This window comes from Saccostrea echinata, unplaced genomic scaffold, assembly GCF_033153115.1.
Source record: "Saccostrea echinata isolate AGI-Se365-2 ecotype Australia unplaced genomic scaffold, CSIRO_AGI_Sech_v1 ptg000018l, whole genome shotgun sequence".
Lineage (NCBI taxonomy): Eukaryota > Metazoa > Mollusca > Bivalvia > Ostreida > Ostreidae > Saccostrea > Saccostrea echinata.
In genome coordinates, this window is record NW_026889767.1 from 2,276,076 (window position 1) to 2,852,791 (window position 576,716).

General features: G+C 32.5%; 5 protein-coding genes, 2 long non-coding RNA genes, 1 other non-coding gene and 1 pseudogene across 9 annotated transcripts; 7 read left to right on the top strand and 2 right to left on the bottom strand.

Annotated features, from left to right (window-relative positions):
- The first annotated feature begins 17,834 nt into the window (after positions 1 to 17,834).
- On the top strand, positions 17,835 to 344,706 carry LOC133189389 (receptor-type tyrosine-protein phosphatase kappa-like). Its single transcript, XM_061324769.1, has 15 exons — positions 17,835 to 17,893; positions 18,652 to 18,725; positions 18,823 to 18,859; positions 19,678 to 19,775; positions 20,997 to 21,125; positions 21,449 to 21,594; positions 22,492 to 22,627; positions 22,848 to 22,988; positions 23,712 to 23,805; positions 23,991 to 24,064; positions 24,260 to 24,394; positions 24,545 to 24,670; positions 24,895 to 25,052; positions 275,246 to 275,381; positions 344,520 to 344,706. Exons 1-15 carry the CDS (start codon positions 17,860 to 17,862, stop codon positions 344,589 to 344,591), a joined length of 1,590 nt encoding a protein of 529 aa, XP_061180753.1. The 5' UTR covers positions 17,835 to 17,859; the 3' UTR covers positions 344,592 to 344,706.
- LOC133189490 (uncharacterized) lies at positions 59,940 to 64,814 on the top strand. The gene is made up of 3 exons (XR_009721484.1): positions 59,940 to 59,970; positions 63,736 to 63,805; positions 64,788 to 64,814. It is a non-coding gene; the product is annotated as an uncharacterized LOC133189490 (long non-coding RNA).
- On the top strand, positions 92,857 to 107,188 carry LOC133189491 (uncharacterized). The gene is made up of 6 exons (XR_009721485.1): positions 92,857 to 93,005; positions 95,977 to 96,113; positions 98,609 to 98,698; positions 98,844 to 99,054; positions 102,873 to 102,952; positions 107,145 to 107,188. It is a non-coding gene; the product is annotated as an uncharacterized LOC133189491 (long non-coding RNA).
- LOC133189415 (receptor-type tyrosine-protein phosphatase epsilon-like) lies at positions 142,870 to 161,517 on the top strand (annotated as a pseudogene).
- A 23,177-nt stretch (positions 344,707 to 367,883) lies between the features above and the next one.
- On the top strand, positions 367,884 to 367,956 carry Trnaf-gaa (transfer RNA phenylalanine (anticodon GAA)). Its single transcript has one exon. It is a non-coding gene; the product is annotated as a tRNA-Phe (tRNA).
- An 874-nt stretch (positions 367,957 to 368,830) lies between these two features.
- On the top strand, positions 368,831 to 407,115 carry LOC133189437 (receptor-type tyrosine-protein phosphatase kappa-like). Its single transcript, XM_061324809.1, has 22 exons — positions 368,831 to 368,875; positions 387,576 to 387,816; positions 388,150 to 388,464; positions 389,312 to 389,432; positions 389,832 to 389,902; positions 391,671 to 391,873; positions 396,596 to 396,683; positions 396,871 to 396,944; positions 397,057 to 397,093; positions 397,227 to 397,324; positions 397,492 to 397,620; positions 397,821 to 397,966; positions 398,226 to 398,361; positions 398,528 to 398,668; positions 398,901 to 398,994; positions 399,115 to 399,188; positions 399,502 to 399,636; positions 400,101 to 400,226; positions 400,895 to 400,897; positions 406,179 to 406,327; positions 406,501 to 406,636; positions 407,044 to 407,115. Exons 1-22 carry the CDS (start codon positions 368,831 to 368,833, stop codon positions 407,113 to 407,115), a joined length of 2,634 nt encoding a protein of 877 aa, XP_061180793.1.
- A 58,692-nt stretch (positions 407,116 to 465,807) lies between these two features.
- On the top strand, positions 465,808 to 476,071 carry LOC133189438 (receptor-type tyrosine-protein phosphatase mu-like). Its single transcript, XM_061324810.1, has 15 exons — positions 465,808 to 466,008; positions 466,143 to 466,230; positions 466,847 to 466,920; positions 467,026 to 467,062; positions 467,237 to 467,334; positions 468,535 to 468,663; positions 468,774 to 468,919; positions 469,717 to 469,852; positions 470,078 to 470,218; positions 470,331 to 470,424; positions 470,599 to 470,672; positions 470,953 to 471,087; positions 474,205 to 474,356; positions 475,509 to 475,644; positions 476,000 to 476,071. Exons 1-15 carry the CDS (start codon positions 465,808 to 465,810, stop codon positions 476,069 to 476,071), a joined length of 1,713 nt encoding a protein of 570 aa, XP_061180794.1.
- A 13,384-nt stretch (positions 476,072 to 489,455) lies between these two features.
- LOC133189439 (perlucin-like protein) lies at positions 489,456 to 495,860 on the bottom strand. Its single transcript, XM_061324811.1, has 4 exons — positions 495,530 to 495,860; positions 495,349 to 495,428; positions 493,704 to 493,788; positions 489,456 to 489,676 (listed from the first exon to the last, which is right to left on the bottom strand). The coding sequence occupies exons 1-4, from the start codon at positions 495,858 to 495,860 to the stop codon at positions 489,456 to 489,458; spliced, it is 717 nt and encodes a 238-aa protein (XP_061180795.1).
- A 1,320-nt stretch (positions 495,861 to 497,180) lies between these two features.
- LOC133189493 (thiosulfate transporter TsuA-like) lies at positions 497,181 to 512,097 on the bottom strand. Of its 2 annotated transcripts, XM_061324851.1 has the most exons (11): positions 511,942 to 512,097; positions 508,435 to 508,670; positions 506,527 to 506,610; positions 505,285 to 505,442; positions 504,042 to 504,090; positions 503,784 to 503,886; positions 501,377 to 501,500; positions 500,858 to 500,918; positions 500,343 to 500,512; positions 499,823 to 499,974; positions 497,181 to 498,272 (listed from the first exon to the last, which is right to left on the bottom strand). In XM_061324851.1, the coding sequence occupies exons 2-11, from the start codon at positions 508,643 to 508,645 to the stop codon at positions 498,122 to 498,124; spliced, it is 1,263 nt and encodes a 420-aa protein (XP_061180835.1). In that variant the 5' UTR covers positions 508,646 to 508,670; positions 511,942 to 512,097; the 3' UTR covers positions 497,181 to 498,121. The 2 variants fall into 2 exon arrangements, with proteins under 2 accessions (XP_061180835.1, XP_061180834.1); XM_061324850.1 differs by lacking the exon at positions 511,942 to 512,097 and having other exon boundaries at positions 508,435 to 508,866.
- Between the last annotated feature and the right edge of the window lie 64,619 nt (positions 512,098 to 576,716).

Sequence of the window (576,716 nt, forward strand, 5' to 3'; positions counted from 1 at the left end):
CCTAACCCCCCCCCCCCCCCAAAAAAAAAAAAAAAAAAAAATTCCTGTCGTTTAATTTTCGTTATTTATGAATTTTTTTCATACCTGACTATATATACTATGTGTATGCACATTTTGGACAACATCATTCGTCATATTTCGACAGGGTGATCCGAAGGTTACCCCCTTTTTTTTTTGCTGTTCACGAAGAGAATAATTTTTCAATCAACTAACTATATTATTAAACCTCATTATAGTTATTCTATACAACACGTCTTATTGGTTCTAGATTATCACGTGACAGGGCCATTAAACTTCATATTTCCCTGTCGTCGTCATGCTTTTCATCATATTCAACCTCTTCGGAGACCTAATGCATTTTCCCGGAATAGTTATCGTTCGTTGAAAGAAAACTCCCGATAGCAGTAAACGTCACAATAGCCTAGTTTACGTCACAAAGTTGCTGATGGAGTTCTGTGTTTCAGTAGCACTAAATTAAAATTGAAAGTAAATTTGAGAGCGGTGCCGAATTTGAAAGTTTTTGTTTATTTTTAAAGTTTTTGCTTGTTTCGGTATGATAAACAATTTATTGCATGATTGTTCGGGAAACATGAAGATTTATTCAGCAAAAAAATATCATAATTATCACGTGATCGGCCATAAAATTTCATATTTCACGGTCGCCGACATGTTTTTCATCATATTTCCCCTCTTTGGATACCTAGTGCATTTTCCCGCAATAGTTATTGTTCGTTGAAAGAAAACTCCCGAGAGTAGAAGACGTCACAATAGCCTGGTTTACGTCACAAAATTGATGATCAGTGATGAGTCAAAGGGTTTCAATAACTTTACGTTAAAAATGAAAGTGAATTTGAGAGCGGTGCCGAATTTGAAAGTTTATGTTTATTTCAAAGTTTTTGCTTGTTTCGGTATAACAAACAATTCATTGCATGAATGTTCGGGAAACATGAAGATTTATTCAGCAAAGAAATATCATATTCCCCTCGGGCGAAGCCCTCGGGGAATATGATATTTCTTGGCTGATTAACTCTTCATATTTCCCTCATTATCATACAATAAATGTATAAAATCCTTGAGTTTCAAAAAAGTAAGGATAGCCTGGATGTCAAATTCCATTAACTCATTCTTTTGATCATTAAACACACAAATACAGTAATTTTGTGGAAATACGATGGTTGTCCAGAAAAATCATAGACATTGCGTTTTTCTGAGATTTTCAGCAAATGTTTATTCATCATATTTAAGTTTGTTATATAGTCTTTAAATAGCCCCTATATAATCTATACAAACGCAAACGGTTCATAACACTACATATTCACTGGATTTGAAGCCGTATTCACCGGAGGGTCAGTGCGCGTGTGCGTGACATCACAATCAATACCCCAACGTTGAATATGGTTACAACGATATGATTACAACGGCAGGAGCCAGCTGTGTAATGTTAGGCATGTCTATCGCAGGATTATTTTCCAAACATTTTTATGTCTTACACACAGCGAAAAGATATCAAGGAAGTTATAAGTTGTAATCCGTGTTTTTTTTTTATTCTTAAATTATTCTACAAAAGAGGTTCGTTAATGAAAAGAGGTATCGTCATGCAATCTTCAATGTGTTATCTATTCAAATCCGGACTATATGACAAAACAGTTATGGACTCTTTCGGTGGGGAATGTGGTTTGTTATTCACCAGAAAAATATCAATATTGACCTCAGATTCGCCTAGGTCAATATTGATATTTTTCTGGTGAATAACAAACGATATTCACAACCGAAAGAGTCCATAATTGTATAACATCTTCTTCTTTTTAATAAATTATGGGCTCAAATATGGATTTTATTATGCTTCAATGTGCACAGGATATGGTCCTACGGCGCACGACCAAAATGTCAGGGCTTTTGCGGAGTGGGGAAGTCAACATTACTGCTACATTGCGAAAATTTTAACTCATTACCGCTACATTTTCCCAAATTTTCGGGCAATCATTACCGCTATATTTTATCGAAGGGACTATTGTCGACAACAACTCATTACCGCTACATACCATCGGCCAGCAATGGCACGGCATATGAGTTCCATTCGGTATAATTCACTCACCCTGTAATAAAGTACAAAACAAAACAATATATTGTTTTATCCATTTACAGTGCTTGACTTTAAACTTTGCAAATTGTTTTATGAAATGAAGCAGATTTTTAAAAAGAAATGAAAAAAAAAAAACATCCTACTCAAAGTCCCTCTTTCACCTCCCAGTGGTGAGCAGGGAAACAGGTTTTATGCATGTATATGTAATGGATGTATGCCGAATACTGTTCTATATGTAAAATTATCAGACTGTTTGAGGCCCGTTAGGGCCGAAAACAGTCTGATAATTTTACATATAGAATTGTATGAGGCATATATCTTACTTAAAACATTGCTATTTAAATGTCCAAAAGTTACCTGGAGGAGTCCGATAATTACACAATAGGAGTTCAGGCATCAATAGTTTTCTACCTGAAACCATCTAATAAGTAGACAAAAGAAAAGAGAAAGGTTTTTTTTTCTTTAGACAGTAAAATCAGTGAGTGAACTTTTGTTTCATTCATTCATTCAATGGCAGTCGTTTGGCTTAGCAGGAACTATGGACAGTGGTCAGGTGATGAAGGATTTTTTTATGATTCAGAATATTTTTTTTTTATTAAGTGCGTTTGACATTGATACAGATACAGTGTTGAATGATATCTTCAAAATGCATTTAAAGTAAAAATGCGGATTTCTATCTAAAATTTTGATTGGATGATATAATGAAAATCTTGGGTTTTAAAAGTGCGGTCATTGGCGAACAAATTTCGTTAAATGAAGAGATTCGCAGACTTGTTCTTTATCAGAAATGGATTTAAATTGGCTTATTCACGGTGCTGTATCGAAAACGCTTTGCAAAAAACTGAATAGAAAATGTTACTTTTCAGGAAGGTTAAAACTCCAGCTTCTTCTTGGATTTGCTATTTTTAACAACATAATTTCCTCACGTTCGCTTTCCCGGAATTTTTCTCCCTAACTTTATTTTTGGTTTGTGGACAAATTAAACCTTGATTTCACTCTAGTTGTTGTTTTTTAACTACTGTCCGATTTTGTTATCACTGCCGTCCGATAATATATTATTGGACTGTTAATTATTATTATCGGACGGCTACAGGTAAATTTTTAGACTGCAAGAACAAAGGCATGACGTCACAGCAATGTTTTAAATATGTTTTACTGTACACGCATATGACGCTGGCTAAGTAATGAAAGAGGCAATGTAGCAGTAATGTATACTTTTAATTGTAGCGGAAATGTTTTTGAAAATAATTTTTCTACATCAATGAATTTGAATTTAATTCAATTTCTTGTTTTAATTTAATTCATTAATGTTTATTCTATACTATCAAGAGTCTTTCTTAATTTTTTCTAGATGTATTTCAGAGAAAATGTGTTTCATTTAGAACTTTAAATGATTTCCTAAAAAAAAGTATGTTGACTGATAAAATTAAGTTTTTAGGGTTGTTTTGTGAGTTTAATAATATACGATAGGAAAAAAACAAAATTTGCTGTGCTACGTATCAAAACTCCATGGGAAAAATATCATGAAACTTGTAAAATTAAATTTAAAAAAAATCAGTATAAATTATATTTCAATTCCTGGCCAGTTTTTAAAGGTTGATGTGCTTGTTAATAGTAATGCTCAGTAATATGAGAACAAAGCTGGGGGTGTGTGGAGGACCCCTAATTAATGACATAATTTGATAGATAACAGCATAAGATACACATACCAAATTTTAACGATAATTCAAGTAATGTATGAGTAATGTTTTCCATGTCATCAGATCATTACCCATAATCTAGTCATTCATTTTTATGCAGTGTTTCATATATTACTTTTCCATTGTCCCTGATATCGTAAAGCAGTTTTAAAATCAAGTTTTTTCCTTACAGTATCTGTATGTATCTATACGTGCACCATACCTTAAAATGTCCCTATTACTGGTGTGACCCATTGCGTTAATAGACGATTTCCCTATCAAGGACACTTGTATCCTGGTGGTTGCCATATTGTTCCAGATGTCCTGTAGATGAGATGAAATAGATACATACGAAGAGTTCAGAAACAATACAAATAAACAGCCTATGAACACCAGACATTATTTTTGATTTTGAGTCCTTGAGTCAAATTGTCATGATAGTGACTTAATTTCAGTTTGTAGATATATACAATTGGATCATTAATTACTGGTCATATTTAATACTGATTGGAGCATCAGTAAGATCGAAACATCTTTTATAAACTGAAACGCAAGCGCAAAATGGAGAAGTATTTTACATAGGATATAATTTTGTACCTAAATAGTAAGGTAAGGACATAATCAACTTTGCAATTTAACGGTTGGATGATATTCATACTATAACCGGAAGTTAAGTTTCGGTCCGCTTAACAGAAATCAAAAATTGGATGTTTAACAAAACATTTTGCAATAATATGGGGTTTAAGGGGGTGTATCTGTTCACCATAAGTAATGCAGAAATATTCCGAAAAATAAATTCTGCTTTCTTTTCCCGAAGCAATGCCAAAACTTCCTGAAAATGTCTGAAGCACGCATTTCCATTGCTCTAGCTAGAAATTTTCAAAACTAGTAAAGGTGTTGGAGAGTTGCAGATGCAAATATGCACTAAACGTCTCAACAGGCTCATAAGTATCATTGGCATTAATGACAGTCAGTGGACCGGAAGTCAAACGGTTACTACATTGCACTAGTTTCGAGAAAATTCAACCTCAACATCTGAAAAACAGGCACTTAAAAATGTAAAGATTATTATTTTCGCTCTGATCTCGAAATTGATGAATCTAATGCATCTTAAAAACCAAGCTTCTGTTGTGCATGGCGGTCTTGCACGCTGTAATTGAATAGACGGGAAAGGGGGGAGGGCGTTTTAACAGTTATGTGTTACTTTCCAAAGTTAAAAGATAAACACGTATCATTTTTATCAAATCTCTGATGTTTTTAAATCGAGTTTTATTTTACTGTATTCATTTTTTGAAAATCATTAGATAAAAAGAAATCAAATTTTTGAGGATTACTGGTTGTTACGTTTCCTTTGCGTGTCGGTATATTATATAAATAAATGATATAAATAGCGTATGTGTTTGTACATGTAAATACATGTATACATATCTTCTAGAGTTTATGGTGTAAAAAAGTTTCTGGAGTCTTTTTGGATTGAAGTTCATTTAAATTAATGAACGAAACTTGCACTGGACATTTATATATTCATTGTCCAATGACTAGCAAAAAATACAAACTATCCTTGAAGAATCCATATTTTTGTAATTCTAAATAAAAATATTTTCGGATTTATTTCGATATATAACAGTAATTAAGCAAAATTAGTCTTTTTGCTTTATTTTGCTTTTGTTATTTTCATTATACTTGATCTACACATTGAGGAAGGAACTCTCAATAAATAAAAACAAATTTGACATGAAGGAAATTCATACAACATATTGTAGGTAAATAGAAATCACTGTTGGTTACTCCATCGGAAAATAATGTAAATAATGAATTCAATTGCTTTTTTCTGGTTTACATGTAGGTCTTATCTTATGTAATGAATACTTGAATCTGTATACGACAAATTGTGACATTAACAGTAAATTCCTTCTACCTTCACTACTGTAATGATTTTCCCCTTAGATTCCAAAAAATCCCCTGACGTTCCCCTGTCTGTCCCTGACATTTTCCTGTCTCCCCCTGACTTTCTCCTATGATCCCCTGTCGTTGTCCCTGACTACCCTGTCTACTCCCTGACGTCCCCTGACTTTGCCCCTGTTACCACTGTCTAACCCCTGACGTCCCCTGACATTCCCTGACGTCCCTGTCAACTCCCTGATGTCCCCTGACTAAGACCCTGACCACCCTGCCAACCCCCTGTCCCGTGACATTCATTTTGACCAGGAAAAAGGGTTAAAATATGTTTTGTTGCTATTTACTTGTGAGAAAATCTATACCTTACTCCTAGCAATTTTCAAGTTTTGTGAAAATGTAGATTTAATCACTAGTTTTTCTGTTTGAAATATCTGTAGCGAATTCTTTCAAAATATTATTTTATTGATTTTTACTAGCTTTTCAGATAAATCTTAATAAGGATAAATGCCGTTACTTAAGAAAATGAATTACTAATTTATTGCGTCTTGTGTAGCACGAATGGCATGTAAATATTTATTTATTTATTTATTTATTTATTTATTTATTTATTTATCTGTTTATTTATTTATTTCTTTGTTTATTGATTTTACTAATTCATATATCTGTTTATTTGTTAATTTGTCTGCTTATTTATCTATTCTTTTTTCTCCATTTATAGATTTATTTTTTATTCAATCTATCTATTTAATTTATTTATTTGTTTTATTTAATTATCAATAAACAAATGGATTTATTTAAAATTTTTATTTATTTATTTTATTTTATTTAATTTAAAAATTTTAATTTATTTATTATTTTTTGTAGCAAAGTAAAAGAAGCAAATTAATTAATATTGATTAATAATAATAATTAATATTGATTAATTAAATTCAATTCATTTTGTGTAGTTCTTCATATACAGTGTCCGGGTAAAACAAATTTGCTTCAAACTAATTTTTAAGCATATTCAAATTACTTTTAATTCTTTTAATTTCATGATGGGTATCAAAATCATCGTCTTATTACACACAATCTGAATCTGGAATTTGTTTTTTTTTTTTTTTTTTTTTTTTTTGTTTTTTTTTTTTTTTTGTTTTGTTCCCTTTTACTTTTGGTAAAATAAAAATTTCCTCAAAAACTTGTCACGGTTGTGAAAGAAATAACACCTGCAGAGTGGATACAGTGGTGCTGCCACAGAATAAACAGTATACAGTGGTCAGTCAAAAGAACAATAGGTGTCTGATCTGTGTACCCAGAGTCACTGGTCAACGATCAACAGCTCAGAATTACTTTCACAACCGAACAGTTTTTGAGGAACATTTCTATTTTTTGTAGCAAAGTAAAAGAAGCAAACAAATTCCGAATTCAGATTGTGTGTAATAAGACGATTATTTTGATACCCATCATGAAATTAAAAGAATTAAAAGAAATGTAAATATGAATAAAAATAGTTTGAAGTATCGTTTGTTTTTCCATAAAACTGTTTATGGGGAACTACACAAATAAATAGGAATTGAAAAAATTAATTAATTAAAATGATAACAAAATAAATAAAGAAAGAAATAACATTACTTAATTAATAATTGAATAAAACAAATATTTAAAAGCAAAGAAATGAATATATTAAATAAATAAATAAAACAGATAGATAAAAAATAAATAAATAGAAAACTATACAAGAAAATAAGTTTAAAAAATAAATAAAAATATTGATTTTGTACATAATAATGTGTTTGAAGTATCTTTAGTAAATTTATTAATTTATTTGAATTAAATTTATTGATGTATCTTTTTTATTTATGTCTTTGACCATTTATTTATCTATTTATTTTTTCATTCATTAATTAATTATATCTATCAAATTTATTTTTACGTATTTGTTTTATTTAATTTTTAATAAATAAATTTATTTATTTAAATTATTTATTTATTTTATTTTATTTATTTCCTTTATTTCAATTTATTGATTAATTTTTATTTAATTCAATTTGTGTAGTTTTTCACTAACAGTCTCCGGGTAAAACAAATATGCTTCAAACTGTTTTTTAAAGTATATTCAAATTACTTTAACTCTTTTAATTTCATGATGGGTATCAAAATCATCGTCTTATTACACACAATTTGAATCTGGAATTTGTTTTATTATTCCCTTTTACTTTGGTAAAATAAAAATTTCCTCAAAAACTTGTCACGGTTATGAAAGAAATAACACCTGCAGAGTGGATACGGTCGTGCTGCCACAGAATAAACAGTGTACAGTGGTAGTCAAAAGAACAATAGGTGTCTGATCTGTGTACCCAGAGTCACTGGTCAACTATCAACAGCTCGGAACTTCTCTCACAGCCATGACAGTTTTTAAGGAACATTTTTTATTATTTTTTTTTACCAAAGTCAAAGAAGCAATAAAACAAATTCCGAATTCAGTTTGTGTGTAATAAGACAATTATTTTGATACCCATCATGAAATTAAAAGAATTAAAAGAAATGGAAATATGAATAAAAATAGTTTGAAGCATCGTTTGTTTTTCCATAAGACTGTTTATGGGGAACTACAAAAATAAATAGGAATTGAAAAATTAATTAATTAAAATAAAATGAATCAACAAAATAAAGAAAGAAAGGAATAACATTAATTAATTAATTAATTAATGATTGAATAAAACAAATATCTAAAAAAAAAAAAAAAAAAAAAGAAATGAATAGATTAAATAAATAAATAGACTGATAGATAAAAAAAAAAAATAGGAAGATATACAAAGAAATAAGTAAAACAATAAATAAAAATATTGATTTTGTATCTAATTATTTGTTTGAAGTATATTCAGTAAATTTATTCATTTATTTGAATTAATTTTATTGATGTATCTTTTTTATTTATGTCTTTGACCATTTATTTATCTATTTATTTTTTCATTCATTAATTAATTATATCTATCAAATTTATTTTTACGTATTTGTTTTATTTAATTTTTAATAAATAAATTTATTTATTTAAATTATTTATTTATTTTATTTATTTCCTTTATTTTAATTTATTGATTAATTTTTATTTAATTCAATTTGTGTAGTAATTCATAAACAATCTTCGGGTAAAAAAAAATAGCTTCAAACTATTTTTTAAGCATATTCAAATTACTTTTAATTCTTTTAATTTCATGATGGGTATCAAAATCATCGTCTCCTTACGCACAATCTGAATCTGGAATTTGTTTTATTGTTCTCTTTCACTTTGGTAAAATAAAAATTTCCTCAAAAACTTGTCACGGTTATGAAAGAAATAACACCTGCAGAGTGGATACGGTCGTGCTGCCACAGAATAAACAGTGTACAGTGGTCAGTCAAAAAAACAATAGGTGTCTGATCTGTGTACCCAGAGTCACTGGTCAACTATCAACAGCTCGGAACTACTCTCACAGCCATGACAGTTTTTAAGGAACATTTTTTATTATTTTTTTTACCAAAGTCAAAGAAGCAATAAAACAAATTCCGAATTCAGTTTGTGTGTAATAAGACAATTATTTTGATACCCATCATGAAATTAAAAGAATTAAAAGCAATGTAAATATGCTTAAAAGATACTTTGAAGCATATTTTGTTTTACCTTACGACTGTTTATGCGAAACTCACAAATAAATTGAATAAAATAGAATTAATTAATTAAAATAAAATGAATTAAAAACTAAATAAATATATAATATGTATCAATTAATTAATAATTCAATAAGGAAAATATATCTAAAAAGAAATATATGAACAGATTTAATTAATAAATTAGTCAATAAATGAATAAAACAAATAAATAAATAAATACATGTGGATATATAGATAAACATATAAATAAATATAAATATATTTACTTGCCATTCATAACAAGACTCAATAAATTGTAATTTATTCTTTTCAAAGTAACTGGCATTTATTCTCCATAAAATTTATCTAAAAGCTACATGTAGTAAACTAAAACAATCAAATACAATCACATTAAGAAATAAATTTCTCAAGATATTCAAACTAATAACAATTGACTAAATATATATTTTCACAAAACTTAAGAATTGCCAAGAGTAACGTATTTCTCACAAGTAAATAGCAACAAAACATATTTTAACTCTTTTTCCTGGTCAAAATGAATGTCAGGGGACGACAGGGGGTTGGCAGGGTGGTCAGGGACTTAGTCAGGGGACATCAGGGAGTTGACAGGGACGTCAGGGAATGTCAGGGGACATCAGGGGGTTAGACAGTGGTAACAGGGGCAAAGTCAGGGGACGTCAGGGAGTAGACAGGGTAGTCAGGGACAACGACAGGGGATCATAGGAGAAAGTCAGGGGGAGACAGGAAAATGTCAGGGACAGACAGGGGAACGTCAGGGGATTTTTTGGAATCTAAGGGGAAAATCATTACAGTAGTGCTTTTACTCAAACTTCCTTAAACTACCATTTAGAAAGAAAACTTCGATGTGTAGTGCTTATGAAGTTCTTTGAATCATACAAATTAAATGCGAATCAATTTCCATAAAAAGTATCTTTTTTTTTCAATTTCAAAATTGAAAATGTTTAAATAAAAATAATAAGTATTTCTTCGATGTTTACTTCCTTTTTCGACATGGCTCTTCTGAAAAGGGTTTGCTGGATTTTTCTACTCGGATTTATTTGTTGCTATGGTATGAAATTTACAAATCTCCTCTTATCAAATTTTAAGCAGTAATTTGATTTTTAATTGCTTGTGTACTCTCTCTGAGAAAGAGTCTAAAACAAATCAAGTAAAGAGTTTGTTTACATTTTATGATCGGAGATGAAAAATATTTTCAATTGATGTTATAGTTTCTCCTCGGAAGGATGTTAAAAACATTATTCATTCAAAATCAACACTGTACTACATTTCCTCAAATGTTGCAGTGACCTCTCTCTCTCTCTCTCTCTCTCTCTCAATGATCATAAACAGCTTAAATATTGACACTTCTTTTTATATTGATCATTCACATTCTTTTCCGATTGTTCTAAAAATTGTTCTTCCTCCGCTTTTGATTGAAGATCAATTGTGGAATTGTTAAAGTTTTAACTTCCTTGTATGTGGTACATGTATATGTAATTTTGGCGGGAAAACAGGTTTGACTTTGGCCTTAGAAAATAAATTGTTGGCATCATTTGTGTTGAATGAAACACATGGAGCTGTTTTGTGTGAAAAAGGTGCTTATCTATTACATGTACGAAAAAAAATGGTAGAAAAGAAAGGCTATTTTTGCTTTAGAGGATTTTTAATAAACAAATAATGTGATTGGAAGTTAAGAAAAACAGATTTTGTGGAAAGATATTTTAAACATACATGTATAATTCAAAGAGTGTTTGGACATGAGACTTTTGAAAGAAACATTAATGCTAAATTAAATAAATAAGAATAATATCAAGCCACTTGAATCTCTTAGTTGATTTTTTTTACTGTTTTTGCCGTTTGTTGGTTTCTATCAATCGTACACTTTAAAAATCTCTAAAGACTCTGCACTAAATTCCACAGTTTATATTGTAGGATCTAGGAATTAAGGGAAATAAGATTTTTGTGAATTCTTTGTTCATGGCCTTGAAAGGTGTTAAACCATACATTATTGCGGTATTCAATCATTTCCTTTATACATATATTCATGGATGTTAAGAAGGCAAATGGTTGGCATTATAATATCGATGAGCCATTTACAAACTTTTTCATGTTCATAATCCTGGGTTTCAAAGGGTGAATTTCTTAATGTCAGTAAATCACAACTCTAAATAACCGTTTAATAAGTAATTAAGAGTAATTATGGGGAAATGACATCAAAAAAAAAAAAAAAAAAAAAAAAAATTCACGATAACACATGTTTATGCAACGTTATATTGTCAATTACAGTCAAACATTGTTATTTTGAACTCGACGGGGCCGAGCTTTAAATCGAGTTCAAAACGATAATTCCCTAAAGAATGTTTCAGGTAAAATAATGGTAGCTCAGTCGGTAGAGCGCTCATTCTGTGATCAGAAGTCGTGGGTTCAAATTCAAACCCGGGCAGCACAGGCCTAAGTCGATAAAAATAAGTGGGAACCATTTCTTCATCAAGCGCCGCGGTACTTTGAAGTGAAAATTGCAGGTCTTTCGGATGAGACCTTAACAACCGAGGCCACGTGTCACAGCAGATGTTGGTACGATAAAGATCCCTCACTGCTCCATGGCCCTTAGTGAACAGGAAGTAAAACAACAATTAATCAATTAATCAATCAGCAAACATGCATATATATCTTTATTTTTTCTTTTACAGAGAACTTGAGCAGAAAATCTGGTACAATTGTTTCACAAAGTTCAACGTACAATTTCACTTTAAGAGGAGAGCATATTTACCGATATGCAACTTATGCTAATGATGGAAAATTTGGGACGAAAGAGGACAACTGCTCCCATACTGCTCCTGGGCATGATAAGGCGTGGTTTCAAGTTGATCTTGGTGCACCTTATACCTTAAAATCTATCAACATCACTTACAGAGATGAAGGTTTGAGATTACAAATGCAAAGACTCAGTTTGATGAAGGAGCCTAAATCTAAAGCTATTTATACGGAGAGTAAACATTAAGCATTAAGCTAATACAGTAAACCTCAGTTATGAGGAATTCATGTTGACCTTAAACTTTGCTTGGTTATAGCCGAGATTCTTTATATCCGTATAAGAAACATAGTGAAATGTCTTTTAAGGGAGCCATAAAACGTTTCTTCCAATCGAAATTTCTTAACAAGCGAGTTCGTTATAACCGAGAGATTTACTTTATATAGATCGTATGTCAAGAAATAAAAAAAAAACAGCATAGCATAAAACAGTTTTTACGTCAACAAAATTTATTCAACCTATGAAATTTTCAATTTTATCTTAAGAATTTTTCATGTCAACAAACTCTAGCCTCTAACTGACATTTAAAGATCTTATATTAAATTACATCGAGCCAACCTTCTTTTAAGATTACAGAAACAACTGATGTATTTGAAATAGAATTTTTATTTTTAACAGGTAATGGACTTTCAAATACAATGCCGTTTTATGTACTGAACAGATATATTTACTTATTCATTTTATTCTTTTTTTCTTGATTGTTAAAAACAAAATTACTGAAGAATTAAGAGGGGGGGGGGGGCTAAAATTGCATTGCATTTAAGGATAATATGTAATGAAAAGATACTATTTTTAGGGCCGGGTAAATGGAGACCGTATAGATTCCGACACTTTTACCTCGATGTTGCCAATGTATCCGCAGCAATTTCTTCAACAGCAGAAAGATTTCGATGTTACAAGGATAATACCCCTGATGGTGTTATACCTCCAAACATGACTGACATTACTTGTAGAAAAACAGCGAGATATGTTATTGTTGAAACTACCTATGACGCACCTAATGATACAAACACAGGAGCTATTCTAGAAATATGCGAAATAGAGGTTTTTGGTTAGAAGTTATTTTATACATTTATGCTTAAGTGAATCTATTCTTGAAAACAAAATTAAATGTTTCAGGATTGCACCCTCTTATAAGGGTTTGATGAAAACATTTTACATTTTTGTCTAGGTTGCATGTTTTAAACTAAAAAAAATGTACTTTTTAGGAGATATTAATAGTAAAAAATATTTTAAAGAATATAATCCTAGTATAATTTATATTCTTCGTTGTAGGGTGTCCACTTCATAGTTATGGTGATAATTGTCAACCATGTGGAGATTGCAAATACTGTGATATTGATCTCGGATGTTGTAAGATTTCCGCTTTTTGACCTGAAAACCCTGTTTCAGTATGAAAAAAACACACCGATAACCTATTTTTTTTTATACAAAAAAAAAAAAAAAAAAAAAAAAAAAAAAGGGTAATATCTGAACCACTTTTGCTTAAAATTACATACAAATCAATATGTATTACGAAATAGTCAGACTGAGTTTAGTATTTCTAGTCGTAGTATCAAAATTTCACTGCCCATCTTTAACTTTTTCCCGTGTTAAATTCATATAAATTTCTTGTGTTTTTATTCTAGTACATGCATGTTAAGTTAATTTTACAATACAGTTTGTCCACCTGGATATTATGGGACCTCCTGTATTCAATGCAGCAACAATTGCCAAGGCAATTCTTGTAATAGGAACGATGGTACATGCGACAAGGGATGCATTCAGGGATATCATGGGAACATGTGCAGTATTGCATGTAGTACAAACTGTCGAGATCGCTCATGCATTCAAAATGGAAGTTGCAAGTATGGATGTATCAATGGATTTTATGGATCCTTTTGTAATAATTCATGCAGTAGTTACTGTGAAAACGTCTGTAGTCAGGATAATGGCGATTGTACCTGCATTGAAGGATGGGCACCTCCGAAATGTGATCGTAAGTATACAATTACAGTGTATGATATATTTTGCTACGGATTCTTTACAACATTAACACATAGACATATAAAGCAACCACTAAAACAAATGAAAGAGGGGCATTTTACTAGTTTATAGGATTTTTATTACTGTTCGCAAAGTTGGTCAGCACATTCTTTCTTTGCAGATTGAATAATTTTCAATTGGAATAGATATTATTTTTTTAACCATTAGTTCTTTTTCTACGACCTGTACATTTCTTTTACATTTAGCAAATGTAAACTGCCTTTTTTTTAATTAAATAAAGATTTTTTTCGGAACATTGTCTTCATGTTAAGTGATATTTGTAGCTATAATCATGGAAGTAGTCATTGAGAGAAACAACAAAAACAATTTAAAAAAGAAACCATGAAGCATTAATTTATAGTTTTGAACAGATTACAAAAGATTATATGTAATTTCATACATCATTTTTTCAGGACAATATTTTATTATGGAACTTCTCTGCAATTGTTATATATTTTCACATTTCTCTTCCTTTAGATTGCGATTCAACATACTATGTTAAACGCTGCGAACACAGATGCAGTGATAAATGCCAAAATAGACTGTGTGACACAAATACGGGCGACTGTTTATCATGCAGCTTAGAAAAATATGGTAACCAGTGTCAACATAACTGTACGAATTGTGATAACAATGGTTGTGCTTCATCAACAGGTGTTTGTTATATGAATTGTGTTCCTAGTTTTTGGGGAAATATGTGTGATAAGCCCTGTGGAAAATGCATGCCATTCAATCAGCAAGTAACGTGTGATAAAAATAATGGTAATTGTGATCAAGCGTGTGAAGCAGGGTATTATGGAGACAAATGTAGTATGGCTTGCAGTCATAATTGTATTGAAAAGTCGTGTTCACGCCATGGCGGTACATGCGACAAAGGTTGCAGAAAAGGGTACTTTTTAAGTGATTGTACAAGACCATGCCCTCAAAACTGTAAAATTAACATTTGTAGTAGAGACAATGGACTATGCACAGAAGGGTGTCAAAGCGGATATTTTGGAAATAATTGCAACATGTCTTGTTTAAGGTCAGATTTTTGCTTGTACAACTCATGTCACCAAGGAAATGGGACTTGCAACCAGGGATGTGTAGTTGGATGGCTGGAGCCCCACTGTAACGGTAATGTATTTTTAAACATTCTGAAGATCAGAAGTGATGGAAAGAATTATAAAGTAAGGACTTGTTACCTGAATTTTATATGGCATATGTAATAACATGCTCGATACACGGTTAACACGAAAAACTCTGTAGGAAAGGCTGTAAAAACGATTTGAAAACGGTTCTCACACGTTTTGTACAAGATTCATACACGCTTTAGCCTCGATCTGGATTTTCAATTCCAAATCCCTCGGATATCAATTAAGCTATTCCATGTGTAATCATCTCTCTACAATTTTTTATCGTTAGAGTCTAAATTACGCACTGATCAAATTAATTTTTCAAAGTAAAACTCAATCCTTATAGTTGCATGTCATTTAGGTAGTGATTGACAAGATGAAATGACTGACAAGTTCCAAGTTACTTGCTTTTGTAAATGAACTTAATCACGATTGTAAAAAGACAGTTAAAGACGCATTAACATTCCAAAATATTTTAAAGGGATGCATCCAGCACGCCCACTAAACAAAAGAATTTAAGTTTTAAGTAATTAGGCTATATGATAAGAAACTCACGCTTGACACAAATACAGAGTGTTTTTGTTTTTATTTAAACCTGAACCCCCACCCTCTTCACTGTAGTTATTGAATCTAAGTTATATAACGCTATGCTCGTCAGTGCTTGACAATTATAAGTATTTTTTTTGACATGGAAATCAACCAGTATTATTTGTTGACTGTATATGACGCATCGTTCCATATTGTTTCATTATCTAGATTTTCATTTGCATTTTAAAAAAGTAAAAAAAAAAAATAAAATAAAGATTGAGATTGAGTACTCTTTCTTAAAAATATCATCAGGATCGCTTAACATTTTTAGTTCATAAAAATGACTATAAAATTGCTGTATACATAATAAATTATGTTTTGCAGATGTTACGCCCATCTTTACTTTTATAGAAAAAAAGTAAACAAATGTACACTACTTCTACATTTCGCTTTGTTGTTCCAGTGACTTTTACAATTTTATCTTTAACTACCACCAGTATGATACACTTGAGCAATGATGATCACAAACAACACATTGTTGCATCTTGATCCATCGATTGCCATATTTAAATGAAATAAGTTCCCATAAGATCCTACTTGTTTCTCACACGATTCTTGCGCGAAAGTCGCACGTTTCTAACACGCTTCTCGTACGCTTGCTACACGGTTTGCACAAAACGCAATGGGGATTACACGAAACGCTTCATAATTTACCAGAAAAGCTACACTGTATACACAAAATGCTACACGGTTTGTGCACGAAAAGCAAACGAAAGTCAAACACCTTAGTGAGGTAGTAGCAAGTTTAAGGGTCAGTACTAATGAAACTTTCTTTTCAATACATGTACCTTGAACCAAAAATATAATATCATTACTGTGTGAATGGCCTGTTGTTCCGTTATATCAGACTGCTTTTGTCCAGAATACCCCATATTAAACAAGATTTATTTACCTTTTATCGTACCATCTGAATTCTTTTATTTTTTTTCACGTACGTGTCATATATGTATTTCTTTTTTAAAATTAATTTGATTGATCGTAAATTCCCAAGTGAAACAAAAAAAAAAAGCAAACAAAATATAAAGAATAAACTTTACCTGAAATGTAGTAAAATGTATTGCTTTATACATCACGCATACGCTTATTTTTTAAAGTCTCTGATAAGCCGATTGTTGACACGTTAAGCGGAGATGACTCTACAACGTTGATTGTTGCTGGAGCTGGTAGCATTGTGGGCATTGTTATTGTTATCATCATCGTCGTAGCATTACTAAGGTATTCAAATATTCCATAAGTAAATTAAATTGCAAACGATTTTTCATATAAAGTTAAAACATACAGTATTTAAAATATGAATATCTGATGAACTTTTTTTTTTCAATTGCTATAAGGATGCGACGTTCTAAAGAAGAAAATAAACATCGAAGGGTTACATACATGTACGAAACAAATGTACATGGCAACAATGGTATGAATAAAAATTTAACAATAAACCTATTATAAAAGAAAGAGTAAACATTCAGTAAAGATTTCAATTTTCACCAAGAAATATGCAAACTTATTCGAAGAGAAAGTCCTCTTTCTTTTTTGAAGAAATTTTGTGAAATTAAAGAAGCAAAGTATCAAGCGAGACCTTGAAACTCCTCTTTTCTAGAAAGCATCGGTAACATTAATTTTCAACAAGTTTTAGTTGAAAGAGAAGACGAAACTGAGGAACCATATGAAGAGAATCCTGAAGAGGCAGTTTATTATAACAATCTTACCTCTGCACGAGACATATTAGTATCAGACCTCCACAGCATCATAAAACACAAAGAAGCCAATGAAAACGAAGGATTTATCAAAGAATTCAAGGTTCATCTTTTGTTGCATATATACATACATGTACATGGTTAAATTGCATTATGTCTTCGACATATATCAATGTTATTTGTGTACAGATGCTTAAGCGATGTTTTCCTCGAGGTTTTATATTGATATTTTTGTACATTTGTTGTATATGGAGTAATTATTAATAAAACATCTTTATTACAGACTCTTCCTTACGGACAAAGGTTCGATTGCCACACGGCCAAACTGGAGGAAAATATGCCAAGGAACAGATTTAAAACAACTTTTCCGTGTGAGTTGTTTAATATAGAGTTATATTTTAAATTTCTCAGTGGGTATCTTCCATTTAAATTGAGCACATGTTATCAAAACAAAAAAACCATCAGGATTAGACACAGGTTCAAAAAATCTCCGAATACATCAATTAAAAAAAGCCATAAGTTAATCTAAGCATATATGGAATAAAAAGGAGATTGCTCATAATATTCAAATTTAATGTGGTCACTCTTCTTAAAATATCCTAGTTCTCTATGATAACTAATGTGTTTTTTAAGAAGAGAGATCACATTTAATTTGAATATAATGAGTAATTCTTTTCTACAAAATTTACAAAAAAACATGAATGCTCAGAAAAATTAGCATTTTTGTAAAGTTTTTTAACTGCGTTGCAAAGGGGTAAGGGCGTTTGCTCCAGAGTCGCGGAGTAAGACGTTAATCCTTACGATCCTTAATTATGTCGCTGATTCGAATCCACTGTGTGACACAAAACCGGGTCTTGGGATTAGATCGTATAAATCAAGGTCCCGTGTCGCATTATGTGGTGAAACGAAAAAGATCCCCCACTGCTCCAAGACCGTTAGTGCCGAGTACAAGTGAAAAATTGCAGTCCTTCACCGGCTGGAAGTGACGTCTCAATATGAGTGAAAAAAATTCAGAAGGACGTTAAACAAACGAACAAAAGCATTTTTAACATCAGAGAAGGAAAAATACGTTTACTTATTCTACTTAAAAACAATTCAAGAAATTGATTATTGTCTTTTTCCTCTTCAGATGACCACTCAAGGGTTATTTTGGAAACAAGTGACGACTTTGCATCAGATTACATCAATGCGAACTATATTGGAGTATGATGCTAATGTATTAAGTTTGTAGTATTGTAATCGTTTATTACTGGGGAAATAAGATACAATTTCTAAATTCCTTTAAATTGTTTCCTTGTAGAATTCTGAAGGACACCGAGAATATATCGCATGTCAAGGTAAAAGATTTTTTACGATGAAAATTGTAAAATTACGTTTCAAACAAACAATATTTTGTTCGCTTGTTTAAAAAAAATCACGAAGATTTATCTTTTCATTTTGTATATTTGATCATCTTCGCTAGCCAAGGGTTTCTGATACGCTACTCTCCTCATAAACCCTTGGCATACGGTGCTGACAAAAGACGGGATTGTGGTAAGAATCATGATCACGTGACAAAAAGGTACGCACAGATTGCGTCATCGACAGAAATAAAAAGCGTATTTAAAAAAAAAATTGTTTTTAAAGAATAATTAACAAGAAGGTATCGAGTTATGTTAATTTGTTATTTAAACATGTAAAATGCAAATCTACATCTTCAGTATAGATTCTTAATCACATATTTTGCACGTAGCTTTAGATATTGGATGACACCATATAGCTATTCATAGAATGGCATGTTATCTTACGGATCATTGTTTACTTGCGTTTTACATTACCGATATTTAAGAGTCAAGATATATCCCGAACCCAAAAATCGTCATTTACAAAAAAACAATTGCTGATTGGTCGAACGATGTCGATCAACTCCAATCACAACTTGAGAAAAAAATCCCAACTTTTTTTAACACCGTATGCCAAGGGCTTATGAGGAGAGTAGCGTATCAGAAACCCTTGGCTAGCGAAGATGATATTTGATATACCCTAGAAAAAATCGAATGAAAAAAATCATTATTGTTGGGGTCGTAATGGTGTAGGGGAAATAAGTAGAGTGATGCGTATACTTGTTTCTTGTAGAATAAATATGTGTATATAATTACTTTACTATCTATTTAAGGTCCTCGTGTCAACACTCTGGTCGACCATTGGAGGATGATCTGGCAGGAGAACATAGAGTATATCGTGATGCTTACAAACCTCATAGAAGGACCAAAGGTTTGTTCAGAAAAGTTTTTTTTATGAATTATTCTTATTCTCTGCTACCGAACTTTTATCATACCCTTTGCACGTGCATTATATTAGTCTAGATCTGTACGCCAATAGGTCGGTAGCATTTTTCAGATTATTTAGGCGGAAATTGCTATTCACCTGCTTTTATGTCGGTATAATGTCTAATTTAATTTCAATATACTATTTCATTTACATGTTGTTGTTTTTTTCAAATTATGCTCTGAGGTATTTAATCGTTTATTGTTTTGTAAATATAGACACAGAAAACAATTTATATTTAAAACCAAAAAAAAATCTTACAATATTTAAGAATTGTTCTTTATGCCTTTGATAGTCTTAGATGTTCCTTTCCTGTATGCAATAATTTATGGTAAATACACCGAATTTAAACAAAGATAATCGTCGGGGATTGTAAAAAAAAAAAATTAACTACATATCTTCATCCGAACAAAACCAAATTTTTGATAACTCATCAGTTGGATATATATTTTTGGACAAAACTATCCAAGAAAATCAGATACATTCATGGTTGGTAATCTTCGAAAAAGGAATATTTAAAGGAGAGTCGGGTCTAAAATAAGTTTTTGATATTTCATTCATTTAATGGTCATTAATAAATTTTACCTGATACAGATATTTTGTATTTGATATATCCCCCAGAAAAAAAAAGAAAGAAAGAAATCAAAAGAAAAAGAAAAATTGAAATTTAAAATGAAATGTTTAAAATGTCATTTAAAAGAGAAAATGTCGGACAACTAATTCCATTGTAGAATAGAAGCATAATTAGAATATTAAACGCCAGACTTTGATTAAGACAAGACGATGCTTTTGATCGGCCTCGTATGAAGAAACATTCATTCATAGAAACCCTCCATTTCACTGCGAAAAAAAGATTTTGGTCGAAGAATTTTTACATTTCTAATATCCTGGTTATGATATGCCAAATTTTTACTTTGATAATTCAACAATGACCTATGTGCAAATCTCTGACAAAATAAAATTCTATGAAACGAAAGATAATAATTAAACTGTATCACATATACTATTATCTTATTGACACAATTACAATGAGGAAAGAATTTATCTAGACAATTTACCGTGTCTTGTCACTCTAAAATCTATGTTTGATGGATTCATGTAGCTTGGCTAGTTACCAGACTTACCAGGTAAGATGTTCATGCTCTATTATTTTCTTCCCTTTTTTAGGTGAAGTGCCATCAGTACTGGCCAGATCAAAACAAACATCTTGATGTCGATCCATTTTCTGTAACTCTTGTAGAAGAAAAGGTTTATGCATACTTTGTCGTAAGAAGAATGTCAGTGCGAAAAGAGAACGTACGTTGCTTATTACTGTCTTCAATAGATTATTTATCGTAGTTTTACATACAATATACTGTAGATTCTGGGGAAAAAAATTGGTATTTTAAGACATTTTCAAGAAAAATAGATTTACCATTCCAACAGGGAATTTAAGGAGATAGATCATTTAAAAAATGGTGAACGAAATGATATTTTATATTGTGGCCAGTCTTAGAATGGACCCATAAACCTACTGGTTTGCATACCCTGTCAAAAAAAGCAATAAGAATGTATAAGACAGACTTGAATTCACGAACTGACATTTTATGTCACAATTGCAATATTCTATGTTTATTCAGGTCACTAGGTCAAGGACGGTCGTACAGTTTCACTACACACAATGGCCAGATCACGGGACTCCTAATCCACTAGATCTAGTTGTTTTCCACAGACAGTTCCGACATAAAATGAAACCATCTCAACACCCAATTCTAGTGCACTGCAGGTTCGCGGATTTTTTCATCCAAAGCTGTCGAAACGATGGTTTGCATTGCATGGTTTGTTGCATAAATATGGATTTATGATGAGGCTCTAAAATTGGTGTGTTTTTTTTTTCAAATTATTTCGAAGATTCTACTTTTAGAATAAAGTGAAAAAGATTTTTACCTTCAAAATCTCAAGGGTGGTGGGGAGGGGAGCTAAAGTCAGTCTTTGCAGTAAATATTGTCAATCTTGAAGTTAAACAATAAAATGCTTCCTCTGGTTGTTAGTATAGAAATTCATGTCCCAGCTTTCACAGAAAAATGGATAAGCGTAAGCGTGTGATTTAATTTTTTCCGCTATACTTGCCACGTTAATTCCCATACTAACAAAGAAAGAGAGACATTTTACTGTTTTATTTATATCTATATAAATAATCATCAAAAGTATGATTAAGTAAGTTAAACATCGTATTAATGATATTAACGTTTCATTGATGGAAGAGCCACTGCTCAAGAAATCTATACAGGTGGTGTATTCTTAGCAACATTTACAGATTGATAAACGGCCATGTTTTTCTTAAGAAATAAAAGAGAGTATATTCACCGGATGTAAATATAATGATATCAATGTTTTTAATGCTATTAATGTTTTTTTTTTTTTTTTTTTTTTTTTTTTTTTTTTTTTTTTTTTTTTTTATTGATGTCCACTTATGTGAGGAATGATATTAATCTGTGTGGGGAAAAATGTCAGTCTGTGTGAGGAATGATATTAATGTTCTGAAGGAATAATGTCAATTTGTGTGAAGGATGTCTGTGAGGAATAATATCAATATGTATTATTTGAGCAATGATACATTATTAATGTTTCTAAGATATAATGTTAATCTGTGTGAGGAATAATGACATTTTAATTATTTTAGTGCTGGCATTGGTCGAACAGGTACTTTTATAGCCCTGGATGTGTTGTCTAGAAATGGAGTGAAGAAAGGAAAAATCAACGTTGTGGAGTATGTTAAAGCTATGAGAAAGGACAGGATGACAATGATACAAAATGCAGTAAGTTATCTTACATGCAAAACATAAATGAACATGATTGTTTAGAAATTTCATTAATGCTAATCCATTTTTGTATCTTTCAAAATTTCAGGAACTATGAACAAAAGCAAAATTTTAGGTTTCAAATATATTCTCCTGAATTATCATCACTATACATTTTCATATTATTTCTTGTATTTAAATCATGCAATAATATAATATGGCAATACCCTCTTTGTAGGAACAATATGCCTTTCTCTATCATGCATTATACGAGTTCTTCAGGCGAAAAGGGAAATTCATCGGAAAAGAGGATTTCGTTCAGCTATATGGAGATATGGAAAAGCAAGAAACAAGAAAACGTTGTACAGATGAGTTCAATGTAGGATCATAAAAAGATAAAGACTAGAAGACTAACATTTCAGTTATTTGTACATAATCAGCAAGATATGGTTAAATAGTCTTTTGATGCCTTTGTCATGTGTGACTCTTACCTTTAATGATTTATTTTACCCCCTCTTAAAAAGGTGGGGGTTATTTAGTAATGGGGATGTCCGTCTGTTACATTTGTGGACAGTCATCCCTTATCTGCAACTCCTCTTACTTCACCGAAAGCAATTTTATGAAACTCATAAAATCTCTATGATATAGTGGCATTGTGCATCTTCTATTTTACTTTTCGATCGGATACATATTTGGGGTATATCATAGCAAAAATGGATATTGCTATTCTCTCTGTATTATTCGTGGTACCCTTGTCTTAACTGCAAGTCCTATTACACAGCTATATAAAATTAAAATTTATATTTTTGCTAAATACAGATCTCTCTAAACCCCCGAATGAAAGCAAAGGAACTTTAACAAAATCTCATTTATATATGCCAAGAAATGTACTTTGCAATAACACGAAAATAGGAGTGGGGAAATCTTTCTTTTGTGAAATCAGTGCTCACAATACCTCTAGTTTCATCTAATTCTCATTACATTTGAAAAACTCCTTTAAGACGTATCAAGAGACAACCAAAAATTTTCAACTGATGGCATTCCATACCCTATGATAAAAAAAGGTACAAATTATCACCGAAAACTATACTATATTTTACAGGAACTTACAAGTTTGAGACCCTATTACAGTGACGATGATTTCAAAACTGGCAAGAAAAATCAAAACCTGAACATGACGAAGTCGGTTTTACCAGGTATTTGGGGGAAGGGGGTTAAAGGGATAAAAATGTAAGACAATATTTATAAAGAAAAAAAACACGCCTTTTTATAATATGCAGTATGCAAGCAAAATTGAAATAATATGTCTAGATATATCATAAATAGAAATATTTTTCTCAAACAAAAAAGAAAAAAAAAATTGTTAATTTATGTATTGTAGTTGAGCAATATCTCGTGTATTTGACATCCAATATTCATGGTCGAGAACCTTACTATAATGCAGTTTCTGCCTCGGTATGTATTGTCGTGATAAAGATAATCTGTCATTATCCATATAACTTACTTACTCGAACACCTTTACAGTAATATTTAATAAAGAATGATAATCATGGGTTCATCATTTTCTTGACCTCTTTATGTGAGTTTATAAACTTACTCTTGAACTTTTTTGTGCAAATAATAGCATGTTAATTTTTTTAATCAAAAAAGTCATTCAGCAGAGCCGAGGAGTTTATTTCTGCCCAACTTCCGGTAGCTGATGCTGCAGTTGATCTTATTCGTCTGTTGCTTGATCAGGAATCATCGTTCATGATTTCATTAAATCCTTTAGCTGATGTCAAAGAGGTAATAAAGAAAGTATTAAACATGACTTTCATGCATATTAAAAATTCAAAATCTTATTCAAGATAGTATTGGTAAGATAGTTGTATAATAAATAAATTACATAACATCAAAACCAAAATATGAGCTTTTACTTATCTTGCATTATTCAAGCTGAAAGACTGGGTGTCGGAAGATATACAAACTTTCAAACTAAATCCATATGAAATCACAAAGGATGAACAGAGGATACTATCTAAAGAAATACGAAAGACGACTTTACAGATTAAAGGGACAGAGGTTACTGTTTCTACAATCCTATTTCTTGTTACACCTAATATAAACCATTCTAATAAATGCATCAGAATGTTTCCAAGTATATCCAAGAAATAAATGCAGAAGAATTCCTTTGCATGAAAGGAAAATAACACTACAAAATTATACCTAAAAAGAAAGATTTTACTTTTATATGGAAAAATCTCAAATAAAATTCGTGTTTTGGCATTTTATTTGTTTATTTTCAGAAAAACACAAATACCCATAAAGTGCAAATCTTTGAATGCGCTAATTGGAAGTCTTCTGATAAAATTCCAGCTGAACCATCCACATTGACAAATTTAATCAAACAATTCAGCCTTGATCGTAAATCTGACACTGATGGGCATATAACGGTCATATCCAAGTAAGAATCATTCAAAATAAATTCAAAATATCATTTTTCTTTTCTTTCTACTATCCTTAGAACTGCTTTAAAAAAAAAGATGAGATTAAGATTTTCAGAGATTTTTCTTCATTTCAATGCTTAAGACAAATTAAAAATATTTTACTTAACGATTTAACAAAATGGTTTTACAGCTGTTGGATAATTTTTCTTTATTTAAAAAAAGAGATGGTGCCACCTGCTGTGGAGTGTTCTGTGCTGTATATAATGCAATAGAACAGCTAGAGATGGACGGCGAAGTTGATATGCTAACTATCGTACAGCAGCTTCAGATTCGGAGACCAGAAATGATATCAACAAAGGTTAAATTCACTGTATCATTTTAAAATACATGTATTTGATAACATCTTCTAATTTTATTATAAACACAGGTTAATTCAATTAATAAACAACGTTGAGAAACAGTTTTAATAAATAAAAAAAATTGTGTTATTGACAAACAGCTGTTAGAAAAACTGCCGGAAAGAAAGTGATGCATTATCAGAAAAAATCTTCTAAACCTGTTTATTTTACATGTATATAAATACTGCACAAATGAAAAGATCTTGGTTTTCAGTTAACTATGTGCTTTTGCTCTTTCAGGAAGAGTATGAATTCTGTTTCAAGGCTGTATGTAATTATCTGAGTATGGACAGTGTGTACGCAAATACCTGAAATACACACATTTCCTGGAATGCTAAGGGGAATAGAGACTATTTTTTATCAATATTGACTTTTTTCACTGTATAGTTTTCTACTGAAATATAGACATAATTGTAAATGAATATTTCTTTATCTATTGGAAATCATGCTTATATGAAAATGTTCATGTAAGTATCATAAAATCGTTATTTTTCCATATTTCTACGTTATTTGATTACATCACCCGATAGAAAGTCGTTGGGGGTAAGGTGGGGAGAAGGGATGGGGTTGGTTATACAATGATAGTGGTGTCTATCTAAACCTTCAGTACACTTGGGGATACCCATCTCTTATTTCTTACTCCTCCAATACTACTGAATAAAATTAAATGATACTTTCACAGAATCTTTTTAACATAGTTCCATTGTGGATCACTTATTTTAAGTTGTTTCGGGATTTCCTATAGCAAGTTGTGAACAGTGTCATTCTTTCTATAATTTTTTCTTTCTTTAATATTCTTCTCCAATAATATTATCACTGAATAAAATTTTATTAGACCTTCACAGAATTTTTTGCGTAGTTCAATTGTTCATCTCTTATTGTAGTTTCGATCGCACAATTATTTCGGGTTTCCCATAATAAATCGTGGGCACTGTCATTCTTTCCATAACATTGAGGGTATACCCATCCTTTATCTGCAACTTCTCCTATACAACTGATTAAAATTTAATGAAACGGTCACAGAACCTGTATTTTCATAGTTTCACTGTGCACCGCGTACATTTCGATCGGAAAAAATATATGGGCTTTTCCATAATAAAAAATGGTCACTGCCATCATTTCAAAATATTTGAGGTGATAATCTCTTTTCCACCACCCCCATACCACCCCCATACCTCCAGTACCAAATAATATAAATGGAATATTTATCATACAACGATCAAAGACTATAACTTAGACTCTATGTTATGAATCTATTTCCATACTAGGTACATTTACAAATCATTGTTTTAGTAATTGAAATACTGAGAAGTTTTATATACATCTTATATCAAGATAGAGTAATTTTGAATAAAATTTTCGAAAGGTGTGTGCGGTGATGTAATATTTTCTGATATAACATGCATGATGTAACATATTTGCTCGTTATTAGCAGACTTACGTTTCTATTTTGATAATATATTATGATAGAATGGAGCCTAAATATGAAGAAACATTGATGACAAATTTCATTTCATGAACAAAGGTCAACTAAATAATTAATATTTGAATGTGGCTTTATAGATCTTAAATTATTTGAATCTCCAATGTGCATTTACAAAACTGAAAGATTTGTGACCTCAGCTCTGATCAACATTTCGACGAAAGCGCCCAAATGGGACCGTCTAATATCTTCTTCAAGCAATCAACATCGAATATTATTTGTTTCTACCAAATATTACAGTTCTGTGCTATATTCATATTTATTTATTTTTTTTTTTGGGGGGGGGAGGGGGGGTGTAATTAAACAAACATGGAAGAAATAAAAAAGAATTGGTATTAACATATCTAAAGACTGATCTCTTTCAAAGGCCTTCATAATGTGGTATAAATCTCCGAATTACTAAGGTCATGGTGCCGGCGCTTGTACATTTGACCGGTTTTTGAAGCGCTCAGCGGAGAAATGAAACATGTCGGCAATCAGCCACAAGTTAACCGCCCTTAAACACGACTACACTTTCAGCTGGATGGACTGAAACAATTAAGTGCATCCTAAAAGGACGAAACACACATGTACAATATCAAATACCCATATTTGGGTATGAATCAGCCACCTTTCGGTGTTAACATTTATTAAAACCAAGCCGTGTGCTCCATTACAATCAAAAGTTACAATCGTTAGAAAGAAATCAGATTGGAAAATGAGGGTTTTTAAACAGAGTAAAATTAGTCTAAAATAGTACACGGATATAGCGAAGTTTTTTAGTATCCCCAGCAAAATTGTTAATAATGCCTTATGAATTTTAACGGTTAAATCAAACTCTGATATAACGAATTTATGAATAAAGTGAATTGATTGTAAGTCCCCTAAAGGTTAAAAATAACAAAATTTAAGGGAATATTTTATAACAATTATTTCAAGATACAAAAATTCAAAATATTAAATTGACGTAATTTCTCAAACTATTTCTATTTAAAATTTGGTTATACAGAAAAGTATAGTTCTCCTGGGTAACAATTGTATTTAATGCTACCAAAAACATTTTCTTTAGTAACACTTCAAAGATTTTGCATGTATTGAAAGTTGGCTATTTACTAGTATACTTTAAAAGATTCATTATATGGATATAACGAAGTACGGAAGTAGCAAAGAAAATTCACAGGTCCCCAGGACTTCACTATAACCAAGTTTTACTGTACTAAATAAGTGTAATTTATTTATTCATCTTCTTTTTTTTTTGTTATTTTTATATATATATATATATATATATATATATATATATATATATATATATATATATATATATATATATATATATATATATATATATATATATATATATATATATATGATTATTATGATTATGTGTGTCTGTGTGTCTTTATTTATTTTATGGAGGGGTTGGTCTTTTTGTTCACCATTTTCAGAACGTTATGAAATATGTAGATAACGAACAGTATTCAATCTCGAAAGTCCAATGAAACGATTCAAATTTGAAGCAGGGCAAACACGGACCTCAAAATATAGAGGTGGGATCAGGTGCCATTGCATAACTATTAGTATGAAAAACGTCAGTCAGCATTCGACTCACTGATAGGTTGTATATGGTGACAAGGTCATCGTATCGACCGTAAAACCTGCGAGAAGTTGACTTCAAATGAGACTGCTGATATCCTTGTTTCATCAACTTGTTTGTCAGTGGCTTGTTTCGTTTTAGAAATTGTTCATACGTAGACATAACAAAATCTAATATCAAACAAGCTAATTCAGAGAATTTGTGTCCCCCGCTTAGGGAAAAAAGAGCATGCGCAGTTCGGGGGAGGGGTTTGTAGAATAATTAAATGTATACATGTATATTGAAGCAAATAAAAATGCCAATATGGATATAAAGATTTCATTGCTTATTCTTTAATATGTGTATAGAAGATTCTTTTTATATAGAATATTTATCACACTGTAATAATGATTTTTGAGTTTGTTCAAGCCAGACGTCATAACTTTTTCATTTCACATGCTTAATACTATCATTTAGTAAATTAAAAAAAAAAGGATCGTCCAGGATTTGAACCCGTGACCTCTCACATGTGAAGCGAGAGTCATACTCCTAGACCACGGAGGCACTTGATTATATGGCAAATTAAATGCAAACATAAGGTCACATATAATGTTTATATTCACGTTCGATATTTTCAAAATTTTACACAATACATGGTGTCTAATTTAGCCTTTACTAAAAAGTTCTTGTAGATGTAATAAGAATATAAAGTCCGCCGACAACCTGTATTATACGTAATAACCGTAATAACTCTCCACATGCCCCTGTGCTGAAAATAGTGCAAAGCGACTTTTAATACAATAAATAATTAAAAAAAAGGGGGGGGGGGACAGGACACTTTGAGAGGGGTGAGAGAGGCCCAAGGGAATTATGGTATAAAATTTCATTGCTAAAGCTCAAAAGCTTATTGAGATATCGCCCGGAAACGAAAGTGTTACACATAGACGGAATGTATGAATTTACGACTTTGAACTTTCACCTTTTGACCTCAAAATCAATAGGAGTCTTTCTTAGGTCACAGGGAGTTGATATGTAAAATTTCATTGCGAAAGCTCAATGACAGTGTTACAGACAGACAGAAATACAGACGGACGGACGACAGAAAGACCCAAATTAATATCCCCCACTTTCAGTGAAAGCGGGGAACAAAAAAACTTTATATATGCATATTTTTCAAGAACAGTCCCATCTTTAGTATAAGGAAGTCGTGTAATTTTTTTTTATTTTTATTTTTTTAATATATGCAAGTTCAGAATAGGAAGTTTATCTCTTTTTCATGGAAATAATTTTCTTGTCATTTGCTTCCTGTTTCATTAATATTTTTTGATGAACTTTAAAGCATGGTGTTTCGTGGATGCTTCTAAAATTTTGTTTTCAAATATTTTGTGTGCATTTTATATTGAAAAAACTAAGTTTATGACTCTACTAGAATGGTAGAAGGATTTTTATTTCTTTTCTTTCGTGAGAATGTTTTCTAGGTCTTGGATGTATTTCTTACATACTGTTAACATTATCATTGGGTATGGTAAGTATTTCAAGTAAATATAATGGAAATGTAAGTTATAGTATTATAGTATTTGGTTTGATGAAATTTAGCTTTTTTATGGTTGGTACATATATTTAATGCTCATGCTTGAATAAATTCTATAAATCATATGATAACAAGAAAAGAACGACGAACAATAGTTTTGTTACGTATACTACCCCGAAGTCAATTTTCAAAGGTTAACATATTTAAATGATATTTTCATATTTATAAAGCTTAATATGGGAATTTTCATGAAACATAACTTATTTGAGGACAAAAAGAGAGATAAGTCTCTAATTTGGTAAAACTTGTGTGTTTTATTATTATTATTATTATTATTTTTAAAACATCTCTCACCCACCCCCGTGAAACAATAATTCCTTTTTACAGGTATTATGAATTGTTATTTCACAAATTCATATCAAAGGTGTTGTTTTACCCGGGGGTGGGGGTTATGTTTACAGACTTAAAACAGGTAATAGTCATTTTATTACTTATTTTAAATGAAATAACAATTACAAAAATGCACTCTATCAATCTGATATGTTGAGTTTTCCGTAAGTTAAACATTCGGAAATATTTAAGAACCATTTATCCATTTTCCTGAGTATTTGAAAATCTGGTGATGTTTTAATTGATATCAATTGATAAAATTTTCTACCCCTTCGGAAAAGAGTTGTAAATAACAACAATCAACTTTTTGATAATCTTTTTTTTTTAAATTATTAATCAATTACTAATGAATTTTTTTCATTGCCATCAAACACGTTTTAATTGCCAAATTGCAATTTATATTGAATTCAATAGATGTAAAATGTAGGCCGGAATCGACAGTTAGCGTGCGTAAATCTTACAATAATAACAAAAGAAAAAAAAATGGCGAATTTAGGAATTTTTAAACTGTGAGGGCAAGGAAGAGAAAATCGGAAAAAGGGAATCTCCTCTTAAAAACAAAACATTTAATTCCCATATTTCCTTGCAGGGGAATAATTCGATAGCTTTTTTGACGCAAGGGTTGGGGGGGGGGGGGGGGTCACATAGATAGAAGAACAAACTTTTGGTAGTGTCTTGAGTAACATATGTTGGCAAATAAATTTATGCTAGAAAATTTACTGAAAATTATAATAACTTAACACTTGCGAAGGGTAAATCTTTTTTTTTTTTTTAAATCCTTTTTGCCCCATCAAAGATAGCCGTATTTGTGAATTTTTATATGTGTTTTATTTAAATCGTTTAAATGGCTAATGGTAGAGTAAAAATATTCTTGGTGGGGGGGGGGGGGGTCCCCAATAAATCGCCATATATCATTTATAAGCAGTGGCAATTGGCAGTAAGCATTGAGCAGTTGGCAGTAAGCAGTTGCAATTGGCTGTCGTATATGGAATTCCATAAAATTTAGACGTTTATTACACTTCAAAAATCGGAAGTGATGTTCAGTTTCAAACAGTTGATATTAGATAATGAACTTCCCAGGAAACCTTGACAAGTTGAATCTTACCTGTAACCCGTCAAAAAAGCTATTGAATTATTTGTCTGCATGGAAATGTGTGAATTAGATGTCTTTTGTTTAAGAAGAAATACCCCCACCCTCTTCCTTTCCCCATTTAAAAATTCCTGAATCCGCCAATTTTTTGTTATTATAGTAATATTCTCGCTATCATAGGTCAAGCATTCGTATTAAAGATATTTAAGATAATAAAACAGGCAATATCATTTATAAGCAGTGGCAATTGGCAGTAAGCATTGAGCAGATGGCAGTAAACAGTTGCAATTGGCTGTCGTACGCGGGTATGTTAAGGCTACACCCAGAGATATCCAACTTGTCTCTACAATATGACGTCATAGTAAGCTGTATGACGTGAAGTATAGAAATAATGATTTCTTAATATCTATATTTAAAGTTTAATTTCAGGTCCAAGAAATGACAGAAATCATTCAAAAACATAATATAAACAAAATCTTGTCGTTTTTGGGAGGTTTAAATAGCTAAGTATTTATCACGGGGGTTAAATACCAAACCCATGACGTCATAACTATTGTTCAAATATTTGCCGAGTGAAAATTAAAAGTGACGAGAATTCATGCAAACAAATATATAAAATGGGAGTTTTAAAGCATATACCGTGAATGTTATGTGTGATTCATAAGGAATTAAAGATTCAGAATCAGGTACGTTGATATTTTCTTATCATGTTTTCTTATAATGAACACAGGCAGTGCATTGAAATCCCGATCAACTTTCCTCTGTCTTCTATAACAACAAAGTTGCAAAAGTTCAACACTACGCCGCATACTTTGAGACATAATCTTTGTTTGTATCGAAAGCTTGTATTCTATAGTACTTGGAAAGTGCAGCTAGAATCGTGTGATTAACATGAATTGATGACAATTCCTTGATCGTTTGTACTGACTGTAATAATTTTGGTAAGTTTTTATGTGAAACTTTGGAATAATTTTTTCTGTGTCGGGAGAGTAGGATTCTAGCAGCACTTTTCATGACCCAGTGATGTTTTAATGATAATTATTTTCACAAAAAGAAATGAATTATCCCCGGGGTAGTGTTGAACTTTTCACTTTTTCATTAAGGCATTTTTTCTATTTATAGACGTCACGTGATGAGGTCGTAGTGGAGTGCTTCTTTAAGTCTAAGACTCAATGACGTCTATACATTGGAAAATAATAGTAAATGTTTTATCTATGGCTTTTCCGATTTATAAATGTTACATTTTACGAAAAAAGTCTAAATTCGCCGAAATATGATCTCGGTACTGCCTTAACATACCTGCGTAAAATCGGTAGTGACGTTCAGTTTCAAACAGTTGATATTAGATAATGAACTTCCCAGGAAACCTTGACATGTTGAATCTTACCTGTAACATAACAGAAAAATCAGAGTACTCAGAAGTAAAGAGATAAATAACAAGAAGTTCAGAAACTGGAAGAATATGTAACACACAAGAAAGGGTATTTCTAAGGCATATAAGATTAAAAAAAAATGTCGAAATATTAAATAATATATGGTTAGAATTTAACATAAACAACTTCACATGTATCCTTTTTGGGTCTTATACCAATTACAGAGGCAGATAAAAATTGATGCAGCAGTAGCAATGTTTGTACACATATGAGTCTTCTGCGGGGAGTTTTACAGCAAGGTGTACATCTGCTCCCTACATTAGTATTAGCCTAGTAACACAACTTCTATTTATAGAATGTGACTCAGGGAGACCTGATAAAAACCTTTCGCATAATTAAAAAAAATAGTTTATCAAAGAACATTGGAGAAAATACGTCACCACTAATGTTTGTTTAGAAAATTCCTCAGTTTATTTTACTTTGTTTAATTTAGTGTATGCATTGTGCCAAAAGTGGCTGATCAGACCTACTATTTCTTTATACTCGTAAATTTTATTTGGCGGTGAGGAAGCACCATAACCGATTGAACACCGTGCCATAAGCCGGCTATGCTCTACGATCAATAAGCCCGGCTAAAAATTTAGAGCTGTAAAACAAACATCTTAACGAAGTTTTTAAATATCTTTGTTGTTGACGATTCATTCTATTACAATTGATAAAATGATAATGATAAATAATATATTCTATCACAGAAAAAGAATGGGGTGGTGTATATGAAAAAAAAGAACACCATAAGTATCTTATAACTATTCAAACGTTTTTCACTATAGAAAAGATCCTTTTCTAAAAAAAACAATTATCTCTGATTTTATTATTAAGAAATTAGTTAAGGGGAATAATTAAAATCACTAAACATGTGATATCTCTAAATTTATAGTGATGTTTTGAATATTATATCGAATTTCATCATTTAACTTGTTTTCATTTTTTCGCATTCATATCTTACTTAAAGACCTAAATTATACGTATCCCTTCTCAGAATATTTTATTTCATTTTTAGATTTGAGGGATATGATGAAAGAAATATCTTTCGATAAGTTAAAAGAGATGAATTTTATATTTTGCAAATATATATACTTTTATTAGAGTAAAATATTATCGCGTGAAAAGAAGATGAAAAAAAAAAACTTATTCATTTAATACTCTAGTACGGAAGCCCTGGAGGGACGATGACTTACTTGTTATTACTTATTTGTTATAACTTATTTCTTGTGAGTTTTTGTTATGATTTTTTTTGTTGCTCGTTATAACTAAATGTAACGTACCTATGGAGAACGTCTGATTTTGCTTACGTTTATTATTAAAATGATATGTTTAGTCCTAGTTTAACTGATTAACGTCCAGTACAGTTGTGACTACTACATTCTAATCTAATATCTTGTAACTTTGTTGTTATAACTTAATTGTATTTTGTTAGTTATTATTTGTTATTTTTGTTACTTAATACTTATTACTTAATTCTTATTTGTGCATGTAACTTCCAGTTTGCATAATGATTGAACTCATGAACATAACTACTATTTTATCTTGTCAATAGTAATAAATAAAAAAAAACAAAATATTACTTTCTTCTTTTTTGAAACAACACGTAACCTCCACCTTTCAGACCACGTTTTGGGGTTAAGTAAACGTGTGATAGATTACAAAAAAAAACAAGAATTAACAATTAAGTTTCAAGAACTAAGTCTAAACACCTAAGAAGTAAGTCAATGTCCCTCCAGGGCTTCTGACTCTAGTGTTGCAAGTATAGGAACATTTGATTGAGTTTAAATAATATCAAAATACAAAGAAAAGTGGTTATATAATTGATTACAGATAAATTCAAATTTGCCATGAACTTCTTAAGATTTTTGACTCTGTGTTACCAAAGCCAAGATATAAATCCTATATCAAAGGACACAGCAAGAAGAGATTTGTGAAAAGAAAAGAAAAAAAAAACTTTGAACATTTTAATAAGTAAACCTTTTCAAAAAATATTTTATTTCTCGTCAGAAAACTTGAGCCGAAGAAATGGAACATCCGTGTCACAGAGTTCGGACTATTCAGATCGATATGCTAAATACGGAGTAGATGGAAACAAGAGTCAAACAGAGAAGTACTGTGCACATACAGCATTAAACACAACGGAGGCATGGTATCAAGTGGATCTAGGAGAACTCTTCAGTCTACACAGCGTAAGAATAATTTACAGAGACGAAGGTAATCATACTCAAGATAAATTGATTTAAAGACTGGAAACTTTACTTATGATACCGTAAACTGAAATTCATTAATTTCCATATTAACGGTGGCGTACATGCACAACTGCATCTAATCCTTGTTGGAATTGTTCTGTTTATCATTATTATATATCTGCCGTGTATTTTTGCGTTTCAAAATTAATCTAAAATATTTATAGTCCATAAGAATGAACTCCTCGAAGTTTGCTGTTGATCCTGATTATATGATTCTAGAACTCTCAAAATGTTATTATCCCTTTTGCAATAAAAGCTTGGTATCGCTCCTCCTACAAAACCGTGAATCGTAGAGATCCCAATCCTTCACCAATGTCTTCAACTAAGTTTGTAAACTCTCTGGCCTATACAATGGGAAAGGATTCATCGACCCCTTTAAGAAGGTATTGTCCCTGAAAGTTGTTAGTGTTTACAATAAAATAATAATAATAATAGAAACAGTCAATTTTAGAGATATTGGGACCAAATGCATTATAGTCTTTGACCTTAGACCTAGCAATTTACGTCAAGGTCAAAGGTAAAGAGGTCATTCAAAATATGAGAAATAAAGCTTTTTTCTATCTCTATTTCTTGAAATATATTTTAAATATCATTGCACTATAAATATGTCCTTTTAAAACCAATCTGAAAATTCTTTTATTGAACCTTAAGTCTTATCTCCTTAAAAGATATCGCCCCTTTCATTATTAACCTTGTTATTCCAACTCCTCTGAAAGGGTAAACCTTAGAGACCCAAAACCTTCACTAATATCTCCAGTTTCTGAAGACAAAGCTTCAGTTTAATCAGGATCTGACGAAACCTTTTGTGAGTTACTGCCCTTTCATGTCTTTGGTTTATCGTTAAACCCTAAAACTCTTACACGAATAGACTTAGAAACATGGGACTAACTACAATGTGATCATTGACCTTTGACCTTGAAAATTTGGCAAGGTAAAAGGTCAAGGTCACTTGACATTTAAAAAAAAAAATCCTTTTTCCTTTCATTTTTAAAAGCATTTTGGGTTTCTTGAAAAATTGTCTGTGGAGAATTAAATATAAAAAGAGAATTAAGTTTTTAGAAAGTGGAAAAACTTCTAATTGTTCGAGAACTATTACTTCTACTACTACTACTACTACTACTACTACTTACTACTACTTACTACTACTACTTCTACTACTACTACTACTACTACTACTACTACTTCTACTACTACTACTACTACTACTACTACTACTACTACTACTACTACTACTTCCACTACTACTACTTCTACTACTACTACTACTACTACTACTACTACTACTACTACTACTTCCACTACTACTACTACTACTTCCACTACTACTACTACTTCTACTACTACTACTACTACTACTACTACTTCTACTACTACTACTACTACTACTACTACTACTACTACTACTACTTCTACTACTACTACTACTACTACTACTACTACTACTACTACTACTACTACTAATACTAATACTACTAATACTACTACTACTACTACTACTACTACTACTACTACTACTTCTACTACTACTACTACTACTAATACTACTACTACTACTACTACTACTACTACTACTTCCACTACTACTACTACTACTACTACTACTACTACTACTACTTCTACTACTACTACTACTTCCACTACTACTACTACTACTACTACTTCTACTACTACTACTACTACTACTACTTCTACTACTACTTCTACTACTACTACTACTACTACTACTACTACTACTACTACTTCTACTACTACTACTACTACTACTACTACTACTTCTACTACTACTTCTACTACTACTACTACTACTACTACTACTACTTCCACTACTACTACTACTTCTACTACTACTACTACTACTTCTACTACTACTACTACTTCTTCTACGTCTACTACTACTACTACTACTACTACTTTCAATATTCAATATGGTTGTGAATGTCATCTTCAAGTACATCTGCTGATAAAATAAGGTTTAAGAATACTATTATATTATAATTGATTCTGTTAAACCTTTTCTACAAGTAAAAATTGAAATATAAACCTAATTCTTAATAGTCCTTTTCTATGTATTTTGTTAGAAAAAGAAGATAACCCCCCCCCCCCCGAAAAAACTAAATAGTTTTTAAAGTGTTTAAGAATTTTTCACCTATAGATGACGACACAAAAATACCGATCAAGGGCCTCAAGCTTAGATCTACGGTAGGCACTTAGGCCATTTATAAGAGAGGTTTTTTTAATCGTGATAAAACCTATCCTGACAAAAAAACTAGGTTTAAAAGGTCATATCCGAACGACTTTTGATTTTTACTTATAATACAAGGCGCTTAGTGAAGAAACAATCACTACCTATGTTTACGTCTTAGGTTTGAGGCGACACCGGAAACGAAAATCGAACCCGGACCTCTCGAATTCGAAGGAAGCGCTCTACCACTTGACTATCAGATTACTAAGTAATGAAGACCAGAAAAGAAGTGCATTAACCGATTTCCTTAGGAAAATCTACTTTTGTAAGAGATTGCTTAAATGCTAAATTTAAATAAAATATTTTTATTACTGTAAAATCACATTTTTATTGGGGGGTCAAATTTTCGAGTTTTGAGAAAGAAATATTCATTTGTGTGGTGGACATGAATTCCATGGTCTCAGACCTATCCAAGCTTCTAATGCTTATACTTATCGACACTTTCTCGGCTCTAAGCTCTAAGTACAATGCAAAGCAAAAAAGACATTTCATCCTCCCCCAGTCCTTTGCAATCATTCCTTAAACGTTTAAGAAAATAACTGCAAAATTTTATTGCTGACACAACAGCGATATATGAAGAAACAAGAACTGTATTAAACTGAATTCTTATTCAACGTTATTCGTATCGTAAACTATGTAAATGTTTGAATTATTGAAAATCTTATAGCAGTGCAAAAGAAACAATTTTTTTAACATAACAATAAACCATGTGAGCTTTTTAAAATGGTTCCTGTTTGTCTCTGAAACAGTTCTTATATATAAACTACTGCAATATCATAATTCAAATAACGTATACACTGCAATACATTATTCTGGTCCTTGTCTTAAATGATTTCCTTCATGTATTTTTGATTTATTATCGTTAGAAGCCCTAAATTTGTTATGGTCCTAAAGTCCTTTTCTTTTCCTGAAATATCTCAAAAGATTGTGTCCGCTGCTTCACCAAACATCGTATGAAAAATTCTATTTGGATCGTTCTTGTTACATTTTATAATTCCAGATGATAAAGATATCAAAACAGGTTAAAAATAGAGCCATCAACAAAATTTCACCACATCTATCATTAATCATCTATTAGGGCATACATTTGACAAAGAAGTCTGATACATGTATATTTTTTTTTCTTTAGACCTCCAAAGTGTATTGGTGCTACCGTTCACTTTTTTAACATTTTGTAAATAGAAGTAGTATGTCTGAATTGGAAATTCTTGCCTTTATAATATTATTTCAGATGAGGTCGTGACCCTAGGACCCGTTTTTCAAAATTGCGCCGGGTAAATGTTGGTACTTTGAAAGAGATGTAACAATCGATTAAGACATCCTTTTTTTCCTAGCAATCAGTTTAATTGAAAGTAAAAATATTTATAACTAAAAAATGACTTACAAAATGAAACAGCATTTCAAATTTCTTTTCAAAACAAACACAATCAAATAAAGAAAACGACTCATGGACCTCCGAGGATATAATAAAAAATGTAATAAAAAGATATAATGAATCCATATCAAAATGTGATCAGAAAGACCGAGGACGTGATTTAAGAGATCAGTATGAGAAATATAGGAACAAACTTCTTACAGCAACTGAGTGCAGTATAAGTAAATATCTTTCACCAGAGTTGTGTGGATTTTTTTGTATGATTACGATAGTCGTGCAAATCACTACTGTTATCTGCAGGAAGTCGGCCCTTGTGCTTTTAAACAGATTTTCCTTATTTTAAGTTTTTTGTAGCTAGCAAAAGAATAAATTAAAAAAAAAAAAAACCCTTGTCTATTCATAATTGGTCTGAATTTGTTTTTCTTCGGTTAAATTTGAATTGGACACAGGTATTACATGTATGACATTGGTTTTTTCCCCCGGGTTTTGATGATAAGGACATTTTCCGAGATTTATCTTAGGCACTGTCAAACAGAGGGTTTAATTTCAAATTCTAATTAGAGACTATCTTTAGTAAACTAAGAATTGTAGAGCTACATGTATCTATGCATGCACAGAAAAGAAAAATTATGGGGCCACATCAGGTGTGCATCCGAACCCCTTTCTACAAATGGCGCAACCATAAAAAGAAAATAAATGAATTCAAGAAGAATATTAAAATGTGACTTGTTTAAAAGTAAGATGTAGATGAAAATGAAATATGGAGATAACGAAATGTATTCAAGCTCAAAGTCCACTAAAACAGTACAAATTGGGAGCAGAGCAACACGGACGGACCTCCAAAAACATCAAAGGTGGGCTCAGATGCCATGGAGGAATGAGCATCCTCTGCCGTCCGGTCACACCCCTTGTCATGATTGGTAAATAACTGATCATGTAAAAAAAACCCGGCAGTCAGCATATGACTTAATGTTAGATTGTATTTGCTGACAAGGTCATTGTATCGACCATAGAACTTACGAAATGATGACTTTAAACGAGATTGTTGATGTTCTTGCTTCATCAACTTGCTTGTCTATAACCTACCTCTTTTTAGAAATTGTTCAAACGTACTGCTCTTGCGTATCGAATCAACTGAAAAATATACACTCTATATGCAGTTGATACGGATATATTACTGCATAAATAAGGGAAGTTGATGATTGAAAAGTTATTGTCATCACGTTTATCATAAAGCTTTGCTGCTAGATTATCACTAACGTCTTTTTCTAGTAAAATATCCAAATATGAAAAATATGTGTTTCAGACTCTGTGGTATCTTTTATTTCAAGCTCACTGGGATATATCGTGTCGACATATAAATGGAAATAACTATTGTTAATTGATTATACGTTGCCGATATATCTAAGTGTCGAGTTGAAGGCCACAGCAAGAGATTTCGTTTTCTCAAATATCAGATTTCGAATAATTTCTGCTTCATATAAATATAAAAATAGGTCTGCCAACAACAGGGCGCAATTGGTACCCATTGGAATTCCAACAGATTTTTGAAAGACCTGGTCTCCAAAATCCACATAGATATTGTCAATCAGAAACTCCAGCATCTTTTGAATATCAACTTCAGAGTACTTTTGTGTACAATCAGAATGTTTTTTAACAAAATAATTTTGCACATGACCAATGAGATGGTAAGTAAATTTACGAGTTCCATTTTTATTGAAAAAGCAGATTTCAATGATGTCAAAAAGCCCGAACTTAGATTTATCGTGGGGAATGATTGTATACAGAGTTGAAAAAGTCGTAAGTATATAATTGATTTTGGTGAAAATTTGTGATTTCAATTTTTCCAAAAGTTCCTTGGAATTCTTAAGTATTAGCATCTTCTCGAATATATTGTTGCACAGTACTCTTGGAGTTTCTCCTTCACTGTTGTTAATATTTTAGAGAGGAGTAAAGAAAGAGGCTTGGTAGAAAATTTACTGGAACCTACTGTGTGCATCTTTGTTTGTAAGAAGTTTTTATGAAGTTTCGGAATCCAATATAAATATGGTAATTCAAATTCATTTTGGCTGTTTGGAATATTGATAAAAATATTCAAAACTGACATATGATTTTGAAGAATTTCCTCCTTAGAAAGGGAGCTATGGGTATACAGTACCGACCGGACACAACCTAACACCAGAGCGAACCCATAGCGCACCCCGGGTTCGCTTCCTGGGTTAGCTCGGAGTCCGCTGTGGGTTCGCTTTCAAAAAATTTGGGACCGCTCTGGGTGCGCTTCGGGTTCGCTCTGCGTTCGCTCGGGGTCAGCGCTGGGTCCGCTAGAGCGAACCCGGCGTTCGCTTTCTGGATTCGCTTTACGCACTCATGCGTGAAGCGGACCCCGCTTTAATCTTGCCGCCAGTAAGCCCCGCCCCTTGTATATTCCAAATACAGTAGTGAAATCGATCATTACTGTTTTTATGGCGATCGAAACATGTACTTGTAAGTGACAATATGGAGAACGTTGATAAATTTTCAAGAATTTCACCGTACATTCGACGTAGAATTATCACTTTTATTTTTCTTAACTTACAAGCTAAGTATATCTCGAAAGAAAAAGAAGAAAAAGGTGTTAAATATTTATTTTCGATGTATCGGATGGAGTGACATTGATAAGAGTATCTTAATAAAAAAAACTTCATTTGTTTACATTATTCATGCGTTTTAAAATAAGTTGGAACTTCCAAATGAATTGTAATTGCAATTGCTAAATCGTAATTTAAATGTTTGAAAGACAAACACCTGAATTATGGTCTTTTCTATGAAATACCTGAGACATACTGTACACGTAAAATGCTCTATCAGTTTTCATATTTAGCAGTTTACATTTAAGCTAGGTTGTCGTCCATTACATGTATATATGGGTCGTGATAATCACTAAAAATTATCATACAGTGTAACTTGAGTTTCGTTTTACAGATTATTTATAATTTACTTCAATGCTATAAATCATTGTTTTATAAGGCGAGTTTAACGGAATACTTAAAAAACAACAACAACAATCAAAAAACCAAAACAAACAAACAAACAAAAACTAATATCTGGTCTACCGATAAGAATATATATTACTTTATTTTTTTAAGTTCTTTTCAAATACATGTAAACGATCATTTGAATAGTTTGTGTTCCTTACTGGTTCATGATCCCCCCCCCCCCCCCACTACACACATGTACACACTGTAGCGGCATGTAAACAAACAAAATTCTAAATGTTTAAAAATAAATAAAAACAAGAAAGAAAACAAACAAAACAAGAATTCAATAACTGTAAACTCGCATGATTAAGTAGATGAAATTAAGATAATAACACCCGATGTTTTTATTATTTTTATTACTCGAATTGTTTTCTATGGGCCAGTTCTAGCGATTTTAATTTCAAATAATATACAGTGTTCTCTCTCTCGTAAAGCTATTTTACTGATTTTCAGTATTCAGGTGGCAGCAAATTACATGAACATGTATTCTTCATGCAACGTACCAAAGAACTGTGACGTTTCCAAATTAAAAAAACAAAAAACAAAACAATAACAATAATAATTGAATTTCTTATTGATAACATGCCCAGACGAGGTACATGTAAATTAAGGTGCATCAAATGTAGGGGGAGTACATGTATATACTCAGGTATACCCCGACCATGGAGACAGTATACATCCAGCTAGCAAGTGTCAATTAAAAAAACCCACCGCAATTGCTCTTAGCACCCGCAATATCTTCGAAACAGGTGGATGATTACCGACACGTGATGACCTTGGCTTCACTTTGAAACTATAATTATTAGAGTGTTAAAATTAAATAATTATGACAATTACAAAGTTCAAATACAGGTACCTATGTAATGAAAAAATATATGTACGTTTTCGTATTAAGGTATCTTTGCAAGTTCAATTTACTAATGTTGGAATTACGTGTACTTTTCATGCACAACTACAAAACGTACCCGTCTATTTTTTTTTTATATCCATATAAAGTATTTCAAAAATTACATGTAGTACATGTAAGAGGTTCGTGAACATCTAAACCTGTATAATTATATATATCGACGCGAAAAGAAGTGATAAGCATTTTTGCGATTTTTTTTTACTGACTTGCAAGTAGTTACAAAAAATTCAAAAACATACAATGTAAGGTCTACATGTAGGGAAATAAGAATTTTCAAAATAAACTTTCCCTATATACATGTATTAAAATCAAGCTATTTATTAAATTTTGGTTGAAGATTAATTAAAAAAATATATATATCATAGTAGTTAAAAAAATTTCTCCAATTTACGTATTGACATAATGTACATTTATACTGTACAATGTACGTTTAATTTTTTCCATGATCAATTATTTAGATCGATAATTTCGATGTTGATCTGGATAAATTAAAACGTGCATGTAAATTGAAATAATAAATAAAAAATAATTAAAATAAAGCACGTACATGTTCTTATAATGTATCTTGAGAAAATGAAATTCTATAGTTTATCGAAGACCAGTTTTATTTACCTTTCAACAGTTCCAGACGGCCGAAATATCAGTTTAAAAAATGCATTCCGACGTCGACGTTGGTGTCCTCCTGAAACAACACGCCCGAGTTTTATTTATTTCATTTCTTTTTTACATACATGTTGTATTCTAATCTTTAGACAATATACATGATATTTAAACCTCCTGAATTTTTTTTTTTACATTTTCTTGACAAGTATATGTTCTTTGAATTACTTCTTTTCGCAAAACCCCCAATAACATGGACGTCGGAATGGGAATTTTTTAAACCGACATTTCAAAACCATAAAGGGTTGTTCGAGACCGTTGAAAGGTAAATAAAGTATCAGGAATAGGAGTAAAATATATGGATAATTATATGGATACCACTTTTAAAGCAGGGGAAAGCATTAAATACAAGAAATAATAGCCGAAGCGAGCGACAAAAAGCGGCGGCCTAAATCGAAGGTTTTTACAACGCTTAGATTTGTAGCTCTCTGCTTTGACTGTCCGAATTTTCTCAAGCAGAGAGCTACAGTTCTGCAGCTAAACATATATCTGATATATTTAATTCATTCTGACAAAGTGTCAAAGTCTTCTTTTTGGTGTCCGGCCAATCGCCTGGCGAAATCTCCACAAAATTCATAATACAGGTGACTATCGATCTCTCGAAGTTCAAGGGACCGTAAGAAAAGTTCGAGAGATCGGGGGTTCGAGAGATTGAAAGTGAATAAAATCCGGAATTTTCAGTTCCGATCATCATTGTTCTACTATTATACATACCGGAAGTATATGTTATTTTACAGGTAATTTATTTGATTTCAACAACAATGACCGTGTTTTGAATAAATAAAATGATTAAGTTTCAATATTTATTTGTTCTCATTTCATGATAACATGAAACCTGAATAGCAATTGTCGATTTTTCTAGCCCCGGGCGCAGGTTTGATCGGTCCTTCACAAGATTGCTCGTAATCGGTATACAATTCTTGAGATAGGATTTCTTGTGCAATGTTTGCCAAACTGGGATAGCGTAGACTCTAATAATATTAAAGTTCATAATCTATGGAAAATTACTGACACGCCCCTAAATTATTTTCTCAAATACATCGTCTCGTCCAGTCAAAATAAGTTGTAAAGCGATTTGTTTATAATTTACCAACTAACCAATTAATTATATCAATACTAGGACGACTCACAGGTGTAGTAACATCTATGTAAACACTCAATTAACACGTCCATCCTAGCCCCAGGCGTTCACTGTTACCCAGATAAGTCCAAGCTGAATTAATTTTACCCTTGATTAACATGTATACATGCGCAATTAAATATGTGTAACGGGACCCAGGTCTTGGTTCGAGAGATAGAGAACTTCGAGAGATCGGGAGATCAGGAGTAAATTTGCTTAGTTATATAGAGGAACAAACGGGACCGGAGGTTCACTTCGAGAGATCGAGAACTTCGAGAGATCGGAGTTCGAGCCATCGAGAGCCACCTGTATTAATAAAATAATGATTCCAGTTGAAAGATCGGTGTTCCCTAAAATAAGTGATTTAAGGTCTTAATTATTAAGTTTCATTGATCCTCTGATAACCTTTAATGACATAAATGCGTCTTATTCATTTAAAGATTTTCCAAGTTGAAATGTAGTTTTTTGGTTAATTGTGAACCGCAAGCTATGGTATAATTGTTTGTGGTTAACTTCTAAAATACAATTCTTTCAGAAAATCATTAAGGTTAAAGCAACAATTTATAAGAGTGAGCAGAGGGTTTATGAACCTTAACTATATTTACGTAAGTAGTAAGAACGTGTCCAGTAGGACTATAGATGTGGGGTGAAGAAGAACATGAACACGATGGAGGATTATGTTTCAGATGCTCAATATCCATCTTCTGTAAAGTTTTCTTGTAATTAAAAAGTTTTGAAGCAATAGTCGATGTATATTTATAGGAAATACAGGGTGTATTCTTCAATTCGAAATATGGTGGAATACAAGACTGGACCCTTTTGTGATTAAGAATATTACTTATATTGACCGCATCAATTCCTTTGTTGGCACATTGAAGTTTAAAGAACAAACGAGTAGATTAAGCTGTATTTTCGTCGTAAAAGGTGGAGGTTTAAAAAATCCATGATTTGCGATATCCATGATCACACATCCGAGACTGTATTATGGTCGCGAGGAATCCAAATACAGACTTTCCTTGGCTTTTCCAAATATACTACTCAGATCTTTCAAAGAAACAGAGTAAAGTTTGTTACGAATTAGATGAAGGCCCAGTTGTTTATTTACATAAAGTAGTAGTGAATTAAAGGAGACATAGTGTATAATAGGTTTATTGTAAGACCGATGTTCATGACTAAGTTTACGATTCTTTTTACTGTTAACTACACATTCCAATTGCTAGACTGAGGGCTTGAAAGATTCCCAACACTATCGACATTGTCATTGCTACCATATATGTAAAGGCCGTGCCTAGTTTTCTAATCCAGTCTTCTTCTCGTTGTCTACGGGAAGGTGTACTCAGTGATGGGCTATTAGTATGATGTGAAATCTTTTTCTAGAAATTCTTTCATTCACTAAATAAAATGATAAGGTAAATTAAAATGTTTGTATAGAAGCAAGTTTTCGTATAGAAGCTCTGTCCAGTAAGATTACTGGAAAAAAGAAGTGCTAGTAACCAAAATATCAGCTTTTGACAAAACATTTTGAAATAGAACACATGGGATTGGAAAAGGAATCGCCAAATATATCTCTGATAGAAACTTTATATTTTCCTTCATTTTTTGGTAAGAAATGTTGGTTCTATACAAAAACTTGGAATCTGAAGATTGCACATATGACATATGTTTAATATTCCTGAGGATAAACCGAGGAACACCAGTTGAACTCTTTGAGTCTGTGTCCCTCAAAAGAGTGACGCCATTTTTTTTACTGGGCGACGCGTCTGCCAATACCCTTTCGTTATGCTGTGTACTTTTCAAGAATTAATAAGAACCGAACGACAAGTATCCTCGGGCTCAGACTGTCCACCTGCAGAGATACATGTTCGGCGTTTAAGATGAAATTTGGAGGTAACATAGATTATTCAAGCTCAAAGTCAATTAAATCAATACAAATCGGGAGCAAAGCAACACGGACCTCCAAAAACATCAGAGGTTGGAACAGGTGCCATGGAAGAGTGAACATCCCCTGCCGACCGGTCACACCCACCATGTGCTCCTTGTCATGATCGGTAAATAACGGAAAAATCCGTCGACAATTCAGTGTGTAAATAATGGCCAAACAATTAGTATAAACAATCCTAACAGGAAATATATGTTTCGTTCACAGCTAAAATTGCAAAGTATTACTAACATAAATGTCTCAAAACATATGTTTACTATACAAAGTGAGCAATATGCATAATGTTCAATCCACATATGTTTAAAACTTGAATTTTTGTCCCCCGCTTTCACTCAAAGTGGGAGATATTAATTTGGATCTGTCCGGCTGCCCTTCTCTGTCTAGCTGTCCGTCTGCCTAATTTCTGTCTGTATGTGTTTAACACTTTCGTTTCCGAACGATATCTCAAAAGCCTTAGAGCTTTTGCGATGCAAATTTGTAGCATAACTCCCAATGACCTTAAAAAGACCTCTCTTGATTTAAGGTCAGAAGGTCAAAAGCCAAGATCAGAAATGATTTAAAAACATGTGACTTACTGAAAAGAAATAAAATTCAGACATATTTTTATGATAAATTACAATGAAAAGCTATGGAATTCCATATACGACAGCCAAGTGCTTACTGCCAACAGCTCACTGCTTACTGCCAACTGTTCACTGCTTACTGTCAACTGCTCACTGCTTACTGACAACTGCCACTGCTCATAGATGATATTGCCTGTTTTGTTATCTTTAATATCTTTAATACCCATGCTTAATTGAATAAACCCTATGATAGATAACAATAATATTAAGGTTCATCGATACTCTGATAAGAGAGATAACTCTTAATGATACAAATATCTATTCCTTTATAATCTTGTCGAGTTGAAGGGTCTTTTTTGTCCAATTTTGCCCGCAGTTAAGCTATGCTATAATCGTTTGTATTTCACTAAAAAAATACATTTCTTTTGGAAAATCATACGAGTTATAGAAACATTTTATATGGGTGAGCAGAGGGTTTATGAACCTTATTTACATATTTTTTTAATTTTTAAACAGTAAAGGCAAGGGAGGAATAAATAGGAGGAAAGAGTATATCCTCTTAAATACAAAACATCTAATTCCCACATTTCCTTGCAGGCAAATAATTCAATAGATTTTTGACGGGGGGGGGGGGGGATATTAAAGACTTAAATATATACGTCAGAAAAATGGGGCGGGGGGACTTAGTGGGATCTTGGGTAATATTTGTTGGTATATGCATTTATATCAGAAAAACTAATAAAAAAATCATAAAGGCCTATTACTCTATGTAAAAACAGTTGATCTCAGGCAAAGAAAAGCAATTTCAGTGCGGGGGGAAGGGGGGGGGGCACAATCCAACATAATTCCCTTGGATAAGAAATGATAAAAGTCCCAGGAGTCTTTTTTGAGGGAGCACTACTGTATAGTATACGATGGGAACTGTTTTTAATCTTAAAATACGCCCCCCCCCCCCTCCCCCGTGAGACAACAAAACCTTTCGAATGAATTTGTGAAATAACGATTTCAATTCATAAAAACTGAAAAACAGGATTCGTTGTTTCGCGGGGAAAGATGTTTTGAAATTCAAATTTCCATTTTCCGTTAATTTCTATAGTGAAAAATTTTCTCAAATTAAAGACTTATATCTAGGGGGGGGGGGGGTCCGGACCCCCCTCCCCCTGGAATATGTAGAGTTATTTAATGCATATTACTAAACAAACTAAAAGTGACCTTGGACCCCCCCCCCCTAGAAAACGCGGGTCCGTGTTAAGTTGGTATGAAAAGTCATAGACATGAAGATATGAAGCATAAGAATCCATCCCCACACCACCACCACGAAATAGGTTTTCACGTTTTGGTTAAGAGTTTACTTTTTTTTTCTTGTAAAGATATTTCTGGGTTGGATTTTTTTTTATTTGGGTGGACCCCTTCTCGAAAGAAATCCTGGATCCGCGCCTGGTTTTATGAAAATTTACATAAATATCAATATAAATATGAAAATTTATTCAAATATGTGTGGTAGTTGGCAGTAAGCAGTGAGCCGTTGGCTGTAGGCAGTGAAAAGTTGGCAGTAAGCAGTGGGCTGTCGTATATGGAATTCCATAAAGAGTCGATATTAGGAAATATTTCTAATTTCTAATATAGAAACCAATCCCGATTGAAATAAAATGGCCCCCGATCGAAATTAATGCAAAATTATTAAGTAATCAAAACTAAAGGCAAGTGCCGCCTAGAAAACATGTTTACAAATAAATCAAGTAGTTTGTAAACCATGTTACAACAAAACAACCAAATTTCACGATGGAATCACAATAGCTTTCTTCTTCATAAAATTCCGGTCGGGATCGGTTCAATTTGGATAAATTTATATAACGTAGTTAATTTGATTCCTCTTATTTATCTTAATATACTTTTACCCAATAACTTTTGATTGATTTAACAATTTGTACTTTGTATTTATAATACCATGAGGAGAAAGTTTTGACATTGAATTGTATTGGATTGTACAACGTAATGAAAATTGGATATTGAATTCAAAGAGTCACCTGTTTAACTCAATTTCGGACCACCGATTTTTTTCTAAGGAAATATAAATTGCTGTCTTATTCATTAATATAATAAAAAAGAAGGGTTTATACTAAAAAATATTGATCGACACATCTATTTTTGAGGATCTGTTTCATATAAAACAAAACAAAAACGTAGTAAATTTTTAACCATCATGTTGACCTTTTTGCACTTAAAGTTAAGCACTTACCAAAAATAAGACAAGAGGAACACTAGAAAAATTCTGATGTTGCCATGTTTAAACACTTGCTTTAATTAGTCTACATGCAAAAAATAATTAAAATCCATGACATGCGATGTGCCACCCATTGCCTTGTTTTTTGGTGGACTGCCTCTTAAAAGATTCCAAGATTTCAAAATCTGTACAGTCATGATATAAAAATAACTTTCTTTTGGCATGTCAACGTAAACTGTGCGACGTCATCAATTTATGCGTCATCGATTTGGATTGTTTACAGGGATGAGATACATAGAACATCTATAATTGTCTGCTTTGATATTTACTTTATCCAACTCGTTGAAATGGTGTATACTCGCTCGGCAAGCCTCGCAAATATACACCATTCAACTCGTTGGATAAAGCAAATATCAAACCACACAATATAGATATCCTCTGTGTACTCTGTAGCTAAGTCAGTAAAATCAGGTCGGGTACACTACCTTTTATGGAAGGCACTTTTCAACACGTGACTATGTTTTCCTCAAACCCATTCCCCAATCAACTGAATGAATCGCAAAGCATGACGGGCTACTACGTGTTTACGATTCAACAGCGGCATGTGGTTTTTGTCGGTCTACTGCGTTATATTTACTTGGTCACCGGAAAAACTGTACAGTTTCTTTTTTACATTATAAATCTGAAATTGAAAGATTATATTCCAAAGACACTGTTCCTTGCTCATATATAATATTGGAGCTGTTTTATATGATTAATAGTTGCTACAAATACCGTACAAACGCTTTAACGTTTGAATATCAATAAAAACTTTGTGATGATATTGAGGAGTTAAATAATACTTGCGCATATTATACTACTGTCTAAAACTATGTACATGTATATCACGTGAAAAAAAAAAAATCACTGCATTGCGAATCATTCAACAGTCGGTAAAGTAAACAGATAGCTAATTTAACATGCAAATTTATGCTGACGTCAGAAAATCTAGTGGTCTCGACCTGAAAATGGTTAACATAAAATCTTCTTCCGCTGCGGTTCAGTGATCAATCTAACGTGTCAATGTGGTTTCAGTAGGATATTTTACACGAGTTTCACGCGAAGAAGATTGATTGATTGATTATATGTTGTTTTGCGTCCCGTTCGAGAATCTTTCACTCATATAGAGACGTCACCATATACCGGTGAAGAGCTAATTCAAACTTTACCTTTACTCGGCACTTAAGGCCATTGAGCAGTGAGGCTAGGGTTCTTTATCGTGCTAACTCCTACAGTGGGAAGGGTCCTCGGTGTTTAAGGTCTCATCTGAAAAACCCGAAACTTTCACTTCAAAGTGCCGAGCGCTCGGCGAGAAACAGTTGCTACCTATTTTTTATCGACTTAGGTAAGTCGCGGCCGTGATTCAAACACACGACCTTCCGAGCATGGATCAAGCGCACTACCGTCTCAGCTACCGTGAGTGTTACACGCGAAGTAGATAAAATTACATTGTTTTTGGAACACTCCTCGTACAGCGGAATCGGTATTTAAAAATGGACTACACTTTTTATAATGTTAAAGACTGAAAATTTTCAGTAATAAGTTGAAAGTTTATCTTGAGTATGTCGCCAACAAACTTGCCAAGTGCTTTGGTTGGTTCTTCAGAATCTAGGAAAAAATGGACATGCACCTGAGCTGATATCTGATTTGTTTATACTCAAAGGACTATATAAGCGATGTTCTTTGGTATTTTACCAAAGAACCACGCTGATATAGTTCTCTGAGTAAAAAAAAAACCACTGGCAATAAAGTGTTAATTCATTAAACAAAAAAAAAAAAATCAATATTTAGTGATGCTTGTAAGGAATGGGACCCATGGAGGATCGAGGGAACGTTTGGGGAACACCTGTTATGATTCCCATTACAATTTGCCCGAGATGTTCATATGCTGAATAATTTCTTTGATAAAATAATTTTATGATTTTATTTTTGAAAGAGATTGATGATTTCTTCATTTTATATTGATAAAGCCAATTTGAAAGTATTGCATTTATATTTTTTTTATTTATATTTTGATAAAATCTGTTCAAAAGTCTTACCACTAGTATTCTGATATTATGTATAAATCTTACGTGAGGGGTATAACAAAACAGTTATAGACTGAGTTTGGGCAAAGAGATATGGAAATAACGAACAATAATCAAGCTCAGAAGTCCATTTCAAAACAACAAAAAAAAAGACAAATCGGGAGCAGAGCAATGACGGACCTCTTAAATTATTAGAGTTGGGATCAGCAACCATGGAGAAGTAACCACCCTCTGTAGACAGGTCACTATGCCCTGTGCTCCTTGTCATGATTCGGCAATCGGAGAAATCTGTAAACAATTCAATGAGTAAATTATAGCCGAAAATTAGTAAGAACAAGATGTGCTTGTGAAACACTGATGCCCCCCTATGGCAGCTTATGGCGAGGGTTAGTTTCTCAAATACAAGTCAAAATCCAGGCCAAAAGATAAAAAGATTAAATTTGAAAGCCCAAGCTGCAACTATTCAAAAGTTATGGCGAAGGTTAAAGTTCTTTAAAAGTAAGTAAAACATCAAGGTCAAGGTCAAAGTTGTTGGTATCCAAGGAAGGTCTTGTCACAAGGATTACATATGTAAATTATGAAAGCCCTAGCACCAACCATTCAAAAGTTATGGCCAAGATTAAAGTTTTTCGAAAGTATGTCAAACTCCTATGTGAAGGTCAAAGGGTCAAAGTGGTTGGTATCCAAAGGAAGGTGATGTCACAAGGATTACATATGTGAAGTATGAAAGCCCTAGTATCAGCCATTTTAAAAGTTATGGCCAAGGTTAAAGTTTTTCAAAAGTAGGTCAAACTCCTAGGTCAAGGTCAAAAGGTCAAAGTGGTTGGTATCCAAAGGATGGTCTTGTCACAAGGAATACATATGTGAAGTATGAAAGACCTAACTCTAACCATTCAAAAGTTATGGCCAAGGTTAAAGTTTTTCAAAAGTAGGTCAAACTCCAAGGTCAAAAGGTCAAAGTTGTTGGTATCCAAAGAATATCTCATAGAATACACATGTGAAGTTTGAAACCCCAAGCACCAACTGTTCAGAAGTTATGGCCAATGTTAAAGTCTTATAAAATTTTGCAAAAGTGGGTCAAACTCCAAGGTCAAGGTCAAATATGATGGTACTCAAAGAAGGTCTTGTCACAAGAAATACACATGTGAAATATGAAAGTCATAGCTTCAACCAATCAAAAGTTATGAGCAAGGTTAAAGTTGACAACAGACAGACAGACAAACAGACAAACAGATAAACAGACAAACAGACAAACAGACAGACAGGACAAAAACAATATACCCCCGGGATCTTTCGATCCGGGGGCATAAAAATGTCAATAAGTATTTTATTTAATATGAGATTGCATTTGCTGACAATTTCAAGGTCTACGGCCTCGGATAACATTCTTTCCTCCAGGTCCAACAAAGAGTTAAGATATGATAATTATATTCTGTAACTTAATTCTTTAATGTACAATTATTGCTTTTTTGAGGTCAATACGATGGTTAAGACACCTGAGGAGTACAATATTCACCGAACCCGAAGGGCAAGGTGAATATTGTACTTCGAAGGTGTCTAAATCATCGTATTGACCTCAAAAAATAACAATAATTGTTTTAATATATATGATTATCTATTTTTGGTCCAATGTAGAATAAATAATTCCTTACATTGATCCGGAAATAATTCCTTATGTTGACCGGGAAGGCCACGTGCTGCTCAATATAACGTAGTATTTTTCTAACATTGTTGGATCTAAGCCAATCAGAGAGATGGAAATTATTCAATCATATAATAAATTAATTTTATATGCGAAATTCAACACTTTTACTTGAGAAAGGGGCAATAATCACGAATCATTCTTCACGGCTCATTTATATTAAGGACATGCCTTTTCCTATATATATATATATATATATATATATATATATGTAAGTGTGTGTATGTGTGTGTGAGAGGGAGGGTGTGTGTGTGTGTGTGTTGGTTTTACCGATCTCCCGAGGACTATGGTGTAAAAAAACACCTTTAGTCCGAGGACGTAAATTTCTTCCGAGGACTTTTTCCACGTCCTCGGAAAAAAATTGCTTATATCGTCACAAAATGTCGAACTACATCACGTGGTGAAATTTGGTGAAAGTCCTCAGAATAATAGTAAGATGTGAAATTGTGTTACACCATCACACACTTTTATCGTCAGCCATAACACACATTTGATATTTAAGACGCGCGCTGATGCGCGCGCATCCGAACAGGACATTTCCGATGCGCACTGCTGCATGCGCATAGGAATAGCGGAAATGATGAAAGGTCTTGACTTTACGTCTCAATATGTAAGTATTCACAGTATATTTACCAAACGTTGTTTTATTAATGAAAAGTAAATAGAAAATAATCTTAGATAAAAACAGACATTTTGCAAAGAATTTTAATGATAGTATCTGTACTTACATTTAGATGTAAACAGATAGAACATACATGTACATTGATAGGAAAAGACATAAACAGATAAATGATAGATCTCATAAGACTAGTTAAAATCGGGCAATTGAGGAAAAATTGTCAATGAAGAAGGGGAAAAAGATAAGTACAGAAAACATGTTTATACCATGTTCATTTCTATGAACCTTTCAATCTTTAACGATCATGTTAACTCAGGGTTTTAGGTGACATTAACTTGTTGACAAAACGCTTGTTTAACATTGTAGAGTATAATCAAAAATGTTCTAAACTAAAACAAACAAAATATCTACTTAATAAATGAATATTGGTGCTAACATTTAATTCTTTACAATGTGAGGAGAATTTGCAACACCAAAGATAGCCTTATACATGGTCATAAAGTGGAAACTCGAGCTAAAATAACTGTAGAAAGGCAATCATAACAGCTAAATTTCTTTGTGCTTTTTCAATATCATATTGCAAATACATGAATTGTGTTTGTTAGAATTTGTGTATCATTACAAGTTATCGGATTTAATGGGAGAAATCTGAAAAATAAACAAATAAACACATTTCCAAAGAACATATTTCAAACATTTGTTGATTGACCTCATAAAATTGTTATTCAAGCACAGTCATGACACTAATAAGAGCTGGAAACAAAATTAATTTTGCCATTCTTTTTTGTAATAGTAGATCAAATATAGGTAAATTTTTGAATGTTGACAGAGGTAATTAAGACCAAAACAACTTTAATTAAAAACAAACTTTTTTGTTCATAGTTAGCAACATTATTCCTATTCTATTATTTTTCATTATCCAAATTTGCATATATTTGATCCCCAACCCCCTCTGACTAAAGATTCTCTTTACATGACGAAACACTTGTACAAGCAGTGATGCTAAGCACTGGTTAAATTAATTTACTTGAAAGATAGGAAAATTAAAAATGGCAGTTTGTAAATTTAGAACTTACAGAGGGAAGAGGCCAAAATTATTTAAAGGGAAACTAAAATTTGGACCATTTATCTTTATATGACAATGATCTTAGATTCCTCAGTTTTTCATTTTAGATATTTGTATTTGCAATTGAAAACAATGTATAGTTCCTTTGATATATTTTTCAGAAATGGAGAAAGTAGATTAACTTGTTTTAAAAAAAAAAGAGCATGCTTATAGATCTTTCCTGTATGGAAAAGCAAAATTAAAAAAAAAAATTCTATTCCTTTAGAAAATCATGGTTAAGTTTTAGGGTTTGAAAAGCGGTGTTGATCAAGAAAACAAGACCAACCATACTCAGTATTTATAACTTAACAAACTCTCAGAAACTTATAAATGGAATACTGAGATAATGGAATTGTTTATATTTGTTGTTGTAAAACTCGAGTTAGTATTAGTAGTTTTGCACACTTCAATTCATTTAATGTTCCTTACCTTTCATCTTCAAAACACAAAAGTGATCTCCATATTTGTTAAACATTCCTTCGAGAATTGAAAATTCACCACTCGCCAGTGGAGGGCTGCAAATTTAGAACTGTACTCAGTACTTATGGCTTTTGAGAAGTGAGGGATCTTTTTCATGCCAGCACTTACTGCGACACAGGACCTCAGTTTATACGGTCTCCTCCAAAGACCTGTCTCCACGTCCCGCTATGGGATTTGAATCCACAATGTAAGGATCATCTCCTTACTCCTTGACTCTAGAGTAAATGCTCTAACCATTGCACCATGCCGGTGACTTTGAGCAGAGGAAATGGCTTGTTAGCCTCTTATAAGATCAATTGATACTGATTATATGCACTACTTATGTAGTCACATAAACCAAATACTGCTGCTCATTGAGACACTGTTTGTAAGTCTTATATGATCATCCAAATGCACTTAAAATAAGTCATCATTCTAAAGAATTTCAAGCATCACATTCATTCAGAGAGTTAAAAAATAATCAGTACCTCAGGAAGTTTTGATAATTCTTACATTTGAAAAATATTTGCTCAAATTGAATTAGATTTCATATTTTAATCTGTTTATGTCAAACGATATGTTTTGTTTATTAACAATTAATTTCTCTCCTTGGTAAAATGATTTTTTTTATTGTTTATTTAATGTCCCTTCGAGAATTTTTTACTCATATTAAGAAGCCACCACTTGCCTGTGGAGGGCTGCAAAATTAGACCTGTACTCAGCACTTATGGCTGTTAACATTAGCAGTAAGGGATATTTTGTGCCAGCACTGCGACTAAGAACCTGCTTTTTACAGTTTCATCCAAAGGACCAGTTTCCAGGTCCCACAATGGGATTAAAACCTACGAAGTAAGGATCAACTCCTTACTTTGCAACTCTGGAGCAAAAGCTCTATCCTTTATGCCACATACAAATGGTAAATTAATAAACATGCACTAAATATGTTGACTCTACCATATATCGCATACCCTGTCAATGTTTTCACTATCTGCAGTCGCCTGCATGGTGCAGTGGTTAGAGCGTCTGCTCTAGAGTCGCGGAGTAAGAAGTTGATCCTTACGTCGCGGGTTCAAATCCCACGTGGAGACCGGTCCTTCAGATGAGACCATATAAACAGAGGTCCCTTGTCGCAGTAGGTGCTGGCATGAAAAAGATCCCTCACTGCTCAATGGCTGTAAGTGCCAAGTATAGGACAAAATTTGCAGCTCTCCACCGGCAAGTGGTTGCATCTCCATATGAGTGAAAAATTTTCGAGAGGGACGTTAAACAACAAACAATCAATCACTATCTGCACATTTTTGTTTTTTCCTTTACAAATATAAAGATACAGGACTGTATAATTTTTGTAAAACAGCTGGATTTTTAAGTTCAATTTCTTTTGATTTAAAGCTAAGAATACTCAGATAGAAGAGCTAAAGGAATGGTTATTAAGGGACAAGCTTAAGTATTTCTGACCCATTTATTCCATCCCCTTTAAAATTACCATGGGGTTACAGATACAGGTTGGTTGTGTGATCAAATCCCATCGAGTCCAAAGGGCTTTATGGTTGGTAACAACATATGACTATAGTCCCATAGATGATAAAATATTATACTTTTTCATGCTACATTTAGCCCATATATGCAGCATTAGAATATTATAAAAATTGAGTATAAAACATTAATGTTTTTACTCTAAATTTCAAATGTCAAGCTAAAAGGAATTACAACATTGAACTATTGACCCTTTCTAGTCATTCATAGTTATAAATGAGCCTCCTTGAATCCTAATATTTGTCAGAAGAAAACACTGTAATTTTAGATAGTGTTTTTTTAAATAAGTGTTTATTTTCTAAAAACATGTTTGTGCAGGTGTATTACAGGTGTATTACACATATTCCAAGTGTTCAGTCACAGAAAATATATATACCATTGAACTTTGGTATCTCAAACACTGATATCTTGAATACCATGGATATGTGCAAGTTAACTGGATGTCCCAACCACTTATCTTTTAAGAAATAAACCCTCGATATCTTGAATACTGAGATATCTCAAAGTTTTTTCAGTCCCATCTACGTTGAGATAATGAGTTGTTTCATGAATCACCAACAAGTATTCACATTTTGATGCAAAATTTAATAGTTCTAACCAACCAACCACTCATTAATCACATTACTACATATATTTTAAATAAAATAAGTTCACAATTAGTTTATATTACATATATACATTTTAACAATTCTTTTGATGTTTTTAACTACAAGATATTATATACATAATTAAAATTAATTTCAATTTAAATTGTTCAGAAATGTCAAAATGGAAAATTTCAGAAACCTGGCTTCATTTACTGGTACTGAAATTGCAGAAAAGTTCATTCATTTTTAATGAATTTATAAATTTTATGAAATTCATTCTAGGAACAGATCAGAAATTCAAAAATAGAGAGTATCTATTAAAATAATAAAAAATCGAAGTGAATTAACACTTTAGCATAGGTATGTGCCTGCATGTATTTGCAAACATACTAATAAATAAACAAAGTTGATGTATCACTATCAATATACCAAATGATATTATATAACTGAAGCATTTTAAGTAAATCTTTTGGTTGTAACCAATATAGCAATTTGTCGTGTTAAACAGAAAAAGTAATCCGAACTGCGAAGTAGCTCCCAAGTAGTCCATGTGTACTAAGTACTTCCAAGTTCCTTTGTAACAACCAGTTTTGTGCCCACTTTTGCAGATGAGTAGGGCAGTATATATGGATCATATTCAAAAGCTTTAGAGATATTTATGAATGAAAAAGTTTGGCAAAACAATCAATTTCATTTCCTCAGTTGATATCATTCATGTTTCTTTGGATTGAAAAAAATCTTTATATAACCTTCAATAAAAGTCCTTAATTATTTCCTATGTATCTTATAACATGAGATCTGATTGGTTAGCAAGCCAGAGAGTAAATTTCCGTACAAACAGCTAAAGCGGGGGGGGGGGGGGGGGGGGTTAAAAATTGAATAATGTGACATCACAATGAATAGTTTCTATATCAAATAAACCCCATACAACATGATGTCACGATGTATTGAAGCATGTAGTAAATCAATCAATAGTTTAAAACATTAGTGTAATTAGGTTTACAGAGAAATTATTAGGTTATATAGGAAATAAATTTGTTACACAGGTTTAATCAAGGTGTAGAGTGATTTACTTGTTAGCAAATATAACCTATCACTGGGTCGTATTTTGGCCGACTTGTTTCATACCAATTGTTAGGCCTTTGTTTTTATACTAAATTTGACTATGGAATGTTCCATCTACTTGATCAATACATACAGCTCACAGCGGGTGTGGCCAGTCAACAGGGGACGCTTACTCCTCCTTGGCACCTGATCCCACCTCTGGAATTTCCGGGGTCTGTGTTTATGCCCTGCTTTTAGATTTGTATTGTTTGTTGTCTTTATGAAATTGATCAATGTTCATTACCTTCTCCTTTTCATTCTATATCCATATGGTGCAATCATAACCTTGATCTTTTGACTCCAGAATCAAGAGGAATCATCCTCTCCACTGGAGTAGTGCAAGTTTTAGACACTGCACAGAGACTGATCTAAAAGCCAAACCAACTATATCACAGACACAGAAATTATATTCCTGATGTGTACCCTAAATTAAATTAGTTACTATTGTCTGTTCCAGAATAAAGAGACCCAAGTCTTTATTTTTAAAATAATTATAAATTCTTTTAAACAATGTAATATAGAATATTAAGTAATGTAAGTACTGTGCAACAAATGTAAATCACACAACAAATTACATAACTATGCATGTAATATTTAACACATATAACAGGGTGGTTGGGCAATGTGTATGTTTAAGGTGTGTAATAGGACATCCTCTATGACACAATACAATATTTTACAAGATATGGTGCATACATGTCTGATAAATTATGTCATATTTATTTAATTAGTATATTACTATATAGGTCCCTGGGCATTGCATGCTCGTTTATTTAATTAGATACATGCATTTTCTTTACTTTTAGAGCATATTTTATGATTAAACAAATGTCATTTCAAAACTCTACCAGATATACAGTGCACCCTACATGTACAGGGTGATAAAAAATACATTATCAATATATTGCCATTTATCATGTTTATTTACTAATAATTTCAAAACTTTTTAATTCTCTGAAATATTGCATATTTATGAAAAAAAAATCCTGACGATTATATAAATTACTTGCGATAGGATTATCCAATAAAATAAATGAATTGTGCATTTCTACCCTAATCACCATCTTTCTTCAACATCGACTAATACGAGGTTCGACATGGCAGTTATAAATAAATATTTATCTTTTTATTCTGTCTTCAAATGCTGTACAGCTGGTCTGAAAAAATGTGATGGACTACTAGAGGAAATAAGATCTATTATTTATTAGAATTAAAGGTTCTGTATTTTAAAAAAAAGTTGGCAATTTACATGTACGAAACGATAGTAGTTCGGGTTATTTAGCCAACCAAAATGGCAGTAAGGTTGAGGTACCAACCGAGGACTGAGGACACTTAGAGGATTATTCGACTTACAAGAATGGTTTCGGGGAATGTTTTGCTGTTTAAGTATAAGAAGAATGTTTAAACAGTTAAATACACACGGTTAGTCGCCTAAGTTCAAATCTATCAAAGTTTTAAAAAGATATCCACACTTGGACAATACACAGTCATTTTAATAGCACTGTTAGGCTATTCCGAATAACCCGCGCTTTGCGACTCATGGTATTTTACCTTATGGCTGCATCCACACGTTTGACAACCAACCAGTCATGAACATGCACGGTATATACAAAATTAACTATTTAATTCATTATTTAACTTGCTGTAATCCTTGTAACAACAGTAAAGCAGTGGAGATACCAAGCACCAAAACCGAACAATATAAAAACTCATTTTTTGTTTGCACTGCAATAGACTGCAATCATCTGGAAGAGGAAGTAGTCGTAGATAGAATTTTCTAATCATTAAAATAATACTGTGCTTCAGACCTGGTTTAACAGCTGTTTACTGGTTTAAGTGAGGTGTGGTGAGGGCTCGTCTGGAGACGCAGTTAGATTATTTAACCAATTTCAAAGTAGTTCGTGCCCCAAAGCTTTTAAAGAGTTTTAAGACCACGTTACAACATCCCGGCGACTAAATTCACCCTTCTCCATCACATTAAAACCCAAGAGGATTCTTATAATTTTATACTGGTACATAAACAAATTGATTGAAGAAATGCCCATGTAGAAAACGCATCGTTTTTCTTGTCAATGTCGTAGCATTATATTGGTGGATGAAACTTGACATATTAGTATTGATAGAATGCTTCCAATTACAATTACATGTTTTTGAACTTAACTCAAAATCATTAAAGTCATGACTGTATTTGTAGACCCCTACAGTTTGGGGTATTTCGAATCCTGTTTGTGCATGAGTGCAGATGAATAAAATACACATGCTGCACACTTGTTATATTTACATGTCAGATGTACACTCAATTTTTAGACAGGACCAAACTTTTACTAGTCCGTGTCGATCAGACATGCCCTATAAATGTTAAACCCTGTGTCTGAATGCATAAATATTTTTTACTTGTCTGATTCTGAACAGATTTAAAGAAAATTATTGAACTTAATGAAGGCTAAATTAGCTATAAAAATAACTGACTTATTTAGATTTGTGTTATCATGAAGATAGAAATATTAATTGCACTCCTTCTCTAATTAGTAATATTTATCGAGGTATAACTGAGTGTTAAAGATGGAATTCAAAATTTATGCTATGCTACATGTGCATATTTTAAGTTAAAATTTAACTTCTGTATCTTGAATCATAGGATATCACAAAGTTTTTTCTAGGACCCATTATTAGGTTCAATGTTTATAATCTACTCTAAAATTCTTAAAAATGAGTTTTTATACTACTAGTATCATTTACATTTTTTAAAAACATTTTTTAATTATGTTTTTATCACAAATGTAAAGTTTCACTATATATACCATGAAGAATTCTGAATCACATCAGAAACAGATAATAACAAACGCCAGAAACAAATATAACAAACAATGGAAACAGAACGTAACACCCTCTTGATCATCCTCGTGTGCTTTTATGCTACATATTACAATAGCTCGGGTTCGAGATTTAATGCTGTTGGTTGCTAAGCAAATGTAAACAAAATATGGGGCATAGTTCCAGGGCTCGACATTGTACGCTTGTCCACTTGTCCAGTACCAGTGAAAATTTTTCATGAACAAGTGATATAATTGCTGACCACTTGTCCAATTTGACAAGGGATATTTTTCTAGGAAGAATTTTCTTTTTTAGCTGAGCATGGAAACTTAAAGAATTAAAATCTGTTGTCAACTTTTTATCGGAGGTTCAAAATGAAAACATGCCATGCATGCTGTTTGTAAATAGTTAAATGTTGATCCTGCTCGTAATAAAGACGGCCCTGGTTGTCAAACTTGATCAGGATGAATGGTACTATGAAACTTGTCTGAAATATCTGATGTTTTTCAGGCGTTTGTCACAATTTTAATATTTGATGTACCAGGCAGTTGACTACTTAGAACTACAGTAACTTTGAAACCTGTACTTTTACTGAAGGAAATTTGGGTTTTTATTATCTGGTAGGGGAGCTTTAGCAAAAGACAGAGGCGCAAAGGATAAGCAAAAGAAGGCAAAGAGAAATTTCAAGTCATATAGTCAGCTATTTCTTGTTGTTACTATTTTTCTTTCATACATGTAATTATATAACATGATTTACAGCTACTTTAGGATAGGATGATACAGTTTAGTAATTTGCAATATGTGTCCACTCAAAGTCTCAAAAACAGACTCAATGAATGTATTATAGACTATTGTAATGTACAATATTTTTTTCAATTTGTTAAATAGGTCTTTTATGAAATATTTTCATACAAGTAAAAGTTATGTTCAGACAAGTAAATTTCACAATCACTTGTCCGAGTGGACAAGTAAGAATAAACATTAATGTAGAGCCTTGAGTTCTAAGCGTCATGAAAACATCCTTGGATTATTTGTCTAAACTGTATGCTTTATAACATATACCACATGGCTTCGAGGGTAACATGCCAGAATATTTTCCTCAATTGTGTCACCCAATGTCGAATGCATATCTTGTCATTTAATTATTCAGTTTTATTTATTTTAATATATTTATATCCAAAAACATTATTGCTTATGTAATTGCTAGTCATGAGGACCCCCTGGAGATAAGCCTATTAATATGGCAATAGATGGGACTGAAAAAAAAAACCCTTTGAGAAACAGATACTTAAGGTTTCAAGAATAGAGGGTAAAGTTCATAAACTCACTGAACTGAGCACTTAGAAATATCCATGGTTGAGAAAGAGTTTTAAAATACATAAGTTAAACTGTCATTAACAATAAATTTTATTTCTCCATCAACTATTTTAGCTCACCTGAGCCAAAGGCTCAAGAGAGCTTTTCTGTCAGATCAAAACTTGTATGTTGTCTGTCACTGTTGTTGTTGGAAGCGGCGACATAAACTTTTCACATTTTCATCTTTTTCTCCAAAACTACTTGGCCAATTTAAACCAAACTTGCCACAGAGCATCCTTAGGTAAAGGAAATTCAAGTTTGTTCATATGAAGGGCTATATCCTCTTTCAAGGGGAAATAATTAAGACTTGGTGTAAATTTAATGGCATCTTTTAAAAATTTTCTTCTCAAGAATCAGTGGACCAGAAAATGAAATTTCTGTGAAAGCTTTATTACTGTGGGCCAGAAAATGAAATTGCTCTGAAAGCTTCATTACTTATTGTACATTCAGGTTTGTTTAAATAATGACCCCCCCCCCCCCCCCCCCCCGGGTAGGGTGGGGCCACAATGGACAATCAAATTTTTACATATGAATAAATATACATCATCATGTCATTCATCATGTGTTCATGTGTAGTAAAAAAAAAAAGTAGAACAGCAAGGCCATAGTGACTCGGGTGAGCATTGTTGCCCATGGCCACTTGTTCTTTTTAGAGGCATTTTTTACTTTGACAAATTGCACTTTAATAATATTATAAGCTTAAATTGGATAATATTTTATTAACCATAACATTGTTAATCAAACTTTGGTGAAACTGTGAAATTAACTTGTCAAATGACTAGAAATTTCTTACTGAATCTAGATATGGATATACAGTTCTACAACATTTAAAATTTTACTGTGGCTCAGCGCACAAAAACAAAAATTTTTGGAGATCAATAACATTTTGTCGAAATCAAAGACAAAACCAAATGCACGGGTATTTACAAAGTTTGATTTGTTAATTTTTTTACCATATGAATAATTTACTCTTTCTTTCCAGTAGACCCTTGTTATGCCATGCTAAGCTTGGAGCCAGGAAATAGCAAATCAAAATGAACTTAGTCAGTTGTTGTTCTTTGTAGAAAGAGACAATTTCTTTTCAGGTTTTCTTTTATGGTTTCTCATTTTAGACCTACAGTATTTATTTTTGACTCAAATATTAGGAATATTATACTTGTGGGCAATCAATGAATTTAAGGAATACTCTTTTTTTAGGTGCTCATGATGCAACTTCCTGGATGGTGTGTAAACTGTTTATCAGCATGTGAAATCCACATGATTGAAGGTATCTTACCTATCAATAATATCAATTTTCTCTATTAAAAGCTGCATAAGGAATATATTTTATTTCTGGTCTCAAATTTTTGTCCAAGCATTATTCATTTTTCTTCATCTTTTATCTAGTGAGGTCATATTAATTGATTAATTTAATCAAGGCTTTATTAGTAAAATATAGTGAAATTATTTCCTTGTGTATGACCTTTAAAGGGGCATAGACACAGATTTGAAGTTAATATTTTCTAAAATTTCTGATTATATCATGACATGTGTGGCTATAGCATTTTACAGGGAAATATAATAAAAACTTATTTTATCTGGAAATTTTTGAAACTACGAATTTAGGGACGCGTTTGATTGACACATCCTTGCACTTTCACAAAGTAAACTTCATCCTTAATACTTAAAAAAAGTAGAAATTTTGTGTTTTAATGAAAAAAATTAAAGATAAAATTCAGAAAATTCACAGTTGAAATGTGAGAAAGCAAAACCAACTCATCAGTATTGTCAGTCCGTGCTCAGTGATGTGTGCAGAGTTTAACAAATTGAACACACCCGATGGAACGTAAACTGTTTTGTGTTCAATTTGTTAAACTCTGCACACATCACTAAGCACGGACTGACAATACTGATGAGTTGGTTTTGCTTTCTCACATTTCTACTCTGAATTTTCTGGATTATATTTTTTTTTAATTTTCATTAATATACATCAAAAAACCTACTTTTCTTAAGTATTAAGGAAAAAGTTTACTTTGTGAAAGTGCAAGGATGTGTCAATCAAATGTGTCCCAAAATTCATAGTTTCAATAATTTACAGATAAGATAAGTTCTTATTATATTTCCGTGTGAAATGCTATAGCCATATATATGTCATGATATAAATTAATACAGAAAATTTGAGAAAATATTTCAAAACTTCAAATCTGTGTCTATGTCCCTTTAAGAGTAACAGGTAACTTTACTTTTGAAAATAATTTTTCTTATTTCAGGAGAAGTCTCCCTTGTTAAAGATCAGCAAGGGCAGATAATGCATGATGCAATCTGCTCACTAAAAAGATTACACCAATACATCCCATACATGTATTTCTACCTATCACTTATGTAACCTTTGTCATGCTCTTCAGAGAGGTAAGAAAACAAAATAATTATGAAAAAAAATTTTGGTAAAAGCAACACTTAGAGATCACTTTATATGGTGTCTGTCTGTCTGTCTGTCATACCCTATATCCAGAACTGTAAGAGGAATGGATTTGATACTTTGCACTTGCATTGCTTGGCACTTTGGCTTTTGTAAAATACCATATACAGTCAAACTCGTTTACATTGAAATTTAAGGGACCTTGAGATTTATTTCAAATTAACCGAATTTCATTATATCTGTGTGCTATGAATTACATAAAAAATGTAGATACAGTTGAACTTCGTTATCTCGAACACTGATATCTCAAATACCATGGATATGTCGAAGTGATTTGTTGTCCCAACCACTTATTCTTTAAGTATTTTACCCTCGATATCTAGAATCCTCAGATATCTCGAAGTTTTTTCTTGGTCCCTTCAAGTTCGATGTAACGAGGCTTGACTGTACAGTAAAAAAAAATATACATGTGAGAATTCATTTTTTTTTTTACATAACATTACATGCAGTGTTTCAGAAATGTATGTATCTCTATTTTTCGAAAAAGTCCTAAATTTTTTTTACTGTTTTATTTTTTTTTTTTTTTTTGATTTGTGTTAGAAAACTATCAAGACTATTTACACACGAAAAAAGTTCATCCTGAACATTGCCACATAGATACAATGATTTGTCAGGTTCACATCTATAGAACAGCCCTGTCTCATCAGCTTTGAAAACATATGCTTCATATACTTCAATTCAAGAAGTTTATTTTCCATTTACTTAATTACAGTGGGTTTATTTACTCCGGCACTTTTTCCACTAGGGCTGTGTCAATATATTGATTAATCAATACATATCGATATTCAGGAATGTATTGTATCGACAAACTAACTTCCAATATGTATCGGGCAGACAGTTTTTCTTATAATTCTGTGAAAAAGTTGGGAATTTCAGTCACCAAAGATAATTTTTAACTGTTTTTAATTAAAACTGGTCAATAATAAAATAAATATTAAGGAGATAACACATCTTAATTAACTATTGCAGAATACATAGACAACTATATTTTAACATATTAGTTTTACAGTCATTAAAAGTTTGAATTTGAAGTGTTCTTTGTAAAGACCGTGAGACATACATGTATGAACTTCCAATTTGGTAATAAAACACCCAGTTTTTGTCAAATTTATTCATTAAATGATTTACAAGACCTTTTTGCTAGACTTATTTAAGAATCCAATATATTGCATATTGCTTTATAAAATATCTTATCGAAATATTTTTGTCAATACACAGCCCTATTCTCCACACACCAATTTTTACATGACATCCCTGCGCATTTTATCCATGTTGGTCTTAATGCCGTAGTTAGAAAATAAAAATGGCGACTAATATGTTCCGGTGAGAAATGCTCAATGATTATTGTTTTATCTATACAACACATAATTAAATTTGTACAGGTCCACCAACATCAAATCACCTGTTAAAAATTAACACGTGCTAGACTTCGTATATATAGTCAGTCACCTGAGTCCAGGCGTCGCAATCGGCAACTTCAATGTAACCGTTATCAAAACTGCTATAAGCTTTGTATTCAGCGGACCCCAAAATCACTTCAAATTAACAGAGTTTTTCAAATTAACTGATTTCAATCTAAACGAGTATTTATTGCAAAGAAACTATACCAGTATTTTAGGAGAAATCAAATTCATTTCAAACAAACCGATTTTCAAATAAAGAGAGTTCAATGCAAGTGAGTTCGTTATATTACAATTCAGTTGACCTTTACCTTTGACCTACTTTATAAAAATACTCTGGCGGTTGATTGAATTATTATTATTATTATATTTTTTTTTGATTTTGAGAAGCAGGATTTTGATAATTAGCATTTATATCACATGTTACTGTATAAGAGCTCATGACACTGTACTTTGAAACTGTATGCAACATTACCACACAAACTGAAATTTAATAAAATACAATGAAAATACATCAGGATGGGTACTTGTATACCAAAAGTATCGTTATAGACTGAAGAGAGACTGAAATCTCTTTTGGAAGATAGCTGGGATAAAGATATATTTATTAAAAATAATTATTTTAATTAATTTCAATTTTATAATTCACTTTAGCTTTGAAGGGTGGGGAATCATATATCTATTGTCAGGTTTTATATGATAAATGCTATTCTGTAGTGGTCTTATTATTTGTGGATTTTTTTTCTTTGCTATATAAGGGCTATTTTGAAATTAATGAGACATTTACTTTTACTCCATAAAAGAAAGACATAAAGTCATGAAAATTTGTCAACATTTTATCAAGAACAAATAAAACAGCTATGAAAAATTTCTAATTGATAGGATGACATGTCCCATTGGAATTATAAACTTGCATATGTCTATTGACCTAAAGCAGCATTGCTTCTTCATTTTCACCTAATGCCAGCCATAGATCTTCACTCATGTTGAGACAGTCTGGAAGCATTAATGCTTCTTTCTCTGTCATCACAGAAACTACTCAACTGATTGAGATGAAACCTTTTAGGGTTAACAGGCATGTTGTGTAGATGTGCAGAAGGAAGGCCATTTTACCTATACTTGCATGCACATGTGTGCACGTGCAAGGAGTGAAATGACTGAAGCAATTGAAACACCATTAACCTTCCTGTTTTTTTATGATATGCTTTGAACTTCATTGTATTAACTTATATTAGTGGTGTGGACATGAAGAGGTGGTTGAATTAGCAAGAAAGCATGTGCATGCATGTGTGCTTTGCTCTGTTTGACTAACACAAAAAATCTCAATAACCTTTGTGTTTTTTGATGAAATGCTTTGAAATTTAATACATAGTCATACGCAACAAGGCGCTACATTTTGATATAATATATGAGATATTGTGAAAACACGCTCATGCAAGTGTGCTGCAATTTGATTGGTTTAAACTTTAAATGGCTCTTACAATACTAACTTTCTTAGTTTTTAACAAAACAGGATGGAATTTAGATCATAGATAGGTGTAATGGGTTCCTACATTGTGCTACTATGAAAATTGAATGCAAGAATGCGGATTCTGATTTGCTAATACTTATATGGCTGTATCTCTCATAGTTTTCAATGAAAATCTTTAGATTTCTTACATAGCTATTTATTGTGAGTCTCTTCACGAGGAAGGAATATGAAATATTTAGAAAATATGGGCATGTGCATGCGCTAGAGGTGTAACGATACAGCAATACATCGATCATATTGATCACAAGGGCTGACGATACGCGTATCGTAATGTCATGTATGTATTGTGATACAGTAGATAATTTACATTGTTTTGTTTGTAACTTCTACATACAACCTAACAAATTTTAATGTTTTAAAATGGCTGAAAAAAGGTAGCAGAGAAAAAAAAAACAATTTCAAGACTATAAATCCACCTTTTATTAACTTTGGTAAGGGTTATCAAGATATTCTTTGTATATTTTTTATAACTGTGGAGTTAGCAAAGAATTATATGTTAAGATAAAGCTTAATTCAATTGGTGACAGCTGTATCATGATACATGTTGTATATCACACGACTTGTATCATGATATGTAAACAGTGTATTATTTGAATTTGGAATTATTTTGATTATTGGAATTTGGGGTTTTCAAGAAAAAAGCCCTTAGTCAGACTAACTTAGACAACTAACAAGAATTTCCATTTCTTTTTGTGTTAGTCTTTACTAACTTAGTTAACTAACAATAATTTTTCTAATAAATGTTGGGTTAGTCTTAACTAACTTAGCCAACTAACAAGAAATATTCTAATAAATGTTGGGTTATTATATAGTAATACCACTAATAATATGTTTGAATTCATTCTTTCTCTTTAATTTATAATGATTTTGTGTTTATCAATTTTATTTTTCTTATATAATGTTGTTTGTGCTGGTGTTCTTTTTTATTTGGACTTTATTTTGTGGACTTGGCCTAAAACCAAGGCTTAGTCAGTGTTTGTTCAGTCTAAGCAGGGTTAGTTAGCGCACGCGCACCATAGGGGTTAGTTGTGCCAGGCATGACTAACCCCCTCGAGCCTTCAACACTACAACAATAAAAAACGTCCCAAAATCATTTCAACATCCGTGTTCTGAATATTATGCAGTCTTTGCACTCAAGATATTCAAGAATCCTCACCAACATGCGTAATTTTCGTAATTTCTATCGTAAGTCATTTCACTGGGCATGTCATTTCAACGTTCTCGAATTTTTCACTAACCTTGCAGTTTACATTCGAAAAATCCCACCTGTCGCGTCAATATCGCCGAGGAAATGCTGTAGTAAATAAAAAAATGTTAACAATACGATTAGATGCGTTGAAAATACGGCAAAATACGAAGTAATGTAGCTGCCTTCGTCCTAAACACAGCCACTGCAGACACAACTCGGCGTCACTTCCGCTGTGACGTCATATTCACTCCCTGCACTGAGTGAGAGTATGTAGGTGGATCCAAGCGTAACGGGAATCGCAATTTCATTCGTAACATACTTAAGACGGTGTTAGGCAATAATTTATCCAATGTTAATAAAGGCATACACATAGAGACTTGTAATGAAAAGTTCTCGAAACTCTATCACGCATAATTTAGTTTTAATGCACAATAAATTATCTTTCAGTGTTTCAGTTTTTATTGCAGCCAATATCACAGGTATTTCTGTCCTTCTAAGTGTTCACTTTCCATCTTTTGTTCACTCGTTTTCAATGTTGAGTTTTCCTTGGTGAAGGTTGTTTAAATTTAGGTAAAATAAGTCAGTTGAAAAATTTTAAAATATGCTAAATACGGGATTTATGAAGGGGTTAAGCCCCTGTGGAAAATTATGTTTTATGTCAGAAATACAACCACCTACTTTCATGTTTCAAAAATAAATAAATAAATAAAAAATATTCATAAAGTTGATTTGACTTTTGTAGAAATATCACCAAGTACATGTGTAAGATGCAGTGATTGCAACTAAATCTGAAAAATATGGTATTACATCTATAACTACACGTACTTTGCCCATCTTTCGAAAATAATAGCAAATATCTTGTTTTACTAACCTTGCTCCAGAGATAAAATATTTCAATAAAAGAAAAAAGGTAGAGGAAATATATTAAAAGCATGTTTAATATTGTAGGTATTACGGATTTTTTCCCCTTGCGATAGAATGTGACCGGTGCCATATGCGAAACCAGGAATTTTTGGAGGAAAGGGGTTGGGATGTGTCCATCCTTTAAAAAATCGACCCCCCAAAAAAGAAGGGGGCATCTTTTTATTTACTGGGTACAGTAACTATCTGACAATTCGCATTATTTCATGCAAATGTACACAGTGTCTTGCAAGGGTATACGTATTTATATGCAGTTACAACTTAAAAGGAGGCTGAGTTTCGGGGGGGGGGGGGGGGGGTAAGATCATCTTTGAGTTACTTTACTTCGTAAATTTAATAACCAAGCCCATAACAATGGTTTCAAAATGAAAGGGGGGTCAACTTCCAAAAAAAAATCTGACAAGCAAAAAAAAAAAACAAAAACAAAAAAAAAAAAACAAACAAAAAAAAACAACAAACAAACAACAACAACAAAAACCCCTTAACTGACCAATAAATGTGTGTGGGGTGGGGGGCACCTTCCCAAAATAAACTGACAAAGCAAAAAAAAATAAACAAAATATTAAAATAAAACACCCCCCCCCCCCAATTTACTGCCCAAATCCTGGAATTTGCCGGTGCTCAACCTTACATGCAGCAACAAAAAGGGGGGGGGGGCAAACAGCATCTAAAGGTAAACTTTCTATAGCTAAATACTCTACTCAGAAAAAAATGGGGAGGGGGGCGCCCCACCCCCGCGTTTTACGGGCCTGATAACTGAAAATTCAAAATGGGGTCCGGATCTACTACCCTCTTGATCCGCACATGGGTGCAATTGATCTACCATTTTGAATTCTTCACAAACCAAGGTGACTAACAATGTTTATGTATGATTCTGACTATAAAAGAGAATATACTGAGTGAGGAAGTACACTTCCTCGTTGGTTATTACTAAAACGCGGAACGGAAAGTGGAACGGAACGGAAAACAGAATATATGAGACCTTGATAATATATACAGTGATCCCTTGATAATATATAAAATATACTAAAACGATATACATTATAAATGTTGTTAATATTTAACCTTGATTATCAAGAACGAGTTGATTTATTCATATCTATTTTCATATGAAGATTCCTGTACAAAAACGGAAAGCGGAACGGAACGGAAAACAGAAAATATAATACCAGTTTTAATCCCTTGAAAATATATACCAAACCGATATACATTACATACATGTATGTTGTTCATATTTAACCTTGATTATCAAGAACGAATTGATTTATTCATGTTTATTCTCATATGAAGATTCCTGTACAAAAAGCAAAGCATAGGGTATACTGAAAACACAAAATATAATGCGGTACACATGGTACATATACATGTATATCATAAATTATTATATGATTGAATAATTCTCATCTCTGATTGGCTGAGATCCAACAATGTTAGAAAAATACTACGTTAAATTGACCTGCACGTGATCTTCCAGGTCAGTATAAAGAATTATTTATTTTACATTGGACCAGAAATAGATAGGGAAATTCCAAATCTATGAAAACAGTTTTGGAAAATTATTTCACTTGCACCTGACATCCACTCATATGACCATAACATTAAGGCACATAGATTCTTGGGTAAGAGGTCGGGGGGTGGGAGGTTGCAGGAGGCCTGCCCCTCTCCCCACCTTTTCAGAATGTTAAGTTTTTATTTAAATTCTAAGGATAAAAAAATTCAATGAAAGCCCCCCCCCCCCATCCCCTCGAAAAAGTTTATGGACCTTTACATCCCACCAAACAAAATTTTGATTTGAGATAATTCTTTTCCTTTTTCCTTTTTTTAAGGGGGGGGGGGGGGGGGCTAGTCAAAGATTTGTTTTCAGGTTAGTCGTCATTTTCCCCCCTTTAAATGCCCCCTTTTTCAAAATCAATCGTATATATGTGCCTGACATTTATTTTTTCTACATAGCACCTAAACTAGAACAAAAAATTCCAAAATAATACAATACAACTGCTCTTTTTAAGCCCATTTCTTTCATTATGTTCGGCTAGTACTTCAGTAGATGTGAACAAGTAAGATGGCACTGATTGCTTAATAGTGTGTGTCATTTAATCATTGAATCATATAATAAAACAATTATTGCTTTTTTTCGGTCAATACGATGATTTAGCCACCTTCGAAGTACAATACTCACCTCGCCCTTCGGACTCGGTGAATATTGTACTCCTCAGGTGTCTAAATCCTCGTATTGACCTCAAAGCAATAATTGTATAACATTGTGGTAAAATATGAGTGAAGTAACTTTTTAAAAGACCACTCTGATCAAAATGAATGGCCAGTATTCGATATTTATACGGGCGAACACAGCCTAATTTTCGATACACAGGCTCCAAAAGCTCCAAAAGCGTGGATAACCATGATATCGTACAGCTCTGCATCCCCATCCCCCATATTTGGCCAAATTGTGAAACTAGAAAAACAACACAGTATAACATTGAAATTGTTATGATGGAGGAATCACACATTTTCCAGAAAATGCACCCTTGCATGAAGAAAGCATAGGCGTCAGAAGCAAATTGAAAGTGGGGGGCTAATTGAAAAAGAAAAACATTTCAAACCGGAAAAATAACTTGACAAGCAAAAAAAAGGGAAAATTAAAAATTGTCCAAACCCAAAAATCTTAGGGGGGGGGGGAGGGTTAGGATTGAACTTCTTTCAGTACCATTTTTTTTCAAACGCTACCACTTACCCCTCTTTGATTACACTCCAATGTGCCTGTTGAAAGTGGGGGGGGGTGCTAAACCTACGCCCGAATGTTCAATGCCTTTATTATGTCTATCTTTGCAAGAAAAGTGGGGGGGGGGCTAAGCCCCCATAGCCGCCCCCCCCCCATCCATGGTTCGTTACGCCTCTGAAAAGGACGTTTGAATTCTACTCGTCAGGATGAAATATGCAGAATTATTCTGGCTCGGTGAATATTGTATTCTTCAGGTGGCTAAATCATCGTATTGACCGAGAAAACAGCAATAAAACAATATATAATGTACTTCTCATATTATATACAGTATATTCATCGTAATATGTAGTATTTCTTTTATGATTGTGATGATGATATTTAAATATTATGCCAAATCCTTTCAGCATTACGTCCGTACGGTATATTTTGCATTTTGTTATGATGTAGACACAGTATTATATACAGTGCTTTCTTTTCTATTTCTTTTTTCTATTTTCAGTGTCTATAATCTTTCGGAACTCTCTGTTAATGTTCGGTTCCTCTTTTTATCGACCTCGAGAACTTTGGCCCTATTCCTGTTTAGTAAAATAAATTCACGCATATTTTCATCTGAAGTTTGACAAAAGAGCACCTAGATTCTTCAGTTTGCTCTACAATGTTGAGGAGGTCAAACGGTCCAAGATAAAGCTGCTTTTTAAGATAAATATCCAGCTAGGGTCACAATACTTGCAAATTTTGAGTTCGTAAGAAATACACATGTGAGCATCTTACAGAGGACAAATGTTGACATCATGACCCAAAGATCATACATTAAAATCTCACACAATCCTCACTGTGGTGATGACCTAGGATTCCGAAAAATATCTGTACGAGGAAATTTAAATATTACTGTTGATAATGTATTGTCATATTGATGTTTGGGAGCGGATCCAAAAAAGGTGTTACTGAAGCTCCATGCACGAGTCCTATGTGGATTTAAAGGTGCTTGGACACAGATTTGAAGTTAATATTTTCTCAAGTTTTTGGTATAATATCATGACTTATATGTTGCAATAGCATTTCAAACGGAAATAAAATAAAACTTATTTTATCTGGAAATTATTGAAACTACAAATTTCGGGACGCGTTTGATTGATACATCCTAGCACTTTCATAAAACAAACTTTATCCTTAATGCTTAAGAAAAGTAAAATTTTTGTTGTGTATTAATGAAATATATTCAAACTATAATCCAGAAAATTCAGAGTGGAAATGTAAGAAAGCAAAACCAATTCACCAGTACTGTCAGTCCGTTCTCAGTGATGTGTGCAGAGTTTAACAAATTGAACACACCCGGTGAAACGTTAAACATTAACAATAACAGAGCTCTTGCCCTGATTACAAAAACAGTTTACGTTTCACGGGTTTTGCTTTCTCACATTTCTACTCTTTATTTTCTGGATTATAGTTTAATATTTTTCATAAAATATATTTGTTATATAATACAGGATTTTTGCATCCCTAATATGAACACAGGCACGCTCCCTGTATTACACACCCTGTATCAGCACCCTATATTTCACCCTTTATCAGACCCTTTATTACACCTTTCCGGAACACCTCTGTATTTTTCATTCGGAGTACTTCGGATCTTTTCCTATTTCTTTCCAAAGTTTATTCAAATTGTAATTTTATTTCATCAGACATATTATGTTATTCAAAATAATCATTTGTTTGATTTATAATAATTTCATTTCGTATTGCTGAATGCATTTATATGCCTTTAAAAAAGATTGAGAAACGGAAATTCAACAAAAACACAACACATTCAATTATTAAAAATTCAGTAATTAATTTACAAGTTTATATATGATTTTTAGGACACTATTTTCAAATATATAATAAAAACGACAATACAAGACAAAATCTGTATCACACCCCATATCAACCCTTGACCAATATCAGCCCTCTGGCCTTCGGCCCTCGGGCTGATATTGGAGTCTCGGGTTGATATGGGGTGTGATACAGATTTTGCCATGTATTATTTAAGGAATCACTGTCTAGTTAGTAGAGTATGCCAGGGCATCAACGATAGTTGGAAACGTGGGATAATTTGCATAACGGGCCAAGCCCGTTATGCATAAATTATCCCACGTTTCCAACTATCGTTGATGTCCCTGGCATACTCTACTAACTAGACAGTGATTCCTTATATTTCCATTTCATTGTGAAATAAAATTGTAAATTTAAATTTTAAAAAATGTAGATTAATAGATTTAAATTACGTGAGGCCTCACATGTCAATTTCAATAGTCCCCGCCCACTGACGTCAAACACAAAGACAGCCGCACGAGATTTACATGCATATTAGGCCTTCTTAGAGTCAGACACAAAGACAGCCGCACGAGAATTACATGCATATATTAGGCCTTCTTAGCTCCTGACATTTCGCTTGGCGAAATTTGCATTCGAGTGGAATGATCAAGAAATCAACTCTTCTAACTTTCAAAGGGTTATCACAGAGAAAACAAATCGAAATGGAAATATTCTCTATTTAATGCACAACAAAATTTCTACTTTTCTTAAGTATTGAGGATAAAGTTTACTTTGTGAAAGTGCATAGATGTGTCAATCAAACGCGTCCCGAAATTTGTAGTTTCAATAATTTCCAGACAAAATAAGTTTTTTTTAACTTTATTTCCATGTGAAATGCTATAAAAACATATAAGTCATGATATTATACCGAAAATTTCAATCACCTTTAATAGCAACCAAAATTATAGGGTGCCCCCATATCGAGAATGAAGATCATGTGTTCAACAAAAGCCCGGGAATTCTAGGGCTGAAAAAAGTTGTCGTCTTAAGTTTGTGATGTAACTGATGTTATGTACTTTTTTAATTACTTAGTATCATCCCTAAATTTGTTATTACAGTATCCGCAAAATATATTCACATATAAATTGTTCTTGAAATCAAACAAAGGTATACGTACTATAATACTGTGTCATTCATGACCATTGACACTAGAAATACATACATTCAGTTGTTGCATTACCTTTTTATTGTCCTTTACATGTAGTTTTCATATTGTACAACGTGCGAAGGGGGGTGGGGTGGGGGGTCCACATCCATACAGTGTCAATTCTCCGGGACTACTTTTTCCTTACGAATAATTATATGGAGTTGTAGTGTAACGTAATACTAAGCTGTCTGGAGCTTATACATGTGTTAAAAAATTGTTACGAATTTCCGGATAATAAATAGTGAAATAAAAAATGTTGGAAGTAAATTTTGTTTGAGTATGCCTCAGCTGCAATTAACACATTTTTTTTTTCAAAGCTTCTCACTTATTGTGATGTCCATTATTTACCGCGCCAGTCCATGTGCTGATCCAGGAATCTTTTCAAGGGGTGAGATCCACAGCAACCAAAACAAATGCCGGACTAAGAAATTTGTTGACAAGCATAAAAGAGAGACAAGAAAAGACTTGTCAAAACATGAAAAACCTTTTTTCGTGAAAGAAAGGGGGAGGGGGGGAGGGGGTTATTACCGTAACTAAGGATAAATTACTTTCATAATGTACATGTATGCATGGCTCTCCTTACTATATTACCAGGGGTCCGTGTTTCCTAGGGGTGTCGGGTGTCTCCAAGGTTTTCAATCTCTTTCGTTTTACAGAAATTTGAAAACTCTTCATATCCCGAGAATCTGCGGAATCATCACATGACATTATATCAAATAAATGTAAAAACAGGCCATTGCAATTTTTGAGGTTCTTATTCATTGTTTAAAAAAAAACAACTTTTGGACCTAAGGTATTTACTTGTAGGAAAGTTTTCTTTGGCCGAAGTATAGTACTACAGTATAGATATAGTATATAAATGTCTCCCTTTTCCTCGATACAGCTAATTCATCGGTATAATATGACATATCAAAACAAAATGAACATATATCGGCGTTTTTTCATTATTTATATTACTTACCACTGGCGGATTTAAGGGGGAGAGGGAGCGCGCACGCCCCCCTTCTAAAATTTTCAAAGTATGACATGACTAATATTAATAATGCCATACTTGGCTTTATAATTAATGGTCAATTTAAAAAATGGTAATTTTATTTAATGACCAAGTATCGGTTTTCTTAAAAATCAAGTCTGAAAACCTTGCATTCCCTAGGCTATAAATATTATCCCATAATTATTCAAACTGGAAAACGCCCCCCCAATCACAAATCCTGTATTCCCCCATGCTTACAATTATAAGATATATGAATTGTCCTAGACCTAGCTATAAGTCTGCGATTTCTTTAGCTACTTTATGACGTAACAATAAAGTAAACGTCACTTTTGATACCAAAGTTCAAGATTTGCACCCTAAATTGCGTCTCTTAACTGACAGTGAAATGAATAGGTGGATCACAGATCTTCAATTTTTTCGTTGCTTTTTTTAGCACTAAAACATAGTAGTATCATTTCCTCCTGTGATATGTTGCCACTATCTTTAAGGAGTATCTCTCTACACTATCAGATTTTATTCTTGCATCAAAATAAATATTCTTGAACTGACATATTTTTCATCTTTATGAAAACAACATTCACCAAGGAAAAAACAAACTCAACAATAAATACGAGTGAAAAAAAGATGAAAAGTGAACAATTAGAAGAACAGAAATACCTGTAATATTAGCTGCAAAAGAAAGATAAATTTATTGTGCATTAAAACTAAATTATGCGTGATAGAGTTTCGAGAACTTTTCATTACAAGTCTCTATGTGTATGCCTTTATTAACATTGGATAAATTATTGCCTAACACCGTCTTAAGTATGTTACGAATGAAATTGCAATTCCCGTTACGCTTGGATCCACCTACATACTCTCACTCAGTGCAGGGAGTGAATATGACGTCACAGCGGAAGTGACGCCGAGTTGTGTCTGCAGTGGCTGTGTTTAGGACGAAGGCAGCTACATTACTTCGTATTTTGCCGTATTTTCAACGCATCTAATCGTATTGTTAACATTTTTTATTTACTACAGCATTTCCTCGGCGATATTGACGCGACAGGTGGGATTTTTCGAATGTAAACTGCAAGGTTAGTGAAAAATTCGAGAACGTTGAAATGACATGCCCAGTGAAATGACTTACGATAGAAATTACGAAAATTACGCATGTTGGTGAGGATTCTTGAATATCTTGAGTGCAAAGACTGCATAATATTCAGAACACGGATGTTGAAATGATTTTGGGACGTTTTTTATTGTTGTAGTGTTGAAGGCTCGAGGGGGTTAGTCATGCCTGGCACAACTAACCCCTATGGTGCGCGTGCGCTAACTAACCCTGCTTAGACTGAACAAACACTGACTAAGCCTTGGTTTTAGGCCAAGTCCACAAAATAAAGTCCAAATAAAAAAGAACACCAGCACAAACAACATTATATAAGAAAAATAAAATTGATAAACACAAAATCATTATAAATTAAAGAGAAAGAATGAATTCAAACATATTATTAGTGGTATTACTATATAATAACCCAACATTTATTAGAATATTTCTTGTTAGTTGGCTAAGTTAGTTAAGACTAACCCAACATTTATTAGAAAAATTATTGTTAGTTAACTAAGTTAGTAAAGACTAACACAAAAAGAAATGGAAATTCTTGTTAGTTGTCTAAGTTAGTCTGACTAAGGGCTTTTTTCTTGAAAACCCCAAATTCCAATAATCAAAATAATTCCAAATTCAAATAATACACTGTTTGTATCATATTGTTAGGTAGTTTCGGATACTCAGGCCTAGCAGGTGCTGAAATCTGATTGGCTAATACTCGAAGAACTATACCAGTGTTGTTTTTCGATTAAATACTACTGAAAATAAAGTATAGATTTATTAAACAAAAGATTTGCATAATTAAATGAAGCTTGTAATGAATGGGGCCCATAAGAGAATGGGGAAGTGTTTGGGGAACATCTGAAACAGTTCTTGTTACAGTTAGCACTAGTTGTTATTGTTTTAGCAGATCTTTTAGTCTGGAAAAGAGTTCTCCACAGAGCTACATAAAATTCTAGGTATGCTTGCTGTGTCGTGTTGACGTCAAAATCCATTTTATTGCTGTAATCAGATATCTATACCAAGCTTAAATTTTTTCATGATCTCCATATTTCTGATTGAAATTCTAAGAAGCTTGCACAAAATGAATTGAAATAAAATTGAAAAAATATGTTCGAATATATAATTTGAATTATTTTCCCTCTTGCTATGGGTCTACTCGGAGTTTGAACAAAATTATTACTTATTTCAATATATGATTTCGTGACGGCACCGGGTACCCCTGCTATTTACTCATTAATATACCATTGAAAAGAAGAAATAAAATATTTGTAAAATATTTCTTGCTTTTATTAATTCTTAGTGTTTGTCAAATGTATATGCCAATTTTCACCGAAAGGCATTACTTGGAAAGAAAAATAAACACTATGTACTAATAATCTCTGAACAGCCCTCATAATGCTTGTATCAAATAATATTTGACCACCCTTAGATTTTCTTTTAATCTTTAATAATGATGCTGTTCATCAGGCAAAACATGTGTTCCTTGGAACACTCTTTTAATTTTAGCTAACAAGATTAGATCAGAGATGTGTGGCTGCTGATTGAGCCATAGCTGTCTGTTTTCTTTGAGAATCAAAGAATTGCAGCAAGTCTTTTAGATTTTCAATGAAATTTCATTGTTTTTCAGATAATCTGTATAGAGTGGCACCTTAACCATCACTGGTGAAATGGAAGACAACTAGTGGACAGTCATCACTTTGCAGCTCACTTTCATTTTCTGCAGGCCATCTCTTCTCATCCACAATCATTGTCTTTGGAGGAATGGTGGCAGTGCAGTCCTCATGGCTGGGCAGGTAACTTCCTTTCCTTTATTTCTCAGCTTTCACCTTTCTTACAAAATTTACTTCCATAGAACACTGCTACAATATTCTTCCTCTAAGAACACAGTATATGTCACTTGGGTAGCAGCTTAGAATTGGGTTTTCCCAATGGCACTGAAGGTGGTGTTTTTGTATTGAGCATTTCCTTCCACTCTGATAAGTGTATCAGGAGTCCCCATTTTTCATTTAGGTCCTGAATGTTCTGTCCTATATTCATCATGCTGGTCTTCTATCCCCACAATAAAGTTTAGGGGAATATATAAGAATCACCTTGTCAGTCTATCGGTGCCAACTTGTTGGTCATTGGAAGCTCAAATTTGGTACAAAGAATGTTTATGACCTGTTGGTGTGTCAAGATCTTGACCCAGGGTCATTCTGGCTAGTTCAACAGGGTTTGACACTAAGGCATGTTTGACTCAGTCTAGTAAATGAGTGGTCAAGTCGTGTAAAAGACCAATTGGTCGTATTGATAAAATAACTGTTGAACCCCCATTTCAGTCCTTCAAATAAATAATCTAAAAACTTTTAAAGAAATTTTCTTATATGTTAGATTGTAAACAGTCATTGCTGTGTAAAGAAAAAATTCCCACATGACCCAATCACTATTTTTAGCCACAGCTGTTATTGACAAGTCGAGGTCAAAACTACATTTGTTCAGTACAATGTTTCAATATGATGTAAATACTTATGTTTAGTATAGTTTTAAACTCATTTATTGATATTAAGGATAATTATTTTATGAAATTTTGTTGAATCTTTAAGGCTTATATTGCTCAAATGTCCTGATGAACCCGGCTTGATTGGCGGGATCCCATCAAACAGTCTGTCAAAATTCAAGGTTACTGACAGAAAAGATATAAACTTCTTGTCCAGGATATCAGTTTGCAATGGAGAATCATTGAGGCTCATTCTTGGTACAAAGATTATTGAAGACCTGAGAGTGTGTCATGACCTTGGCCCATGGCAATTCTGGCAAGTTCAAGGTCACTGGCTTAAAAGGTATAAAACACTTGTGTAGGCTGTAACTTTGTAATGGAGAATCATTGGAAGCTCTTACTTGCTACAAAGATTGTTTATGATCTGGAAGTTTGTCTTGACCTTGACCAAGGTCGTTCTGGCAAGTTCAAGGTCACTGGCAGATAAGGGATAACATTCTTGTCCAGTCAATAACTTTGTAACTGAGCTTTAATTTGCTACAAAAAATTTTCTGACGTGAGGGTCATTGTGACAAGTTCAAGGTCTCTGGCAGAAAAAATGTAAGTCTATTATTTTGTATTAATGGAGAAAAATTGGATGTCCATATTTCACTCTTAGATTACTCATGTCCAAAGATCTGTCATTTTTTAACCAAAGTCATTTTGGTAAGTTCAAGGTCACATTTACACATTCTAAATAAAAGAATTGCAGCAGGGTTATAAACTTATTATTTTGTGAGCACCTTTAGCTGACATGAGTGATGTAATAATTTTTCCCACTTTGTTTCAGGTCTGCTGCATGTTGACAGCTGATACTTGTACTCTATTTGCTCTGAGAGGTCTACTACACATTACCTCAGGTGTGACTGTACTCGTGCTGGCTTCTATAATGTTAATTTCCTTTACCTGCACTGCGGTTAAACTTGGTCAATTCTGTTACTGTCGAACACCAACAGATGAAAATAAGATTTAGCTGATCCTGCCAACATTGTGATGTAAGCGGTCCAATGTCCAATATCTCACTCTGCAGTCAAACATCATTTTTTTTTTTTATGATCGCTCAGTAAAACATTGGAAATGTTTGAATTTTTAGTATAGATTTATATAGTTGCATAGTTTTAAAGTAATAACAATTCTTTTTATTGATGTATGTTTAAGTATGCAAAAAATGAGCATTGATGATATTAAAGGTGAGGTATTTATCTGTGATTTCTCTTCTGAATAAAATTTTATATCAATAATTTATGCTCTTGTTTATACAAACTGCAAATGAGGATTTCTATTCATTAGGAACTGGACCCATAATTACTTCCTTGAGGAGGTATGCCACATCAAAATATTATTCCATTGGTCTTAAGACATCCATGTTAAGTCATGGTTTCAGCATTGAAAGGCCTAGCTCTTAATTATTTTATAAGAATTTTCTCCAATTTTTCATAGAAAATTAAGAAACAATGTTTTATTTGCAAATAAGATGCTTTATAGTTAAAAATTTGATGTTAATGAATGCATAATATAAATATCTCATAAAATATGTAAAGAAAAGCCAGATAGACATTTTAATTTTTTTACTATATTTTTTTGGAAATAAAGTACATTATTTGTGAATATTTTCAAAACATATGGATAATATATTCAAAAACCAAGTCACAGCTACAAAGGATATGTTAGACAATCATATTTGAAAAAGAAATTGAAACAAAATTGCGAAATTTTAGAGAAATTACTTTTTTTTTAAATTTTAGCCGATCCCGATCAAAATTAAACTGATCCCAACCAGAATTTTATAATAATTGATAATAGATAATATTTCCACAAGAAATACCAGTAGTTTAGGTGTAATACGTGTTAAAAAGTAATTGAACTTGATAATTAAATAAATTTCTTAGTGGTAAATACTTAAAGAAGGAAATAATTTTATCTTATTTATTTTGTGTTAATTTTGATCGGGATTGGTCTAGATATTGAAAAAAAAATAGTTTCCCTAAAATTTTGCAATTTCATTTCAATTTCTTTTTAAAATATGATTGACTAACATGTTCTCCATAGTTCTGACTAGTTTTATGAAGATTTTATTCATAGGCTTAACAAATATTCACAAATTATGTGTTTTATTTTCATAAATAAATTTTTTACTTAACAAATTTAAATGTCTATCAATGGTTTTCTTGAGATATTTTATTACACATTCATATTATGTATTCATTAACAGCAAATGCTTAAATTTGTTGTTTATATAAAAATACTTGTAAAAAAAGCTTTCCAACAACTACATGTATAAAAGTTTTTGGTTAGCAAAGATGCATTTCATGCGAGAGGCGCACCAGTCATTGTCGGATTAATTTTTTTTAAAATTTTCACTGATATTAAGCCGATATCTGTACCAGTAGGTACGCATATCCCAAGATGACGTCGAGCTTGACAGGTTCATGAGTTTACACCGCTTGATTTTGTTATTTATGTCATATTTCATTAAATGAATCAAAGTGAATTGTAGATATATTGAGTCTTAACAATAAGCGACATGCAGAGTTGAATAAAACCGACAAATAAATTATGCATCTCGTATGAAGGTAATAAGCGTACCTTGATGTTTTGGACATACATACCATGTGTAAATGATATCGGTACTGCTAGTTTTATGTTTTGCATTTTGAAAAATTGCGCATAAATGTATCTGTCAAATATTTCACAGTAACGTAGCATCGTTTTTGAAAAAAAAAAGGGGGGGGGAGCAAGAGAAAAAAATTCAACAATACTCGAAAATCCTATTTCGTGGGAGGTGAGGGGGGGGGGGGGGAGGGGGTAGGTGTTCCATCTTTCAGTACCAAATTTTATTAATACATTACCCTAAATTGACTACTTCAACAAAAAAGGGGGAGCCGCCGTTCAATGAATGAAATATACGGAGATAACGAACAGTATTCAAGCTCAAATGTCCATTAAACAATACAAATCGGGAGCAGAGCAAACAGGGACCTCTAAAATGTCAGAGGTGGGATCAGATGCCATGGAGGAGCGAGCATCCCCTGCCGACCGGTCATACCCGCCGTGTGCTCCTTGTCATGATCGTGAAATATGGAAAAATCGGTCGACAATGAATCTTTTCAATAGTGAAAAGTAAAGTTTGTAGTTTCAAGTCTGTAACATTGTTTTTCAAGGTGGAGAGGGGTTAAGCCAGAGGAAAACATTCAGGATTTTTTTTTAAATGTTAAAAAAGCAAAATGTTAACAAGCAATAAAGGGAAATAGGCTGTTGACTATTTTAAAAAAATTTAAATTCTTAAAACTGAGAAAGGAGGGGGAGGGGATGGTGTAATACTCTCATTTTCTTTTCTGCACGAAATATATTCTGTACAATACGGTGCAAGCGCTTCAACGCTACCACAGAAAAGTGTGGAAAGTGTGTGTGGGGGGGAAGGGGAGGGGGTCTCAGTATAAATAATACCATGCATACAGGTGTATCTGCAAAAGACGGAGGAATCCAAATCCATATCTTATGTAGATAAAGAATACATATACTTTTACATGTACCGGTAAATACAATGTATAAAACATACAATGTATTTGTTTGCTTAGTTGTTTAACGTCCCTTCGAGAATGTTTCAATCATATTGAGACGCCAACGCGTGCTGGTGGGGGGCTGCAAATTTAGACCTGTACTCGACACTTGCGGCGTTTGAGCAGAGAGAGACCTTTTTCGTGCCAGCATCTACTGCGACAAGGGACTTCGGTTTATACGGTTTTATCCTAAGGACCGGTCTCCACCTTATACAGTACGGAAATAATCCATACATTGTAAAAACAGTTTAGAAATGAGGCGAAAATAATAATTATATACATTTTTGTATGCTACGAAGAGATGCAAAAACAGATATTCGAGGAGCCGTAACGTATTTGGAGATTCGACCGTACATGCATGGCCGTAGGAACCCGGGGGGGGGGGGGGGGGCATGCCCCCCAATAATTTTGCCGATATATAGTTTACTATAGAAAACATTGCAATTATATGCTTGTGCCCCCTCAATAAAAACGTCTGATGACCCCCTTTTTTTTTTTTTTTTTGTTTGTTTGTAAAGGAATTTTTGGTAGTTGATAGCGCCCTCTCGACTGAAAATGTATAGCTGTGCCCCCCCCCCCCCCAACTGAAATTGCTTCCTAGGGGCCTGACATAATTTCGCCTACCACAATATCGAATTGTATGCTTCTTTGATAAAGTTCCAATATTTTATTACATTGTGACCCATATTCTTTTTCATGAAATTTTGGGTTTTCTTTGGTGATTATTTAGATTTTGAGCGCTATAATCATTTCATTTGATTTCCTCATCAAATCGGATAACAATTATTTCTATTTTCTGGAGAGAGAGAGAGATTATATTTTCATGTAACGCATATCCAGTAACTCGATCACAAAATGACATGGTACATAATTATATATTTTTTTTCATCAGGGTTTCCATTTACCCGTTAAATATCTACTCTGCATTTCTGGATTAATCTGCATAAAGCTATGTTTAAAGACTATATGTATATATCTTCAAATCATTGTAATTCACCAACAGATTGAAGGGATATATATCTATAGATGTAAACTCTCGAAGCTGTGGAGATTTTCGACATCTGAGGATACATGTATGCGTACCTACTGGTACGGATATCGGCTTAATACCACTGATTTCGGTCAATGGAGGAGATATTTTTTATACATGTATTTTCAGGAACAGATTCTTTATTTCCAAAATCTGCCAGCGTTCCCCTCTTAATTACCCCCTCCCCCCACCCAATAGAATGAAAATTGTCGTGCCCTAAAAGATATTGATTTCTTTAAAAGAATAGATTGGATAGAAGTTTCTAAACTGAATTAAATTCAAACTATTCGGAAATTGAAATTATTATTTGTCTTCTGCATCAAGCGTATGAGAATAGCAAATTTGGATTGAAAATTAACTTCAAGCTAGAATTTCAATCAATTTTTCTCAGACATCCGCCACGAATTCGTTTTCTATCACCAAATCAGATGCAGCTTTTCCCCAACCAGCAGCATACTTTGGATATATCTTAGGACCATCTTAAGATACGTCTTTGGATGTAAAACAAAAGCATCTTGGGAATATCTTTAGTTAAGATGTCGTAATTGGGGAGGGGGGGGGGTGGTCATGGGATCCGGTCCCCTTGGGATTTTTAGAGTTGTTGAAATGATATTAATAGTAAACCCAATCCCTCTACAAAACACGGACCCCTTTTACAATGGCATAGAAAGTCACATACATTTATACATCTTCTGTATATCTATAAAGGTAAAGCGATTTAACACCCCCCCCCCTTCCAAAACGAAATAGCTATATAAGGTATGGATAAGTTTATGTTTTTTTTAAATCCTAGCTTGACAATAATGTCCGAGTCTTCTTTTTTTGAGTGCATGGCTGTGTACCCTCCTCCCCCCCCCCCCTCCGGAAAATGCCTGTATCCGCGCTTGATATATATTGGTAATAATAAAATGTTTCAGAAATTTTATAAATAATTGCTATTCCTCGATTTTCATTACAAATTTTTGATCAGGTTTGTCCATTCTTATCCCGTTTTCATGTATTGAGCTGTAATAGATATAATAGAGAAATAAAAAAAAAACAGAAAAGGAAATCTATATGCAATTTTTTTTTTTAAATATTTATATTAATGGATAAGTCAATTTAAAAAAGAAAAAGAAGAAAAAAGTTTTGAAGTATTCCCTTTTTGATAAAGAATAAAAATTAACACTATAGTATTATGATATATTTATCATTCACATGTAAAGAACAATTGATATTAGTAATAAGATTTATTTTCAAAATATCACTTCTTGTGGTTGTTCGTCCCCAGATGTAACAGACACCCCCCCCCCTTTCTATCTCTGTAGAAAGGTTGGAGGTAGTGCCCGTCTGCATCCGCGCCGTAGTTAATTGATCATTAGATGTGACTAATTCCCTGCTTCGAAAGCTTATTCCCGGTTATCCGAAATCCTCTTGATTTTACTTTTACATTGGTATGATATGTGAATGGACTTATCCCCGTGAGTTAGTTCAGTGAGCTAATCCCTGCTTTGAAATCACGCTATCTGAATCCTCTAAATTTTACGTTTGTATGGTATAATAAAACAGTTAAAAGTATATCATTGAGGGAGTTAGCAAGATTCCACTTCCCCTCGACCAGGACTATTTCCCACGGCGAAGTACTGGCCTTGGGGAACTGGAATCTTGCTAACTCCCTCAATGATATACTTTAACTGTATAATAAAACGTTTGAGATGTTATTTTTTAATTCTTTTGCACAACATGAGCAATAATGTATGATAATTATAATAGACTTTTGACATTACTCAATGAGTTTTCCTTTGAAGTAACGTACAATAACTGCGATACAGAACACTTCGTGGTCGTTTCATTTTGTAAATGAGCAGAAACTGTACAATAACTACAAAATATTAACAATACAGAACTGTTTATTTTTAGCGATGATGGAAAGCTGTATGAATCATTCAAATTACATGACAGCGCTGTTAGTATTTACTCAAAATAATATTAGACGAATTAAGGATAGAAGTGAACAGCGGCGGATCCAAAATTTTAGAAAGGAAGGAGGAGGAGAGCAGTTCACGGATGGTTTTCTTTGACAAAATAAAGAAAAGAAAAAAATTGTCCAAACTCTAAAATCGTATTTCCTGGGTTAGCGATACTAGTTCATCATTAGTCCTGAAACTATGTGCCTGGTCGTTACGTGTGGATAAATTAAAAGTGTATACCCAAAAAGAAAAAAAAAACTCAAAGTTGGGGGGGGGGGCATGCCCGTCGCGCGCCAGTATGTGCTGGATCCGCCTTTGGCTACTTCTTTACTCTTCCTCCCTCCTCTTTCATCAGATTCTGTTTGTTTTAGTTTCGAGCCAGGAATACCGTACATGTATGTGACGACCGGGTGATAACATTTCTCTTAGAATTCAATCTGCCAGAAACATTTTTGTTTGATACTTTTAAAGAGTTTTGACTGTACACATTAAAAAAATCTTTGCTTGATTATAGCATAATCTATAGGAGTTTTGAAAAAAAAAACTTAAACAAGATTGTTCAAATGCATTCAATTTCTGTTAACCATTTGTCATTTTCCCTTATTCTTTCTTCATATATGCACTCAATATACAGTCACATGAATTTGTTGAGTTTAAGCTAAAATTTCAGTTTCCTTGAAAGAGGCGTTCTGTCTAATTTTATGGGGTACATGATTTCACACCTACATGTAGGGCTTTCTTCCAAAAGTATGTATTTATTTTTTTTTTCACCTTCTTTGGCATATTTTATAAATATGCATCCTTGCTTGCACTTATTCACATGGTTTATTTGTCAATCTTTGGAATTTTTTAAAAGTTAGTGTAGCATTTGCACTCAGAATAGCACATAGCACCTGTATGGAATTAGCATCTAGCACCTGCATAGAAATATCACTTACATGTAGCACCTGCATGAATGAACGTAATTTTGAATATTGACGCCCACATTACTCCCACATTCATGTACATGTATAGTTCTGTCCTGTGATATACAGCTTTCTATATCATTTATCTACTAAATTATACATATATTAATTTCAGAATATATTTACTGAAACCTTGCTATTTTTTTCAATGAAGAACGTTCTTTTGAAAATAAACTGAGATTAGAATAATAGTATATTTACTGAAAAATTGTAAAGGGCGGCTAATTTGAAAGGGGGGCTAAACCAACCCCCACCCCAAAAACATTTGGGGACTATGCCCCAATTTTCAAAGCCTATATTATGTCTATCTTTGAAAAAATAAGTTTGGGAGGCTGCCCCCTCTAGCCCTCCCTCCGGTTCCGACGCCTGTGTTACAAGTTTATTACGCATCGCTTCTTATCATCAATATTCCACATTATCAATTTCTATAATGTAATATTAAGAAAGACTTTAACTATATTTCTTTCTTTCCATGGCGTTTTTTTTCTTTATTTATCTATAATTAATTCATTTTAAGGGAAAGTTCATCCTAACTTAAAAGATGGAACAAAAATTCTCAAAAAACATGGGGCCAAAGTATACGTGTAGTTTGAGTAAAAATTCAATCCATGTCACTTTTGATAACCAGTAATTAATAAATCCGATATGATTTCAGTTTTACATGATTTCTCGTAATTATGCGTAGAAAGGTTTGTAATTAATCTATATAGAAAAGGAGAAAATATAACGCATTAAATTATATGACAATTCTACATTGTAAATACATTCAACTATGGAAACCTATGTTATTGTTATAAAGTACTTTTTGTAATGACAAGGAGAGTCCCTGTCATCCTGTAGTACTGCCATAGGGGTTGTGTATGGACTTTTGTTGCGAGGATAAACCCTTTCATGGCAGTGCATGTCCATGGAAGATTTATATTTTCTTTTCAAAGATTTGATTTTGTATTATGAAATGCATGTAATGAATTATAATATCTAATAATATCTATCTTCATGAATGTAAATAAAGGAAGAAAAAAACACTATGGAAACCTAGCTCTTTATATCTGTTCTGTAATGCTTTTTGTTGGGTCAAATGCCATTAAAATCATCAGCCTTTGTAAGTTCACTTATTATTAAAGTAGTACTATCAAGGAACGGCATTAATAAAAAGGGTGTTGCAGTTCTTTTATTATTTTCCTTAATCGGCAAAAATTATGAAAAATATAAAACAAAAGCCGAAAACTAAATGTTAAGTGGAGAGAAAATTGGCTTGAGGGGTAGTCACACTTTATAGCTTTTAAGCTCCGATGATCTCTCGAAAATATTAGCTTTTCTTAGTAGAAATCCTTCTCTAGATCCAGTTTTTCCAGGGGACTCCCCCTCTAAAACCATTTTCCCGGGAAATACTTGAGGGGGAGGGGGGTCTACATGTACCGTACAAAGTCGGTACTTTTGCTGGTTGAAACAATGTTGAGGTCTACATGAAATATTTTATGTGTATGAAGGGTCGAAGAAGGTCTTGTTTAAAAATATATAATTAAGATTTATGTCCGACGCTTTCAACCTCCCCGCCCCTCCCCCCGCCTGTGTATGACGAATGATGACCCTTATTTTCAACACACATGGCGCACGTTCTTACAGCGCACCGTAAGAATGATTGAAAACAAGAAATGTGTTTCCTAACTTTGTTTACATCTCTTTTGTGGGGGATAAGCAAAACGTCCTCTATCGGATAACACATCGTCCTCGCAAGGTTAACACACCGTCCTCTCACGGTTAACACACCGTCCTCTCAAGCTTAACACACCGTCCTCTCACGGTTAACACACCGTCCTCGCAAGGTTAACACACCGTCCTCTCACGGCTAACACACCGTCCTCGCAAGGTTAACACACCGTCCTCGCAAGGTTAACACACCGTCCTCTCACGTTAACACAACGTCCTCTAAAGCATAGTGAAAAAATCATGCTTTAATTTTCAAAATACAACATAATGCAACCCCCCATCGTGTAACTAGTGCCAAACCTTGTAAATATACCAAATCTTGAAAAAATATCTCAATTAGAAAGTATGGTCCTCGGAGGAAGGTGGGGTGTCATAGTCCTCGGATGGTCGGTGATGCATGTGAGGGTGTGTGTGTGTGTGCGTTTGTAAACACCTTCAACTCAGCTCAGGTACTTATTGACACATCAATCAACTCACTACAGTTTTTCAAGTCACTACAGTAATCACTGTAGTGAGTTGCCGTTTTACGAAAAATGGGTAGTTCTCGATTATTTATGCCCAAAAAATCGAGAAAAAAAGTTGGTGTCATTTGACGGTTTACACCCGTATTTTCACACGCCGACTTATGATCAAAAAATGGCACTTACACACTTTACTCGGTTTTGATTCTAGCGCATGCGCAATGCAGACTAATACTATGGCCGACTTCCGGTGTGTAATGATCTCGATTTTTCTACAAAGTAACAAATGATCTCATCAGGTAAGTTAATTTTCTGTTGATTTTACCGTGAATTAAAGCGTTAATTACAAAACATCACATCGTTTCCATATACAAAGATATTAATCAATCACTCGATAAACATAGAGTATTTAGATTTCGTTGTTTATATGCCCTTGAAAAATTTATGTTCAAATTCCTTAGTTATAATCCACAAAATAAAACTTTAAGGTTAAAGAATTATTTAAATATATTTCCATATAACTTTAAATCCACTACATGGCCCAATCCATTTGTTAACCATAATTTGCAGTCGTCATCGAGTCTAAGTTCGAATTTTCTCGAATTATTCATAATGTTGACATGTTTCTATTTCATACACTCGTATCAATTAATTCTGTTCAACTTATATGAAAAATTATACTTCATGTAATATATCAAACGTATCTGGTTCTTTGTTCTAGTTATGAACTGAACTGGAATTATCTCTATCCTTTATAGTCACACATATTGCCATCAACTCATCTTCAGTTCAGATGTTAAATAAATTATTTTATGAAGTTAGAAATTATTTATCTTATTTATCTTTGTCCAAGACATGCACTTCATTTGTAATTTATTCTTTATTTAAAAAAAAAAATGCTTCAAATATGTATGATTACAAAAGTATTTAACAGTACGTTCTCACCATATAAGAATCACACTTTTCGATTTTAAATGTTTCTCGACTGATTTTACAGAATTTCAAATGAACAAATTCATTTAAATATTAATCATTAGTTGCTTACCTGTCCGTGTAAGAGAAATAATTACAGTCTCTAGACTTGATGTGGTGTGATTACGGTAATTGTAAAATGTGGTTTCCAAGACTTTACCTTATTTATTCATTAGAGTTAGTGATTCATGTTCACTATTGTTTAATCAGAAGGAGATGATCCAGGAATTCTTCCGGGGGGGGGGGGGGTTCCATCCCCACCCCCCCAAAAAAAATCCAACTGAGAAATTTACCCAAAACTTAAAAAATAAATAGATAAATTTTAAAAAACGCAAACTTGTCCATCCCCCCCCCCCCGAGAAAAACTACACCATACAAATTTGAAAAATCAAAACAAATAAATAAATAAATTAAATAAAATAAAATAAAAAAATAAATATAAAAAAATATGAGTGGACTGGACTGGATCGGTGCATGAATTGCTAAACATTGTCCATCGTATATATGAAGAACTGCATAAATTTTACACTTAGTCTAATCAGGGACTATATATAGAAATATCTATTTGAACATTGTTAATGCCTCTCCCCCTAGCCTCCCCCCTCTCCATTTACCATGTTTATTTCTAGTAAAAAAAAAAATTGTCTGATTAACCTATCTACTCAAATTTACTCAAGTAATAAACATTTTTTTTCTGTGTAAAATTTCATTCCGAGTCATCACCGGAACGAATTACTACTTAATCGTAACTGTTGTGGCGTGATGCTTGATTGTGAACCTAATAACATAGAATACTTATTGGATTATACCTTCGATGTCATTCTGTGATTTATTTTAGTATGTAAATACCCCTTATGGTAAGTATAGAGTAAGAAACGTTATATAAAGGTGTAAATGACAAGTTCAAAATATTTACATGATAAACAAATCAGAGGTCATTCGAGTCACGTATAAAATTATTAAGTCATGCATGTGATATCAGTCAAGTGCAGGTATTTCACAAAAGTTATGTTGTGCATATATTTTAAACCTTCCACTGTGGTGTTTGTGAGCGTGATACGTGATACAGCTGTGATACCAACACGTAAAAGAAGATAGGCTAAGTGAGACTCTTGTAAATTCACATACACACACAAAAGATGTAAAGGTTGCTCCACACCTCTTCAAATTAAGGCTTTGCCACACTACAGCATGTACAAAGCTTAAAAAACCTGCATCGACGTACAGAAAGATTAACATACTCGCTGGCATATGCTGAAGGCTTGTGCCATGCACCATAATCATGATAATTGCACTGAAGTAAAAAAAATTTTAAAATGGTCATTAAATCAACCATATTAGCACCAAAGTGTGCATTCAATTTTCCCTTGGCTCTGTTCATTGGAAAGATTTCGACATTATATCTTTTAAAGGAAAGGTTTGTTTTGTTTGTATGTTGTTTAACGTCCCTCTCGAGAATTTTTCACTCATATGGAGACGCCACCACTTGCCGGTGGAGAGCTGCAAATTTTGTCCTATACTCGGCATTTATGGCCATTGAGCAGTGAGGGATCTTTTTTGTGCCAGCACCTATTGCGACAAGGGACCTCGGTTTATACGGTCTCATCCGAAGGACCGGTCTCCACATCCCACAGTGGGATTTGAACCCGCGACGTAAGAATCAATTGCTTACTCCGCGACTCTAGAGCAGACGCTCTAATCACTGCGCCACGCGGGCAACTTTAAAGGAAAGGAATTGTATAGTTTGATATGTGCACACCCTAGATTTTGGAAAAGTTAATGCTCTACTTTTATTGTTTTAATTACTTTCATTTTCAGATGTTTATTTTTTGCGAATGTGTGCATTTGACAATCTGACATTCCACCTTGAGATGTTATTTGAGAGTTGTTCCATCCTAAAATGTAAAGCAAGGATTTAAAACAGTGTGAGAAAAGGTTAACATTGTCGCCTATGGGAAATGTATTGGTGGACTGTATACCCCATATATATTGAGTACGTCTATTGGTAAGCATGCTAAGAGAAATTCTACTTGTTAAAAAAATTGTACTTTCAGGTTGAGTTGAAGTTTGTGATTTAATAATATTATCATTTCCAATTGTTGAAATCTATGAAATACAAAACTTTTATTTTGCTTAATGTGCATATTTTAAAACAAATCGAGTCGCAATATAGTGTTCTTCCAAAATTTTGACGTGAAATAGACATAGAGTATATAGACACAGTTAAGGCACGGAACCCATATAGGAAATTTAGAAAAGATGTACGGGCTCCACATACCCAAGATATGGACACAGAATCTGAGGCTGAAAGCAAGGTGTTCTTGTGCACAGAAACCAATGTGTAGGCAAGGAATCCTTGTCCCAAGAAGACAGTTTCTAACTTACAAAATTTGAATGAGGCAGATTTGGTTCAAACTATATACATGTATTTTTAATCTCACGGCTTTTTACATAGCATGATCATAACTTCCTTTGTGCAAATCAGATTAGAAGGATTCATGATCCTGAGCTAATATAGCTTGTGTCTTTCTTACTTTATAAAAGATACATAACTAATATACATGTATATCACTTGGAATTGTACTTAGGTCAACTTGAATGATTTTGTCACTTTTGAACTAAAAGTCTAAGTAAGTAAGTCTAATATAGAAGCCATTTGAAATCTTTATCCTTGGATGTTTCAATGCAAGCTGACAGACATTGAAATAGTCTTTGTTGATCAATGATGATTTAACCTAAGTTAACAATCTCATTTCATTTTGTGTCATCACATGATAAAGAAAGTTATGATTTTATTAAATTCAAATTGAACAAACTTAGGCTGAAAAAAACAACAACATGTATTTCCCATAACCCAGCTGACCTAATTTTACCCCACCAACTCTACTACTTTTTATTCCAAATCGAGATTTTGAATCATACTTTTGTTCATAGTAAAGTTTTTTCATAGTGCAGTCCATAAAATGCATGTCTCGTACACTGTAAAAACCAGTCTATCCATCCAAGAGTTTTAAAGAGTACTCCTACTTTATATATATATATATATAATATATATATATATATATATATATATATATATATATATATATATATATATATATATATATATATATATATATATATATATATATATATATATATATATATATATATGTTTGTTTATTCATATACATGTATGTTTATGTACATGTATATGATACAAAAACAATGTACAGAATAATTAATTGATGCTTTCAAAATAAAAAGTGTTGCTTGCGTGACGCAGTGGTTAGAGTGTTTGCTCTAGAGTCGCGAAGTAAGGAGTTGATCCTTAGATTGCAGGTTCGAATCCCACTGTGGGACGTGGAGACCGGTCCTTCGGATGAGACCATATAAACAGAGGTCCTATGTCGCAGTAGGTGCTGGCATGAAAAAGATCCCTCACTGCTCAAATTGGCCCTGAGAGCGGAGTATAGGTCTATTAATTTGCAGCCCTCCACCAACAAGTGGTGGCATCTCCATATGAGTGAAAATTTCTCGAAAGGGACATTAAACAACAAACAAACAAGTAAACAAAATTAACAGTAAAGTAAAAAAAAAGTTATTCCCTACTTACCTAGCCTAATTTTTTTTAGCATATGTCACCAGAAACACATAATTTTTTTCATTTGGCCTAATTAAGTTAAATTACTATAGAATTGTGCATTGAATCATTTGATTCTTAATAAGAAACTACTATAAATTGTTAAAATGATAGTGTAGATAAGTTCTATAAAAATGAATGTGGCACTCTCATACATGTATTAATTCCAAACTTTAAAAATTCTAAAACTAATCAAATTAATAATGTAAAGCATTGTAAAGTTTGTATTCAGTCTCTATTTGGCATCTACAGCAACATCAGGGGATTCTCCAAGATCCTAACCCAGATTTAGATGAATTAATTAAGGCACATGCAGATCTCATGACTCCATATTTGGTTATTTTTTGACATGGCCGGTTTCCCAAATCAGGGTCTCCAGGTATGGAAAATGGCACAGGTTTCTGGTACAGGTTTTTCAGAATCCATGAGTTCATGTAGGGAACCTAGCACAACTTTCTGTGAAGGGTTTATTTGTAAAACTGTGTTATGTAATATTTCAGTCATTATTCCATGCCTGTTCCTGCCTTGACCACTTTTTGTCATGGCTTTCTAATTACATATTTTACATATATAGGGGCAGAAATGCTACTCTGTTACAAGTTTATGGAAGCTAAATATGTGCCTGTGTTTAAACCACCCAGACTGTTTCATATGGGAGTACCCCCCCCCCTCCCCCCTTATGAACACACAGCTAATGCTCATACCTCCTGTTGTTTACAATTACATGTATGTAGCGTGTAAATTCAATTAATGTGTCAATTTATATTATTTATTAATTCAAAGCTAAGTTGAGTATATTTCTAGATAAGGATTCAATATGTACACAAAAATTCACAAACAGGGTCGGAATCGGTATTCAGTCAAGTTCAAGGTCAAAGTGAAAGTAGTGTACTCAATGTACGCAGAGTCTTGCAGTATGTAAGTGACATGCATGTGTCATTTTATAAAGGGGTATAAATGAAAACTATTTTCATGGAACAGGATTACATGAATGAGGACATGTACATTCTTTGGAAGCAGTCAGTCAACTTACTCAAGTGTGTGTGAACATGCACGCTAACATTTTTCATATTTTATTGATAGCATGATACATGTATTAATTTTGTCTAATGTATTATTTGTCACCATGGTCAGTAAAACATGCTTTTTACCTGTATTAATTATTTAACAAAACAATATTGGGACTTAAATCAGTGCAAGATGAAGCAAATTCATAATTTATGATTATTTTCAAATTATGGCATAAACAGCTGATAAAGGGAACATGGAAGGTTTGTTTGTGTGTAATGTCTGTCTGTGAATGTTTTAGGTGCATGTTTTGTGATACTGAAATATATAACATCGATTTTTTTAGGTTCATGGTGATACAGGAAAACTTCAAGGTTCCTGCAGATGGTGTTGAAAACTATTGGCCAGTAAACACAAATTAAACCCATTTAATTACAACTTGAATATTCACCAGTAGAAAAAAGATGGCAGTACTTTTAATGCGTAAGTAGAATATTGTTTTAAAAAGCTTCTTTTTTGGTTTTGGGTGGAATGAATGATTAAACAAATACATAAGAGTTGAAATCTCTTTAATACAGGGTGTTTCAACAAACATGTCCTGACTTTGCATGTCTAGTACTTCTTTTACTACTTCACTCATGATTTTATGAGTCCGTCAAAAAAGGAAAGATCAGTGTTTTGTAACGATTTATCTAAAAATAAACATTACAATGTACTTTTTATAGTTTTTTGAAAAAAAACACTGCATTTACATGAAGTGTTTTATTCCAAAGATTTTTTAAAATCTCATGATCATGCAGGAAGTATGATTATATTCCTAATCTCGTTCATACACCCAAAATGTTTGACATCTTTTTTTATGTATCATACCCTGTACAAAATGTTCCACCTGGAGAAAAAGGTGTAATCAAGACAGAATTCTGGGTAAAATTCCAGGCGTAAAACTTACTATAACTATTAAAGCAATATAAGCGGAAACCAAGCGTTAACCAAGCGGAGACTAGCTGAAAATTTGTGGCGAAAATGTAAATTAGCCCCGCCTGGAAATTGACATTCTGCCTGCATGGAAATTGAAATTCCACCTAGAATTGAAATAACAGGATTCCTTCCGAATATAGATTCCGTCTCAACTGTCCAAAGTATTTCTTTTTATAATTTCCAGCTATTTTCCCCCTGAACTAAATTCAGCCTTGAATTTGATGACTGGAATCTGTTAAATTTAGGCGGAATCTCTGAGACGGAATATCAGAAGGTTCAGTCTCCCCCTGTATTATGCCTGGAATTTGTGCATTCAAAGTGGAATATCCTTGGTGTCCAGTCAAATTCTGGGTGGAATCCACCTCAATTGTTTGTACAGGACTAAATCATGATCACTAAAATGTTTACTAATTTCACATCAGTCAGTCGTAAAATTTGAGCGCCAACTTGACTCTGAATTACCTTACTACCTGCCAAGAAGCTAGAAAGCTAAAAATACATGCCGGTTTTTTTTTAGTAAAGGTTGTTGAGAATCATAATTTATTCATTTTGTTTTCCAGAATTTTTCCTTGGTCTGTTCGGACTTATTACCCACAGATTTTATTAGTCCAAATGAAAATGTATTAGTCTGATGAGACTAACCGACTAACATTAGTGTCAAAAACCCTGACATTAGAAAATCTCAGGCATATGTCTAGTCAGACCATGCTTACACTGTATAAAACATGATGCTGGAAAGTTGAATTGAAAATTTAAGTCTCCTTTATCAGTCTCTACCAAAAACTTTTAACTAAATCAGTAGAATTAATATATAATTCATAGTCTTTCCCAAGTGTTTAGACTTTATATTTTGCAATAATTACTTAAGTGTTCATTATAAATATCCCTTATCTTAATTCCTGAAACTGACAAATCACAGTAGCCTAGACGGTAGTTGTTGCCGGTACTCGCATTATAATCAATAGGTCCCTGTTCAATTCTTGTTCCTAACACCTTGTCAATCCAAGATGTTTGAAATAGGTAATGAGATTGTTCGATCACTAAGCCGTGACTATAGAAGTGAAAGATGCATGTCTTTCAAATGAAATTTTAAAAATCAAGGTATCATTTCAGGATACACACAATAAAAAAAACCCCGTACAGTGTTAAGCTACTAGTATACACTGTAGTGAAACCAAATATTGAAATTTTATGCTATATAGTGTCATGTTTTTGTTTTTTTTTTAACCACAAGTTAAATCTCCTCAAATCATGAAAATTTAACCCAATGAAAATGACCAATTTTACATTAATTGAGAAACTTACATGTATTTGAAAGCATCCTGAAATGCCAGTAGTGTAGATTCAAGTTTGTTCAATTCATGGCCCCCAGGGGTAGGGTAGGGCCACAGAAGAATGTCAAAGTTTACATGGAATGACAGAACCATGATTTAAGTAATAGTCATATTTATTATACATGTATATCCATGTCCTTACCAAATTTCTGTTGCAGTTTTCTCAGCAACAACTCATTGCAGGTGCTTGATATATTAGCACACTCTTTGTTTAGGCATGCTAAGTTTAGGAATTATTTTTGTAGGAATCCGATGTGAACTTCCTGTTTATCCCTCCAATTCTGTCCATACTATATTTCCATCACAGTTTTCTCAACAACTATTCAAGGATGATGCTTGAAAGTTTAGCACACCTTTAAATTGTTTAGGCATGTCATATGGTGGGATTCATTTTTGTATGAATTTGATGTCAACTTCCTGTTTATCCCTGTGCTTGTCCGTACCAAATTCAAATCAGTGCGGGAATTATAATTACTAGTGAGCATTGGCTCACAGACTTCTTGTTTTCTATTTGATAGGAATGTCTTTTACTTTAATTAGATAAAATCCTTATTTAGTTCTTCACAAATATTCTGAGAATGTTCTTTTTTTATAAGATGTGTAACCATTACTGTTTCTTGAGTCAAGATTTTTTTTATTTATTTCATTGATATTTATTTCTACTAGAAGCAGCTACTAAGGAAGATTAAATGAAGGAAGATCAGGAAATGGAGAAAAAGCTGAAGAACAAGGAGGACAAGATGAAGAAAGAACAAGGTTATTACATATGTATCTCACAGTATTTTTACAAAGCCCTTCCAAATCCTGATTTATATCGTTTGTTTGTAAAACTTAAGAATGAATTCTTAATATATAGTTCTTGACCCTTAAATATAAATAAAGAAGGTAACATTTTTTACAGGGCACAGTGACTTGCAGTGTGTGTACATGTAACATTATTACAACAACTATATCATGGGTCCATAATTTTGAGTAAGTCATTCATCAAGTACTTTATATGTACTGGAAACCATTTCTGAGGGGGATGAAGTGATGGAAGATAATGAGCCGGAGGGTGGAATGGAAGAGAAAGGGAAAGAGATAAAGAAAAAGGCAGAATGAAAAAGGACTAGGTAATTATTATCACAGTACCCCCCCCCCCTTCCCAATCAATGTATTTCTTCAAGTCAACAAAATTACCGGGTACTTATCTTATTCCTTCATAAATATTTTTAGAAAAAAATTAAAACATCAACTTTGACTGGATGTAGTGACTTGCATGTGTGTAATTAGCTATGGTCAATACAATGACCTGGTCAGCAAAAACAATCTATCATTAAGTCGAATGCGGACTGATGTTTTTAATACTAATTGTTAGGCCATTATTTACACATTGAATTGCCTGTTTACACATTGAATTGTCTACAGACTTTTCCGTTTTCCAGATCATGACAAGGAGCACACAGCGAATGTGACTGATCGGCAGAGGATGTTTACTGATCCCACCTCTGATGTTTTTATAGGTCCGTGTTTGCTCTGCTCCTGATTTGTATTTTTTCTATGGACTCTTGAGCTTGATTACTGTTCATTATCTCCATAATTACATGATTGTATGATTAAGCGGTATTTGAGTACTCTTTACTGGAACCCAGGAACATCTTTATTTTTTTTTTACTTTGTGTCATCTAGATTAAGATGATGAGATTGGACTGTATACAGTACCGACCGGACACAACCTAACACCAGAGCGAACCCAAAGCGCACCCCGGGTTCGCTTCCTGGGTTCGCTCCGGGTCCGCTGTGGGTCCGCTTTCAGAAAATTTGGGACCGCTCTGGGTGCGCTTCGGGTTCGCTCTGCGTTCGCTCGGGGTCAGCTCTGGGTCCGCTAGAGCGAACCCGGCGTTCGCTTTCCGGGTTCGCTTTACGCACTCATGCGTGAAGCGGACCCCGCTTTAATCTTGCCGCCAGTAAGCCCCGCCCCTTGTATATTCCAAATACAGTAGTGAAATCGATCATTACTGTTTTTATGGCGATCGAAACATGTTCATGAAAAGGACAATATGGAGAACGTTGATAAATTTTCAAGAATTTCACAGTACATTCGACGTAGAATTATCACTTTTATTTTTTCTTAACTTACAAGCTAAGTATATCTCGAAAGAAAAAGAAGAAAAGGTGTTAAATTTATTTTCGATGTATCCAATGGAGTGAAATTGATAAGAGTATCTTAATAAAAAAAAAAAGCTTTCAAATTCATTTGTTTACATTATTCATGCGTTTTAAAATAAGTTGGAACTTCCAATTGTAATTGCAATTGTTAAATCGTAATTTAAATATTTGAAAGACAAACAACTGAATTACGATCTTATCTATGAAATAGCTGAGACATACTGTACACGTAAAATGCTAAGTTTTCATATTAAATTTTAGCAGTTTATATTTAAGCTAGCTTGTCGTCCATTACATGTATATGTAGGTCGTGATAATCACTAAAAATTCTCATACAGTGTAACTTGAGTTTCGTTTTACAGATCATTTATAATTTACTTCCATGCTATAAATCAATGTTTTATAAGGCGAGTTTAACGGAAGACTTATAAAAAAAACAACAAAAAACCAAAACAAACAGACAAACAAAAACTAATAACTGGTCCACTGATAAGTATATATTATTTTTTTAAGTTGTTTTAAATACATGTAAATGATCACTTGAATAGTTTGTGTTCCTTACTGATTCATGACCCCCCCCCCCCCCGCCCCATTAAAAAAACCCACTGCATTGCTCTTAGCACCCGCAAGATCTTCGAAACAGGTGGATGGTTACCGACACGTGATGACTTTGGCTTGACTTTGAAACTATGATTATTAAAGTGTTAAAATTAAATAATTATGACAGTTACAAAGTTCAAATACAGGTACCTATGCAATAGGGAATCCAAGTTTTACATTGAAATATATAGGAAAAATCTTTAAAAATCTTCTCAAGAACCACTGGACCAGAAAAACTGAAACTTATGTGGAAGCATCCTGGGGTAGTGTAGATTCTAAATTGTTCAAATCATGGCCCCTGGGGGGAGGGTGGGGCAACAATAGGTATTACAAGGGGGGAGTCTGGTAATGAACAGCATGGCCAAAGTTACTCAGGTGAGCGATGTGGCCCATGGGCCTCTTGTTCTTTATAACCATATAAAGTATTTCGAAAATTACATGTAGTACATGTAAGAAGTTTGTGAACATGCATATAAACCTGTATAATTATATATATCGACGCGATGGAAAGAGATAAGCATTTTTGCTTTTTTTTTTTTTTTTGTTTTTTTTTTTTTTTTTTTTGGGGACTGACTTGCAAGTAGTTACAAAAATTCAAAAACATACAATGTAAGGTCTACATGTAGGATAATTAAAATTGACAAAATAATCTTTCTCTATATACATGTATTTAAATCAAGCTATTTAATAAATTTTGGTAAAAGAATATCATAGTAGTTAAAAAATGAGATTTTTTTCTCCAATTTACGTATTGACATAATGCACATTTATACTGTACAATGAACATTTGATTTTTTTTTTCATGATCAATTATTAAGATCGATAATTTCGATGTTGATCTGGATAAATTAAAACGTGCACGTAAATTGAAATAATTAATAAAAATTAATTAAATTAAAGAACGTACATGTTCTCTTACTGTATCTTGAGATAATAAAATTCTATAATTTATCGAAGACCAGTTTTTTTTTTCTTTTTTTTAGTAACAATTGTTATAACCATTATTATCTTCTTTTTTTCTATTATGAATTAAAGTACTTATTGTCTGATAAATTTACGCAATGTATATTTATATATTAATCATGTTAATGGATTTTAAAACTATAAAGAAAATAATTATGTAATTTTACATGTAATATGCTACCTGGATAATAAAAATATATTATGTATTAATAGATTTTGAAAATAAAAAATGATGAAAATAGATGTGTAAATATTGCATGTTGTCTGGAGAATTAAAATATATAAATGCAAAATCATGTTTAAAAATCATATTAATAATATTTTTACACTGTACATTCACAAGCTTTGCTTGTACAATGTTTAGATTACAAACTGGCCTGTTGACTGGTCGATGCGCTGATGGTCAACGCATTTTATCACTTATCCTGATTGACAGACCTGTTCGGCATGTTGATTGGTCGACGCGCTGATGAGTTAATCGCTAATCCTGATTGACAGCTCTGTTACGCAACATCGAACGCGCGTTCGCTTTCTGGGACCGCTACTGAATTTGGGGTTCGCTTTCAGCGTTCGCTCTGGGTCCGCTGCGGGTTCGCTACGGGTGCGCTCCGGGTTCGCTCGGGGTCAGCACTAGCGGACCCCAAGCGAACCCGAAGCGAACCCAGAGAGCGAACCCGGGGTGCGCTCTGGGTTCGCTTTCTGTTAGGTTGTGTCTGGCCGGTACTGTATAGGTAATTCATCATGAAAAATGTTACATGTTACATGACTATGCCTTGACTTTACCTTAGGCTGAAAATGTCGATCAAGACGCATTTCTAGTCTTCTTGGCAGGTACTTGTAAATCTGTTCAGTTTTTTTTTCTTTTGTGTGAATTAAGCTGCACACTTGGAAACTTGTTAGTTGATGCCTCTTATAGGGGAAACATGTTATTTCTTGACAAGGCTTTAATAGCAGCAAGAAATATAAGTGAATTTGAGGTCATGGAAATATTTTAGGTAATGAGGAAAGTATGTATTCCACATTCTAGTACCAAAACGTTTCTGTCAAAGTCAAGCAGGTACTTGAAAATGAATAAGGTACTAACCACTCTTTCCTCAGATAAATCACTAAAAAAGTTCAGTATGCCCAGATTTTTCATGAATCTGGTAAAATATGAAAATTGATAAACTGAATTTTTGTCAGTTTAATAGTTTATTGAATTGGATTTTTTTTTTTACAGAACTTGCAATAGAAGAAAAAGTTTAGGGAAATTAAGAGGAAGAAATTGAAGATGAAAAGAAGAGCTCTGGGAGGAAAAAAGTGAGCATAGTGCAGTTATTTCTATGATTTTACATTTTAGTGATGGATTATCAGATGCAGTCTGAATCATAAACCTTATCTACTGATAAAGAAGATGGGCGAACAAGGCAAGTAAATGCCCATTGTGTGACAAAAAAGATTTAAAGAGTTAAATCTTAATCATGTCAAAATTTTCTTTGATATTTCATTTAACATTAATGTATACTTTATGTAAAATCTTTGCAATTTGCTACAATCTTATAAAGATTAATACTATTGATCTATGCAATAGCAGATACACACCAAAAGAGGGCAAAAATGATCATTTTTTCCTCCTATATCATACTTTTTGAATATGAATATAGGTCTTCACTCCATATTTTGGTAAGATTATACTCGAAGCATATTTAAAACTTTTCCTATTTCGATTGACAAAAACATGGTGAAATGACCTACTCTTCTAAGAAAAAATGCACTTTTATGACACAACAACATTCATATCTTTCAGAGAAATATTTGAAATCCATTTAGTCAAAAGTCACATTTTTAAATGTGATTTACATATGTTAATGTCCATTTTTGTCATGAGCTACATGTATGTAGTGTAGTGGTTAGCTTGTTAGTCTCTAAGAAAAAAACTGAGGATTTAATTTCATTGCTTGGGTTTGAACCCCAAGAATACCACTTTTTTTAATCATAGAATGATTTTTGCTTAAAGAATTTTCCACAGAAAAGTTTTGTTTGTAGTATAATGTTATACCTTTCAAAAAGAAGAACTTTTCTCTCAATACTAAATTCAGCATTTGAATATGACTTTTATACATTTGAAGCTATAGGCTTTTTGCATGCCTTGTTCACCCATCTCCTTATGCACATTATGAAACATATAAAATTAATTACATATTACTGTTACTTGGTAGACTTTTAGTGTAATTAGAATTAGGTCTTTCATTTTACTCCATTTATTAATATATGTTACTAATGAGAGACAGATAAATATACAGGAAAAGCTAAATGAATCTAATTTGTGTAGCTTGTTGAATGTTTTCATTTATAATATTCTTATAAGTGACTTGCTTGGATGCATGTCTTTATTTTGAAAAATCCTTATTTGTCTAGATGCATGTATTCTGTGAGTACTTATATAGTCCTAACTGTAAAGATTCCAACCTTTTGATATGTAAATTATAGAAGAAGATGAGATTAAAGTTTGGCTCTTTAAACTGGAAAGCTTGAAAGGAAATTAATGGCAAGGGCAAAAGAAAACGATAAGGCCATTCCAAGTTTTTTCTATGTTTAGCGTCTGCGTGTGCCTTGGTTTTTGACACCCCATATCAGAAAAAACATACAGAACTAGTGCTAATTGTAACGGTAACCATTACAGATGTTCCCCAAACGGCTCCCCAATCCCTTATGATGCCCCATTCCCTGCAAGCTTCATTGAATTAGACAATACTTTTGTAATATAGATGGCCACTTTATTTTTAAGGGTATTTTAATGGAAAACTACTCCGATATAGCCATATGGGTATTAGCCAATCAAATTTCAGCGCATGTGCTTGCACGTGCTTTCTACATTTAACACATAAATTTTCTTATAGTGTCTCACAATATATACATTTGTGTTAAATATCAAAGAATTTCATTGTAAAATAAAAGAGATACATCCATTTAAATATTAGCCAATCAGAATTCAGCACACGCACAGGCATGACGTTGCATTCAATTTTGAAAGTATCGTACTGTAGGAGCCAAATGTGCCTGTCTATATTATAAATTTCATCCTCTTTAGTTGAAAACCAAGGGAGTTATAGTCTTTTAAAGTGTCAGCCAATCGGATTGCAGCACATCTGCATGCACGTGTTTTCAAGCAATATCCTATATAATATGTTGTAGAACCTTATAATATATACTTACATGTATATTTTAAATTTCAATGTGTTTTCTCAAAAAATCAAGGAAGTTATTGAGATTTTTGTATCAGCCAATCAGAGTGAAGTGCATGCACGTGGGTTAATGCTAATTTGACCAAGTCATTTGTCTAGACTACTAATGTAATTTTATATTCTGAGTTTCAAAGCAATCCATCAAGAAATATAAAAGTTATGGCTATATTAAGTATATCAGCCATTTCACTCATCGCACGCGCGCGCACGTGCATGCAAAATGACCTTTGTTCCGCACATCTACACAACATGCCTATTAACCCTAAAAAGGTTTCATCTGGATGAGTAGTTTCCAAGAACACTCGCGGACAATAAAGTACCAGAGAAGAAATTTCGAAAAAAGAAAGTAAAAACAATATGTTCCCAAACTTCGTTTGGGGAACATAATAAGGAGTCCTGAAATCAGTTATTCTGGTCAAAATCTTTGAATTCTGTCAATTTCTATAAATATTTGTCTACAAGATGTCATATTAGGAATATTTTAAGCATTTAATACCTCGGTTTTGCTGAAGAATAGATATTTTTAAGAGAAAAATAGATTTATAAAATCGAATCTTTTGAATGACGTCATTTTTACGACTATAAAGTCTTTGTTTTATTTTTTTGGTTTGTGTGTTTTTTGCGAATAGGTAGGTAGGTTTTTGAAAGATGGGTGGATGCTAAACAGAGAAAAAACTTGGAATGGCCTAACCCAAAATTTCAGAAAGTGTATGTTAAGTTGTGAATACAGTGGTTGCAACATTATTGTTGACAAACCAATCGTGTAGAATCGTTCGTGTAAGGTGCGTGATCGTTCGTGTAACGTGCGAGATCGTGCGTGTATCAGACTCAATCGTTTGCGGTTTTAATCGTGCGTGATCGTGCATTCAGAAACGTGTAAATTTCGTTTTGTAAGTTTTTATCGGAATGTTATTTGTTATACAAGCATTTCGCTTGTCTGATTTTTTTTTTCAATCCAAATAAAATAATGAAACGCGATTTACATAATTGAAAGCAGAACGAACTAATTATCGCTTGGAAATAGGCAATATAGCAAGTCGTACAATATTGTGTTCTCGTCAACTCGCGTAATTTTTTGTGATAAACCATACTTAGATGTTTAAGGATTTTTTCTCTGATGTTAATTATGTTTACTGCTAATTATGGTCAAGATATTTTTGAAATCAATAGATCAAAAATAGATATTTTTACAAATAAATAAACAAATCTCTATTTTCGGAATGTACATGTACACGACATGGTTGTCGAGGTTTCGTTCATCAGTGTTTATCTCTGGAGCTTACTTTTAACTATTTTTGTAAAATAATTGTTGATTTTAGAGACTCACAAATGGAAACATGGATAAAACTTATAATTTAATTCATTTTCATGCCATTTTTTTTTCAAATTTATCCCTTTCTGCATATTATGAAATCAATTCAATCAAAGCTCACGGTCCAGCTACATGTACATTTTCTGATAGAACGACAAAAATCAGTTTTCTTAAGTCGGAGAATTACGTAAATAATTATTTGTTATCTAAAATAATTAATAAGTCTTACATATATTTAGTTCCAGAAATAACCAATTCAATTTTTTAAAAATTTTTTTTCAAAGTCGATGAAATAATATAAATAATTATTTGAAATCTAAAATAAGTATCAAGCCTTATTTCGTTTTGAAAATATCCATTCCTAAAGAATTTGAACTATTTTGCGTGAAGAATCGTGCGTTTGCGTTAGCAATCGTGTAAGATCGTGTAACGTGCAGGTTTTATTGTGCGTTAATCGTGCGGAATCGTTCATGTAACGTGATCGTTCGTGTAAGTTGTCAACAATAACGTTGCAGCCACTGTATACTGTAAACATATTACTTTTCACTGTGTATTCTTTTTAGCGCCTTTGGCGGAAAGCAGTGTCTGCTAATTCAAGTACAACGCTAAATGTCATGCACAAATACACATAAACATTAACAAATGCGCTAAATCAAATCCCCGCTAACTTGCTCAATAATCAACTTCTGCCAAATATCGTACACGCTAAATATTATACATTTACAGTAATTCAACAGGCTAACAAGTTCTAAAGGATATAATCATTTAATACAAATCAAATACACAAAATGTTAACTAGCTATTTTAGGAATTTTAAATTTTAAATTTATTCTTGTCCTTTTGCTTTTAAAGAAGTGTTGTTGTGTCTTAATTAAGATTGGAAACTTGATCATTGATATATTTTATTTCATTTTAATGTAAAAGCTTTAATGGTTTTATTATATATGTATTTCAGTTCCATTTGTTAAGAATGTGTGGACAAAAGAAAAACAGCCATAGTAGAGTGCCAATGTGGAGTGGAATAAGTCAGTATGACTTGATCGTGGTCAATTGAAGTGTTTAAATGCCCCTCCAGAAAGCAGAACAATCTTTGAATTTGCAAGAAAGAGTATAAAATTTGCTGTTAAAATATCATAACAGCTAGACAAAGATTAAATAACAAGTACACGTTCATCTAAAGAATTCTTTTGTCCCAATAGTGATTCATGTGTAAGTACATGTAACAAGTGCTATAATGACCTAATATAAGTGTGTTTTAGGAGCATGTTGACTCTATTGTAAATGTATTGACTCATTATATGACCTCATTTATATATATCATTATATGAATGGTAGTGTAGTGAGTCGACATGTGTGTTAGCTGTGTAGGTTATGATGTGTGGTAATTTTGTGTACGTATGTAGTATGGTGACTCGTGTTGGGAATGTATAATTTTATGTGTTACTGGTATAGCTCATCGTGTGATTTAAAATGGTTATTTGTAATGTATATATTAGAAGTGTAGTGACTCGACATGTGTGTTAGTAGTGTAGTGACTCGACGTGTGTTAATAGTGTTGCTTATTATGTGTGGTAATTTTGTTATTTGTTATGTAAGTTGTACATGTAGTATGGTGACTCGTGTGTTGGAAATGTATAATTTTATGTGTGTTACTAGCTCATCGTGTGTTTTAGTATTGCTATTTGTAGTGTATATATTAGTATTGTAGTGACTCGACAAGTGTGTAAGTAGTGTAGTGACTCGACATGTGTGTTAGTAGTGTAGTGACTTAACATGTGTGTTAGTACTGTAGCTTATTATGTGTGGTCATTTTGTTATTTGTTATGTGTGTTGTACATGTAGTATGGTGACTTATGTGTTTGAAATGTATAATTATATATACCCTCGCTCCGAAGGAGAGGGGGGTATACTGTTTTATCCTTTTGTGTCTAGCTGTGTGTGTGTGTGTGTCTGTCTGTCCATAACAAATTTTAGGTCACATTTTTCTCAGCAACTACTCATTGCAGATGCTTGAAATTTTAGCACACTCTTTGTTTAGGCTTGCCATATGGTGGGATTCATTTTTATACAAATCTGATGTCAACTTCCTGTTTATCCATGTGTCTCTCCGTACCAGACATAACAAATTTTCGTCTCAGTTTTCTCAGCAACTACTTATCGCTTGAAATTTTCGCACACTCTTTGCTGAGGCATGCCATATGGTGCGATTCATTTTTTTATGAATTTGATGCCAATTAACTTCCTCTTTATCTGTGCGTCTGTCTGTATCATACATAACAAATTTTCTTTGCAGTTTTTTCAGTAGTTACATATAGGCATAGCAGATGCTTGAAATTTTAGCACATTCTTTGTTTTGGCATGCCATATTTTGAGATTCATTTTTATACAAGTCTGATGTCAACTTCCTGTTTATCTGTGTGTCTGTCTATACCATACATAACAAATTTTTGTTGCAGTTTTCTCATCAACTACTTATTGCAGATGCATGAAAGTTTACACACTTTTTGTTTAGGCATGCCATATGATGGGATTCATTTCTGAATTTGATGTCAACTTCCTGTTTATCTGTGCATCTGTCTGTATAATATGGAACAAATTTTTGTCAAAGTTTTCTAAGCAACAACTCATTGCAGATGCTTGAAATTTTAGCACACTCTTGTTGAGACATGCCATATGGTGGGATTTATTTTTGTATGAATCTGATGTCAAGACCATAAACTGAGAACAGACTTAAGTCAAAATTTCAAATCCAAATAACTTTGGGAATAATTTTGATAACAGAACAAAATTTTTATCATATGTTTATACTGGAATATTATACAAACCTGCAAAATTTTAAGTATGCATGTTAAATAAAACTCAAGATATTCAAAATCAAAATTTTGACTTAAGTCTGTTCTCAGTTTATGGTCTCAAGGCCTGTTTATCCGTGCGTCTGTCCATAGCTGAACTTTTGTATATTCACATGATAATGTATATTCACATCACGGTGGGGGGATTACCAATGAGCATTGGCTCACAGAACTTGTTTTATACGTGTTACTGGTATAGCTCATCATGTGAGTTAATGTTGTTATTTGTAATGTATATATCAGTAGTGTAGTGACTCGACATGTGTGTAAGTAGTGTAGTGACTCGACGTGTGTTAGTAGTGTAGCGACTCGACATGTGTGTTAGTATTGTTAAGCTTATGATGTGTGGTAATTTTGTTATTTGTTATGTGTGTTGTACATGTAGTATTGTGAATCATTATGTGTTGGGAATATGTAATTTTATGTGTGTTATTGGTAAAGCTCCTCATGTGTTTTTATATTGTTATTTGTAATATACAGTGAAACTTGTCTTATCCGGATGTTGTGTACTCCAAAATCTTGACTAATACAGTGTTAACTTTAAGTCACCTGCAGTAGATTCAATTGTATTAAATGTTGTCTAATCCAGAATGTTGTCTAATCCAGTCAATTTCTTTAGAACCAGTGGTGTTCGGATTAGAAAAGTTTTACTGTATACATTAGTAGTGTAGAAACTCTACATGTGTGTTAGTACTGTATTGACTCGACTTGTGTGTTAGTAGTGTAGTGACTCGACATGTGTGTTAGTAGTGTAGTGACTCGACATGTGTGTAGCTTATGATGTGTGGTAATTTTGTTATTTGTTATGTCTGTTGCACATATATATGTAGATAATATGGTGACTCATGTGTCAGGAATGTATAATTTTAAGTGTGTTACTTTTATTACTCATCGTGTGATTTAAAATTGTTATTTGTAATGTATATATCACTAGTGTAGTGACTCGACGTGTGTTAGTAGTGTAGTGACTCGACATGTGTGTAGCTTATGATGTGTGGTAATTTTGTTATTTGTTATGTGTGTTGCACATATACATGTAGATAATATGGTGACTCATGTGTCAGGAATGTATAATTTTAAGTGTGTTACTTTTATAACTCATCGTGTGATTTAAAATTGTTATTTGTAATGTATATATCACTAGTGTAGTGACTCGACGTGTGTTAGTAGTGTAGTGACTCGACATGTGTGTTAGTAGTGTAGTGACTTAACATGTGTGTTAGTACTGTAGCTTATGATGTGTGGTAATTTTGTTATTTGTTATGTGTGTTGTACATATATTATGGTGACTCATGTGTCGGGAATGTATAATTTTAAGTGTGTTACTTTTATAACTCATCGTGTGATTTAAAATTTTTATTTGTAATGTATATATCAGTAGTGTAGTGACTCGACATGTGTGTTAGCAGTGTAGTGACTCGACATGTGTGTTAGTAGTGTAGTTACTTGACATGTGTGTTAGTAGTGTAGTGACTTAACATGTGTGTTAGTAGTGTAGCTTATTATGTGTGGTAATTTTTGTTTGTTTTGTGTGTTGTACATATAGTATGGTGACTCATACGTCAGGAACGTATAATTTTAAGTGTGTTACTGGTATAGCTCATTGTGTGTTTAAATATTATTTGTTATTTGTAATACATATATTTGTATTGTTATTTTGGTATGTGTGTTGTACATGTAGCATGGGACTCATTTTGTGTTGGGAATGTAGAATTTTACCTGCGGTAGTGTAGCTCATTTTTGTGTACTAATGTTATTTTTTATGTGTAATAGTCATGTAGTGACTCAATATGTGTGTAAGTAGTGTAGCTCATTATGTGTTTTCATGTTGAGTTAGTTTAATTTAAAAGAGTGTTGACTTATTGTGTAAGTTAGAGTAGCCTCTTGCTATACATAAGCATAATATAAAAAGACACTTTTTTTATGATGTGTAGATAATTATTAAAACAATGCTAAATATGATATTATATCAACCTCCATTGATAAACTTATGTTTGAATTTCTAATGTAATGTAAGCTGCATGAATAGATCATATTTTGACTGAATTTTGAATGAGCATAATTTGTGATTTTAATTTTTGAAATAAACAGAAATTTAATTTTCCTTGTATATGTTTATTTTTTCATTAGATTGCAGAATAGAACTAACTTTTGCAGTATTAAATATCTAGAAATGATTTTATGACCAGAATGGTGGATACTTATTTTACAGTTAAAGTATATCATTGAGGGAGTTAGCAAGATTCCAGTTGTTTTTGTTTTGAACATTTTTTATTGACAATATGTCAAAGGGATTGGACACAAGTTCCAAAAACTTAGATAGTCCTCTCCCATACATAAAATCTGAATAGCCATACAACATTTACAAAGTTTTACAATAATATATATATGTACATAGAAGAACAAAAACAATTGTTTTGTGAATAATGAAATAATATCAATTAATAGTCCTGGTCGAGAGGAACTAAAATCTTGCTAACTCCCGCAATGATATACTTTTAACTGTTTTATTATACTGATACAAACGTAAAATTTAGAGGATTCAGGTAGTATGATTTCATAGCAGGGATTAGCTCACTTACTTGCTAACACACGGGGATTAGTCCATTCACATATCATACCAATGTAAAAGTAAAATCTAGAGGATTACAGATAACCGGGAATTAGCTTTTGATGCAGGGATTAGCTCACTTGACTAACGCACGGGGATTAGTCCATTCATAAAGATTTCTAGGGAATTAGTCACGTCTAACGATCTAATGTTATATAGAGAAAAAATCAGTAGAGGTATGATAAAAGTATATAACGTGTAATCCTGCTTGGGCGAAGGGGTTCTGGGAAGATCAAATTGGGTAAGAATTATAGACCAATGCAAACTGATGTACAGTGTATATAAAAGCAGATAAATGTTTGTCGGTCGCATGCTGTAAATTTTAAATGATAAATGCTTGACTTCAACTGTAGGAAATTCTCGAATGGAACGTTAAACAACATACAATCAATCAATCAACTGTAGGAAATATCCCTACTAAAATATCATGGTATAGTTAGATCAAAATAACGATGGCGGTTTTATAATGCACATTATTGTGAAATTACCTAAAAGACCTCTTAAAAGAAAAGGGGCGTACAAGGCGGGGACAATCCCCCGCTCTGAGATAATATTTTTCTCAATCTTTAAAGTTCACGGAAAAGTTATATTTTTCTAAAATTACGTTTTCAGGAATGGCATCTTCAACAGATTTGATTCATTTATTTTATTGAATGGTACTGGTTGATGATTTGTTTTTAAAGTTGTCAGTAAAGCATATTTAGTGGGAAATTGGTTTTTTGGAGCCACACAGAATGATTTTTGAATATGAATGGGACAAGTTTCCTTTCTACATTAACGTTTACGTTCTAGCCTTGATATTAAACCGGGAAATACTATGATCTTGAGCATGCAGTATCGAAGGGGTACAGGGATGCCCCCTAGTGTTTTTTTATTCTCCCGAGAAAATAACTGTTGTTAATGTACATAGGAAATTTTAATATAAGGCCTGTTGTTATTTTTTTCTTCCTTTTTGCTGGTTAAAAATCGATTTTTAACGGGGGTGGGGCGCTCCAAAACAGTTTGACAAGCAGGAAAAAAAACCTTAACCTATTGACTAAACTAGAAAATCTTATTTGGGGGGTTAGGTGGTTGGGCCCTTTCCCTAATTTCTGGTACATTTTGCTGAAATTTGCGTTCTACATTCGGGCCACAAAAAAGAGGGAGAAACCCCAACCATTTGAACATGCGTAGGAAAACGAGATTATACATATATATATTTCTTTTTGTCCTTTGTCTTCTTGTTGGATATCACTTATCTTTCAGTGAAGCGGTGTTCAACGTTTTCGCATATTGATAATATCTTTCGGCAAAAAAAATGAGTTACAATTTCTCGAATATTTTTTTATTACGATTCCGCATAATAAGGGGGAAAATGTATTACGATTCCGCAAATATGTTATCTGGATCACTGGTACATAGATAAAATAAAAATTACACAATTAAGCAGATTAAGATACAAACAGGAGTAGCTGAATAGATTGCTCCCATGCATGTAGCTGTAGCTTTTTTCTTAAATTTCATTAGAACGCCCTTCTTGTCTCTCTGAGTTGAAAAATCTGAGTTGATTTTTAAAAAAAATCACGGAAATAAGTTTACGAAGGGCTTCGGAAATAATACACATCGATCGATGCCTTAACTACATGTAGCACATGTATAATTCTTGTATGACTTTTTAAATAACTTTAAATAACTTAATACGTCATACCAGATTATGTTCAGTTTGTGCCTAAATGAAAGATTGTTACAATTTTCTTAATTCAAATGTAATGCATGTTTCTAACACCGACTATACTACTACGGATAGAACAATGTAAAAATAAAGTGGGTCAATTCTCTTCACTTTGTTTGACTTTCATTTACATGTACATGTAATTATAAATATATTTCGTGGGGGACGAAAAGGTGGGATAAGGGTGAAGTTAAACACTTTTATCAACATGCAGTTTTCCTTCACATGCATATATATATATATATATATATATATATATATATATATATATATATATATATATATATATATATATATATATATATATATATATATATATATATATATATGTATGTATATATATATATATATATATATATGTATATATATATATATATATATATATATATATATATATATATATATATATATATATATATATATATATATATATATATATATATATATATATATATATAACGTCCCTACTTACAAGGGGTCGTGTTTCCTGAAATGGGGTGTGTATCGAAATTCATAATTTTGTTTCTTTATTAACTCTGAATATGATGAAAGGCTCCAAAGACCCCTTACCGTCCTGCAAGTTCCGATATTGAGAAAATAAAAAGCTATATAAAACGAGCATTAAAGTGTAAAGAATAAAACAGGAGATTACAATTGAATTTGTCCACGGCTCTCCGAAAGGTTCCGGATTTTTTTTTTCTATTCGCAAATGTATTTGGTTTTGATTGTTGAACTTACCCTGAATGCAAAAAATCCCTGTCTTAATGGATTTCAAAATGCGCACAGAATCTCTGACGTAACTAAAAACTGACGTTATTTTCTAATGTCTTTAGTATTACTATTAACTTAAAGATCTGGGGGTCGTAACATAAAGCTTGCTAAGTTTTTGACTTACGTAGGGTCATAAGTATGTGTTTTAGGCGCAATCTTAAGACCTGCCTAAGTACTACTTAAATTTGTCTTAAACCGTAACATAATTTAATGAACTAAGTCAAACTTGTGTTCAAAATATTTTATGAATCATCCTAATTTTCATATTCATTTATATATAACATGTATTTCTAAAAAAAAATGATTTAGTTGCGTTTTTAATTACACATATATTTAAGTTGACGTCCTTACCTATCAGTTTTAGCAAGGTTAGATTAGATTTCGTATTAAAAATATTCTGTTTAAATTAGTCTGAATATTTGAAAACAAATATTGCACGGACACAAAATAGTGGTTCACTGTAAATGCCTGAATATTGTTTATCACTCGAGACTGCAATGTTTTCAGTTTACCGTTTGTCGTTATTCTTTTGTGTTGACAAATGTTCACTTGGTTTCAAATTGTCATTCTCGCAGACATTGCACGATAACCGAACGTCTATGTATTTGAAATTGAAACTCTTAATAAAACAAGATGTGTTTGTGAACACAGATGCCCCCGTATGGCAGCTTATGGCAAAGGTTAAAGTTTCTCAAATGCAAGTCAAAATCTAGGTCAAGAAATCAAAAATGTTGGTAGCCAAAGAAGGTCTTGTCTCGAGAAATATACCTGTGAAATATGAAAGCCCTAGTACAAACCGTTGAAAAGTTATGGCAAAGGTTAAAGTTTTTTCAAAGTAAGTAAAAAAGCAAGGTCAAGGTCAAATGGTGCCCAAGGGAAGGTCTTGTCACAAGTGATTCACATGATCGGACATGTGAAAGCCCTAGAACCAAACGTTCAAATGTTATGGCCAAGGTTTAAATTTTTTAAAAGTAGGTCAAACTTCAGGTCAAAGTCAATGCCAAACTTGTTGGTATTCAAAGGAAGGTCTTGTCACAAAGAATATACATGTGAAGTATGAAAGCCCTAACACCAACTGTTCAAAAGTTATGACCAAGGTTAAAGTTTTTCAAAAGTAGGTCAAACTCCAAGGTCAAGGTCAAAGGGTCAAAGTTGTTGGTACCTAAGAGGAAGTTCTTGTGACAAGAAATGCATATGTGAAGTATGAAAACCCTAGCACTAACTGTTCAAAAGTTATTGCCAAGGTTAAAATTTCTCAAAATTGAAGTAGGTCAAACTCCAAGGTCAAGGTCAAGAGGTCAAAGCTGTTGGTATCCAAAGAAGATTGTCACAAGGAGTACACATATGAAGTATGAAAGACCTAGCTCAAACTGTTCAAAAGTGGTCAAGGTTAAAGTTTTTTCAACAGTAGGTCAAACTCCAAGGTCAAGGTCAAAAAGTAAAAGATGTTGGTACCCAAAGGAAGGTCTCGTCACAAGAAATACACATATGAAGTTTGAAAGCCTAAGCTCCAACTGTTCAAAAGTTATGGCCAAGGTTAAAGTCTCATAAAATTTTGCAAAAGTGGGTCAAACTCCAAGGTCAAGGTCAAAAGGTCAAATATGATGGTACCTAAAGAAAGGTCTTGTCGCAAACAGACAGCTAGACAGATAGACAGACAAACAGACGGACGGACAGGGCAAAAACTATATGCCCCCGAATCTTCGATTACGGGGGCATAACAATAGGGACATATTAAATTCTTTTTACTCCGATGTATCAGCCCATTTCAGTAGGCAAAGACGGCAGACGTTTTATGATAATTATACTTATTTACAATTCTAATCAACGATGGAAAAGAAGATAATTTTTCGTATACCTCCAACATATCTCTCTCTCTCTCTCTCTCATATTAGTGGACTCTGTCTGAATCCACGCTTGTTGCATTCTACGTTTAATCTAATTTACAGACACTATTAGTTTTCTAATAAGCATTCAACGACAATTTTTCTGTTTTTTTTTTTTTAATCTGTATCATTTTTTCACAGTGAACAAACAAATCAATGATTACTGTGTACAATTTACTTATAATAGTGTTTATAACCTAGGTCCCACTAACATTCAATCGTATCCCAAAAATAAAATTTTGCATTTACATGAATGTCATTTGGAGAGTGAAATTGGAATAAGTGATCAATATCACCCCCCCCCCTTCCCCCGACGAAAAAATAAAATTCTTATACCAGTATTAAATAGAGAAAATTATTTTCTTTAATGCATACATGAATAGAGGAATGTTTTGACGTCGAAAGCCAACCTTTAAATAGTTCTAAATATGTGTTCAAAGAAGTTAAAACATACTTAAGTCACCTCTACCGACCGCCTAAGTTTTGCTTAGAATGTCAAATCTTAGCACGCTTCTAGTTATGGTCTTAAGTTTAAGACTGTACTGAAGTCCTACTTAAGCATGGTCTTAGACTTAAGTACCTTTATGTTACGACCCCCTGAACCGTAATCATGCTCAAAAGTTCATTTAATGAAAACAGATTATGGGCAGAGCAAACATAGACCTCTGTAAACAGATCAGGTGCCATGGAGGAGTGAGCAACCTCTACCGATTGACCGATGTTGCATATTATTTGTTCCGCCTCGTTTAAAGATCCGGGGGCGCTAATACGATAACTTTTTTAAGAAAAGGTCCAACCCGTATAAGAAAAGGTCTGCTTACGTTTAAAGGTCCACTTGGTGCAAAATGCTACCTGTATAAACCTTGATAATCGCATATTTTTTTAGAGAATGAGTTTATATCATTTGAAAAAAGAATTATTTGCCCTTGTCGTTCAATATGATCTCTAAAGCAGGACTTGCTATTCCCTGTTCAACTGCTTTGAGTTGTGCTGTTTATGCCCCAAAAATAAATGTAAAAAGTGTCACATATGTGGTGCTATTATTTTTTTTTTTTACAGCGTTTGCTTTGTGTAAATTGGGACGATTAAAGGTGTTAAATCTGTCTGTGTGTTTAGGTAATAAAACAAGGGTGTGTGGGGGGGGGGGGGGGGGGAGTGAAGTAATCATACCTGTACCTGCAGGTAGGTAGCAATGGCAATGTAATGGTCATGTATTTGCCTTATATCAATTGCTCTGAATTCTTTATTTTAATAAGTTATGCCAAGTAACAAATTACACATGTAGTACTATTATGATATCCATACATTAAAATTGTATATTATATTATTATAGTCTATTTTTAGTAGAATATTTTAAGATATTTCTTATTCCAAGTGTAGATTTCAATACGAAAACCGATTTAAAAAATATACGAATTATTATTCTTCAATTTCGTTTTAACAATCGCCTTTTGTTTTCAGTTTATAATTACATTTTAATTATTTACTTATGGATAGGGTAAAATAAACATTTGCCTAATGATGTATTCGATGTATATCTACTACTGAAATAAAATACATTTAATGCTCAAGCTTAAAACAGGTAACTCAATGTTGAAAACATACATCAGAATTAAAGTATGGTTGAATAGATTTAATTCTTTGAAGCATGGGGAAGGAGGGAAGGGGCTATAAGTTTGCGAATATATACTCAAGAATAGAAAATAAAGCATATTTACAGTTGGGCCGATCGATAATAAGATCAGTTGATCCTTTTTTTTTTTTTTTTTTTTTTGGCGCATCGAGGACTTTCTTTTATGTGCAACACCCCCCCCCCCCCCTTTAACTGAAAATTAGTTCAATGTGTGAGCCTGTATCTGTACCTGTAGGTTTTCTGAACATTATCATTGAGATACAGACATCAGCAGGATACGATTCGGGTTATCTGGATTAACCGGGTGCAACATGCTGCATACAACCCGGGCACAACATTGACTTTTCGTTAATATTTTTAAATACGAACTGTTTTATAAACAGACAATTTATACATACATTTATATAGATAACGTTTATTTAACAGTAATATGAAAGTGATGATTAAGCGAAGCCTTGTTCTGATATGTAGTAGTTACCTCATATAGTATTGTTGGTTATGTACAGATATAACCTACACTTTTAACAAAAGAAAAAAAACCCCAGCTAACTATGGTACAGTTGATCATAAACACAATGTAGCGTCAATCTTGCTCTGATCCTCGGAATTGTGTTGAGGTGTTTGATAAAACTAGAAAGTATACAGTGGATTCATAGGTATCCATATACTTCTTACATAATGCTTTCTTCCGTAGGCATATGCTTTCCGGCTAAATATATCTATAAATTGAAATATTGACTGTACAAAAAGCATACATTGACCCCCTTTTTATCGCTTCGAAAACATATACCCCGTGCACAACATAGCATACACCCCGTATGTTGGGATAAACACGGTGTAAAAGGTCGGCCCTCTGTATTTCAGACACAGTGTATCTTTCTGTTAAAAAGTGAAAATTATGGACAGAGTTTATTCGATAGCGTAAAAACTAAAGGTTTACGTCAAAACGTGGCCAACGCACATTATTTTTCAATACTTCCCTCGAAATCGGCCGTTTCAACAATTAAGGAGAAGGATCTGATATTCTTTATGAGGTCAAGAACAACATGTTGGCTTTCTGATTTTACCAGATGTGAGAACATAGCAATCGTGTTGATTTTTTTTTTTTTTGGTATACCGTATTTAAGGAAGGGTGGTTAAGTCCTGTGCATCCTTTTCAAGCACCTGTTCGACTTCGATGACAATAAACTCGCTTGCCTATCTGGATGTTTTTGTTTTTTTGTTTTTTGTATGCTTAGAAAGCATTGTCTGATAAAGTCTGAAAAGAAATTTCTCGAGGAGTTTGTTTTAGACGAGTTATGTCTTCTATACTTTTCGTAATTTTGGTAATAATTAATATATAATTATTGAAATTTGATACTGGTGTGCAACCTAGAGAAAGCCTCAGGACGGACTTAAAAACTCAGTTAGATATAAAAGATATCCCCTCTGTATTCTCAGGTATGCTTCAGTCAGAAACTTAATTAACATACATGCTATTATTTATGAATATCGCTCATTTCTGATATTTAAATAATATCAATTCATACGTAAACCTGTATGGCATGGCCATACAGAATATGATGTGGTCGTCTTTAAAAAAATGTTTGTTTGTCCTCTCCCGACCGACTGCTTCAAAATGGCCGGACTCAAACCTTTTCTTAACCTCCAGGAAATGATAATTTTCCCCCTTTTATTCCCAGATTTTCTCATCATGTCAATATGAACAACCATTCAATTTTTTCCAGACCATTGGAGAGCTATAGATCTGCAGCTAGATATGACTAAAATTTTTCGATAATTCATATATAATATTTTGTATTTTATAAAACATTTATACCTCGTTCACTACTCTAAACAGTTATTTATGATGTCCAGGTAATGAAATATGACCGGTGTTATATACATGTAGTAGCCTTTATCCCTACCCCCCCCTCCCGACTTTGCCATTATAATCATATCGGAGGCGGGGGGTATCATTTGGCGAGCTTAGTGCTCACAGTACCTCTAAGTTTGTTATGTGAGTTGTACATGTAGTATGTTGAGTCAACCCATGTGTTGGTAATGTATAATAACTCATTGTGTGTGATTTAATATTGTTAGTTGTAATATAAATTAGTAGTGTAGTGACTCGACATGTGTGTTAGTACTGTAGTGACTCGACTTGTGTTAGTAGTGTAGTGACTCGACATGTGTGTTAGTAGTGTAGTGACTCGACGTGTGTTATTATGTGTGGTAATTTTGTTATTTGTTATGTGAGTTGTACATGTAATATGGTGACTCATGTGTTGGGAATGTATAATTTTATACGTGTCACTGGTATAGCTCATCGTGTGATTTAAAATTGTTATTTGTAATGTATATATCAGTAGTGTAGTGACTCGACATGTGTGTTAGTAGTGTAGTGACTCGACATGTGTGTTAGTAGTATAGTGACTCGACATGTGTGTTAGTAGTGTTGCTTATTATGTGTGGTAATTTTGTTATTTGTTATGCGTGTTGTACATGTAGTATGGTGACGCTTGTGTTGGGAATGTATAATTTTATGTATGTTACTGGTATAACTCATCATGTGATTAGCAGCAATTAAATTCATTCATTCTTCTCATCAGTGGAATTTAACTCGAGCCCCAACAATGTGATGGCATTATTAATATTGCTGAAATATTTAAAATTTCTAACCAGTTATCACATGTTTTTTTTATCATTTCAATTTACATGCTTTATTGGAATATATCTTTAACACAAGTAACATAAAAAGTAAGTTAATTTGGCTGGTATGGCAGAGCTTCCATATTTCCTTATATGCTCAAGCATGCACATCGTTTAGTCTCCCCCAAAATAAATTGATTAAAAAAATTAATACTCCTTCAGGGCATTGGATACTCAAAATCAAAGGTTGTAGATATTTTATCATTGACAAAATTATAATTATCACGAAGTTTGCATAGAAAGCCATCTTCGTATATGAATTTTTCTCTTAATTTTTACTTTCATATTTATACTGAAATTCATTGTAGAAACATGATACAAAAATGTTATCCCCAAAACGCCCTTTTAAATTTTCTGTTTATGTACACGTTATAATCTATTTCATTAACTTATGATTGATTTATCTTCTTTAAAAAATTTTCAAATACTCTATTAATGTAGTACCGAGAAATTTGAGTCGCCCTGTATGCCTCACTAGAATAAGAACAAAAATATATCTATTCTCCAATTTCTTCTATGAATAAACTGGCTTTGCATCGTCAAAATTCCGGAGCTTTCAGGGACTTTACTCCTCTGCGCCATCATCTGGGCTTTGCCCTGAATCTATTAAGGGTATTGAGGCGGCTTGAGACACCCTGTCCGTTTAGAGCATGCATTTTAGCATTTTCTAGCTAAACCACAGATAGCGCTTCTTGTTAGATAGCGTATTTTCAAATCATTGAAAGTCTCCCCCACCGGTCAATCTGAGCAGTAGGGCGTTAAAACACAATTTCACCAAGCGGTCAGGGAGTCTTCGCATCTTCTTAACTATACATTAGGGTATATAACTATATGTAATCTTTTAAGAATTTTCTCTTGAGAATGGTTAAAAATGGAACCGCGAAGTATTTTTATCATCATTCATTTTATATCATGTTTTTGCATTGTATATATAGATATTGTACCTCTGAACAGTTTATATGAAATATATATATATATATATATGTGATATAAATGTATCCCATGTACTATTATTTTGGGTTGGGTGAATAAACTGAACTTGCACTTGAACTTGGGCGATTATCATTTGGTATTAATGATAATGAATTATCATTAATACAGTTAATTCCACTAACTTTTTTGGTTACCCAGATCACGGAATATTTACTGTTTTGAAACTATGATGAATTGACGTTCGAGTTTGTTTTTTTAACTAACTGACCACACGATTCTTGACACAGGGATTTTTCGGGAAAAATTTAAAGAACATTCGATGCTGAAGGAATGTTTATTACAAACATGCCACTACTCTAAATTTTGAAAGAACTTATAAATCGCAAGTTATCTAGCTTAAATGCCGAGCAACTAATATTGACTGCTGATAATAGCAGTATTGCTTCGGATGCTGCTTTTTACTTCATTATCAGCAAAAGTGACCATTTAGGTGCTTAGCTTTTTTCGTAACTTTAACAAGCATTTTGAGAGTATTGCATATGCAATGCAAGCAAATGTTATCTGGTTCTCCTAAAAAATGATATGCCCGTAATTCCGTCAAAGCTCTTGAAAGCGGAAATTAAAACTTGATCTGTAACTTAGTAAAGGTAGACTGACATACCAAACATCAGTTCAATATTTGCAAGCTGTAGAAAAAGGGCGGAAAACCAAGTGCCATGCGACAGACTTACAGAGGGACAGACAGGCAGACAGTTGAGGAAAGAACCGTTTTTACCAGTAGGGGACTAGTCTTTAGCTTAACGAATCTTGCACAGATGTTACATGGAAAGAAAAGATACAACAAGACATGCTTTGGATACTGCTTGAAATACATTTTCTGAATGAGTGAGAGCATCAAATTAGCTATTCCTCTCCAGTGGCGTAGCGCCCTTTACGCAACAACGCAAATGAATACACAAATTTTCAACAACAAATGATTTCGAAAGCTCAATTACCGATAAAAATAAAAAAATACATGAAATTTGAAAAGAAAAAGACTTAGGCTTTTACAGATTTATTTTACTCATACATATTAACCATAAAATTTTCAGTTTTTTAATGGATTTTTGATACAGTTTCCTTCTCGTTTTAATCTAATTTATTTACTTTTATTATAATCTTTTTTTTTTTTTTTTTTTTTTTTTTTTGAATATCAAGGACAATTTTTTTAAATAAAAACTTAAATTTAAAGCAATTATATAAACTTTTCATTCCCCTGGTATTTTGAAGTACAAATTTACTGCGTTGCACGAGTACGTCATTTTAAAAACAATCAATAATTGAAAATGTAATGGCATTTTAAATGGATATTCGATGTTTGTAGTTGGATATCGCACTCCTGAAATTATAAATATTAAAAAAAAACTCTCTTGTGAAATATATTCGATTTTTCTGTTTATAATTTTTTATTTATTTTTTCTATTCTCTACTATAACTGTCTCTCTATTAATATTCAAAACAATATTGCGATGAAGGTAAGGTGCATTTGAAATGATAAAAAAAAAATAAAATGAAATAAAGGGCTCAGTAAATTTGAACAAATAGCCAACTTTAATTAAAATTGAACTTTAATGGTATTTTGAACGTTAAAATATGACAGATTTGATATTTTTTTGTACATTGATTTTTAAAAAGGCGAACTTGTGCTGCCACGTAGCACTACTGCATTTCTGATTGTAAAAATAATACCTGTGAAAATATCAGTTTTATTCAACGGATGATACAAGTATGATCTGCAGTATTTCACTGATGAAAATGAAATGCCTTCATCCTAACGGAAATGCTTTTGAAGAAACAGATTTTGTGGATTCTGTCAAAACTCGGTTTTTTTCTTCATACATAGTAAAATTACGATAATAAAAAATAGAAAACCATTATATTACAGGAGCTTCCGGGGGCTTCGCCCCCTGGGCCACCAACCAGGGCCCTGCTTGCCCTGGACACGCTGAGGGCCTCAAGTCGGACCCAGACCCCTTGCCTTTTTTTTTAATACAGTAATTTTTTCCCTAGCTACGCCACTGCTCTCATCAGCTGAATTTATACGCGCAACTATTCAATAAAGGGGAGCAATAATTGATTTGATGCGCTTATCAATTGAATCGAAGATAGGCCTATCAATACAGTGGCGGAAAATTTACTCGCAAGAATCAATTTAGAGATTGTCTTAAAAAAAGATATTTTTTTCAATTCTTTCATTAAACGAAAGTATCGTTCATTCCATTATTAATAATAAAAGAAATTAATGATGTCCTTGATTATTAAAAGGTATCTTCAATTATCGACTCTGAGATTAATGTTAATTAGAGTTTATGTTAGACCGGCGCTGTACATGCTGTATACATGCATGTGTCAACATGGGAACAGCTCTGATTACATACATTTTTGCCGTATATCCAATCTTTTTCTTTGATCTTGTGTACTGTCTTATACATACATACACCATTTATACCAGTAAATAAAATGAAATAAACGGTGCAATTAAATAATTAAACATGATCACTAGTTGTAGCGATTTTCCTGTGTGTTTATAACCTTGTAGTGAATTGACGGTTGAATTAGCTGTACTGATTTGCACGTGTGTGTTCAATAAGTGTAAAAATGTAGTGAGATTCATGTCGAATTTCAATATACTTAAAGTAAAAGATATCAAAAATTCCTGTAGATACAGAGAAATCCCAAGGTTAACCTCGGTATATTCTGGTCTTACTTTCTCTTTTTCAAGCCTCTAAATCAGTGAAGCGAGATGAAGGTAAAATTTCAAATGTAGTCAGTTGGCTGGATTTACAAACAAGGGTGTGTGTGTGTGTGTGATTTTTACAATTTGTAAAAAGTACGTGTCAGTCTGGCAACAATATGTGCAATTATTACTGTGTATTCATTTGTATGATATTGATATTGCATAAAATCAAAACATAAGGAAATAATTTGTTAGTTTTATCCAATATTCAATGATATCTTTTCCGTGTTTACATGTACAATTGAACACTTATTACAAACTGCCAAGGACAAACAGTTTTGATTTGTTAAAGACGTATTTTTTTAACAGTTAAGGGTAAAAATGTAGTGAAACAAATGGGATGGAAATAGCTGTACTGTAAGGATGAGTTCCATAACTTCTCTAAAAATGTTGTGTAGACTGCTTCCTAATGTATAACGACTGAAAGAAATGATTTATTTTCATTTTCAAAGATGTTGAATTTTGCTGCAAGCTGAAAAAATGGGCTTTAAATAAACATTGGATTTACTTAAGAAAAAAGAAAACACGAATATTTTTTCTTCCTTATATTCAAAATGGAGACTTCATATTGGATTTGGTTTTTACTATCAACAAAAATTACCGATGGATTTGGTAGGTACAAGCAAAGATATTGCTATGGTTTTTATCAATTTCTATTCTTTGTATAATACAATAGGCACTATATAAAGTAATTTGTTTAAAAAAAAAAAGGTACAGTTTCTCTTGTATTGAACAGCAAAGTTAAAGGTTAACGTTCAGTTGGTAATGTGATTAAGAGTGAATTAAAAAAAAAACACTTTGTAATGGTGACCCGATAGAACTGTTTGCAAAAGAGTAACAGCGTGTAAGTAGCAATGCGCTGGCGCAAAGGCTATGGAATTTCCTGAATTGTAGTGATTTTATGAGTAAATTTGAACCTTATAATTAGCTTTCACAGATGTAGACAGAAGGACAGACAGAAGGACAAACAGATGCCGAATAAATTGATTTCTAAGTGTCGCCTTGCTCTGCATGTTGAATTCTCAAAATTGCCTTCAGTTAGGTTAGTCTTACCGATCCACAGTCGCCATTATTACCGACAAAGTCATTCTTCTTTCAAGGCTTATTAATTTCTGAAATCTGTAAAGTATCATTTTGAGTACGAGTGTAACAGGGTTTCTGCATATGATGATGAATAAATTAAATTCTTAGGGTTCGTTTTATCGTTTATTACACAGATAAATATATAACAACAATATTGAGAGTACATCATAAAATCATTTATACACAATCAGTGATACACATTGATGCATAAAGAGAGATAACTCTTTATATTCTTTAAACATAATCAAATACTCTCTCTGAATTACACTTTTTGCAAATAATGAGAAATACTTTACAACAAAATATACAGTACTATCTAACCTAATAATTTATTTATAGACAACAAACTTTTTGTAAATAAACAATAGATCTGAATCGTGTTTGTCTTAACATGCATTGACTAATTAGGATTTTTTTTAAAAGGGATATTTAATTTTCCTTGTACTCTGTCTGAGGAAGATGATAAGGCAATAACAATTTTACTTTAAAACTTCCTGGGTTTAATGTTTTTGTTTATAATCAATGGTCAATTAAAATAACAAAGGTTTTACCAGGTACTGTATTTCAATAGTTAATGCGACTGCTTAACCCGTCACCGCGTGTTCTTGGTATACGGTTCCTCTCAATATAGGGAATCAGGTGCCTCAATCTAGTAGGATCTACTACTTCCGACTCTCAAATTCATTACCCAAATACCGCAACCGCTGGTGAGCTAATAAAAATACCCTGCCTGGGCTTACTTCTTAATCTTCTTCAAATATCACCTTTCTTTATTTCTACAGCATTCACGAAGCTTTGCAGCTACATGTATTTTTTCTCAGCTACCAGCTGCACTGAGTTATATACCCTTGGTACAAATTATTTTTAAGGGGTATTAGTTTATTCCATTTTCATAGTGTGTTCTATTGTGCTTCAGATCATAAACACAATAGCATACCATTCTGAGGAAAGAGGCAAGCTCCCGCAAGTTAAATGCATCTACATTCTAAATGACTGGGAGTCCAGATGATAACTATAAGAATATACTTTATATAATTCTCTTATGATCAAACATACAGTAAACCACGCTCATAGCAAACATGTTTATTATGAATTGATGCCTATAGCGAAGTTATTTTCAATCCCCAAGGGTTTTTAACATGCTGTCCCTGGCACTTCGTTATAATCTTGTTTTTACATATTCTAGACTATAAAATACACATGCCTTCCAGCTAATAACTTCTGAAAAATCTGACTTTCAAAATATCTATCTTTCTGTGCAAAAGTGATATGGAAATCACTATGGAAATTATACCTTTCACAATTAACAAAATATATTAAAAATGTGTCAACATTAGTAAATAAATATTAGCTTACCGGAAGATCAAGAAATCGTCATAGTAAGTTGGTCAAATTTGTAAGATGCAAATTAAATCTATATGGCCTCTCCTCGACAATAAGTGACCAGAAATACCAAGAATATTTGGAGGGAATCTGACAAGCCAATAAAACACAAGAACACAAAACTAAAACCAAATAGAAACTCATGGTCAGGACCTTATTATGACTCTTAAGGCAAATAATATTGTAGCATTACACGTTGCGACTAACTGACCATTTAGAATATTTATAGCCTGAAATAAGATATATACAAATAGAAAACAAGACATTTAGATATCTATTGATTAATTAGAAAATGATTAATTAAATGACCACTCTTACACGATATCACATCTAGTTCTAAATGTTTCAAGTTATTTTGATGTGTGTATATAAATATATCGACATTTCCTTCTTTTTATTAAAAATATTTTCTTTTCTTAAAAAAAAAGGAAATAAGGACGCCTAGACGGTAAGCCACTGAAGCTCCCTGTAAATCTGCGGAAGAAAATATCATTTTCGATGTTTTGTATGTTTGAAGTTCATCTGAGCTGTAGGCTCAAGTAAACTTTGCTGATCACAAGATGACTGTCGTCCATTATTCCTAACCGAAACTTTTCCCCCTATTTTTTTGAAATTATATTTTTAATCAATCAGCACTCGGTTCATTAAAAAAATGATATAAGAATACATTGAATTTTCAGTCTAAGTTACTAATACTGCAAACATGATATCTCGTGAGTGCAATAAAGTTTGCGATTTGCAATTTTTTTTCCGACAATAAGTATTATTCAATCCTTTCGGTATAAGATAAAATTATATCCATAAGTTGGACCAGATCTGGTAAAATATGAAAGAGGTTTTATAGTAATTTACCTAAACCTTACAGCTGAAGTAAAAAAAAAAAGTTAAATCAATTACACCCTTGCTCTGTTATATGCACATTGACCCTGAATTTCCTTTGCCATTTCGAGTTACATGTATGCTTTCTGAGTAGATATCTAAATATACTTTTCAAAATTCTTTTAGATAATCATTGTCAGGAGTACTAGGCACATAAAGGAGAATATTATATTAAATCATTTTATCGTTTCCTGTATTTAAGTGTGTTGTTTATGTGTAATTTTTTTTTTCAATGTGAGCACAGGATGAAAATACACCATTCAGTCGATGGGATGGTAACCTACTAAAAGGTTACTGACGAAAAGTCACTGAATGAAGTGGCTTTTCGATAACCTTCCCGTTACCGTCCCAACCACTGAATGGCAAATTCATTTCAGTGGCCTTTCAGTTACATGTATCTTTAATTAGCTGTTGAAATATGGCTACAATAAGAAATAATCACACAATTGTTACAGGGAACGCTAATTCCTCCCTGGCACATGAAAAAACAATACAAATTTTGGAGCAGAGCAAACACGGACCTCTAAAGCATCAGATGTGGGATCAAGTGCCATGGAGGAGTGAGCGTTCCCTGGTGACCGGTCACACTAGCCGTGTGCTCCTTTCTTGATCATTTTTTGCGATCTCTAGTAATTTTTTTGAATATCCGAGGAGAAATTGAATACAGTTTGATCCTTAAAGATGCCACGCCATACTGAATTTCTAAGAATTTTTTATTTTTTTTATTTTTTTATTTTTTATTTATTTTTTTTTTTTTGCCTCATTAGAGCAAAGACACTTTCAAAATGAAATACCTGAGCAAACACCCTACAAATGTTATTGTGAAGTAAATTCAAAAAACGTGGTGTAGGGTGACCATAAGGTGGAACCGGTTTTATTATCATAAAATTGGCTATAAACAGGAAATTGCTTTAGTCTATTTCTTCAAAATGCATGTATATGTAGATGTACCCTAAGGAATTGTGTTTCCAGACATTTCTAAAAGACTTTCATGATTTAAAAAAGAAGAAAAAAGAAGATGGACAATTAACTAAATCCTTGCTTTTGTGATAGTTGGAGCTTAGTAGCGACATCTTTTTTTCCCACAATTACTATTTACGCTGGAAGAAAACGACATGTAATATCTAACTAGGAAAACAATTCTTTACTTACCCACTATTTCTATTTCTATAATTGCGCACTGCGGATCATAACACTAAAAAGTTTCCAATCGATAAACGAAAAGCAGAGTTTTCATGTTTATATTTTACTTCAAACATACAGTTCAGGTCAATCTACGATACTACATCATATGGACTTAAAAAAATTACAATTAAAAAGATGCTTAATGATAAGAATGTGAAGAGTATTAACTAAGAAAAATGTCACAGGCGTTCGTAATTTGTTTTACATTAATTAACTAGAAATGTGTACATAATAAAATGTAGTCTGGGCCATGTTTAGAATGTTTTGCAAAGAACACCAGCGTTTTAAGGATAAGGAGAATGAGCAGCATCTGGTAGGAATTTTAATGACCAAGAAAGTTTTTTTTTTTTTTTTTAAAATCCACTTATGGACTGGAAATTTAGTTTAATCAACCGATGGAAGAAAATTATACTGTAAATAAAACTGTTTATATCATTTTGGATGCAACGATGTCAGAATTAGAAAACTGCACACAATAGTCTCACAGAGACAGGCCATTGTGTCATATAGTAAAAAATGCCCAAGTTATAGTATAAAATACATGTATGGTTTTCTTTTTTCCTTTTAGTATATCTGAAAATTAAAATTCAGATCATGCATACCGTCTGAATGTATTGTAAAATATGTTTACCAAATATAAATATAATTATGACATTAAGAAAGTAAAAAGGTTGTGAAAGTACTCCGCGAACTTCTTGAGCAGACCTCATAAGAATAAAAAAATAAATAAATATGTATCCTATAATACAACTTAAAGGGTTCTTATTTGAAGAAAAAAGGTGAAGGTAATGAACAGTGATCGATCTAAAAAAAAATCTTTAAACCTTTTTTTGAGGAGTGGGCATAAACAAGGACCCCTGAACATTTCAGGTGGGAATAGGTGCCTAGGAGGAGATTTCTTTATGACCAGTCACACCCACCGTGAGCCCTGTGTATTCATCGGGTAGACGAAACATTCCGTAGTCAAATTCAGTATGAAAACAAAGGCCTAACAAGATACGAAATACGACCAAATGTCATATTTGCTAACAAGGTCATTATAACGACCATAGAGTTTACATAATGCCGACTTTATTCGTTTGTTGAAATCCCTGTAACACATACTTATCTGTCAGTAGCCTCCCTTGGTTTCAAAATTGATCGTACATTGAGCATGCTTTGGAGTATTGTATGTTGTGAGATGTAAACATTATATGAAGGTGATAGCGGGATATAACTACATAAAAAAGGAAAAGTGACGATGGAAAAGTTAAAGTCTTCTCGTTTGTTAAACAGTTTAGTTGTTTTTTGGCCCTTATCGTCTATAATCTGTAAAACATAAAAATATAAAACAGACATGACAGACTCCGTGAGGTCTTTAAAGTTTTATGATGAAAGTCCGCGAACTTTTTGAACAGTCCTGCTAATAATAAAAAAAAATAATCAAAGATGCATCATATAATCTATCACAAATGATTGTGGTATAAGAATTCCCATTACAAATACCTACTTTCGAAATATTAATCCATTATGATCATTCTTGCAACATATATATGTGTACTCTACTTTGGAAAGTGTGAATAGTTTGTTTTACTTTACTCCTTGTAAAGGACGAGTTTTACGATAGGATTTTTCTTACTTTTAAAAATATATATGTTTTACAAAAAAACATAATAACTAGAAACTTGTTGCCATTGCAACAAGTAGGCCTTCCGTCCCTTCTCCGTCATCAGAGAAGTTGATTCCTCACTCATAACACTATCTGTATTACGTTGTGCATTCCTTTTAACTTCTTCATACATAAAATACTATAAAACGTAAATTGTAAAATATATCTCGTAATTCTAACGGAAAATTATACCAGGTATCATTTCAAAGATAGAGTCTTATATTTCAGCTGAAAAAGGTACAAAAAGTCAAGACATTCTGGTGATTGAGTCCAGGTCGTCCGCGTGAAAATTGACCATTACGCTTATGGGACCATTTCTTATAAGAGTCTCTTTTATTTCTTGTAAAATCATTAAAACATATTGAGAGACAAAAAAGTTGAAAATTTTGATTTTTTAAATCGCTTCTGCTAGCTACCGGAACTATTGACGACGCACAAAAAGGCAATTCCCCAAATCTAGAAGTCATGTTTGATCATCTCTAATGAAGTCTCAAGTTCATATCTTCAGCTGTTCTTTAGATCTGCCGCGGAGAAAATTCCATTTAAAAATCAGGAAAATGCCCGGAAAATGCCCGTATCATGAAACTGGAAGAGAATTATTCCAAAATTCTTTCAAATATAACAATGACTATTTGAAACGCATTATCCATGAAGACTTGACTAAAAACCCCTGAAAAGCCACCTCTGAGTACATATGTGAGCATAATACCTTTTTTCTATTTTCTTTCTAAGGTACCTGTGTGCGTCCAGTTTTTTTTTTAATAGAAATCACTTTGCACAATGCAAGGAATTATCCATTAAAGTTTCAAGATGATTCCTTGAGCAGTTACTGAGAAAATTGAAGTTAAAGAAGTTCCACTTTTCCTCTGTTTCCATGGCAACGCTTGACAATTTGAAAATTTTAAATGGAAATCGCACAACTACGATTACTGATTAGCATTTCTGTAAAGTTTATAGGTGAATGTTCAAGGGACCAGTGTGGCAACGCACTTTGAAAAAATTACGCACTTTGAAATTTTTTTTCAAAGTGCGTTAAAATTGGAACAAAATCAACGCACTTTGAAAAAAAAAATCGAAGTGCGTTAAATTTTAGACAAAATCAACGCACTTTGAAATTTGTTTTTTTCAAAATGCGTTAAGAGTGTACATCAACATATTTTACCATGGAGACACTTAACGCACTTTGAAAAAATACGTATAATACAAAAATTCTGGACTTACATTTTAGTAATAGACAGCATTAATTTGTTATATTTCTTCCAAAAAAACTGATGAATTGATCTACCCTCATCGAGAACGAGGAAAAGACAGGTAGGAGGTCCCTCAGCCCAAATCTTTCCTACACAAATACATGTATTTACATAACTAGTATGACATTGTTATTATTTCTCTCAATAAATTTGAGTTAACGTAAAATAGATGAAAAATTTGAGATAAGCTTTCCTGAAAAAAAAAAAAATACGCACCTGATTATATTACAGAAGAGAGCCGCATAACCTTTATTCAAAATGTATTCACAATGATTCCTCAAAAAAAGGCATTTACATGGTAATTAAAACATGCTATTTGACATGTCTAGCGATTTTATGATATCAAATTACAGATTTATAAGTAATCTGACTGCATAACTTTTTTGAGAAAAAGTTGTTGGTGAACGAGGTAAAAATTTCAGTCGAGTGAGTAATGTGAATGAGGTTTATTTTCTTTCTATCAAATAAATGAGTCAACTATTGTTTCATATATGTTCACAATAGATACATGTAGATACATGAATATGATAGAAAGATAGATGAAAGAGAGAGAGAGAATTTTCATGGTATGGAAAAATCTTAATTGCTTCCTTTTCCCTACGAAAAATGAGATGCTTTAAGTCACTTATTGACACCTACACCTACCAAATTTATTAGAGACTTGATAAATTTTAAAAAAGAAAAAGAAAATAAGAAACTAAACTGTGCTATTAAACAATCATTCCTCCATTATTTCTAAAAGACCCATTTCCAATTTATAACAGTTACGGGAACCTTTGGAAATAAGAGAACTCCTAAAAATCTTTAAAAAGTCTATATCTCAGATCCTGACGTCATCACCGAAAAGTTATCCAATCAGGTTCAAATAATTATTTATCATACCTAAAACTTGCAAGAAAATTGACCAAGCCGTGCACATTTCAAAGTGCTTAATATGTTCGACATTAACGCACTTTGAAAAGAAATATTTTTTTTTTCAAAGTGCGTTATCGTGGTCCCAAAATTAACGCACTAGGAAATTTTTGTTCAAAGTGCGTTGTAACAGACCAGTAAGAACATCCCCGGACGAAATTCCTCACTTTTCGCACGTATCCTTGGCAACGGTAGCCATTTTGAAACTGAAAGTCTGCACTGCACAAGTACAACTCAGGGTTCTCCATGAGCTGTTTTACTGTGTCGGCCTCGACACAGTAAAATTTTTCCGGAGACAGTAAAATTTCCCCGACACAATAACGATTTAAATTTTATGCGTGAGAGACAGTTAAAAATTTTGCGACACAGGAAGATCTGTGATAATCAGAAAATCAGAACATAAATTCTATCTAACTGAAACTTTAATCAAACAAATCGTCTTTCAATTTAAAAGGCAGAACAGTTAATTATCTCTTAATTACGGCACTCTGTCTTACTTCACCTTGCATTATCAATTATCTCCTAGACCCTCGCTGGACTTTACGCATGAAGGGATAAAGACAAATAATTTGTTTTCACACTTCCATGTAACCGTATATTTTAAATATTATTTTGAAACTAAAAATTTATTATAAATATATGTCGTAATACTTTTGAACCACGTCTCTAGAATTATGTTGGCACTGTGAGTCAAACATGGTACCGTAATGATTTCATTGATGTAAATGGTATTGTTGAAGGATTTAAAGACACCCCCTAAAAGTATTTTTCTTTCTCTAAAGTTTCTTTTTTTAAATTCGTAAATTAAACTACCAAACACTATTTATTTACAATGTTACATGTTGAATTTGTTACAATGTTACAAGTTGAATTCACCAGAGTACGCCCGAGAGACCGGACGTATTTCATAGCGGTCCGGATTTTTTTCTTTACAACTGATTATAAAATTCAAATTCAACATGTAACATTGTAAATAAATATTGTTTGGTAGTTTAGTACATGTAGTAGTGCTAGTCGTTTTTGTTTTTCTATTCCCTTTGTTTTTATGACTTCTTAACTTAAGTTTTTTTCTTTGTCCTGGGGAAAGGACAGGGCATCCCGAAAATTTGACAATTTCTATTGTTCGTGTCGTTGGTCATTTTTTGGCTTTATATAAATTTCCATCCTTAGGATATACAGTGTTGTTGGTTTTTGTAATGCTTTCTATATATATATATATATATATATATATATATATATATATATATATATATATATATATATATATATATATATATATATATATATATATATATATATATATATATATCGTACGTATTATTTTAAGTTGTGTGTTTGGGGGGGGGGGGTACACTTGGTTTGTCTTGTAGTACTTTGTATGTATATAATTATTTGGAAAAAATCTAATGTTTTTAAATATCCATTTCATTAAATTATTTTTTATTAATATATACAACCATACCATTTGTATATCGAATTTGTGATTCAGAAAACAAAACAATCTCTCGCCCGACTTCGTTCGGGGCAACATAATAATAGAAAGAGTAGAATCACTATACTGTTCCGTGAAGACGGAAGACCTTGAAAAAATTATTATTAAGACTGTTTGAAGTTTTCTCCTGTGCATAAGATGTCTTTCTTCTACAATGAACCCAACTATAACTTTGAAAGCTAATCATCTTTTAAAGATATTTTGTTTTTTGTTTTTTTTTTTCTGTGCATATTTATTTTTTTATAATCTATCCAACAGCTCTAACATTGTTACTAGAAATACCTTAATTACGACCTATAAAACATCAAAATAAAAAAAGAAACGTAAACATACATTCAATGTTACAAAGAAAATGAAATATTTGATCAGTGCATTAATTAAGGGTCGAGAGACTTTACCATAAACTATCCAATTTTCTTTAGGCTTCATATTCAATATTTTTAAAATATAATTTGAATGCAATCCATTGCAGAAAATTTGAGTAGAAGAGAGACAACAAATGTTTCACAGAGTTCAACATATCATAAATTAAATGCTTCTCTGGCTATTGATGGAGAAACAAAACAACTTGAATTCTTCTGTGCACACACATCACTAAATAAAACATTAGCCTGGTTTCAGGTGGATTTAAGGAATTTATACAGACTCAACAATATAAGGATATTTTTCAGGGATGAAGGTAGGTCAAATTGACAGATCAAGATACAACAATTGTCTTTTATTACATGCACTTTATTTATAATTATTTGATATAATTAAATGAAAATATAATTTAACTACAACGTATTTATATTTATCCTTTTTCTTTGGTGTTCGTCTAGCAGTTAAATATCTGACGTCTTTTATTTTTTCCCCTCTCCTTTTGGTTCTATAATCTCTTATTTACGTAGGGATTTACGTTTGATATTGTACAAAATGCGTGAACATGTAATATCCGATCAAATATACTAAAACAAAGGACTGACTTACAAAAATATAACGCTTATTTTTGCAGGAATAAAACAACAATTTTTTTTTATTTTATATCTTAGCTACTTTGAATTATGTAACGACAAAATAAGAACCATTAAAATATAAATAAGATGAGGAAACTTGCATGATGCTTCCAAATAAATCCATCATAAATCTTCACATCAATATATGATACTTTATTTCTACGTGTATTTTTTTTTTTTCATCTAAATTTTCTTAGTATGCAGTTATTTGTTTTTAAAAGTGACTATCCTTTTAAAAATGCATTATACTTAGTTAGTTTTTACTTTACAGGTACTCGTAAGTGGAGACCAGTTCGCTCAAGAGAGTTTTATCTAGATGTGTCTAATTCTTCTGTTTCTGATACAAGTACCAGCAAAAGAGTGAGATGTTTTACTGACGAGACATCTTATGATGCAATACCCCCAAATAATGTGACTATTATTTGTAAACAAACAGCAAGATACGTTATTGTTGAAACTACATATCATGCTCCTGAAGATAAAGGATCAACAGGGCCTGTTTTGGAAATTTGCGAAATAGAAATATACGGTAAATATGACATGTTAATTTTCAACGGCATCTAGTAAAAATGAGATACTACTTCAGCATTAACTACATCCAAGTCTCATAGCATGTGGTAAACAAGATTTAAACCATCATTACTTGTATATCCTTTTGACAATTTGTGTTTACTTCACAATCTTCGCAGCACAGTTTAAGCTACAAAACGGAGGCGGGGCCTTATTTATTTACTATGACACCACAGAAAAATATCAGTTCTTCAAATTAACAGAAAATAAAATGATTAACTAATTAAACTGTTGGATAGCTTTAAACTACATCAATACTTTTCGTTGCATTCATTTTTGTTGTTGGTTAAATCCAACAAAGCAAAATATAAACAATTCACTGATCGCAATGCACTTGTCAATGTGACGTCATATCGTGAAAATTTGACACAGTTTGTATGCAGTGAGAGGCGGATCAAGCTATATTTTATACATTGAAAAAATGTATTTTGTAATAAAATAAAATATTATTTGCAGATATATGAGAGACCATTAAATTGGATGCGATGTCCATTGTATGATTTTATTCATATACTTTCCGTACATTCCCTAGACAAGTGATATTTCCGTATATTTGTATGCAGAATCATTGAAAAGTATTTTTTTGTCGCCCTCTTGGCGCAGTGGTTAGAGTGTCTGCTCTAGAGTCGCAAAGTAAGGAGTTGATCCTTACGTCGCGGGTTCGAATCCCACTGTGGGACGTGTAGACCGGTCCTTCGGATGAGACCGTATAAACCGAGGTCCCGTGTCTCAGTAGGTGCTGGCACGAAAAAGATCCCTCACTGCTCAATGACCATAAATGCGAACAAAATTTGCAGCTCTCCACCGGCAAGTGGTGGCGTCTCCACATGAGTGAAAATCCTCGATAGGGACGTTAAACAAAAAACAAACAAACAAACATTGAAGGGAAATAGAAAGGGCTTAACAAATTGATATATTGCAAGGGTATACGCTCAATATTAATGGATCATGACAAGCTTTTACACATAAACTCAAGAAGTATAAGAATATTTTAAAAGAGCTGCGAACCTAATGAATTCTTACAATTAATTATATTTATATTTAATGTAGTTTACCAGCAAAATATTCAACATGCGGTCTAATGAATGTTATTTGCAATCAGATAGAAGAATCTATATAGATTCGCAGCACTTTCACAAACTACAAAGAGTATTGAAAATAATTATAAATTAAACTTAGATTTTTAACTTGGTTATGCCATTGCAATATCGGAATTTATAGATGACCACAATACTGCAGGTGTATTTGCTATAATCACATGACTGCCACATCATCTGAGAAGATTAAATAAGAACTCTGTCTGCAAAATGTAGTTTTGAACCACATTACATTTGTCCGATAATAGTAAAGACCTAAAAAGAATCCCCAATCCTTGTAAAGATTATTTTTTTTCTATCTTAAAAAATTCGCCGATATTTCTATTTGGCACCCTTACTAAACTGCGTTATATTTAAAAGTTTTAGCATTCCTGTAAACATGAACAAACAATGATATAAATTGCTCATATGCTCTTTTTCCCAACATTGCGTGATGACGTCATATATGATTTATTAGTACCTTAATATCATACTCGGTGAACATACAGGTAGTTTTATATACATTAAAAAGTCATAACCGGCATACAGTAAGGTATATTATGAAACAAGGAATAAACATTATTTTTGCATGGATGATAGCAAAAACCTTATGTAGATATATCTATTTCGCTCAATTAGCATACATGTTACAGCATTATTTTTCCGTACTCGAGAAATGTAAATATGTCACTTTTATAATGCTTATATTTTGTTTTAAGATGTCATGTGCAATATAAACGTAACCTGAACCTTTTCGATATTTTTACAGTTTATCAATAGAATAAAGGCCTTTAGTTTTAATGTAAACTTGCAATTAAATGTATTTAATTATAATATTATTTTTAATTTTGTTGTTGTTGTTTGGGATTTCTTGAAAAGTAAGCAATTTTCCCTATCTAGACAATCTCTTTATAACCATTCTGCATTTATTAAGTACATCTTTAAAAGGTCTTTATTTTAATTACATTTACATTACAAACAGTTTATACAGACATTGTATCATACTGTAGATTCCTAAATATACGCGAGGAATTAATTAACGCGTAATTACGCGAGGAGCACCACTTGCGAAATAAAATTACTCGCTTTTATTTTTATGGTGTTGAAATTAATGTTAAATCTCATTGTAAACCGTCTATTCGCGAATTATTATTCTCGCGATTTGGCGTCTAAGAGTCCTTTCGCGATATTAAGTACTCGCGTAAAATAAGGAATTTACAGTATGCATAAAATAAAGTTTATCTCTTAAAAAAAAGATTTGTCTTCAAAGGAAACAAATGAAGTTACCTTGGCCTTTTCTGAAGAGAATTGTTTCAATAACATCTTCGAAAGTAGAATATGATTGTTCAAATATGGGGATTTACATCTTTTAAATACTGTATAAAAAACGAAGCCTGTAAAGTGCTGTATTTATTATAGATATTTAAATACAGATATTAAAATTCCACATTTATTATAATTTTTTCTCCAATTTTCATTGCCCAAGTGACGCAATGTTTGAAGCTTTTGCTTTAGAGTCTCGGAGTCAGGAGTTAATCCTTTCTTCGCGGGTTCGAATCCTACGAAGCACGGACCCAACAGGTTCGCGAAAGGTGGGGACCTGTCGTTCGTATGAGACTGTATAAAACGATGTCACATATCTCCGGCACGAATAAGGTCCCTTAATGCTTGAACTGATAAGTATCTTATACATATATGTAGATTTTGTTACATGCAACGTGCAACGCGACTGAGATGGTTTTTGGTAGTAGGACTTCTTTCAGATGTTACACTTAGTTGAGTCAGATTTTTGTTGACCACTTTATAATGTACATGTATAATTAAAACATCTCTTGTATCTCCCGTAATCAAATTTTTTAGGTACTGAAATGAAATATGGAGATAACTAAAAGTATTTAATCTCAAAGTTCATTAAAATAATACAAATTGGGAACAGAGCAAACACGGACCTCCAAAAACAGAGGTGGGATCAGGTGCCATGGAGGAGTGAGCATCTCCTGCCGACCGGTCATACCCGCCGTGTGCACCTTGTCGTGATCGGTAAAAATCTGTTGACAATTCAGTATGTAAATAATGGCCTAACAATTAGATTAGTATGAAAAACGTCAGTCAGCATATGACTTAATGATAGAGTCGCCCGTGTGGTGCAGTGGATAGAGCATTCGCTCTAGAGTCGCGGAGTAAGGAGTTGATTCTTACGTCGCGGGTTCGAATCCCACTGTGGGACGTGGAGACCGGTCCTTCGGATGAGACCGTATAAACCGAGGTCCCGTGTCGCAGTAGGTGCTAGCACGAAAAAGATCCCTCACTGCTCAATGGCCATAAGTGCCGAGTATAGGTCAAAATTTGCAGCTCTCCACCGGCAAGTGGTGGCGTCTCCATATGAGTGAAAAAAATCCTCGAGAGGGACGTTAAACAATACACAAACAAAAAAAAAAATTACGATAGAATGCATTTGCTGACAATTAATTGTATCGATCTTAGAACTTACGAAATGAAGACTTTAATCAAGACTGTCGATATTCTTGTTTCATCAACGTGTTTGTTAATAACTTACCTCGTTTTAGAAATTGTTCATACGTAGATCATACTGCAAATGGGGTGTATATCTCTAAGTTGATTAGATACGCAACAGCATTCTTGCGTATCTAATCAACCTAGAGATATACACCCTATTTGCAGTTGATAAGGGTATATTGCTGCATAAGTAAGGGAAGTTGACGATTGAAAAGTTAAAGAAATCAAGTTTATCATAAAGCTTTGTTGTTAGATTACCACTAACGTCTTTTTCTAGTAAAATATCCAAATATGAAACAGATGTGTCAGACTCTGTGGTATCTTTTATTTCAAGGTCACTGGGATATATCATGTCGACATATAAATGGAAATAACTATTAAGTCGATATATTTAAATGTCGAGTTGAAGGCCACAGCAAGAGATTTCTTTTTCTCATGTACATGATTTTGAATAAATTTTGCTTCATATGAATACAAAAGTATAGGTCTTACAACAACCGGGCGCAATTGGTATCCATTGGAATTCCAACAGATTGTTGGAAGACCTGGTCTCCAAAAACCACATAGATATTGTCAATCAGGAACTCAAGCATCTTTTTAATGTCAACTTTAGAGTACTTGTGTGTACAATCAGAATGTTTTTTAACAAAATAATTTTGCAAATTACCAATGACAAGATAAGTAAATTTACTGGTACTTCTGTCTCTCGGCACGTTATCCACCACAGTTGTTTGCCACTTCTCTCAACAAAATAATTACTGTTGCTGCTTTATTCAGATTTTAAGTATTTGACTAATGCTTAAAGCTAAGAAGTCTATTTCCCTCAACCGTTTGCTTTATTCAGGTATTTCAATAATATGTAGCAGGAAAAAAAATCGGCGAAGGTGTATCAATTCCTTCATTGAAAGATTCACGAGTACCCTCCGCACTCTACTGCTAACACTAATATTTTCGAAGTGCAGTCCCTGTACCTTGGTAGTTTCAACCTACTTAAATGATTATAGAATTAATAATTTGTAGTGTTTAGGAAGTAAAGTTTATGTCCTACTTTTTGAACAAATCCTAATCACAAAACCAATTCTGTTTCAATTTGAAAATTAATTTAATTAAATATTTTAATGAGAACTGCCGACTTTCAAAATCGGTCATTGAAAGAAGGGTTATACTTCTCAAGGAGATTCAGATCAGAAAAGGTACCACTTAAAAGTATTTCATCATCATTTTCATAACCTAAGATTTCATTTTCATGATTGCAAGATAGAGAAAATTGCATTAACCCGTTATGTAAATGGATGCACCTTCAATTAAATAACCTTTTTATATATGCATTCATGGGATTTATGTCACACAGTTGATTCGATACGCAATAGCATTCTCTACGTACGATCATCTTTTGAAACGAGGCAAGCTATTAACCAACAAGTTGATGAAACTAGGATATCAATGGTGTCATTTGAAGTCATCATTTCGCATGTTCCATTATCGATATCATGACCATGGTCAGCCAATGCATTCTGTCTCCAGGTCAAATGCTGAATGACGTTTTCCTTACTTATTGTTAGGCCGTTACTAAGTATTTACACACTGAATTGTCGACGGATATTTCCGTTTACCCGATAATGACAAGGAGCACACGGTGGGTTTGACCGGTCGACAGGTGGTGTTTACTCTTCTATTGCATCTGATCCTTCTTCTGATGTGATTGGAGGTCCATGTTTGCTATGTTCCCGATTTGTATTTGTTTTCAATGGACTTTCAGCAAAAATACTGTTTGTTATCTCCATATTTCATTATAATATTTATCTCTATTTTGTTTCCCTAAAATGACATTTAAAACCTTATTCAGATGCTTTTAGATAGAAGTATATCAACCCGATGACAAGTTTTTTTTTTTTTCAAAATTTATGATTCATTGCTTCTAAAGTACAATTTTATCAGAAATATCGGACAAATACAGTCAGTACAAATCGCCACGGTCCCCGCTGATGATATAAACCACGACTACATTAAATTGTTTCACTGAGTATACAGTGATTTTGAAGGATGGACTTTGTGAAAAACAGCAAATAAACATCATTACCAGATTTCATAAAATGGGATTGATTTAATATTTTCCCAGTTTTAATTTTAAAGATTGGAAGGTCATTAATTTAAAATATCTTCAAGCTTTTAGAGTAAATAAGTCCAATATCCCACATACAAGTACATGCTATGAACTAAGTGGAAAAAAATTGTAGGTTGCAGCGTAAATTGTATGGATGGAATGTGTAATACCTTTGGATACTGCACTAAATGTTTTGAAAGCAATTTATGGGGACCTACCTGTGACAACTCATGTTCTCAATACTGTAATGAAGATTTGTGTTTTCGAGACTCTGGATTTTGTGCAGAAAGTTGTTCTGAGGGATATTGGGGCAAATTCTGCAATCAATCCTGCAGTAGAAATTGCAATGCTGGTGGATGTTTCTCTGAAAACGGGCACTGTATTAACAGTTGCAAACCTAATTTTAGTGGAGTAAAATGTGAATGTAAGTTTAAATGACATTCTATTCTTTGTTATCGTGCTCATTTCATGTGCAGACATACTAAATCGTAAGATTGTTACTTTTTCACCTTAAAATTGTGCAATGAATATGCCACTTTTCATCGCTAAAAGTTATTTTAATCAGATATATGACAAGAACACAGATTGTGCAAATGTATGATTTTAAGTTTGCTTATTCAGTGTATGTTAATTATGTTCTTTATCTTTTGAGCAGTCTTTTTAACAAATATGCATGTATCTTGAATTTTCTATTCATTTTGACAGCTTGTGATTCTTATCATTTTGGAACATTTTGTAAATCGGAATGTAACAAAAACTGCAGTGGTGGTACATGCTTTGATAATGGAACCTGTATCTTGGGATGCACTGGAAAATCTTATGGTGATAAATGTGAGAAGGGATGTGAAACATGTGCCTTTGATTGTAACAGAATCAGTGGATATTGTGATAGTGGATGTGTTGAGGGAAGATATGGTTCGTTCTGCAATATAAATTGTAGCAAAGGCTGTGTCTCTGACTGTGATCAACATTCTGGCCAGTGTAAATGTATGGATGGTTGGCAAGGTGACGGTTGTGACGGTTGGTGCATATTTAAAATATTTATGGATATTAAACCAAGTTTAACCAAGAGTTACTAAAATACAATACACATGCATTAAGCGTATACACATGTGTAGGTGTGATGTGTGTTCTTATCTCAGTTACTTTTTTTATTATGAGAGCATAATGTACGAGTAGCGTCTGATTTTTATTTGTTTATCAAAAATATGGTAAGACAAATTTAGATTACACTTGTGAACACACATTTGGATGTTGTCTAGGATCGGTATTTTAGGCTTATGATATTCAATCACTTGTTCATTTGTATTTATTAGTTTGTGATCCATTTCATTTCGGACAATATTGTGAACATGCATGCAGCAAATATTGTCACAACAATACCTGCTTTGCAGTCAATGGAACATGTACATCAGGCTGCTTGGGAAATTTTGAAGATTTAATGTGTACCTTACGTAAGCACTACAACTCTAATTCGGAATTTACACTATACAACAATATATTATTTGTAATTTCTTAATTTAAAAATAAACGCAGTATTAATTATTTTCCTTTTCTGATATGGTCTCTTTGAATAACATGTAATTTGCATATACATGTAGCTTAAAAAGGATTACAAAATTTGTTTCTTAATGTTAATTACAAATTATTTGACTATTCTATGTCACTTTAGATGCCTCTGTTGAAAATGCCAGAACAGTTGATACAATTGATACCAAAAGCATGATTACATACATATGTGCTGCTGTAGGGACAGTTTTAATTCTTCTGGCAGTGGTTTTCCTTTTGATTGCTATTAGGTACGTACATTAGCTCCATAAATTTCACTGTAAAATTGATAATTACAACTGCCCAGTCTTTTTAGGTTCTGAAAAGTCTCTTTTTTTTTATTTAGGAGCACATAACTATTCGTATAAAGACGAATACTTTTACACATGAACCACTATGTGTTAGAAAGATATAATTGTTTAACGCAGTTAACCTTAATTTTTTTTTTTCCCAATTATTTGATAAAAGGTTGAGAAGGAACAAGAAATCAAGATCAACGACAAGTATGTCCTATACTGTTTCGAAAAGGAATTCAAAGGGTATATCAATCATAATTTAATATTCAATCTATATTATGCAAGAATTGATTTCTTTTTTGTTCATGAGGTTAACGCACTCTTTTGCTTACAATACGAATAATATTCTTACTATTCGTCCTGGCTATTGACAATGGTGCATAAATGATATTCATTGTACTTTGAATGCTCTAATGTATATATTATTGTCTAGATACTGAATATTTATTTAATACCGCGGAACATTAACTGCCAAGATTGGAAATATGCATCTTATGTCATTTCCATCTGTGAGATTCATTATTTGATGATTAGACAATGAAATGCGCTGTTAAAATTCGGCGCGGGCGTCTGAGAAAAATTGTGATTGAAATTCTAATTCTAATTTCATTATCAATCCACCTCAGCTACTCTCATACTCTCAGTGTTGGTGATAGATCCAGAGGACAAGTAATGCCAATTTCGGAATACTGTAAAAGTGGCTGTCAAACATTACGCGTGGGTGTAATATACGCTGTCAGATTAGTTACCGAGAAAAATTTACGCGGCCATCGTTACTAACATCGAGTTGTTCCCCTTTGAAAAGGTCAAGTAGTTTACACAAATGGATAAGAAAAAATAAATTAGACAAACAAAACAAAACTAAAATTATACGAGTCATCGATATGTGCTTGTTCCTTGGATTGCTAAATATAACGGCGATCTGTACAGTCAAAAGCGGTGATGTGTGAACAACTAGTGTACGCTTTATTATAATTATTTACGCAAGCTAAAACTTCAAAGTGGGATTTACTTATCTGTATCTGCGTGGCGAGTGTCGACAATCAATTCAATAGGTATGTTTGTAGTGACTGTGGGTTTGTGCAACATTTTGGACTAATTATTTTAAATTGAGGGACGTATACGTACATGCAAAGGAAAAGAAAATGAGTTACGATTTTTTTGAAACTCTGTTTGCGTGACGTTGCTTTAAAATACTAAATATGAAGATATATTTTTTCACTGAACATTGCATTTTATTTAGAAAAAAAATATTTAGGTTTATACCACTGTGATGTAATTATCTACTCACGTGCATTCAATACCACAATTAATATACGACTGGTTCGACCGATCTAAGAGTATTACTACACTGTAATAGCCTAAAATGATTTCAAAACTTTGAAATTTTGTGACAATACGCGCGGGGGTATTTTACGCGGTTCTAAGCTTACCGTGGAAGTAGTGTGAATTTCCCCAACGCATTAATAACCACTTTTACAGTAGTTTGGCATTTATATCAATCAGAGTTTTATGACCTATGTTTCTTTAAAAAGAAATAATAAGAGAACGATCAATTCATTGTAGTGGGAAGGGTGCGGGATAGATCTTAGAAATAAGAAAAAAACTAGATGAGATCTCGTTGCGAGCAAGGAGTAGGTCTTCCGTCCGATTTTTCGATAAGATGAGATATGATCTTTGTTAAAAGATAATAATATATACGAGGGGGTATCAAAAAATTCGTGGACTAGCACCATAATATTAAAACCGCTTTAGGTACATCAATGAATTTTAAAATATTTAGTTAGCGTCATCTTTTCTATCTATAGACTAAACCACAAATCATGAATTTTATTTTTTAATAAATTAGTAATGTTTTTGTAAGCAATGGTATGGCCAGGCGGCGCAACCTCGAATATGACGTTTTTTTCGACCTGAGTGATACTGAGAAAAACTCTTTTGTTATGAACATTTGACATCCAAAAATCCCGTTAATTCAAGTGTGTGATGGGACACTATTGTTCCGTAAAATATGCAATTTTTACCTTATTCTGTAAGTTCTATGAAATTTTATCGTAAATTTTGTATGGAGTGCCAAACAATTAAGGGCTTGAAAATGACGTCAAAAGGGGGGAGGGGTTTCTTTTTCCAACATTCTATGAAGTTTTTCCCCTGAAAAAAACAGGTATAGGCCTAGGAAATGTTTAAACTGGCTACAGAGAAATAAAACGCATCCAGAGTATTTGTTTTTAATGCCAAAATAAATTCAAAGAGAAAAGGGATGAACAGTTAATATCGATTTGTAGTCAAGGTGTGAAAAGTCAATCACGTCAAAAAACGACGTTGATCATGTGTTCTAAATATTGAACTCCAAAAATCAAAATATGCTTGCATAATCAAGCGAGGATCTCCCCCAGTGTATAAATCCATGTACAATATTATATGCATTGAAAGCAGCTGTTCATGACATTGTAAAGTCATATAAACAAGACGTGTTTAAGTCCTTACTCAGCTCCAGGGAATCTCCTCAAGATAAGTGTATGAGGTAGAAGAATCAGACATTAAAAAACAATGACGTTGTCGGACGTCATGAAACTAAACGGCGACAGCGCCGAGTGATCATATATTGCCGCTTTTATTTTATAATAATTTGGCAAATAATGAACGTATCAAGCTAAATTTTTCAACATTTCTTTATTTTTTGTTGTTTTATGTTCCTTATAAATTTTGAAAGCACAGACTACATAGTACTTATTTTATCGCCTCAGTCCACGAACTTTTTGATAACCCCTCGTAGATTTCCCTAATTAGATTTCATTCTTTTGATATATATAACATTATCAAAGAGCTATAGATGACATGCTTTTGGCCCCTCTGAGCCCCTAATTTGAGGGGTCAGCCCCTTTTTCTTGATATCAAATGAAAGGTCTTGTGATTTTGAAAATGTTTTGTTCAACAACTATTCAGAGATTTCTTTTCGTTGTGGAGATATGCTGAATGGAAATATTTAGAGGCCACCCCTCCAAGTCCTTAATGGGGCCGTTTGACAAAAATTGAAAGGGTGCATATTGTTTGGAAAATTATTCTGACCATCTTTTGTTCAGTATTGCTTATCAAAATATTCCCCCTTTTCGAGATATAAAGCGTCAAAGATTCAGCATTCTGGCCCCTTGTGACCACTTATTACGTAATATATGATCAGAATCTTATCATATATTGTTGTAAATCGTTAAGATAAACATCTTTGTTTCAGTAATATTACAAATTATTGATCTTTAAAGAATTATAGATGAAAGACTTTTGGCCCCTCTCAGCCCCTAATTTGAAGAGTCAGCCCCTTTTTCTTGATATCAAATGAAAGGTCTCGTGATTTTGAAGACTTTTTGTTCAACAACTATTCAGACATTTCTTTTCGTTGTGGAGATATGCTGAATGGAAATATTTAGGGGCCACCCCTCCAAGTCCTTAATGGGGCCGTTTGACAAAAATTGAAAGGGTGCATATTGTTTAGAACATTATTCTGACCATCTTTTGTTCAGTATTGCTTATTAAAATATTCCCACTTTTATAGATATAGAGCGTCAAAGGTTTAGCATTCTGGCCCCTTGTGACCACTTATTACGTAACATACGATCAGAATCTTATCATATATTGTTGTAAATCGTAAAGATATACATCTTTGCTTCAGTAATGTATTACAAATTATTGATCGTTAAAGAGCTATAGATATAAGACTTTTGGCCCCTCTCAGCCCCTAATTTGAAGGGTCAGCCCCTTCTTCTTGATATCAAATGAAAGGTCTTGTAATTTTAAAGATTTTTGGTTCAACAACTATTCAGACATTTCTTTTCGTTGTGGAGATATGCTGAATGGAAATATTTAGGGGCCACCCCTCCAAGTCCTTAATGGGGCCGTTTGACAAAAATTGAAAGGGTGCATATTGTTTAGAACATTATTCTGACCATCTTTTGTTCAGTATTGCTTATCAAAATATTCCCACTTTTATAGATATAGAGCGTCAAAGATTCGGCATTCTGGCCCCTTGTGACCCCTTATTACGTAACATATGATCAGAATCTTATCATATGTTGTTGTAAATGATTAAGATAAACATCTTTGCTTCAGTAATGTATTACAAATTATTGATCATTAAAGAGTTATAGATGAAAAACTTTTGGCCCCTCTGAGCCCCTAATTTAAGGGGTCAGCCCCTTTTTCTTGATATCAAATGAAAGATCGTATCATTCCGCACAACTTTTCTTCTATATGTTTTAACAAATTCCTAACATGTATGAAGATATGAAATAAAAGGTGTAAAATTTAATGAGATGTTTCCTAGACATTTTTTGAGCCCTACCGAGCTTCGGCGCCTTTTTGCTAGAAAGATTAGGACTCCTGCCTGCAGATCTACAAACCTTCCCCTATCTTTACTGAAAATCTTGACTCAATATCTTAAGTCGTTTCGGAGGAGTTTCCAGGACAAGCCGACCCTCTGAAAATCAGAAAATCCTAAATATCTCAAGATGGAAAGTGACGTCATCAACCAAAAAAATTCCCAATAAGGTTTAGATCAATACCTATCAGATCTGAATATTTCATGAAAATCGGCCAAGACGTTACCGAGAACTTGCGTGCACAAAATCGGTAAGAATAATAATAATAACTAGATGCGTTTCTTGTTGCTAGGGCAACAAGTGGTCTTCCGACCGAACTTTTCTCCAGATCGCTGTGCTACCTCACTTCATTTAATACTTTATTGAAGGTATTTTTTGTTTGCGTTAATGTAACAGAGTCTTTCAACACAGATCATGATTATTAAAGGATTTCTGTAGAATCTCTGTTAAAAAAGCTTTAAAAAATAAGCAAAAACTATCACACATGTCTTCACAGAGAAAAATATCATTTACAACTGAAAAAAGAGAGAAACAATCTCCCGCCCCAGCAGGATTCGGACCCGCAACAATACGAGAAAGTTTGGATCGGTCATATCTTTGCAATAAATGCGGTCATATGAAAGATATGGAGATAACGAACAGTATTCAAGCTCAAAAGTCCATTAAACAATACAAAATAGGAGCAGAGCAAACACGGACCTCCAAACATCAAAGGTGGGATCAGGTGCCATGGAGGAGTGAGCATCCCCTGCCGACCGGTCACACCCGCCGTGTGCTCCTTGTCATGATCGGGAAATCATGGAAAAATCCGTCGACAATTCAGTGTGTAAATAATGGCCTTACAATTAGTATGAAAAACGTCAGTCAGCATTTGACTCAATAATAAATTGTATTTGCTGACAAGGTCATTGTATCGACCAGAACTTACGAAATGATGACTTTAAAACGAGACAGCTGATATTCTTCTTTCATCAACTTATTTGTCAATAATTTACCTCGTTTTAGAAATTGTACATACGTAGATCATCCTCTTGCGTATCGAATCAACTGAGAGATATATACCCCGTATGCAGGTGATGAAGGTATATTGCTGCATAAGTAAGGGAAGTTGACGATTGAAAAGTTAAAGTCATCACGTTTATCATAAAGCTTGGTTGTTAGATTACCATTAACATCTTTTTCAAGTAAAATATCCAAATATGAAACAGATGTGTCAGACTCTGTGGTATCTTTTATCTCAAGTTCACCAGGATATATCGTATCGACGTAAGAATGGAAATAGCCATTGTTAATTGACAATATGTCGTCGATATATCTAAATGTCGAGTTGAAGACCACAGCAAGTGTTTTCTTCTTTTCACTTACAAGATTTTGGACAAATTCTGCTTCATATGAATACAAAAAAAGGTCTGCTAATAACGGGGCGCAATTGGTACCCATGGGAATTCCAATAGATTGTTGGAAGACCTGGTCTCCAAAAACCACATAGATATTGTCAATCAGAAACTCAAGCATCTCTTTAATGTCAACTTCAGAGTACTTGTGTGTACAATCAGAATGTTTTTTAACAAAATAATTTTGCAAATGACCAATGACAAGGTAAGTATATTTACGAGTTCCATTTTTATTGAAAAAGCAGCTGTCAATGATATCAAAAAGCCTGGACTTTAATTTATCGTGGGGAATGGTTGTGTATAAAGTTGAAAATTCGTAAGTTTTAAAGCTGTTGATTTTGGTAAAATCTTGTGATTTCAAATTTTCCAAAAGTTCCTTGGAATTTTTAAGTATCCACATCTGATTTACACCACTTCTCGAATATATTGTTGCACAGTGCTCTTGAAGTTTCTCCTTCACCACTGTTAATATCTTAGTGAGGAGTAAAGATAGAGGCTTGGTTGAACATATACTGGAACCCGCTATGTATCTTTGTTTGTAAGGATTTTTATGAAGTTTCGGAATCCAATATAAATATGGTAATTCGAATTCATTTTGGTTGTTTGGAATATTAAAAATATTCAAAACTGACATATGATTTTGAAGAAGTTCTTCCTTAGAAAGGGAACTATGAGTATAAGTCGGATTACCACTTGTAGAATTAAATCCAAGTTCCTCTAAAATACATTTAATATAATGAGTCTTACAAACAAAGACAATGTTGTTACCTGCTTTGTCAGCAGGGACCAGTACGTACTAATCATGTAATCTATCTTTGTATTACATATCTTTGCAACAAATGCATCAATCAAAATGATAAAAACATACTTAGAACTCTTAGAAGACTCTATTAACCCTGTAAATCCCAGAGAAAAATATTGAAAAACAGAAAAGTTTGACATATTTTAACATTTTTTAATTCACTTCCGTTTGCGACCGGAAGTACGAACGACAGAAAATAATGGTCGATCAACATATCTACATTTGATGCTCTATCACCTCAGCAAGTTTCATATTCATATCTTATCATATATATCGAAAGACCTTAATAATAACAGGTAAACTAATTGTTCAGAGAACAATTAGAGGCCTTTCCACCTTTTTAAGTGTTTTCGTGTCGTTTAGGCCGAAAAATAGAAAAATGCCAAAAAAAAAAAGCAAAAAAATGCCAAAAAAAAAAAAAAAAAAAAAAAAAAAAAAAAAAAAAAATCCTCCTCCAGCTGGGATCGAACTCAAAACCCTTGGTTTGAAAGGCAGGTGCTCTAACCACTGCGCTACACATTCCGATAAAATTGGGTAAGTTAATTGTTTAAGACTATAGAATAAATACAAGCGTATTTTTAGAATCGGTAGGGGAAGAAAGAAGTTCCGTAAAAGGAAATAGTTCCTGAACTTGCAAGCAGTATATAAAATAACAAGGGACGGGTGTGCGTGAGAAAACGTTAACACTGTTCCCTAATGAAAATGTATTAATGGACTGTAGCCCGATTCATCGATATTGTGAGCATGCTGAATTTTTTGAAAATAGCTTTGTTGTAAGCTTAAAAGATCGGGTTCGGATTTTAACATTTCTGACTGAATATCCTGAAATAAATATGAAACATTTAAACAAGCATTTCTTTGGGTTAAATTAAATATGTGTAGCACAAATTAAACTCCCAACATGCATTTTTAGAAGGGAAACACGACAATGAAAGCGAGAATTGTTTTTAATATACCGAAAATCGCTATTTCTGGAAACTGATTAATTCTAAATAAAAATCAAATAAATTCCAAATGTAAAAGAAAGAGAGAATGCTTGATATTAAAATGTCGTATCATATCAGGAAAATCGAATGCTACTAACGACATCTGAAGAAATAGCCGATAAAAGGTATAGATCATTTCTTCGTTCACCTGCACTTTAATTTCAAACACAACAGAACTTGTAGTTCTTGCCGTGAAACTTCATGACTTATAAAAACTTACAAGACTCACCGTAAAACTCTCGAGAAAGTTTCTCTGAGGTCTATACTACATATGTACCAAATATGTTGTCGATCCGAGGTCTGGTTTGAATTTTACAGAAATATTCTACGTTGTTGTTGATGTGATTTTTTTTCAAAAAGGGGGGGATGAATTATTTATTTTATGCCTCTTTTAAACTAAGAATTGTAACTACTTTCACATCTTTAAGCCTGATTGTGACCTTTGGGTCAAGATCAAAGGTCAAGGTCAAAAGTCAAGGTCATTTCCAAAAAAAAAAACAAAAAAAAAAAAACAAAAAAAACAAGGAAATCTTTACTTTCTATGTTTTTACCTGATACTGGAGCTGGATGCATGTCCTTACTTTTCATTTGACCCAATGTCAAGGCCAAAGGTCAAGGTCAAAGTTCAAGGTCATTTGGTGAATTGCTATATTTTACACATATATAAGGAATTTCTTATGTTTTTAAATGACTTTGACCTTGACCTATATTTCAAGGTCAAAGTCAAACATGCCGATGCAGTTGATCCCATGTCTCTAGGACACACCGTTTTAAAAAAAGTTCATTAAATGTAAGCAGCATAAACTTTCAGGGGCAGTAACTCATACAAGGGACCAAAGAATGCTTTTGCAATGATAGAATGAAGAGAGTATTAAATGAATCGAAGACACTGCTGAAGGCTTGGAATCTCTACGTTTTACGGACTCGGAGGAGTAGCGATAACAAGGTTTTATTGCAAAAGGGGTGACAACTTTTGAATGGGTCAAGCTTTGGGGACAAGAATGAAATCCTTAAAATAGTTTTAGAAGGACATATTATAGATGCAAAGATATTCAGTATATGTCGAAAGGTTTTCTACAGAATCTCTGACAAAAAAGCTTTTAAAAATCAGCAAAAACTACCATACATGTTTTTAAAGAGAGAGAAGTCATTAGCAACTGAAAAAAAGAGAAAAACAAAGAAAAAAAAAATTAACTACCTCCAGCAGGATTCGAATCCCAGACAGTGGGACAAAGTTTGGATCGGTCATATCTTTGCAATAAATGCACGCATCAAAATATTGAATACATATTTAGAATTCTTGTTAAACACTCTATAAACCCTGTAAATCCTAAAGAAAATTATTGAAAAACAAAAAAAGTTGAAAAATTGGGACTTTTTGAATTCACTTCCGTTTGCGACCGGAAGTGCCGATGACGAAAAATAAAGGTCGTTCCCCATATTGAAATTTGATGTTCTATTTATTCATTGAGATTCAATTTCATATCTTTAGCCGTTGTCGAGAAAAATTCTGGACAAAATGCCATTTAAGAAAATACAAATTTCCCCAAAAATCGCGAACGGAATTGATTTTGAAAAAATGAAAAACGCGTCTGGAGATATTTACATGATGCATCTTCCGCGAAAAAATCTCTGAAATCTGCTCACTCACAGCTGAGAAATCGTCATAACTATGAAAAAAAGAATAATAATAATAATAATAATAATAGAAACAGACGGAAAACAATAAGGTCTTCCGAAGGAAGTCGGAAGACCTTTATAACAAGAAACTCATTGCGAGCAATGAGAGGTCTTCCCTACGATTCTGAAGAAAAAAAAAGAAAATTCAAGCTGAAAAAATGATAAAAGAAATTCAGACACTGAAGATTTAACCCTGGTCGTCAGCATAAAAATCCAACGTGCTAACCATTCACCATTCACCTTTTTGCATCACTTCCTGTCACGATTGGCGATACAAGATTATCTTACGATTCAAATAAACTGATGACTGACTACCAGTCCTGAAAGTTTTAGAATTCAGTCCTTTATTGTTGCCGAGCAATATTGTGAGAACAAATTTTAATTTTGAGGACAGGTAAACACGCGACCGGAAGTGAAGTTTATAAAAATCTCTGACTTTTCTCTAGACATTTGCAGTATCTATAACATACATAAAATTATTTCAAGAACTTTATCGATAAGTAATATTTATGAGAAAGTTAAAAATAAAAATAACGTACTTCATCTCCTAAAACCGGAAGTTGACGTATTTCCTTCCGGTTGAATCAAACATATTTCAAAACAGCGAAAGAGATGCAATAAAGTGATGCAAGTTTTAATTTAAAAAAGAAAAGTTAAAATTTTTGATTTCTTTGATCACTTCCTGTAGCAAGTGGAAGTGACGACTGACGCGTTTAACCCAAATGGTTTTGCCTACTCCTCAAGGTCTATTACTCATAAAAGTTTGGTGTTTTAATCTTTTACTTGTTTTTGAGATCTCGCGAAGAAATCTTCTCATTTTAAGGACAGGAAAACATGCGACCGGAAGTGAATTTTTGAAATATATTTAAGGTTACTCTAGACATTTGCACTCTGAATGCCATATTTAAGATTCAGCTCAAAAACTTAATCTATAAAGAATATTTATGGGAAAGAAAAATACTCAAATTATGCAGTTTTTCTCTTATAACCGGAAGTTGTCGTTTTTGTTTTCGGTGGGACCAACATCCTTCAAATCTGCGAAAAAGATGCAATGAAGTGATGCAATTTTTAGTTAAAAAAAGAAAAGTTGAAATTTTCGATTTCTCTCATCACTTCCTGTGACGACGGAAGTGACGGCTGACGCTCTGATCCCAAATAGTTTTGCCTACATCTTAAGGTCTGTTGCTCATATAAGTTTGGTGTCTTAATCTCTCCCCGTTTCCGAGATCTTCCTCAGACAACTTCTCAATTTGAGGACAGAAAACGCGCGACCGGAAGTGAATTTTACAAAGATATTTGACGCTACTCTAGATATTTCCAATCTAAATAACATATTTAAAATTCATTTCAAATACTTTATATACAAAAGATATTAATGGGAAAGAAAGATACTCAAATTATGTAGTTTTTCTCTTATAACCGGAAGATGACGTTTTTGTTTCCGGTCGGACCAACATATTTCGAAACTACAAAAGAGATGCAATAATATCATGCAAGTATTGATTTAAAAAAAGAAAGTTGAAATTTCAAGATTTCTTTGATCACTTCCGTAAGCGACCGGAAGTACCGACGACGAACGAAAAGGTGATTCTGTTCACCTATAAGTCATGCACTATCATCTCCAACAAATCTCCAGTTCATATATTTAGCCATTTTTGAAAAAAGGGGCGACAAATTGTCCATAACTTGGCACCGGAAGCGAATTTTCAAAATTCCTCCAAGATGTATCAAGTTCCTATAGATGCACATTATTCCTGAAAATTTCATTGAAAACCACTGAATAGTTGCTGAGAAATCGCGTGCACAAAATTTAGGGAAAAAATAAGAATAATAAGAAGAAGAAGAAGAAGAAACAGTAGAATCACTATAAGGTCTTCCCTGAAGACGGAAGACCTTAGTAATAATAATAGGGAAAAAGAAACCGAACGAAAACAATAAGGTCTTCCGTTGGAGACGAAAGACCTTAATAAGTTTGGATAGCCCCCCCCCCCCCCCTCCAATTTTTGTTTGTCAACCTTTTTCAGTTAAGAAGAAATAAAATAATATCTCGCGTCATCCAAGAAATAAATATACAATGGATTCACTTTTGTAAAGACATGAACAGAAATGAATTTACAACCCCTCTCCCTTTTTAGAAACAAATTGCTGTTCCTTGAAAGAATATATATCTATATCTTCTATATCTATAACGCATGTCTTTGAAAATATTGAAACCATTTGGAAATTATTTGTCATGTTTGTCATACATTAACACTTCGCGTATGAAAACAGCTTAGGTGGATTGAAAATCAATTTCATACTTGAACTTCAATCCAATGTTTTCTCGGACATCCATATCATTGTTCATCATCGAATATTTTGACTGTACCAGATGAAAATGACATAAGCTGTATATTTCCTATCTTGCCATTTTATGTTCTATGGTCTTATTAATTGTTATCAACATTTAGTTCCAACATAGGCCATATACGATTCAGCATTTATTTTGATGATTTGTGATCCTTGAAATTCACTTTTGCCCCCGAAAGAGCGAATCTTTTCTTCTCGCGGGGAACTATTTTGATAACAGACTAACAAATAGATGGACCTAACAGAGGCCGTGGGCAGCATTCATATTCAGGGTAGCCGATTTACAATAGCTCTGAATATAAGATATCAGATAACAACTAGCAGAGATATAAGGGGGAAAATGATTTTTCAAAACTTCAATAATTATATAGTTATATTGATACAGGAATACAGGTATATTATTTTGGAAATTAACCAAATTAAGGTAGCTTTTGAACTCCTTCCTCTGATTTGCTAAAAAAAAAAAAAAAACATTTCGACAAATCAGAATTTTCCCTACCTTCTAATATACATTATATTTACATTAAAATCATCTTTTTTACAATATAACACCGTAAAACAATAATCTACTTTTCTACCAATTGTATTTCTCCCTTCTGATTTTCTGTTTTTTTTTTTTTTTTTTGTAATATGTCTCCTTTTTTTCTTCTTTTTTATAGACATTTTGTAAGCAAACGTTTGCTTGCACATCATTTTTATACTTCGTTTTAATAAAAGGTATTCAGTGAAATTAATGTATTTTGAAATTGTGAGTTTTACTTGTAGATCAAACGATGATGTACAGCGAAATTGGGAGTGTTTCGGTCGAACTAGAAGACCCTGAAGAAGAGCCACAAATAGAGAAGCCGGAAGATGCTGTATACTACAATAATTTAACAGCCGCTAGAGATATTTTTGTTGCCGACCTTCTTAATGTTATCAAAAACAAGGAAGCTAACGAAAATGAGGGTTTCACTGCAGAATTCAAGGTTCTAATGAATCATAATGAACAGAAATGATAAAAGAAAGAAAATTATGAAAGGAAAAATGAAACCGCATTTTACAAGAGTGTAATCTCTTACATTTGTATCATTCAAGTAAATACTATCTTTGCATCGTTTATTCACCTTTTTGGGAAATGCAGGATTTTTTAGTTTTTGGATCATCCTACAGAATTGGGCGATCATTGTCTCGTACGTTAAATTAAAAATCCCAATATATAGTTAACATTAATTTGACACTCCTATTTTTAATGCCCACTTAATTGTTTCTAAATTAATAAATTCACGCAATAAATACAGGCATATCATAAATAAAATTATAGATAATCGACGTTTTTAAAACAGGTAATTAATATGAAAAGTATCATCATGCCATAATCGAATCCAGGATATTCTGAAAGGAGGGGGGGGGGGGGTCACCTCATGAAAAGATGTTCACAATATGATTGCTTAGCCAACCCACCTATTTTCATCCCCTTTGCTTGTGTTCGTAACATATTAGGGAGACAGAGACAGTTACATGTATACATTTTTTCCTTGATCTCAACCATTTTCTAATTACTTTATTTACAACTTTCTTTATCTCTCGTTTTTTGGCAATCGTCGAACAGCGTTCATATAAGGTCGATAAAACGTGCCCGTGATGGTATGCTTGGTTTCAAGTCCAAAATTCAAATACTTCATATTTTTTTTAAACTGCAAGATTTAGATTCTCTAAACCAACATTTATTCGCGTGCTAGAAATATCCACTTATTCTGTGACCTTGTTTCACTTGTAAATATTTCACTTTGTGACCAAAATATCTAGTTTGGTATATATCCAAAATGTTTCCAGAGCCTCGAATTTAACTGTCAAGAATTTATTTCAGATTGTCAAATCGTAAATTATTGTTGTCGCTAATATTTCGCTAAAAAAATTATATATATATATATATATATATATATATATATATATATATATATATATATATATATATATATATATATATATATATATATATATATATATATATATATATATATATACTAGTATATATATAGAAAGAGAGAGAGAGAGAGAGATAGATATATAGATATATATATATATATATAGATATATTTTATTTTCAGTCCCTTCCATATGGAGAAAGATTTGACTGCAAAATAGCCAAAATGGAAGAAAATATAGTTAAAAATAGATTTAAAACGACATTTCCTTGTGAGAGTTTTTAAATTACTTATTCTTCTTTAACTTTATCTGATTTATACGAATATATATAAATTTAAACTAAGTAAAATTACTAAGAAAAATTTACATTCTTTACATGGACAGACATATCAAAAGTGATCCCCCTCCTATTTTGCATTGCTCAATTAGTTTCTTCTCATTTTTCTAATTGATTATAATTGTCTTATTCAGATGATCATTCCAGGGTAAAATTGGCAGTTGAGGACGGCTCAACCTCGGATTATATCAATGCAAATTACATAGAGGTTAATTTAGCAATGTTCTATGATACGCTATATATATGATAATAAAAAAATATCTACTCTCAAACGTTTGATAATTCTAAATACACTCTGATTATTTTGAGATTTTTTTATTTAGAATATGGAAGGGAGACGTGAATACATTGCATGTCAAGGTAATGACATTTCAATAAACATTCTAATGTACATAGGTAAGCAGAGGAAATATTATGTAATTTCCTTATCTCTTTTGAATTGGTTATGTTTGAATATTATGTAATTTTTTACCCGGTGCGATTGAATTGAATTATTTTGAAGGACCAACAGCCAACACTTTAATAGATCATTGGAGAATGATTTGGCAAGAACACGTCGAGTATATATGGTCATGCTGACTAATCTTATTGAAGGACCTAAGGTTAAATACTGCGTATTTTTTAAGTTGAAGTTTTAAGTATTCATTTTACCTTGAGCATATGTGAATATATATCCGTCCGTTCAATGAATTGTAAATATGTATTCCTTTGTAAAAAAAAAAAAAAAAAAGGAGGGGGTTAAATGCTAAGTTTAGTCCTTTCTGATAAAATAACCATGTTGCAGAACAAATGTCACCAGTATTGGCCCGATGAAAACGAAGAACTAGACTTGGATCTTTTTTCTGTAATCCTAATTCAAGAAAAGATGTATGCATATTTTGTGATAAGGATTATGACTCTGCGAAAAAAGAGAGTAAGTTTTGTAATGATTGACATGTTAGAGTCGATTTTTCCCCCCACAAAGTCATATTGCTTGTCCAATTTAATATCAGAAAACTAAAAAAAAAAAAGAAAACAGATGCTTTTTTGTAGATCAGACGGTAACGGACTATCATGTAGTTTATATTTTTATGATTCGATTTAAAAGAAAATTGTACGTGTACATACTAGGTCAGTGGGTCAAGGACGGTCGTGCAGTTCCATTATACTAGATGGCCAGATCATGGGACTCCAAATCCTTTGAATCTTGTCGTCTTTCATAGACACTTCCGCCATAAAATCAAACCATCTAAGCGTCCGATTCTCATACATTGCAGGTACATATTTATAAAACAAAGCTGTCAGGATTCTCTTAAAAAAGGACCAAACATTAGAAGAAATGAATATTCGAATCAAGATTCGTAGATAGTATACAAATGAAAATTATATTGAAATAAAAATAAAAGTATTGAATGACAACACGCAAAAATTGAAACTCGACAAACATTAAGGTATATAAAGAACATGATAAATTCAAACTCTTCAAAAACGTGTGAGAAAATTTCAAAGGATGATTCAAAAACCTTTGTGTTTGTTTGTTTCAGTGCTGGAATAGGAAGAACAGGAACATTTATAGCCTTTGATGTTTTGTCCAGGTATGGCAAGGTCAATGGCAAGGTCAATGTCATAGAGTATGTCAAGGCCATGCGTAAAGACAGAATGACAATGATACAGAACATGGTATGTTTTGATCTAAGTTTGATTGAAAATATGTGGGAGAGAGAAAAGAGATCTAGAAGGAGAGAAAGAAACAGATAATACGTTAATCTTTAAAATAGCCATACACATTTATTATCCAAAGTAAATTATAAAAGAGGTAAGTTTGAAATGAAATTGTATGTATTTCTTACAGGGCCAGTACGTGTTTCTTTATAAAGCATTGTATGAGTTCTTTAGAAGACAAGATAAATCTTCTTAAGTTCTATTCTGATTTAGACAGACGAGAGGAAACATATCACAGACGAATACAATGTAAGCTAGTGTCTGAGAAATTTAGAATATCAGGATTTATTCCAAAAAATACATTATTGATCTATTAATGAAGAAAAAGAAAGCATGGTTAAAGAGCAATATTTAATTCATTTGTTACCATAATATTTTGATAGAAACTGACATTCGTCAAACCAAATTATGAGGAAGAAGATTTCAAAACTGGAAGACAACATTTGAAACTAAATACAACCGATTTTGTTCTACCAGGTAGGAAATCTTTACTGTTTAAGAAGTTATGAATTTGCAGACTTAAATGATTAAAGGTTTATCTGAAAGAGTTATGTCAATCACAAACTTTGTATTAAGAAAAAAAAAGGGAAAAAACAAAGACATCATTGTATTTGTTTAGTTGAGCAATATCGAGTACCTTTGACTTCATACTGCCGGGGCCGTACTTCCTATTACAATGCAGTGACGTTGTCGGTATGTATTTCTCTAACATCGTATAAAAGAAGGAATATAATTTTTTTCAGTTTTCTACTATTGGATTACGTAATCTTCATAAGAATTCCATTATCATTATAAAATTAAAGAAATAAAAGATCGTTGCAAACCCCTTTTATTATTTTAAGGCTATAAAACAAAAAAAAAAAAAAAACAAAAAAAAATACATATCAAATTTTTTGGTATGCTTTGGAGCAATTTTAAAAATTCCGCAAACCTGCATTTAGCCTATTATTCTTTCAAATTATCATTTACAGTCTTTCAATAATTCAATAAAGAACATTTTATTTCTGTTTTCATTATGTTTAGTCTTTTACCCGGGCTGACGAGTTTATTTCTGTCCAACTTCCGGTGACTGGCGCAGCCATCGATCTGGCTCGTCTTCTTGTTGATCAAGAATCGCACTTTCTAATATCTCTTAACCCTTTGTCAGATGTCAATGAGGTAGGGTGAACTTTCCAATGCTTTCCTTTGTTTATTTTGTGCATGTGTTTCAAAACAGTAAGTTGATTTTTCATTAAATGTACTTATTAAATGCATTATTATATGCATTGTAAACCTTAAAATCATGGAAAAATTCTTGCCATTGGAAACATCGAAATGATCTGGCCGCAGGATCATAAATTAATTTTAGACTTAGGTCAAAATTTGTACACTGTCTTATAGTTTTCCAACAGTTAACACACAAAGTTTGAAATGTTATCAAAAAATGTTTCCTTTTATTTTGTTTATTTCAATTTTCAAGCTTCAATTTATAATTGATATTCATTTCATAAATAACTGAAAAATTGACTTAAGGTCAGACGATATGATCCGCAAATATCTGTTATATATATCTTCGTAATGTACGAAAAATATTCGAATAAACATGTTAAAATAGCAATACTCCAATGACAAAATCTTGAAAGAAATTATTTATTATTGAGGAACGTATCGTCTGTCCTTAAATCTATGACTGCTTCATAATTCTAGGACGTTTTTATCGATTTGCTTTTGAAAGTAATCATGGCAGAATTCCACCATAAGCTTAAAAAAAACTAATAACAAAATATTAAATAATTATGAAATAATTATTTCAACGATTATGTTGCATTTTTACATAAAGATGAAGATTTGGGTTGAAGAGCAATTCAAGCATTTCAGACTGGATCAATATGAGATCACCAAACGTGCTCAAACAAGATTGACAAATGAAATACGAAAAACTACTGTTGAAATAAAAAGAAAGAAGGTGAGACTTGTGTCTATACTTTTGGAAGATAGTACTAACATCCTACGTACATTTTCTACCAAAAAATCACCAATTTAATCTAACCATATGTCTTACTTTTAACCTTGTTAACAAATAAACAACCTTGTAATCAATTTTCTTATTTGAATAAGGTAATTTTTTTGTTTATTTCAAAGCACAAAGTGTCACATAATTTACATATCCTGGAGTGCCTTGATTGGAGCCACGATCACCTTCTTCCAGCTGACACGTCCATTGTGATAAATTTAATCAAGCAATTCCGTTTTGACAGGAAATCATAAGAAGAGGGCCATGTGACTGTCATGTCGATGTATGCATGCATTTCAATTGCAAGTTACAAAATAGGGTGAAGCTATAAAATGGAAATATTCCAAAGTTGGACGAAAAAAGCTCTTTTAAAAATGCTTTAAAATATTGTTGAACTTGATATTCGTTTACTTCTAATACAGGGACGGAGCAACATGTTGTGGTATTTTCATGTCTGTATATAATGCAATAGAACAGCTACAACAGGACAACGAAGTAGACATCTGTACCATTGTTCAGCAATTGCAATGTCGAAGACCGGAAATGATTTCTACCAAGGTAATTTCTTTTGTTGTCCATCTATATTACAAGGCATTTCTGTGAATCAACATAATAAACAAAAATATGTTGCACGCATGTGTTACATTTTGGACCTGTAATTCAAGTTGAGAATAATATCCGTTGGCTTAATTCCACACAATTATTCATATTCAATGCATTTTTATTCTACTGAAATACAATTCAGCATTATATCTATTGTAAAACCAATGAAACAATACTAGTATGCATTACAGGTGTTTTTCCTAAATTAATATTTTATTATTATTATTTTGTGCAAATTTAGTGAATTATACAACTTGTGTTCTTACGCAAAAAAAAAACGATATCATTCTATTCTATATTACCTTGTTCTCTTTCAGGAGGAATATGAGTTCTGTTACAAAGCTGTTTGTGATTTTCTGAATACGGACAGTGTTTATGCCAATACTTAATATTATCTGTTGGGGAACATATCATCGCATGTTTCTTAAATTTAAAACTGATTAGAGAGGAATTTTATACTGTAGTAAATATCACCAAATTGTATAGATCATAAGCCAAAATAATTGCTTCATGTATTTCCTAATTTAAAACCTTTACACTTTGCTTTTTCAAAATATGATTTTTTTTATATCAAAATATTTCTTGCTGTAATTTGCATTCTGAGGACTTTTTTTTGTATGGAGATAACGATCGTTTTAGTTTTCATTCATATTTACTTCTTTGTCTCCAAACCTTTCCATAACAACCTTTTCTGAACTGTTCGTTTTCTAACTGTCTTTCTCGCCTCATACTATCGAAATTATCCACTGATTAGTTATTGTAATTTTACAAAGAGGCTCAGAGGCCAAAAGACCTGTCTAGATATATTTTGCTTAGCTCTTCTTAAGAAGGTCTATAATTTTTTTTTTCCCGTTTTATTACTATTTCATAACAATGAAAACTTCGACGCATATTGTGATCCCCACCATCACCAAGTGGTCACGACTTTAATCTTCACAAATAAAAGATGCTTTAGTATCAAAACAATTAACATTGCCTTCCTGTTTTTGAAGTTGTTTCACTTATACGTGCATTAAGTAAAGTTTTATTCCTGATCTTAGCCCCGTCCTAGCTAAAAAAAGAACGGCATGGTCTGAAAAAAATGACTTAGATAAACTTTGGAATCTTTTAATTTCAATAATATTTTATTTGGTTCATATCTTCGGAAATATTCAATTTTGACCACACCAAAAGGTTAAACTGCACTATCCAAAGGTACCCTCAAGGTGATATGACTTCTTTTATTGAGAAGATTTTTAAAGATTTGTTCCCATATAACTCTATCCTAGATTCATTATTCTGGCCGCACCCTACCCTAGAGCCATTAAAACAAAACTCTTTAAAGAAGCTTTCACATAGTAGTTTCATTAAAACAACGTGGGGATTTACAATTGTCTCCAAATTATCAAAACATTTCACATTCCATAAAAGTATACATATCTATATTTCCATGAACCAATAAGGACATGTGAGCAAAGAATGGTCGGCCACATCTGTTTTATATTTGGATGTTTTACAGATTATAAACGATTAGGGCCATTTAATTAAGGCCTTTATTATATGAAAATTGAGATGAAGTCAGTTTTACCATAATCAACTCTCCTTATTTATATAGTAATATTCAGCTATCCCAACTTATTCAATACTCAAGAGCATGTTCTGAGTACTATCAATTTTTAAACCGAAGCCGGCTACTGACAGATAAGTTGTTTTTACAGGGATTTCATCAATCTCACTTAAAGTCAGCATTTCGTAAAATTTATTGTCGTTACAATGACCTTTTTATCGAATATAACCTATCATTAGGTCTTATTTTGAACGACGTGTTTCATACCAATTGTTAGGCCTTTGTTTTTAAACTGAATTTCACTACAGAATGTTTAGTCTACCTGATAAATAGATAGGGTTTACGGCAGGCGTGACCGGGCAACAGGAGATACTTACTCCTCCTAGAAACCTGATCCCACCTCTGAAATTTCCAGAGATCAATTTTGTTATGCCCTCTTCACAGAATTGCATTCTTTATATATTTTTTTAGGTTGATCACTGTTCGTTTTCTTCACAGATTTGTATTGTTCGTAGAAGAGCATTTTTAACACGGAAAGATAGGGACTTCCAGAGGAACAACAAGACAATGAATTGTATATTTGGTGATAATAAGCTCATATTTTCGATCGTTGAAATCATGAAGTAGAAAACGAACGCTAGAAATAATAGAATTCATAGACATTAATTTTAAGTGGTGAGATATGACTTAGGAAAGCTTCCTTATTCATGGGTCTTTTGTTGGTATAGATCTCTACAAATAAAGAATTCTTTATATTTCCTTATTTGCTCTTGAATTTTTTTATGTAATGTACAAAAAAAAGGCCATTCGAGTGTATTGAAAATTGAAGTTTATCATAAATTAAGGATATATTTGGAATTAAAGAGATTTGGATCAAGTGGAAGGCTGAGAAGTTTACATTGTTGACATTAATTTATTGTGTATAAGATAGCTATCATTAACATATATATGCGTTTGCAGCGTTATATTTAAGTCAAGAATAAGAAAACGACGTGCACACCAAACTTAACAAATATGCCCCAGTATTTTGTCTATGTATATATGCATAATCCCTGTACATGAATTTGAAGCCTTTAAGTCAAACAGGTTTTGTTTTATACTTGTGCGAGTTCATATAAAACTCGCACTAAAGAGACATCACTACACATTGCACTTTATCGTATCTCTTATTGTCTCTTTAAACAAAATAATAAATACACTGTATATGTAATTAATATTTATGAAAATCATATTGAGATTATATGGATGCAAATTACATGATGACAAAGTATTTTGTGCATTGCGATTAAATTTTGCCTTTTAATTATAATCCAGTATCTTTTCTTTTCTAAATTTTGGTAAGTCATATGAAAAGGTTTAATATTATAACAGCAGATCTAATTGAAGAATAAAAGAGATCAAGATGCACAAATAGAACTGTTGTGTATGGAATTCGAGTTATACATCAATAGGTGTGCAGACGATCTGGTTTTGTACCACACACTCAAAAAACAAAACGAGCAGAATGCATGATTTATTCCTTCAATTTAAATTAAAAAAAAACTTTCTAAAAAACATTTCTTATTTATTAAAAAATAAAACCATGCATTATATATGTCAACATGTGCGTTCACACAACATTGTGTTTAAATTGAGTAACATAAGGAAGAATTTGTTGTATCTTTTCGTTACAATATAATTAGTAACTTAGATTTAAATGGTTATAGACTAAAAAAAACTTATAAATTGCTGTCGGTTTAGGTTATTTACGATAATTGAATGTTGATTAATGTTATGACATGTGTGCTTGTTGCTGTCGATTTTGTATTTCATTGCTCACCTTACTTTTTGGACTTAATGAAACTAGCAATGGATATATGACAGTCATACAAATGTAGAAAAAAATATAACCCCCTGTTTAAAAATGATTTCCGTGTGTTGGATTTGTTTTTTTTTATATCAATAATAATCGTTGATGGCTATGGTGAGTATAATACGTGCATTCATCGTTTTATATCTTTTTTGTCCTAAATTTATTCCATATCTCAATAAAATATGAATAAATCAAAAGCAACGTTCTTTGTAGTTGCAGATGTATCTTTATTCTTAGTTTTATTGTTCAGAGACTGAATGATCTTATGCACCTGTAAAATGTCCGCCATGAAGTTATCCATTTGTTGAGTAGTGTGTATGTCTGTTTCGCTGTACACATCTTTCTTTGTTTTTGTTTCTTGCAAACAAGTAAACTATATCAAAATTTATTACTTTAAGTACCTTTTATTTTTATTTCGAGGAAGGGTGTTAACTTGTTTAATTACAAAAAAATATTCTTTGACATCAAAGTATTACTTTATCTTCTCTTTAGATCAAGCAAGGTACATAACTTTCTGCATCGGTTTGGTTATTTCTACGGGTTATGTCACCATGGTTACTGAAAATAAAATTATAAGAAAATCTTTGAAACACTATATCTCGTGCAGCTTATCTCTAATCTAAATGAAGCTAAGTACACAAATGGATTACATAACGATTTATATCATATATATCGAATATATAGATTTCCATGAACAGTATTGGCACCACTTTTTACTATTTTATTTTAAATAAAACTAACAGCAGATAAAAAACCATTTTTAAAATAGATTGTATTATGTAAACTGCTAAAAGTCCAGCTGCAACCGATAGAGCTGCATTCTAGTTACGTTTAGGTATCAAAATGTGTAGAATAACATTGCTGACGTGTTCCTGAGTATGCAGAGAATCTTGATGACTAGACAAAATGATCGGACATAAATTTACTATTTGTTGAGAGGAATAAAAAAAAATACATTAAAACAGGAAGATTTTGGAAAGCAACCACATTAAGAAATTTATTCAAAATATACGTACACTTCGTCGTTTTTTTTTTTTTTTTTTTTTTTTTTTTGTTTGTTTGTTTTTTTTTAAGTATAAAATCATGACCATATTTGGTAGACATATCTTTAAAATCCTTTATTTTTTCAACTATATAAAATATCATGCTGAACATAAAAGTTATTTACAAATTGGATCAGGGTCATATCAGAATTTAGCATTTTACTAACATTGCATTACATGTATAGGATGTATATTGCCATATGTCTGTAAAATAAAGCTAAAACGACATAAAATATTATACTGTAGTTTCATTAATCTTCGTGGGCAACAACTTTTTTGTGAATTTAGTATAAATCACTGTTTAGAGGATACGTAAATTCGTGGATAATGATCATACAACAGTAAAAAAATTTGTCAAATTTTGTCACCTTTTCATTTTTGTTCACTCTCCGTATGCATCAGCGGGGGAATCTTCCCGCCATTTACAATGCATCGTCGGACACCCACGAGTGATCTCGTCTTTGACTTATTAGTCAAAGACGAGATCACCCGTGGGTATCCGACGATGTTTACAACGTAAAGAGAATGTTAATATTTTAAAACAATTACTAACAGGTGAAAGCTATTTAATTTATCCTTTATATTTTACTCATCTGTATTTTTAATAGTCGGAACCTTCACTCGTTTACAACGCAGTATACATTGTATAACAATAAAGGGTGAAGATCGAATTCCAAATACCGACTCCATTGAATAACTATAAATCCGACTGACAAACTAAAAATATCGGATATTGAAACAGATTATTAAAAACAATTAATTAAAATAGACTTTAACTTTAACATTTCGGTGAAAAGATGTACAGCATCATAAAATATTAAGACAATTTGAATTTTATCTTTTAGGCGCACATACGGACGATGATAAGTGTGGCAAAAAAGGTAACAAAAATTATTAAGTACTTAAATTTACAAAATGGTGTTAGAGACTTATATTCACATGCACAGCATGTTGTTCTTGGACTTGACAGTGACATCCAGACCCTCTTATTTGTAGATCTCCGAACAAACATATCCACACTTGCTGGATACGACTCAACGCATAAACATGTAAAATGGACGACAAACAAGACTTGAAGGGCTTCGAAATGGCAGGACTTCCGCAACATACCTACCCGTTTTCTCATGTTTAACAGAAAAAAATGTTTCAAAGTCAAATTAGCATTAAACTGTGTTTATAATTTGTATGATATAAGCCTGTTATGCACAGATAGTAATTAATTATTTCTACCGGAATTTTTATTTGACAATAATCTGTGTTTTCATTGTGCAGGTGATAATTTATGTTGGACCTTTAGATTGTTTGAGAATAACAAATTTACACATTACACCTGATTATCTATCATCCTTTGTGTTATATCACTGGTATATGCACCGCGTTGTCAGTTCAACGTTTTGTTTATTTATCTCCATGCAGAATATATAAACGTATTGACTAAAAATTGCCAGATATAATTATCTTATAGTATTTTTTTTTTAATATTCTTAAAAAATGATAAAATACGTTTATTAAGCAACGTTTTGTATAGTAAATTAAAATAGATTGTTTTCTCTTTCTCTGTAAGCTTGATCGAACAGAAATATAAAGCTTAAAAAAGTATTACTTGATTGCATATTGATTGCATATTACTGCAATTTGACATAAAACCAACTTATTTTCGGTGGGATGGGGGAGGAAGTTATATTAGGGTTTATGAATTATACAATATATGGTGATAAAAGTCCCAATTTACTAATGAATTATGAATGCTATCAATAATTAATAATAAAATGCCAGCAAACATCATCATTATTTCTCTCTATCGTCTACTACATGAAAGTAGATTTAAAAACAAGAGTTAAATGGAATATAACATTCCCTTGACCTTCTGATGATTATCTAGACATTTCTTTTAACTTTAAACATCATTAATAACATTTGTTAAAAATTATTAATTATCATACAAAAAATCTAAGTAGAAGAAGAACAACAAAGGTTTCTCAGAGTTCAACATACCACAGAGCTTCGCTTGCTGTTGATTGAAACATAAATCAACGGGAAATTGACTGTGCACAAACGTCCATGGATATATCACTAGCCTGGTTTCAAGTGGATTTGGGGAAACTTTACAGACTGCACAGTATGAGAATATTGTTCAGAGATGAAGGTAATTATATGTTCAAAATAATAAATACAGCTAGATGAGATCTCGATTTGAGCAACGAGTAGGTTTTACTTCAGAATAAAATAAGATCTGTGTGAAATAGCTTGATTGGTGGAGAACGAAAAGGAAGGAAGAAAGGAACATGCACACAAATTCTTTAAATATATTCACAAACATATAGAAGATGAAACGTATCAATTTTAAACAACTCCCGGTTCTTTTTTATGTACTTTCGGTATGATCGACAAGGACTGAAAATTTTAGGTGGAACGTGTTAGGAGCATACTTGAAATTAAATATCGGATGAAAATATTCACATTTTGGCAACTTTCGGTTTGGGAGTTCCTACGTCCGGGAAATGGTGCGACTTTAATTGCTCTTTTAGACTTTATCATGAATATTCACACATGTAAGAAGATGAAAAAAATAAAGAATGGTATATTTTATTAAGTTCATCCGGTGGACACCCGAAGTGACGGCCGAAAAAATGAAACCTTTGTTTCACATTTAATAGTGAAGATTTTTTATCCCTTCAAGTTTCATGATAAGATTTTTAATCGTTGTTGAGAAAACGCCTGAACAAAAAGTCACTAAAGTTGATTGATTGGTTGTATGTTGTTTTACGTCCCATTTGAGAATTTTTCACTCGTAACGTCAACATATACAGATGAAAGGCTTCAAATTTTGACCTTCACTCGGCACTCAGGGCCATTGAGCAGTAGGGGATCTTTATCGTGCCAACACCTGTCGTGACACGGGACCTCGGTTTTTAAGGTCTCATCCGAAGGACCCGCAATTTTCACTTCAAAGTGCCGAGCGCATGGCGAAGGAACAATTGCTATCTATTTTTTTCATCAACTTAGGTCAGTTGCGGCCGAGATTCGAACTAACGATCTTCCGATCACGGAGCTATTCTTGAAACTTTTACTTGTGATTCTGCAAGCGTCACTTTTTTTTAGGTAGGACCTTTTTTTCTGTTTCTTTAGTGACTACCGTTCACGTTAGCTCAGTCGGTAGAGCGCTCGCATACTGAATGTCCTTGCAATATGTAAGGAATGTTTTTAAGTTTTGTGTGAGTTATTGGTGTGTAAATCACAAAGACTTGTCACGTTGGCATATTTCATGAAGCGCTTTAGACTTCTACGTGCAAGTTTGAGTGATTTACACACCAATAATTCAAAATAAACTTAGAAACATTCCTTATGTTTACAATTTACTTGTCCAAAAGCACCAAAAATATACTCAATGTTTGAATTGTTCGCTGCCCTATATCGTTACATTTTTATTAACGTCTCTGTAGATCACTGTGAGGTCACTTTAGCACGAGTTTCTCCGTGCATATTTCTACGCGTGAGTATACACGAAAATGGCATTCATATCAATTTTACAGTTGGCTTAGTAGAAAAACACAGCAGATGTAAATATATCGATTTATTAAGACCTTTTTTTTACCATTCAATGAATCTGCATACAAGTATTCGACAGTTTCACTTGTCTAGGGAAAGTAGGGAAAGTAAAATCATAAAATAGAAATCGCATCAAAGTTAATGGCCTCTTATATATCTTGAAATAATATTTTATTTGATTAACAAATACATTTTTCATTGTATAAAATATAACTTGATCTGCCTCTCACTGCATACAAACTGCGTCAAATTTTACGATATGACGTCACTTTGACAAGTTCATTCCGATCAGTGAATTGTTTATATTTTGCTGTGTGGTATTTAACCAACGATAGTAAGTATTGATATAGTTCAAAGTTATCCAACAGTTTACGAAAGCAAAATATTTCATTTTGTAGTAATTTGGAGATATTGATATTTTTGTGTGATGTCATAGTAAACATTTAGTAAAACATTTAAATTAGGTCCCGCTTCCTTATTGTAGCCTTTATTGTGCTGCGGGGCAACAAGCAGGTCTTTTGTCAATTCTTTCGATAAGATGAGATATGATTTTAACAGAGATATTCCTTGAAAGAAAATGATCTCTCTTTCCTAAATGTTTATTCTGATGATTTAAATAAAATTATCTTTACCATTTGTACTTAATATTGCATATCAAAGTATTTCCCCTGTTGGTGTTATAAAGCTTCAAATATTAAGCATTCTGGCCACTTAAACCTAATTACCAAACATATGATCAAAATGTTCTGCTGTGTCGTTGGAAAATGTTATAATGAACATTCTTTGCTCACTCATAAATAACAAAATACTGATAATCAAAGAGTTAAATTAGATCAATCATTTTTTACCTCTGAGCTCCTTTTTATAAGGATCAGAACCTATTTTTTGATATGAAATGATTTCAAAGTTTTTTTTTTTTTTTTTTTTTTTTTTTTTTTGTTCAACAAGTTTTCAGAAGTTTCTTTCCTTTTTCGAACTGTGTAGGAAATAAATATGGGGGCAAGAACGGCATTATTCTGAATATCTTTTGTTTCATTTTGCTTATCAAAATATTTTCCCTTTTGTAGATAAAAATCATCAAAGATTTACCATTTTGGCTAATGCCTTATCACGGCATCATAATTTTAAACAATGGAAAGCATTTGAAACACAGCATTAACGTAAATTTTAACCTCACAGGTCTGTATAGTTATTGGTAGAATGTAGCATAAAACGTACTTAGGCTACTTTATACTGTACAGGTTTATACAAGTGGAGACCCTATCGCTCCCGACAGTTTTATCTAGATGTCTGTAACTCTTCTGTTTCTGACACCAGCACCAAGGATAGAGTGCGATGTTACAAAGACAACACGACTTATTCTATAATACCTCCAAATAACGTTAATATAAGTTGTAAACAAACAGCAAGATACTTTATTGTCGAAAGTACTTATCATGCGCCTGAAGATACAGTATCAACTGGGCCTATTTTAGAAATATGCGAAAAAGAAATATATGGTAAATATAAATATATCTCCTTTTTTTCTGTATTTGTTGTACGTATATATATATATATATTTGCAATGATTTATATTTTCTTTTATTTTCGTGAAAGTAAAATTACGTTAAGTGATACAAAATTAAAAATGTATTAAACGATCACTTTTTTAAGAGGAGTAAAGATACATATGGCAAAACATTTAAAAGAAACCCTAAACTTTCTTTTTTCTATTAAATGGTTAACAAGTATGTAAAATGATCAGCTGCATAATGTGTATTCAAAAGGTGATGTTTAATAATGTTTTTAATATTTGAACAACACTTTTCATATGAGGAATATGTTTTTGAAAATTTGACCACATTCAATTCATTTTTTTTTTCAAATAAATGAGATAAAGATTTCATGTAGCATAAACAATAAAATATTTTTTTGATAATCAAAAGGGAATGGCCTGTGTTTTATATCTTTCAATAATAATGTTTTACATATAACTGTATTTTTCTTTATAAATCATTTTAAAATGAATTGAATTTCTTTTTTATTATTATTAACAATACTTCTACAAAAGACATAAGAATCAAGAAGAGTTCGGATCTTTCAGTTTGCTTAAAGTTTATTAGCAAGATTTTGACAAAGTTTGATTTCTGAAGGTTAAAGACAATTTGTAGTGTATCAATGCAGAAGTAAATGGTCGTAATAGAATTCAAATGATATTATTTTTATCACCCAATTAATGTTTTCACTTAATTCGATGCGTTAAAATTCATATACTCTCGACTTCACTTCAGGTTGCAGCGTCAATTGTATGGATGGAGAGTGTTCTACCAATGGATACTGCAACGAATGTACTGAAAACAATCTCTGGGGACCTACCTGTGATATCAGATGTTCTCAATACTGCAACGACAGATCGTGCATTCGAGAGTCTGGATTTTATGATCAAGGTTGTTCTGATGGATTTTGGGGCAGCCACTGCAATCAATCCTGTAGTGAAAATTGCAATGAAGACGGTTGTTCTCCTGAAAACGGGCACTGTATAAACGGATGTTAACCTTTCTTTAGTGGAGAGAAATGTGAATGTAAGTATGAAGCACCTTCCTCTGTTTATTATTATGTAATATTCATTTACGTACTATACATAGAAGGAAGTTTATATCTTGTAACCTTTTTGTGCAGATGTAATAGTGTTTATTTTTATTACTTATTTTTTATGCTATCTAAACTGAGACAAATACATCGATATCCTTGTGCATAATTGTCAATCAATTATGATTGCACGGAATAGTTTTAGACCTCACTTGCAATTATCCAGTTTTAATAAATCATTTTTTTTACCTTTGGAAAACACGGGTATGTTTAGGTAACACCCAAATATTCTGACTACCAAATCCGCGATACAATATGACATCACAGTAAGCTATATGACGAGAACTGCACAGCTAATGATTTTTAATTTAAGATTATTTGAAATCAAAAATATTCTGAAAACAAAATTCTGTTCTTTTCTGATGCAATAAATAACACAGTATTAGTCACAAGGGTTAAATACATTACTACTGATGCCATAACTGTTGCAAATATTTGCTGAATGGAAATGAATTACAATGAGAACTTAGTTAAGGTGACATGTTATCAGATAGGTGAAACGGGGGTTAGGAAACATATATCGTGAATATTTTGCCTGATTCATAAGGGATGAAGTGAAAATGCATTTGAAAAACTTTTTCTCTGCTCCTGACTATAAAGCAGACAAACTAAGAGCATGGTAAATGATGAACAAAGTGCCTCTTCCTAAGTCGAGGAATTCGTGTCCCGTGGGTCAGGAGTTCTGGTAATAGAGTGGGACTGTTATAGATCATATGATGAAATTGCATTAATTCTTTGAAAACCTTCTCTGTTCCTAGGTATTTAGCAGACACACTAAGTGGATGGTTATGATGACCAAGGATGCCTCTTCCAAAATTGTGAAATTTATGGCTCAGAATCCAAAGTCCTGGTGTTAGTGCGATCTGTTTTGATCATATAGTAAAAATGCATCATTTCTTTTAAACTCTTCCTCTCCGCTCCTTGGTATTTACCAAGCTTTAAGTGGATGATTATTATGACCGAGGGGTGCCTCTTTCAAACCTGTGAAATTCATGGTCCCAGCGGGCTCTGGTGTTTGCCACTTGAGTGTGGCTCTATAGATTATATAGGGAAAATGCATAAGTTCTTCAATAATTTTCTTCTCTCTCCCTCTCTACTCAGCAGACAAACTAAGTGCATAGTTACAAGGATCAAGGTTGCTACTTCCAAATTGTGAAAATCATTGCCCCAGGGTCCATTATTGATCATATAGTGAAAATGCATTATTTCTTTGAAAATATTTTACTTTGCTTCTCTATAACACAATATATAAACAAAGTGGATGGCTATTCATGGTCCCTGGATCAGGGGTCTGGAGATAAGGCGGGACTATATTATGATCAATACAAAAATTCAGGAGAGGTAATTTTCCTTTGTTATTGAATTATGACATAATTCATCATAGCAGCAGATCTGTAGCTCGCTGGTCTGAAAAAAAAAAAAATAGATGGACGACCAGAGACCTACAAAAGCATCCAATTAAAAAAGTGTATATTTATTGCGCACAGAAAAATGCGCCATTTCTCAATTTATTTCTCTGTATATTTAAGCTGCCATCTTAAAATAATACTAACCGTGTGTTCCTAACGGATTCTTTTACTACTTCCAACAAAACTTTCTTACAAACCGTTTCTAATAGCTCTCCTGGGCCTGAAATTAAGACCATGGAAAATTTCGCCTGTTTATATTGCTATTTTGGGGTGGCAAAATAATTCGGTCCAACGCACTTCGTTCAAGAATTGTACATGAAATTTTGTTGTGGAATTGGCAAAAGAAAATGTAAGGAACACATGGTTTAGTAATGGTTTGAAATATACAGAGCAATAAATTGAGAAACAATGCATTTTTGTGTGCAATAAATAAACACTTTTTTCAACGAGTTGAACTGTAGCTCTCTGGTCGTCAATTCCATTTTTTTTTCAGACCAGCAAGCTACAGATCTGCAGCTAACTTAACCACTGTTAATAAGGTAATTTATAGGTAAAGTGAATAAAAGAATTATACAATAATGTAAAATACAAGTACTTTCGTAGTTTTTTATAGTCAGGTAGACTTTTACATAGAAGATGAATAAAAATGATACAAAAATACCTCACATATGAACATTAAGTATTATCAAAAGACCATAAGGGGCCAGTGACATAAATATTTTTGCAAACACTGAGTTTCATTACTGTAGTGAAAGCTTTGAAATTTTGATTTACTATAGTGAAAACTTTAAAACTTTGAATTACTATATTAAAAAATTTGAAACTTTAATAAACTATAGTAAAACTTTGAAACTTAGATTAGCTATGGTTAAAACTTTGAAACCTTGATTAACTATAGTAAAAACGTTGAAACTTAGATTAGATGTATTTTAATTATTATTAATAGTAAACTATAGTTAATTATAGTTTACAACGGTATCTTTCGTTAGGATCACTATTTTATCGATCTTTGATCTCTTTTGTTTCAGTTTAAGTTAATTTTGTATTATTATATGATTATGTACAATTCCATTTCTTTTATACAGGTTTGTTTTAAACTCAAGTGACCGTTAAGGCCTATGGCCTCTTGTTCATTAAGGCATATTTTTTGCTATTTCTAATCGTCATATTATGCCGTCGTTGTAGAACGTTTCTTTTAGCCTTAGAGCTTTGACGTCTTTACATAAAAGAATAATATACATTCATTGACTGGGTTCGAGGGCAACACGCGTTTTGTCAAGATTCAAACTGTTTGCTTGAGGCCGTTAGGTTCATTCATTTTTTGTTTGAGGGGTCGGCAAAACGCATTTTGCCCAAAAACACAGTCAATAAATATTTTGTATACATTCTATTTTTTTAAGGGGGGGGGGGGTATTTTGTGCCGGTTTCTATAATGTAAATTTTATTTACCTACTCTGCGGTTTAAACTCGGTCAATTTCGTAACTGACGAACATATACGAATGCAAATAAGATATAGCTAATCCCGCCTACAGTGAGATGTAGGGGGCCCAATATCTCATCGACAGGTCGAGTATCTCTCTGCTGTCTAACTTTGATTTTTTTGACCGCTCAGTAAAACATTGGAAATGTTAGACATTTTCCAACGTTGATTTATATAGGAAATAATTTTTAAAGGTATAGCAAAGGTTTTTATTTATCAGTGGTTTTGATGATTAGTTAAAGTTATATTTTTTTTTTTTTAAAAATGAGAAAAAAAATTCCAAATATGATCTGGGTGCTGCCTTTACATATCCATGCAGTCAGTGCCTATTAGGAGCCTGTTTCCTTTATATTGAATGAGTTCAGCTAATTAACACATTACCATTTTTGGTCATGTATTGAAGCATAATTATATTGTATTATTACTCTCATTGTTAAGTACTTAGATATAATTTTAATAACCTAAAGAAATTTACTAATATTGAGATTCATTTGTATGAGCATAAAAAACAGATGGTATCATTAATAATTTAATTCAATTTTGGTAGCGTGTGATCCCACTCATTATGGGCAAAATTGCGAAAGACCTTGCAGTAAAAATTGTTTAAATGAAACCTGCTTTGTAAGTAATCGAACCTGTACGTTAGGCTGCAGTGGTCATTTTAAGGTTTCTCTTTGTACCTCAGGTAAGAACTGCTTATTTTTTTAAGTCACAAATGGCAAACAGAATGCAATAATTTCATTTTATATTTTAATAACAAACACATTAAGAAGTCTCGATCCTAGTACAGTATATCCATACTCAGTTATAAATACAGATATGAAATTAGAGGGCATTCAGTTTTCTTGGTTTTAAATTACAATTTTTAATAACTAAACATCGTCTCAAATTCCACTGAAGGAAATGCCATAGCTTATAGTACAACAAGCATTGCAGCATATATTGGTGCTAGTGTAGGGACAGTTGTGTTTCTTCCACTCTCCGTGCTCCTCTTGGTATTTGCTATCAGGTTTGTGATATATTGTAACAAAACCTCTTAAAATGTATGGGTAACATCTACCTCGATTTAAAAATGCTTTGGTTGAAGAAGGTTTAAGAGCTAGGTTCACTTTATGCAAAAAATGGCCCTGTTGATATACCAATTTATTGACTAACACCTTATGTTCCATTTTAAACATCAAGATAAAGTAGAGACTTAGTGCAGTCATTTCCTATTAAAAATTTTCTCCTTAAAGTCCAGGTCTTGGAAAACAAAGCTTTATGGAATGGCAATGTTCTTGAATCTTAAGGAAAACAGGTATATTTAAATACTCTCAGAGAAGAAAAATAATATGAGCGCACCCTCTGATCTAAAAAATAAAACATTTTTTGCAATCCTCAGAAACGGTTCTATCAGTTAATAATTGCATATTTTAGATCAGAGATTGCACTCTATATTAAATATCGAAAAATAGCTGTAAAAATTGGCTGTTTTTATAGCATTGTTCAGGATATGAGGAAAATAACGCATTTCATGCCGTCATAATGCAATGACTAGCCAGAAAATTACGTCATTTTTGGTAGATTCGCAATCACCAAATGTCTAAATGAAATTTAATGCATTGTCAACTAAAACTAAGCAGTTTCAGTTTTTCAGAAATTCACAGGGCCAAAAAAGGCCCTAAGTGAACCTTGTTCTTTCACAGTCAAGAACAATTCTTCTGTATATTTTTCAAGCAGTAGATTGTTAACATCTCATTTCATCAAAACATTAAAATAAGTAAAAATTAACCTCACTTAATTGATATTTTGTTATTAATAGATTGAAAAAACGGAAGCAATCTACATCTACGAGAAGTGTGATCTATGAGGTTTTGGAAAAACATCCAAAAGGTAATATAGTTTCAATTATGTTTTTTTTTATACGCAGCTATGTTAAGGCTTTAAAATGAGTTCAAAAATAAATATGCATTGCGAAGTCGAATAATAATGCATTTTTCCTACTATTTTTACTTCAAGTCATGCATGTCCACATGATTAATGTGATGAGGCAAAGTCTAACAATGTTAAGAATTATAATGAAGCTTTCTATGAGGTTATATTTAATAGGCAATTGGATATCTGGGTGTAGCCTTAACATACCCTGTTAGTTGAGGTGTTCTGTTGAAGCTGATTTTTATAATTATGGCTTTCGCTACGCAGGGGTAATAAGGAAGCATACAAAATATTCTACCTGGACTTAATCAGTGCTACATTATGACGTCATAGTAGGCGAGATGACGTCAATTTTAGAATACAAGTTTTCGTAATATTCGTATTTAGAGATGTAATTTAACTCTAGAAAATGAATAGAAACGTGTAAACATTAACAAAAATTAAATGTTTTTATTTTGTTATGCTGTATCTGTCATTTTGATTAAAATCTACCACCGATGACGTCATATGTGTACTTCAAGTAACTTGGGAATTGATCATGTCGTGTAAAGAGAATTTTGCTAAGACGGCATGTACAAAGATACGTAAAATGGAGTTTAAAAGCAAATATCCTGAATATTTTGTGAAATTCATATGGAGTTCAGTTACTGAAACAGGTATGCTAATTTATTTTCATCGATTGTATTTTCTTCGAAGACAGTCAGCTATATACGTATCCCGGTCGGCCTTTCCTCTGTCATTTGTGACAAAAATAATGCAGCAGAACAACAATAAGCTGTATATTTCAAAACATAAGATTTGTACAGATGGAAAGTTTGCCTCCTAAAATACTTGGAAAGTGCTGCTAGAATCCCGAGTTATGCATGGTTTTACGAAAAATCTCGGTTTATATGTATAAAATTCAAAACATCGGGTAAGGTTTCGTGCGAATGTGTGGAATTATTATTTTACTGACGGGACAGTGGGATTCTAGCAGCACTTTTTAGGCAAAATAGATGTTTTCCAACTATATTATTTACTCAAAGAAATTATTACACTTCGGGGTATTGTTGTTCTGTTAGCTTTTTTGCTAAGGAAAATTTCGCTATTAATAGAAGTCACGTGATGCCGTGGTGGTGGTGCACGTCTTTGCGTTAGACACTCTTTTATCTTTATGCGATAGATAATAATAGTTTACATTTATCAGCGGTTTTGGTAAATTATCAAACTTAATTTTCTTTAAAAAGTCTAAATTTCCAGAGAATTGACTTATATGCTTCCTTAACATACCCGCGTAGTATCACTTTACATACGCTTGTGTAAAGTAATTATATACATGTAAGAAAATCTAATGTAACCTTAAATTGTTTGTTACGAATTTAGACCAAACGAATATCTATAGCACCATCGGTAGTATTTCGGTCAAGCTGGAAAGCACTGAGGAAGAAACCCAAATAGAAAACTCGGAACAAGCTGTGAAGTACTGTAACAGTAATTTAACAGAGACAAGGGATATTTCTGTTGCCAATCTTCAAAATGTTGCGAAAGACAAGAGTGCTTACGAAAATGAGTGTTTCATGAAGGAATTCTAGGTAATAATGAATTATAACTTGAACAGTTTTATTCTATTTCAACAATGGATGTTAATACTTTGTTTTAAATATAAAATGATAGTTTTTCCTACAAAACAGGATTTGATGCAAATTGTTATGTATGCAAGAATTCAATTTATTTTCAGTTTCTTTTTGATATCAAAGATATCATATATATTAAATCAAGATTTTAGGTCAATAGAAAACATTTAATCTTTTTTCTCCTTCTCATTCAGAAATAATACGAGTTGTGTTACAAAGCTGCTTCTGATTTTCTGAACACGGACAGCGTTCATGCCAATATTTGACAAAATACACAAGAAATAGATTGACAAAATACACAAGAAAAAGAATTGTGCAAAAATTTAATGCAATATTTTGCAAAAACTTTGTATATGCACACATTAGAAGCAGGAAAAGGCTTAAAGGAGATCCGTGTATTATGTATTGCATTTTTTTCAGAACTTTTTTATCCAATTATTTTGAATAATTCAATTGTCATAATTTACACTTCGAGCAATGCTGAAAAAAGTATTGAAGAAAAGATCCATTTCTTAAAGTTTTAATATTTAAATATGAAGATAAATCTAAATTTCCAATGTACGTACATGTGTATCAAAATTTATCTAGAATTCCATCCGGACAGGATTATTACGTTTTATTTGCATATGCTCTGTTCTTTCCCCATTATTAACCAGTTTCTACGATTGCGTTTATAAACCATACTAAAAGGAATAAGTTGAAGGTTGAAATAAAAATTTCCAAAAATGAAATTATAGAAAATGTTGATTACCATTACTTTCACACTTTTTATGTCTCTGCTTTGAAATGGCCGGGGCATATAGTGTTACCCTGTTCCGTCATTCCTTCATTCTGTCATTCTGTCATCATTGACTTTCCATTCATGACTAGTACATGTGTATCTTCACAACATGGATACGATATAAGAATACACAGTTCAAGTTCGAATTTGGTCTTTGTCCAATGATTTTGACAGAGTTATCCCTCTTGAACTTAGAAACAATAAGAAATTTTCAGTTTCTACTCTCTAACTTTTGTAGGGATGTATGCATAATGTTGAAATTGCATAAATGTACATTTTGTGCATGGCATTTCAAATTTTGGCTGCCGACGGGGGCATTCGTGGCGTTACGACATATCCAGTTAAAATAAATTCTTAACAAAGCAAAAATTGTACAACAATTCTGTCTTTAATAAAAACAAATATGCTAAAATATATTGTTTACATGTATAATTTTTACACCTGTAAGGTAGGATAAATGAGTATGTTAAGCAAAATGACGTCACAGAAAGCGATATGACGTGAATGTTACAATATTTTCTTGATATTGGTATTTCAAAATATACTTAACTCATTAAAATGAATAACGCATGCAGCGAATTAAATAAAAACATAAAAAATATTTTCTTTTGCTATTAGTTATCTATCACAAAGATACTTCGAATGTTGACGTCATACTGAATATTACATGTTTATTTAATTATAAATTGTATAGATATGTGATTCATATGGAATTAAAGTGTATTGATCAGGCAAATTCTTGATTTTCATCAGTTATTTTATATCCTCGTAATCGAAGATTCGGGGGTATATAGTTTTTGTCCTGTCCGTCCGTCTGTCTAGCTGTCTTTTTGTCTTTGTCTGCATAAGCATTAATCTTGCCCATAACTTTTGATTACTTTTAGCTATAGCTTTCATATTTCACATGTGAATTCCTTGTGATAAGTCCTTTCTTTTGGTACCAACATATTTGACCTTTTGACCTAGACTGGTGTTTGACCCACTTTTGCAAAAATTTACGAAACTTTAACCTTGGTCATAACTTCTGAACACTAAATACTAGTGCTTTAACATTTCACAGGGTATTTCGTGTGGCAAGACCTTCATTTGGATACCAACAACTTTGACCTTTTGACCTTGAGATTGAAGTTTGACCTTCTTTTGAAAGACATTAGCCTTGACCATAAATTTATAACAGTTGATGCTAGGCAATTTATATTTCACAGGTGTATTTCTTATGACAAGGCCTTCCCTCGGGTTTCATTAATATTAATCCCTTGACCCTGACCTTGAGTTTGACCCACTTTAAAAAAAATGAACTTGGCTACAAGTTTTGAATGCTAGGTGTTTATGCTTTAATAATTTACAGGTATACTCATTAAGACAAATCCTTTCTTCGGATTACAACATTTTTTGTCTCTTTGCCGTTTATTTTGCATTTAAAAAACTTTTTCATTTTTGCCATAAGCTGGCATACGGGGGTATCAATGTTTCACAAATACTTGTTTTTCTTTTCTTATATTATGTTTTTATCAACAATGAATTATCAAAAAGTTCGTAAATAGCGCCATACACTTACAGCTGCTTGAGGTACATCAAAACATTGTACATATAGTTTGCTCGATCTTTCCTATCTTTTTAGTAACCACTACTATATACCATAGTTTGTAATAGATTGTTAATGATTTTTGTAAGAAGTGGTATGACCACGAGGTGCAACCTCAAAATACAACATATACCCCAGTCTAAAGGATACAAAATCTTTAACTATTGACCTTTGCCATCCAATAATCAGGGTATATCATTCATGTCGATTGACATATTTTTTTCCTTGAAAACTCGCAATTAACATTCTGTAAAATTGAACTCTTATCGTAAATTTTATATTGAATTTTATATTAAAATATTAAGCGGTTATTATTGTCGCCAGAAGGCGGAAGGAATGCTTGTTCCATACATTCTATAAAGTTTAACCCCTGGAAAAACTGGTATAGACCTATGAAATATTTTAAACAAGCTACAGAGAAATGAAATGCAACCAAAAAAAAAAAAAAAAAAGAAAAATTCAAAGAGAGGAGAAACACGTCAGACATACAGTCAGTATGTCCAAGGTCAGTCGCGTCGAAAAATGACGTTGCTCATATGCGTTAGACAATGAACTTCTACAAGCAAATTATACTAGTATTATTATGTGAGGATCTTTACCTGAATGTAAGATTCATTTCCAGTATTATACATTTACTCCAGACAATCTTGCCGAGAAAGGTGTATTGAGACAGAATGAGAGGACATTGAGAAATAACTACGCTGTAGGACGTCATCAGCGCCCGGTGATCATTTAATGTCTTTTGTATTTAATCGTAATTTTGAAAATTATCAACGCATTAAGCTTAAATTTTCAACATTTCTTAGGCTTTTATTGCTTTATGTTCAGTATAAATATTGCAAGCACCGACTACATAGTATCCATTTTAGAGGAACAGTGGACAAACTTTCGGTAACCTCTCGTATATATTATCGATAAAAATTGAGCTTAAATAATGTTATAATTAATATAATAATTATTTATATAACTTAATCTTTGATCATGAATGAAATTCACAGTTTTGCATAAAAATTAATTAAGAATAAAAGTAATTTAAAATGTGTTCATGTTTGTCAACAAATAATGCTGTTATAGAATTATTTTTTTTTTCCCGCTTCATTCATATTAAGAGAAGTGATATATTCCAAAGTGTTCTACTGATATTGATCCATTTGGATAGTTTCTATTATTATTTTCAGGTTTGTCGTAATATATTTCAGTGAACATACATTGTATCACTGAAGGCCCTGCGGTTTTGAAATAGACATAAAAAAAGTAATGGACACGTCTCTTTTTTAAGTTTTACCAACGAATTGACACGGAATAAGTGTCCAGTATAAGAAAAGAGTCATTTACATATTTATATTTGTCCAATTACTCTTGCAAAGAAGCTCGCCACGTTTTAAATGTTCCCAGATACAACTGTGTGAAGAGATACATGTATAAACGTGATAAATGATAAACGTCCCTTGAATTCGTCATGTTTTAAAATTCGCTCAAGATTAGAGCGAAAAGAGAAAAAATATAGTATTATCGAAAATTTCTCTCTACACAGTACCTACACCAAACTTCAAGTACACAGCTAGTAAATTGTATGTCATATATACCATATTCAAACCCTTTATTTTAACACTGATTTCAAGGAAATGTGAACTAAAACAAATTTTTCTCGCAAATAAAAGCCTGATTGCAGTAACACTTTAAATCGTTCCATTGCCCGTCCTTCATTATCACGGCGCAGTGTTCTTCTTGACGTTTGTTATTTGGTTCCCCATTTCTCCAGTTGTGAGAATCCAACTCAGTGTTCGAGAAACTCCATAGGAACTGACCCTCAGTCACTTTATCTGTAGCTCCGATCCAGTGGTTTCTCTCATCTGTAAAAAGAGACAGGGCATTAGAAAGGAGTATATAAAACATGATTATTATTTTCCTACATGCAAATCAAGGTTTACCTATTTCAGTGGTACCTTGCCTAAAATGTATTTGAAAGGACAATCGAGTGTTTCAAAGGAAAAAGGGCAGAGGTAGTGGGTCACTTATGAAATACATAAAAATGTTACAATTTATCAATTTCTCTGACATTTTTAAGGTAGATCCATCTTTTCTCACTTCATATTTCAATTTTGTGCTCCGATCCTGAATATCTGATTACTATATTGGCAAGCGAAAAACATCCTAAATCTGTGCAGAATTATATATACTCTCTTAAATGCTGTAAGAAAATAGACTTTGTTTAACTACTTTTCTACATAGATTTATTTCATTTTACTTATAACTCTACCTTAAATGTGGTCGATTGTGATGATTTATGGTAAAATCAAATATGTGTTCCAAATCAAATTTATCAATCCACAGTAGGTCGGCTATGTACAAACAATATAATGTTAGGTTTCATCACGGTTAATTGATTGATAGATATATTGTATGGTGTTTAAAGTTCTATTCGAGGAATTTTTCACTCATAAAGAGACGTCACTGTATGCCGGTGAAGGGCTTCAAATTTAGACCTATACTCAGCCCTCAGGGCCATTGAGCAGTGAAAATTCTTTAACCTGCCAATGCCTACCGTGACAAAGGACCTCCGTTTTTAAGGTCTCATCCGAAAGACCGTGACTTTCACTTCTAGTGCCGGGTGCTTGGGGAAGGAACAGTCACTACCTATATGTACGTCTTAGGTCTGACGCGGCGCGGCGAACGAGAATCGAACCCGGGCCTCCCGATCACGAAGAGAGCGCCTACGACTAAGCTACCGTGACCGGTCCACTGTTATTGATATTTTAGCACTATCTATATTTTATTCTCCCCGGACAACAAGTTTTTTTAGATTATCCTCAACAGAGTCTACATTTAAGAATTCAGAATCACCCTCACTTACCATTAGTTAATTCTCTATCAAGCCATAAATTTTCGTACATCGAATAAATTTCCACCAAGTAAGCGCCATGTTGATTGCAAACACTCTACAATGAAAAAAAAGCTACTTAAAATTATAATAACCAAAGGAATTCCCGAACTATTGACTTACTGTAAGCACATTTGAATAACAAAAACTACCAAAATTTATTTTTCCTTCGTAGAGAAAAAAATTATTTGAATTGTTTGATTTCCTTCAATGATGCATGATTGTCATGAAACAATTTTCGCTTTAAAACGAAGAAAATAAGATGAAAATAAGATGAAGACAAAAGGAAGGTATAAATTTTCATGTACAATTTCTCCTTAAAATACTGTAAAATTCCATATTTTCTTAGAGTGAAATTTTTGTGGTTTGAGGGAAAAAATGCATGGTTAGTGGGGATTTGATTTTGTGGATGAAGAAGAGCTATGATATTACATAACTGAAAAATTTACAGTTCGAGTTGGACATGAATTGGTGGGTCTAATCATTCCTCGAACTTAAATTGAATCCCCCCAAAACTGAGTGATTTTACCGTATTACGAGCAGATCATAACATTAGTTCTCTCAAGACCTTTGTCTTTCTCGTATTCATAAATAAAAAAAAAAATACCTGTGCATCATTCCATTTACTGCCCGTCAAGTTGTTATAGTAACAATGATCCTCAAACCGGAACCAGCCGTCACTACATTCTGAAATTATATTTTTAAACAGAAAGAGTAAAACTTTTATTCATGGCATCACTAGTTTGGTAATTTTCAAAATGAAAAAGAGAGAGAGAGAGAGAAATGAATTTCTTTTACCATTTTCACTGACATAATAATCCCATCCATTCTCTGAAGTATCTGGAATAATGTACTCAGGACTTAACAGACAACGTAACAATTTACATTACTGACTTGGACAATTATATAAAACGGACGAACACTTTGGGTCTCTTACACACTCTGAAACACAGTATTCCACTCCTCCTTGCAAAGTTGAAATATACATGTAATATTTTCTTGGCTGTTTAACTGAAAATTATATGGTCTGAAAAATGTCTTTTTCTGGCAATGGAAAACAGTACTAGCATTTAAGAAAATACGAAGTTGAGTATTATATACTCAAAAATTATCTCAAGAAACAACATAATCAGTGAGAGATGCTAAGATCCTTTCCCACTCCTGAAGCTACTAGCGTATCTTGGTATGTTAGCTATATCATATACAATCATGAATGAATGAACAGTACCAGGTGAATATCCTAATGATTTTTCTATTAATTATTCAAGATTTCTGAATGATTTCAATTTCGAGATTAATACATCCATTGATGATTAATTAGATATATATCTAAAGTCTATACGTGTAGGTCATCATGCACTGCGGGACATAGAAAAAATAAAATGTCAATGTTGTTCGATAATATGTACCATAGTGTTCGACTTCACATCCTTCATTGTAAATATTATCCTACTTATTGATTTGAAACACGCTAGTTCATCACTAGATTTATTTATCAGAATAATTAGTACCTGTGCACAGATGAAATAATTAATATTAGTTAAAAAATAGTCATATGTTTTGACCTAGTCTATTTTTGATGATAAAATAAACACGGATTGTGAGGAAAGATATACTATTACATGATCTCTTGTGGGTTTGATTGCATAAAGTTTCTATCCAACGAGCTGCAAGTTTTCTTTCCCCTTTAGCAGAATATAAGCATGAGTATCATTTTATTATTTCCTTCCATTGTCTGCTTATAACTGTTCTTCAATTTTAATATGGTATATAAAAAGAAACCTTTTCATAGGTTTCCCTCTTTAAACATTAAATTCAGTTGAGAAAATACAAAAATGAATGTACGTTATCATAGAAAAAGTATTAATTTAAGTTAGTTAAAGTTAAAAAAAAAAACAGTTATAATTTTAACGTCTAAAAACTTTTAGAAGAAATTTCATGATGATTACCAGATGGTTTCCCTGGCTGATCAATTCTTTAGAAGGAAAACTTGCGTGACCTCTGACATTCAAATGCTCAACATGATGTCGTTATACCTCGGCTTCTTTTGTTCGGGGGGGGAGGGGGGGGGGGTTAAATGTAAAATCTTTGCCGATTTGTAGGAAACAATGTGTAATTTACAGAATATTGTGTAGCCTTGTTACAATTTTTATTTACAAGCAAGAGCTTATTTCAGGTCCATTATACCGAATTTTATTGCATAATATTAGTGATTTCCATCGCTATCACTTAAGCTAAACGAGAGATTTAATCAATTATAAATCATAACATGAGAGAGAACTAGCTACATCATACATATTTTAGGCATAGTAGAGAAGTATAAATTCGTGTAATTGTGAGCCAAAAGCAAGACGATTTTTATGCCCCGCCATAAAATGGCCCTATAGTGTTACCCTCTTCCGTCATTCTGTCATTCCGCCATCATTGACTTTCCGTTCATTATCTCGGCAATAGTTTCACACATTCAACTCAAATTTGACATATGTAAAAATTTGGTTATGGTTCGATGATTTTTTACGGAGTTATCTCTCTTGAAGTTAGAATTTTTTTTAAAAATTTCCTCACGCTTATTTTTGTAGGGATTTATGTATAAGGCTGAAATTGCATGTGCAGGTATTTTACAAGAAAATAAAGGCCAAGGCCGAATTTGGTCGTGGTCCGGTGATTTTTGCTCTTGAACATAGAAAAAATTAGAAATGTTCAGTTTCCGCTCTCTTTTTCAAGGGATATTTCTATAAGTTGGATTTGCATACGCAGGTTTTTTTTTTACCAGAAAATAAAATTCATGTTTGAATTTTCGTGGTTCGATGAATTTTGAAAGTTATCCCTCTTGAACTTGGAAAAGATTTAAAAATTCACAATTTTTAATCATTTTCTCGGCTACAAATTTGCAATCAACAATTTGCAATTTGAAATGTTGACTGCCTGTGGGGACATTCCTGGCGTTACGACACATCTAGTATGATATTATTCATATAATATCTAAATATTGTTTCAAATTACACGAGTGTTTGATGTCGACAGCCAGGGAAGACTGCGACTGCGATCTATAATCATGAGTTGATTTTTGTTGCTAAATGTTTACAGTCATTCACGGTCACGGGATAACAATACTCTATTACTGGTCTTCGCTAGTTTTTTTTTTCTTTAAAAGTTGCATCTGCATTGTCTCAAAATGAATGGGTTAAAGAAAAAGGTCGCCGTGTAGTTTTAATTTACATTCAAACATATTTAGAGTCAGTCACATACAAAAGAAATTTCATAAACAGCTTGAATGCTCTTGTTTCTTTAAAGCTCAATTATTCTGGTCTTTTCTATCATTCTGATATGTTCAAACCTATAATTTGTGTATTAATGTCACCAAACTAACGCGAAAATGCATTCCTGCTTGCCACAATTGAATGGATTGAATAAGCTGCATAACTTCGGATAATAATAATTATGGAGTGGTAAGTAATATGTTAATTTTAACATGTATAAAAATTATCTTAAAAATGTATCGATCGAATCATTAAAAAATAAATCAAAGCAACTGACTTACTTTTGTGTAAGGGAAAATTCACCATGCATATACCAATTTCCATGGATCTTAGATATTAAACAAACTAGTGAATAAAGTAAATCAACAATGCTCAAATTATATTTTCATTAGATTAATTTTTGAAAGTATTGAAATGTTTGTTTGTTTGTTGTTTGACGTCCCTCTTGAGAAGTTTAATTTCAAATGGAGACACTTGCCGCTGGAGAGCTGCAAATTTATACCTATACTCGGCACTTTGGGTCATTGAGCAGTAAAGGATCTTTTTCCTGCCAACACCTTCTGCGACACGGGGCCTCGGTTTATACGGTCTCATCCAAAGGACCGGTCTCTACGCCTCGCATTAGATTCGAACCCTCGACGTAAAGATCAGCTTCTTACTCCGCGACTCTGTTTTGAAATGTAAACAGCACTTTGATAGTTTCGATTGATATATATATATATATATATCCTTTAGAATTACTGTACCAAATGAGACGATGAAAAGGCAACTTAAAGAAAAGGAGTTTTTAAAAAATTTAGAGAGTCCACAACAAACTTTATTTGACACCCTTAAAACATTTTCGATAACGTATATTACTATTTCGATGCGTTTTTAAAAATGAATATTATGGTAATATTATGGAATATTATGAACAGTACCCTTCCAATTGTGGAGTATTTTCACCATTGATCAAGCGTAGGTTTACCAATCATCAGTTTATATCTACAATGTATATGTATCTGAAAAAGGTATTGTCAAGGTGCCTTTACGTGTTACTGTCAAGAAACATAGTTCTTATTTAATAATTCTAGGAAGATTATTTAAGTTCATTTTATCAAAAGGCAACCAACCTCGATTTTTAATAGTATTTTTTTTTTCAGATTAAATATATTCGATTTCAAATCTTATTGTTCAAGGAGTAGGGATTTTAATTTAAAGCATTTTTAAATTTAATTTTGACGTAAGTTTAATCCTTTAACAGAATACAAAACAAGGAAAACTGGAAAGCAAGACCTTGAGGTTGAAATTGCGGAAGATTCTCACGTGTGGATACTGAAAGGTATTCAATAGGGTCTGTACCTAAAACTGTAAACTTACAGATATCAAACAGATCACAAATACTTCGTGAGAATGCAGCAGTAAATTTATTTTGTTGACCGATTTCGACCAGGGAAGGTCGTCATCAGAACAATCAAGCATGCCTTTAACAGAATATTAAATTTCCGACAAAATGTTCCTTCCGAACTCTTTTTTTTCACATTGTTATTTGAATACTGGCTTGATTATTGTTTTGTAGTATTAAATATTTCTTATTTTAGATTTTATTCGCCTCATGTTCCTAATAATTTAGATTTATTAAATGTATCAGAAAAAAATTAAGCATTTTCATAATGTCAAATCAAATGTGACATTGTCGTTTCCATGGTTATTAAAAAAGAACAGCAATTATTCATTCAAAAAATGTTCTATTACATTTGAATCAAACATTCTTTTAAAATAACTCCACAAAAAATATCCGTGTATAAATTTACCTAATAATTCATTAAACAACAATTTCATTGTTAATTAATCCTTACATCTGAATTACCCGGTTTAATTTTTAAGAAAGAGGTATTATTTTGTCGTTTAGAATAAATTCAAATAGGGGGAAGCATCGAAATTAGATAGATATGGGAGAGCACTATCTAAGTTTCTGGAGCTTGTGTCCAACCCCTTTGACATATTGTTAATACAATATGTACGAAACAATATGTCTGCAAAATTAAGACGAAATAATAGTTAGAATCGTTAGAATACTAACTTTTTAAATTCATTTTTTCCTTTGAAAATAACATAAAATTTTGGTTTTTAAAATCCCAGATCAATAAATTAAAGAATGTATTACTCGTACAGAGACTTTTTTATCTTAATTTATAGTCTCTAGAAATAATTTTCCTGCTTACACTTTACAATATTTGTACCATACTAAATTTACTTATCAAGTACTATCAGATGATTGGATGATACAAATTAGTAAGTAGATTTCCTTTAGCCTGTATAACACTGCTGTCAATGTTCTCCAGACGACAATAAAAAAAGAAAACAAAAACACAGTCTTTTACAACTGTAAGACCCTAAACCTAAGAAAATAGGTAGTGCAAAGCGTCCAGTGCAAATATCAAATAGTTGCAGAATGAAACTGCAGTGAAAATAATTGAAATATTTGCTGTTTTGCAATTTATTAATGATTCAATACTTGTTTTTTACAGATTTACAGAACAATCTATCTGCCCAAGTAATTGTCCAAATGATATCTAGATTAAAGAGACATAAATCTGTCACTGTGACAGGTGTTAGTGAGGGTCGTCATATTTCCCAGGTTGGATCAGACCTGTTCTGGATTAGTGGTGAGGAAAGCAACCTCATATTGACAAACACAGAAGGAGATAATCTTCACCAAGTGACAGATATAGGTATTGGTGAATGGGGAATACATACAGTAAGTAGTGATGGAGATTTGATATATATAGACAGGGAATATAACATCAATGAACTGTCTACAAAAAGCAATTCAAGGAGAACATTAATGAAATACATAGCACCATTCAGGCCAAGATGTGTCTACAGCTCCCCCATCACAACAGACCTGCTGGTCGGAATGCTAAATGAAACATATAGGGGAGCCAAGTTAACCCGGTTTACCTCCACCGGAGAAGCCATCCAGACCCTACAACATGATGACACAGGTCGTGATCTGTATGGAGAAATAAGCTATATCACAGAGAACAGCAACGGCGACGTTATTGCTTCTGACTTTTATCAAAAGGCTGTAGTGGTAACCGGGCATAATGGAAGCCATCGCTTCTCCTATAAAGGAAGATATGGATCAGGACTACGTCCAACAGGAGTCTGTACAAACACGCTGCTAAACATCCTAGTTTGCGATCTGAAGACCAGTGAGATACATATGATTGACAAAAATGGGCAATTTTTGTCATTTTTGTCGACACAACAAAAGCTACCCCTGGGCCTGAGTTATAACAACGAATTTAATGTCCTCTTTGTAGGAGAATGGAGCAAAAACGAAGTGACAATATTCAGGTGTATTTTTGAAGGGGAGGAAACGGCAGGTAAATAACAATTCGTTAACGTTATGTATTAAATTCTCTTTATTTCCCAAAAAATACTTTAAGGAGGTTCGATCCTGAGCTTTTGAGCAGATTTTGGTCTGGACCTTCATTTCTAAAATTCTGCATCATTTTTAAGTTCGAACATTAAATATGGATTCTACTATGCAAATTAAACTATATTCAATGAAAAAACCGCGATTAAATTCCATTCAAATTGGATTAAGTCAGGGACTATATTTTGTGGCGGAAGTTTTTTAAGAAGAAAATGATCATTTTTTTCCTTTTGAAATATATACAGTACTGTTAAGTTTAGATTCCTATTTTTCCATGCTGGTTGCAAACAGAGCTGTTTTTGCTGTGAAGCTGTGAAATGTTTTATTCTGGTTCTGAAATATCTATCAAATTATTTCTTTTGAATTCTTTCATCATATTGTGACAAATATAGTAAATATATTCTGAAAGTCCAGGAAAAAAATTGAGCCAATTTTAACATAAAATTTTTTTGTCTTTTGTTTTTCTTTTCTTAATATATAAGATAACTCTGATCAATCTGCTCAAATTCAGCAAAAGTTTAAGACTTTAAAATAATTTTTTGCTTGTTAAATTTTTAATTCCAGAAAAATCACATTTTGTGAGCGCAGAAAGGTCAAATAATTGACTATGCGAAGCAATTTGAAACTTTTACTTAGTAACAATTTTAATGTGTCTTTTTTTTAATAGACTAATAGTTTATTTTGCCCCATGATTTATTTGGATAAAAACATTGGGGGAAAAACGTCGAAGATGTGATTTTTGATTAAGACACAATTTTCAGTGCAAAAGGGTCATATTAAATGTACTGTAGCGCCAAAAGAAGCATATTGACCCCAATTTTTTGTTTTGATTTTTAATTAAGCTATGTGTGTAGAAACTAAAAAATATACTTGACCTAAAAAGTTTAAGACTTTAAATATCAGGATCCAACCTAGTTAAATGTCTAACATAAAGAAGGAATACGGTAAGTTTTTGCCGATTACTCTTTTAAACTTCCTTACTTTGGATTTTTATGATTGCATTACATATTACATGTAACTCAGATAGGGACTGATTTTATCTGTTATATATATATATATATATATATATATATATATATATATATATATATATATATATATATATATATATATATATATATATATATATATATATATATATATATATTAAGCTCTAGAAAATTAAACCAACAGCACTAGTACTGTATATCTATATGTCAGAGCTATTAAATAGATACAAGGCCAAGGATTGCATTTTATATAAAAATGCACTAAATATGACCAAAGACACGAAAAATTAAAAATTGTCAAATTTTCTGAATGCCCTGTCCCTTCCTCAGGACAAAGAATAAAGGTTATGAAGTCATAAAAACAAAGGAAATAGAGTAACAAAATATAACTAGCACTATAGCTAAACTACAAAACACTATATACTTACAATGTTATATACAATCAGGAATGGTATCTAGTTCCTGATTGTGACAAACAAATCTATTTTCTCCATGTATAGTTATCTTTGTACGATAAAACACACGTAGAGCAAATTGCCAGAGACGAACAACTTTAATTCGTTATAAACGTAAATAGTTAAATCCGTTTACCACTCAATAGTTTTAACACCATGGGAAATGAAAATCATTTTGCTATAAGCGTGAATTTATTACAAGCGTGTTCCTCGACATATATATATAAAAGCAGTAACGAAATGTTCCTAACCTTGCAGTACTTTACCCAGCAATTGTGAGACGATCTGAGGTGCATTACACAATCAAAATATGCCATTTAATTCAAATAACCCACAATAACAAGTGAATGCCGTTTCTTAAGAAGCTTATATCACTTCTGTTGCATGCATGCTTATACCAGCTCAGCAAATGTAGCTTAAAATGGAAAACTTTATTTGAAAATTTTCTGTACTTTTTTCCTCTTTATATTCTCTTTTTCAACTTTTTAAAGTTGCCTCTAAGTTTTTTTTAATATGTCATGTCACTGCACCATATCAATCGGGAATTCTATGTCTATCTATGTTGAGTTTGTTTTCTTTTGTAAATAGCACTCTCCTCATTTTGCACGAGGTTGATGCATACGCATATTTCATGTTTGCTAATCTTAGATTGCGTCTGACTGACCCAGTCCCTTTGTTGTTGAAATATTTGAATAGATATATTTCATGAACCTTTGATGCATTTTGTTAACTACACCAAAGTATAAAAAAAAACTGCACAAAATACGAAAAATGTCAGAAAAGGGGACAAGGCATCTTTCATGAATGAATGGAAATATACTTATTAAACAAGATAGCTCAAATGCACAAGCTCTTCGATAAAATTATTCTTGTATTTTCCCCTACTCTATATAATGATTGTGAAATACAATTCGTCAAATGTAATAGTATCTGATTTTTAATAATTCTAGGAAGATTAAGTAATTGAACTAATTCATCTGATACCATGATATTTCCAGTGATAAAATGGTAGACCTCCGAGGGTTTGTTGCGAACCTTGTGATCTATTGATTGTTTTTATGATATTACTCGGCATAATTACTTTTAAGTTCAAGAATATTTTTTTAGATCATATTGATGTAATATTCCTGTTCTTCAGAAGCTGATCGGGGAGAAAATCCCTGTAAACCATTAGATTTTCATTTTGAAAATTTGAAAATCGACAAATCACAAGAAAAAGACAAAGAAAAACAAACTGAAACAGAAGATGAAGGTAAACAAATATAGGAAAAGATAAAGTTAGGATCTAAGAAATTGGCATGTAAGACTCTATCAATGATATATATGCTCTGGCGATTTGCGATGACCGAACCTTGTGATCTATTGATTGTTTTTAAGATATACTGGGCATAATTACTTTTAAGTTCAAGAATATTTTTCTAAAAACTATATTGAAATAATATTCCTGTTCTTCAGAAGCTGATCGATTAGAGAATCCCTGTAAACCATTTGATTTTCATTTTGAAAATTTGAAAATCGACAAATCACAAGAAAAGGACAAAGAAAAACAAACTGAAACAGAAGATGAAGGTAAACAAATATAGGAAAAGATAAAGTTAAGATCTAAGAAATTGGCATGTAAGACTCTGTCAATGATATGCGTTGGCGATCTGGGATGACCGAAATCTAAAAAAAGATTAAGCAAGTTATATAATTCGTATCAGGATTGATATCCTTTTTTGCAAGGGGATGCTTAGCTTTAAGGTGCCATTGTTATAAATGTGTTCTTTTAATTGTTATAATTGTCATGTGATACTTAAATAAACAATTACTCACTCACTCACTCAAGGGAAGTTGAACCCCGTTATCAGAATGTTTAGTTCTTAGTTTGGCATCATTTTTTTCTCTAGTAAAAGAAATTTGTCTTAAACATTTTTTTTCGAGTTCAATGGAAAATATTGAAGCAAAGTATGAATGAAAATGAATATTGTTAATTGATTAAACGTGGTCAATATATTTAACTGCTGCATAGGAAAGAACAGGCTTCTAAATTAAGCTGCATTAATGTTAGCAGTACAAGCCCTGTTTTCTCGGATTTGTTTCCCCTCAGCATTATTTTTTTCACTGCTTTATCAAATCAAGATTTTTTAAACTTTAAAATTCTTATTCTAGTTTATTTTTTCAATTGATATCATGAATGAATAACTATATGTCGAAGTATGTTGCATATAGAACTTTCATATATACATTTCATTCGAATGTCAACATCTTTAATCACCTTGAACAGTTAAATTTTTCGGTGTAAGGTCATGTAACATTTATTCATTTCAAACTTCTAAGATCTGAAAACTATTGCTTGACGAGAACATATTTGCAAAGAGCAGTAATACAATTTTTACTTCATTAATATTGTATTATTTTTATTCAGGAGCAAATGTAGAACACAGTCGAGGGAATGTTCTCAATGATTTCCTCAGATGGTTTAAACGTAAGAAAGGCTTACCGAAAAAGACTGAAAAAGAAGATACAGGTAAAAAGAATTTTTTAAAAAAGAGATAAAACACATGATAATGTACTAGAATTCCCGCCGAAATATGGCTGAAATATTGCCGACTCAGCGTAAAACAATAACAATCAATCATATACAAGAATCATCCTGTTTTTTCAAATGTGCACAATTTATTTGTATTTGAATAGAGAATCAAGTCTAAATCTGTCTTTTGTTTGCAAACAGACATCTGGAAAAGAATAATAAGGACAAGATTATATGTCGCTATACATGTCAACCATTTGACGTTGAGTATTTGCGTTTTTGTATGTCTATCTGTCTGTCAAGTTTATAAATTACACGATGAGAACTGAGACTATCAAGTATTGTAAGGTATAATCCTGGATATGCTGTGCACATTTTAGAATTTTATCATTATCCGTTGACTATTACACAGGGAAAAGTGGCTCGCATGAACTTCATATAAAATTCGCACGAATATCATGTGAATTCTTCGCATGAGAAGGAGACGAAAAGGACAACGCATGATATTCGCACGAAAATATCATGCAATTTTCACATGAAATTCACACGAATATCATGCGAAAAGAAGATTGCACGAAATTCATGTGAAAAAAAGAACCCAGGTTTCATATGAATATCATGCGAAGACAAGCATATTTTTTGTACCCCAGATATTAATATTAAGCTATTATCTATGAGTGCACCAAACCTAATCCATTAATTCTATCCTTCTTCCTTGGTAACAGAATTTTTGCTTCTTGCAAATGAAGTTTTCTTGAAAAATTTTCTTTTTCTTACTTAGTCAGTTAATCCAGACACAAGTAATGCATGATTATACAAAAATAACTTTGAATTTGAAAAAATCAAAACTTGTTTTCTGGACTCCCTGACTAAATAAAGACATCTGTGACATCAATTTCTACATTGAAAACGAAAACAATTGATCTTTTTTCTATCTTCTTTATTGAGGTTCTCATCACATAAGATTTCTTTATCTTGAGGATTCTGTTGAGAGGGTGTTGTCGTTATAGCTGAAAATACAAAAGTAAACAATCTCAGGTTATTGAAATTCATAATGGACAATATTTTTTTTAAATTATCTATGACTAAAACCCTAGGCCCTTAAGTAGGATTAATACCTCTTGGTCATAATCACCTGTATGCCAAGTATGTTCTCCAGATACTACTCCAATAAAAAGTTGCATTTTCTGAGATACTTCTATCAAGTCTATGACCTTGACCTTGTCTTATGACCTCTGTTCTGGAAATGGCATATCTTATGATCATTATCAACCATTAGGGCAGTATGATCTTTGGGAGTTACTTTTTTCAATATACAATTATGTTATGGCCAAGAATTTAAACTTCAATTCCTGTTACCTCTACATTGCTTAAATGACCAACAGGCAGGATTGTTTCACTGCCTCAAGTCATAATTAAGCAACCTTAAAAACATATCTAGTTCAAATTACCCTATGTTAGTCTTGGGATATACCTTTGAGTCACAGGTAAGTTTTGTCTCAGGTATGTCTACTGTGTTTCCATTATAGAGTTGTGAATGAAAATAATTTAATACATTTGTACCCTTTTGACCTTGAACATATCTAAAATGCCCTTGGTACTGGGTCAAGACTCATCTCTGGACACAAGCTACCTTTCTATCAGTTATGAGCCTAAGATTGTTTTCTTGGTTACAAAGTCATGTTCAAATAAGAATTTAGTTCTCTTATCCCTCTTTTTAAAAGTTTGACAAATCAGTCTGTAAATTCCTGTTACCAGTTAGTTCATATGTAATTACAAAGTGTAGGGAAAAAACAAGATGTGTTTGTGAAACACTGATGCCCCGTATAGCAGCTTATGATGAAGGTTAAACTTCTCAAATGCAAGTCAAACTGCAAAGTCGAGAGATCAAAAATGCCCAAGCACAACCATTCAAAAGTTATGGTCAAGGTTAATGTTTTCTAAAATGGGCCAAACTCCAAGGTCAAGGTCAAAGGGTCAAAATTAATGGTATTCAGGGGGAAGAAATTGTCATAAGAAATATACATGCAGAATATAAAAGCCCTAGCACCAACAGTTCAGAAGTTATGGTCAAGGTTAAAGTTTTTCAAAAGTAGGTCAAACTCAAAGGGCAAGGTCAAAATTGTTGATATCCAAAGGAAGGTCTTGTCACAAGGAATACACCTGTGAAATTTGAAAGCCCTAGTACTAACTATTCAAAAGTTATGGCCAAGGTTAAAGTTTTTTAAAAGTGGGTCAAACTCTAAGGTCAAGGTCAAGGTCAAAAAGTAAAAAATATTTACACCCAAGGAAAGGTCTTGTCAGGATAAATACACATGTGAAATCTGAAAGCCCTAGCACCAACTGTTCAAAAGTTATGGCTAAGGTTAATGTTGAGTAAATTTTTACAAAAGTGGGTCAAACTCCAAGGTCAAGGTCAAATATGTTGGTACCAAAAGGAAGGTCTAGTCAATAAATACACATGTGAAATATGGACGGACGGGGCAAAAACTTATATACCCACGACTCTTCGATTACCAGGACATTATTATAAAGTGGTTTAAAAGATAATTTTCAGACAAAACATGTCTACAGACAGACAAACAGACATGGTGATTCCAGAACACCCTTACAACTTCTTTGTAGGAGCTAGTATATAACTTCATTGTAGGGGCAAAAAAGTTTTAGCTTTTACCAATAATATATGGCCAAGTCATCTTGACTTTTGAGATAATTCAATGTTTTACTACACCCACATCACTGTTTTCGTTATCCCTAAATGCTCTCCCATTGGAAAATGGTTAGTCTGTACATTTCTGTTAAAACTTGAATTTCCTTAATCTGAGACTTAAACAAAACATGAGTTGTGCTAACTGGCCAAGTTTGCAATGGTTAAAATTGGATTTAGGTGTGATTCTAGAGAATGTAATACGTACGTCTGGAAAGTGCAAAAGTTTACAACAACAGACAGACAAGTTTTGACAGTAAAAAGCTTACTAAAGCTTCTGGCTTAGATGGAATAATTAAATTAAATATGTTCAGCTTAATGTCAAATTTAAATTGTCGAAAAAAAAATCATACATGTATTTACTTACATGTACCACTGACAAATCTGTTTGCATGTATCTTCTGAGGATATAGGTACTCTGGTATTTGAAGCTGTGATGACATGCTAACTGTGCCTACAGTGAAAATTAAAAAAATGTCAGATACTGTACATGTCAATTCAATAGCATTTGGTTAATTATCTCTTTAGTACTACTGCATTTTTATGCATTTATTCTATAAATTAGCAGAATATATTTAAGAATTAGATAAGCAGAAATAACCTGAATGCTTATGGTTCTGCTAGTCTGATTCAAATAATTCACAGGAAAAAAATCCTGCTTTTCTGCAGCCTTATCCTGATTTTCTGCAATTATATTTTTGCTTTTCTCTGTTTGATCTTCTATTATGGCCCCACCCTACCCCCAGGGGACATGGTTTGAACAAATTTGAATATACCTAACCTTTCCTGAGGATGCTTCTGAATTGATATGGCTAATCATGGATTTGCAATTCTTTGGAAGAACATTTTTAATGATTTCTCCTATGTATTCTCATTTTAAACTTTGATCAGTGATATGTCTAATCACTGCTTAACTGTTCTTGAGAAGATTTTTCACATGTATGCCTAACATAAAAATTTGATCACCCATTTAGGCCCTCCCAACCCCCAGGGGTAATGAATTGAACAAACTTTAATCTATACTACCTGACAATGCTTTCATATAAATATGACCAATCATGGCTTTGCTGTTCTTGAGAAGGAGATTTTTAAAGATTTTTTCTATACACTGTATATTTATATATTTCTATGTAAAAATTTGTTCACTCATTGTGATCCCACCTTAGCTCCGGAGGTCATGGTTTGAACAAACTTGAATCTACACTACTTAAGGATGCTTCTTCATAAAAATCACCAATCATGGCTTAACTGTTCCTGAAAAGAAGAAATTTTAAAGATTTTTCATGTTTTCCTACGTAAAACTTTGATCACCCATTGTGGCCCCACCCTATCCCAAGGGGTCATGATTTGAACAAACTTGAATCTACATTATGTCAGAAAGCTTTCACACAAGTTTCATCTTTCTGACCCAGTGGTTTTTGAGAAGAAGATTTTTAAATATCCACACCCAATTTTTACTATTTCTTACTTATCTCCCCTTGGAAAGAGGGTATGGCCCTTGAAATTTGAACAAATTTGAAACCCCTTTACCATAAAGGATACTCTGTATTAAGTTTGGTTGAAATTGGCCCAGTGGTGGAGAAGAAGATGAAAATGTGAAAAGTTTATGACAACAATGACAGACGACGGACAAATTTTGATCAGAGAAGCTCCCTTGAGCCTTTGGCTCAGGTGAGCTTAAAACCAATCATGGAAAAGCAGCATGGAGTAGTCGCAGAAAAGCAGACAGGTTGCAAAAATAAGATGGGGGGAAAAGTATGTCAGCCACTTGATCATAAATAACAACATTATTTATATATATTGATGTATACCTTTGCAATAAATATTTTATTCTAGATTTTTTTTTACCTGTTTGCATGTAACATATATGTATAATCTTTGAGAAGCTATCAGTGTGGTATAGTGGGGACCATCTGCTCATTTTCTAGCAAATACCTGCAAGTTAAGAATACAACATTTTAGTAAATATTTCTCAAACATGTCATTAGTAAACACAAAATAGAATATACAGTACAACTCATTTACAGGGAAGTTACTCGGACTTGCTTTCTTATAATTAAGCTTCTTTATATATCTGCATGTATTTTGGAATGCATAAAAGTTTAACTCCTAAAACAACTGAGATTTACCTCTTTTTATGAGAACTGAGTTCTGTTGTATTTTCAATTTAAAATGTATAGATATGTTTACAGTGGCATTTGTGCTCCTAAATAAATACTTTTTATCTCTAGCTCAATCAGAAACCAATTGATTTATTAGCTATATTACACTACTGCTTTTATTAATATTGCAAACAGAGCGTCAAACTTCAATCTCGATGAATTATAAACATTTTTTATATCTATCCCCATTTATAATTAACCTCCTAGTGTTTTTAAAACACTGAATTTATCACAGCACACCCCAATGCCTGCCCTGGTGGCAAAAAGATCAAAGAAAACATTATTCTTTTCACTCTTTAAGTCTTGACCTTTTGGTTAAGTGATTATAGTGGATTGTACCACATAGGAAGAAAAGAAAGACCACACAAAGGGACACAACTCATTTACTATTTGCAAACTAGTGAAAATGAACTACAGTGTATCTAAACAGATGTGCCCCCACTGTGCATGTCATTAGTACATTGTAGTAATTATATAAATATCATGGTTCTATATATAGAGAGAGTTACCTCTTTGTGATTATACATGTACATTTACAAATTAATGTTTTGATTGGTGGTGATGGGTGAATGTGAGGTGGAAAGCAAAGTTTGGAGAGGAAGAAATAGGGAAGGTCGGAGTCAGACAGAGGAATATAAAGGAAATTCAAAATAGTAGAGTTGAAGGGATGGGAGCTAGGAGAAGGATAAATTAAAGACCCATCCCGCTTTTTTCCAGGCCACCCTTCCATTATGCATCTATTTTTAGAACAAAATGATTGACTTACAGTCTGATTAAAAAAAAAAATTAGGTATATCCTAATATACATGTATAACTTTACAGTGCTGTATATTGCTTGGTGAGGTTTACACCAGACCCAGGTGCAACAGGCAAAGAGTGCCTGTGCCATGTCCATCTTATTTCAACATATCTATTTATTAAAGCTGTCAACATACATGTATATTGCCAATAAATTATATTACATTCATCTGGTGATAAAGGAGATGATAAAAATATGACAAACTTTCAGAAAATATGCAGTTGAATTTACTCTGCTCTTTCTTGTCTGCTTTCTCAGCCGCATCATGACGTAATATGTGACGTACGGCATTCCATAAAAAAAACTACTTTTGGTTTCGTAAAATAAGTGTATACCCCGTAGTCATCAAAGTTCCGACTTCGACGCGGAAATAAATTTTCAAAATAAAGATTTAAAGGACAAAAATTATAGTTATTTAGATATTTCCCGATTCAGTGATGAATACGAAATAGACTGGCAGATTTAGTCAGGTTCTACTTGCACTTCCTGTTACAGAAAAAAAACGAGTGTACCCCCCTGCGGCTTGTTCCAGAGTTTCCTTTGGGATTTATGTGCTCTAATCCCTTGAAACGACGGTGAATATGTATGTACTGTTAATTGTTTGTCATATTTTGTGTTTAAAATGTAGATTCTTATTGTTATTCATTTTGCAACGAAAATTTTCAGAGTAAATTCGGATCTCGTTATCGTTTCAGGTTCAACAGTTCAACGTAACACGGCCAGGTGAATCGAATGGTTCCGTTTCATCGAAGTCATAATGAAGTTATGCATTTTTTTATGCTAAGCGACATTTATTTGAAGGCTTTACTAAATTTTGAGTAAGTAATTAACATTAAAAGTGATTTTTAATTGTGTATATTGTTCTGACACATGTGCAGAGACTTGTAAACACGACTTTTACAGTGTATCACACAAAATATTTTAGGACGCAGGTCCCACAAAAGATCCAATTTTCTTGGGGATTAATCTCACAAATGTGAGGGTTATGAATGAAAAAAATTCCTTGTAATAATTAAACTGTTGCATTTGATAATTCTTATTATTTTATGCAGATTAAAAAAATCCATATTTTCAGCATTATAATGTCTGTAAAACTCATAAATCCAATTGGAATATCATAACTTAAATGGACTATTATATCTAATTTGGACAATAGGTTCCAATAACAACCTTATACAGTGTTTTCCCTTTATTTCAAAGTAGAGCATTAGAGATCAATTGTATCTGGCTTTGGGTTGATGTTTATGACAAATCTCTGTGGACCTTACAACAATTAAATTTTATTTTATTTTTTTTTATTTCAAAGCGGCATTTTTATCAATTGAAGCGATTAATTTGGCCGGTAGCTGGTTCTTAGGGAAATCACTACTTATATAGAGAGTTGCATGGTCAATAACATGTTCTGATGTCTGACATATGCCTCTATTGTGCAGTTATTAATGTACAAAACACAGGGTCTTCTGTTTTGCTCAAAACATGAAATACCAGTGCAGTTTAACATAAACAAGTTGACAAAACATGGACCTTTCAGGTGATAACATGGAATTTATTGTATGTAATGACAGATCCTATTCAGTAATTATAGGAGTTAGCCCCTTTGACTGAAACAATTGGAATATCAGTATGGGTAGTTAATAAAAAAATTTATGATTTAATTTCTTTGTAGGAAATGCTTGTCAGGACAAAAGACTTGAAAAAGACTGAAAAACTGCCTTTAAACACAGCCATCATTAATGTAAATGGATTCATAAGGAGCATCCAAACAATATGATATTAGGATCATCAGAGACTGGCAATTTTTTACCACTCACTGTGATAGATGCATCTAAATAAACATTGAAATGTTCAATTTTTTTGTTCATTGCTTTTCCTCATATGGTATTAATATTGCATAATATTCTTGTGAATATCGCACGATTTTCACACGAAAAACAGACAAATTGGAATTCGCATGGATATCATGCGAAATTTTAGTCGCATGAAAATCGCATGAATTTCGCATGAAATTTGTGTGATAACATTCGCATGAAATTCGCATGTGGGACTTTTCGAATGATTTTTGTATGATTTTCGCATAAATTTCATGCGAAAAGGCAAACGCATGAAAATCATGCGAGCCACTTTTCCCTGTGTACCGACAGGATCATATTATTCAAATTTTGACTTCTTAGACCTATTTTTATATTTTGCGTTACTCCATTTTACACCGAGATCAACGCAGAAGTAATAGCTCAGAATGTAAAAACACTTTTTTGGCTTTTACATACATTTTGCGTTATTACATGTTACGACAAAATGTGATTACACTGTATTTGGATTTAACACTAAAAATTACACATTATATTAAGTTACATTTTCTGGTGCTTCAAAAATCTGTCAATACTATATTACATTAAAGAAATATAAATGTCTTTATATCTACAACTTGTATTTCTAAATTCCTCACCGCACATATTGTCGTCCATCGGTACATATTGTCACCGGCTGAAAATTACATAGGTACATATTATCGCCGGCGAAATTTTGTACCTATCCTCACAATATATTTTCGTCCCACAGTTAGGATTGCATCAGGATTTTTTTTTTCGAATGATATTGGTGTGTAAATCACACAGACATATATCCAAGGCTATTTAATGCAGCGTTATTGTGCTGGTACATATTGTCATTTTATACATATACAGATTATAATTTTAATTATTAAGAATTTGATTAATGACCTCATATGATTCTTATACTAACAGAATAAAGAAAAATTAAGTAAACCGAAGTTATGAATACTTTAGAGTTAATATCCTTCAGATTTTTTTTTTCTAGAAATATAGCATAAAAACCGGTAAAATTTAGAAAATTGTCAGGGGAATATCAGAATGATTGACAAACTTTTTTGTTTCAAACTCTAATGGTACATTTATATTTAGCGACATTCCATTTTCATGATATTTCATCTTCAAAAGAGTCCTATTACTTAATACTTATACTTATTATATTGTTATTAAACGAAATATTGGTCATAGTGTAATTTTCTTTTAAAAATGGTATTTTCTGAGAAATAATCAGGGGTTACCAGCATGAAAAGTGGGTCAATGACATACTTTTTTGAAAGTGAATAAACACAGTACAATCATAAGTCTACAAGGTACAATAGGTCGTTTATAATTCCTGTCAGTGGATTTTTTTTTTTGGTCATATGTGTATACGTAACCCTTAACGCCAAAAACCAAAATGTCAAGGTTGAACCTATTTTCGCTAGACAAATTCCACACAGTAAGGTATAAACAAGTCAAAGATCGAAATGCACTTCTTGACATGACGTCATCATGGTAATATGTGCAGTTACATGTAATACTTTGTAAAGGTCACACATATTTCAACTTGAGCCAAATATCTTGACATTTAAACTAATAAAATGTAAATTTTTTTAAAGCAGAAGCACTTTCAAAATCTACAAGATATGAAGAAACAATTTATCACTTAAATTTTAAATATTAACTAAGGTATGTCGTTGCGATATTGAAGTTTGTATATGACTTCCATTCAAAACACATTGTATGCATTAATCACATGACTGTCAAAAACTGTGACCAAATTCAATACAGTGTTGGGCATACTATGCTATCTCAATTAAAATTAAGGTCATGTGATAGTATAATACCTTTGCAAAAATACATTCAGTTTAAAACGGTATCTATTTGTGCACGTCCGTATTCCTTTGATTTCTTCAAAGTGCGCCTTAACAGTTCTTACACCCACTTCTCTTTTCCCTCAGCGGTTTACACAAATTTTCCAAATCATCTTGTTAAACTTAAAATACTTCAAGTAATATGTCAAATTCAAATCAGATACATACTTTCTGCGAAATATCGACAGAAGGGTGAGCAATTAAATTTGAAAATGTATTGAATGCAAACTTTTCAATATGTACAACATATATACCGCTAAGGGGTTTGACTGTAAAGGTTTGATATATTCGCCATCTATTATAGAGTATCATACTGCGGGCAATGCATGCTTTATCGCTGAATCGGATTCATGTACAGTACATGCAGCTAAAAATATAAATTATATTATTAAATTATATTATTGCAGTTTAAAATACGTATAAAATGTGTACAACTGGAACATATAGTGAGTTCATCTGCTCTCTCTCTCTCTCTCTCTCTCTCTCTCTCTCTCTCTCAACAAAACTATTTTAGTGTGTCTGTTAGTGTTGGGGTTTTTTTTTTTGGCTGCAAAATGACGTCCTTGCTTCTTACAGAACACAACAAAATGCACAGATCAATGTCCCAAACATTTCTGATAAAACGTTTCAAAAAAAACAAGCTAATTCAGAGAACTTGTTTCCCGTCTTAAGGAAAAAAGAACATGCATGTATCCGCCCCCCCCCCCTCCCCTTAATTTGTAGAATTATTAAATGTATTCATGTAAACTGATGCAAAAAAAAAATGCCATTATGACTTTATAAAAGGTTTGCACAGGCCAGACGTCATAACTTCATTTCCTATGTTGAATACTATCACTTAGGTTGTAGAAGAAAACATTTCAAGAAAAAAATACGGGATCGTCCGGGATTTGAAAAAGGGACCTCTCACATGCTAAGCAAGAATTATACCCCTTGACCAACAAGGCACTTGCTATTATAACTAATTAAATACAGATATTAGGTCATATATACATGTTCAGAATCATGTTCGATATTGTCAAAATTTTACACAACACATGCTGTCGAATTTAGCCTTTACTAAACAGTTCTAATTAAAGTAATTAGAATATAAGTCCACCGACAACCTGTATTATATGTAATAATACTCCACATGCTCCTGTGCTAAAAATATGGGGCGAGCCACTTTAAGAGGGGTAAGATAGGCCAGAGGGAGTTATGGTATAAAATTTCATTCCAAAAGCTCAAAAGTTTCTATATATATATATATATATATATATATCTCCCGGAAACGAAAGTGTTACACACAAACAGAATATATGAATTTACAACTTTGACTTTGACCTTTTGACCTCAAAATCAATTAGTTCACAGGAAGTTGCTGTGTAAAATTTCATCGCAAAAGGTCCAAGGCTTTTCGAGATATCGCACAGAAACCAAAGTGTAAAAACAGACAGAATTTATGAATTTGTGACCTAACCTTCGATCTTTGACCAAAAGATCAATAGGGTTCTTCTTTAGGCCATAGGGAGTTGTTATATAAGCTTAAGCGAAAGCTCAAAGGCTTTTAGATATATCGCGCGGAAACGAAAGTATTACAAACAGACAGATATTCAGCTAGACAGACGGACATACAGACGGACAGACAGACAGACCGAAATTGATATCCACCACTTTCAGTAAAAGCGGGGGATAAAAATATCCAGATGAGATAGCTGTTAAAGAAGTTAAGAAGGGTTATAAAAGGTTCAAATCTAAGAGTACTTTATACGTAGGTACACAGTGACCATGGAGACGATATATATCATATAAATAAGTGTCAGCTAAAAATAAAACAGAACATTCTCTACGCAGATATGTTAAGGCACTACCAAGATCATTTTTCGGTGAATTTAGACTTTTTTCGTAAAATGTAACGTTGATAAATAGGAGAAGGCACAGGTAAAACATTTGCTATTATTATCCATTGTATAAACGTCTTTGAGTCTTAGGCTAAAAGAATCACTCCACTACGACGTCATCACGTGATGTCTTTAAATAGAAAAATTGCCTTTTTGAAAAAAGTGAAAAGTTCAACACTACCCTTAGGATATTTCATTTCTTTTTGTAGAGATGATAATGTAAAAACATCACTGGGTCATGAAAAGTGCTGCTGGAATCCTACTTTCCCTACATAGAAAAAATATTCCAAAGCTTCGCATGAAACCTTACCATAATTTTTACATTTTGTACATACCCTAACAAAAAAAAATACTATAGTTAACTATAGTTAACTATAGTTTACTATAGTTAACTATAGTTAACTATAGTAAATCAAAGTGTCAAAGATATCACTATAGTAAATCAAAGTTTTCAAAGTGATCACTATAGTGTCATAGTGATCACTATAGTAAATCAAAGTTTTCAAAGTGATCACTATAGTGTCATAGTTATCACTACAGTGAATCAAAGTTTTCAAAGTTATCACCATAGTGAATCAAAGTTTTCAAAGTTATCACCATAGTGAATCAAAGTTTTCAAAGTTATCACTGTAGTAAATCAAAGTTTTCACCATAGTAAATCAAAGTTTTCATAGTGATCACTATAGTAAATCAAAGCGTCAAAGTTATCACTATAGTAAATCAAAGTTTCCATAGTGTCAAAGTTATCACTATAGTTAACTATAGTAAACTATAGTTAACTATAGTATTTTTTGTTAGGGTACGATCAAGGAATTTTAACCAATTCTTGTAAACCACACGATTCTAGCACCTCTTTCAAAGTACTATAGAATACAAGCTTTCGATACAAACAAAAATAATGGTTCAAAGTATGCGGCGTAGTGTTGAACTTTTTCATTTTTGTTGTTTTAGAACGACAGAGGAAAGGCTGATTGCGATTCAATACACTGCCTGTGTTCATTTTAAGAAAACATGATGAGAATAAATTAGCGTACCTGATTCTTAATCTTTAATTTCATATGAATCACACATGACAGTCACGGTATATGCTTTAAAACTTCTATTTCATTTAATTGTTTACATGAATTCTCATCACGTTTGATTTTCACTCAGCAAATATTCGATCAATAGTTATGACGTCATGGGTTTGGTATTTAACCCCTTTAATAAATACTTAGCTAGTAATACCACCAAAACCGACAAGATTTAGTTTATATTATGTTTTTGAATGATTTCTTTTATTTCTTGGACCTGAAATTAAACTTTAAATACAGATATGAAGAAATCATTATTTGTAAAGATAACGTCATACAGCTTACTTTGAAGTCATATTGTATAGGCAAGTAGGATATAGGGTGTAACCCTATTATACCGGCGTAAGCTCTCTACACCCCAAAAATATCTCATAGACGCGTGAATGATTACCAACACACGTAGCCACTGTTTCTCTTTTACGTTTTTAGAATTGATTTATTCTGACAAATAAAAAAAGAAAGAAAAGAAAACGAAACGAGTTAAAATAAATTCTGCTATTAGTTTAATTGTGTAAAAATTAAATAAAATAGATACCATAATAATATTACATGTAAATATTATGTAATTTGATTTTAGAGGAAATTATGTTTTAATCACTTTTAAGTTTAAAATGTAGAAAAAGGGTTGATTTCAATTACAAGCATACTAAATTGGATGTTAAGAAGAAAAATTATTAAAATAATGTATCAAATTTTAAAGAAAAAAATGATTATTAAAAAAGTTGAAAGATATTGAGCAATTTTATGGTAGTTTTCTTTTTAGTTCAAGCACCGTTGGTCAATGTATTACGTTAAAGATAACCTGGCGTTCGCTTTCTGGGATTGGTTTTAGTTTCAGATCAGCCAGGATTGCGCTTTGGTTGCTCTCTGGGTTCGCTTTGGGTTAGCCATAGTTGACTCCGAGCAGACCCGGAAAGCGACACGGGAATCGGTTGGGGTCCACTTTCTGTTAGGTTATGTGTGGTCGATTCTGTACATGTATAATAAAAGAATAAATGAATGAAGAAATATATGCAAAATCGACTGTTTGGAAATAATAAAATCATTCATCATTCATAGAAAAAGAGAATTGTTGAACACTTTTTTTTCTAATCCGTTTCTTTGTTTTTGCACTATATAAGTCAATGAAAGATTTGCCATTTATATCAAAGGAAAATATAATTTAATAATCCCAAAATAAGACGGTCTAGATTTATTATAAATCGATTTCTGAAGCAAAGTTTTCTGAATGACGTGCTTATTTTTTCTATATACATATCTTTATTCTATAGATTGCACCCTAGACAGAGTGCTGGTAGAGTTTGAGAAATGGTTTCGCAAGAAGTACAAAGACATAAAAATAATTCATTTCTACATGGGGAAACAATTGCAAAAGTTATCGAAAGAGATTATAGTTGTGGTTGTAGATGAAGTTAATTTCAATGCTGAAAAAACTTTTACTTCCTGTGGTAAAATATTTGACATTTATGTCAAATTCTGGAAAATTCCCTCATCCGAATGCTTGCGTCTTTGTAAATATGATCATGATCCTAAACATCATCTCAAAACGTTTGATAGACCAAAAATGGAAGATATTTTGAAGAAATATTCCAGATCTCTTTTTGACGATCACTCAAACCTAGAAATGATAAGCATTTCACCATTTCATTCAAAGAAAAACGGAGATAGGATTTATCCTGAACCTTGCATTGTTCTGTATTGTTCGTGCAAAGGAATCGTTCCTTATAAAGAAAAAGAGTTTCCTAAAGAAATTTGTGGAAGAAATACAGATGTTAGAGAGGGATTCTTTTACTTGTTTCCGAATGGCCGTTTTATCAAACATGCATCTGATGTGCTCGATCCATTGATGATCGGGGCAAGCATAGGAAAGAGAGGTATCCATTTTTTATTTTTATTTATTTATTTATTTGATAGTCGTTTTCAATTTTTCTATTCTTCATTTTTAATAAATAATTGTTAAAAGGTAATTAGTTTATAGATATGGAAATGGACTTTAAATGACTTTAACACTCGACAATTTCCTTTGACATTTAAACGTGTTATGTACGGAGGTACGGAATTGATATTAGTTTAGAAAACCTTACTAGTTCTCATAGGTATGGTATGAGGGGCACTTACATGATTTTATGCAATCAACACAAGAAAAGATGGGAAGAAGAATAACATAACTTAAAATATCTTATTCATGGGGGATAGTATTTCCTTTCAATCTCATTTTATGAAGGAATCAAATAAGGAAGAAAAGACATTGTGGAATAAAAACCTGGCAGTAGTTGGTCAAATGGGAAGGCATGGGGGTTAATATAGGGTGCTTTTCGTTCCCCTTCCTAGACAACGTAATATTTGCTTTGAAATGCCCAAATATTGTCGTATAATTAACTGTTAAGCTAAAATTTATATCGCAAAAGAGCTGCCGTATATTGTCCCTGTGTAAAAGTAAACCGTCGATTGTAAAAGTCAGCGCTTCTGGCAAAAGTCCAATAAGACTAATTTTTACCAGACATGATGAAATTGATTCAACAACAAGAAATGTAACGAATATAAATGTTTTTAAAATGACATTTGGAGAATTTTAAATATCCTTGATGACTTTTTTTATTTCTTGCGGGAAATATTACAAGAAGCACAACGCAAGTCAGTTATGGCAAGGCAATGGTGTTTCACTGCAAAAAGCTAACTAATACACATAAAAGCTAAGTCTTTATATGCATGGAGGTTTAAACTTATCTTCCTATACAAACTTAGTATTCACGAAATCTAAAACATCACACATCATACACTTTTAAACATCGTAACGTGACCCGATGTTGGATTTTTACAAATATGTTGTGGGTCCTCTTATTCCTGAGATTTAACTTAATTTATTAAAGAGATTTTTTTAACTTTTGAAATGAATTTATTAAAACAATAAAATAATAACTTATGATCAATAAATACAATCAAGAAACAATTATGGATAATGGCCCAGGACTTATAAATAACAATAATCAGTTGATGGGGTCACCCATAGATCAAATAAGCCCATTGGAAATAATAGAGGTTGGCATCAGATCCTCACTCAATTATAATTAATGGGTGTAAATGAGTTTGGAATATTTACCATGCGTTGGAGCAGTTCAGTCAAGGTGTAAATATGACTGACCAACGTCCAAAACTAAAGAGGTCCCAAACTGAAGAGGACGTTCAAAACGTCGCCTTTATATACCTTTCGTACAACGGTGCGAATTACTTCACGAGCGAATAACAAGCGGTACCGCTAGTAATCGCGCAATGTTTGTTACAACTTGTGCACCAAGTAAAGGCTTTAGTATTACAAAGGCGGGAAATAGGATGAGTTGTTGTTTGAAAATTGTTTTGCCAAGTTGATTTTGGGTACGTCAGTCGAATAACATAGCCAGGTTGCCATTTGTTATTACGAGACGGCTGATCTATGGAGGAAATTCGGGTTTGTACATATAACCATACATGAAATAACATACAAGATAAAACAGAAAGCATACATTAATAACAAACAATAGTTGGTGATATTCCTATGATATCTTCATATAAAATTACAACATGTAGATTTAATATTTAGGGCATCAATTGTGGTGATCCAATCTGTGGGTAGTTTTGGTTGGAGGAAATCTGTAACAATCATTTGAAGTCTTTTTCTACTATTTATGATGTATGTAAACAACATCAACAAAACAGCTTCGCCGTAATGGCATGTCTTATTTACTTTTATAGAACAATATTCCAAAAGCCAATTTAATTACGGTAAAAATCATGTAAGTTATCTCATTTATTAAGAATTTCATGACACTTATCCCAGGCTTTGCATTTTTATTGGACTTTTGCGAGAAGCACTGACTTTTATAGTCGACGGCTGACTTTGACATTTAAACCTATCTTATGTACGGAGGTACGGAATTGATAATAGATAAGAAAACCTTAATAGTGGTTATAGATATTTGATTTGGGGCACTTACATGATTAACTATATGCAATCAACGCAAGAGATGTTGGGAGGTAGAATTACATAGCTTAAATTACTGTAAATTCCTTATTTTACGCGAGTACTTAATATCGCGAAATGACCCAAGGGCGTCAAATCGCGGGAACAAGAATTTGCGAATCGGTGATTTATCTAGAGATTTTACGTACATTAAAGCACCATAAAAATAAAAACGAGTAATTATATTTTGCGAGTGGTGCTTCTCGCGTAATTACGCGATAATTCATTCCTCGCGTATATTTAGGAATCTACAGTATTTATTCCTGAGGGTTCATCTCGCCGATCTCTTTTTCTGAAAGAATCAAATAAGGAAGAAAAAACATTTCGGAAGGAAAACTAAGGAAGAGTTGGTCAATGTGGGAAGGGAGGGGGTTGAAGGTAGGGTGGCTGCAGTTCCCTTCCTAGACAATGTAGTATGAGCTTTGAAATAGTCCATTATTATCTTTTAGTTAACTGTTAAGCTTAATATTTATATCGCAAAACAGCTTCTATATACCGTCCTAGTGTAAAAGAAAGCCGTCGATTGTAAAAGTTAGCCCTTCTCGCAAAAGTCCATTGGGAACTCTAAAAATAGTTACGCAATAGTTAATTGTAGACATCATTGCAGTTCTCAGCCTATCTTTAGAATACTGTTTATTTTTATCTATACCTTGTTTCTTTCAAAGACAGTATTGCTATATTTTCACGTTAAATAGGGTGAGTCTAATTCGAGTGTGCATATCCTTGCGCAACTGTTTAGTTTCATGCAGTCGTAGGTGCAATATAACACCTATCCTAAGTATTGTAATTTTAATACAAAATTAACATTATATTGTATTATCTGTAACGTTTATGGGTCTAAAAATTAACGCTGAAATGGCTTTCACGACGTCACTGTTTTCTGGTGGTTCTGTAAGCAATGCATGACGTTAAAGAATGACGCATAACTCGCTTTAGTATTCAAGACTTCCAAAAGCATTTATCAGATGTCGACAGAACATCAAAAGCAATCTAAACATGGTTATTTTTTTACCAAAATATTTCATCTGCGCCGATATATACACAATGTATGCTGTAATATGGCAAATTTAGAGGTATTGGGCATTGGAAAAAAATAAACTTTGTAATAGTTCCTAGACCAAACCAGATGGTCAACTTTTTTTGAAATCTCACAATTTGGTGCCTTTGTACAATAACTTTCATGTATTTGACTGAAAAGGAAATCCCTAGGACACAAATACAAAAGTTATGGGGAAAATGTGATATTTGGGCGCTTTTCCAACAAATTCCCATAGGGTCCAAAAGTAAAATTTGACAATTTTTGAGATGGCCCCCAAAGATATCGGGATGGTAAACATTTGATTTTTTATCTTAAAATAATTAGTATAATAGTAAAATTTCATGTAAGAAATTTTTATCAAAATATCTTGGATAGCAGTAATAAGACTCGGCATCGTTTTAAATAGTAAATAGTAAAATTTTATTGGTTTAAAACATTTGCAAAAAATAACTATTAAACTTCCTCATGTATAACCACGCCCTTCGGTTACATTGATATCAGCGATTGTAAGTGCACGACGAAGGGTATCAGTGTAACAATTGTTAACAGGGCAGAATGTTAGCGCCTACTGTTCATCAAGATATTTTCCTTTAAATTCATTCTGAATACATTCAAAATAACCAAAATTATAACATGCATCATTCAAAGCTGATGTTGTTATCCCGTGAAAACCGCTGCTTCGCCTCTGTCAAAATTATTTTTAATGGTTTTCGTGAGATTACAATTTCACATGTGACCTTAAAACCACATTTTTTTAAATATGATATTCCCTTGCGCTAAAGTTATCTCTTTACAGTTTTTATTATTTTAGAAAAGGGCAATGAATCATATTACGCAATAAAATGCACCGGCCATAAAATATCTTTCAAGGACTACTAAGTAAATAGAGGATATTCAATGTTTAGTAGTGGGATACGGAATTTATTTCACGAGTGGGACAGGATTTCTGATATTTTCACGTTGAAATAAATTCCATATCCAACTACAAAACATTGAATTTTCTGTTTATTACATTTTCTTTGATTTTCCTATTGCCTTTGTCTTTTCTAATACAGTGTCAGAGGTTGTATCGTCATAGTTGAGCAGTTGAGATGTCATAGCTTAGCAGTTGTGATAACATTGTAACATGGATTTAGCAACAGATTTGGGAAGAAATCGGCAGTCTTAGTCTCTATCAACATGGTTTAGTTACTATCGCAATCTTATTATAGGCCAGAAATTATATTTTACTTACTTTGATATCCTTTCACACTGTGACAGAATATCATTTTGGTATCCTTTCACACTGTGAGAGAATATCCCTTTTATTCAATGAATAAATCACAGTATCTCAATGTTGAAAATATTCTCCTTAAAATAGGACGACCATTCGAACACCCATGTCATGCCTTAACGAACTTGCCAAGGGGACCAATTACATTTCACTGATGTCAAATACTATGAGGAGACATTATTGTGAGGTGTCTTTTAATGGTTAATAGTATGTGAAATAGAAAAATCCAGAAGTTGTAGACAGATGATCTTTCATAATTGCCAGTTTTATTTAATAAGAAATATTGGTTACAGATGAAATGAAGGAAGGCACTCTCGGTGGTTTCGTCACTTCACACAGAGGGGAAATAGGGTTCATTACTTGTGGTCATGTGTTATGTGATTTTCCCTTCCCTAATTTCCCCCAGACGAGAGCCGAGCAAGTCGTTCAACCATCTTATGGCTACAAAAATACAAATAATATCTGTGGTATACACGTAAAATCTATATTTCAAGAACATCACGGAGTCACTGTAGATGCATCGCTTGTAAGATTGACAGGTCGTGTCCCTAACCGTGGACTCTTTTCAGAGTTGCGGGCAAATGACTTAATGGAAGCTGGTAAAGTTTTAATCATGTCTATTGTTTAATATTTTAAAAATGCAGTTCGATATACATAATTGCAATCTTTTATCATATCAGACTTAAACTACTAATTGATCATTTAATTAACAAAAACCTTTTTTTTTAAAAAAAAATAGGGTTTAGTTTGGAAAATCTTCCAGAATACGCAACGGGTTGTACACGTGATTATCGAAAAGAACATACTGAACGTACAAACCTTTGCATTAAATGTGGTGCAAGGAGTGGTCTTACAAAAGGTGTCTTGAGTGTGAATGGAATGGCTGCAAGATATCGAGATCCATCTTTCTATTTAACAAATCCACCATCAAGGAACATGTGGGTGTTTTACTCTCAACTAGAAATTACAGGAATACCACCGAAAGTCTTTGCAGATCAGGGAGACTCTGGATCTCTTGTTTTTCAGGTCGATCCATCGCATACGCAGGGGAAAGATGATAATTTACTTTGTATTGGAATGGTTGTTGGTGGAACTTCTTACTATAGAACTATAGTTACTCCAATAGAACCTATTCTGGAATCGTTAGGAGTACGGATGCACGTTTTCTCCGAAGAAAGAATGGATGAGTCGTAACTGCACTAGCTTTTAACTTATGTGTGTGGTCTACGATAAAAAAATTCAGTTTCGTATATTCCTACGAATGAAAGCTTTTCAACTACAGTTAACTATGATTACACAAAATATTCCTTTTTGATGCGTGCTGAGACAAAAAGCTCTGATTCTTATTTTTTTTTTCAGCTTTAATACCGTAGTCAAAAACTGGAAGACTTTCTGTCTTTTTCTTTCTTTCTTTTTTATCCTTATGGAGCTTTTTGTTTCACCTGCAGAGCAGAGTGAAACTAAGGGATAACTTTACCAGGTGTCTCTCTGTCTGTCTAGCTGTCCGTTTGTCTGTCTGTCCGTCTGTCACACCCTATATCTCAAGAAATGTTAGAGGTATGAATTTGATATTTTGCACAAATATTGCTTGGCACTATGGCTTTTGTAAATTACCAAGGTTACTAACATCGTGACCTCTGACCTTGACCTTTGAGCTACTTTCAAAATAGCTCATAACGCCGATATACAGCATATTTATAACATTAAAGAGGTAAGTATATGCTATATAGCATGTGCACTGTTTGTCATAAGACAATATGAAAACTACTAGCATTACAATCCAAATGACCTTGACTTTTCACCTACTTTGCAAAAATTATCTCGGGCAATTTAGTTAAACTTATGACTTTTGAATTTTGAGAGGTGGGGTTTAGATAATTAGCATTAATACATGTTTATGAGCCCATGCTAGTGTACTTTAAACCGTATAATATTCAGTTACAAGACAAACTTCTATTTTTAGATAGTATGAAAAAAACATTGGGATCGGTATTCTACAATGGATTGTGTTGACTGAGAATTTCAGTAAAAAAACAGACTGAATTTTTTTTGAATAATTATTGGAAACACATTAAGCTCATGAAAAAGTACTTTGAAACTGTATGATATTTAGTTACCAAACAAACTTATATTTAAATACCATAAAATACATTGGGATAGGTATTCAACAATGGACCTTCGTAGTAAAGACAGACTGAAATCTCTTTTGGAGGATTGTTGGAAACACGTATTAATAAAGTGACAAATAGTTATTTCTATTAATTTAAATTTAATTATTCTTTTGAAGGTTATTGAACCATATTTTCTTTAATTGTAAGATTCCATCGCAGTCATACTATCCATGGAGACCATTTTTTTCTTTGCAGGGAAATGCATGAACTATCAGTCTATCATGCCTTTAGAAATTAAAAGCAGACCACCCTCAGATTTATTTATACCTTTGATAAAGCTACAAAGCAGGCGACACATGCGTTCCTTGGAACACTCTTGTTTTTTTTTTTTTTTTCTTTTTATAAGTTCCCCTTCGAGCATGGGAAATTTAATTTATACCACTGCTGACGAAACAGGTTCAAATATATTTCTTAAACTTTTTTATTGCCAATTAATTGCAGGCTTATAGGAAGAAGAAAAACTTTGTTCGAAATCATATAATTAGTTATGGGAGAGAAATAGATCTCTGCCGATCCACCCCTTCTTTTATTTTAAACGTGAAAAATATTGATTTTATTCATTGATGTTTTCTCTTAACATGATAACAACTCTATTTTGATACATGTCGTACAATGTAAAGTGCACTGTACATTGCGTGCTCTGTTTTCATTTTTATCAAAGATAAAATATGCACACATTTTACTGGATTTGTTAGCACATTTCTTTTTTGTTGAAAAAAAAAAAAAAAGGTTGTCCCATATGTAGAGGCCAAGTAAATAATACAAAAGAGTATATGCAGAAAACCAAAAGAAATATATTAATTGAAGCACATATTCTGAATAGCTTAAGTGAAAACTTAGAATGCACCTTCATTCCTTAACTTCATATAATTATTTGACAATACTATATTCATTAATTGACATTTCTCTTTAGCAAGTTTGAAATTACTATATACGAATTGTATTTTGGGTTCGTTACCATGATGCTCTCATGATCAGCAGCTTATATGCAAATCTAACTGCTAAATTCATTTGTTTGCTTGTTTGTTCAGAAAATGAAACATAGAAACAACACAATATTAATCCATGAATTTTAGAATACTTAGTAATTGTAAAATTATACAAGTGAAATTACCATTAATCTTTAAAAATATTGTAAGTGTTTAAATAGAAATAATTATAAAATGTGTTACATACTCACTCATGTAAAGCATTTGTCTGAGGATGACTCATTAATGCCATGTTTGGCTTATTTTCAATGGGAATATCATAAACAGTGATTAAGCACCATAAATAAATAAATACGGATAAAAGGAATGGTTTATTAGATAAGGCGTGTTTTATAAAAAAAAAATCATTTTCAGACATTGATCTCAACCTCGAGAAGCGACTTTCTTTTAGAACATTGGTTTGTTTACGGTGGGTTTTATCTTAACTGACCCTTCCTTTAGCTCAGTCGGTAGAGCGTTAGCTCCGTGAACGGAAGGTCGTGTGTTCGAATCAGGGCCGCGACTGACCTAAGTAAATAACATACAATCAATCAATCTTAAGCTAGTGAGTTCCATTCCTTAATACCATTATGATAAAAAGTTTATGACTCTGTTTTTTAAAATCTTGGGACAAAAAGATTATCTTACTGGATATCGTTTTTTTAGGTATTCTTGTTGAATTTTGTATTAAATTATCAGATAAATAAATAGGATATTTATTGTGAAAAATATTAAAGAATGGTTGCAATTTATCTCAAGGAGGTATAATCGATTGCAATGTTTTCCAAGATCATTTTACGAGGGGTGATCAAAAATTTTGCGAACTATCTCTTAATTTACAAAACCACAGTTGAGACCAGAATGAAATTTGGCATACATATAGTCATACACATGTTCTATAAATAGCATATCATATGTAATGTTTTGCTCCATGTTTGTTACGTCAAATGTGAAAATGACGTAAGTATGTAGATGACGTGACAAAAAATTGTTGACTCAGTCGTCCTCAAGCAACGAACGGCTGTAAAATTTAACATATATCTAAGAAATTCCTTTACAGTAGCATTTAATAATTTGCACAAAGTTTACGGAGAAAAACTGGTTAAAAATGATGTTGTTCTGTTGCCCACTTAAAGCAACCTGTGGAAGAGATGTGTCTTTAGTTGAACAATTTGTTATGAAAGATAGCCAAGTTACAGTCAGAAAAATATTTGAATATCTTAACAATAATTGAATCATCAAATCTTTAAAATATCGTTTACGTTAGACTTTAAACTTATCAGATATGATAAAAAGAAGGCGCCCATACTTTATCCACACTGGAAAAACGACGCTCTTAAGACAAATGACTCGGGTTGTGAGGTTTAGGTAGAACAGTTTCAGATGTGCAGTAAAAATTGGAGAGGACTTCTTTAAAAAATAATGAGCACTGAAACCTAATTTCCTTTCTTTTATGGAAGTAATTCAATTAATTTGCAAACTTTTTGATCACGCCCCGTAATTCAAAATAATTATTAATACTAGTATGCTTAATTTTAATAGTAAAATAGTTAATAGTTTTTTTCATCAATTTTGTCAAAAAGTAATATTTGAATGTATTTTTAAATGCAATTTGCAGTGTCTTTTTATCGAAACATATTCATGCTGAGTACTCCATCCGTACAGCATTAATAGATAATTACATGTAATATAGATATGATCAACTTCATATTGAGTGATTATCTTTGACGTCATTTTATCTATGTACCTAAACTTGAATAATTCTTTATTTTTAATATGGAAAGGCTTTAACTCAGTTAAAATAATTGTGGATCTATTCTTCGAATTTTATGCAGGCTCTTTGACTGAATTCCATGTAATTTAGAAATCTAAGTGTATTGATTAAATATGTTTTGTTTCATTGGAATAAAAAAAAATACATGTATGTTTTCACATATATGATATCGACAAAACTTGCAAGCTAAGTAAGTGACTAAAGTGTATCTTTGCATTTAAGTAAAGTATAATCACATACTTGTACAACTTCTATGATCTGAATGCTATCAGTTTAATATTCATATGTGTTTCACCTTAGGTTTGCTAGATGTTTTTAATACATGTATAATAATATTAATAATAATAATAATATTTTGTTTTTGGATAATAAACTAGAAAAATAAATGCCTTGATTGTTTCCTCTTTTAAATTCTCCGAAGATGAAGGCAAAAGGAGAAAAAATATAACATTGTCGAAAATGTCTCTCTATGCTGTCGCTGCTCTAAACTTAAGGTTCACAGTACGTTATGTGTTATTCCACGAAAATGTATACTAAAACATGTTTCCCGCAAATTAAAGCCTGATTGCAGTGACACTTAAAATCGTTCCATCGTCTGCCCTTACAGCACAATGTTCCTTTATGTTTGCATTGTGAAAATCCAACTCAGTGTTAGAGAAACTCCATAGGAACTGACCCTTCTGAAGCCCCGATTCTGTGGTTTCTTTCATTTGTTAAGAGATACGACATTTGAGGCCAGTTTAAAAAAAAAAACATGTTCTTTATTATTTTCCTACATAGCAAATCAATATTTATCTATCTTAATGGTACATGTGTACCTTAACTAAAATGTATTTGAAACAAAAACTGAGAGTTTCAAAAGAAAAGTTTTTTTTACGTTCAGTGTAATTTCTTTATGAAATCCATTAGGAATCTTCTATAAAACAAGGAAAAACTTATCGCTGCGCGGTAGAATACACAGAAGGAACTATATGCATTTTCAATACTCTATGAACACCAAAGTGTAAATTGTTTTGACTCAATTTAATTAAAAACAAATACCCTTTTTAAATTATCGTAGAAATACAACAAATGTGCGTTTAAAATCATTTCTCATTTTTTCTCTCACAATGTTCATTTTCGTTAGTTAACTTTCCACGTCACAAACGGCTATTATGTCTATTAAGCAAAACGGTTCTGAAAGGCGCTAAATTCATTATTAATAATAAAATAAAATTATAACAATTATGAAGAGATAAAACTAGAAAATATAAATATAAGCATTAATATCTTATTTGTGGATGTCGTCGGTCCTATAACAGCACCTGTCCGTGCAGTCAAATTATCATACCGCGGTATTCAATATGTCGGTATGGCCAGGTGCTGTGATAGAACCGACGATATTCAAAAACAAAAAAAAAAAAAAAGAATTAAATGTTTAAATGAGAAAACGTAGTAGGTCACTTAAGAAATACATGTACATGAAAACTGCTATAATTTATCAATTAATCTGACATTATTTTAAATTAGTGCTATTTTTACGTCATATTTCTATTTCATGCTCCGAACATTAACTTCCGATTGCTATTTCGGAGAGCAAATAAGATCCTTAATCTGTGCAGATATATTCACTCTAAAATGACAAAGAAAATAGACGTACGCAATGTATAGCTATATTGTACTTTTTACCATGAATTATCAAATTGAAACAAGGGCACGGCAACGCAAAGCATCGCAGGTGAGTTAAAGCTAGGTATATGCATTTCTATCCAAAAAACTAATTAAAATGCCTAAGGACTATATTTATCATACAGAGAAAGTTAGAACTTATTGACTATTACATACTTCGTACCCAGGAAATAAGATAGTCAGTACACATTATGACGTCATATTATGCCGTCAGTGATCTTTACTACAGAAGATTATTATGAACATCAACACAAATGCTTCGGGGCAAAAACCAAAAATGCTCTATTTTACTTTACTGAAACAAGGCATATTAAGAAGCAAAATATTTCAAAGATTTTTGATATTGCTGCACAAATATCAACAGCTTAGTTGTATAATTTCTATTTGTAAAGTTTTAAGTTGAATCAGGATAAAAATGTACAGTCCGGTATAAGTTTCATCAAATTCCGATCAAATGAGGAAATGCATAGGATTTGTGCAGCAGTTTTATTAATCTATAGAATAATCTTCTTAGCATAATACAGTTTTTATGTAAAATTAAATTGGGTAATCCCTTGCGCCGGAGCCGTTTTTTGATGTGTTTTATTTCCTCCAGTAGGTAAGAACAATGACGTCACAATATATGACGTCATAATGTGTACTGGTTATAACATTCGGTGGGTATTAAGTATGCATAAGAAAAAAAATCAAAATTTTATATAAAAAATAAGTATACCTCTTATGCGTTTTTATTAGCTCATTTACATAGAAACGTCTATACCTAGCCTTTACTCACATGCAATATCAATAAATCAAGACAGCATTCGCTATCGATCCCGATGCAAATTATGTCACTTTCGTTTCACACAGGACAAACTAAAACACACAAACTACATTATAACATACACACACACACACAACCAAGCGCGTTCCTTTATCCATCCCTACTCTGTTGCAAGAAGATAATTATTTCATTTTACTTGTGCCCTCAATTCAGATACAAGTACCTCTAAATCAACGAAAATTAAATCCCCAAGAAAATGTAAGATTTCACAATGTTACAAGTAGTTTATAACATTAATCCTCTCAAGGTCTTTGACTGGTTTTCCATTATTGACAAATAAATTACGATGCTTCGAGAATTATATGGAATGGACGATCACTTTGTGTCTCTCGCATAGACTGAAACATAATAATCCACGCCTCCTTGCACAGTTGAAATATACATGTAATATTTTCTTGGCTGTTTGGCTGAAAACTGAAAAGGTCTGAAAAATGTCTTTCTGGAACTGGAAACGGTACTGCCATTTAAAAACAATGACAAAGTTGATTATGATATATACGTAAAATAGTCCAAGACACAGCATAATCAGTGAGAGATGCTAGGTACTTCTTTTACTCTTGAAGCTAGCTATAACCGTATGATGGTGTGTTAACTATATCATATACAATTAAGAAATAAGTAACAAGTTTAAAAACTTCTCTGGGAAATGAAGTGGGTCGGTCACATGATCAAATCCTGTGAAGGCCGAAGGCCTTCTCAGAAGATTTGATCACGTACCGAGTTTTTTAACTTGTTAATTTTAACTTATATATACATTTGAGACAGACAATCGAATATAAATATTGCACTAACTGTTCGTCGTAGATTTTCACAAATTACGCAAGGTGTAAATCGGCTTGAAAAGCGGTTACGCCTCAAATTCAATCATCTGGCAAAGGATTCTGTTTTGAAGAGAATATTCTGTGAAAGGCTACTTGTGATCAATTATAGTGAGCATACTGGTGTCTGGGAATTTTTGTATTCGTGAGAACCCATATTCGATGTTAAAAAAACACAAGAAACAGAAAGTCCAATGATTGATAATAAAAAGTTGGAGGAATTTCGGTTGGAAAGGGATGGATGGAGACACTTGTCCAGACCAGTTAACTTGGAATCAAGTTTAAAATTTGATCAGGAACATAAAATCTACGATTTCAATAAGGCATATTTATTATGATGTTGACACGGAGACACAGGCGACAGCTTACATTGTTAAGACAACGATCTCGATGATGGAGGTTTGTCTAACGAACTTCCTAAGAGCAGTGTTTGTCAGCTGTCTGTGGCGTGATTGCATTACATTGATATTTTCCAACAGATTTTCAAATTTATTGTGAGTAAAGTTTAATGAAAAAAAAAAATATATAGATTCAGAGGTCTACAAGAAAAATAAGAGTAAATGTTGAGACTGTGCAGCTCAGACATGAAATTTATAACACGTAGTTTTCTATTCTTTATGTAAAATCGATCAAGAACTACTTGTTTACATGAAGAATTACTTGTTTATTGTAAATAAATGATTATTATTTTACTTGGGTATTTTGTACATTTTTATGCATGAAAAACATGCTATATTGCCAAGTAGGGTAAGTCTTATTATGTAGATATTACTGCGCTGTGTGATTAGGTCACGTAATGACCTATGACCTTCGAAAAACTTCATACAGGTATGAAGATATGTGCTCTCTGCATGTTTATATAATAGAGAGATACCACAAATGTATATATTCATGAATGAATGAACACTGCCAGGTGAATATCCTAATGATATCTCTATTAATTATTCAAAATTTCTGAATGATTTCAATTTCGAGATTAATATTTTATTATTCATTGATAATTACAATGTAATAAGATATATATCTAAAATCTATACATGTAGGTCATCATGCACTGCAGGACATAGAATAATGTCAATGCTGTTTGATATGTACCACATATTGTTCAACTTCACACCCTTGATTGTAAATGTTATCCTACTTATTGATTTGAAACACGCTCGTTCATCAATAGATTTATTTATCAGATCAACTATTACCTTTGCTCCAATGAAATAATTAATATTAGTTAAAAAAAAGATATGTTGTGACCTAATTTATTTTTTAATGATTAAAAAAGGATTACGGGGAAAGATATACTATTATATGATCTCTCATGGGCTGTGATTGCATTGTACTGTATACAGGGAAATTTTCGCACATTTTGCCCACAGGTGGGCGAATTTACAACATGGCGAATTCAAAGAACGACCCTTCCATATTATCTTTCTTTCTTTATATCATGTATAGATACGCTATTTTGAGAGAATAAGACAATGTACGATTTACTGCTTGGTCGTTATTAATTAGCGATAACTAATTCGTTCAATTATGTAAATCGCACTTCACCAGAGCACACCCGATAGACCGGACGCAATTCATAGCGCTCCGGATTTCTTGGTTCAAAACTGTTTATAAACTTCAAATTAAATTAAACATGTAACACTGTAAATATTTAGTGTTTGGTAGTTTAGTAGTAGTGCTAGTTATTTTTGTTTTTCTATTTCCTTTGTTTTTATGATTTCTTTACTTTTTTCTTTGTCCTGAGAGAGGGACAGGTCGTCCTGAAATTTTGACAATTATTATTGTTCGTGTCGTTGGTCATTTTTAGTGCTTTATATAAATTTCCATCCGTGACCTTGTATCTACTTAGTAGATCCGACACTTAGGATATACAGTGTTGTTGGTTTTCAGTGCTTTATATATATATATATATATATATATATATATATATATATATATATATATATATATATATATATATATATATATATATATATATATATATACAATCCCTGAAACGTTCTACTTTCCCATTTTTCCGTTCGCTCACCGTTCGTTCACCGTGCGTTCACCGTTCGCTCTCCGTTCACAGTTTTGCGTTCTGCGTTCACCGTGTGCTCGTGTTCGCCATTTACAAAGCGTTCACCGTTCGCTCTCCGTTCGTTCACTTTGTGTTCACCTTGCTTTCAGCGCTCACGTAGTATCGTTCAGTCTTCACTGCCATTCGGAACTCCCAAGTTATGGGACTTATCTTTATTGTAAGTAAAGATTTACAGAATTTGAAATTTAATAATTAACATATCGTGTTTATAGGATCATTATTTCATGGGAAAGAATTATCCACAATATGTTTTATCATTATTCTAACTTACCTGTTAGGCTATTTATCCAATTAATCAGGAAGATAAATGTTCTTTTAAATATGTACCTATGTAGAACGATGCTGATCAGTTAAATTTAAATACGGGCAATATACGAGTACTTCAAGCACTGAAACATTTTGTTCTAGTGTTAAAGACCACAAGTCGTTAATGGAGAGATAATACATGTCAATTAAATTACCAACTGCAGCAAAATTACGAAAGTATTTATTGCTAATACGTTTTTTTTTCAATTACTATAAAATACATTATTAGAACTAGTTCTGAGAATTTTGATAGTACTGCGGATATCCAGCTAATTAAATATCTTTGGAGCGAATTAAATTGATAGTGTGGTTAAAAATAACATTTACTTAAATGTAATACACTACAATTCATAAATAAAGTCTAATGTTGGAGAGAAAAAAATCCTTTACTCACAATTACTTTATATTCATTTGATATGATTAAGAACCCTCCCTTTTTCCCACCTAAATCGGTTACTTAGTCAGCATTTCCAGTGTATTTTAATTAATATTTTTAAAAAAGTTAATGCGTTTTGTAGCACAAAAATTTCAGTCTCAAAACAAACATGCATCTAAAAAAGTCATTAAACAACAGTTGTTCAAAATATTCACGTGCCTACGGTGGTATTTTGAATTGGCCAGGGAGTATGTTTCAAATTCATTCAAAGTTTTTATGCCAAATGTATTTTATTTTATTTATTTATTGATTGGAAAAATTAGAATCAAAAAAATGTTAAAACTTCTTGGAAATACTACAATATAGCACTACGCCTTCGGTGTAACGAGACTTTCACACCTGCACAGTGTGGAATGATTTTGACAGGACAACACGTGGAAAATAAAAACCGATTATGACTGTCAAACAAAATGAATTTGTTGAAAAAAAGGTTACTTTCACTGCCTGATATACTGGTATTTAGATAAAAATTAAGAATTTTTATTTATACAGGTACATGTACATATACATGCATTTTTGAAAAGTGGGAGGGGGGGATAAAAGGGAATCTCTCTCTCTCTCTCACACACACACACACACACACACACACACACATTTGTCTGCTTAATCAAAACTATGACACGTATTACTTAAATATCAAGCTCTGAAATTTCAATCTATAATAATATGAATGCTTCTGTGTATCATCTTGTTCGAGTATAATCACGGGAAATTGTCTACAGATACGTGTAGAAGTCTGCTTAATAAATCATCATAAAAAATGAAAAGACACATAAATAAATATTGAATTAATTTTTTCAAATACGAGTATATACTAGCAATACGTCCATAGACCGTAGCAATTAAAATATTTTTAATTTTTTTTTCTCATTTTTTACACGGAATTGCCTTGATACGGAAATACATGACTGTATGGTTGTTACAACCGTTGTAATTCATTCTATAAGTCAGTTATGTCCTCTTCGAAAAATCATTATTTGTAATGGTTTTATATATCAAATAAGAATAAACATCTTTATTTTACACCTAGAATGATTTTCTCTTTCAAACTACAGCGTTCGGTAGCCCCCATTCACACAGAGCTGCGACTTTACGACGACCATCCCGATCAAGCCACGATCTGAAAAAGTTTTGGATCGGGGCGGATAGGAACCGATCGGCGTCAAAATCGGGCAATTTGGCAAATTATGGTTTTCATTACGACCGTGCTACGATGCCCCTACGTCAAACGCGCTGCTAACACGCTTCTAATACGATGTTACGCAGACCGTTGCCGACCAGGGGCCGCGTTTACTGCGTTTACGCTACGCTGCCGCTACGACATTCAAGATCATACTACGACGCTACGTAGACCTAGATAACTGTACGACGATATCGCTACGATGGTGCCGATGATAGTACGATTTTATTACGCTTCTTGTACGATTTACATGGTAGTGGTAACGTAGTAAGAACGTAGTGGGGGCGTACTTCATAAGTTCCCGACTGTACTACGCTTTTACTGCGCTTTTACTACGATCACTTCACGATGCTTCCGCGCTGCTTGTACGATTACGGCGCTTCTACTACGTTCTTTTTACGACTTCAGTCCGATTCTTGTTGGCCACGATCCCGCTACGCTTGTTTTGAGCATGTTCAAATTAAGCGTGGCGAGAGCGTAGAGCTCTCCGATCATGAAGATCCTACCACTATCATACTGCGCTTATGAAGACTTCACTACGTTTATCCTGCGATTTGTCACGATCTGCCACGTTTTCGGTCACGCTTTGATCGTAGCAGAAGCGGTGTCTATGTGTGAACGGGGGCTGACAGTGACAATGTTTACAGCGATAAGAATCGTGTGATTAAACAGCTGAATTTAAACCGCTCACCAAGTTGCGTTCAGCCTTCACACATCGTTCACCACTCACCGTTCGCTCTGCATTCGTTCACCGTTCAAGTTAGAAAGTACAACGTTTCAGGGACTGTATATATATATATATATATATATATATATATATATATATATATATATATATATATATATATATATATATATATATATATATATATATATATATATATATATATATACAGTACCGACCAGACACAACCTAACACCAGAGCGAACCCAAAGCGCACCCCGGGTTCGCTTTCTGGGTTCGCTCGGGGTCCGCTACGGGTCCGCTTTCAGAAATTTTGGGTGCGCTCTGGGTTCGCTTCGGGTTCGCTCTGCGTTCGCTCGGGGTCAGCTTTGGGTCCGCTAAAGCGAACCCGGCGTTCGCTTTCTGGGTTCGCTTTACGCACTCATGCGTGAAGCGGACCCCGCTTTAATCTTGCCGCCAGTAAGCTCCGCCCTTTGTTTATTCCAAATACAGCAGTGAAATCGATCATTGTTGTTTTTGTGGCTATCGATACATGTGCATGTACAGTGGCTGCAATGTTATTGTTGACAACTTACACGAACGATCACGTTTTACACAAAATAGTTAAAAATATTTAGGAGTGGATTAAAAAAAAATTACTCTGCAATTAATCGACTTTGGAAAACTGAAAAAAAAAAACTTATAGAAAAAAAAAAATTGAAACTACATGTAAATAAGATTTAATAGGTATTTTAGATTACAAATAATTATTTATGTAATTCTCCGACTTAAAATTTTTCTTTATCTTTTTGATACATAAAAATGTAATTTATGATCGATCACATGATATAGGTTGACTGTGAGTTTTGATTCAATTGGATTTCATAACATGCAGTATGGGGGTAAAAAATGTTTAAAAGTGGCCTAAATAATGAATGAATACTTATATCCATCTTTCCAATTATGAATTTCAAAAATCAGCATTTTTTAAAATTCATTCATCTGCAGAAATTAAAATAATAATAAGTATCAGGGATAAAAAGTAACCCCGACAATCATGTCGTGTACATTTGTCGATTAATTATTTATGTAAGTATTGGGAATTATTGATTTTTTTTTATAAAAATGTACATTTCTGATGTATTGATATAAAAATATCATGACCACAGTAAGCAGTTAACGGGGCCCATCATCAGAGAAAAAAAAAAAAAATCGTTAAACATCTTAAATACGCTTAATCATTTAAAGTTACGCTATTTAAAAGAATACAATACTGTACGACTTATTATATTGCTTATTTACTACCGATAATTAGTTCGTTCAATAATGTACATGTAAATCGCGCGTTGTTTTTTTCTTTCTTTTCATTTCAGTTAATAAAAACAAACAAACAAACAAACAAAACAACAAGGTAAATCAAGCTTTACATTATTTTTTTGTAAAAGATAAATCAAAATAATACCATAGTAGTTTACGATTGGACATACTGTACATGTACATTTATGCTGTTCTTTCTTTATTTATTTATTATTATTATTTTTTTTTTTTACTTTTTTTTCAATTAAGAAGATTAATAATTTTGATGTTGATCTGGATTTAAACAAAAATGTAAATTAGAATTATAAAGATAAAATAATTGATTGAAAGCACGTACATATACATACTCTTGTACAGTATCTTGAGATAATGAAATGCTGTAATTTGTCAAAATACTTTTTTTTCTTTTTTTTTTTTTTAGTAACAATTGTGATAACCATTATTTTCTTTTATACATTAATGAACTTTTTGTCTGATAAATTTACGCAATATAAATAAACGGATTTTAAAAATAAAAAATAAAGAAAATAAATGTGTAAATATAACATGCTACCTGGATAATTAAAATATAAATATTTTGTTAATCGTGTTAATGATAATTTCACACTGTACATAAACACGCTTTGCTTGTAGAATGTTTTATTTACATCAAATGACAAAGTGGCATGCTGATCGTTCGACGCGCTGATTGGTTAACACGTCTTATCTCTAATCCTGATTGACAGCTCAGTTACGCAATACCGAACGCGCGTTCGCTTGCTGGGTTCGCTACTGAATTTGGGGTTCGCTTTCGGCGTTCGCTCTGGGTCCGCTGCGGGTTCGCTCGGGGTGCGCTCCGGGTTCGCTCGGGGTCCACTATAGCGAACCCCAAGCGAACCCGAAGCGAACCCAGGCAGCGAACCTGGGTGCGCTTTGGGTTCGCTTTCTGTTAGGTTGTGTCTGGTCGGTACTGTATATATATATATATATATATATATATATATATATATATATATATATATATATATATATATAAAGCACTAAAAATGACCAACGACACGAACAATAGAAATTGTCCAATTTTCGGGACACCCTGTCCCTTCCTCAGGACAAAGAAAAAAGTTAAGAAGTCATAAAAACAAAGGAAATAGAAAAACAAAAACGGCTAGCACTACTATTAAACTACCAAACTATTTATTTACAATGTTACATGTTGAATTTGAATTTTATATTCAGTTGTAAAGAAATAAATCCGGACCGCTATGAAATACATCCGGTCTCTCGGGTGTACTCTGGTGAAGTGCGATTTACATAATTGAACGAATTAATTATCGCTAATTACAGTGTAATTACGACCAAGCAGTAAATCGTACACTGTCTTAGTCTCTCAATATAGCTTAACTTTACATAATAAAAAGAAACCAAAGAAAGATAATTTAGATGTATTATAAATGTAATTTGGAAATATTTTAGGACTGTTTATCGGATAAAAGAAATAATAAACAAAAATGTAAGCAAAAAATCTATGCGTGGGTTGTTCCAGATTTGATATAGCGAATTTACGGTAAAGTTAACACTATATAGAGAGAATAAACTTGTTTGTTACAATCAGGAATTGGGTCTAGTTCACGTTCATCCTGGTGAAGTCATTTAGTTTGATGATACCATTAGGGCGGAATGTCTTCAGTCTGTGCATCCAGAGCTTTTCCTTGCTTTTTCTCTGAGCATCGGTCCAATTCGGATTGTGGTCAATAACCACTACTGTCATGTCCTCCCATTTGTGACCTTCAAGGTTAAAATGTTCCCCAAGGGTTCATTGAGGTTTTTTTTGGTCTTAATGGTCGAACGGTGATTATTGATTCTCCTGCGGATATCTCCCGTTTCCCCAACGTAATGTTTGGAACAAACTTTACAACTGATGAGATATATGCATTTTTCTGTTTGACAAGACAAATTCCCTAGAATTCTGTAGCTGCGGCTTGTAACGGGGCTTTTAAAGCTGTCTGTGTCAGAGATGTGCTTACAGAGAAGACATCTTCTGTCAGAGCACCGTAGCTCAGTCGGTAGAGCGCTCGCTCCGTGATCGGGAGGTCGTGAGTTCGAATCTCGGCCGCGACTGACCTAAGTCGATAAAAAATGGGTAGCAACTGTTCCTTCGCCATGCGCTCGGGAATTTGAAGTGAAAGTTACGGGTCCTTCGGATTAGACCTTAAAAACCGAGGTCCCGTGTCACGGCAGGCGTTGGCACGATAAAGATCCCTCACTGCTCAATGGCCGTAAGTGCCGAGTAAAGGTCAAAATTTGAAGCCCTTCACCGGTATATGGTGACATCTCTATATGATTGAAAAATTCTCGAATGGGACGTAAAAAAACATCAATCAATCAATCAATCTGTCAGAGCCTCCGTTAGGTAATGGATTGTCCAATCTGGCTCGTGTGGGGGATGACAGCTAGTCGGCATGAGATATCGGTGGGAATCGGAGGGTTTCGTGTGGAGACTAAACTCGATTTTGCCATCAATCAAGGTAGATGTAGTATCTATGAATATGTTTTTGGAATTAGATACGTCAACAGTAAATTTGATAGACTGATGGAAGGTGTTGGCAAACGAAATGAATGCTTCGAGGCTCTCGCGGCATTCCACCCACTTCTTTTCTATATCGTCAATGAAACGCAACCAGCTAAGGGGCCTAAATGGTGCTTGAAGTAACAAGTTGCGTTCAAGTCTGCCCATGAAAATATTGGTATAAGATGGGGCCATTCTCGTACCTATAGCAGTACCATTAACCTGCAGGTAATGTTCCCCATTAAACATGAAATTGTTACATTTGAGAACATGTTCAAGGAGCTTGATAAGGGACTCAGTGGAAGGAGTTTGTACAGATCTACTGTCCCAGACTTCTCTACAGGCCTCGATACCCTCATCATGCGGAATGTTGGTGTACAAAGATGTAACGTCCATAGTCACGAGAAGAGTATGATCTGGAAGACCAGTCGAGGGCGTCTTGTTGATATAGTTTGTGGTGTCCTTGAGATAGGATGGCAAATTTTCTACATGTGGACGGAGATGCAAATCAATGTATTCAGAAATTTTCTCCGTGGGGTATCTGATTGCACTAACTATAGGGCGACCTGGCATGCCTTCTTTATGTATCTTAGGAAGCAGGTAAAATTCTCCTGGTCTACAGTCAATAGGAATGATTGTCTCATAGACGTTTATACCAATCTCGGTATTTTCAAACATTTCATCGAGAGTTTTGGTGATAGCGGTGGAGAATTCTTTAGTAGGGTCAGAGGTCAGACGTTCGTCTGAGAGTTGTCTATGGGCCTCCGCCATGTAAGTCTCTTTGTCAAGTACTACTACTGTAGAGCCTTTGTCTGCTTTCGAGATCACGATGTCATCTCGATTCTTTAATGATTGTATGGGGGATCTCTCTTCCTTACTTAAATTGTCGGGGGCCTTGTCTGGCATGGAAAGGAGTTTCTCAATGTCTGACTCAACGGCGTCAATATACGACTCAAGGGTCCCACATTTGCCAGGTGCAGGTTTCCAGTTGCTTTTGGGCCGATAAAGTTTTTGTTTCTCTAGGTCGTACAATTGTGGCTGGGAAGAGTCGTATGAATCATCATCGGAGTCTTTTCTAGAGAAGTGCTCCTTCAGTCGAAGTCTCCGAAAAAAAATGCTCGGTTGTCCTCTAGCTCTGACTTGTTTTTCTTCGACCTCATGTGGCGTGGGACAGAAATTCAGCCCCTTAGAAGGAAGTGAGGTCTCCGACTTGGAGAGAGGAACACTAGATTTTTTGAGCACTGGACAGATGTCAGGAGTTTGTAAGGGTCCGTCCCCCGTGAATGTCTTTTTGCGCTTGAAGCGTCTAGAGCGGGGTTTACGTGATCGGTTAACTCTGACCGATGCTCAGAGAAAAAGCAAGGAAAAGCTCTGGATGCACAGACTGAAGTCATTCCGCCCTAATGGTATCATCAAACTAAATGACTTCACCAGGATGAACGTGAACTAGACCCAATTCCTGATTGTAACAAACAAGTTTATTCTCTCTACATAGTGTTAACTTTACCGTAAATTCGCTATATCAAATCTGGAACAACCCACGCATAGATTTTTTGCTTACATTTTTGTTTATTATTTCTTTTATCCGATAAACAGACCTAAAACATTTCCAAATTACATTTATAATACATCTAAATTATCTTTCTTTGGTTTCTTTTTATTATGTAAAGTTAAGCTATTTTGAGAGAATAAGACAGTGTACGATTTACTGCTTGGTCGTAATTAATTAGCGATAATTAATTCGTTCAATTATGTAAATCGCACTTTACCAGAGTACACCCGAGAGACCGGATGTATTTCATAGCGGTCCGGATTTATTTCTTTACAACTGAATATAAAATTCAAATTCAACATGTAACATTGTAAATAAATAGTGTTTGGTAGTTTAGTAGTAGTGCCAGCCGTTTTTGTTTTTCTATTTCCTTTGTTTTTATGACTTCTTAACATTTTTCTTTGTCCTGAGGAAGGGACAGGGCGTCCCGAAAATTGGACAATTTCTATTGTTCGTGTCGTTGGTCATGTTTAGTGCTTTTTATAAATCTCCATCCTTGACCTTGTATCTATTTAGTAGATCCGACACTTAGGATATACAGTGTTGTTGGTTTTTCTAGTGCTTTCTATATATATATATATATATATATATATATATATATATAAACATACACCACGTATAAAATGTAAATAGGATGAATAAGTTAAAGGCCTGATTATTAGTTTGTTTTTGTTTTTTTTTTTTTAATTACATGTTCTCGGTTTAAGTTATAACTCATTCTTTTTATCAAAATTTTGAAACCGCCTATCAACAGGAATCAACATAAACTAATATAAATAGATTATTTTGCATTCCGAAAGTTAAACTGGGAAATATTTCATTTACTTCCTGTTGGTTACCTGCAATGACTACCTTAGGTCTACAATTGATTTATATTCTTTTTGTTCTTGAAGTTCTAAAGGGTCTGGTAGGTTTTCATAACATTTCATTCTATTTTTTTAATAATAATGTTATGCATCAGTAAACCGTCATCTGTAACATGAATGATATAGATTTCTTATTCGAATTCAGAAACAAATATTATTATAATGAGTGTGTCAAAACGATCGACGTAGTTACTTTGAAATAGTAAGATTCATTTTATCAATCGTCCAAATCCTTTGAATAACGTGTAGTTTATTTAGACTTATATTGAACGCATGACATTTTCGTTCGTCTTTCGGCGTATAAATATAGGATCTCCCGTGATTTGTAGTTGGATATGATTTTTATCCAATGAGTTGTGTGTTTTTTATCCCCGAGCCTTGGCGAGGGGATAAAAACACACAACAAGTTGGATAAAAGTCATATCCAACTACAAATCATGGGAGATTCTTTTTATCCATTGTTTAATACTTCACAACCAATGTTTTACACTGTTTTATATAGGACTCCACTTTATTTTACTTCATCACTCTAACGCAAAAACCATTGTGACGTCACAACTGCACTTGACTGTGGAATATGAAAAAAATATCCAATGAGTCCTATCCACTGGATAAAGGGGTAAACATGGGATAAATAATAATTTCAGCAATTCTGCATGTTTTAGTTTTTCTTATGAATTTAGCTCATCTGACCAACCATTCAAATGTGATTCTGTTTTATTTAAACATTTCCGTTGTCAGCTCATTTCGGAAGCTTACTGTCAGTTGATGGTCAATTGTCAATTGTTGGTTGTTTACTGTGTATACTGCAACAACATACATGTAATTCCGAAGGATCACATTTTTGAGGTTTGATAAAAACAAAAATTACACATTAGTTAACTAATTAATCTTCCTCAAGGTATGCTTATAACTTACAGATTAACAGATGTGTGGAAAACACTCTAGCGAGAAGTTTGCTTAAATCTAAGTAAAGTCTTTTTGAAAACTTTGTATCATACATTGAAACATGAAGGTTGTAATTCCTGCATTGTGTCATTCAAAATTTTACAATTCATGGAGACATGAATTCGAAAGTATCTTCATACCAAGGAAACATTGAAAATTAAACTGCCACAAAAATTAGTGAGTTCACAGTATTCAAATTATGAAGTTGATATGCTTCACAATAGGTGTCATAAATTTTTATGATTGGATTGCGAATAACCTTATTAATGTTCTAATCAAGAACAGCGGGTTATTAAATAGGAAAATTTATTTCGATGTTTTGCAATTGATAACACCGTTGTTTAAAATTTCATATTGATGGTAATGAAATTGATATTTTCAAGGACCATATGTGTAAACATTAACTTCTTTTTTTTTTTTCGTTTCCTTATTTGCACTTTTAATTTATTTAATCATTATGTAAGCAAATGAGAACATACTCTCTTGTTATTGAAAATATTCTTGACAAAGTACTATAAGTTAAGGCAAATATCTAGATGATATAGACATGTATTCATGTCAAACCACATATTCAAACAGCTTGAAACAATTTTGATACCATTTGTTGGGATTTTTTTCCGGTGTTCAACATATTATAATACCCGAAGATTTTTCAGCAGCTCTCGCTCTTAACAGATGGATAATAATGCCAGCTCTTAATATTGATTACGTAAATTATTCAAGGAAATATAGCTAGAGTGTATTGCTTTATTGACTAGCACGTGGAGACAAGACAATCTAAAACGCTATATTACCATACATTTTCACCATTTTTCAATATTAGTCGATTAAATGTTCTCTCTCTCTCTCTCTCTCTCTCTCTCTCTCTCTCTCTCTCTCTCTTACATGTAAACTTATTCAAACAACTCAGTTTTATATATTATATTCTTTTGTAAAATTTGTTTTGTAGAAAACGGTCTATTCTGAAAAACATGTGTGCTTAGTTTAAATGTCATTGTAAAAGACTATACATATAGTTTTCATAATATTATAAAAAAAAAAATAGTCTAAAGCAACTTTCTGTGTACCGCCGAAAACTGATTCTAACCCAGCTTCTACCTCTAAATTGCTCAAGAGAGACGATACGTTTTGAATATTAAAAATACACGAAGCATTCACAAAGTGTCTTATGAGTTTAAATTTTAGATGAAATGACTTGTCTTATTCTTTCCAGCTACAGAAAAGACTGAGTGCACCACAATTCAGATTTGAATTATAAAATCTGAGGTTTATATTATATGTAAAAGGATTTGAAGGGGAGTTTACTTAGAAAAAGACACATACAATTGCATCATCTCAGGCATTTTCTTCAGAGGTCGGGAAAACAACCTTGAATGTATTAACATCACAAAGTGTTCAAAGTCACTCCTGTAGTAAAATTTAGGTAATATCTTTACATTTAATAAAGTTGAGCTCCAAACTCTACGGAACAGAGTTTTCCCTCCATTTATTTCAAAGGGAGTTGTCATATATACCTACGTAACACATTCTGGCCATTAGAGGTTGCTTTTCTGCTTTTCAGAGAGGCCCGAGAAATTCGGATTGGAGACACATACACAAATTTAAATGGAAGAAAAACGGGGATGAATCCGGATAGTAAAAATGGATAGTTCCATTAAAAAATGCCATAAGTTATGGCATTTAAGTGACCTCCAAAATTTAGTCACCAGCTGGCTTCTAATGAAATAAATAGTCGCATATGTAGATTTTTATTTGCGAGGCAAATTTTTGTCTTAGGATCAAATTATTAATAAGAACTGATAATTAGTCAATATATAGACTGATTGGGGTAGGCAATTGGGGGGGGGGGGTCTAGTGTGAGTTTCTTTGTGCCCCAACCTCTTCCAGTTTGAATAGTAATGTAGGAGATACATTAACTAGAAAATGTTCAATATAAAATGTAAAAAGAATGTTTTCTTTTTTACTTTGAAAATATATATTACTTGCTTATAACACACTGTCCCTTAATTTTTTCACTGTTCACACGTAATCAATGTATTCGCTGAAAAATAGATTATTTTTTTTTTAACTCGTGAAAAAAAATTACCATGAAATATAAACCAGTTAAAAACTAAAAGGTTTTGATGTTATGCATGCTTGTAAACTCCAAATCGAGAGAGAGAGAAAGAAAGAACGCTAGATCTAATCAAATACTCTTTAAAACTGTAATAATATCGAGAATTGTTTACATGATTAAAATTATATTCTCGTCTGTGAAATTACGATCTAACACTCATGTGTAGAGGATATTTGTAATGAGTGAGATTTATTTGATTGACAATTGACCACATCATACGTACAATTTAATGCAATTCACAAATTGTCCATTTTCTGGAACTAAGAATTAAAGGGGGCAGCCATGGTCTTATCTATCTGAGCTCTCTGTGCGACACTAAATTTCGTTCGCACGTGCACTGACTGATAAAACAAACAATAAATGTGACCAAAAAAAAAAAAAAAAAAAAAAGAAGAAATGTCCATTTCTGACAAAAAAAATTCTCAACTTTTATTTTTTTAAATTTTCGGCTCTTTAGAAAAATTGGAAATTGTTAATAATTCCGGTATTTGATGACCGTCAAGTAAAGGTTCTATGGTCGTCAATGTGGCGACTTATGAAGAATTTTTAGGCACCAATCAAAAATTTTAGGCGCCATGGCGACAAAATTAGTCGCCAATTAGTACCCTGATAACGTTATTTTTGTTTTGATTTATTTAATTTTGTTAATTTTTTTTCTTTTTTTTTGAATGATTATTCTAATTTTTCATTATAATAGCTATTATTTATTTTTAAACAGAAAATTTAAGTAGAAGAAATAAATAATACATTTTGGAATGGACATTATGTGATTAATGTAGCAATCATACCAGTTTGTGGGTCACTATAATATATGTATATCACGGATTGTTGGAATAACAGACGATTACAAAAAATGTAGTGTGAAAATCTCATAATATTAATTTGATAACCTGTATATTGAATAAAGAACAAAATACGTTATGGATTCGCCATTAAGGGATTTAAACGCGATGATTATACTTGTTTTTGGTTAAATAATAATTACGTTTAAAAGAAATTCTGGGATAAGTAGGCGTTTAGATAAAATGTCTTGTTAAGAACCTAATAATTTCGGCTGATAAGTTGCATAATGAATAAATAATCAGTACACTTTCGAGTTGGACATTATGGGATCAATGTATAGTACATGCTAATACCTGTTTGTGGGTCACTATAAACATGATTTACATGTATATGTGGAATTGTTTGAAAAGTAGGCGATTGCAAGAAAAGTAAGAGTGTCATAATATAAGGCTAATTAGCTGTATACTGTTATATAAAATATTAGCACGATAAGATGAACATTATGGGATCAGTCTAATGAATGCATCAGTTTGTGGGTCACTACATGTATATGTAAGAAATTGTTGGATAAGTAGGTGTTATGCATAAAATAATCTTTTTAGTAATGTCATAATATTGAATAAATGAATAAAATATTATGAGATGGACATTATCGGGCTAAGGTAATGATTATACCTATTTTATTTCACTATCTATGCGTATATAGAAACTGTGGGATATGTAGGCACAGGGATAAAATATCTTGTCAGGAATTTCTAATATTAGGCTGATAAGCTGTATGTTGAATAAATAGATTATAGTAATAGTAAATACATTATGGTAACATAGTTGAATTATGGGATAGATGAAGTGATTATACCTGTTTGTTGGTCATTGTATATATAGATATGACGAATTGTGGGATAAATATATTGCACGTGATTATACCTGATTGTGGATCACTGTATATATGTATATAAAAATGTAGTGCTTGTAACAGTTTGTGGGTCACTGTATATATGTATAAAATGAATTCTGGGATAAATATAGTGATTATACCTGTTTGTGGGTCACTGTATATATGTATATAATGAATTGTGGGATAAATATAGTGATTATACATGTTTGTGGGTCACTGTATATATGTATATAATGAATTGTGGGATAAATATAGTGATTTTACATGTTTGTGGGTCACTGTATATATGTATATAATGAACTGTGGGATAAATATAGTGATTATACCTTTTTTGTGGGGCATGATATAAATATGTCTATAATAAACTTTTGGATACGTAAGCATATACGTAAGATATTGTCTTTAAAATCTCATAATATAAGGTTGATAAGCTCTTTATTGTTTAAATAAATAATTCACAAATGGAAGGTCATTATGTTATAAACGTAGTGATCATAGCTGTTTGTGGGTCACTATATATATACATGTATGTAACAAATTGTGGGACAGGCGATTGCATAAAATATATAGTGTAGAATCTCATAATATTAGTCTGCTATCCTATATGTTGAATCAATAAAAATACGTTACGGATTGGACATTATGGAATCAATGCAGTGATTATACCTGTATATTTACTTTCAAAAATAAGAATTCAATGCTTAAATGTGGTTCACTATATATATGTATATAAAAAAATCATAAGTAGGTGTATAGATAAAATATGCCGTTTAATATCTAACATTGCTTAATAAATAAATAAATTATAAATAATACATTGTGTGTACTGGTCAATGCCCAGAGAAAGAGAAATATATTGTAAATGCGTATTTCTTTATTCAATTCCCATTGATTCCTAGATTCACATCATGCATACAAAAATATTGAGTGACATCCTCCAATTGACACATACGATTTACTGTAAAGTAAATAAAATAAAATATTGTAAACAAAAAAAAAATTCTTGTAACACAATGCAATACAAATAAACAGAGGCAATTCGGACAAGGAATTGGCAAAGCCAAGGCAATTCAGACTAGTAATATACACCAGAATATATGCTATCAGTATCACAGATTATAACCAAAAATAATCCTTTATAAGTTTACGTTCTATTATATTACTGAATATGCATAAAAAATATCTAACTTTCAAAACTCGTGTTTACAACAAAATATGAGAGTTATTGCCCTTGAGATACACAGTTTAAGCCTAATGCATTTAACATCTATCCTAAACAATACATAAGGGACCTATCAATGAATCTTATAAATAATTTAAAAATTACTATGTTCAATATAATAAATCTATAAATGTAATTTTACATAATAAGGTAATGATTAACGAATATACTCGACTATATATAGACCATTACCTGAGTATCAAAAATAATGTTCCATGAATAAAATACAAAATGCATACATGTAAATATGGGTGTGCTGGTGTTTATATAATTGGCTTACCGAATAAGTAATTTCTCCACATTCCAGAGATGCATTGAATCAGTACAGACCAGAGAACGATGCTTTCCAGTGAATGTCACTGCTCGTGCAGTACTCAAGAAAAATATGTGTACTCAAAAATTTGTGACGTAGTACACTGACACAGTGGCGCAAAAATTTGAACATCAATAAATGGCTATTATATTGTGGGATGGACATTATTCGATAAATCATCTTTGTCACTATATATATGTGTATGTAAGAGATTGTGGGACATACATAGAGAGAGAGAGAGAGGATATCCCTAAAATATCTTGTTCAGAATCTCATAAATCGTATATCGCAGTGAGTCATTATGCAATATGACCCCAAAATACTTGAAAAGTAATAGTTAAAATCTTATATTGAATCCACCAAAACTGTTCTTAATGATTCATTCTATTTTGTGCATATATAAATATACATATATATTATTTATATCAAACATTGATTCTTATGTCTTACATTGTGAAATGCAGCACATTGATAATATTGTGGGTCATAATATTCATAAATAGAGCATTGTGCGATGTATATACTTTATCCCTATATGAATAAAATGACCCACAATGATATACAACATTTTTAATCTTATCTCAAAAATTATATCATATATTATATAAGGACCATATATAATGCTTAAATCATGAATATGACATAGTTATGCAATGTAGAAATGCGAGATCCCACAAACCTGTTTAGAAGGTCGGTGCCCACAAACAACCTCATATACCTTTATATATATATATATATATATATATATATATATATATATATATATATATATATATATATATATATATATATATATATATATATATATATATATATCCTCGGGGAACCTATTTCGGTGGTAATAAGCATTCAATTACAATTTTTTCCTTATAAGTACAATTGAATAGGAAATTAATGCAGTTTTACTTTGAGGGTGCCTATAATTTATTCTAATATAACAAAAAATTTTATCAAATAATAACGAAAAGATATTTTTTCTCAAAATGTATGACATTTTGTTTTGGGCACGTGTAAGTAGATGAGGTACCTATATCAGTGGTATGATGCTTTTCAAAAGTTTCTACCTTCAAAAGTTCAGCACCAACCAAACAAATGATTTAGAAATTATGAAAATGAACACAGGTATTGAGATTTACAGAATATTTTAACAGTTATAATGTTTATATTAAAAGTGATGAATAAAATGTTCACCATATCTGAAAATTTCTTTCGAAGTAGAGCTACCCTGGGTCCAATATGGATACCCTGTTCACTCAAACTAAACTAAGCTCACATGACAACGTTAACATTGGACAAAAATCCTGATTACCGTCAAAACAGTTCTCTTTCTAACCTTTACCAGCTGATTTTAAATATTTTGCAATTTAATTATCTATTTATTGTAAATTTATTTACTATCTTAATGCAACTAGCCTTTAAAAATATACACATAGATCATATAACAGACATGAACTTTTTGGATTCCTTTAAAATTTAAAATTTCTTTAATTATCAAATGACAGTTGCTTAACTTTTATGTACATATATTAAACTTTTGTTTAGATTTTTTTTTTCATTGCATACTCTCAATAAGTTCAAATTTAATTGTTAATTTCAATCTTAATTATTCTACCTATCAAAAATTGAGTACATTTCAAAGTTAATCAAATACCGTCGTATCTAAATGCTTTTTCTTAGAGATATTTTTACTTTTATATCACGTACTATAAGCTACTGTGTTACCTAACATTATTCATATATCGATAAAGTCAAATCTCGCAATATAACGAAAATCTCCAACTCCAAAGGAGATGCCACCGATTTAGGTACCCCACTGATTTAGGACCCTCCATGATATATATATATATATATATATATATATATATATATATATATATATATATATATATATATATATATATATATATATATATATATATATATATATATATATATATATATATATATATATATATATATATTTCAAGGCGAGAACCAAAATTTTAAAAGCTAGGGTAAAAGCGGTGTCCAATTTAATTTCAAAGATTATGTAGGTAAATAAAAAAAAATAGCATAGCCTAACATACAACAATCTCGGTATATGAAATTCAATATCCTTAAAATTGCTGTGATATGACAAAGATTCGTTTTCATATATTCATTTTCTGTCTAGTTTTACATTCAATATTAAAAATCCAAATATATATTATAAACGCAATCGCATAATTGTTCGTAGATCTGTTTAATTATTACTCATAAAACGTCACAAGTATTAAAAAAACGAATATTGCTGGTTACAAACATTTTTAAATCCTGACAGATCGACAACCATGCTTAAAATAAAATGGCATCTGGATATCCCAATTATTTCTCACCAGCTTATCACATGGTAGTTTCATGTTCCTCACAGTCATGCTTCTCTTCACACGTTCTCTACACGGTTTTCCAGTTTTCAAAAAAAAAAAAAAAAAAAAAAACAAAAAACAAAAAACAAAACAAAAAAACCCCCATAATTTGTCAGATTTTGTCGGTCGTTATGATGACCCTTTTAGCAAACATATCATTTTGTTGTACTTTGACTGACGTTTTCATACCACTTGTGAGGCTCATGGAATAATCCGTCTGTCTGATCAATACATAGGCCTCACGGCTGAGTTGCTAGGTCGACAGGGGATGCTTAGTCCCTTTAGACACCTGATCTCACCTTTGAGTTCGCAACAGTCTACATTTTATTCCTTGTTTACAGATTTATATTGTTTGTAGTTTTTTGGCATCTATCACAAGTCTTTATCTTCTTTTTTTAAATATAAGTATTATTATAAGCACTATGTCATTAAAGCAATGAAACATATTATGCATATTAGAGCAAACACCTTTCTTTCAAAAATGATAATTTAATGCAATCTAATTTATTTAAAAAAATAATTCGAACAACACAAGAGATATTGATTCGTTTCCAAATGAAAAAAATACATTATATCTACTTTGCGAATAAAATACATTGCATATATTAATCAATATCTGTTGAAAAACTATCCCATCAACAGCTGCTTCAAATAGATTAGATAAATTGTATTCTTTACGGTAAAATTATGTTGAAATATAGCACCGTTCGTCATATATACATTTTTTAAAAAAGCTGTTTCATATTTGATTGTTTTACTGACTATAGACTTTAATTTGAATTTATATTCACACTGCATTACAAACTTAAGGTGACTATTTCATTTTGTAGTCGCAAGCATTATATGATTACGAGGGGTTATCAAAAAGTTCGTAGACTAGCGCTATAAAATAAAAAAAAAAGATAAAAAGCATCATCGTTTCTATCTATAAAATAAACTATGAATAATGAGTTTCATTTTTTATGAATTTTTAATGTTTTTGTAAGCAAGGGTTTGACCAGGCGACGAAACGTGACGTATATTCTACCTAAGTGTAACTTGGAAAAACTCTGCTGAAATGAGCATTGATCAATAGAAAATCTCGTTTATTCCCTCAAGTTAAATGACACAATTGTTCCTTAAAAGATGCAGTTTTTATTTCAATCCGAAATTTCTTTGAAATTAAATCGTTAGGAATGTCAAAACTATTAAGAGGTTAAAAATGACATCAAAAGGAGGAGGGTGATTTTTCCTAATTCTATGAAGACCTAGAAAGTATTTAAACGGGCTACAGAAAAATAGAAAGCATGCAAAGTACCTATTCTTAAATGACAAAAATATTCCAAGACAGTTAATTTCGATTTGTAGTCAGGGTGTCCAAGGTAAGTCACGTCGAAAAGTGACGTTGATCATGTATGGTAGACATTGAACTCCAACAAATACATTATGTTGGCATAATCAAGCTCTGAACATTACCTATGTAGACATCCATTTACATACAAAATTACATATACAATGTACATGTATGTATATGCATTGAAATAATCTGTTCATGACATTGTAAAGTCATATAAACAATACGGGTATAAGCCTTTACTTAACTTCAGGGAATCTTATCAAGTTATGTGTATTGAGGCAGATGGAGCAGCATTGAAAAAAAAAAATATTGAACGTCATGAAACTTAACGGCATCAGAGCCGGAAGGTCATATAATGTCTTTTTTTATGATAATAGTGCAAATTATCAACGAATCGAGCTAAAATCTTCATCACTTCTAAAAATTGTTTTTTTTAAATGTTTTTTTTAAGTTTCGTAATCAACGACTACCTAATTATAGTATTAATTTTATCGCATCAGTCCACGAACTTTTTGATAACCCTCGTATGTTACTAGTATTTCTATAGGCAGGAATATGCACTGGGTACGTTGAAATTTGAAGATAATACCAATCGAGCTTAAATTCCACTTAAACCAACAAAGAAATTGAGAGCAGACCAAAACCAACTGAGGGATCATGTTCCATGGAGGAGAAAGCATCCACTGACTAGAAGTCACGAACTCTATGGATTCTTTGTCATGAACTAAAAAAAAAAAAAACTGTAGACAATGCAAGTGAAAATATATGTAATTGATTTAATTTTGATTGTTTAGTTTCAGTCAAGATTCCACGTACGACAGACAGACATATTTACGAAATGGGTAATTGTATTGACCACAGAGTGTGACAATTTGACGATCATCAGGTTTGTGATAATACTGTAGCATCATCTAATTTGTCAGGCTAGGTTTAAAATTGTTGGCAGATAGAGCATCCTCTTACGTAGTGGATTGAAGGAGAAAGTATATCTCTACATATAGAATTAAACTTGATTGATTGATTGTATGTTGTTTTACGTCCCATTCGAGAATTAAGATGTCACCAAGATGATGCATATAAGATGTCACCATATACCGGTGAAGGGTTTCAAATTTAGACCTTTGCTCGGCACTCAGAGCCGTTGAGCAGTGAGGGTTCCTTATCGTGCCAACGCCTGCCGTGACATTGGATTTCGGTTTTTAAGGTTTTATCCTTAAGACCCGCAACGTCAAAGTTCCGAGAGTTTGGGGAAGGAACAGTTGCTACCTATTTTTTTTTTATCGACTTGGGTCAGTCGCGATTGAGGTTTGAACCCACGATCCCCCGGATCATTTATTTATGGCTCTTACGACTGAGCTACGGTGAGGGTTAATTGAACTTGACAATCAATTCTAAACTGCGGAAAGTTGACGTTATAGAGTTTTCCAACAATGTTGATTAAAGTATTTGGAAAATGATCATGTTTTCACATACTTTCTAGGCCGTCGTTCGGATTGTTTTGTTTATTCATTAACTTTATCTAATTCATTTATTTAGTGCAACTTGGTTATGTTAAGGTATGTCACTCGTGAATTTAGTTATATCAAGGATTTTTTAAGAAGTATATTTTAGACAAGAATTCATATAGTTTGGCTCAAAATCGCAAAGAAAATGGGGGGAGGGGGTCAGTGTGCATCTTACTGAGCTACGGTAAAATTATGTTGACCTTTTTGCACTTAAATTTTAACGCTTTGGTTAATCACTTTAATCTTTATCATATTTTATCAGATGTAATTATGGCAATAAATAAAATCATATTTATATCCACAAATTTTCTCAGTAGTGAGAGGAGACAATTCTGGCTATTCGCAGCTTGTTTTTGCTTAACCTCTTATATATAGTATTAAGGAAGAAACATTGAGTGAAAATGTCATTTATTGAAACTAACAAATGACTACATTTAAATATTATATAGACTTATATCACAATTAATTAGCTGGGCTTAAAACAAAATATATATTACATACAAATTGACTAGATAAACATGCTGACTAGTCACATGACAAATTGACTAGTTAATCATATTTTACGTAAAATAGTTTGAATAATACGCAGCACAGTTAAGGCTGCAGTAAGGAGGCGGGGCCTAATTTATACGGGAAATGCTTACTATGACATCACACAAAAAAAAGAAGTTCTTCAAATTACCACAAAATGAAATGATTTGCTATTTAAAACTTATGAATAGCTTTAAACTACATCAATACTAACTAGTGCATACATTATTGTCGTTGGTTAAATCCCACACAGCAATATATAAACAATTCACTGATCGCAATGCACTTGTCAATGTGACGTCATATCGGAAAATTTGACGCAGTTTGTATGCAGTGAGAGGCGGATCAAGTTATATTTATACACTGAAAAATGTATTTTGTAATTAAATAAAATATAAATTGTAGATATATAAGAGGCCATTAACTTGGATGCGATGTCAGTTTTATGATTTTATTCATATACTTCCCGTACATTCCCTAGACAAGCGATACTGTCGTATATTTGTATGCAGATTCATTGAAGGGTAATAGAAGGGTCGTAATAAATCGATATATTGCAAGGGCATACCCTCAATGAATTATGACAAGCTTTTACACATAAACTCAAGAAGTATGAAGATATTTGAAAAGTGCTGCGAACCTGTTGAAATCTTGCAAATGAATTAATTATATCTATATTTAATGTACTTGACCAGCAAAATATTCAACATACGGTCTAACAAATGTAATTTTAGCAATTAGAATGTAGAATCTATATAGGTTCGCAGCACTTTTCACAAACTACAGAGAGTGTTGAAAATAATTATATGTTAAACTTAGATTTTTAACTTGGTTATGCCCTTGCAATATTAGAATTTATAGATGACCTCAATACTTCAGGTGTATTTGCTAAAATCACGTGACTGCCACATCACGTGACAAGTCTTAATAAGAAATCTAATCGTCCTCAACATTTAGTTTTCAACCAAATTGAATTTGTCCGATAAAAGCAAAGTCCTAAAAAGAAATGGCTATCCTTGTAAAGAATGTATTTTCTGTCTTAAAAATTCGCCGATATTTCCATTTGGCACCTTAACTGTGCTGCGTATTTATCATTGAACAAATCATGAAAATTAATGCCCATAAATTATTGTGAGATCTATTAGCGCTAAAAAGTTTCACATTTGGGGATTTAAAAATATAAACATGATAAATAGACAATAAAATATTTTCTTTATCAAACATTTAACACTTAAGAGCTGATCGGTTGGAAGTATCATGTTGTTAAAATAATGAAAGAAAGAAAAGTTGGGGTCAGTGATGTAAATTTTGAGATATGGGTCAAAGTATTGTTTGCTTCCTTTCTGAGGTACATGGAACATGCGTGATTTCAATTTAACATCTTCATTTCTCGGCAAAGTCTGTTGAGAGAATGTGAAAAAATTTGTTCTAAAAATATAAATTGAGACCTATAGTTAATATTCCTAGCATATCATAACGGAAAATATTCTTTAAGTAAAAATATGTGGGGCTAAAATTCCAAGTAATTAAATTTAACAAAAGTGTAGATTTGAATAATTTTCTTCTAAATATCCTTCCACAACAAGAAATAGTCCCTCTTTAATCTTGCTTCCTTATGAATCTATGAGCAGTTTTTTAATTGAATGTTGAATAATTTGCATTGTTTAACTTAAATATGTTGTAAAAATTGAATTGTAATAAATAGTTTTGAAGTTAAAGGTTCTGACTGAACGTTTCTAAAAAGCTGACGAGTGACATACCTTAAGGAGATATTAAATCACAAAAAAATCATTTGTTCTGTAAATTTAATTTAAAAGAAAAATGGCAAAAATTTGGTTTGGAGATACCCAGAGTTCAGTTCATTTTGATGACACATCTTATCGGTCGGACCAAGTCATGTTTAATAGTTATCCCTATAACTTCGTTAAACTGGTGATGGAGGAATACAATACTGCTATATAGAAAACAAATATTGAAGATGGAAAGCTTAAATTGCGCATTTTACAAAACAGTTTAAAGCTTAATTAACCATTAATGTTTAAAGTCAGCAATACTTCAAAAAATGAAACAGATGTCGCAAAAATAAATTAGAGGTCCTTGGAATCGTTTTACAGTTGGTGACAATTCTTTATTACATCCGTTTAAAAAAAAAGGATTGATTTCAATTGAAACAATACATCTGTTGCGTATAATTCTGTTGATTCTCTTTGTTAGGCTGTTTAGTTTCTCAATGCTTTATTCTTATTGACTCATATTATTCAGTTTGAAAAAAAGTGTTGTAACCTTAATGTCAATGCTTGATCCACCTAATATTATATCTTTTTTATAAACAAAATGGATTATAAAGCAGTTCTTTCTGTAACTTTTTGAAAGATATACTTTACATATTCAAAACATATTGTTTTGAAGTTAATTCCGTTATTACAGCTGTAGCTGTACTTTTTTTAACGTAGATAAAGTACATGTACATAAAAATAAAGTAGTTAAATACGAAAAAAATAGAAAGATGATGTTTCCGTTCCAGCCTCAGATAAAAATTCAAAGAAAAATTTTCATTAACAACGAAAAAAACAATGAAAATATCATGACGTCCCGTCCTTTAATTTCTCCTTGATAGAAAATGTCATAAAAACCGAAGCAATTGAAAAAAAAAAAAAAAAAAAAAAAACAACTATATCATCTTTAACTTTTTTAATTAGATTTAGCGTTTGGATAAATAATAATGATTCCAGGACATCATGTAAAATTTTTGTTAGTAGGATATACTCTGGTAAAATGCTTTAAACATGAAAGAAGCTGTAAATATAATATTTTAAGAAATGCAAAATACTAAGTTACAGATTATGTAATTCTCTAAAAAAAAGCATTAAATATTGGATAATAATATTGAATCAATTTTGAAATCAACAAGAATGTATAAGGTGAAAATAACGAATAGAGATGATCGATCTCAAAAAGTCTATAAACAACCAAAATATGTGAAGAGGGCCTGGAAATTCCGGAGTTGGGATCAGTTGCCTCGAAAAATTAAGCATCCCCTGTACATCGGTCACACCCGTCGTGAGCCCAATGTGATCAAGTATATATTGCGTATTCAAAACTAATCTAGTGTAAAACAAGGGCCTAACATTTAATTAGTATGGAACAAGTCAGCCAAAATAAGACCCAATAGGTTATTTTTGCCATAAGGTTATTCTATAATCATATAATTTAGAAAATGCTGCGTTTTAACACGGTTGTTGAAATCCCTATACATGTATTTGCATACTCACTGTTTTCTCCCACAATATACCTACACTCACCAGTTGCGTTCATTTCTTCTGCAGTAAGTGCAGTTAGTTTCTTACACTGGCGAAGTACAAGCTACTCCACTTATACAACACATTCGCAAGCATTTATATGTAATGTTGTGCAAAAGGAATGGATTTTAGTTTCAATGAAATCCTCCGGAAAAAAAGAAATTTGAAATGATTAAAATTGCTGATTGAGGTTTAATTAAAATAAAATAATTTTAATCACTCAACGTATTTAATTGTATAATAAAACTCTATGCAAATTAAACAGGGCTCCATGTCTTTAATTTATTTGTTCATTTTCAGGTACAAAGGACAATGATTCTTCATGTAGGATGTTTAACGTTCAGACAAAACGAAATTTTTGTAATAGTGTATCTATTTAAAGAAGAATGTAACTTTTAATAACAATTTTAAGAACTTAAGAATCATGTGAAAAACATTCTTAAGTAAAATCAATTTAAAAACATTCTTTTTTCCAAATATTATTATATTTTTTTTTTTCGATGACGATGACGTCATGACGCAGTACAACTGCATCAAAACAATATTTACGAGAATTTTCAGACGGCGCGGTTTGTATCCATTTAATTGTGGTTAGTAACCAAGTGCAATATATATCGTATGTTAGATAAAGTGGATTAATTATTGGTCAAGTCTACTGATTTTATTATTATGTTTTTCTTCACTAGAGACAAGCACCCTCTCCTTATGCAGGCCAGGATTTTCCTCTGATTTCTTGGCATCACAGAATGCAAATATTAGTAATAAACAACGATTATATAGTGAAGATGGCGTTATGAATACAGGCGCCGATCCAGGATTTTGTTTCCAGGGGGTGGGTGGGGGATTGGCACAATCCAATTCATAAAAAAATCATATCCAAATTTTTTTTTTTTTTTTTTTTTTTTTTTTTTTTTTTTTTTTTTTTTTTTTGACAAGCAAAAAAAAAAAAAAAAAAAAAAAAGAAAAAAAAAAAAAGAAAAAAAAAATAAGAAGAAGAAGAAGAAGAAATAAAAAAAAAAAAGAAAAGAAACAAAAAATCCACTTCCCAAAACTGAAAAAAACCATTTAGTTGTCAGTTTGCCCTTATCATCTATAGTCAGTGAAACATAAAAATTAAAAAAAAGATATTTGTTAAAAAAGAAACTCTTTAGAAGTTATTTTGAATCCCTTTTAATACATAAATATACCTTAAAATTTGGAAGAAAGTGTTTATAGGATACATGTACATACATGTACAAAGGAAGATTAACAAGCCTAAATGCTTTGTCAATTTGAGCGATCTCACAGCAAACAAAATTACTTCCATTTGGCATGAGTTCACCAACTTGCAACCTAACAGGCGTGTAAGCTTTTTGATGCAACTTTTTTGCAATATATTTCAACAGTAAAAATAGCAATAAAAAAATTAAAACGCGGAAATCTTTCGATGTGTAACTGTCTAGCTATAAAGAAAAGTTTTATACACAACAAAAAAGTTTAAAGTTTCAGAATAATAATGATTGTTATCATTATTGTTTATAACCAGGGTAGGAGAAATGTTCCGTTTTCAGTTTTAAAATAGTACAAGTATGATACATCTGAACAATGCAGGTTTGAAAAAGCAGATGTTTTATATCTTGATCAATGGAAAGTAAATATTAAAAAAATGAATTGCTAATGAATCTTACATATTTCTCAAACTAGGTTCTTGCATGAAAGTCACCGTTTCTTAATTATTTGATTCACGAAAGGCTTTACACTTAGCACTCAGTTATACAGGAAACATCATAAACATGGTACAAGTCTTAAGCTGCATACTTGAAAAAAAAAATGAATAAATGAATAAATAAATCAAACAAAAATTTCCCCGAAAAGTATTATTTTTGTTTTTCACAGAATAAACACTGCGTTTTTTCTCAACAAACACATTTAAGCAACATACGAGCTTTATATATCAACAGGGAATCAAAGAAAGTTGCACTGAAAAGTCCATCTAGTCATTTCGATAACTGATTGTATAAAAACATGTATTTAATGTAGTTTTAGTTTGTACTTTACTCTGAAGATCTGCACACCCGGGCTTTTACATCTCAATGATTTTCTTATTCACTTTGTATACACCAATGCAAAGTTATTCAAAATGATAAATAATGTGATTTTACTGACTTTCAAATTGTTTCTCTTCAGTATATTTTTTCCTTTCAATGGGCCCGATTTCCATTAGGTGACATTTAAAGAGAAAGATATCTTTAAAATTTTCTTTTTTTAAAAAAAATAACTTTTGTATATGTTTGTTTATTGTATTATTAAATCAATTCATTAGGCCCCTAATTTTAATATTTTTATGTAGGTTTTTGGCAGTATTTGGAATTTATAAACTACATCTCAGTATTTTTTGGAGTGACAAGAAAAACATTTTGTAGGGATAGAAAATTGACCAATTAAATATTTACTTTTTTCTTTATTAACAAATCAATAACGCCATCAGCAGGTATATATATACATGTAATAGACCTTCCTGTGGGACTTGTATATCTCTCAGAGAGGAGCAGAAGGAAGACTATCCTGATCCTTGCTTTATTGTTCTGTGAGTATCTAACGTTTTATCTTCATGTGCAATGCTTCACTATGAGGCTGGCTGAAATTAATTATACATTTAATGTCATCTGTAAACTTCAAAACCAACGAGGGCGGAAAGAAAAAATTAAACAAACAAAATTTTAAAGCAAATAAATATTTATTTAATATAAAAAATAATCATAGTCATCATTTCGTAACAATAATCAAATAATCTTTTTTCAGTAAACCTCTCAATTTAAATAACAAATTAATTCAAAGTTCAAATATACATCATATGGGGCCTAAATAGTATGCCTCTCTATAAAATGTAGTTTTGAAATGCTAAAAGAAAAAAAAAAATGATTTCAAAGTGCAATTTTCTCTCTCCGAGATCTGCGCGCACGGGTAACGTTAAGTGTAGAATTAACTTAAATAGCCGTAAGAAAAATAACATTTTTTAAAATATTTATGTATAAAGTACTAAATATATCAGTAATAAGAAGTATACTAGTACATTTACTATATTTCAATAGTTGGCTTCTGTAATTACGGTAATTCTGTTGTGAACGGAAAACCTAAAAATGTCTCCACCCCCTTAGCTACAGTGTTTATATGTCATGTGTTATATATTTTGTTATTTACTACTGAAAGTTTAACATTATAATCATCTAAATATATTTGTAAATTAAGAAAAATCAATGTTTGTGAAATACTGATGCCCCCGTATGGTAGGCCAGGAATAAACTTATGAAATACATTCGCCCTACATATAACTCCAACCCTTATAAAGTTGTCACCAATATTAAAGTTTTCTTTTAAAAGTAGGTCAAACTCCAAAATCAAAATTGTTAGTGCACAAAAAATGCTCTTGTCAAAAGAAATACACATGTGAAATATGAAAGCCCTAGCACCAAATTTTCAAAAGTTATAGCCACAGTAAAAGTTTTCCAAACGTATCCTGAACGCAACTCCACAGTCAAGGTTATTTTTTTTTTTTTTCAAAAGAACGTCGAACTCGATGGACAAGGTTACAGATGTTCAAACAAAAGAGATGTTTTTTTCACAAGAAATATATCTGTGAAATATAAAAGCCCTAGCACCAATCGTTTAAAACTATTGTCATGGTTAAAGAATCGTAAAATTTGCAAAAAAGTGGCTCAAACTCCATTGTCAAGAGTTTAACTTTGTTGGTACCAAAAGAAAGCTCTTTACAAAAGGAATACACATGTAAAATATGAAGCCATAGCTGCACTCAATCAAAACGGTATAGGAAAGGTAAAGGTTTTTACGGACAAAGAGACAGATATAAGAACGGACTATATGCCTCCGATTTTGGTGACATAAAAAGTTTCACAAGCACTGCTGAGATTTGTATCCTTCCCACAAAAGCATTCTGCGCCGACGTTCACCACTAAGCTAACATCGACAACCAGTTTCATTGGGTTATACAGATCTGTTTTCTATCATACAGGGAGATTATTGTATTCTAAGTTCTACGTTTACAAATAGTGTTATGAATTTTATCTCTTATAAAAATGTATTCTAACATGTACATAACGTAGTTGCAAAATAGATATATCAATACTACGTATATAGATCAATTTTATTCGTGAACAATGCGATAAATGATCGCCTACATTACACGCGACAGTGAAGAGTAATGTTATTTATTCACTAAATAACTGAATTTTTAGGGTAATCTATATATGAAAATATTTTCCTCACAAACAGATGTTTACGAGCATTCGTACTTTTCTATACAGAACTTATGAAAGGTTCAACTCATTCTTTTTAAATTCGTCGATCAGGGCTAATTAAATCTTATTAATTTGAAATATTGTTTTGAACATATTTTTATTGAATAAATCAAAAGGATTGAAAACAAGTTCTTACAATTTACTAGTTCCTCTCCTTAAATATAAATATATGTCATGCAATTGAAATAGTACAGAAATATTAATTCAAAAAGTGATACAAGTGAAAAATCTGTTCAATAATATAGCAATTTAAAACCTGCAGGTTTCATCAATAAATTTATGCACAGCAGCAAAAATATTTGTATTAGTTTGTAAAGGCAAATTTACATCACCCCATAATGACGAATTTGTGTCAATAGTGACCAATTCGTAAAGTAAAAATAGGCAGTTAAAAAGATTTTATTCCTAGCGTTTGGATAATTTCTACAAGCAAAAAAGAAATGATAAACATCTTCATACTTTCCACATTTTTCAATCATATGGAGACGCCACCACTTGCCGCTGGAGAGCTGCAAATCAGATCCTCATTGACCGAAATTCACTTGGTTTCTTCGCAGTCATGAAATTTGCTGGAGTTTTGGAGCACATTGAATTTCGTATCCACAGACTTCAGGCGAGCGATGATTTGGCGTGGACCTGATCGTTGTTTTCTAGGGTTTCCAACTCTGTGTGAATTAATTATATCATCTTTTGACAGTTCTATTCCGGCAGGTAGCCTCAAGGAGATTTTGACTGGTGTTTTCACCTTCTGATTCAGGAATTCCTGATACTCGGATGAGCGGGCGTCTGGCGTACTTCTCAAGCTCGTCAATCTGTCGACGCATGTCATTGTTCTCATTTCGTAGATGGTCTATCTCCTCACGAAGTGGGGCAACTTTCTCTTCAATCATAGAGGAAATTTCCGAAACGATTCACGGATACCCTCTCTAACAGCTTTGGCAATTTTAAGAATATCCTCTGAAGATAATGCCAAAGGACCATTTAAAACATAGTGTAGCTGAAAACCAGGCTTGAACTGGTGAAGATGTGGTTCTAAATTTTCATAGTCATGAGATGGAGATGTTGGCGTTGAAGCGCATATTGGAGATGGCTTTTCATGTTCCTGTGTGGTGAAGAAAGTGTTTTCAGATACCGATCCTTCTTTTGATTTTTTAGGGGTGCGAGCCGCCGCATCAGCAATCGATTTTGACATGTCTTGAAGAGTTTTTTTATTAGATTCACTCATTTTCAAGGATTACACAATACCACTAGCATAAACACACCTTTATAGACCCAAATGTAATTATGCAATAAACAGTGCCTGGCTTTACAAGCCTTAAACTGAAAATTCAGGCTTAGGACGACTTCATGCCAAACATCCAGGTTATAGTGAGTAATGTTCATAACACTAACACCAGCATATGAAATTCAAACACAAATTAGCTCATATTTTTCAGCATTGCTCCAAGAATTTTCAAATCATAACACACCTTTCAATGCGCTGATAGATTTCAAACCTATTCGACATACATTCTCAGCTGAATTTAACTTACAACTCACAGTTTTGTCGGAGCTGATAAAAAGCCGTGCACCGTCGAACAAGGGCAACAATTCTCCAAATGTAATCTAAATTAAAAAAAATACATTTTTTTAAAAATATATCGCACCGTATGTATTCATTATGAAAACAGTCGACAGTACCAGCAACATTGTGTTATAACACAGACTATGCTTACAAACACCTACGTGCTAGTGTACATGTAGTATGCAAATATAATATCTATTATCCGTTTAATTTTATTTGTATGAAAAATATTTTTATGGACGATGCATTATCATAAATGGGAAAATCTTAATATTCATACATGTAGTATGACTACCGAACCTACATGCACTTCTTTGACTCTGTACTTCCAAAGAATGTTACAGATTAAAATGATCATCTATGGTCCTGCAGGCATGTTAAAGAAACTATGTTATTACTACGATGTGTCCTAAGAACGTCATAGGAAATGTCCTAGTCCTAAGTCAGTTTCTCAAAGCTCTCCTAAATTTAGGACCTCGCCATAAGTTCTTCCTAACTTTAGGACAACATAAATCTTGCCTTACGATCATCCCAATTTTGTTGTGATGCTTATATTTTTTTTAATATTGCAAGCATATGCGACAATTGTTTTTTTAATATTGCAAGCATATGCGGCAATTGTTTGTCAGATGTGCAACATTCCTCACTTGTGTAGGATCAGATGGGTTATATGTTGTGGATGGACTAAAATTTGATTCAGAGGATGGTAAGAAGAATATCGATAAGGTTATTACGGCACTTGACACTTACTGTGTAGGTCAAACAAACGTCATATATGAGCGTTACACATTTAGCTGTAGAAATCAGGAACAGTCTGAACATATAGATGCATATGTTGCAGAATTGCCTACACTAGCGAAAACATGCAAATTCGGAGACATGGAGGATGAGATGATAAGGGATCGTATCGTTATCGGGTTTCGAGATAACCATACCCGTAAAAAGTTGTTACAGGAGAAGAAACTGGACCTTCAGCGTTGCATAGATATATGCCGGTCGAACGAGAAATCTGAATCTCAACTCAAATCTATTGCAGATGTTCATCATGTCAAGGTCAAATAGAAAATGAAACAATAATGGTAAAAGGAGAAACATAGAGACAACCGCACACAATCCATACTAACTGTTCAGTCTTGTCGTTACTGTTGGAGCACACATCTGCGCAGTCGAGAGAAATGCCCAGCGTTTGGACAGACTTGCAACTTATGAAGCGAGCAGAACCATTTTAAGAGGAAATGTCCTAATAAAGAGCCTCCTAGAGCAAAACATCATGAAAAACTTCGTGGTACATGGAGCTGCAGAAAGTCCCAAGTTCACATATTGAGACTCGTGAAAGTGACTCATCAGATGAACTCGTTCTTGGTACTGAACAAGTGCACTCGCCATCATCAAAACGTCATACGGCTGTTATGAATATCCATGACAAAGATGTGAAGTTTCAGTTGAACAATGGGTCTACAGCTAATATCTTGTCAGCTCATGTGTATGTGCGTCTCACAGGTGACAAAGAATTCCAAAATCTTAAGAAAACTGATGTTACCCTACAGATGAACAAATCAGAAACCAAGGCTCTGGGTACCATTAGAATGTTTCTTCGAAATCCGTGTAATGGAAAGAAGTATAATCTAGAATTCGTTATGGTGCCAGGCAAAGAGCCACATTGTATTTTGGCTAAGCGAGCTATTGAAGGAATGGAACTTACTACTGTGCATACTGACAAATTCCTCACAAAGACACAAGTTCAGAATGACGTCATATCACAGATTGACATTAAAGAAGAAATAAATGAGAAGTGTGTAAATGTGTTCAAGGATCTAGGTAAACTGAATGACAAGCTTCATTTGGAGGTCAAGAACAGTGTACGACCTGTACAGTTACCGCCTAGGAAAATACCGTTAGCCTTGAAACAAAAAGCGAAAGAAGAGCTAAACCGACTGGAGAAGTTAGGTGTCAATAAACAAGTTAACACACCAACCGACTGGGTATCTGCCTTAGAAGTGGCTTCTTAACGCAATGGTGACATTCGACTATGTATTGACCCGAAACCACTCAATAAGGCATTAATGTGGAATCATTAACTAACACCTACTATAGAGGATATTCTACCCGAATTGCATCAAGCTCGTATATTCTCCATTGTTGATGCAAAGGATGGATTTTGTCACGTTGAGCTTGACAGTGATAGCAGCTATCTAACTACATTTTCCACGCCATGGGGCAAATATCGCTGGTTTAGGATGCCATTTGGTATCTCCGTCGCACCTGAGGAGTTCCAGAGGAGAACGGACAACGCCTTAAGTGGCATTCCAGGTATCAGACTTATACATGATGATGTGCTAATTTATGGATGTGGTGAGACAGATGAAGAGGCTGAAAGGGATGATGATGTGAGATTTCGAGCCCTAATGCAGAGATGTATGAAGAAAAACATAAAGCTTAACCAGCGTAAGATGAAACTTAAGCTTACATCTGTCACTTAACTTGGATATGTGATCAGCAAGGATGGGTTGAGTGTTGTCCCTCAAAAGCTCAAGGCGATACATGAAATGCCTACCCCAGAAGACAAGGAAGGAGTTCAGAGATTATTGGGAATGACAAATTTTGTGTAACGTTTTGCACCGCAGTTATCTGAGATCACCAGTCCACTTCGAGATCTTCTGAGAGCAGAGGCTCATTTTGCATAGGATCCGGATATCCACGGACAAGCATTTGACAATGTCAAGGACACATTGTCTCGTGCATCTGTTCTTAAATTCTTTGATGCTAAGAAGAAACTGTCTTTGCAATGTGATGCTTCTTCTACTGGACTAGGCGCATGCCTTATGCAAGATGATCATCCTATCGCATATATGCTTCACGTTCGCTGACAGTCACAGAACAGAACTATGCACAGATAGAGAAGGAGACTTTAGCCGCAGTGTTTGGCATGGAACATTTTTGAAAATTATACATACGGACGACATGTTACGATACAGTCGGATCAGAAACCCCTAGAAATCATTGTACGTAAAAACCTTCATAATGCACCCAAGCGTCTCCAGAGAATGCTATTGAGACTGCAGAAATTTGATTTGACTACAGCATTGAGTACAAAAAGGGCACAGATATGTATTTTGCTGACACCTTAAGTAGGGCCAATCTTATCACTGACTCTGATTCAGTTGAAGTGAACATGCATGACATACACAGCATCAACCATCGCACCTACTTAGCAATATCTGATGAACGATACTCACAGATAAAGGAAGCTACAGAAAAAGATGAACCTCTACAGCTGCTGAAGAAGATCATACTTGACGGACGGCCTGACTCTTCGAAAAAAGTTCACCATGATGTACAAGTGTATTTTCCGTTTAGAAAGGAGTCAATCGTTCAAAACGGTGTCATCTACAAGGCGGAGCGAGTTGTCGTTCCTAGATCTATCACACATAGTATAGTACAACGTATACATATCTCTCATATTGGTATGCAAGGATGTATCCGTCGTGTCCAGGACAATGTCTACTGGCCAAATATGTCGAAGGACATTGAATCGTACATTGGTCAATGTGCTGCATGTAATACTTACCAGGATGATCAACAGAAGGAGCCTATGATCAGCCATGAGATTCCTATTCGTCCTTCGCAAACAATAGGATGTGGTCTGTTTGAATGTGAAAGCAAAGATTACCTCATACTCGCAGACTACTATTCAGATTACTTTGAGGTGGAAAGACTTCATGTAAAACAGGAAATTCAATCATTTGCATAATGAAATCACAGTTCGCACGTCATGGAATCCCAGATAGAGTAATATTGGACAACGGACCACCATTTGGAAGTCGAGAGCTTGCAGAATTCAGTAAAAGTTATGGATTCGAGCATGTTACATCGTCCACTAGATATGCACAATCTAATGGCAAGGCCGAGAACTTTGTAATGATTGCCAAACGGCTTATTCATGTGTGCAATGGACGGGAAAGATCTATTTTTGGCGCTCCTGAATCTACGCAATACGCCTACTCAAGGAATAGGCTACTCACCTGCACAACGGATTTTCGGTAGACGCACAAAAACGCTATTACCAGTAGCTGAATATCTACTCAGACCACGTTATGCTGACCGCACCAGGGAAAAGCTCTATGAATGCAAGGAACGTCAGACGTACTACTATAATTGAAAACCTAAGGAGCTGAAGCCCTTATCAGAAGGAGATACTGTTCGTATTAGACCTACAAGAAATGAAAAGGAATGGAAACCATTCCGCCCTGATCATGAAAATTCAGAGACTGAACTGCTGACTGAACAATCACAGTGTAATGAACCAACACCAGCTCCACCAACATCAGAATTACGCAATACACAAGATTCCCTACCCGTTCAGCGTCCCAAGCAACCAGTATCATCAAGTCCAAAGAAAACACGTAGTGGTCCTGTAGTTGTTAAACCAATGCGTTACCGTGATGTGTAGGGCAAAGGTAGATAGTGAAAGAGGTAATAATACTTCCTCGTCTACCTATTTCTAAGTTTAGGTTAGACTTCATGTAAATATTACATGCTTTAGTTAAAACTTACTGTTGTAGTTTAGTTTGCAAAGGAAGACTGTGTTGAGGGCATAATAATCCCTAGTCTCCTTAACAGGGCAAATAGCCTTGTATTTGCTTATTTGCTAATCAGTCTTGATTGTTATTAAATCTTATTTCTCATTCTATGATGTAATAATGCATGTTGAATGTACACACTGTTTTGTTTCATGTTTAATAGTGATTTGATCATGGTTTTCAAACACTCAAATGGACAATCATTCAAGGACAGTAAAGTTTCAGTATTAGCAGAACTTTGTAAAATTAACATTTTAAAGAAAGGGGGATGTGACAGTATTCTATATATAATGACTACTCCCTATCATTATTATGCATGCTACAATGACTGCTCCCTTGCCACTTGTTCAATAAAGTGGAAGCCATGCTAAAGCCATGCTTGTTATTCCTTATCCATCTATGAACTGATTTGTGATCGAGTACATCGCGAAACAGATGCTCTCATTAAAATATACTGGAATCACATGTACATATAAATGATATTTTTTCATTTTATGTCTTCAAAATTTTACACGTATAGATAAGTGTAAAGAAACAAGCGTGTTCATTATATGCAAGGATGTCTTAACTTAGATGTTCCTTAGATACCGTCGAGGTACATCTTATGATATATCCTAAGTTGATCTTAGAATGTTTCTAACGTTCTTCCTAACTCATATCTTAAGAATAATCTTAGGAAAGTTTCGCGAACATGCCTGTTGCTGTTCTTAGGAAGATCTGCAGAAATTGTTTCTGTACTTCTATATTTCTGTAAAAGATTATATATACTGAAACGCAAAAAAAAAAAAAAAAAAAAAAAAAAAAAAAACCCACAACACCCTATTTTAGGGGAAAATATTAGATATTGGATATAATTTTGTATCTAAAAAGTAAGGAAATCTTAAACTTTATAAATGTGGGTAATTTAACGGTTGAATGATTTTCATACCATTACCGGAAGTTTAGTTGGAGTCCGCTTATCAGAAATAAAAAATTGCATGTTTTTCAAAACATTTGGAAATAATATGGGGTTTTAAGGGTTCGTATCTGTTCATCAAAAGTAATGCCGCGATATTCCGAAAAATAAATTCTCCTTTCTTTTCCGTAAGCGATGCCAAGGCTTCCTGAAATGACTTAAGTACGCATTTCCATTGCTCTACCGGGAAAATATCGAAGTGAAGGTGATGGAGAGTTGCAGATGCAAATATATGCACAACATCACGCCTTAACAGGCTCTTACTTATCATTAGCATGCATGGCAGTCCGTCCAAGGGTTACTACACTGCGCTATGCTAGAGAAAATTCGACCTCATCATCTGAGAAAACAGGCATTGAAATATGGCAAGGAATATTTCTTTCGCTCAGATCTCGAGAATAATGAACCTCTTGCATCGTAGAAATGAAGCTGCAATTGCTATGCATGGCAGTCTTGCTCTCTGTAATTGAATTGCCAGGGGGGGGGGGGGGGTTAACAGTCATGCGTTACTTTCTAAAGTTAAAAGATAATCATTTGAATATTTTTTATCAAATCTCTGATGTTTTTTTAATCGAGTTTTACCTTACTGTATTCAATTTTGAAAATCATTAGATAAAGCCTTCAAATATTTGCAGCTTACTGTTTATTACGTTTCTTTTTTTTTCAGTATATATTCATATCTAAACTTTAAAGTAAAAAACTTAACAAAACTTCGTTATTCAACAAAGAAAATAGTCTGCACTGTCTTTGAATTCTTGCATTATAATATATATTAATTGATCAGACACTGTTATTCATAGAAGAATTTTTTTAAGATAGCAAAATATTTATGTTCACCTTTTATAACTTGCATCTCCAATTAGACACAACCTAACCCCCGCGGGTCATAATTTAAACTAACTTTTAACAGGTTTAAAATAATAGGAAGATTCTAAGCAATTCACTTTGTTAATCCCAGTGGTTCTTAATTAATTTTAAAAAGATGTCATTAAGTGTTCAGCAATTATTTATTATCTCCCCGAGGCGTGCCGTTTTATTCAAAAAAAAAATTCTCATCACTCAAGGATACTTTGTGATACCTTTAATTAATATAGGGCCCGTGGTTCGTGAAAAGAAATCGAAATTGTGATAAGTTTACGGACAACACTCTAATCAGAAAAGATCACCAAAGGTCAAAGTCAAGGTGAGCTAAGAATTACTTAATCAATCAGCATGACATAAACGTGAACAAATCTCAAAGGAAGAACATGGCCTCCCTTCAATTGATGATGTCATTCAGAAAAAAATGCAATTCTGTGTTTTTTTCTTTTATGAGATACATTTTATCAGTTAAATGTTCTTGCTTTCCTTATTAATTCAGCAACTTGCAAGTTTGTTTTCGGTCTAATAGAAATTTACATACTTCTGATGTTTTTTTCCTAATAAACAGAGCGTTGTTTCCTGTCTACAGTATGTCTATCATAGCGGGCTACAATTTTCGCGTTCGGTCCTAATCACATCAATGTACATGTACGTACGTACTCATTGAAAGAATTGATTGAACATGATCCAAAGTATTGAATTATTTTGACACTTACGTACACGTAGAGGTTTTATTGGTATATATATATATATATATATATATATATATATATATATATATATATATATATATATATATATATATATATATATATATATATATACTCAAATGAAAGGACTCATTAATACTAAATTTCAAGAAGGTTTTAAACGCTTTTTTCAGCTGTTTTTTACTAAAATTTTTTAGTTTTAACCTTTAAAATATTCATTAGTGCACAAAACCATTAAGAACATTCACTGAGTAATTAAGATATGAAGCCTGCTTTAATGAGTCTCAATCTTTGAAATGGAAATCCACAACGCATTTTATGATTAAAGGCAATCTGTCAAATGTGGCTCAAAGGTGCTTTTTTTCTCATGGAAACGGTCTTAACCTTATTTTATCTGTTGACAAAAAAGGTGCGTTAACATACCTTATAAACAAACATAAAATGAGAGAAAGTACTGTTTGTTAGGATAGCACAAAATAAACAGAGAGATTAAGATTAACAAATGACATTCTATTTAGAATTCAAATGAAGTTTTTTTAAAATTTTTTTTCAGAAATCAATGGAAAAAATCAAGTTTTACGCAATACTTTATACAGTCTTGTTGACAATGTTTGTTCCTTCACTTTGTCTGCAAGCAGAAGAGGGAAAAGAGAAACCACAAAAACGCAGTGTTGTTGCAGTAGGTTTGCCATCTCTGGCGGCAGTTGCAGGGACAGCTGTTGTTCCTTGGTTGTTCTTTGCATTGGTGTTGTACTATGGAATTCAAGCAGTGCGCCAATATCATATTACAAAAGCACAAGGTAAGTTCATTTATATACACTTGTAGAAAAGCCGTTCTTTATGACTACAAACATGGTAATAATATGTAATTATCATCGCTTTGGATGTCTACGCCACTTCCTGTTAATTTAATTATTGAACAAAAAACGAACATTTTTTTTTAGATTACGATGATGTATGCTATAATATACCCTGTGCCAACAACAGGGGTTGGTGTAGAAAACCGTGTAATTCTTATGAAGTTATAGACGGCTACCATTCAGACATCTGCGGTGGTCTCTGTTTTTGCTGTCGAGATGCAGATACCTTTCGACCCGGTAAATAATTTGTACATGTAGAACATACAAGTAAAAATTCCGAATGCATTAAAGACTTAACGTGTTGTTCGTAAAAAGCCCTCATGAATCGATTGATTTGCTTTAGATGTCAGTAAGAATGTTTCACTTGCATTGATTCGCCAATACTTGTCCCTAGAATTCTACAAAGGTCATTAAGCAGAGACAGATTTTTCAGTGCAACATCATGTCACTTAGTGATATTCGGAGCAGCAACCTTAGGATTGATTATTTACATAGTGGATAACCATAAGAACACCTAGCAAGAAAATAAATACTCTGTCCTTGTCTTGTATCATAATCGGGACAATCTCATTCTGGATTCCAGCCTACAATAACCCTTCTATACATCAACCAATGAAGTTTGAGGATGACAGATTCCCGAATGACATTGGGTCGATCATGCGTTTTGTTTGTATAACCCGGGGTCTTTGGCTATGCCAGTGAGAGGACGCACCAAGTGGAATGACTCTTACAATCATTGAGCTTGGTCGGAGTGACCCAAGTCAACTTTTTATTTACACGAAATGACTCTAGGATATTACAATTTCAAATTCCTTCAAGATCTGAGGACCTTTTCTCACCAGAGCGGCTCACAGGTGTTAAGGTGTGGCTCTGTTTCCCAACTTGTATAAAATGCAAGCAGAGACAGCCACAATCCGGTTTCCGACTTTTATTTATTTAAACAATCTATTTTTCTAATATTTAGAATAACAACAAATAACTTTACACAATATACTAAACATAATAGTAAACATTACTACTTCTAATAGAAATATTTTAACTTGTAAATAAAATAAGCCATCTGTAAAAATTTAATAATTTTACAAAAAACGCGCAAGTCTAAAAAATGATCTCACCTGTATAATATGCAAGCAGAGACAGACACAATCCAGTTTCCGACTGAACTATGTCCGTCCCGACCGCCTATTTTATACCCCTGTATCCGTACATCTTTATATTTGTAATTCCTTCAAAATTTGCAATATTTACTTTATTTTTTTTTTTATTTTAATTACTATTGTTCTGTCCTCCAACACTCTTTTATTTCCTCATGCACTTAAAACTTTTTTTTCGATCTTTTTCATAATCTTTAAATTTTATTTGTTGTAGCTAATATATACTAACAACTGACCTCTGGTCACTTTAATACTATTGGTTGCACCCTCCCCATAACCAAATATATCATTTGACAAACAACTGAACGACGCATTTTAATAAATCATTTTCTTGGAACGTACAGGTAAAAAGGTCAAACCTTAGTGGCCAGCATCTCTAATTAGTTTTCTCTCTAGATGAAATATATGGAGATAACGAACAGTATTCAACCTCAAAAATCCATTAAACAATACAAAATAGGATCAGAGCAAACACCGACCTCCAAAATATCAGAGGGATCAGGTGCCATGGAGGAGTGTGCATTCCCTGCCGATCGGTCACACCCGCCGCGTGCTCCATGTCATGATCGGTAAATAACGGGAAAACTCGTCGACAGTTCAGTGTGTAAATAATGGTTTAACAATTGGTAAGAAAAACATCAGTCAGCATTTGACCCAATGATAAATTGTTTTTGCGGACAAGGTCATGGTGTCGACCATAGAACTTACGAAATGATGACTTTAAACGAGTTTGCACCTGTTCTGTCTCTCAGCAAAATACACCAAATTATTTTACATTCTTACTTTTATGCATTTTTTGGTTACGATTCCTGTTACCCCCCCCCCCAGTGTTTTTTTTTTCATCGAAGAAAACAATAAATCTGTCCCCGATCCTTTTGGAATTTGACAGCCCCCAACCCAATTAAGATCTATTGGTCTCATTTTGAAATAGGCTTACAAAGCTACATACTAATACTATGATGGAGATATATTTTCAGGGAAGAACATTTGTAAATATAGTCCGAAACAGCATGTTTCCTTATGTTTTATGAGTGCTCACAACCATTGAACATACATGTGCTGAAAGGAAAATTCTTAAAAGGTAAAAATAATATTTGAGTTTGTCTCATAAATGCAGTAAACAACACGTTTTTTGAATAGGGCAAAACAACGAACCTTAGAAACAAGAGGTCTGAGGGCCTTTACCGTCACCTGAGTGTAATACCCCATTGTAAAGGCTCCATATGATTCTATGATAATGAAGAAATAAATAAAAAGGTTAAAGAATTCTTTTGGAAATGAACTCAGTACATTTAATCATGTACCAACCAAGTGCATATCCCAGTGAACTTTTTAACCTTGTTATTTATTACTTATAATTACACTTTAGACGAATATTCCATTAGACATATTAAACACACGGTCTGCCTTATCACTATGTTGTGACACGTAGTGACCTAGAACTGGAAGTTATTCGGTCATGAAAGTTCGCCTAGCTCCAACATTTAAATGTTTACATTGATCTTTAGCAATCAAGTTCACGAATTTCTGGTTAAATTGATAGAAAAATAATTGGTTCTGAGAATGATCTTACCTTTTTATGAGTTCTTTTTATTTTTTGAGTCAAAAGCGGTGGTATCGTCTGTTTCAGTTTGCATATCTTCAAAAGAATTTTGAAAAGAAGTTTGATGGGTTTTTTAAAGCAGTATAAAAGCTGTATATTTGATTTCTATCTGTCAGCTCTCTCTCGAACTAGTCCGTCAGATGTCCCCGTGTCTGCAATTGGCGCTGGACTAGGAACTGTCATTTCTGTAATTATTGCAATGATTATTGTCATCCTTTTTCATCAGATACGTATAGAAGCATAAGATTTAACGAAAATTTATAAATAAAATAAGAATGTGTTTCAAACATAGGGTACAATGTGAAATGTGCATGAAAGGCAAAACATTGTTCAGTTTATTATTTAAACAGAAAAATCTCTTCACCCTTGCTACAAAAGTATGATTTATGATAAATATGCTTACATTTTAGATTCAAGAGACAAGAAATGTCCACACCCCAAGTGTCTTACAATGTTGATTACTTAAATATTTCTCAATCAGGTGAAATTTTACGAATCTGTATTTTTAAAAAAAAAATTGCCATTTAAAAATAAAATTAGATTAGATCACAGACACGATACTTTAGTTAAAACATACATTAACAATAAGGGATTTTTTTTTTAAATTTACTTTGATTTGTAGTTCTATGGATATATTTCTCCTTTGCAAAAGTTTTGATGTTGACTAAAAAGGATTGCTACAAATGTATTCCTTAAATATGTCATGATAATTCATTAATACAAAAAGAAGTTTTATTAGGTTTTAGTTTTTATTCGTATCCTCAACAATCATGACTTGAAGAGTCACATCTCAAAACAATAATGTTAAACTGAGCATTTTGTTTCACACAAACTGTCAAAAGGAAGAGATAAATACTTGGAAGTTCAAAATTAGATTTTTTTCACATTTAATATATATGTAGCTGACAACAAGATGTACACTAACATAAGAAGTGTTTCAATGCCGATCGAAGACCCAGAAGAAGAGCCGCAAAATGAAAACATAGAGGATGTCGTTTATTATAATGACGTGTCTGTTACTAGGGATATCGTTGTATCAGATTTATGGAAGGAAATAACACAGAATGAAGCCAACAAAAACGAAGGATTCTTAAGAGATTTCAAGGTACTGCAATTGCCTATTAATTTAGGATTGAAACATTGAAAAGTTATTATACCCCTTTAGACGTCAAATTTACTAAATTTTTAGTAGTAAATATTAACTTTTACCCTCATCTTGTGTATTTTTTTTTTAATTATGCTAGGGTTTAAGGAAAAATTTGATGAAGTCCGATAATTATATTTCTGTACTCTTTGTTTTTATTTCATTTTATCCTTCTATATATATCAGAGCCCCCTCCCCCCACCCCCTTCCCTAAAAATCTTCTCATGATATTTTTGTGATACCCTTGTGTCAATGGAGGTTTATAAATGTTGACAGGGACTTGGCAAAGAGGAGTTATGATGAGAGCTGCAAAGAATCACCTATGATAATTTTGTATGCCTGTTGCCTAATATAGAGTGCTAAATCTTTATCTTTTACATTGAGATAAAGCTGTGTATGCAATTAATGCATGTTTTAAAAGCAACAGTGAGGTATCTACAAACTGCCGGTAACCATGCACAGGTTTTGAGAAAACATTCTTCATGTTTTGTTGAAAAACATATTGTATTTGAATAATAATTCCAAGAAATGGTAAATAAAAATACAAAGAAATAGATGCAAGTTATTACTTGATTTTCGTTATTAATGCGTTATGTCAAAGGAAACTCTTAATTGTTTATAGATTACAAGTAACTGCGTATTGTTATTGTTTCACATTCGTATTTCTACATTCAAAATCTCTACTTTATATTAGATAAGATTTCACATTCTCAATCCTTTAACTCCACCTTTAAATACATAATTGTCTTTCGGTCCTAGATGACTTGTCAGTTTTATAGTTACGTTATTTATCTTTATTCCTTTTGCCACATAAAAAAACAAGTATTCTGAATTCGCTTACAGAAAAAAAAATTAAGACATTGGTTATATAAATCAATCCTTTCTTAATCGATTCTGTAAGTTTGTGTTTGATTTTAATATCATGACTTATTATATTTCTGGTTCACAATATTTTTCGAACTTCAGTCGCTTCCTTGTGGAGAAAGATTTGACTGTGTAACCGGTAAAGCAGAAGACAATTTGCTTAAAAATAGATTCAAAAGCACGTTTCCGTGTAAGTTTACCATTATTTATTTCATATTATGCATATAATTAATAGTAAGACCTTAATGCAATTTAGAGTACTTGAAAGGCCCAATTGTTACCAGAATTTAAATAAAATCTTGAAAAATAAAAAATGTCTAATATTCAGTTTTATTCTTAATCAAAAGATTATACATTTCATGTTTCACGCCAAAATTGCATCCTTTAAAAGTGGATATTAAATTCATTAAACGTTTATATCACCAACTTATGATTAACTTAATATTTAACCTTAGTATATACTCATGTATATTTTATTGATGTAATATTAATATTATTTAATTTAGATGACCATTCCCGTGTAATTCTAGAGACAAATAAGGGTTTTAGGTCCGATTACATCAATGCAAACTACATTGAGGTAATGAACAACATTTTTTTCCAATTATCTTTTCTTAAATATTTACCTCATGGTAAAATATTGTATTTCTATCTTTTAGAATATGGAAGGAAAGAAGGAATTCATTGCATGTCAAGGTATTTCAGAATTGTAGTCTTTTGGACAAAACAATACATCTTGTTTTGTAACATTTGTTGATATTAAATATTTCACAAAAAAAATCTATCAAATAACATCTTTTACAAACTAAGGATGACCAAAATGTCATTTTTAGGACCACTACAAAACACTCTAGTAGACCACTGGAGGATGATATGGCAGGAACATGTAGATTACATCGTCATGTTGACCAACCTTATTGAAGGACCAAGGGTTTGATCGATTTAACTTTATTGATAAAATATTACATTCTATTTAAGAATTGAAAATCCAAAAATGTGTAACTACCTACTGTCTGCTTGTTTGTAACGTTTAACACTCGGATCTTTTTTTTCTTATTTCTATAAGGTTAACAGAAACTTATTTTTGGTAATGAGAATTCACGTCTGTTGAAAAGAAAAGGTGCACCTACATGTATTTTCAATGATACTAAAAAATCTGTACTTTGCCAAAAAAAAAGTAATAAATCTCTTTTGATAAAGAAAAATACTGATAATAATGAAAGTTCTGCTATACAAAATAAATAACTACTAGTAGACTTTGAGCAATAAGGCTTGCTGAATATTTCGTTCCAGAAATCCTCTTCCACTGTTCGAAATTCTCGTTATGATTACTTTTATTATTACTTAAAACTAAATGATGAGAACTCTAAATTATCAATAGCCTCAATTTAATTGTATTGCTCTTATTATACTGGTTTTAAAATCATATGGAGTCCATGATGAAATTCTGGAGATAAGTTGTCTGGGAAGTTTTTTTTTCTTTCATTTTTTATGTATTCTTTATTGTAAGCCATTCATTTATTTATAATAACGCATGAGTTGTATCATAATATTTACAAAATGATATTTTAAGAAACACAAACTTTTTAAATAACATCGAAAGAATTTTTTTTTTTTGTTGAATTTTGTACGAATTTCCTGTGCACAGATATATATCTTCCTTATAATTGTTCATAAATTCCTCAGAGAGCCAAAATAATTTGGTTACATCGATATTTATTAATCCTTTTGTCCATCTGGATCCAATTTTATTTTTGATAGTGTACTTGATAGCAATTTGTTAATTTAAACACTGATTAAGCGTCATCCTTATGCTAGAATTGAGATGCGCTAGCGGATCAAGGTTTATCAGAGTAATTAAAGTTGTCAATGTAGAGGATAACCTTCAAATCTTATTTTTTTTTTAAAAAAAAAAAAAAAAGGAGAAACGGTTAACAGTTGTATTATTTCCAGAATATCCTGCATGCATTGTTTATTTAGGTTTGTTAAAATCATTGTCGCAGCAGTGGTGTAAGCTTTATGGATATGATAGAGGGTCATTATTGTACACGGGAATATACACGGTTAGCGAAAATCTAAGGTTTTAAGAACAACAGAACAACTTCTAGTCATGTCGATATTCAACCCTCTTATCATACATAAAATTGAGGGGGAAAATGTGAGGATAGAGTAGGAGATGAAATTGTGCATGAGGAAAGATCGCAAAATCTAGAAAAAAAAAGAAAAAAAAAACCATCGTTGTCAAGATTATTCAAGTATGCGCTGTGATCCGTTTATTTTTCTTTTATAGTTGTTCTAATTATGTTTTCATTCAACATTATTGTCATAATGGCACATTATGTAGCAATTTTTAGTTATAAATATAGTATTTGATGTAAAATGAAAAAAAAAATCCATTGCTATTGCAGAAAAAAATCATAATTTTAATAATGATTTATTATTTTGAAGGTTAAATGTCATCAATATTGGCCAGATGAAGGAAAGGAACTGGACATCAATCCATTTTCTATTACCTTGGTAGAAGAGAAAGTATATGCTTATTTTGTCGAAAGAAGAATGACAGTCCGCAAAAAGAGGGTATTTAAAATACACAGTTTGTATTTCCAAATTTTCTTGAAATTAACAACAAAAAAAAAAAAAAAAAAAAAATCAAAACATGAGTGGGGTGTTGATTGTCAATTGATTTCTATAATAAGGTTACTGGGTCAAGGACAGTCGTACAGTATCACTTCATCCGATGGCCAGATCACGGGACTCCAAATCCTCTAAATTTGATTGTCTTCCACAGACACTTTAGACATAAGATCGAGTTTTCCCAACATCCGATAATTGTTCACTGCAGGTAACTTCAGAGGATATCTCTTTATTTTTAATTTCCCTTTACAATGATTTAGTTTTACGAATTATGCAATCTTTACTTATCGTCATTGTCGGTCTTTCAAGAATAAGCCTTTTAAAGAAAATCCATCGATCGCGCATTGACGATAGATATACGTCGTGTAAACCAGTGACCTGCGATCGGGAAAAAACAAACAAACATCGGCGTTTATCTTTTCTCCGTTTTGATGAAACAAACAATATATAAAGTAGAATAAAAATGATTCAGTCTTTAACTGCACACATTTTACATAACCCCCGGTTTTGTGTTTGTTTACAACCCTTCCCTCGATCACATGTGGCCGATGAACCATAGCGTGTGAAACAGCTATCAGTAGCCGCGTACATAAAACAACCATAATGCCGTTGTACATATTCTATGTCTTAAGGAAAATTGTTTTTTTAATTACATTGGGTCTTTCAAATGATCTAATATTTTATCTTTGATTTAATTCAAATCAGAAGCATTTTATCCGGGACTTACATTGTATAAAAGTCCCTGATTTAATAAATCTTAATCATTAAAATGCAAAATTTTATAAACAATTTATTTCTCAATCATGTGTGATCGAATGTTTAATTTCAGAGATTCATCGCGTGTGGTTTATTCTGCGGTTGATTCTAACCAGATTTACCCATTATATCCGCATTTCTGTGTTGTAGAAAAAGAAATCAAAATTATCAGATGACTTTTAGACATTCAGGCATATATTAAAAGGGTTTTCATGATAATGCAGATTACATTAACTCTTAACGCCAAGAGAAGGCCTCGAGCAAACACTTGGTATTGTGGCTTATTATGACCTTCATAAGCGACCTTTGTGTCGTATTGTGTTCAGTAACAGCTTAGGTGCCTATTACATATAGCTTATTTCGAACGTCCAGAACTATACCCCCCCCCCCTCCACTTTTTTTCCAAACAAAATATGTAGTGTTTAATGTGCTACAGATGATCAACGATATCGATTCTACAGTGATTAAAGGTCATGGCACAGGGGACACGAGAACAATTTTTCCCTTGTCGGGGGGGGGGGGGGGGGTTCTCAATATTTGGCAGCAATATTTTGAACCAGATTAAAAAAAATTACAGCTATGATTCAAAATTACACTTCAATGTCGTTTCACTAGTAGTCAAAAATTTAACTAAGATTTTTTTCCCTCCAGATTTTGAGATAAAATTAACATAAGCAATTAAACACGGAAACTGAATATATTTCTTTATTTATAATATGATATGCGTTATTGAATATGATGTGAATGCGTATCGTACATGTAATAAAACTTTACTTCTGTTAACTGAGAGGGCATCAGACAAGTACAGAAACCTAAAGACATCGAGATATTAATCCCCTCGTAGTCAAAGATTCGGGGGGGGGGGCATAAAGTTTTTACCCTGTCCATCCATCTGACTGTCTTATTTTCATTTTGTCTGCAAAAACTTTAATTTTGCCCATAGCTTTTGATTGGTTGGAACTGTCATGGCTTTCTTATAAAATTTCACAAGTGTATTCCTTGTGAGAAGACGTTTCTTCGAGTAACAATATATTTGACTTCTTGGCCTTTCAGATTCACGGACTTTGCAAAATTTTTACCAAACTAGAACATTGGCCATAACTTTTCAACAGTTGGTGTTAGGGCTTTTATACTTCCATCTGAAATTCTCTGTGACAAGGCCTTTCCTTGAGAAAAATCATTTTTGACCTTGTGCCCTAGACCTTGGAGTTTGACCCCTTTTAAAAAAAATCTAAGCTTATGCATAACTTTTGAACGGTTAGGACTAACGTTTTCACATTTCACTAGTGTTTTTCTTGTGACATCCTTGTGATATCGCCTATCATCGGATATCAACAATTTTTACCTTTGACCTTGACCTTGGAGTTTGACCTACTTTCTGAAATTTTAACCTTGTCATTATTTTGAATGGTTGTTGTTAGGGCTTTCATATTTCACATATTCAGTACTTTGTATCTTTGACTTTACAGTTTGACCTACTTTTAAAACCACATCTTTTGAATGATTGGTGCTAGGGTTGTTATATTTTTACATGTATACTTCCTTTGACAAGACCTTCTTTTGAGTACCAACTGTTTTTACATTTGTCCTTGACCTTGAAGTTTGACTTATTTTTGAAAAAAACGTTGTCCTTTTCCATAACATTTGATTAATTGGTGCTAGGGCTTTCATATTTCAATGTCTATTTCTTGTGACAAGACCTTTCCTTGGGCATTATTAATTTGTCCTTGATCTTAACTTTTAACTTGCGTTTCAAAAACTTTAACCTTTGCTATAACTTTTCTATATTTCACAGTTATGTTCCCTGAGACAAGATCTTTCTTTAGGTAACATCATTTTTTTATCTCTTGACGTTGACCTTTGAGTTTGATTTGTATTTGAGAAACATAAGCCATTGCCATAAGCTGCCATACAGGGGCATCAGTGTTTCACAAACACATCTTGTTTAATATCCAAAATGGACATAAAACATTCACAATGAATAATTGTGTTGAACCTTATAAATTATTTTGACTCAAGGTATAGTCTGAAAGAACATGACTGAACGTATCCAGTCAAAAACCCACAGGTTTTGATTCCTTATGACCTTGATGCAAGGTCATTTGGACAAGTTCAAGGTCACTGACATTGAAACTGTAAATTCATTACAGTCTTTTTACTGATGAATCATTGCTTGTACCATGCAACATGCGAGTGTGACATGACCTTGACTCATGTTCAAGGTCACTAAAGATAAGATGTTTTGCATGATTGTATGGACTAAAAGAACATATCATTATGTGAACTTGTCAAGACGGTACAAACAGATGGGGTTTGCTCATAACCAGACTATGTCATTGTCTGACGCAAGGTCATTGGATAAAAAAGCAGGTCACGTACATTTTTACTGTCTTTTTACTAGCGATAAATTGTAAACTGATACCCCTTACAAGATTGTTTATAACCTTAGAGTGTGGCATGACCTTGACTCATGGTCACTTCTTCCTGTCCGCAGCTCCAACGGAAGTCCTACCTTTGCAACGAGCTCGGCTCTAGTTTACAACGGATAGTTATAGAGAAGTTCAATCTTTGAATGTAACAAATGTAACACGAATCACAAATGAAACCACTAAGTTAACCACGACAACGTGCAATGTTGCTTAGCCACAAAATGTTTATTTTGTTAAAAAAAATCCCCACTTTTATGGATTAAATATATATTTGATGTGTGATTCAATGCTATGCATATTCATGAGAGAAAAGTGAGAGGAATTTGATGTTACTTTGTTTTCTTACGAATTCCTATGCTGAAATTGAATAAAGGAATATACTATAGACAAATAGCAAATATGAAAAGATTTTTTTCTTATTAAGGTAGTTTCACCTACTTGACATTTCCGTGTTTGTTGTAAATATCTGTATCGGAAATTTTCAACTAAATTGGATTTGTATGTAACTGACAAATATTACATAATTATGTAAAATGGAATGCAGCACATAAAATATGAAAATAATGAACAATAATCATAGAAAAATTCCAAATAAACAATACAAATGGAAACAGAGCATCATAGATCCCTGAATACTTCAGAGGTGGGAATAGGTGATATGAAGGAGTAAAAGTCCGCTGTCGATCCGTTGAAAGTCCTTTCCTTGATTGGGTATAAATTTCACAAATCTTCAAAGGCAATTTTTTTTTCTTCACAACCTTTTCAGTGCTGGAGTTGGAAGAACAGGAACATTTATTGCCCTTGACGTTCTGACCAGGTATGGCAAAGAGAAAGGCAAGGTCAATGTCATAGAGTATGTCAAGGCCATGCGTAAAGACAGAATGACAATGATACAGAATGTGGTATGTTAGTTAAGACCTTATAAATGTACATTTTCTATCAATGCAACAAAGCTTCCACACGGCAATATTTTTGAATTTGTGAGACAATGTCCATTGACTGAGAATACAATAAATTATAATAATATATCAGTAAGTATAAATGTATTGACTTTCAGGACCAATATATGTTTCTGTATCACGCATTACACGAATTCTTCAGAGGAGAAGCTCATTATAGGAAAAGAGATGAATTGCTGGGGCTTTATAGAGAAGCGAGTAAAAGGGATACCCAGAAACAACTAACAAACGAATTTAATGTAGGAATCTATTGTTTTCGTAGAAAATTCAAATGTCGTAGGTGATCTAGGTTTCCTGAAGTGTCAAAAATTCAACTCGAGTTGTAATATTTAACAAAAAAAAAATATAAGCTGTCTTTTTCAAACGTAAAAAAATACTGACTCTTAAAAATTTTGTGTACATAAATCATATACAATTATATAACTGTTTACAGGAACTGATAACTTTAAAACCAAGATATGATGCCGAAGATTTTAAAAGTGGAAAGAGGTTTTCAAAACTGAACTTTACTAAATCAGTTTTACCAGGTAGTCTTGAATACAATTCTGGATTTGATTGGCGTATGGAATACTAACTTACTTCTTCCTTTAATCTATTATATTTTGTTATTTTGTTATATTTTTGAATTGCAGCTGAGAAATATTTAATCTACTTGAAATCCTATGTTCGTGGCCGAGAATCCTACTACAATGCTGTGAACTTGTCTGTATGTATAAAACCTGGGGTTAACAGTGACTTTATATGTCATTAAAACCTTAAGAGTATCTATAGTCCAAAACATCTATGATAACGAACTAAATATTTGCTGTAAAATTTGGCCATATTCTATATGAAACCACTTACTGTCCTCTGACGTTTCTTTACATATAGTCATTCATCAAAGCCGAAGAATTTATATCTGCGCACTTCCCAGTGTCTTGTGCGGCCATAGATCTTGTTCGCCTTCTAATTGATCATGAGTCAGCATTCCTAATTTCGCTGAATCCTTTATCAGAAATTAAAGAGGTACAGATAAAACAATCTTTGAATCATATGCATACCAATTCAATCAAATTCCAACACTTTTTTTCTTTCCTTTGTAGCTTATAATATCTTAATATTGATGGTTTTTGTTCCAGCTACAAAATTGGGTTAAAGATATAAATATTGAGCTGTGTCCTTATACAATCTCTAGAGATACACAAACAATGCTGTCCAAGGAGATAAGAAAGACAAGTATAAAAATTACCAAAAAGGAGGTAAGTTAATATTTTTCCTGATATGATGTTTGGATGTTTTATTGAAAATTTCCAATATGCTTCATTTGCATGCAAAATAAGTACCTTTAAAAATAGATTTCATGATTAAGCATTGAGTTTGTCTGAATTTATTTAATACAAGGTATTCTTTATTTTCTACAAGAATCCATTTTGTAAACCTTGCTCTTGTATTTCTACAGAAAAACAAGGGAATCCAAAGAGTACAAATATTTGAATGCTTGGATTGGAGTTCCAATGACATACTTCCAACGGAAGCTTCTACTTTGATAAACCTCATAAAACAGTTTACCCTTGATCGCAAGTCTCATCCGAACGGACATATCACCGTCATATCAAAGTACTTACTGTGAACTTACATGCATGCATTTTGCTTGTTTGTGTAAAAGATATTCTTTTTTCTTATTTCGATTTTCATTTTCATAAAACTGTATATTGCCAAAAGCAAAGAGAATACTAATTTTACCCATTTATCTATCAGAAACATAAATGAGACACCCTTCATAAATCAATGATTTTTAGGGGTTAAGAAATCAATTAATGCAAATAATTTAAACAATTTTAAATAGATTGTCGTTTGATTTTTGTTCTAAGATTGCGCTTTACACAGGTCGAACAAAAACATGAAACGTTAATAGCGAAGTAATATTTAAAAATATTTGAGAATTGCGGAAAATTACCTTTTTTGATTCATAGTAAAACTATTACACGCAGTATTTAATTATTTTTATGTAGTGATACATCAAAAAATGACAAAAGGCACATATACACCTATGTGGAACGCTCTTGAAAGTAATGTCCCTGACACGACTATAATGCATTCAATAAGTTAGAGAAAGTAGACCATTCTGCATATACAATTGGAATTATCCACAACTCTAAAAAAAATGATATATCTATCTATCTATCTATCTATCTATCTATCTATCTATCTATCTATCTATCTATATATATATAAATCAACGTATTTAAATAATGACATATGAATTTTGACTGATCACGGTAGCTCAGTCGGTAGAGCGCTCGCTCCGTGATCGGGAGGTAGTTAGTTCGAATCTCGGCTGCGACTGACCCAAGTCGATAAAAAAATTGTTAACAACTGTTCCTTCGCCATGCGCTCGGCACTTTGAAGTTGCTGGTCCTTCGGATGAGACCTTAAAAACCGAGGCCCTGTGTCACGGTAAGCGTTGGCACGATAAAGATCCCTCACTGCTCAATGGCCCTGAGTGCCGAGTAATGGTCAACATTTGAAGCCTTTCACCGGTATATGGTTACGTCTCTATATGAGTGAACAATTCTCGAATGGGACGTAAATCAACATACAATCAATCAATCAATAATATGAATTTTATAATTTTCATAATATAAACTCATATGGATTGAGAGAAGTGTACCGCTGTTTTCATGGAAAACCTTAATGACATTATCAAGGTCAATATTTAACATTTTTTCTTTTTACGAAAGGGACGGTGCAACCTGCTGTGGAGTATTTATTGCTGTGCATAACGCCATAGAACAGCTACAACAGGACGATGAGGTGGACATATTTACTATAGTTCAGCAGCTACAGTGTAGAAGACCCGAGATGATATCCACTAAGGTATATGTCCATTTTTATTTTACAGATTTAACTTACATTTAACACAAAATCCTTATCTGCATACATGCATTTTGTAGCCGTAGTGGATGACTCAACCATAAATAAAACTGCATGAGGCGAAATGCATGGGAGTTGAATTTACTTTTAATATATTCTTCATTTTGCTTTTAGGATTTAATTTTAGTACATTCTGTATATAGCTTTATGTTTTCTCCATGCTAATTTAGTGAACAAAATTTAAAATCATGTGTTTTTGGTTTTGTTTTTTTATTTTGTTTTGTTTTTTTGTTTTGTTTTTTGTTTTGTTTTGTTTTGTTTTTTTTATTGGACTGCATGAAATATAATTGTTAATCATTTAACCTATTTAAATATAATAAAGATTAATAGATATTATTTAATATTTTGAAATTAAACGTTCAACTAAAAACATTGCGTTCCTGCTTATAACATTTTCTTTTGATTTTCCTTATGCATTTTGGTAATGCAGTGTTGTAGGTTGTGCTGTGATAAAGAGCAATTCAATCGTCATAGGTAGACGGTTGTGAGACTGAAATTTGTAAACGGGTTTTAATAATCAAAATGGTGAAAACAACACAATAATCGATCTAAAAAATACAAATTTGTAAATATGACATGAAACATGGACCCCTGGAAATTTCTTTGGTGAAATCAGGTGCCTAGGAGGAGTAAGCATCCCTTGTTGACCGGTCACACACTAGGTTAGCTCTATGTACTGATCAGGTCGACAGATCTCGCAGTCAAATTCAATTTTAAAACAACACAGGCCAAAAACTGGCACTGAAGCACTTCAGCCAAAAGACGACCCAATGATAGATATATTTACTAACAAGGCCACTATTTCGTGTCTTTTATTTCAAGTCCACTGTGATATACGAAGTCGATATATGAAGGGAAGTAATTATTGTTAAATCAAATTAATAATACGTCAAGGATACAAACAAATGTCGAATTGAATGCCACAACAAGTGTTTTCTTCTGTTGTAAACTTTAAAAAAAAAAAAATAAAATCTGCTTTATAGGAATATAAAAACGTCATCTTATAAAGAAGCACAATAAGTGCCCTTCCAATATTCAATCGTTTGTTAGAGGATCTAGTCTCCGAAGGCTATATAATTTGAGAAATTTTGGCATTTAAAGTCACTGCCAGGATTGTTAATGGGCTAGTTTTTTTCCCCCACAGTCTTCGTAAAGTGAAGGAAAAACCAGAGTTTATCGCAGTAATGATATTGTTTCAAACTGTTAAAAATATCACTTAAAAAAATAAAGAAATAATGACAATTGTATTTTATTGCTGATATATAAAAATACTAATAAGTTTATTATATGATTGATTGTTTCCTATCTCTCTGATTGGCTGAGATTTAACAATGTAGAAAAAAAATACTACGTTATATTCACCTGCAAGTGACCCTCCAGGTTAATATAAGGATTTATTTTCTCTGCATTGGTCTAAAAATAGATCGGGAAGTACCGAATTGATACAAATAGTTTAGGAAAGCTTTTCATGGGGGCTAATTAAAGATTTATTTTTGTTTTCAGCTGTCAGTTTTGCTAATGATCCCCTCTTTCAAAATTGACCCTTTAAAAGAGCCTGACATTTGCGTTATTTCTATCTTTATAGCACCTAGAGTAGATTTAAGAAAGATTAAAATTAATACGACTGGTATTTTTCATTTAACCTTGCTGCTTTCTTTATATTTGGATAGGACTTCAGCAAATGTAAACAAGTACAATGTAAGATGGCATGAACTACCTAATGAATTTGGTAGTATCATATAATCATTGAATCATTTAATTAAACATTTATTGTTGTTGTTTTTTTTTTTTAGCCAATACGATGATTTAGCAACCTTCGAAGTACAATATTCACCTTACCCTTCTGGCTCGGTGAATGTTGTACTCCTCAGCTGGCTAAATCATCGTATTGACCTCAAAAATAGCAATTATTGTATAATGAAATATATGGAGATAACGAACAGTATACAAGCTCAAAAGTCCATTAATCAATACAAAATAGGAGCAGAGCAAACACGGACCTCCAAACATCAGAGGTGGGATCAGGTGCCATGGAGGAGTGAGGATCCCCTGCCGACCGGTCACACCTGCCGTGTGCTCCTTGTCATGATCGGGAAATAACGGGAAAATCCGTCGACAATTCAGTGTGTAAATAATGGCCTAACAATTAGTGTGAAAAACGTCAGTCAGCATTTGACTCAATGATAAATTGTATTTGCTGACAAGGTCATACTTCCTTCAAATTCATTTTGAGCTGTGTTTTTAGACGTAGTTAAAAATAAAATTATATGATACGTATTTTTTTTTTTTTTTTTTTTTTTTTTTTTGATTAACTATATATGAAATTAATATTTCACGAATGTGACATTTTTTGTTAATGTTTTCATGCGTTAAAAGCACGAGAAAGAATTTAAAAAAAAATCTTGTCTCAAAAAATGAAATAAATTCCATATTTAACTAAGAAATATTTAATTTTCTGTTTACTACATTTTCTTTAATTTTTTTTCTTTGCCTCTATTTTTTTGTCACGCTGTGGCATAGTCTGTGACGTCATAGTTGATTGATATCGACGTTATATCGACTGTGCGTTTGAAAACATTATAAACATGGATTTCAAAAATATTTTGAGGAAACATTGGCTCTTTAAGTCTCGGTCAGGATGATATAGTAAAGAAATATACTTTATTATGTTTATATTTATACCACTTGTCAATACTGCTCAATCAACCTGTTTGTTCCTTAAACTTCAATTTGCAAACAAAGGAATCGACGCTGTTAATATTAGTGATATTCTTAATCACAAAAGGGTCCTGTCTTCTATTCCACCATACTTGTGTATTTCAAGTTGAAGTCCACACCTTGTATTCTAATATCTGATACATAATTCTCCTATATGTTCATGTCACCTAACAAATATAGTCCTGCTGGACACGTCATTACTGGTGATGTAAACATAGTTCATAATGAGGACCTTAAATCCCTTATTTTAAAAGGACCAAAATTTAGGGAAATTCATTCTTTCAACTAGAGTCATAATTTTATAAATATTATGAATTCTGTGGAAGATTACTCCAGGCAATGGGCCAAACACGAAAACGAAGACCTTGACACTCTGTCAGCATGGGAAAGGAGCATCAGATGGATGTTGAAATCTCGCATTATGCGATTGAGGGGCTGTATGAAAACTATTTATCCTTCTGTCGAATTGAAAAAGGAATTAGATAGATTACACGATCAGTATGTACTGGTCCCATCTGACAAAGCTGGTAACAAAATGGTCTTTGTTTGTAAGGCTCATTATTTGAATAGTATTTTAGAGGAACTAGGATTTAATTCTACGGGTGGAAATCCAACTTACACCCAAAACTTCCTTTTCTAAGGAGACCATTCTTCAAAATCAGATGTCCGTTATAGGTATTTTCCCAACAATCAAAATGAATTTGAATTACCATGCGTTCACTGGATTCCTAAACTTCATAAACATCCTTACGAACAAAGGTACATAACAGGTTCCAGTAAATGTTCTACCAAGCCTCTTTCTTCACCCCTCATTAAATACTTACTGTAATGAAAGAGAAACTTCAGGAGTACTGTACAATAGTATATTCGAGAAGTGGTGTAAATCAGATGTGGATACTTAAAAATTTTTGGAAAATTTGAAATAACAAAATTTTACTAAAATCAATAGCTCTTTCACATCATAGAAAGCCGCTTTTAAAATAAAAATAGAACTCATAAATACACTAACCTTGTCATTGTTCATTTGCAAAATTATTTTGTTAAAAAGCACTCTGTTTATCAAAATTTTTTGAACGAGTTTTTACATAATTTTTATAATACTGTTTACTAAAAATGTACGATTTCTTTATGTTGACATATACTTCTGTTTATTTATGTCTCCTACATGTATCTTAAAATAAGTATTGCAACCTATACATTTTTTTGCAATTATTGGGTAATTTAAACTATACTCAGTGAAAATAATTACAGTTTTTCTACTTTGAACCATTAAAATTGTGCAGGTGGAAATACCTTAAATACAAAGACTGAAATTTGTTTTCTTTTTCTTTTTAGGAAGAATACAACTTTTGTTTTAAAGCAGTTTCCGACTTTCTGAATACAGACAGTGTTTATGCAAACACTTGAAACAATTGGATCTTCCATAACTTGTAATTTTTTGTGTAACCAATAGTACAATTATATTACATGTAGAAAGACGTGTCTTTATTACGTTTAAAATGGAACTGTGTATTCTGTTTTATTTTAGAGACTTTAAGTCTAAGTAATTTTTTTTACCCTCAACAGTTGCTTAACATATATTTGTATTCTCAGTTTTATAGAACTCCTGCCCTATATGTTGTCAAAAGTAAGTCATGTGTTGTTTTTGTTATGATTTGTTTTAGGTCACCTGAGATACTCAGGTAAACTTCTGCTCTCTATCTTTGTCTAACGTCACGAATCGTGTGTCATGTATCCAGAGATGTGCGTCGTGCGTTTATATTTTGAAAATTTCAGTTTCTTCTCTGCAACCCCTGCACAAAGTTCAACAAATTTTGGCATATGGAATATTGGTTAAGGGGAACAAAAATGCCAAATTCCATGATCCCCCCCTCCCAAATGAGGCTAAGAGAATCTTTACCCCAGGGCTTCAAGCATTTAACTGTTGACATGAGTGTTTATTGATTGTAAATTGTTTTACATCCCATTCGATAATTTTTCACTCGGGACTCAAATTGATTATCTTGTGAATATGCATTAATTCTTTGGGATTCTTCTCCTCTGCTTCCGAGTTTTAGGACAAAGAAGGGGCAAAACGCAGATATTTAAATGTCTTCTTAAAATGGTAATGGCTATTTTGACATTGTTTTAATTATTTCCTGTTTTATATTACTAAATTTGAAAGTCTCAAATTATGTTCTCCGTGTAACGCTACTATCAAGGACTGGTGTCATTGAAATGAACATATTACCGTGTATTACTAACATTACGAAAACGCATATTATTTCATATTAATTTTTTTTACAATCTTGTGTACTTTTTATGTCTCCGTTTCGAAGATTCGGGTTATATAGTTTTTGCCCTGTCCTTCCGTCTGTCCGTCTGTTTATCTGTTTGTCCGCAAAAACTTTAACATTTAACATTGCTCATAACCTTTTGATTGGTTGGATATTTGGCTTTCATATTTCACAATCATGTGTATTTCTTATGAAAAGACCTTTCTTTGGGTACCATCATCTTTGACCTTTTGACCTTTACCTTGGAGTTTGATCCAGTTTTACATTTTTTTTTTCGAACTTTAACCTTGGATATACGTTTTTTTTACAGTTGAAGCTAGGGCTTTCATTCTTCACATGTGTAATCCTTGTACATGTAACAAGACCTTCCTTTGGATACCAACAACTTTGACCCTTTGACCCTGACCTTGGAGTTTGACCTACTTTTGAACAGTTGATGCTAGGGCTTTCATACTCTCACATGTGCAATCTTTGTGACAAGACCTTTCTTTGGATACCAACAACTTTGACCTTGGAGTTTGACCTATTTTTGAAAAAAATTAACATTGGCTATAACTTTTGAACAGTTGATGATAAGGCTTTCATCTTCACATGTGTATTACCTATGGCAAGACCTTCATTTGGATACTAACAACTTTGATCTTTTGACTTTGACATAGGAGTTTGATCTGCTTTCGAAAAACTTTAACATTGGCCATAACTTTTGAAAGGTTGGTGCTAGGGCTTTCATCCTTTACATGTGTAATTCTTGTGACAAGAACTTTCGTTGGATACCAACTTTAACGCTTTGACCTTGACCTTGGAGTTTGACCTACTTTAGGCAAACTTTAACCTTGGCCATAACTTTCCAACAGTTGATGCAAGGGCTTTCTTTCTTCACATGTGTAATCCTTGTGACAAGCCCTCCCTTTAGATACCAACAAGTATAGCCCATTTACCCTGACCTTGGAGTTTGATTTAATTTTGGAAAACTTTAACCTTGGCAATTTTTTTGAACAGGTGCTGCTCGGGCTTTCATACTCTCACATGTGCATTCTTTGTGGCAAGACCTTTCTTTGGATACCAACAACTTTGACCTTGGAGTTTGACCTATTTTTGAAAAAAATTAACATTGGCTATAACTTTTGAACAGTTGATGATAAGGCTTTCATCTTCACATGTGTATTACCTATGGCAAGACCTTCATTTGGATACAAACAACTTTGATCTTTTAACTCTGACATAGTAGTTTGATCTGCTTTCGGAAAACTTTAACATTGGCCATAACTTTTGAAAGGTTGGTGCTAGGGCTTTCATCCTTTTCATGTGTAATTCTTGTGACAAGACCTTTCGTTGGATACCAACTTTAAGGCTTTGACTTTGACCTTGGAGTCTGATTTGACCTACTTTAGGCAAACTTTAACCTTGGTCATAACTTTCCAACAGTTGATGCAAGGGCTTTCTTTCTTCACATGTGTAATCCTTGTGACAAGCTCTCCCTTTAGATACCAACAAGTATAGCCCATTTACCCTGACCTTGGAGTTTGATTTAATTTTGGAAAACTTTAACCTTGGCAATTTTTTTTGAACAGTTGCTGCTCGGGCTTTCATACTTCACATATACAATCCTTGTGACAAGACCTTACTTATGATACCAACAACTTTAACCCTTCGATCATGACTTTGGAGTTTGACCTACTTTTGAAAAAAAAAAAAAAAACCTTGGCCATATCTTTTGAACTATTGGTGCTAGTGCTTTCATATTTCACATGTGTATTTCTTGTGAAAAGTCCCTTTCTTGGGCACCACTCATTTTGACCCTGACCTTGATATTTGAATTTCTTTTGTAAAACTTTAACATTTTCCATATCTTTTCAATGGTTGCTCTAGGGCTTTCACATTTCACAGGTATATTCCTCGGTACAAGACCTTACTTTGGGTACCAACATATTTGAATTGCATTTGAGAAAGTTTAACCTTTGCTATAAGTTGCCATGCGGGGGCATCAGTGTTTCACAAACCCATCTTGTTTCCTTTGGTATCAGCCTTATTTTATTAATATTTTTTTTATTATTTATGTTTCTACTATTGTCTGTTTTGTTGTAGGTATTGAAAGCACGTTGTTTTAATAGTGTGGTTTAGGACTTATCTGATAATGTATCATTTAAGAAGAATATCAAAGAAAATCCCTTTATTTTGCTATAGCAACTTAATTTTGAAAAATCGGGAAAAAAATCACCATGCATTTTTTTTTCTGATTGGATGTGTTAAATATTAATATCTTCTTTATGTCAGCTTTATATTGTGTTTGTTTTTTCATATTTTCTTTCACTATAAAATCAATTTAATTTCTCCTTTTCTCTGATTTGTTATATTTCCGGAGAGGTCTATGCACATGTCAAAACGTCTATGCAATAAGTGCATACATAATTTATTTAAAACAATGAACATTATTTTCTAGGCCTTGTACAGTAGAATTTTATCCTGTAATAATAAAACGTGACGCAGTGACCCATCTGAGGGCTACACAGGCTAAGTGTTGCTTAACATGCTCGAAATTGAAGGAGACCCTACTGCATCTCAAGGAAAGCTAGTTCACTAGCATGGTATTTTAAGTTTCATATAAACTGTTCACTTAACTTTTCCCAGCTCAGAGAAACTTCTACCCAAAGCTTTGCATGGGTTTTCTCTGAGGATGTCTTAGGCCTCTTCAATAATGGTGACCAATGCCTTCCAAGGACACTCCAGTAAAAATGCAAATATACTTGTTCATCATAAAATATCAGCCCTTTTAACTGCATTCTTTTTCTAAAAATAAATCAAGGAATTCCTGTAACAGACAAACTATATAATACAATTATATTTAATATTTAATACATAATTAAAATTTCAATTTTTGATTACTGATGTTCTTTAGGGATTCTGTGCAAATTAATTTGCTTTTGTACTGTTGTGCGTAACAGAGTAGTATCTTACATTTTATTATATAGCTACTAAATAGTCCATTATAGTAATAAAAAAAATATTCTAAAATTCTAGAGAAACTAGCATTCAATATGTTGGCGTTTAACTGATCGCTGAGATTACAATACGTATATGAATATGACTCGAAACATTCCGAATGCAGTCGTTTAATATCGAACGCCCTGTTGTAAAAAAGAATGTCGACTGGCTTAATGACAATATTTATGATGAGTAGTGGCAGGTGAGTAGATATGCTATTTTTACATAAAATTGAAATTATAAATTTAATACCTATAAGCCTCAATAAAAACTTTCATAAGCAAGTCGTAACGCTTGGTAGGGTCATCCGAATGATATGTTATTGGATACTTCCAGGACAGATACGGATATTGCACAGTTTTAATATTAAAACCCATTCTGAAAAAAAAATTGGAGATATATTTCAACTGTATAATAAAGATATTGAACTTATATTGGTGAATATTGGCACTCGTTGAATGTACAGATGCACTCGCAAGCTGGTGCTTTTGTACAACCAACTCGTGAGGGTATTCCCCAATATAAGTTCAAAAATACAAACGTGACCTATAATTCATCAAAGTAACTCACATACCAAAATCAGTACAAACTCTGCAAGAGTAAACTTGGAAAACCGTTAAAAATTAAGAAGAATGTATTTCCGTCAAAATCATTTAAGTGAAATGAAATTTTTACTTAATATGTAACTAATGAAGATAAACTCAAAAATCTAAAAATCAGTTAAATATTTTCAGGTGTTTAGAAAAAAAATTGCGGAACACCAAGTGGGGCAGACTGACAGACAGTCGGAGGGACAGACAATAGGCCCCTCTAGTTTCACCGGTAGGGACTAATAACCCTACATGTATATTATGTTAACCATGCTTAAGAGGGCCAGTGTTGACATTACGTTTTGACAAATGAATTTGGAAACAAATGTTGCCAACACTGTGATGATGAATTGAAAATTTGTTTTTTTCACTGTTTTGACTCTGTATCTTCTTTATTCAAGGTCATGATATGAATCTTCAGTACACGAGGGTTTCATGGTGTAATTATTTTTAATTCTCCTTCATACATGTGTTAAGCTTCCTTAGCGAGAAATTCTTACAAGGAACATGAAACAGTCCATAAATCAATGAAAGTAATACATCTACATGTACCATGTCTTAAATGATTGAGCCCATGACAAAAGGGCCTTATGGCAATTTTGCTAAAACAGAGAAATAACGTCATAAAGATATGACGTTGCAGACGGTGAGCGTCGACACAGATTTTTTTATCCACGTGTTTTACGTTCTGACACGTCTAGCTCACTTTTGTCGTTGTTCTCAACATTGAAATAATTATTTATTTTCATTTATATCTTTAATTCACGTCTTGATCGTCTAGTCCACTGATATTAATTAAAATATTTAGAATTATATTCGAGACCCGTTTCTTTACTACATGTTATATTGTAGCTTTATACGTCTCTGATCTGGGCTATGCAATTCCTATACATGAATAGAAGCTTCAGACAAGGTGATTTTCTGGATAATTGAATATGGATGAACGAATGCGATTTTGATATATAGACAAATTGAAGTTATTTGTTAGACACGTGTATATTATAAAAATATTGCATTGGAAATCGTTTTCCTGTGTAAGATCCGCCCCACCATTCTCAACACATCGATCATGTAAACATTGAAGCATTGGTACATCGTGCATAAATTTTTGATGTAAAATGCTTTAATTGCCAAAAATTTGAAACTGATCACACTTCTACCAACAGAAAAGAAAAGTATTCTTGTAAGTTTTCACAAATCTAGCAACGAATGACAGACGTGATATTATTTTTAAGAACTATAAATAAAAACAAGAGAGGTAACTCTCAGTCTGACAAGCGAGATACTAGAGAGGTACCAGAGAGGGACTTTCTTTTTTTTAACACCATTCAAAATCAACATACTCATACAAATTTGCTCCCGTAGTATAAAAAATATTTTTAAAAATCTTACTTATCATCAGTTAAAAAAACGTTTTAATTGCAAGTATTATATTTATTTTTTCTTTAAAAGTATTTTTGAATGTTCATGGAACTAGCTGCTGTCAAAGTGAAAGAGAAAAAAATATAGAATAAAAAGATTCTACATTGAACCAGACTTTTATTTATTTTTTAAATCTGTTACATGTGCATCTATTTTTTTTAACATGAAATTATTTTTTTAAAATAACTCGAATTTTAATATTTTTTTTCAGTAATAATGAACAAAATTTAAATAAAATAAAATGAAATTTAAAAAAAAATTGTTTCGTCTTATTTTTGTTGTTGCCACTTCCGATATAACTACTTGAAAACAAACAAAAACTACCGAATGAAATAAAATTGTTGTAATTGTTCTAGCTTTAAAAAAAGTTTACATGTATGTACCTGATGAGAGAGAGAGAGAGAGAGAGAGATGTTACATTAAATCCAGTTTATTAATACAATGTGAAATGTGAAACTTTAATGAAAAGGCGAATTTTCAAAAACACAACAATATCGTATTATGAAAAGAAATCTCGTTCTCTTTTTTTTCCTTTTGCTGTCTATATTTATTTTCAGTAACTCGAAAATATTACGTTTTGGTACTCGTGTTGTGCATAAAAAAGTTCAAAGGTTTTTGCTTTATCTGCAGTTTTAAGTCACTTAAAAGTCAAATATATATAATGCATGTCATTCATAGAATCTCAGCATTGTATGTCATTACAGTTCTATTATCAATCTAAAACTCGTTTTCTTATTGAAATAATAATCTCAGTTATCGGTTTAGTATGATATTGCTTATCTTGCCGTTGAATTATGTAAACGGGCTGATTTTGTTATTTGAAATTATTGAAATAAATCTTGTTAAGATCAAATTGTATTTAAACATGCATTGGACAAATTAAATTAAATGCTAAAAATATACTGCACAAAAGACTAAGAATATATTTTTGCGGCAGTGCAGGAGACCGGGGAAGAGGGCCAGGGTCATTTTATATTACCGGGACCTAACTACTTTACAGTGTATCTGTTAAGCTTTACAAGGATAAGCATATCTAAGTCTCTGGCATGGGGTCAGAATGGAATTTTTATATTGTAAAACTTCATATACAATAACATTTGAAAACAATAACATTAGAATTTCATACGATAAAGAAGCCGCGAGAAATGGGGTGTGGTGGTTGGGGGGGGGGGGGGTTCCTACACACACCATCACATAACAATATTTACATGTACCTAAATGTGTGCCACATCGTAAAAATTTGTCATTTAAAAACTCAGCCAGTCAAGGAATATTATGAACCAGTCGCATTTAACTGACTGGATATATAAAACTTTCAATTAATTTTTACACCCCCCCCCCCCCCAGCCGAAAAAATATCTATTAATTAATCTGCATGTCATTGATTCATAACGACAACATATATATAATTATTTATGATTTATTTCTTAGAAAAATCTATTTAAAATTAATTTGAACAAGTTTGGCTTTCTAGAAAGCCTGAAATGTCATCTCTTTGGCTTCATTAATGTCACAGAATAAACAGTGGAATGTTATATCATTTTCTCAGCTATTACAGGCAGTAGTATCGCTTTTGAAAAAAATGGGGGGTGGAGGACCGAAGAAAAAATCGACGATTTATCTGAACAATCTTTGACAAGGGGAAAAAGGGGCTATCCAAACTCAACATTTTCATTTCTTGGAAGGAGGGATTACAACTTTTCCGACAAACATATTTAAGGTCTTCCGTTTCCAACGGAAGACCTTCTACTGATTGTGATGATTAAGATTATTCTTCTTTTTTTTTTCCTAGACGCCAACTTTGACGCTTCATATCTTTCTCATTTTTAAACAGATTTTGTTCAAATTTTCAGAGCTTTTACAAAACACTGTCAGAATACCGTAATACAATTCGGAAATTACCTTCTATTCACGAGTTATTCCCCTTTGATTGAATTTTGCATGCCTCCGATTTCCAGACAAAGGCTCAGAAATGGTTTTAATTGGAGCACAAAACCCTTTGAAATTGAAAAGAGGAAGCATTGAAGTTGTGCACATCGGTTTTTGTTTTTTGATTTTTGCATTAAAAATGGCGCTAGAGAGGGGTCAAAAGTTAGAACGCGGAAAACAGCAAAAAATTTGACATATTTTCCTTTATATCTTGAAAACTAGAAATATTTTGTTAAGACATGTAGAACAAAAGTTGAGCATAATTGCAAGGGCTTTCATATTATACTATTTAAAAGGGGCTGGCCCCTACGATTAGGGATCTTGGGCCCTTAAAAGTTTTTGCTTTATAACTCAAAAACGGTAAATATTTCGATCTGGATCTTGGGAACAAAATTGTTCTTTTACACCTTTTTGATCTTATGAAAATGTTGTTTTGTTCGAGTATACCATGGGTATTGCGTAATACGTATTAGAAAGCAGGCCAGGTAAACAGGTAACGTTTTTCATTCGGCAAGGAAATCAGACCTCTTCATGTGTATAACTTAAACAGACTTGCTATCAATAATATACCCTGCGGTATTTAATGTTAATTTTCTTTTTAATAAGGTTTAAAACGTGGTTTATGGTTCACTATTAAATTATTTATTACAACTAGTCTTTCTTTTCTTCTTTTTTAAATTAGGTTAATAGTGTTCAAAAGCGGAGAATATTAAATCTATCTTTCTACGTTTATTATTACAACAAATTTGTAAGTGATTTTAAACTGTATGCATTGAATAATTCACGATCATTAGCTGTATGCATATTACGGTCTCCATGTTCAGCTCGATGTTTAGTTATGTAACCCAACGCGCGAATCCCACGCTGTTGATCGAGGTCACCAGTGTACTAGCCACCTGTGGCCATAAACAAAGCTAGTATTTGTGATCGCGTATAACAAAGAGCTATTAATTAATGGAAAGTTATGTTTTTAATTATATCGAATCAGTAAGATTACTTTACCGATCTTTTATAATCTTAATTCCAAACACTGGTGCATAAAAATCATTTTGAATTTTAATCGCTGTTTTTGTCTGTTCACGCAACAATACATTTAAAAAAAAGTATTGCTCTATCCCGTGTTGTTGTATTTTAATTCATCTGCAATTGTAATTGAATGGGGGCTTCGGTAAATAATTGTAATTACTACGCATGCTACGCACATATTATTTTTACCATCACTCTTGTGAATGTCCATTTATTATTTATAGAACTAAATAAACATTAACATAAATAAAAATTCCTTCAAATATACATGTACTATAATTCAAGTCTTTGTAAAATAGCAAACAGTTTCATCCATCTCTGCCGCTTTGTGTCTTTAAGTGTTGTAGTCCAGTCCTCGTTTACATACACGTGGCCACAGAGAGCCGCGGGCAGCTCGATGTTGAAATACATTGTGTACTCTGATAGTTGCTCTACACCGCACAAACAACTAACGTGTACATGCAGTGTAGTAATTGGCAAAGATTGTTTGAAAAATATAAACTCGCATGTGTTCGCTACGAAGCATTCATTTTAAAATTTTATTTACATGTAGATACCTTATAAGAACAAAATAAAGTAAATGTATAACACCTAGAACAATGTTTAAAAATTAAAATACAAATATCGTGTGCTCGGAAGGGAAGATGGCTTGAAAGGGTGTGTCTGTGAATGCTTAGATCTAGCAACACACTTCCCAAAGTTAAGCATACTTGTGTCCAAATCCTTTAAAAGTGGGGGCAATCCCCAATCCTCGCACCCTTCCTTTTTGAATCTAAAAATATATACCATTCTGAGAGTTGTATATAGAGCGGGAATGTTATTTTATTAGTTCTTAAAGGCACAACTTAAGAAATGACTTATAAATTTTTTTTAGTTATATTTAGAGTACGAGTTTCCTACTGTATCGGAGATACAGGGCGGGGCTTAAGGCGAGAGCGATAGCTCGAACCGGGCCCCGCCCTGTATCTCCGATACAGTAGGAAACGAGTATTCTAAATGACTTGTGACATAACCTTTCTTATGACCTCGCTAATTTACATGTGTATTTGGGTATACATCTCTCAACCAATCAGATGATTTTGCAAAAAGTTGATTTAGTACCCCATTTTTATCAGTCGCAACTGAAATGCCGAGTGAGGTGGACGTGCAGGTATCTATCAATTTAAATAATTTTAATTATGAGATGCATTATATAATGTGTTTTCCCAAAATTTTAATTTATTTTGATTGCGTAGGTTTTTTCCTATCTATTTAGCTCTTGCTGACCTTTTTTTTTTTTAAAATCTAAGCTGCGAATTTAGTGCAAAACATTTTGATACATAAGAATCATATATGGGAATGTATTTGAAGCAAAAATGTTTCGGGGAGGTTGTATTCTGAGAGAAATGTCCGACAATGTCATCGAGCGGTCGTCATACATGTGTATACAAAATTCTTGGCTCCAAATTGAAATAAACAGATGTAAGAAAGGGGGCATATTAACTTCATGTTTGAAACAAAATGTAGAGAAACCAAGGCAGATCCAGCTCTCACTCGCGCGTGTCGGTATCCCCCCCCCCCCCTTCGATTTTTTTTCTTTTTTGGCTTTCGAAAATTATGTTTGCTAAACTTGTATACACTTTTAATTTTATCAACACGAAACGATCACGCACATATAGTGTCAAGCCTGAATAGGAATCTACCCCCCCCCCCCCCACGAAACTCCCGATTTTCCAGTTTGGACATTTTTTTTTCGATGAAAACCATTTGTGTACTGCCCCCACTCCCACCTTTCTAAAATTTTTGAATCCGCCACTGGTAACTTTATGTTGTAAAATTCTATTCTTAATTCATCTCAAATTTTGAATAAATACTAACAGCGCTATCTTGCGATTTGATTGATTCTTATGTCTATATTATTTAAGATACGGATTCAGTTTTCCGTCATCGCTAAAAATAAACCGTACTGTATCGTTGATATTTTTCAGATACAGTACAGTTTCTGCTCATTTGCATAAGAAACGCCCACTAAAAGTGTTCTGTATCGTAGTTATTGTACGACTGACTTCAAAGTAAAACTCGCCTGGTCATGTCACAAGATAAGATTGTTTCGCGATACAGCTGTGATAAATCTTAGGAACTTCTAAAGTTATAACTTAGGCATATCTTAAGATAACTTAGGAAACGTTTTTGAAACAGGCATGTCAAGCATTCAGTCAGATCTATTACGACGTCCATATTACATGTACCATATAAGAGAATGAAATTTTGTTTTGTATATAAAGTGGTTATTACAATTATGCGTGTTACAAAAATGTATGTTGAAATCTTCAAAAGCTATCGAATTATTTGCATACGTGTACTCGTACATATGAACATTGATTAACACTGATCAAGTGTATACCGGGACCCGGGATAGTCTTATTATACATGTAGCTCTTGCTTTGTCAAATCATTACTTTCATACCCCTTGCATTTAAGAAAAACAATGTTATAAAAAAAATAATAATCTGACATATAACAAGTATACATGTAGCGTGTGCAATTTATTTGGCTAGGGGCATGTACACACGTGGTTCGAAACTGTAGGGGGCTACAAATGCGGCCATAACTAGTATATTTTTGAGGTGTTATAAAAAACAAATAATACTCACAAAAACTTATAAAATTGCCGCTCTATCGGTACCTTATATGCCATGTTTCATCCACCAACAACGCCACGACATCGATGAGAAATACGTTTCTACACGGGCATTTTCTTCGAAAAGGATAGGAAGTTAATGAATTAAAATAATTAATTCTTTTAGTTAACGCATTATGTTTACCTCTTTATTTGTTGTATGCAATAAGTATAGACCTTACTAATAATGACTGTTTGGTTGTCACACCTGTGCATGTGTCGTGCGAGGTACAGCGGTAAGGTAAATTACCGAGAGTCGCGATGTGCGGGGTGATTTGGAATACCCTAAATGACTGGTCCATTGAATTTCTACTAGTAAATCAACCTGTCAAATCTAACATGGGCCCACATAATACGACTAAATTCGTTTCATGAATGAACTGGTTCTTAACAAATATATGTACAGTATACAATATCTTTTCTTTAGATCTGTTTGTTTATTATTTTCAACCACAATCTGCAGTACATGTATAGTTACACGAAATCCATGCACAACGGCGCTACACCTGTCAATCAAAATCACTCGATATTGTGAACTCAGTCTGGTGTTACGGCAGCATTTCCGAAGTGATTCAAAATATTCTATCGGCTAATTCTAATTTTTCGCGTTGAATAATAATATTTTGGAACAAAGTTGGAATTAAGGCTGGAGCTGCATGCTGTGAATTTATCACACCTGCAGTCTGCAGTCTTCCCTTCTTACATGTATACGAAGCATCTGTTGAGTAATGAATCAGAGAGCATAATATGCGGAACAAGTTTGATTGAGATTTTTACTTTTCCTTTAAGATAAAACGATTAATAACATAATTTATGCATCTAATAGATACATATAAATGTACATGTATAGCTTTTTAAAAACAAGAATCTGTAATTGAAAATGTGAAAGTGAAGAGTTTAGGTAATAGTTTTTAACCAAAATTTAATGACAGTTCATTCCTTCCTAGTCTCTATATAACTTTTAATTACGGCCGTGCCCTCTCCCCTTCAAAAGATGTCTAATACATGCTTTTAAATTCTGTTTATGTATCAAGAAATTTCCACAGGTACTTGTGGACAGGATCCCCCCCCCTCCCCAAATTCAACCCCAATGTTTCTTGGACATTTTTTTCCACAAATTATATTTATTACACTTATTCATCATGTGTAGCATAGGAAAAAATCGAGTACAAGTACCTGTGGAAATTTCTATTTGCCCCCCCCCCCTTCCCAAAAAAACTGAAATTGTTTTCTACGGGCTTGACAACAGGTACTTGTGGACAGACTCCCCCCCCCCCCCCCCCGATATTCAACCCAGGGGCTTGTTGGACATTTTTTCCACAAGTTATATTTATTGCACTTACTCATCATGTGTACCATATGAAAAAATCGTGAAAACCCCAAAATAATCGTTCCACACAAAAAATGCCTCACTATGTATAGTTAATTTTTCATATTTCTTGATGAAATTAACATTAATAAAATCAACACAAAATTAATACCTTATTACAAATCACTTGAATTTATCATAAAGCAGAAAATCTGTTCTGCGGGCTTCAAGGCCAGCTCAGGAACCTAAAGATGTCCTCATTTTCCAAGTCCAGTACAGAACGTAAATTAAATGAAATAAATCACACGATCACTGGGAAGAACTCAAAGAAAGAAGACTCTTGAGGAAAAGATATTTTGATTCGACTTATAGACTGAAATAAACCGATATTCTCTTTTTGCAACTCTTTCCTGGTGCCCTGGGACTCTGAATGTAGGATCAGTATTTTTCTCACAGGTCCGTTGTACGGATTGTACGGGGGGGGGGCAGACCTTCTGAAAATAGTATTTTGTTGTAGTTTTAATATGTAAATTTTGATTTAGTTGTTGCTTGCACCCTCCCCACTCTTTGTTTCTCTACGGTCATACATAGGCGAATCCCAGCAAAAATGTAATGACCCCCCCCCTCCAACACACAACTTTTTTTTTTAAATGTGTATTGCGATAGGACTTAAAATTGGAAAACATTTTCTGTATATCTCTACATCGAAAAATATAAAACAAATATTTTTTTTTATATTTCCTTTTTAAAACAACATAGATAATTATGCATAGCTAATTAAATACTGAATTAAATATTTATCTTTGCAGACAATATGCTCTGGGTTATAGAACATGGTGTGAAAGCGTATCGTAATGCACCTTGTAATCCTTTGGATTTTCAGATTTAAGGCCAATGCGAAAACCCAAAGACGCCGACTTTTTATTATGCTACTGTAATCGAAGATCCGGGGGGCATACAGTTCTTGTCCTGTCCACCTGTCTATTTGTCTGTTAGACTGTGTTAGCCTCTTTGGCCGCAAAAACTTTAACTATGCCCATAAAATTTGATTGGTTGGAACTACTGCTTTCATATTTCTTATGTGTATTCCTAGTAACAAGGATTTCCTTCAGGTACCAACATATTTGACCTCTTGACCTTGAACTTGGAGTTTGATCCTCTTTCGCAAAATTTTACCAAACTATAACCTTGGCCAAAACTTTTGAACAGTTGGTGCTATGGCTTTTATACTTCACATCTGTATCCCTTGTGATAAGTCTCCTCCTTGGGTATAAATATGTTTGACCATTTGACCTTGACCTTGGAGTTTGACCAAATTTTAAACAACTTTAGCCTTGACAATAACTTTTGAATGACTAGTACTAGGGCTTTTATATTACATAGGTAATTTTCTTGTGACAAGGCCTGTCATTGTATACCTTTAATTTTGACCATTTTACCTTGACCTTTGAGTATGTCCTACTTTTGAAAAACTTTAACCTTGGTTTTAACTTTTGAACAGTTGGTGCTAAGGCTTTTTTAATACCACATGTGTATTCCTTGTAACAATTAAGACCTTCCCTCAAGTACAAACAATTATGATCCCTTGACCTTGGAGTTTGACCTTTTAAAGAAATTAACCTTGGCCATAACTTTTAAACTGTTGCTGCTGTGGCTTTCATACTAGTATATATTTCACAGTATATTCTTTGTTCAAGACCTTTATTTGGGTAATAACATTTTTTTTTATCTTTTGATCTTGACCATGGAGTTTGACTTGCATTTGAGAAACTTTTAACTTTTGCCATAAGATGCCATATGGGGGCATCAGTGTTTCAAAAATCACACGTTGTTCAGTTTCCAAATCGGGCATAAAACATTTACAATGATCCTTTAAAGCAGTGAGTTGAACCTAATAAATTACGACTATAGAAATTATGATAATTTATTTCGATGTATGGTCTAAAAAAACGTTTATTATACCTCTGTGAAAACTAGTTTACAAGTGAAAAATCACCAGTAAAATAGAATTTGATTGGCCGAGAAAGTCACGTGTCCATCATGTTTGCCCTGCAACAAAACGTCGTGTTTCACGATTGTGACGTCACAATTAAACGAGTGAGGAGTTAGATTGTTTATAGCGATCAACGCTGCTAACTTCGTTCGCGCGGTAACAACAACTAAAAATTCACCCCAAAAAATCACCTTAATTAATGGAATTGCATACAGATAGTAGATTAAACGTTCTTTGTTAAAATGTTTGCACTTTTCAAAATTCGTTTATGGAAATACAGCTAACATACGTCATGAGACTTCACAGTCTAGACGTTCCAAATGTCTCGTGCTGCTTGAAGAGGCGGATCTTAAAATTAAGTGAACAATGCACTCGCCCAACGGTCGCACCGTCAACATATTATCGTTGATTGATTGTGTCGATTTAAATGTGTAAAAATGTAATGGTGTTTGAATGTTACTGGTGTGATCACACAAACTTGTCACGTAGGAATTTTTTTTAATGAAACGAGGCTATTGGTGTACTTGTAACTTACATCTCTTTCATATCGTTCTCATCAAATGCATGTTTGCTTTATTCATTGGATCTCCTTTGTAATTCCTGCATTTTGGTTAATTCGGTATATAAACAATTTATTGCATAATAGTGAGGGAGACATAAAGATTTCTTCACAAATGAAAAATCATATTTCTCTCGGGCGTTGCCTTCGGGGAGTATGATTTTTCATGGGCGAAGAAATCTTCATGTTGCCCTCGGGGAATATGATTTTTTATGGGCGAAGAAATCTTCATGTCTCCCTCACTATCATGCAATAAATGCAAACTGTGAACTTGTCAATTCCGAAACACACAAAAGGGTATCGCTGATATCATACAGAGTGTATCATTGCCTTGATCAGGCCCATAGGAAGCAAATTCAGGGTTTTTTTTTTTGGGGGGGGGGGGCACAGCCATACATTTTCAGTTGACAGTTGAGGGGGCACTACTACCATAAATTTCCTGACAAGCAAAAAAAAAAAAGGTCACCAACTACCAAAAATTCCTTGTCAAGCAAAAAAAAGGTTATCAGACGTTTTTATTGAGGTGGCACAAGCTATAGTATCTATGTCTACTATAGTTATCTATATATCGGCAAAATTATTGGGGGGCACGCCCCCCCCCCCTCCCTCGGTTCCTACGGCAATGTTGATTAAATTTAGGGTCACTAAGGAAAGAATGTTTTGATTGGATGAATGGTCTGAAAGAACATATGTTAACTTGTCGAGTCGGTAACACATATATGGGGTTTGCTTATAACCAGAGTGTGTCATGGTTTGATACAAGGTCATTTGAACGAGTTCAAGGTCATCAACGGAGAAACAACATTCCTTAACTGTCTTTCTACTGGTGAGACATTGCAAGTTGATACCCCTTACAAGATTGCTTATAACCTTAGAATGTGGCATGACCTTGACTCAAGGTCACGTCTTCTTGTTCGCAGCTTCAACGGAAGACCTACTCGTTGCTCTGCAACGAGCTCTGCTCTAGTTTATATTATAATACATTCTTATGGGATGATTTGACGTACCATACTGCAACAAAAGGTGGAAGAGGGGTCAAGGGTGCGCCTTTTCAATGTTTGGGAAAAAAGTGGAAGGGGACGGCCCTCCTGGTGCTATGTGCCTGTATTATTTTACCTGTTGTAAATATGCTTTATTCAGTTTAAATATATTTTGTATAATGTCTGTAAAAAAATTCTAACCACTGAGAAATATTCGTAAGAATTATTTAAAGTCAAATATTGCGTTTTTTTTTAATAAGTTCAGACTACCTAAATTAAAAAGATCTTTCTATTTGTTTTATTACTTTATATAAAAATAGGACTTTCCTGTAAATTTCACAATTTAAATCAATCACGTTTCAAGGATATTAGAAATTTAAAACAATAACCGATTTATTTACCGATTCAGATTTTAATTAACAGACACAGTTTTAAATTTTTTTTTAATCAGTCGAACTATGGAAACATGAGGTTATTCAAGTTCAAAATCGGTGAAAAATTTAATTTCAACGTAAATAACATATATCATGTTTAGCTACACCCAATCTCGTATTTTTATTTTTTTGCTCAGATACGCCATATATAGCTTTAACAATTATTCCGAAAGAAGATGGTTAAAAAATTAGCGTTCCTTTTGACTTTAGTTCTTAGCCGCCTACTACGGCAGCAAAGAAGTTTTAAAGCGCCAACTTAAATTAATCTGAACCTGAATTAATTCCCAAGACTTTCCTTATTTTCCTTATTCGTATCCTCTGCAGTGAGTTGGCCATCGAGCCACTGGGAATATCAAGGGAAAAACTCCTGCTTCATGCCCTTCTGCTGCCCATGCAGATTCATGTTCTAACGCTATATTATGTATAATATAAGTACATGTACATGTATACGCTCCTGGGAAAAAAAATCATGCATAGAAAGGTAATAAAATTGAAACGTTACCATTTAAAATTAAGTATTTACACACTGAAAAGAACCCCAATCTACCAACATCGATTTTATAGGCTGTTCCATGAGACACACATTTTATAATTTTAGCTTTATTTCAAGAATACGAGGAGTGATTTTTTTTTACCTTTAGAATTGCGTAAAGAAAAATGATAACAGTTGCTTTGTTTATTAATTCTTAAAATCTGAGCCAGGAAAAGAAAACTGTATCTTTTCCTAAAACTTTTCTACAGGGGTAAATTTAAATAAAAAAGAATATAGCGCACACATCCGAGAAAATACTCATAATGATTCTTTATGATCTTTATTCCAATGCCTGCAGCACCGAGTTACTTAAATCAGAGACATTTATGTTTCTGCCTAATTTGTGCTTTTAGGTAAAATTTCTTTTCTTCGAAATTTATTTATTTATTTATTTATTTATTTTTTGAATAAGTTCTGTTTTATTTTTCATATATACGGCATTAATTATCGATTGACTAAAGTGCACATAAAAGTAAAGTTTTTGCCATTGTATATATACATTTAATATGAGTCTTTATTTAAATGTTTTCACTGTTTTCTTTCGTCAGTAAATCTTGGATCCACGCCTTGGCTTATACATTCAATATGCCATGTTTTGTGTATATTGATCCCCGCGCGCTGACCATCGTTTTACGCAAAAGCCTAGATACAATGTTTATGTATATATATATATAAGCCGTTAATGAAGACCCACCACCACCCAAGTGATCCTACCTCTATTACTCTTAATGAACCCTGGTGTAGTTTTACTTTAACTTTAAGATGGACCATTTTGTTTGATAATAATAAGGCAGACTTTGGTCAATTTTGTTTACATCTCTATATTTAGAAATCGTGTCATCGTCAGTTCCTTTGCCAGACCACCAGTTTATCAATGGCAGCTTACACTAGGACTTTACTTCCGGTGATTCAAACTTAATGTGTCATCTCCCGAGGGAGATGACAAAAAAATGACATATTGATTTCATTCAAAGTTCAGATAAAATTTGTTGAAACGACAAGAAAATACCCGATATCTATTAATACCCAGTGTATACATGTTCTTCTAAAACCATTTAATTTTACAAAATCAAACAAAATCGTTATTCTAGGACGCAATTTTTCTCATGATTAACTAGATTTGATAGCAGTTAAGTTTCCAGTTCCAGGCATGTGGAGCTCATGATCGCTGTTTGTTTTGAAAATGACCCTGCTCATATACATGTACGTAAGGAGAGAGTTCATCGTGCAAAAATAAATTGAGGAATTATTTCAATATTATTTCAAACCTAACCAAATGACGTATTTGGAGGTTATGGGGTTGGTGGTGGGAAGGCATCCCCCCTGCACACCTAAAATGTAGGAAGATTTAAAAATAGACAACCTTCGTATGCTATTAAACTCATGTTAACTACAAGTATTGCATGTTTCTATCATTTAACGTTTAACCCCCCACCCCACCCCACCCCCTCCCCCACACACACACAATCCAACCACTGGTCATGCTGGATCTGTTCCTTTCATTTTAAATGCATGTGAATTATAATTCATCCATTTGTTTATAATTTATCAACCTGCTTACTTAAAATTAATTATTCAAAAATTTTCCTTGCTGTGACTGAAAAAATGTGTATCATTTCAATTTAAAAAAAAAAGAAGTTTTGTTACCACATGCGGGCAGAAGTCCTTCTGATTTTTTGTTTGAAATTTTTTTGATCGAATATTGCTTAACATGCAGTGTATCAACTTAATGTCCTTAAATTGCTGTACAGCGTATACAGTAACTCACTACATTTCACAAATTTTCTGTCTAATTATATTGAGAAAACAAAACAAAACAAAAAAAACACACAAATTTTCACTACCCAGCAGCATCTATTTTATTGTTGTTCCCGAAAATTTTTTTGAAATATTTTTTAACTTCACATTTTGAAAGATATATCGTTTATACTGGATTCAACCCCCCCCCCCCCCTAAAAAATTACATCTTGTCCTATCGAGAGCCATACTTAAAATGAGATGATTTTCGATTGAATTCTACAGGTTTCTCAAACGATTATTACACGAGATAAATACTTTGGTTTTGAGAGAATAAATTGATATTGAACAGAAGCCGCTTGCTTCTCGGGTTTTCCTGACATTCCAGCATAGTAAAATGTTGTTAACAAACAAACGAACAAACACTCATAATTCTATACACCGCTGCATGATGGATAATAGTTAATACAACTATTTATTATTATATTATACAATTATTAAAAGAGACAATGACTCAAAAATGTTTCTGGAAATGCTCAATAACACACATTTATTACCGTAGTAACATTACAATGCAAAGTGAAAGTCATGTTCACTCTGAAAACTTTTGACGTTGATGCGAAAGTAACATGACGTCATTGTTTACCTGTTAAAGTATCATTGATATAAATGAAGAAAAAACCTACTTAGAGTTGACGTAGGGCCATAAAAATTCAGATTTGGCAACTTCTAACCTTGCTCTATTAATATCCATGAAAAACTTAAAATGTGTAAAAATTGCCATAAGGGCCCTTTTCCCATGGGCGCAATCAAATAATTCCTAACTGTAGGGGTGTGAAAAATCAACGTATCAAAGAATTGAATATAATTCAAGGACACTTGAATCCGAGTTTTGCCACCATATTGGTCCAGATGGTATGTAGACGAAATGGATCCGGTGTAACGTAGAATATTGACCCGGGTTGAAAATTGAGTTCATTTTTCAATTACAAATATTGAACTGGTGCTGCTTTTCTCCGTTGAAAATTGAGACCACAAGTCTTGGAATTTATACCCGGGGTCATTTTTCAACATCTTGGACGTAATTTATTTTCTCGGCAATTATGACATAAACGCGTTGAAAATTTACCCTGCTGAATAATGACCCATGACTACATCGTTTTCCCTGTGTTCGATCAGGAAGTTGTAATACATGATTTATATGTACGTGTAACAACTAATATATTTAACAATTTAATAATTTGAATTTCTTCTAGCATAATTATAAGATCGGACTAAAATCACCTCGAAAATATAGTTGTTGTTCAATACACCTTACATGTATATTTCATTGTTGTTATAATTATACTATATAGTTATTAAAGATGAACTACGTATTGTACTAGAATGACCATCTAAAGGACCTTTTATTGGTCCTACCTCTCTTTCAGGTGTATATTATGATATGCAACTCATTATTAACTGCCGCCTAGGATAAAAATGTATTTTTATTTATTTATTTTGTATTTACTGCTACCTGGTAAATTAAATATTTACAACATAACAATACACATGTATATCGACAATAGAACTGCGAAATTGTACGGAAAAAATAACCAGTTTTACAAAATTTAAGAGAAGCTCTCTGTAACCATTGAGAATTATCTTTAAAAAAGTTGAAAGTGCAAAAATCACAAATCTGAACGAAACTTTCACACTTTGTGCATAGTGATAGTAAATTATAAAGAAGTAAAAAATACGGGAATTGTGCATCGTGTTACTATGGCAACGGAACGTGCCCACAGAAAATTCATTAGATGTTCTATTTTTCAATCTTTTCACAATTATGTCCAATAAAACAAATTCCCAACAATGTACATCGACAGGAAATTCAAGAAAACACATAGATTATTACATTTATCTTTCAAAAATACATATATTCCTCCTTTTTCTTTCAAATGTGCCATCAATGAAGTTCAGAAAAGAGCATTTATAACTTCTCTTCAGACATTATTTTTTTCTGAGGCACAACGGGGTTATCAATAATTATACATGCCGTTTTTAAGACAGCTGCTTATGCTTCCAATATAGTAAATAAAACAGTTAAAGAATTTACTCTTTTTTTGTAAAAGCTAAAAACACTCTACACAAGTTCCTTCTATTTTACTTAATGATTATCCCCCTTGATGCGAACTCTCTAGAATTGAAGGAAGAAATAAATAATCAGTGCTTAGCAGACATCAACATGCAACAATTTCCTTAAAAGGTAATGTATATATTTGCATTTTCCAGCAAATCAAGTTTTCTCAGTTAGTTAAGGTGAAGTTAGAATCTGTGTAATAATTTCAAATTCATACAAACTGTCTTGATTTGCAGATATGTCACGCCTATATATCTTTACATATCTGATATCAGCAGTCAAAAATCGATCATAACAAAATGCATGTCAGAGTACGCATATTGTATTTATTCAATAGATTTATTACATATACACCATTTAATAAAATATTTTAATGATTTTTTTTTAAATGGATTAACTCACTAATTACTGAAAATGAATATGATAAAGGACCTATATCATCCCCTCATATGGCATGAGATTAATATCATTTTTTCTTGCATTTATAAACCCAGTATATTAAATGTGAACTTCTTGATCATCATTTAACTTGTTTACAAATGTTACTTCCGAAATGAATCAAATTTATTTCAATGTAAAACTTGGATTCCCTATTGTGGCCCCGCCCTTCTCCCGGGGATCATGATCTGAACAATTTAGAATTTACACTACCCCAAGATGCTTCCACATAAGTTTCAGCTTTTCTGGCCCAGTGGGTCTTCAGAAGAAGTTTTTTTTAATGACCAACCCTATTTTTGTCTTTTCTTGAATATCTCCCCTTGTGAGGGGGTTTGACCCTTCATTTTACCAATTTAAACTCCCCTTCACCCAAGGATGCTTTGTACTAATTTTGGTTAAAATTGGCCCAGTAGTTCTTGAGAAGAAGTTGAAAATGTGAAAAGTTTACAGACGGACGGACGGACGACGGACAATGGGTGATAAGAAAATCTCACTTGAACTTTCAGTTCAGGCGAGCTAAAAAAATAATATTTATTATTATTTCAAGGTCAACATGATGGAACAATTTTGGGAGACTCAGCTTACCCCTATAAAACTTATATGATGACTCCCTTTAATACTACTAATGATGTACGCTACAGTGAGAGGTTTAATAGGACTCTTTTTAGAGCCCTTGTCCTACAAAGAACCCTTATTGAACAAACTGATGGTATTCTTAAAAGGAGATTCCCCTGTTTGTCAGTAGGACTTCGAACCAACCCGGACAGAGCCTGTATGTATGTTGTGGAGTATATATGTTGTGGTATGCGTTACTCTACATAACATAGGGATCCTACGCCAGGACATTGCCATCACAGACATTAACGACGTACTAATAGCTGGTCCTGACATGGAGGACAACTTGCACATGATGAACCAAAATGAATTTGGTTACAGGGAATATATTGCTCGTCAGCTCTTTAACTGAAAATATGTACCATCTGTAACTTTTGTCACATCCTATTAAAAGATTTTGTCAGTGCTTGATATAAAAATATAGTGCTATCTAGGGTTTTTTTCCTTTCCAAAATGATAGTTGAATAACATAATATGTTGCAAATTAACACATAAACTATATTAAAATAATTGTGGAATATGAATTAAATTTCTGATAAAACAGTGGTACATGAACTACAAAAGCACAAAGGCTTCAAGCATATGTCCTGTAGTGCTGATGTCCTCTTTCTTAATGTTAAAGGGAAAGGCGACATAGTGGTATTTAAATCTACATGCCTACCATATCTAAGTGGGTCAACATATATTCAATCTTTTAAATACCCTGGCATTTTGATTTTCTAAATTTCAAAACCTTCCCAAGTATTTTTATCGTTTACTTCCTTTTCATAAATGGCACTACATGGTTGGATTTGTTGGGTTTTCGTACCCAGGCTTATTTTTTGCTATGGTAAGTACTATTAGTGAAAAATGAGACTAAAAGGTAAACTTACGGTGTAATTGTAAACTATTTGCTCATTTGTAAAACAAAAAATGTTTTTGATGAGCTGCGATTGAGACTCTGTACAAAAGTAACGATGGGTCTGTATCCAGGTTACAGTGGAAGTCTTTAAAGACTGTCATTCTCAATCATGATTTTAATAGTCCAGATCAAGTTTTCGTCGATCGTCTTCTTTGGTCCTCTTCAAAATTGCCTTTTACTGATGAGGTCTAACCGTCCAAAATTTTGTTTTGCTATTTGTATACATATGTCGTTGTTTCATCAAGCATACGACGTTTTCTAGAGCATTTTACATAATTTGATAAAAGTGCGCTTCTCTGTCAAATCAAAAGACGTAATTTTTATAGTCCTTTAAACAGGGATCACATCGGAGAAAAAACAGCAAATTTCCGTTAATACTTCAAAAACTACATCAGAAATAAAAATACATAATAATAAAACAATAAAAAAGAATCTTTAATAAAAACTATAAAAATGATATCGCAAATTATTGAAAATAAGTAAAATTTTGGACTTGGTTTTCAAAATTTTTGTGTACCTCTGTACTTCACCATAGCAATATCAAAACAGCCGTAATGTATGGAAATAAACTTTTGAAAATTAATTAAAATAAAAAAATAAAATAAAAATCTACCTAAATCTTTAAGTAATATTTTTCTGTGAAATTTCATAAGTATTTGACGTCTGTAAGAGTAAATGATAGCAGAGTCCGCGTAATTTTTGAACAGCCCTCGTAATTGTGCACAGCTTTAACAATGTTGATATTATTTGGTGACCCAAATTTGGATTCCAAAACAGAATTGTGTCAAAGTCTAATGCACCTTTATTATTTCTCATATAGTGTGAAAAATAATTCTGTTCTTATTTCAGCATAGTTGCTACAATACAGGAGGAAGTGTTCGATGTTTTCATCGGTAATTAAATCCATAATAACACTAAAGTTTTTTGAAAGCCTAACTTTAAATAGATTTGACTAAAGAAAACTTATATCTTGTCTCATTCTAGTTAAATTTGAGTTCGTTATTAAATGGGTGACCGTTGAATGGTTACGCATAAATCCAGCTTGTATGTTATATAATGGTGTATGTTTTATAACAGTTTATAAATGTATTTAAATTAGGGATGTCAATCGAATACAGAATTGCTTATCGGTTAAACGCAAGATGTTCCGACCGATTTACAGGTTAACCATATCAAAATACACATTTTTGGAAATGTGCTTTCTTTTCTTGCAAGAAAATCTTTCATATACATGAGAAGGCTCAAAGACGATAGAACGTAGATACATTCTGTTTATCTTTAGCTGAAAATAACATGACAGCACATATGTATTTTAATTTCTCAATAGACAGAAAGAAAAAAAGTATTAAAAGCATGAAGCATGCCTGAGAAATCAGACATTAATAATTTACCGGTGTTGATGACAAAGATCATTTTGCACTGTTGCCATAATCAGAACTACGTTTAAAGTATCGCTTGATTTACAATATCTGTTTAATGACATAATTTAATAGATAAGTGCAAAAGATACACACGATTTTCTTGTGAAAAAGAGTAATGTTTTCCATTCGTCGCACGATATGTCATTAGATCATTATCCATAATATAAAAAAAATATAGAAAAATGGATCTCGTGCAGCGACAGTAGACAAGAATGTCGTCTTCATTCATACAGCGTAACACTTGAGTAATCAAAGAGTAAAGAGTAGCTATAGTGCAACGAAAAAGTGAGGGAATAGTAAGAATCAGAAAAATAAAGCATTGACAAGGAGAATAGCTGATGTTCCGGATACATGTAAGTGAAAGATCAGTAAAAACACTGAGCAAAGCATGAGCATCTAAAGATGTCAGACGGAAGGTAGGATAAATGTGTGTCCATATATAATTTAAAAGTTTACATATTAAGATATATACCGTCATAACAAATCAGTAAGGCAATAGTTCATTAATAACAGTTTTTATTGTTTTGTTTCAATTGCCTTTTTTTCTCCGTGATCGGTAGACCGTGAGTTCGAATCTCGGCCGCGACTGACGTAAGTCGATAAAAAAATAAGTAGCAACTGTTCCTTCGCCATGCGCTCGGCACCTTACAGTGAAAGTTGCGGGTCCTTCGGATGAGACCCTTAAAACCGAGGCCCCGTGTCACGGCAGGCGTTGGCACAATAAAGATCCCTCACTGCTCAATGGCCTTGAGTACCGAGTAAAGGTGAAATTTTGAAGCCCTTCACCAGTATATGGTGACGTCTCTATATGAGTGAAAAATTCTCGAATGAGACGTAAAACAATATACATGTACAATCAATCAATCAATTGCTTTTTATTAACCTTAGAAATATTTTCTGACATTTTGGGGAAATACATAACTATTTACATAATGTCAAACCTCACTATCACTGACATGTTCATTCTCTGGAAGGTATAACAAGCCAGGTCACTGTAATGTTTTATCAAAACTTTTGGCGAGCTCACAGTTTCTTTTACAAATAACCTTTTGTCGTTAGTCCAATATGCTTCGATTGTTTTGTAATAACGCCCTTTGGATAGTACTTAAATGATCTCTTTCTAGAGTGAGTAAGATCGTGAGAAATGAAAATTTTGCTTTCGGTTGTATTTATTTTTAAGTCAAATTTTGCCATGTAAATTTCATTTTTGATTCCCAATTGTTGAATTTACAAATAATTTGGGCTTTTCCATTTTGGACGGATCCAATTATGTGGAACCTGTGTATCTGTTTATGTCATCAATATTGATAGGGGATTACTTTCAGAAATATTCATTGGGACCCCATGGAATCTTAACGAGATTATTCTCCCACACTGTTCTAATTCCTCCGGCCCCATGCCTAATTTGTTAAGAGTTTGATTTTCTGAGTTTTTTTTTTTTTTTTTTTTTTTTTTTTTTTTTTTTTTTTTTTTGCATTTTGAGTTTCTATTTTCTGACATAAATCTGATTTGATTTTTGTAGTTAGTGGCTGAATTCATTCAGCTCTTAATGTTCCATATATAAGGATGATGCAGCTGATTGAACGAAACCAGCCCTGTTGATCGTGACATGTACTAGTTCTGAGATATTAAAGGTTTACCCTGGTGTGGCAATATCATTGGTGATATAGGGTGAGTTAACCATGCATCGGACACATACCTTGCTTCGGACAACTTTAAGCAATAAACTTTCATTGAACCTGAGTCTCCCCAGTTTTTTACTTGTTTCTGTCTTAAAGGTGAAGATTTAAACTTTTTAATGATTCCGATTTTCATTTTCATGTTGTGATAAAAATACCACAGGAATGGCCTTGAAATTACGTCATATTTTGCATCATCAAAGGGGAGTAACCAGAAATTTACGATTTTGCAATTTTTAAAGTTGTCTTTCTTTTAAATAGACGTCAACGGAACGGGTCTGACCTAGGTAAAATTTATCAATAATTGATAATTTTACAGAAATTCTCAAAAATTTTACTTCAATGTTTGCATAATATTTCTTAGAGTTGTTTTAAACTAGTATGTTTATTTCACCGTACATCGGACACAAATTAACCATGCATCGGACACTTTCCGATGCATGGGTAATCACTTCCATTTTCATATAAAACCCAAATGACAGCTGTTTTTTTACGGAAATAGAAAATAGAAACTCTAAATTTTCAGTGAAAATACAAATAATCGATATATGACGACTAGAAGTGGACTCTGTTTATTTCTTTAAACTAGATGATGATAACCCACGAGACAAAGGCGCGAGTTGCCATATTACTAGTATTGTAAAGCCTTTCTAAGGCGATGTGATGCAACTAAAATCTCTTCACATTTGTGGATCGAAATAGTCATTCAAATTTAATTAGAAGGTTAATTTTTAAATAAAAGATAAAAATGTTTTGATATCACTCATTTTAAAGCACCGAGATCAAGGTATGATATTTTTCTGGTTTAAATATCGTATGTCCGATGCATGGTGAATATTGTCCGATCCATGGTAAATTCTGACTTATTCCGAAAAAATCGATTTTTAATGATATTTTCTCAATAAATAGGGCACGATTGTGTCAAAAATTTATATTTTAACCACATACTACATATTAAGTTCCATTTTGATAATATTCGGTCGGTAGCGATATCGCTAGAACTTGTTGAAGTGCGAGGGTGTCCGATGCATGGTGAATTCACCCTATTGCCTTTTTGGTTAGATTGTCAAAAGAGTTTCTTCGTCGTAGTGGCGTAGGAGCACCCACATGATCCGCAACTTCAGAAGGACTTTAAAAATTTGAGTTACTCTGTATTAAATTAGGTAACAGAATCGAATACGGAATTTGTATTGCAAATCATTTATATATATATATAGCAGTTTTAAAATCCAGTTTTACCTTACAGTGTCTGTATGGAATGTTAACTCTTCATGTTTACAGACCCATTATTCCGCACATAATGGGAATTTTTAAGCATAGATAAAGAAATATATCAGTGGACGTATCTTTTCAAATATTTCAGAGCATATTGATTTTAAAATTTACAAAGCAGGTTTCTTTTGTCAACCTGTATATAGATGGGAAAAATTGAATACTTTTCAAGAAAAGATTATTAACAAAAAGCTTAGACAAAAAATGCATTTATAATTAATCTCAATCAATGTTTAACAAAGACTTCTTGGCATTATAGTTTATTCATTTTTAAGATATACATGTACAAGGTTTCAACTTACAAACTAACTGTTCTGTTGAAACTCAGATATTCAGTGTTCACTTTTTTTTTTAAATTGGTACTGAAAAAAAAACAAAACAAAACAAAACAAAAAAAAAAAACAAAAAAAAAAAAAAAAAAAAAAAAACAGAAATCTCAAAGATATTTAAGGTTGTCTTGTACGATTACTTTTTGAATTCGCGGAAACTCACTTCCTATAGTCAGCCTACAAACAGATACCTTATTATGACAATGAATGGTTAGTTTTTACAGCATGGATAGTTTTTGTTTGAGGAAAATTTCAATAACCCCTGGTGTTGAATGCAGCTAATAAATGATGTGTTAATCAGAACATTGCAAGTTTGCAATTCATCAGTATCTTTGAAAAAAAAATACAGCGCAAGATAGATAGTTTCATAAAATTGTCATAAATTTTAACACAATACATATTTTTTTGTCATTAGATAAGGGATAAATACCATATGATTGCTTGTTTCATTCACACAGGGGTGGAATGTACAGTCCTGAGATTTTCAAAATACAATGAGCATATTTATTTTTTGTGGGTTTATAGTTTTAAACTTTATTCCAACTTATTTAAAATTGCACACTTCTTTACGTTAGATTACACAAATTAAAACAGCTGCTTAGTTTTCTTTACAGTATGAATATGTTTATTGTCTCCAAAATTATAATAATGGTTATATCTTTCCTTAAATCATATTATGGAAACTGTTAAAAGGAATAAATAATATTTCTATAAGGAATATTTGAGACCAAATTATCTCTTTTATTTTATTTTTTTCACAGAGAACCTGAGCAGAAAAGCTACTACAATTGTTTCACAAAGCTCAACGTACAATTACACTCAAGGAGACAAACAGATCTACCTGAATGCATCGAATGCTAATGACGGGCGATTTGGGACTAAAGAAGCGGATTGTGCTCTTACCGCTCCAGGGCATGCTAAGGCTTGGTTTCAACCAGTCGTTGAAATCAATTTACTCCCAAAAACCAAGACCCCCCCCCCCAAAAAAAAAGGGGGGGAATAGTTTTTTTCCCCAATGTCTAACTCTAAGTCTCTAACACATAAGTTTGCAATATGCATAAGGGGCCATTTCTGTCTGGAAGCAAATGCAGAAGAGAATTTGATAAAAGTATCCAATCTGCATGATTGCGGAAGTTTCTTAAATGCTATGAGGGTTACAATGTAAGAATCCTTATGCAAATGACATTTTATTTTGATATAAAACAACTTTGCTGAAAAATATAAACCATGTGAAAAATTCATCCTTCTGTTCTCGTTGAATTCTGTTATGCCAGTAGTAGATCATTGAACTTTTAATATAATTAAATTGCTTGTAAATATGCAGTTACAAGTTTGAATTTCTTTCATTGTAACAATATTTAAATTAAAAAAAGAGATAAAGCGAATTAATGAAATATGTGTGCATTTAAGGGCCAAATAGTTGGAGACCGTATAGATTCAGGCATTTTTACCTGGATGTCTCTAACGTGTCTGCAGCAAACTCACTAACTACAGAGAGGTTTCGGTGTTACAAGGATAACACTCCTGATGATGTCATACCTATAAATGTCATTTACATTTTGTGTAAACAGACGGCGAGATACATAATTGTCGAGACCACGTATGACGCACCTGAAGATACGGATCTTGGAGCTATTCTCGAAATATGTGAAATTGAAGTTTACGGTAGGAAATTTTAAAATACAAGTAGTCTATAGCTAATGTATGAAAATATGTTTTATTCATACAAGAAATTTTACTTTTTATCCTTATAGTACGTAGTTTGATTAACTTCATCTGAAAAAAAAATTGTAATTAATTTTTGCGCATCTAAAAAAAAGAGAAAAATATAGGTATACTGAAAGGAAATACAGGGTAACAAAATTTGCAGATATTCTTTTACTGCCTTGCCGAAAATTATGAAAATCTTGGTTACTGTGCATTTAACTCGATGTTCAGAATTTCTCAACTGTGAAATATAAGACGTCATGTAGGGAAAGTGGTAAAAAGCCAAAAACACCTGCATATTGGTTTGTCACCACATCTTGTAATACCACTTGATGAACTGGAGGTATGCACATCGTTTTTCAATATTTACAGACAATTTGAGTTTCTTGCAATCATGGCACGGCTAATGGAATTTCCATGGGGTATTCCTATTGCATTGCCTAAGTAACGAAAAAGGCAACAACAGGTTTATGAGCAGTTTGTGTGGAATTTTTCCACCATAAAACGATTTATTAGTCGTTAGAGATGAACTGATGGGTTTTCAAGCAATCGTGACGATGATGCTTGCGCGTAGCAACGATACGTCAAGATTGGGCTACTCATCCTGCCTCCCGTGTAATCGCCACCTCATTACCCCTGAAACTGCTACTAATACAGTAGGGAATCATAATTATTACATTCACTCATAAAGATTCCGCAATATTGGTTTGTGAGCTCGTCAACTTTACGTCGGTGTTCCTCTCACTCGTGCACACATGCGTCACATGTCTAAAATTTCAGCATGTTTACCCACGGCCCAAGGTAACCAGAGTTTTCAAGACTTTTTCTCAAACATTCAAATTAACCTACTTGACTGGCTTCCGTTTAGTCCATCTTTTTTCTCTAATCAAACATCTGTTGGACTAGATGGACGGTATGGCTTGAAGTTGTCGGAAAGTCGAAGCGACTCTCCACCAACAAAGGGCTACATTGTCGGAATGGTTGAAAAATATTCGTATGAGAAAGATAAATGCACTTATGAACTCCGTGCTGAGGAGAATCAAGGCTATAAAAAATGAACGAGGGAGACATAGGAGATTTTCATTTTCATTTTTGGGGGTAAAGTCATATGAGATTCAATAACTCATAAATTATCAGTCAAAATCAAATGAGATTTTGGCTACTCCTTGACGAAAGATGAGTCTCAATGTTAGGTTACAATACTGGAAAATAAGTTTGAAAATATAACATAAATCATGACAAGGAGCACACGGCGGGTGTGGCCGGTCGGCATGGGATGCCCACTCCTCCATGGCACCTGATCCCACTTCTGATGTCTTAGAGGTCCGTGTTTTCTCTTCTCTTATTTTGTAATGTTTAATGGACTTTTGAGCTCGAATACTTCCGTTATATCCACATATTTCATTAAATCACTTCGAAATTTACCCTGTGTTTCGTTTTCCTTTCAGTATATGTATTAATTATGTATACTTATAGTAGCATATTTTTCTGTAGGTTATGTCAACATGCAAGATAATTATGTCAACATGCAACATAAATGTGTCAACACGCAACATAACCAAGTTGACAGGCAATAAAATGCAATCAATTAATAATTTGGAAAATTTTCCAAAATTATCAAATATCGCCCACATGTGACATGTAACATGCTATATGCAACTTATTCATTTTTACATGCAACTTATGATTACATGCTAGATAAATATGTTGATATGCAACTTATTTATATCGACATACAATTTATTTAAGTTTACATGCAATTTATTGGACTCATGTTGTTCTTTGAATATTTCCAACAATTAATAACCTGAATTGAGCTCAATGCAAAGGGTAAATTGCGGGACGTAGTGCTTAGAGACATTTCCGCAAGTCATTTTTGTTTTTCCTCAAAATGTTATATTACGTGTCCACAAAAAATAGATAGCTTGTGTACATCATCACGCCAACATATTTATCTCGAATGTCAACAAAAAATAAGTTGCATATCAACATAAATAAATTGTATGCCGACATAATTAAATTGTACGTTGACATTAATGAATTGTATGTCAACATATTTTTCTCGCATGTCAACATAAATAAGTTGCATGTAGCATGTTGGAAGTCACATGTGGGCGATATTTGATAATTTTGGAAAATATTCCGAAATATTTATTGATTATTGTGTTTGTATTACATTTTTCTTACATGTCAACATAGTTATGTTGTATGTTGACATATGTATGTTGCATGTTGATATAATGTTGATATAATCATCTTGCATGTCAACATAATCTATAGAAAAATAACTTGTATAGAGTAGCAGAAATATGCCAACATATATATCAGATATATAACAGTAAATAAAATGTGTGTATTCAAACGAGTTTCTACTGAATCTGCAATTATGCCTTCTAGGGTGTCAGAGTCATAGCTACGGAAATAATTGTCAATCATGTGGTGACTGCAAGTATTGTGATATTGATATGGGATGTGGTAAGATATCAATATCTTTTTCATCTCAAATACAGGACACATAGTTGATGTTTACCATAATAATGATGTTTGATTATTTTATAGTCATTAATCTGATCCTTACATGGCAATTCCTAGCTGATTATGTATACATTAACCCCGGTTGCTTAAGGTATAAATGAACAGATTTTTTAAATTATGGCCTGACGACACGCTCTTTATTTCTATATCATTTTCCCAATAATTCGTACTGGAAGTACTAGTACTTTGACAAGATATCTAAAACATATTCAGGAACACCATCGAGAAATTGTGCAAGATTCCAGAGGATGATATCTCATAGGATAACCTATATTTATCCATTTGGAAATCACATGAATTCCAGATAGCACTATTTTGGTCAATATTTTTTTTTTTTTAGAAATTAGTCACATGATGATGACACGATAAGATGAAAGACCTTAATAATAAAAATCACAGAATAGCAAATGATATGTCCTGCTCGTTCTTTTCTTGACACGTGCACAGTGATTCTTAGTTAAAACATCATTGTGAGGAATACTTTTTTACCGAATTTTTGTTAATACGATTCAATAACTTTTTTTTAAATAATAGTATGTCCTCCTGGATATTATGGTCCTCTCTGTAATAAATGCAGTAAGAATTGCCGTGGTGGCTCCTGTTATTGGATCAGTGGTATATGCAACCAGGGATGCATCGATGGATATCGTGGGGAAATGTGTAATATAGCATGTGGTGTAAACTGTCTTGATGGCTCATGTAATCGCGATGGAAGATGCAACAAAGGATGCATTAATGGTTTTTTTGGGACCTTTTGTAATATGTCATGTAGTCCTCAGTGCGTAAATGAACATTGTGATAGAGACACTGGGAATTGTAGTCTGGGTTGTAATGCAGGTTATTATGGTGACAAATGTAACATGACTTGCAGTTTCAGTTGTATTGATGGAATCTGTTTTCGACAAAGCGGACAATGCACAATGGGCTGCATAAATGGGTTCCATGGGGACTACTGTACAAAACCATGTCCTTTCAACTGTAAAAATAACATATGTAGTAGAGACAATGGGATTTGTATAGAAGGGTGTAATAGTGGATATTTTCAAACTTATTGCAACATGCCATGTTTGAGTACAGCTTATTGCTTGCACAAAGCGTGTCATCAACAGAATGGAACTTGTAGCCAGGGGTGCATTGCTGGATGGCTTGAGCCCCACTGTAACAGTAAAGTATATCTTAAGTAACAACGGACTTTTATTTATGGTTGTCAGAGTATGAGAAAAGAGGTTAAAATGTAGTATTCCACGTGTTGTTTAGCCCTTGCGAAGGTACATTTTGTCACCCTGTACATATTATCGCCGGTTACAATATGTACCAACCCTCACGGCACATATTTTAGAATTATGGACTTAAGTCGATATGTGGTTATAAGGACCATGTCAAGTGATATTGACCGAAGACACAGAAAGTGATAGCGACCAAGCTTGCAAAGTCGATATTATGTTCTGTGTCAGTGGTTAATATGACTTGACATGGGTCCTTATAACCACATATTGACTGTTCACTGAAGTCCATAAAAGTTATATAATATAATCTCCCAAAATTAGTAATAAGACCTAGTCCTAACTGAACAGACTTGGCAGTCATTATGGTAAAAATACGCTTCTTATATTATGACGTCACATTCTACGTAACTTAAGTGAAGCCGAAGGGCGATTCCTGAGATATCATATTCTGCGCACGCGCTTTCTCGTCAATATCACAAAAAGGACGAATAGCACGTAACGTCCTTTCATCCAATGAAAATTACAGAAAAAAATCTTATTATATAATATTGTCGTTCAACGAGAAATACTGTTAGCGGCTAGAATATGTGCCTTTTTGCCCTGGCGACAAAATTTACTTATACATCGGCATATTTTGTAGACGGAGACCCTTTGTTATGCGAACAGCTGCTCATTTCATCGCCTGTTGTTTTTAAGAATAAATTATACATGAGTCGTAGAGAGAGAGAGAGAGAGAGAGAGAGAGAGAGAGAGATTTCGGTCATCTCTATAAATTTATGAAATCACCTTATTTGAACAATTTATCTTTTTCAAAATGTTATTTGTATATTAAATACGATATTTTATTACAGCTGGTTCATTGGAGTTAAAAATGACAAATGTACATATAGAAAAACATTGATATGAGTTTTAGTGATAATGCATGAAAACTATGGCTATTATTTTTGATATCATCGTCTTCATTATCTATTTTACTGGAAGCCCTAATGGTTGGGCGACAGCATGCGCAGTAAAGTTAGACAGATATTGTTGCTGGCGACAACATGTACATATAGAGTTTTGGAGCCGTCGACAATATGTGCCGATAAACGAAAATATATGCAGTGAGGGTAGGCGCATATTGTTGGCCACAATATGTACAAAACGACGAAATGCACCGTTAAAGCCCTGATATCATCTTCTTATGTTACATATGCTTAATCAGTGGTGAAAGCGAAAGTTCCAAAAATAGTTACAGTAAATTAAAAACTCTTTATGTAGCATTGTGAATAGCAACTGATTGTTTTTCATGTGTTTTCACATGTTCAGAATTGAACATTTGTAAGACAGACTATCTATATTATACTCATTTTAAAGTCATTTTAAACTATTAGTATTCTATTCATTTTAAAATGTTAATATATAACAAAGCAAAACCAAAAAAAAAGCAAAACCTGTCTCTTAAATTTAGGGTAGGTGCCGCACACCCTTTGTAAAACAAAATGTTGGTGTTCGATATTTTTTTGGAAGACTTCTTAACTTCTTTTCAAGCAGAGCATGGGCACTTTATCTAAATTCAATTTTGTTGTTGAGCTTAGGTGTGGAGTGTAAAGAATGTTTTGTGCATAAAATAACATACAAAGATAATTTTTACATCGTATATAATTTATCCTTATAAAGCCTCTGTGAAGCAAGATGAGATGTTGGATGAAGATGACTCTGCAGCTTTGATTGGAGCTGGAATAGGAAGTTTTGTGGTCATTGCTATTCTTGTTATCATCATCATCATAGCAACATTAAGGTAAACTTGCAATCAAGGAGAAAGGTTAATGGTACCTCACACACGCTGAATATTTTTTTTTTTGGCATTTATAAGATGAATATGTGTTCAAACCTTCTTTTAATGTCTTGTAAGGTTGCGACGTACATGTACTAAGCGAAATGATCAGCAGCAAACGGTTGTCTACGAATCAAATCTGCAGGAAAACAATACAGGTAAAGATAAAGATGTTAAATATAAGAAATGACACAAAGCATATCCAGATGGGAATAAAAATTGGGTAAAAATATCAAGCAGTAATTGAAGCCACTGTAAATATCCTCTGTTTTGAGTCTGTAAGTGAATACTTTGATGTATCAGATGTATCGTTGTGACACCTTATTCCTTTTTTAAAGAAAATGCCGGATACACTACTCTCCAGCAAGTTTCAATTAAACAAGATGAAGAAAACGAAGCACCATACGAAGAAGTTCCGCAGGAGGCAGTGTATTATAACAATCTACCATAAACACAAAATATATCATTATCTGATGTAATACAATATTAAACCCAGAGAAAGCATGGAAATGAAGCATTTATCAACGAATTCAAGGTTCATCATTTTTATCACATGCATGCATATGTACACTTATTAACAAGAGGTCCATGGGCCATATCGCTCACCTGAGCATATTGGCTAGGAAGAAGTAGAAAGCAGTTCAGTATTGAACGGGGGGGGGGGGTACCTTAAATTTACACTACCTCAGGATGATTCCACATCAATATTATTAATCATGGCTTTGTTGTTCTTAAACAGAAGAATTTAACAGATTTTTCCCTATGTATTCCTAGTCCCACCCTAACAACCCTTAATTTGAACAAATTTGAATCTACACTACCTGATTATGCTTCTATAATAAAACGACTAAGCATGGTTTTTGTAATGAAATTGAATAATCATAGTGGATTGAAAGGCACCTGGCATCATCCAATCGAATCATATTATATTTAGCCAATCAATGTTTACACTTCAGCCAATCAGAGTTTTCCAATTATTAGCCAATCAAAAGTAATAAGACATAGGATAAAAGGTATAAATACAGAGACCCATCTCGTTTTAGTTTACTTGGTTGTTGCTCATTGCTGGAGTAACACCTCTAGGGCTAGGTTCTTGGGCTGTGTTGGGAAACAACAGAATTGTTAATTAAACCACTCAGCTCAGGGATCTAGTTCCTTAGTGTCTTGGTGACTTAAGACTGTGTCTTGGTGACTTTAGATTGTGTCTTGGTGACTTTAGTTTGTTTCTTGATGACTTTAAATAATACAGGTGTCTCAGTGACTCTTTAGGTTGTGTTTTAGGGTAGCTGCAGCCTGTGTAGGGAAACATCAGAATTGTTGCTTAAACCATTCAGTCTGCAGCTACAGGGAAAACGTTATATATTTGATTACTGGTGATTCATTTGTTATAGTTCGTTTTCATTTAGTTTATTAATCATTATCAACATAGGACCAAGGAAAAAGTATATATAGTGGATTTCAGTCAGTTGTTCTTTTAGTGTCATTAATATTATTGAAGTTTGTTTTGATTTTATATAATAAGCGTGATTCGTAGGAAGGAAACCTAAGCGAACCCAATTATTAATCATTTGTAAATAGTAAAAAAACGTTACACTTTGCTCTTCTTGAATAGAATTTTTTTTCAAGATGATTTCTATCCATGTATATTCTTACGCAAAACTTTGTACCTCTGCCCCCCCCCCCCCCCGCCCCGCAACTCCTGGGGGCCATGATTTAAACAATCCTGATTCTACAATACCTAGGGTTTCTTCTGTATATATTTGACTAATAATGGCTAAGTTGTTGTTGAAAAGAAGATTTTCAAGATATTTCCTATGTAACGTGTATGACCAGGTTCTTACAGGGAATATATAGGTTTTCCTATTACTCTGTCTCAGTTAATGATTGGAATGATTATATAGACAGCTCTGTCTGAGGGTATATCACCCAGTACTTAAATTTTCTCTTATCTAGAGACGGGGAATAAGTAATGTACTGCTTGCAACGTGTTTCATCCCTAGGTTCCCATTGATAGATAAGAACCGGGTGTCCTAATCTTCCTCAGATCTACTGCACCCAGAACCTAACGTAAATTCCATAGGATACTTGCCACTGGTGTTTGTAACATTTATACTTTTAATTTGCTCTTACCCTTGAGGTTAACATCCTCTATCCTTAAATGTCCATTACATATATAATACTCTAATATCAATTTATAGCATGGTACAGTAGAAAATAACTTACCAAGAAAAAGTTTCAAAAATGTAATTAACTAAGCAGTAACTATTTAACAAAAATTATATTGAAGTCTATGGGGACAAAGAGCTAGGTTCACTTTATGCGTAAAATGACCCTGTCCTTATATCAATTAATTGACTATCACCCTCTGTCCCATTTCATATATCAAAATAAAGTAGAGACTTAGTGCTTTTATTTCCTGTAACAAAATTTCTTTTTGAGAATCCAGGTATTGGAAAACAGGTTTTGAGAAAATGCAATGTTCTTGAAATTTGCAGAAAACATGCGTATTTGACTACCTTCAACAAAGAATTAAAATATGAGCACAGCCCATGATCCTAAAATTAAAACATGTTTTGTGATTTTCAGACACATATCTTTCATTTTGTAATTACATATTTTGGATCAGAGGTTGAGCTCTATATGAAATATTGAAAAAAAAACCCTCAACTTTTTAATGGAATTTACTGGATATGGGGAAAGTGACGCATTTTATGACGTCATAATGTATTGACTAGAGAGAGTATTACGTCACGTTCAATAGATACACGGTCACCAAGTGTCCAAGCCATAAATACTGCATTTTCAACCAAAACTGAGCAGTTTCGATTTTTCAGAAATTCTCAGGACCAAAAAAGGCTCTAAGCGGCTCTTGCTCTTTTAAATAACAAGAGGTCCAAGGGCCTAAACGTTCACCTGAGTATAATGCAATGATCCATAGATTGTATCAAATTAAGCTGATAAATGGAGCTATGTTGCCCAAAAGCGAGAGAAATAGGATGATCAAAGATCAGAAAAATATTTATTTGGTACTCAGTAACAAATCTTAAAATTGATCTATTTATTTGCCTGTACTTTCCCCCATTTGTCACTATCCTCATAAGGACTGAACAAAACAATAGTTCTAGAGCACTAATAGTTAACATATTTCATGCCCCTCATGATGTAAACAGGGCATAAAACATGTACCCCATGGAATTTCAGAGGTTTGATTAGGTGCCAAGGAGGAATAAGCATCCCCTGTTGACCGGTTACTCCCCCCAAGAGTACTCTGTTTTGATCAGGTAGACGGAATACTCCGTAGACAAATTTAGTTTATAAAACAAAGGCCTAACAATTGGTGTGAAACATTTCATCTAAAATACAATCAAATGATAGGCTACTGTATGTGTGGTTACTGTGAAGTTAAAGGAATACTTGTTATGGAAGAGGTGAAGATATTTTAGCATATATTTCCTTTCATGATGCATTAATATATTTTGGAACACGTAACTTATACCTTACTTGTGTTAGTATTAGATGAGAGATGATAAATAAGCAATTTATTATTTAAAGGGTAAAGCCAAGACGAAATTCGATTTTATCTTTTTATCATTTTCAGGAAGAATATGAATTTTGTTTCAAAACAGTCTCGAATTTTCTGAATACAAATAATGTTTCTGCAAACACGTAAAACAGACTAATCGTTGATGATTTTTAAACAATGAAATTACACGAATTTCCTTAACCAATGTGAAATGAACTAGCATTAAGATGTTACATGTACTCATCTATTCCATAAATAGAATAGTACCTTTTTTTAAATTATTTTAAAGACACTTACATTCGTGACTTTTTTGCTTACCCGATAAATATTGTCATATATGTCCTATTTCATCAAAAAATTGCTTCAAGAGATACATTGCAATATAGATATTGTATTCAATTGTTCAAGTTTTATGAGCCTGAGCTTCTCTATTAAATATATATTGTACATTAACTTCTCACTTTTCGTGTACTTATTTTGTTACATGAACCTCTTTAAGGCATAATGATAAAAGGTTCTAGTTTTTTTTTCTGAAAAATGATGCTGCTTCCTTCATTTTTTATTGTATCATTTACCCATTTAATCATTGCATGTACATTGCAAATAGTACTGAACATAAGATACTGTAAATTTGATTTCATTTTTATCGAAATGCCCGTTCTGAGATAAATGCGTTTTTTTGTCAGAAGAACTGTAACATAAATTCATAAACACTTCTTGGTAAAACTAGTTATCAAAGTATTTAATCCCAGATGCAATGAATAGTAATAAATACCAATTTTAATCACATTTATTGTGAAACAATGATTACATTTTGTGGCAACTATTTGTCACAATCTATTTATACATAGATGTAAATACCCGGGCGGAACCCAGGGAATCACTACCTGCCTACCGGGATGACCTCCCTAGATCCTTGGCGCGATAGCGCCCCCACAGGTGACTGTGGTGGGAACAGACCTCTTGGTACCAATAAGAGTGAGTGCCACATCAAATGAATGAATTCAAGTTCTGACTCGGGCCCTAACTCTATACCTGCCTCCCCTGGAATACAACAACAACAAAGGGATAATACCCCCCAGGGGTAGGCCCCAAAACTTGCCTTTGGTACCCACAAAGATCAAGCTGGTCCTTCAGGTACCGCTGAGGTAACCCCAAATTAATCCTCACCAGTACCGAGGATAGATTACCCAGAGTTTTGAGCCAGACATGAGATAATTCCTCATTCGTGGTAATCCCTGAATTCCGCCGCCCCCCATCCCAGATTGTGACTTAAGAAATTTTATCATAATCTCAAACCTAAAAAAATTCAATATATATTTACAAGCTATAATTGCTTGCAATATTTATCAAAAGTAACACTGTACAGTAACACTGTACGTAAACACATAATCATCAATGATCACCAATGTCACTGAAGTACTGATTATGTATCACACCTTAGAAATGTCCAATAAAACTTAGGATTGAATCGTTTACGTTGATTTCAACAGAAAATGCCCAATAAACACCAAATGGTTCCACCATATACATAATGACCACATCCTTCTTTTGCTAATGAATCCAACCGCTAGAGTGTTCCACATACACATCACTTTCCATGTAAGAATAGGCTTCTGTCACTGAAATTACAGAAGAGAAAGCAGCAAAAATCTGTACACGTATTTTAGTGAAGGGTGGGTTGGTGAAATTTTGCAACATGTCTGCCCTTCTAGCTTTTTCGGTAGATTATGAAAATCGGGGTTATAAGGTGCTTGATTATATTGCCTCATCTATTTAAAACTCATAGTCTCAATATTGGTTAACCACTACCAAGAACGCACGAGTTATCGCCCTTGCACTGGTATTTAAAGCATTTATAACAATATGGTGATAAATGCAATTAATCCCAGATGCAATGAATAGCAACAAATATTAATTTTAATCACATTTATTGTGAAACAATGATTACATTTCGTAGCAACTATTTATACATAGATATAAATACCCGGGCGGAACACAGGGAATCACTACCTTGCCTACCGGGATGACCTCCCTAGATCCTTGGCGCGATAGCGCCCCCACAGGTGACTGTGGTGGGAACAGATCTCTTGGTACCAACAAGAGTGAGTGCCACATCAAATGGATGAATTCAAGTTCTAACTCGGGCCCTAACTCTATACCTGCCTCCCCTGGAATACAACAACAACATGGGGATAATACCCCCAGGGGTAGGCCCCAAAACTTGCCTTTGGTACCCACAAATATCAAGCTGGTCCTTCAGGTACTGCTGAGGTAACCCCAAATTAATCCTCCCCAGTACTGAGGATAGATTACCCAGAGTTTTGAGCCAGACATGAGAGAATTCCTTATTCGTTGTAATCCCCGACTTCCGCCAAATGAACTTGTCTATACAAGTTCACCCGCCACTAATGTGTTAGGTGAATGCTTGTTAGTTTTTAATTCATTCCATTTCACCCACCTGACCTTTAAATTTCAAATTTTGTAAATTATTCATGTATAATAGACACTTGTAAACTAGTTGCTCCATGTAATAAATCAAGACTCATCTTGGATTAAACTTATATCAGACCAAATAATTGACATACTTTGGACTAATAACTTGCGGCATAAGCAGGAAAATTCCATACTATGAAACAATAATGATCCAGGCAAGGTGCCCAGGTCCTTGAAACCTAAATGTGCCACCCAAGTGCATTTTCATTTATTTTAAAACTAAGAGTCAAATTCCTTCAATCTAATTTCCCTGACTCCAAACCTTTTTTTTTCTTAATTTTTTATCTTTTTATCAGATTGAGGGCTTTTCCCTCAAGGACAAATGGTGTCACTTTGGGTAGCTCAGTTTCCTACGAATGCCATATCCCAGACTATAGACAATCTACAAAACTAAATTTTTTATATGTATAGATATATAATAAGTTTAAGCCAAAATTGAAATTGAACTATAACTCCCTTACCAAAGTGTTCGGAACCGTCTCGTGGCGAGATTAAGCGAGATAAGGTAAATTATTCGCGGAAATGTGGCCAGGAAGTGACTTCCACGTGGAGATATGGTAAACAGAAAAGTCATGTTGCGTTTCAGTTTTCACCACAATAATATCTGTAGAAATGTACTTCAGTCTCTCTTGAATTCGTTCAAACTTCAATAAGTATTCCTAATGAAATTTTTTTTCTGCAGTTATGTATTAAAATTTCTTTTTGAACAAAAATACTTACAAGGAAACTAGGACTATATTTTTTGGCGTCAGATTAGCAAATGAGATACCAACATAAAAAATCAGCTGAATGAGTTGAATTGCATTGTGGGACTACAGGTACTACAGGAATTTTACGCTAGGTAAAAACTAAAATCTACAGGCGATCGGAAAGGCACAATGAACATTTTTTCCTGCATTTCGTAGACGAAAAGTAATCTGTCCATTTTTATTCTGTTATTCCCATGCTCACAATTACAAACAATTCATTTGATAAATAAACGTTGAATTCTAGCTTTTCTCAAAGCCAAACTGTAAGGCGATTTAATTGCTTACGCTATCAAAAGTAATAGGTGTGAATCTAGCGGTTGCATGTCCAAGAATTATTGTTGTTTGAAGGTATGTATTTTTCTTGCTTTTATTTGTGAATGACAAGCAAACAACTTTTTTTCAAACGGAGGGGAGGGGCTTAAAAAATAACTGAATAGGGCAGTGTTTCAATTTGGAAAATAATGTTTCAACATGAACAAGTGAAAACTTTGATCATAACAATAAATTAAACTTGAATGTCATTAATATCGTTTAAGACTTTTTAATTGATCCTCAGGGTGACAACTCTGAAAGTAAGAACACAGCATCATTTAAAAAAAAAAAAATAACTTCATACTCTGTTGTTTCCATGACCATTTCTTATTAGTCGTATTAAATTCAGTTTTGGTACAATGTAAGTTGACTTTTTTAAGATAAAATCATCTTGTTTTATCACTTTTCTTCATCAGCTAAGTTTTTTTCTACTTTTGGTTTAAAAAAAATCATGATTTAAAATATATAATAATTTACAAATTAATCTATAGTCCTTGAAACGTTCGACTATCCCACTTGAACGGTGAACGAACGCTGAACGAACGCAGAACGAATGGTGAGTGAACTATGTAAAATTATGAACAAAGTAAAAACTTTGAAACTTTAATTAATTATATTAAAATTTAGTAAACTATAGTATACCATAGTATTTTTTGTTAGGGTATACATATTTTCGTCAAGAAAAATTCAAAATTTATTAGTCAAACCTAGACTTTTGGTTCAAAATTTAACTTCCAAAAATCCGACTTATGGGCAAGTATATAAGGCATCTTATTACCGGTAGCACATGTATTTAAATTTCAGTATTTGTGGTAGCTGCAGAACTGTAGCGTTATGGTTTAAATTTTTGTCTTTGACCATGACGCTACAGATCCCGTTATGAAAATATTGTGCAATTTACGGCGCAAGGTCTTCTGTGCACGGTTGGGGAGAATTTCTCCATTTTCCAACACTGGTCAATCAACTACCTTTCACTCCTTTATTTTAGACACTTTTTAACTAATCTGTATATTTTTTCCACCTCCAAATCCTTTATAGTCGTCTCTACAGACCAATAAACTCGCTTGAATTGCATTTTCTGCTTGCTTTGAATTTTCTTCCATCCGACAACAAAGATATATATCATGCAAATTTAAGCATGCTACATTCGAAGAGAGTATGATTGTTCGATAGTTTTCTGAAAGGCGTTAAAATATTTCTATTTCTATCAATTTCATTATATAAAAGAAGACATTAAATAAGTTTTTTTTTTTCATATACAAAACAAAAGTAGGGAAATCTATTTTTTAAATTGATTTGAATTGCGAAATTTAAGAAAAAATTCTAATGTTTCAGTTTGCACTTTCATCCTGAATGATATTAACAAAATAAAATTTACTCAAACGCAGTAATGTTAAGCCTTCTCGAAGCTTTAAATGCGTTCAAATCATAACACTGCGTTGCAAGTTCGATTTTGATTTTTATTTGTAAGTTATGCACTTAAGTACGGTCAATTTATATAGAGAGTTATTTGGGCTATAAATAAACGTATGTGTTGCGATATCACATGACCTCGTTGATCACGTGACGGTCATTTCTACTTTTTTGAAGTGTTTCACATAAATCGCTTCGGCGCAGCTGATTAACACAATTATTATTAACTTTTTGTCACATAAATAAGCTCTTCGCATCCTTCTGAACCCGAAATGTGCTTGGGAAAAGTTATACTATTACTCTGGTACAAAATATTTCACAATAAATTCAACTTACCGACAAATTAGAGGGTATTTTCCACTCAATATCGTCATCTGTATTAAAACAAAGACATCACACATTTTTCCCAAGCAAGATTCAGTTAGAGGGAAACTCTTCTTGCACATTTCCACAAAAAATTTCAAATAAATCCTCATTAATTACCTCCACCAGGCTCTTTTATATACATATAAATTCTACTTCTATCCACGGTGTTGCCCGCGTGGCGCAGTGGTTAGAGCGTCTGCTCTAGAGTCGCGAAGTAAGGAGTTGATCCTTACGTCGCAGGTTCGAATCCCACTGTGGGACGTGGAGATCGGTCCTTCGGATGAGACCTTATAAACCGAGGTCCCGTGTCGCAGTAGGTGCTGGCACGAAAAAGTTCCCTCACTGCTCAATGGCCCTAAGTGCGGAGTATAGGACAAAATTTGCAGCTTTCCATCGGCAAGTGATGGCGACTCCAAATGAGGGAAAAATTCTCGAGAGGGACATTAAACAACATTTAATCAATCTATCTATCCAAAGGTATAAAAAAAAAAAGGTAAATGTCAAAAGTATATTTTCTTATATATTTTGAACACGCTGACTATTAAAAAAGAGTAATAAAGCAAAGTTATCTAAAATATTCGGATATATAAGATTTATAAAAAAAGATTAAAACACTTTTTTTTACACTAGCTTTCTGACACTTTATATGCAGATTACAATAAGGTGTGAAGTTTATGACACTCTCCCCATCAAAACAGCTCAAGTTTGCAGTGACTTGACGTCATTTTCAATAATGACGTCATACATTTGTAGTTCAGAGAAGTGAAGGCACAGAGTACACTGCGATATTCTCTGGGAAGTCTTAACATACCTGCGAAATGAAAACATCAGCAAATTTAGTCATGCTGATGCAGTTAACAAAGAGAAATCGACTTGCTTAATTAAAAAGGTAAAATTATTTTTAAATATATTGCAACCAAACAGTCTTATTTTATTATAAAAATGAAATTGTTAAATATATTTCCAGTCGGGATCATTTAATTAAGATCGGGTTAGGCTTGATTGCGATTTCTTTTCAAAACCTTTTTCTGACATGTTTTAAACTATATGAAGTTACCGGGTGGGAGTAAATATAAAAATTAGAACAAGATAGCTGTTGTCATGCTGTAATTTTGTATTTACTCTCACTTAGTAAATTGAACATATAGAGCATGACACCTTTACAGAATATATTTGCAAATTATTTTTTATGTTTCTGTAACACTTTTTTCCACAGACTAAAAAAAGGTACATGTATTATCAAATTATTATTTTCATATTCATTCCTTATTTTGTAATAAAGTAAAAAAGTTTTACTCTTCTTGACTATCTTATTAGATACTTATTTTAGGCTTTAATTGACAACAAATATGAAGCTTTCAAATATCTTATTAGCAACAAAAAAAATTCTTTCTATTTTCTATACTAAAAAAACAAGCATATGTAAAATACAATTAAAAGCATATATCCTTCCCACAATCGTAGAGAAAAAATGCCTAATGGTAAAAAAATAAGAGATTCTGAACTTCTGCACTGTGCTCCAGGGGAGGATTTTCCTAAAATATTTGAAATGGATCGTAAGAGGAAGTTCTATTGGCAGTTTTTAGAATTACAAAGCTCTGTTTTTATTCTGTCTAATATACTCAGATACGCCACAGACATAACGAATTCATGAAAGAATTCTCCGGATTGCCATATCCGTCAAACTTTGGCTCTGCTTAATAGGCATTTACATACTCTAGGTCAAAGAAAAAGGGAAAACTCAACTGACATAGCAAAAAGAAGGAGGAAAAGCAAAGAACAATTTTACTCTAAGGAAATAACTTTTTTATTTCTTATTTCCCTGTATATTTTAAGAGTTACAGAAATTGAAAGACCTCTGTGCAATTTTATGATTCCTGGTAAAACTGTACACTTCCTCAGAATCAAATTTATAGAAAATGCCAGCTAAACTATATTTTCGTTAGATTTTCTTTTAAACAAACTAAAAGAACATATGATGGTACTAATTGTATGAACTTATATTAATAACATCTTGAAAAAAATTATCAGGGGAAAATGTACATTGTAAAGTTTATGTGCAGGTACATTGCCTATGTCCTTTTAAATGCAGAAAAAGTCTTTTACATATATTTTTTTTGTTTGCCTGACTACTGTGCCGTGACCTATCACCACTATAGGATCGATCCCGATGTTCATTCTCTAGCACATTAGTGTATATCATTAACCGTCGAATATTTAGATATTTGCTTGTTTCATTAAGCATAAGTGTTGCTCTGCATCTGTGACGCTTACTGATATAATTCTATCATTAATCGGCGATCTAGCATTAGCAGTTGAGAATGTCAACTATTAATGCAATAATTCATAACATTAAGCGGTGAAATTGCAACGCTTAATGATATTTGTATCATTAAGCGGCGTTTTGTCATTAGCGGTTGTTACAACGCAAAAATAAACAACATCGTGTAGAAGAGAACAGAAATGACGAAAAGTAGTAAAAACAGTTAACAATACAAGAAAGGGGGTCAGAAAGGGGGAATCAAATACAGAGTATTGCATATCTAAAGCAAAATATTGCACAATTTGACCCCCTGCATCATAATGACATTATAACATGGTGACATAGAAAAAAAGGGGGACAGCCAGACAAGAATAAGAATTCAAAACATGGAGAACTTTGGCAAGGTACAGTATACATGTACCTTAAGTGGACCCCCTCATAAACATGCTATAATTCCAAGCATGTACAAAAATGTCCTAAACTGCTGCCTACCATAAAAAAGGGTCGGTAAAACAAAAATAAAACACAGTGGTGAAAGAAGGATGGATGGTGGGTTCATAATTTACGTTGTTTTAGTACTACGTAATACGTGCACCGTACCTTAAAATGTCCCAGCATTACTGGTGTGACCCATTGCATTAATAGACGATTTCCCTTTCAAGGACACTTGTATCCAGGTGGCTGTAGAAGAGATGAAGTAGATATATACGAAGAGTTCAGAGACAACACAAATAAACAGCCAGTTGAACACCAGACATTATTTTTGATCTCGAGTCCTTGAGTCAAATTGCCATGATAGTGATTTAATTTCAGTTTGTAGATATATAAAATTGAATCATTATTATTGGTCATAGTTAATACTGATTAGAGCATCAGTAAGTTCGAAACATCTTTTATTAATAAAATGAAACGCAAAAGAAGCGCAAAATCCTTTTTGAGGGAGAAGTATTACATATAGGATTTAATTTTGTACCTAAAAAGTAAGGACATATTCAACTTTGCAATTTAACTGTTCGATGACATTCATATCATCCCATAACCGGAAGTTAATTTTCGGTCCGCTTTACAGAAATAAAAAATTGCATGTTTCATTGTTGGCAATAATATAGGGTTGAAGGGGTTGTATCTGTTCACCAGAAGTAGTGCAGCAACATTCCGAAAAATAAATTCTGCTTTCTTTTCCCTAAGCGATGCCAAAACTTCCTGAAAATGACTTAAGTACGCATTTTCATTGGTCTAGCTGGAAATTCCCAAAATTAATAAAGTATTGGAGATATGCAGATGCAAATATGCACTACACGTCTCAACAGACTCGTAAGTATCTTTGGCATGAAAGACTGTCCGTGGACCGGAAGTCGAAGGGTTACTACACTGCGCTAGTTTCGAGAAAATTCGACCTCATCATCTGAAAAAACAGGCACTTAAAAATGCAAAGATTATTATTTTTGCTCTGATCTCGAAATTGATGAACATAATGCATCGTAGAAATCAAGCTTCAATTGCTGTGCATGGCGGTCTTGCACGCTGTAATTGAATGGACGGGGAGTGTTTTAACAGTTATGTGTTACTTTCCAATGTTAAAAAATAATCAAGTATTTTTATTTTTTTTTAATCAAATCTCTGATGTTTTTTTTTTAAATCGAGTTTTATCTTACTCTATATATTTTTTGAAAATCATTAGATAAAAAATCAAATATTTGTAGATTACTGTTTGTTGCGTTTCTTTTGCGTGTCAATATATTATATAAATAAATGATATAAATACCATATGTGTTTGAACATGTAAATACATGTACATATCTTTTAGAGTTTATGGGAAAGAAAAGTTTCTGGCTTCTCTTTGGATTGAAGTTCATTTAAATAAATGAACGAAACTTGCATTGGGACAGTTATATATTCATTGTCCAATGACTAGCAAAAGATATAAACTATCTTTCAAGAATCTATATTTTTGTAATTCTAAATAAAAAATATTTTCGGATTTATTTCGATGTATGACTGTTATTACGCAAAATTAATCTTTTTGCTTTATTTTGCTTTTGTTATTTTCATTATACTTCATATACACATTGAGGAAGGAACTCTCAGTAAATAAAAACAAATTTGTCATGAAGGAAATTCATAGAACATATTGTAGGTAAATAGAAATCACTGTTGGTTACTCCATCGGAAAATAATGGAAATAATGAATTCGATTGCTTTATTCTGGTCTACTTGTAGGTCTTATCTTATGTAAAGAATACTTGAATCTGTATACGGCAAATTGTGACATTGACAGCAAATTCCTTCTACCCTTTACTCAAACTTCCTAAAACTACCATTTAGATAGAAAACTTCCGTGTGCAGTGTTTATGAGGTTCTTTGAATCATACAAATTAAATTCGAATCAATTTCCATAAAAAGTATCGTTTTTTTTTTTTTTTTCAATTTAAAAATTGAAAATGTTTCAATAAAAATAATATGTATTTTCAACTTTGTATTGGATAAATAATAAACGACTCTGTTGATCGTCATGGATTGATAACTTCATTTAAATCTCTCAAGTGTTGTAGTTCCGTCGTCTTTCTATTGAATGTTTTAAGGGTACAAAGCATTGTGCTATTTAAATATACTTCTAAGTGTGTCGCTATATATTCTGTCTTTTAAAACACCCCAGTATTCATATATGCTCAAGTTCAATATTTTCCCAAGGTCTTCGATTTTTACTTCCTTTTTCGACATGGCTCTTCTGAAAAGGGTTTGCTGGATTTTTCTACTCGGATTTATTTGTTGCTATGGTACGAAATTTATCTAATTTTAAGCAGTAATTTTATTCTTAATTGTTTGTGTACTCTTTCTGAGAAAATAGTCTAAAACAAATCATGTAAAGAGTTTGTTTACATTTTAAATGACCGGAGATGAAAAATATTTTCATTTGATGTTATAGTTTCTCCTAGGAAGGATGTTAAAAACATTATTCATTCAAAATCAACACTGTACTACATTTCCTCAAATGTTGGAGTAACCTCTCTCTCTCAATAATCATAAATAGCTTAAATATTGACACTTCTTTTATATTGATCATTCACAATCTTTTCCAATTGATCTAAAAATTGTTCTTCGTGCGTTTGATAGAAGATCAATTGTGGAATTGTAAAAGTTTTAACTTCCTTGTATGTGGTATATGTAATTTTGGCGGGAAAACAGGTTTGACTTTGACCTTAGAAAATAAATTGTTGACTTTAGTTTGTGTTGAATGAAACACATGGAGCTGTTTTGTGTGAAAAAGATGCTTATCTATTACACGCACGAAAAAAAAAAAAAAAACATTGGTAGAAAAGAAAGACTATTTTTGCTTTAGAGGATTTTCAATTACCAAATAATGTGATTGGAAGTTAAGAAAAACAGATTTTGTGGAAAGATATTTTAAACATACATGTACAATTCAAAGAGTGTTGGACATGAGAATTTCAAAGAAACATTAATGCTAAATTATATAAATAAGAATAATATTAAGCGGCTTGAATCTCTTACTTGATTTTTTTTTTACTGTTTTTGCATTTTTGTTTGGTGTCTATCAATCGCAAACTTTTTAAAATCTCTGAAGACTCTGCACCAACTTCCACAAATTTATATAGTAGGATCTAAGAATTAAGGGAAATAAGTGTGATTTTTGTGAATTCCTTTCCATGCCCTTGACAGGTGTTAAACCATACATTATTGCAATATTCAATCATTTCCTCTATATACATATACTCACGGATGTTAAGGAGGCAAAAGGTTGGCATTATAACTTCGATGAGCCATTTACAAATCCTTTCACGTTCATGATCCTGGGTTTCAAAGAGTGAATTTCTGAATGTCAGCAAATCATAACTTTAAATAACCGTTTAATAAGTAATTAAGAGTAATTATGGGGAAATCACATAAAAAAGAATTCACGATGACACATGTTTATGCAACGCTACAGGCCTGTATGTGATCTCTAAAATTTAGGCGCCAACTGGCTTCTAATTCAATAAAAATTAGTCACCAATGCAAATTTTTAGTCGCCAGGTAAATTTTTCTTAGTTTCCAATTTAACAACTGATATTAGTCAATACATAGAGACATATCCATTGCTAACTTTTAAACTTCTTTTCTACTCTTTTGTAAAAAAATTTAAAAAAAAAATGAAAATGTTTATGGTTCAATAATTTGAAGATCACCAAGTCAATTTAAAATGGTCGCCAATTTGGCGACTTATAGAAAAATTTTAGGCGCCAATCATAATTTTTAGGCGCCATGGCGACTAATTTAGTCGCCAATTAGAGCCCTGCGCTATATTGTCAATTACAGTTTAACCGTGTTATTTTGAACTCGACGGGGACAAGCTTTAAATCGAGTTCAAAACGATAATTCCCTAAAGAATGTTTCAGGTAAAATAACGGTAGTTCAGTCGGTAGAGCGCTCACTCCGTGATCAGAGGTCGTGGGTTCAAACCCGTGCAGCAACTGACCAAAGTCGATAAAATAAGTAGGAACCATTCCTTCACCAAGCGCTCGGCACTTTGAAGTGAAAATTGCAGGTCTTTCGGATGAGACCTTAACAACCGAGGCCACGTGTTACGGCAGGTGTTTGTACGATAAAGATCCCTCACCGCTCAATGGCCTTTAGTGAACGGGACGTAAAACAAAAATCAATCAATCAGCAAACATGCATATATATCTTTATTTTTTCTTTTACAGATAACTTGAGCAGAAAATCTGGTACAATCGTTTCACAAAGTTCAACGTACAATTTCACTTCAGGAGGCAAGCATATATACCGAAATGCATCTTATGCTAATGATGGAAAATTTGGGACAAAAGAGGAAAACTGCTCCCATACTGCTCCTGGGCACGATAAGGCGTGGTTTCAAGTTGATCTTGGTTCGCCTCATAGCTTACAATCGATCAGGATCACTTACAGAGATGAAGGTTTGAGATTACACATGCAAATGCTCAATTAGTTGAAGGAGCCTAAATCTAAAGCTATTTATACGGAGAGTAAACATTAAACATTAAGCTAATACAGTAAACCTCAGTTATGAGAAATTCATGTCGACCTTAAACTTTCCTTGATTATAGCCGAGATTCTTCATATAAGGAACATAGTGAAAAGTCTTTTTCTGGATCCGTAAAAAGTTTCTCTCAATCGAAATTTCTTAGGCCAAATAAAAAAATATGTGTGGTTCCGGTTACCCGACCTTCCCTATTTTATACCCCCGACCCTAATTTTTTTGTGTGGCAATTTTCATATTTTTTTCCGGAATTTCTCCCGATTTCCATCAATGGCTCCAGTTTAAGTTTTAGTTTCAGGAATGACGGCCTCCTTGCAAAACATAGTGCAAGTGTTTAATAGTGTTAAATCCAAAGCAAGCTAGCATGTAGGTGTCCCCTACCAATATTGACTAGTATATTATCACACCACATCTAAATGCCATTTGCAAAGCAGTGATAGGTATTATTTAAAAAAATTAAGAAAATCATTTTGTTTAAAAAAAAAAAAAATCCCTACCTACCTACCCTATTTTTTTTGGAAGTGTAACCGGAACCACACATATTTTTTTGTTTGGCCTTAACAAGCGATTTCTTTATAACCGAGATTTACTTTATATAGATCGTATGTCAAGAAATAAGAAAACAGCATAGCATAGAAACAGTTTTTACGTCAACAAAATTTATTCAATCTATGAAATTTTCAAATTTTTTTTTCAGTATTTTTAATTTTAACAAACTTAAGCCTTTAACTGACTTTTAAAGATTTACATTAAATTACATTGAGCCAACCTTCTTTTAAATTTACAGGAATGTCTCTAATGTACCTGAAATAGAATTTTTAAACGCTTAAACAGACAATCGACTTTCAAATACAATGCCATTTTATGTACTGAAGAGATATTACCTATTCATTTTATTCCTTTTTTTCTTGATTGTTAAAAACAAAATTACTGAAGAATTAAGAGGGTGGGGGGACTAAAATTGCATTGCACTTAACGATAATATGTAATTGAATAGACATTATTTTTAGGACCAGGAAAATGGAGACCGTATAGATTCCGATACTTTTACCTTGATGTTGCCAACGTATCCGCAGCAAATTCTTCAACAGCAGTAAGATTTCGATGTCACAAGGATAATACCCCTGATGGTGCCATACCTCCAAACATGACTGACATTACTTGTAGACAAACAGCGAGATATGTTATCGTTGAAACTACTTATGACGCACCTAATGATACAAACACAGGAGCTATTCTAGAAATATGCGAAATAGAAGTTTTTGGTTAGAAGTTATTTTATACATTTATGCTTAAGTGAATCTAGTCTTGAAAACAAAATTAAATGTTTCAGGATTGCACCTTTTTATAAGGGTTTGATGAAAACATTTTACATTTTTGTCTAGGTTGCATGTTTTAAACTAAAAAAATGTACTTTTTAGGAGATATTAATAGTAAAAAATATTTTAAAGAATATAATCCTAGTATAATTTATATTCTTCGTTGTAGGGTGTCCACTTCATAGTTATGGTGATAATTGTCAACCATGTGGAGATTGCAAATACTGTGATATTGATCTCGGATGTTGTAAGATTTCAGCTTTTTGACCTGAAAACCCTTTTTCAGTATAAAAAAAAAACACACCGATAACCTTTTTTTTATACACACACACAAAGAAGTAAGATTGGGTAATATTTGCACCACTTTTGCTCAAAATAACATACAAATCAATGAACATGTATTACGAAATAGTCAGACTGAGTTTAGTATTTCTAGTCGTAGTATCAAAATTTCACTGCCAATCTTTAATTTTTTCCTTGTTAAATTCATGTAAAGTTCTTGTGTTTTTATTCTAGTACATGCATGTAAAGTTAATTTTACAATACAGTTTGTCCACTTGGATATTATGGGGCCTCCTGTATTCAATGCAGCAACAATTGCCAAGGCAATTCTTGTAATAGGAACGATGGTACATGCGACAAGGGATGCATCCAGGGATATCACGGGAACATGTGCAGTATTGCATGTAGTGCAAACTGTCGAGATGGTTCGTGCAATCAAAATGGAAGTTGCAAATATGGATGTATCAATGGATTTTATGGATCCTTTTGTAATAATTCATGCAGTAGTAACTGTGAAAACGTCTGTAGTCAGGGTAATGGCGATTGTACCTGCATTGAAGGATGGGCACCTCCGAAATGTGATTGTACGTACACAATTACAGTGCATGATATATTTTGCTACGGATTCTTTACAACATTAATACATAGACATATAAAGCAACCACTAAAACAAATGAAAGAGGGGCATTTTACTAGTTTATATGATTTTTATTACTGTTTGCAAAGTTGGTCAGCACATTCTTTCTTTGCAGATTGCATAACTTTCAATTGGAATAGTTATTATTTTTTTAACCATTAGTTCTTTTTCTACGACCTGTACATTTCTTTTACATTTAGCAAATGTAATCTGCCTTTTTCTTAATTAAATAAAGATTTTTTTCGGAACATTTTCTTCATGTGAAGTGATATTTGTAGCTATAATCATGGAAGTAGTCATTGAGAGAAACAACAAAAACAATTTAAAAAAGAAACCATGAAGCATTAATTTATAGTTTTGAACAGATTAAAAAAGATTATATGTAATTTCATACATCATTTTTTCAGGACAATATTTTATTATGGGACTTCTCTGCAATTGTTATATATTTTCACATTTCTCTTCCTTTAGATTGCGATACAACATACTATGGTAAACGCTGCGAACACAGATGCAGCGATAAATGCCAAAATAGACTGTGTGACACAAATACGGGCGACTGTTTATCATGCAGCTTAGAAAAATATGGTAACCAGTGTCAACATAACTGTACGAATTGTGATAACAATGGTTGTGCTTCATCAACAGGTGTTTGTTATATGAATTGTGTTCCTAGTTTTTGGGGAAATATGTGTGATAAGCCCTGTGGAAAATGCATGCCATTCAATCAGCAAGTAACGTGTGATAAAAATAATGGTAATTGTGATCAAGTGTGTGAAGCAGGGTATTATGGAGACAAATGTAATATGGCTTGCAGTCATAATTGTATTGAAAAGTCGTGTTCACGCCATGGCGGTACATGCGACAAAGGTTGCAGAAAAGGGTACTTTTTAAGTGATTGTACAAGACCATGCCCTCAAAACTGTAAAAATAACATTTGTAGTAGAGACAATGGACTATGCACAGAAGGGTGTCAAAGCGGATATTTTGGAAATAATTGCAACATATCTTGTTTAAGGTCAGATTTTTGCTTGTACAACTCATGTCACCAAGGAAATGGGACTTGCAACCAGGGATGTGTAGTTGGATGGCTAGAGCCCCACTGTAACGGTAATGTATTTTTAAACATTCTGAAGATCAGAAGTGATGGAAAGAATTATAAAGTAAGGACTTGTTACCTGAACCTTATATGGCATATGTAATAAGATGCTCGATACACGGTTAACACGAAAAACTCTGTAGGAAAGGCTGACAAAACGATTTGAAAACGGTTCTCACACGTTTTGTACAAGATTCATACACGCTTTAGCCTCGATCTGGATTTTCAATTCCAAATCCCTCGGACATCAATTAAGCTATTCCATGTGTAATCATCTCTCTATAATTTTTTATCGTTAGAGTCTAAATAACGCACTGATCAAATTAATTTCTCAAAGTAAAACTCAATCCTTATAGTTTCATATCATTTAGGTCATGATTGACAAGATGAAATGACTGACAAGTTCCAAGTTACTTGCTTTTGTAAATGAACTTAATCACGATTGTAAAAATACAGTTAAAGACGCATTAACATTCCAAAATATTTTAAAGGGATGCATCCAGCACGCCCACTAAACAAAGGAATTTAAGTTTTAAGTAATTAGGTTATATGATAAGAAACTCACGCTTGACACAAATACAGAGTGTTTTTGTTTTTATTTAAACCTGAACCCCCACCCTCTTCACTGGAGTTATTGAATCTAAGTTGTATAACGCTATGCTCGTCAGTGCTTGACAATTATAAGTCATTTTTTTTTGACATGGTAATCAACCAGATTTATTTGTTGACTGTATATGACGCATCGTCTCATATTGTTTCATTATCAAGATTTTCATTTGCCTTTTAAAAAAGTAAAAAAAAAAAATAAAAAAAAAAAAAATAAATAAAGATTGAGTGTTCTTTCTTAAAAATATCATCAGGATCGCTTAACATTTTTAGTTCATAAAAATGACTATAAAATTGCTGTACACATAATAAATTATGTTTTGCAGATGTTACGCCCATCTTTACTTTTATAGAAAAAAGTAAACAAATGTACACTACTTCTACATTTTGCTTTGTTGTTCCAGTGACTTTTACAATTTTATCTTTAAATACCACCAGTATGATACATTTGAGCAATGATGATCACAAACAACACATTGTGGCATCTTGATCCATCGATTGCCATATTTAAATGAAATAAGTTCCCATAGGATCCTACTTGTTTCTCACATGATTCTTGCGCAAACGTCGCACGTTTCTAACACGCTTCTCGTACGCTTGCTACACGGTTTGCTCAAAACGCAATGGGGATTACACGAAACGCTTCATAATTTACCAGAAAAGCTACACTGTATACACAAAATGCTACACGGTTTGTGCACGAAAAGCAAACGAAAGTCAAACACCTTAGTGAGGTAGTAGCAAGTTTAAGGGTCAGTACTAATGAAACTTTCTTTTCAATACATGTACCTTGAACCAAAAATATGATATCATAAGTGTGTGAATGGCCTGTTGTTCCGTTATATCAGACTGCTTATGTCCAGAATACCCCATATTAAACAAGTTTAATTTACCTTTTATCGTACCATCTGAATTCTTTTATTCTTTTCACGTACGTGTCATATATGTATTTCTTTTTTAAAATTCATTTGATTGATCGTAAATTCCCAAGTGAAACAAAAAAACAAAAAACAAAACAAAACAAAAAACAAAATTGAAGAATAAACTTTACCTGAAATGTAGTAAAATGTATTGCTTTATACATCACGCATACGCTTATTTTTTAAAGTCTCTGATAAGCCGATTGTTGACACGTTAAGCGAAGATGACTCTACAACGTTGATTGTTGCTGGAGCTGGTAGCATTGTGGGCATTGTTATTGTTATCATCATCGTCGTAGCATTACTAAGGTATTCAAATATTCCATAAGTAAATTAAATTGCAAACGATTTTTCATATAAAGTTAAAACATACAGTATTTAAAATATGAATATCTGATGAACTTTTTTTTTTTCAATTGCTATAAGGATGCGACGTTCTAAAGAAGAAAATAAACATCGAAGGGTTACATACATGTACGAAACAAATGTACATGGCAACAATGGTATGAATAAAAATTTAACAATAAACCTATTATAAAAGAAAGAGTAAACATTCAGTAAATATTTCAATTTTCACCAAGAAATATGCAAACTTATTCGAAGAGAAAGTCCTCTTTCTTTTTTGAAGAAATTTTGTGAAATTAAAGAAGCAAAGTATCAAGCGAGACCTTGAAACTCCTCTTTTCTAGAAAGCATCGGTAACATTAATTTTCAACAAGTTTCAGTTGAAAGAGAAGACGAAACTGAGGAACCATATGAAGAGAATCCTGAAGAGGCAGTTTATTATAACAATCTTACCTCTGCACGAGACATATTAGCATCAGACCTCCACAGCATCATAAAACACAAAGAAGCCAATGAAAACGAAGGATTTATCAAAGAATTCAAGGTTCATCTTTTGTTGCATATATACATACATGTACATGGTTAAATTGCATTATGTCTTCGACATATATCAATGTTATTTGTGTACAGATGCTTAAGCGATGTTTTCCTCGAGGTTTTATATTGATATTTTTGTACATTTGTTGTATATGGAGTAATTATTAATAAAACATCTTTATTACAGACTCTTCCTTACGGACAAAGGTTCGATTGCCACACGGCCAAACTGGAGGAAAATATGCCAAGGAACAGATTTAAAACAACTTTTCCGTGTGAGTTGTTTAATATAGAGTTATATTTTAAATTTCTCAGTGGGTATCTTCCATTTAAATTGAGCACATGTTATCAAAACAAAAAAGCCATAAGGATTAGACACAGGTTCAAAAAATCTCCTAATACATCAATTAAAAAAAGCCATAAGTTAATCTAAGCATATATGGAATAAAAAGGAGATTGCTCATAATATTCAAATTTAATGTGGTCACTCTTCTTAAAATATCCTAGTTCTCTATGATAACTAATGTGTTTTTTAAGAAGAGAGATCACATTTAATTTGAATATAATGAGTAATTCTTTTCTACAAAATTTACAAAAAACATGAATGCTCAGAAAAATTAGCATTTTTGTAAAGTTTTTTAACTGCGTTGCAAAGGGGTAAGGGCGTTTGCTCCAGAGTCGCGGAGTAAGACGTTAATCCTTACGATCCTTAATTATGTCGCTGATTCGAATCCACTGTGTGACACAAAACCGGGTCTTGGGATTAGATCGTATAAATCAAGGTCCCGTGTCGCATTATGTGGTGAAACGAAAAAGATCCCCCACTGCTCCAAGACCGTTAGTGCCGAGTACAAGTGAAAAATTGCAGTCCTTCACCGGCTGGAAGTGACGTCTCAATATGAGTGAAAAAAATTCAGAAGGACGTTAAACAAACGAACAAAAGCATTTTTAACATCAGAGAAGGAAAAATACGTTTACTTATTCTACTTAAAAACAATTCAAGAAATTGATTATTGTCTTTTTCCTCTTCAGATGACCACTCAAGGGTTATTTTGGAAACAAGTGACGACTTTGCATCAGATTACATCAATGCGAACTATATTGGAGTATGATGCTAATGTATTAAGTTTGTAGTATTGTAATCGTTTATTACTGGGGAAATAAGATATAATTTCTAAATTCCTTTAAATTGTTTCCTTGTAGAATTCTGAAGGACACCGAGAATATATCGCATGTCAAGGTAAAAGATTTTTTACGATGAGAATTGTAAAATTACGTTTCAAACAAACAATATTTTGTTCGCTTGTTTAAAAAAAAAAAGATTTATCTTTTCATTTTGTATATTTGATCATCTTCGCTAGCCAAGGGTTTCTGATACGCTACTCTCCTCATAAACCCTTGGCATACGGTGCTGACAAAAGACGGGATTGTGGTAAGAATCATGATCACGTGACAAAAAGGTACGCACAGATTGCGTCATCGACAGAAATAAAAAGCGTATTTAAAAAAAAAATTGTTTTTAAAGAATAATTGACAAGAAGGTATCGAGTTATGTTAATTTGTTATTTAAACATGTAAAATGCAAATCTACATCTTCAGTATAGATTCTTAATCACATATTTTGCACGTAGCTTTAGATATTGGATGACACCATATAGCTATTCATAGAATGGCATGTTATCTTACGGATCATTGTTTACTTGCGTTTTACATTACCGATATTAAAGAGTCAAGATATATCCCGAACCCAAAAATCGTCATTTACAAAAAAACAATTGCTGATTGGTCGAACGATGTCGATCAACTCCAATCACAACTTGAGAAAAAAATCCCAACTTTTTTTAACACCGTATGCCAAGGGCTTATGAGGAGAGTAGCGTATCAGAAACCCTTGGCTAGCGAAGATGATATTTGATATACCCTAGAAAAAACGAATGAAAAAAAAATATATTATTGTTGGGGTCGTAATGGTGTAGGGGAAATAAGTAGAGTGATGCGTATACTTGTTTCTTGTAGAATAAATGTGTATATAATTACATTACTATTTATTTAAGGTCCTCGTGTCAACACTCTGGTCGACCATTGGAGGATGATCTGGCAGGAGAACATAGAGTATATCGTGATGCTTACAAACCTCATAGAAGGACCAAAGGTTTGTTCAGAAAAGTTTTTTTTACGAATTATTCTTATTCTCTGCTACCGAACTTTTATCATACCCTTTGTACGTGCATTATATTAGTCTAGATCTGTACGCCCATAAGTCGGTAGCATTTTTCAGATTATTTAGGCGGAAATTGCTATTCACCTGCTTTTATGTCGGTATATTGTCTAATTTAATTTCAATATACTATTTCATTTACATGTTGTTGTTTTTTCAAATTATGCTCTGAGGTATTTAATCTTTTATTGTTTTGTAAATATAGACACAGAAAACAATTTATATTTAAAACCAAAAAAAAATCTTAAAATATTTAAGAATTGTTCTTTATGCCTTTGATAGTCTTAGATGTTCCTTTCCTGTATGCAATAATTTATGGTAAATACACCGAATTTAAACAAAGATAATCGTCGGGGATTGTAAAAAAAAAAAAATTAACTACATATCTTCATCCGAACAAAACCAAATTTTTGATAACTCATCAGTTGGATATATATTTTTGGACAAAACTATCCAAGAAAATCAGATACATTCATGGTTGGTAATCTTCGAAAAAGGAATGTTTAAAGGAGAGTCGGGTCTAAAATAAGTTTTTGATATTTCATTCATTTAATGGTCATTAATAAATTTTACCTGATACAGATATTTTGTATTTGATATATCCCCCAGAAAAAAAAAGAAAGAAAGAAATCAAAAGAAAAAGAAAAATTGAAATTTAAAATGAAATGTTTAAAATGTCATTTAAAAGAGAAAATGTCGGACAACTAATTCCATTGTAGAATAGAAGCATAATTAGAATATTAAACGCCAGACTTTGATTAAGACAAGACGATGCTTTTGATCGGCCTCGTATGAAGAAACATTCATTCATAGAAACCCTCCATTTCACTGCGAAAAAAAGATTTTGATCGAAGAATTTTTACATTTCTAATATCCTGGTTATGATATGCCAAATTTTTACTTTGATAATTCAACAATGACCTATGTGCAAATCTCTGACAAAATAAAATTCTATGAAACGAAAGATAATAATTAAACTGTATCACATATACTATTATCTTATTGACACAATTACAATGAGGAAAGAATTTATCTAGACAATTTACCGTGTCTTGTCACTCTAAAATCTATGTTTGATGGATTCATGTAGCTTGGCTAGTTACCAGACTTACCAGGTAAGATGTTCATGCTCTATTATTTTCTTCCCTTTTTTAGGTGAAGTGCCATCAGTATTGGCCAGATCAAAACAAACATCTTGATGTCGATCCATTTTCTGTAACTCTTGTAGAAGAAAAGGTTTATGCATACTTTGTCATAAGAAGAATGTCAGTGCGAAAGGAGAGCGTACGTTGCTTATAACTATCTTCAATAGATTATTTATCGTAGTTTTACATACAATATAGCTGTAGATTCTGGGGAAAAAATTGGTATTTTAAGACATTTTCAAGAAAAATAGATTTACCATTCCAACAGGGAATTGAAGGAGATAGATCATTTAAAAAATGGTGAACGAAATGATATTTTATACTGTGGCCAGTCTTAGAATGGACCCATAAACCTACTGTTTTGCATACCCTGTCAGAAAAAGCAATAAGAATGTATAAGACAAACTTGAATTCACGAACTGACATTTAATGTCACATTGCAATATTCTATGTTTATTCAGGTCACTAGGTCAAGGACGGTCGTACAGTTTCACTACACACAATGGCCAGATCACGGGACTCCTAATCCACTAGATCTAGTTGTTTTCCACAGACAGTTCCGACATAAAATAAAATCATCTCAACACCCAATTCTAGTGCACTGCAGGTTCGCTGATTTTTTTCATCCAAAGCTGTCGAAACGATGGTTTGCATTGCATGGTTTGTTGCATAAATATGGATTTATGATGAGGCTCTAAAATTGGTGTGTTTTTTTTTTCAAATTATTTCGAAGATTTTACTTTTAGAATAAAGTGAAAAAGATTTTTACCTTCAAAATCTAAAGGGTGGTTGGGAGGGGAGCTAAAGTCAGTCTTTGCAGTAAATATTGTCAATCTTCAGGTTAAACAATAAAATGCTTCCTCTGGTTTTTAGTATAGAAATTCATGTCGTAGCTTTAACAGAAAAATGCATAAGCGTAAGCGTATGATTTAATTTTTTCCGCTATACTTGCCACGTTAATTCCCATACTAACAAAGAAAGAGAGGCATTTTACTGTTTTTATTTATATCTATATAAATAATCATCAAAAGTATGATTAAGTAAGTTAAACATCGTATTAATGATATTAACGTTTCATTGATGGAAGAGCCACTGCTCAAGAAATCTATACAGGTGGTGTATTCTTAGCAACATTTACAGATTGATAAACGGCCATGTTTTTCTTAAGAAATAAAGGAGAGTATATTCATCGGATGTAAATATAATGATATCAATGTTTTAATGCTATAATTTTTTTTTAATAATGTCCACCTGTGTGAGGAATGATAGTCTGTGTGGGGAAAAATGTCAGTCTGTGCGAGGAATGATATTAATGTTCTGAAGGAATAATGTCAATTTGTGTGAGGGATGTCTGTGAGGAATAATATCAATATGTATTAGTTTAGCAATGATACATTATTATATGTTTCTAAGATATAATGTTAATCTGTGTGAGGAATAATGACATTTTAATTATTTTAGTGCTGGCATTGGTCGAACAGGTACTTTTATAGCCCTGGATGTGTTGTCTAGAAATGGAGTGAAGAAAGGAAAAATCAACGTTGTGGAGTATGTTAAAGCTATGAGAAAGGACAGAATGACAATGATACAAATTGCAGTAAGTTATCTTACATGCAAAACATAAATGAACATGACTGTTTAGAAATTTCATTAATGCTAATCCATTTTTGTATCTTTCAAAATTTCAGGAACTATGAACAAAAGCAAAATTTTAGGTTTCAAATATATTCTCCTGAATTATCATCACTATACATTTTGATATTATTTCTTGTATTTAAATCATGCAATAATATAATATAATATGGCAATACCCTCTTTGTAGGAACAATATGCCTTTCTTTATCATGCATTATACGAGTTCTTCAGGCGAAAAGGGAAATTCATCGGAAAAAACGATTTCGTTCAGCTTTATGGAGATATGGAAAAGCAAGAAACAAGAAAACGTTGTACAGATGAGTTCAATGTAGGATCATAAAGATGAAGACTATAAGACTACCATTTCAGATATTTGTACATAATCAGAAAGATATGGTTAAATAATCTTTTGATGCCTTCTCTCTCTGTGATATAGTGGCATTGTGCATCTTCTATTTTACTTTTCGATCGGATACATATTTGGGGTATATCATAGCAAAAATGGATATTGCTATTCTCTCTGTATTATTCGTGGTATCCATGTCTTAAATGCAAGTCCTATTACACAACTACATAAAATTAAAATTCATATTTTGGCAGAATCTCTATTACAAAGTGCCATTCTGAACCTTGTATCTAACGTTTGGATCATTCAGATATATGGGGTTTCATATTCCAAAACAATGACTTTGCAATTATACTCGTTAAGGGGGGTACACATTTTGCTAAATACAAATCTCTTTAAACCCAGGAATGAAAGCAAAGGAACTTTAACAAAATCTCATTTATATATGCCAAGAAATGAACTTTGAAATAACACGAAAATAGGTGTGGGGAAATCTTTTTTTTTTATTTTTTATTTTTTATTTTTTTTTTGGTGAAATCAGTGCTCACAATACCTCTAGTTTCATCTAATTCTCATTACATTTGAAAAACTGTTTTAAGACGTATCAAGAGACAATCCAAAATTTTCAACTGATGGCATTCCATACCCAATGATGAAAAAAGGTACAAATTATCACCTAAAACTATACTGTATTTTACAGGAACTTACAAGTTTGAGACCCAATTACAGTGACGATGATTTCAAAACTGGCAAGAAAAATCAAAACCTGAATATGATGAAGACAGTTTTACCAGGTATTTGGGGGGAAGGGAGTTAAAGGGATAAAAATGCATCTACAATACATATATCACAAATAGAAATATTTTTCTCAAAGAAAAAAAAACATTTCATGGTAAACAAAAAAAATGGTTAATTTATGTATTGTAGTTGAGCAATATCTCGTGTATTTGACATCCAATATTCATGGTCGAGAACCTTACTATAATGCAGTTTCTGCCTCGGTATGTATTGTCGTGATAAATATAATCTGTCATTATCCATATAACTTACTTACTCGGACATCTTTACAGTAATATTTAAGTAAGAATGATAATCATAGTTCATCATTTTCTTGACCTCTTTATATGAGTTTATAAACTTACTCTTGAGCTTTTTGTGCAAATAATAGTTTGTTAAATTTTTTCAATCAAAAAAAGTCATTCAACAGAGCCGATGAGTTTATTTCTGCCCAACTTCCTGTAACTGATGCTGCAGTTGATCTTGTTCGTCTTATGCTTGATCAGGAATCATCGTTCATGATTTCTTTAAATCCTTTAGCTGATGTCAAAGAGGTAATAAAGAAAGTATTAAACATGACTTTCATGCATCTTAAAAATTCAAAATCTTATTCAAGATAGTATTGGTAAGATAGTTGTATAATAAATAAATTACATAACATCAAAACCAAAATATGAGCTTTTACTTATCTTGCATTATTTAAGCTGAAAGACTGGGTGTCGGAAGATATACAAACTTTCAAACTAAATCCATATCAAATCACAAAGGATGAACAGAGGATACTATCTAAAGAAATACGAAAGACCACTTTACAGATTAAAGGGACAGAGGTTACTGTTTCTACAATCCTATTTCTTGTTACACCTAATATAAACCATTCTAATAAATGCATCAGAATGTTTCCAACTATATCCAAGAAATAAATGCAGAAGAATTCCTTTGCATGAAAGGAAAAAAACACTACAAAATTATGCCTAAAAAAGAGAGATTTTACTTTTATTTGGAAAAATCTCAAATAAAATTCGTGCTTTGGCATTTTATTTGTTTATTTTCAGAAAAACACAAATACCCATAAAGTGCAAATCTTTGAATGCCTTAATTGGAAGTCTTCTGATAAAATTCCAGCTGAACCGTCCACATTGACAAATTTAATCAAACAATTCAGCCTTGATCGTAAATCTGACACTGATGGGCATATAACGGTCATATCCAAGTAAGAATCATTCAAAATAAATTCAAAATATCATTTTTCTTTTCTTTCTACTATCCTTAGAACTGCTTTTCTAAAAAAAAAAAAAAAAAAAAAAAAAAAAAAAAAAAAAAAAAGATGAGATTAAGATTTTCAGAGATTTTTCTTCATTTCATTGCTTAAGACAAATTAAAAATATTTTACTTAATGATTTAACAAAATGGTTTTACAGCTGTTGGATAATTTTTCTTTATTTCAAAAAAAAAGAGATGGTGCTACCTGCTCTGGAGTGTTCTGTGCTGTATATAACGCAATAGAACAGCTAGAGATGGACGGTGAAGTTGATATGCTAACTATCGTACAGCAGCTTCAGATTCGGAGACCAGAAATGATATTAACAAAGGTTATATTCACTGTATCATTTTAAAATACATGTATTTACTAACATCTTCTATAATTTTATTATAAACACACGTCAGTTCAATTAAAAAACAACGTTGAGAAACAGTTTTGATAAATAAAAATTTTGGAATTGTTGACAAACAGCTGTTAGAAAAACTATAAAGATATTGATGCATTATCAAAAAAAAGTCTAAGCATGTTTATTGTACGTGTATATAAATTCTGCACAAATGAAAAGATCTTGGATTTCAGTTAACTATGTGCTTTCCCTCTTTCAGGAAGAGTATGAATTCTGTTTCAAGGCTGTATGTAATTATCTGAGTATGGACAGTGTGTACGCAAATACCTGAAATACACACATTTCGTGGAATGCTAAGTGGAATAGGAACTATTTTTATCAATATTGACTTTTTTACTGTGTAGTTTTCTTTTAAAATATAGAAATAATTGTAAATGGATATTTCTTTCTCAATTGGAAATCATGCTTATATGAAAGTTTTCATGTATCATAAAATCGTTATTTTCCCAAATTTCTACGTTATTTTATTACATCACCCGTCTTGAAAGTCGGGGGTTGAGGATTTTGGGGTAAGGTGGGGAGAAGGGATGGGGTTGTTTATACAATGATAGTGGTGTCAATCTAAACCTTCATTACACTCGGGGATAGTCATCTCTTATACCTTACTCCTCAAATACATGTACTACTGAATAAAATTTAAAGATACTTTGACAGAATATTTTAAACATAGTTCCATTGTGCATCACTTATTTTCAGTTTTGATCGGACAGTTATTTGGGATTTCCCACAGCATATCGTGGACAGTGTCTTTCTTTCTATAATATTTTTCTTTCAATAATATTCTTCTCCTATAATGCTTTCTCCCATATCACTGAGTAACATTTAATGAGACTTTCACAGAATCTTTTTTTACGTACTTCCAGTGTTCATCTCTTATTGAATTTTCGATCGCACAGTTTTTTGGGGGGTTCCCTATAACTAATTGTGGACACTGTAGTTCTTTTTTCTTTAACATTGAGGGTGCCCATCCCTTATTTGCAACTCCTACTATACCTTAATGAAACGTTCACAGAACCCGCGTGTTCATAGTTCCATTATGCACCTCGTACATTTCGATCGGAAAATGTGTCGGGTTTTCCAAATAAAACATGGTCACTGTAATCATTTTAAAACATCTTTACAACTCTCCCCATACCACCAGTACTAAATAAAATAAAATCAAACTTTCACAGAATTTTTATTAAATAGGCCCATTGTGCACCTATTTTATTTACTGATAAAACAGATATCTCCAGTTTCCCATAGCAAAAACACGGACATTGCCTTACTATTCTTATGGGAGCGGGGTATGATTTTGTGAGTTTATTGCTCATATTACGTCTAATTTCTTCTTTTGTTTTTCGGAACGTGATTTATTTTAGATTTATGTAAATCACAAAATAAAATAAATATTTTTCACGCTGCATTCATTTTGTATTAAATTGATCTTGAAAGAAACCTCCTGCATTTCCGTTCGAAAGATCTAGATCATCTGCTAGTTGTCCATCTATAAGTAGTGGGAAAATATTATGATTTCTTGGGATATTAACACGTTTAGTAATAACATGATAAATAAAATATTTTAGATCTGAAGAATATTGTTATTGCTTACTACTATTCAAATAAATGGAATATTTATCAAACACCAATTGAGAACTATACATTAGACTTTATGTTAAGAACCTATACTGAATGAATACTAGGTACATTTATAAATCATTTTTCTAGTAATTGAAAAAGTGAGAAGTTTTATACAAATCTTATATCCAGATAGAAATAAAAATTGAATACAAATGTATAAAAGCATGTGAGGTGATGTAATATTTCCAGATATAACATGCATGATGTAACATATTTGCCCGTAATTGGTAGATTTTAGTTTCTATTTTGATAACATATTATGATAGAATGGAACCTTTGACAAACTCTTTATATTGATATAATGAAGTACGGATATAGTAAATTCACAGGTTTCCCATGACTTCATTATAACCAAGTTTTACTGTTTTAAATAAATTTTATTTATTTATTCATTTTATTTTCTTTGTTTCATTTATTTATTTATTTTATGGAGGAGGTGGACTTTTTCTTCACCAAATCTAGAACATAACAAAATCCAATAGCAAATAAAACTTAATAATTATATACCTACATTTTTTTCAAGAGCAGTCAAATCTTTATAAGGAAGTCGTGAAAATCTTTTTATTTTTTTTTTAAATATATGCATGTTCAGGATATGAAGTTTTTTTTTTCTTTTTCATCGAAATACATTTTTCTCTCTCTTGCTTCCTGTTTCATTAACATTTTTGGTGAACTTTAATGTATGGTGTTTGGTGTATGCTTCTAGAATTTGTCATGAAACTTTTTTGCGTGCATTTTATATTGAAATACTGATTTTATGAATTTACTAGATTGGTAGAAGGATTTTTATTTCATTTCTTTCGTGAGAATGTTTTCTAAGTCTTGGATGTATTTCTTTCTCACTGTTAGCATTATCTGTGGGTATGGTAGGTATTTAAATAAAATACAATGGAAATGATAATTACTGTATTATAGTATTTGATTTGATGAAATATAGCTTTTGATGGTTGGTATTTGGGGTAAAAAGAAAAAGAAATAAAAGCTATTGTAAGCCGTTGTAAATAATTTAAATGGACACAGCCTTTTTTCTAAATCGATGTGCTACGTTGATTTTAATTACTTTGATTTTTAAATAATTTTCACGCATTTAATCTTTGTGAAAAATTAAAGAGACTTTTAAAAAAATCTCATTCTTTATCTCTGATTTTACTTTGTTAAATCATGCTTAATTTAGAGGTTTATTAAACTTCAAAATAGGTAGTGACGTTCACTTTCCAAAACAGTTGACATAGGATGAAATTCCTAGGAAACCTTGACCAGTTCACTCCTACATGTAACATTAAAGAAAAACATCGAGAGTTGTAAAACAATATTTTAAGGGTACTTTTTAAATATATTTCTTGTTAACGATTAATCCTATTGCAATTGATATAATGATAATGAAATTCAATATTCTACCACAGAAAACAGGGGAAGAGGGTGTTGTCTATATAAAAACTACATCATAATGAAGTACATACATCTCATAACTATCCTAGTGTTATTTGAAATATTAAAATCACTAAAGGTGTGAAATCTCTAAATTGATAGAGATGTTTTGAGTATCAGGTGAAAAGGCTTTGCGTAGACGAAACTGCTCGTCATATTTATACCACGAACTGGACCTACTTGTCCATTTCTCTATGGGTAAAAAGGTTTCTTCTTAGCATTAGCAACGTATTGTGTTCCATTTCTAATCTGCAGGTTGCCCTGCGAGTCATTATACTCCAATTCCGCGGCAAATGTAAGGGGCAATGAAAAATAAACTGACCTTCCCAAATTTTATTTTTGAGTGTATTTGGGATATGAGCTCCTAAAGTATCCACAAAACTGAATTGACATATTGGGTTGTTTTGCACGTGTTGGACGTTCATATAATGTAAAATGGCATCAGACTCACCGGATTCTTTGAGATATTTGGCGCTGAGTTTTCTCGGGATTCAAAGGGGCCTTCTCCGGTGAGGGTTGATTGGCAGAGTTGGGAAACTGTCCTCCGCGGGACACTGTCTCCGTGTCTTCGGTCGAAGACACGTCTCCCTCCCTTCCCCGCGTGCGGCTGAGCCCATTTCATCTAAACGGCTCTTATTTGCTGGAGGCTTCATTTTATTTCTTACAGGCGATATGGTGACCATAAATAACTTTTCGATGGACATGGATTGGCTTTTTTTTCTTTCCTAATATTTGGCTATCACGATGCTGGATGGTTGGTTCCGGTATATGAGGATATATAACCCATTCGATAATTGTAACTGACTCGAATTGCGATTAACAAAAGATGCGTAATAAAACAACACTTAGTCAACCTAAATTAATTTTGTACTATTTGATTCCATCAAAGAATTTTGATTATTACATGCTACCTTACAAACATTTGTACTCTAATTCCCCATGACTCTCTTATTCTCTATTGCGATGAATTTGATTTATTGTGATACTTAAATACCAATTTCTTAAGTTTACTATGAACATTTGTATTATACTTTGGGATAACTGTTAATAATTATTTTGCAAAACATTTCAATATTTAAATTTAACACCTAATCAAAAAGGGAAAATGTGGATTTTGTTAAGCATTAACTTAGCGCTAACCTCTAATATATTTTAAAATAACTCAGTGCACATATTTTTCAATGAACAATTTTACGTTAAGATACTTATATGTTTTTATTTTAATCATTATCATTTTTCTACCACCTTTACAAACAGATATTTATTTTTCGTGTTATTCTTGTATGCATGATAAAATACATAAAAGATGCAAAAATAAAATAAATGTATCAACAAATATGGAAATGCAAAAAGAATTAAAAAAAATATATGAAACACAGTATCAATAAACTGCTCAGTAAAATCACTTTCAATAACGTCAAAATTGACGTCAAATATTTTTATTCTGTTTCAAAGTAGACACCTTTCAGGTTAATGCATTTCTGGTGTCTTATTAACCATTTTTGTTATACAGAGGAAAAACATGTTGAAGCAAATGAACAGCTAAAATTGAGCAATTTACAAGCTTTCTTATTTCCCTTATGGTTATTCTTCCATCATCATTTACCGTATCGAGAATGACGTCAATAAAGGTAGCTTCAATTTCCGTAGGTCGTCCGCTTTATTCATCATCCTCTATGGATTCTCTTCCTTCTCAAAATCGTTCATGCCATTTGTAAATTACTGCCCGGGGAAACGTGATTTGTTTCTCCAGCCATGTCCATCTCTGGATAGCCTCTTCTTAAAGCTGTCTCTTCCCTAGCTTGGAACAGAGTTTGATAGCAGTTTGTGGCTACAAATGTTTTGTTGAAACGTCAATATTCCGTTCAGCTATTTGATATAGCTTTTAAAATCACCCTTTTCTTTATAAACTATATAAGTGTCTAAACTGCTTTAAAGTTTGATATTATGACAATTTTTTTCATTAAACATAATACATAAGTTGCAATATATTTAGCGCCATTATGAAAAAAAAAAATATTGCCTGTGGAACTATTTATCGTTAAAAAAATTGCAGTTTACTTAATGTACAATAAACCTCATAACATAAAATTAAATGAGATTTTATTTAGTTTTTATATTAATTATTTTATTTATATTGTACAAATGGATTACAATTTTCCTAAAACAAAAATCATGGAATATTAAAGGGGTGTTGTTACTCAATCTAAATATATCGCAATCATGTAGGAATTCATTGAACAGCCCTCGAAAATAACTGAGGCCTGCGGTCTCTAAGATTTTAATATTCACCAATTTATAGCCATATACCTTTAATTGCGTAAGTATCGTGTATTCTTTGATTTGTGATTTTATACTTTTATAATTTTGCAAAATTCAATTTGCATAGTTGTTAATCATACTACGCTTCATCTTATACCACTTTGAAAAAACCTTTTATTTTGAGCTCTGTTCTTCCCCACTTAATTCTGCATTTACCATGCTTTTACATAAACAGAGATACGCTTTTAATTAAAAGAACAACTTACCCAGAATGATGTACATTGGAAGTTCAACATTCTAACTGATCCCAACAATTCATCTTCTGCTGTACAATTCCTGAACGAATAATATAACGCGGATCTGAGGATTAAGAAACTCATTGCATTTGTTAAATTCAAATTCACAGATAAAGATTTTGAAATTATGTACATTTAATACAAATGTTTACTCAAGGAAATGGAACATCTACCTGACTCATTCAGATAAGAGCATACATGGACAGTATTTATTAAATTTTACTTCCAGAGAGCTTTTCGAACACCAACACCAACAGAATTTGTTTTCGAAATCAAGAGTTAGACCTATAAGGACGTGGGTAAATTATCCTAATGATGTTCTGGATTGCAGCTCTAAGGTCTCGACAACAAAGCCTGAGATCGCTTTTCTCAAACATACGGGCAAAGAAGGAGTTAGGACCTAAGCCCTCTGGATTCAGCCTCACAGCAATCAACACTTGGGATACATTTAACCGAATAAGCTGGCAATGATATAAAAATTATTTAATTGATTTAATGAGAGTTAATATAAAAAGTAGAAGTCGAAAATGTCAGGTTTCAGATTTTATATTTAATCCTATCCAGTAAATTCAGAATTCAGAGAATGAAGGTAAAGTACCAGAAAAAATCTACAAAGAGACTTTTGGTTTCTATGAACATCTATCTTTTGGACCCACGCAAATGCAGCTGGATTTTATTTTATTTTGCAATGTCTATACACTGGACCTTAGCTTTAGGATCCCTCAGAAAAGGCTTTGACTTTACCTATTACTTGTTAGGTCGCCGATATATGGCTGAAATAGTGCCGATTCGGCGTAAAAAATTAATCAATCAATCATTACTTGTTAAGTGCCTGGGATAAAAGAGTATCAACCTGCTCAGTTGAGGCTGAAGCTGAACTTAGATACTCACACTATGGAAGAGTCTTGGCAATTTAAAAAGTCTACATATATTGAAGAGACAATGGAACATTGGTATCAAGAACATAAATGAAAAATTGTTTATTACTACAAGAGAGTATTTATTTAATACATTGATCCATTCCTATTTTACTTGTTTTTATAACATTGTGGGTACTTTGAATTCTGGTCTGTAGTGGAGATTTATCCCTCAGGAAAATGTACTTTAGTATAGAGCTCATCCATGTCGCATATCAGATCATGAAAATATAGCATTTTACTCACCACTGGAAAAAACAAGAAAGAAGGTCCTCCGGCGTGAATTTATTCGATGTCTCCTCCACACTATCTGTCCTTCTTAAGCTTGGGTATTTGTAATACCCAGCTCTCAATAGTCCGTAAAAAAGGGTTGGTGGCACATCACATTGACAAAGACATAGTGTGGAAAATCAAGTAAAAATGCAACCCATGTAAAAATTATTTGACAATGTCTTTCTTAGAAACTAGTCGTATCCTATTTGACACCCTATACAACTTTTCATTGGTGCAAATACCGTCATAGATTAACTTGAACGCATGGTGATCCTCTCCTCTCGCAATTTCACTCTGTTTTTCATGTGTAACAGCAATATGTCAATTTCACCGAAATAATCAAATGAAGTAGCCTGGTACCGATAATCCCTGGTAGTGCCGTGGTACCATGGGTATGAGGTAGTAGTGCGGTACCAATGGATATATCCCCAGATGTCATAAGTCTTGAAAGACATATAAAAAAGATGAAATGACAATAGAAAATGTCTTCATCTTAATAAGATTGCATCGCAATACTATTTTTATATGATTAATAAAGGTAAGCTAGTCTTGAAATATATCTATTTAAGAAAATAAAGAAAATTAGGCAATGATAGAATTTTCGTTTTTCTAGACCCTGCTTTATAATGGTACATCCTTTGAAAAGGATGTCTCTAAAGCAAAGCTTATTTAGTAATATGCAGAATTTAAGCAAGGATTTAATTCTAGCATTATTTACGAGTGTGCTGAGATTGCTAAAATTGAATTTGGCCAAAATTGTAATAGTTTTAAATTCTGTGTGGGTGGTATTACTTTTCTTTCATGGCATTATATAATCGTTACACATACCTTTCGCTAAAATTATAAATAATTTTTTCAAAAAAAAAAATGATAATTTTCTATGAAATAGTTTGAAATTTAAAACATTCCTGCATGTTATGGAGTCTAACAGTGTGCTATATAAAAGATTTCTTGACAACACGCGCATGCTCATGTACTGCAGTGATACACTTAAGCTTTAAATGGACATAACTTTCTTATTTTTCAACACAACTTGACAAAATTTATAATAAAGATAAGTATTATGTTTTCCAATGTTGAAATCTGATTGGCTAACATTCAAAGGGCTATACCGGCGGTTTTTACCGATAAATACTTTCAAAAAAATAAAATAAGATAGTTATATTTTATTAAACAATAAAATTGCCTAATTAAATGAAGGTTGTAGAGAATGGGATACATTTTACATTGTACTTATGACGGTGACAGTGTAACCAACAGGAACTCCTCTGCCATCAATACTTCCACGGAGGAACAGTCTCAGGAAAAAAATAATGCATAACGTTATAAGTGTGAAAACAATTGTTTGCAAATATATTAAAATTAATCATATGTTGAACACATAAGACATAATTCTGAAACGAACTTAGACGACATCATTTTTTAAAGTAATCTTGGTTATTGTTCTAACTAAAAACCGATTCATAAAACAGAGATTTTTTCACAAAGATGTCATGCACATTGTTTAAGCGTACAAAGTATTGTTACAAAAGATATTTACATCCACTGACTATTTTTCCTTTATTTCTTAAGAAAACTGTTTTAATTAATGCTAGGCTAGTTAAAACGGTTTTATTTTATCAACCTGTATGAAAGGCTTCTTAAAAAGTAGACTATATTACCAATGCAACGCATGCATCAATATTACAAAAATGGCGATTGTTTACTGAGTGTTAGAGTTGAAAAGGATAGTGGAGGTTTTCAATGGTCATCGAAGGGTATCAATTTCAACTGTTACACCATTTATTTTATTAAACAGAGTGTCTCATGGATATAATGTCCAAAAAATCTCGAAGATTGCCGTTTAGTTCACGTTTTGAACAGCTTTCAAACTCTAAGCTTCCGTTGTTCTTAATACGAAAAAAAATTACACCGAGTCCTTTTTCATTTAAAGTTTCGTTATTCCTGCATTAGCAAGTAATTTTCGTCTGTTACATGTATTTTCAATCAACCATTATATCTAACACAAGCTTTGAAGTAAAGTTTATTTCGCCTCTTCCTACACGTGCGACGAACTGTACGTGCATAAATTACACGTATGTTATGTAACATTATCGTTATGTTACCCGTTGCCAAGCAGTGTGTTGTTAATGCTAACAATAACATTAAAATTTCTTAAATGCATCTAAACATATCAGACTTCTGTATTTAACGTGAAAATATAATAATATACATAATGGACTGGTGAGTAGGTAAGCAGGCAAATTATTAGGTCTGAATAGCTTTCCCTCCCGAGGACGCTAGCTTTCGCTCGAGAGTAACAACCCTACTTAGACCTGATCATTTGTGATTCCTCCCTACTTAAAAGTCAGTAATTGTTTTATTATCCTGAATAATCTTCATTTAATATAATACATGTAGTATAAAAATATATGACATTCCTCTCGTGTTCTCTTGCCATCTGCTCTGATTCCATACTTTCAGAATATGTCAACAAACTTTGACGTCACCGTTAGAATTTAATCTTTAACGATTCTGCACATATAATAATGATCAATTATGTCAGAGTTATCTAGATTAAGACATTTTCTTACCTTCTCGTCTATATGGAGACAATCAGTTGTCACCCAGTCACTGCCTTCTCGCTTGTGCTATACACTGTCATCTGAAGGGAGAAAAAACACAGTTGTCACCTTGCACGAGAGGGGGACAACAAGAATTGTCCATACGGAGAAATTGTGTGCAATTCATTCATGAGATTGCTTTCAAGTAATTTATTTCTCATTGATATTCATAAGATACTGAAATTCCATTTCTTTAAATTTTTATGTTAAAACCTGCAAGCCTGTTTCGTTTTGTTTTTCCTTCAAGGCTCTGTCATAGTTATATGGGTAGTAATTTGTGTGAATAACACCGTTTTCCCGATATAAAGTAGGTCACACTGATGCAAAAAATTGCCGTTTTCAAATTAAAAAGGCGGTCGTAACTCTTCATGGAATGGTAAAACACATGTATTTTATAAAAATAGGCTCTATCCTGCACCTCTTAATCGACGGAAGAACTCTGTCAACTTGTAATAAACACATTTCCTCAAAAAATGATAAAAACACCAATTCTGTGCTCTTTCCTTCAATATTTACATTTGCAAATGTTTTCTTTTATATAACACTATTAAAAGCAACGCGTATCTATATCCGTACATGTATAAACACGGGTTCCTCGCGTCATAAACGTTCGACGTAATTTCACAGTGACGTCATAAAGGGTCGACGCGCAATCAGTGGATCAAACACGTGCCGTTGGGTTTGAAAATAAAACGTTCACGTGTTAAAGATTATAATCAGGCAAATATAAAATATGAATAAGTCACAAATGTAAATATAAGTAATAAGGTATCATTTTTAAACATCTATCGGGCTATAAATACGGGTTGGTACGAAATCAAATTTACCATAAAGCCCTTCGGGAATTTTCAAATCAAAAAGGCGGTCGCAAATTTCACTTTGGTATCAACAATTATGTCATTTCCGGTAGAGGATATTAAGAAGAATCAAACCATCGGCGGAAGAATTTTATCCGAAATAGTTAGGATATAAAAATTCGCGATTTTTTTTTTGGTATTTTCTCTATATAAACCTTTACAAATTCGGCCACCATTATAGTTCAAAATGGCCGATATGCAAATCAGCAGAATGAACACAGTTTCTCCATTATGTATGCTCTATGCACGTGATATGTTTTAGACCAATCAGACTGACAGTATTATTCTGAAGCATAGTATACACTTATACACTGGTGGTCTTTTATCAAACCCGCGACAGGGACTATTCCCCGAGGGCTTGCCCGAGGGGAATAGTTCCTGTCAAGGGTTTGATGAACGAGCTATCCCACTCACCACCAGTGGATAAGAGTTTTATTATACTGATGTATATCATAATTTCTGAGGGTTGAATAACTTGATACTACTGTTTCACAGGCAAAACATGAAAACTTCAAATGAATAGTTATAAAAGTTTTGAGCAAATATTTGGAGTAAGATTATAAAGCTGCAAGAATGAGCTGAAATCCTGATGACGTCACAATGCTACTGAAGTCATAATGACATCATCAGTCAATAGATTGATTATAGGAAATCAGAATCGGCGGCAAAAATTGCATGAACATTTTCCGAGGGGGTTGGTAGCACAAATTATTATACCTCTGTGATTTTTTTTCTATATAAAAATATGACGAATAAACATGCTATTTTCTCCAACCAGACCCTAGGAATAGTTTTTGTGCTATTTGCCCAGGGTGAAATAGTCATTAAACTGTTCACCGGCAGCATTCTGTTTCCCTCGCTTTTTATCTCGGAACTCTTCTGGTTTTATCCAGATTGTGACGTAACACAAGTAAAGACTGCTTCGGTATAATAAAACACCTATTTACTGACTATTCGGACAATAGCAAGTTTATCGCCCCCCTCGACAGCAACTATTTCCCTCGGCTGCGCCTCGGGAAATATATTTTAGTGTAAAGGTGATTTCTAGTGTATTTCTAGTGTAAAGGTGAATTTTAGTGAAGTGATAATATTTATATCAATACGTCCAACTACGCAGAATTTCAATTTTTTACTCAGTACTGGATATTTCTAAAAGGATAATGTTTTGAATGTGCAAAAATTGGTGTAAAACAACCAAATGCACATTTTATCTCAGGTAAACATTGTACCCTAATACGGGAAACTTTCATGTTATCTGTCAGATTTGTTCTAAAAATCATACTAGCTCCTAGTTCTAAGAAAAAAATTCCTTCAGTTTTGGGTGATTATGAGCCAACCAAAAAATGAAAAGTTGGTTAAAGAGAAAAATTAATTGCACATACTAGAAAGCTACGTAATATCAATATTAACACTTTAAAAAATAAATTTATAGAAGCTTTACAAAATTACAGTTATTAAATGTCTAATACCCTTTTTAATTTCAACAAATACGCTTAACTTTTTTGAAAAAAATAATACCGTTAAGTTCAAGTAATCTTCACAAAAAAGCACAGGAATTCTGATCAAGAATATAGGAAATACATCACCATCATTGTGGTCAAAGTGTATACAGAGAGGCTAGTGGCCTGCAGGCGTGTTTTAACTTTTTATCAAAGAGTACCTAAATAAACAAGATTTGTTGAAGTGCAAGTATTTCAGGAGATTAAAAAATCTTATCTTTTCTTCGAATATATGTTACTTTGTAGTGTTTGTTTAATTAAAATTCATGTTACTCTCATTTTGCAATTGTTATAATTGTTAACATCCGCATACTTTGGTATCAGAACAACTCTTTGCTTTTTCTCTCCTTTTACATGTTTTATTTTTGCAATATAGCTATTACATGTACGCATATATATATATTCAATTGCTTGAACCTCCGACCGGAAATATTTCTTATGAAACTATTTTCCATACACATGTATATTCAATAATAATAAAAAAAAAATCCGTTTTACGTGTTGCATAATCAAAACACATTAAGTTACGTTATGACTAATAGTGGATTTATTATTTCAGTACAATGGCAGTTCTGTATTTATGAGGAATCGGTGATTTTTTTGTACACTTGTTCATCCGAGTGCCTGAAGTCCTGAGTTGATATTACTCTGACTAAATATTAGTTTAATAATAATTTTCTTTAAAGCCCTATCTCAAATGCCCTTACTTTTTGAGCACTGAATGTTAGTAGGAAACACTAATTTCATCTTTCACCAAATTTAAGCAGGTACAATGTTGACATAACAGGGTTTCTCGTAAGTGGCCATACAGGCATACGCTCAGCTGTGGAGATCACATGAATAAAATTGTAATGTAAAGATATTGCTTAATCTAAGCAATCTCACTACGTACATATCTGGTCTAACCATATATTTGTATATGTCAGAGATAACTACAAAATTCAAATAGTCAAAGAATTTTATTTCTATGACATAAAAGACAACAAACTTTTAATGTTTTACTCTGTGGGGCTTTTTTCAGCCTATCACAGCTAGAAAATAGTCCATCTTAAGACCCTACATCTTCAAGGTTATTGCACTAAATTTGTCCAACTTTAATTATATTGTGCTAGAAAGTGGTGACTGAACTGGGGTTGCGACGCCGTCATCAATAAGTTTTACCTAAATACATGTAGGTATCAGATGCCCTTGCCTGCATGCAGTGCTATCGTCAAACCCAACCTCAAATGGACGAGTGCTGTTAACAATTTGTACTATTCTTTTAGCGAAATTAGCAAATTTCTTTGTATGATATCACTGATACATCAACTTTCAACCTTGTCATTTATTCACTGGATATGTTAATGGGATAAGGGCCTATTGAATAATAGTGCATTGATTGAAAAAAATTGTTGGCAGGATATTGACAAATTGAAAAAAAATATTGTATTGATCTGATATTGATAACATTGTAAATTGTATATTGGCCCACTGAAAAATACTGTATAAGGACTTAGCATAGATTATTTCATTGTTAAAGGGACATTTGCCCACTGAACAATACTGTATTGATTTGACATTGATAACATTGCTAATGGAATATTGACCCATTAAAATATATTTTATTGATATGAATTTATTGATGAAGTAATGATCCATTGTATATTTGCATTGGGTGCATGCCGTTGTGCATTCAAGATATTACTTTACCCTATGCACAATTCAGCCAACTTGAAGTCGCCACTTTTGTTGTTGATTGTTGAGAAGACGGCGGCCTCTCCAACCTTTTATCTAAATCTTGTCACCGCAGATACGCTAAACTTAAACAAATACATATCTTAAGAAAGAAGTGTGTGGATTTTTCCTAGCATCTGACATAATGATTTTGAAATGAGCCGGGAAACATTTTTCTCCTATAGGTCAATTCTTTTGAAATTCTAAATACATCCTTGATCTTTATGCTTAAAATTAAAAAAAAATAAGAATAAGGAAATTGACTATTTGTTTTAATTTTCCCCCTTAAGAATGTATCAGTATGTCTTCCGTGTTTTACATATATACTTATTATATGTATACAATTTTCTATGTCTTCCTCGGTGAATAATGTCGCCGACAGTTACAGTTGTTTAAGGGTGGTAAAATGTTTTGATATAGTTGTTTGTGAATTTAAATAGTGAATTATGCTGCCAGCAGATCTATAAAAGAAAAACCTCATATTGATTTGTGTCAGTGAACAAAAAAGACGAATGTTTTTGCTCTCTGTTCCAGAATGGATTCTTCTGTTTGGATTTGGTTTCTGCTATCAATGAAGATGATTGATGGTTTTGGTAGGTACAGTACGATAATTAATATGATTTTTATATCATTTTTCCTGTAAACCTATACAAAGAACACAAATTAGAGTGTTAGTAAATCTCTTTTGAACTTGAAATTCTCTTCTTGCATGCAGACTAGCCCTTTTTCTACTATCTTCAAGAAAGCTGAGTTGTTGATCTGATAATTTTTTTTTTGCAGAAAGATAATGGGTTAAATTACTTATCACAATCTTAATATATTAAACGTAGAATATTAAACATTATAGTTTTAAATTATTTATTACAGATTTAATATATAAAGCATGGAATATTTAAAAGAATTATCTTTACAGGAAGGCTTTAGAAAGCAATTTCATGTACATATAAGATTTTAACTAGAGTTCAAACTGGAGGCTCGGAAAGGTAAAATGACCTTAGTTGACACAAATTTACCTACATGAGAGCATATTATAATTTAGGTCTTTCGTCTTCATTGGAAGACCTTCTAGTTATTATTAGGTTTCTTTTCCACTATATTTTGTTATTATTAGGTCCTCCGTTCACACGGGAAGACTCAAATTGATTGTATAGTTTCTTGTCATTATTATTGTTATTCCTCCCAAATTTTGTGAAAGCGATTTCTCAGAGATGTTTTGATAGTTTTTGCACAAAATTTTAACAGGATAATAGGTTGGTATATGAAGATTATATAAAATTCCACTTTATTTGAAAAATTTACCTCCGGTCCGAAGTTACGGCAGAATTTCAAATTTGTCTGGTGTTTTTCTCGAAGATGGTTTGAGGTAAAGAAGGGAAAGTTTACGAAATCCTAGATCGTGATATTTGTAAATGAAGAAGTGTGTATTGTCAAAACCGGAAAGTGAATTTATATTTTAGTCAATTTTTGTCTTTTAATATTTTTTGAAGATATTTCAATGCATAATAGAGATCTGTGTGTTAATTCCAAATATATAGTTCGATTTGAAATCTGATGACACATTTTGTAACATTACCTGCTAGTTTTTTCGTTGTTCAGTGTTAATTAAAGTAGCATAAAGTACTGAAAGTTCATTTTCGGAAGATTCCCTGCATTTAATTGTATGTAGTAAGTATATACATGTTTCACTCAAAGCAAACATTTATGAACACAATATCATATATAAGGTTGGAGGCTACTTTCAATTTCATTAAAAAAATAAACTACCATATATAAATACTGAATCAACACATTTCTTGATACTACCATTTCCCTCCTTGAATAGTATACCCGGTACTCATGCATGTCTTTCTGGACACAAAAAATCAATATATACAGTATCTAAGTCACGAAAGCTTCTTTCATTTTTGCAGTAAAAATCAAAGTACTGGCAGGGCATTTTCTTGAAAATCCCTGCTGTTACATCCATTAGAAAATACTGTACATCCTTCTGTACATACAAAAACAATTGCACACAGTTTCATATTAGAAGGAAAGATGTATTTAGAGTCATTCAATAAGTTTTTAATTATTATTTTTTATGAAACTGTCAGGTCTGATAGAACATAAAAAGTTCTAGGCATACATTTTTTTCTTTTGGTGACGTCACTTCCGGTTCGAAGATTTGGTGATTTGATGATTTTTGGAGGGTCAGTGTGTCCGGTAGTTTTCTCAAAAGCGTTCAAGATAGAAACAGGAAATTTTTCAGCGATGAAAGAGCATCATGTGTAGATGTGACAGACGCATTTCTTTTTCCCTGGAAGTGCTGCACGTCTACGCTCGCCATGCCCCTCCCCCCCCCCCCAAAAAAAAAAGAAAACCACACCTTTTATACGATTTCTCTTTACCTGTAAATATTTTGTTAAAATATATAGCAAAAAAAAAGTAGTGCAGAATTAAAAGATCTTTTGAATCATATCATGGAAAAGGTGCTGGTTCCTAAAATAAGTGGTCTAGAGTAGCTATTTTTTTTCTTAATCAGTATCTCAAAAAGTGTTAAAAATTTGTTGTACATAAAAGAAGCAAAGTTGTGAAAAATATCAAGTAGCAACTAGCGAGATTGTCCAAAAACGTTGAAAGACATCTGGCCAAAGAGGAATAGTAAAAAAAAAATTATTTTCAGAGATGTTGAAAGGAAATTGAATTATTTATGTCACAGAGGACGTTTGACCGTTTTTCCTATCGAGTATCGTCACTTTCGACCACTTAAGGTTAAACCGGAAGTAGACAGCAAGGACTTAATTCACAGCTATTAACATAAAATTGGATTATTATTTCACCCAAAACCTCTGAGCTTATTTTCTGTCGATTGACGTCACTTTCGATCAAACCTGGAGAAGGGGTTAAATGCTTGATTTCAAGAAGAACATCCTAGGTTTTAAGCATAAAAATATACTAAATACTGATCGACACCTTTTTGGTCTAGAGGCCTTCTTTTCGAATGGTTTACATTCCTTTACCTATCTTACAAGCAGTGAAACTGAAAATCGGACGGAAGACCTACTCGTTGCTTTTCAATCAGCTTTGCTCTAGTTATTATTATAATTTTTTTTATTTTATTTAATTTCATTTTATTTTTCATCGGCAGATAAAATATTGTATTGTAAATATGTTCAGGATTTTTTAAAGAAAATAATGCATGACTTTTTCTATGATTTTTATGCACATATAATACATCTGTCCTATATTTAATTTGCATTTTTTTCTACTAAACTGACGAATCTCTCCAAAATAACAAAACAAATATATGAAATTTTACTTTATTGCCAGCTCAAAATGTTTTCTTAATAGGGGTTAGACGAATAGAAATTAAATTTAATCAATTATTTACCGCTGAAGAAAGAAAGAAAGATAGAATCATGTAGATCATAGATGGATGGATGGAGGGATGGATGGATGGAGAGAGAGAGAGAGAGAGAGAGAGAGAGAGAGAGAGAGAGAGACGGATACTGCTTCACTATTATAATGTTAAAGTAGAAAAAATAGATTCACTTTATCCATGAAATAGCCCCGTCCACAAACCAATTAACTGACCGAGACCCAAGGTCCCCTTTCAAACATCAATATAAAGAAAAGACTCTGTGCTTTACTTTCCTTTCTAAAAAGTTCCATTTGAGAGACCAGGTATTAAAAAACAGAAACAGGTGTATTTGAGTACTTTTAGAAAAGAATTAAAATATGAACCAACCCCTCGATCCAGAATAATAGAACACGTTTTATAATCTTCAGAAACAGTTCCTTCATGATATATAAGCACATTTTGGATCAGAGGTTTGGCTCTATGCAAAATATTGAAAAAAGAAATGTGTAAACTTTTGGCTGTTTCTGAAGAAATTTTCCGGATTTGAGGATAATGATGCATTTCATGACGTCATAATACATGTTCTAACGAGAAAATAACATCATATTTAAAGGCCGAGCTTGACCTACTTGAAAATCCGGTGGTAGTGCAATTAAGCAAATTTGGTGTAGGGCGGCGCTTATTGCTGCAGCTAAGTTAAAAATAAACTCCAGCATGCTGATAACAGAAGACAGCACACGTGTTACTTGGCTAAACAAGTAACCCACAGTGATAATCTTTACAGTGTATATATACAAAGCAGGATTTACAAGACATACTTCTGATTTATTGATTGACTATATAATTGATTATATATATATATATATGCAATTCTGATTAAAATAAAAATATTATAACTTGTTTCAATTACAATATTGATACTCAATGTACAAAATAATCTCGGCTCAATATTATGACAGTTCATTTCAATAAAAGCTTTCTACATATTTACACCAGATATTATCTCTGTATTTAAATGTTAGTTTTTTATACACTTTCTTCCCTTTCTGGCTTCGTGGCGCATTTGGGTTCCTTGAATGATACACTGAGGTGTGCTCCCTGTCAACGTTTTCATTCCAGTGGCACACAGCTAAGTTTGATCTCAGTTTATATTGGTTTTCTCCAAAAACTATTCTCTTGTCCTGGAATATGTTCATGACATTATTAAAACTCTCTACATAAAAAGTATCTTTACCCAAAACATAATCCTCAGGATATTTATAAATAACTGATCCTTTCAGTGCATTTTCTAAAAGTTTTTTGGCAATTTCACTTGTTAACACAACTCGGGAAGGCTCATAATTTTCATCTTTTCTGCATCTGGACTCTGGATGACACTTTTCATGCGAGTTTTCATAGTGAGGAATTATATTCTCTATAAATTCTTGTAGCTTTTTTGGATTTCCTTCACAATGCCTAACAGCCCAATGAATATGAGTGGCAATCGGTTCGGTCTTGTCCACTAGCTGCTCACTCCAGGTAAAACCCTCAGACTTCTTACTGCCACTGGAGATATTTTTAAGTGATTTTTTCAGTGCTTTCACTGAGTGCCATAAATCATTCTGATTTGTTGTTTCTTCTGAATCTTTAATAAATTTGTTGATACTAAGATTTCTGTCATGAGAATGAATCTTGATGGTGACATCTTGCGAGGTGAAATTTTCATAAATAGCTTCTGTGCCAATTCTTTCATGTCGTTGAGAAACGGGATCTTGTTGTTTTGTGACATGGACACAATCCAAAACTTTATGACATTTCTCACCTATGGCCACTACAGATGTATCTTTTGCATTTTTTCGCCATCCATGTCTAGCATCTGTTAAAATACTGATGCCATCCAAGTCTTCATAGCTCCCGATTTCTTCGTGTAGAGCATCTTGGACAGAATCTTGATATTCGGCCTCAACAGAATTTTTATATTCTTCAAAAAATGTTTTCTCCTGGCCCAGTTGATGCATCCTAATCCACTTCCATTGGAAAATCTTGTGTAATGAGATGGTAGCATTCCACTACACATGAGACCATGACATATTCTGTGGTTGACCAGATATTCATCATTGGGCAGATACGGTAATGATGACCAGGAATAACTGTGTATTTTATCCTTGGAGCATTGGAGGCGCAAAGAGATAACATGTCCTTTCATCGTTTTCTTAAAGAATTTCAATTTTCCATTACAGTTCTTGGTATGAGCTTCACAAAGTTCACATATATTTAGAAGTGATGACTCTGCACAAACAAACATTTTCTGATTTACATCCCTCTTCCTGACTTGAAGATATGTTGATGGAAATTGTGTTTGATCCAGCTCCACACTTTGGTCCTCTGAGTGTTTCTTTAACCAAAAGTCCAAAAGTTCCTCGATTATTACAGCATTGTTTACAGGTGAATTGCGCTTAGAAGTGAGAAATGTTTTCACCTCTTGCAGTTTTCCTTGAATTTTAGTTTTAAATTCCCCATCACCAGGAATTTCAAGCCTAAAATTTGGTGGACGTTTCTTTGCGGACTCTTCATTTTTTGCCATGATTTCAAATACAAGATTTTGATGTTTCTGAGAGAAATTGTATTCATATATATTGGTTATCAGTAACCCAAAACCATCCTTATATTCTATGTGAGGCCAAGGGGGAGAGTAACTGATAACAAAAGAGAAATAGATGTGTAACCTCACTATAACATTATTAGTTTTGAAAATTCCTTTTTTTTAAATTATCTTTTTTTTTTAATTTCTAAGTTGTTATTTCAAGAAATCAACAGAATTGAAAATATATATTAATATAAATAAAATTCTCCTTTGTTTGGCCCTATTCACAAAATTGCAGTACGCATTAGAGTTAAGGTCAGGTATAGGCGTTTCTATGCAAATGAGCTAATAAAAACGCATAAGAGGTATATTAATTATTCAGAGAAAGTTTTGATTCATTTTCTTATGCATATTTAGTACCCACGATATGTTATAGCCAGTACACATTATGACGTCATATTATGACGTCACTGATCTTCCCTACTGGTGGTAATAAAACACCTCAACAAAACAGCTTCGGCGCAAGGGATTACCCTATTTATTTTTACATAAAAATAGTATAATTCTAAGAAGAATATTCTTTATATTAATAAAACTACTGCACAAATCCTAGGCATTTTCTCAATTAATCGAAATTTGAGGAAACTTATACCGGACTGTACATTTTTACCCTGATTCAACTTAAAACTTTACAAATACAAATTATACAACTGAGTTGTTGATATTTGTGCAGCAATACCAGCAAACTTTGGAATATTTTGCTTCTAAATATACCTTGTTTTAGTTAAATAAAATAGAGCATGCCCTTGCGCCAAAGCATTTTTGTTGATGTCTATTATAATCTTGTGTAGTAAAGAACAATGACGTCATAATATGACGTCATAATGTGTACTTGCTATCTCAAGTCATGGGTAACAAATATGTATTAGACAATAAGTTTTAACTTTCTCAGCATAATAGATATAGTCCTTAGGCATTTTAATTTGATTATTTGTATAGAAATGCCTATACCTAGCCTTAACTCACCTGCGTAACTAATAAACCATTCTCTTATCACCCATTTAATCATGTGGGGAGGTTGGACTTCACACAGCTGCATCAATTAGTACCTACACTGCATATATTAGTACCTACACTGTAATCATTTAGAGGCCATTTTCCATTAATTTGTTATTGTATTTTGTAAGCAAAATGGGGGAAAGACAGAGATTAATTTTGGATGTGAGTGAAATGCAAATGGAGGCCATAAAACATTTCTTTTTGCATAGTGACTGGGATTTTCGCCCCATTGACACATCACAGGAAGAGAAATTTGGCGGGAACACTTGTGTAAGATCAGAATGTGTAGACAAAGGTGTGCAGACAAATATATAATTAGATACTGGAGTTATAGAAGCTGAATGCAGTGGCAATAATGATGAAGAAAAATTTGTCATCCTTCAAGACATTAACAGAGAGGAATGTCCATTCTGCCTCTGCAAGCCCTGCATCACAGACAACAACAACAGGCAATTATGGTGGGAAGTGGAACCATTCAGACCGCCTCATCCCAGGAATTCAAAATTACGAAAGGAGAAATATAAAAGGTTTTGGACAATGCTCTTACATCGTGGAGTCTGGAGTGATTCCCGATATGCTGAGAAAAAAATGCGAGCTTTGGAACATTATCAGCCAGGACAGGAATGGCACAGACGTGACATTATGCCGACATGTGTAGTGAATACTGTGAGAACATGGCTACCAAATCCAAAAGATGTACAATACATGGGTCACTTGTGGGAATAATTTTTATTTCATAGTTGACAGTCAATCAACATGATCAAATTGATATTTTCTTCTCTTTGTTTGTTTGTTTCTGTTTCTATAGGCTAGGTGTTTTGACTTGATATTTATTTTGTACATATATTGTGAGGATTTTATAACTATTCCAATTTCAATACAGATGTCAAAAATCTGAATCATGGATTTTATCTTTTGGAAGTTGGATTTATCGAGAGATGAAAGTAAGTCAAACACTGCAGCATTCTGTTCTGCCCGCCATGCCAGCATGTGATGTAGACAACATCCGGTGTAAACAATAACAAACTAAATCACGCCCACTGCTGTCAGTTTTGAATTTCAAATAGAAACAGAAGCCCTGCTTCAAATATTTCAATGAAAAATACAGCTAAGAAAAAATTTTACTGTAAATTTAATTTGTGACCAAGGATGCACATTAATGAGAAGAACAAGCATGACAAACATCTGATGATAAAGGGGAATCAGTATTTTAATATTTGTAAATAACTCTCTGCAATCTGAATGTGGCCAGAAAAATCAAATAACCCACCATTTACTTCATTGGCTGCTATTTATACTCCGATGTCCTCCTTTAACAGATATGCAGTCAACATGGCAAGTGTACAGTATTTTAAAGTACTTTAAACTAAAACTGAGCAGTTTTGATTTTTCAGATATTCTTATGGCCAAAAAGACCCCCTAAGTGAACCTTTTTCTTTCTTTGTATGAAATTGGTGTTGTATATGTAATCACATCCATTTTCTCCAAATATTCATTTCAGAGATTGGGTTTTCCTTTTTTCTATAGAGAAATTTATATAGTCCTATATATTTTATTTTATTCAGGGAATATTAGTTCTAGATATAATTAATACATTGATTATCGATATAATGATATCTTAACGAGTGTTGACTATTATATACACTACAAAAAGGCAGTCTATACATAGGCAATTTCACAACACATGATCCACATATGCATTGCCTTTCATATGTGGATCATATGTGGATCATATGAGAATCATATGTATATTCAATCATATGAGTATCATATGTGGCAAATCATATGTGGATCATAGTTTTACACATGTGTAAATCATACGAAGCAATATACATATGATACACATATGTGTGACGGTTTTGGTTTTTATTGAACATTTAATTTTTCTTTATTAGCATATTTAGTGCCTTACATTACCTTTATACATTTTCCGATAGCTATCCCTGATGTTAAAAGTCCAGTATTTGTAACTTTTGTACATGTAACTTTATTTGTTTTCACATGTGCTCAAGTCAAATTTACCTCCATATTGGCTGTCATTCCGAACTTATTTTGTTTCCTGACTTTTCATTGGTTGACAGATAGTACTTTGAACATATTAGAAGTCATTTTAGATATTCACATTACTATTTCAAAGCTAGTTAGTTAAATGATTTTAGTTAATCAGAGTTTATATATAAACCGTGAGAGCGGCATTTTTAAGTCACTCTACGCTAAGGAACCCAAAGGTCCAAGCTTTCTCTTCTGCTCTCTTAAAGTTAAATCCCGGACTGCTCGTGCAGTCTTTTTTTTTTTTTTTTTTTTTTTGTTTAAGACTAGATCTTAATTCTGTAAAATGTAACTAAGTCCTTAGCTAGAGTCACATTGGTTCAAGGATGAATTAGATATCCCTAGGCCTTTATAGTCTTATTTATAATAAAAAAAAATGCCTTGTCCCTTGTGTAATAAATAGGGCTTTAGGAAATTTTCAGTCTACTTGCATAGTGTCTCACTATAATTTTTAGGGTGTTGTATGGAATCATAAAATCTCTTAGGGTGTATTGAAGCTCACTACCATCTATTTTGATAGATTTTTCTTAGGGTATCACACTCATTTTCTCCATTAATTTCTGTTATCAAATTATATTTACTTTGTTATTATCTATTCAGTTAATAATTTATTTTTCTACCTCATTTTTTTGTTTACATTTTGAGATTATTTTGGAAACTTATTTGTTATTTGTTGTCAACTACAAATTATTCAGAATTATCACTATAATAAATTAATTGTAAAAATTCAAACTTTCTTCTTATTTCAAGGTGTTGATAATAATCTAGGAATCTCAGAACCTGGGTTGAATAAAACAGGACTAGTTATTGTACCTTTACATAGTTAGTGGGCTTAGTCTGTTCCTTAGTATTACTTAGTAAATTTAAAGATAATTTTGCCATTCATATATACTTTGGGGCAGACTGAGTACACTACGCAGCCCTAGACAAACTGGTCCCTGTTACATTTGGTGCCGTGCCATGCCCTGGAAGTGACAGGTGAGAGGCCTGCCAGTGATGAGCCTGGGTTAGAGTCTTGGGGGGGGGGGGGGGGCAAAGACCTTTAAAGAGGGAGCAATGTGGCGGTCAGACGGGTTCGATCGCCGGTGGCCAGATAGCTCAGCTGGTAGAGCACCTGACTGAAGATTCAGGGGGCCCGAGTTCGAAACCCGGTCTGGTCCGCTGCATTTGTGTCCTCTCCCGTTATATAAGGTGCCGTGACCAGGATTCGAACCTTGGTTGTCGCAGAGTTGGAGTCTTTGGGGGGGGGGGCAAAGATCTTTAAAGAGGGAGCAATGTGGCGGTCAGACGAATTCGACCGCCGGCAGCCAGATAGCTCAGTTGGTAGAGCACCTGACTGGAGATTCAGAGGGCCCGGGTTCGAATCCCGGTCTGGTCCGCTGCATTTGTCTCCTCTCCCGTTACATTTGGTGCCGTGACCAGGATGTGACAGGTGAGAGGCCTGCCAGGGATGAGCCAGGGTTGGAGTCTTTGGGGGGGCCAAAGATCTTTAAGGAGGGAGGAATGTGGCGGTCAGACTTGTTCGATCGCCGGTGGCCAGATACCTCAGTTGGTAGAGCACCTAACTGGAGATTCAGGGGGCCGGGGTTCTAATCCCGGTCTGGTCCGCTGCATTTGTGTCCTCTCCCGTTACATATGAAAGGTCCTGCATATGTGTCACATGCATGTTTTGAGGATGAACATATGAGAATCATATGAAACATTGTTTCTTTATTTGTCTTTGTTACACTCAGGTAAGAACTGCAATTTCATTATATATATTTGGATAAATTTAAATGTACATTTATTCAAAAGAATCAATATGCTAATATTTTTACTTTGTTACTAACACCCCCCTCCCACCCCCACTCAATTTTTTTTTCAAATTTGTTTTCTTTAACAATGCATTTTCAAATCAAAATTGATCAAGAATAAATTAATTTATATTTCATTTTAAAACATTTTGGGTTGGGTTTATTTTTTGAGTAAAATTAAAATCATTCCACATTTTATTTCCCGACCGGTTTTGATTTTTATCGGATGAAATTGTACGTCATGTTTGACGTCACTGCTGCAGCAGAAGTATTGGGTGTTGGAAAAGTAAGTGATCTCATAAGACTTTTAGTTCATAGTGTTTTGATCATTTCATTACGGTTACAAATGAGTATGAACTTTCTAGTACTCTCATCACTTGTATGTACGATGATTGTTAAATTAATGCAGTTTGTAAAAAGCCGATAAACAAAGTGAACATTAAGTAATTTTGGATTTGTTTCTGAAGAATGTAAAGACCATTTAGCATTTCTAATTTTTCAGACTTGTTTTCCTTTTGTTAGTAGTTACACTAGTATCTTTATATACGATCTTGGTATGAAAGTGAAATTAAAAACTTTGTATAGCAGTTAACGTAAATGAATGTTGAGATCGATCATTATCCATTCGGTTCTTTCATCAAACTAATGAAAAAAGTTTGTTTTTATTATGCATTAAGCAACTGGAGTTCAGTGTCACAGTGCTGTTTTTTGGTCCAAAGAACCCAAAGCTAAATTTTCACTGACGATTGAACCTAAAGCTGATTTGACAGACGATTGCATGATCACAACGAAGGTAAAAATAATAGGGGTCTACATACAATAAATAATTACAGTTATATATGTATGTAATGACTCCATAATGACAAAATATTTCTTAATTGAGAAATTTCTGCTTCTTTTTGCTTCTTAATTCTACATTGTTTTGCTTTATCAAAAATAAATCCAACTATTTTTTCTACATTACAAAACAATCCAGCACCTTTTAAAATATGGAAGGTATGGATAGAACTTGATGGCTATTTAAAAACTATAAAACTATACAATAACTTCTGGGTGATAAATTGAATTTCAGCTTAATAACACATTCAAGATATAAGTACATTATTGTGTGTTGAAAGTATACATCATTTATTATTTACATCTATATATTATTGACATTTATTTAAAAAAAAAAATCAACACTAGAGAAATTAGTCCGAAATAGCTGGCACTTAAAATATCAAAATCGTTAAAAAAAAGCCTGGAAAATGTCAGGTATTTCGGACTATAGAGAACCTACAGACTGGTACTCATTCTCTTTTGTAGTTTAAGTTTTAGTTGGATTAGATATGCCTAGAAAATATTTACTGTGTGAATATTTGTTTAATATTTTTTATAGGTTCAATATACTGTCAGCCTCTCTCAGAAGAACCCCAAGATTCTAGGCTTGCTTCAAAGTTAAGGTAACTACACTCTGTATAACAAACTTTGTTATATTCTTCCAAACAAAGTTTGGGATATCACGGAATCACAATGTCAGTTTCTCTGCCTGTCTGCTTGTCTGTAGTATTTTTATTTATACATTTGTATCCAAATCCTTTTAATTTTTGGCAATCTGAATTATTTTATACTATTTGAATTAACATTCCAAATTCAATTGTCATTTTTTTTTTAAGTTATTGCTTTTTTTTTAAAAAATGATTTTATTATGAAGCATATCTTCCATAAGTGAAATTGTCTTGTAAATAACATTATACATGTTATAGTGTGTCACACAACACCTATAACATGTATAACATTAGTTTTATATCATAACTCTGTCAGAGAATTGGGCATGCATTTGTTTGCAGATGACAAATAAATTCAATTACAGGTAGAATTTAATCTGTAATTTAAGAATTATTTTTTATTTTCAAAATTATTTATAGATACCATTCTGTGCCACAAAGAAATTTTTCAGAAGGGGGGGGGGGGGGGGGCAGGTGGATTTGCATTTTGGGTACAGTTCAAAGAATTTTTCAAAAAGGTCATGGAAGATCAGATGGGGGACAACTGGGAAAAGTTGACAGAGAAAGAAGAGAAAAGAATTAGGAAATATCTGGAAGAATTATGAATGAGGAGGATGTACTTAATCTTGTCAGAATTTGACCTGCAAATGCTTTTTATAAAATATTTATGCTGGAATATCATTTTGATTGTACAATCTCATAGTTAAAAATTTATTCACATTTTATATTTCTTGCTCTATGAATAAATACATATGTATGTAAGCATTTTTTATGAAAACTATAGATATATATGTGTATATATCTATATTATATGTATCTTTTGTTTGGTATATGGAGAGAACATGCTTTGTAATTTCGTACTCATTTATACGTTAAACATGCTGTAGGTACATGTAATCTGAATTACTTTTGATTTGTCATAAATTTACAATAAATATTACATTATATTGACTAATGTTATTGCAGATATTTCAATTTTGCTATGGACAGTTTTATATCATATGATATATTAATACTGTGAAAAGTACATAATCTAATTATGTTATTCATTTGTACATGTATACATGTTTATCCTTTAATCTTTTGCTGAAATCCTTAATAATTTGTACTCAACTTAGAATATGTAAAATACATGTATCGACAAATGCTACGGACTTGTTTTTATACTTTGAATGTTTAAAATGTGCACTGTGTAAAATTAGTTATTTCTCTTGATGAAGATACTTTTGGCAAAAAATTTATGTAATCATTATCAGATATTAACAAATATTTAACTGATCATTGGAATGTAATGAATTTTCATCTGAAGCAGAAATTCCTGATTTTCAATGTGTACAAGATGTGTATTTCCTTTTGATAAATGTGGAAAAAGAACACACATAACTGTTTCATATGATTTACATATGATGCTCCTATCATATGATTCTCATATGTAAATGACTCGAAACACACTTAAACTTTTCATATGCAAGTCATATGAAGTTGTTTTCATATGATTCACATATGTGAATTATATGTGAATCATATTATTTGCTTCATATGATTCACATATGATGCCTCTTTTTTATGATCATATGAAACCAATCATATCATTCACATATGATACACGTATGTGGATTGTATGTGGCAAAGGTGCCTGTGTATCATACATGTATCATATTATATTGTAATTTTTGTACTTATCTGATTGTAGCAAATACAAAAATTACAATATGACAACTATCTGTTATTTTGTAAGTTTTGTATTTACTACCACACCTTTAATACAACAATTACAATACGACACATATATTTACTCCTTTATATCCTATAGCGAACAGTTAGAACAAATGAAACACACAAGTGAGCATAACATCATTTTAAAAAACAAAGGATTATGCAATTTTTGTTATTAAATTACGTTAAAAAAAATCTAATTATCTTGCAGAAAATCTTAGCAGAAGACAGACAACAACAGTCTCACAAAGTTCAACATATCATATTGCTTTGTTAGCCATTGATGGAAACCAAGATCAAAGGGACCTTTACTGTGCACACACATCCGTAAATGAATTTAAACAATTAGCCTGGTTTCAAGTGGATTTAGGAAACCTATACAGACTTCAAGGGATAAAAATATTTTTCAGAGATGAAGGTAACACATGTGGTCAAATTTTTGATATAGATAAAATGACTGCCGTTATGGGAAAAGGGCCCTTAAGGTCAAAATTTCACAAATTGACTTTTTGGTAAATTTTGATAGCCTGACCCTTTCTGAATGCAAAAATACATAACTTTTAAGAGTATCTCATTTTTTCAGTATTTTTTGAGCATTATAGTAAGGTGCCTCAAAACAATTTTAATTTAATACTCTAGTCCAATTTATTAAACATATCAAACATCCAAAACAAACAAAAAAGAAATAAAACTCCACAGATGTCCAATAGAGAGAGGAGAGATCCAACCCAAATAAGGGCAACGCGCGTAACGCGGGACATCAGCACATCAATCGCGATATAAAGACAAAAAATTGGTTTAATATAAGCAGGCATTCACTCAGCCCCCTCCCTCTCCCCGACACAATACACACGTTGTTAGGTGGGGGATAATGCACACAACACTCCATGTAATTTCTGTATCACCGAAGAATTCTAATGGGAAATAAATATTCAGATACGCCATAATGTTTATTTATTTATTTATTTTTTCTTTAAAGCATATTCTGTTCATAAAAATCATAAATAAAAAATATGTTCTGAGTGAGCAATTTTTTTAAAATAAACTTTTAAAAAATACCCTGATTAAACAAATGTTTAATAAGTTTTCATTGTTCATCATACAATTCAATTTCTTCGCCTGACTTAGTAACGTAAAACAGAGAGACATATTGATGTCAAAGGACTGTCGTTTCAGTAAGGCTTTTCCGTACATGAAAATTGTAACTGCTTGTTAACATCTTAATTTTCAAAAGTAACTCATGTTTAATAAAAAAAAAAGCGGATATAGATCTTCCACACTTTTTTTTGGGGGGGGGGGGGTGCACCTGTGCTCTCGACGCTACTCCTGTATCACTTGGACACAGCAATCGTTTATCATTTCTTAAAAGGGTCGCTAATGTAATCTCAAAAAGAAAACTTTATGAAAATTGGTTTCTGTAAAAATGATTCAATGTCGAAATGATTTGGCAATTCGCTATCATATTGCCAGATGCTTATTATCACCTGCTGGATATACAAATATAGCCGGCAGACACGTGTCATATTTTAAGCTTATTAATGCTCGACATTTCAATCCTTTAGAAAAATTTAATTCTTTGTAACATTGCGCTCAATCTGAAATAATAACCTCCCTGGATTCTTGGAACTTATAAAATCTCATCAGATATTAATCACTCACAATGCATGTGTAAACGATTGTCTGGTTTCCAACTCAGATTAACGGAAAGTTCTTTAAAAAATAACATTGTATAGTTTGATCAAAGAGAGGGTTGTACTGCTCTTGACTATTCTTTATATATGCACACTTAACGGAGCTGGATTTTTCTGAGCGAAATGAAATATAATTGCTTTACAATTTTGACGAAATCTATTTGAAATTGAAACTGAATATCTTGGAAGTCTTAAATATATTTTTACGCAATTAAGGTCAATTATTCATCTTAATCCGTGACATCGGCTGACCAGACATCAAAGCTTCTCATATTTCGATGTGATGAAACGTAAATATATATGTCTTATTAGCAATAATATTACGTGTTATACATGTTATGTTTTTTGTATGATGCAGTTAAGCAATGTTCCCTTGTATGTTTGAAACTCTGCCGCTCTAACCTGAATCTCTTCATAGGCGACTTTGTATCTGCTAAAAGTAAAATATGCAATTCATTTTATAAAGAATACCACTTTCTTGGAATGTCGAGAATAAAGAACATGATTCGTATTTTTGCCTGTTACGAATTGACTGGAATTTTAAGATTTCTTTTTGTTGAAAAGCAGAAAGGTGTGTGTGTTTATTTAATCCTTTCCATAAAGTCAGGTACAATTATAAACTCCTGGCCAGTATCCCGGCATCAGCCATAAGCGGAACTTTCAGAAAATGTCGAGATATCTGGATTATCGAGATGAGACTCGACGTCCAAGATTTAAACAAGGAACGTGACTTATTTATTACATACATGATTTCAATACTCAATTTAAAAAAAAAAATGCTTCCTTACATATTTCACGGTCAACAAAATTTCGCAAAAACCTCCGTTTTTTCCCCCGCTCGAAACATCACCATTGCTTTTATTTTCCATCTTTATCAAAATGTAGATTTTTTGTCTTTGTTGGCTTACAATTGGTGTTAATATCGTTGATGATTAGAACATTTTTATAACATTAGACTATGACATTCATAACCACTTCCTGCTAGTGCTTTCTCCTCTATCAGTGATTTATTCTCAAAAGATGTTGCCATATCTACATTTACTAGAAGTTCGTAATTTCTTTATATACAGCCTAGTCCATTGTTTAATTTGTTTTTCTTCTGTTTCATACATGTACATATTTTCACGCATAATTTCACTGCTGACGATATAATTGTTATTTTCTTCAACGTTGAGTATAATGCTCATTGGAAAGTCCACATAAGCTGTATTTAATTCCTAAAGCATATATGCAATTCAATTTCAAGCCAGCTTTTATCGGAACAATTTAAGAAAATTGATACAAATTGTTATCAGAGACTACTATATTTATGCATTTATTTGATCATTTCATTATTTTTGTTCAAAATTATATTTTTAGCAAAATTTTCGTGGCACTTTCTCTCTGTATTTTTTTCCTAAGCATATTCTTTTGTTGTTAGTTTTGTATAGAATTAGTTATATAACATTTATACCCTCCTTTCATTTGCTGTAGTAGGTTCGAATCTCCCATGTTACAAGTATCGATATCCAAAACATGATGTTTTTTTAGTTTGAACTTTTACTGGTTGTCGTTTTTATTCGTCGATTTTTTTTTGTCAATTAATCCCCCCCCCCCAAATCGACGCTCCTCCTGGCCCCAAGACCATAAACTGAGAACAGACTTAAGTCAAAATTTCAAACCAATATAACTTTTGAAAAAATTTTGATAATGAAACAAAATTTTTATCATATATTTGAATTTAAATGTTATATAAAATTGCAAATTTTGATGCAAATACATTAAAAAAAACTCAAGATATTAAATATCAAAATTTTGACCTAAGTCTGTTCTCAGTTTATGGTCTTGGGGCCTGATCTGGTCTAATTGTGCATATCATCAATATGATTAACTATAGATTAAAATTAAAATAACCTAATATACTTTAAAATGAAGACGATTTCAAAATAAAGAAGCACTTATAAAGTACGCGTACACGTATATGCGCCTTGATCTCTCTCTCTATCTGAAAAACAAAAATATTTACGTGCAAGTAGAATACCTTTTGATCATATGAGTCAAATTTAAGTATTTGCAAATTGCTCAGAAAACAAATATATAGTATTTTTAGCCATGCGTGGTATATAGACATTGCTATAAATCGCTGTACCTAACAATGTGTTCATTATTTCGTTTAGATTAATTCACAGGCACTTGGGGTATGTACCCCCCCCCCCCTTTTCCAATTTTTTTTCTTTTTAAATCTGGGGTCGAGTCACCTTTTTCCTATTTTTGTATTCTAATATGCACTGTATATTATCAATAATGTAACTCTTTTGTCTCTATAAGCTGTTTTTAAATATATCGTTTTATGTATCAGTCGAAAACGATATATTTAAAAACAGCTTATAGAGACAAAAGAGTTACATTATTGATAACATACAGTGCATATTAGAATACAAAAATAGGAAAAAGGTGACTCGACCCCAGATTTAAAAAGAAAAAAATTGGGAAAAGGGGCGGGGGTCCATACCCCAAGTGCCTGTGGATTAATTATGCAATATCGAGTAAAATGCTTATTACTAAACAGAATTATGAATAAATACATGTACTAAGTAATAATAATAATATTATTTATTACAAATTTCCGCATCAATTCTCATATAATTTTTTTTTAATTTCACCTTGAAATCCAATTTTATTTCTTGTTTACGAAACGCAGCCGACAAAAATTACTTCCGTGTTTACATCGCGACTTTGAAGTCGTGACGTCAAAAGATAAGGGCCCTTTTCTCATGACGACAGTCAAATGTCATTTAGATTTTAATCCAATCAACTCATCATTGAACATAAGATCAAACTTGTTGCAACAGTAATTGTTTTGTTATAAATAAACTCTTAACTGTTCAAAATATACGTGGTAAAATCTAGCAAAATGGGATGATTAGAAAGCATTTATATTGGACATAGTGAATTTTCTATGAAAAATACTATAGGAAAGGGACATAACTATTGTCACCATAGTAAATTTTGATTAAATTCTTAGTGCATTTTGGACCGTCACGACAGCTCATTCGGTAGAGCGCTTGCACTGTGTCGGGAGGTCGTAGGTTCGAGCCCCGTCCGCGACTGAACTAGGTCGATAAAAAATAGGTAGCAACTGTTCCTTCGCCAAGCGTTCGGCACTTTGAAGTGAAAGTTGCGGGACCTTCGGATGAGAGCTTGAAAACCGAGGTCCCGTGTCACTGCAGGCGTTGACACGATAAATATCCCTCACTGCTCAATGGCACTGAGTATCGAGTAAAGGTCTTAATTTGAAGCCCTTCACCGTTATATGGTGACGTCTCTATATGAGTGAAAAATTCGTGAACGGGACGTAAAACAACATACAATTAATCAATGAATCTTAGTGCATTTTTCCCCGAGAAATGAGGAAGTAAATTAAACTGACTTTACTGTTCAATCACATTTAAAGATGCAGTAAAACATTTTATTCCCAACACAAAATTGTTACAGATGTGAGTTTCATGTGAGAGAGTTGGTAGCATTTCTTTGCCTAATAATACTAAACTTTTAGCGTAGAAGTTATCAGAATTAATTAAGCAATATTTTGTCTCCAAATGCATAATATTTATATTACATTTAGTATTTATGTACTAAATGAAATGTTCAACACATACCTAATAAAAACCTGAAGGGAACTTATAAGATTTTCTTTTCTAAACTTTAAAGCCCACAATTTCAAAACAACAAAAATATTTAATCAGAACTTTTCAGCAAATGTTTATTTATCATATTTAAGTACATATTAACTTTTGTGATAAAATATAGACAAAAACAAAAATTGTATTATACTTGAATGTGCACAGGGTACGGTCCTTCGAGGCACGATAATAAAGTCAGTTTCAACAAAATATACACGAGTATTATTTCGAAATAAAGTATTAAAAAAGATAAGGTTGGGGTAAAAAATATCCTTTTTCTAATTCAATATCTATAATGTCGTCTTTTGGAAAATTTCAAGGCAATTATTTTTGGCAGTTTCCCGAGCATTTGAGTTGGGAAAGTGGTAAACAGAACACACGGAAAATGGCGACATTCTATGGCGCACCGGAGAGCAGTTCAGTTTGATTTAGATGCAGTATAAACACGCCGTAGGAGAGTTTTAAATGACTACAGAAGAACAAAATATATAAAAATATCACTAAATCTTTAATATACAAGTGAAATAAGAATTTTCTTAGCAAAAGCTTTTTGATCGAGTCCCCGGATAGAACAAAACATATGGACAAACAGCTACATGTACTGGCAATAGCGAAAGACGGTGTCACTGTAGACCGCCAATACATGAGTGCCTGTTTCGTTGAATGATAGCGAATGTTTCCCCCATAACACTAATAAATCTTCAGAAAATCGCATATGTGTGCGAAATTGATTACTCAACTGCTTATGGAGGAATGAAGGGAAACTCAAGTACTTGATTAAATGAAATTACCGAAAAGAAATGGGCTTATCTTTTTTCTTTTCTTTTAATTTTTTTTAACGAAAAGGAGGCGTGCCGCTGTTTCAGACACTTTGATGTTATCAACCGTGCGCCGTACTAAGGCGATATCACATATAATATAAAATCTCATATTTTATCTATTTGAGCATATATCTATTTGAAATTTGCTATGTGTATTCATGAAAATTGTACTAAAGAGTAGTGATAAAAATTAAAACGTAGTGATGATTATTTTTCACTCTAGACAACTTGTCCACGATTTTACCGGCCAATCCCCGATTCGGCGTAAAACATTAATCGATCAATCGTACATCTGTTAATTAAATGATTCAATCCTTCCTAGCTCTCTGATAGACTGAATTCTAACAATGAAAAATCAACGTTTGCTATTCAGGAGACCCTCAAGATAAACGAGGGTCCATTGAAAGGTTCTGAAAACATGTGATAAGTAATTAACCGTTTAACGGAAATCAATAACCTTGTTATCATTAAAATGAGCAGTAAAGTATGCATAAATTGTGACATCACTTTTATTTTTTGTGGCTTAATAACTACGGAAATAACCTCAAAATATTTTGTGTTTATACTGATCATAAAAATGATCATATACCGTAAAAACCGATTTTAACCGAGGATTCAATTTTGGCATTTTAAGCGAGGGTTCAGAGATGGCTAAAATAGAATATCGCTAACAATTTATTCCGTATCGTTTGTTATAGCTATCTCTATTGATCTTATAAAATCGCTCAAATGCTTGCAAAAAATATAAACCAATTTTTAGGGATAAATCGCTAAATTTGCGTCTCGCTAAAATTCTGCTTGTACAGTATCTTAAAAATGGTTGAAAACTTTACCCTTGTCCATCATTTTGTCACCCCGAACGAAGTCGGATAGACACATTGGTATTGTTTGACCAATAATGCTGTCCGCACTATTTATCGATCAATCTTGATAAAACTTCATTGTCATTATGTTTTGCAAGATTTGCAGTCTTTAACAGTCACTGTTGCCATGAAAACTGAAAAAAGGGGCTTTTTTTAGTTTCATCTTTCTCGGTTTTTTTTTTTTTTTTTTTTTTTTTTTTTGAAACTTCAAGGAAGTGTTCTTTGCGTCCTGTCAAAAAACGTTGGGCAAACAAACTGGAAAAGGATTGATGGAAATTCGATATATATAAGAAAGGTTGATGTACCTGACTAATTTAGCTATGTTTTCACACATGGTTTTCTCCTCGAATGTTCTCGTAAAAGGCTTTGAAAATCCTATTGAAACTTTCCACAGAACTAATAATCACTATTCGTAGTTGTGCAAATATCATTTAAAATTTTCATCGACGTTGCCATAAGAATAAAAAAAAATAATAATTTATGAAATGTTGCTGTGACGTAACCATTGAATGCTCTCAGAAGTTTAATTTTAAAAATTACTTATTTGCCAAAACTTCGTGGTCATGATATGAAATGTTTATCTAATTTATGTTGTTTTTTTTTTCTCTCACATCGGTCAAGTTCTTTTAAAAAAAGAAACTCCTCTCCTAATCATAAATGCAGTTTTTATCTAAAACATCCACCGATATTTCCATTACGCTCCTAAACAGCACTGCGTAGTAGGTTTACAGTGTTTCATATTCCATAATGTGCTTTTAAGAAATAAATATTACATTTGCACATAAACAATTTATCATTCAGACAAAACTTAAATGAGGTAAAGAAAACACCTTTTCGTAAACACATTAGTTTAACACAGCCGTAAAGACATTGGCATATCTCCTTTGCTGTGAAAGCTGTATTAATATACAGGAGTAAAAAAAAGGGGGGGGGGGGAGGGAAGTGGTAGTGAAGGGAAGAGTATTGGGTTACACAAATGTATTAAGTTGTTTGTATACTTGTACATTACTTGCTAAATTGTAACTCTAGATCTCTATAATGTAAAACAACATAATAAGCAATTTTTTTTTTATTCTGTAATATACATTCAATATTTATGAAAAAAAAAAATCACAGAATGAGTGCAAGCCACTCTTCATTCAACCCTGTTATAATTTTTTCTTATAAAATGTACCATTAAGAATAAAACTTGATTAAGCTTACTTTTTACCTAACAGGTGTCAATAAGTGGAGACCATATCGCTCCCGACAGTTTTATCTAGACGTCTCTAACTCTTCTATTTCTGACACCAGAGCCAAGGAACGAGTGACATGCTATAAAGATAACACGACTAATTCTGCGGTACCTCCAAATATTGTAACGATAACTTGTAAGCGGACAGCGAGATATATTATTATCGAAACCACCTATCATGCACCTGAGGATACCATATCAACTGGGCCTGTTTTGGAAATTTGCGAAATAGAAATATATGGTGAATATGAACATTTAATTTTTGTCCGCAATTTTTTATGTTGGAGTTGGAACATTTTATTTCTCAGTTTCGTGACATGTTAAAATTCTAGTGTGTTAAAGTGTAATTTTTGTACAATATTTTTATGAGATAAGATAATATACATTTTTTTCATGATAATGAGGTAGACAGAGATTTCTTCACAAATGAAAATTTATATTCTTCGAGGGTAATGCTGGAAGGGAATACAGATTTAAATCATGAAGAAATATGAAGAAAGATTCATATCGCCCAAACATTCATTCGGTAAATTGTTTATCATACCGAATCAAACGCAATGCATAAAATAAAATTAAAATAAAATAAACATTTGATAAGTGCAATGGGGCAGTAAGAACAATGGTTCTGTACATGAAAAATATTTCTACAAACATTTTTGAATTACATATTGGAATAAATGAAAAAAACAAAACAAACAAAAAAAAAAAAACAAAAACATTCGTTTATGTACATACATGTGACGATCACGTGACCATCTGGGCGAATCAGCTTTCGTTTATTTAATGATTATATTATAATCATGTATAATAACGCGCTAATTGTAACCAGAACGGTTACAGATGTTTCCAGAACATTCCCCACTCCTTTACTTGCCCAATTCCTTAAAAACGTCATTAAATCAGCCAATTCTTCTGTGTAATAAATCTAAACTTTATTTTCAGAAGAATTTAATCGAAAAAAGAATGCCAATGTAGTCCTTTGAGTATTAACCACTTAGATTTCAGAGCACGCGCATGCCACTGTTTTCTAGATATTTCACATGTCTTCCTCGTAAAGAGACTTACAGTAAATACCTATGTAAGAAATCTCAAACATTTTCATTGAAAACTATGCGAGATACAGTCATATAAGTATTAGGCAATCAGAATCCAGCAAACATGCAAACATGTTCTTGCATTCAATTTTGATAATAGCACAGTATATGAATCCATTATACCGATCTATATTCTAAATTTCATCCTGTTTTGTTGAAAACTAAGAAAGTTAACAATCATTTAAAATATGACAATCAAATTGCAGCACACATGCACGTACACGTTTTCACGATATCTCATATATCATGATTAGGAGCCTCCTTATTTACATCTACGCCTAAATTTCAAAGTATTTTGTCCAAAAAAAAATTAAAAAAAACAAAACAAAACAAAACAAAAAAAAACAAAAAACAAAAAACAAAACAAAAAAACAAGAAGGTTACATTGATTTTTGTGACAGTCAATCAGAGCAAAGCACACGTGCACGCGTGTGGTTTCTTGCTAATTCGACCACCTCATTTTGTCTGCACCACTAATATATGTTTATATAATAAGGTTCAAAGCATATTATCAAAAATAGGATGGTTAAAGTTCTTTCAATTGCATCAGTCATTTCACTCCTCGCACGCCCACGCAAGTACATGCAAGTCTGCGCGAAAAGACCTTCGTTCCGCATATCTTCACAACATGTCTGTTAACCATTAAAGATTGCATCTCAATCGGATAAGTAGTTTTCAAGAACACTCGCGGACAAAAAAGTACCGGCGATGAAATTATATTAAAAAAAAGTTTAAAAAAAATATGTTCCCAAAGTTTTTTGGGAGAACATAATAATATAATAATATGATGGTATTATACAAAAAAAAAAAAAAAAAAAAAAAAAAAAAAAAAAAAAAATTAAAATAAGATTCAAAAAGTCTATCAAAAGCTGAGATTCTTAATTTTTTGCTTCCCGTATTTTTGAAACTTGACGCCTTTAAGAATGCCGCATCCGAATGATGCACAAGAAGAAAATTGGGCGACTGGAAGCACGCGTATCCATCCAATAATTGAAAGAGGTTTCAAAGCTATATGAAACCTGCAAAATAGATACCATTAGCATGGAACACAAAATGACCGCAAAAATATGGCTAAGCACGTGTAAAGTCAGCATCCAATCACTTCATTTGTTTGCGTCATCTTCATCAACGCTCCATGACGTCGTCTACAGCATTAGCTATTCATGAATTGCACAAAAATATTAAGCAAAGCCGTTTACATTTGACTAGGGGATGATGGAATAAAAGCCGGAGAACTTATTCATACCATTGTTTTTACCCCAAAACACCGATATCTAGATTTAAAGGTCCCAGACCAACAGAGTATGGCCACAACAACATAGCCAAATAGTTTGGTTTACCTATTCTTACTGCAAAGCCTGATGGAAGAGTAAGAGTTAATATGCTTCGTAATGGACGCTTTTAATAAAAATGCCACTGTTGTTAGTCCTCTTGTCTATGACTTTGATTAAAAATATACATACGTAATAAACTCTCAACATCACAACAGACACCGCCTGAAAAATATATATTCTATAATTTAAGTTTAAGAAGATACAAGTTCTTACCTCCATGCACTTGTGAATCTACACGTTGTGTACAACTTGTACAATTACGCGGTAACTGATAACGTAAATCACAGTAAATTAGGGAATTTCCCTAGCTACACGTACACGTACACTGTCATCTGCTTAACCTCTCTAATAACAAAGAAATAAATTTGACACAGTAAAGTATTCTACATGTATAGAATACAATTCTTATACATTTAACTATTTAATTAAAATTTGAAAATCCTTATAACATGTTTTTTTTTTAATCTCGTTTTTCGATTTCATTAAAGTTGTACAATTTATAAAATAGAAAGACAGTAAAAGTTTTATTTCCGCATGTTCGCTGATTTAACTTTATGGCATTCCGGGACGTTAATTTGTTGTTTATGGACTCGGATCCTTTCTTGCAAGGTACCTCCCGTCTCGCCGATACATGTCTATGACTCCCCGCAACCAGTTGTTACGTATATGACATTTGTACTTTGATTGTACTTTGATTAAAGACGTCACCGTATGCCGGTAAAGGGCTTCAAATTTAGACTATACTCGGCACTCAGGGTCATGGAGCAGTGAGGTTCTTTATAGTGCCAACGCCTACCGTGACACTTGACCTTGGTTTTTAGGGTCTTTTCCGAAAGACCCGTGACTTTCACATCTAGTGCCGGGAGCTGGGCGAAGTTTACGTCTTAGGTTTGACGCGGCACAGCGAACGAGAATCGAACTCGGACATCCCTGTCACGAAGCGAATGCCCTACCACTAGGCTACCTTGACCTGTTCATTCTTAATTTCAGTTGGATTCTATTACAATCTTTCTAAATATGTATAGGTTCCCATCTCGGTACGCAGCATTTTCAAATCATTTGAATTTCCCTGTGCATTGTAAAAATCGCTTTGGTTAACTTTTTTAAACGTTTGGGTGCTTGTTGTCGACTGTTGATAATACCATTCAGTTGTATTTAACTTTCCATATTTTCTTATGTTTTAAAATTGGGATAAATATTTTAGCGTCCATAACGCTATATTTGTTCTGTGGATTATAACACTACAAACGTTGCATCCCCGTCATCTTCGGTGTTAGTTACACTGCCTGGGTTTCTTAGGTTCTCTTTTAGAGTTTTGGACGCCTTTTCTATTCCAGGGTTGATAAAATCGCATAGTTTTCTCGTCGAAGATATATTTTTTATTCCTCAAAAGTGTAGAATTAAGGTTTATATGTTTCATAGTTGTAAAAGTCATACATGTTGCATTAAAAAGGATGTTACGTTTTGAGTGGGAAGGGTAACACGATCTTAAATTCAGATACCGGTGCGTATCCGTAGTTTACAGTATAAATTTGTTGATTTACAGATCCATTTTTTAAGGTAAGATGATCAAAAAATGAAGGTTTTTCATGACCTTCTTCCATTGTATATTGTGTACAATTATGAAGGTTGTTAAGATATGAATAAGATTAATTTAAATCCTCTTTACTCTTGGTCCAAAATATGAAACAATCGTCTAGGTAACACCTCCAATTATTTCTAAAATTCTTAACAAAATCGTCATTAAATTTTACCATATAATCGATCCTTAAAGTATCCCAATTATTTATGAAATAGTTACCATAATCGTCCGTTAATTTTACCATATATTTGATCTTCTAAGCACCCCATCACTCATATGAAGGAGAAAATGTTGGTCCCCATAGCGATTCCTTTTACTAGTATAGAATATTCGTTAAAGTGAAAGTGTTTTTTTTTATTTATTCAAGTTCTTTTAAAATGGATTTCTTTGACAATCGTCCATATAAAATATTCGGATGATTGTCTAATCCATTAGCTTCCTGCTTCCTGTTCTAAAGTATGGATACTTAACTTTTTCCTTTTGGTGTTACTATTTAACATACCTACTATTTGTATATGCAAGTGAGTTAAGGCTAGAGATAGGCATTTCTATGCAAATGAACTAATTAAAATACCTAAGGTCTATACCTTTTATACAGAGAAAGTTTAAAATTATTGTCTAACATTTACATTTAAAAAATGTTTTCTTTTATATAACACTATATTGAAAGCAATGGTATAAACACGGGTTCCTCGCGTCATAAACGTTCGACGGAATTTCTCAGTGATGTCATAAAGGTTCGACACACAAATCAATGGATCAAATACGTGCCGTTGAGTTTGAAAAATCAAACATTCCACGCGTTAAAGATTATAATCAGGAAAAAATAAAATATGAATAAGTCATAAATGTAAGTATAAGTAATAATGTATCATTTTTAAACATCTATCAGGATATAAATTCGGGCTGTATGGAATTTAATCTCGTACCAACCTGTATTAATTTCTGAAATGCATACTTGGTACCCACAACACATTGTAACCAGTACACATTATGACGTCTTATGATGACGTCATTACACTTTAGTACACAAGATTATAAGGAACACCAACAAAAATAGTTTTGGTGCAAGGGCATGCTCTATTTTTCAACTGAAACAAGGAATATTCAGAGGCAGAATATATCAAAGATTGATGGTATTTGCTTCAAAAATATCAACAGCTCCATTGTTTAATTACAATTTGTTAAGATTTAAGTTGAAAAAGGGTAAATAAAATGCGCAGTCCGATATAAGTCTCATAAAATTCTGATTAAATGAGAAAATGTCTAGGATATGTGCAGCAGTTTTATCAATCTATAGAATATTCTTCTTAGAATTCTACAATATTTTTGTAAAATAAAGTGGGATAATCCCTTGCCCCAAAGATGTTTCTTGATGTGTTTTATTACCTCCGATAATTAAGAGCAATGACGTCATAAAATATACTCGCTATAACATGTCGTGGGTACTAATTAATTATAAGAAAATAAATCAAAACCTTCTCTGAATAATAAATAATTTAATTTTGTTTGTATTCTAGCCTCTGATTGGCTAATATCCAAAAAGGAACACAAATTATTTCTGTATAACCTGGTTTGGTATGAACCCCCCCCCCCCCCGACAACCAGCTGAATCATCTGTATCCATACAATCCTCTCATTTCCAGTCCTCGGGATTCATGGAAAAATTAAGATTTAATAAATGTACCTTTAACTTCAAACAATAATTCTATCTTACCACATGTAAACAAATAACAATGCTTCTAGGCCTATGTATCAGTTTTTACCTCCCCTCGCTTCCCATCACTTCCGTTACTTCCGTTACTACGGTTGTATTAATGAGCGGCAAATTTGAACTAATAAAAAGCAATGAAATTTTACACCCATAGTTATTTAATGATTTTAAAATTAATTATAAGGAATTACTCGCTGTTTTATAATCCGCTTCGCGGATTATAAAGCGTAAACTGACCCAAACCAGGTTATACTCGAATAATCTGGCCAAGAATTAGCGTCATTCCTAAAATATTTTTTGCATTAGCTCATTTGCACAGAAACGCCTATAACTAGCCTTGAGGAGGAGAAGGACCTTGAGCTGAAAAAATACTTGTCATTCATTTTTTTTTTTTTTCATATTTTGTATATTTTTAATTAAGTATGTCCCACATATCTTAAAGCAGTTAAATCATTAGGTTTCTTACCTTATTTTGGAGATATTGATTGACAAATACTATGCCCTACAGTATCTAAGTGGAGTTTTAATTCTCCGTGTTTCCGGGCGCATTACTCTGTCCATAATGGGATTTTTTAAGTATACATAAAAAATATCAAAGTGGACATGTATCTTTTAAAATATTTCAGAGTATAACTAGGATTTAAAATTCTAAAAAGCAAGTTTTGTCTATCACACTGCATCTGGATAGGGAAAATACCGCACGTTTTAAGACAACTTAATAAAAAACGTAATTTACAAAAAAAATTCTATCATTCAATATTTTTTAATTTACGTTGAAATGCAAATCCTTCAAATTATTGATTAACTGTAAAAATTTCGAATGATGAAGCTGACCTCATTATTTCACAGGACATTATTAAAGAAGACATAAGCATGACAAAAACGTGTCATGTTACATTTCTCGAGTACGGGAAAAACCAACTATGACGTCACACGTAAGCTAAATAAGCGAAATAAGATATACCTACATAAGATTTCCGTCATCAGGCATGCAAAAATAATTTTTGTGTTCCCCGTTTCTTAAAATATTTCATCATATACTGCTTATGACCTGTTTTTACATAATAATACCGCCCCTATGTTCACCGAGTATGATCTTGCTGTACTAACAGATCGTGTATGACGTCACTGACTTGTTGGACACGCAGTTTAGGGAAACAGAGGAGTGTATCAATCTTTTTCATAATTTGTTAATATTTACAAGAATGTTAAAACTTTTTTTATTCTTTTTATATAAAATGGTATTAAAGTTAAAAAATTGTCAAAAAATTATACAAGAACTGATGGTTTACACGTTTTGCACTTATATAAACGGAGACTATGACGTAGTTAAACAGAGTCATGTGACCATGTGTCCTTCATCCCCTTAACTCACATACGGAAGTGCCTGAAGAGCCTGACATGGCGAAAACCATATTTCATGATTTTTATCTGATAACATTCTCCAAAGTCCCCACCCCCATTACAATGGATAACTTATTGCAGTTTTTTTTCTTCGTATATCTACTGAGCTAAGTAGCTATTCATGGTTAGTATGTTTTATCCCCACTGATAGACATATTTATATAAGTTTTACGGTTTTAATATTTACTTGCCAGAATTTGACAGAGCGTAGTTTGTTAAGAATAGAAACAATTTATAATGTATTATAATAAGATTTTGCGAAAATTTCAATTTATTTGATCTTTTCTATATTTTTTTTTTAATTTATAATACCTTTTAGTTTACACAGTAATAAAATTCATTTAACTCTTATGCTATGAACTAATGGGTACAATTTATCTGCAGGTTGTAGCATTAATTGTATGGATGCAGAGTGTAACACCAGTGGATATTGCACTAAATGTACTGAAAACAAGCTTTGGGGACCTACCTGTGACAACCATTGTTCTAAATATTGCAATAACAGATCGTGTATTCGCGACTCTGGATTCTGTGATCAAGGTTGTCCTGAGGGATTCTGGGGCAGACATTGCAACCAATCCTGTAGTGAAAATTGCAATGAAGGCAGTTGTTCTCCTGAAAACGGGCATTGTATAAACGGATGCAAACCTTACTTTGGTGGAGAAAAATGCGAATGTTAGTTTTATTCACATTCCGTTATTTATTATTCACTATCCTTTTATCTACTAAAGCGGAAAATTTATATTTTATCAGCTTCTGTGTATTTGTATCTTTTTAACTAATGCCAAAATTTATTTTTTACAGATATGACAAGAACATTGATAGTGCAAGTCTATGATATTAAAAAAACTTTACTTTATTATTGCTCTTTTAATATAATACATGTAAATTGTTTTCTTTATCTTTGGAACAGTCTTGAAAAAATAATACATTATGTTCTGTTCTTTGTTTTTAACAGCTTGTGATTCTTACCATTTCGGAGCACACTGTACTTCGGAATGCAGCAACCACTGCAGGAATGGTACCTGCTTTCAGAATGGGACCTGTACTTTAGGTTGCATTGGAAAACTATACGGTGATAAATGTGAGAAGGAATGTAGAAACTGCGCTTTTACATGTGACAAGATCAGCGGAGAATGTGATAAAGGATGTGTTGATGGAACATATGGTTCGTCCTGCAATATGAAATGCAGCAGAGGCTGTGTCTCTGGCTGTGATCAATATTCTGGTCATTGTAACTGTATGGAAGGTTGGCAAGGTGACAGTTGTGACAGTAAGTGCACATATAACATCATCTCTATAAAAATAAAAACCAAGAATTACTGAATGATATGTGTTTATATAATTACGTAAAAGTGCGTGGTATATGCATGTTTCATTTATTTTTCGATTAGGAAAAATGACTTGGTAGAGTTTTATTATTTTTCCTATGTATTGAAGTATAGATGTGGTTGCTTGCAAAAAAATCATCAACATAAGCATCTATCAGTCATGAATGGTCGACACAAATTCATAATGACCTGATTTATAGTCGTCACAAACTGATGCCGTTGGGTTTAGAAACTAAAAATTCTATCAATATATGTTCGTAATTTCACGATTTTTTTTTTATTGTACATGTAAATCAGTCATAATATAAATATTAGAAATATGGTTTCATTTTAAAACATTCTTCGGGATATTGATAGGATTAAGTACTTCTGACTTTATTAGATTTCATAATATTTATTCATTTGTATTTTTTGTGTTTGGCAGTGTGTGATCCCTATCACTACGGAAATTATTGTGAACAAAGTTGCAGCAAAAATTGTCTTGACAATACCTGCTTTCCAATCAATGGAACTTGCACATCAGGCTGCATTGGAAATTTTAAAGATTCAATGTGTACTTTAAGTAAGAACTACCTGTCAAATTATAAGTCATACTATACAAGACAAAAGAATTCTTGTGTAATTCTTATTTTATTTGTTTTATTTAAAAAAACAATTTAATATTTACAGTTTCCCTTTTCTGATATGTTCATTTTTGGCAATTTGTAAATGGTTAAGAAATAGAACTTATTTGATTCTCGATATGTTGTTTACAAATTACACCTGTATTACTATTTTATATCATTTTAGATTCCCCTGTGGGAGATTCCCGAACATTTGATACCTCAGATATGAAAACATTTATTGGTGCTGCTGTTGGGACACTTTTATTTATTCTACTGGCAGTGGTTTTCCTGTTGTTTGCTATTAAGTTCGTACATAAGTTCTAAATATCAATTTAGAAATATCTTCAAGTCTTTTACGAGCATGAGAGTATATTTATTTGGGAATGCCTAACTATCGCATAAATGGCGAATATTTTTACACATAAACTAAAATATGCAAGAAAAATATTATCCCATAAACCCACTCAACATTGAGTGTTATTTTTCTATTAATATTTTAATCTTTGAGAACTTGTGACGTCGTAGCGAGTCTTAACATTAGTAAATGTACAAATTATTTACCAACAATGTTCAAAATATTTTTAATTTTCATCTAAAACAAAACTATATACTGGGTATTGGTGGGATTAAAACTTTTCTTGCGTGCATAGTGCCATATCTGATTAATGTGGTCTCAATTGACCTGTTTTTTTGTCTGATATTAGGTTGAGAAGGAACAAGAAATCAAGATCTACGCCCAGTATGGCCTATGTTGTTTCGAAAAGGAATTCAGAAGGTATATCAATTATATTAATTCAAAATTTAATCTATATTATACATGTAATGATTTCTTATGAGGTTAAAGACCACTCATATAGAGATGTCACTGCATGCCAGTAAAGAGCTTCAAATTTAGACCTATAATCGGCAGTATATAAAAATTTTTATTATCAATTTATTATGTACTTTGATGTATGACGTACATGTATGTCTTATTAAATTCTCATCTTTTGTTTATGAGTATTTAAAAACATAACGTCCATTAACTAAAATTTTTGAAAATACCCAACGACTTTTACTGTGCGAACATAGGATTCACGGAGCAATCACTTGACGTAGATTCCAAACATGTTAAGCTTTTTTACAAATCTAAATATCTTTCACTTCTATAGACGTTCCATGTCTTTCTCTCTTTAAAAAAATTGAATAACTATATCAGGACGTTATTTACAATGTCCTTTGTGGTGCTTCGGGTATTAGTGAGATCTTAAAATCAATGTCTACGCAGTTAAGCGATCAGGTATGGAAACAATGCAAAATCCATAGACACAACGTCCATGCGATAAGTGTGGTTGATCAAAATTGTTAATCCTTCCATTACTATTACCATTTGCACACTTTGGTCCTAGAAACGTGTAGATAATTTCCAGCAGCATCTAAAAATATTTAACTCTCTTTCGGCATTTGTCGGTCTACACACATTATTTTTCAATAGATTGGTGCCCCAAGACCATCTATAATTAGCGATAAAACAGTCACAACCCCTCCAATTCAATTCAAATTTTGCCAAACGGGGATTCTTGGTTATTGTAGTGACAGGTGAAATATCATGAATCTGTATGAGCTACAACTGTTCAATTTTTAATTTCAAAATAATGTGTATGAAATGTAAACGTGTGAAAAAGTGGCAGGTTCCGTGAAGTATGTTTATTCTAAATACCCCGTAATATAGCTGTATATTTCTAAAGGATCATCGCAGAACACCAAATATTTGCTTATTTACCGGAAAATACGCAAAATTTTTATTTGCTAAGTTTTACTGGTTTCATGGAAATATCGCCCTCACAATAGAATATGTCTGCGAACTTTTCTAACAACCCTTGTATGTTTAAACATGTTCATGAGAACTTACTTTCAGAGAAAGAATTCAAGAATTATTTATCAAATTTCATTTGCTTATATATATATATATATATGAGAGCTATTCAATAGTATCTATATTTTTTACCTTGACCCTTCATTTTACCTTGACCTCCCTTTTCTAAAGTTTGTGTTTTACTAAGTTTCAAAGAAACAAATCAAGATATTTTTATCAAACTTCATATGATATTCATCATACTTGGTAGAGTTTTTCAACTTCATAAACAGTTCTTGACCTTAACCTTTCCTTTGACCTTGACCCACTTTTCTCAGATTTGTGTTCAGCTCAGTTTCAAAGAAACTATCGTGATATTTTTATGTAAGTACATGTAATACACTAAAACATTATTTCCTGAGAATTTGTCAACTCAACTGTATCCATTTTGTTTATAGACTGACTTTCCAATGAACTCTGACTTTACTATTTCTATGTATGAAGCTCACATTTAAAAAAAAAACTACTATTCAAGCTATTTTCATCATACTTCATTCACTAATGCAAATCTTTATGTTGCATTAGTAATGAACCCTCGGCTGGGCATTTATGTCCTATGGACATGTTTCTAGTTTTGTACACTTTGTGTTAAGAAAATTCGTTAAAGATGATATTTGAAATTGTAATTACACTTGTATTACACTTGAAGATCAAACGAAGATGTACACCGAAATTGGGAGTGTTCCGGTCGAACTAGAAGACCCTGAAGAAGAACCACAAATAGAGAAGCTGGAAGATGCCGTATACTACAATAATTTAACAGCCGCTAGAGATATTTTTGTTGCTGACCTTCTTAGTGTTATCAAAAACAAGGAAGCTGACGAAAATGAGGGTTTTACTGCAGAATTCAAGGTTCTTATAAATTATAATGAACTGAAATGATAAAGAAAAGAAATATTTAAAGGGAAAAATGTAACTTTAGAATTTTCAAGAGCGCATAATCTTGATAATACAATCTATGAATTGTTTACTCACCCCGTTTTTGGAAATGCAGGGTTTTTTTTTCTTTCTATCATCTTTCTCATTTTGGCGATCATTGACAATAAGTACGTTAAAGGTTAAATCCTTTTAATAGTAATAACTATATTTTTAATAGTCAATAAAAAATGTGGCAACTTGAATACGAAAAGAAAGTAGTGTATCTGATTAATGATATACTAATCATGTTGAGTTTATAAGTGTAAAATGAATCAAAATTTTATACAAAAAAATATTAAGTTAACATTAATGTGTGACTCCTAATTCTAATGTCATGTTTGCTTGTTTTTTTCTTTTTTAAATAATAAATTCACGCAATAAATACAGTCATATAAGTAACCGAAATTATTGATAATCACCGTTTTCTAAACAAGTAATTAATATGAAAACAACCACAATGCCTTAATCGAATTCAGGATATTCTGAAAACGGAAGAGGGGTTCACCTCATAAAAGGGACTCCATAACATGATTGCTTAAGCAGTTTTTATAATCCCACTCTACATCCATTGACATCCCCTTTGCTTGTGCATATGACATTTTATGGAGACAGACGCAGTTTTAATACTCAGTTATTCAGTAATATTTTTGTCAATTTTTTGTTTATCTCTCATAAATGTATGTCTTGTCCGCTAAAAAGGAATGGGAGATATGTTTTTTTTTCTCCTGGATTCCCTTTGTCCTAGGCCTTTCAGCTGCCGCTAGGGTTCGATGAAAAGAATGATAACCCATTACCGGAACTTGTTTACAGCGGGTCCGAGGAAGCTAACTGTTTTTAAGCATGTCAAGTTTAAGCATTTCCAAAGTGTTCCTTCACTGTCAGTGGAATCCAGTGGTTTTAAAATTTAGCTCAAATGTTAAACTTATTTATCATGTAGTACCGACACTGTGCAATGATATATAAGTGAAGTTTTTAATAAAAATAGAAAGTGAAATCCATCCCCCTTCTTAATTTTGACCTGGTTAAATTTTTATACTTGATGGTTCTTTTTCGTGCTTAGGAATAAGATAATTTATTGTTGCATTTAATCGTAGAAATATATATCTTTATAGATGAAGCACAACATGCACACACAAAAAACATGGCATTATATTTTGTTCTTCATAACAACTGTCGAAGAGAGTTTAAAATCTTGAATATAGTCCATTCCCCCATTCATTGATCCCGTTATTCCAGGTATAGAGTGAAAACATTCTCCTTGTTTTGGTCAACCCTTTTGTGTACCAAAGAATATAAGGAACCCTTTTGTGAACATTATAATACCAACTGAAGCAGCCTATATGTCATTCCTATAAACGATAACTCAAAAATCGGCAGTTTGTTGGTCGTTTTTTGCACTTGAGTTACCTGTCCTTAAAACACAACATCTTACCAATTAAATATTTATAATCATTTTTTTATGATTTAAATAAAGTTATGTATAGGTTATAATATTATTTTGAGAATTTCATGTACCTACAAATCTATCTATCAAATGTTTTTTACCATATGTGCAACTTGAAAATTAGTTGAAAGGCCTATTTGTCCTCGCTTTAACTATCAATATATCAACATTCTATCTATGTGTGCACATTACTAGTAAACATCAAGAATATATTTGATTTTTTTTATTAATCTAGTTTTATTTGGTAAATTTCCGTAAGCGAAAATAATTTTTTACGACTTTTCTATGTGAAAGCTTTGATTGATTGTATGTTGTTTAACATCCCAATCGACAACAATTTTTCACTCATATAGAGACGTCACCATATACCGGTGAAGGGCTTCAAATTTTGTTTATCTCTCATAAATGCATGTCTTGTCCGCAAAAAAGGAATGGAAGATATGTTTTTTTTCCTACTGGATTCCCCTTGTCCTCGCTTTAACTATCAATATATCAACATTCTTTCTATGCGTGCACATTACTAGTAAACATCAAGAATTTATTTGAATTTTTTATTAAACTAATTTGATTTGGTAAATTTCCGTGAGGAAAAATATTTTTTTACGACTTTTCTATGTGAAAGCTTTGATTGATTGTATGTTGTTTAACGTCCCATTCGAGAACAATTTTTCGCTCAAATAGAGACACCATATACCGGTGAAGGGCTTTAAATTTTGACATTTACTCGGCACTCAGGGCCATTAAGCAGTGAGGGATCTATATCGTGCCAACGCCTGTCGTGACACGGAGCCTCGGTTTCTAAGGTCTCATCCGAAGGACCCACAACTTTCTCTTCAAAGTGCCGAGCGCATGGCAAAAGAACAGTTGCTACCCAGTTTTTATCGACTTAGCCTGGTAGGTCATTCTCGGCCGAGATTCGAACTCACAACCTCCTGATCACGGAGCGAGCGCTCTACCGACTGAGCAGCATTTGATAATGACGTCAATTAAGTCACAAAGGCGACGTTGCATTGCTTCCCGTTCGTTTCTCTGAATATTACTTTAAATAGCAATACGAAACCAAACATAGATTAATATACAGTACTTGTTATTTTTCTTAAATCTCGTAAATGTAAATGTAAGATAAAAGATACCACAGAGTGTGACACATCTGTATCATATTTGGATATTTTACTTGAAAAAAAAAGACGTTAATGGTAATCTAACAACCAAGCTTTATGATAAACGTGATGACTTATCTTTTCAACTCCCCTTACTTATGCAGCAATATACCTTCATCACCTGCATACGGGGTTTATATCTCTCAGTTGATTCGATACGCAAGAGCATACTCTACGTATGTACAATTTCCAAATTGAGGTAAATTATTGACAAACAAGTTGATGAAACAAGAATATCAGCAGTCTCGTTTAACGTCATCATTTTGTAAGTTCTATGGTCGATACAATGACCTTGTCAGCAAATACAATTTACCATTGAGTCAAATGCTGACTGATGATTTTCATGCTAATTGTTAGATCATTATTTACACACTGAATTGTCGACTGTTTTTTCCGTTATTTCCCGATCATGACAAGGAGCACAGGGCAGGTGTGCCCTGTCGGCAGGGAATGCTCGCTCCTCCATGGCACCTGATCCCACCTCTGATGTTTTGGAGGTCTGTGTTTGCTCTGCGCCTATTTTGTATTGTTTAATGGACTTTTAAGCTTTAATACTGTTCGTTATCTTCATATATTTTATGTATTACAAGTCTAAATTCTGCTGTGATTACATGTATATGTAAATGTAACTAATAAATCATTATAAATACAATACCCAGTGCAAGGAATAAATAAGTAATAGTTAATAAATAAGGAATAACTAGTAAGTGATACTAAACTGCTAAAGATCAATTAAAATGTGTCATTGTTAAAGTTATGGTATGCAAAAAGAAAATTACCGTAAATTGCTTATCCGAAAACTTGAAAGGTTGTACGTGTGTACGCAATTTGCATTACAAAGGAATTAAATCGAACGTACATTTTACACCAGGTTTGCCTATCAAAATCGGGGAAAAAACCTGTTTGTATATTTTCAGGATAAACACTAATGATACTCAACACTAAAAACGGATGAAATTTAATTACATGAATTTTCCTGGTTTTTTTTTTTTTATTTTTATTGTTTTGCTTTTTTTTTTATTTGTTCAATCTTGTAATCTCGTAGAGTCTCTTTATACATGTATATGCAGGCTAGCAAGTGATTTATTTATTATATTTAAATGCATTAAAATATTTCTACAAATCCGGTCTATCAAATCTATATGACACTATTAACAGATAATAATAGATATTTATGCGAGTATGTAAACGCGATTACGTTCAATATATGACGTTGTAGTGATAAATAACGCCATAAACTCAAACATTGGCAATATAAAAACAAACTTTGTAATTATTTAGCAAAAAACTAACGAGAAGAAATATCGATTTTTTTTTTTCTCAATAGTTTTATTTTGACCTCATTTTTTTCATTTTGAACCTCCTAACTAATTCGTCTACGTCTTTAAAAAGCTATTCGATCATTTTTTTTTTAAGAAAGTCTTTCCTTAAAATTGGTCTAAAAACGTTATTTCTCTATATATATTTCAATAGTAAAGCGTCAAAATAGTAACAAAAACTATACCGAGTTTACAGTAATATAGCATTAAAACCACGTAGACATATTTGATAAAAATTATAGATAATATGCAGCAAATTCTAATGAACATTATATCAAATTTTCAGGATAAATTTTCTCGTAAGAATTTTTATGCAATAAACCCGCGACCTACCTTAATCTCTCGGGTTTTTTTTTCCCGCTTTTTAGAACATCCTTCATATGTGGTTGATAAAATGTTTCAGAGATTATATGCTTGGTTTTATTTCCAATAATTCAAATACTTCAGATTTTTTTGGCAAATTTCTAGATTAAGATTCTTTAAACCAACCTTTATTCGCGTACGATAAATATCCACTTAATTTGTGACCTTGTTCTACTTGCAAATCTTTCACTTTGCAAACAAAATATGTAATTTGGTATATATCTAGAATAATTCCACAGCCTAGAAAATTAATAGTCAAGAACTTATTTCAGACTCTCAAATCGCAAATTATTATTGTCGCTAAAATTGTAAAATAAAAAAATATTGTCACTAATAAAATTCTACCATATATTTTTTTTTTTTTTTTCAGTCCCTTCCATATGGAGAAAGATTTGACTGCAATATAGCCAAAATGGAAGAAAATATAGTTAAAAATAGATTTAAAACGACATTTCCTTGTGAGAGTTTTTAAATTACTTATTGTTCTTGATCTTTATTTGAATATATAAATATAAGATTTAGTAAAATTACTAAGAAAAAATAATAATGTTTTTTACATGGACAGACATATCAAACATGATTTTTTTCCCTTTTTGGCATTGCTCAATAAGTTTCTTCTCACTTTCCTAATTTTGTCTCATTCAGATGATCATTCCAGGGTAAAACTGGCAGTTGAGAACGGCTTCACCTCGGATTATATCAATGCAAATTACATAGAGGTTAAAAAGCAATGATCTATAATAAGCTACATGTATGATAATAACAATATCGACTCTCGAACTTTTGAAAATTCTAAATACAGTCTGATTATTTTGATATTTTTTTATATAGAATATGGAAGGGAGACGTGACTACATTGCATGTCAAGGTAATGATATTTCAATAAATATTCTAATATAGATAGGTCGGTGAACGAAGTATTATGTAATTTCTCATCTCTTTTGATTTGGTTATGTTTAAATATTTTTTTTTTTACCTAATCGGTTTGAATTATTTTGAAGGACCAACAGCCAATACTTTGATAGATCATTGGAGGATGATTTGGCAAGAACATATCGAGTATATTGTCATGTTGACTAATCTTATTGAAGGACCTAAGGTTAAATGCTGTGCATTTTCTAAGTTGAAGTTATATGCATTCCTTTTAACCTGAGTATATAAATTTATATCAGTTCGAATTGAAAACATGTATTCCTTAAGTTTGTAAAAAAAGTTTTTTTTTTTAATGCTAAGTTTAGTCCTTTCTGATAAATAACCATATTGCAGAATAAATGTCACCAGTATTGGCCCGATGAAAACGAAGAACTAGACTTAGATCCATTTTCTGTAGACCTAATTCAGGAAAAGGTCTATGCTTATTTTGTGATGAGAATTATGACACTGCGAAAACAGAAAGTAAGTTTTGTAATGTTTGACATGTTAGAGCCGAAAAGAATTTTTTTTTTCCAAAAGTCATGTTGTTTGTCCAATTTAGTACCAAAAACTAAAAATAAAGAAAAAAACATATGCTTTTTCTATGAAGAACTGTCATATAGTTTCACTATATTTTTTATGATTTGATTTGAAAAAAAAAACGATTTGCATGTACATACTAGGTCAGTGAGTCAAGGACTGTCGTGCAGTTCCATTATACTAGATGGCCAGATCACGGGACTCCCAATCCACTGAATCTTGTCGTCTTTCATAGACACTTCCGACACAAAATCAAACCATCTAGGCATCCTATTCTCATACATTGCAGGTACACGTTAATATAAATAAACTCTTGCACTTTCTTCAAAGATTGGATCAAACATAAGAAGAAATGAATATTCGAGTCAAGATTCGTAGATAGAACACGTGTACAAATGAAAATTCTATTTAAAAAAATACTGAATGATACCACGCAAAAATTTAAAATCGATAAACATTAAGGGATATAAAGGACATGGTAAAAAAAACTTCTCAAATCTTATGAGACGATTTGAAATGATGATGAAAACTCATTATGTTTCTTTCAGTGCTGGAATAGGGAGAACAGGAACATTTATAGCCTTTGATGTTTTGTCCAGGTATGGCAAGGACAATGGCAAAGTCAATATCATAGAGTATGTCAAGGCCATGCGTAAAGACAGAATGACAATGATACAGAACGTGGTATGTTTAGATTTAAGTTTGATTGAGAAATCTGTGTGAGAGAGAAACAGATCTAGAAAGAGAGAAAGAAACAGATAATATGTTAATCTTTACAAATAGCTTGATATATTTCTTCACCAAAGTAAATTATAAAAGAAATTAGTTTGAAATGAATTTTTTTTTTCAGGACCAGTACATGTTTCTTTATAAAGCATTGTTTGAGTTCTTTAGAAGACAGAATAAATATATCAGAAGGGAAGAATACCTTAAGTTCTATTCGGATTTGGGCAGACGAGAGACAAGGAAACAGATCACAGACGAATACAATGTAAGCTAGTATCAAAGAAATTTAGCAATATTAGGGAGAGGGCGTAATAAGTTTTAAGAACTTGTGCCAAATCCCTTTGTAATTAGAAACTACAATAAAATATGTTCAAACCAAAGAAATTTAGAATATCAGTATATATTACATAAAATATATATTGATCCTTTAATGAAGAAAAAGAAAGCATTGTTAAAAACATTTTCTTCTTTATTTGATTCCATAATATTTTTGTTAGAAACTGAAAATAGTAAAACCACATTATGAGGATGAAGATTTCGAAACAGGTAGACAACATTTGAAACTGAATATGACAGATTTTGTTCTACCAGGTACGAAGTTTTTACTATTTCAGAAGTTATAAATTTCAATACTTAATTGATTCAAAGTCAATCAGAGAGACCTATATCAATCACTAACTTTGTTTTAAGAAAATTATTGTATTTGTTTAGTTGAGCAATATCTAGTACTTTTGACTTCCTACTGCCGGGGTCGTTCTTCCTATTACAATGCAGTGACACTGTCGGTATGTATTTTTTGACATCGTATATAAGAACAAAGATATTTTTCAGTTTTCTTATATTACAAAAATACCAGAATCATTGTAAAAGAAAAGAAAAATAACAGATTTTTTGAAAACCCTTTGATAATTATGACATTGCATACAAATCTACAAAACAAAACCAAATAAATTCATAGCAATTTTTATCTGTATGCCTTTGGTCAATTTCAAAGGGTCTGCAAACCTACCATCTACATTTTTTTTTAATTTTATTGACAATTTACGCCTTTTGATATTTCGAAAAAGAACATTATATTTCTGTTTTCATAATGTTTAGTCTTTTACCCGGGCTGACGAATTTATTTCTGCCCAGCTTCCTGTGACTGGCGCAGCCATTGATCTAGCTCGTCTTCTTGTTGATCAAGAATCACACTTTCTAATATCTTTGAATCCTTTGTCAGATGTCAATGAGGTAGGATGAACTTTCTTATAATTTTCTCTGTAATTTTTTTTTGCATGTGTTTCAAAAAAGTAATTTGTTTTTTCATTAAGAATGCTCATTTGAAGAGTACTCTGCATTATTATATGCATTGTAAAACTTAAAAACGTTTATTGCAATTGGACATATCGAAATTTTCTGGCATGATCATGAAGTAATTTTAGATTTAGGTCAAAATCTGTAGATTATCTTATAGTTTTCCATCAGATAGCATACACAGTTTAAAATGGTATCAAAAAATGTTTCCCTTTCATTTTATAATTAACTGTAAATTTGACATAAGTGTACCACTGCTTCATAATTCAAAGGCGTTTTCATCAGTTGACTTTGAAAATAATCTTGTCAAAATTCCCCAATAAGCTTAAAACTGTAATTACAAAATATCAAATGATTATGAAGTAATAATGTCGAAGAGTTTGTTGCATTTTGACATAAAGATGAAGATTTGGGTTGAGGAGCAAGTCAAGCATTTTAGACTGGATCAATATGAGATCACCAAACGTGCTCAAACAAGATTGACAAATGAAATACGAAAAACAACTGTTGAAATAAAAAGAAAGAAGGTGAGGCTTGTGCCTATACTTATTGAAGATAGTACAACATCCTACGAATATATTCTACTAACTTTTTTCTTAAGGAGGTTTGATCCTGAGCTTTTAGCATATTTTTTTTTCTGGACCTTTATTCTAAAATTCTGCATTATATTTAAGTTGTTATATAAAAATTGAACTTTACAATGCAAGTTAAGCTATATTCAATTAAATACCCACGATTAATATTCCATGAAGGCATTATATGAGGAACTATATTTAGTGGCGGAAGGTTTTTTTTTTTAAAGAAAATGATTATTTTTTCTCTTTCAAAGTATTTACAGTTCTGTTCAGTGTGATTTCCAATTTTTCCTTGCAGGCTTCAGAGTTGCTTTGTACATTGAAATGTTTAATGCTGGTCCTGAAATATTTATCAAGTTAATTTTTTATGAATTCTTTTATTACATTGTAACAAATATTGCAAATATAGTCTGAAAATCCAGAAAAATAGAGCCAATTTCAACTTACAATTAATTCTTTTAATAATATGTAAAATTTTACATCATAGACCCCTACTTTTGATTTTCTTTTCTGAATATATAAGATGACTTTAGTCATTCTGCTTAAAGAGCCAGGTACGTTAGTAGTGAAAAATGGCCCTTCTTTGAAAATTTAAAATAATTATAAAGAAATGACCTGAGGATGTACACTTTATAAATATATCAACAATTTTTATCTATCTTTTATAGTTTAGTTGCAATAGCCCTCTAAAAATGGAATGTATTTTATTGCATTTAACCGCTTTTAGCACTATGACGTCATTATTGCTGTCAATTTAGAACATTAATGTATCAATGTATGTTATACGTAAAAAAAATCTTATATTAAAATATTTACATTACATAGTTTATTTACTTCAAAGAAAATATTGCACAAAAAAGAATGTTTTAAAGAATAAATGACCTCCATAGTATCAATATACCTGAATATCATAATTGCAGTCAAAATTGCTTGCATAATGTGCAGTCTGTTTTTCTCCACAAACAAATTAATTTTTTTTTTCAGGAATGTTTAAAAAAAAAAAATAGATAGAGAATGCAAAAAGATCCTTGAAATGAAGCTTTTATTAACAAACAAGAACAGTAAACGAGGAAATATAACCTACTTTAGCATTAATTTTGACCTATTTGCACTAAGGTTCAAATTATAATACCGAAAATCGCCCTATTTTAGATTAATCAATACAATTTTAAAAAAGTATTAAATTATTCATACAAAAGAGATCAATGGGCAGCAAAATAATAAGGAATTATATCGCCAGGATGTAATGATAACTCAGACACGAAGTACTGTGAGGGGGGGGGGGTGTCCCTTTTTTTTAACATTACCTTTTCTATCGAAAATATGTTCATTGAAGGGCTAGTTGCTCCTCTTCCCCACTTTTTGTTGCAGGGTTATGTGGTGATGTATGAAATAAAATTGATGTAGAAGAAGTTGAGAAGTTGGACCTCCCTCCCACGAAAAAGGATTTTTAAGTTTGATCCCCCCCTTCCCCCGCATTTTAAAGCCCATACTACGTGCCTGCAACTTAAGAAATATCTAGTAGAATTCGTTGACTTCAGAATTCTGAAATTCTGAGTTTCTCCAGGGTTTTGTTTAAGCTAAAATATATTCTAGGTCGCTATTGCGCTGAGAAAGGGAGGAAGGGGGATGAAAGTAAGCTACTGGTATAACAAATAGCAAAAAAAAAAATCAAAGTTGACCCTAAGGTTCCTTGTAAACTATACGACAAAGTTTACTTTTTTTATTTGTCAATACGTATAGACTGGATCTAAATTACATATCTTTGTGATATGTCCTCATCATTTCCATCAGCATTTTCTTTTAGTTTACGATGACCTTGCAAATTGATCTTTGAATTTGAACCACAGACAAAGGTGTCAATTAACAAAAGATAAATTATAATCATCTTCCTAACTTACCAACAGGGAACTTGCAAAGCTATACAAAACAGCTGAAGTAAATTCAAATAATAGTAGTGATAAAATTTAATTTCATTTGTCTAATCGGGAATTCAGACAATACTTTTCTTCCAAAACTCAATTTTGCTTTGTCAATTGAGCTAAAAAATATTTCGATTATTCCCAGTAATTTTAACAACCATGAATTTTGTCTCTGACGCCGTTTTTACAATATCAACACATAACTTTATGATTGGACGCTGTTCCGTTTTCATGGGCATTTCTTTTGATTTTTTTTCTGAACATATCCATCATCCCTCCAAGATATAAAAAAAATGAAGACGGTGGACTCATCTCATACACGACATATTTAATTTTTATTAAGCTTTGACTTGGTTTATAACAAGATAGGTATATTTTTTCAACCCTTCATAAAAAAGGTTGTAACATTTCAACCCTGGGCCATACGCACTATCTGCGACCTTAAAGATTGCTAAATTTTTTTTATACAAAAAAATTATTACGTTGGGTTGTCTTAGATTGGATGCAAAATACAGCGATAAGGTTACCAGTGTCTCGAAACGCGGGGTTATTCAAATGACTGTAAGCATAAGGTTAAACAAATATGACTTTTAATAACGCATCAACCAGGGTCATGTTGAATTCATTCTTCTCGTGGTTTCAGCTTTAGAACCTGACTGTTGATCATTTGGGGACAAACAACTAGAAAATTAAGATCTGAAAATAATTTTCCTGGGTCTTTATATTGTAACGCTAAATATTTTCTATATCCAAAAGACAAAACTGTACGTGTACATAAATTAACGTATTCAAAATTTAGCGCAATGACTTCCTATGGACTAGATGGCGTTACCATAAAATACTGCAGATTTAGGGGCCTTGCATGTATTCAGTTATGATTTATTTACGGTATTCATGAATTAGCGTAATGTTGTCTGCGCCAAAGCCGCTAAAATATGAAGCTCGCGTACAATATCTTCCTGGTACGTACGTCACCTGAGTTGGTGAAGTGGGGTTTCAGAGGCAAGGTAGGGAGGGGGGTCTACCTTGAGATCCCTGGCCAAGTAGTTCAACTTCCCGATTTCCGAGATTTTAAGTATGATATATAAGCTTATAAGTGGCCTGAGTGGGAACCCCCCCCCCCTACACACACACATAACCCAATTATTATACCTCATTATAATTATTCTAGACAACACGTTATTTAATTGGTTCTAAATTGTCACGTAACGGGGCCATAAGACTTCATATTTCCCTGTCGTCGTCATGCTTTTCATCATATTTAACCTTCTAGGAACACCATGTGCATTTTCTCGCAATACTTATAAATCATTCGTTGACGAAAACTCCCGAGAACTGCAGACATCACAAAATTTAAAATAGTAGCGTTGAATGCAATGACAAACAACAAGATTTTTATTATTAATATCATTTGATTTAGTAAGAATTAATGAATTTGCAAATATTTTGGAGAGTTTTTTTCTGTCACAAAAGGGAGGGTGTAAAATAAATGAGTTAGAAAAAAATTATAGATATATTATATAAATTTAAAGTCATATTTGGCGTATTTTTTGTTAAGTTCAGGTAACCAAAATTTAAAAAAAATTCTTTCTATATGTTTTATTACTTTATAAAAGATAGGACTTTCCTGTAAATTACACAATTTAAATCAATCGCTTTTCAAATATATTAAAAATTTAAAGCAATAACCGATTTATTTACCGACTCCACATTTAACAGACAAATTTAAAGTCATTTTAACTAAAGAAACGTGAGGTTATTTAAGTTCAAAATCGGTGAAAAATTTAATTCGAACGTAAATAACATTTATTATATATATTTACACTCAATCTTGTTTTATTATTTTTCAAGCTCTGATACGCCATATATAGCTTTAAAAAATATTTTCAGTATCTTATTAGAATTTCATAAAATTAAATGAAGCTCTCCCATTCAGAAGTTTTCATTATAATGAGTATCATTTTAGGTCGAACATTATTTTATTTATTCTCATCTTAACTTCTCTAAGGCAAACTTAATAGTTATATGTAATTTCCCCATTCTTCTTTCTCCCTCTTGAATTTAACCGCATTGTTTCACTGTTTTCGGGGACATAAATAACATATACTTATGCCTCTACTGTTCTCAATTATCATTTTAATTATTTTTTGAGAAGACATAAAAACATATTAAATGGTTATGTTTTCTTTTTCGTTTCTAGGTGATGGTATATAAATTTAATTCATTGAAAGATTATCGTACTTAAAATATACTAAGTATAAGTATGTACTAATTAAGCTTTTGGAGAATGGGTGTAACTGCATCTGTGCATTGAAACATGTTAACTTTCCAGTATTTTTACAGATAATAAAAAGTCGTTAATTTGAGATTCTTTTTATATCTAGAATGAAACATCTGACTAAAATTTTCTCTTACTGTGAGAAATTCTCAATAATTTTATCAAAATTTTTGAAAAAAAAAAAAAAATAGTGTTTACAGTAAAATATCGAACGAAAGACTGAAAAATGAGGAAAAGCTTTTGGCGCGTCACTGTACGTTGTCAACGTAAACAATGAGGACATTTATATTTAGAGTTCGGTGTACAACCTAGAGACGTTAGGTTCTTGCCTTAAACTTAACATAAGATACCTTTTTATAAATTTAGCAACCCAATAACATCTCGGTTATATCTTTTAACAACACACCGACTGAAATTAAGACGTTATATGATTGTGTACATTTGCCTGTATTATATGATTGTGTACATTTGCCTGTATTTTGCTTGTTTCCGGAATGAAAACGAAAGTAAAAAAGGTGGTCGCGGATACGAATTTTTAACAACTGAGTTATTAAAATAATGTATTTTATCATTTAGATTTCTACAAAATAAACATGTATTCAATTGTTATTTATTTTCTACGAATATAGTCAAAATATCAAGTTAATATTCCATTCCCCTCATGTCAAGATCCGTATAGCAGACGACTGGTAACATTAGAATTTGTAAAAATTCAATGTGGCCACAGCCCACGGCCAGAACGAAACCTGTAAAAATCAATCCCTTTTATGTTATAATATTTCTGGTTAAAATATCTTCGTGGCCGATGCATGTGGCCACATCGAATTTTCCCAAAAACCGGGTGAAAAGTGAAGAAAATTGCTTGTTTTCCGGATACGGCATAGGTTTGGATATTACATAGCAGCATAAGAAGCTTGGATCCGCCCAAACGTTTACATACACAAGGACTTAGGATCATAAACTTTATAAATATACATGGTTAGTGAGGATACACAAACTTTATATTTTAAGCATTTTGCAGGGCCTGTTGACATTAGCTAACGTACCTAGCTCTTTGGCAAAAGTTTAAGACTATAAAATAATTTTCTGGGCTGTTAAATTTTAATGCCAGATAAATGACAGTTTGTGAGTGCAGAAAGGTCAAATCATTGATTATGCCAAGTAATTTGAAACTTTTTTTTGTCACAATTTCAATGTCTTTTTTCAGATAGAATAAGAGTATATTTGGTCCCATGCATATGATTTATTTGGATAAAAGATATCAGAAGAAAAACATAGAAGAAGTGATTCATGTTTAAGACATAATTTCAGTGCAGGAAGGCCATATCAAATGTACCGAAGCGCAAAAAAGCATATTGACCCCCCCTTTTATTTTTAATTAAGCTATGTGGGTAGATACTAAAAATAAACTTGACAAAAACTTTTAATATCAGGATCCAACCTCTTTAAACAACTTCTGACATTAAATTAATTACTGATGCTATGATTTGTAATGCACTTCAAATATTTCATCAACAAAAAACAAAAAAAAAAAAAAAAACAAAACAAACAAACAAACAAACAAACAAAAAAACAAAAAACAAACAAACAAACAAAAAACACAAACCACACCATGTGCCTTACTTTTAACCTGGTTAACAAACTAACGACATTGTTATCAATTTTCTTATTTAAATAACATTTTTTTTTATTTCAAAGCACAAGGGGTCACATCATTTACATATTCTTGAGTGCCTTGATTGGAGCCATGATCGACTTCTTCCAGCTGACACATCCATTTTGATAAATTTAATCAAGCAATTCTGTTTTGACCGGAAATCAGAAGTAGAGGGTCATGTTACTGTCATGTCGATGTATGGATGCGTTTTTATGACCTTCCTATTTTTTTAATTTATTTTAAGGAGAATAACGTAATGCTTAAATGAAAAAAAAAAGAATTCCAAAGCTGGATGAATAGAAGTTCTTTCTTTTTAAAATGCTTCAAATTATTGTTGAACTTCTTAATATTGGTTTACTTCAAATACAGGGACGGAGCAGCATGTTGTGGTCTATTCATCGCTGTATATAACGCAATAGAACAGCTACAACAGGACAACGAAGTAGACATCTGTACCATTGTGCAGCAATTGCAGTGTCGCAGACCGGAAATGATTTCAAACAAGGTAATTACTTATGCTGCCCATCTATATTTCAAGTGATTTCTGTGAATCAATATGATAAACATAGATATATTGCTATATAAATATATAAAATGTGCTACATTTTAATGTGCTACAAATGTGCTACATATATAAAATATATAAAATGTGTTACATATTGAACTTGTAATTCAACTTAATAATTATGTTCCTTTGCTTAATTCCGCACAGTTATTCATTTCTATTCAATTTTTGGACAAAATACATTTATAACTATTTTAAGATATATGAAACAATATTCATTACAAATGTTTCTCTCTATCAATATGTCTTTTTATCATTATGTGTAAATTTAGAAAATTATAGGATTTGTTTTCTTAGGTAATAAATACTTTCCAAATACTTCCAACTTTCCATTTTGTTTCTTTCAGGAAGAATATGAGTTCTGTTACAGAGCTATACGTGATTTTCTGAATACAGACAGCGTTTATGCTAATGCTTAGCATAATTCCTGTGGGAACATCACTGCATGTTTCAGATGGAACTGATTGGAAATAAATTATAGTGAACAATATCCTATCGACAGAATGTTTACATCATAATCCCAAAAAATGAATTCTTACATTTTCTATCAAGCACTTGTCTAGCTTGAACTGTTACATCATTTTTGACTGTTATTACATTTTTATGAAAACAGGTCTTTTTTTATACTGTTTATCAACAATCTTCATGTAAAGCCTGCAGTTTGTCCTCACCGAAGGTTTAATTACACTGCAACAGAACAATTGTAAATTTAACAATTCAATCAATCAATTTAAAACCTCGAGTCTTTACAGAAAGTCATTTTCATGTGTGTTTTCATCTAATTACATTACTTTTTTTTTTGTTCATTATATTACGATATAACTTAAGATAATTTATTTTCATTCTGTTTCTATTTGTATCTAAATTAACAGTCTCGATTCTACAATGTACATTGAGCTACTTCTTGTTAGAGAAAAAATGTAATCTAATATTAGAGTAATGCGCTTTGTCTGTAATTTTTTTCTTTTATATACAGTTAAAACGATTGCTTTTCATCAGGATTTATGTTGCATGGTTTTTGGTCATACATTATATTTGTTTATCCTGCAACTACCCCTTGCATTGACCTAATAAAGGTAACCTAATAAACCAAAGCTTTATTCGGTCAATGCCGTAATAAAGCCTCGTGGATGTATTCCAACGTTCTAAAAGCATTGTGACGTCATGAATATTGCAATGTTTACGCCATGGCGTCTTAGTTTCAACTGCAGAGATGTACCTAAATCGATTGAAAAATATCTCGTTTTGGAGGTCACGTAAAAATATGTTGCAGGATAAACAAGATACATGGATACTGTCTTGAAATAAAAGCGATATTTGGGCTCGGGTCGAAAACGTGATAGAGGGCTCGGCAAGCCTCGCCCTCTATCACGTTTTCTTACCCTCGCCCAAATATCGCTTATATTTCAAGACAGTAACCATGTATTTTATATATCTATGAGAAAAACATTTGGTCATACATTATATTATCTATGAGAAGAACACTTATTTCAAAGTATTATTATTTACATATATTGCATGTACATTTAATTTTCTACTGTAATCATTAAATGCCTTTCCACCAATGGTATTTTTCTTCCTTTCGTTTTTCCTTATGTAATTTTAATGTAATCAATATGAAACTGGCAAGGCTGCAAGCCAATCATCTTACTGTAATTATAATTACGAAAGTTAAATAAATCAATTTAGTTGTCCCACTGAACTAAAATATTCAATTTATGGTGCTGAATGGTATTAAATTTCTTAAATAAAAAAGTAAAAATCGCAATAAATAGTATAGGAAAATCATCCTGTGCAAATCACTATACCCACACTTTCCAAAGAAAGATTGGTTATATTATTACTACCCTGGTCCGTCCTTCTGTCACACTTTCTTCTTAATCTAACAACTCCTGCGTTTTAGGCAGAATTCAATTAATCTTTTTAACCCTGGAGCAAAACGGTGATCAAAAAATGACTTTTTTTTTCTACAAAAGCCTGGTTCCGAGAACTCCTCTTACATTTTACGCAGTAGTCTAATCATCTTTTGAAAGATGATTGGTGGTGTCCTGTAAATGTGCAGTAAGGTTTCGGAATTTTCATTTTCACCCAAGGGGTCAAATGGGGGTCAAAAATGATGTTTTTCTACTATGACTTGGTTCTCAGAGATCCTCCTACATTTTATGCAATAGCCTTATCATTTTTTGGAAGTTGATTGGTGGTGTCCTGTAGATGTGCAATAAAGTTTCCGAATTTTAATTTTACCCGGGGGGGGGGGGGGGATTTGGGTCGAAAAATTTTTGAAAGAATAAATTTGTTTCTACACTATGTAATGAAACTCTCACTTAAGATTCAAATTTTCTTGCCTAGTGATTCTTTAGAAGAAGATTTTTTGTCTTATACAGTAAAGCATGTTTATAGCGAAACACGCTTATAATGAATTGTCGCTTACAGCGAAACAATGTTCATTCCCCATGACTTTGAAATATATTTTAAACTTAATGGATATAAGCAATTACACAGACAAAGCAAAACTGTCCGACCAAGGCAATTAATTATTAGTGTGTTTTACTGTACATCTCCATGTTAACAAAACTTTGATCCCCTATTGTGGCCCCACCCTACCGCTAAAGGTCTTGATTTGGACAAAGTTTTACACAAGAAAAAATATTTTACATGAGAAATAAAACTCTTTGTGTTTCTAAATATTTTTTCTTGTGTAAAACAATTGTTCAAATGAAGGGCCAAACCTTATTTTAAGGTAAGATAAGAATGAGTAAAAATTTAATGGTACTTCAAAAATCTTCTTCTCAAAAGCCAGTGGGTCAGAAAAGTTTAAAATTGTGAAACTTAATTACTTAGTGTAGATTCAACTTTGTCCAAATCAAGACCTTTAGGGGTAGGGTGGGGCCACAATAGGGGATCATACCTCCCGGGTATTTCTTGTTATTTGAACAAAGATAATGATGAGTCAATCCTGACTGTTCAATTTTGTACAAGGCTATGTATAATTATTATACCATGAAGGGTTTTTAACATGTCTTCAACATGTCAGGTGATTGTTCACAGTGAGTACTTTCCCAGCATAATTGAGTTCATTTCTGCCTGCTAAAAATACTGATCTTGAGCAAATAAATATTAGTTCTATGTGAAATTTGTATCAAACCACGTTAAAAGACTTGTCCTTTTGTAATTATAGATATAGATCAAAGACAGGATAGTGAGTAAACTTATTTTTTTTTATTTCTTTACATTTCTGGGAATGATATCATTCTTGCTGAAGTATGAATGAGTGTAAAAAGTCATCAATTAAAAAAAAAGATTTTATAGTTCCATTTTAATTTTGACTCAAGTAGATGTTAGAGAGAGAGAGAGAGAGAGAGAGAGAGAGAGATTATCCCAGTTATATAGCCCCTAATAAACTTTATATATTTGTGATAGCAAATTCTTATAATTCTTATAATTAGGAGACACAATATTTGAAAAGCAATTTTCTTTCATGCATTGTTTTCAAAAAACTCAAAGCTTAAAATTTAAATTTTATATTCATGTCAACATAGTGCAACTTTTATCTACATTGATAAAATGTTCATAAAAAGTATAAAAAAAAAGTATAGTAATGTCCTGCTGGACACGTTATTACTGGTGACGTAAATAACGAGGACCTTAGATCACTAATTTTAAAAGGTCCTAAATATAGGGAACCCCGATCCTTCAACTGGCGTCGGAATTTCATAAATATTATGGATTCTTTAGAGGATTACGCCAGGCGATGAGCCAGACATGAAAAAGAAGACCTTGACACTTTGTCAGAATGGATTAAATGTATCAGACATATGTTAAAATCGCGCATTAAAAGATTGAGGTGCAATATGAGAACCAATTATCCTTCTGTATTCAATAATCCAGAAGTGAAAAAAGAATTAGGTAGTTTACATGATCAGTACCTACTGGTCCCGGCTGACAAAGCTGGTAACAACATTGTCTTTGTTTGTAAGGCTCATTGTATTAAATGTATTTAAGAGGAACTTGGATTTAAATCTACAAGTGGTATTCCAACTTATACTCATAGTTCCCTTTCTAAGGAAGAAATTCTTCAAAATCATATGTTAGTTTTGAATATTTTTAATATTCCTAACAATTAAAATGAATTTGAATTACCATTTCTATATTGCATTCCGAAACTTCATCAAATTCCTTACAAACAAAGATATATAGCGGGTTCCAGTAAATGTTCAACCAAGTCTCTTTCTTTACTCCTCACTGATATATTAACGTAGTGAAGGAGAAACTTCAAGAGTACTGTGAAAAAATATATTCGAGAAGTGGTGTAAATCAGATGTGGATACTAAAAAACTCCAAGGAACTTTTGGAAAATATGAAATTACAAAATTTTACCAGAATCAATAGCTTAAAAACTTACGACTTTTCAACATTATATACAACCATTCCCCACGATAAATTAGTCCAGGCTTTTTGATATCATTGACAGCTGCTTTTTCAATAAAAATAGAACTTGTAAATTTACTTTCCTTGTCATTGGTCATTCGCAAAATTAATTTGTTAAAAATATTCTCATTGTACACACAAGAACTCTGAAGTTGTCATTAAAAAGATGCTTGAGTTTCTGATTGCAATATCTAGGTGGATTTTGGAGACCAGGTCTTCCAACAATCTATTGGAATTCCCATGGGTACCAATTGCGCCCCGTTATTAGCAGACCTTTTTTTGTATTCGTATGAAGCAGAATTTGTCCAAAATCTTATACGTGAAAAGAAGAAAACACTTGCTGTGGCCTTCAGCTCCACATTTAGATACATCGACGACGTATTGTCAATTAAGAATGGTTATTTCCATTCTTTTGTCGATACGATATATCCTGGTGAGCTTGAGATAAAAGATACCACAGAGTCTGACACATCTGTTTCATATTTGGATATTTTACTTGAGAAAGACGTTAATTGTTATCTAACAACCAACCTTTATGATTAACGTGGTGACTTTAACTTTTCAATCGTAAACTCCCCTTACTTATGCAGCAATATACCTTCATCACCTGCATACGGGGTTTATATCTCTCAGTTGATTCGATACGCCAGAGCATGCTCTACGTATGTACAATTTCTAAAACGAGATAAATTATTGACAAAGAAGTTGATGAGACAAGAATATTAGCAGTCTCGTTTAAAGTCATCATTTCGTAAGTTCTATGGTCAATGACCTTGTCAGCAAATACAATTTATCATTGAGTCAAATGCTGACTGACGTTTTTCATATTAATTGTTAGTCCATTATTTACACACTGAATTATCGATGGATTTTTCCGTTATTTCCCGATCATGACAAGGAGCACACGGCGGGTGTGACCGGTCGGCAGGGGATGTTCACTCCTCCATAGCTTACTATGACGGCATATTGTATAGGCATGTAAGGTATCTGGGTGTAGCCTTAACATACGCGCGATAGCTTAAATTAAATGCGTACATGTACATGTATATCCATGTACAGAATTGCATAAAACTAACCAAAACACACAGTATGTGTTCACACCGCCATTAAACTGCCTTTATGGAAGTTATCTTATTTTGGTTTATCCCCTTGATTCATTCATGTATTTTGAAATTATATGTTCATGAGCTGAAATAGGACTAAAATAGGAAGTTAGAAAACTAAAGACTTTACTGAAGAAGGATAGATCTACAACCAGTTTTAATTACATTGAAGGTAGATGTATTTTTATGTGTTGTAGATGCCAAACTATTCAAACCATAGGATTTATACATGTAGAAAAGGAGGCACGACAGCTTCCAACATAAGTAGTCAAGCAATAATTGAGATATTTAAATGTACTATAGTTTGAAGTCTATCTAATTATGGTCCTAACGGTGGAATCAGCAACTTCAAGGGATTCATAAGAGTAACGTGGGAATGTATATCAGTTTTCAAAGTCTTAGTTTAGAAACAGCTCGTCCAAATATTAATAAGTCAATATGCTAGATATGTGGATAGGTTGCAATTTCAGTAAATGAATCCTTTTTATACCGAAGTATATAGACCTCAAGAAAAAAAAAACATGCAACAAATTGAACATATGATGTCATTTGTTTATAATATCTCGGGGATACAATTCCTAAAACCATAGAATGAAAAAATGGGCTAGAATAATTGGATTCATATATCTACTTATATTCATTTATTTATTTATTTATTTATTTATTTATTTATTTATTTATTTATTTATTTATTTATTTATTTTTGGGTGTGAGATATGACTAGAATATGCTTTTTATCCATGGGCCTCTTATAGCATAAAAATTTATAAATCCAGGGCTATTTTTTGTAAAAACATATAAAAAATTATGTTTTTGAATTTCCGTATTTGCTTTATATTATGTAGCCCAAAAAGGAAGTTATTACCTAGTATTTAAAATGAAAATCTGGCGTATATTAAGGAAATATTAGCAATTACAAAAATTCAAGTGAAAAGAAAAATTGATAGTCTATAAGGTAAAAAATTTAAAAGGAGGTCAATGGTCATATTGCTCACCTAACCACTTAAGCTAGGGAAAGGCAGAAATCGGATCAGTATCGAAACGTTAGGGTATATAAGTGGTCTTCACCTACGCCCCGGGGGTTAACATGATTTAAACAAACTTTGATTGACATAACTGAAAATGCTTCTATATTTGACTAATTAACATTGTTTCCTATGTAAGTTTCTATGTACAAGTTTGATCCTCTATTGTGGACTCCGCATAACCCACGGGGGATCATGATTTGAACAAACTTCTACATTAACTGAGGATGCTCCCGTATAAATTTGGCCTATCATGGATTTTCTGTTCTTGAGAAGAAGATTATTATACATTTTTTCCTTATATATTCTTATGTAAAAAATTAATTGCCGATTGGGTCCTTACCGTGGACCCAGGGGTCATGGTTTGCACAAACATGAATGTAAACCTTCACATCAGTTTTTTTTTTTTTTTTTTTTTTTTTTTTTTTTTAATTTCTCTTCTTGTCCGGTGATTATTGAAAAAAAAAGTGCTCCTTGAGGAGTAATCGAAAATGTGAAAAGTCTACAGACGACAGACGAAGCATGTACCGCAGTATGCTGTCTACTTTGCAAACTCCTTGAACAAAAATCCCCAACCTTTCAAATGAAAGTCAAAAAATTTGTTTTAGACTCTTGTGCGATTTCATAATTAAACTTGCATTTAAACATCATCACTTATTGTCATTAAACAACAGCCAAAGTATTCATTTTTATAAAGTTTTTTTTTTTTTTGATATTACACCTGGAATATTTTTAAACCAATACATTCTAACAGATGAACAACGTAAACGATCCATAGGGTTCAAGATTACACTTTTTACATCTTAAGAGATACAATGCAAGAATTTTGAATAAATCAAAGACAGTTCCATCATTAGCTATGTTGTTTGTTTAGATCAATCAGAATGCATTGGATGATGCACATGACAGTTATTTTTCCCGCTTAAATTAATTGGTTTGCAAAAGGATTAAGAAATATCAAATATGAAAATTACCTTGACTATTTAGTCTTAGTCAAGAAATAGTATTACATCACTCACAAAATAATATATTTTAAAATTTCCACTAATGTATTCAGTATTTCTGTTACTATCTGTTGAAAATATCATTGATATTCTACCTACAAATTAACAATATGTTCTTTAAAAACTCATACCCTTACATCAAATTCCAAGGTAGTCTCTTCATATTGTGCTGTATCGTCCTTTGTTTCTGAGTTATAAGAAACAGTTCTGAAAGACATGTATAATAAACAATTTTTAACTATGCAACTAGTCCATTCCTTCAATTTTAAAAAACTATTTTTTTTCTTATTCACATCAGTCTCGAAAATATACCCTTCAATATCAAAGCAATACTTATGTTTATACCGAGTACCAGAAGGAATATTTTGTCGTGTCTTTTTGCTATTATCAGTAAGTTTTCAATTTATCAATAGGGTGTGCTTTGCGATATGTTGTCGATTTAAAAAGAAAGACTTGAAATCCTGGCGTTTCGGATATTTACTAATGTATGAATGCAGACAAAATGTATATATACATGTATGCCTTTGTATTTTTTTATTTTGTATTTCAATATATATATATATATACATATAGTAAACAGGACATAAAATAAGGAAACCAGCTATGGATCAACGTCGGTAAAGAAACACATTGTCGGAAAAAATAAATTTTAAACTCATCTTTTAAAATGGTTTCCATGTGTTGGATTCTGTTTTCGATATCAATAATTAGCATTGATGGCTACGGTGAGAATAATGTGTGAAGATATTGCTTTATATTGAATTGTCTATATTCTAAATATTATATACATGTATTATAAGAACATAAAGTTTAAATTTGATGAAAAATTTTAATCAAAAATTGTTAGGTGATGGTGATCAATCTTTATTTCTAGATTTTTGCTCAGATACCAGAAAATCTTATGCAATGTGTCTGTCTGTATAGCTATCTGTTTGTCTAGAATGTATCTGTCTATTTTTCTCTGATTATTTTTTCATTAATTTCGTACTTATTTCCATTATCTTGCAACAGAGTTTTCCATATCAAGATATATACAAGTTGATACAAAAATAATGTCAATATTGCTATAAAATCAAAGGGAATTAATTCCATGTATTAGTTTCCTTCTTCCATATCACGAAGGAAATTGACATGGTTATTGAAAATATATTGACTAATTGTATGTTGTTTTACGTCCCATTTAAGATGGTTTCATGAGGCCATATATAAGTGAAGAGCTCCAAATTTAGACATTTACTTAGGGCCATTCAGCAGGGAGGGGCCTTTATATTGCTATCGCCTACCGCGCGGCTATGATAAGGCTGTCCGAAGAATGTCTCAGTGCACCAGCCGTGGTAACTTCTTTGAACTACCTAGATATGACGTCATAATGGCATATGACGTCAAGTCACTGCATACTTGAGCTGACATGACGGGGAAAGTGTCATAACTTTTACATTCCTTTCACATCACATGTAGATTTTTTTTACGTTGATGTTTAATTCATGTGTCTAGATTGTTGTTTTAAGGCTGTAATGATGGTGAATATTTGCAGTATAAATATCGTTATTACTTTTTCTTGCCTAACATGTACGTATTCAAACAATTGGAAAAAGGATGTGAAATGCCCCCCTTACGTGTCTGTACACAGAATTAGAATCTATAAATCTTATATATATTAGACTGGCACAAGTGAATAATAAGGATTAATTGAAGATATTCTGTGTGAATCTACTGGAGAAATATGTCTTCTAACTGAATTTTGCTGGGGGATTGTATGTAATTTATCCTATTTTGTATAACTTGCGATGATAAGTGGAAAATGACCCCTTGTATGTGGGTAAGTTGAATTTCTCGTGAAATATTTTCTTATGAAATAAAACTCAGACTTGCCCCCAGCACTTTATACATACCCAAGAATACATTTAATTGATTTATGTAACAAGCCGTTCACAATAATTTTGTTTTTCACTTGTGCCGATGTGATTTTTGTGCAACATTTAAGAAAATTTATAAGTGTCCGTCACGTGATCAACACAGTCATGTGACATCACAAAATTGCTTTTTTGTAATACCTTATTCAACTTTCTTTACAACTTAACTGTGTAAGTATACATAGATTACAAATTGAAATCAAAACATTGCTCAATATAAAATAGTATATATTTAACGCATATTAAGCCTTCGGACAGCCTTAACCTAGCTGCACGTGACACAGGACCTCGGTTTAAGCTCATCTGAGCTTAAAGTTCAAGTGAGCTTTCCTGAACACCCGGTGTCCGGCATCCCTCTGTCTGTCTGCTTGTAGTGCACCGTATGGGAAGTTTCATTGTGACGTCATTAAAAAATTCAACAAGCGACAAAAATCAATTGAACACCATGATGATGCGTAAATAACAACTTGCATTCATTTATTTTATTAATTATTAATAAAGGCATGTAAAATCAATACATTTGATAAAAACACTGCCGAGTAATTAGAAGCAAATGTTGTCTCATAAATGTCGTCACTAGCAGTACAACTGATCCGGAGGAGTGGATCCATTGGTTTAATAATTACAAAAATGCTTAAATAAATATAGAACCATCGCTAATTTTTAAACCTAATCAATAAAACTAAAAAAAAACCCTAATTTTTCTTAAAATAATTATATAAGTTGTCAATTTAGTTAGTTGCCATGCAGCTTCACAGAGAGAGAGAGAATGTAAAGAATATCGCTATAGTCTGTCCCACGACCGGAACGTCACCACTTTTTGCAAAATATCTCAACATGTATAGATCCTTGGCTTTCAACCTAGGTTCGATTGGTATATTGATTTTTTCCAAACTTCCTGCATTTATTCGACCCTTTGAGGTCAACCAGTGTATTAACACGGCGGCAAATTCAAAGTCTACGGGGATTAAACATGGTGAACTCGTCCATTAGCGTCTAGATTACGGGGTAAGGAACCAGTTTATGAGGGGAGTAGTCGTTCTTTCCAATAAAAATTCCAAAAAATCTGAGAAAATCAAAGGATTTAGTTTAAAGTGTTTTTATTAATAATGTAAGTATTTCTTTGAATTAAAACATATTTTAACACTGTATAAGGAGCTATGTCATAAACGCCGAGAAAATAGTCCGAATCTAATGTAGTACAAGTTGTGGATACAGGTATTGACATGGTCATGATGATGCAGGAATGTGTTTTGGAAATCGTAAGTTGTTTATTCTAATTTTTTTCTGTTGTTGTTTTACAACCTACTGTACACACAAGAAAGAAGTGTTTCCAAATGGTACTAAGAATATGCCAAAACGCGTGGTATTGGATATTTGACATCTAACGGTGCTATACCTGTCAGTATGTGTAAAAACAAAAAATAAAAATAAAAAAAGATGTGTTTGTGAAACACTGATGCCCCTGTATGGCAACTTATAGCAAAGGATACACTTTTTCAAATGCAAATCAAATATGTTGGTACCCAGAGTAAAGTCTTGTCTCGAGGAATAAACCTGTGAAATATGAATGCCCTAGCAGCAACCATTGAAAAGATATGGAAAAGGTTATTTTTTTTTCAAAAGGATGTCAAACATCAAGGTCAAGGTCAAATGGTCAAAATTAAAGGTGCCCAAGGAAAGGCCTTCTCCTAAGAAATACACAGGTGAAATATGAAAGCCGAAGCACCAATCGTTCAAAAGTTATGACCAAGGATAAAGTTTTCCAAAAGTAGGTCAAATTCCAAGGTCAAAGTCAAAGAGTCAAAGTTGTTGGTATCCAAAGAAAGGTCTTGTAACAAGGATTACATACGTGAAATATGAAAGCCCTAGCACTAACTGTTCAGAAGTTATGGCCATGATTAAAGTTTTCCAAAAGTATGTCAAACTCCAAAGTCAAGGTCAAAGTTGTTGATATCCAAAGAAAGGTCTTGTCACAAGAATTACATACTTGAAATATGAAAGCCATAGCACCAACCGTTCAAAAGTTATGGCCAAGGTTAAAGTTTTCCAAAAGTAGTCATACTCCAAGATCAAGGTCAAAGGGTCAAAGTTGTTGGTATCCAAAAGAAGGTCTTGTCACAAGGATTACGCATGTGAAATATAAAAGCCCTAACACCAATTGTTCAAACGTTATGGCCAAGGTTAAAGTATTCTAAAAGTAGATCAAACTCCAAGGTCAAGGTCAAAGGGTCAAAGTTTTGGTATCCAAAGAAAGGTCTTGTCACAAGGATTGCATGGGAAGTATGAAAGCCCTAGCTTCAACCGTTCAAAGGTGAAGGCCAAGATAAATGTTTTCCAAAAGTAGGTCTAACTCCAAGGTCAAGGTCAAAAGGTCAAATTTGTTGGTATTCAAAGGAAAGTCTTGTCACAAAGATTACAAAGATTACATATGTGAAGTATGAAAGCCCTAGCATATATGCATGCATGTAGAAGACTTTCCACTCAATTTTTCAGAAAAATGTGATATTGTGATTGAAATTCATCTAATGGTGGACAAAACATTCTGGTTTCAGGATATTGTTCTGGATATAGCTAGTAAGTATTTACATAAATGAAAAAGATTTTACTCTTCCTATGTACTCTTTGGGATGGAACCTGCAATTGAAAATTGACCATGTACATGCATTTTTAATATGTAATCAATTCATGTTGACATGTAATGCAAGTTCAAGTATTATCATTTGAATTTTCATTATTCCTTTAAATTTCACTTTGCACAGACTTAAAAGTTTTTTTCATGAACCAGAATCTCTTTGATTGATTAAAATATGTTTCATCATCATCTTTTTTTCAGGCTCAACGAATTGGCTGAACGAAAGATTACCTGGTAGTCTGCCAGTGGGTTGTTCATTGGATGAGCCAGACAATTTCCACAGAAGTTTTAGTGGATAGAAACGTAAACACTCCATCTCAGTCTTCATTCATGACTTGTTTCTCACAATGGATTCTGAGTCCTGACTTCTTTTTCAAAAGCATGGACACCGGCAGCCTTGGGCACTCAGTTTTCATTATCATTTATTCTTCTTAATTTGATCTGATATCCTTAAATAAAGGATAGACAATTTATTAATCTTTTGCTGTATTTCCTGTTATCTAGCTAAAAGTGTTTAGAGTTTGAAGCAATTGATAATTCTAAAAAACATATATTTGTTAAACAAGCAGTAATAACATTTTGATAACAATTATCTGACATCCACTGTGGAATCAACATTGTTTGTGGGGGACAAACATTCTTGGATTTTATCACAGGGATCAGTCATACCCATGAATTTATATTTCCACAAATGCTTATTTTAACATATGATTTTAATCAATCCATTAATTCCTTTAATTGTAATTTAGTTAATCTTAATTATGTCGTGTCCACAAAACTGCAAAACTATATGCCTTCCAAAAAACACTGATCTTCAGACATTAAATTGATTCCATAGTGTCATACAATTTAGAAAAAAAGGTATATCAAAAAACCATATATATATGTACTAGGGAATTGAATAATGAATAACCATACTTTGAAAATTTATAAATACATAAGGAAAAACATTTTGCTTGACTGGGAATTAAACCCAGGATCTCTACATTACAAATAATTGTATACTAATGAGGTATTCTAATAATTAAGCTGCCCAGACTGATACATGTGTCTACAGTCCATATAGCCAAAATTACTTAGGATGTATCTACAGTTACTTATGGCTGAATTTATTTAATGTCCATGTTTGTTTGTGATTGTCTATATTGTGTCTTCATCGGGTAGCTAATTGGTATCCTACAATTAATATCTGTATGATTCACTGTACGGAAAATCACGAATAATGATGGATCCCCTTCCGAAGTGGTCGCCATTTTGGCAATGTTAAATCCCCGTAGACTTTCAATTTGCCGCCGTGTGAATACACTGGTTGACCTCGAGGGTTCGTATGAATGCAGAATTTTTAGAGAAATATCAATCTGCCATTCGAACCTAGGTTGAAACACAAGGTATTTATACATTTTGAGATATTTCACAAAAATTGGTGACGTTCCGGTTGTGGGACAGACTATAACACAATAAGCGTATTCCTAATTAACCTCAAAAGTGCAAAGGCATAGACTAGACTGTTTGAGCTGAATTATGGAATATCAAACGCCTATATGATGTGTATTTTAAAAGGTGCTGGGAGCTGATTTTGGTTTGCATAACATTCATTTAATTGATTACAAAATTTAAGCGAAGTACGAAATCTTAGCTATTGAAGGCATTTTAGGCAAAATGAACGGTACTTCAAAAACAGCACAAACTAGTTCCCAGCTCTTTTCGAGTAGACGATGTAAACCTTTTTTAATGTGTATTATTTTTATTCTCCAGAAACATGCATATGTCCTTGCACTAGTGTGATTTTCTACATTCAGCTTGGCAATTCTATATTTTTTTACCAGTCACGTGACATACAGTAGATATATGCAATATAACTCGTTCCGAGTGCGGCACAAACCCACCCATTATGGATATCTATATTACCTTTCCTGCAATGTACAGTTACCTACAAAGATTTTTAAAAATTATATTTATTACGAAGATACTAAGATATCATTTTCTTTATCCTTTCTTAACATAGCTGAGGTAGTATAGATTCTGAGTTGTTCAAATAATTACACCCAATATAGGTGGGCCTACGATAGGGGTTAAAGTTCTACATCAAAATACATAGGAAAAACATCTTTAAAATTTTTTCTCCAAAACCCCTGAGCCAGAAAAGTTGAAACATAAGTGAGTGTTTCGTCAAGTAGTGTAAATGCTATATTTTTCAAACCATGGCCCCCGGGAGTACGGGGTCACAATAAGGAATCAAAGTTTTACATTGAAATACCGAGGAAAATTCTTTTAAAATCTTTTCAAGAAGCACTAAGCTAGAAAAGATGAAACTTATGTGGAAGCTTCCTGATGTGCTGTAGATTCTATATTGTTCAGATCAGTGTTCTCCGAAACCACTGGTCCAGAAGAGTTCAAACGTAAGTAGGTGTTTCCTCTCATAGTGTAGATTTTATATTGTTCAGATCATGGCCCACGGAGTAGGGGCCACAAGAGAGTGGTATTGTTTTACATTGAAAAGCATAGGAAAAATTCTTTAAAAATCTTCTTAAGAATCTTCTTAAGAACCACTGGGCCTGTATAGATGAATCGTATGTGGAAGCTTCTTCAGGTATTGTAGGCTCTAAATTGTTCAAATCATGCCCCCCCCCCTTTTCGGGAGAGCGTGCAGCCACAATGGAGCCGGTGTTCAAAGGTTAACATTGAAGTTACAGGAAAAAATCTTTAATTTTTTTATTTTCGTCAAAGCCACTGAACAAGAAAAGATGAAACTTATATGGAAGCATCTTGAGGTAGCGAAAATACAATAAATACTATACATGACTCAAATAATGCCCCCCCCCTTCCCCCCCAGGTGTAGCATGAATTCACACAGGGGGATCAAAGTTTTATATTGAAATACATGTACATTGGAATATCTTTTTTAAAATTCTTTTTCTCAAGAACGAGTGGGCAAGAAGAGATGTAACCTATGTGGAAGTTCCCTAAGGTGTACATTTTTAATTGTACAAACCATGTTCCTCAGTAATCGAGTGGGGCCATAATAGGGGATAATAATAAAATATATAAGAAAAATTATAAAATTCTCAAAAACAACGACATGAGGTTCTCAAAAATACTACCCATTTCACACAGTATTGCCCAATACCAGTGCACTCATTAAAACGTTTTTTCTATCCCTTGAAATCTGTTTTGCTAACAATTTTTCCATTAGCAATATTTTGTTTGTCAATGTTATATTTTTTTCACTGTATCAGTGTGCTTTCACAAGATCAGCATCTGAGAAGTGCCAAACCTTTAGCATGGCGTTAATACATTTCAATGTTTTTAATAAGATTTTTACAGATGACCCGTTTTCTCACAGATCACCATCGTCTAAGCAGAGTAGTATATTATTCAAATGCCGCTTGTACCATGTACACACACATGCATGGCTCGCTTTTCCTACTTCCTCTGGTATTTTCAGTGTTTTTTTTTCCGGAATTATCAGGGTACAACAAAAAAATATATGGTTAACTGCTGCTTTATGACGTTTTACGATGTCATCTTTTTTTGCCCTTTTTCAATGAGGATTACATGTACCTATTTTCTAGCAAAATATTGTCATACTTTAGAATCAGAGACGATAAAACCGTTTTTAATTGAATGTGTAGATTTTTTCTGCTTTGTGTCATTTTACAGAAGATATGACTTCAGACATTATTTAGGGACTTGATTGTAAATTAAAAAATGTTGACCTGCTCTGTGATCCGATTTTCGCATTTTTCAAGTCTAAATCACTTTGAAATAAACCACGATATATAAAAAAAATTAATACACATCATTTGAAATTACTGTTGAAATATTCTTCCAAATTTGGATATAAAATGACGTTAACTAAAAAGTTATGACTGTAGTCCACGGACTTTTCGAAAACCCTCGTATATATATATATATATATATATATATATATATATATATATATATATATATATATATATATATATATATATATATATATATATATATATCCATTAAAAATAGGAATGGATCTAGATTTATTACAAACGAGAGTAGATTAGGACATACAGTGTACCATTCATGACCGCCAAATATTTTGATAAGGAATATTTCAAGTTTTTTTTCTGAAGCAAATTTGGGTTTAAAGAATTGCCCTTTGAGACAAGAAAAAAAAAACAGTCTTTCAGGGAAAAATGTTTTGATAGTGCTTAAAATATATTTATCTTTTTTCTAATTGCACGGTTAAGGCTGACAAAAATGTCATTTGCTTCAGTTGTAATTTGTAGTATCAACATTTTGAAAGTGTTTATTTTCAGTTGGGGTGTCATTACCGGCTTTACGCGTCTCACACTTAATCATATTAAATTGATAATCATATAACTTCTAATTCAATAAGTTATACTATTAATTATCTCGCACATGAAGCTTTAAGCAATCCAATATTTATTCAGATATGTCTTTTCATTTCAGAAAAGTCATTAAGAATATTTCGTTTAAAATTCCATTTTTCACACAGAAAATCTTAGTAGAAGACAGACAACTAATGTTACTCAGAGTTCAACGTACATAAATGCCTCGCTGGCCATTGATGGAAATACACAACAACGTGAACATTTCTGTGCACACACGTCTCTAAATAAATCAGTTGCTTGGTTACAAGTGGATTTAGGGAAACTATACAGACTGCGTAGTATAAGAATATGGTTTAGAGATGAAGGTAATTATTCTTGAATAATAGATACAGATAAAACTTTCTAATTCAACACCTGTGCAATCTGTTTCACTGTGAAGTCCGACATAAATTTCCATTCCAATTGTACTATGTTCTTGTGTATTTCGACACTCAGTCTATTCTGACGCAAAATTTGTCTCCAAATGAATGTGGAGTTGGACAGTTTTCATTGAACAATAATTACTTTTCAGATGTTATTTTATTTACATATGACATTTACTATTAACTTTGAAGTCATCATAGCACTTAATTGGAAACAATTGCAAGATAAAGATATATTTCATCCATATACACCGAATTAATTCTTTTAAATCATTTGCATACCGATTGTTTTTTTTATACACGAGTCTGTCGTATGTGTGTTAATATACTATCCAGTAGTCAATTTAAGAGAAGGAAAAAACATTAAAATATCTACATGAACAGGGGACAAAAGCATTATGTTTAAGAGAAATTTTGTTAAGGTAATGTTCATACATACCATGCATTCTATTTTGTTTTCGTCTTGTTGTTGGCTTATCATACTGTAATACTTATCAACAATGGAGAGCATTTTAAATAATCATGAACTTAAATAACTACTTCTTTACTTCATAGGTATGTACAGTTGGAGACATTATCGCTCCCGACAGTTTTATCTAGATGTCTCTAACTCTTCTGTTTTCAACACCAAAATCAAGGAAAGAGTTCGATGCTACAAAGACAACACGACTAATGAAGAAATACCTCCAAATAATGTTAATATTACTTGTAATCAGACAGCAAGATTCGTTATTGTACAAAGCATCTATCACGCCCCTGAAGATAAATGGTCAAATGGGTCTGTTTTGGAAATTTGCGAATTACAAATATATGGAAAATATAAATGTTTTTTTTTTTTTTTTTTTTTTTTTTTTTTTTTTTTTTTTTTACATATGATCTTCTTCCGTTTTGTTACAGAAACTGAAGTACAATAGAAATTTTTAACAAAAATCCAAAATCTCCGTTTTCTTTACGTACATTTCTTTCAATAACAATAAAATGATCAACTATATATATTTTTTTACCACATTATAAAATGTGGTAGAGTATAATTTCTTGAGTGCATTTTAGGCCACTTGATTCACTCATTTCACTGATTGCTATCTCTTTTCGTCCGCAGTTGGTAAACTGTTGGCAGGACTAAAATAGACCATGACTCTTTTACAGAAATTGTGAACTTCATGGCCTCTAGGCACAGGGCGCAGACACTATGATTATATCTTACAAAAAGATTCAATCTAGCATACAAAAAGGTTACATGATTGTAATAAGAACTAAACCTTTAACCAAGATTGTGAAATGTGAAGCCTCTGAGTCTATAGTTCAGACCTTATAATGAGGCTTGTTTGGTCACACATTGAAAACATTCTTTGATTGATTGATTGATTGTTGCTTTACGTCCATTCGAGAATTTTTCACTCATATAGAGACCTCACCATGCAGGAAATAGTTTGACTAGTTGAGATACGTGAACTGTGTTAAAAGAAGAAAGTTTGTTTCCTCCAAACCTTAAATGTAAACATATGACATTGGTAGTGACTGTTCCTTCGACAGGGGGGTGAAGGAAGGAGAAGTGAAAGCCATGGGTTTTTCGCAAGAGACCTGAAAAAATACTCGTGTCACGGTTGGCATTGACACGATAAGGAACCCTCAAAGCTCAATGTCCCAGAGTGCTTAGAATAGGTCTAAAATGTTTTGATAAAAAAATCTTCTGTGCAAGGGCATACCCTATTTAATTTTACAGAAACAGAGTCTAATTAGAAGCAGAATTTTCCAAAGTCTGCCGATAATGCTGCACAAATATCGACAGATCAATTAATTGTTTAGTTACTATTTGTAAAGTTTTGAGTTGCAATGGGGTAAAAATTCACAGTTCGGTGTATGTTTCCTCAAATTCTTATCAAGCGAGAATTTGCATAGGATTTGTGCAGGACGTTTAGTAATCTTTGGAATATTCTCCGTAGAATTATACATATTTACGTAAAATTAAATTGGATAAAGCCATTGCACCAAAGCTCTTTGTTGATGTGTTTTATTACTTTGAATACATAGTATGACGTCATAATGTGCACTAGCTATAACATGCCTTGGACACTAAGAATGTATAAGAAAATGAATTTAAGCTTTCTCTGTATAATAAAAATACGACTTTTTGCATTTTTTTAAGCTCAATTGCATAGAAACGCCAATACCTAGCCCTAACTCACTTGCGTAAGATCATTAGAAATCTACATAATTACTGAACTGATAATCCCTATTGATGTTTTATGGATCAAATCAAAATTTTTAGGTTGCACTATTCATAGAATTGTTCTTCAGAGTTGGAAAGTGAATGATTTCAGGAAAATAGAGATAGATTATTGTATATCATAACAGAACTTTATAACAAAATTGATCTCCTTTTTCATATTATATATAACTTTTGAACATACGTAAATAATTCATTAAATTATTTTCAATGAGTATGCTATTGATATGCTACGAAATAACGAAAAAAAAATTATCTCCAGGTTGCAGCGTAAATTGTGGAAAGTGTAATGACAGTGGGTATTGCATTGAATGTTATGAAAACAATTACTGGGGACCGACCTGTGATAACCAGTGTTCTCAAAATTGCAATGACAGATCGTGTTTTCGAGACTCTTGATTTTGTGATCAAGGTTGTTTGGAGGGATTCTTAGACAAACACTGCAATCAATCCTGCAGTGAAAATTGCCGTCCAGGCGGCTGTTTATTTGACAATGGCTTCTGTTAAAACGGATGCAAACCTAATTTTGGTGGTGCAAAATGTGAATGTAAGTTTGAAGCATATTCCATTGGTTATTATTATTGGCAAGTGCCTATCATACACTAGCTATGGCCAAATATATTTTATATTTTGACATTGTTTGTGCAATTGAAATTTTCTTCTTTTTTTTTTACCACGGCCAAGCTTATTTAAAATCAGGGTTCTCCATGAGTCTGTTTTTGTGTACAGCGGCAACTATTTTATTCACCCAGGCCATCTTTAAAAAAATGTTTGTTTGCCCTCTCCCGACCGACTGACGGAAAATGGTCTGACTCAAAAAATTTTTTACCTCCCGGAAACAATTATTTTTTTTTTATTCATTCCGAAGTTTTTTTCATCTCATTATTAACTATCTTAACCTCATATTCGCAAGTAAGTGTTTTGGGGTAAAAAGAAATTCTCCCATACCTACCTACCAATATTTTTATCCTTAGTCGGGAGAGGGCAAGCAAATATTTTTTAAAGATGGCCCATAGTAAAAAAAATTATAATATCAAGTAGAATTTCTTTGCGGTACAATGAAATAGATTTCAGCATTTTTTTCTTTTTGCCATTTACGATTCTTTTTCAAATGCTTGAAGAGAAATACAAGAGTAGTGAAAGAACCTTTGTTTTCAAATATAACAAACATAAATTATGTGACCCCCTATAGTTTTTTTTTTTTATTATGCCCTTTATCTAATGCATACAGTTCTGTGAATTCAGGGTGTAAAATATATATAAAAAAACGAATAACCCATGAATTCTCTTCAAGCTAGCATGAACAATCATACATCTGACATGAATTTTTGATAATGGTTAATGATAGCTTACTTGAAATAAGTAATTTTTATTACTTTTCGGGATTATACATGAACAAATTTACCGTAGTGCCTCGGCCACAGGAAAATTCCCCCGCCACAGTAATGATTCAAATTTTATGCCTATGCCACGGTGAAATTTTTGAGCCTCTGTAAGATGTGTGAGGATCAGAAAATCGGGAAAAAAATATCTGTAAACAGGCGTTTATTAATACTTTAACGCCGCTAAGGATGCCATTTCTTGAGTAGGAACTTTTTCTTTCAATAAAATATACAATGAATCATTTATCAATAATACTATACTGAACGTATTTGATTTTACTTATCATTATTATTCAAACAGTATAGACATCTTTCTTTCTTATTAGTATTGAGAATTTATTGCTTACGCGTGGTTATTCATTTATTTTGCAACAGCTGCAACATTACCTTCTATACTGACAACAGAAGATAGTGTTTTATCGTTTAATTATTTTGTACAAGGTGTTACCCAACCACTTTCAAGAAATGGCTTTAAGGGACTTCCACTCCCCGTGACTTTTGACGTATGCGGAGAAAAAATAAATTTACCTCTGGTTTCGCACAGCTTGTGCACTGAAATTTTGCGTAGCACCGACCTTAGGAGAGTCTTGCAAACGCTTTAGATATGAAGGCTTGTCAAAGGAAAGTTATGCAATAAACTGAGAGCGACATTCCTAATCACAAACAACAGTTCTGTTGCTAATAATGTAGACTGGCCTTGCCTGTCTGATATGCGCGATAGACAGAGATCTTTCGTACGATAGAGAAAGGCAATACCAGTCTACTTAAAATGAATAACATGAGTATGATGACGTATGTTTTGTCCTACCAGTGTTTTTGAGTCCGAGATAACAGGAAAATTAACTTTGAAAAGGAGCTTTGATACCAAGGATTTTGAAAATTATTTGACCATATCAAAAGATTTGATTTTAATTCAATTTCTACTTGTTGATGTTGTAATTTAACTCAATAATACCTCGTCTTTTCTCTCAGTAGCCTTTCCTAATTCTTCATCCATATATTCAAAAGAAAATGAGTTAAATTAATTTTTGTAACTTTGAAAGATTTCATTTTAAATGTTGACCAATAAAATTAATTTTTCGTGGCTGTTATGTGAGCTAAATAAAATATGGAAAGCAAAAATAAAATTTGGTGTGCTACGTATCAAAACTCCATGAGAAAAAAATCTTAATACTCGTGAAATTAAATTCTAAAAAAGATTATAAATTAAATTTCAAATCTTAACTACTTTTTACGGGTTAAAACGCTTTAAAGTTATGCTAATTAATATAAGTCGAGGATGTATAAAGGACCCTTAATTCATAATATACAATTTTACATCACTTGGGAGAATTCAGTAATAATTGAGTACAGATTGCTATGTATTCATTAGTAATCAGTAATAGTAATCATCGGGGGGGGGGGGGGGGATGTGTGTCTTTTTCTTTCGATCACATTATTGTTATTTGATCATTTATTCTGCACAAAGTCCTGTGATCATGATTACTTTTTGATTACTTTTATAATTACCATACTAAAAATGAAATGCATCAAATCATATTCATTGTTGCAATTCACTGAATAATTTATGTCTAAAGCTATGTCCTCTATTGCCTTAAAACAGATATCTTTAAATCATGTCCATTGGCTATGCAGTGGGCATCTTCAAAATGTTTAAAATTCATCTAGTGTCCTTAGAAATATATCCCATAAATGTCTTTATCAGCTCAGTTTAAAATTTATGCTACTTAATAAAGAAAAATAAATAAATATAAAAAAATATATAAATAAATAAAATGAATTTAACTATGTGATAAGTACAAGGTTGATGTGAGTTCGTATCATTTTGGAGCTCTTAGATCGCTGTGTACCTTTTAAGTATACAAAGGAATTAAAGAAATGCGAACAAAAGCATTGTTCTGCCGCCTCCTTCCAAGACAATCTTTGAAAGATTTTTACAAAGATGTTTATTGAATTTTCAGAAAATATACCCGGTAACTTTTTTATGGAAAACAAATAGAGATAACTCTATAATTTTTTTAACATTTGGTTTTTCGTGAAATTAACGGATTTTTTTAAAAGCATCTCATTGAAATAAAAAGTAATTTTCAAAAGTATTATGAATTGTTATTCCACAAATTTATACCAACGCTTTTTCAAGAGGGTTAGGGCAAATATCTAAAGACAAAAAAGCAAGATGGTCACTTTTTCCTAGCAATTTCAAATGAGATTATTAATTTAAAAATGTGTACTTTATCAATCTTATATGTTGAATTTATCAGAATTTAAGGGTAATTCATCCATTCCATCACTATTTTAAACTCGAGTAATGTTTAAAAGCCCGATTTCAATGGATCATTTTTTCTACCCCCTTATGGAAAGAGTTGTATTTAAGACCAATTAATGATTTGACACCGCGGATTTGAAATTATTAATCAATTATTATTGAACCCTATTTTGAATTCAATCAATTTTTAATGACCAAATTACCATTAATATTGAATTAAATGGGTGTAAAATGTAGGCGTAAATAGAGAGTTAGCGGGCGTAGTTCTTTCATTAAGAAATCACTTCATTTTTATATTTAATTAAAAAAAAAAATAAAAGAATCAGCAACTAGGAAAATACAAGTATGCTCTGGGTCGGCTTGGGGTATAAAAGTAGTAATCTCTAAAAATATACACTGTCAAAAAATGAATTATTATTGTTATTTATTTATATCAATTTATAATTTTTTTTTTATATCTATATAATTTGGAGGGGGGGGGGGGGGGTAAATGTAAACATATGTCAAGACAGTTTAATGTATTTGAATAAAAAATCTCCATTGTATCCTTTAATGAAAACGAGATCTTGATTAAATGATAAATATTTTTTTTTTCTTTTCAACGATTACACAGAAATAATTATATGAGACAAAAATCTGATGATAAGTTAAAGAAATTCAAGGATCTACATGTTTGTACACGTACAACCAAATTTCATTTCAATGTTTATGACAATTAAAATCAATGATAAGGGTCTGTGAAGTGATTATTGAGCAAAAGAACCTATAAACAAACTATTGGGCCATCTTAAAAAAAGCTTTGCTCTCTCCTCAATGTTTAAATAAGCATAGCCTCAAAACTTTTTTTTTTTTCAATCTCCAGGGTAAATTTTTGATTTATTATGAAATTTCTCATACCATCACCAACTATTTAAATTATTTTTTTTCGGGAGGGGGGGGTTGCATTTTACTAACCGAATTCATTTATCCTGAATCGGAAGAAAACAAGCAAACATCTTTTTTCAAAAGATGGCCCCGTTTTTTCCTTAACATGTGCATTAAAGAAATCACTAGGGCAATTAATGTAATCTAGAGCATTCAGAAGTAGTGTTGGTTGCAAGAATGAAAAGTAAATTTAAATTTAATCAATTTCTTTTGATAGTAATTGACTTCATACATGATGCTTCATTGTATTATATATTTATGTAAATAGATACATTATTTTAACTAGTCAAATAGACATATGCCATAAAATACGGCTACAAATTGGTCACGCAGGCAAACAAGACTAATAAAATTAAATAAAAATGTGAATTCGTTTCTTCTTTTGCCAAAAATAGAAAAAAAATTATTTTGGTTAAACCTGGAGCTGAGGACTGCTTGGAAGACATGGCTAGTTATACAAAAAATTAAATAAATTCAGTATAAATTAGAACTTTGTATATGTTACCCCAAAATTTTGTTTTTATATGGCATTACGACAAAATTTCATTATAAACCGAATACGTTATTTGACAAGCATAAAAGGATTAAGACGACGGAAAACCCTGATTTTATATACCTGTAAGTCTTGCTGTAAGAAAAGAACACTAACTACATGTTCATAGCTTTTCAAAATTACTCTAGACTTTGTTCAGTCTATTCAATTCATATTATCTATTTCTCTTCAAATTAAAATAGAAATGAATTATGTCCTTTTTGTTGTATTTGACAGTTTGCGATTGGTATCATTTTGGTGCCCACTGTAGGTCAGACTGTCACAAAAACTGCAGTAATGGTACATGCTTTCAGAATGGGATCTGTAGCGTGGGTTGCATCGGAAAATCGTTTGGTGATAAATGTGATAAAGAATGTGAAGAATGTGCCTTTGCTTGTAACAGAGTCAATGGAAATTGTGTTAATGGATGTATAGGGGGAAGATATGGTATGTTCTGTAATATGAAATGCAGCAAAGGCTGTATCTCTGACTGTGATCAACATTCCGGTCATTGTAAATGTTTGGAAGGTTGGCAAGGTGACAGTTGTGACAGTAAGTACAATGTATATTATAGAGAGTAAAGGCGTATTAAACATTTAAATAACTATGTGTATACAAACAGATATGTTGCATTGTCTGTTTCTTTTTTGGAGGTAGTTTAAAGAAGTGAAAACATTATGTTGTATTTGGCCATGTACTTAATTATAATTACGATTGCTTTCATTATTAAGTACTTGAAAATAATTTTCATTACCTTTTAAGATTTACTAATTTTTAATTTTTAAAAAGTAATTTTTAATTAATTACTTAGTTAATTACTTATACCTTTTAAGATTTACAAATTGAGGTATAAGACTCAAAATAAGCGTATTGTATCAATAAAAATCTTATTTGTTTTTGGTAGTGTGCGATTCCACTCATTATGGACAATATTGCAAAAAAACTTGCAGCATAAATTGTTTAAATGATACCTGCTTTGCAAATAATGGAACCTGTACGTTAGGCTGTAGTGGGCATTATAAGGATTCTCTTTGTACCTCAGGTAAGAACTGCTTATTTTTCAAGTCACAAATGGCAAACACAATGCAATAATTTCATCTTACGTTTTAATAACAAAAACATGAAAAAGTCTCGTTCCTAGTACAGTATATCTATATTCAATTATAAATGCAGATATGAAATTAGAGGGCATTCAGTTTTCTTGGTTTAAAGTAACAAATTTTGTAATATATTAACGTCGTCTCTTAATTCCACTGAAGGAAATACCATAGATTATAGTACAACAAGCACTACAGCATATATTGGTGCTGGTGTAGGGACAGTTGTGTTTCTTCTGATCTCCATGCTCATCTTGGTGTTTGCTATCAGGTTCGTGAATTTATTGTTAGTAAAAAAAAACCTCTAAAAATATATAGGTAACATCTTTGATTTAAAAAAAGCTTTAGTTAAAGAGTCTTTAAGTTAGCAACCAATAACAATTTTTCTGTGTATTTTTACAAGCAGTAGATTGTTCACATATCATTTCATCAAAACATTAAGTAATAATTAACCTCACTTAACGACGACTGACCTAATTCATTTCTGCAATAGATTTTTTATTCAAATTTTAATATGAAATAAAGTGATGTTTGATGAGTTAAAATCAACGAAAAAATCATATGGTCATCGATGTAGATTTTTAATGGGGAGCGTCTCAAAATTTGGCGATGGAAATCGATAACTACCTTAGGAAATTGCCAGTGTAGGGTATAAGAGTGATCATTGAAAAAAATTCTGCGGTAGAACTTTTATTCATATTGAAGGACAATGTTAACTAGAAAATTTACCAGCAAATTATGCCCAAAAAAAGGGTCATCGGCTTAGATTTTCCAGAGGGGCATGTCAAACGCACATTTTGGAGGAAATTTTCAATGAAAATACCTTGGCCAAATAAATCATTTATTTATAAATTAACAAATGAATATAAATCGAAATATTTACAATATTTTAGAATTGAGGGGAAACGTTTGAATATCATTAAAAGAATTAAAAATGTATATTTTTTATCTTTTGGAATACAAAGTCAATTCGATTCAAGGCATATGTGAGGTTTTCTGCGCAGTGGCTCGAAATTCCGAATTAGGTCCGTCGTCCTTTATTGGTATTTTGTTTCTGTTAGATTGAAAAAACGGAAGCAGGTTTCTTCTACGACAAGTGTGATCTATGAGGTTATGGAAAAACATCCGAAAGGTAATAAAGCTTCAAAATAACAATTCAAAAAATTATGTTTTTTATAGGCAGCTATGATAAGGCTTCCCGGTGCTTGAAATGCGTTCAAAAGTAATATTGCATTGCGAGGTCGAATAATTGTGCATTTCTTCCTACTATATTTTACTTCAAGTTATGCATATGCCCTAATGAGTAATATGCCTGACAATGTTAAGAACTATAAGTAAGTAAGTGAGAAAGTAAATATTTTATTATAGTGACATGTGTATATATACAATTGTTTTACATTCATTAAACAACTAAACATATATGAACAACACCCAGCACATCGGACCTATAAGTCACTTTAAGAAATATAAATATACATTACATGCGTGAAATTTTTTGTTGTCTTATATTATAAATGTTATATATGAAATTTGCAGTTTTACGTGGGAATTGAGTTAACAGATATTTAAATAGAACATTTAAATCATTATTATGTAAATTTGAGGTTCCAGTATTTCTTAGAAAGTCGTGTCTACAGTTTTTATAGAGATTACATTTTAATAGATAATGAAGTTCATCCTCTTCTTCGTTCAAATCACAGAGATTACATATTCTATAATAAAGCTTACTATGAGGTCATATTAAATAGGCAGTAAGATATCTGGGTGGAGCCTTAACATACCCTGTTAGTTAAAGTGTTTTGTTCAAGCTGATTTTTGTAATTATGGTTTTCGCTAGTATCACTTTACATACGCTTGTGTAAAGTAATTATATACATGTAAGGAAATCTAACGTAACCTTAAATTGTTTGTTACAAATGTAGACCAAACGAATATCTATAGCACCATTGGTAGTATTTCGGTCAAGCTGGAAAGCACTGAGGAAGAAACCCAAATAGAAAACTCGGAAAAAGCTGTGTACTACTGTAACAGTAATTTAAGAGAGACAAGGGATATTTCTGTTGTCAATCTTGACAATGTTATGAAAGACAAGAGAGCTAACGAAAATGAGTGTTTCATGAAGGAATTCTAGGTAATAATAAATTATAACTTAAGCAGTTTTATTCTATTTCAAAAATGGATGTTAATACTTTGTTTTAAAAATAAAATGATAGTTTTTCCTACAAAACAGGATTTGGTGCAAATTGTTATGTATACAAGAATTCATTTTTTTTTTCAGTTTCTTTTTTGATATCCAAGATATCATATATATTAAATCAAGATTTTAGGTCAATAAAAAAAAGATTTAATCTTTTTTCTCCTTCTCTTTCAGAAATAATACGAGTTGTGTTACAAAGCTGCATCTGATTTTTTTAACACGGACAGCGTTCATGCCAATATTTGACAAAATACCCAAGAAATAGATTGACAAAATACACAAGAAAAAGAATTGTGCAAAAATTTAATGCAATATTTTGCAAAAACTTTGTATATGCACATATTAAAAGCAAGAAAAGGCTTAAAGGAGATCCGTGTATTATGTATTGCATTTTTTCAGAACTTTTTTATCCAATTATTTTGATCGACTTTGAATGATCTGTACCCTCAAAAAGGCAACTCAAATACAGGTATGAAATTGATGTCACAAAATAAGTTCTTGGATTTACATTTACTCTTAAAATACATATAGAGCATATCAAAAATAGAAAAGGATGATGAATAATTCAATTGTCATAATTTACACTTCGAGCAATGCTGATAAAAGTATTAAAGAAAAGATAATCCACTTTCATCCATTTCTTAAAGTTTTAATATTTAAATATGAAGATAAATCTAAATTTCCAATGTACGTACATGTATATCAAAATTTATCTAGAATTCCATCCGGACAGGATTATTACGTTATATTTGCATATGATCTGTTCTTTCCCAATTATTAACCAGTTTCTACGATTGCGTTTATAAACCATACTAAAAGGAATAAGTTGAAGGTTGAAAAACAATTTCCAAAAGTGAAATTATAGAAAATGTTGATTACCATTACTTTAACACTTTTTATGTCTCTGCTTTGAAATGGCCGGGGCATATAGTGTTACCCTGTTCCGTCATTCCTTCATTATGTCATTCTGTCATTAGTGACTTTCCATTCATTACTAGTACATGTGTATCTCCACAACATATGGATATGATATAAGAATACACAGTTCAAGTTCGAATTTGGTCTTTGTCCAATGATTTTGACAGAGTTATCCCTCTTGAACTTAGAAACAATAAGAAATTTTCAATTTCTACTCTCTAACTTTTGTAGGGATGTATGAATAATGTTGAAATTGCATAAATGTACATTTTGTGCATTGCATTTCAAATGTTGGCTGCCGACGGGGGCATTCGTTGCGTTACGACATATCCCGTTAAAATAAATTCTCAACAACGCAAAAATTGTACAACAATTTTGTCTTTAATAAAAACAAATATGCTAAAATATATTGTTTGCATGTATAATTTTACACCTGTAAGGTAGGATAAATGAGTATGTTAAGCAAAATGATGTCACAGAAAGCGATATGACGTGAATGTTACAATATTTTCTTAATATTGGTATTTCAAAATATATTTAACTCATTAAAATGAATAAGGCATGCAACGAATTAAATAAAAACATAAAAAATATTTTCTTTTGCTATTAGTTTTCTATCACAAAGATACTTCGAATGATGACGTCATACTGAATATTACGAGTTTCTTTAACTATAAATTGTATAGATATGTGATTCATATGGAAATTAAGTGTTTTAATCAGGCAAATTCTTGATTTATTATCATCGAAGATTTATGGGTATATAGTTGTTGTCCTGTCCGTCCGTCTGTCTAGCTGTCTTTTTGTCTTTGTCTGCATAAACATTAATCTTGCCCATAACTTTTGATTACTTTTAGCTATAGCTTTCATATTTCACATGTGAATTCCTTGTGATAATTCTTTCTTTTGGTACCAGCATATTTGACCTTTTGACCTAGACTGGTGTTTGACCCACTTTTGCAAAAATTTACGAAACTTTAACCTTGGTCATAACTTCTGAACACTAAATACTAGTGCTTTAACATTTCACAGGTTATTTCGTGTGCAAGACCTTCATTTGGATACCAATAACTTTGACCTTTTAACCTTGACATTGAAGTTTGACCTTCTTTTGAAAGACATTAGCCTTGACCATAAATTTATAACAGTTGATGCTAGGCAATTTATATTTCACAGGTGTATTTCTTATGACAAGGCCTTCCTCGGGTTTCATTGATATTAATCCCTCGACCCTGACCTTGAGTTTGACCCTCTTTTTAAGAAAAAAATTAACTTGGCTATAAGTTTTGAATGCTAGGTGTTTATGCTTTAATAATTTACAGGTATACTCATTAAGACAAATCCTTTCTTCGGATTTCAACATTTTTTATCTCTTTGCCGTTTTTTTTTTTTTTTTTTTTTTTTTTTTTTTTTTTTTTGCATTTGAGAAACTTTTTTCATTTTTGCCATAAGCTGCCATACGGGGGTATCAATGTTTCACAAACTCTTGTTTTTCTTTTCTTATATTATGTTTTTATCAACAATGGATTATCTAAGAGTTCGTAAATAGCGCCATACACTTAAAACAGCTGCTTGAGGTACATCAAAACATAGTACATATAGTTTGCACGATCTTTTCTATCTTTTTAGTAAGCACTACTATATACCATAATTTGTAATAGATTGTTAATGTTTTTGTAAGAAGTGGTATGACCACGCGGTGCAACCTCAGAATACTACATATACCCCAGTCTAAAGGATACAAAATCGTTTACTATTGACCTTTGCCACCCAATAATCAGGGTATATCATTCATGTGGTATGACATATTTTTTTCATTAAAAACTTGCAATTATCATTTTGTAAAATTGAAATCTTATGGTAAATTTTACATTGAATGTCCAAATAATTAAGGGGTTATTATTGTCGCCAGAAGGCGGAAGAAATGCCTTTTCCATACATTCTATAATGTTTCACCCCTGGAAAAACTGGTATAGACCTATGAAAATTTTTAAACAAGCTAATGAAATGAAAAAAAAAAAATCAAAGAGAAGAGAAACACGTCAGACATACAGTCAGTATGTCCAAGGTCAGTCGCGTCGAAAAATGAAGTTGCTCATGTGCGGTAGACGTTAAACTCCTACAAGCAAATTATGCTAGTATTATTATGTGAGGATCTTTACCTGAATGTAAAGATTCATTTACAGTATTATACATTTACTCCAGACAATCTTGCCGAGAAAGGTGTATTGAGACAGAAGGAGAGGACATTGAGAAACAACTACGCTGTAGGATGTTATCAGCGCCGGGTGATCTTTTCATGTGTTTTGTATTTAATCATGATTTGGAAAATTATCAACGCATTAAGCTTGTATTTTCAACACTTCTTAAGCTTTTGTTGTTTTATGTTCAGTATAAATATTGTAAGCACCGACTATATAGTATCTATTTTAGAGGATCAGTGGACAAACTTTCGATAACCCCTCGTATATATTATCGACAAAAATTGAGCTTAAATAATGTAATAATTAATATAATAATTATTTATATAACTTAATCTTTGATCATGAATGAAATTCACAGTTTTGCATAAAAATTAATTAAGAATAAAAGTAATATAAAATGTGTTCATGTTTGTCAACAAATAATGCTGTTATAGAATTATTTTTCTCCGCTTCATTCATATTAAGAAAAGTGATATATTCCAAAGTGTTCTACTGATATTGATCCATTCGGATAGTTTCTATTATTATTTTCAGATTTGTCGTAATATATTTCAGTGAACATACATTGTATCACTGAAGGCCCTGCGGTTTTGAAATAGACATAAAAAAGTAATGGACACGTCTCTTTTTTAAGTTTTACCAACGAATTGAAAAGGAATAAGTGTCCAGTATAAGAAAAGAGTCATTTACATATTTATATTTGTCCAATTACTCTTGCAAAGAAGCTCGCCACGTTTTAAATGTTCCCAGATACAACTGTGTGAAGAGATACATGTATAAACGTGATAAATGATAAATGATAAAGGTCCCTTGAATTCGTCATGTTTTAAAATTCGCTCAAGATTAGAGCGAAAAGAGAAAAAAATATAGTATTATCGAAAATTTCTCTCTACACAGTACCTACACCAAACTTCAAGTACACAGCTAGTAAATTGTATGTCATATATACCATATTCAAACCCTTTATTTTAACACTGATTTCAAGGAAATGTGAACTAAAACAAATTTTTCTCGCAAATAAAAGCCTGATTGCAGTAACACTTTAAATCGTTCCATTGCCCGTCCTTCATTATCACGGCGCAGTGTTCTTCCTGACGTTTGTTATTTGGTTCCCCATTTCTCAAGTTGTGAAAATCCAACTCAGTGTTCGAGAAACTCCATAGGAACTGACCCTCAGTCACTTTATCTGTAGCTCCGATTCAGTGGTTTCTCTCATCTGTAAAAAGAGACAGGGCATTAGAAAGGAGTATATAAAACATGATTATTATTTTCCTACATGCAAATCAAGGTTTACCTATTTCAGTGGTACCTTGCCTAAAATGTATTCGAAAGGACAATCGAGTGTTTCAAAGGAAAAAGGGCAGAGGTAGTAGGTCACTTATGAAATACATAAAAATGTTACAATTTATCAATTTCTCTGACATTTTTAAGGTAGATCCATCTTTTCTCACTTCATATTTCAATTTTGTGCTCCGATCCTGAATATCTGATTACTATATTGGCAAGCGAAAAACATCCTAAATCTGTGCAGAATTATATATACTCTCTTAAATGCTGTAAAAAAATAGACTTTGTTCAACTACTTTTCTACATAGATTTATTTCATTTTACTTATAACTCTACCTTAAATGTGGTCGATTGTGATGATTTATGGTAAAATCAAATATGTGTTCCAATTCAAATTTATCAATCCACAGTAGGTCGGCTATGTACAAACAATTTAAAGTTAGGTTTCATCACGGTTAATTGATTGATAGATATATTGTATGGTGTTTAAAGTTCTATTCGAGGAATTTTTCACTCATAAAGAGACGTCACTGTATGCCGGTGAAGGGCTTCAAATTTAGACCTATACTCAGCCCTCAGGGCCATTGAGCAGTGAGAATTCTTTAACCTGCCAATGCCTACCGTGACAAAGGACCTCCGTTTTTAAGGTCTCATCCGAAAGACCGTGACTTTCACTTCTAGTGTCGGGTGCTTGGGGAAGGAACAGTCACTACCTATATGTACGTCTTAGGTCTGACGCGGCGCGGCGAACGAGAATCGAACCCGGGCCTCCCGATCACGAAGAGAGCGCCGACGACTAAGCTACCGTGACCGGTCCACTGTTATTGATATTTTAGCACTATCTATATTTTATTCTCTCCGGACAACAAGTTTTTTTAGATTATCCTCAACAGAGTCTACATTTAAGAATTCAGAATCACCCTCACTTACCATTAGTTAATTCTCTATCAAGCCATAAATTTTCGTACATCGAATAAATTTCCACCAAGTAAGCGCCATGTTGATTGCAAACACTCTACAATGAAAAAAAATGCTACTTAAAATTATAATAACCAAAGGAATTCCCGAACTATTGACTTACTGTAAGCACATTTGAATAACAAAAACTACCAAAATTTATTTTTCCTTCGTAGAGAAAAAAAATTATTTCAATTGTTTGATTTCCTTCAATAATGCATGATTGTCATGAAACAATTTTCGCTTTAAAACGAAGAAAATAAGATGAAAATAAGATGAAGACAAAAGGAAGGTATAAATTTTCATGTACAATTTCTCCTTAAAATACTGTAAAATTCCATATTTTCTTAGAGTGAAATTTTTGTGATTTGAGGGAAAAAAAATACATGGTTAGTGGGGATTTGATTTTGTGGATGAAGAAGAGCTATATTACATAACTGAAAAATTTACAGTTCGAGTTGGACATGAATTGGTGGGTCTAATCATTCCTCGAACTTAAATTGAATCCCCCTGAAACTGAGTGATTTTACCGTATTGCGAGTAGTTCATAACATTAGTTCTCTCAAGACCTTTGTCTTTCCCGTATTCATAAATAAAAAAAAAAAATACCTGTGAATCGTTCCATTTACTGCCCGTCAAGTTGTTATAGTAACAATGATCCTCAAACCGGAACCAGCCGTCACTACATTCTGAAATTATATTTTTAAACACAAACAGTAAAATTTTTATTCATGGCATCACTAGTTTGGTAATTTTCAAAATGAAAAGAGAGAGAGAAAGAGAATTGAATTTCTTTTACCATTTTCACTGACATAATAATCCCATCCATTCTCTGAAGTATCTGGAATAATTTACCCAGGACTTAACAGACAAAGAAACAATTTACATAACTGACTAGGAGAATTATATAAAACGAACGAACACTTTGGGTCTCTCGCACACTCTGAAACACAAAAATCCACGCCTCCTTGCACAGTTGAAATATACATGTAATATTTTCTTGGCTGTTTGTATGAAAAATGATAAGGTCTGAAAAATGTCTTTTTCTTGCACTGGGAAACAGTACTGGCATTTAAGAAAATGACAAAATTGATTATGATATATGCAAAAATAGTCCAAGACACAACATAATCAGTGAGATATGCTAGATACCTCTTTTTCTCTTGAAGCTAGCTGTAACCGTATGATGGTGTGTTAACTATATCATAAACAATCGTGAATGAATGAACACTACCAGTTGAATATCCTAATGATATCTCTATTAATCATTCAAAATTTCTGAATGATTTCAATTTCGAGATTAACACATCCATTGATAATTACAATGTTATTAGATATATATCTAAAGTCTATACATATAGGTCATCATGCACTGCAGGACATAGAATAATGTCAATGTTGTTCGATATGCACCATATTGTTCGACTTCACATCCTTCGTTGTAATTGTTGTCCTACTTATTGATTTGAAACACGCTCGTTCATCATTAGATTTATTTATCAGAGTAATTAATACCTGCGTGCAAATAAAGATCTCCATATAAGTTTAAAAAAATAGTTATATGTTTTGACCTAATTTATTTTTAATGATATAATAAAAGTGAATTGTTGGGAAAGATGTACTATTATTTAATCTCTCTTGGTTTCTGATAGCATTTTGTCTCTATCCTACGAGTTGCGAGTTTCTTTCCTTTTGGCAAGGGTGTTTAAACTCAAAATTATAGGTTCTTAATTTCCAAACTCCTTCAAGCAGTCTTTAAACCTTCTTTACACCACCATTACACCATCGATAAAACTTTTTAGTTAGTAAAATATTATTCATTTATCAATTTTGTTTCGCCAATCATAAATGCTGGCTAAACACATTTTGTGAAAGCGGTATATAATGCATTCATCAAAGACGAACAATTAGTATTTGCGAATTTTAATACATCGATCATCAAACCTGACAGTTACAGGCATCAACCAGAGTTCTTTCATATACCATTAAGGTACATGTAGCAGCAATTGTCCCAGATATTTCAATAATAATTTAAGATATCCAAATTCTCTCAGTTCCACTTTAATCTAAATAATATGAAGTATTACCTCGGGTCCCTTGCCAAAACGGTTTGATCTGTTAACGGTTGTCATCAGTTGATTTACGTTTTTACAACTTACTGGTTGACTAAAAGATTAAACAAACAATCCTCGGAGTATTATATAATTTCTGCAGTTAAGAAAGTAAAGAAAAACAGAATTCCCTTTATTATCATGTCAATAATGATTGTTTTTTACGCAGTACAGTTAAGGCAACATTTTCTATAAAAAGGCACCAAAAACGAGACACTTAAAGTTCAACCGTCTTATTTTTTAGCATGAAACTCTATCTGAAATATCTTAATGGCTTTACGAAGAGTTTGTCCATCGCTTTTCACATCGGTATTTTTTGTCATCATGTGACCCTCTACAGTCACGTGAGCTCCGATTTTAGGTCAAAATATGAAATGTCAAATTCAACCAAAAGGTGCAAGGGCAAGGCATACAATATTTGAACTGTACAATGTTTCATTGTGTCCCTTACTATCTACCCTATCGAAAAACTGATGCTCTTTCAGTCAGATTTCTGAGATATTTAAGTTATTCATTGAAAACAAACACCAGTATTCAAAAATAGGGTGTTATCATCATTTAGTCGGAAATTTTAAATTGCCTAATGAATTACAAAGAAATGAGCATCACTTTTTAAAAACTATACAGTAAAGTAAAGAATTTAAAATAAAAACCTGCCTCTTGGGTTGTCGCCTTGCCCTTGCACTTTTTGATTAAAAATTGAAATCTTAACACATTCATTCTAAATATAGTTTTCAATCGCATCATTGACCCAGCATGGGAGATAACTCTGTGGTACTTAATAAGAGTTTGTGTGCCTCGCAAATTTTGAACAAATAATATCTACGGACTGTGCTGGGCTTTATTTCATTAAATCAAATCGGTATGCATAAAAAAAATCCTTGACTTGACTTTGTTTTGTATGTCTTTGTTCTTTTATACGCTACACAAGACGTATTTGACACCTACTGCATTTCCTCCGTTCGTCAACAATAGGCCTAAAATTTGCCGCAACATCATGTAAATGAATTGGAAAATGCCCATGGTTAAAAATATTGAAAGATTCAATCATTTGTAATACAAAATAGACAGCCGCTATCAATGATAAAATATTTATTCTTCCCCAGTAGACACACAGAAAAATATCTCCAACAGAAATTAGTTTTTTTTTTTTTTTTTTTTTTTTTTTTTTTTTTTTTTTTTAATACATATGTGATTGAGTTATTATCAATCCATGCGCAAACAAGATAATCATAGTAAAACTTTGTAATCAAGAAACACAGCTGTTAAAGAACAGGTGAACACAATATACATGCTGAAATTAAAATCTTGTTGGTACCCAAAAACACAGACAGGCGCGCAGCCAGAATTGAAGTAAAATGTACGCAGAGAATGACTGGGGTCCGCTTTGAGACCCCCTCGCCCCCCCCCCCCCGTTGGTCCAGGGCGAAGCCCTGATGAGGACCTAGGGGTGAAGTCTCTGGAAGCTCATGGGTTTTACCAAATATTTCATTCAAAATCATGCCATTTCGATTTTCTTTAGAAAATACAAGACATAGTACTTAATATTGTTTTTAACACAAAGTTAAATACTTCCGTGCAAATTTATTGTACATGTAGAGGTTGAATATTTTTTAAAATGATATATTGGTATCATCTACTCTTTTTTTAACTTTCAGCAACAAATATAATTAATTCCAATTACTAACAAAAATAATGTTACATATCAAATCATATTCTAGTGGATCACAGCACTCAACGGTTGGTATTTTCTCAAAGATCTTTAAAAAAATTATCAATGTGTTGTAGAAGAATTACAAATTAATAAATGTTTTATTTGGTTGTGGCAATGATTTAATAAAGCATTACAATTTTTTTTATAAAGACATGGTAATATAAAATTTGAATTTGAATCGAAACAGTACGAGATAAAATAATTTGAAACACAAATAATTGCTGGGTGGTATTGATATTTTTTCTCTTCTCACAAATCTCCCCCTCCCCTCCCCCCTCCCATTTTTTTTAATTTGAAAACGATGTGTACACATCTGCGTATTTGCGTATAGGCAGTTACGCGCCTGTCAGAATACATTCAAGTAAAGATATTCAAATCTTAACAGCCTTCAAACTTTCACATCATTGTACTGTTAAAAATTCAAAGTATTATTTATCTAGAAAATTTATTCAATTAAAAACAGCTTTTCAAATTCAAAGACAGGCTGTGAAGGGATTTCTGAGCAGGTGCAAATTATTTCAAACAGTCCACAGTTCAAACAGTTCTTCTGGATGAAATCAATTCTGAAAACAAAATGAAATACCATTATGGAAAGTTCATTGGTGTTTTAAAAAAGTGATACTCAATACAATACATTGAGTAACATGGAAAGCATATACATGACTCTACTGTTTTTATCAAAATATTCAATAATCTTCCTAGGAATATGTATGGTTTAGAGCTTATATGGAGCATACCTTTTTGTTTTATTGGTGGAAACACTTGCTGCCTGAATGAGTTGTTCAAATTGTATATATATATGTAATGAGTGAAAAACATAATGATTACTATTGAAGAATGAAATGGCATTGCATTGTACAAAACAAACCATGCTATACAATATTTTCTGAAATTCATAAAATAAATGGAAACAAACTTTTGATACAATTAAAACTTTTCTGGGAAATTGAAACCTATGATATTTGCAAAAGCAGAATTGGTAGCTAAACTTAATTTAAGTAAAAAAAAACCCAATATACTAGAGATAATATTTAATTCTTTCACCTATACAGCATTAAAAAATATTTAACACTGGCATACTATAAAATTAATGTGAAATGCTTTAGTGTGATCATACCCAGTGGAGAAATTGATGCATCTATTTTGATAGTTCTAGCTGATGTAAATGCCAGTTTTAACCAGTTCTGTGACAGCTACAATGACAAAAGAATTATACATATAAACAGTACACAAATACATGTATATACATATAAGACTGACTTAATGTACATGTAGTCGGACAAATGAAAATTCAAACATTTTATCTTCATTAATGTAGAAATTCTACACATTTACAGCCTAGTGATACAGATAGTAAAAGTTCTATGATGAATTTAAAATATAAAGCACTGGTAAAAACTGAAATCTTAAAACTCACATATTTTTGATTGCCAGAGGTATAAATTAAAATTTATAGGGTCTTATACTTCTGTATGTACAGTGCACATACATTGTACACTGTGCAGTTTGACTTCACAAATACATTGTTAAGTGTGACTGCATCTAAATTATACTATTTGATATCATGACGTGCTGTGCTTATATTATGTTACATGTATGTACATGTATGCCAAAGGGCAACATCATTGCATGTTTAAAACTGTGCAACTTTCATAATGTGTGTGTTTTTGTGTATGTGTGTGTGTTGGGGGGGGGGGGGACACACAATGCACTGCATTGCAGTTTGTGACGGACTGTACAATACGTCTTATTGTGCATGTTCACGGTTATTTACCATCGATGTAAAGAACAGTATGTCTACATGTTAATACCTATGCACATACACACCTTAATGAACAGAAAGGGACCAAGTGAGGTAGTGCGGATCGTCTCTGTTTTCCATGATTTCCCGAAATAACGTCATCATCTTCTCATCAAAAAGATGAACAAGGCCCAGGTCTCTTATTTTATCCCTATTCTCTTTAAAGATTGCCTAATTGTTGCATTTATCCAGTGCATATCTCAGCTGCTGTCGCCACGTTTTTAGATGTAAACAACATTCCGTGTCACCGAGTGCAAGCGCTTGACTGAAGCCGAAAGCAGCCAAACGACACAGTAAAAAGAGAATTATTTCGAAGACGTGTTGTTACTATATAAGAGAAAATCACTAATGTTTATTTATTCAAACCTGAAAATACAGACATTCATTACAAATTCTCGCAATCATCATTAAATAGCTTTTTTTGAGCTTTATTTCCTTATATGGATCTATCAAGGTGGAGCAACTGTCATGACGTCAAACCTCATTATGACCTCATTACCATATTATCTTCATGTGTAGCCTTAATTGTACTGCGTAAGTTGGCACAATAAATGAATAATGATAACAAATAGATAATATATTGGCACTCTGTACATTTAATTTCATCAGAAACAATCAAGAAATGAATATATCGTAACTTAACGATTCTAATTTATGATAAAAATATATTTACCTTCACATTTCATTTAAACAAACTACTTAGCCATAGCAATAAGCAAACAAATCCTCGATAAATCTATAGAAGCAGATAACATTATATAACAATATCTTCAAATGTGATCAAATATAAATGAAAGAAAATTATATCATCAAAAAACTCGATTATGGCAAAATCTTGAAGTCGTGGGTACAGTTCAAATGATATTATCCAATTGTTTTTGTGTGTGTATTTGTTTGTTTCCTTGTTGTATAAAACTTTCAGGCGAACCATGCATAGACGTTAGAACTACTTCTACTTCGTTCTGCTTCCATCGTCAAAAAATCATTTTGAAGAAGAAATCATGAAAAAAGATATCAAAACAGTGACCAGGGAAATAGTTCTTATGCATCCTGCGCAATAAACACAGAAAAAAAATTGCGTAAAGTATGATTAAACAAGTGGAGAAGGTATGATAATCAAACATTCTAGTTACAAATAACCAGTCTGCTCTATTTCATGTCATAAGCTTTTAGTATATTTCTCGGATGACAAAATTAAAGCTTGAACAGCAGATTTTTAATCACAAGAACATTTCTTTTAAGAAAAATTCTATACAGAAATGACCAACAACAGATTTTAACAAAACAGGAAAATGTATCAAAATTATGGCAAGTTTGCTAATTCAAACTAAACACCATTATAATCCTTAAATTAGAACTCAATTAGATAAAGGCTAGATGCATATGTTTCATGAATCAGTATACGAATCACTGATTTACTGGATTTCGTCATAATTCTTTCGGAAATTGATTCGTTTTGGGCTCTACATTGATGAATTCAGATGACGTCATGGAAATATGTGACGTAACTGTTTAAGGCACAATTTGCTTGCATAGCAATAAAATGTTACTATTTAATTAAGATTAAATAAGATCTTTCAAAAATAAATCAGATCTTTCAAATTTAAAAGATGGAAAGAAATAGTTCCCTTTATAAAACAAAATAGTGAGTGTTTTGCCTTATTACGTCAAATAAATGCTTTAAAAAATAGTCCACGAAAAGATTTTTCTATGAATGGTTGACAATATGACACTTAAGCTGTATTGTCATCACAAGGGTAGACAGGTCGACAGTTGACACCTAATTGGTAAACTCTTATCCCTCTAAATAAAGACATCAAATTGCTAAATTTTATCCATCACAAAAAAGGTCGACAGGTCGACAGTTGACACCCAATTGGGATACTATTTTCTCGAACTCTCCCGAGAGATTACGATTAGTCCTCGAACCCATCGGAAAGATGAGGATTAGTCCTCGAACCCACCGGAGAAATTAAGGTTAATCCTCAAACCCACCGGAGAGATTAGGGTTAGTCCTCAAACCCATCCGAGAGATTAGGGTTAGTGCAGAAACCCACTGATAGATAATAATCCGTCGACCTGTCTACCTGTCGACCTGTCAACCAGTAGACTCGTTTACCTGTCGACATGTCAATTTGTCGACCTGTCAATCTGTCGACCTGCCAACCCGTCGACTTCTCTTCCTGAATACATGTATACCTGTCAAGCAAACAATCTGTCAACCTATCGACCTTTCAACCCGTCAACCTGTCTTCCTGAATACATGTATACCTGTCAAGCAAACAATCTGTCAACTTGTCCACCTGTCAACCCGTCAACCTGTCAACGCGTCGACCTGTCAACCTGTCGATTCGCGTACCTGTCGACCTGGCAATCCGTCGACATGTCAACCAAACATTCTGTCAACCCGTCGACCTGTCATCCTGTCGACCTGTCAACCTGTCTTCCGTCGACCTGTCAACCTATCCACCTGTTTACATGTCCACAATTTTACCAAAAACTTCCTATGCTACATAGAATTTCTCCAAATTTCCTCATATTCTTTAGCAATGCACATTAATTCTTCAGCCCTTCGGCGTATAAAATTATTTACCGGTACTACTTATCCATATATCCTAGTTGAACCCGAATTCCTAACTTAAGAAAAAGACATCAACAAGTTGGTAATGCAGCTTGGTTTAAATTTTTCCACAAAAAACGTCAGAGAAGAAATGGAAAACTTTCCAGCCAACAAAAGACGATGGCGTTCGCGCGTATCACCGCAACGTAAAATTGGCCTATTCATTCTGTCACCTGTATAATCTTCATCTCAAAACTCCTGAAACTACTTATAATACAGTTCTCAATTGTATTCCTTACATTCATAATAAAATTGAAGAAGAAAACATTTCGCGATTTCGGTTTGTGAGATCGTAATCTTTACATTAGAGGACCTCCTACACGTGGAGGTGTGCGTCATGTGGCTTATTTCTCAGCATGTAATCCCAAATCAATATAGCGAGAGTTTGTCAAGACTTTCACGCAAATAATCACATTAACCCGCCCGACTGGCCTCCGTAAAGTCCATCTTTTTCTCCAACTAAGCGTCTCAGGGAATAAATGGACGGAAGGGTTTAAAGGCATCGGAATGCTTTTACATCTAAATGCTGCTCTCGAACAACTCAGGGATGAACAAGAAGTATTAATGTAATGATGAACTCCATGCAGAGGAGAATCTGTGACAGCTGCGCGAGGGAGATGATGAAATTTTTTTCTTTTCCCTTGTGGGGGTACCATCAAGAGAATCTAAATAACTCGTTAATTACTGGCCAAAATCAAATGAAATTTGGGTTTCATTTTGATTAATGATAAGTTTAATGTTAAATAACATAATTGGAAAACACGTTCCATTGATTGATTGATTGTATGTTGTTTTACGTCCCATTCGAGAATTTTTCACTCATATAGAGACGTCACCATATACCGGTGAAGGGCTTCAAATTTTGACCTTTACTCGGCACTCAGGGCCATTGAGCAGTGAGGGATCTTTATCGTGCCAACGCCTGCCGTGACACGGGGCCTCAGTTTTTAAGGTCTCATCCGAAAGACCCGCAACTTTCACTTCAAAGTGCCGAGCGCATGGCGAAGGAACAGTTGCTACCCATTTTATCGACTTGGATCTGTCGCGGCCGAGATTCGAACTCACGACCTCCCGATCACGGAGCGAGCGCTCTACCGACTGAGCTACCGTGAACGGTGAAAACACGTTCGAAAAATAACATTAAATTAATTTCAAAGTTTATCCTGCGTTTTTTTTTTTCTTTTGATGATGCATAGGTCGTGAACAATATTTCATAAAACATGCTAAGTACACTGTTTGTACAGCATGTGGCAGTCAGTACACATTATGAAGTCATATAATGCCATCATTGTTCTTTATTACACAAGGTGTTAAAGAATATCAAGGAAATTGCCTCGGCACAATTAGAACGAATTGCCAGGGACAGATGATTTTGATTTGTAAAAAAGGTAATTCGTCATATCCGTTAGCATCACAAAACAGTTTAAAGCCACGGGGTATGAAATCACTTCGCTGTATGCGTCAATTCATTCAGTTCATTATAAGTGTGTTCGCTATAAGCGTGTTTTACTGCACCTTAATTTCATCAACAAAAGAAGATATAAGTAGAATTAAAATATTACAAGCGTTTGTGGTATTGCTACACAACTATCGACAGTTCCAATTGCTTAGGTACTAGTATATGCTTGTACATTTTGAATACTGTTCGTTATCTCCATATTTCATTGAAACATATTTAAAATTCAATTTTTTTTTTGGTCACGTTCTGATCAAATTTGAAATGTGATTAATGCGTAGAATATTCTTCCTCTCATTATACACTATGTAAGCAAACTGAAATAATATGCCCTTGCACCGAGACTACTTTTAAATGTTTTTTTATAACCTCAAGTAGTAAAAAACAAAGACATCACAATACGAAGTCATAATGTGTCCTGGATATTACATTTTGCTGCTAATTAGTTTGTGTTCGAAAATAAATTTGCATAGAAACGCTTTTAAATAGCTTTAACTCTTTTTTCTTTTAAGATTTAACTCGATCCATCATTTAAGTTTTTAAAACACAGTTGTTTGTTTTATGTGTTTTTGTTGCGTTAGGAAAAATGACAGGGAAACAATTCATTTCACTTTTTCTAATTCAATGGCTTTTCTGCGCTTGGTTTGGTTTCTTTTTGCGGCTGGAGTCATCAACGGATCTGGTAGGTTAACAATTTTATAAAATATAATTAAAATATAAAGAATCACTTCTTGTTTCATGAACACTGTTCATCACTGTATTAAAAAAAAGTAAACAAATTTGAAACCACTATAATTTAAACTTTGAAACGCATATTATTATTTAATCAGGCTTTTTTGAACTCAAATTACTTGGTTGGTATTTCTCCGTATAAAAACACACAATTTTACAATCCCCTTTAGATATCTTATGATTTTAACTCCACTAACCAAAATGCTCAAATCAGATACTTTTTTTCTATATATGTATGTGGACTGTTCCTTTATTTTGCTGTCTGTCCGTCGATTATCCATTGCTGATTTCAGATGAACGTATTTTCTCAAGCGAGTGCGTACACACGTATCAACTTAACAAGATGTTTTTGAATAAGGCAAGTGCGAGACCTGTACAATTGAGAATCACACCCCTTTACGATGTGATATAGATCAATGTTAAAAATATGGAAACAGGCGTAAAATTATTATCTACTTAACAATATTTGAAAAAAAACCTTCGAAAGAAAAAGGGTCCTGTTTGATTAAATTAATATATAAAGGTCTTTTATTGCATGATTAAAACTGAAAAAGTGTGAAATAAATGCAAAAATCTCTTTTTGATTTACATACAGTTGGCAAAGGTAGGCAATAGGGGTATTAAGCTGTAATAATTGTAGATGCTTTTTTATCCCCTAGCAATGGAATGTGTGTGTTTATGTGTGTGTTTGTTAGTTTGTTCGTGTGCAAAACGCAAGTGACGAAATTTGCATCTGGATCGATATCGAATGCTGCCTTGATTTATAAATACATGTATGCTCTTTTGCGCTTTGCGGTGTTTCTGCTCTCAATTAATCTACAAATTCTATATCAAGCATCTAAAACACAGAATTTTATTATCTTTCATATAGAAAACTAAAATGATGGATAATATATCTTTATACTTATGATCTAGGAACAGATATATAACGCAGGTACATTTTGCTCTCAATGAACCTAGCTGTGGATTAAAATTTAATATTTATAGCATGAAATGATTATTCTCAAGGCCGGTATGTGGAAACTTGAATTCTCTTTTTTAGTTCCTTATTTGTGTTCTCATTGAATTTAACTTTCTTATGAGCAAATAAGATAGCAATCTCTAGTTATCGAAAATCGTACCAACAGACCACTTATGATTAAGGAAAATACCTATCCTTCATATATTAAAATACATTTGTTCACAGATTTAAACTAACTGTAATGTGATATTGTTCTTACACCCAAACTAATGTATTTGAAACAGTTTATTGTCCGGGATTTATAAATTTAAAGTACGCGATTGGTTTTTAGTAACAAAGGCGAAACTAAAGTAAAATGTATTAGCACTGGATCGGGAAAAATGAAATACAGCAAGGAAGTAATTCTGTATCAGGCTCGTAGGAACATTTCAGTTTTAGAGGGGCGTTGGGACAACAGAACATTTTCACTCGGGGTATGATCTGTCAAGAAAAAGTTCATTAATTGACAAGCAAAAAATATAAAAATTATATTATCAGGTGAGGTTCAAGTGCCACTTCAATTGGGTTTTTTTCTTTAAATTTCTAAATATCTGAAAAATTATGTGGGGGTACAATTTCCTCCCCATCTTCTCTAATTCCTTGTATATTGACTAGCAGGAAAAGACATTAACAGATGATCAATATTAGGTATCAGGTCTCATTAATGTACAATAACGAAGATCAAAGATCCCCAAGGCATGGTTTTAAAGTTGGGAGAGGGGAAAAACTACCGAAAATATCTGACAAGCTCATAATTTATGAAATTTTTTTTTCTAAACTCTAGAATCCTATTTCGTATGGGAGGGGATTAACCTTTCCCACAGTAAAGTTCTACCAAGCCTCTTTATTTACCCAACACAGAAGCGAAGGGTACAGTACAACAATAAATTTGAGAAGAGGTGTAAAACAGTGGTCAATACTTAAAAACTCCAAGGAACCTTTAAAAAATTTGATATCACAAAATTTTACCAGAATCAATAACATGAAAATGTAAGAAAATTCAACACTTACATGTAATACAACCATTCTCCACAACAAAATAAAGTTCAGGCTTTTTACCATCATAGCTACTTGTTAAATAAAAATGGAACTCGTAAATATACTTACCTTGTCATTGGTCATCTGCAAAATTATTTGTTAAAAACATTCTGTTTGTAGGAACAAGTTCTTTGAAGTTGATATTAAAAAGATATTAAAAAGATGCTTGGGTTTCTGATTTGCATCTATGTAGTTTTTGGAGATAGGTCTTCCAACAATCTGTTGGAATTCCCATGGGTACAAAGTAGCAGACCTATTTTTTATTGACATGAAGCAAACTTTATTAAAATGAGAAGAAGAAAACACTTGCTGTGGCATTTAACTCGACATTTAGATATACAAGTATCGACGACATGTAATTAATTAAAAATAGTAACTTCCATTCATATGTCGTCTCGATATATCCTAATGAGCTTAAAAGATACCTCAGAGTCTTGTTTCAAAGTTGGATATTTTAATAAAGCTTGTAACCTAAAATCCAAGCATTATGATAAACGTGATGACTTCAAATTTTCAATCGACAACTTCCCTTACTTATATTAATAGCAATATACCCTTATGACCTACATATGGGGTTTATGTCTCTCAGTTTACTCGATAGGCAAGAACATGCTGTGCGTATGAACAATTTCTTAAAAGAGGCAAGTTATTGCAAACAAGTTGATGAAACAATGATATCAACAGTCTCGTTTGAAGTCATCAGTTTGCAAGTTTCTTGGTCGATACACTGAGTAAATACAGCCTTCCATTGAGTCAAATGCTGACTGGCGTTTTTATACTAATTGTTCGTCCATTATTTACACGATTATGAATTGTCTTCGGTTCCCCCTCCTTTTTCGATCATAACAAGGAGCACGCAATGGGTGTGACTGGTCGACAGGGGATGTTCACTCCTCCATGGCACCTGATCCCATGCCAAGTCCTGATGTTTTGGAGGTCCGTGTTTGCTCAGCTCCTGATTTAATTTGTATTGTTTAAATGAACTTTTGAGCTTGAATACTGTTCGTTATCTCCCTATATTTCACCTTCTTACTGTTTGGTATATCTTTCGTGAATCCTGAAATCTGCCAGTATTGACCTTACATGTAAACAAAAAGGGGGGAGGGATGGTGTGGTAATCAGCATCTAAACGAAAATATCTGTAGCAAAAGACGGCGAAAACTGTCGTCTTTTGACCATCACTTCGCCTCTCCCTACAGTCTACAGACCTTTCCCCAATCTCTCTTCGATTTAGCCCCCCTAAATCATTTTTTTATTTATATTTTTAGTGTTCTTCTCTTACAAACATGCATGCGTAGTTTTAAAGTAATTGAAGTATACATTTAGAAATAAACACCGTACTAAAAAGGAAAATTTTAAAACAATGTTCTGTTTATTTCTCAAATATTTAATATGTTTAAACTTGCTAACATGTACTCTTCAACCTTTGAAAGGTCACAAAATGACCACAAGTGTTGAATTTGAATTAGAATAACTTTTTCAATCATTTGTATGAGCTTGAATAAATACAGAAGGTCTACTGACCTGTATTTTCGATCCTTGCAACAGAATACACCAGGAGCATGTGTTTTCAGACAGACATATTTCCATAACGCTCACTGTACTGCCTTCATTAAAAGTTTAAATAATAAACCTTGCTGTACACATTAAACGATGATTTTTGGGAAATATACTGTTTCATCGCCATTTATTTCACAATATACAGGGAAGTCGTGCTCCCTCGCTATCCTCAAAACTTTACAGAAAGAAAGAAAGTTTCATTGGTTTTGGTACAGAGTAAATCTCTGTTATTCAATTGACTGAAAGGTGGTTTCATGGCAAAACTCTTTCATTCGGTCACTTTTCCAGACTTTTCACTGATTATTCAATTGATTGAATTACAGGTATTCGTTATGTGTGAATTCCTATAAAAATATATGATTTTCATTTTTCTTGCAGAAAATTTAATTCGATGGAACACAGCAGTAGCTCAACAAAGTTCATTATACAGTAATCGAACTGCTTTGCTCGGGATTGATGGGAATACAGCACAAACAGATTACAAATGTGCACACACAGCCTTAAATGAAACTGGACCCGCTTGGTATCAAGTTGATTTGACAAATACTTTCAGTCTAGAAAGAATAAGGATATATTATAGAGATGAAGGTGCTTACAGTGACAAGCTTATTGTATGCTTTTGTACATGTGCAAAACAAAATGCACGATACTTTCTTGCTTTAATAAAATACATTAATACATTAATGTTCTTGCCATTATAATTTGATGTGTCTCGAATTAAGGAAATATTACGTAAAAAATATTCCAAATTTTTAATTTTCTATATAATAAATTTCTTATAAACTGAACCATTGCGTTTTATACGTAATACTCTACCTGTAATCTTTTATTGATTTTTTTTGCGGGGGGGGGGTGTGCTTTTTGTTGATTTTTTTTTTTTTATTATTATTTAGATATTTAACAAACAATTAAATTTATCTCTATAATTCAAAGTATTTTTCCAACAAACCTTCTTATATTTAGTATTTGGCTTTCTTTGTGAATGCAAGCAAAGGAATCCAACAAAACTTGATTTTCATTTTGGACATTCTTTCAATAGGTAAAGAATGGAGACCACGTAGATTTCGAAAGTTCTACCTTGATGTCTCTAACACTTCAGCTCCTAATTCAAGTACTGAAGAAAGATTTAGATGTTACACAGATAATACCACTTTTCCAGATTATCCATCTAACATTACTGATATAAACTGCACACAGACTGCGAGGTATATCATTGTACAAACGGAATATTCCGCTAACGACACAGAATCAACGGGACCTGTTCTGGAAATCTGTGAAGTAGAAGTTTATGGTAAATATGACTATACTCTCGAATTTACGTAACGCGTTTTCTAGGGTTCTATGGTTGAAATCTTTTCTTTCAATATGACAATCTGTGGATTTTCGCAAAACAATTTTATTTTTCTTGATTAAATCTAAAAATTAAGAAAAACGTTTTTTTTTTTAAATATATTCCATTTTACCAAAATTATAGAGATATCTCTCTTTGTTTTTCCAAATAAGTTATGTTTTGAGAAAATTGATGTAAATGTCTATATAAATATGAAAATTCATTCAAGAACTGTAAACGTGGAAATTTTGACGACGTGCTAATTTTCACTATATTGACGATATTTCTTTTCTCGTCAAATATTCCACTCGTCAAACTTCACATCATATATATAGAGTCACAACAGACATTGACCGTTGTACAACTTTCTCGGCTTTCCCCCATTAAAACTAGATCAAAGTTACTGTATAATTCTTTTGTAAATGGAAATATATCACAATTTTAATAAAAAAAAATTGAATCAAAACAAATATACTATTATTATCCATGGTCACAACATTCTAACTTTGCGTAAATATCACTCCGTGCTTGACCTACTTTGTCACCTCAGGCAATTAGTCTAGTATAATGAAAATACGATACAAAAGAGCAATTCATTCAGTTATATCTTATACACTGTAGATGGTTTTTAGAAGCATGATAAAATTTTATTGATGCGAACACTTGTAAATTAGTTCACGAGGAAGTCGCGGTTTTTGCTTACAACAGCGTGAACTTACAGGACCCATTTCGCATAAACGGCTCTCAAGTCTATGTCAGCGAAGCCAATATTTCCACCAGTGTAACTGTTTTTGTCCTATAGTTTCTGGGCCAAGCGAATTCTCTGAATACCAGTTTTGAAACTCATTTTTTGAGGAGTTCTTTGCATTCATTTTTTAAGCTTGTGAAATCAAAGATACATAACTCTTGATTCAATATTTCGTCAAAATTAACACTCGTCATTTTTCGTAAACAAGAAATCGTGAATTTTTCAACTCGTCAAAATAACCACGTTTACAGTATTTCATCTTTTAAAAATTGACTTGGAGGTAGGCAGGAGAGCAATACTATTTTTCGCAGTTCTTTCTTTGCTCAACTTTCATTTTGTAGTTTTAAGTAAACATTTGAAAATTATTTCTATCGTTATGTTTGTATTTCGTATCAATAAATGGATAACATAATTAAGTCTCGAACAATTCAATAAATTATTTTCTTTGAAATGACCTTAAACCTCTAGAAATGATATTGACTTACGACCACGGCATACCTAATGTTCAGCAGAAGGTTACTCACACGTTTAAAAATATTCAAATTAAGGGTTCAAGACAAGATTAAACTATTTCGTTACCCATTGCTATTACTGTGGAATCATTTAAATTCGTGGGGGTCAATGTTCGTGGGCAAGCAAAATTTTATTGGTTCGTGGGGATGTAATTTCGTGGGCAGCTCGTTTATTTGGTAGATTTAATTAATAAGTACGTTGACAAAAAAATTGTTCATGGGGATGTAAATTCGTGGGTAAGGGTGACCCACGAAATCCACGAACACTGATCCCCAACGAACAATGATGATTCCACAGTACATTTGTGATATGACCCTTAACAAGATCACGACAAATATGTTGCTTGCTACAAAATTAATTAATTATAGGTTCGTAGATTATGACACTTACATGGAAGATGTGACCCTTTCATTTTTTTCCATTTATTTAGGCTATTGTGGTTTTGAGCTTTGTCAAGATTGCAAATGTTTTTACCGTTCTCTAAAAATTTCAATTATGTTTACGTCATAGAAGTAGTTGTAAAACTTATTTAAATATTTATTAAGGTTGCATAAAGGGATTTTGGGGAGAAAACTGCACCGAAGCCTGTAATGTACATTGTCTTAATAAAAACTGCAATCCTGAAAATGGGAATTGTGTTTATGGATGCGCAGAAAATTTTGATGGGAATAAATGTGAAGGTACTCATATTATTTATTTCTTTCTGGATATTTTTCTTTTCTTATATATTTATATATGTTTTATATGTCTGTAATATATAATACTATCGTTTGTCATAATTATGTTTGAAGAGGACTTTGTTCTTTGTTCCAAGAGGACAAAGCACATTCGATTAGTATACTGTATTAAGGCATCGCATATCATGTTCTACATTCCTTTGTAATATACCACAAATCTTTTCATTTATCATTATCTTTTGATTTCTAAACTACTTTCAAAATGTCTGAAAAATGTATAAAACAAAAAATGGCATTATCAGCAGTTCAAGTGATTTCCAGTATAGGATTTTATAGGAAATGCTATACTCCAGAATCTTGTACAGATGCCTGATAATGTACCCCAGTTTTTTGAAAGGAAACTTCTTAAAGTACATATAGTAATATTTCAAACCCTAATTCTTAGGAAAAGTTATATATTTTAGAGGAACGTGTCGTCTGACCTTAAATTCACTTTTAAACTATTTCATTTTTGTTTACGTCCAGTGGGTACCGATTGTTGCTAGCAGGCGTATTTTTTATTCATATGAAGCACAATTTATTCAAAAACTTCTACATGAGAAAAAGAAAACATTTACTGTAGCCTCCAACTCAACATTTAGATATATCGAAGACATTCTCATTGAACAATAGTTACTTCCATTCATATATCGACTCGATATATCCCATGGAACTGAAATAAAGATACCACGGAGTCTGACATATCTGTTTCATATTGAGGTATTTTACTAGAAAAAGACGTTAAGTCATTGCTTTGAGTTACAAGTAGGTACAGAAAGTTACATAATTCGCAATGTTGTTTACTTTACAACGTTATAATCTGGGTAGTGACTGTTTACTGACTCATAAAATTTCAACACACTTTTTATGTTAACTAGCACAACAAGCTCGATTTGTTATGCGACAGGTTTTTTTGTTTTTTTTTTTTTTCTTCTGGAAAATATTATCAAATCATTGAGAATTTTAAAGCTTCTTTTTTCTCAATACTTTTACTTTATATAATTACACTATGTGCCACCAGTTTTATTTCAAACAATATAGTTATGCACCCAGAGAAGTTTTCACAATACTTCATTAAGAACATTAACCAGTAAAATATCAATAAAGGACTCGATACACAAATGAATATTATAACTCTTTCGCTTATTATTGGATGTTGTTTACTTATTTGTGTCGTCATAACTGATAGTCTGAGTAATAATTCATCAATTATCTTTACAGTGAGAAAGAATTCTACAAAGTTTGGTAATACGTGTTAATAAAAATTACCTTGATATGCCCATTTAAATGTTAAATTTGATCATTTTGAATAAAAGATTGGATATTCATTATAAACATTTTTAATGAATACAATTAATGATTTTATTTCAGAGGTAACCAAAGGTGATCATAATATAACCAGAATATTAGTCTATACAGGGACTGGAGTTGGAGGGTTTCTGCTTCTGTTGCTTTTTGTTACGTCGGTCTCAATTGTTATCTGTAGGTTGGTATGAGTTGTACAATTGCTACTCAGATGATTAACAATGAAAATGGTATTTTAAAGAGTGTGTGTATGGGATTTTTTAGCTTTATATTCGAACAAGAAAAAATAGATGTATAGTTCATATAGATGAGTATAAAATTTCAGATTTAGGAGAAAAACAGCAATGTCAACAGGCACTGTTTCATACAAGGCTATGAGACACAGTATATTGGGTATGTTAAAATAAAAATGTTGAAATCTCTTAGTGCATCTTTAAAGCAGTCTCATAGTGTTTTCAAATTCATGTAACAAAAGTATGAATGTAGAATATTTAAGTACAGGTCCACGTAACAATCAGGCAGGAGGTGATACAAAGGGTATTCAGAAATTAATGATTTTTCACTCACAGTTTTTTCTTGGGCTATAAGCCGTGTATGTGGAGGGAAAAATATTTTGGGTCATTGTTACTATGGAAACCTGGACAAAGAAATTTCCCTAGCAACCGCCCAATTTTTCTTTGTAGATTGACGAAATTTCACTCATTTTGAAGGCTTTATACCAAACGTAAATATAGTGATTTTTTTCTCTTATTTAGTGTAATAAGAAAGATACATTTTTAAAGTGTTCTGTCAACATAATAAAAAGAAATTACATTCTCTAATATATTTGCTATAGACACAGGTAAAGATACATGTTTCCCATTTTTTGCTGATTCAGCATTTTGCTTGATTTTAGCAAAAATCAAGTCAATATTATTCATTTCACCATCTTAATACAACTGTTTCATCTATTTCTTGTAAAACTACAGGAAAGCTTCTCTAAGAATTTGAAATAAAAAGTTTTGCAAATTTGAAAATTCCTATCTGTTGCTAAGCAACAAAAATGGATGGTTTGATTAATTAAAAAAGGATAATTGTGAAACATTGGAAGAAAAATCGTATAAATTGTAATCATTGAGTACCAAATACAAATTTTAAACTAATAGAATATTCAATATTCTTCCTTGTATACTAAAAATTATTTTACAATAAGCTATCTCCATAGCAACAGCAAATTTTCCTTAGCAACGAAGCATTGAAAGTTATTTTTAGCACATATTCATCTAAGTTTTAAAAGATTATCTGATTCTCATTGTTGGATTGCTATTGCCCAGAATCGACATTGTCAAACTGTTTTTTAAAAAGTATTTTTTTAAGTTAATTCATCCATAGCAACAGAACTTGTCTACATAGCAAATGTATTTTATAAAGAATCAGTATGTAGCAATTCCTCAACAAAAATCTTTGTCTTTAAAGGATGTTTACTAGGCAAAAACATTCTACTTATGGGAATGAAAAATCATTTATTTGACTTATGACTGTGGTATTTTTTTTTCACTTTGAAATAGTAAATCAATGACCTACTTTTCATGCCAGTGGACAATTGAGACTTGAGAGTCTTAAGATTTCTTGCAAATTCCTGAAAATTTTGCATCATGACCAATATTTGCATCGAAAATTGGATAGTCTAACTTCTGATAAGTTTTTAAAAAACAGTAATCTTGTAATAAAAAAAATTGACTTTTGATGAGGTCTACTTGTGACAATGCAGAACTGGTGAGGTATTGGTTGACCGAGGCCGAAGGCTGAGGTTAATCAGTTCCTGACAAAGTCCGCATGGGCAAGAGTAGGCCGAATTCAAAAGGTCAATAAAAACAAATGTTTATATTGTATTCATTGCGTACCAAACACAAATTTTAAAAGAATAAAATATACAATATTCTTCTGTGTAAACTAAATGCAATTAAAAAATTTTCCATCTCCCATGGCAACAGAAAATTTTCCTTAGCAACAAGGCAAGGAAAGTAATATTTAGCACAAACATGTATTCATGAAAGTTTTTAAAAATATATATATTACATTTTTGCAGTCAGACTGAATTTGCGCAGTCTGACTGGCTATTCTACTTTTTTGTTGAATCTTCCTATGCTATTGAAATTGTAACAAATATTCAAATATCCCACATAAACAAAGTTTGGGGCTTGGGGAGTTGGGGGGTTGGGGTGTGTGTTATACAGAAATCCCTTTACTGTGTGTCCTTCCGTCCATGCAATCTTCTCGCTATAACTTGAAAAACACTGGAAGCTCATACTTTGTACAGAGATTGCTTATGACCCAAGGAGGTGCCATGCCCTTGACACAAGGTCATGCCAGCATGTTCAAGGTCACTGGCAAAAAAAAGTGTATAAAAGTTGTTGCCCGGTCCAAAACTTTGTAACGGGGAATCATTGGATGCTCATACTTAGTACAGTAATAGCTTTGTTGACCTAAGTGTGTTAAGACCTTGACCCAAAGCCTTTTGATTAGTTCAAGGTCATTTGGTGAAAAATTTTATAATTATCTGGGTAATAAGTGATTTTGTAATGGCGAATCTCTGGAAGCTCATACATGGAATAAAATTTGCTGATGATCCAAGAGTGTTTGTTGACCTTGACCCTAGGTCATTCCGGCAAGTACGTATTCACTGGCAGAAAAACTATATAATGGAGAATTACTAGAAGCTCATACTTGGTACAAAGATTGCTTTTGACCTAAGAGTAAAGCCGACCTTAACCCAAACCCATTTTTGCGCGCAAGTTCAAGTTCACTTACAGAAAGTATAAAATTCTGGTTTGTCCTTTAACTTTGTAATTGAGAATTAATAGGCTTATACGTTGTACAGAGAATGCTTTTGACCATGGGTAATTCATGACCTTGACCCATATAGGTTTTGGCAAGTTCAAGGTCACTGACGAAAACATATTAAATGCTTGTCTGAACTCCAACTTTGTAATGGTGATTCACTTGTAGCTTTACTTGAAACAGAGCTTGCTAATGATCCGAGGGTGTGTCCTCATATTGAATAAAGATCATTCCTCCGAGCTCAAGATCACTGGCTGGAAAGGAAAAAAAAATTCTTGTCTGGGTTATTTTTCTTTTACCCTTGACTTTGTGACCTCAGAATCAACAACGATCATCCTTCTTCTTGGGGGAACAAATTTGAAGTTGCTAAGGATTTTTAGCTAACCTGAGTGAAGGCTCTAGTGAGCTTTTCTGATCAAAAAGAGTCCGACGTCTGTCGTCGTTGTAATTGTAAACTTTTCACATTTTCATCTACCTTCTCAAGAACCACTGGGCCAATTTCAACCAAACTAGCCACAAAGTATCCTTGAGTAAAGAGGATTCAAGTTTGTTCAGATGAAGGGACACGCCTTCTTCCAAAGGGATATTATGATGATTTTGTGAAAAATTAATGGCATCATTTAAAAAAAATCTTGTTCAAATCATGGGGTAGGGCGGGGCCACAATGGGCGATCAAAGTTTTAAATATGAAGACAAAGGGGAAATCTTAAATTCTTCACAAGACCAACAAAGCCATGATTGGTCATAAAAATATAAAAGCATCTTCAGTTAATGTTAATTTAATTTTTTTTCAAATCATTGCCACCCAGGAGAATAGAGGCGCCATAACAGGAGATCATATTTATACAAAGGAATATTAAGGATATAATCAATAAAAAAAAATACTATGAATGGGTTCAGTCAGCATACAATTCAAAGATAGATTGCATTTGCTGACAAAGTCATTGTATCGACCATAGAACTTGCGAAATTATGACTATAAACAAGACTGTTGATATTCTTATTTCATCAACTTGTTTGTCAGTAGCTTGCCTCCTTTTAGAAATTATTCGTACCTAGAGCATCTCTTGCGTATTGAACCAACTTGGAGATATAAAACAAGCTTAGATTACAGTTAAAGCACAAACTTTAATTGTTTATTTCATGAAACAAGACTATCACTATTTTCAGTGTATTTCTTTTATTTTTTCTTAAGCTCGTTATATCAAAAATATTTTTTAGTTATTACATGTAAATAGCCTGTAATAACTAGACTAGTAAATAATAAAAATCGAGAGTTAGTTATCTCGTAATAATTTAATTCTGGTTGTAACACGTCATTTGATAGAATAAAAGATGTAGTTTATACCGTATAACATATGTTGCCTACGTCACAATGACTTACACCAAAAACGTATTATTTGGCTTGAGGTACTTTTAAAATATGCTTAATTTGAAGGCATTTCTTAAAGCGACAGTACGGCTGCAAAATGTGTGCTATTTCATCCAAATTTACCCAATATGTCATTAACAAATAAGGTATAAAGTTGATGTAAGCAGTTTGAGAAACAGAAATATTCTCTACTCAAACAAAATTAACGTAATTAGAATCTGCCGGAAAATCAAGGGTCGTACGAACTGGAGCAATCTTAGATCTGTTTATTTGTACCACGTGAATTCTAAAACGGCACGTGCCTACACTGTAGAGTTTACAGTTATAATGAATATTAGGTGAAAGCAATTTTCAAAAACACAAATTATCATAACTTTCTGATAAAATAATCTAAAATAATAATCGTAAAGATTTTAGTCTGCATTCAGGCGAATTTAACAGAATTAAAAGTACAAATGTTTACGTTTTGTGTATTGGGGTCCGAGAAAGGGAAAACCAACTAATCATACGTTATCGCGGCAAATGTCAAACAAAATATTTTTCTGCACAGTTAAAAAAAATTAGCATTTCAAATGGTAACAATGTTTATAAGTCAAAGATGTATTTTTAATGTTGAGTTTACACTATTTTTTTTCTTTGAAAGCGACGGGAAAATGAGAAATGATAACAAGTATCAACAAACCTGTCGAATAGAACCTTCGAGAGCCCTGCGTGAGTGTCGCCGAGTTCCCGTTTCTTCCTTATCCAGCGATTTTATTAATCCCCAAACTAAATTTTAGTCATGAAAGTTGCTTTTTCAAGTTCTATTTTCAGTTTCTTTTTCTTTTTGGTCGACTTTGTCAATGTAGCAGGCCTACCGGGATTCCCTCTCTAACCATGCTGTTTTGTTTATGAAAACTACGCATGCGTGCATAGCATGGAATGTGGAACCCCGAACACGTTGCGATGTATATATTTACGTCCCATAAATAACTATTAATTTTAATGAAATAATCCAAATTATTTAATTGTAAAAGTTGTAATTTTCTGAAAGTTAATACATTTATGAGTAGTAAAAAAATTCCAAATCTTGTCGAAAAATTTTATCTAGTCAGTTTTTTGATGAGATGCGCCGTACTGTCACTTTAAGGAAAATTGCCTTAATTGGAAAATTAAATTATAAGAAATGAATTTAATTAATAGCTGCCCAAGTTACACTGGTATAACCTGGGTTGGAACAATTTACCCTTTTTATGAACCGCTTCATGGTTTATAAAGCGGAAACTGTCCCAACGCAGGTTATACCGTACGGTATAACTGGAGTAGCTATGAAATTCATTCCTTAAATAATGAATTAGTTACCCCCAATAAAATGAATTTCCTATCTTGCTTTTATAACGAGTTGGTATCATATTATAATAATTTTTTAATCTCATTCTCCAGGAGTTAGTAGTCTCGTTACAACGAGTTTGTTATCTTGTTAAAACGTGTTAACGAGTTAGTCATTTTTTTTAATAATAAATTAGCTATCTTGTTCATGAGTTAGTATCTCATTATAACTTATTACATATGTAGTAATCTCATCAAAATAAGTTTTTTTTTATCTTGTAATTCAGGAGACAGAAGTCTCGCTACAAAGAGTTTGTTTATTTAGGTTTTCTGTCTTAGCCAATCTTGATAGCTTTGCTTACATTTTTATCTGCCAGTCAAATTGCGCACAGACTCCAGTACCGAACCGTCTAAACTCCTTATAAGTAAATGGTTTGAATATTTATAGTTTTAATATACTATTTTCCACCTTTGTTAAACAGTTTAAACTGTTGAAAAATAATTATGATATCTTGCTGCAAAACAAAATACTAAGTATATTATGGGCGTTAATATATATTTGATGAAGAAAATAGGTGGATTGTGAAAAATGTTAAAAAAAAAATAAAAAAAAAAAAAAAAAAAAAAAAAAAAAAAATCCTGATACTTTAAAATACAGTTATTGACTTTTGAATTAGGTCTACTTGTTACTATACGGACTTTGTCAGAAACTGATTAACCTCAGCCTTCGGCCTCGGTCAACCAATACCTCACCAGGTCTGCATTGTCACAAGTAGACCTTATCAAAAATCTATTTTTTTTATTACGAGATTACTGTTTTTTTTTAAACTTATCAGAAGTTAGACTACCCAGTTTTCGTTGCAAATATTGGTCATGATGCAAAATTTTCAGGAATTTGCAAGAAATTTTAAGACTCTAGAGTCTCAATAAGCCACTAGCATGAAAAATAGGTTATTGATTTACTATTTCAAAGTGAAAAAAATACCACAGTCATAAGGCAAGTAAGTAATATTCATTCCCATTAGTAGAATGTTTTTGCCTAGTAAACATCCTTTAAAGACAAAGATTTTTGTTGAGGAATTGCTACATACTGATTCTTTATAAAATACATTTGCTATGTAGACAAGTTCTGTTGCTATGGATGAATTAACTTAAAAAAATACTTTTTAAAAAACAGTTTGACAATGTCGATTCTGGGCAATAGCAATCCAACAATGAGAATCAGATAATCTTTTAAAACTTAGATGAATATGTGCTAAAAATAACTTTCAATGCTTCGTTGCTAAGGAAAATTTGCTGTTGCTATGGAGATAGCTTATTGTAAAATAATCTTTAGTATACAAGGAAGAATATTGAATATTCTATTAGTTTAAAATTTGTATTTGGTACTCAATGATTACAATTTATACGATTTTTCTTCCAATGTTTTACAATTATCCTTTTTTAATTAATCAAACCATCCATTTTTGTTGCTTAGCAACAGATAGGAATTTTCAAATTTGCAAAACTTTTTATTTCAAATTCTTAGAGAAGCTTTCCTGTAGTTTTACAAGAAATAGATGAAACAGTTGTATTAAGATGGTGAAATGAATAATATTGACTTGATTTTTGCTAAAATCAAGCAAAATGCTGAATCAGCAAAAAATGGGAAACATGTATCTTTACCTGTGTCTATAGCAAATATATTAGAGAATGTAATTTCTTTTTATTATGTTGACAGAACACTTTAAAAATGTATCTTTCTTATTACACTAAATAAGAGAAAAAAATCACTATATTTACGTTTGGTATAAAGCCTTCAAAATGAGTGAAATTTCGTCAATCTACAAAGAAAAATTGGGCGGTTGCTAGGGAAATTTCTTTGTCCAGGTTTCCATAGTAACAATGACCCAAAATATTTTTCCTTCCACATACACGGCTTATAGACCAAGAAAAAACTGTGAGTGAAAAATCATTAATTTCTGAGAACCCCCATGTATCACCTTTTATATATAGGCTGCCTGATTGTTACGTGGAACTGTACTTAATAACACATCCAGGCTATTTCTAGCATCGTATTAAGATGTGCTTTTCTTTTTCACTTTTTTTTTTTAATTCGGTGATTTTTTTTTAGATATGAGCCAAATAACTGACAACAAAGGTACGGTGTCTGTGATATTACAAGATCCCGATGAAGAACCACAGATAGAAAATCCGGAAGAGACAGTTTATTACAATAATTTGATTGTGGCTAAGGACATTGCTGTAACCAACCTCCACAATATAATTAAAGAGAAGGAATCCAACCAAAATGAAGGTTTCCACAAGGAATTCAAGGTTGTTGAAAATAATTTGATTAAATATTATAATACGCAAAGAAAGTTAAAGTCAATAACTGTATGTTTTGTAATGTTTTGCGATAAGTTTTTCCACTGAATGCAATGTTAACAATTTCAAAACTGTTTATGCAGTCTCTTCCATATGGAGAAAGATTCGACTGTACTACTGCAAAATTGGAAGAAAACTTGCTTAAGAACAGATTTAAAACGACCTTTCCTTGTAAGAATTATAAAGTATTCCATTCATTTATCTGCATGCATGCCATTCTCTATTTTAATTGGATATTATTCATTAAATTAATAACTAAAGATTAATGAAGTATTCCTTCTGGGTTTTTAAGAATAATGAAACAACAGAAAAAAAAATCTGAACAGAAAATTAAAAGAAAAATAAATCAAAACTATGACCGTAGATAAGGCTAGGAGTTTTGTATTAAAATTTCATAGTTATTTAAGGAATGAATTTTATAGCTACCCAAGTTACACTGTGTAACCTAGATTAGGGCAGTTTACGCTTTATATACCGCGAAGCGATTTATAAAAAAAAGTAAACTGCCCCAACCCAGGTTATACCAGTATAACTTTGGTAGCTATTAAATCCATTCCTAATAATTCAATTTTCCATTATGAAATATTGAAATTAAGTCAAATTATCTTTCAAAAATGCCTTCAAATTGAGCAAATTTCAAATGTAACGTCAAGCGGATTGATACGTTTTTGACGTAAGTTATTGTGACGTAGGCAACACAGGTCATACGATTATAGACTAATATTTTATCCAATCAAATGACCTGTTCCAACCAAAATTAAATTACATGTATATTAAATTATTTTAGATGACCATTCCAGGGTGAAATTAGAACTTGAAAATGGCTATACCTCGGATTATATAAATGCAAACTTCATTGAAGTACGTATGTAGCAAATGATTTAACGTGAATATTAATAACCTGAAAATTAATTTGACAATTTTTAGAATGTTTGAACTAAATCTTAATTGATTTAATTTAAAAAGAACATAGAAGGAAAACCTGAGTACATTGCATGCCAAGGTAGGAAAATATTTTTTAAAATAATTGTATAAAGGTAGATAAAATAATAAACAATACCGCGTATGTTTCATCCCTTTTCTTTACATTTGTTTGAAAATAATTATTTCTTTAATTATTACAGGCTTTCTTGTTTTATGTTATAATCAGATCAGAAATGATAATATAAATTCTTAGGACCGAGAGAAAATACGGTGGTTGACCACTGGAGAATGGTTTGGCAGGAGAATGTAGAATACATCGTCATGTTAACAAATCTCCAGGAAGGTTCAACGGTGCGCATTTATCATAAAAGGCTACTGATGCTAATAAGGAATAAAATTCTAAACTCTAAAAGGCTTGCACCTTTAATAATGCTTTTACAGTAATGAGGTCCGTTAACTATAATTAGAATTTACAAGATTATAAATCATCGTTAATTTTAAATTTAGCCGTGACATCTTGGGAAAATCTTTATATTTTTACTCAGACTATAGGCACTTAATAGCAGGCCTACATTTTTCCGATAATTGCAAAGTTTTAAATGTATTTGACGGACATTTTCCGAAGAGAGATACCTACTCCTTTAACGTTTTCACCTTTTGTACAGGTATAGCAAACGGATATAGTGAAGTTTTTCAGAAGGGAGGGGGAACAGAAAAAGAAAGAAAATAAATGAAATGCAAAGGATAAAACGGAAAGAAATCTTATTTCATTGGATATGGAAAAGTAGATTTTAATGAGAAGTTTGTATTCTGATGAATTGAGGGAATACTTTAATATGAAAAAGTCCATATCAGATAAACATACAAAGATTATTCTCACAAAAGGTGCTGGTTAGGGAGACGAACCAAACTGCAACCCGATGTCCCAATATATTTTTTGTCTGAAAAAATAATTCCATTGTATCCATTATTATAAATTGGTCTAAAAATACGTGGATGCTTACAAAATCCTCTTGAATCTCCTTATCTCGAATTCAATTGGACCGAATAAAAATTCGAGATACCAAGCGTTAAATATTTATAGAATAAGGCGTTTGAACTTCAAAAATAACGTCAACATAACCATAACCTTTCGAGATACAAGTGTTCATGATTCGAAATTCAACTATATATTTTTAGAAAAACCATTGGTAAGAAATTAAGTAAGAAGAAAGAGGGTATCGCGCTCAGTTTTATTTTGTGTGTTTTAGACATTAACTTTTTGCTTTTAATTTTTATTAAATTTTCAGTACAAATCACTTGGCAAAATATGGCATTGCTTTGTTAACTTTTTTCTAAAATCGCACTTTTGGAATTTTCATTTTTTATATACTTACTTAGTAAATAATTTCTATAATGTTCACAATGCTTAAATTAACAAACCTCTAACACTTTCTAATTTCAAAGAAAACATTTAGACAATTCAAAGCCACTAACTGAATTTTCTATTTTTTTCTATTTACTTAGAAACAATTAACACATATAAAGATTAAGAGGAGGGTTTTATTACAGATCAAATGTCACCAATATTGGCCAGGCAAAGGAGAGGAATTAGATTTAGGCCTTTTCTCCATAAAGTTAGAGGAAGAAAAAATGTATTCAAATTATATGATAAGGACAATGACTTTGCGGAAGAAAAGAGTAAGTTTATAAGTGCTAATTTTTATATAATAACATTTCCTACGAGCAAATACTCACTTAATTCGTTACTTTTTTTTTTAAAGATTTATAATGACAATTATGGATTTTAGGTCACTGGGTCAAGAATGGTCACGCAATTTCATTACACCCGATGGTCAGATCATGGAACTCCAAATCCATTGAATTTTGTCGTCTTTCATAGACACTTCAGACACAAAATGAACCCAAGTCAGCATCCATTTGTCGTACATTGCAGGTGAGAGAAAATATAATTTCTCATGCATACTTGCTTAGAAAAAAATATTGTTATTAGATTAAACAAAAATAGGCAAAAATATATATGTTATTTTCAAGACCACCATTTAAGGCAAAAAAAAAAAAAAAAGAAGTCACATACCATACGTCATACCTAACATTTTTTTTATTAAAAAATCGTAGAAAGTAACATACATATTTCTTTTACTAAATCCTTTATTCAAGGTTTCAAAAGATACTAGGGATTCTTTTATAAAATTAGAAGCTATATCGTTATATCAATATTCAGCGTTTGCTTAGAAAGTGCATTAAGGGATATGGTCATATTTAGAATAAATTTTGCATTTTAAAACAGTTTACAATCATAACGTATGCCAATTATAAAACCGTTCACGTAAACTTGCTAATTAATCAACACGGGGCTTTTATTAATTCAAAGTTGAAGCTGAATTCATTTTTCTTTCAAAAATTGTAATCAGAAATAGTAAGTTCCATGGTAGATACAATGACCTTATCAGAAAGTACAATATATCATGAGGTCAAATGCTGACTGACCTGACGTTTTTCATATCAATTGTTCGGCCATCATTTAAAACTGAATTGTCGACGGATTTTGCCATTTTTCCCGATCATGACAAGGAGCACATGGCGGATGGGCCTCCTCCAAGGCACTTGATCATACCTCTGATGTCTTAGATGTCCGTGTTTGCTCTGCCCTTGATTTGTATTGTTTGAATGGACTTTTGAGGTTGAAAATTATTCGTTATATTTCAAGATAAAGTTTGTTATGTTTTCCAGTGCCGGAATTGGACGAACAGGGACTTTCATTGCCTTTGACGTTCTGACTAGCTGTGGAAGTGATACGGGCAAGGTCAATGTCATAGAGTATGTCAAGGCCATGCGTAAGGACAGAATGACCTTAATTCAGAATGCAGTACGTTTGAGTGTTTACAGAGTATCTTCTTTAATGAAATATACGAGCATTCCTTTCAAACAGTATTTTTCAATCAGCACGTTTTAAGTCATTGTATTAACGTAAATTTGAAAAGAAAGAAAAAAAAGGAAATGCTGATAAGGTAAAAGATAATAAAAAATCATGATACTTTTTTTTCCAAAAAATCGTAAAAAGGTTGCTTGATAAACCGTTTGTGATTTTCAGGATCAATACGTCTTTCTGTATAAGGCTTTGTACGAGTTCTTCAGAAGAAAAGGAGGGTTCGTCAAACGTGAAGAATTTATAAAATGCTATAGCGATAGCAACGCTCGAGAAACAAGGAAAAAAATAGCAGATGAATTCAACGTAAATGTCATAGTTTTAATTTTTTCAGTTTTTCTTTTGTCTTACTTTTTAAGCATAATATGGCTTTAACTTGCAGTAAATCAATTCACGTGTTTCATTTGTGATTTAATAGAATCTTACAACTTTAAAACCAGCCTATGATGCAAAAGAGTTTAAAATGGGTATGAAGCATCTCGCACTGAACTCTACGAAATCTGTTTTACCAGGTATTATTTGCAAGGGGAATAAATACCGTAACTCGTATTTTTTTTTTATTCCTTTAAAAGACATCCTTGTACCTAAAATATAAAAGGCAATGCTTAACAGCACTACTAATTATATAAATGTTTAGGAATTATACAATACTGCATTTATCATACCATACTTTACACTTCACGCAGTTGACCAGCACTTGGTGTATTTGACGTCTTACGTTCGGGGTCGAGACCATTATTACAATGCAGTGACTTTGTCGGTATGTTTTCATGAATAGTTAAAATGACTACCATTTAGTTAATGATTTTAAAATATTCATTGGAATACAATTCAAGATTTCATACACTGCATAATTGTTTGAATAATAACAGGCCACAAACATACATGGTTTTCTGATTTGTTAATGTTATGTGAAATGTTGTTGAACATATTGTTTAAATGGACTTTGAGCTTGACTACTGTTGTTATCCCAGAATTACATGTGAAAATCATTGTCAATAATTTTAAATAAAAGAATGTTGATTTTTTTTCACATTCAGTCTTTCACTCAACCCTGTGAGTTTATTTCTGCTCAACTTCCAGTTTTTGGTGCTGCCATTGATTTAGCTCGCTTACTTGTTGATCAAGAGTCACATTTTCTTATATCTTTCAATCCCTTGTCTGGCATCAGAGAGGTAACGCAATTTGTATTTCATATCCGCATGTAAATTAGAACAAGCACTCTTTTAACCACTATTACAATAACTTTAATTGAAATGATTATATCAATAGTGATTGAGAGTGCATTTCAAAACTTAACACAGGCTGTAACCACTATTGAAATAACGTTCACAATTGAAATAATTATTTCAATAGTAGTTGAAAATGCATTTTAAAACCGAACACAGTTTGAAATCACTATTGAAATAACTTTCACTAAAAACAATGATTTCAATAGAGGTCTTGAATGCTTTTCAAAACCTAAACCTAATTGCAACTGCTATTGAAAAAATGTTTACTTTTGAAATAAAGATTTCAATAGTGATTGAAATAATGAGTTCAATAGTGATTGAAATAATTATTTTAATAGTTGCTGACAATGATTTCAATACCAAAACCACATTGCAAATAACCCCACTATTTGAAAAAAAATATAAGGATGAGTTGTTCATTACGTTTTCAAACATAATAATTAATTTAGTGAGTTTAAAATGAGGATCATTAATACAGATTGGTACAATATTTATCGTCCATGAATATAAGCGCGATTTTACTTCTATTCTATATCCTTTTCATTGAAAATGACCATATTTTCCTCAGAAACTTTGTACACATAGATGTCTTCTTTCTTCTTTGTAATGTAGATATTCTATAATTTCTACAACTTTCTGTATTTGAAATCTTTTACTTTCCCAATTAATAGCAAAGATGAACCTTATATAACAAATTACTTAAAATTACTAGATCAGTTAAATCAAAGATATCCGTGTATTAAAAGTATTAATAGTATTTCTAGACAGAAACTAAAGCATGAAATTACATATCATATTTTAATCTCAAAAAATTTATTAATTATTCTAGAAAAGATAATGAAGAATTTATCCTTATATTTTTTTTCAATAGTGGGGCTATTTCAATGAGGCTTGCAGTGTTGTTTTTGGTATTGGAATCATTGTCATCAAATATTTGAAATAATAATTTCACTCACTATTGAAACCTTCATTTTACAAGTGAAAATTACCGCAATAGTGGTTGTAACCTGGTTTAGGTTTTGAAATTCACTCAAAACCTCTATTGAAATCATTGTTTCAATAGTGAACGTTATTTCAAAATAGTGGTTGCAATCTGTATTCGGTTCTGAAAAGCATTTTCAACCACTATTGAAATAATTTTTTCAACAGTGAACGTTATTTCAATACTAGTTACAACCTGTGTTTGGTTTTGAAATGCACTCTCAATCACTATTGAAATAATTATTTCAATAGTGGTCGCTATTTCAATAGTGGTTGCCAAATGCGCATTTTAAGAACTCTCATTCATACTGTCCTCTACAAAAATTTCGATTTTTTCAATGCAAATTTGTATTCTATAGAAATTTAAATTGAAAAAAAACTCTAGATTTTTGTAAAGGACTATACCTCTTTAAAAAAAATATTGTAAAAAATGTGTTTAAAAAGTAGAAAGGTAATTTTTAACACTTTTAATTCAAAACACTGTCAAGCCTAAGGTGAAATCCTTAAAAAAATAAAAATAAAATCAAGCAAACCAAAAATTATTATCAATGAAAATATCTTATGAGAAATATAGCATTAAGTTCAAGGAGCATTTAAAAAAAAACAACATAAAAATGTATTACAATGTCCTGCATCTACATTTATTTTATTTGTCCATAAGTTAAAAAATGGCGTTATATATGTTACATTCACTTCGTACAGATAAAAGAATGGGTTGATGAGGAAGTGAAGAATTTCAAGCTGGGCCCATACGAAATTATTAAAAGTGCGCAGTCAACTTTGAACAGTGATATACGAAAGACAACTCTAAAAATTAAAGAGAAGAAGGTAGATAATAACTTTTTCACAAATCAAAATATGGTTAAAAAAAATCGCAGGTGAGTTAAGGCTAGGTATAAGCATTTCTATGCTAAAAAAATAATTAAAATGCCCAAGTACTATATCTATTATACAGAGAAACTTTAACTCTTTAACTTATTGTCTAATACATACTTAGTACTCAAAACATGAGATAGCCAGTACACATTATGACGTCATATTATGACGTCACTGTTCTTTACTAAACAAGATTATAATGGTCATCAACAAAAATACTACGGTGTTAGGGCATGCTCTATTTTATTAAAGTGAAATAAGGTAAATTTAGGATCGATTGATTGATTGTATGTTTTTTACGTCCCTTTCGAGAATTTTTAACTCATATAGAGAGGTCACCATATACCAGTGAAGGGCTTCAAATTTTGACCTTTACTCGGCACTCAGGGCCATTGAGAAGTGAGGGATCTTTATCGTGCCAACGCCTGCCGTGACAGGGGACCTCGGTTTTTAAGGTCTCATCCGAAGGACCCGCAACTTTCACTTCAAAGTGCCGAGCGCATGGCGAAGGAACAGTCGCTACGCATTTTTTATCGACTTAGGTCAGTCGCGGCCGAGATTCGAACTCACGACCTCCCGATCACGGAGCGAACAATTTAGGATCGAAATATTCCGAAGATTGCTGGTATTGCTGCACAAATATCAACAGCTCAGTTGTTTAATTACTATTTGTATGGTTTGAAGTTGAATCAGGTTAAAATATACAGTCCGGTATAAGTTTCCTCAAATTTCGATCAAATGAGAAAACGCGTAAGATTTGTGCAGTAGTTTTATTAATCTATGGAATATTCTTCTTAGCACCATACAATCCTTATGTCAAATTAAATAGGGTAATCCCTTGCGCCGTAGCTGTTTTGTTGATGTGTTTTATTACCTCCAGTATGTAAGAACAACGACGTCATAATATGACGTCATAATGTACACTAGCTATAACATATCGTGGGTACTAAGTATGAATAAGAAAATGATTCAAAACTTTCTCTGATTAATAAATATACCTCTTATACGTTTTTATTAGCTCATTTGCATAGAAACGCCTATACCTAGCCTTAACTCACAATCGATATTGTTAAATAGTTTTACGTTTTTGTTGTTTTATTTTTTTAATAACAGGATACGTTGATAAAAGGTGTTCTTTTTTAATATTATATATATATATATAAATTATTTATAATGAAATATAAGTTTTTTTATGTTTGAAAGGGAAAAACTCAAAATGTCCGTTTATATGAATGCCTTGATTGGAACATCGATGACGTACTTCCGGTTGATACATCCACGTTGATAAATTTAATCAAACAGTTCAGTCTTGACCGAAAATCTGAACCGAATGGACCAGTGACACTTGTCTCCATGTACGTATCTAAGAAATACCTATATAATATCTATTTAAGAAATAAAAAAACAATGTTAAAAAGTTCTCTGGGAAATGAACTTGGTTGGTCACGTGATCAAATCCTGTGAGGCCCGAAGGGCTTCTCAGAAGATTTGATCACGTACCAACCAAGTTCATTTCCCAGTGAACTTTTTAATATTGTTGTTTATTACTTTTATTTACATTTGAGACGAATATTCTGAAAAGAACTGCATTTACTACACGAACGGCCCGCCGCTCTGTTGTGACGCGCAATGACCTAGAATCTGTTTGGTTTTGAGAGTTTGCCTCGCTCCAACATTTGAATACTTACATTGATGTTCAGCAGTCCAGTTCAGGAAATATCTGTTCATACTGAAAAAACCATGATCGCTACTGAGAATAATCTTACTATTATTGTATAGGTTCTTAATATATGAAGTCAAAAGCGGTGGTATCGTCTTCAGTTTACATATCTTCAAAGGGATTTCGGGTTAAAAAGGTAAGCGTGATTTTAGGCTAATTAAAAACATCCTTCACACCGAAAAAAGAACTAATGATCATTTGTTGAACGAAAATAAACATATATGTTACAATAATTTCCATCGCTTTAACGGCTTAGAAGTTCCGAAACCTGTGTCACCCGTGACCGTGACAGAAATATGTAGACAAGATATCATCTCGCTGTGTGATTCGGTCACGCCATGACCTCTGACCCCCTAATAAGTTCATACTGAATTGAAAATATTTTCTCTTCAATTGGTTCATCTAAGAAAAATATTTGCAAATGTAAATAAACGTAAGAATATGCGAGTGGAAATAATAGGTTGCGTCATGTATTACTTTGAAAAATTGATATAAAACTAAAAAAAAATTAATTGTCATTTTACTTGTCATTTCAAACGTCTCTGCCTTATGTGTTCTGATAAAAAAAAGTGGCTATGAAAATCCAAAATCACAATGAAAAAACACTTTAAAAATATAAAAAGAAAATTTTATTTTGGGAAAAAATAATTTCCAGGGATAAAAAGACACATTCGATTTCTAAGTGATTAATTAAGAATTTCAAAACGGTGTAAAATAGAAAATGCCTGCAATACAGTACTTGTTCTGTGCTATATACATACATGTATATTCATTGGTCTTAATGCAGAGACGGAGCAACATGTTGTGGTGTATTCATGTCTGTATATAATGCAATAGAACAGCTACACCAGGACAATGAAGTTGACATCTGTACCATTGTTCAGCAATTGCAATGTTGCAGACCGGAAATTATTTCTACCAAGGTAGTAACTCTCACTGCCATGGATTATGTATGTTATTTCCTACAGACCTTAAAAAACAAAATATGTGAAAAAAATATTTTATAATATATTTTGGTGCTATATTTACACATGGTAATTTTTTTTCTGTGAATCGCTATTATAAATTTGAACATTGTATACAGGGACACAAAAATGTTTTAGAATCATTTTTGATATCCAAGATATCAATATATATTGCAACATTAATATTGAGAATCATCATCTGATACAAAATTCTACTTCTATAAATAGAAACAAAGGAATTTACTAGAAAGATTATTCATAAAAAAGTTTCTTATTAATAGACAACATTCAATATTCTCTCGTTCTGTTTCAGGAAGAATATGCATTCTGTTTTAAAGCTGTTTGTGATTTTCTGAATACGGACAACGTTTATGCCAATATTTAACAAAATACAAAAAAAGTACCAATTGTGTGTTTTATACGGAACTGAGTAGAAAGGACCTGTAGGGAAAAACAATATAATATTTTGTCAAAGCTTTGTATATGTACATGAAGCATGAAAGGTTTATATCAAGGAAGTTTTATCTATTCAATTTTTCCAAGAACATTTTAATTCAAACTAATTATTAATATGCTTAATATTAACATTATTATCGTAAGCCTAATCCATCCCCACAGCATTAACACGCCTTTACAGATACTACAGAATTGATCAACTTAATAGTGAGTGATTATCCTCGACCTTGTTCTTTCGTTGTGTGTCTTTAATATGGAAATTATTTATTTCAGTTAAAGAATTGTGGATCTATTCTCCAAATTCTATGCAGGCTGCTTTGAGTGAATTCCATGTTATTTTGAAATCTAGATTAATTAATTAAATGTGTTTTATTTTATTGGGACTTTTTTTTAAATAACATGTATGCTTTCACCTAGATGATATTGATTAAACTCGTCAGACTCAGTGAGCCATCCAAGTGTATCTTTGAATTTCAGTAAAAACTATTTTAATAGACAAATATTTGTGAAACTTATCCTATGAAAGAAATTTACATATTTACAGGAAAAATAGAATTCGGAATGGAAATCGCTTAAAATATGTTCATGTATATTTAAACATGTTTGCAAATCATACTGTTTTTTGCCGACTTCATTTGTTATAAGAGAAGACATATATTCAAATGTGTTCTCCTAGATCGGTTCGTTAGATTTTAATAATAATGATAATAATTATAATTTTCTGAATTATAAACTAGAGATATAATTACTGTCCCTTGATTGTTACCTCTTTTAAATTCCCCAATATGAGGGCAAAAAAGAGAGAAAATATAACATTGACGAAAAAGTCTCTCTATACATTAGCTACACTAAACCTCAAGTACACAGCTAGTAAGTTGTATGTCATACCATATTCAAACCCTTTATTTCAACATTTATTTCAAGGAAATGAGAACTAAAACAAATTCTTCTCGCAAATAAAAGCTTGACTGCAGTAACACTTTAAATCGTTCCATTGCCCGTCCTTCATTATCACGGCACAGTATTCTTCCTAGGGTCTGTTATTTGGTTCCCATTCCTCCAGTTGTGAAAATCCAGCTTAGTGTTAGAGAAACTCCATGGAAACTGACCCTCAGTCACTATGTCTGTAGCTCGGATCCAGCGGTTTCTCTCGTCTGTAAAGCGATACCGCATTAGAAACCGGTACTTAAAAGCATGATTATTATTTTCCTACATGCAAATCAAGGTTTATCTATTTTTATGGTACGGTTTGGTACCTTACCTAAAATGTATTCGAAATGAAAAATGAGTGTTTCAAAGGAAAGATGTGAAGACGAAGTAGGTCGTATGGAATATATAAAAAAAGTTTTAATTAATTAGTTTCTCTGACATTTTTCATGTACTGCCATCTTATCTCACGTCATATTTCAATTTTATGTTCCGATCATTAACTTCTTATTACTATTTCGGCAAGCGAATAACATGCTAAATCTTTAAAAAATTATATATACTCACTAAAATGCTGTAGGAAATAGACTTTGTTCAACTACTTTTCAACATGCATATTAAATAGAATTATTTCATTTTACTTATATAACCCTACCTTGAATATTGTTGATTGTGATGTTTTATAGCAAAATCAAATTATATGGTTCAAATCAAATTTATCAATCCACAGTAGGTCGGGTATGTACAAACACTTGAGTATTAGGTTTTATCACTGTTGTTGATAGATATATTGTATGTCGTTTAACGTCCCATTTGAGGAATTTTTCGTTCATATAGACACGTCACCGTACGCCGGTGAAGGACTTCAAATTTAGACCTATACTAGGCACTCAGGGCCATTGAGCAGTGAGTATTTTTTATCGTGCCAACGCCTACCGTGACAAGGGACTTCGGTTTTTAAGGTCTCATCCGAAGGACCCTGGACTTTACTTTTAGTGTCAGGCGCTTGGCGAAGGAAACGTCACTACCTATATTTACGTCTTACAGTGCAGGGAACTAATTTTGTTACATAAACCAGCTTCAGCATAAGCATTAGTAGCATCAGGATCGAGATAGCATCAGCATCAGCATTTAAAAAAGCAGCATTACCAGAATCAGTATCAGCAAGCAAAGGATAAAACCAGCATTAACCTACATAAAATCAGCATTATCCTATTAGCATCAGAAAATCAATGAGTTTTAATTCAGTAAAAAATTAAAAAAGAAAGAAAGAATATTGGTTTAAGTATTCACATTATTTATACATAGTGAGATATTATGATCAAATAATTGTAAAAGGCACTTTTATTGCTTTAAACGGCAATGCTGAAATTCATTATCTACTTCCGGTAGCATGATGCTACTTCCAGTAGCATTGACCTAATTATAAAACAGCATCAGGATAAGGATTACTAGCATTAAATCAGCAAGCAAAGGAAGCATTCAAATCAGCAAGCAAAGGAAGCATTCAAATCAGCATCGATGCTGTAACAAAATTAGTTTCCTGCACTGTAAGTCTGACACAGCGCTGCGAACGAGAATTAAACCCGGGCTTCCCGGTTCCGAAGAGAGCGGCCTACAACTAGGCTACGGTGACCGGTCCTCTGTTGTTGATATTTTAACACTATGTACATTTTATTCTCTCCGGTCGACAAGTTTCTCGAGATTACCCTCAAGGGAGTCTATATTAATATATCCAGAATCACCCTCATTTATCATTGGTTAATTCTCTATCAAGCCATACATTTTCGTACTTCGAATATATTTCCACCAATTAAGCGCCTTGTTGATTGCAAGCACTCTACAAAGAAAAGAAATCCTATAAAATTATAAAAACTAAAGGAAATCACGAATTATTGACTTACTGTAAGCACATTTGAATAACAAAATTACTAAAATTTATGCTTTCTTTATAGAAAAAAAAAATATTTAAATTGTTTGATACCTTTCAATAATGAATGACATGAAACAATATTCGCTTCAAAATGAAGAACATAAGATGAAAATAAGATAAAAAAAAAAAAAAGACATGAATTTTCATGTTCAATTTCTTTTAAAAATCACTGTAAAATTCCATATTTTCGTGGGGACAAAATTTTGTGGTTTGAGAACAAAATCTTGGTTTGTGGGGATTTGATTTCGTGGATAAACAAGTGCTATGTTATAATATAATTGAAAAAATTAAAATTTTGAGTTGGACATGAATTGGTGGGTCTTGTCAATCCTCGAAAACAACTTAAAATACCCCCCCCCCCAATAGTGTTTTTTTTATGAAAGAGAGAAAAAAAAAGAAAGAGAATTTCCATTTTCACTGGAATGATAATCCCATTCATTCTCTGAAATATCTGGAATAATGATAAGGTCTGAAAAATGTCTTTTTCTGGTACTGGGAAATAGTACTGGCATTTAAGAAAATGACAAAATTGATTATGATATACACGAAAAATAGTCCAAGACACAACATAATCACTGAGAGATGCTAGGTACCTCTTTCACTCCTGAAGCTAGCTATAACCGTATGGTGGTGTGTTAACTAATATCGTATACATTCATGAATGAATGGATAGAACCAGGTGAATATCCTTATGATATTTCTTTTAATTATTCAAGATTTCTGAATGCTGTTAATTTCGAGATTATACTGCATTCATTGATAATTAATTATTTCATCGTGCACTGCTGGGCATAGAATAATATCAATGTACAAGTTGTTCGATAATATGTACCATATTGTTCGGCTTTGCATCCGTCATTGTAACTGTTATCCTACTTATTAATTTCAGACACGCTCGTTCCTCATTAGATTCCTTTATCAGAATAATTAAAGGATTATTTTTATCATGTCTCATTTTTTTTTAAAATATGACAAAGTTTACACGCTATTAAAACCAACCATTTAAAATTATTTGCAAGAAAATTAATATTTTTGTTTCAGCTATTCAATGTCTGATTTTCTCAATACGCATATTTTGATGAGTTGTCAGATCCCATACCATAAAAAAAACCATCAGCAGAATGTGAACTGGATACCAGTGGAAGAGGCAAGCTGCGTTATGTTAGTGGATATGTGCTGGCAAAATTATAACACAACACATCAAAGAAAATACAAAATTCAATTTTTGCTAAAGGAAAGGAGATGAATTTGAAAACATATCAAAATGAAATGACAATTTACAACTCATTATGTGTTCTTATGAAGAATTACAGATTTCATGTGATCCTGAAAGTTTAGGTGAAACGAAACGTAAACAAAATGCACGTGGAAGTCTGGCTAACATTTCTGATGTGACATTCAAGTTTTTTCAAAAGTTAGAGTTACTTTGTCGCCAAACACTCACACACAAAACGTTAATGCATGTTGGGAAATGTTTATTTGACAAAGCAAAAACAGAACTATTAAACAATTTGGAGTTGTTTCAGCTATGGGTTCAGTGTGTTAAAGATTCCAGAAAATGCACTACAGAAGAAGAGATGGGCTCAGATATTCCCAAGCTTCTGTATGGAATGGTAAGCTCGTGTGAACTGTACATTCAAACGTTTCAAAGTGTAATTACACTTTTTCTGAAAGTTAACCTAAGTCAGTTCAGGAAAGATTATTTGGCACATTTAAAAAAGGAAAAGGAGGAAGCTCTTCGCAAAAATGTTATCAAGAAGACAAAAAAAATCTCCTAAGACATTTAACATGAAGTTTTACATTGAAAATCGGTCTAAAAATAAACAAGCTTCTTTTCCGAGACTGAAATCGGAGCTCATACAAAAGAAAATCAATTTACCAAGCAAATTTTGATTCAGATTTGTAAAAATCTCAAAATCACAGTATCTGAACGTAAGAAAAAGATAGAAATAATTTAAGTGATTAAAGAAAAAATAATGAAATTGGGACATTCTGAAGAATTGACAATTCCTGTTGAACCTGACGTCCCAGGGCCCAGTGGAGTTAACCAGTCTTCAGTTACTGTTGAACCTCCTGATTCAGCACCTGTTCTTTCAGAACCTGGAACAAGTCAAGCAAAAATGAATAGGACCTATAGAAGGCGCAGAAAAGGGAGAGGTAAACAAAGAGATAAAAACAAAATATTTCATCAATTTCTAGATATTCACTGAAATGTGGCAAAGACTTTAATGTTATGTATGCACTGTATATATACTTTAATGTATCTAATTTATATATGATGATGATTTTACTCTTTTTGATAGTGGACGAGTCTCTGGCAAATTAGCACATTTTCCACCTGTGTTGGACTTTCTGGAAATTGAGGTTTGTCCTAAAACCACTTAGCTTAAAGCGTGACAGTATCCAAGGTATGTAGGATGTGTATTTGCTCCATTGTGGAGAGTTCTTTGTTAAAAGAATGTATTTTCTACTATTTCACTGTTTAATCTGCTAGGAATGATGGATGCATGAGATGTTTGTAATCTATATACACAAAGTTCTTCAAACCCCAAAATAGCCGAGATGATGTCCTGTCGTTTTCGGTATGATATTAAACATTTTTCTTTGTTCTTCGTAGATTCATCTTTTTTAATGCCTTTTTCCCAGTTGATAAACCAGTCCATTGCAACATGATTTTCTGAAAGTCTTTCATCTGTGCATTCAGTAATTGGCCTATGGTCTCTAAAATTTTTAATCAATACACTTGTTGATTTCAAAAGGTAAATAGTAGCATCCAGCTTAGCTCCTTCTATTCCAAGAAAATTCTTGTACAATTCCATCAAATGCAGCATATCAATGTTAAGCACTTGTTCTGCTAGATGATTGCGCATTTTTGCTTCTGAATTCAGAAACAAATGTTCTTGGGTAACGCAATTATGAACAGGGAAGGGATGAGATGAGATATCCCACAAATAAGCTTGTTTGAAATGGTTCCATTCAATGAATTTATCCCCAACCTTCAGATGTCTTGTGCAGTGTTTTTCTGACCCACTTTTCGGGATGTTATTTCTAACTTTTTTTATAACATGTGATATATCCATGATAAAAAACATCTTAGAATTATCACAGGAGTAAATGTTCTTGAAAGAGCAAGTGACAGGGTCTACTGTTTTAAAATCAGGCAGTAAGAGTTTGAAGAGGTCTCGGTTTGTTTGGGCGCCATCAGTACTTATCTATTGAACCTTAAAATCAAAATTTAACAACATATTTACAGCCTTCCACAAGAGCAGGTACAATTCATGGCCAGAGGCTGTGGCAGAGGGAAAATGTGCAAAAGGAAACCTGAAACCAGTGAATCCGAAAAACATAAACTGCAAGACATGAGAGGCAAGTGTCCTTTCTTTCTTATTTGTTTTCATTTGGTCAAATATTACTGATACAGGTGTGTATTCTGTAAACCCTATCAATTGTATATCACCATTTTTTTTTCAAACTGCAGGTCGGGTTGAAGCCATCTCATCAAAAATCAAGCCTCCTTCAAAACCTTCTGGAGGCAGGTTCTTCGTCTTTGCATCACTGGCCATCCAGTGCAACATACTGGGGTGGATGCCAGCTTTTTGGTGAATAATATTCTTGTACCTCTGCAACATCCTTTGTGAAGGAAGAACAAGAAAATTGCTATTTCTCAGTTCTGCGTATCCTCTCGGGCTCCTACACCACAAAGTTAGGCACATCCGGACATTATCCTTGTTCCACCTACGTCCCTGTGGATGTCTCTCCATTGCAACTTTTTGGGACATCAAAAATGATTTAATTTTTTTCTGTACTTTGTGGGAACAGCGTATTTAAGATTGTTTGCATATCTGTGTGATTTTCTTCATTGAGTTCTAAATCTGATTGTCTTTGCTTAATATCAACTCTATTTGCAGTAAAGGATTTTTCATTAAGAGATGAATTAGAAGGATTAGGAATATCAACTGGTTTAATTTTTGGGAGTTGGTTGAGATATTTACATGGAGGGCGGGAGGTGGATGCCAGTGCTGATGATTTAAAGGGCATTACTTTCGTAAAGGATTTTGATCTGTACCGCACAGAGATAGGGCTGTTTTCAACACTTAGCTGTGATACATGCTCTACATAAATTTTTGAAGGCTTGTTTTTGGATGGTACAACACTTTTTACACCATCACAGTACTGCAACTTTCTTACAGTTTCAAACATTGTCATAGAGTTATATGTATTGTCAAGTCCAAGGTCAACTGGATTCAAAACTGATCCCATAATGAAAAGATTCCATGTAGAATCAGAATTTAGTGTTATTTCAATGAGGACCTGGCTTCCATTAACAACAGTGCTTGTCAAGTTACCAACTTTTAAATTACATTGTTGTTTTGCCATGATAAAGAAATCATCAGGGACTTTTACATCATTGAATGATATATTTAAGTCTGTATTTTCCAGTGAATTCCATATTATTTTTTGGTCAATTTACACCAGTCAGTTTTAGAGCGTCCAGTTTCAATATTTACATTTCTAAAAGCTTAGGTAATAATTTTGGTAATTGCTGTACTTGTTATTGTACAATTGACACACTTATCTTTTTATATCTGCCAGTTCAATATATTCATTTGCTTCACCTTCCTCAATATTTTCATGCATCCAAGTTATGAAATCGGTCATTCTGGGTTTTTTTTTTCTTCACTTTTTTCTATTCTTTGAATAACGCGCGTAATACAAAGGATCCGTTCTCGGGTGTTGTCGTAATGCTTTGAACATTCGGAACATCAGATGTTCTCCGCGCGAGTGATCTACCTTTTCGTAGGGGTAGCGATTTCATTACTTCCGTTGCGTTTACCTAAGGAAATTTCCGAAATCGCATAAAGACGTTACAAAAACCCTTTACTTGGTTTTCTTTTTGTTTTGAAACATTAAATATATTATACAGTAGAGCTGTTTCTTTATAGATCAAATGTCATCAATATTGGCCAAGCAAAGTCAAAGAATGAAAATTAGATCCTTTTCTTATAAATTTGGAAGAAGAGATGTCGTATGCAAACTATGTGATAAGGACAATGACTTTACAGAAAAAGAGCGTAAGTTTACAATTAGTAATTTTTAGTCATTTTATCAGAGCAGAAATGCACATCCAATATTAATAATTTTGATGAGAATGATGAATTTTCTAGGTTAATGGCTCAAGGACGATCAAACAATTTCATTTTACCCGATGGCCAGACCACGGGACGCCAAATACATTGAGTTTTGTCGTCTTTCATAGAAACTTTAGACACAAAATGAACCCATCTCCGCATCCAATCCTCGTACATTGCAGTTAGAGAGAAAAATATTCTAATTTCTCATAAAATATTGCCTAAGTGAATCCGAGAGTCTCAAGGAAAATGTTTGTTACATTCAAGAGCAAATCGTTAATGTTACCTATGTTCATTATAAAAAAGCGTTCATGTAACCTTGCTATAAATGAACGGTATTGGACAATTTTCTTTTTTAATTCAAAGTTGAATTTGAATTAACTTTTCTTCCAAACATTGTAATCAAAAACATCCATAGGTGCACGTGTCATGTTTTCTAGTGCCGGGATCGGACGAACGGGAACTTTCATTGCATTTGATGTTCTGACTAGATACGGAAGTGCTACGGGCAATGTCATAGAGTATGTCAGGGCCATGCGTAAGGACAGAATGACTTTAATTCCGAATGCAGTAAATTAAAGTTTATACAATGTATCTTCCTTGATGAAATTAAGCAATATTCCTTCAAACCAGTATTTTTCAGTCAGCACGTTTTAAACTATTGCGTGAACGTGAATTTGAAAAGAAAATCCTTTTGAGTTTTTAAATCTTTCCAAAGATAAATGAAATGATTTTTTTTTAAATTGTAAAAAGCTTGCTTCGATAAACTGTTTCTGATTTTCAGGATCAATACGTTTTTCTATATAAGGCTTTGTACGAGTTCTTCAGAAGAAAAGGAGGGTGTATCAAACGTGAAGAATTTATGAAATGCTATAGCGATAGCAACACACAAGAAACGAGGAAAAAAATAGCAGACGAATTCAATGTAAATTTCAAAGTAATATTATTTTCTGTCGATACTTTTCTTATGTGTTACTTTTTAAGCAAAAGATTACTAAGGTTATTTGGTTTATTTCTGATTTATTAGAAACTTTCAACTTTTAAACCAGTCTTTGATGCAAACGTTTTTAAAATGGGTAGGAAGTATCTCAGAGGAATAAAGACGTGTAACTTGCATTTTTTATATACATTTATCTTTAAAAGACACACTTGTGTCTATAATTAGAAATAGTTAAAAATGCTTATGTACATTTTTAACAGTAACTACTTTTTATATAAATGTTTAGAATTTATACAATACTGCATTTATGATACCATACTTTACCCTTCACGCAGTTGACCACTACTTGGTGTATTTGACGTCCTACGTGCGGGGTCGAGACTATTATTACAATGCAGTGACTTTGTCGGTATGTTTTCATCAATTGAATATTGAAGTAATAACCCTTGAGTTTATTTAAGAATTGTTTGGTTATTATTAATCAAGATTTTGAACACTGAATGATTATTTAAACAATGACGAGCCAGAATAGTACAACGCACTTTATTATGTTAATGTTATATGAGTGAAAATCATTGTCAAGAAATTTAAAAAGAATGTTGTTTTTTTTCGCATGCAGTCTTTCACTCGACCGTGTGAGTTTATTTCTGCACAACTTCCGGTTACTGGTGTTGTCATTGATTTAGCTCACTTGCTTGTTGATCAAGAGTCGCACTTCCTTACAGGCCCGTAGGAAACAATTCCAGTTTGGGGGAGGGGGGGGGCACAGCCATATATTTTCAGTTGAGGGGGCCCTATCAACTACCAAAAATTCCAAAAATATAGCAAATCTATATATCGACAAAATTATTGGGGGAGGGGGGGGGGGGGCACGCCCCCCGGTTCCTACGGGCATGGTCCTTATATCTCTGAATCCTCTTTCTGATATCAATGAGGTAAAGCTATCTGTACGTCATGTAATTATGAACATGCGCATTATAATATATCTCATTCATACCCATTTAGAAACATTCGTTGTTAAAAAAAGAAATACGTTATAAAAGTAAAAAAAAAAAAAATACGTAAAGAGCACCTTTTAGACATTTTGAATTCAATGCATTGTTTAGCCTAAGTTGAACACCTAAAAAGTAAGAAAGAAAATAAAGAATCAAAAGAAAACAAAAAAGTTATTATCAATAAAATCCATGAAAAATATAGTATCAAATTCAAAGAGCATTTTAAATAAGTCATGAAAAAAGTATTAGGATGTCACGCATCTATTTTATTTGTCCATAACGTAACAAATTGTGTTGTATGTGATATTTACTTACATCTATATAACCCATGAATCATAAAATACTTAAAATGCTCTTTGAACTTCATCCTATCATGAGCAATGATAGGATCAAGTTCAAAGAGCATTTTAAGTAAATTATGAAAAAACATATTATGATGTTTGCATCAGTTTTATTTGTCCGTAAGTTTAAAAATGGCGTTATATATGTTGAATTTACTTCGTACAGATAAAAGAATGGGTTGATGAAGAAGTAAAGAATTTTTAAGCTGGGTTCATTTGAAATTATCAAAAGTACGCAGTCAATTATGAACAGTGATATATGAAAGAAAACTCTAAAAATAAAAGAGAAGGTATACTGTGTGAAAAATGTTCTACTTCATGATTTTTTTTATTGAATTATTTTGTAACCTTTAGAGATTTAAAATGTTTTTTTTTCTTTAAGTTCATACACTATATATGTAATGCAAGATAGGTTTACGGTTTTTCTTCTTGATAAAAGTTGTTTCTTTTCTTTCTTTCTTTTTTTTTTTTTTTTTTTTTTTTTTTTTTTTTTTTTTTGTTAACAGGTAACTGTTTTTTATAATTATAAGGGGAAAAGTTCTCAGAATGCCTGGATGGGAAGATCGATGATGTACTTCCGGCTGATACATCCACGTTGGTCAATTTAATCAAACAGTTCAGTCTTGACCGAAAATCTGAACCGGATGGCCCAGTGACTCTTGTCTCCATGTACGTATTCATTCCAATGTTGTGACAAAATAAATGCCATATTTTAAGGTTGATCATGTTTTATTCAAAGAAATTGATTTAAAACTGAATATATATACAATTTTGAATTATCATTTTACTTGTATTTTTTAAAACATATCTGCCTTATACTATTTAATTGAAGAAGATAACTATGCAAATTCAAGGTCACATTGCAAATATACTACAAAAATGAAGAAAAAAAATGAAAATCAGATTGAAAAAAAATATTTTCAACAGATTAATGAACAGATTCGATTTCTATGTGATCATTTTGGATTTCAAAACGGTATACAATAAAAACTATCCATAATCCCATACCTTTGTCTCGTATTGTATTTTGTTTTATAAACATATATTGATTGGTCTTAATACAGGGACGGAGCAACATGTTGTGGTGTATTCATGGCTGTATATAATGCAATAGAACAACTACACCAGGACAATGAAGTAGACATCTGTACCATTGTTCAGCAATTGCAGTGTCGAAGACCGGAATTGATTTCTACCAAGGTATATACTTTCGCTGCCATGTATTGTGTTTATAATTTTCTGATGGCCTTGAAAACTCATAAAATTTGAAAAATAAGATATTAATTGAAAAAAAGGGCAATAATATATTTATAATGTTATACACATGGTACGTAGTTTGTTATGTGAAAGAGGATTTGTTACAAATTGTTATGTATACAAGAACACAAAGATATTTAAGTTTCATTTTGATATCAAATATATTGCAATAATAATATTGAGAATCAATATTTAATGCAAAATCCTTGTTCTGTGAATAAATACAAAGGAATCTAATTAATTCATTAAAAAAAAACACCTTTTAGCTCTATTTACGGTCAATTGACAAAATTCAATGTTTTCTCGTTCTCTTTCAGGAAGAATATGAGTTCTGCTTCAAAGCTGTTGGTGATTTTCTGAATACGGACAATGTTTATGCCAGTATGATAGAAAACCAAATTGCGGAACTAATCAGATAGTTATACAGAAAATCAGTAAAACATTTTGTCAAAGCTTTGTGTATGTACATATAAGAAGCAAGAAAATGTTTATCATCTATTACAGTTTTTCCCAGACAACTCTTAACCCAAATCATTTGGTTTAATTTTAACTCTTTTGTCGTAATTCTTATTTTATGCAATCCTGACACAAAGCCTTTTCAGTAGGATAATCTATCTTCTTCCTTTTTTCAAGCAGCTATTTCTGTATTTAAAGAAAGTTTTGTGATTTCCAGTGTCTTTATTATATGTTCATGTTTAGTATTCCATCGGTACATTATTATTACGCTGTTACTATAGATATGATCAGCTGAATGATATTTATCCTTGCGCCCTGTGTCATTAAACTTGAACACCGTATTGCTGTAGATATATATACGCTTCTTAACACGTTTCATTTTTCTTTAGAATGTGGAAATAATCTTCGTTTTCTATGCAGGATATTGAGTGAATTTCATGTAATTTTGAAATCTTAGTAAATTAATAAGATGTTTCTCAAAGATTTCCTTTTCTTTTATAAAATGATTTTTTTATCTACAAGATATCGATGAATTTGCAGGATCATAAGCGAGCCGCCCAAATGTGTCCTTGACTTAAAGTAAAATATGTACAACTTAATATATGATCCTGAATAAAATTCATATATTTGCATGAAAAGGTGAGTTTGGGATAAGGGTCACAAAAATATCTGTTCATATATATGTTTCAACATACTAAAAAAAATATGCTGTTATATATCATTTGAATTTTTGTCCACTTCAATGTATGGAAAGTGGCATATTTAAATGTGTTCCTTTGAGATTGATCATTTTGCTTTGTTTCTCGTATATTATTAGTTTGTTGTGATATCCGCACGCTATAAACTAAAAATACATATTTACTCTCGTAGTGGACAAAACATCCCACTGAGTTGGAAGTCAAATGTTATACAACAAGAATCAAATTCAGTATGTAAATGGACATATCACTGAAGGCCATAGAGTTTCAAAATAAACATAATAAAGTAAAGGAACCTCTTTTTAAAGTATTGCCGAAGAAATGACAGATAGTAAGTGTTCAGTATAAGTAAAGACTTGTTTACATAGGTTTTTTTTTTTTTTTTTTTTTTTTTTTGCCGAATTACTCTTGCATACAGTTTCGCGCCGTTTTATATTTGTCCAGACACTGTTCTTTGAAAAGATGTACAAATGATATCCCTTAAATTCGTTCTGTTTTTAATTCGCTCAAGATGAGGGCGAAAGGAGCAAAAATATATAATTGACGAAAATGTTCATGCATACAGTTTCTACACTAAACTTTAAGTATACAACTAGTAAGGTGTATGTTATTGACATTGATTTCATGGAAATGTATACTAAAACAGATTTTTCTCGCAAATAAAAGCCTGACTGCAGTAACATTTAAAGTCGTTCCATCGTCCGCCCTTCATTATCACGGCACAGTGTTCCTTTTGGTTTACATTATTTGGTTCTCCATTTCTCCAGTTCTCAAAATTCAACTCTGTATTAGAGAAACTCCACAGGAACTGACCCTCAGTCAGTATATCTGTAGCCCCAATCCAGCGGTGTCTCTCCTCTGAAAAGAGATACTGTATGACATTAGAAATAGGTATTTAAAAGAAAAACTTGATTATTACGTTCTACTTGTAATTCGAAGTTATCTATTTTAATGGTAAACTTATTTCAAATGAATTTGAATTAAAATTGTATGTTTCGAAGGAAAATGTGGAGAAGCAGTAAGTCACTTATGAAATGCATAAAAATTGTTATAATTTATTAATTTCTCTAACGTTTTAAGGTAGGTACGTCTTTTCTCAGGTCATATTTCAATTGTATGGCCCGACCATGAACTTTGGATTACTATTTCGGCTAGAAAAATAAAATCCGAAATCTGTACAGAGATATGCTGTCTAAAATGACATAGAAAATAAACGTTATTCAATACTTCTCTATGTGTATATCAAATTGAATTATTTCATTTCAATTGTAATCTTAGCTTAAATGTGGTTGGTTGTGATGATTTATCATATGGTAAAATGAAATTATGCGTTTCAAATCAAAGGGGGAGTTTCGATAAGGCCGCTTATCGGCCCACTTATTTTCATAAAAATAAATTTCGTTTTATTTTTTCAAATTTGGTTTAGAATTCAAGATATATATGTTAATTTTTGTTATTTATATTTCAAGAGTTTATATGAGATGAATTCACGCCGTAGTTGGCACATTCTTAAAGGTACCCTCAAATGCTTTAACATTAGGCTAATGGAAAATATAAGAGGGTGCCATTTATAAATCGATGGTAAGAATATGAAGTGCATGAGGGACACTAACCTAGTTTTGCTCAGTAATTAGATATACTCTGCACACTAATATCTTAAAATATGATGAGTGTCGCGTGTGCACTTCATATCCAAAAATTGAAAGTTGTCTAAAATTTGCATATCTAAAATTAGAAGCTCCTGGTTACTTGATCTGACGCCGTGTTAAAATACAAAGCCAAAAGTAGCATATTTTTCGCTAAACCAAAGAGAACTCTCTAAAATATTAACATACATGTAAGAAAACATAATCGTATCCTATCGTTATTTCCATACTTATTTCGTCGCTCGCGTGTAAGGTTAACGTCACATATTTAGCTCACCTACACGAAGTTGGGGGAGCTTTTGTAATACCATCGTTATACGTAGGCGTATAGGTTATTGAAAGTTTTTAATCATTTTTTTCATATCATCAGAGTCGCCTGATCTAGTGTGTTTTCTTGTCATCTGTCGGGTTTTAGATTCTGCATTTTCAGTTAAAGAATGTCCAGGTTAATGTTTTTAAAGCAGGTTATTGTTAATAGAGCAGTGCAGCTATATACTCTAGTTGAGAAGAAATGCTTCATGATGCATCTTCGGATGCACACTGTCAAACTGCTTCAGATGCTAGATCTGACTTACATTTTCTCGATGAATGCTCAAGGTATATATTTTGGAACATGTCTAATTTTCATGTAACTATAATCCCTATCTTGAAGAAATATGCACCGATGATGCATTTAGGGTTACACATTACCAGAACTGTAACAGATGCTGGATCTTACATTTTCCGAATGACTGACTGAACTAAAGAGAAGTTTAAGAATTAGTCCACTCATTAACGTTCTTTATCATGGATATGGTTATAGCTATTCCTTTGAATAGAATCTCTCCTCGCTTCAATCTGTTAGAGAAGGTTCACATATATTTCCGTTTGGTCTACATGTAGGGAACGTAGATTACTTTTAAGACTGGATGTTGATTTGTACGTTTCTGCAGGATATGATTTAACGCATACATTTGGTATTTACAAATGTATTTTAAATTGCGGCTATGGTCTAGCAAATCAAATAGTGACTAGAGTTGGTGAAACAACATAAGCATCAAAAGGTAGTTGGGAAGCGCGCAAAATTACATGTAGGTCCTCGCTTGCCTTGATTGTCTCATTTTTGCTGAAAACTAATGCACCTCTTTATGTGCGTAAATACTTTTTAAGTTTAAGAATCAAAAGAAGACGTGCACTCAATGTATTTTAGTTTTTTTTTTTATCATTTGGCTATTTATTCACACATTCTGTAAGCACTACATTAGCAATAATAGTCCACTATCGGCACACCAAGTATAACCTGGTTTCCATTCAAAATTGAAAATGCCCTATTTGAAAAATCATTGAAGCGGAAGAAAATGCAAACTTGATCTATAATTCAAGTTTAACACATATACCAAAACAAAAATCAGCTCAATATATGCGATTTTTTTTTATAAAAAACAAAACAAAACAAAAAAAGCCGAACCCCCTTTTTCTTTTGAATTTGTAATATTCCGTCAAAATTCAATTAAGCAGAATTTAACAAATTCAAACCGGAATTTCAAACTCTGTTTCTCATCAGGATACACTATAAATACCAAAACCAGCTCAATATCTGCAAGCGTTTAGAGAAAAGTGCGAAAAACCAAGTGGAACAGACTGAAAGATAGATAGAGGGACGGACGGACAAACATGCGGACAGACGATGAGGAAACCTATAGACCCCTCCGGCTTCACCGGTATGGGACTAATTGATAATTACTATCTTGAAAAAATATTTTGCCAGGTAGTAATACGCTTGGTATTATTAAATACAATGTACATTGCAGTATGATTCTTTTAAATATACTTTAAAAATATAAATAGCTGCATTTTTTAATCAAACCGAATTCCGAAATCTGTTAATTTCAAGATTTTTTTAAAATTCAATTTAATGATATGTCGGTACATTTTATTAATACTTTATTTAGCACAATAACTTTAGTTGATAAAAATGTGTTCCAAGCAGTGTCAAACACCTGTCAATGACAGTTTAAGTTTATCTATCTCTTGTCTATATAGCTTTGCATTTGCTTTTCTACGTACGGGAAAATGTTATATATTGATTATTAAGTCTAAAAATAAACTGTCGATTAATTCATTTTTTGAAAATTCCTGTCTTTATTATTTATATACTTTTTGTATGTTACATTCATCCTCTTTGAAAGAAGCGTTACAATTAAAGCACGAGGAAAATCTTGCACCTTAAAACGCATTCAAATAAAATAAACATCATTAATTTTCTGTAAAGACAAATATTGAAATTGGTTATTTGATGTCTTTATTCACATTTGTAATATTTCATTTATGATTTTGACGTTAAATATACTCCATTACCCCCTTTAAATATGACCCCTCCAAAAATATAGGGAAGAGGGTATACTTAAATTTTTAATTATCACGTGACCAGAAAATGTGCAGTATAATTTTTTTTCATATTTTTAGGAAGATGACACTTTTATCTACAACATATCACAATTTCATTATATTTCTTGAGGGGCCGAAAAACAGCCTTATCGAAACTCCCCCTTTGACAATCCACAATAGATCAGCTATGTACAAGAAAAATGTTAGCATTTATCAATGTTAAAAAACATTCACTGAAATATGCGTTCAAAATATGGCTCTCCTTACATAATTGTTTATCTCCTCGCATCAAAGAGTTCCAATAGTCTGTTTTCTTTTATGTGATACTGAACCTCTTACTGTGGCTTTTAACTATTTTTTTATAGAAATGAAAACAGACTATAAAGGAACTCTTTAATGCGAGGAGATAAACCATTACGTCAGGGGAGCCATATTTTGAACGAAGATTTCAGTGAATGTTTTTATTTTAAGACTTATATGCCTGGACGGTAAGCAATGTGGAAATGATAGAGACGGAGAGTTAATTAAACAACCAAATGACTTACGTGAAGCGAAGACAAAGTCGCCTAGGTGAATAATTCTTGCTATAGCCTGCCGAAGTTGGGGCTGAATTTCCAGAGGTAATTTATGAAGAACTGTTCTGAGATTCGGTGAAGGCGTCAGACTAAATATCTAGTCGAATCCTCACCGATATTAAGGTCTAAATTTGAAGCTCTTCCTCGGTATATGGTAAAGTCTCTAAATGAGTGAAATTTCTCGTATGGGACGTAAAACAACAAACAAGCAATCAATCCACCTCTTCGGTCGACAAGCTTCTCATAAATACCCAAAACAGTGCCTACATTTAAGAATTTAGAATCACCCTCACTTACCGTTAGGTAATTCCCTATCAAGCCATAAATTTTCATAGCTCGAATTTATTTCCACCAAGTAGGCTCCATGATGATTGCAAACATTCTACAAAAAGTATTATATAATAGATTTTTCAAAAAGTTTTGCTGTCTTAAACAACAACTTTAAATAGTTAACTGATATACACCTATTACGCATATTATTGTTCAGTACTGTAGTTCTTGGGTCTGTACATCTTCAAGAGACATTGGCCCTACCATATAAACGAAGGGGGAAAAAAAGAATAAACACGAACTTCAATATTTGCATGAAAAAAAAGAACAATCTGTTAATCATGAAAATACAGAAAGACTTAATAATAATTGTTGTAAAACGATAAAGTATCAGTTTCATTAATTACAATTTTCTTTAGTTCGTTTTGTCGATTTTTTTCAAAAATTAAAAATCTAGAAATATTATAAACTGGTACGAAAATTAGACCACCAGTAAAATATCTCCCTTGCCTTGAACAGCTTTTATTGAAAATTTTCACATCATACATTTTCTTTCAATCGCAAAAAAGAGGAAGTGCACAGTCCGAACACTGTGAAATACTTCAAACTTCAACTCGGTATACCGTCTTCCAAGAAAGATTGTAATGAAAAGAAATACTACGATCAGGATGAAAATTTCACTGTTATAAGAGATTTTTCTAGTTTCTAAAATTAAGTTACTGTTTTGTGTTTTTAGAACAACTCTTCCTAAATTCTTAAGCTTTTTCATATTATTTTCTTTATTGTATTTACGACTCTTAATCTTTATTGAATTAAAACATCCGCGATTTCCGGTAATCCAATTGTTTTAAAAATTATCTTCAGGAAAAGTAACATCAAAAGGACGATAATCTGACGCTAAATTATTTTAAGGGTTTACTCAAGTGTCAAAATCTTATCTATTTATTTCCAAATGTCATTTTTACACATGTCACACCATAATTGTTATATATACTGTTGAATTTGTTTTGGATGATCACTCGGAATCGGACAGCCGTCCCGAGTACACAGACCTGTATAAAAATTTGTCAGTTCCATATTAAAAGTTAAAACGCTGGTTGAAGTTTGTCTCAAATGTCTAGACAGAACGCAAATCGTGGCTGACAGAATCCGTGAGCGGCATCGTCAGGGAACTCAAAAAGAGGTCCTTCAAGCGAAAAATGAGATGTTCATAGTTTCTACATGGTCTTATTTAAGTACAGCCTGAGTGTTGATCGGGCGAAATTTAAAGAATAATGAGCTAATTATTTAAATTGAAAAATTCTAAATTTTTGTAGAGGACACTACGAAATTTTAATAAACAAAGGAATTCAGAAATTATTCACTCAACTGTAAGCAAAATTGAATAGCAAAAAATCATTATAATTTATTATGCTTCCTTTCTAGAAGCTTTGAATAACAAAGATTCACTAAATCGGCTTTGACTTCAAAAGAAAAAAACATATAAATTGTGTGATTTTTTTCAATAATGGATGACATATAATTCTATTCGATTCACAATTAAGAAAAATAAAATGAAGACAAAAAGAAGACAAAAATGTTAATGTTTATCAAAAAAATACCACAAGCAATTCATAACATTTATTCTCTCGAAACCTTTGGCTTTCCTCATTCATAAACTTAAAGGATTTACCTCAGCCTCGTTCCATGTAATGTCCGTCAAGTTGTTATAGTAACAATGGTCCTCAAACCGGAACCAACCGTCACTACATTCTGCAATTATTATTTTTTAAACAGAAACAGCAAAACTTTTATTTATGGCACCATTATTTTTGGTTATTTTCGAAATGAGACAGAGAGATAATTATTTTTACCATCTTCACTGACAAAATAATCCAAACCATTTTCTGAGGTATCCGGAATAATGTAAGCAGGGGTTAACAGGCAACGTAACAATTTACATAACTGACTTCTAGAATTGTGTAGAACAGAGGAACACTTGGGGTCTCTCACACACTCTAAAACGCAAAATTCCACGCTTCCTTGTACGGTCGAAATATACATGTAATCCTTTCCTGGCTGTTCAATTGAAAAAAGATAGGGTCTGAAAAATGTCTTCTGCTGGCACTGGGAAACAGTATTGGCAGTTAAGAAAGTAACACAATTGATTATGATATACTCAAAAATTGTTCCAAGGGACACCATTATCAATGAGAGATTCAAGGTACCACTTTCAATTCAGTATTAAGTAACATTTGGTGTTGTGCTGACTATAGCATGTACAATCATGAATGAATGAACAGTACCAGTTGAACATCCTAAAGATATTTCTATTAATAATTCAAGATTTCTGTATGATTTTAATTTCTAGATTAATACATCCATTGATAATTAATCTTTGGTCTATATATGTAGGTCATCATGCACCGCGGGACATAGAATAAAATGATTGTTGTTCGATAATATGTTATATGTAATTGTTATCCTACTTACTGATTTGAAACACGTTCGTTCATCATTGTAGATATATTTATCAGAATAATTATTACCTGTGCACAAATAAAGATCTCAATATACATCTGTAAGTTAAAAATTAGTCATATGTTTTTGACCTAATTTATTTTTTAATTATATAATAAAAATGGATTGCATAGGCGTCGGGAGCAAATTGAAAGTGGAGGGGGCTAATTGAAAGGGGGGTGGGTTAACCAACAAAAAAGGTAAGCCCCAATTTTCAATGCCTACGTTATGTCTATCTTTGCAAAAAAGTGGGGGGGGGGCTTAGCCCCCCTAGCCCCCCCCCCCCCCCCCCGGTCCCAACGCCTATGGATTGTGAGGAAAGATAAACTATTATACTAGTATGTTCTCTCATGGGTTGTATTTGCATAGATTCTATCCTACGAGTTGCGAGTTTTCTTTTCCCTTTGCCAAGGGTGATTAACACTAAAACTAATAGGTTCTTAATGCCAAACTCCTTCAAGCCATCTTTAAATCTTCTTTACACCACCATTACACCATCGATAAAACTTTTTTTGTAAGTAAAATATTATTCATTTATAAATTTTGTCTCTCCAATCATAAATGCCGGCTTAACACATTTGTGAACCCGGCAAATAAATGTAATGCATACATCAAAGACCAACACTTACTCTTTCCGAATTTTAAATCATCGATCATCAAGCTTTACAGATACATGTAACAACCAGAATTCTGAAGTATTTCATTAACGTAGCAGCAATTGTCCCAGATATTCCATTAAAAATTTATGATATCCAAATTCTGTCCGTTCCACTTTAATCTAAATCATTTCCTCTGGTCCCCGACCAAAAAGGTGTGACCTGTGAACGATTGTCATCAATTGATTTACATAATCTTTTTACAACTTATTGGTTCATTCAGAAATAAAACTAGCAAATCCTCGGAGTGCTATTTAATTTCTGCGATTAAGAAAGTGAAGAAAAACGAGGAAAAAACAGAATTTCTTTTTATTATCATGTTCATAATGATTGTGATATAACTTGGCACAATAAATAAATAACGATAACAAATAAATAATATATTGGCACTCTGTACATTCAAATTCATCAGAAACAATCAAAAATGAATAAATTTTAACGATTCTAATTTATGATTAAAAAAAAATATATATATATTTACCTTCACCTTTCAATGCAAACAAGCTAGTGACTATAGCAATAAGATAACAAATCTTCGATGATGCTTATAGAAGCAGATTGCATTATAAAATAATATGTGCAAATGTGATCAAGTATATATGAAAGAAAATTGTATTATCAAAAATCGATTATTATAACAAAATCTTGAATACAGTTCAATCATATTACGCAATTGTGTGTGTTTGTTTTCCTTCTGTAAAAAACTCTCAGGCAAACCATGCATAGACTTTAGAACTACTTTTACTTCGTTCTGCTTCCGTCGTCAAAAAATACTTTTGTAGAAGAAATCATGAAAAAAGATCTCAAAACAGTGACCAGGGAAATAGTTCTTGTGCGTCCTGCGCAGTAGACGCAGAAAACATTGTGCTTAAAGTATAATTATACAAGTGCAGAAAGTATAATAAATGTACATTCTAAGTACAAATAACCAGTTTGCTCTATTTCCTGTCATAAGCTTTCAGTATAATACACTGTAACACAATCGGATGATAAAATTAAAGCTTGAACAGCAGATTTTTATCACAAGAACGTTTCATTTATGAAAAATTCTATACATTAATGACCAACAACAGATTTCAGCAAAACATGAAAATGTATCAAAATTATGGCAAGTTTGCTAATTCAAGCTAAACAGTATTATAATACTGTAAATGAACACAATTAGATACATGCTAGATGCATATGTTTCATGAATTACATGTAATTATTGCAGGTAGGAGTCACCGGTTTCTTGGATTTCGTTATAATTCCTCCGGAAATGGATTCGTTTCGGGTTTTACATTTATGATTTCAGCTGACGTCACCAAAAGATGTGACGTAAGTGTCCAAGGCACCAGTTGCTTGCATAGCAAAGGCGGTGACGATTGCACCAGCAAACATGAAAGGCACAGCGATAAACGATAACCAGGATAGAAGTCCCATCCCTGATAAGCCATGCCCGCTGAAAAAAGAAAATATGCCCATGAAACACAAGATCAACATGTATTGTGGTATCATTAATATTCTTGAACATAAATTTCGGAAAATAAGAAAACGTCACATTTTGGGGTGAAATTTGAAAACAACGAACATTAACCAGTAATCCAGCTCGAAAGTCCATTGAAACAATACAAAAATTGGGAGCAAACACGGACCTCAAGAAATAATCAGAGGTGGGATCAGGTGTCGTGAAGGAATAAGCCTCCCCCCCCCCCAAAAAAAAAAAAAAACATTAATTCGTAAACAATGATCCCAACAATAAATATTGCTTTTATATTTCTTTCTGCGATGGATATTTGATTTTATGGTTGGACATCACAACAAAGTAACGAAATATAGTTATCAATGAATATATATGAAGACACAGATATATATTCAAAAAAATATATATAATCCTTATTTAGTTCGAGTGTGATTATTTTTGCTTTTCTCTAAATAGAAGGCCTACTAGTTTTTGCTCAGTTTACATTTTCATATTTTTTGTGACGAGCAGAAAGTTATCACAGTTTATCACAGTTTATTCCAACTCATTTTAAAGCATTAGACAAATGGAACTATTTTCTCGATCATGAACTACAAGATTACTTAACGTGCTTTGCATGGTGGTTGTTTGTTTAATTTCTCAAATCTTGTATACTTAATAAGTGTTTCCATTGGATTTACATTGAAATACAACAAAATTCTCATGTTTATTTTTTTTTTTGAAAATACTTTTACTATGTGAGCGCAAATATAATTCAAAACTGAAGACAAAGTAACCTTTGTGTTTCTTATTTATTTGATAGAGAAAAAATAATTTCCTTGATTCATACAGAAAGTTGTTTATGCAAATATGCAAAGGACTAATCAAGGCCTATCGCATAAAAGATCAGGTTTTCCCTATCACCTTAAAAAAAACCTTTAATATTTACCCATTTAAAAATTACAAATTTAAGGTTACCAAGATACGTGCGATATATTTCTCTTCTTTAAAATTCGCATCGTTTTTTTTTTTTTTTTTTTTTTGTTGTTGTTTTTGTTTTTGTTTTTTTTTTTGTTGTTGTTGTTGTTGTTTTGCCAAAGCACTTTTTTTTTCATCTTGGCCTCGCTTTTGCATGAGGATACTAGGCTACCTTAGGTTATCTAAAGATTCCTTTTTCTCTAGATAGCAACTGAGTTGAGTAATATGACCTTGCTTAGATCACGTATGAGATAAACTGAAGGTCATAGCTCTCTTTGTGCTGTGACTCAGCATTAATGTTATCAAAATAAATTTTGAAGTATTATTTTGATATTACATTTCATTTCTACCTGACATCGGTCAAAGGTGTCGACTATGTAAGCGAATATCATATTTAAGATTTTGATAAATTGCTATAAAAAAAAAAATTTCGAATTTCTGATATGTTTTTACAGTAAACCTGAACCCTTCAGATTTATCAACCTCCAAATGTACCCGTCCTTGTAATGACTAGATATAAGAATAATGTTGACTTTTGATTAATGTCCTTTAAGTCATAAAAAAGATTTTACCTTGTGCAACCTGACCCAAAGCGAGCACCCCAGATCATAACCATTCCTCCCAATAATGCCATGTGGACTGGAACACCTTTGGCGATACCAAAGGAATCCGAGGATGCAGCGGATATAGCCCCACCCACTATGGCACCAGTCACATAAACAACCTGAAAAGTATATTTTTGCAAATAAGGCCTCTTGTTAAAGGAGTATCTATGAAGAAATGAACAAAAACTATTCTGATTGAGAATGTTTGTCTGAGTAAATTTTAATTCATAAAATGAACTTCGATCGATTGAAGATTTCATTAAATGTCTATATACTCGAATCTTTTGTTTTAATCGTGAATGCATTACATGGTGAGTACCAAGATACATGTCAGGAAATTTTTCACTGTGAATTTTGAGGAAAGTGACATTTTGTAGAAGAAGCTGACCTATAAAAAGCTTTAAAAGAAAAGGTGCAATTGCGTTTGGTTATAGTATTTTTGTTTTCTACTTCCCTCTGGTTTTGAAAATGTTTACTTAAGGCGTACCTGCCACCAATTAGCCACACCCAGTCTTTTTCGGCTGAAGTATGGAAACATCTGTTGTGCACCTTTCGTATAAAAGAACTGAGCGACAACTGTGACGTAGCTTGAGGATCCACCAATCGTATCATTCACGAAGAGGATCACGGGAATTTGGAGTAAACCAACCAATGCTCCTTAGAGTTAACAAAACAAATTTAAAAAAATATATAAAACGCATCATTTTAGTTTGACACCTTTTAATTTTATCTGGTCTTATTAGTGTGTGTGGGTTTGTGTTTTAATTTGGTTTTTTTTTTAATAAAATTTTAAAAAATGCATAATATTACTCATATCAGGGATTCTCTTAAAATGAATAACTTATGTTTGGTTTCTATGTTCAAATTAAAAGAAAAAAAATTGTGATATTTTTGAAAACAAAATAAACTAAATGTATCAGTTCCAATCCTGTTACATTAAAAGTAAACCTATTACGACAAATTCAATTATCATTCAAGGAAAAAAAACTCAATTGTGTATACCTCCAAAATAAGGTGGCCAGGCTATAGTTGTAACCACATTAGACTCAAGTAAGGTATCTCGCTGTAAAATAAAAAATAAAAAAACAATTATGATAATAAGAAATATAAACTTTTACAAACCCAAATGAACTTAAAATCATTATGAATATGTAAATCAAATTTTTATAATAAAAGTTTTTGGTAGATTTCGAAAACACCATGAATGCTACATTTATTAAAAATTAGTACCAAAGAGAATTTGTCCCCTTATTGGCATTCATACAATCTCTGTAAGATATCTATTTCACAAGTCCAGAAAAGGGTAAAAACAATGTATTGAAATTTCATAACATGGAATTAAACAAAATCTAACAATTCACGTTGGAAAAAAATGACAACGTTCTCCGACTATACTTTTAAATATCTTCCAGAAAAATCAAAGCAATGTAAGCAATATTCAAAGATTTTTGAAACTGGCGTTAATTTTCATGCATTTGAAATTATCTTGGACGTTTTAGAATTTCAACGGTACAAACTTACCCCCAAACTTTCTAAGTCTTTTTGATAAGGCCAGAACCATTCTATTATGAAAACCACAACACCAAGTACTACTGCCATAGGAAGAGCGATAGCTGCGTATGGCACATTCAATTTTTCATGAACTCTGCAGAACAACAAAAATATAGGTACTCAAAGATTACGAAACTCACTTCGAAAAATGTTATCTATAAGTAATGCAAATCTCACATCATATTTTTTTTTCTAGTTAGTGTACATCCCAAGATCAATATCCATGCAAGTTTGATTTAAGTACGACTTATAGTTACTTGGAAATAGACCTGCTCAAAAAACTTTTAACTTGTTTACTAATCAAGAAAATTTTGGTCAGTTACAACATCCACATCAAGTCTGGAAGTTTTCATCCTTAGAATGCACCATCAAGGCAATTTTAATATAACAGGCCGTAATATAATATAGCTACTCCTAAAACATTACCCTTGTCACTCATTTGGAAAATGTAAGTCAGATTCTGAACGCAGCACAGTTAAGGCTACAAGAAGGGGGCGGGCCTAATTTTTACGGGAAATATTAACTATGACATCATACAAAACTAACAATTCTTGAAAATACCACAGAAAGATACAGAAGCCGGTTGGTGCCAGGTAGAAAAAATATTTTATCTGGCGGCCGCCAAATAATTTTCTGGCGGCCGCCAGATAACTTTCTGGCGGCCGCCAGATAACTTATCTGGCGGCCGCCAGATCTTTTTATCTGGCGGCCGCCAGAAAATCATTTGGCGGCCGCCAGATAAGTTTCTGGCGGCCGCCAGATAAGTTTCTGGCGGCCGCCAGAAAGTTATCTGGCGGCCGCCAGATAAAATATTTTTCTACCTGGCACCTACCGGCTTCCGTAGAAAGAAATAGTTGCTATTGTAAAATGTAGGAAACCATCAAACTACATCAAAACTTACTTCAGCATGCTGTTTTGTCAATAGCTAAATCTTATATAGCAAGGTATAAACAAGTCACTGATCGCATAAAGAGGGCATAAACTTGGATTCAATGTCTTCTTTATGATTTTATTTATATATTTTCCGTACACTTCCTATTTAATTGATACCGCTGTATATTTGTATGCGAGTGCATCGGAGGGTAATGTAAGTGTCTTAATATATCGATCTAGTGCAAGGGCATACACTCAATGGATCATAGTAAGCTTTTACAAATAAACTCTAGAAGTATTTAGGTATTTGAAAAGTGCTGCGATCCTGGTGAAATCTTGAAAATGAATTAATTATATCTATATTTAATGCCGTTGACCAGCAAAAAAATGAGCATGCGGCCATACAAACATGATTTTAACAATGAAATAGCAGAATCAATACAGGATCACAGCACTTTTCAGAAACTACGATGCGTGTTGAAAATATTTATAAACTTAACTTAGAATTTTAACTTGGTTATGCCCTTGCACAAGTGAAATTTATAGGTGACCTCAATACTGGAAGTATATGTGCTAAAATCACGTGACTGTCACATCACGTGACAAGTCTAAATATAAAATGTAATCGTCCTCAATATGTAGTTAATAACGATAATTACATATAACCGATATAAATAAAGTACTAAAAATAATCGCCATCCTGATTAAAATATATTTTTAAATCATAAAAATTGCCGATATTTCCATTGGGCACCTTAACTGTACTGCGTATCCAAAGCAAGTCTGGAAGTGTTCACACCTAGATACATCATTCATGCTAATTGAGTTAAAATATGGCTGAAATTCACTCGATCGTGGAAACTCTAGGTCAGATCCAGCATCTGAAGCAGGTTGGTTAGTGTCCATCCCTAGATGCATCATCAATGCAAGTTTAGTCCAGGTAGGTCTTATAGTTACTTGGGAATGGACCTGCTCCAAAAACTTTAACCTGTTCACTCATCTCGAAAATCTGGGTCAGATCCAGCATCCGAAGCAAGTGTGGTAGTTTCCATCCCTATAGATACATCATCCATGCAGGTTTGTTCTAGGTAGGGCTTATAGTTATTTGGGAATGGACTTTAACCGGGACGCCGACGCCATGCAACACCGGAGGTATAGCATAAGCTCATCTCGACGAAGTCGAGGTGAGCTAAAAAATGATTTAAGGTAAGAGGTTGGACTTTTTTCCAGGCTGAAACACCAATTTACGGACGCACATTTATACACGTTTCGCACTGGAGTAAATTTCAATTATAACAAGTCAAAAATTCAAAATATATTTTAAAATAGTTTAGATTTTAAGCTTGAGGTAAGATGACAGCTGATATTTCCGTCACAATCGCAACTTCTCGGGCAAATAGATCTAAACCGCTAAAAATAATCTGATAAATTATCAATTTAGAGAGAGCTCTTAGACTTTAATAAAGAAGTGTAACTCTGTTAATTATTAAAGAATTTAACTTACTGTTGATGCTTAATGCAGAACTTAGGTTTCGTCACTGCAGAGAGCTGGGAACCAAGCAACCCGTACGTAAGAGCACCAATCAAAGCACCAAGTAAGGTAAACACTGGAGGCAAGAATTAATTTTTAAAGTCTATCAATGTATGAAGTTATTGTAAATCGTTATAAATGAAATATTTAATATCATTTTCTAAAAATTGCAGCTTAATTAAAACTTTAAACTCCATTCGTAAAATAATTTTGAGTTTGCAGTTGTCTAACCCGAGTTGGGGACCCATGCTCCAACTTGTGGTAAAACCATGCCTGGACACTAGAAATAAAATTGAAAAATAAAATTATCAATAAATTTAAATATATATATATATATGATAAAGTTGGTTGTGTTTCAAGTTCATTTTATATTCTTATCAACTGGACAAAATGAAATCGTTTGCTAATTTGGTGATATAAGATTAAAAGTTTTAAAAAGACCCCTAGATGTATATTAAAAATAATTTGCTTACAATTAATTTTTAATTACTTCATTTCATCCTTTGAAAAGTTTACATTGCACAGTTTTATACAAAGTATAATTGAGTAAATTTCTGTTATAAGTTTATTACGATTTCGTAAATGCACTCCTTATTAAATTTCATATTCTTTTTTTTAAATCTTTCAAGAAGTTATTGAACAAACGTTTGAAGATACAGCCGACGATTGTAAATATCCTTTGAAGTTTTCGACAATGAACGGATAGAATAGATAAGTATTACATTAGATAGGTAATACCCCCCGTGGCCAAGTACGTGAAATAGCTTTGTCAGTTTCCGTAAAGAATTTGGCTGAAGATCGTGCAATCTTTAAAACTGCAGCACCAAGACAGATTGGCATTTAATGGTCGAGACAAAGGTTTCTGTGTTAGTAGAACTGTTCCAAATCACAAGTTTTGAAATAAGAATGACAATTTATTGATTTAAAAAGATCCCCTATCTCAAATGGAGGTAAACCTAAAAATACATTGTACTTTTTTCAGACGGTAAAAAAAAAGATCAGGAGTCAAGTTCTAAAGAAGCAGACAATTTTAAATATTTGTTAAGCGAAAAATTCCTTTGATTTGTTATTGGATATGATCACTTTATTTTTTTTAATTAAATATTCATGGTTGTATAATAAGATGAAATTAAATAACGAACAAGAGGATGGCTCCTATTAATATGTAACTGAATTTAAAGATCGAATTTAAAATCAAATATCGTCATTCACTTGTGTAAATCGACTTGCATTCTAATTTAACATGCATATGAAATATTCAGATCTTGTTTTTTTTTCCTTGTTTAAGCAGTTTCAACCGTTTTGTTACTATCTAATAAGGGTCTGTCATTCTATCATTAATAACGGATTTCAAACTTGTTTCCCATGAAGCATGATAGCTGATATGAGTGTAGAGGTTTTAAAGTCCATTTAGACTTATGTAAACAGGATATTAAATTTATTGATCTAGAATCGAAAAAAGTGTTCAACTTACAGCACCACAAAGTGACATTCCAATGCCGAGCACAAATGGACCCACTGCACTCGACAAAATTCCCCTGTCACTAAAGCAGGAGACGAATCCTTTCGATGCCTCCTCAAATTTCTCCTTTGTGGCAGGAATTATCGAGAGTATCGCCATACACAGCTGGCCTGCAACAAAGAATTTCTTTTATACACATGTAATTATATAAATTATTTATTTTATTTTCAAATTCAAATTACCCACCATCATTTTTTGAAATATATTTGAAAAATAAGATTTGTCCAATTTCCCGAAACATGGGCACTTGCACTGAATATATTTCTTTTTTTTTTTTTATTTTCATAAAAAATCTTGATATTTCGGACGTGTTTAAGGGTGAGTTGTAGATAGGAAGTATAGGTCTGTATTTGATTTCCAAGTGTCTTGTAATCTTTGACGTTGGTATGCCTAAAGACGTAAACACGCCATGTGTATGTATATGATTGATTGTATGTTGGTTATTCATATAGAAACGTCACCAAATACCGGTGAAGGGCTTCAAAGTTAGACCTTTACTCGGCCCCCTTACCACTATCTCATATCCCCGCAGCTCTCCGTAAATCCCTCTCTTCCTACCTCTAGATCTTCTTCACACTTTTCCCCTCTCTCTTCCCAGACTCAAGTTTTTCCTCTTAATCCTTTTACCCTCCCATCCCATTTTTTTTCTATAGCTACCCCCAGTGTACACTTTCAGTACCGAACCGATACATACGCTTTTCTATTGATGTTGAGAAGGGTTCAAGCTATATATGTAACATTTTGAAGAAGACAGACCCCACAAGAGGTCTCATGATAGCGGGAGGGTGGGATGGGGGTAAATTACCAAGTGTTATCAGTATCAGTAAAATCGATTGCTCTACCTGGTGAATCAAAATGGGAAAAAGGGACTGTCTGGAGTAATTTACTTCATAAACTTTAAACGTGAAGCTTTTGCACTTATATACCTTTCTCCCTCGTGCGAAAAATCGATTCAATAATCTTACAATTGTCGCGAATCACGGCCATCAAGTCCTCCAACAGAAAAATTATTAATTAATGCCCTTCCATGTCTGGCTTTATTAAAAGAAAAAGTTAAGATGCCTATCTTTTGGCTCCGATAATTTTTTTTCTATAGCTCAAAGATTTCTATCTGTCCCATTTCTCTTGCAGGCACAGGTTATATTTTTTAGTGCTGTTAAAAATTTAATTTTTGATAAATAATTCACTTCTTACCTGTCACCACTGCCGAGAGGAACATTTTCAACATTATGAAGTTTTCAAATACCATCTGCTCTCTGATACTCTTTGGTTCAAACACTGAAATTAGCAAAAAGGGGGAAAAATGAAAATCGACATTATTATTTTCATTATTTTTTATTTTTTTTTTTTCGTGGAAGAAAAAATGTAGTTGAATAAATAAGACGTATAGCTTTGACCTTTCTGCTTTTTTGAAAAACAACGAAATGACGTAAGACTACAGCTGTAACTTATTGATAGTAAAACAAAATGTTGAATAGACACACGTACATACTGACTAAACTTTGAAAGATGTAGGTACGATTTTGGCGTTATTAATATACCCTACAAATTTTATGTTTGGAAAACAAGATTTGAAATATGCTTGAATATGACTTGAATATAACTTGAATTTATGAAAAAGCTTCAAAATGTGATTTTTTTTTCTTAAGAAAATAGTATCCATATCCGTCGCCCAATTCACTTTTCGGATATGTTGTGTAAAAATCTTAGAAATATCACACTTCTTAAAATCTTTATTGTGGTCTATATTGTCTGAAAGAAAATTCCACTGCATTTTTTTCAGAAATGCACAAGTGCCACAGGATGTCGTCCTCAATCAGGACCATTGAGCATTGAGGGATCTTTTTCGTGCCAGCACCTACTGCGACACGGGACCTCGGTTTATACGGTCTCATCCGAAGGATCGGTCTCCACGTCCCACAGTGGGATTCGAACCCGCGACGTACAATACTATATTTAAATACGTAAGAATGTGATCTCATTTTAGCAACATACTGATGAAAAACGTGTATGTTAACGGATCATTAAAAAAACAGTATATAGTATATTTATAGTTCTAGTATATGATATATAAAACGCAAACGGTTCATAAAACTGCATATCTAAAAGAAGATTTAAAGTCGTATTCACCGAAGGGTTAGTGCGAGTGCAACGGCAATTGGGACGTCACAAATGACTCTTCAAACAACGTTCAAAACTATGATGGCTGAGACGGTTGAAGTCAGTTGTGTATCTGAGCAGTTAAATGTTTTGAAAGCCTTTCACTGCATTATTATTTAAACATTTCGAGGGAAATGATGTCTTACACTACGGAAGGAAAACACGGAAGCTATAACTTGTAATCTGGACATTTTAAAATCTTTCAGCGACCGAAGTTTAAGAAAAACGATGTCGTCCTGCAGCCTTCAATGTCTTATTTATTTGATAGTAAACTATATGATAAAACTGTTATGGACTCTTCAGGTGGTTAATATGTTTTGATATTCACCAGAAAAATATCAGTATTGACCTCGACTTCGCCTTGGGCAAATTGATACTTTTCTGGTGAATATCAAACATATTAACCACTATTTAAAGAGTCTATAATTGTATAATATGTTGACGGTGCGCCCGTTGGGGCGAGCGCATTGTTCACTTAATCTTAACAAACCGCACGAGACATTTGGAACGTCTAGACTGTGACGTCACATGACGTCGTGTGTTAGCTGCAATTCCATAAACGAAGTTTGAAAAAGTGCAAAAATTTTAACGAAGAACGTTTAATCTTCTATCTGTATCCATTAAATTAAGGTGAGTTTATTTTCTGTGAATTTCTAGTTGTTGATACCGCGCGAACGAAGTTAGCAACGAGAACAACAAGCGATGCATTGTGGGTCCAGAATTACTGCGGAAAAATTCCATTGAATGAATGTGCTGTAGTCCGAATTTTCTCTTCGCCCAGGCGTTGTCGTTAGAGCTCGCAGTGACGAGCGGCGCTTCGCGCCGCTCGCTGCGCTCGCTATTAAGCTTATTATGTACCTGATTTATTAACCATTTAAAATAAATAATATATATCTATATATAATTATCATAACATTAGAATCATAAAACCTGAATTCTTACCCCTAGCCTTCTCAAGAGCTATCCCAAACACAATCCCACACATCCCCACTCCAGCAAGTTTCAGAAAGATTTTCCCGCAATTGTCACATCGGAACTTCTCGGGATTTTCCTCTGGTTCACTACAAGTATCATCCGTAAAGCAGTCTTTGGTGGTTTCCACATCAATATAGGATACCTGATTATTCTTGGTCTGAATTAATGATGACGTCATTTCGTCTCCAGTGTCTGTGACGTTCCTGTTACGAGAAGTACGATGCTTTACTCCGTTGCTTTCAGCCATTTTTTTTTAAATGAAGATATATATTTTCCCTTCTTTTCTCCAAATACACAAAGTTTATATTTTCTCAAAATAAAGTCCTTCTTTTACAAAGGGGTATCAAATTCAAGCTGTTTCACATATTTTCTTTCATCTATGCCTTTAGTATAATTCACTTTCATCTTTAAACATTAAGAACTCCCAAGTTACCAAGTCACTGAACAAACACAATAGAGTAACTTTCAGTTAAGTACGTGAGCACATGTCATAATTGATATAAAACTAAGATTGTATACAAACAATGCTATCAGAGCGGAAGTTTCTCGGTCATAAATTTTTAACCTCGATATATATTTAAGGGCATATAAAACAATCGATTAACAGTTTAAATACCTCGCAGTCACGTTTACAAGTTATGACGGTGCAAAATCAGATATGATGGTTATGATTGAATACATGGCTATTCAACTAATATTCGCATCATATTCGAAACAATTTGTGTCATCTTCAGAAATTTAAAGGTTTAAAGCGAGAGAAAAAAATGCATTGTCCTTTTTGCACCAGTGCGGTTAATTTATTGGCATTATATCAAAGGCAGGTGGTTTTGACATTATCTATCTGTTAACGGTTTGTCAAATCCCGATTATCGCACAATTTAACATTTTAAAAAATGGCGTAATTATTTTTAACAGATCACAAAGTTTGTGTAGTTTGAAAAGATACATCCATTTTATGTATTTTTATTTTCATTCTTATTCAATAAAATATTATCACCTAATAACACATGAAAATCTTCCCTGCGCTGATTTAGCATATACCTGTATGATCGATATTAATTACACATGTAGTTGATATAATTTTTTGCATTCCAGGAGCAATCTTCAAAGTACATCTATATTGCTAAGTAGTATAAATAAACTTCTAATTTTTTTTTTTTTTTTTTTTTTTTTTTTTTTTTTTTTTTTTTTTTTTTTTTTTTATAAATTCATCAAGTGTTTAATCATCCCATAGCATATACCCTGAATAGAAAAAATGGTATTTTACTGCATGGCTAAAAATTGCGTGAAAATTTTGTGCTTATATACATTAACAATTTTCATAAATTTCTGCATTCTTTTTTTTTTTTTTTAATCAGTTTGCAGTATTTATTTTGATAAAAATAAACTTACTAGATAATTGTTCATGTATAACTAGAATCCATATTTCCCGGGATTACTGATTATATTTACAAGCCTCTTTACTAGATATTTTTAAATGTGGAATTTAAGAAGGGGGATGGGCGGACTTATTCTTGTTTCTTAATGAAGTTTTTGAAATTTTTTTTTCAATTATTTTCAATACTTAGCAAATCTGTAGTTAGGAATGAAGTAATCATAACTTTAAAATAGACAATACTGGATAATGCATACATGTATTTGTTCATTTAATCTTATTTATTTTATTTTCATTATAATGCCAAATATAAAAGTTGCTTTTGAACATGTGCCATTGTAGGCAGTTTTCGTGGGGTCCTAAATATTAATTTCCATTATGTCTAGACTCGGTCAATTTTTCCTTTAAAATTTTGTGATCGACAAAATTGAAAATCTATTCTTGATCCTCGCCCCTACCCCCCCCCCCCCGACCTTAACATATTTTTTTTTAGTTACTCTGTCGCCATAATAACTTTTGCTATTATTACAAAGATAACTCTTCGCCCTAAATTTTAAATTTTAATTATTGATTCTAGTGTGACAGCACTTTGTCTTTAAATATATGCATATATCGTTATATATCTATGCAAGGACAACACCTGCTGTCAACTTCGATATATTGTCGCTGGCGACAATTTATTCATGGCGCCAATAAATGCTGGAAATTTAAAAAAAAAACTGTGAAAGGAAAATTGGAACACATAATAAATGTGTACTTTTTATGATACCGGGTCTTTCGAAAAATATATTTAGAATTAGTTTTGTTGCTATGATATATTGTCCTATTCAATTATTTGAAAACTTTATCTTTAATCGACCTAGTAAACATGTATATAGTATATTATCTGTAATAAAAACATTGTTCTTTATTTAAAATAGTTTTGGAAAAAGAAAATATTTAGCGACTTTTTTTTAAAAAAAAAAATCCATTCAAGCAAATAATTAAACATTTTATAAAATCAAATCGATTTTCAGAGAGAGAGAGAGAGAGAGAGAGAGAGAGATTAAATTAATTTAATTTAAACAATATTTTATTATGATTAAACATAACTGGATTGGACAGCAGGCACTGCCTATATAAGTCCTCTCCACAATACAGGTCAAGTCATACATGTTACAAGTAAATATTAATTACATAACATTGAAAAAATATATACATGTGTAGATTAAATTATTAACACGCTGCGTGCTTAGTAAAAAAAATATCACAGGAAACCATTAATCATATTTCTGCTTGATATATAATACAAGTATATGTACATATGCAGAAAAATGTCAAAACTATCTGCCTTGAGATCTCGGCTCGAATTAAGAGTCTGTTAGAAATTACGATCTACCGGCAGTCAGTCGGTGTTCATAAATGCCTTGTTTCTAGATAAGATAGCTGTTTTACAAACATCGAGTATCTATTTAAACAGGGTGTAGACGAAATTGCACTTTATTTGTTCAGCAAGAAATTATCAAACTTTAATCAATAAAACCCTATAATTTGATATGCAGTAATTAAACATAGGACATTAGGAGGAACGTAAAAAAAACGAATATCTGAAAGACCGCCGTCGCTTTTTTTTTTAACAATATAATTATTTTTTTATTTTCTATTTTTTGTATTTGAAATTAAAATATTTATTTAACCTCCGTGTAATTTTTTGCATATTATCGCAGAGATATAAAGAACGGCATTTTATTTTTTAAATGTTAAGGGGGGAAATCAGACAGAGATGTCTGCATGGTTATAGAGGTTAATTACATTAGAGGTTAAACTATGTACAGATGTACTAGCACAGAGGTTTCTTAACTTACAAAAGTTATATTAACAGACAAACTGAAAAAGCGGTGATTAATTACAAACATGAATTCCATCACCAAAATGTTATTATTATTATTTTTTTTTGGGGGGGGGGAGGGGGGGGCACATTTTCTCTGTTCGTATAGAGAAAGGCATTTTTTACATCACCGGAAAAAATCAAACATTGATGTTTCTTTACAAAATAATCAAATCGTATATGAGTTTTCTTAACTTGCTAAACTTTTATACATGCAAACACGTTTTCTTACCCGTTAATTGCTCAATCCAAAGGTAGGTCTACCCAGTACACTAAAAATGTCCAAAGTGATTGAGAGTTTATACTTATCTACGACATTAGAGTATGCGAACGTGACCCAGATTCATCTAAATCATTGCACACACACATACGCTGTAATCCTAACTCAATCCGCGCAAACTCCGAGAGCTGAGCAGTTCTCGTCCCGGAGTCAATGACCAATTATATATAATTATAGGTACGGTCAGTTGAATTGAATGATTTTTTTTCCCGAACACTATCGAGGGACTGGTTAATAAACTTAAATCCTTCGTATGAAATATTTATGATATTAGTTAGTCCAATACATTCTCCTTCTATTTTGAATCCCACTAAGCTCCCTATCGTTAATCGGCTTATCAAACCAAAATATGCGGTGTGAATGAAAAAAATATGCATAGTACCTGAATACAAAGGGCACTTGTCGTAATCCGGGTCCTTTAAAACCCTCCAGTCATTAACTTTATTACTGTGAAGGACCTAAATTCTTAATCCAATTAGAATATCTAATTTACATTAAATTTGATCGCCCCTTTTTCATCCTCTCAACTGTTAAATAAATTTCAATTTAAAATTGAAGAGACTTTGGATCAGAAATATTGATTTAGAATACACATTAAAAGTTTTTGACGCATAAATTGAAGAAAAAAAATCTAAGTTTGGCATCTTCGGAGTTTTTTTGTTCAGAGACCAATTGTGTTTTTTGTTGGTGTTGATTGGTTTTGTAAAGTCAAGATTGTGCTATTTGAAGTTAAATAATCTTTATTATCGTGAAACGTGACGAGTAGCGGTCAAAAATTTTTGTTTTTGTTACGGGTTCAATAGCAATCGTCACGTTCTCAATTCAATTTGGTCATCAATTATACAACATAGCAACGCCATTTAACAAAAAAAAAAAAAAAAAAAAAAAAAATTAACACAGATATTTTTCAACTAATTTTTCATGCATCAATGGAATTTCAACAATGATAGATAGATTTTTAGGCCCATTTCTCATCAAATGAAACTAGGGTTTAATAATGTATGTTCTAATTTGTTGTAAATAAGATATGCAATTTGAAAAGCAATACGAATAACTTGTTCATTTTGGATCCCAAATGGCATGTTGATTAATTGAGTAATCAATACTCGCTTAAGCGGACTAAAATTACACATAAAATATATATTTCACGGAAATATTTAAAACAATTTCCAACGAATATACCGGCACATAATATATCATTTACGAAATTGCATGTCTACTTTAATTATAAAATTAGATTAAAAGACCGAAGATCTATAAAAGAGCGATGAATTAATATCAATTTTGCCATTCAATCGCTATCACGTACATGTACATTTAGAACCTGATTATACAAAATCTGGTGTACATGCAGAATTGCACACAATATAATTAAGACATTAAAGGGACTTTTTTTTAACAGATCAGTGTCCCATTTCTTCCATTTGCAGCCTAAACAGGGATTCATTAATGTCTCTTTCCTAAAATTCCAAATATGTATTTGTTATACATCCAACCACCTCCTTCAACAACAACAACACTCCCTCCCCCTTTCAAAACTTTTTTTTTTCATTTAAAAGGGTTCAAAGTACCGATATTCTCACTTAAATGTGTGGGCATTTGATGGTACATGTACGAGCAAACTGAAGTGCACCCGCCTCGCACTTTCTCCTTCGAAGTCTATTTAAAAGCAAAAAATAAATAAATAAATAAAACACTGGAATTATAAGGAACTTTTGAGGTAAATTAAATATTCACTCTGGAACATATTGCCCCAATCCATTATCAAATTCTTTCAAATATCCCCAAATTAGTTTTAGAATCGGTCATGTTGCAAAGTTGTACCCTCCTCCTTTTCAATTTGATTCTTTTAAGATCATTTAGAGGCATACAGATACAATGAACCTGTAATTACTACAGTTCTTTTCGATTCCTGCTTTCTCTATTTCCAAGAAAGTTTATGTCTAGCTACGAATTTATCGCAGAGGCACATTTGGGTTTCCGAACTCAACATTAACGTTTGTCCGATTGTCCGCACGAGTGTCCAGTTCGTTTTTGTGATCAGACAAGTCAACCTCCAAACACACTTGTCCGATCGGACAAGTTCTTTTTTTCTTTTCTTTTTAGCATTACGAAATATTATAAATATAAAAAACAAGCTTATTTCACACCTCACTTGATGCTTAAAACGAGGTTACAGACCGTGTTATTTTATTTTATATCATTTAATGATTAAATAAATTTGTACAAGTCAACATTCTATACATAACTACTTCATTCTTGATTTTTTCCCCCTCAAATTTCTTCGTATTCGAGTCAGAGTCAGACAAGTAAATAATGACCTTGCACAAGTAAAATTGATTGGCAATTGTCTGCGAAGTATCCAAAATCGCCTTTAATAGTTTGTATTTAATAATTCAAATCTTACCAAAAAAAAAAAAAAAACAAAAAATACTAGTCATAATTTAGGGGGGGGGGGGGATCATGATTGTGCGGTAAGGTTAGGCTTATATATCATCTCCGGCGACAATATGCACATATATACATACGAATAATTTTTCAGCTGGTAACAATATGTGCCGAAGGGTGACTATATGTGCAGAATGCATGGATAGGTGCATATTGTTTCCAACGAAAATATGCACGGAACGACAAGCGTCTCCCCCCCCCCCCCCCATCAAACCCATCTCCCGATCTCCTCCCCTCCAAACATCACTATTAGAAGTATATATTTACGTAAACCTATTTTGTAAAAAAAAAAAATCCACAATAGTTTTTGCGGTGCAACATGCAATCTCATAAACAGGGATTGATGCATCAGTTTCAACTAACTTTAATTTGTTTTGTAAATGCTTTATTTTGGATTTTGAGCTTTGAAGATCCAATTTTATGAAAATAAATAATTTACCACTCCCTCTTTTAAATGCATGTTTTCGTTTGAACTTTACTTTTTAAAATAAAATTTATCGTTTGTTTTTTAAAGATTTGTTGAAAATGCACTGATAAAAAGAGGGTAAACGATTTAAAGGAGCAGATACCCCCCCCCCCGAAAAAAATCCACCTTTGTTATCATCATATTGTTGACATATTTTACAGGGGACGGTATGCCTTCTCAATTCCGTTTATTTCTAATTACATGTACCATACATGTAGATTACGTGTTATCTTGCATGAGTTTTCATGATAGTACTTTTTAATCTCTCTCTTTTAGACAGCAAATACTTTAAGTTTACATGAAATTGTAAATCATCCAGCCTCAGGATATTCCAAGAAGATATGCTGGATATTTGGTTCTCTGTAGTGGAAAAGTAGAAAGTATGAAAAATCGGCACTAATAAAAGTTCGGTTGACCTTTGTACACTAAAAAAGAAGACCTCTTTGTACCCTAAATAAGATGACCTCTAATGTGCGTCCAGCGTGAAAATTTAAAAGGTGATTTTTCGCTTTGTCATTGTGTTTTCTTGCCATTATCTTTGAAAAAAAAAATTTGCACAATTCAAATTTGAATGTTATCCGATTAAAAAATAATTCAAAAACCTTTTACTGCTCCCTCACGGATTAAGTTAATTTTTTGTGCAACAATCTATTGTTAGCTCGTTTACTTTTCTCAATTGGTTTAAGAATAAGATATAAATATTTTCAAGAGGTATTAAGGAGTCGTATCGGCTCGTAAATATTAACCATATCTTTTATAATGATATTACATAATGATTACATAACATTACAGAACACAATGTTACGGATAAAAACGGATTGTGATCGTAATGAATTAATTCAAGTGGGGTTCTAAACAAGTTAAAGGTAATATTGCAGAATGTCTGGTATGACACTGGCAATAAATATTGAAAGAATTCGAAGTGTCTGGTACAAAATAACAATGAAAGAATACTTGGTCTTATATTTTGCATTCAGTTTTAAAATTTGTACTTTATTTTTGAAATGAAGTTTTTGAACAATGCAATTTAAGGGAAAATAATTATACATGTGAATACTCACAAAAAATATTATATATTAAACAGGATAAAATAGCAAATCTATTTGAGCCCGCTCAAAAAATAAATTTAAAAAAAAATAATAAAAATGGAATTTTTTACAACATTTTGGACAAATTTTATATATTACAATGATTTGAATTTTTCCACCGATAGGATAATACATACTATACTCACAGATAGCATTTCCTGTAGATCCAAAATAAATTTGATAAAATGATTTGACATTAATTTTCCAGATCAATTAATTTGTTATTTATCTATCTAATATTATCTATTTAATATAAGAATCATTTACTTTACTCTCTAATTTATTGATACCCCCCCCCCCCCCCCACACACACACACACACGCACAAAAGCAAACTAGCATATATATTAAAAGCCAAGAATGTATGTAGGATCAAGAAGAAAAAGATACTTAATATAAAGAATCGACTAATTTTTGGCTGGTCTGTAAAAAAGAATGGGTCGTCCATCCCATTTTTTTAGACCAGCGAGCTACAGATCTGCAGCTATCTTTGCATGGAGATGAACCATCCATGAGGAAAATTACGCTGGAAAAACAATATGAGAGAGAGAGAGAGAGAGAGAGAGAGAGAGAGAGAGAAGACTTACAAATATAAGGCGGTGAATGCAATCCTCACATTGAGAATTTTAGGAAAAACATCGATTTTCCTATCACTTGCAAATGTGTGCCACCAATCAGATCCAAGTTCAGCACGTCAATTTTTTTCTTTTTACTTCAGCAGGTAAATGATTAAAACCGGGGGAAAAACCTTTCCACTGTGGATTGTACTAGGCCTATTTTCGGTCTAATTTAAAAAGGCCGCTATGTTGTTAAATAAACTAAGATCCGATTTAAAAATAATTCTCATTGTTGCAAATACATAAGCTGGTCGTAAATTCCGGACCTGTTGTTTATAAGAGTCGACCTTTAACGGAAATACAGGCGGAAGGGAATTTTTATAAGTTCATTGCCCAAGCTATAAAAAAAAATGTTTCGGAAGAGATAAACATGTATTTTTGTGGAATTCAACGAAAATTGGTTTTCACTGTCAATCCACTTTATAACATCTGACCTGTTTATTGCGGGGGCTTGATGGTTGGGGGGGGGGGGGGGTAGGAAGTTCCAGTTCCAAAACTTTCTTTTTATAAATCTTAATTGATTGATTGGTTGATTTATAACTTTATTCTTTCATCTATTTTTACCATTTGGTCAAAGTAATATTATTTATTTTTTTTAAATCTGTTTTTATTGTTATTAATTTTTTCGGTACATAAAATAAATCAAATATTACAAATGTACAGAAAAAATTCTGTGCTTACTGAAGGAAGCGCAGTCTGTATTATTACATTTGGTTAATTATTATATCGTATATATACATGTACATGTAAATTCGAAGATTTTTCCCCAACATTCTCTTTTCATCTTTATCAGTTGATTTATACAGCACTTTTGCATGTTTTTCGGAAAACATTTTTTTCTGCATTTCAGATTCGAAACTAACCTTTAAATGCACATTAAATGCAGAACATGCCCTTAAAACACAGTTAAAGTCTTCATTCTTCACCTCAAACAATAACTCTTATTTTACCAATGTTTAAAGATTTTGAAATTTCTTTCCTGATGTATTTAAATCGCTTTTATTACATGCACTTTATTGTAACAATGTGTGGAAATATTTTCAATACAGGGCGTGTGGTACTTACTAGTATACATGTATTGATATTACTTTGCAGTATATCAATTAGAAATGTCTAAAGGGATTGAATATCCCCCCTTTTCAAAACCAATCACAGATTATACATGTATAAACAAACCTACTTCAACGGTAACTGTGAACAAGTTTTCTGCATTTGGTTTAAATACTTGTGCAAATCTAAGAGAGAGAGAGAGAGAGAGAGAGAACATATGCATATTTTTATATATGTATACAAATGTATACTTACTTTTACATAAAATGGCTTAGGAAATTTCGCCAGGCTCTGAACAATTTTATGGATTCACACTTAATTATCACCTCCGAAAAAAGGGGACCAAGTTTGCTTCTTTTTTTCTCGAAATCCCTCGACTTTAAAAACTCTCTCAAGTACCCCAGGTTCCTATAATATCAGAAATCTGTTCGTGACGATTGTCATATTATCAACTATAATTATGCCGGATAATTGCTCCATGAATTTTAGTGGAATATCATTTAAACAAAAAACATTCCAACTCCAACAAGGCGGTTTCATTTTTTTTTTAATTCATTGTAAGGATTTTTACACGAATAATTGATAAATCCCCCAGACAGAATATTGATAGAGAATACAACCCGTCAAATACACAGATCTTCTTTTCAGTTCCAGACAATGCCGGGTCTTTGACTAGGTGCTTTTTTTCTCTCAATACAAAAGGCGAAAAAAAATTCAACCGTCAATCCAATATTAACGGTCGATATCCACATAGAATAAAATCAAAATAAAGGAAGTTTCCTCTCGTGAAAGAGGTCATGTTGCACTTGCTACAGTGTATAAATCGGAATTTAAAATCTAGTAAGATTGCTTTTGATTCTGAGCAGTTTTTCTGTCTTTCTTCTTGAATGACAATTTGTCAAGATAGAAAAAGATTTTTTTTTTCTTTTGAACACGTTTTACGCAAAAGAACTGGACACAAGTTCTTTTGATTTAGTGAATCGTTAAAATGCATTTAAGATGATTTTGAAATTGATTGAATTACTATTATACGAAGGACAGATGATACAAACAAACTTTTATCAAAAATCCTGAAAATAACAACTAAACAGTCATGTCTATGTAAGTAAAATGAATATAAAGTTTAACATGCATAGATTTTAATTTTTTATTCAAAGTTTCAAAATAATGTGATTTAAAATGACAAAAAGCTGTATACATTAATAATGATGATTGCAGAAAGGTAGAATTTAGAACATCTTAGAAAGTTTACAATTTTTGATATTTTTAATTTTAATATTTGTATCATTTACAACCAAAATAGGTCCAATAATTTATACTCTTCCAGGCATGCATTGTTTGTTTGTATCATCTTTCCTGAAGAATTTTAAATTGTACCGTCTCTTTTTTTTTAAATGAGATGTAGTATAGCGAAAAAGGGAAAGGGTATAAGCATGCAAACTAAATACATAAAACGCATTAATGAAATTTAAGTCAAATCGACCCAGTTTGATACAGCAATTTTAGTACAGAAAGAAAACGGATCTTGCTTTAAAACTCAGTAAAATGTTCTTTTAAACAAATCGATAAAATTCTATTTAAAAGTTTGTAGAAGCCCCATTTAAAATGATTGGATCGACCCTATTTAAGGATTTAATTGTTTTCATTCAGAGGTAGGTAATTTTAAACAAGATGGAAAGGCTGAAAGTGAAAAAAATGCATTGTCATTCTTTTCTTGTTCACTTACTACAACACTACGCTGGAATTTGTTTTATGAATGGGCAACAATTAAAGGTCGCTTATCTATCGCGCGTGCGCACTGACGCACTTCATTCACGTTTGCATGTTATATATCGTGAGATTGATAAAGTCCATGACATTTAATTCAATTACAAGTACCAGATTCTAACCTGTCGTCATTTTTATAGTTCTCGTTTTGGATATTCTCTCTCTAAATTGTTTACATAGTATGGCCACCTCAGCGAGCAATTTAACAAATTACGTACATTATTTGTATAAATTTTAACTCCTAGGTAATTATATCAAACTTAAATACATTTTTTTTTTCGAGCAAGATACTAGATTCCGTGTTTGAAATATTAATAATAATACGTTAAAATTGCAATCAGTATCATCGGAGAGATGATTTATACTTAATCATTTTTTCTACATTAATTATATATAAAGATCTGCCATCAGTCTTTTATAACATTTTTTAATTTTGTTTTTGTTTTGATATTTTTTTTTTGGTTGTTTGTTTGTTTGTTTGTTTTTCTAGAGGGGGATGGGGGGTGGGGGTGAAAACATCAGTAGTTCAAAGTTTTAAGAATTTTTTGGCATAAAATACTTTGAAACATAGACCGTTTTAGGAAAATAAAATCTAAAAGTGACATATGTACATGTATATTACATCTGAAGCTCTATTATTTGAAGTCTTTTTTTTTTCATGGAGTTGTGCAGCTAATTGTTAATATGTATATCAGAAAGCAGTTAAACTTGAGTGTTTTTTTTACATTTAAAAGATATCACAATTAAGATGAATTTAATTATTAAAATGTCCTACTAAATGACACTCATTAATTATAATTTTACTTTTCTATACAAAAAATTATCAGTTTTATGAAATTTTAAGATACTGAAAATAATTTATGTGACTGTATTCTTTTCCTTATCTTCTTTATTTACAAATGGAAAATTATTCTTACTCAGAATTCATGCATTTTGGGTTAATATTTCATAATATTATTTGAAAGTCTATTGTTTCTATAAAAATGAGGAGATATGAGTAAAGAGGTGCCATGACACACGACGAAGGGAGGGGGTGATGAAAAATGGTGTGTGTGTCATGATGAAAGACAGGGGGTGGGGTGGATGACTTGAATACAAGAAATAGAAGTATAGATAGTTCAAATTTCAGGTTAATGACAAGCAAGTAAGTTTGACTAGAAGAAAATTCTTTGATGAGAATTTTTTTCATATTTTAATTACTGATACTTAAATGTGTTCGTGTTTGTAGAAAGGGGTGTAAATACATCCATGAAGGCTAGTTATAAGGTTAAATTTTACTTTTAAAATCACTAAAATTTAGGAGCCGGGAAGCCTTCTCCCCGATGATTTTGCTGATATATAGTATAGTATAGAAAACACAGCTACTTATTGCTTGTGCTTGTGCTCCCTCAATAATAACGTCTGATAACCAGGGTTGGGGTTACTATAATTGAAATGCGTAATTGTAATTTACCGAATTTAAATATATATATATTTTTTCAAAAAAAAAAAAATGAAAGTATTTGTAATTGAGTTTGCATGCAATTACAAGTAATTGGATGTTCTTAAATGCATTCCAAAAATGTCATGTATTTTTCAGTTACATTTCAATAACATTTTTCAAGTTAAATATTAAAACAGGCGTTTTATAATTATGCATACCAGTACATTTGGTATGAGCTTGTATTTATTCAATAATTAAATGCCTAATAATGCAAGTATTAAGCATAAACACAATGCCCAGGGCAATAGGAAAGGTCAAACTAAATGATATTGCTGCTTCAAAATATTCATGTATTTGTAAATGTTTGGAAATAAAACTAAAGTATTCGATATGTATTTAATTTAATTCTTCTAAGTATTTGAGCGTAATTAATTACATTTGTTTAAATCAATGTACATAATTTCAAGTAATAGACAAAATTATCAAATGAATGTATTTGAAGTATATTTAAGTACATATTAAAGTAATTGCCCCCAACCCTGCTAATACCTTTTTGAATTTGCTTGTAAAGGAAGTGTTGCTTATAAGTGCCCTCCAAACTGATGATATTTGGTTGCCCCCTGTCTTAAATCGCTTCCTCCGAGCTTGTAAGTGCTTTTAAGTGAATTAAATCTACTTGAAACAATATCATTTTATTTCCTGAAGGAAAAGATTCAATAACAGGCACGAATGCCTATAAAAATGTTATGAATGCTTGATTTGATTACAAATTAAGTAATAAACTGTACATTTCAATTTATTTTATTCTTGATCAAAGGACAGAATACTCTATCTGCATAAAAGATACATGTTCCACAAAATCAGAATTCTTTAGTGGGCAGTGTGGCAACGCACTTTGAAAAAATTACGCACTTTGAAAAAAATTTTCAAAGTGCGTTAATTTTGGGACAAAATCAACGCACTTTGAAAAATTTTTTCAAAGTGCGTTGAATTTGGGACCAAATCAACGCAATTTGAAAAAAATTTTCAAAGTGCGTTAAGAGTGTACATAATAATTTTTTACCATGTACACACTTAACGCACTTTGAAAAAATATGTATAAAACAAAAATTTTGGACTTTAATTTTAGTAATAGACAACATTATTATCCCTCGCAACGTTTGAGGGGATATAGTAACGCGATTGTGTGTGTTAGTTTTTCCTGTGCGAAACGGGATCGATGTCAAATGCTGCCTTGATTTATAGAATATGCTTTTTGGGAGGAAATGATCCGCTTTGCGGTGCCATTGTTTTGTTATATTTCTTTCTAAAAACTGATAAATTGATCTACCCTCATCGACAACGAAGAAAAGACAGGTTGGAGGTCCCTCAGCTCAACTCTTTATCATTCCTACCCAGATATATGTATTTACATAACTCTTACCTCTAGGGGACATATCTGAAGAAAAAAATAGAACATTCCAAATACAGTGAAAAGCACTGTATAAGGAAGTCTTTAGTAAATCGAAGTTTAGTTCTTTTAAAACTGAAAGTCTATTTATGTTCATTTTCAGGACAATAAAATAATTAATTAATTGTCTGCTAAACGATGTGCATCTGATACCACATCTGATAATCTCTCTGTAAACATGGCACATATTTGACTTACACGATTTAGTTAATTTGGTAAAAGATAACAGTTCATAAGGTCATGAGAACATCAATATTTTGAAATTGAAAACATTTTTCACATGAAAAAAAAATTTAATGTGGAAGTGTTGGTGCAGGAAAGAGTTTCTCCCTATAGGCATATTGCCCTCCTACCCTCCCTGGAAAAAATGTTCGTAATGATTTGACTTTCAACAGAATTCAAATGTATCTTGAATTTAATTAAGCAACCCCATTTTGACCAATCAGTGTATTACCAATAGAAATCTAGCATGATCAGACAATCACTCAGATAGAACCTGAGTACATTCTTGAATAGTCTGCAATCTGTGAAGGACTCGTAAATAAATATGTTGCCTTGTAGACAGAGGGTTCTATCTTTAAAATGATCATGTTTTAATGACAGAATGAGTTCAGTGTATGGACAATTTAGAAAGACAAATACAGGCGATTACTCGAACTCAGTGCTAATCTTTGAACAATTCAGAGAGTTCCGAATGTCAACATGGCGTGTAAATTTGAACGAATTTTAAAAACATAAAGTCCGTGATCCAATGCTCACTAGTAATACCCCCAATCTGATTAAGGACAGATGATACAAAATTTTTTTTTTCTTTGGAGGAGACTTAATATTATGTCACAGTTTTAGAAAAGCGAATTTTTTCTCCTTAAACTTGGAGAATGAAATACCTTCCTTAGCAACCTTCCTTTCCTGGTAAAATTGTTTAATCTTCATTAATATACCCTCTCGGTTGCCTCCCCCCCCCCCCCCCCACGTTTGGTTGCAGTATTGTCAAATAACGGTAATATCAGGGTAATGCAGTGTTTGAGTTAAAAAAATTGGTATTAAATTTTTGCTTGTCAAGTTTTTTTTTTTTTCAGGTAAGTTGATTTTTTTTCCTCGGGTTGCCCCCCCCCTCCTCAAAAACTATGCTACGTCTCTGTTTAAGCTGTTTAAGGGTGTACTTTTGTTCACCAGTCATTACAAAAATAATGTGCAATTAAATTTCAACTCTAAATGTTTAAACAAGTTGTGAACACCTCTAAAATCGACATAACTACAAAATACTTGGCAATTTTTCAGAAAGACCCAGTGTATGTGTGTGGGGGGAGGGGTTGTACATTTTAAATATTTCTAGTTTTTTTGTTTGTTTTTTTTTTTTTACAGAGTCTGCAAATTTTTGGTGAAGTGTTTATTTTTTTATATCTTGATTCATTGTTTATTAATATCAAATAGCTCGACGGGTATGCTCGGGGAAAATATGCAAGAAATACAACTCGGATCTTTTTTCAGGTAACCGTGTCGGGTTTCGTATTTAGTATCTCGTATATCATGTTTTGTTCCTGTATGTCGTCTGCAGTCAAACGTAAGAATTGTTTATAATTTTTGGCTAATTGTTCCTTTATAATTTATTATGAAGGAAACCTAGGTAATCTCACAATCAATTAATGATTATTTTTATTTTTGACCTAAAAATTTGCAGTTATCATTTAGAGACAAAAGAAAGCTAGAGCATTTAAATATATATGCACTCGCACAGTATCCTCTCTACTGAGGAAACGTCATAAGAAATAGTATTCTCTATTACCCTTTTGTTTCCAAAGTTATCTCAAAGACATTGCATCAAAATTCTCTTCAAAAAATCCCTATAATACATCCCAGTTTAGGCACTTAGCATTGTTTTTTTCAAATTATAGGAGCAGAAAGAAAGGGGGCTGGAACCCTCCCCCCCCCCATACTATTCAAAATCACGTGTAAAAGAGCTATTCCAAAAAGAGGGGGGCACATCCCCTCTCCCGGTCGCTATGTCCCTGTTGATCTGATCATATCTGTAATGCTCTAGTTGCACTGTAAAGCGAGAAGTATAAAAATGTTTACAAAATACAATGTATTTAATATGAAATTCAAAACAATCATACACTTCGAGTTCTTAAGACAAATTTCACATTTTCCGTTGTCGGCGTAACGCTCATTTTTCTCACTTTGTCCTTTGTAAGTTACCTGTTAATATTTTTTAATCTTCAAACGCTATAGGACAATTGTGATCAGTACCTGTATTGTCAGAGTATGGGGCAACATGAAAACACGATGAACATATTCATACAGATTTTATTTCTAAGATATTGCCCCCATAAAGTTGGTAATGTTATATAGGCCTAGGGAAAACGTGCCTTACGCCGGTTGACCCCGGGTTGACCCTGCAAAGGGGAATAACTTTTGTAAATGTGAAAGTCTTTTCCCCGACTGAAAGATAGTTGATGTATAGGGTGTCCAAGAATATGTGATATAATTTCATAATTTTGTAAAACATAATGAACATGTGTATTGAATTACAAAAATGCTTTATAAGGATCGCATATACCTGTACTGTCAAATGAAATTTCATTCTCATAATTTGTCAGATATATACTAAAAAGAAAACATTAAAACGAGCTAACTTTGTGAAATGCAAAGTTTTTTACATGATGTCCCATAATGACATTTCACACTGTATCTGGATAATGATCCTGTCTAGACATTGCACAAAAATCATTGACTTAAGACAAAAGGGCATCTCACAGAAGCAATCTTTTAGATTTTCATCGGTATTATACTTTTTCATAAATACTTTAAAGAATTAGATTTGGGTTTAGTAACTGTAACCTAACATTTGGTTTGATAATTACAGTTTCAAAAAGAGGGTACTGTATCTCGCTCTTTTGATAAAACCATTTTGATTGAAATGTAATTTTAAGCATATCTTTAAGGAGGGTTGTCCCAAAATTACGTAGACTGAACTTATATCTTTGACAGAAATTAATGTATTTTTAATGAAATCTTCTAGATGGATAAAGTGTCAGGGCTAGACAAATAGCATTGCCCGACGCCCAGGACGACCAATTTTGTTTTTTGGGCAAGTTATTTGATAAGTCGCGCCTGCCCGCGGACAAGTGCTTTTCCAATTATCAAAAAAAAAACAATAATTTACTCAAATGTCTTTTGTGTTATCACATTTAAAGTATCATTTATCACAGCAAAGCACCTGTTTTCACTGCTGTTGACCACTACATCGAATACTCGGTCAGAACTCCTCTAGAATTTACCCATGATTAACGTATTGTTAAGATATACAGAAGTCGTAAAACATGGTAGCTAGCCGATGTCGCCAAAAAAGTTGAATGGGATTTTAGACCTTTTTTTGTTGTCAAATATTAAATTCATACTGTGAATACAGACGAGTTAGTGGTATCAAAATTGACTGACTGGTGTTCCCTGGCAATCACACAGCCAGGATGTAGATAGTTCAGTCTACATGCAGTCTAGTGTTCACAGATTTGTAGTGTTTGTAGGTATTTTGAGACTGATCACTGTTCGTTATTTTCACATTTTTCATCAAATAAATACACATTAATTTTTTAAAAAAAGAGGATCTTATTGAAGAATTTTTAGGAAGAAGGTTACTTAAAATTATCCGTGGGATTTTAGATCTAGGGTGGTCCTCGTGTAGTGTCTCAGTCAAGAAATAATTTTGATATTAATGCTTTAATTTTGTGTAATTTAAGAAAAAAGTGGGACAAGCATAGTTTTTGGTAGGACAAGTAATTTTACGATTGTAACCTGTCCGAGGGCAAGTACTGCAAATTTCTATTTGTCTAGCCCTGAGTGTGCTGTTGGCATACATGTTACGAAGTTTGAACATGATTTGTTGAAAGCTATTCGAGTTATAAGCTTTGAAGTTATACTGTATTACCGTTTTCTAGCATCCGGAGAAATCTCCGACCTCAGAAAGATATATATCAACGGTTCAAATTTTTGGTGGAAATACACTAATTTCCAGAGTATTTTTTTAAATAAAATTAATCGTTAATATTTAAGATATAAAAGTGACACATCTCAATCATCATGACATGATAAAACATTGAATTAGATATATGAACAGAAATATGTGCTTGTTACCTGTATGAAATAATGATAGTTTGAAAACCTTAATATGTTTCTCTGTTTTTCGTCCACCTTCTTTAATGGAGTTACACAGAGTCACTTTTTCTGTAGAATGTTTTGTTGCTAAAATTGTATTTATTAAATCGTATGAGACATATATCAAAGAATTTGTTCAAGGCACGTGTTTCTGAAACTTATTTCAAATGGAATTATCATACATTTTGGGACACCTTGTACGATACAAAATTCACAATTGAATAGGAAATCGTATTCGATCTAAAATATCTCTCTCTCTCTCTCTCTCTCTCTCTCTCTCTCTCTCATAATAATCATTAACAATGTACAATCAATGATGTATAATATGAATATTAACAAACACGTCTTCCGTTACCTTCATACAAATACAATCGTTAAACATTAATAGAGAGATAAACTTAAAGACAAAACTTGAAGAGAGAGGGGATGATTTAAGGATAATGTTGCTAACCTTGTTTATATCGTCATTGAACAACACTGCGGTGGCTAAAGTCGACTTAAGGTAGTCCGATCCTCAGGTCTTAAAAATCAGAATTTAGGTATTTCAAAGTACTCACAAAATGTCTATGAATTCTCAGAAAAATGGGTATTTACCCATGATATTTTTTCAAAGTTCTTTATTTAAGTTAATCATAGCCGTTTTGGAGTTTATTTGCAAAATTTATTGATTTATAAGTATAGATTATATAGGGAAAAATATCAATTGACAAATCCCAAATATATTTTCAGGAACTGAGGAAATGCGAATCAAAGTACTCACCAGGCATTTTCTAATTAGGAATCGATCAACAAATATATTTTACGATAAAAATTATAGGTATCCAGGCATTTGAAGAAAATTGCATGTTTTTCATAATTATTCGGCATTTCATTACTTCTATTTAATGCAATTATTATTTTTAAAAATAGTGTAAAATGTTTGTACTATCATTGTAAGACATCACAGACCCCATTTAATTTCATACAATGCTAGTAAACATTGGTCTCTAGGGCTAGATTAAAGAAATTTTGATTTCTATAAAAATGCATTTAATTTTGTACTTCAAAGGGTACAAATGTCAAATTTTTACAAGACTGTATTTTAGTCTACAAAGACTCTTGAATCATACTGAGATGCATAAAATGAAAATTGTTATAAAAAAAAAATCAATTTTAAGCTTAATTTGAATATTAATTGTAAGAGTTATTCTTCCTAGCTAAGGAGCGGATAACCTTAAGAACTGTTATAACGATCTCTTCAGAAAACAAAAAAATAGCTACAATAGGAATGTCATGTAGCTGATTGTATGTTTTTAAATCGAATTATTAATATAGTTTGTTTTATTTTAACTAAAGGGACCAGTAAAATACATTAAACATAATGAAAAGAAAATACCACCATTTACTTGACGAAGAAGAATATGATACAATCATGAAGCTAGTCCTCGGTACTTTTAGGATAAAATGCAAAGACAGAACCAGGAGGCAGAAAAATGCAGCTCTCAAATATTGGCGAAACAAGAACAGTTTCTCTGTAGAAGACGGGGAATTAAGATTTGATGGGAAAAGGGTTTTACACAAATCTAAACTTAACTCAGTTGTTAAGAAAGCTTTTGATTCAGCAAGTGGTTGTGGAGCAAGACCACTTTATGTAAACTTGAGCAAAGAATATAGTGCTGTGTCCGAGAGGAAAATTCTCCGAGAGTATAACAAATCAAAGAGGTACCAAAAATTTTTCCCAAACTTCAGTAATAGACCACTAAACAAGCCTATCACAGCAGATCGTGTAAATGAGAGATGGCAAATAGATCTGATTGACATGAAGAACGATGTTATTAAAAGTAATTGTCAAACATATCGCTACATATTATCCATTTTAGACGTTTTCTCTCGGTTTTTGATTTTAAGACCATTAAAGCGAAAAACAAGCAGACAAATTGCCATTGAATTGGAGAGAGTATTTTCGGAGCATGGAAAGCCTTCGATTTTACAGTGTGATCAAGGTACTGAATTTAAGGGAAGATTTGAAAGAATGTTACATAGAAACAAAATTAAGTTGATCAGAAGCCGACCTTACCACCCGCAATCCCAAGGAAAGTGCGAACGTAGTCATCGTGTTGTCCGAAACAAAATCGCTTTCTTGAAGACATGGATTTAATTGGGCAGCTGAGCTACACAAAGTTCAGTTCGCAATTAATGAAAACCCGAAGGAAGTCTTAGGCTATTTGACGCCATCTGAGGTTTACACCTCCCGTCAAAATAAAGACCTGCTCGAAAAAGTTCGCAAGGCATCAGAAAGATGTAACAGGCGAAAACAACGGCGTGAGCTCAGGCAAGGAGGAGGAGTTTCCATCTATAAGAAAGGAGAACATATTTTTTTCAGATACCCATTCTCATCTCGCGTTCCAAGAAGGAGATATATTTTCAAAGGAAAAGTGATGCAAAGAAAATTAAATTCGAACCAGTACAAAGTTAGTTATAGAAATCAGGATGGGAACAAAGAAGAATGTTGGGTTGATGTTTCGAACATCACAAGCCTTACAAAAGAAAAAGAAGAAAAAAGAAGAAAAAAGAAATACAGAAATGCAATGACAAGGAAAAAATATTACATTGTTAAGACCCAATATGATAAGATGAAAGAATTGGACATATTTCGAGACAATACCATTAAAGTTCTGGAAAATTCTACTGACTGTAGCAACTGCCAGTTCTCTTCAGTTGCTCATCAGCTTTTTCGTTTAGGTGTGTTTAGATCAGCACAGTAACTCAGATCGACTGGAAGCAGTTCAACACATCGAAAATTGGCCTGAGCATTACCACGGGTTTTTAGATGAACCATTTGACACTTACACTGAAAAAATGAAAAGTCCATGGGAATATGGGGATCATTTGACTCTTATTGCGCTTGCACGTGAATACAATGTTCAATTTGTTATTATCTCGAGTGCTGGGTTAGACCATACTGTTATCGTTTCAAATGATAACCATATTGAAACCAACCGACAAACCTTAACTTTAGGACATTTTCCTGAACATCATTATGTCAGTATTGATATTGAGAAGGAAACCCTTTGTCAAATAATTGAAGAAAGTAGTTGTATAGCTGAAAATGTAGATGATGAAGCAAATAATTTTGAAGAAGAGTTCCCAGAAGAGAACGATGAACACAACAGAGAAGAAGAGTTGCAAAACGTAGATGAAGTCCCATCTGACGATGTGGAAAGACTTTCTGGAAGTCTGTGGTCAGAACAGGAGGATATACCAACAACAGATTGGGGGATGCAAGAAAAATTTTTGCACGAAGATGTGTCAGGTAATGCTGGAAGAGATATCGAGGTTAGGACAGTAACAGAAAAAGAGTCACCTGCAGGAAGAGATACCGAAGTTGGGCCAGTAACAGAAAGACAGTCACTTGCAGGAAGAGATACCGAAGTTGGCCCAGTAACAGAAAGACAGTCACTTGCAGGAAGAGATACCGAGGTTGGGCCAGTAACAGAAAGACAGTCACTTGCAGGAAGAGATACCGAGGTTGGGCCAGTAACAGAAAGACAGTCACTTGCAGGAAGAGATACCGAGGTTGGGCCAGTAACAGAAAGACAGTCACTTGCAGGAAGAGATACCGAGGTTGGGCCAGTAACCGAAAGAGGGTCACTAGAAGAATTTCACGAAGATGTGTACTGTAATACTGGAGGAGCGACTGAGGACGGACGATTTATACAAGGAGAGGTTGAGAATGTTCATACCGACGAAAATTATGGTCTTCCTATTGAAATATGGACATCAATTCTACAATATTTAACAAATGAAGATCCTAGTAAAAGGTATTATCTAATGCGGGTTTGCAGATTATTTTGCAATATTATCAAAGCAATTCCTTTGCCAGAGATTTATATCTCACCCGACATAATCCAAAGTGTCCCCCGTCAAATAAGCGTTAGAAGACTTATCAGAATAGCTGGGCGTAATAGCGGACTTATTCTTCAAATAAAAAACTCTATCAGAAATCCACGATGGGCAAACGCCTGGGTTCATTTGCGAGAGAAAGAACATCGGTGGTTTTCCATCGTGTATGTCTGGTGGAGAAACTGGAGAGTTTAGGTTACACGTTTTAGATAAGAGAGGCTTCGTTAACAAACGTGTACTTATACATGTACGTTTACAATACAAGTTAAAACAAGCAAATTCAAAGAATTGTGCTTTTGGTGTCGTAGTCGAATGGGATGCCATTATTTACACAGGCACTTGGGTATGCCCCCCTTTCCATTTTTTTCTTCTTGAATCTGGAGCCGAGTCACCTATATTTTATCGATAATGTTACCCTTTTGTCTCTATAAAATGTTTTTAAATATATTGTTTTAGACCGATACATATAAAGAGAGAAGGCTTGCAACTCTTTTCTCGTTGTCTGCCTCACCTCGCTTAAACTTGGCCTGATTATTTATCTAAAGCATAAGGAAACATGGAATCTGCATACATCAATTAATTTGTTACACATTCTTTTTCCTTTTCATATTTGTTCAACTGGGGGATATTAATTGTCCCCCGCTTTCACTGAGAGGGGGATATTAATTTCGGTCTATCTGTCCGTCCGTCCGTCTGTATTTCTGTCTGTCTGTAACACTTTTGTTTCCATGCGATATCTCGAGAAGCCTTTGAGCATTTGCAATGAAATTTCACAGCAACTCCCTGTGGCCTAAGAAAGATGCTTATCGATTTTGTGGTCAAAGGTGAAGGTCATAAATTCATAAATGTTCTCGGTCTTAACACTTTCTTTTCCGCGCAATATCTTACGAAGCTTATAATAAGAAGCTAAATAATTATTTGCTATAAAAACATAAAGTTCCTAAGATCAGTACTATAGGTTTTAGAAAAAAACACACAACCTTTTGATTAAAATAAAAAGCAGTTAAGAAAATATATGCTACAAGTCTGCACTTACGGATACTCGGCGATCTACGTGGATACGTGTAGAATTTCAGCATTAGCAAAAGTGATGACGTATTGTACAGATTTCAAGTACACGTTGGTTTGCGAAACCTCTCTGATGGCTTTACAGATACTGCACTCGAATTTAGATGTTCAGCAAATCAGAACTACCTTTAAGGTATTTCCACCCTCACAATTTATTTTTAAGGAATATGGTTTTAATTAACAAAAATTGCAAAAAATGTATAGGTTTCCAAAGTTTTTTTTTCTGATGTAAAAAAAAAACACAGAAGTATATGTCAGTATGAAAAATCCTACATTTTTAATAAATTGTAAAATAACATCATGTAAAAACTGGTTCAAATAATTATTCTGATGTTAAAAATTCAAACATATTTGCTCATTTATAAATATACATGTATTTGAATTGTGAATATCAGGGAATATTTTTTTTTTACATTAGAAATACAATAGAGAAAATCCCTGAATGAAGATACATGAGAAGGAGTTATTGCCCTTGACAACATATTTTAAGATCGAATAATTGATTAAATAAAGAAAAAAAATATTTTAAAATTCTTTCACTTGACAATATTTTTCAATATACCTATTGAAAAGCAGATATTTTTCTATTGGCCATGAATTTAATTAAAAACAGTTTTTGCAAAACCTTTGATCACAGGAGGACGGAATTACCTTAAAGCTTTAATATAATATACATCGTCAAACTCAAGTTATATATTTTGTGTTTGTCAAGTGTACCGGGTTACTGGTAAATTGATTTTTTATACCCTGTTGAAAAACCGGTAATTTTTTTTTTAGCTCCACTGGTCAGAAACCAGAAGATTTTATGCGATAGTAAGGTGTCCGTCTGCCTAACTGTCTGTCTGGGTTTTTTTTTTTTAATGCTACACCTCCTACAATTTTAGTCTGATTTCAATATAGCTTGTCACACGAGTAGACTACATTAAGATACATAATTCTTTTAAATGCTTTTTAATTTCGATGAACGGTGTTACCATGGTTACAAAAAATTAAAATTTACGTAAAATACTTTCAAATAATCACTCCTTCTACATGACTTGAACTGATTTTCATGTAACTTGGCATGCAAGTAAACCACAGTGAGTTACTCATATAAAATTAAACTTTCTATAAAATTCTTTTAAATATTTATTCCTCCTAAAGATTATTCTGATTGCAATAAATCTTTCCACAAAAGAGACTAAATCAAAGTTTCCAGTCCAAGTGCTAATTTTCCTTTGTTATACGTTTGAACTAGTAGAGCTACAATCTCGTCAGAGACTTTTGGTTTTATTTTCAAAATAGCAATGATTCCTTCCCCCCAAAAAATAAGATTTGTTTTTTTTTTATGCTAGAAGAATTGTTTGTATGCCTTTTTATATTTTTAAATCTTTAATCTTAGACTACATGTTCGCTCAAGTAAGCGATGCTACATAAAATCCTTTGAATTTGACATTTATTGCTTTTGTAAATTTTAATGGATTTCATATGTCATAAAATTGCTATTTTTATGTTTGCATGTATTTTCAATTTATACAATGATTGATTCTAAAGTCATTTGAAAAAATAAAGATAGTGTTTATAGTTAATTTTGGTTTGTTTTTTTTCTATAGAAGATGGGTTTACAAGGCGTGCTAAAGGCCTATATATCATGTTCAGTTTCTGACTTTAAAATTTGAAGTAAATTTCTGGTCCTAAAATGGTAAAAAAAAATATGATAAATGAAAACCTTTTATATGGAAAATTGTTTGCAAAATTTTATAAATAAAAATAAAGAAAAATACTGATTAAACAAGATGTGTTTGTGAAACACTGATGCCCCCATATGGCAGCTTAAGGCGAAGGTTGAAATTTCGCAAATGCAAGTCGAACTCCAAGGTCAAAAGGTCAAAATTGATGGTATCAAGAGGAAGGTCTTGCTACAAAGAATACATCTGTGAAATATGAAAGCCCTAGTTTTTTAATTGTTCAAAAGTTATGGCTAAGGTTATAGTTTTTACTAAGTGGGTCAAACTCTAAGTTCAAGGTCAAAAATATTTATACCCATTGAAAGGCCTTGTCACAGTGAGTACACATGTGAAGTATGAAAGTCCTAGTACCAACTGTTCAAAAGTTATGGTCAAGGTTGAAGTGTGCTTATTTTTTGTAAAAGTGGGTCAAACTCCAAGGTCAAGAGTTCAAATTTGGTGGTACCAAAAGAAAGGTTTTGGCACAAGGAATACACCTTTGAAATATGAAAGCCATAGCCCCACCCGTTCAAAAGTAATGAGCAAGGTTTAAGTTTTTGCGGACAAACAGACAGACGGACCAACAGAGCAAAAACTATATAACCCCGAATCTTCGATTACGGGGGCATAAAAAAGCATAATATTCTTGGGGTTGAAACCAAGGCAGTATAAGACTGAATTTCAAATTGCAAATTGTCACAAGAAATACACCTGTGAAATATGAAAGCCCTAGCGCCAACTGTTCAAAAGTTATAGCCAAGGTTAAAGTTTTTAAGAAGTAGGTCAAACTCTAAAGTCAAGGTAAAAAAATGAATACCCATGGAAAGGTACTGTCTTAATAAATACACATATGAATTTATGAAAGCCCTAGCACTAGGAGTGTGTCAATATATCGCTTAATCAATACATGTACGTATCAATATTCAGGGATGTATAGTATCGAATCATAGGGGTTTGTCTTCCGGATTTTTAAATGTAAAATAAAATTTAAAAATTTTGAATCTTCTTTAAATACACTTAAAAGTTGTTAAAATACAGATAGGTGTGGTACGTCTTTTTTAAACGTGGTTTTTCTTGACTGAAAGTGTCAGAATATATATATATATATATATATATATATATATATATATATATATATATATATATATATATATATATATATATATATATATATATATATATATAAAGAGAGAGAGAAAGAGAATTTTCATGGTAGAGAAAAATCATAATTGCTCCTTTTCCCAAAGAAAAATTCCATGCTTTAAATAATATATTGACCCCTACATCCACCGAACTTATTACAGACTGGATTAAAATTATAATAAAAAAAAGGGGGGGAACGAACTTTTGCTATTAAACAATCATTTCTAAAAGACCTATTTCCCTTTTATTACATTTACAAGAACTGTTGGGAAGAAAACAACCCCTAAAAATCTTTAAAACGTCCATATCTCAGATCCTGAAGTGACATCATCACTTAAAAAGTATTAAACCGGGTTCAAATAATTATTTATCATGCCTAAAATTTGCAAGAATATTGACCAAGCCGCGCACATTTTTTTTTCAAAGTGCGTTAATATGGTTGATATTAACGCACTTTGAAAAAAAAAGTGCGTAATTTTTCAAAGTGCGTTGTAACAGGGCAGTGTATACATGGAACGCACTCTTAGTTGTGTGTGTGTGTGTGTGTGTGTGTGTGTGTGTGTGTGTGTGTGTTTACGTAGAAGTACAACATTAAATATTTTTTGTGTTAACTCCAAACAGCAGTTTGTTTTATGTTAAACGGAACATTTTGAAAAGATTGGAAAGTTGATAGAAGATGGCCTGATTCATAATTAAGGTATTTTACTCGTCAGCGTTTGGAAATAGAGTTTGGTCTTTATCTTTAATGTCAAAATTAACGAATAAAATTTTACAACGGATCACACTCGGATCCAGGAATTTTACTAGGGCGGGGTCCGCTCCAGTCCAAAAACGCTAACCCAGAAATTTCCTGACAAACAAAACAAAAAAAACTTTACCATGTCCCAAGCGTATCAAACCAAGTAAATTTCCTGAGAAGCCAAATGTTATTTCCATTCCCAAAATAATGTGAAAAAAAAATCTTGGTAGTGGTGGTGAGGTCAACATTTTTTTAAGGGGGGGGGGGTCCAAGGTCATTTTTTTTTTTGTTTAAGTAAATACGTTTAATAACTCTTCAAATCCTCCGACCCCCTCTAGATCTGTCGGACTGAATAAAACTATGAAAATTATATAATCTCATTCAGTAACAGTTCTCCCGCCTCCTTATTATACCTCTCTTCATGTACAATAGGAAAATACATGTTCAAATCGACAAGAAAGAAGATGAAAGGGGAAATATTCATTGTGTTGAAGGATATTTAGAATAAAATTCTTAAAATCGACATATTTGTTTTCATTCAATATCTTAGAACTTATATATTATGATGGCATATTTCTGCCCCCTACATGCAAGATAAATTATGTTAACATGCGAGAAAAGTATGTCAGCATGCAAGATAATTATGTCTACATGCATAATAATTATGCTGACATGCACGTTATCAATCTTTTTAGAGAATCTAATTTTAATGTTGGTAAACATACTTATAATGCCGGTATACGACATCATACAAGCAAGATGCAACAGAATTATGTTGACATGCGACTTTTTTATGTCAACATGCAAGATAATAATGACAACATAAAAGATATCTATGTCAATATGCGTTTTATTTAAGTTAACATGCAATATAATAATGTAGACATGCGACTTAATTATCTATATCAACATGCAAGATAATTATGTTAACATGCATCTTATTTATGTCAACATGCGATTTATGTCAACATGCGACTTATTTATGTCAACATGCGAGTTCTATCTTAACATCCAAGATATTCATGTCAACATGCAAGATAATAAGTTGCATGTCAACATACATATCTCGCATGTTGACATAATAACTCGCATGTTGACATTATTATTTTTTTGCATGTTGACATAAATATGCTACATGTCTACATAATTATTTTAAATGTTGACATAAATAAGTCGCATGCCAACATAATTATCTCGCATGTTAATATAAATATGTCGCATGTCAACACAATTCTGTTGCATCTTGCTTGTATCATGTCAAATAATGGCGTTAGTAAGTATTTTAACTTTAGATTCTCTAAAGAGATTGGTAACTTGCATGTCAACATAATTATTTTGCATGTTGACATAAATAAGTTGCATGTTTACATAATTATGATGCATTTTAACATAATTTATCTTGCGTGTAGGGAGCAGAAATATGCAACCATATTACTATATACATGTATCTTTACTCAGAGAAATAATCGTATTTCATGCTAGGACTATTTAATGTAGGTTTCTAATAACATTAAGAAATACACATTCATTCAACCTATTTTCTCAGAAATTGAAGATGAATTGAAGAAATTAAAATAAATTTATCTCTTTTCGCCTGAAAATTGCATATTCTGATCCGTATCTCAAAATTTACATCAATGGGCCCAACTTTTTATTTCATTTTTTAAAACCATTTTCTTTGCGATTCTAAATTATGCTAAAGGGCGTGTTGCCTAGAATTTACTTCTCATGAAATCCTTGATATAATGCATATCAGGAATGGCAAAACTTAAAACAAATAAGTGTGAATTATCCTCCTTCAGGAAGCAACAATTATAAAATTATTGTTAAAATTCAATAACAGAGGACTGTACTTAAGGTAGGTCGCGGGTTTACTGCTTTAAAATTCTTACGAGAAAACATATCCTGAAAATTTGATATAATGTTCCTTAGAATTTATAGCATTTTATCTGTAATTTTTATGAAATTTGTCTACGTAGTTTTAATGCTGTATTACTGTAAACGCGGTATAGTTTTTAGTACTATTTTTACTCTTTACTATTGAAATATATAGAAAAATGACTTTTTAAGCCAATTTTGCGGAAAGAGTTTCTTTAAAAAAGGTTGGATAACTTTTTAAAGACGTAGACGAATTAGTCAGAAATTTCAAAATATCCAGATGAAGTAAAATTAAAACTATTGAGATAAAAAAAAAATCAATATGTCTTCTCGCTAGTTTTTTTGCTAAATAATTTCAAAGTTTGCTTTTATATTGCCAAAATGTTGTATTTATGGCGTTATTTATGACCACAACGTCATTTGTTTAACGTAATCACATTTACATACGAGTGTAAATATCTTTACATTTGGAATATGCAAGATCTAAAAGGTGACATAGTTGCAAAATGTAATTTTATTCATCATTTCACTTATTGCGGAAACATGTTAGGATGACCAGCTAGTATTGTGAAATTTATATTCTGCCAACAAAGTCAGAATGAACGGTATATTTTAAATATTTCTCGTGTATTAGAATTAAAATGCAGCGACAACACGGCGAGTGATAAAATATTAATTCATGTATTTTTAGGATGTTCATGTTCAGTAAAATTTCAGGCATAACACATGAATTTGATCACTTCATTCGAAAACGGTGAAGAAAAAACATCCCAATACTGAGAAAAATGGGGGGGGGGGGGGATTACCGGCAATGTTCTTTCAATATTAGTCGCAAGCTGGTATATAGCCCTAACTCTCAAACATTTCTTAATTTCGAATTCTCTCAATCAAATTTCCATACACAAAATGTGAAACACTTGCATTTAGCTTATACACAGAGAGCTTTTCTTATATAGAAAAAATGAATGTATTTGGTACACGTGTACTTGTAAATTGTTTACAGTGTCATATAGGTCTGATAGTCCGAGTGTTTGTTTAAATTTATTTTTTAAATGCATTTCACAATTTGTTAGCCTGCATATACATAGTGACAACACGAGATTCATATACAAAATAAACAAATGATTGAAATAATAATAATAAATAACAGGAAAATACATGTACTGTAATTAAATTTCAAACAATTTTTTTTTATTTTAGTGTTGAGGATTGATTCCATCCTGAACATGTTTCGCCCCGACAAACATGGTGTAATACGCACTTCCCTTTGAGGTGCAAATTAAGTGCGCACATAAAACCTTTCAAGTTTTTGGCTAAGAAATTTACAATAATTTTCTTTTTGCATACCATAACTTTTACGTCGACTCATTTTGATTGACTTTTAGCAGTTTAGTAACACTTACAATATAAATCATTCCTTTCATTTGGTATCGTATTTAGTTTGTTCTAAGACTATTTATGAAATACATGGTGATAACGAACAGTATTCAAGCTCAGAAGTCCATAAAACAATACAAAATAGGAGCAGAGCAAACACGGACCTCCAAACATCAGAGGTGGGATCAGGTGCCATGGAGGAGTGAGCATCCCCTGCCGACCGGTCATACCCGCCGTGTGCTCCTTGTCATGATCGGGAAATAACGGAAAAATCCGTCGACAATTCAGTGTGTAAATAATGGCTTAACAATTAGTATGAAAAACGTCAGTCAGCATTTGACTCAATGATAAATTGTATTTGCTGACAAGGTCATTGTATCGACCATAGAACTTACGAAATGATGACTTTAAACGAGACAGCTGATATTCTTGTCTCATCAACTTATTTGTCAATAATTTACCTCGTTTTAGAAATTGCACATACGTAGAGCATGCTCTTGCGTATCGAATCAGCTGAGAGATATATACCCCGTATGCAGGTATATTGCTGCATAAGTAAGGGAAGTTGACGATTGAAAAGTTAAAGTCATCACGTTTATCATAAAGCTTGGTTGTTAGATTACCATTAAGGTCTTTTTCAAGTAAAATATCCAAATATGAAACAGATGTGTCAGACTCTGTGGTATCTTTTATCTCAAGTTCACCAGGATATATCGTATCGACAAAAGAATGGAAATAGCCATTGTTTATTGACAATACGTCAATATGAAGTTATTTTCAGAGAATTATACGGGAAACAACGCAACGTCGCCTTTGTGACGTAACTAACGTCATAAACAAATGTGCACAAAACAACCGCTCGAATCGTCGAAGTTGTGTACCAAAATGGATGACGCATTTCAAAGTTTATTTGTAGGTGGTAAAAACTCTCCATAAATGATGCACTTTTTAATTTAACAATGACGAAAGTCAGTGTTATTGATTTATTCTCAGTTTGTACTGATTTTGAAAATGCAAATGTTACTATGCAAAATGTATATAAAAAAATAAATAAATAAAAAACGCGAAGTGTAATAAACTAAGATTATTGAATTTTGCTTTTTATATTTTTCGTCGAAATCAACCAAGAATGTACGGAAGCCCTGGAGGGACACTGACGTACTTGTTATGACTTATTTGTTATAGCTTATTTGTTGTGACTTATTTGTTATGACTTATTTGTCATGACTTTCAATTTCTTGTTATGGTGTAACGTAGCCATCGAGAAAATGTATCTTGACTTACGTTTCTTTTAAAATGATATGTTTAGTCCTTGTTTAACTATGTTTTTTTAATTAATTAATTGTAGTTGAGAGTCCAGTACAGTTGTGTTTACTTAATTCTTATCTGTATTCTTATATCTTAAGCTTGTAACTTAGTTGTTATAACTTAAATCTCATTTGTTCATTCTCATTTGTTATTTCTTGTTACTTAATAGTTATAACTTAAGTATTACATTTAACTTCCAGTGAATAAATAATTAAACTCATGAACATCACTGCTGCTTTATCTTGTCATTAATAATAAATTCAAAGGCAAAATATTAATTCTTCTTTTCTGAGACTACACTTAGCCTCCATTTGTAAAATAACAATAATTAACAATTAACATAAGAAATAAGTCAAAACACCTAAGAAGGTAGTCAATGTCCTTCCAAGGCTTCCGTAAGAATGTGATAACTCAAAATATGATAAGTATTAAAAACATTTTTTAGATGATTGCATTTTGTGTGTGTGTGTGTGTGTTTTTTTTTAATATTTTTTTTTGCCAAGAGGTCAACGCAGAATATGATAACGCAAAATGTAAATTCACATTTCTTTTGGATCATTACATTTATCCTAGAAGTTAATGCAGAATGTAATATCTCATAATGTAATATCTCAGAATGTAATATCTCAGAATGTACTGATCACTTTTTATCTCTACAAACACATGTATTTTTCATGGAAAGTTGGAATATATTGCAATCAAGTAAGTTTTCTTAATACATGTACACTGACTACTTTATCCAAAATAAACCTGTTGTCCTCCCTGTTACAAAATGAACATTGAGTCTCATTAATATTATTCATATTTATATGTATCATGCATTTGTATTAGATGCATCCATGCCCCCCCCCGTGCCCCCCCCCCCCCCCAATAATTTTGCCGATATACAGATTACTATAGTAAACATAGATACTATATGCTTGTGCCCCTCAATAAAAAAAAAGTCTGATGACCTTTTTTTAATTTCTTTTTTATTATTATTTTTTGCATGTCAGGAGATTTTTGGTAGTGCCCCCTCAACTGTCAACTGAAAAATGCATGGCTGTGCCCCCCCCCCCCCTCTCAAACTGAAATCGCTTCCTACGGACCTGGCATCTTAGAGAAGAACTTTAGATAAGCAGGCTATTGCTTATTCCGAAGTGAAAGGTATTTCATATTAAACGAAATTTCACTGAAGAAATTTGGCAAAATGTTATACTTTGTTACCTTCTTGTTAACTCAATGAATATATACACTTTGAATCAAAATTATTCCTGGTTGTAAAGCAACAATCTCCTATGCAGAGTTGTCCTTCTTTCCTCTCTCAGATACCTCTGCAATGGGCTCGCGTCAAAATTTTTGACATAAAGTAGAAAACATGATATTTTAAGGATTATTTCAAATTAAACTAATAGTTCTAGATCTATTTCGTAGGAAATATTTACCTTAAAAGATAAACTTTATCGCGGGGACTTATTTATAATGAATTAAAAGAAACACACTGTTTCCCATGCTCGTGACATACACGAGACAGAGATAAATGTTTAGCTACGGAAGCGTATTAGTGCCATTTTGACACTTTTTATTTTTTTAATTTCTTCACTTTGATCTGTAAAATTTACAGTTTAATCTGTAAAATTTACACTTTAATCTGTAAATTTTACACTTTAATCTGTAAAATTTACACTTTAATTTGTAAATTTCACAGATTAAAGTGCAAAATTTACACTTTAATGTGTAAAATTGACACTTCAATGTGTAAAATACTTTAATCTCTAAATTTTAAACTTTAATCTGTAAAATTTACACATTAAATTATGTGTCAATTAAATTAAAAAAAAATTGGTATACGTGTTACATTGATCCCGAAGCAAAGTGTACTTAAACAAAATGTCATAATCCTTGTTAGTTGTCATAGTAAAATAATAACTTTAGGAAGTTTTCTTGTTGTGAATCGTAGTTTCTCATAACTACGTTTAACCATTTCGTTTATATTCTACTGTAAATTCTTTAACTTGTTGCCTCTCGGGAGATGGTTTCTCATTGAATTTTGAGGGATAAATATTTTACTCTAGCAACACAGGTAATTATTTCAATTGGTGTTAATTAAATCTTTGTAAATTTCGACTCAGAATGTTAAGAACGCAAAATCTGAATATACATGTATTTATATTTTTAACATCTTATATTATTGACCGATTTTTACACATCAGAAAATGTGATTTAAAATAGTCTACAATGATATCTTAATTTCAATATAAAATCCATAGAAAGTTTAATTAAATGTTGCGTTCACCTCGGCGGAAATGTATGTGTCGCCGGGTTCATTAAAGATGTAAATAAATCTAAAAGTGAGTGGTCAGCTTCGTATTTACTAGCATGATAGTTGCCTGCAAAAAAGCATCCACGGATAGTATAAGACCGCGAAAGAAACTGGCAGTCAAAGAAAATATGGCTCCCAACCCTCAAATGAATAAGTAAATGAAATAATTATTTGTAATTTTATTAATATGTGTTTCCAACAATCCTCCGAAAAGAGAGTCTTCACGATCCATTGTGGAATATAGATCCCGATGGATTTTCATAGTATTTGAAAATAAGTTTGTGTCACAGTGGTAACTGAATATCATACAGTTTCTAAGTACAGTACCACGAGCTCTTAAACAATGTATAAATGCTAATTATCAAACCTTTGCCTCTCAAAATTCAAAAGACATAAGTTAAATTAAACGGGGTATCTTTGGCAAAGTAACGGTAGATCAAAGATCATGTACATTGTAACCTTGGTATTTTTCATAATGTTTAATGACAAACAGTGCTCATGCTATATTGGAAAATATTACCTGTTTAATGTCAAAAAAGTAATGTATATCGGTACTACATGTATTAAGTATTTTGAAATTAAGGTCGATGGTGAAGATCAAGGGTCACAAGGTCGATAATCATGGTTTTTTACAAAAGCCATAACGATAAGCAATAAACGTGCTTAATATCTACTTTATACCTCTTATAAGCTGTGACAGATGGACAGACAGACACCGGGTATAAATATCTCTAAAATCCCTGTCACATTTCCAAAAACGACCAAGGCCAACGGTTTTTAGAGCAAAAATGGGATTCTTCAGGCGACACTTGGCAGTTCATGGGCCGTTGTCTTTGCCGATTTTGACCTCTTTTTTCATCGGCTGACCAATTTCGTGTCCATCAGGCCAATTTATATTTTTTTCTTTAATTGAAGCAATCCGTCGACCAACCTTCGATCATCTCCGACCATCGACGGTCAGTTTATAAAGTCAGTCGTTGGTCGGTCAACAATTAAAGGACTTATCGCATGTTTCTAAATTATTTGAAATTAAAAGCGTATTACGTTCCTTATGACCACAATTTATAAATTCTGTGTTTTTACTGTGGATAAATCGCGGTAATTAACCAATTATTGACTCAAATGAAAACCCCTGAATTAAAAATCTAAGTTAATTAGATAGCGATCACGTGACCCTGTGACGTCAAAGGCGACAATGGCTGATCAGCTCTTCATTAATCTTACTAAAATATACGCGATACAACCTGAATTTTCTGCGTTGTGGAGACCAAATCACTTATTTTATCGATATAAATTAAATATTCAATCTTATATGTTAGAATTGTCAGCAAGAAAAAATCTGAAAAATCTGTTAACTTTGTAAAAATAGCAGCGACGATAGCGAGGGAGACGCAGCGAAGACGAAGAAACTCGCCATAACAATGCAATTTGATTTGTCATCTTATCACATGTATTAACTTATTTGATTCACAAATTAACATTATATAACTTTGTTATTCTTCGTTTTGTATATAACATTAATTTATGCAAGTCTTCATATGTTTTTTAAAGGATGGCGATCTTGAAAAATAATTTCCCGATCTCGAAACATTGCTGTAATTAGAGCTACAGGTTCTAAATGTTTTGAATAAAAAACGAAAATATCTTAAAAGCCTTATACCTTAGAACAAATTAATGTTCGATTGTAATTGAAAAGCATATAAGGAATTAATTTTTTCAGCATTTTTCGTAATTAAGCTGCATTTGTCGTTGATAACTCCGTAAATAGTGTGCATATTCTCATCTCTCTATCACCGAATTGTCGCCTATGACGTCAGAGCAGTATTTCGGCGAAATCCGACTGAAATATGCATATTGCCGTATTTGAATTTCAACTCTCCATATCTCTTAAAATATGCTTTCAACAACGTTTATTGTATTCAGTATTTTAATAAATAAGGTTATAGATAATATTTTTCATAAAATTACGATTTTTGAAAGATCATGCGATAAGTCCTTTAAGACTTTCCAAAATTTCGGCCGACCAATAAAAAAACAAACTCTAGCTCAGCGCTCGATGATCGGGCGACAATTTACCGACCTATAAATATTAAACCTTTTAAAATCATCTGTGTTCCTAGGAATTAATTTGACTGTTCCGTGTCCCTCTCGTTCGATACTCGTGTCGGCCAATCATGTTTTTTTTTTTCAGCCGACGATACCAGAAAAATTTGGTCGCTCGACCATCGGTTTAAATGTGACCTAGGCATAAATGTCTCTCTCTTCTGCAGGCAACACAAAAAGTATGTTTTACATTTTGCGTTATAACATTCTGCCTTGACCTCGACACAAAATTTTATATAGCAAAATGTGATAATCCAAAACGTATGTTTATATAATTTGCGTTATTACATTCTGCAAATCTCGACGCAAAGTATAATAACGTAAAATAAGATAATCTCACTTTATTACATGTTGCGTCGTTATTTTATTTTGCGTATATATCTACATGGTTCTAAAATTTCGAACACAATTTTTCACTTTAAGTTTCACAACCTAACTCTATTTATAGCTTATTCCCCAGGAGAATGAAGCAGATTTAGACTTAAGTCAAGTATTTGTATATTTATAGTCAAGTATTTGTATTTTTAAAGAAACGAGTTCGTTACAATTATTTAAAATAACATCTTCACACGATCGTACGGTAACACATATATGATAAATGCCATATAAATTAAGACGAAGGAACGCTGACTAATTTTATATTGATATTTGAGTATATGTAAACTAATACAAACTTTTTAAAGAATGTATTTATATATAGAGAGCATGAAGCATCAAACTGAAAAAGGAGTCTTTAATGTTTAGATGCTTATATTTCCCACAACAAGACCATGAAAGACATCTTAATATAGGAATTTTATTTCCTTGAAACAACAACTTTTGCGATATAAATTGTTTGTTAATGATTAATCCCTAATTCAAAACTTTTGTAGTAGTCTTTTTTTTTTAATTTGTGATGGTATTTTCTTGTCAATAGCATCAACAGAAACATTGTGAGACATGACTCTACATCTGTCATTCTTGTAATAGGTTTACCACTGCGGGACATTGTTAACCAACTTCTATTCGTGTGCGAGAAATATCCGTGAGTTTTGCGACGTACTTTAACTCGCGAATATTTATCGCCGCAAACCATTTATTTTGCTTTGTATTTCTAGAGAATGTTTACTTAATCGCAAAAATTAATCGTCACGGATAGATTTCAAATTGAAGAATCGCGAATAAAAGATGACGCAAATAATAGTTGGTTAACAGTACTGTCCGTTCTTTTATCTTTGAAGTTTATCCGATTTCTATGTCTCATGTATCTAGATCTATTAATAGTATACAGGTGAAACCGTAGGGGACTGTAACTTTTCTCTTCGTCTGTCTGTCTGTTTGTCAGTCTGATCCACTTCGTTTTCCGCACTTTTTACTATAAATACTTGCAGATATTGAGCTGATTTTTGGTGTGTTAGTGTATCTTGATGAATTACAGATCTTACAATGATTTTGGACGGAATTATGGCCTTTTAATTAGGGACCTGATTTCCCACTTTTTTACCTTAGCATTTGCAGATATTGAGCTGATATTTGGTACATGAAGTCAACGTTGATATAGATCAAGTTTGCATTTTGTTTCCCTTCAATGATATTTGATGTAATTAAGTCCTTTTTATATTTTCAGGGGAACCATGTTACACTTGCCGGTAGTGAACCAATATTGTTAATGCAATACGCCCCCAGAGAGCTTGTTCACAAAGGTTTATTTATATTTCGGGGGTTGCATCATTCTTTAAAAAAGGTCTTACCCTTAATCAGCTATATTGATAAAGTTGTAATATTAACCTGATTAATGCTAGGGGTAACAAAAACTACAGCGTCCAAATCAGTAGCTAACAATTCTTTAGATTAAACTTATTGCATTTTCTTTATCTTTTGTTACTCCTTTGTATTCTTTATATGAACAAGCATTCTGGGAGTATTGCATAAGCAATATTAGCCCCCTACCTGCAAGTATAAATTGCTTTCCCTAAAAAATTGAAAAGGCCTTATTTCTGTCAAAAAACGTTGAAGTGGAACAAAATGCAGGTAAACCGACACATCAAAAAGCAACTCAATATCTGCAAGTGTTAAGGGAAAAATATGGAAAACAATATTCGAAATCTGGTCCTCCTTAGAAATCAAAAAAGCTATAATTCCGTTAAAAATCACCGAAGCGTAACGAAATGCAAACTGCAAAAAGTACAACCATACCGAAAATCAGCTGAATATGTGCAAGCAAAAAATGCGGAATACCAAGTGGGGCAGTTTACAAAAAGGCAGAGGGAAAGCTAACGGACAGACAAACAGACGAGGAGGAGACCTATAGTCCCCCCGGTTTCACCGGTTGGGGACTTATAAAATACATGCCAATGCTCTTGTTTTCTGCATATTGCAGCTGGTGTTTTCATAATTTCAAATAGAGTAGTATCTTTTGGGAGAATAAGCTTCATGTTATTTTATACATATTCCAGACTGAGGTGTAAAATTTGTACGAACATTTACTATATTTGTTAATTCTTGTTTATCAATTATGTGCCTAAAATCATACCTTACCTCTGAAGGCATAATAATATTTAAGTGATAAAAACAGTTTAAAAAATGTATCTACAAACGTATTGATACATCAAACTTCCATAGCAAACTTCATATACTGGTCTATAAATAGGGGATATTCAATGTTTTGTAGTTTGATATGGAATTTACTGTAAAATTACTTATCTTAATGGGTCAAATTTTCGTTGTTTAAGGGAAAATTACTAGTTTGAGAGGATTTCATTTCGAGGTTAAAGCAGAACATCACAATGCAGTATGAAATTCTAACATATCATAATTCCTTATTATTTTAAATGTGCGAGTTGAACATTTTTTTAAAAATATTTTTAAATATTTTTTTGAGTAAAAAAAAATCCTATCTCACGAGTGAAATTAATTCCATATTGAACAAAACAAAAATTTCGTTTTGACGAGTGTTAAGTATAAGGGAGAAAAAACGGGAAAAAAATCACGTCTCACGAGTGAAGTTAATACCATACTGAACAAAAATAAAATGAATTTTTCTATTTATCATATAAATTTTGATTTTGCCTTTGCCTCTGTGTCTTTTCATAACACAGTGTTTAGGCTGTGACGTCATAGTTGAGTGGTTGATACGTCATAGTTTAGGGATTGTGAGATTGAAAACATTGTAAATGTATTTCAACAGCGTACATGTATTTATAGAAACTTCGGTAGTTTTCTTCTCTGTCAGGATGGTTTATTTACTCTATCTTAAAACGGGTGTTTTTTTTTTCTTACAACATCCTTTGTGAAGAGAAAGAAAATCTCGAGTTTTGCAGCACTTTGATATTCTTTCACACTATGACAAATTATCACTTTGATATTTTTTCACACTGTTACATAGAATATCAGTTTTACTAAAAATAAATAAAGTTTTTCACTTATGAAAATGTTATCAAATTCAAATAAAAAGACTTAGTGCTTATTTTGTTAATTTCTTTTTTTTTTTACTGAGATCTATACTTGTGGTTTAAACTACCAATGAAATCACATTGAACAATATTATGCTGAATGTAATGAAAGTTTAGTACGTATATTAAAAGAATTCTTTTAGTCGTTAATCATGATAAAATGCACTCTTATGAACACACGTGTGTAATTCTTTCCTAGGAGCCAAATACTCCCTTTGTCAAAAAGAAATTCTATTAATGAATTAATTAATGAAATATTTATGAACAGGAAAGCAATAACTATATTTTGCTGAATTTGAATTAAATAGTTAAATAATAAGATTTGATCACCAATTTCCAATTTGATTTCCAAAACATTGGAAAATACTCTCTCTCTCTCTCTCTCTCTCTCTCTCTCTCTCTCTCTCTCTCTCTCAATATTTTATCCATCAATTTCTTATATCCTGAATACTTTTTTCTTTCATTTGCTTATGAACGCCGTTTTACAAAAGTCCATTTTTCAATATACACAAGTTATTTATCTATTTTTTAAATTTTCAGTAAAATTTTGCTTACAATTCTTATGTTTAATGCGTTAGTTAGCATATATTAATAAATATGCTTGCTTTTTAATGGTATAAATATATGCTGCAATTATACTTTACTTGTGCATGATTTAAATAAATAATTTAAAATATATATGCTGAATGTTATGAATCCTAATAATGCAAAATGTAAATTTTCTAGCAAGCTTTTAATGAATAATGAGATTCAAATAGAATGTCTACGAAGGCTTTTTGCGTAATATGTAATCTTGCTTAACAGAAAAATACCATTTTTCTCCACGGACGAAATTTAAGGATTGAATCTACAGAATTTAGCTGCATTTAATACTGAACATGCTTGTGTTGTTTTTCGTTCTCATTCGCAGAAAACACAGGTAAAAGGATGAATAACAAGTAGTAATTAAGTTCAAAAATCCAATTTAAATCTGTACATGGACAAACACAGACTCATGGAAATATCACAGGTTGGATCAGGTGTCATGGAGTAAAAAGCTTTCACTGTCGATTTGTCTACCTGCAAGAGCTTTTCGTCTTGCTCGGAGGATTTGAAAAATTTCGTAGAAAAATAACCATATGAAAACAATTGGACAACTGTTTCTTATCTATTGTAAATTCCAGCTCCTTCTTAGTAATAATGTTTGTTAATAGAATCAATTTGTTTTTATATAATAATTAGTCATAGGATGTTTGTATTCCCGATTGCAGTTTTAATGGAAAAATCAGTAATTTATTAAAACCTTATAATAGCCCTTTTTTCACTTATGATGCAAACTGGTTGTATAAAGTGTAGAGAAGTTATTGCATTGTCTTTTATTTTATTATCATTTTTTTGTTTGTTTGTTTGTTTTTTTTTTTTGGGGGGGGGGGGGTTGGTTGGTGGGGAGTATTCCAAATTTGTTTATATGTCCTTGAAGTTTCTAGTGTCCAGAATTTTTTAGCTCACCTGAGCTAAAAGCTAAAAGCTCAGGTGACCTTTTCTTATCACCCGGTGTCCGGCACCCGGCCATCTGTCCGTCTGTCCGTCTGCCTGTAAACTTTTTACATTTTAAACTTCTTCAGAATCACTAGGCCAATTTTAAACATTATTAGAACAAACCATCCCTGGATGCAGGAGATTCTTAATTTTTAAAGCGAAGTGCCACGCCCCTTTCCAAGAGGAGATAATCAAGAAAAGGCAAAAAGAGTGAGGTCATTAAAAAAATCTTCTCAAGAAGCACTAGACCAGAAAAACTAAAACTTATGTGGAACATTCCTGAGATAGTGTTGATTCTAAATTGTTTAATACATGGCCCCCGGAGGTAGGGTGGGACCTCAAAACTCAAAGTTTGACATTGAAATAAATAGGGAAAAATCTTTTAAAATTCTTCTTCTCAAGAACCATTGGACCATAAAAGCTGAAACTTATCTGAAAGCTTTCAGAGGTTTTGTAGATTCTAAATTGTTCAAATCAAGGCCCGAGGAATAGGATGGGTCCATAATAAGGAATCAAAATTTTTCATTGAAATATATAAGAAAAATCTTTAAAATGTTTTCTGCTCAAACAACATTGGACCAAAAAGCTGAAACATATATGGAAGCTTTCCGAGGTACATTGTAGTGTAAAATTGTAAAATCTAAATTGGTCAATACATGGCCCCAGTGGTAGGATGTGGGGACACAATAGGGAATCAAAGTTTTACATTGAAATATATAGGAAAAAATCTTTAAATTCTTCATCTGAGAAAACACTGGACCATAAAAGCTGGAACTTATGTGAAAGCTCTTGAAGAAGTGTAGATTCTAAATTATTCACCATACGGCCCCTAGGGGATGGATGGACCACAATAGGGAATCAAAAGTTTACTTTGAAATATATAGGGGAAATCTGTAAAAATATTCTTGTCAAGAATCATTCGACCAGGAAATCCGAAACTTATATTTAAGCTTCTTGAGGTAGTGTAGATTCAAAACATGACCCCTGGAGGTAGGATGAGGCTGTAACAGGGAATCAAAATTTTATATTGAAATTTACAGAAAAATATCTTTAAAAATATTATTCTCATCAAGAACCACTGGAATAGAAAAGCTGACATTTATGTGTAAGTTTCCTTAGGTTATGTAGATTCTAAATTCTTCAATACATGACCCCCGGGGATACGATGGGGTTGTATCAGGGAATCAAAGTTTTACATTGAAATATCAAGAAAAAAATCTTTGAAATTATTTTATTTTCTCAAGAATCACTGGATTAGGAAAGATGAAACTTATGCAGAAGTTTCCTGAGGTAGTTAAGATATAAAATTGTTGAAATTATGGTCCGCGGGGTAGGGTTGGGGCCACGATAAGGAATCAAAGTTTTACATTAAAATATATTTTAAAAAATCTTTAAAAATCTCCTTCTCAAGAACCATAAGACAAGGAAAGCTGAAACTTGTGTGGATGCTTCCTGATTTAGAACAGATTGTAAGTTATTCATATCATGGCCCCAGTGGTCGGGTGGGGCCATGATAGGGATAATATAGGGAAAAATCTTTGAAACTCCTCAAATTCACGATGAATCATATTAATATGGAAGCACCTTCTGGTATTGTACTTCCTTTTCTTCAAATACGCCCCCTATGTATAGGATGGAACCACAAAAGGCGATAAAAATACAGAGGAATATATGTATTTTGTGAAAAAAATCTGACGCAGAATAGTAGGACCAAAGTAACTCAGATGAGCGTTGTGGCCCATGGGCCTCTTGTTTATATTTATTGTTTATTGTTTAACGTCCCTCGCGAGAATTTTTCACTCATATGGAGACGCCACCACTTGCCGGTAGAGACCTGCAAATTTTGACCTATACTCGGCACTCGGGACCATTGAACAGTGAGGAATCTATTTTGTGCCAGCACCTACTGCGACACGGGACCTCGGTTTATACGGTCTGATCCGAAGGAATGGTCTCGAAGTCCCACAGTGGGATTCGTAACCGCGACGTAAGGATCAACTCCTTACTCCGCGATTCTAGAGCGAACGCTCTAACCACTGCGCCACGCGGGCGACTCCTCCTGTTTGTAGTAATTTCTCCATTGCTGGTAATATTTTCGCGAGGAAACAAAAAAAGAAAGAAAGAAAAAAGAAACAACAAAATAATAAAAGGGTCTTCCGTTGAGACTGAAGATCTGAATAATCTTAACCATCTGAATCAGGAGAAGGTTTTCCGTTGGAAACAGAGGACCGTAATAATAAACAATGCGATTCTGAATATAGATTTTTTGTATGTAATTTCATGTTCTTCATGAACAACAGTAGCTGATCTAGAGGGGTTTGGGTTTACCTTGCTGTAACCCCCTTTTGATTTTAGAGAGAGATAGAGAGAGAGAGAGAGAGAAGAAGAAGAAGAAGAAGAAGAAAGAGATTAAATATTAGAGAGAAAGCTGTGTATACATGTAAAAAGAATACTTTGAAATTTATCAACTAAGTCTTTTGACCCCCCCCCCCCCCCCTTTGTGAAAAGTGGTGGCATGTAAGGTGAATTGAAACAATCCAAACAATTTGGTGGAAAATTCACACCCCTTCCGAGTTTTAACAGTGAAGTTTTTTGCTACACCCTCCCTTTTTGATAGTCGTTGCTATGGGCCTGTCTTGTGTTTGTCTCTCACTCTATCATCCTCGAGAAAAATCATTTATTATGTTTGCTGCTGACTGTCTTCAGAAATAAATCATATTTACATATACATGTATTATCACCAATCTCATAGACGTCTCGGCTCCGCCTCGCACTTTGAGATTGAAAAACCCGATATATTTCTGTAGACTGTCAGTAACAAATCTAAAACATAATATTTGTAGTATATAGTCAAATACATTAGAATACATTAATGTTACTTTTATGAAAATTAAATCCATGTATTTTAAAATTATACAATGTAGGGCTTTTTAAGGCAGTCACATCTCTGTTTAGAATACAAGATGAAATCCTGCACTGGCGCGGGAAATCGAATTTTTGCCACTGCTGACTAATCAATTCGAATAAAATACATGTAGCTTATACTTTCTACTGACAGTTAATTAAAGGTTCATTGCAGGAAGAAATACTTTGTACAAAATTCCACAGTAAGTTTTGGATCAGAAGTGAATAAAATATAAGCATTCTTCTTTCTTTTTCTTTTTTGTTAAACTTGAAAAATATTAATTTCATCAGTCTTTACGTGTAAGCATCTTTATATTTTGATACCTGTTTTGCTGGTAATACACATTACACTTTTAATAAAGTCGCCCGCGTGGCGCAGTGGTTAGAGCGTCTGCTCTAGAGTCGCGGAGTAAGGAGTTGATCCTTACGTCGCGGGATCGAATCCCACTGTGGGACGTGGAGACCGGTCCTTCAGATGAGACCGTATAAACTGAGGTCCCGTGTTGCAGTAGGTGCTGGCACGAAAAAGATCCCTCACTACTCAATGGCCATAAGTGCCGAGTATAGGACAAAATTTGCAGCTCTCCACCGGCCATATGAGTGAAAAATTCTCGAGAGGGACGTTAAACAACATACAAACAAACAAACAAACTTTTGGTAAACTGTTTTCATTCCCATAATGGATTTTTTTTTAAGAAAGCGAATGTGTACATTTTACTGGATTTGTCAGAACATTTTTAAGGTAAAATTGTATAGCTTTTAACCCACTTTATGTATAGGCTTCATATTTTTCTTTATTTTTAACAGCTTCTTAAAGTTAAGAAAACTTTGAATACATCGCACTTTTATTTCATATATATTAATTGACATTTTCTTTTCTATGTACACATGTATTGTTCTTTGGGTTTGTTGTCATTATGATTTACTGGAGAAAGTGCAAATTTTACTGCTAGATTTATTAGTACAATTTACTAAGAGTCCTTCGATATATAAATATAATCATGATTCATTTAAGAAATGATTTAATGTTTGAAATATGCCGGCGTGAAGCGTCGTAGTTCATGTACCTCATGAATTTTCAAAAATTAAATTCATTTCTTATATTTACATTATTTTTTTCTGATGATTTACCACAAATAACGCCATTCAACTGTCATTTTGAAAGCAAAACAGTTTGCACTATAGTTTTGACGTCAAGTAAGGTATTAAGACGTAACAATGGAGATATTCATGCTCATCCATGGTAGTTCATGAGAAAATGAACTGTATTCTATTTTGTAAAGAATCATAGTGGAAATTTATTGGAAATGTAAATATAGCGTAATAAATTGCTTTACCATTATTTCCCTGTCTATTTACATAAATTCTTTTTGATTATTTAGGCATCGTTTCCCTTTTTAACATTGACTGTCGTTGCCTGTCTCTATCGTACGAAAAATCGCCCATATCAGACAGGCAACGCCCGTCTATTTTTAACATCGGGTTCGATGCCATCTGACATTCTAGAAATTTCCGTATGGACTCGGATCAAATATAAGCGATAAAGATTTGCACATTTTGTTTTTTAATTAGTTATCACAACTTATTTTTTCTACATCAGCTAAATCAAGTTTTGATTGTATAATATATTTGCGAAATTTAATGAAATATATAAACGATTGTTTGTTTTCAGTTTCATAAGAAATTATCCGTAACTTAGATCCGCCACCCACCACCTTACCCTCTTTTTGCTATTTCATGGCTGTTTATCGAATACGAAAGTAGACATTTAATAAGTTTGCGATAACTACTATGAAAGTGAAATCTAAACATAGTTCACGGACATCACCTCATACAAAGTGTGTTATTAGCAGGGTAAGTATGAATTCTGGTGCAGGCGATTCGGAGTTTTTTTTTTTTTTTTTTTTTTTTTTTTTTTTTTTTTTTTTTGCAAAAATTATTAATGTATAAGTATAGATGTCATACATGTACACATTTTTCTGTTTACTACATCTCTTTTTTAAATGATCCAATATTTTGGAAAGCAGTTTTCATTTAACTCAGGCAACTTAATTATGAAGATATGATTAAAAAAAAATGGAAAGTTTTTTTTTCTGAAATTTATACAAATTTAAGATTTATGTCATAGTTACATGCATGTATTAATTCAGACAGGTTGAGAAAGTTTTTGCTTTTTAGCATTATTTGCGAATACATGTACTTATAAATTAATAAATTTTGCAAATACATGAAAACCTTGAAATGATTGCACAAATGCTCATTCTTACTCGAGCTACTGATATTTGACTAGACGCGAGATTATGTTCGTTTGTTTGTTTGTTTGATTTTTATTGTTTAACGTCCTTCGACAATTTTTCACTCATATCGAGATGCCACCACTTGCCGATGGAGAGCTGCAAATTTTGACCGGCACTCAGGGCCATTGACAGTGAGGAAATTGTTTTCGTTCCAGCACCTACTGCGACACTGGACCTCGGTTTATACGGTCTCCTCCGAAGGACCGGTCTCCACGTCCCACAGTGGGATTCGAACACGCGACGTAAGGATTAACTCCTTACTCCGCGACTCTAGTGCTAACGCTCTATTCACAGCGCCACGCAGGCGACAGATATCCATAAAATATATCTAGATTCTAGTATGCATATCCTATATAAAAATGCCTATATAGTGAGATTTGTCTGCTACAAATTCATTTTTTATTATTCTACAAAATATCCAATCAGCTGTGAAATAATTAGTATTCTTATCCTTGGGAAAAAAAGATCACTCTCCTACGGCTTTGCGTTTTCCGCCGCCATCTTGATGCTTCCTGCCTTGTGAAAAATAACAGTGAAACACAGTTAATAAAGTTATCTAAACGTAAAAAAAAGCAAAAAAACAAAAAAAAAAAAAAAAAAAAAAAAAAAAAAAAAAAAAAGAACCCCCAAAAAAAACAAAAAAACAAAAAAAACATAGAAATATCTATCCGAGGGTTATCCGGTAAAATTGCGGACAAGTTGTCTACATTGAAAAATAAACATCATTGCGTTATAAAATTTTAACAATTCTTTAGTACATTTTTCATCAATATACTTAGCAAATTTCAAATGGCTATATGCTCAAATAAACAAAATTTGAGATTTTATATTATGTATGGAATCGCCTTACGGCGCATGGATGATAACGTAAAAGTGCCCAAAGTAGCTTCTAGTTTCTTCTTTGCTAAAAAAAAGTTGGATAAGCTCCACTTAAATTCGGGAATTTCATTGATGATAAAAACTCGATATCCCTCCATAAACAGTCGAGGAACCTATCTCGCACACACACGGAACCTTTTGAAGATTTATAAGTAAGTTATGGACACTACTCTCACTATCAATCAAACAACGTCATTTGTTATTGCCAGTTCATGGTTGTCCGTATGTTTTGTTCTACGGGAACTCGATCAGAAAACTCGATTAGAAAAACCCCATTTCACTTGTATACCAAAAATCTAGTGATATTTTTATTTTTTCTTCTGTAGTCATTTAAAGTCTCGTTGGGAGACATTACTACATCTGAATTAAACTGAACTGCTCTCCGGTGCGCCGTAACGTCGTCAAACGTCACCTTTTTTGTGTGTTGTGTTGACCATTTTCCCATTTCAAATGCTTGGAAAACTGCCAAAAATTAAGGAAATGCCTTGAAATCTTTTAGGAAAACATAATAGATGGTAAATTAGAAATATAATATTTTTACCCTAACCATATCTTTGTATTACTTTTATTTCGAAATAATACTTCGCGTATTCTTTTATGAAGTGTGCATTTTTTGATCGTGCGCCATAGGACCGTACCCTGAACACATTTAAGTATAATAATTAGGTCACCTGAGTCACTCAGGTGACCTATTGCTATCTGTTTACGTCCGTCGTCGTCCGTCGTCCGTCGGTCGTAAACTTTTGAACATTTTGAACTTCTTCTCTTGAACCACTGAACCACTTTCAGCCAATTTTGGCCTATAGATCAATGGGTGAAGGGGTACAAAAATTGTGAATTTCATGGTCCTTGGCCCCCTGGGGCCTGAGGTGTGGGGCTAAAGTCATCAAAATTAGTGCTTTAAAAATCTTCTTCTTTACTCCTGGACATCAAGCAGTCAAACTGTTGGCATGATTGTAATAAGCATTGAGCCCTCTACCAAAATTGTGAAATTCATGGCCCCAGGGTCAAGGGTTCTGGTGCTAGGGCAGGGCTTTATAGATCATATAGTTATAGTGCATTATTTCTTTGAAAATCTTGTTCTCTATTCCTGGGTATTATTGAAACAAATTAAATACAAAGTTATGATAAGCAAGGGTGACTCTACCAAAATTGTGAAATTCATAGCCCCAGTGTCAGGGGTTCTGGTGCTAGGGCGTGGCTATATAGATCTTATAGTGAAAGTACATTATTTCTTTGAAAATCTTCTTCTCTACTCCTGGGTATTATTTAAACAAACTAAGTACATTGTTATGATAAGAAAGGGTGGCCCCAGGGTCAAGGGTTCTGGTGTAAAGGGGGGGGGTTCTATTGTTTGTATAGTGAAAAAGCAAAATTTCTTTAAAAATATTCTTTTTTGCTCCTGATTAAAAAGCAAAGAAGCTAAGTGTATAGTTATGCTGAGCAAGAGTGCTTCTTCCAGAGTAGTGAATTGCATGACCCCTGGGTCAGATGTGCCGGTGTAAGGGTGGGGTTCTTGATAATATAGTGAAAATGCATTAATTCTATTAAATAATCCTCTCTGCTCCTTAGTGTTAAGCAGATAAACAAAGTGATTACTTATGATGAGCAAACTTCTGGTCCCAGGGTGAGAGGCTCTGGTGTTTCTCGCTGGGGAGGGGGGGGGGGGCTCTATTGATTATATAGTGAATCTGTAATAAAAATGCATTATTTCTTTAAAAATCTTATCTGTACCTGGGCATATCAGAGGCAAAAAGAGTAAAAGTTTTAATAAGAAGGAGTATTTTTACCAGATTTTTGAACATCTGGACCATTTTGATCAAATGTTCTGGTCCTGGCCAGGGCTGTATTAATTTGTATTCTACTTACAGGAGTTATTCCCCTTTGCCATTTACTTTTGATAATTAATCACTGTAAATAATGTACTTGGCAGGTTAATAGGGTAAGAGGATTATGCAAGAATTTTTATTGTATAATAGAAAAAGTACTTTCATAGTTTTAATAATCAGGTAGACGTGTAAGTAATAGATAATAAAAATAAGACAAAAATAACTTGTCTTTTCAAATGCTCATCAAAGACCAAGACAGGCCAATGTAAGAGATTTCAATAAGTAATTAAAGTAGTACAGAACCACTGATAGTTTGTTAATATACTTTATGGTAATAGTGATAAATGGGGAACAGATTAGAAACCTAATTTATGAACTGTAAATGAATACTAGACTAATTGTTTTGTTGATCCTGATCACCCTATTTTTCTTGCTTTTGGGCAACAAAGCTTCACCTTTCAGTTCATTTTATACTTTATGCATCATCTAAATTGTTGTATTATACTCAGGTGACCGTTAAGGCCCTTGGGCCTCTTGTTTTTGTTTTTGTTTTTTTTTTCATTTTTGTCGACATTTTATTAAAAAAAATTAAGGTGTACTTATATATGATAAATAAACATTTGCTGAAATTTTTCAGCTCAGTGCGCCCATTATTTTTCGTTAAAAACACTTTGTCCAGGAATTTACCTCTTATTTTCTATTGTACATGCACTTACCGTATATACTAACCTATAAGTCGGTCCGACTATAAGTCGGTTGTATTTTTTGAGGTAATTTTGGTAGGATTTTCCATTGACCCGCTTATATGTCTGTACAAATTTTTGCCGGATTTCAATTTCAAATCAATGCTCTGATGTTTTTACCTGGTTTTAATTAATATTTTTTAGAAATGACTCAAATACTTAATTCTAAGTCATTAAACAAATAAGGAATTCACGCTTAAGGTAAAAATAAACTACAATACAATAAACTGAAATATGTAAATACTTGTACTTTATGTATAATCTTAGCATACATAAATGATATACTATATCCAGAATTTATTCAACGATAATCGTCGGAAATGTTTATAAAATACTACATTTGGTTGTCCAGAAAAATACCAGTTTTTTCAATGACACGTCTATAAGTCGGATATAGAGTTTTGGACCAGTATTCAACTCCCAACAATCCGACTTATAGGCGATTATATACGGTACATTAATTTTCTTCTCTACCCACATTTTTTAACCCCAATATCTTTTCAAGATATTTCGGTTTTGAGGTGTGTGTGTGTGTGTGGGGGGGGGGGGGGGATGATAGGATTGGATTTTATAAAACTATACTCTTTAAAAACATTATTAAAATTATTAAAAAGAGGAATGGGCTTCACTCCGGTAAAGTTCTAAGACATGTTATTATAGAAGAAATGAGAAAGGTTTTGAAAACGATTGAAAGTTGCACTGTAAACGGTTTTAAAACTGCACATAAAGATGTATTTTAAACTCATTCATATTATATGGAAAGACTATCATAGAAAGTGAGTTTTGTTCCGGGGGTTTGGGGTATCAGTATCTTGTTTTGCCCCAGCTATTAAGTGTACAGGCCATTTACTTTAATTTGCGTCCTAGATCAGCATTGAAGCTTAAAACTTTTCATTATTTACTTCGTCGTGGAGAACGACAGAGAACAGACCAGTATATAAATAGAGGTTGTCTCATCCATCTATCACCAACCAGAGAGAGTGCATGAAGAATTGCGCCCTCTGGTAAAAGAGTAATGACGTCGCGCACGATGTTGGTGTCAAAAAGTCATAATTTCCATTGCGGCAGCATTTGCGCTATTTTTATAATTTTGAAACAATTAACTGTATGAAAACTATATATCATTCCATGGGCGGATACAGGATTTGTGATGGGGGGGGGGCGTGGATAACTTTGTTCAGGCAGGGGGTATGGGGGCCGCCTTAAGGCCCCCAGTGGGGGCCCTGGGGGCGAAGCCCCCGGAAGCTCCTGTTTTTTCGTGTATTTTAAGAGTAAAACCAGGCACAATAATAGGGGTATTGGTTAGTTTATATGTACCAAAGTTTGGCATTATTAATACTAGTCATATCATACTTTGAATAGAGGGGACCCAGGGGGCGAAGCCCCCGGAAGCTCCTCGGTTTTCGTGTATTTTAAGAGTAAAACCAGGCACGAAAATAGCGGTATTGGTTTGTTATATACCAAAGTATGGCATTATTGATATTAGTCATATCATACTTTGAAAATTTTAGGGGGGGCGTGCGCCCCCCACGGCCCCCCTTAAATCCGCCAGTGCATTCGATCGGTAATTGTATTCTTAATATATTTTAAAATATATATATTGGTCAAAAAATTTCATTTATCAAATATATGAATTCGACTTTTCCGTCAATTACGTCCAAAATGCATGTAGATAGGTAACGGGAGCGTCGCACATGCAATAACAAAATGTTGATAACTTCCATAAAGCAAACAATACAAAATTTAGCAGAAAAATTCAAAATATGATGTAAATGATGTGAATTCTAAGAATTGCGATGCCATTCAATCCGTATGCTGTGAACGCGTCGCTCAAATTGCAAGACAGAGATGTAGATAAGCGTTAACGAAGACTTGTGGATGAACATGAACTGTCTTTGGGTTCTTAGAAAAATATTAAATAAGCTAAATCAATTATATATGAAATTACATTTCGATAATCCTTTTGGTGTGTAAAGAACTATTTTTTAAGAATAGAATGATATTTTATGTTCATATGTATGTTGGGTACCTGACATTTAGAAGATTCATTGGGAGGATATTGAATAAGATGGTGTGTCACAAAGTTCGGAGGTTCAGTGTCACAAAGTTTTTAAGATCCGCAGAATGGCTAATTTTGTAATACTGAGTGAAAAGTCAATGTTAAATATTTTTTTTAAATTCTACAAAAACGTTGTCATGTTATTAAGAAAAAACATCTCTATACAGAATTTTAACTTGGGATGTCGTAAATGTTAAGAATAATTGCCCTGTCACATATATGTACAACACGTAGCTATGTGTCACAATGAAATTTGATGGCAAAAACGTAACATTTAAATACGACTGCTTTCATTTTTTGAATTAATTTTTCTAATTTGGCACCATACAACATTAAATACAAAATGTGCTCAACCGAAACTTCAATGAGATATAAAATTGAATTGATTCTTGATAGAAGTGTTTGTTTTAGAGGCTATCTGCGATGTCAACATTGAATGTCACACATAGTCCAAAACTAATAAATCTAATTATCATGGTACAACTGTGGTTGGATAAATCATATATGTAGTCATTAAATATAGACATATTGAAAATTAAACGATTTTTATTAAATGTGCATCTCTTCAAAAAGTTATTAGTATATTCCAAATTAATATCAATAGAATGGTGACAAAATCCTAACAAAAAATAAATGTCAACATGCTATGTCACTGACGTAAAAATAAGGCGTTTTTGACGTTATTACGTGCATTTGCATATAAAATATCATCTAAAACATGTAAAGATTTTATCCAAAAACTTACTCTTTTTGCTGTTATGGATGAAATAAAAATGTACCAATAATGATTAATTTTAGGAACAATTAAAAGTTCTGTCGGGTGTGTTTATATATAGAAGCAAAATATGTATAGTGTACACACTGTATCAGTATATATTCTTGTCAGAATTTGTCCAAAAGTACTCATCACTCGCAGTTTGAATTTTACAAAAGAGAAAAAAAAGCACATACACCAAAATTTATATAAGGATAATGATTTAAAATTCGAATTTCCTGACAATAATGTGTGTCAAGTCTATTTGCTGCTGACAAACCGTACTACATGGGGCATTGGAAGACATTTTACACTGGGTAATCGAATATTGATTAAGGGTTGGTTTGGGGTGGGGTGAGGGTTAATTGGAGGTTGTGATTTAAATTAAATTTCAAATTTTCACTAGCATATTGATAATTATTTCTTTTTTTTGTCATCAACCCGGTAGCATTTGAAGTAAAACAAAGTTGTATTTTATTATGATACCGTGAACAAAAACAAACAACATTCAAAATGGCCGACGTTGTCATGGAAACAGAATAAGGCGAGATCGGGGTATATTACGCTATTTCTTTTAATTACAAATCTTTGTTTTTCATCTGAACTCAAAAATGATAATATTTGGACATAAGTAACTGGCCCTTCTTTTTTTCATCTTTTCATTATTCAACTAGTGTGTCATTTTTTTTCTTTGAAATTTATAAAAATAATGCTTCCAAATGCATCTAAATCGACCATGGCCAAAATGGTAGCCATTTATTTAAACTACATGTAGTTTAGGGAAAGGATACTCCGTCTATACAATCCCCCGTACAGCCTTTCCAGAAACCCAGGAACGGACCCAAAGACCTCATCACACTCGGCACACCTTGGCTGATTCGTACATGTACCTCATCTACATGTAATTTGATAATTTAGTTTGATGAAAGGCGGAATCATCCGAGGTTTGCCGAATGGACCTTATTACAATTTATCCACGGATTGGGTGTAAACAAGATAATTATGAGTATCAATAGGCAACAAAAAAAAAAAAAAAAAAAAAAAAAAAAAAAAAAAAAAAACACCTATCATACATATATCTATATTTTGACATGTTCAGCATGATCTCTATTGATACGTATAACTTTCCAACTTTGTTCTATAAAAAGTTTTTAAAACATAACTTTTCAAAAATTTCATTTTATTTTTGACAGGTGTAAATGTATTCTGCAATCTACTCGTACAAATACAGAATAAGAATACAGAAAAGAAACGAATTACATTTTGTAAAGCAGGATATGACGTAGATCCTTTTAATCTTTTTTTCATTCGTATAAAAAAGAAGGTATTTCAGATCATCGATAATCAACTTCAAGCGAAAAGCATTACCATCATTTCGGGATACCGTTACACCTCCTGTTAACAGGCCCGTAGAAAAAGGGGGGGGGGGGTAACTTCCCAAAAAATCTGACAAGCACGCATACACCTATACTGATCAAATAAGTGAGGGGGCCTACTGGTATAAAAGACGCTTTAGGAATTTGAAATGAGCTGGTCGATTGATATTTTTAATTCTTTCATTCTTGAAATTGAAATTCAGAAATTTGACAATATTAATAAAATATTTTTGAAAATCTTAATGTAACCTATTCTAAATTTGCAATAATATGATTTTCTGAGTTTTTAAAAAAATAAGTTTCCAATATGAAATGAGCTGAAAAATATGTTCAAAGTCTTATCTTTCATGACTTACAGATTTGCTTTAAAGATCAAATCTGAATCTTGATGAAAGTATGTACGAAACGGTCTCCGAAACACTCTTTACTTAAATTTCTGAGCATAACAAAAAAAAAAGTATGCAAACACATAAAAAAGGAAAACAGCATAAGTATCCTAAGGAGTACGAAAATAAGATTATTATTCAGATCTGTGAGACACGTTGCAACGCAAATTTAAAAAAAAAGAGGGGGGGGGGGGTGTAAGGAAAAAAAATTAAATACTTTTTTAAATAAATACAGAGCCTCGAAACTGCCCCACATCGGGAATCCTTTTTATTGAGAAAGTTGGAGGGTTCGATTCTCGGTTTCGTTTTCCCTCCTTTTTTTAAATGAATTACTTGAAATAGTTAGATCTACTGTAACAAAAAGAAGTACTCATCAGTATGTAAGTATCTATGCGAGGGCGGGGGTTAAAGGTGAGGTGGGGATAGGGGCTTTGAATGAAAAAATTAAATTTAATGCTAAATCAGCAACATATCTAAACTATATTGAAAACAGAGGGCTGGTACTAGGGCCGGCTGATATGACATGGCATTGTTTTGTATGTATCTCAATGAAATAAAAAGCAGGTAAATTTAAATATGATGTCAAATAAATTTTGTAGTTTCTACCGAGCTTTTTATTAAATGAGGCAAATTAATATGCACATATCCCCCCTCCCCCCAATATGCATGCAAAATAGCAGAGATTTGGATTATTCTCAATGAACTGCATTGTATATTTGATAACATACTAGGTTTATATTTTTTCTTTCATAGAAAATATAGGTAAAAACGTAACGTCAAATTAATTTTCTAACGTCACGTAATCTAACGTCATTTTGACGCTACCAAAATTGACACCAACATCGTGCGCGACGTCTTAGCAATTCACTTGCGTGTACGCCCTCATGATAGCTTGGTCGGTAGAGCGCTCGCTCCGTGATCGGAAGGTCGTGTTTGAATCTCGGCAGCGACTGATCTAAGTCGATAAAAAAAAAAAATAGGTTGCAATTGTTCCTTCGCCAAGCGCTCGTCACTTTAAAGTGAAAGTTGAGGGTCCTTCTGATGAGACCTTAAAAACCGAGGTCCCGTGCCACGGTAGGCGTTGGCACGATAAAGAACTCTCACTGCTCATTGGCCTTTAGTGCCGAGTAAAGGTATAAATTTGAAGCGCTTCACCGGTGTATGGGGACGTCTCTATATGAGTGAAATATTCTTGAATGGGAGGTAAAACAACATACAATCAATCAATCCTGCTTATACGTTTCATAGATATTGATTGATTTAGTCAGGTAAGCTTTTTCAAAAAAAAAAAAAAAAAAAAAAAAAAAACAATTACTTGCTTTACTTAGTGTTTGAGCCTTTGTCTGATAGAGTATAGTTTACTCAACGATATTATTTTGTTGTACTTTGATTTAATCCTCGAAGTCTGACTGTAAGTCAAGTACAGCTATACTTGAGTTAACCCGTGATGATTGTGTGTAAAACACTGGTAAATACTTCGACTTTATCCTTAACGCTTGAATGTAAAATAATTATCAGCTATGTTTTACTTATTTTATTAGTGTTGGATTTGTACAAAATAAAGTTATAGAAATTGCCAGAATATATATTCTAACTCTTATTTAACTCTTGTCTAAATTTGGCATTCAAAACATAGATCTATCCCATAGTTCTCCCTTACCTGTACATACTTGATCACGTGATCCAGTTTGAGCCAATCAGGTAGTCAGGAGATAAAGTAAAAAACCGTCTTATAAACTGAGTGTTTCTATTTTAAGCTTCTAAAAAAATTTAAACCTGCTATGACGTCACAATAGGCTTTATAAACTGGATGTTTCTTAAAACAGATACTGCAGCTGTTTTTTAATTGTGACGTCAAAAATGCGAATGACATAAAAATACCTTATTTGAGAAAGTATTGAGCATTAGAAACATGGAATTTAAGACATTTAATTTCTTATTAATTGATTTTAAAATAATAAAACAATTGTAGCCTTCTGATTCGACACAATCCCTAGATATATAGACCTCAGAGAAAGCGTATGTAGGGGCGGAAATATACCACCATAAAATTAGAACTCGAGAACATGTCAGTACTAGAGTAATCAAATTTCTGATTTCATCCTATTTTTCAATTTCCTTGATAATAAATACAACTTTTAAACCATGATTAATTTTGACACTTAGATTGCGAACGTGGTCAAGGAAATTGGATACAATATTGTGATATGTATGTTTCATCATAATATAAAAAAATATAACAGTTATTTCAAGTTTGAAATAATTCACGAGAGTTGATTGATTTTTCAGTTTTGATACATTTTAAAATTTTATCTAGAATCATTAATGATCATCTCTGGCTGAATCTATTTCCTGTTCAATGCAACGGTATCCTCTAGTACCACCATTTAAAAATTAAATTTAAAAAAAAATGGCATAAAACACTTCATTGAAGCCTGTGATGGTGGATGATAAATCCACGATTATACGAGGGGTGATCAAAAGTTCGCGAACTAATTGAATTACTTCCTTAAGAGAAATAAAATGAGGTTTCAATGCTCATTATTTTTTAAAGTGACACTGTGACGGAATTTTTGCATGACACATGCAAATTTTGTTCAGTTCTTGAAGATATTAGGTTTCAGAAAATTACAGGTTTCAGAATCTATAAAATCTAATTTAATGGAGAAAAATAAAAGTAAAAAAAAAAAACTTTGTATAACCCATTACAAAAATATTGCTTCACTTCTTCCTCTTTATTGTATGCATGCGCCGAAAAGTTGAAGAATTTTCCATGGTTTCAATTCCATAGATATAAATGTCGAATGACTGAGAATTTTGATACAATCTTCAAAAAAGATGATCATAACTTATTCCTTACGTCTGCTTGCCCCAATTCAATGTTGTTTACAAGTTTCACGCTGAAAATGACCTTGACACTGTTGACATTGACAATAAAAACAAAGCGATAGATACAACATTTGTTTTTCCGGCACTTATATTTTGCGGTTTTTTTTTTTTTTTTTTTTTTTTTTTTTTTTTTTTTTTTGCTTTACAGTGCAGTTGAGTTGTCAAAACTTCGCTATATTCACATTTCACAGAAATCTTTTTTTTTTTTGTGATACACTTTTCTTAAAAGAAACACCTGATTTTGACTCATTGTGCAACTTTAAAGTTGTCCTTTCCGACTATAGTGCATATCTGCCATTGTTCTGCCCATTCGCAAATCACGTGATCCAGGCGGTCACGTGGCATGCTTCATGGCGTTCTGTTCACAGAAGCTCAAAGATTTTTCCGAGTCTTATATTTTTTACCATTCAAGTTATTTCTTATAACAAGAACAGTCCATCTGTCAGAAATGGCCAAATCTCGGCAATAGGATGGGTGGATAATTAAGGATATCCCTTCCAAGAATTAACATGGTGATCATCAAAACCCGAGTCCTCTGTCTCGGGAGCGTCGTTTGTCCAATGTGGATAAAGTATGGACGACCTCTTTGTTGTATTTTATTTCATTATTTTTTAAAGTTCTGTGACTCATATGATCTTGCTAAATATCATGTAGAGATATACCTGTATTTATATGTCACTTAGATAAATATAGTAAGACTAGAAAACCCAGAATCCTGGTCATATTTGTCTGCGTCAGAAACAAAAATAAAACAAAGTCCATGCCAGCGCCATCATATTTGTCTACGTCAAAACCCCCAAAATCCTTGTCAGCGTCATCATACTTGTCAGCGACAAAACCCAAAATCCTTGCTTGTCAGCGCAAAAACAACAAAACAAAAACCAACCCCCCCCCCAAAAAAAAAACCAGCAACAACAAAAAAGTAAAAAACAAAAGCCCCCCCCCCCCCACCCAAAAATAAATAAATCCTTGTCAGCGCCATCATACTTGTCGGCGCAAACAAAATCCAGCATACTTGTTAGCGCCAACAATTTTTCTGCACAATTTACGGCAAATAATTTAGTAATAAGTGAATACTTTCATATGTTAAAAAAGACATTTCAATCACATCAGGCCCGCGTAGTGCAGTGGTTAGAGCGTCTGCTCTAGAGTCGCGAAGTAAGGAGTTGATCCTTACGTCGCGGGCTCGAATCCCATTGTGGGACGTGGAGACCAGTCCTTCGGATGAGACCGTATAAAGCGAGGTCCCTTGTCGCAGAAGGTGCTGGCACTAAAAAGATCCCTCACTGCTCAATGGCCGTAAGTGCCGAGTATAGGACAAAAATTTGCAGCTCTCCGCCGGCAAGTGGTGGCGTCTCCATATGAGTGAAAAATTCTCGAGAGGGACGTTAAACAACATACAATCAATCAATCACACCAGTAAAAAAAAAAAAAAAAAAAATGTAGATGATTTCATTTTTTTCAGTCAAATATTTATGCTCTTTACTATTGATGTAAAGGAAACCTATTGAAAATGTTCAATGCGCTTCAGTGAAATAAAAACTTATGCTATAAAATAAAACATATTCTGAAAGTTGATCGTTTTAATAAATTAGTGGTCAATATTATAAGTCAATTTATAACATTTATTTTTTGCAGTACTTCGAATTGCCCAATGTAGATCAATGACAATGATTTTATATCTTGTTCAAAATTTTATTAAGACACCCTGATTGATTAGATTTTTAGTCATAATTCCTGGAATGTCAGCAGAAGAGACCATCGCACTTGTTTTAACAAAAGTTTTTAAGTTTAGTCCAAAATATTCAAGAAGAGCTGATAACTAGAACACAAAAGTCAATAAATGTCCGAAATATAAAGGTCCAAAGGTAATTCCAAAGAATAGTCAAATAAAAAAAAAAAAAAAAAAAGAATGCCGTTTTCTGGCAAACAGGATACTAGTGTTTTATGTTCAGAGGGTTTTCATGGTCCCGGGTGTAAAATTCTTTCTACTGGCTGTCTTACCATGGCCTTGCGACCTACGTTTGGTCCATAGGTCTGTCCGTTGACCAATGAACCCAAACTTGGCTCCACCCTCTAATCAAGGTATATCTACATTAGTATTATTTATGGACTCAATTCCCATCTCTGCACACAGGAGTTCCAGCCTTAAGCCCTTTTACTTATCTACATCAAAGTTTCCAATTTTATTGCTCTTGGTAAAGAATCTTAATAGTTATTTTGCATTTCCGTTAAAATTTATTATAAGTATCGATGGGCTTGATTGGTCTATTCTGACCAATTCCATTACAAACGAATATACAAAATTATAGTTTGTGGTACCAACATCAATCCAATTTGTTCGAACAAGATAATTATAGTTGATAGAATTAAAGTCCCTTTTCCAATTTTAAAGTCACTGCATGTGGTGCACTATTAATGTCCATCCTTGTTTAATAAACTTTTATTTTTATTTTACTATTGCTAATCCGTTCACTATTAATAACTAAAATAATTATGAATATATTCTAAGTTTAAAATGTTCAAATAAAATGTCTCTTCTAAACCCTATAGGTTTACACAAAGAATTCATAGATTACAGACTTTCAGAATAAGTTGAGGTAATCTATCCCTGAATGCAATAATATAATTTTTTATTGTCATTTACACACTATACAAAATCTCCTCTTAAATATATTTCGAAACTCTTTGTCAAAGAACTCATATATAAAGGGGTTAACTACGTTGTTGAAAAGATAGAAATTATCAAGAAACTCTAGCAGTAAACAGAGTGACAAAGGTTTTCCAATAAAGAAGTACCGGTCTCTATTGAAATGAATATCCAGTATTAGCTTCGGTAAAAAACTTATGACATTTAGTATCGTCATGAGAATAAACATCCAGGATAGACGATTGTTGGTGATGAATGTTGTGATAGACTTGGCTGTTATTTGTCTCACACGCATGGGTTTCTGCCTCTGTGAATGCTTGGTGATACGGTCATGCCTTGACGAATCTGTGGCACTAGAAGGTGTGCCGTCGTCCTTTGTGCAAGATTTTGGGCATGTTTCTTTTGTTCTTTGGCGTATTCTTCTGCCCACGAATGTATGAATTATGGCCAATGAGCAACTCCAAATGAGAGAATTTATGGTCAAAATGTAGTGATATACATTTGAGCTGGTAGCATTTTCAAAGTTTTCGTCCGTGCCGCATATAAAGACAGTCTCTGTTTCATTTTTAAAGCTTTTCGACTTTATCGAAATTGAAGTGAATCCAGAGAAAATATATTTTTGAACAGAGACTCCCACGATAAAAAGCCCTGTTGTGACCATGATAGCGATTTTAACTTTCAATGCAAAATCTTTACTGTGGGGTCTGCATATTAAGATATACCTGTGGACCGCAATCGCGAAGTAAATACAACCGGAAGATATAACCAGAATGAGGCAGATGAATTTATTGATCTTACATTCCAATTCTTTCTCCTTGGACTCATGAAATTGCTGAACATCTGATGCAATTTCTACCCAACCATTGTAGTTTAGTGTAACGAGGTCAACAAAAGCCAGGAACGGAATAAAAAGGCGTCCAGAACTAAAGACATTTTTCATATCCTTTATATACACTATAACAACGGAAACATTCCCAAGACTTCCTAGAAAAATGTAAATAAAAAGGATAATGGCATTTGGTAAATGATAAATGAATCCCTCCTTTGGTAGGTCCACGGATATCTCCATTCTCTTCTGTTGGATTAAAAAAAATACAGTCGCTTTCAACTGTTGTGTTTTTTTTTCTCCTTTCATTTCTGTGAAAATCCCTCATATGACCAGGATCGAAGAGAAAGAAGTGGCGGAAAAAACCCTACTAAACTGTTTTTATACTTACGAGGGGTGATCAAAAAGTTCGCGAACTAATTGAATAACTTCCTTAAAAGAAATAAAATGAGGCTTCAGTTTTTATTATTTTCTAAAGTGATCCTCTCCGATTTTAATGCACATCTGCCATTGTTCTGCACATGCGCGAATCACGTGATCAAGGCGGTCAGGTGACACGCTCCGGAGCGGTCTGTTCACAGAAGCTTAAAGATTTTTCCGAGTTTTATATTTCTTACCATGCAAGTTATTTTTTATAACAAGAACAGTCCACCTGTCAGAAATGGCCAAATCTTGGCAATAGGATAGGTGGATAAGGATATCCTTTCCCAGAATTAGCATGGTGACCATCACAACCCGAGTCCTCTGTCAAAGAGAGCGTCGTTTATCCAATATAGATAAAGTATGGGCGCCTTCTTTTTATCATATCTCGTATGTTTAAAGTCTAAAATAAACGATATTTTAGGGATTTAATAATTATATTATTGTTAAGATATTTAAGTATTTTTCTAATCGTAAGTCGGCGAGGTTTCACAACAAATTGCTCAACTAAGGACACATCTCTCCCCCGGCTTGCTTTCGCTGGGCAATAAAACAAACATTATTTTTAAGCATCTCCCTGCCTTCACTAAAACGATCAATCCAATTAATGATTGAACTTTTGGTAAGTCTTTTTCTTCAAAAACCTTGTACAAATTATCATATTCTACTGCAAAGGAATTTCCAAGATATACGTTAAACTTTACAGCCGTTAGTTTCTCGAGTACGACTGAGTCAACCATTTTTTGTCACAAGTCACCTGCATATTGACGTCATTTTCACTTTGTGACGTCACAAACACGGAGCAAAACATTATATAACATCTGTTATTTATAGACCACATGTATGACTGTATGTGTACCAAATTTCATTCTGATCTGAATTGTGGTTTTGTGAATATGGAGATAGTCCGCGAAATTTTTGATCACCCCTCATATTGTTGACTCAAGCAAGATCAACATTAACGATCAGTTTCACATTTTTAAATTTCCTCAAACACTGTTTCTCTTGTTTTGTTTTTGTTTTTGTTTAGTTTTAGTGTTGTCTAATGCTATCCATTGTAACAGAACAAAAAAATATTATATTTCTTATAAAATCACCCATAAAATCTCTCCATTTGATTCAATACATACCTTGAAACAGTTTTATTTAGGTGTTTCACTTTTAAGGGACCATAATAAATAAAGCTATTTCGGCTTCTGAGCGAAAAAAAAGCTGAGTGGAAATCGTGGTTGTGTAACTTAGGATATATATGTTGAATTTTCTATCCACACATCGGACTGTCAAGAATGTGTGCAATGTTAAAAAAAATGTACTACATTCTAGAGGGGAAAAAGCCTTAGCAGCGCGTGTAGGCTAACAACAGATGTTATAAAAACAAAATAAACTTCGAGTCCTGGAGAGCCATTTATACAAAAAGGGCTTGTTAGTACAATCAGTAAAAATATATCCTGAAAATTCACGCTCATTAATAAAGTCTATATCGATTTAATTGTCGACAACCTAATGATTTTATACCAAAACCAACATTCAGTTCCGCCTTAATATTGAAATATGCGTGACGTCACATCACACAAGTTCAAATAAGCGTGACATAAGTATGTCTATTTCTTTATCTGGCGTTAAGACTTCTTATTAGTCTTACCATAATGTCAGTTTACGATACCCTCGGTAGGCTTTTCTATTCTCTTGCTATAACCAAGATATCATTGATTTAGCTAAAATTAATGTAAAAATACCGATTAATTTATTTGATCATTAGATACACATTTCATAAAAATTACATACTGGTATATTCTAACATTGAAATAATCAGAAGAACATTGAAAATCCCACGAGAGGATTAAAAAATTTTCTAAATAAGAAATACCATCACTTTCTTGCTCAAAATAACATTGTTAAGTAGAAAAAAATTCAACTAATTCTCCTTAAATGTTAATTCAAAAGAAAATTGAATTTCTAATGTAAATTCAAGTCAGGAAAAATACATTAAGATTAATTATTTCAAAACTCAAGGAAAGTAATTAGAATAAAAAATACATATACGTGTATATTCACCATAGAAATTGTAAATAGCGTATTGAGGAGTGGAATATATACATGTACTTCAAAATAAACAATCCATGCTCCTTCTTAAATTAAAGTTACATTATTTATATCAATTAATTAAAATTCATTTCTATTTCTCTTTGAATAACACTTCAAAAGAAAATTGGTAACCTATATTTATGTATTTTGCTAGATTCTTCTTGATTATAATTTTACTGTTTATTCTTCCTGGTAATAAATTGATTGTTTATTCTTCCTATTCAGTATTTGACTGTCTATGCTTCATAATAACTATTTGACTGTCTATCCTTTTAAATTATTATTTGATTGTCTATTCTTCCACATTATTATTTGACCTTCCTCGAAATTATCATTTGAATGTTTATTTTGCCTTATCATTGTTAGACTGCCTATTCTTCCTGATTTTTGTTTGACAGCCATTTTTCTCCCTGATAATTGTTTGACTGCCTATTTTTTCTGATAATTATTTGACTGCCTATTTTTCCTAATCACTATTTGATTGTCTATTCTTCCTGATTATTATTTGACTGCCTATTTTTCCTGATCACTATTTGATTGTCTATTCTTCCTGATTATTATTTGACTGTCTATTTTTCCTAATCACTTTTTGATTATCTATTCTTCCTGATTATAATTTGACTGCCTATTTTTCCTGATCACTATTTGATTGTGTCTTCTTCGTATATATTATTTGACTATTTTTTCTTATCATTGTTTGACTGTCTAGTTTTCCTGATTTTTGTTTGACAGCCTTTTTCTCCCTGATTAGTGATTGACTGCCTATTCTTTCTGATTATTATTTGACTATCTACTTTTTTCCTGATCATTGTTTGACTGCCTATTCTTCCTGGCTATTATTTGACTATCTATTCGCTGTATTTCTGTAAGACATTCACATCTTAAAGTTCTTTTTAATTACAATTATACTTCACAATAACATGACATTTAGAGATGGGAAGGGAAGATAATTTAAGGTGCTTTAACTAATAGTTGGGAAGGGAAGATAATTTAAGGCGCTTTAACTAATAGCCTTGTTTGATCGCGATGTCTTCTTATTTCATAGATTCATTTCCTTTAATAATAATTAAGCAACCTGCGATGTTAAATTGCTATAAGATTTATTACACAAATTGTAAAGGATTTTTTTTAAATTTTTGAACATTTACATTAAAGGCAGCGACAATACCCCTTTAAAAAAAGAATTGTGCTTCTATTTTGGTGTTACTTCAAGGTATGATCACTGTGGAAGTACTTTGATTTCTCAGAGACTCGTAACCTTTATGTGGTCATAAAATAAAAAAAAAAAGACAAGTGGCTGTCTTTGTTGAATTTAAATAAGACGGAACAATTTTACTTTTGAAACAGGGAAAAACGGAGTAAACTGGATACTCATAAAAAGACTAAAACATGCTACAGTTAGCTATCTTGACTACAAATTAAATTCACTGTAGAAGCTTTAAAGAGGAACCTTAAGAATTTGATTGATTTTTTTTTTTTATAGTAACCACTATAATTATGATATTCCACTGGAAGAAGGAATATTCTCTGCTGGCAAGATATGCAGGACGGGGTTTGATGGTTTCTTCATTAACAGCAGTTATGACCTCTGACTCGATGTAGAGTTCAGTATTCTATTCTTGGGCGGTTATGTATCAGGAGACGCCTATTTCACTCGGTTTATCTCGGTCCTCGACCATTTCTTTCTCAGAGGTGGACAGAGAGGATGTTCAAATTTTGGAGACAATATAAATGTATGTTAAATATGGCTTACAAATTTTATTATTAAATGAAAATGTGCTTTTGAAAAGTTTATTTATTTATCATTATATACTTGTAGAAAGGTAAAAAAAAATTATTAGAATGATGTCCTTTTAATTATTTTTCATGAAATTCTCAAACTCAATTTAAAAATAATGTCCATAACTTTGCATACGTGAAGCACGCAAAATTCACAGAAATGAGGTCAACATAGTTTTTATTTTAAAGTTGAAAACCAGGTTTATCATAATAATTATGTAAACTTTACTTCAAAAAGGCTATACCACATTATAGTTAAAATGATTTTGTCTATTGAAGTTTTCATTTTTAAACTATATTTTACGGTTGTAAACAGGTTACGGATGCTAAAATAAGAATATTTTCCTGTGAATGATAGTTTTTGGTTTAATGATAAATACATGTATAGATTCTTATTTGCAGGTATCAAAGTTGAACTAATTGAGAGTTTATCTTAAATAATACATGTATAGATCTAATTTTGTTTGATATGTATTTCGAATTATTATTTATCATTTATTTATTTTGTAAACTATGGCTATCGTAAATCTTTACTCATAAATTCGCATCGTTCATTATAGAGTACGTTTCTTGATTGTTTCTGATGGAAAGACCGGGATTCCAGAAACTTAAAGTTCAAAAAGGAAAAATCAAAAGTTAATGGAGTTGTCTTCCATTGATCAAGACTACTCTGGGGTTATCTAGTTCGGGTTCCCGCCGTCTGGCCCGGAAATAATTGTCACCGTCAAACTATTCCCTCAAGGTTATCCATATTGTCTAGTCGAATGAACACCACTCGGATTTAAACTGTTATCTATAGATATGCAACAGAAATATTTGATAAGTAAACAGGCATCATGATGAACACAAGTTTGTGTTAAAATGCTTCTGGATGATTTTTTATGCCCCCGTATCGAAGATTCGGGGTTATATAGGTTTTGCCCTGTCCGTCCGTCTGTCTGTCTCTCTGTCTGTTTGTCCTCAACAACTTTAACATTGCCGTTAACTTTGGATTGGTTGGAGCTATGGCTTTCATATTTCACATGTGTTTTCCTTGTGACAAGACCTTTCTTCGGGTACCACCATATTTGACCTTTTGACCTTGACCTTGGAGTTTGACCCAGTTTTGCAAAATTTTATCCAACTTTAACCTTGGCCATAACTTTTGAACAATTGGTGCTAAGGCTTTCATTCTTCACATGTGTAATCCTTGTGACAAGTCCTTCCTTTGGATACCAACAACTTTGACCCTTTGACCTTGACCTTGGAGTTTGACCTACTTTTGAAAAACTTTAACATTGTCCATTACTTTTGAACGATTGGTACTTCAGCTTTCATACTTCACATATGTAATCCTTGTGAAAAGACCTTCCTTTAAATACCAAAACCTTTGACCCTTTGACATTGACCTTGGAGTTTGACCTACTTTCGATAAACTGTAACCTTGGCCATACCTTTTGAATAACTGGAGCTAGGGCTTGCATATTTATCCGTATGTAATCATTGTGACAAGACCTTTCTTTGGATACAAACAATTTTGACCCTTTGACCTTGGAGCTTGACCTACCTTTGAAAACTTTAACATTGGTCATAACTTTTGAACAATTGGTGCTAGGGCTTTCATATTTCACATGTGTAATTCTTGTGACAAGACCTTTCTTTGGATATCAAAGACTTTGACACTTTGACCTTGGAGTTTGACCTACTTTTGGAAAACTTTAACCTTGGCCATAACATTTGAACGGTTGGTTCTATGGTTTTTATACTTCACATATGTAATCCTTGTGACAAGGCCTTTCATTTGATACCAACAACTTTGGCCCTTTGACCTCGGAGTTTGACCTTCTTTTGGAAAACTTTAACCTTGATCATAACTTTTGAACGATTGGTGCTTCAGCTTTCATATTTCACCTCTGAATTTTTTTGGGAGAAGGCCTTTTCTTAGGCACAATTAATTTTGATCTTGACCTTGATGTTTGACATACTTTTGATAAAACTTTAACCTTTTTCATATCTATTCAATGGTTTCAGGGCTTTCATATTTTACAGGTTTATTCCTCGAGACAAGATCAACATATTTAATTTGCATTTGAGAAAGTTTAACCTTTGTTATAAGTTGCCATACGGGGGCATGAGTGTTTCACAGTCACATTTTTTTTTTTTTTTTTTTTTTTTTTTTTTTTTTTTGGCTCGTCAGATTTTTTTTTTTTTTGGAAAGTTTCTCCCCCTTTTGAAACCACAGCTAAAATTTCATATTTAAATAATTTATTTAACATATACAGTAACACACCTTTACATACAAATGAATTTTTTGCTTTCCAAAAAAATCTGAACCGCACCCCCTTCTCTCTCTCTCTGTTCTGAAATTTCTTGATCCACCACTGCGCAGAGCAGTAGGCCTGTGATTAGTGATGTTTATATAGAAACATCCTCAGGTAGCGCAGATTCGAGTATCTTCAAATCAAACCGGGCCTAGGGTGGGCCACAATGGGCGATCAAAGTTTAACATAAGAATATATGGGAAAATTCTTTAAAAATTATCTTCTTAGAATCAGCAAAGCAATGGTTAGTCATTTTTATATGGAGCATTGTCGTGCATTGTCATACGACATGTTCTGATGGACGACAATATGCGCAGTGAGGGTAGGTACATATTGTCTCCGGCGACAATATGAACAGGACGACAAAATGTGCCGTCACAATCACGATGCATGAAATAGCTCACGAGTGATTCACACACCAATTACATTCTTCAAAGAAACAGCAAAAGAAATCTTTAAGCAATAAAATTTGTGGGGCGACAATATGTACAAAGAGGGTGAGGCACATAATGTCGCCAGCGACAATATGTACATGTGTAACTTGTCAGTCGACAATATGCACTGATGGACGACAATATGTGCAGTGAGGGTAGGTACATATTGTCGCCGACGACAATATGTACAAAACAACAATACGTACCGTCACAGACCCACCCCCCCCAAAAAAAAATATCCAAAGGCAAATTAAAAAAAAAGATGCACAGTATTTATGAAGCGGTGGAGGGGGGGGGGGCTGTTTTATGATAACATTGAGTAAAGTAAGTTTTATCCTTTAAATTCTATTCTCATAGAAATGTATAATAAACTGAAAAGGTCTGTACATTGCAAACAAATATTCACAGTTTTTTCACGCAAAAAATCTGTCGTTGACTTGTCGTGCGTATTCTCCTTAAAGGTCGTTTTTTCTCTCCTGATTTTTCATTTTTTGGACGAGAAAGCATGATTTTGTAGGCATTGGCTAATAGAAAACTGAGAGGGATTTCATCAATAACAAGAAATGGTTTACATGTAGATTATATTAACCCATTTTCCAGATTTTTATATTAGTATAAAAATTACGTACCATTCCTTATGAAAAAAAAAAATAACAAACGCGATAAGATGACCTTGAAACTTGAGTTATTAAATTGAATTACCATTTATTTTAAATTCCATAATTGAAAGGAAATCATTCTTTTCGTTAAACACTGACTATTAATTCCCATTTATATCGTTCTTGTGGAGAGTACGCTGTCAAATGTTCATGAAATGTATTAATAACAAATTAATGAACTGCTCTAAGTTTTGGCGAAATTACAAGTAAAGTGGATAAATTAATTTTTTTTACGTTTTTTTTTTTTTGGGGGGGGGGGGGGTTGGGGGGTTGGGGGGGTTGGTGTTGGATGTGAATAAATATCAGAATCACCCGTCAATTAATTCGATAAGAACGTAGGTAATTTTATTTTCAATATATGTGCCCAAATTTTTTTCAATCAGCAAATGTATTCGAAATCTGTTTATCAGGCGGATGAGGTGCAACCGACCGATTGATATACATATACAGATTTAAAAAAAGAAAGGCATGAAAACTTGATAGTTTTTATCTTTTGAATGTTACTTTGATGGTTGTTGAGTCACGTTTTATCCGCCGTCA

Coding starts and splice junctions, on each gene's coding strand:
- LOC133189389 (XM_061324769.1), top strand. CDS start 17,860: ATGCCAAGGAACAGATTTAAAACAACTTTTCCGT. Junction 19,776..20,996: donor ACCTCATAGAAGGACCAAAG/GTTTGTTCAGAA, acceptor TCCCTTTTTTAG/GTGAAGTGCCATCAGTACTG. Junction 24,671..24,894: donor TACAGATTAAAGGGACAGAG/GTTACTGTTTCT, acceptor GTTTATTTTCAG/AAAAACACAAATACCCATAA.
- LOC133189437 (XM_061324809.1), top strand. CDS start 368,831: ATGTTTGACGTCACTGCTGCAGCAGAAGTATTGGGTGTTGGAAAA. Junction 396,945..397,056: donor TCAATGCAAATTACATAGAG/GTTAAAAAGCAA, acceptor TTTTTTATATAG/AATATGGAAGGGAGACGTGA. Junction 406,328..406,500: donor CATGTTACTGTCATGTCGAT/GTATGGATGCGT, acceptor CTTCAAATACAG/GGACGGAGCAGCATGTTGTG.
- LOC133189438 (XM_061324810.1), top strand. CDS start 465,808: ATGAGCCAAATAACTGACAACAAAGGTACGGTGTCTGTGATATTACAA. Junction 467,335..468,534: donor ATCTCCAGGAAGGTTCAACG/GTGCGCATTTAT, acceptor GTTTTATTACAG/ATCAAATGTCACCAATATTG. Junction 468,664..468,773: donor TGACTTTGCGGAAGAAAAGA/GTAAGTTTATAA, acceptor TATGGATTTTAG/GTCACTGGGTCAAGAATGGT.
- LOC133189439 (XM_061324811.1), bottom strand. CDS start 495,860: ATGGTGTCCCTTGGAACAATTTTTGAGTATATCATAATCAATTGTGTT. Junction 495,429..495,529: donor TTATTTTGTCAGTGAAGATG/GTAAAAATAATT, acceptor TAATAATTGCAG/AATGTAGTGACGGTTGGTTC. Junction 489,677..493,703: donor TGATAGGGAATTACCTAACG/GTAAGTGAGGGT, acceptor ATCTCTTTTCAG/AGGAGAGACACCGCTGGATT.
- LOC133189493 (XM_061324850.1), bottom strand. CDS start 508,714: ATGGCTGAAAGCAACGGAGTAAAGCATCGTACTTCTCGTAACAGGAAC. Junction 504,091..505,284: donor GAATGTCACTTTGTGGTGCT/GTAAGTTGAACA, acceptor TTTTATTTCTAG/TGTCCAGGCATGGTTTTACC. Junction 503,887..504,041: donor AGCATGGGTCCCCAACTCGG/GTTAGACAACTG, acceptor TCTTGCCTCCAG/TGTTTACCTTACTTGGTGCT.